Raw genomic sequence first — 576,716 nt, forward strand, 5'->3', positions numbered from 1 at the left:
AAATGGTCAACAGGTGTATGAAAATGTGATCAATGTCACTAATCACCATGAAATCAAAATAAAAACTACAATGAGATATCACCTCACACTTATAAGAATGGTTATTATTTTTTTAAAAAGTGTTGGCAAAGATGTAGGGAAAAGAGAATCCTTGCGCACTGTTGGTGGGAATGTAAATTGGTGCTGCCACTATAGGAAGCAGTATGGAGGCTCCTAAAAAAAATTAAAAATACAACTACTGTACAATTCAGCAAGCCCACTTCTGCATATGTATCCAAAGGAATTGAAATAGGAATCTTTTTTTTTTTAAAGATTTTATTTATTTATTTGACAGAAAGAGAGACAGCCAGAGAGAGAGGGAACACAAGCAGGGAGAGTGGGAGAGGAAGAAGCAGGCTCCCAGTGGAGGAGCCCGATATGGGGCTCAATCCCAAGACCCTGGGATTACGCCCTGAGCTGAAGGCAGATGCTTAATGACTGAGCCACTCAGGTGCACCTGAAATAGGAATATTGAAGAGATATCTGCACTGCTACATTCATTGCAGCATTATTCATGATAGCCAAGATATGGAAATAATCTAAATGTCCATCAACAGATGAATGGATAAATAAAATATGGTACATACATAGAATGAAATATTATTGAGCCTTGAAAGAGAAGGAAACCCTGTCATTGCGACAACATGGATGAACCTGAAGATACTATGTTAAAGTGAAATAGCCAGACATAGGACAGATACTACATAATGCCACTAATATGAGAAATATAAAATAGTCAAATTTGAGCTGAGGAGAGAGAAAAAAATGGGGAGGTATTATTTGAAGGGTACAAAGTTTCAGCTGTACAAGATAAATAAGTTTCAGAAATCCACTGTACAGTCTAATGCTTATAGTTAACAATAGTGTATTGTATACTGAAAAATTTACCAAGAGGGAAGATTTTAAGTTAAGTGTTCTTATCACAAAAAATAATAAAGGAAACAGGAAGAAACTTTTGGAGGTAAGAAATAGGTTTATGACATCAAGTTGTATACATGAAATATGCATAGTTTTTTGTATGTCAATCATTCCCTCGATAAGCTGGCCTGAAAAATATATGTCTCAGGGGATGGAAGATGGTTAAGGATTACTTAAATGAGAGAACAGTAGAAGAATTTACCTTCTCTAATATTTTAGCTCAAGTACATACAGGTAGAACACTATATCTAGATTGTAACATTAGTCATATATGGGTCGACTCATTTTATTCCAACTTTTATAATTATAGTGCAGTCAAATTAAACATATATGACTGAAAGACAGTCATTGAAATGATTAAAAAATGAAATACAAATATTTCTGTTAGAAGAAAGCCAAATAGATCCATCTGAACCAGGATTAATATTTAAAGTCCCTGAGCATCAGAGAGAAGACATCAAAATTGGGTTAATTTGTGTTCTAGCAGGCAGGATTTTGTGTGTGTATATAAAGTTAAAGAGTTGGCTTCAGGATAAGTGATACTGTAGGATCCTCAGTTACTTCTGGTTAGAGCCATTTCACAAGGGATTGAAGAGGGTAAAGTAACACGACATAAAAAACTAATGATGTATTACATATCAGCTAATTGATCTTAAAACAAACAAACAAACAAACAAAAACAAACAAACAAGAATCCAAAGGGAAAAGGACAAGGTAGAGCAAATGCCTCCTAGTAAAGGCACAAAGCAGAAGTAGAAACAAAATAACACTGAACAAGATGGTGTTAAACTAGCCGACAGGGTTGTTTTACTTGGTAAATTAATAAATCAGTACTTTGGGCCAGCTCAAGGAATTTTGCCATGCTGGTAAAGCCACAACTCTATACTTATTCTGCCAATTAGTCCCTATTGTCCTCAAAGTACCTGCCAGGTTCAAACATTTTATGAAGGGTTTATCATTCCACAATGCTGTCATAAATTCAGGTTGTTGACAAGGACATTAAAGGTCAACTTGTTTAACCCCACGATTTTATAGATTAAAAAAATGAGGTCCTTGGAGATTAAGTAGCTTAAAATATTCCAAATCGGGACTAGAACTCAGGTATCTTTATTATTTCATACAGAAGCTTTAGTTGAATATCACCCAAGATTCCTCAAATGGAAAGTATTTCTAATCTATTTAAGCGGAATTTTTGAAAGAGTGAACATTCTACAAAATGACATTTTTACTGCATCTGACTCAACGATGTCAAAAGCTGATGGACTGTGAGAATATTAAGTTAATTAACAGGGAAGACTTTGGATTGTCTTTAATGACTTAATACTGTCATAACAAAAATAAGGTTTTATTTTTTGAACTGAAATCATGGGTATTTATTTTTGGTTTCTTTGATCAGTCTTTTATTTAATCCAAATTAAAAATAAATATACTGCTATTTCCAGAGTTGGATCCTGGAGCCATACTACTAGGTTTTGAAAACTGATTCTACCACGTATCAGATAATGTGGTCTCGGGTAAGGCACTTACTCAATTGGTACTTCACCTACCACATCTCTAAGATGGTAGTAATGGTAGGCTGTGAAGGATAAATGAGTTAATATATGTTAAAGATTTAGTAAATAGTGTCTAGTACATAGTTATCACTATATAAGTAATAGCCATTGTTAAATTACAGTCATTACTATTATCATTATATTTTATGCATTTTCTTTGAGAGAAAATAATACGCTTTTGAAATGCTTTTAAAGTACACATTATTTAATCCAGGCTAGGATGATCCGAATACTTACAAATTAGTATTCCATGTTGTCTCTTTTAGAGGGTACTATAATTTTGCTGTGAATCTATTTCAGAAATCAAAACCTGATAAATACCTACTGGGAAGAATATGATAAGAATGTAAGATGATTTGGAGTGGAAATTTATTTTAATCTCATTGGTATAGAATGTTGATATCCATTGGGTAAGTTTATTACACTCAGTATTCAGCTTAAGGGTTGGTCTTTGTGAAACCAAGTGGGTCTGTGCTCTGTAAACTAATGTTTCCATTTAAAGATACAGTTAATGTACAAATGTTGACAAAACTAGAAAATTTTCAGATATTTACATTTAAGTTATAGTTTGACAATATTTATATAAATACAGACCTTTATAGCAAAAATTCTAGATTACCATGTTAGCTTATTACTTTTCTAATATATGCACATGTTACCTATAAATTTTATTTTTTAGGAATATAATTATTTGAACAGACATCTAATTTTCCTCAGTCCAGAAAACCTCAGTGAATTATCCAGAGAATTATAAAATTAGGAGAAATATCTCTTAGGGAAATAAACCAAGAAAAATAAAGGACATATCAGAGTCTGCTTTTTTTCCCCTCAGATACAATTTAGGCCATATTGTCCTGAAGAATAGTATCAAATATTCTACTAGGGGACAACTAACATCTCACAAATATTCAAGCATCCAGATGCAATAATTAAAAATTATATGTTAGAAAAATAATGACATAAGTAGCTCTAGAATGTACATAAGAAGTGGAACACTTCAGGTATTGTCACAAACAAGATTTTAACACAACAGGAAAAAATAAGATTTACAAATGTGTCAAAATATATTCATGTTTCTCATGGTACCTTAGCCTCAACAATAACCCAACCAACCTATTTTTGAACAGTTCTGCTTTCAAGATGATTGAATGTTTGATTAAAAACTTTGGAACATTTTATATTTGCCAAGAGTAGTTTCAAGATGGAAAATTTGGATTCATTTACTTAATGTTTAGCTTTGATAGAAGTTGGCATAATGCAGAACAAATTCCAAGTTTACTACAAAGAGACTATTATTTCTTTATAGGTAATGAAACTACAGTTGACTTTTGAACATCACAGGGGTGAACTGCTATGGGTTTACTTATTATATTCAGATTTTATAAAATAAATATATTAGAAAAATTTTTGAAGATATGTGACAATTTGAAAAAAACTCACAGATGAACTGTGTGGCTTAGAGATATTGAAAACATTACGAAAAAGTTAGGTATGTCATGAATGTATACAATACATGTAGATATTAGTCTATTGTATCATTTACCACCACAAAATATATATAAATCTATTCTAAAAAGTTAAAATTTGTTGGGCACCTGGGTGACTCAGTCCGTTAACCATCTGCCTTCAGCTTAGGTCTCAGTACTGGGATCCAGTCCTTTATTGGGTTTCCTACTCAGCAGGGAGTCTGCTTCTCCCTGTTCCCCTGTCCCTCCCCTCTGCTCCTGCTCTCTCTTTCTCTCTCACACACACACTCTCACTCTCTCTTTCAAAATAAATAAATAAAGTTGTCAAAACTTACACATACTAACACATAGATATGTGGCACTATTTGCACTAAAGAGAAATGTAAAAAAAAAAATAAAGACGCAGTATTGAATCATAACTGCATAAAACTAACTGTAGTACATACTGTATTACTGTAATAATTTCATATCCACTTCCTGTTGCTATTGCAGTGAGCTCAAGTGTTGGAAGTATTGGTCTAAAATGCCATGTGATTCTAGTCATCTCAACATGAGCAGTTTGTCTTTCTTGTAAATTACATATCAAAATAAAAGTGATCTCTTGTGGTTCTCATATATTTTTCATCATGTTTAGTACAGTGCCATAAACCTTGAATAACACCATGGGATTCATATGAAGTACTACTACTGATGCTGGAGGTACTCCAAAGAAGAAGCAGAGAAGAGTCATGACATTTCAAGAAAAAATTGAGTTGCTGATAGACTATAAATTGAGGTCTGGGGCTATGATTGCCCACTATTTCAAGATAAATAAATCCAGCATAAGGACAATTGTAAAAAAAAAAAAAAATCACAACACTGGTGCTTCAGCTACACCAAGCAGACATGACAAGGTTGCACTTTTCAAAAAAATTTTTTTAAAGATTTTATTTATTTATTGACAGAGAAAGAGAGAGAGGAGGGGGAGAGAGAGCATGAGTATGGAGGAGCAGTGGAGGGAGAGAGAGAAGCAGGCTTCCCGATGAGCAGGGAGCCCGATGCCGTCTCGATGTGGGGCTCAATGCAGGGCTCGATGCAGAGTTTGATCCCAGGACCCCGGGATCATGACCTGAGCTGAAGGCAGATGCTTAACCAACTGAGCCGCCCAGGTGCCCCAACAGTGTTGCACTTTTTGCAGAATATCTTTTTATCTCATACTGAAAATTCAGCTTTTATGTGGTTGCAGTATTGCTATCAGAAAGAAATACCTGTAGATCCTAGTGTGAGTCAAGAAAAACTCAAGTCATTATATGACAACTTAAAGTGAAAGTGAGTTGAATGATCTAAAGCTGGAGAATTTAATGCCAGCAAAGGAAGGTTTGATAATTTTAGAAAGGGGTTTGGTTTTAAAAATGTCAAGATAACAGGAGAAGCAACTTCTGCCCACCAAGAGGCAGCATTTGAGTTCCCAGACACCATTAAGAAAATTATTGATGAGAAAGGATATCTGCCTAAACAGGTTTTTTTTTTTTTTTTTTAAAGATTTTATTTATTTATTTGACAGAGATAGAGACAGCCAGCGAGAGAGGGAACACAGCAGGGGGAGTGGGAGAGGAAGAAGCAGGCTCACAGCGGAGGAGCCTGATGTGGGGCTCGATCCCACAACGCCGGGATCACGCCCTGAGCCGAAGGCAGACGCCTAACCGCTGTGCCACCCAGGCGCCCCTGCCTAAACAGGTTTTTAATGCAGATGAAAATGCCCTATTCTGAAAAAAAAATGCCACAAATGAAATTTATTAGTAAGGAAGAAAAGCAAACACCACGATTTAAGGTATGAAGAAATGGCTAACTCTACTCTTTTGTGCAAATGTAGTTGGGTTTATGGATTTATGAAGCTGCTAACTGCTGAGCCTTAAAGGGAAAGGATAAACCCCAGCTCTCAGTCTTTTTATTGTACCAGAACCCCTTTTTTTCTGGATTGGTTCCATTGATGCTTTGTCCATGAAGTCAGGAAGTAACTCAGCAGTAAGTGACTGGCTCTTAAAGTTCTCTGGATGTTGGACAATGCCCTTGGTCCCCCACAGCACCATGAATTCAACACCGAAGGCATCAAAGTGGTCTAGTGCCCCTAAACACAATGTATCTAATTCAGGATCTAGATCAGTGGGTCTAAAGGCCCTCTAAAACTCTTTACAGTGGTACTCTATGGAAAAGACTGTCAATGCTATGGAAGAGAACTCCCATTAAGAGAACATCTTGTAAGTCTGGAAGGATAACACCATTGAAGATTCCATCACTGTTAAAGAAAAAGCCATGAAAATGACTGAGCGTGAAACAGTAAATTCCTGCTGGAGCGAACTGTGTCCAGATGTTGTGCATAACTTCATATGATTTACACCAGAGCCAAAAAAGGAAATGATGAAAGAGATTTTGGATATGGCAAAAAGGTGGGGATGAAGGGTTTTGAGATATGAATCTTGGAGAAATTTAAGAGCTAATAGACACTACATTAGAGGAGTTAACAGATGACTTGATGGAGAGGAGTGCTTCCAAACCAGACAATGACGAAGAAAATGCAGAATAAACAGGGCCAGAAAACAAATTGATAGGAGACAACCTGGCAAAAGTGTTCCAATTATTCAAGATGACTTTTGACTTCTTTTACAACATGGACCCTTCTGTGATATGGACACTGAAATTAAAGCTAATGGTGGAAGAAGGATTAGTACTTTATAGAAATATTTTTAGAGAAATAGAAAAGCAAAAAAGGTCAGACTGAAATTATGATGTATTTCCATAGTTACACTGAGTATGCCTGCCTCTCTTGCCTGCCCTTCAACCTCCTCCACCTTTTCTGACTCTGCCACCTGAGACAGCAAGACCAGTCCCTCCACTTCCTCCTCTTCCTCCTCTTCCTCCGCCTTCTCAATGTGAAGACAGTAAGGATGAAGACCTTTATGATGATCCACTTCCATTTAAGGAATGGTGAATCATCACCATGCTGTATAGTTAGTAAACTTAACTGTTGGGTGGTGTGTATGTGTCTTCTTCTGAAAATCTAATAACTATGGCAAAAAGTACATGAAATGCTTTTGTTACTGTCATCATGATCATCACCTAAGAATTCATTGTGTAGAACATCACGTGCAAGACTTGTATGCAGGTGGATAGCCTGTCCTTACATAGGCATAAGGTGAGTGATATTTCATATCAAATTAATGATGTGTTAGTTTTTTGCTGTTTTATAACTTTGCTTCCAAAAAAATACATTACCATACTGTATGCCTCTTTCTCTTGTAATTGGAGAAACTGGGTATCAATCTATCATCACAGGTAAGTGATTCTTTTAAAAATGTAACATTGGGGCATCTGGGTGGCTCAATCCATTGAGTGTCTGCCTTTGATGATCTCAGGGTCCTGGGATCGAGCCCCAAGTCAGGCTCCTGCTCAGCAGGAACTCTGCTTCTCCCTCTTTCCCCCATTTCCCCCTTCCTCCCAACTCGTGCTCTCTCTCTCTCAAACAAATAAATAAATAAATCTTTGAAAAATAAAAAAAATAAAAATATAATGCTTCCAGTATTGTATTATGAATGACTGTAATACTGTATTCCATAAAAATTTTATAACAATTCATAGTCTATCTAAGCTAGGCTACTGTAAAGCAATCACATTGTTTACAATAAGCCACCACAGGGATGCCTGGGTGGCTCAGTCAGTTAAGTGTCTGCCTTCAGCTCAGGTCATGATCCCAGGGTCCTGGGATTGAGTCCTGCATTGGGCTCCTTGCTCAGTGGGGAGCCTGTTTCTCCCTCTACCTGCCACTACCCCTGCTTGTGCTTTCTCTCTCTGAGAGATAAATAAATAAATAAATAAATAAATAAATAAATAAATATTAAAAAAAATAGCTACCATGAAGCAATCATATTACTGTTTCTTCATTATGAACACATAAATAATTATACCTATACATAAATATGAATTTCTCTTTCACTTTATCTTTTCATTTTTGATGTCTAGTGTTAGCAATATGTATAACATCTACAGTGTTTTGTATCTTATAAGACAATATTGATATAGGTACTGACAGACTCATCTTGTAAACAAACAACATAAACTTGTAAACAGACAACATAAACTTATTGTATCGATAGATATAGTACAGTGTTGCAAATGCATTTTTTATGATTATCTTAATAACATTTTTTCTCTAGCTTATTTTGTTGTAAGAATATAGTATATAATACATATAACATACAAAATATTATTAATTGACTGCTATTGATGAAGCTTCCAGTCAACAGTAGGCTATTAGTAATTAAGTTTTTGGGGAGTCAAAACCTCTACTTGAACATTTGACTGTGTGGAGAGTTGGTGCCCCATCCCATGTGTTGTTCAAGGGTCAACTATATTACAGCAGTGACTCATCCAGTAAAAGTGATATGAGTCATAGCAGATTCATAACGCTTGACGCAGCCTTCCTATTGAATTCTCTAGAAACTAACCATGAGGTCCATCTTACTAATCGCAAAACCTTCCAATTCTAAGACACTGCAGTGACAAGAAGTGATTGTTATCCTGCTATTCTTATCAGAAAGACTCTTAAAAATAAAAACTATTTCTAGTTACAGGCGTTAATTTTACCATGTGTTTATATATCAGAAGAAATTTTATGTAGGAAGCCATAAGAAGAACAATTTTAATTTTTAATAAAGGAAAATCAGTAGAAGGGATCTGCTCTAAATCCATAACAATTTGGGGACATCTAAAAGTAGCAAAGTAATAAAAATTTTTCACTATTTATTAATTGTTCTATTGATAAACCAATAATTAAAATTTAGCAGAAAATTAAGGTGGGGATTACAGAAAAAGAAGGCAATTATCTAGACTGCTAGTTACTTGGTTTATTCTTCAAAAGTATCAGTTAATAAAAGGATTCCTCCCGCACTTTCCATTTTTTTTATTTAAGAAATTTCTCTCCTGCCTCCCATATAAGTTGCTGATTTAAAAGGATTTTTTTCTTAATGTTCTGTAAAGACTCCAAAGGTCATACTTCGGTAACTAAGCAGAATACAAGTAATAGTTAAGAAGATGTCAGAAAGCCTGATTATGTACTTCTCTAAGCTTTTTGGGTGACTTTAGACAATCCTTTAAACTTTCTGGGCTTTAGTATTTGCCATTTATAAAGTTAGAGATTGATAAACTGGATAAATCAGCTTTAAATTCAATATTTATGCTTTTAACATAATATAAATTCTAAATTTCTAGCATGAAATTCAATTCTTCAATTCAATTCAATCTTTAGTTTTTACGAAAGAATAAGGTTGTCTCTGAGTGTGTAGGATTCTTACTGAAGAGAATGAGTATAAAACCTTTAAATTTTGTTTCAGATTTTTTATTATTTGATCATCTTACCATTTTCCAACAGGCTAGACCCCTTTTCTAAGGATAAAGTTCAGCTCTCAGACAAAGTTATAATTTCTGTGGAACGATTTCTGTAATTTGGACTCATGGAGATTACAGGTGCCAATGAAGAGTGAGCGGAAGTTGCTCGTAACAAGCTCGTATCTTGTTCTCAACTTCAGAGATGACTGCGCAAAGGAATACCCAGGTCTGGTGTTTGTTTCTGTACCAATTGAAGGGGCTTTTCCTAATCAGTCTCCTGAGTACCCAACACCTTATTCTGATGGTTATAGAATGTCAATAAAAAGTTAGGGCTGAGAGGGACATTTTGAGCCCAGTTAGAAGTGCTTGACTTTGCAGAGATGGACTGTAATACTCTATATTCTTTTCTTTAAGATAATTCTCTGGCCTTACATCGAAAACCGGGGATGTACTGTATGGTGACTAACATAATATAATAAAAAATCATTATAAAAAAAAAAGATAATTCTCTGAAATAGAAAACCTGAAGGCCTATATGCCAAACAACTAGGGAGAATGAAGGAAGGGTATTTGAAACCCACCCTTTCCATATATAGTGCCCCACTATTTCAGAGCCAAATATCAATGGAAATGAGTTTCTAATACATCATTTCTAATACATCGTTTCAGCATCACAATAAAAACAGTGTGTTTTCTTGAGGAAGTGTTCCCTAGGAGGATCCTTACAGTCTGAATATAAGTTTATCTCAATATAAAATAAGAATAGAAAGTCAATAGGAACACAACTTTTTGAAACTAATTTGAATCACACCTCCTTCCCTTAAGATGTTACTTCACTAACTTAAGCTTCACAATGCAAAGATCTGGTAAAAAGAAGCTAACCTAGTTTTTCTGAATTATTTGAAAAAAAAAAAATCTGTAAGTCTATGTCACTGTTCCTGAAAGAATTGTGACATTTCTTTCAGTATTTTTTTCCCCCACTCCAAAAATATTCTGCCTAACCCAGCATATCCAGCTACTGGATACCTTACCTCATTATCTATGAGGTAAAATTGAGCTAGGAAAGATTTCAGATGATTTATATGCTAATCAGAATTCTCTTGAAAACAAATAAGAAAATATAGAAAAAGCGTGGTAGGGTTGTATAATAAAATCTTCAATACAAAGATCCTGAGCCTTCTTTCGACGTGCACTAAATAACAGAGCTAGTAAATTAGTGGTTGAAATGTTTCTGTCAATAAAATTGATGTTATTTCATACTACTTGTAGGAGGCTCACCTCTTTTTACAACTCAGAATAAGCAGTTAATTTGAACTTGTCAATGCAACAGAGTCTGTTGTAGTTCATTGATTCCTTTGATTATGGTAAAAGATGCTTATATTTTTCATGGGTAGACATTTTATATTTTAAGGTTATAGAAAAACTCACAAAAACCACATTTGTTAAGTTTTGTAGAAAGAAGAAAATATGTACAACTTTTTTATAGTCCTTTTTTATAATAGAAATTTCTTTAAAACTTCAAAATATAAACGTGAAACCATTATTTAAAAGTTGTTTGCACAGATATAATTGGTCAAAGACATTTATCCAGATCTTACAAAGTTTTTTTTTAACCTTGAAATCATCACAAAATATAGCACGGCTTCAGAATCTAATGATTTTCTACTGAGTGTATTGCTGTGAGGGATAGAAAATGCATTCGTTCTGAATATTATCTTGGCTGCCTCACTGAGAAGTTGCAATATTGCTTGTTTGTCAAACAGCTTGAAAAGCTAGACAATGCTATTAGGAGTGGTATGGAAATAAAAGGTATAGAGATTATTCTTACCTGCTGCTTTGTTATTTGGTAAAGTCACAGCAGTAATGGCTTTCTTATACTTTCATTCTTAATGAATTGCCATAATAAAATTTGCAGATTACTTTTTAAAAAATCACTGTATAATCACAGCAGTGGAAGAAAATTCATTTCAGAAGCACAACATCCAGTCATCTCTGTGGAAGACATTTGTAAAATGATCTGAGAAATGATGAACTCTCCCTATATTAGACAAATGAATTTTATATATTCCTCATCTAACAATTCTTCCAGTGCTTCCTGCTTCCCTATGTAAATGCAGCTTTCTATAAATGATTTTGATGTCCTGTTCAACTGAATAGTTTATTTCTACTTCTTTGCAATTTTTGTATTTCCTTATATAAAATAAAGATACTAAGATTGGAATTTTAATGGTTTCATAGGCAATTAATACACTAACCTCTTATTTGGTATATGGCTTAATAGGGCAAATGTGTAAAATCTCGTGAATGTAATTAGCTTGGGAAATAATTCTGCTTTACTTTCTAATTATTCACTGATATCATCTCAATGTCTCATAACTGCACTTTTTAACTAATTAAAAAGTCACAGGATTAGACTTCAGAACAGATATATGTAGGACTCCTTTTGGCTAAGTTCAAGGAGAGCGAGAGAGAAAATAAATGTAATTTAAAATTGTCAGTATTACAGCACCATTGTATCAGATGAATTCCACTGTACCACAGGAGAAATTTGGGGTACAGGATGTAAAAATTAAATTGGCCGAAGTGGCATCGAGAGCAATGACACATATGATGTGAGGCTCAATAATGCAAGACCAAGAAAATTTGGAGATATTAATTGGTTAATTTTAAATTTCTATGTTGCATTAATATTTCTTTAGGCCTGAGGTAATTCCTCTCCACAGTGAAATCATCCCAAAATGATGCCAATGTAATTAATAGTTTCTGCAGACCTAGTTTACTCCCCAGTCTTGGGCTAAGGGCAGGGGTGAGGAAGAATATGAAAATACCTTCCTTTTCCTCATACCTCACAGCATAACACCCTCACCTTCATATTCCAAAAGGAAAAACAATAGTAAGTTTTAGGAACAGAAAAGAAAATGAAACATGAGAGTAAATAAAAACATATAAATATAGAAGTGAAATTCGAGCGACATTTTCATTTTGTTTGATGACAGTGTGAATAATGTCTTTTCACCCTCTAACGACAAAACTTGTGTTCTAAAATTGTAGAGATATAATACTTTCTTATTCATGTCCTAGTAAGAGCTACCTGTGTTGCTGCAGATTATATCTTTCCAATCATAATGCTTCCTTTCCTGGTTATGGATGTTTTGTAGAGGGAGAAAGTATATTTAGGAACTGAAAATTGAGTTCCAGTTACTCTTAAAATAACATTCTGAAGAACACCTACTCAAGTCATCCACAAAGGGAGGCATATTCTCCCAGTTCCCAAACAGAAAGTCTATGTTTTACTTTCAAGTATCTCCTTCAGTTTCATCCAATTTACAGTAAGTAGATCAGCAATATTGAACTGTATCCTAGAGCCAATGAGACATGTATGACACATCCAAAAGGTATTTTCTGAGCCAGGGTGAAGACTGACCATATAGGAGGTCATCTGAAGTGGGGAAATGCAGCATCAGGGAACGCATTTCTCCAAGTTATGTTTTCCTGAAGGAGGGAGAGTAGCTGTTTGAACTCTTGAAATACGTGGCTCCTTCCATGTTCTCTTTTCTTTGAGGATTGACTACACTCAGTTGGCTGAGCTCACCCTTCAGTTCAAGACCCCATAAAGTAAGCAAATCAGGCCAACCCATTTCTTTGCTCTCATTGTGGTAGCTTCTATGCCTCCCAAAGTATATGTTGATTCAGAGTCCCATAGTCACCATGGTCTCAGGTTTGGTGCAGGAAGCAATAGGATTCTCATTTTTCTTAGGTCTAGTCTGGGTTTCTATCTGCTTCATCATGGATCCCTGGGATGATGCGGCAGGCTCATCTGCAATTTTCACTGTTCTTGGTGTTACTTCTCCATTGCATAGAAAGTTTGAGGTCATAGGGTGCACTCTGTAGATAGCCATACGTACGTATATTAGCATAGAAAGGGCATTATAATTAAAGATAGTTCCTTCACTTGAGGATTGTTTTGCATTGCATGAGGTGTGTTTGGCATAGTTGGTTATGGGTAACTTCTCTGCTGATGTAGATGAACTTATGCTAGAAATAATGGGATATAGGTTTTTAAAAATCAGCCTTTTAATCACACAGAAACAGTATCAGTCTAGGAATTGTTTATCTAGTGAATAATGAAATTAAGTACATAATAGTGTAATTAATTCCAATATAGTTATTTGTTTACTTGCAAATGCCAATATATATCCGACTATAATAAATTGTGGTACTCTGGAAGCTCAATAAATGTTAAACTAGAAAATTCCAAGAATAAGGTATGTGTTTGCATATGTGTATGTGCTTGCAACTTGTATTAAACTGGTATGAGGACAGACATTATAGTACAATAATGTAGTTATTGATTTTTAAATGGTTTTAATATTGTAGATCCATAGTCAAAGAAGTTAGGAATCCCAAGCTGTAGGTATATCCCTAACCCATTCAATTTATAGATGTATATAATGATTTTAAGAAACAATTTGACAAATCATTTCTAATAGTTAAGTTTTCAAAAGATTGACTGAATTTATGACCAAACATTCTCTAATTCATCTTTTAGCATTCTAAAAAGCTTGAGGTGTTTTATTATTATTCATTACCATTTCCAGTAGTGTTTATATTTGTTTTTGTTTCCATAATTATCAAATGCCAGTTTTAAAATAAATTCATTTAACTCAGACTGAAAAATATTATAAATTAACAGTCTCACATTAAAGAAATTCGTCTTCTTTCCCCACCTTATTTGATTTTTCTAATTCTTCAGTCTCTAAAAATTTTATATATACTTTGCATTAATTTTATTAGTACAGTATTCTAAGTATACTAATCTTGTTTTTATCCTAAGTAGATGGTCAGCAAAGGGAATTAATACTAGCGCATTTGTAGGACTAACTCAGCATTTATATATCTCAAAAACAAAACCAAGAGGTTATGGGTATATGGCAAGGAAAGGAATTGAGAGTGTTATTCAAGACAACTAAGCAAACAGAAGTTGGTAGAATTGAAAACAAAACTTATGTTGAAGCTTGTGGACATCCAATGTAAAGGGACACATGATCATTTGTTTTGCTCCTGCCAAAGAATAAAATGGAACTTACTCATTCAAAAGGTAGAAAAACATTACTTTGATGCTGATTTCTGAAGTATTTTGAAATAATTATTCAGAAATATTTGTTGCACAAGATTTTAAAATTTTCTGTAAAAGCATATCCCTCATATATTGACAATCTGCAACAGCTAAAAATGAATTGTTACAGCATTGTTATATATTATATGCATTTCTGAGGTTAACTTAGGAATCATCCTTGTTTCTTCTTATCTTTCATACTTAGTATCACTTAATTCACAAAATACCATTCCAAATATTTCTCAAACCACTGTTCTATATCATACTGCCACATCAACTTATTATCACCTGTATCCATGTACAACACCCTACTAAGTATTCCCTTTCTGCACTGTTCCTCTCCAATATATTCTTCCCATTGCAACCAAATTGAATTTTCTTAATATACAAATCTGAAAATAGTTTCTCTTATACTCATTTATTACCTATCATACTTAACAAAAATCTGAATTCATTAATCTAATGTACAAAATACTATCAACATTTACTCTTTAAGTTTGATGGCTTCACTTCTCACAGTTTTGAGTGTAAATGTAATCTAATTTACTAAACTTCTTAAAGTTCTTCATAACTCCTCATACTCCTGATCCCTATATTTGAATCTTTTCCATTGTATCTTTTCTCCTTTCATCTTCCCAGTCTCCTAAAATAATCCACTATCTCTCATCAAGAGTTCCTTGCACATAACTATCCTTGTTAATAGGTAGGTTAGAAGTCCCATCTCTGTGCTTTTCTAAAACTGCAGTAATCACATTTAATTGCAATTGCCACGTTAATGCTTGTCTCCTCTTCTACACTCTAAACTCCAGGTCAAACACTGAATGTTTTCACTGATGTTTATTGGAACTAGGAAGGTCTGGGACTCAGAGTAGTTTGTGTGGGTTCATAACCCGCCTCAAGCTCTGAAGAGCTGTTTAGTGCTGTATGATTGCGATCAAGTTACTTACTCTTTTTATGACTCAATATTATCATCTGCTGAATGGAAATAATGTTTACTTAAGGGGCTTGGAAAGTTTACATAAACGAATATATGTTGTTTATAACAGTGTTTAGCACAAGTAAACTCAAGTGCTTATAAATATATTCCCAGTGCCTAGCAAGAATACACAGTACATATGTATTATATGATTGCTGAATGAGCAATTATTCCCATTGTTAAGTATCCTGATTCTGATTTGATACAGTTTGCAAGTCCTGAGGAGTTAAATAGATGAATTAATATTCCATTTAGACAACCCATCTGGAATAGATGGTCTCATTCCACTTTTTTAAAGGGCTGTACAGCAGAAAATTAAAAATTTATGTAAATGCTAAAAACTAAGTAATAAGTCTATTTAAAATACACTGTTTCAACAAAATCAATAAGATATAAAATACTTTTGGTAGACTTTTGCCAATAAATTGATAATTATACCTTAAGATACAGTTGGTTTGATTTAGTAATAGACATAGTTTCTTTGCACTAAAAATAGTGAATAGTCCTACTGTATACTTTTTTGTTCTACATGATTTTAGAATTGCAGTAGGAAAATATTTATGCAGTTAATACTTGGAATTACCATTTTAAGTTAAAAGGATTTTCAAATTTGGGAACTTTTCAGCTATTATTCTTTCAGTATTTTTCTGCCCCTCTCTCCCTCCTCTTCTTCGGGATCTCTCATTATGCATATGTTAGCATGCTTGGTGGTATCCTACACATCTCCAAGGTTCTGTTCATTTTTATTCATTCTTTTTTCTTTCTGTACTTCAGATAGGAAGTACACACTACACACTCAAATCTGCTGTGGAGTCCTAGGGAATTTTTCATTTATTTATTTTTCAACTCAAGAATGTCTATTTAATTCTTTTTTTTCTTCAAGTTTTTATTTTATTTATTTATTTATTTATTTATTTATTTATTTATTTATTTATTTATTTAAATAATATTTTTTATTATGTTAGTCACCATACAGTACATCCCTGGTTTTTGATGTAAAGTTCCATGACTCATTACTTGTGTATAACACCCAGTACACCATGCAATATGTGCCTTCCTTAATACCCATCACCAGCCTATCCCATTCCCCCACCCCCCTCCCCTCTGAAGCCCTCAGTTTGTTTCCCAGAGTCCATAGTCTCTCATGGTTCATTCCCCCTTCTGTTCCCCCCCCCCACCTTGCTTCTTCCCTTTCTTCTCCTACCGATCTTCCTACTTCTTATGTTCCATAAATGAGTGAAACCATATGATAATTGTCTTTCTCTGCTTGACTTATTTCGCTTAGCATTATCTCCTCCAGTCCCATCCATGCTGCAGCAAATGTTGAGAAGTCGTTCTTTTTGATGGCTGAGTAATCCATTGTATATATGGACCACATCTTCTTAATCCAGTCATCTGTTGAAGGGCATCTCGGCTCCTTCCACAATTTAGCTATTGTGGACAATGCTGCTATGAACATTGGGGTCCATATGGCTCTTCTCTTCACTACATCTGTATCTTTGGGGTAAATACCCAGTAGTGCAATTGCTGGATCATAGGGTAGCTCAATTTTTAACTTTTTAAGGGACCTCCACACTGTTTTCCAAAGTGGCTGTATCAACTTGCATTCCCACTAACAATGTAGGAGGGATCCCCTTTCTCCACATCCTCTCCAACATTTGTTGTTTCCTGCCTTGTCAATTTTTGCCATTCTAACTGGCGTAAGGTGGTATCTCAATGTGGTTTTGATTTGAATTTCCCTGATGGCTAATGATGTTGAACATTTTTTCATGTGTCTATTAGCCATTTGTATGTCTTTATTGGAAAAGTGTCTGTTCATGTCTTCTGCCCATTTTTTGATTTGTTTGTTTCTTGTGTATTGAGTTCGAGAAGTTCTTTGTAGATCTTGGATACCAGTCTTTTATCTGTAGTGTCATTTGCAAATATCTTCTCCCATTCCATGGGCTGCCTCTTAGTTTTTTTGACTATTTCCTTGGCTGTGCAGAAGCTTTTTATCTTGATGAAGTCCCACAAGTTCGTTTTTTCTTTTGTTTCTCTTGCCTTTGGAGATGTGTCATGAAAAAGTTGCTGTGGCCGATGTCAAAGAGGTTGCTGCCTATGTTCTCCTCTAGGATTTTGATGGATTCCTGTCTCACATGGAGGTCTTTCATCCATTTGGAGTTTATCTTTGTGTATGGTGTGAGGGAGTGGTCAAGTTTCATTCTTTTGCATGTAGCTGTCCAATTTTCCCAGCACCATTTATTGAAGAGACTGTCTTTTTCCCACCGGATGTTTTTTCCTGCTTTGTCAAAGATTAGTTGCCCAAAGAGCCGAGGGTCCATTTCTGGGTTCTCTATTCTGTTCCATTGGTCTATGTGTCTGTTTTTGTGCCAGTACCATGCTGTCTTTGTGATCACAGCTTTGTAGTACAGCTTGAAATCCGGCAATGTGATGCCCCAGCTTTGTTTTTCCTTTTCAACAATTACTTGGCGATTCGGGGCCTTTTCTGGTTCCTCACAAATTTAAGGGCTGTTTGTTCCAGTTCTTTGAAAAATGTCATTGGTATTTTGATCGGAATGGCACTGAAAGTGTAGATTGCTCTGGGTCAAGTTTTTATTTAAATTCTATTTAGTTAACATGCAGTGTAATATTAGTTTCAGGTCTAGAATTTAGTAATTCAATACTTACTTGCTTGCAACGCTTGCTCACCAGGACACATGCCCTTCTTAATTCCCCATCACCTATTTAACCCATCCCCCACCCACCTACCCTCTAGTAGCCATCAGTTTGTTCTCTGTAGTTAACAGTCTGTTTCTTGGTTTTCCTTCTCTTTTTCCCCCTATGTTTGTCTGTTTCTTAAATTCCATATATTAGTGAAAACATATGGTATTTGTCTTTCTCTGACTGACTTATTTTGCTTAGCATGATACACTCTGTTTCCATCCATGTCATTGCAAACAGCCAGATTTTATTCTTTTTTATGGCTAATATTCCATTGTGTATATATACCAGTTCTTTATCCATTCCTCAGTTGTTGGACATTTGGGCTCTTTCCATAATTTGGCCATGTTGATAATACTGCTATGAACATCAGGGGGCATGTATGCCTTTGAATTAGTATTTTTGCATTCTTTAAGTAAATACCTAGTAGTGCAATTGCTGGATCGTAGGGTAGCTCTATTTTTAATGTTTTGAGGAAACTCTATACTGTTTTCCAGAGTGGCTGCACCAATTTGCATCCCCACCAACAGTGCAAAAGGGTTCCCCTTTCTCCACATCCTTGCCAACACCTATTATTTCTTATGTTGTTGATTTTAGCCATTCTGATAGGTGTGCAGTGATATCTCATTTTGGTTTTGAGTTGCGTTTCCCTGATGATGAGTGATATTGAGCATCTTTTCATGTTTCTGTTGGCTATCTGCATGTCTTCTTTGGAAAAATGTCTATTCATGTCTTCTGCCCATTTTTAAACTGGATTATTTGTTTTTTTGGGTGTTAAGTTTTATAAGTTCTTTATGTATTTTGGATACTAACCCTTTATCATATATGTCATTTGCAAATATCTTCTCCCATTCCATAGGTTGCCTTTTAGTTTTGTTGATTGTTTCCTTCACTATTTAGTTCTTTTTAAATTTTTTGGTGATGTTTTCTGTTTGGTGAGACATTGTTCTCATTCTTTAAATCTGTAGGCATATGTTCTTTTAGTTCCTTCAACAATTTACAAGAGCTGATTTAAAGTTTTGTCTAGTAAGTCTAACATCTGGGCTTCCTCAGGGAGTTTCTATTGACTGCATTATTTCCTATGTGTGAGCCATAATTTCGTATTTTTTGTGTGTCTTACAATTTTTTGTTGAAACTGGACATTTTATAATATGACAGTTGTGGAAATCAAATCCTTCACTTTCCCCAGGATGTTGTTGTTATTTGTTGTTTTGTTTCTGTTTGTTGAATAACTTTCTTGTAATAATTCTGCAAAGTCTATATTCTCTGTCATGTGCAGCTATTGAAGTCATGGCTCATTTAGCTTACTGGTAGGAAATGATTAATTTTCCCTTAAACTAATATTTCCTTGAAGAAATAAGTCCCCACCCTCTTCAGAGGGGCTCAGTGTGTGTTGAAGCATTCAAGTACTTTGGACCTATTCCTTAGCCTTCACTTCCTGCTTGTGAGAAATTTGGGCCTACTCTGGTCTTCCTGAGCCTGCACACACCTCCACACATGCATGGGACTTTCTGGATTCTGGAGAATATGTTGGAGCTCTTCAAGCCAACTATGGAATCCCATTCTCCAGATCTTCCCTTTACTTTTTAGATCAGTCTCTTGTTTGCCTCAATTGTTACCACTGCCTTGGGCAGTTGTGATGTTAAGCAATTGTTTTCAACAAATGTCTTGGGAATAGGCTTTCCTAGTGAATATACTCTATCAGGTCAAATAATGAGAAGCTCTGTTAAGCTTTTGCAGGGAGCTACCAGATAGATTAAATATGTGGGGATTGGCTTTCTGAAGAGTTTCAAACCAATAAGGGCTTCTAGGCTGCTTGTTTTCAGTGTTATCTTAGCTGCAAATCTGCAATTTCCAAAGTTTTGTGGAGCTGGGTGGAGAGGGATAGGGATAGAGCAAGTCAGAATGCCACTGGGCTCTTGCTGTTCTTACTGCTGAACTCATTGTCTTGTCAATTGTCCTGAGATTGTTGGAGGTCTTTGGTTTATTTCTGGAGTTTTGAAGAACTTGACTTTGGCAATCTTTACTAGTGTTCTCATGGTTTTAATGGAATAGCAGATTTGGGAGGTTGTAAGGACTCACATTCTAAAAATTGTCCCCTCCTAATTGTGTTTCATAACTTTTTTTTTTTTTCCCTGCTTTTCTACTGGGACATTGCAAAGGTGCTGAACCTATAAACTTCTGGAAGCAGTTATTTGGTCACTTACTGAAGGTTATCTCTCTACTCCTGGATAATCTTTCTTTTAAACTATCTTCAAATAGCTCAGTTAGTATCAGTGTTCTGAAGTCCTTAGAGACTGTATAGATGTTTTAATATGAGCTGTTTTTTTCCCCCTTAGATGCCAGAATAAAGCCTTAGGATCATATTTGTTCTTGAGTGGCCTTAATTTCATCTGGAGTCATTTGGTGCTGATAGAGTAGATCTTTTGAAAATCTGGGTCACTGTGTTTAGCTTTTCTAACAAAATCATTCTTTCTGAATTCTTTCATGGTGACAAGGATTTAAAAGATATTACGTATTGCATAGCAATAAACATATTCTTGGTATATGTCTGTTAAACACATTTAAGAAGGCTGATGGGTTTACCCAGGATTTTTCAATGTTTTCTATTGCAACCTTGCAACTTTAAGTTCTGGTAATTACAATATTATCATCATAGTTCAATAATGAATGGGCAACAGATCTTTTCAGTGGAATGGACTCTTTCAGAGCAGTAATTATCATTGGAATGCAGGCATGTGAGAGTCATTTGTATTTAAAAATGGAAAAGTATGACTTAGTAGTTCAGTGATTATTTAAAGCAGGGTAAGCATCACCATGAAACAGATGAATAAAATCAAGTGAATAAAGCATCACCTCTCAGTTGATTTCATAATCCTATTTAGCTTATCTTTTCTTGTAGAGTGACCTCTTGGGGAGAAATACACATTTGTTTTACTATGTCATCTTTTGTTTTTTTTTTTAAGATTTATTTATTTATTTGAGAGAAAGAGAGGGAGAGCATAGAGGGAGGATAAGAGGGAGAAGCAGGCTCCCCACTGACCAGAGAGCTGACGTGGGGCTCGATCCCAAGACCCTGAGATCATGACCTGAGCCGAAGGCAGACACTTAACCAACTGAGCCACCCAGGTGCCCCAACTATACCATCTTTTTGCATGTTCAGTTAAAACACAAAAAGAAGCTAGACCAACACATATGATAGTGGGCAATTCTCAGAGTTCCCTTAACCAAAAGAAACTCTTCTGATAAAAGTTTCTGCATCAAGGCTGAGTCACTCATTCAGTTCTTTCTCAATTACTTTCTTGGCAAGACAAATATGTTTTTGCATGCAAAAACTGGTGTTGTATTTAATTATCTCTGCAGATACAATACATCAATACAATTTTAATTAAGTTCTTCGTGTATCTTGGAAGTAATCTGTTCAGATGACTCTTGAAACTTTTAGGTAACAAAGGTTCCTCCAGGCAATGTTTCAAATTTCTTTTTCCTTCTTTCTTCTTCTCTTCAGTCAAACAGAACACTGTAGTTCTTTTGATGATGTGCAGTGATTCTATTTTATACAAAAATTGCATATATTAATCATATCTCTACATACCTATAACAATGCTGTCTATATTTAACTCCTTTTTTGTTTTTATAATAAAATAATGAATTCCACTTAAAAAATTCAACATTAAAATTATTCTAATTCACTCATATTCTTGATCATTTTGTATCTGTAACGTGAATGTAAATCTAGTATTAGGCATGATTTGCAACCAAAGAACATAGTAAAATGACTGGAAAATAACTCAGAATCATGATTTTGCAATTTTAGGATAATATTATAATATACTGAGTTAACTCCTTATATATTCATAATATCAAGATAAATAGTATGTGAAAAGACTTTAGAAACTATCAAGCACAATTCAAATACAAGGTAAAATGCCTAACTTTAATATTGAACTCAGTATTCTTACTAAAACCTATAGGTTTTTATGCAGGAAAATGGTATAATCTTGAGCAGACAGCTATAATAAGAATAGTAGAGACTTTAGAAAATAAAGTAAAACCTAAGTTTTGATTTTACTTCTGAGATAAGTTGAAAGAAGATAAGTATTGCATTGTGCTAAGAATAGGTAAGTTCCCAAATAAATGACTTCTTGCAAAATGAATTGCTCAAAACGATCATTAAGGTAATGAGATTTTGATTAAAAAATACATTTGTCAGTAACTTTATTAATATACATATTAATTGTATATATTTTTGGCTGTTCATTTTCAAAGAGAAGAATTGTTGCTAATATCACTGCTTTTAGAGAGAAAAGGAGAATGTTTTGCTCCCTTAAAATATCCTAGAAAAAAATAAAAGCTTTTATAAGAATCAGTACAGCATGAAAGTTAAACTAACATCAAAGAAATTATCACTTCAGTAACTAAGTCACAATATAAGCTCATTTATTTCACAAGATGATCAATATCTTTCTTATAAGCTACCATATCTTTACTACTAATATTATATCATTCTTATGAGGTCTCAGCTGAATACATATTTCTATTTCTTAGATTTCATTTGGTTTCCAAAAAGCTACAACCAACTTAATCTTTTCATGTATTCTGACCCCATCTTTCAAAATACACATGAACACTGCTAATCCCATTCCCCCATTGATAAAAGCTCCTGATTTTACTTCCCATAAAATACAGCAAATGGAAAGCTCTAACTTGGGTGAATTGATTAGAAAACTTAAGTACACGTTGTCAGACTGCCATTTCCTTCTTGACCTACCACTATGATTTTGATGAAATTTACTAACATGCCTAGAAGGTGAGAAAAAAAGATGATTGTCCTATGCACCAGAATTCTATATCCTTGTCCTAGCCTAGTTCACTTAACCCAAACCAAATATATCATCAATGGAACCTTGCCTTAACCAGTTACCACGCATGCCCACAGTCTCTACGTTACGGTGGGAGTGGAGGGATTTGTGTGCATATCAGGGGTTGGGGGGGAGGAAGGGAATTGAAATAGAAAGCAATAGTGGTCATAGTTGAATTTAATATAGCTTAGTTTTAGAAAGTGTACAAACATATGATCATGTGAAAACATTGCTAGGATCTCTCCAGGGACTTGAAATAGGCCTGTCCAAGAGAAACATAAAGTAACTGCATGGTAAATCTTCTGTCAACTACAGAATTAAAATGAATAGCTTTAAAAAGAAAGCTACGTCATACTGAAATCCCCCATGCCACCATGGTAACAGTCAGAATTTCTCATAGGACATCTGTAGGTGGAGTTCAAGATCATTTGAGATTCTATTTGTAATTAGTTCAATCTACTTGTTATATTATTAGTAGTTATGTATTAATGCCAATAATATTACTGCTTTTAATACCATTACTATAATACTACAATAATATAATAACATTATTAATATTATTGTGCTAATAATATTAGTATTATTAGTGCCATTCTCTCACAGGCATTCCTTGCAAAAGAATAGTTCTGGAATAAACTATGCTACCAAACTGCAAGTATTTTCTCCTGTGAATCAGGATTAACAGGTATATTCTTTTACAAGTCTTAAACATCCTGACTGTAGGAGTTCAGAGAGGTGTTTTCCAGACTTTCATCCTCAATACACATGGGCTGCAATATCATCTCCAAAAAAAAAAAAAAAAAAAAAAAAATTATGGGACAATGTGTTTATATGGGGATGTTTACGTATACTACAGGTTGAATTCCCCCATAAGAAAAGTGAAATGGTTGTATGGAAAGTATTATAGCATACTAGAAAAATTGCAGACTTTGTAACCAGGGAAACATTAATTCAAATTCCACTGTGAATTAGAAATTTTCCATATACTAGCTATAAGTAGTTGCTCTTGGCAAAATAAAGAAAATAATGCCACCTTACAGCTGAACTGAGAGGGAGGGTTAAAAAGGTAATGCTTGTAAAGACCTAGCTCAATGTCACAGAATAGATGGAAGATAAATGTAGCTTCCCTTTGCTGTTTTCACATTAGCTGATAAAATTATTCAACATCTTTCTAATCCAGAAATAATTTAAATGTATGGTGCCCGAAGATTTTATTTCACTCAGTCTTTAATGATTTCCTATTCTTTCATTAATTTGAAAAAAGCAATAATACAAAACACTACGCTGTTTTAAAACAAAGTAAACAAAATTGCAGATATCAAAAGGGAAACATTCTTCTGATGTACTGTGAATTAAGTTGTTACCCAGGCAGTAGTGAGTTTGCATTCAGAAAACAACATTTTGAAAAACTCAAAGCTGATCCTTAGGAGGGAAAATCAGTGATATACTGTAGGCATAGCTACTTCAGTTATCATTCATATGAGACAGGAAACCATGCGGAGGAAGTAGGTAAACAATAGTTCAGTAGCTCAAATCTTAGAAATAAAACGTGCTGATGGAAATGACATCCATGGGAGTTAATGAATCACAAGAACACCTTTATTGTGGAAAACTCTAGAAAAGAAATAGAATTGAATATCACACTTGTAACATCAAAATGTAATTTTCAAAGTAGTCAACAAATCATGTACTTAAATTTTGTCCTCAAATTTTGACAAAAACACTAATCAGAACCCAAAATTCTCAGAAAAAATTTCACACATTCCTTAGCAGTCTATAGACCACTCTTCTGAAAACAGGAGATCCTAGATAAGCCCAACTGAACATATTAGCAGATTCTTTAACATCGACAATTAATACTGATTGAGAATAATTGTTACAGTGGACCTTTAAAAGTTGCCCAAGACAGCCTCAAATAACATGTGGTTTCCCCAAAAAAGTATTGAGGGGAGCATTTACATATCTTACTAACTTTCTCATTTGTATGTACAGGGAGAATGACAGGTTCATTTAGGATATTAATTGGAACCACTGTAGAATTTAAAATGTCATTGTTTTAACCAAAAAATGTTTCTGCCTACAACTTTCTTAGACTTCTTAACTCTTCCCTTATTTCAGTCATCAGCACTAGGAAGGAATTGACATTTTTTCACATTTTTTAATTTAAAAAATTATTTTAAAGAGAAAATAGGAGGTGGGGAGAGGGGCAGAGAAAGTGGGAGAGAATCTTAAGCAGGTTCCACACTCAGCACAGAGCCTGATGGCTGGGCTTGATCTCACAGCTCTGAGATCATGACCTGAGCCAAAATCAAGAGTTGGATGCTTGCTCCTGAGCCACCCAGGTGTCCTGACATTTTTTTTTTAAAAACACAAGTTATACATGTTTTATGAAAAGAGCAAATGTTTTTAATTAAATAATTTTTTCACAAATGTTAGTGCATATGGAACAAAGAGTAAATGCATGGCCCAAGCAAGATGCAAGCATAGGTGATTTCTGGGTTAACACTGTAGCCAAGGGTCTGTATAATACATGAGATTTAAATCTAACTTTACCTCAGTTCTACATGACTGCATATCATGGGCCTTTAGATTTTCTTCCAAAGAGGTAAAATCATAAATAATATACTGCTATTTACTTTTGGTTTAATGGCAACATATTGGTAAAATTCAGTGGAATAATGATCAGCACATTTGCAAATTTAGAATCAAAGCATTTCTTTGTACTTGTCGAAGTTCCCTAAGAAACTAACAAATTATATACAGTTGTTATTATGTTTTGTTTTCATACACATAAGAGCACCCTTTTATTATTTTTTCTCAAATTGTTTAAAGAAAACATGTTATTCTGAATTTGAAATAGAACATTGTTACAGAATATATGGGAGCTATGACTTAACCCACAGTATCCCTCCAGTGTGCTAGTTCTTCCTCTTTGGCAATCTAAACATAAGATTCTTTTTTTTTTTTTTTTAAGACATAAGATTCTGAGATGGCCATACACTTTATTTTTAATTTCCATTTTATTTTATATTTTGTTTAATTTAATTTAATTAATTTATTTTTGGAGATGAAAACTGCCCCTTGGCCATACCTTTCAAAGATAAGCTTTCTGCAAAGGCAACTGTCATTTCAACGTCTTGATTATTGGGTGTATTGGATGTATTTCCGCTGTCACTGTGCTTGTCTCAATTTTATCCATTGCTACAGTTATTCTGATTTTGTTGGACCTTGCTCCTAATAACTGGCTTGTTTTCATCCTGTAGTTCATACTTTTTCTTCAAAATCTGTATGTTTTTTTCCTTTTCCATTAGTCTCTATCCATCGGCATCTGTAATTCCTGGGGTTTCCTGGTCTTCTTCTCATTGTTTTGAATAATAATTAATTGCAAAATAATTTACCAAGTTACAATTGATTAGAAAGTAATTTCTCTATTTCTTTTATACTCTTTAATACAGTATGATAGCAATTAAAATAATCTTGATACAATTTACAGTTGGCTTTGCTGCCAGAATATTAAAATTAAGAAATACTCAGAATTCAGTATACAACTGTGAAGATTTCTGTAGCAGTATATATGGCATATATTTTTATTGATTACAATAATATGGGGTATCTCTAGGGGGTACAATTAATTATGGTGCTCTTATATCTGTTCCAAGATGTATCATACAGTTTGAAGTTACAAAGAAATACTAAGAATGTGAATATCTCTAATTTCAAAGATTCAGAGTTTGCTGAGGGTTCTATAAGGTAACGTCAAACATAGCTCCGCTTTTCTCTTACTTCAGTCCAGTAAGGCAAAAGCCATTACTCAGTCAAAAATGCTCTCTGCATTAGCATCAGCATGAGTGACCTTTGCATTGTTAAATGCAATGTTATATGCAGTCTTCCTTACTTAGCAGAAACATTTGGCAGTGTTGGTTATTCCCTATTCCTAATACTTTTCCATTTTTTGTCTCCCTGGACACCACACTTACTTTGTTTTCCTCCTTCTCTATAGTCTCAATTGTTTTCTCCTTCCCACCCCCCCATCTCTTCAAGTGAAAGTGCTGCAGATCTCAACTCATGAGTCTCTCGTTCCCAACTCCCCCTCCTGTTCCCTCCCATGTCTTCTCTTGTTTCTCTATTTACATGTACCCCCTTGGTGATCTTATGTAATCTCGTGGTTGTACATATCAATAGGTGCAGGTGACTCTCAAATTCATGTTTCTAATCTAGATTATTCCCTTGACATGCAGACTCCTACATCCAACTGACAAATTAACATCTTCAGCTTGACGTCTAATAGAAACCTGACATTTAATATTGCCAAAGAGAATTCCTGAACTTTCTCTCTTTTTTAAAGATTTTACTTATTTATTTGAGAGAGAGAGAAAGGGAGAGAGAGCATAAGCAGGGGAAGGGCAGAGGAAGAGGGAGACATGGGGCTTAATCTCAGGACCCTGGGATCATGACCTGAGCCAAAGGCAGACACTTAACTGACTGAGCCACCCAGGTGCCCCCTGAGCTTTCTCTTAAAGCCCTTTCCGCTTAAAGCCTTCTCCACTTCTAGCAAATCCAATCTTTTCATTTTCGGGGGCCAAAAACTTTGGAATCATCCTTGATTCTTGCTTTTTCTCACACCCATCATGATGTGCCAGGAAATCTGATGACTCCAGAGTCTGACCACTTCTCATCAGCTGACTCCTGTTGCCCTGATCTGAACAACCATCACCCACTATCTCCTACTTGGATCACAGTGTTATTTCTGCCCTGTTATCCTACAATCTGTTCTCAACACATAAGTAAGAATCATTTTCTTTCTTTCTTTCTTTTTTTTTTTTTTAAAGATTTTATTTATTTATTTGACAGAGAGAGACAGCCAGCGAGAGAGAGAACACATGCAGGGGGAGTGGGAGAGGAAGAAGCAGGCTCCTAGCAGAGAAGCCTGATGTGGGGCTCGATCCCAAAACGCTGGGATCACGCCCTGAGCCAAAGGCAGACGCTTAACGACTGAGCCACCCAGGCGCCCCTTTTCTTTCTTTTTTTTTAAAGATTTTATTTATTTATTTATTTGACAGAGATAGAGACAGCCAGCAAGAGAGGGAACACAAGCAGGGGGAGTGGGAGAGGAAGAAGCAGGCTCCTAGCGGAGGAGCCTGATGTGGGGCTCGATCCCATAACGCTGGGATCACGCCCTGAGCCGAAGGCAGACGCTTAACCGCTGTGCCACCCAGGCGCCCCAAGAATCATTTTCTAAAATAAGGTTAAATTTCGTGCTAATTCAGTGCTTGGTGTCATGCAGTGGCTCACATTTTACTCAATTTAAAAGTGAAAATTTTTATTGTGGCCTGCAAGACTTCACACAATCTTATCTTTGCTGCCTCTCAGCAAAGCTGTTTTTAATGGGGGGGGTGATATTATCCTTCAGGGGATATCTGACATTTTCTAATGATCACTGCTTAGAAGGGAGGGGGAATGCTACTATTATCTAGTGGATGGAAAACAGGGATGTTGCTAAATATCTTAAAATTGCAAGATAGCCTTTGGGCTATTCATGTACAAAGAACTATTGGGTCTAAAATATCAGCAGTTGAAAAACCCAGATTTAGAACTTAATTTCCAAATGTTCTTCTCTTTTCTTAACTCCAACATGGGCATTCTTGTTGACCTTTGGAAACATAAGGCTGTGGAGACCTCACAGCCTTTTCACATTCTGGAATACTTGCCTCCTGGAAATTTACATGGTTTGCTCCTTTGCTTCCTCCCATCTCTGTTGAAATGTGTGTCTCACTGAGATCCTCTCTGATCCCCTGATACAAATTACAATGCCCTGGCACTCCTTCTTCCCTAAGCAGTTTATATAGGACTCATTACCATCTGATAATCTCTGAATTGTATTTTTGTTTATTGTCTGTTTCTCCTCCTTAGAATGTAAACTCGGATCCGGTAGGTGTTTTATCTATTTTGTTTACTACCTTTCCCTCTCGAACAGTAGCTGGCACATAGAAGACGACTTAATAAATCTTTGTAGAAATATCATAATACAATAAAGTGGAGGGCATCAGCAGGGTCTTCTGATAACATGAAAGGTGAACGCTGAACCCACACATTGGCTAAACCAATCTGGGAATAGAAGGGTAAGTCTGAGCTGTTTGGTGAAAAGGGTGGTTCTTGCCTCTTGTGTATTTCGGAGAGAGGGCACAGCATGCTCAGAGGCCGTGGAGATAGAGGAAGTGTGCCCCCTTGGAGAAATCACAGGAGTAAAGCCTCAGGGGGCATACAGTGAAATAATGACAAAGACTAATGACCGTGAAAGAGATCAGGTGGGGCAGTTAAGCTGTCAAAGGAACACGCGTGGCATCCTGAACTACTAGTAATCTGGGCATTCCTTGAATACAGTAGAAATAAAAGAATCAGCCAAGGAATAACCTCATCACATCTGAAGTTGAGTGGCCAAAATTGCTGTGAAGTGGAAGCTGAGCTGGAGGAGAGGCCGTTTTGAAAGGAAGATTGATTAGGGGATAGCTCTAGCACTTAGGAGAAGAGATGATCATGTTTTTAAATATTTTATTTCTATACAAATTCACGTTTTAAAAGTTTTCTAAAATAGGGGCTCCTGGGTGGCTCAGTCAATTAAGCGTCTGCCTTCAGCTCAGGTCGTGATCTCAGGGTCCTGGGATCGAGCTCCACATTGGGTTCCCTGCTCAGCGGGTGTCTGCTTCTCCCTCTCCCTCTATGTTTTCTCTCTCTCTCTCAAGTAAATAAATAAAATCTTAAAAAAAAGTTTTCTAAAATAGACCTATAGTAATTTTAATAAGAAAATAGAGGGCTTTAGATTTATATAAAGCATAGGTTTAAGTTTAAAAATTTCCTAGAAATAAGGAAAGTATGTAAATGGTGCTACATAACTAGATATCTTGGTGGAATAATACTAAAATACTAAAATATATTTTCTTTGAAATCAGATATTCTCATTAATCACCAGTTTCATGAAAGCCAAGGCTTACAGCATTTCTTGTGGGCTGAGTTTCCTCACTTTACATTTGCTTTCCTTGGCTTATTTGCTGATTGATGCGTATTTGTGAGTTTGTGTGTGAGACAAGAGAGACAGACAAAGGGAAAGCAAGCAAGAGGGGATGTTCTGCTTTAAATTAAAGTGATTTTTCTCCTATTCTTATTTCATTGGCTTTTATGATACTGGCAACACTTTGATGCTTAAAAAAAAATGAACTCACCGTTCTGCGCTCCCAGGGAGGAGTCAGTATGATGCTGTCCTGGATTCCCCGGGGTAACTTAAAGGGAAACTTTTAACGTCCAGAGCCCTTGCTGTCCTGCAAATGATGAAGAAGAATATCTTCAATTCATTGCATTTAGATTCAGATTTAGAATCCACTTAGATGGTACCTACCTTGACCTCCAAATGGAACAGTGCATTTGCAAAAGGAAAAACAATGGCATCTATGTCATTCATCTAGAGAACCTGGGAGAGGCTTCGGCTAGGAGCTTGCAACATTGTTGCCATTGAAAACCCAGCTGACGTCAGGGTCCTATGCTTCAGCAATACTGGCCAGCGAGCTATGCCGCAGTTTGCGGCTGCACTGTGGCCACTCCTATTTCGGAACCTTCACTAACCAGATCCAGGCAGCCTCCTGGGAGCCCAGACCTCTGGTAGTTACTGATCCCAGGGCTGACCAGCAGCCTCTCACAGAGACTGCCTATGTGAACCTGCTCTGTGTAATACAGACTCCCCTCTGCACCGTGTGGACATTGCCACCCCATGCAAAAATGAGGGAGCTCGCTTAATGGCCTGACGCAGTGGGTGCCGTGCCGGAGTTTCTGCGCATGAGCGCTCCAGCTCTCGCGAGCACCCACGGGAGGTCCCACCTACTTCTACAGACCTTCCGAAGAGAGGGAAAAGGGAGAAGTAGCCCTTGCGGAAAAGGCTGTGACCGAGGAGGAGCTTCAGGTGGGTGGACTACGCCAGTTTCTGAGGTTACTGCAACTCAACCTGCGTTTGCGGACTGGCCTGAAGGTAGGCCGTTCCCCTCTGTGCCTCTGCGCGAGTGCCCTGCTCAACGCAGTCTGCAGAACCCACTGCTGGTGTTTTGCAGGGGGAGGAACATGGCCGCCGAGGATCGTAAGCTCTTCTTGCACTTTTCAACAGAAAATGGAAATAAGGTTGGCGGAAAATGAACTGTGTCTAAAACACACACACGCTCCAACAGTATAACCCCTCTAGCAATTTTTGGCAGTCTGTATGAATTGCTACAGAAATCTTTTCCAAACTCCCTGTTTATCAGGCCACTTCGTAGTGAACTATTTTTTTAGTTGTTAAATCATTCAAATTAGAAAAAAGTCTCACACAACATTAGAATGTTAGTCATAGCATTTATTAATACGTTAAATGATTTCCTGTATTTATTTGTTTTATTGCTTGGGAGTTGGGTTTTGGCTCGTCTGTCACTCTTTCTAGAATAAAAGCTGCTTTCAGTCTTTGTTTATCTTTGTACGTGGAAGAGCCCCAAGTACAAAGTGCCTGTTCCAGTGAGTAAGTTTTGGCTGGACTGAATTATTTTGATGTTGGAAAATTGCCTTTGAAAATATACTTTGTTTTGAAATGAAGCTATGAGTTTATTATTTGGGTCTCAAAGTGTAGAAAAGTAATAATAACTTCCAGAAAAGGGATTCCTCAAGGAATATAGATTAAGGCTGTGCTGTCTACTTATGTGTGGAAGCTTAGGAAGCATTTTCAGGGTTTCAGCTCCTCTATTTGACAAACTCCGTGAATGATCTTCCCCCATTAAGCAAACCTGTAGCCCAGTGTGTTCCTCTATAAAATAAAGGGATTGAACTAGATGATCTTTCTGCTCTAAAATTCTATGTTTGTAGGACCCGCTGGACAATAATTTGAGCTTGCAATCACATATTTATGTTCTAGTTCAAATTTTCTTTTTAGGTCTATGACTTTGGGCCCATTGTTTACATTTTGGGGTTCTTTAATTCCCTCATGTAAAATGTGAGAGGGTTTAAATAGATGATTCACTTCAAATATCTATGAAATTCTGTAACGTTTATACTTCTTGAGTTCTAGCAGTGTTTAAAGCTGTGAAAATGAATTAGTTGTATTGTCTTGTGTTTTACTTTTTGTGGTATGGAAAAGTTAGGGAGTTAGAGCAAAAGAAACATTTTTGTAATGCACATGTTCTAAGGACCATTGTAAATATGGTTCATAATTACAGGAAAAATGGTAGTTTATGCGGTAAGAGGGTGGTTTGAGAACAATTTTAATTCAGAAGCCCTAATATTGGAAACCAGATTAGTACTCTTAAACCTGGGGTTCTTCTGTTTCTGTTCCAGATATTCTGGCTTTCTCATTTTTACACAATTAACAAAAGCACTTGTATTGATTTTTTTTAAGCACTTGTATTGATTTTTATTTATCATATAAATTGTAAGAGTCAAGACTTGAGAAGTTTTGCTCTGAAAGCCAGGAATTTAATCCAGTATAAAACCCCATTGATAAACTATTTAGAAAAGAAGGCGATAGACACTAGGACTACTTTATTATAAGCCATAGATGGTTAATTTGATCTTGATTAATGTTACAGTAGAACCAACCCCACAAATCTTTATTAGAGAACCTTTGGGATTATGAGAAGCTATGGGTCACGAATGCTTTTTTGAAAATTCAGAACTCTAGGTTATCATTGTTGAGCTACAAAAACAAGAAGGTTAGCAGGTATTTACGTCCCAGTTACAACAAATTATTTCCCCATAGTATTTAAGACAAATTTATACTTATATCTTGTCATTCTCAAGTTGAGTTTCTGGTTAAGTCTGTTCACCAAAACAGACAATGGACCTTTCTCTTACATTCAAAGGTTTGTTTAGTAATGACTATGAAAGTATAAACTGGAAAATGTGAAAGTTTTCATCAGAAACAGCATCTTAAAATAATGGTTTTTATAGAAAACTGTTTACATACTTTTGTATATAGTACCTGCCACTGAAATTGCTTATAATCACAGAAGTTGAGGTAACTAACTCACTATCATTTTGCTATCCTAGCTCTGATAATCTAGTATAGGACTGTACAGAGTCCCTAAAATTAGGAACATAAATAAAGGCATCTCTCTTTATAAAAAAACTATCCTAGAAGTAAGACAAATAGCTATTGATTAAGTTTAAAATACAATGCAGCATTTGGACCATCTGTAACACTCAATTTTAAGAACAGATTATTGCATCAAAACAGCACAATGAATGTGGATACAAAAAATAAAAAACTAAGGATATACTGTATGGTGACTAGCATAACATAATAAAAAATTATTATTAAAAAAATAAAATAAAATACCTTTGAACATTTAAAAAAAAGAAAAGGTTGAAAATTTAAAAAGAACAAAATTTAAATCTGAATACAGGGTCAAGACATGTTTTTACTGGTTATGGTCCTCATAATTCTTTTTTCCTAAGACTTGGAATAGTATTTATTTTTATTTCTTTAGAAATATTTTAAAATTTATTGGAATTAGAAATTCATATTATTACTTCTCATTTTACCAGTGCTAAATAATATTTCCTCATATTGTATCCTTAGGTAATTGAGCATTTATTAATGGATGTCCATATAGCATAATGCCAGAATACTTTGGTAATTAAAATATTGATCCAAATACTGAAATCCAGATATATGAGGCTTATGTGTTGTTATCAATAGTTTAACTGAACTATATTCTGTCATTTAATTTTACAAGTTGTATATTTCTAATGCTTTCCTCGGGTCAGCATGTCGTTGAGTCCCCCAGAATCTTCTGTGGTATCTGTAAAGAATAAAGTGCTTTTTGGGGAAAAAAAATGTAATGATCACAGTAAAATCACAGGTGTTACTTGCTTTCATTGCCCTCACCAGAGACCATTAGAAAAATTACCAGCTATAGCTGCCTTCCTTTGCTCAGAGGATTCTTCTAGGCTGTACCTCTCACCTTCAAATTTACAAATTTATTTTTCATTCCTTGTGCCTCCGTTTCAATCCATTTGTTTCACTGGTGTTCTGTTCTCTTTAACTCTTTTAGATTGCCTTGGATATTGGATTCCCTGCCTGGCTTTAATTTCTTCATAGGATGCTGTTTCTTAGATCAGTCCTTTGCACAAATGCTCTGTGGCTGATAGGTGACATCTAAATCTGCCCCAGACTCTCTGGATACTTCACCCCTGTTGATGGCATTCATTTTTCTCGGAGGGAGCACCAAGCATTATTATGAATTATGCTTCCCATCAATGCTAAATTTAACCCTGAGTAAAGGTCAAGAGAAAGAAAGCACATTGGTGTTAAGCATACATTTTAAAGAAATGGTGAATTTTGTGTATTATTTGTCCTTAAATAAATTTATCAGAAAAAGAAGGTAAAATCAGTATATTTTTCATTGTTGATGACATAGGAAGCTATTACTTGCTTAGAACTTGTATTATTTTTTTCATTTCATAATCAGCTGGACAGTCAAGGTTTAATCAAAGGAACAGAATCCTATGAGTGATATGTATAGAAGATACTTTAAGAATTTGACCTTATGCATATGTGGGAGCTGGTTAAACAGTCTTTATGAAGCTGTTGTTTTGTGTTTGGTATTGGAGTTTAAAGTCAACATGGCAGACAGTCAGGAAGAGATGATATTAAATAGGGTAGAGAATGGACAAGCTGGGATCCATGAGGACGAACTAAAACTTTGTCTTTTTCTGCTTCTAGGTCTACAAATTTGATGATGAGCATATCTTCTAGGAGAACATGGTGTTCTTCAGCACAGGGCTGATAAGCACCTGGTGCAATGAGAATCCTGCAGGAGTCAGAGGAGCCATAGGAGCTGTGGGCTGACTGGTGTCTCATACCACCCTGGTGAGTCATCAGATAAGTGACAGTATGCGTAAACTGCATCAGTGCTGAGTATTCTGAACTGATCTTTCAAGCATGGAGAACATAACTACTGCTTTCCTTCTGCCTGCTGGTCTTGCATAAGTTATCTCTGGTGGCATACATTAATTTGGAAATTTGCAGGGAGACAATGCTGGGAAACATAATTATAATTTAGCTAAGTCAATAATACATATCCACCCAACTGCATATACAGTTTTCCATATAACTTTTACATGGCCACAGACTGTGTATGATTATTTTTGTTGTGCTTCACATTCTCACCAATACTTGGTATTGTCCGACTTTGGTTTTATATTTTTGCTATTCTCTTCAGTGTAAAATTGTATCTGATTATTCATTTTGGTTTTAACTTGCATTTCTCTAATTAGTAAGAAGTTGAACATATATTCTTATGCTTACTGACCACTTGTGTTTCTTCTATGAAAATGCCTATTCATATCTCTTGCCTCATCTTTTATTGGATGATTTTCTGTTGATTTATATGGTGAAGAACTTTGTGTATTCTTATTATTAATTCTTTGTTGGTATTTAATTTGCAAGTATCTTTTCTTAATTCGTAGTTTGTCTTTTCAGTTTTAAAAGGTGTCTGTCCTTTAATGAACGCATTTCTTTCTCAATTTTAAAGTGGTGAATTTTTGAGTTCTTAAATGATCATTATTTTCTGTGTTTTGTTTAGGAAATGCTTCCCTATACCAAGGCTATAAAAACATTCTGAAAGTTTCATACATTTGTTTTATACTTCCTTGTTTAAGTGCATGCTGTGAGGGCCACTGGGTAGTTCAATGGGTTAAGCGTTTAACTCTTGATTTTGACTTAGGTCATGGTCTTAGGGTTCCGAGATCCAGCCCCACATAGGGCTCTGCTCTGAGCGAGGAGCCTGCTGAAGATTCTCTCTCTCCCTCTCCCTTCCCCCAACCCCACTTGCATGCATGCGTGCTCTCTCAAAAAAAAAAAAAAATTAAAGATAAATGCATGCTGTGAAATAGAGTTCAATTACGATTGCCATTGTTTGTTCTGTATGGATAACCAGTTGTCTCAGTATTAAATTATTGAAAAGTTCTTCCCTTCTCCTGATCTACAAATATTTTATGTTTCAATATAGGTTAGATCTATTCGAGGGCTCTATGTAAATTACTTTTAGTTTTATGTTAAGACTTGATAACACTTCTTTGGGATTACTTTATTAGTGGCTGTAGGATCTCTCAAATAAGTTTTCAAGTTATGACATCAACTAAGTAAAGGATTGTGTTGGATTTTTTATTGGAATCACAGTAAAGGTATAAGTTAATTTGAGTTGAACAAATATATTTATTACAGTGTCTTATTTTCACACATGAAATATCTCTCCAGTTATTATAATCTGTTTTAATATCTTAATGCAAAATTTAATAATCTATTGGTGGCAAGCTCTTGTCCAGTTTCCTTAGGGTTACTTCCAAGTAGCAAATAGATCTTTTTATAATTTTTAAAGAAGACTGCATCAAATAATTAAAGAATCAATTTATTAAGTATTCTTACAAATTCATTCACTTGCATGTGGACATTTGGGTTACTTCCACCTGTTGGCCATTGTGAATAAGGGTGAAGGAAACATGAGTGTGCAAATATCTCTTTCAGATCCAGTTTTAATTTTTTAGATATACACCTAGAAATGGAGTTGCTAGATCATATGGTATTTCCATTTTTTGATTTTGAGAACCTCCATAGTATTTTCCATAACAGTTGCACCATATTACACCCCCATCAACAGTAGTTCTAAATTCTCCTCTTCTTACCAGTGCTTGTTAATTTGTGTTTTTTTGACAGTGGCCATCCTAGTGGTTGTTAGGTGATAATCTGATTGGGGTTTTAATTTGCATTTTCCTGATGATAAGTGATATTGAACATCTTTTCATATGGCTTGGTGGTCATTTCGATATCTTGTTTCGAAAAATGTCTGTTCAAGTTCTTTGCCTATTTTTAAATTGGATGATTTGTGGGTTTTTGTTGTTGAGTCATATGACTTTTTTATATATTCTGAATATAAAACACCTTATTCAGTGATATGATTGCAAATATTTTCTGTAGTTTCACAGGTTAATTTTTACTTTGCTGATTATTTCCTTTGCTGTGCAGAAGTTTTTAGGTTGATCTAGTTCCATTTATGTATTTTTCTTTTGTCACCTGTGTTTTTGGTGTCATATACAAGAAATTATTGTCAAATTCAGTGTCACACAGGTTTTTCTCTGTTTCCTTCTAGAAATTTTATAGTTTCAGGTCTTATATTAAAGTCTATAATTTATTTTGAGTTAATTTTTGTATAGGGTATAAGAGTCCAATTTCATTCCTTTGCATGTGGGTATCACCATTTGTAGAATGTATCATTTTTCCATTGTGTAATTTGGCACCTTTCTCAAAGGTCATTGGATCATATATGTGAGAATTTATTTCTGGGCTCTATTCTGTTCAGTTGATCAATGTGTTTTTTTATGCCAGTATCATACTGTTTTGAATATTGTAACTTTGCAGTATGTTTTAAAATCAGAATGTGTGAGGTTTCCAGTTTTGTCTGTCTTTTTTAAGAGAGTTTGTTTGTTTTGCTATTCAGGGTCTTTTGTGGTTCTATACAAATTTTAGAATTTTTTTTCAATTTCTACAAAAAGATGCCATACAGTTTTGATAAGGGTTGCACTGAATATGTAGAGCATTTTGGGTAGTGTGGTTATTTTAGTAATATTAAGTCTTCTAATTCATTAACATGGAATGTTTTTCCCTTTATTTATTCGTTTAATTTCTTTCAGTGATGTTTTATAGTTTTCAGTGTACAGGTCTTTCATCTCCTTGATTAAGTTCATTCCCAAGTATTATATTCCTTTTGGTGCTACTGTAAATAGAATTTTTTTAAAAAAAATTTCCTTTGTAGATTGTTTGTTGTTAGTGTGTAGAAATGCAGTTGATTTTTGTATGAATTTGTTCATTAGTTCTAATAGTATGTGCGTGTGTATGTGTAATCTTTCATATTTTCTACATTATAGACGATCATGTCATCCTTCAACACAAATAATTTTACTTCTTCCTTTCTGAATTCAATCCCTCTATTGCTTTTACTGCCTAATTTCTTCGTCTAGAACTTCCATGACTATATTAAATAGAAGTGGTAATTTATTCAGGAAATAAATCCCACTAGTTCATGGTGATTAATCCTTTTAATGTGTGTTGAATTGAGTTTGCTAGTATTTTGTTGAAGACTTTAGTGTCAGTGGGATGCCTGGGTGGCTCAGTCGATTAAGCGTCTGCCTTTGGCTCTGGTCATGATCCCAGGGTCCTGGGATCGAGTCTAGCATTAGGCTCCTTGTTCAGCAGGGAGCCTGCTACTACCTCTCCCTCTGCCTGCTGCTCTGCCTACTTGTGCTCTCTCTGTCAAATAAATAAATAAATAAAATCTTAAAAAAAGATTTTTGTGTCAGTGTTCATCAGGTATATTGTAGTTATCTTTTTTCTTGTAGTATCTTTGTCTGATTTTGATATGAGGGTAATGCTGGCTTAGTCAAATGATTTTTGAAGTGTTATATTCTCTTTAATTTTTTAAAGGATTGATATTAATTCTTCTTTAAATGTTTGGTGGAATTCTCCAGTGAAGTCATTGGGTCCTGGGCTTTGCATTACTTTTTTCTCTCACCTTCAATTTATATCGACTTCTATAACCGAAGGAAAAAAAAAGTGCCTCTGTAGAGCACACCAGGACACCTAAGAGATTCATCCATCTTGCACTTGAAAGTGAAGGGATGGGAGGCGGGGAAAGATGGCAGAGGAGTAGGGGACCCTATTTCAACCTGTCCCCTGAATCGAGCTGGATATCTACCAGACCATCCTGAACACCCATGAAATCAGACTGAGATAAAGAAGATACATCTGGATCTTTACAAACATAACATCTCCGGTGCTTGGTCTCGAGGTATGAAGCGGGGAGCTGAGAGTCTGCGTGCAGATACCGGAAGATAAATGGCAGGGGGAGGGAGCTGCTGCGCTGGTGCACTGGGAAGGCAGAAGCTTCTCACACTGGGGAGTGGCCACACTAGCAGACTGGTAGCTGCAGGGAAACCAGACTGAAACCTGGAGCTCAGGAGCCCACGAACCAGACTGAAACTGGGAGCTTGGGAGCGTGTGTGCGCAAACCAGGGTGGCTGGCCGTTTTAGAAACACAAAGGGCAGAGACATGCCAGCCCTGGGAGTGAGGACTGGGAGAGCGGCTATGGGGCCCACAATCTGTAATGCTGCCGGTTTTTAGCAGCACCAACAGAAACAGTCATGTGACCTGGAGAGCTCAGTAAAGAGCAGACTGCAATATCTCTGTTCTGAGACTGAGGTTTGGATGTGGTCACTGCTACTCTGACTCTCAGAAGAGATACAGAAAGCCCCCAGGGAAAGCCGCCAGAGAACAAAAGCCCAGAAAAACTGGTTATTACTGCACCCATCGTGCCCCCCCCAGGGGCAGGGCAACCCTGCCCAAACAGGGTTGCTTGAGTATCTGTGCGGCAGGCCACTTCCCCAGAAGGCAGGCTGAAAAAACAAGAAGCCCACATCCCTAAGGTCCGAGAGAGGTCTAGAAGAGATATCTGAACAAGTTGTAGCTGAGAACTTCCCTAATCTGTGAAGGAAGCAAGCATTCGTGTGCAAGCGGCAGAGAGAACCCCTCCCAAGATCAATGAGAACAGACCAACACCACGACATATCTTCGCAAATCTTAGATCCAAGGAAACAATCTTGAAAGCGGTGAGGGGGAAGAGATTCCTCAGATACAAAGGGAGGAACATCAGAATAACGTCAGACCTGTCTTCAGAGACCTGGCAAGCCTGAAAGGGCTGGCAAGACAAATTCAGAGCACTAAGTGAGAGGAACATGCAGCCAAGGATCCTTTATCCAGCAAGGCTGTCATTCAGAATGGATGGAGAGACAGGAGCTTCCAAGACTGGCAGAAACTGAAAGAATATGTGACCACCATGCCAGCCCTACAAGAAATATTAAGGGGGGTTCTATAAAAGTAGAAAGACCCCAAGAGTGATACAGAACAGAAATTTACAGAGACAAGCTATAGAAACAAGGACTTCACAGGCAACATGACGACATTAAAAGCATATCTCTCAATAATCACTCTCAATGTGAATGGCCTAAATGCTCCCATTAACGCCACAGGGTTGCAGATCGGATAAAAAGACAAGACCCATCCATATGCTGTCTACAAGAGACTCATTCTGAACCTAAAGATACATCCATACTGAAAGTGAAGGGATGGAGAACCATTTTTCATGCCAATGGACCTCAAAAGAAAGCTGGGGTAGCAATTCTCATATCAGACAAATTAGATTTTAAGCTAAAGACTGTAGTTAGAGATACAGAAAGACACTATATTATTCTTAAAGGGTGTATCCAACAAGAGGATCTAATAATTATAAATATCTATGCCCCCAATAGCGGAGCTGCCAACTACATAAGTCAAATGTTAACCAAAATAAAGAGACATATAGATAATAATATGTTAATAGTAGGGGACCTCAACACTCCACTCTCAGCAACAGACAGATCACCTAAGCAGAAAATCAACAAAGAAACAAGAGCTTTGAATGAAATGCTGAACCAGATGGACCTCATAGATATATACAGAACACTACACCCTAAAACAACTCATTTTCTCTAATGCACATGGAACTTTCTCCAGAATAGACCATATACTGGGTCACAAAACAGGTCTCAACCGATACCAAAAGACTAAGATTATTCCCTGCATATTCTTAGACCACAATGCTTTGAAACTGGAACTCAGTCACAAGAAAAAATTTGGAAGAAGCTCAAACACTTGGAAACTAAGAACCATCCTGCTTAAGAATGATTGGGTTGGGCTGCCTGGGTGGCACAGTCATTAGGCTTCTGCCTTCGGCTCAGGTCATGATCCTGGCATTTTGGGATCGAGCACTGCATTGGACTCCCTGCTTGGCGGGAAGCCTGCTTCTCCCTCTCCCACTGCTTGTGTTCCATCTCTTGCTGCCTCTCTCTCTGTCAAATAAATGAATAAAATCTTAAAAAAAAAAAAGATTGGGTTAATCAGGAAATTAAAGAAGAACTTAAGCAATTTATGGAAACCAATGAGAACAAAAACACATCGGTCCAAAACCAATGGGACACTGCAAAGGCGGTCCCAAGGGGAAAATACATAGCCATCCAAGCCTCACTCAAAAGAATAGAAAAATCTAAAATGCAGTTCTTATACTCACACCTTAAAAAGCTGGAGATGGAACAGAAGAACAGGCCTTAGCCACACACAAAAAGACAACTGATTAAGATTAGAGCAGAGATCAATGAATTAGAAACCAGAAATACAGTAGAACAGATCAACAAAACTAGAAGCTGGTTCTTTGAAAGAATTAATAAGATCGATAAGCCACTGGCCAGACTTATTCAAAAGAATAGAGAAAGGACCCAAATTAATAAAATTATGAATGAAAGGGGAGAGATCATGATTAACACCAAGGAAATAGACACAATCATTAGAAACTATTACCAACAACTATATGCCAATAAATTAAGCAACCTGGAAGAAATGGATGCCTTCCTGGAAACCTATAAACTACCAAGACTGAAACAGGAAGAAATAGATTATCTAAATAGACCGATTAACCGTGAAGAGATTGAAGTAGCGATCAAAAACCTCCCCCCCAAAAAAAGAGTCCAGGGAAAGATGGGATTCCCCAGGGAATTCTACCAAACATTCAAAGAAGAAATAATACCTATTCTCCTGAAGCTGTTTCAAAAAATAGAAACAGAAGGAAAACTACCAAATTCATTCTATGAGTCCAGTATTACATTGATCCCAAAACCAGGCAAAGACCCCATCAAAAAGGAGAATTACAGACTGATATCCCTGATGAATATGGATGCCAAAATTCTCAACAAGATCCTAGCTAATAGGGTCCAACAGTACATTAAAAGGGTTATCCATCAAAACTAAGTGGGATTCATCCCTCGGGTGCAAGGGTGGTTCAACATTCCCAAATCGATCAATGTGATAGAACCCATTAATAAGAGAAGAGACATGAACCATATGATCCTCTCGATGCGGAAAAAGCATTTGACAAAATACAGCATCCTTTCCTGATTAAAACCCTTAGTGTAGAGATAGAGGGTACATTCCTCAATTTTGTAAAAACCATCTATGAAAAGCCTACAGCGAATATCATTCTCAATGGGGAAGAGCTGAGGGCCTTTCCCTTAAGACCAGGAACACGACAAGGATGCCCACTCTCGCCATTATTGTTCAATATAGTACTAGAAGTCCTAGCAACAGCAATCAGACAACAAAAAAGAATAAAAGGTATTCAGATTGGCAAAGAAGAAGTCAGACTCTTTCTCTTCGCAGATGACATGATACTTTATATGGAAAACCCAAAAGACTCCACCCCCAAATTACTAGAACTCATACAGCAATTCAGTAATGTGGCAGGATACAAAACCAATGCTCAGAAATCAGTTGCATTTATACACTAACAATGAGACTGAAAAAAGAGAAATTAGGGAATCGATTCCTTTTACAATAGCACCAAAACCCATAAGATATCTCGGAATAAACCTAACCATAGAAGTAAAGGACCTATACCCTAGAAACTATAGAACACTGATGAAAGACATTGAAGAAGACATAAAAAGATGGAAAAATATTCCATGCTCATGGATCGGAAGAATAAACATAGTTAAAATGTCTATGCTGCCCAGAGCAATCTATACTTTCAGTGCCATCCTGATCAAAATACCAATGACATTTTTCAAAGTGCTGGAACAAACAATCCTAAAATTTGTGGAACCAAAAAAGACCCCGAATCACCAAGGAAATGTTGAAAAAGAAAAACAAAGCTGGGGGCATCACGTTGCCTGATTTCTAGCTATACTACAAAGCTGTGATCACCAAGACAGCATGGTACTTGCACAAAAACAGACACATAGACCAATGGAACAGAATAGAGACTCCAGAAATGGACCCTTGACTCTATGGTCTTTGACAAAGCGGGAAGAAACATCCAGTGGAAAAAAGACAGTCTCTTCAATAAATTGTGCTGGGAAAATTGTACAGCCATATACAGAAGAATGAAACTTGACCACTGTCTCACACCATACACAAAGACAAACTCCAAATGGATGAAAGACCTTGATGTGAGACAGGAATCCATCAAAATCATAGAAGAGAATATAGGCTATGACCTTTTTGGCATTGGCCACAGCAACTTCTTTCATGGCACATCACCAAAGGCAAGGGAAACAAAAGCAAAAATGAACTTTTGGGGCTTTATCAAGATAAAAAGCTTCTGCACATCAAAGGAAACAGTCAACAAAACAAAGTGGCAACCCACGGAATGGGAGAAGGTATTTGCAAATGACACTACAGATAAAAGGCTGTATAAACATCTATAAAGAACTTCTGAAGCTCAATACCCAAAATACAAATAATCAAATCAAAAAAATGGCCAGAAGATATGAACAGACACTTTCCCAACGATGACATACAAATGGCTAACAGACAAATGAAAAAATGTTCATCATTAGCCATCAGGGAAATTCAAAGCAAACCACATTGAGATACCACCTTATACCAATTAGAATGCCAAAAATTGACAAGGCAAGAAATAACAAATGTTGGAGAGGATGTGGAGAAAGGAAACCCTCTTACGCTGTTGGTGGGAATGCAAGTTGGTACAGCCAACTTTGGAAAACATGTGGAGGTCCCTCAAAAAGTTAAAAATAGAACTACCCTATGACCCAGCCATTGCACTACTGGGTATTTACCCCAAAGATACAGACATAGTGAAGAGAAGGGCCATATGCACCCCAATGTTCATAGCAGCATTGTCCACAATAGCCAAACTGTGGAAGGAGCCAAGATGCCCATCAATAGACAAATGGATAAAGATGTTGTCCATATATACAATGGAATATTACTCAGCCATCAGAAAGAATGATCACCCAACATTTGCATCAACATGGATGGGACTGGAGGAGGTTATGCTAAGTGAAATAAGTCAAGCAGAGAAAGATAATTATCATATGGTTTCTCTCATTTGTTGAACATAAGTAATAGCAGGGAGATCAGTAGGAGAAGGAAGAGAAAAATGAAGTGGGGCGGTAAACAGAGGGGGAAATGAACCATGAGAGACTGCAGACTCTGGGAAACAATCTGAGGGTTTTAGAGGGGAGGGGGGTGGGAGGATGGGTTAGCCTGGTGATGGGTATTAAGGAGGGCACATATTGCATGGAACACTGGGTGTTGCACACAAACAATGAATCATGGAACACTACGTCCAAAACTAAGGATGTACTGTATGGTCACTAACATATCATAATTAAAAAAAAAAAAAAAAAGCGAGTGGATGGGACTGTGGAGAAAGTGGCAGAGCTAGAAGCAGCAGCAGCAGTGATGGCAGGGAAGGCAGAGGTCAGTCTAGCAGTGTGTCAGCAGAACTTTTTGTCAAAGGAGGTAAAGGATATAGGTAGTGAGTGGGGTCTGCCTGGCCATATGTGCTGCAGCTGGAGGGACTAGTTGCTGTCTTTGAGGAGAGACTGTAGTGATTGGGTGGAAGGAAAGGAGAGGAAGTAGACAGATAAAGAAAATTGAAGAAAAGTGTCACCTGCTGTCTTCCCTGGGAGGCAAGGTGAACCATAGACCTTTGGAACCCCCTCCCAATTGAGGATACCTCTACTGGACCTTGGGAACAGCCAGCACCTCAGGCCATAAGTAAACACACCTCCCCCACTTTGCCACCATGCTTTTTCTTTTTTCTTTCTTTCTTTTTTCTTTTCTTTTTTTTTTTTTTTTTAATGTGTGTACTCCCAGGTCAGGTAAGAGAAAGCAAAGACTTGTGTTACAGGGTCACCTTTTAGAAAACAAAAGGAAGGTTCCTAACTACCAACTTGATAAACTTTTAGAATCAAAGTAAACAGAACCTTTCCTAAATAAGAAATGCTACTTCAAATGTAGTGGCAGAGGCACTTCTCATCAAATACCATGAAAAATCATAATAATATGATATCACAAAAATAAAATCAGTATTCAGCAACTGAACCTAAAGGCATGGTATATTGTGATCTAACTGGTAAAGAATTTAAAATAGTTGTTATGAAAAAATTCAGCAAGATACAAGGAAACTCAGAAAGGCAATACAGTGACCCCAGGAGTAAAATTAATGAAAAGAAGGAATACTTTATCAAAAATATTAAAAATCTAAGAAAGAATCAAACAAATTCTAGAAGTAAAGAGCTCAATAAATAAGATGAAGAATGTGTTAGAATGCATTGGAAGTAGAGCAAATTATATGGAAGAGAGATTAGCAAGCTCAGGGATAGAAACATAGAAATAATTAAAGGGAAAGAGGGGAGAACTACGATTTTTTAAAAAGTGAAGGAACACTAGGAGAACTATCCAGTTCCATTAGAAAAGCCAACATAGGGATAATGGGTATCCCAGAAGGAAATGAGAGGGAGAAGGGAGCAGAGATCATATTTAAAGAAATAATAGCTGAGAACTTCCCTAACCTGGAGAAGATGTGTAAGTCCATGAAGCTAATTGAATACCTTATTATCTGCAGAAAGACCGTCTTTAGACAGTAACCTACAAGGGTATGCCCATTAGGCTATTAGCAGATTTCTCAGCCAAAACTCTACAGTCCAGGAGAGAGTGGAATGACATATTCAAAATATTAAAAGATAAAAACTGCCAGCCAAGAATACTCTATTTGGTAAAGTTATCTTTCAGATATGAAAGAGTAATAAAGGCTTTCCTAGACATAAAAACAAAACAAAAACCCCATAAAAAACAAGCTGAGGAGTTCACCATTTCTAGACCTGCCTTTCAACAAATGTTGAAATGAGCTCTGTAAGCTGAAATGAGAAGAGAAAAGTACACAAAACTTAGATTAAGGTGATAAAGAGTCAGAATACTGCAGGTCTTTTTTTAGAATAGTATATTAAACTCTTAACTATAAATAAAGGAAAAGAGCATTAAGAATAACTACAACTTGGTAACAAAATCACATAAAAAAGATAATTTGTGACATCAAAAATATGAAAAGAGAAGAGTAAAAGGATAGGATATTTATAGGTTAATGAAGATTAAATTTCTGTCAGAAGAGAAAAGACTGTTTTATCTATAAGATGTTTTATGTAAAGTTCAGAGTAACCATAAAGCAAAAATCTAGAGCAGAGACATGAGACATTTTAAAAAAGAAACCAAAAAAAAGCGGGGAGCCTGAGCAGATCACCATGGGAAACCGCCAACATACACAGGTAGACAAAAATAGAAGGAAAATGACAATGGTGAGGTGAGATAACCAAAAGGCAAAAGATAAAATGGCAGTAGTAAATCCTTACATATTAGTAATCACTATAAATGTAAATGGATTGAATTCACCAATCAAAAGGCACAGAGTGGCTGGATGAAGAAAAAAAAATGCCCAAATAAATGCTGCCTGTGGGAGACTCATTTCAGCTCTAATGACTCACAGAGGCTCAAAGTGAAAGGATGGAAAATGAATTTCCAAACAGAAATGAAAAGAAGGCAGGAAAAGCCAGACTTACATTACACAAAACAGATGTAAACCCGAGAAGCATAAAAAGAGACAGAGAAGGTCATGATGTAAAAATAGAAGGAGTGAATTGTCAAGAAGATATAACAATTATAGACATATATACTCCCAACACCCAAGCACCAAAATATATTAAGCAATTAATAGCAGATCTTAAGGGAGAAGTAGACAACAATATAATAATTGTAAGAAATTTCAATACCCTACTATCAATAATGGATAGATTGTTCAGACAGAAAATTATCAAGGAAACTTTGGAATTGAACCACACTTTAGAAAATGGACACACACTTCTAAACAACCATTGGGTCAAAGAAAAATTCCTAAGGGAAATGAAGTATCATCTCAATACTAATGAAAATGAAAATAAAATAAGTCAAATATTGTGATGCAACAAAAGCAGTTCTGAAAGAGAAGTTTATGGCAATAAACATATATATTAAGAAATTAGAATGATCTCAAATAAACAACCAACTACATTTCAAGGAACCAGAAAAAGCAGAATAAATTAAGTCCAAAGTTAGCAAAAAGAAGTATCAAAGCAGAAACAAAAAAAATTGAGACCAGAAAAAAAAAAAGAAAGGATCAATGGAACTAAGAGTGGTTCTTTGAAAAAATAAGCAAAATTGATAAACCTTTAGCTAGAGAAAGAAGAGAGAATATTTAAATAAATAACATTAGCAATGATGGAAGAGATATTAGAACTGATACTGTAGAAATACATAGAATCATGAGATTACTATGAATAATTATATGCCAACAAATTATATAACTTAGAAGAAATGGATACATTTCTAGAAACATACAACCTACCAAGACTGAATCAGGAAGAAAGAGAAAATCTAAACCCACCAGTAATGATTGAATCAATGATCAGTAAAAGGTCGGATTAGTGAAAGATTGAATCAGTGATTTAAAAAAAAAAATTCCCAACAGAGACAACTCCAGGACCAGATAGTTTCACTGAAGAATTCTACCAAATACATTTAAAGAAGAATTAATGCCAGTTTGTCCTCAAACTCTTCCAAAATATTGAGGAGGAGCGAATACTCTCAGACTCATTTTGTGAGGCCAGCATTACTTCGTTCCCAAAACCAGATAAGGACACCACAAGAAAAAAAATTGTAGACCAATATCCCTGATGAATATAGATGCAAGATTTCTCAAATATTAACAAACTGAATCCAAGAACACATTAAAAGGATTATACACCATGACCAAGTGAATTTTATCCCAAGAGATGGTTCAACATAAGCAAATCAATAAATTTAATACATCACATCAATAAAATGAAAGATTAAAATCACATGAGCATCTGGGACACCTGGGTGGCTCAGTCAAACGTCTGACTTTGGCTCAGGTCATGATCCCAGCCCCATGTCAGGGAGCCTGCTTCTTCCTCTCCCTCTGCCACTCCCTCTGCTTGTGCTCCCACTCTCTCTCTCTCTCTCAAATAAATAAAATCTTTATTTTAAAAATCATATGATCATCTCAATAGTTTCAGAAAAAGCATTTGACAAAATAGAGCACCCTTTCATGATAAAGACCCTTAACAGGTATAGAGGGAATACACCTCAACGTCATAAAGTACATATATAACAAAGTCATAGCTAACATTATACTCAATGGAGAGAAATTAAAAGTGTTTGCTACTGAGTCAGGAACAAGGCAAGAAATGCCCACTCTCACTATTCCTATTCAATTTAGTGCTGAGAGTCCTAGCTAGAACAATTTGGCAAGATAAAAAAATTAAAGGCATCCAAATCAGAGAGAAGGAAGTAAAATTGTCATTATTTGCTGATGATATGATCCAATATATAGAAAATACAAAGAGAATCAGTTAAAAAACTGTTGTAATTAATCGATTCAGTAAAGTGTCAAGATATAAAATAAACATACAGAAATTGATTGCATTCCTTTACACCAATGATGAAGCATCTGAAAAAGAAAGAAAGCCATCCCATTCACAACAGCATCAAAAACAATAAAATACTTAGGAATAAATTTAACCAAGGAAGTGAAAGATTAATACATTGAAAACTACAAAACTTTGCTGAAAGAAATTGAAGACATAAATGGAAAAACATTCCATGTTTATGGATTATAAGAATTACTATTGTTAAAATGGCCGTATTACTCAGAGCCATCTATAGATTTTGTGCAATCACCATCAAAATACCACAGGCATTCTTCACAGAACTAGAAGAAGAAATCCTAAGATTTGTGTGGAACCACATAAGACCCCAAATAGTCAAAGCAATCCTGAGGAAAAAGAGGAAAGCTAGAGGTATCACGCTTCCAAACTATACTATAAAGCTATAGTACCAAACACAGTGTGATGCTAGCACAAAAATAGACACGCTGACCAGTGGAACAGAAGGGGGAGCCTAGAATTAAACCCCAGCATATACAGTCAACTATTTGACAAGGGAGACAAGAATACCCAATGGGGAAAGCATAGTCTCTTTAACAAACAGTGTTGGGAAAATTGGAGAAACATGCAGAACATGAAATTGGACCCTTACCTCAACACCACTCACAAAAATTAACTTGAAATGAATCAAAGACTTAAACATAAGACCTGATACCATAAAACTAGAAAATAAAAGGAAGAAGTTCATTGGTACTGATTTCAGCAATAATTTTTTGGGCATGATGCCAAAAGCACAAACAACAACAGCAAAAATTCAACAAATAGGACTATATAAAATTTAAAACGTCAAAGAGAAAAATAACACATTAAAAAGACAATCCGTAGAATGGGAGAAGATTTTTGCAAACCATTTATCAGCTAAGGGGCTAATATCCAAAATATGTAAAGAAGTCTTGCAACTCAATAACAAAAACAGTAATCCAGTTAAGAATTGAGCAGAAGAACTAAATAGACATTTCTCCAAAGAGGACATTAAAATAGCCAACAGACACACAAAAAGATGCTCAACGTTACCAATCATAACGGAAATGCAAATCCAAACCACAATGAGATATCACCTCACACCTGTTAGAATAGCTATCATTATAAGACAAGACCTAAGAGGTGCTGGTGAGGATGTGGTATAAAGGGAATCTTTATACATTGTTGGTGGGAATGTAAATTGGTATAGCCACTATGGAGAACAATAGAGAGTGTCCTCAAAAAATTAAAAATAGATTTACTCTGTGATCCAGAAATTCCCTTCTGGGTATATACTCAAAGGAAAAGGGAACATGATTTTGATGAGATATCTGCACTCCCATGTTTACTGAAGCATTATTCACAATAGCCAAGATATGGAAATAATCCAAATGCCTATCAGTGGATTAATGAATGAAAAGGATATGAAATATATACACAATGGGATATTATTCAGCCATGAGAAAGATACCCTCTTATTTGCAACAACATAGGAACTTATGCTAAGTGAGATAAGTCAGAGAAAGACAAGTACTGTATGATATTACTTATATGTGCAATCTGAAAAAATTAAGCCTGTAAAAAACAGAATAAAATGGTGGTTACCAGGAGATGGTGGGACAGGGGAGGGTGAGGATAAAAGTAATGGTGTTTAAGAGTACGAAGCTATAACAAGGAGTAAAGAAACCATAGAGATCTAATGCACAGTATAGTGAATATAGAAAATAATAACTGTACTGTAATTATATGATAACTATCATGACATCAAGCATAGTATATAAATGTATCAAAGTGACATTCTGTGCACTTTAAACTTACACAACATTACATATCAAGTTTATTCAATAAAAAAGGAAAAAAACCAATCGGTTACCAAAATGTATAAATCTGTTGAACCCCATTTGGCTTATTGTATGTCCAGATGAACTGCAGGTCAGTTATATTAACATTTACTTGATCGATATAGTTACCCTAAAAATTAGATAATGTTATCTTCATTTTGAAAATGGGAGGAATAATCTCATAATGTTTAAGTAGTTTCTCTAGGGTTATACAATTAGGAAGCTGGAGGCCTGAAGAATAGGTATTTGAAATTAAAGGAAGACTCTCATTGTATTTGGAGTCTGTGCTCTGCCTGAAGGAGAAGGTGTAATATCACTTAAAGAGTGAGTTGCTGCTTACTGGTCAGGACTGAACCTTCTGTTGGCATAGATTGAATGTGTGGAATTAATTTAACAAATAATTTTGAAGAGCTTCTTTGTAACAGACTGTACTGAGTGTTGGAAATACAGCAGTAGCTGCAAATGACAAAAACCTCCCTGATACTTAGAGATCTGGCCCACTCAGCACCAGATCTGGGGATTGTCAAGGATTAGCTTTCTAATCAGAAAGAAAACAACACTTTCACATTGCACTTCCTTTTAAAAATCATTTTAGCAATTTTTTGGTCATTATATAGAACACAGTATTCTATAACTTTATTCTGATTATAAAAACAACACCTGCTGCTTGAAAAACTACAGGCAAAAGCAAAGAAATATGACCAAATAATGTAACTATCTAATCTTAACTTTTTTAGGCTCACATTTTCCCTCCAAATTAACATAGTTCTAACTTGTGTTTTGCTGTCCGCTCTTTCCATTTTGTATTATATTTAAATAAATATAAAATTATTAAATATCTACTGTGGAAAATCTTGAAATATCCACTACTATAAAGAAGAAAGACCCATTATTTACAGTGTTACCATCCAGAGTTTAGCACTATTAATGTTTTATATATATTTTTAGTAATATTTATGCACTTACTGTATTTTAAGATTTGCTGTATATAAAAGTTTATGTCCTTATGTTCTCATTTAAGTTTACATCATTTGTTCTTTTTTTTTTTTTTTTAAAGATTTTATTTATTAATTTGACATAGAGAGACAGCCAGCAAGAGAGGGAACACAAGCAGGGGAAGTGGGAGAGGAAGAAGCAGACTCCTAGCGGAGGAGCCTGATGTGGGGCTCGATCCCAGAACGCTGGGATCACGCCCTGAGCCGAAGGCAGACACTTAACGACTTAACAAATAGGCAGGTACCCCTATTTGTTTGTTCTTTTATGCATTTCCTAATTGAGGTTGGCACAATTTATAGAGCTGCTTCTATATATCTTGCTCCACAGGTCCATTTCTTAAATGATAGATTTGTTGAACTAGAATATGTTCAGGTGAATGAATCTGAGTTTTTAGTGCATAGGTACACAATGTCTAGTGGCTTTTCAGAATATTCTTAAAACCCCATAAGTAGTGTCTTGAGAGATTTGTGGCCCTATATTCTGCTAATATTGGGTTGTAAAATCTTTTAGAAATATCATAATATTGCAGGCAAATTGGTATCTTCTTCTTATATTAAATGTTATGTTTCTATTTGTAGTCTGCTTTAATCTTTTCCCATGTCTGAAGTAGCTATTAGAATTCTTCACCTGGACGAGGCTTTAAAGGAGCATTCTTTCCCAGTGTGGACTTCTAGTTTTCGGGTTGGCCAGTACAGATAATGGAAGCAAAGGGAACCTGACAAAACCATTGGACTCTTACATCCAGTCAGGTTGACAGGACAGGTAGACCATGAGCCCTACACAGGTTCAAATTCTGGCTCTGTGTCCTACCAGATGTGTAACCTTGGCTCTCTGTGCATCAGTTTACTCATAGGACATTCCAGTTACTATACTTCCCAGCTCCAGAGTTTCTGTTTCTTTTTTATATTTTTTCTTTATTCACATTGTCTATCTTTTGAGACCTTGTTCTCCTGGTTTCCTTCCGTTCTTTTTCCATGGTGTCATTTGGCTCTTTGAGCATCTTCATAGGTCATTAGGAGCTAATTTAAAGCTTATGTTGAGGGAAAAAAATGATAATACATGTGCAGCACTTAGAGTAATACTTGGCCCATTCATAGTAAGCCCTTAATAAATATCAGTTTATTATTATGGAAGACCAGCTCTGAACCAGCCTCACTTGGCTTTGTAATGCAAAAAGCTTTCACACAATCTCTGAGGAATCTCTTTCCAGAAGTCCTGTCAATTAGTTTACCATTCTTTTTTTAAAGATTTTATTTATGTATTTGACAGAGACAAGCGAGAGAGGGAACACAAGCAAGGGGAGTGTGAGAGGGAGAAGTAGGCTTCCCAATGAGCAGGGAGCCTGATGTGGGGCTCAATCCCAGGACCCGGGGATCATGACCTGAGCCAAAGGCAGATGCTTAATGGCTGAGCCACCCAGGCATCCCAGTTAGTTTACCACTGTTGTCTGGTTTTATGTTTGTCCTTCACTGATACATACAAAATGAATCAATAGTGTATAAAACCCATTACATAAAACCACTAAAAACTGTTCTCACATTGGTGAGGGAAGGCTAGTCTTTTTGGAATGCCATGGTAAAGAAAGTTGTTATGATGCAAGATGAGAGAGATGGAACAACAACAACAAAAAAGCAGAATCACTTAAAAAGTCATAAATAAAATGGAGAAGAGAATCCTCATTCAGTAAATTCTCTGAAATACTTGTTAACCAAGTGACAAAACCCTACTCAGAACCACTTAAATTCTTACCTTGAAATTATAAATTTTTAAAAATTTCTTAATGATCAAAGAATTGTATTTTTAAGTCTGCAAAAACTAAAAAAGGTACAGCAAATTTTTAACAACATTTTCAAAGGAATGCTTTCTATCATCTAAAGTTATAAAAAAATCTGCATTTCAAATAGTCTACATGTAACATAAAAAGTTTAACATTGAAAAATGATTGCTATACATGTGACATGTGATTAATGTCATTATTATAAGCAAAAGGTCATAGAAGTAAATAAGCACAGCATTTCTTCATGATCAGCCAGTTCTCAAAGAGAATACACTAAATGGAGAAGAGAAAGTTGAGAGGGAGATGGATTAGCTTTTAGATGTTGGGGTCTGCACATATTCTAATCTAACATTCACAAAAACCATGAGAAGTACAAATATGTTTCCATCTAATTGGTAAAGAGACTGAAACTAAGGGAGGTTCAGTACCTTGCCCAAATCTACACTTTGGTAATAATAGTGAAGCTACAGCTCTTTGCTATAAATGTATGTCAAATTCAATCCCACTAAGAATTTTGTTAACACAAAGTAAAATAATAGTATGATACTTCTGTTTATTAAAAAGTGTCAACTTAAAAATATCAAAGCTTGTATAAGGATTATAATGTCATTTATAAATTAAAAAAGGAATACAAATATAAATATGGGATATACCTTTGATGAGTTCTTTTGCATTATTAAATTAATCATTGTGAAGTTGACAGAATGGAAAATCCTTTGATAAAAATGTTAAGTTAAAAATAGAATATTATATAGAATTCATCGTATAACCTCATCTAGCTTCAAAAAGAGTAATAAACAAAAAATATTATAAAATAAATCATGTACAGATGGTGATTCTGTATTCTATTTCCCCGGTTTCCTCTATTATGTATTTTTTTTCCGAAGTAAAACTGTTGATTAAAAAAAAAGAATATAAAAGCATGGCATGAATCTCTTAGGTTAAAAAAAAATCTGTTAGTATTAATTTCTTTCCATCCCTTCCTTACCAAGGCAACATGCTCTCTTTTCCAACTTGAAATGTAATAAAGGCCACCTGGGTTATTTTCATATTCTCTGCCAGATGGCACAACGGGAACATAGATTCGTATTTACACAGGGGAATTGGGGGCAAGTGGTGACAGAGACTGCTTTACACCAGAGACAGTTTGCTGCTGCAACTCATCATGGTTGTAAAAATTACTTCTACAGTGTAAACTTTGACAACTCAGAATCCTTTGATACTGGTCACTGAGTATAAATGTTATATTAATAATAAGATCCTCAGTTTTACTAATTTCCTCACACCTATCCTAAGTGGCAACTTAACACCTCAACCCTTAGTCTTCAAATGATTCTGTGCGTGTCCAAGGGGTGCCCAGTGACATGTGTGACCCAATGAAATTTTTATATATATAAAAATTAAGTATTTATCTGTAGATTAATATAGAATACTATTAGATTATTCTTTAGTGGGTCATAAATATGACTGTCTCATCCTTTTCATTCCTCACTTGTCAAATAGCTAGCCAGTAAGGAAAATATAATTATAAGTTCTTTCTGGACCTTTTTTATAATTTATAATTATCTTCTCTGTTTTTGCTAGCTACTTTTTCTAAGAGGAATTTGTCACTTTTAAAGGATGTTTACATTTCCAGTGTTATGTTGTCATATTTCCAGTTGTCACCTCTTATGAATGCTGTCCCATGACAATAACATATTTGTTTTAAAAAATAAGTATGTCTTTCTAGACATATACCTGGCCATTGAATTTTGATTATCTAAGTTTAGAACACAAAGGTGAAATTTGCAGATAAGAGAAGTCCAAAGATTTATATAAAGGAAAACTTGAAACTCATTTTATTGCAAAATGATTTAAATTGTAATCAATTCTACCTATTGAAAATAAGTGCCAGTCCAAAGAAAAAAAAGTACTATTATTTTAAAAGAACAGACAAAAATAGTGCCTTAATATTTAAAAAAAAATTGACACTCAAATTATAGCCTACCCACCAAAATGTGACTACTTACAGGAAGTTTTTATCATTATTACTCTGTAATACCAGAAATTTAGTGGAACAGCATTTTTTTAAGGAAACCATAAAAGAATTCAAAGCTTTTTATATAAAACTCTAAATCTGGCTTTGCAAGTATGTAGAATTGTTCTATTCCATGATTATTATTGTTATTAAACATATCAAGTCACCACTAATCCCACCTCTTCCTCACAATCACTTGCTTCTAGAATTAAAGTGTATTTTACCATTGTGTTCAAGTTTACTTTCCCAGCCACAGATACCCATTCTGCTACTTTTGACTCAAACTTCTGATGCTTACTCATGTACAAGCAATGAAAACTACATCATGGCCGGCTGACAGCAATTGCTGAATGTTTTCTGTCTTCAGAAATTATAAAATATGAAACTAACGTGCATCATAGATTATAGGTAGTATAGACCCACAATTTAAACTCCAATCCACATGATTCCAAAGCCTGTTATACTGTTTCTCCATCACACTGACTCTTTAAAAACAGCAGTCTACATGATTAAAGACTGTCAGATTATAGTGTAGGGCTCCTTTAGACAAGTTTAGCTATTTTTTTCCCTTGGGATAGTAAAAGCTACTCGAAAATGTATTATTTCTTGTATTTTACAAATAGTCTCAGGGACATATTCTTTCTCAAGACAAACTTAGTTATTTTTGTAACTTGTATTTAGGAGACTATAAAGGTGTTCTTCACTCAGTGCTATATTATCTCCAAAAGTGCCTTTGATTGCAGATTTCTGTCAAGACATAGGATTTAATAAAAAAAAAATCCAAAACTGCTATTTGTAAAAAAATCAGTTCAGAATATTAAAGCTATTTGTTTTTAAGACCTTTCCTAAATTTCAGTTTCCAATTTAAAAAAAGTCCCACTCTTGTTACTGTGTATTTTGTTCATAAATTATAAATGATGGATTGCTATTATAAAAGACTTACTATAATAAATTAATACATTGTAATAAATTAATACTTAAAATAATTTAATATTTATGTGGTTACTGCCATAAAAAGTAAGCTGAAGTACCTGTATTATCTTAAAGTAGAGTTTAGATAATGGAAGAAAAATGTGGACTTTTCAAAGTAAAATATTTCATTTAAACAGGAAAAAGAATGTGGATGACTGGAAATTTAAAAAGAATCATGGGGGAGAAATATCAGTGTAACTATAGCAATAATTCACATCTCAAAGTCTTTCTAATTAAATAAATGAGAAGATCCACCCTTCATTTTTAATGAATATTCTAAAGTGAAATTCAGAAATATTGGAAGAGAGTGCATATATTCCAGATGAAAAATACATTAAAATATGTAAAAGGGCTTCAGGTGGTTATAACTGTTACTGAATTAAGTCTGTAGTACTATTTTTTAAAGGATAAAAGTGTGACTATTTTTATCAGTTAAGAATATGTGATTGTGGCAACTGAAATTGACTCTGAGTAACTGAAGTGGAAATATATTCCACATTCAATAGTGAGGGGAAAGAAAAGCAATGGAAAAGGGGAAATAAGGTAAGGAGCCACACCCTGGTCATATGCTGTTGTGGAATATATTTTCTGGTTTTCATGACTCTATAGAGTGAAGTTACATGTTGCTCTGACGGAGCCCATGGGTGTCCTACTGGCTCAACAAATAGTTCACTGCATCATAGGGCACTGAACAGCTGAACTCCAGTGCCTGACTCACTGCACATGACCACACTGGATTATCTAGTTTATTTGATGTAGGCGTGCTTCTTAGTTGGAACACAGTAAAATCTGTACTTGTTGCTGTCCTCAGTTTATTTAATGTACTCCCTTGATGTGTGAGCCCAATCACGAAAAAGAGAAATAGGGAGATACATGTATAGATGGCCCTTTTACTTTGATATCATGTTACTACAATCACATTTATCTGGAAAGATCAAGATTTCCCTACCTCATATTCAATTTTTCTCCTTCCAAACTCTATTTAATCTGTTTAAGCCTTAATGGACAATAAAGATACCCTAGTTAAACAGTGAAAAAACCCATGATCTGAGTTCTCCAAACTCCATTATGATAAAATTTAGAAGTATTTTTTTAAATGCAATAACTTGGCTTATAGAGCTATATAAACCTATTTTTGTGAATGACTGAATCTGAGTTTACAGTTTCCTTTATCTTGGCCTACCAAATTCCTTTTCCCTCTCCCTATGGTCGCCCAGGATTTTGTAACCATACTACTAGGTACAAAGAAACCACCTTACAAAAGTTTACACTTCCTTGTATGGAGATATAATTAAATCCTACAGAATTCACATTACCCGTGTACTCTACCAGAGCATTGAGCTGGATATAGTTCTATTCCTGAGTTTCTAAGCTCTTGATAGTCCTGCCATTAGAGAGGTATAAGAGTAGGAATAAACATCTACTTCTGGGCATGGTGGTAGAAAGCAAGGAACATCTGAGGTCTATCAGTATACTTCATGGTTCCTATAATAGAGCATCAGTCCTATGTTACCTGTTAATATGGGTCAGTCACTCCTAACATCAAAACATCTTTTTCTGTATAATTACCTGGTTTCAATCTCAGTTTTCACTCCATTGGAAACATTATTGTGTTTCTTGGTGGAAATTGTTCTCTTGAATACCGAAATATCTAAACAGTATGATCCAGGGTCATGGGGACTGGAAGCTAATATTTTGCTACTGAATTGTTAACTGCTCATTGATTGAGTTCTAGACTAGGGGAGAAACAGTATCTGGTATCTGGGTAGAAGCTGCAAATTCAAATCAGTATAGGTTGCTTTCAAAATTGAAAGAATTTACTAAACACAGTACTTCTTTCTTAAGAGTACAAGGTGCAGCATTTTTCCTCTCACTTTGAAGTGGAAATCCTGAGGATATTCTCAGCTGAAACTTGATTGATAAGGCAGATTCTTCTATTTTCGGGTAATGTATATACGTATATTGTATATATGTACCACATTTTATTTATTCATCAGTGGACACTTAGCTAGTTTCCATGCCTTGGTGGTTATCATTAATGCTGCAATGAAAATGGGGGTGCAGATATCTCTTTGAGGTAGTTATTTCATTTCCTTGGATGTACACCTAGAAGTAGGATTGCTGGATCATACGGTATTGCTATTTTTAATTTGTTGATGAACTTCCATGCTATTTTCCATGGTGGCTATAGCAATTTACATTCCCACCAACTGTACATGAAGGATTCCTTTTTTCCACATTCATTCCGGCATTTGTTTTCTCTTGTCTTTTTGATTTTGGCCATTCTAACAGATGTGAAGTAATGTCTCATTGTGTGTTTTATCTTTTTAAGATTTTATTTATTTATTTATTTATTTATTTATTTATTTATTTATTTATTTATAGTACAGAGCAGGAGGAGGGGCAGAGAGAGAGGGAGAGAGAATCTCAACCTGACTCTGAGCTGAGCATGGAGCCTGACACGGAGCTTGATCTCACAACCCTGAGATCATGACCTGAGCTGAAATCAAGAGTCCGATGCTTAGTGGACTGAGCCACCTAGGAACCCCTCTCATTGTGGTTTTGATTTGCGTTTCCCTGCTGATTGGTGATGATGAACATCTTTTCATACACCAGTTGGTCATTTGTATGTCTTCTATGGAAAAAATGTAAATTTGGGTCCTCTGCCCATTTTTAAATCCGGTTATTTAGTTTTTTCTTATTGAGTTGCATGCATTTGTTATATGTTTGGGTATTAATCCCTTTCAGATATATGATTTGCAAATATTTTTCCTAGTCTATAGGCTTTTCCTTTCATTTTGTTGATTATGTCTTTTGCTATGCAGAAGGTTTTTAGTTTCACATAGTCCTACTTATTTATTTATTTTTTTTGTTGCTTGTGCTTTTGGTGTCATATGCAAAAAAATATTGCTATGGCCAATATCAAGGAGCTTTTTCCCTACATTTTCTTTTTTTTTTTTTAAAGCTTTTATTTATTATTTGAGAGAGAGAGAAAGAGTGAGTGAGAGAGAGCACAACACGGGGAGCAGTAGAGGGAGAGGGATGCAGGACTTGATCCCATGACCTGAGCCAAAGGCAGACGCCTAACCAACTGAGCCACCCAGGCGCCCTTCCCTACATTTTCTTCTAGGAGTTTTGTTGTTTCAGGTCTTACATCTAAGTCTTCAATTCATTTTGTGTTAATTTTTGTGAATTGTCCAATTTCTTTGTTTTGCATATGAATATCCATTTTCCTAGCAACGCTTATTAAAGACTATCCTTTACCCTTTGAGTATACTTAGCACCCTTATTGAAAATTAGTTGGCCACATAGGGTAGGTTTTTTCTGGGTATCAATTCTGTTCCATTTGTCTAGGTGTCTATTTTTATGCCAGTATTATACTGTTTGTATTATTATAGGTTTGTAATATAGCTTGAACTTTGGAAGTGTGGTTTCTCCAGTTTGTTTTTCTTTCTTAAGATTGTTTTGGCTATTGAGGGTCTTTTGAAGTTCCCTATGCATTTTAGGATTGTTTATTCTATTTCTGTGAGAAACGTCATTGGAATTTTGATTGGGATTCCACTGAATCTGTAGATGGCTTTGAGTAGTATGGACATTTTAACAATGCTAATTCTTTGATCCATGAATGCAGGGTGTATTTCCATTTATTTCTTTTTTAATTTCTTTTATCAGTGTCTTACAGTTTTCAGTGTACAAACCTTTCACCTCCTGGTTAATATATTCTTAGTATTTTATTATTTTTGATGCTATTATAAATGGGATTGTGTTCTTTCTTTTTTTTTTTTTTTTAGGTAGTTCATTATTAATATATAGAAACGCAGCTGATGTTTGTATATTGATTTGATTTACTGAATTACTTCATTAGTTCTAACAATTTTTGGTGGTGTATTTATGATTTTCTATGTATAAGATCATATTTACCGAGATAATTTTACTTTTTTCTTTCTGACTTGGATGTTTTTTGTTTCTTTTTCTTACCTAATTGCTTTGGGTAGGACTTACAGTGCTATGTTGAACGGAAATGGTCAGAGTGGTCACCCTTGCCTTGTCCCTGGTCTTAGAGGAAAAGCCTTCACCTCTTGACCATTGAGTATAATGTTAACTGAGGGTCCATTATACATGGCCTTTATTATGTTGATGTACATTCCTTATATACCTAATTTGTTGAGAGTTTTTATCATGAAAGATGTTGAATTTTGTCAAATACTTCTTCTGCATGTATTGATATAATCATATGATTTTTATCCTTTGTCCTGTTAATGTGTATCATATTTATTCATTTGTGTATGTTGAAACATTCAGCATCCCAGGGATAAATTCCACTCAAATGTGAAGTGTGATTCTTTTTTTTTTTAATTGTCTGTTAAGTTCAGTTTGCTAGTATTTTGTTGAGAATTTTTGCATCTATATTCATCAGGGATATTGGCCTATAGTCCTTTAACTTAGTAGTGTCCTTATCTGGTTTAGTATCAGGCTAATATTGGTTTCATAAAATGATTTTGAAGGTGCTTCCTTTTTAATTTTTTTGGAAGAGTTTAAGAAATATTGGTATTCATTCTTTAAATATTTGGTAGAATTCACCTGTAAAACCATCTGGTCGTGAGCTTTTCTTTGTTGGGAGATTTTTGATTAATGCTTCAATTTCAGTCTTTATTGATCTGTTCAGATTTTCTATTTCTTTGTCCTTCACTCTTAGTACCTTGTATATGTTGAAATCTTTATCCCTTTCTTCTAGGTTATTCATTTTTTTAAATATAATTGTTCATAGTAGTCTCTTACCATCCTTTGATTTTTTTGTTATTTAGTAAAGTTTTATTTTCTAAAATGTACACCTGGGGGATCTGTTCATGTATCTTCAGTAGCAGCTGGGGCATCTCCACACTTGGTGTTTCTGGTGTAAGTTACTTGAGCTCTGTGCTTTAAAACCAGTTTAATGAATCCTTTACTAAGGAACTCCTGAAGGACTGCCCTGGCCAGGGAACCTCAAATCTTCAGTCTCTCAGAGTTATAAGCTTATAGCTGGGAACTTCCTTTCAGAGTTTGTCATATGTCGCTGTGTCAAAGGAGACCAGGTTATTAAGCTTGTCCTGAATTTTGCCTTTGGACACTTTTTCTTTTTGGCATTGGGTCTTTGTCTTTTTTGGCTGACTTTCCAGCACCTTTCTTTTTCTTGTCGTCCTTGGGTGGCATTGCAAAGCTGGGAGACCAGCAGCTACTCCTGCAGCTCGCTAAGATGTCAGACTAAAAGCCATCCTTTGAATTTTTGTAGTATCAAAATTGATTCTCTTTTTTGTCTCATTTTATTTATTTGATTATATAAAATCCTCTTTTATGCTTCATTTTATTTATTTGAATCTTCTTTCTCTTTTTCTGAATCTAGCTAAAAGTTTGTCAGTGTTGCTTATTTTTTGAAAAATCAGATCTTAGTTTCATTGATATTTTCTGTTGGTTTTATGATCTCTATTTCATTTATTTATGCTCTGATCATTGTTATTTCCTTCCTTCTGCTAAATCGGGCTTAATTTGTTGCTATTTTTCTAGTTCCTTGAAGTATAAAGTTGTCTATTTGAGATCTTTCTTTTTTCTTAATATAGACATTTATTTCTATGAAATTCCCTCGAAAACTACTTTTGCTGCATTCCATAAGTTTTGGTATGTTATGTTCCACTTTTGTTTGTTTTAAGACGTTTTTCCCTTTTCATTTCTTTGATCTGTTGGTTGTTCCAGACTGTATTGTTTAATTTCCACATATTTGTGAATTTTTCAAATTTTCTTACTGCTACTGATGTCTAGTCTCATACTATTATGGCCAGTAAAGGTAAACTTGTTCTTAAATTTGCTATGACTTGTTTTGTGACATAACATATGATCTATTCTGGTGAATGTTTCATGTATACTTGAGAGGAATGTGTATTCTGATGCTGTTGGAGAGAATTTCTGTATGTGTCTGTTAGGTCCATTTGTTTTAATTATAATTCAAGTCCAATGTTGCCTTACTGATTTTCTGTCTGGATTACTTACCTTGTGTTGAAAGTGACATCCTCTACTATTATTGTGCTGTTGTCTATTTCCCCCTTCAGATCTCTTAGTATATGCTTTTAATATATTTAGGTGCTTCAGAGTTGTGTGCATGTTTATTTGTGATTGTACATCCTCTTGATAAATTGACCCCTTTATCATTGTATAATGACCTTCTTTGTCTATTTACAGCATTGTGTTAAAGTCTGTTTTTTCTTATGTGAGTGTAGATCTGTTCTCTTTTGGTTTTTTCCTTGCATGCAATATCTTTTTCTATCCCTTTACTTTCAGTCTTCATGTGTCCTTAAAGCTGAAGTGAGTCTTTTGTAGCAGCATATAGTTGGGTCTTGTTTTTGTATCCACCAAACCACTTAATGACTTTAGATGGAGAATTTAGTCTATGCACATTTAAGTAATTATTCATAGGTAAGGACTTACTAATACTATCTTCATAATTGGGTTTTTGCTGTTTTGTAGTTCCATTATTCCTTTCTTGCTCTCTTAGTGTCTTCAGTTGTGAATTGATAATTTTCTACAACAATATCAATTTTCTAATTTTTTTCTTTTGCATATCCACTGTAGGTTTTTGCTTTGTGGTTACCATGAGTCTTACATAAAGCATCTTATAGATATAACAGTCTATTTTACACTCATAACCACTTTAATTGCATACAATAACTTACTCTTTTTCTTCTCCTCCACATTTTATATTTTCGATGTCACAATTTACTTCTTCTTATACTGTGTATCCTTTAACAAATTATATAGCTATTTTTAATTCTTTTGCCTTTTAACTTTTATACTAGAGTTAAGTTATTAACATACCACCTTATTACAATATTAGAGTGTTCTGATTCTGAATTTGATTATATACCTATCTTTACCAGTGTATTGTATATTTTAATATGCTTTAATATTACTAATAAGCATCCTTTGATTTCTTCTTGAAGAACCCCTTATAGCTTTTCTTGTAAGGCAGGTTAGGGATGCTGATTTCTTTCTGCTTTTCTTTGTTAGGGAAAGTCTGTCTCACCTTCATTTCTGGGGGACTTTACCAGGTAAAGTATTGTTGGTAGACAATTTTGTTTTTTTCCCCCCAACTTTGATTATATTATCCAAATCCACTGATAACCTTCTAGGGGTTCCATTGTATGTAATAATTTTTTTTACTCTTCTGACTTTTAAGATTATGTCCTTAATTTTAGACAATTTTATTATAATGAGTTTGGAGAAGATAATTTTCTGTTTTCATAATTGGGTGACCTATTAGTTTTATGAACTTGAATGTCCAATTCTCTCCACTAATTTGGGAAGTTCTCAGCCATTTTTTTTTCTTTAAATAAGCTTTCTGCTCCTTTCTCTCTCTCTCTCCTGCTTCTGAGACTACAGTAATGCATGGATTGTTTCTCTTCATGATATACTATAATTCATGTAGGCTTTCCTCATTCTTTTTCCTTTATTCTCCTATGACTGGATAATTTCACATGTCCTGCCTTCCTCGTCATATTCTTTTTTCTGTTTGATGATCTGTTGTTGATGGTCTCTGTTATATTTTTCATTTCATTCATTGTATCATTCAGCTCCAGAATTTTGGGCTCTTTTATATGACTTCTGTGTCTCTATTAAACTTCTAATTTTGTTATGTACTGTTTTTCTAATTTAATTGAATTGTCTTTGTGTATTTTCCTGTAGCTTACTGAGCTTCCTTAAAACAGTTACTTTGAATTCTTTATCAGGGAATTTGTAGATTTTCATCTTTTTTTTTTCTTTGCATGTCTTTGAGTTGAGTTACTAGGAAATTATTATGATCCTGTGAATACTCATTAACTCTCTGTCACAGTTCACTCCATTGACCATGGAGAACTCACACAGGGAGCTGGCCATAGGGTGGGGTGTATTGCCTGTGGGCCATTTGAGGGATCTACTGGTGAGGCATTTCTAGTGGCTTGTGGGTGGGCTTCTTGATGGAGTCTACAATATAGTAAACAGGACCCATGTCCCTTTAATTCCATTCTCCCTGCTGCTCCACATTCCTCAATCTTGCAGGCCACCTCAATAGTGTGGATCAGGGCAAGAAAGAATTGGGTCTCTGGCAGAATTTTGCAGAGCTGGGGAAGGCTGGTGCTTACATAATCTCAGTTTCCCTGGTGGAAAGAATAACTGGCCAAAATAATCTCTTTATAGACACTGAGCTATGCCACATTGGGGAGGTTATCTCTAGACAGGTTGATCGTTTCAAAATAAAAATAATATGCCATTTTCTCTGCTCTAAACTCTTTAGTTGACCTTAAATAAAGCTCTTTACATGACTTACAATAGGCCACAAGGACAGCTCTCTACCTACTTTTTTATCTTTATTTCGTATAATATTCTCCTTTATTCTTTTCACTTGCCTTATAAGAATTTGAGTTCCCTCTCACCCCAAGGCTTTGCACTGGATCATCTCTCTGCTTAGAATATTCTTCTGACACATATTCACTTGGTTTTCTCTCATTCATTCTTCAATTCTGAGCTCAAACATAATTTTCTCCCTCTTTGGATCATAGATTATTTTATAGCATAAGTATTGTTTCCTTTGTAACACTTATTATAGCAGCAGTTGTAATTTCTCATTTGTTTGCAAGATTTTTTTCTGTTTGTATACTTCACTAACCTGTATTCTTCGTGTGGGCTAGAACTGTGTCTGATTTATTCATAATTATATACACAGCACTTAATGCTGTGCTTAGTAGCATCTCTAATTTCAATTTTTTTTTTCTTATCTTGGAAGCAATTAGAATATTCTTTTTGCCAGATAACTGAGTTCAAAATTCAGTAGCTCCCTTTGAGATGGTATTATAAATTCTTTTTTTTAATTAAAGAATATACATGAACTATAACATGACTTCCCAAATAGTGTTCTGCTGAGCATCAGTTCAACCATTACCTCAAACTAAGTTTGAAAAACATCACATAATATAGCACATCTTAAAGAATTTTATAGTGCTCACCCATAAGAAGTTTTCATACATACTTCATTGAGAAAGACTATTTAACTTCATTTTTCTACTGCAGAATACTGTCTGCTAGACACGTATGAATATTATAGGATTAATATTTGATGCACATTCTGAGAAAGGTGTTAATAGGAATTAAATGAAAATCTATATGGAGAAAGGTGAATACCAAAAGATTAATTAGGAAGATTTTTGAGTTAGGTGAGGAGATCTGGATTTAAGTCTTACTAATGATACCTGCTTTCCATGTGAACTCAAGCAAATGTCACCTCCATGGACCACTTCTGTCCACTATTATATGACTCTTAGAGATCTCTTTTTGAATTCAGGAGCTGTGGAAATTGCTGAAACCACTTGAGATTTTCCTTTCATCATGGACAAAGATATCACACATTACTCTTAAACAGGGGGTGAGAGTTTTTTGAAAAACGTTGTCTTGTTGCAGAATGATAATAAGGGCAATAAGCATGTGGGAATTTAATTTTTCCCTACTTTGGATTCAATGAAAAACTCTATTTTGGCCTTCTTATTTAAATCTATGTCCCTGAACTATATTGAACCTACATGAATTGATAAGATCAAAACTATTACTATATATCTCTACCTGTTCTTTTATCCTTTCTGCTTAATTTATAGAATTTAAATAGTGAATATTACTTCAAGATCTTTCTAAAGCATTTACTTGAATCCTGAATACTTCCTCTTCCTTCCCTCTTTTTCACTATATTCTTTTGTTTCCTTTTTTTCTCTCTGAGAATTAATTAGATTATTTTTACATCCTTGTAGAATTTTCCCGTGATCTAAAATAGTCTTCTAATTTTTAATCTCTCTCATTATTTCAAGGCCACGCTTAAAAGTCTCATTTTAACATTTGCATGTAATGAGGTGGAAAAGAAGTAGAACAAATGCATTTTATATGTCATTTCTCAATTACTATAGAAATAACCGTAGGAATTTAAACATCAGAATAATCCTGTGGCATATATATCAGCTTAAAGGCTATCCAAAGGATAGCATTGAAAAATATTTTCTGTTACGTATAATGCTATGGTCTGAATGTTTGTGTCCCCCCAAATTCATAAGTTGAAATCCTAAACCACAGATTACAGTAATAAGAGGTGGCACCTTTAGGAAGTGCTAGGTCATGAGAGTGGACCCTTATGGGTGGGATTAGTGCCTTATAAAAGATGCTCCAGAGAGATCCCTTATCCCTTCTGCCATGTGAGGATACAACTAAAAGTCATACCTGGAACAGGACCCTCATCTGTCACGCTGGCACTCTGATCTAAAACTTTCAGCCATCAGAACTGTGAGCAATATATATCTGTTATGTATGAACTACTCTTTATATCTATATATATATATAGAAGTTGAATTTCTTTACAATGGCAGGAGTACTAGATCCAAGGGAAGAACAGGAATTCAAAATTAAAAGGTATGGCAGAAACCCTTTAATTTGTCAAAGTCTGGAAGAATGAGAGCTACAGAAAAAGGCAGGCTTTGGCAAAATTGAGAGCCCACCAGATGGATTCTGTTTGTCATCACAGAAGAGTATTTAAGAGCAATAGCATTGAGGACCCAGGAGATGTACAGCAGCTATACTTATGGATCTGGCCACAGAATGACATGACTCTTGACACAAAACAACAGATTTTGGAGAGAGGCAGAGTTTCACCTAGAATGGATGTTAAACTTTTGCTGGAATAAAATCTTAAATGTAACATATTCCTGTCTTCCCCAGCACATCTGATAACTACAAGTAAGCATACAGATAACTACATATTTACATTTTAGCTAAACTGGAAAGATTTTTTAAAGTCAGATAGCAAAATCAGAAATCAGAAATGCATAAAATTTTGTATACATTTAATTATGTAAAATTAAATATTTAAGTACCACACAAATATAAACATCTATTTAGATAGAAGAGGAATGGAAAGTTAGCAAACATTTACAACCTGTATAAAAATGTAATAGTATTCCTCAAATATAAATTCATTAAAAATTTTAAAAAAGATGAATAACAAAAGAAAATGGGTAAAGGGTATGACAAGGTCATTCATAAATTAATACATATAACAAAATGAAACTGTTCAACTGCTTTAGTAATCAAAGAACTTGCTCATTTCAGTGCTTTTCTCTGATACATACGTCGAATCCTATGATGTCACGAGTATTACAAAGTGTAGCAGTATTAACAGGGAAAGATTAAAATAGACATCCTAACAATATTTTCCTTTTAGTTGATTTTTGAGAGACAAAATATATGGATAGAAAAAAGTCTGGAAGCATATGCAGCAACATTTTTCTTGATGAATTTAGAGAATATAACTCCAGATGGGATGATTATGGCTGGTTTCTATTTTTTTTTGCTTATCTTAATATCTTAATATTTCTAAGTTTTTAAAAAATAATGCATATGAACCAATGTACTATACAGATTTATAAATTTGAATGAAACTAATGTATACTTTTAGATGGATTCAGTAAGAAATGGCAAACTAGAGCAGACATACGAGCATAAATTGCCTTAACAAAAGTCATCTGAGATATATCATAAAAAATGATGCAGAGACTAGATAGCTTTCCGAATTTATCTTCTTCAAAGATTAAAAATAAACCACCCAAATGGTAATTGGCAAGCAATTGGATAAATACATTTCAGTATGCTTACATGATTGAATATTATATAGCAGTCAAATTGAATGAATAGAGCTATATTAAAGAATACAGATAAAGATTTTCATTATATTACTGATTGAAGAAAGTAAATTACAGAGAGCTATATAAAACATGACACTTTCTGTAAAGAGAAAACAAACTAAACAAACTAAAGCTAGAAATATAATAACATGATTTTAAAAACTATGGTATAGAAGCAAATCACACACACAGAATGCAGAAGAGTGGGTATCTTGTGTGTGTGTGTGTGGGGTGTCTAGTTTGAGGAGGGAATAAAGAAATGGATGTAATTTCTTGCCAACTGTTATGTTGGGTGATGGGTGCAAGGAAGTTTGTCAATTTCTGGTCAACAAACCAAACGGAGACCTGTATTTTATCGATGTGGGACTGTGTCATGAAACATTTATATGATGAATTTAAGTTGGTGCACAAGAGGGCCATTTAAAATCAGATTTTAAATAAAGAATAATTCCTAGTCTCTCATTACATTATAAATTATTGGATATTTGTTGGAGGTTAGAAAAATGGGAAAGTATTTTTACTTCATTTTACAAAGGCATTTATCATTCTATCAATATAGGTTGAAATAGAAAAAGAAAATCACAATAGATCTTTGTCACTTAATCTAGCTCTATATGAATGACGATGACAGCTTTACCAAGAATTTAAACACAATAACTTGAAGATAGTAAAATTTTAGGTAGTCTAAAATATAATCAAAAGGCAAAAGAAGAAACTAAGTCATCATCTCATTGACTACTAAAGAGACATTTGATACAGTTTAATATATATTTCAGAAAAGCAAATTTATTTTTTAGCCAAAACAATGAAATATTCTCTCTCTATGCTTTTAATTCTGTTTCTTAAATTTCATATATGAGTGAAATCATATGGTATCTGTCTTTCTCTGATTGACTTATTTCTCTTAGCGTAATACTCTCCTTTTTTTTAATCCTTTCTTGCTGTCTTTTGGATTAATCAAATATGGTGTTATTATTTTACCTTAACTTTTCTTTAATCTTTTAAGTTACACATATTAAAAAATGTTTTTAGTGACTACCCTACAGATTTCAACGTGGCTACTCAGTACGGGCTACTTGAATTAGTACTTTTACCACTGACTGAAATAAGCAAACATCCCGTAACAAAGTAAATGTATCCCCTTACACCCTTGGCAGTGTTACTGTTTTTGACAGTTAATTTTCATTTCATATGTTATAAAATAATGCCTGTGGAGGCATTATTATTATTTTTGTTTTATTCTGTCAATATTTATATTTACTCATTTTTAAAAATCTTTACTAATTCTCTTCCTTGCCGCACTTGAACACTTGCATCTGGGGTCCTTTGTCTTCAGTCTGAAGGACTTCCTTCCGTCTTTCCCTAGAGCACATCTGCTAGCAACACATAGGCAGATCTTGTTTTTAGAAGCTTCTGGTAGATGATTCAAATATTGAAGATTATCTTTTTTTCACAACTTAAAAATATTATTTTCTTTTTTTTGTGATGAAAATTCAGTCATCAGTTTTATTATTCCTTCTTTGAAGAAAACACGTCTGTTATCTCTGACTACTTTTATTATTGTTTTTGTCTTTATTTTATCTGTTTGACGATGATGCCCAGAGATGTAGTTGTTTATGTTTTGGTTTAAAAAATTCTTTCTAGAGGTGTAATAAACTTCTACAATCTGTAAATTGTTGTATTTGATTAGATCTGGGTAATTTTGATCCATTATATTTTAAAATATTGCTTTTGTCCCATTTGCTTCTCTCCTCGGATTCGTTTACACTTTTGATAAAACTTGATAGCATTCCACATCTCTTTCTGTTGTTTGTTTCTTTTATTCTTCCATTATTTTTTAACTGTACCTCAATTTGGTTATTTTCTACTGACCTTTTTTAGTTTACTACTTGTCTTTTGTGCTTTTAACACTTCCAGTGAGTACTTACTTCAGGTCTTTTATTTTTTTGCTTGTAGAATGCCATTTGGATTTTCTTTTATAGATTCCAATTCTCTGTTGTTATTCTTTATCTCTTCATCTATGTTGTACCTTTTTTCTCTATTATCTTAAATATATCAAACATTTATTTAAAATGTCCTATCTGTTAATTCCAATATATGAAAACCTGTGGGTTTTTCCAAAAAAATATCTGCTTTTTTTCTTGGTTTTCAGTCATTTTGAATTTTAGCATGCCATCCATTTTTTTTATTCATTTATACATTTTATATTATTGGTACATTTTTATTTTATTCACAGATATTGCCTTAGAAATTTTAGAGTCTCTGCACAGCATTATATTCCCATTTGAGAATGTGATTTTTTTTTTTTTTAATGGCAGACAGAGCACCATATGTCACCATAATCTTGTCAAAGCTTGGTTTCAGGTGTCATGAGGATTCTATTATAATTTTGCCCTTACTCTTAAGTTGTGGGTGATAATGTGGGGACATGGCCCTGTCTCCAGGGTCATGGTCCTTCCCATAACTCACATAAAAGCTTAGTATATTTGCAAGATATCTGCATCTACATAAGGCTTGTACTCCGGGCTTTTTACTTTTCAGATAATGTGGCTGTTGTAAACACTGTTCACCTTTCTAGCCACCAGGTGCTTTTTTCCATTTGGTTTCTTAAGAGTTTACCCTTACAAGTACAGTTTACAAGTCAGTCAACAATCTGAAGGTGTTTCTATCCTTAAGTCTGGCAACCGCTCTCGTGGTCTTTTGACTCTTGTCTCTGCTGTCCAGTAAGACCGACACTTTAGGGGGTGCTTCCCTTCAGCCAAAAGTTGGAAAATGATCTCAAGGAAAAAGCAGAGGTGAACGTGTCAATCTCTTTTTATGCTTTCCTTCTCTCAGGGATTAAACCCTCAAATTCTACCTGGTTTGGTTGCTCTCCAGTGATTTCAATATTTTGTTGTGTTGTTTTTATTTTTTATTTTTTTTAAAGATTTTATTTATTTGACAGAGAGAGAGACAGCTAGCGAGAGAGGGAACACAAGCAGGGGGAGTGGGAGAGGAAGAAGCAGGCTCATAGCAGAGCCTGATGTGGGGCTCGATCCCACAACGCCAGGATCACGCCCTGAGCCGAAGGCAGACGCCCAACCGCTGTGCCACCCAGGCGCCCCTGTTGTGTTGTTTTTAAAACATTTTCCCCCAGCTTTATACTTCAATGCATGGGTTAGTCCAATATGAGCTATTCCCTCCTGATCCAAATGCACTTCTCCAAATTTCAGTTTTTCCAATTATACTAAAAATGTTTTAGAGTTTTCCCTGTTTAGAATCCCATCCAGATTTCTGCATTGCAATTTGTTGTTATAGATCTTACTTATCTTTTAAACTACAAGAGTTTCTCCACTTTTTTCCTCCCCAAACAGTGATCTTTCAGGAAGTCCAGGACATTAATCTTACAGAATGTCTCAGAGTCTAGAAGTGTCTGGATTGTTTCCTCATGATGACTTTCAACATTCCAATACCCTAGTATTACCCATAAACTGAAATTTTTTTAAGTATTGTTATGTACATATTTAATTGTTTTGGCAAGAGAAGTTCATAGCTGACATTGTGTATTTCCTTTTGTCCCATACCAACTGATGCTATTTGAATGCTTGGTTAGGTAGTACTGCCAAATCCTGTTGTAAAATTACATTCTTCTCTTTGCTACTCCCTTTGTAGGATTTGAGTTGATGTTTTGGTACCTCTGATTTAAAATTTTTCTAAGTAAACTTAAAAAAAAACAAACCCTTAAGTGTGTCATATGTGCAGTTCAGTGCAGAAGTTGTTGTACAGAAATGATTTTTTAAATATGTGAACATGCCTATTTATCCACCATCAAAATCAAGACATAGAACATTACCAGCACTTCAGAAACATTCTTCATGTCTCCCAGTTATTAATCCTAAACATAACCATATTCAAATTTCTATCACAATTGATTCGCTATGCCTGTTTTGAGTTTTTTACAAATGGGATGGAACTTTGTCTTCCTTCTTTCACTCAACGTCTTCTTTGTGAAATTCATCTATATTGTTGCTTTAAGCAATAGTTGTACTTTTTTTTTCATTTTTATAGAACATTTCATAGTGTGAATAATGCAGTTTGTTTATTCTGTTCTTTAAAGACTTTTGGGTTCCTTTTTTTGCCAATAATGAATACCACTGCTATGAAATTCTTGTATATATCTTTTGTTGGCTTGTGTTTGCACTTCATTCGTGTATACACTTAGGAAGAAAGTTCCTAGTTCATTGGCTCTGTATGTGTTTAGGTTAGTAGATATTGGAAATAATTTTCCAAAGTGGTTTAACTAATAAATATTTACTCTTACTAACAAGGATAAAAGTTCCAGCTATTCTACATCTTTTTAAATTCTGCATACTACAATGTAATTTTATTCCTGGAACTGCCTACCAAATGAAAAACTAGATAAATCCTAATGACTATGACAACCAGAAGTTGTCCCACACATTTCTAAACTCACTTTGGACAAAGTAGTATCGCCATTGGTAACTACTAGACTATGCTTATGTTGGAAGGTCAAGTAAAGCTAAGTGGGTGCCTAGGGAATTACCCCAAAGTTTCAGGCAGCAGTGTAGGGCTCCTAATATAGTTTAGCCTTTATTGCTATTTGATCGTACCCATCATACTGTATTGTTATTATTTGTCTAAGTCTGTCTCCATGTTTGACTCTGAGCTTCTTGAGTTGGCTTTATTTGCCACTGCGGCTGGTACAAAGTGACATTCAATAAGTATTTGTGGATTGAAGAATTTCTGAATGCATAATGCTTTAATTAATCAGAACCCTAGCATGGCAGGGAAAGAGAGAGATTAATAGTAGGATTCCTGATGGGAAAATAAGGAGGTTAAAACTTGCTATCAGGAAGGTGGATATAAAAGTTTGCGAAGTGAGAGAAGCCAGAGTCAAATAAAAATTGAGTTCAGAGTCCTCGAGTAACCACACTGTTCTATCTTGAATAAAATGGAAAAGTCCCTGTTTCACTTTGCTTAAAGCCAGTCTTGTGACCATTACCAAGATTAACGTGTTTTCAAAAAGAGGTCATATTGGTTTCCACATTACCTATTTTGAACAACAATAACACAATAAAACCATGAAGTAATCTTATAGGTTCTGATGGTTCATTATTCTTCTCAGCACCCCTATATGATAAGCTTTGTAATTTCCATTTTATAGGTGAGGATAATCACTTTTTGAGCTAGCACATTTTTGTGGATGTTTTGAAAATGTCTTTGCACTTTTTAAAGAAAAGAATGTCATCCACTCAGTCATGTGACAACTTAATTGACACCATATCCACATGAAATTTATGTTTTGTTGCTTCCTTTTACCTGTGAATTAACCAGCAACTGAGGTTATTTGAGCCAGACAGGGCCCTAAATCAGTTTCACTAAATTGTTTGACCTCTACTCTGGTGGTGAAGAAAACAGCAGTTTATCTACCACTGCTGCAAAAACCATCTTGGTACATCAGTGTTTTGGGATAGCAATTTTAGAAAAATAAAATACCAAGTCATTTGGAAATAACCATATGCTAAAATACAGCAGTCTTTATTTATTACTATATAGGCAGCCACAGTTTTGATTGTCTGTTTGGATCTCTTATGCTGCACTTCTTTCTTAAATAAAGAAATCGCTGTTATAGATTAAGACTTCAAGCTTCCCTCTTTAGTTAATTTTGATATTTGCAAGTGGTGTTAGTCTCATTTTTTAGACCTGATTGTCCTTTTGCGCAGATATTGCTTGTAGTATTTTAGTTGTGATTTAGCATCCTGAATTTACTTTTCTTTTTTTTCCAAACGTTTCTAATATTGGTAACTATATACCCATGGGAAATATGTAATTTTTGAGATTTATCATTGTTATCTTGTTATACTAGTTTATTAGTTGGATTTGATTATTTTACTGCAAAAGAACAGATTGAGATTTTTGAGTTGATTGTATTTGGAACACAATTATGTAACAACAAGATGTTGATTCAAAGCCTTGGTCAAATACCACATATTTTATATTAAAAGTAAGATAATTTATATTTGAAAGCTCTCCCTAAACAGGAAAAGTCAAATTTAGGATCTCATCAATAGGGGATATGGCACAATTGTTTTTCATTCATCATATGCTGGCTGGGTTTTACAAAGATTTGACTACCTTAGAGACAATTTTGAGATGGGGTGAGGGGAAGAAAAAAAAGTCCCGGCCCCATAATATGTGAGGTCCCAAGAATGCCAGGGAAAAATAATATTGTCTTTACAGTTTTTTAGAGTGAATATTGGATTTCGAAGTTGTTACATCCAGTTATAGTGTGTTGAGATAGGCTTCTTGGGACTCTCCTGGACAATTATTTAATGAATTGTTTAAATGTACTACATAATTATGATATAAACACTTCGAACAGTCAAGAAAAAGTCAACAACTAATACAGTAACTCATTTGTCTTCAATTTTGTATTAAAAACCTTTGAAGATGTATATAAGTATTTTATAGTTGTAATCATAGTGTAGATAGAGTTCAGCATGCTGGCCTCTTCAAATAACATGTAATTATCATCATAATACTGTTTTTTTTTATTTAAATTCAGTTAGCCAACATATAGTACATCATTAGTTTCAGATGTGGTGGTCAGTAATTTATAAGTCATAGTGTTTAAATTTTAAATGAAACTTATATTATCAACTCTTTCTCCTTTCTTCTCCAAGAAAGATAGCGTATAAACTTCTCAAGTAGGAGCTTTTGTTTTAATTTTCTTCTGTATTATTCTAAGTCATTTGCACAATTTTTATTATCCTCATTAATGTGGAAAGAAGAAAGGTGCTAATGAGAATCCAGCAGACCATCATCGTATGAACTATGTGTAATACAGCATGATAAATGTTGGAGACAGAGAAAAGTTGGCCCTGATGTGTTGAAATTTGCAATTTAATGGCAAAGAGATATAAACCATATTACAAAGAAAAAACCAATATGCTAAAAAGAAGCCCAATTAAAATGATATAAGCATAGTAGATGGTACTGTTAAAATCAGGGAAAATGGAGGAAGAAATAGAGAAGACTTCAGGAAAGAGGTGGTATGTCAGTTGAATCTGTAACAAAAATTATTAGGATATCCAACAGGAGATACGAGAAAATGGGCTATCTAGGTTGGCAGAAGAAAACTTTCCTTTTTCATTTTCTTACGTTACTTTTATTACTACTTCTGAAACAAAATAAAAATTATTAAGTAGCAAGATTCCACGGGTTCAGTGCATTATTTTAGATGGACAGTTATATTTCTGGATAGGAGTTTATTGGAATACTCTCAGCAAAAAAGGAATTAGGATTTTGAAGTATACTGTACATAAAAAACATGAAAATACATTATTGCTCTATAATTAATACTATTTATTTCCCATAATTTAAAATCATCTATGAATTAGAATGCCAGAAAAGTAATTAAACGTGAAAAATTTGCTTTTTATTGACATGGCAAAAACTAAATGGAAAATTTTTCTTAATATTCCATCTAGTTATAGTTTTTATTACTTTCAAAACACATTAACTCTGCATTTAATCTGCATTTTGCTTTGTCCTTTAGAGAGTTTCATAAGTTTTAAGTTTTCCTTCCATTATTATTCCCCCATTTATTGTTTAGAATAATTTATACATGAACTACATAATGCATAATTCTGGTATATATATATTTATAAATATAGTTAGACTTATATGTAAAATTAAAAGTTTCATATTTGCTTTATGGCATTATAATGAGACTCATTAATAATTACTCTAGGAACAAATTACTGGAATAAGAAATCTTGCCTTGAGCAAAGAAATGCAGTAGGAAAAGAAGGAGAAAATACTATTTGTTTGTTCATACCAAGAAGAAAATGCCACATTATAAAAAATTATCTAACAAATTATAGAAGTATATATTTGAATAATTCATACACAATGTATCTTAAACACTGACAAATGATTCAGTTGAAAATTCCTAGATAATTAACAAAACTCTTCCTGAAACTTTAAAAATATTTACATAAGCCTATAAATTTGAGACTGCTGGTACCTACAGCTGACTTGTATTTAATTATCTATTTGTGGTTTTTGGGTTTTTTTTGGCCTGAAAACAATCATCTCAAATTGATTGGATTTATTTAATCCCTAACTTCGATAGTAGATGATTTGTGAATCTTTTTAATTCTATATTTTATCAGTAATTTGTTGGCATAGAATGTGCTGTCATTTGCAATTAAGCAAATGTGCAAAAACTTTATTATCACTGTCATATTTCTAAAATCTTGATGCAGGAATATTTAATAGTTACACAATCTCTCTCCTCTGATTATATATATTTGCACTGATTATATTGCATCTAAACTATCACCCACTTGAAAACTTTTTGAAAATAAACATTACCAAATATAAGAATATTGTCAGTTGTGGAAAGAAAAATATGTATAAAGAGCATAAATTTATAAATTAATATTTCTCTATAAAGGTATTCGTACCTGTGTTCTATAGCCATTTATTTGTATGTTCGCTGAACAGAAATATTGGGTCCTTATTCTATATATGGAAGAAACTAGACTAGCCATCAGCAATAGAATGAATGAGATGTAGTCCCTACCTGAGAGTTTGCAATCTCTTACTTCAGATAAACGTATACACAAATATTTATGGCAAAAATGTAGTTAATATTATTATAGAGGTGTGACTGAAGAACTAAACATACAGAGAAGGAACATTCAAAATGTATGCCATTAAAACGGTACTACTGCAAGAGTTGTTTGTGGGGGTGAAATACATGTTGTTTCTCTGGTGTGGCATCAGTAGTCCAAATGTTGAGGGGAATCCTAGAGTTTCTTTAATCCAGTCAAGAGAAACCAATGGGTTGTTTTCATTGTGACATGTCACTTTCAGAGAGTTTTATGGTCTTACTGTTGAGAATCCCCAGGCTGGTCCTTTCTCTCATGCAGAAATTAAGCCCACTTTATCTTAGAATGATAATGGACTCCATGGTCCCAAGCAAAGCCATTGATCCTGCATTTGACTCATCAGGGGATCAGGGATTTCCTTTGGAGAATGAGATCCAAATAGCACATTTGTCTTTTCTCTCCCACACTCCATCTGTGGCTCATCCTCCTGCTTTACATGCAAGCTCTGCCTGCCTTGGAAATTGGAGGAGTTTCACCTGCAGGGACATTGTTCAAGAAAAAAAGCTTGATTCTAGCAGGCACATTGCCTTTACTGCAGACTTACGCAACTTGATAAAGTCATTTTCAAGCCCTTTTGGAGGACAAGGACAAATGTGCGTCTTTCGTACTTTATCTAACCACACACATGTATGTATATATTTGTGAATGCATGTGCATACATGTGTGTGTATGATTTCATAATCTTTTTTCTCAACTGACTTATTCAAGAATATAAGTTCCCTCAGTTCATCCATAACAGAAGATTGTGCAGTACACGGTGCTTGTTAATAAATTGTTTCATTTCTGCCCCATGTACTCTTTCTTATTTGCCTTAATGTCAATTTCAATATTCCCTATTGAGAATGAAATTGATGTAAATTGCAGGATTCATGATTTAATTTTTATAGCATAATTGCTGAATTGGAAGGCACTTGGCATTTATAATGTGCCAATTTTAAAAATAACTAGAACATATTTTTTTGTGTCAGATCAATTATTCTTAATAAAAATGTATATACTTACACTACTTAACCCTTCATTTGCAAAGAACATATTGTTGCTCTGAAAGATAACCCAGAAAGAGTGAGAAGAGGCAAGGTAATTTTTGGAAAATGTGCAGGTAATTTTTGGAAAATGTGCAAGTTCAGCGCCTGTGAAGCCAGAAATTGCAATCACTACATAGCAGGAAGGGTGGTCAGCTGGTCTTGGGGAGTTGCTAAGCAGATAAAGGCAATGTTTCTCAGGACAGCCTTGGGCCAGTAATAACAAGATTAGGTACTGTGATTAGGCAATTTGTTCAGCTGATAGAAAAGATAGAGTTATCTGTGGTTAATCTACAGGCCCAGGCATTTGGGACAGTGAAGGATCATGGAGGGCACAAAACATGTATACAGAATGGCTTTCAATTATGTGCAGAGAAAATACAAGTTGATGTCTCTAAAAGAAGGCTCAATAAGAGGGTAAATGTTCTTACAAAGAATCTCATAGTTGTTTAAAAAGAAAACAGGAATGGAAAAAGAAGACAGAAGTAAATGCAGTGTCAGAGTAAAGAGAGAAGTATAATTGAATATAATTAAAAAGTGATCAGAATGAACTCTGCAAATGGACATGTGCACATTAAAATGATTCAGAAATTGCCTCTATCCTCAAAGAATTTACAAGTTAATGAATGACACACACACACACACACACACACACACACACACACAGGAGTATTGTTGTCTGTTTGTGCTGCTATACCCAAAATACCATAGACTAAGTGGCTTCAACTACAGAAATTTATTTTGTGTATGTGTGTAGGGGTGGGAAGATTTTTAAAAAGGGGGTTATATAAAGCATGTAACATTTGTGCTACATCTTGAAAAATGAGAGGGATTTGGAGAGGGAATGTAGGCATAAAGTAGTAAACAATGAAACTGGTTGCCCAAAACTGATCAAAGGGGGCAAGATATAAGGATGATCAATGTAGAGATTGCAGGCAAGGAACAGGATTCGAAACAGCTTGCTTTCTTGGGGTCAAGTCTGATGCCATGTAGAGTCTCAAGTGGGAATAAGTATGCATATTGGTCATTTGAAGCCTTGCTGATACAAATGATAAGGGAATAGTGATAAGAGCCAGGCTGACTACTACAATTTTGGTGATTTACAAAGCAACACACTTTACAGCAAATACACATCCTTGGGGGACAGGACCATACCTTTGAAAGGACCTAAACTTCTGACTACTTATAATATTTCTCTGAGTCATTTTTTATAGACTAGAATATCCAGTCACCCTATATGGTAATTAATATTTATTTATCTATTTTTTTCTGTCAGTTTTGATCAAGTGATTAGGAAAAAAAAGCTAAGATAAAAATTTTCTTATTTTCTAGGTATCTATTTAACTTAGCCAATTAAGAGAAAGCACACTAATTCTCAAAATAAAATTAGCCTCTCTGCATATTTATAAGAAATTAACCAAGACATTATCAATAGAATACAAAAACAACTAAGACTGCCCTAAAATTGTTGAGATTAGCCAAACTCTCAGTTAAAGCAAATAAGCCCAGACTTAGCAAAAAAAAAAAAAAAAAAAAAGAGAGAGAGAGAGAAGAATAAAAAGAAAAAGTAATTAGTTTTAAATGCCATGATCTCCTTATTTGGTTCAAAAAGAGCTGAATAAGACCGCTGAAGCTTGAGTCTCTTTAGTACAAAAACAGACATTTTTATTGCCATCACCTAGGAACTATGCATCTTATGTGAATGATTTTTCTAATCCTGAGAATGAAGGTGTATTAGTTATCTATTGCTGTGTAACAAATTACTCCTAATCTTAGCAACTTAAAAAAACAAACTCTTATTTTTCATAATTTCTGTGGGTGAGGAATCTGCGTATGGTTTCATTGTGTGCCTCGAGCTCAGGGTCTCTCATAAGGCTGAAATCAAATTGGTGACCATGGCTACAGTCATTTCAAGACCCAACTGGTGGAGGGTTGTTTTCAAGATGATTCACGGGGGGGGGGGGGGGGGGGGGGGGTTGCCTAACTGGCTCAGTCAGTAGACCATATGACTCTTCATCCTCAGGGTTGTGAGTTCTGAGCACCACATTGGGTGTAGAGATTACTTACAAATAAAATCTTTAAAAAAAAAAAGGATTCGCCTGGTTCTTGACAGCCCCAGGAGATATATTTGTGAGTTTGCTCAGATGGTTGCTGGTAGATATCAGGTCTTTGCTGGCCATTAGCTGGGGGCCTTCCTCAGTTTATTTCTTGCCATGTAGGCAAGAACGAATGTATGAAATTTATGACAGTAGAGAAAAATAGTGCTATACTTAAAAAGCCTGAATGTAACAGCAAATAGCCAAAGTCAAAGCGGTCCTGCTCTTCAGAGGGTGTCTTTCCAGGGAATATACTGGAGTTGGAATTTTATGTTAAATAAAATTGACTTGTTCATAGTTTATCCTATTTGGATGACCCTAGCAATATTTTTATATTGCAAATGCTAGATTATGTAAGATACACAGTTAATTCTGTTCTTATCTACCTTTGAAGAATAAGTAAGATATATAAAATCAGACAATCAGAAATTTTGAGAAGGTTCTTCAGTGAATAGTTTTGTATTTGTTCCATGAGTAGACAGATCTATAGTAGTGTGCAGAATTAGTAAAGGAAGGGACTCATGATCTGTTTTCAATATTTCAGAATCACTAATGGAAATTGCACATTTACTGTGATAAGGCTGTATGGACTATTAGTTTCTTTACTTTGCCCATAGTCATCCATTTAAATATGAAAATTATCACATATCAGAGGCTGTCATTAGCGTGTGTGTGTGTGTGTGTGTGTGTGTGTATTCTTTAATAGAAGTGGTCAAATAAATTGTTGTTTAATAAATTCAGTTTGACAAACAACATACTTAAATATTGGGAGTTTTAAAACATTGTGGAAAAGAACTAGATCAACCTTTGCATTTTACAAATGAAGAAAATATGACCTGGAAATATAACTGGCTTCTTGCAAGACAGAACTACTTAGTTGTAAATTTGCTTCTGTGACTACAACTTCTGATTATTGTCCCTCTCTTTAGACTATAGGTTGACTTCATAGCTTTATCTAAATGGGGGTCAACATTTTAAACAGAAAGAAAAAAATAATATCCTTTATTTTTTAAAAGACTTTATTTGTTTGAGGGAGAGACAGTGAGCACGAGGGGTAGAGGAAGGAGAAGCAGTCAGACACTAACCAACTGATCCACCCAGGTGCCACAGAAATAATTTCCTTTAACCAGGACAAACAGAAAAATAATCTGTTCTCCCTGGGACATCAAGTGTCTTTCTACTTTTTGTGCCAGGACCTTCTCTCAAGAGCCTGCAGAGCTATGAAGGAAAATGTTAAGTAACAAAGCAAATAGGGATTAACTAATGGACCAGCACTCTGGCTACCTTCCTTAGACTTCTGGAAGGTATGCTGTAGGTTTTCTATCTGAGCAGAATTCTTCATAGTGGTACAGTGACCACCTTGACATTTGCACTTTTGTTTAAAACATCATTAATGTGATATGATATACATAGAAAAATTCACCAATTTCAAGTATGGTTAGATGAGCTGTGACAAATGTAGGGGCTTACCATAACCCCCAAATTCCCTGTGTTCCTTTGAAGTCATTCCCCTACTCCCTGTTCCTATAATGTTGATGCCTTTGCTTTGCTTTAGCTTTACATTTTCTAGAATTTGGTATAAATGGAATTATACAGTGCAATGTCTTTTTTGTCTGGCTTCTTTTACTGACATTATACTTTAGAGATTCTTCTGTGTTGTTGTGGGTATCAGTCATTCCTTTCTTTTTATTGCTGGATAGTATTACATTGCATGGATGTGCCTGTATTTGTTTACCCATCTGTGCATTCAGAAACGACTTGTGGTTTGTCTAGACCATTTTCCATTCACACAAAATTTCACATACATTAGGGGATATATGTCTTCATTTTTCTTGGGTAGATGTCTAGAAGTGGGATTGGTAAGTCATATGGTAAGTATGTATTAATTTTATAAGAAATTGTCAAATTGCCATTCCCAAATGATTGTGCCACTTTGATTTCTTACTGGCTATGTGGGAGAATTCTAATGGTTCCATATCTTTGTCAACACTTGGGTTAATTAGTCTTCTTAATTTTAACCATTTTATGGAGTACATGGGGGTCTTTCATTGAGGTTTCAGTTTGCATTTCCCTAGATATTAATAAGGTTGATCATGTTTTTATGTGCTTGTTTGTATTTGTATATCTTTTTATTTATGTGTCTAATAAAATTTCTTTCTGTCTTTCTCAAATTATCAGGTAAGTGTGTATATTTTCTTCAGAATATCTCTTGCTTTTTCCTTTATGGTATTTCAAAGACAGAGATTTAGATTTTGATGAAATTTGATTTGTAATTTTTTTTCTTTTATGTTTTATGCATTTTAACCTTTTTAACCTAAGAAATCTTTGTCTAAGCCAAAACAAAAATAAGTTTTTCTCTGTTTTCTTTTATGTTACTTTGTTTTTAATTATCTTAAGCCTTATCACATAGTTTACAAATTTGTGCTGATGATCCATCTCCTCTACTTTAATCCTTCTAATGAATTGGCAGAAGTGCCATTACCAGTCCTACATATACAGAAATTCTACAGTCGTGTTTTTAAATAGCTGTTTAGAAGACAATCCTAAGTTATAACTTAGTGACTTAGTAAAGAGTTCACAAGTTTTCTATCTTGTCACACTGAATTTTAAATGAATCTGACCTTAAGGGTCATCTATAAAATGTGAAAAGTGTTAAATATTCTTTATTTAATATTATACGTAAACCACACTAAAATGCCTTTCATTCAGCAAAAGGCAACATTTTAGATGCAGGGAATTATAATTAAATTGGCATAGTTAAGACCAAAAAGATAAGGTGGGCATCACCAAATTATCTTCAGCTCTTGCTTTTAACAGGCAAATGAACACAACTTGAAACACAGCTGAATCTTGTTGTTCTATGAGGGGATTTCCTCGGTATTTAAATATATTATTATAACCAGTTATATAAATCTAAATATAAAACCAGTCTCCTACAGATTTGGAGGTGGCATTTATCATCTCTGAAAACTTGCATATTACTAATCAATTCCAATCATATTTTTAGAAGGGGAAAATAGTGACAGCACTTGCTGTACCAGAATTACTATCAAAATTCAAAAAGCAGGACTGCCCAAGAGAAATATTCTAATAGCCATTCATGATCTGAATCAGGGGGATCATTTTTGTTCCAGGGATGTACTTCTTGGGATTCTCTAAGTAGTCCCTCAGCGTCTCTCTCTCCACATGATGCCTTTGTTCTTGTTGGCATCTGTGTAAGGAAATCCAGAGGACTGACCTATCTTTTGCCCAAATAAACCGTAGAAATTTGGCCCAGTCTTGTGTTAGCCTCCCTTTTCCACAGTGTAGCACTGGGCACACTTTTGGACAAAAATCTTGCCCTTTTCAACATCACCTGCGTTTTTAAAGTTTTTATTTAAATTCCAGTTAACATACAGTGTTATATTAGTTTCAGGTGTAGAATTTAGTGATTCAACACTTCCATATAACACCCAATGCTCATTACAAGTGTACTCCTTAATCCCCATCACCTGATTCACCCATCCCCTACCACCTGCCCTCTAGTAACCATCAATTTGTTCTCTGTAGTTAAGAGTCTGATTCTTACTTTGCCTCTCTTTTTCCCCCATGTTCGTTTGTTTTGTTTCAAATACTGTATGAGTTCATTCATATGTGGAAATTAAGAAACTAAACATCACCCATTTTTAAATTGCTCTTTGTTGAGCCTGAAACAAAGATTCTCACTCACAATCTGCTAAATTTTTGTTTTCCTTTTTTAAAAAAATTTTCTATTTTCTTTATAGAAGGTGTATAGTTTCAGTAAGATATATGTTCCATTTCAAGTTAATTTTTTGCTTCTCTATTCTGTTTCTCTATTTGTCTATGCTTTTGTCAATACTGCACTGGCTTGCTTATTGTAATTTATAATAAAATTTGAAATTAATATAGGAGTATTTAAGATTTGTTCTTAATTTTCAAATACATTTTGACTATTTTGTGTTTTTTGCAATTTCATGCTGTTTTTTCAATTTATTAAAAAACAAAACCAAAACCAAAAAACCTCCCCTGACATTTGAATTTGGGTTGAGTTGAATGTATGGATTCATTTCGGGAAAATTGATGTCTTACTCTTGTCTTCCAGTCTATAAGCAAGTTATGTATCTCCATTTATGTGGGTTTATTTGGTTTCTTGTGATGTTTTCTAATTCTGAGTATATAGGTCTTACACAGATTTTGTTCACATTTCACATTTTTTCATGTGATTGAAAATGATATTTTTAATTTGAATCTCCAATTGTTTATTATCAGTGTAAAATAGATAGTTTATTTTGAATATTGATCTTGTGCCCTGTTATCCTGCCAACTTAGTAGTTCAGATAGCTTTTTAGCAAATTCCGTATGGTGGTGTACTAAAAACATAATGTCTTCTTCCATAAAGACAAGTACACATCTTTCTAGTCTTTATGCTTTTTTTTTCTTTTTCTTTATTGCATTGATTAGGGCCTCCAGTGTGACCTGCTTTCTGTAGCTTTATTGCCTTTAAATTTCAAAGGTGTTTTCCCAATATATCTCTTGCATGTGTAATTCCTTCTTGGTATCTGTTTTTTAGAGGATTCAAACTAATACATAATCCAGTGTAGAATGAACAATCATTATAGATTTTGGATTAGACATCACAGAGGAAAATACACAAATGGCCAAATAAGTCCATGACAAATAGCTCTACATTATTAGTTATGATGGAAATGTAAATTAAATCATAGTTATATGTTATCTCATAGCACTGGAAGGACTAACATTAGAAATATTGACAGCACTAAATGTTGGTGAAGATACATTACAATTAGAACTTTCACAGATTACTGGTGATTGTATAGAAGGGTATGACCACTTTGGAAAAGAGTGTTTTTTGTTTTTTGGGGTTTTTTTTTTACACAGTTAATCATGCACTTACTATACATCTGCCCTTTGAAGTATCAATTCCACTCATAGGTATTTACCCTATAAAAGTGAAAGTTTACATCCACATAAATCTTCTACAAGAATATCCATGGTACATTTATTCATAATAGCAAAAATTTGGTAATAATTCAATGTTCATCAACAGAAGAATGGGTAAAAAATGTTTGTAAGTGCATAAAATGGAATACTACTCATTGATAAAATGGAATGAAATATTGAATGACAAAACAACAATCTGTCTCAAAATAATTAAGCCAGGCACAAAGAGTACTTACTATACAATTTGCTTCATACACGATTCTAAAAAAATACAAATAATTTACAATGACAGAGAGCTGAACAATGGTTTTCTGGGGTGGTTCAGGGTAGTGAAGGCACTGAGGGACTGAAAGAGTCAGGTTGAAGCTTTTGGATATGGAGGAAATATCCAACTTGATATTTCAAGTTGTAACTTGATTGAGGCACATTAGTTTCATGGGAAGATTGATTGTTAAAATGCATTGAATTCACTTCTTTTGTATATAAATTATACCTCAAAATTGATTAAAAAAATCTCAGTACAAGTAGATTCATTAAATTTTCTTAAACTAAATGTTCCAGCTTGATGGCAAGCAGCTTTCATTATTTTGATGTTATGAATCAACAAAGAGAAATAAGCTCAGAGATAAAAATATATAGAAAATTTCAAGTATCAAAAACTATGCAATACAGGAAAAAAGTTGCTAATATGTCTCATTTTTCTCCCCACATCATAAGACTATGATCTGTGTTTTTAAATTGTGGAGGTTTTGTGATGTGTTGTATTAGTTTAGAATTGCAATTTCAAACATTTGTCACATTCCTATTTTCTTTTATCCTATAATTTCATATAAATGCATTTTCTTGCGTATGTACTTGAATTTATTATGAGTAAACAAACTTGAAAAATTACATCACTGGTAATTATTGAAAGTGCTGAGAACAAAGTTATTCTATATTCAGTAAATTTTTTAAAAAGCATCATTACAACTTATCTAAAAACCATTCCTGGAGATAATTCTGATTATTATGCTCATAAGTAATGATTCCATCATTTAAAATGAAATACGATTAAAGTTTTAAATGGTATATTAAAGCAGTATGTCATCTATTATGGTTCTATAATTCTTAATAAATGCTGCAGGATTAAAATGCAGTTACAATCTAGTTTGTACCTAGAAGAGCATTCTATCTAACATTTCAATAATACAGTGTTAGCTTTATAATATCATAGCTGTATGGGCAGTTTATCTACAATGTTTTTGTAATAAGAATACAGTTATGTAATAGTATTTTTACAATTTATTTATATGACAGATTTTAAAATAAGGTATTATTACTGTCAGTAGTTTTTCATAAATGGGAAAGAGCGGGTGATTAAGGTTAAAGACATTATGTTCAGGAACTAGAAATCCAGAGCACTTTCTCCTGCCCTACAAAATCAGTTTCTTGTTCTATCATTTCTTTAATTGCATACATCTGTGTATATATCTGTATTCTGTTATGATATGTGTTAAGGGACATGACAAGAAGGAAAGAGAAAATGAGGTGAAAATCCTGAGCTTCAAGGATTTTCACATAGGTTAATTTTGCATTTCATAATTGAAGATTATGCAGTTTGACTTCCAGAAATGAGTGGGGTGGAAAAAAAGGAGGCATGAATAAGGACAATGCTTTAGATAAGTTTGAGCTTGAAGGGGCAGTGGGCTGGAGAAAACAATTTTTTAAATTTTTTATGAAGGGAAGAATAGATATGAATAGAAATGAGAAACAGCCACAAAAGATGAATAGATTGATGATAGAGGGCAAGAAGGAATCATCCAGAGTGAGTGATTTTTCTGAAGAGTCAGTGGGAGATGAGACCCAAAGGACAGTGAGACAGAGGATGTGTAGGATGCAGGTACATTAATAGGAAGTAAAGAGAATTTCCATCTGGTGAAAGTTCTTATTTTAATATAAAGTAAAAATAAAATCAACTGAGTTAGCTGGTTGATAGGAGAGTTGGAGTTTTGGAGTTTGGAAAAGAGTTTATTAACAACATTTAGAAGAGATGCCTGCTGACCCCGGAGGTGTTATGTTCGGCTTCAGTGAGACCGTGGGTAGTGTTTTGCTGGGTAAACTAAAACATACTGAAATGGTACTTCTTCGACCATGTTTCTATAATTCTTAGAGGAAAATAAATGACACAGTGTTAAAATGCAGTTATAAACTGACATATAATCTTTAACGAAGTTTTCCGTGAGTTCAAGTTTTATGTTTAATCAGATTTGGTCAATTTGTAAAACAATCATTAATCAAAAGAAGCTAGCTTTTTTTGAAATTTAATTTTTACATGCATAAAAGGAGTTAGAGAAAATTTCTTGTTCAGATTCTGAGCCAGCACATAGTAAAAATGGAACTGAAATTTTTATTTTCCAGCCCACTGATTCAGTTACATTAATGAGGAAAAAACAATTCTGTCTGGTAAAACTACTTTAAACACGGCAATAGATCAATCCAAAAGCAACTTAAACATTCCTTTATTTCTTTTGCTGACAGGTTCAGCTATTGGCATCATAACATTTCTGAGAAACTATTTTGTATGTTCCATTGTGTCAGTCTTGCTCACAAATTTTAAATTGTTCCAAAGTGCATATTCTTAAGTAAGGCTTTTTTTTTTCTTTTTCTTTTTCTAAAGATTTTATTTTAATTATTTGACAGAGAGAGACAGCCAGCGAGAGAGGGAACACAAGCAGGGGGAGTGGGAGAGGAAGAAGCAGGCTCCCAGCGGAGCAGGGAGCCTGATGCAGGGCTTGATTCCAGGACTCTGGGATCACGCCCTGAGCCAAAGGCAGATGCTTAACGACTGAGCCACCCAGGAGCCCCTTAAGTAAGGCTTTTAATGAAAGAAGAACATACTGACGTAAGCTAGATCCTTCAAAGTGATCTTGTTCTAATTTCCCATTTCAGTTTTATTTCCTTTTACCCTACATCAAAAATACATCTCCCTCCTCACCCAGTTCTACCACTAGTCATTTAACAAACCCACTCCATGACTTAGCAAACATGTATGCTCTATCTGGTATGCTTTTTTCCAAAAACCTTGCCTCTATAAAAATTCTAACCACTCTAGTTCCAACTCAAGTACTGGCTTTGACAAGAAACATTTCTAATTATTTCTACAAACTATTCTCTTTAAGATGGGTATATACACACACACACACACACACACACATATATGCATATATATATACACACATATACATATGTATATATATATACACACATATACATATGTATATAACATATATACCCAATTAATATATAATGTAGTATAAAATCAGCATTCCATCCACTTCTGGGAAATCCATCTCCTACCTGCTTTAGTGATTTGAATGTGATTTTCTGTATTTTATAATACTTTGTCAATAGTGATTAGACTGGTAGTTGGCACTTCCACTGCAGTTGACTCATTTGGGTATTAGCATCTGACTGAAAATAGACTAATCCTATAACTTTTCCCTGTAATGATCACCTGGATGGCTTTCTTCCAGGTGGCGAAACAAATCTGTAAAGCATAATCACACTGATACCAAAGATCATTGCATTTCATGTGATAATTATTATCTCCAAGTTTGTATTGGCTTGTTTTTTTTATGATAAAAAAATTACTTTAAAAAACCAGAAAGAAAAACTAGTTAAATTTTGAAAACAAAGAACACTCAAAATCTGTGTGTGTGTGTGTGTGTGTGTGTGTGTGTGTGTGTGTTATAAAGAATGTTTGCATAGCGACGCTGAAGCCTCATAGGCTAACTTGTGAAGTCTGCTTCGGATTAATCTTGCAGCCACTGGAACAAGACCAGCTCATTTTCAATTCCACTCTGCGTTTGCCTTTAGTAAGTTCCTCAACCTCTTTCTACCTCTATTTATTCATCTGTAAAATGGGGATTATAATTGTATCTGCTCCTGACAAGATTGCTTTGAAGATTAAAGGAGAATATATGTAAAGAGCTCCATAAAGAGACAATACGGCCTCAGTAGATTTTAGCTATTATTTCTACAGGAGAAGCTCTCAACCTACCTCTACATAATAACTCACTGTGGATGCGCTCCATAAAACATGCTGACTAATGTCCAATTCACCCTAAAAACTTAAGGTGAGTCGATTATTCTCTGGTACACCTATATACTTCTGCTCTCACAAAATGAGTCCTTTCTTCCCCAAAGCCAGGTGTGTTTGTTCTCAATCATGTTCCTTCTAAGTGCACTTTTTCGTATAATTTTGTAATTTAATAAAATACCTTAAAATATGACTATGAAAAGAAATGCTAATTACTGAAAAAATATTTCAGAAAACAGATTTTGGGTAAATAACTATGAAAGGTAGGAGGAAAGGAAAAAATTTAGAAAATTTTATACTCTAAGTAGCCCTGTGGGGGTAATCAGAAGGGGGAATGAAGCATGAGAGACTATGGACTCTGAGAAACAAACTGAGGGCTTCAGAGGGGAGGGGGGTGGGGGAATGGGATAGACCGGTGATGGGTAGTAAGGAGGGCACATATTGCATGGTGCACTGGGTGTTATACGCAACTAATGAATCATCGAACTTTATATCAAAACCCAGGGATGTACTGTATGGTGACTAACATAATATAATAAAAAAATATTATTATAAAATTAAAAAAAAGTAAGTAGCCCTGTGAATGTCTTCAATTTCTTCTCAACCAGAACTAGAGACCATAGATTTTAATTTCTATGGTGTATGCAAAAAAGACAACAAAATACTAAAAAGGCCTAGCCTCTTCACATAAAATGTTATGTAATTTCAAATTCACATATTTATGGTTCAGCTGAAATATTTACAGTATATATGCATGTGTATGTTTATACATGTATGTAATATACATATTATATATATGTTACCTTTCATGACTTCATATTTAGCAAAATTTTCTCATTAACCCATCAATTACAGGTCTTGATAGAACCAGATAGATAAATTTCTACTATATTTGCTTCTGGTTGGAATCACAATTCATTTAGTTGTACTTTTTATTTCCCACTGATCTCCTCAGATTGAGCAGTCTGGTATTATATCTGATTAATTTTAAGAGTAGAAAAAATAGATTATTACCTAATAAATTCATTTGTTTAATAGATCACAGTCGAGCACAACTGAAATGACTTTTGTGAAATTAAAATCAGGATCCTTGATGAAGAAAATGTGGGCGTGATTATTTTTATCTGCACATTCTACTTAAGGGCTTTGTAGATACTCTGGGTTCAGACAGCCTTGTTTTAATTACTTTCTCATTCCTTTCACTGTCTCAGTCTCTATTCTTTCTCAAGTTCCTATTAAAATATAGTTGTCCTAACTCAGCAATCAACCCTCATCCTTGGCAGATATTCATAGCTCCACTGATCCCTTCAGGATTTATTAATTTTTTTAAAAAATCTTTTATGTTAGTCACCATACAGTACATCATTAGATTTTGATGTAGTGTTCCATGATTCATCGTTTGCGTATAACACCCAGGGCACCATGCAATATATGCCCTCCTTACTACCCATTACCGGCCTATCCCAATCCTCCACCCCCCTCCCCTCTGAAACCCTCAGTTTGTTTCCCAGAGTCCACAGTCTCTCATGGTTCATTCCCCCTTCTGATTACCCCCCTTTCATTCTTCCCTTTCAGGATTTACTAATTATCTGAACTCTCCAAGGTCTATACCACTTGTTCGTACATTTTAGAGAGCCTTGAAATATCTTGAGCAACTTGTGAAAAATGGAGATTCACCAGTATTTGCCCCCAAATTCTCTGTATCAGAACATCCAGTGTGCTTTCCAGTTTGATTCAGATACACACCAAATTTTTTGCAGAATTGTGACACCATGCATTATGTAAATACTATGTAGATGTAAATGAAAAACTTCTATCCCTTATTTTCTGTACTCTTTCCCCCTTAATTGGTAAGACGCATTTTTTAAATAAGCAATAGGAGTTACAGGTTTATCCATAAATCTTTTTTCTTTAATAATTGGAATGGAGGAAAAAGAATTATATAACATTTATAACATGAACATGAAGCATGTCTTTTCCAGAGGTTCTACAGATCAGAGGGGCACCGCATGCTGTTTGGTTGGAAAGGTTACTGAACCCCAATATCTAGATACAATTAGTATAGACCCAGAAATTTCATTGTAATTTTAAAAGGATGGTTAGTAGTCTTCATGTCATTGCCATTGGGTTGCTTTCTCTCTTTAAGAGAAAACCCCTATCTTAAATGCACACTCAGCTGTCATTGGGGGAAAACAAGTTGGAGAAAAGGAAACATTAATGCACAAATCTATACACGCAGACCCTGAGGTCTCTGACTAGCTTTTTGAAATCTTATTTGACACAAGTGATTACAGGGGACATTTCCGACACCAGAAGGCAACAGAGGGTCTGGAATAGTTCAGAGCTTGAATTCTCATAATTGTTTTATTGGGTTTAAAGAACTGCTCCAGAAGGTCATAGAGGATAAAGGGTTAGCATTCACTTAATTAAATGGTCAGGTATGAATAAATTGGGGATAAGTCATTAAGCATAGGCAGGAGTCTTTGGGAAGGAACCTGGACACTCATGACATTTGGTTCATCATTAGATTTAACATGTGGCATTAGAACAAGAAAGAGAAAGGGTCAGGGATTACTGAAAATAAGGAATTACAACACCCTTTTTGGTTTTTTGATAATGCTGTTAACAGTGTTTACATAAATCTTTATTCACACTTTCGATAATTTCCTTAGGATACATTATATTTGAAAACGTTCCTGGCATTTAATGCCAGACTATAAATAGTATATCACATTACCCTGGTTTGCCACATTTTTGTTTTAATTTTTGTCAACACTATTCCAATAATTCTTCCATCAATTCTTATACTGGTAGCATTTTCTTAAGTATTAGAACACTATGCTTTTTTATTTGTAAAGCATGCTTCCTTTCATTATTCTCTATTAAAAATTTGTCTTCATTTTTCTCATCATTATATTTTAAATCAGGGATTCCCAAGCTTGGTGCTATTGACATTTGAAACTGGACAATTCCATGTTGTTGGCACTGTTTTGTGCCTCATAGGATGTTAGCAACATCTTAGGCCTCTACCAACTAGACGCCAGTAGCAGCCTCCATGATTGTGACACTAAAACATGTCTCCAGACATTATGAAGTATTCTCTGGGGGAGGTGGAGATCGTGGTGGTAAAATAGTCCCTGGTTGAGAAGTACTGTTGTAAATAAACTGTGGCCTAATTATTCTGGGCACTGGCCAAAGGAAGATTAGGAAGGTTAGCATTCTTAATGTGTGAAGTGTTCTGTGAATATGTATGAGTGTGTATGTGTTTCTGTGTCTGTGTCTATGTGAGCATAAGACCATAGATATTTTTACGGGAATTTAGGAAAGACTAAATTAGACTCCATTTGTCACACAGGGAGAAGCTCAATCTTTTGAAAAACTGTGAGTAATAGGACAGAGAGTCAGTTGGCTATGTAAAGTAAATTGTTGAGACTGGAAATGGTAAACCTGTAAGTACCAGTGGTTTTGTGGCTGCTGGGCACGATCAATACTGGTAGATATTCTTCTGAATAGTTATTTGGCAAAACAACAAATGTTTTATTTATCTCATTGTGCTGGATCCTACATGAAGAAAGGTTCTGTAGAGACTAATGTAATCAACTTCCCAGTGTTCATTTTTGCTGTTGGCCTTCGGTTGTTGAAAAGTTAAGTTAGTTACCAGAAGGAAAGCATATTTTAAGAAAAAGTAAGTAGGATTGAGATAAACTAAAACTTCCATGTGCATTTCCATTCAAAATGCATCACATTTTGCATGTCATAGACCTATAGTGAATCCTGTAGATTATACAAATTTTAATGTACTGTTGTTGGGAATTTTTCTTTGACTGCTACAACTGCATGTATGAGTTCAGTATGAGTTTAGAATGCCATTCATATTCAGTAGAGGATTATTTTTCACTTTGCCCCAAAACCAGACAGGACACATTCACCTACACAGTAAACAATGTAAATATGTATTGTATTTCAAAACCCTCAGAATCTTTATTTTTATGTATTATCTAATATAAACACCAGGATTCTTTTTAAAGTTTGACTTGAGTTAAGATACTTAATAAGATTGAGACAGTGAATTTAGAAGGTGAATACAATGTCTGCATCATCAAAAATCATAAACCTTATAAATTTCTTAAAAGTTCCCTTAGCTGTAAGTGATTTAACTGAGGTCTAGGTGAATCCTAAATAACAGAAAGAAGAAATGTCTTTAGAGAGGAAATCCATAATGTTAGATAAGGAGCAAAAAACACACAGACATATCTTTGTAAAAAAGTAATTTTGTTAGCAATGGTTTTTCATATTGATATAAGAATGCTCTTCCTGAAGCGGAAGCCAGTGCCTGGGTATGGAAAACTGGTCCTGATGTAGGAGTTATAAGAGTTATAGATTGTTGGATTCTGTAAACTAAAGTTATCTTCAAGTGTGGGATTTCTGGTTGCATCTTTACTGCAGTTAGGCAGGTTCCTGTCATATATAAAGTGGTGCATGAATCCATAAAACTTACTTTCTCTGCTCTCGAGAGTGAATGGGACACTTCAGTAGCAAGAGCAAATTGATTTTGAGAGCAAAGCAAAGAAACAAATCTCTCTGGGTCCCAGTTTCAACTCTTGCAAAAGGAATCCATTTGATTTTAGTGATAATAAACAACAGACACATAATTTAAAGAGCAGTTCAATTCCGACTTAAGCAACTTCAAAGAAATATGACAGATTTTTAAACAACTTTTTCAAAATGCCATAGAGACCTCAATAATTTATTATAACTATTTTTGGTTTGTTTTAGAAGAGACGATTATACTTTCTGGAACTATTTGAATGGGAATGGGAATGTGATTTAAGTTTTTTATGTGACCTAAGACAAAATAGGGCATCCAAATATCCAAGTTACAGCAAACGATCCACCCCAAGGAGTTATGACAAAGCGTATCATCTTTACTCCACAAGTTTATTACTGTTTGGAAAGCTCCTCATATGTACCCTAAGTGTGAGACAGTGAGTATGCAGTGGGTGGGGAAGCTCATATATTGAATAGTAAGCACTGCTTGTCAGGTTTTTTTGAGTATATAGTTACTTTCCTGAATTCATGAATGTTGCTAAATTTGGGGGGGGGGGTTCTTCATTAATTGTTTTTAATAAAGGTACCAAGAGCCTTTAGATGAAACTGAATATTGCACTGGCCGATAAAAATGCTTTGAACTGAATTTATCTGCCAGTTTGGGGTCATGTCTGGAGTACACTATTTTGATTGAAATTTTCTCTCCTATTGTTTTAAATACAACTTCTGGTGTTAGAATCTGACTATACAGGGTTTTCCTTAAGCATTGGGTGGACAGTTTCATGCATGATGTCAGATCACTGATTTCACAATGACTGAATTACAGAGGAAATACTAATTGTTGCAAGTGTATATTCAATATATCATGACACCCTAAAAAGCAGAACTGGGAAATCTCTCACTTTTAATTTACTTCAGTGACTTATTTTGAGATTCAAAGTCACATAAGTCAGAATGCATCTTGTGTCATTCTGGTAAGGAGTTATTTGACATTTTGGAAAATGACCTTCATGTAATCACCATCAAAATATGTAAGGATTTTTTGATGGAAAAGAAAAAAGAAAAAAAAAAACCTACATGGCTTTCTATTTAATCTGTTGGGTTTTTTTTTTTTTTCTCTAATAAGCCATTAAATGAGCTACAAATTTCAGCAGATAAAGTTTAACACAGTTTGCTCATTGCATTTGTCTTCAGATATTGCTTGGAATTGTACCAATAGGGCAATCAGCCCCTCAAAGCTCTTGCCTACTGTCTAATATAATGTGAAAAACACAGATACCACATTATACATATGAAAAATGGTTTCAAGGGTAAATTCAGTTTTATTTTTCTTAGAAGCTAGTGGTTTAAAGAAGTATAATATTGGAGATTAAATACAGTACTGTAACATAAATTGAGTTATGAAAAATGATCAAAAGCAAAAAACAAACCTAGGCAGAAGGAAGATGGTTGGTCAGTGAAAATGTAGTAATGATATCCGTATACGGCCTTCTTTCCTCTGTGACATGTAGTCATTACAGTGTTAAACATTTATTAACTTACAAATTCATGTTTCACATCTACCAATTAGAAAATGAATTTTTGTTATTTATCAAAATTAAATTTATCATAAAAGTTTATCAGTGTAATCTGTTATGAGCAGAGTGCTCACTACTTACCAGTGTTTCACAAGTGCATGTCAACAATAACTAAATGCCTTGGTTTCTAATAATACTGTCCAAATTGGCAGGTGTTTTAGAAAGTGCTCTAAAGTGGGCAATTTCTGTTTCAAATGTTGTGTGGAATTACAGGTGGCAGGGATCAAGTGAATTGGGAGTGGGAAAGTGGTGACTTAGCTGCCAGGTTATTTACTTGAGGGTAGAAGTAGTAATTATTCAATAACTAGGTAAGTAAATAAAAAGGAATGACCATTTAATAGCTTAGAATAGAGCAATGGAGAGAATCTAAATTCAGTATAATCCATCCGTATATATATATATATCCATACATGTATATATTTATATCATACATATATATGTGTATATGTACACATGCATATGTATGCACAAAAATTTGTTGCATCAATGCATAAATTCTACATATATATTCAACAGATTTTTTTGTCTCTTTAGTAGCTCTCATGTTCCAGACAGTCTTTTAGGAGTTGGGGATAAAGCAAGGAACAAAAAGGCCAAAATATCTGTTCTCACTGCCCTCATGGAACTTGCATTCTAGTAAGGACACAGCAAAAACAATATAAATGAGCAAAATATAATGTATATTAGCAAGGAACTAATGCAATGGAGGAAATAAAGTGGAGGAAACGGATAAGGAATGTTGAGAATGAGGTTAAACTTGACATGGTGTATTAGTTTTTGATTGTTATTATAACAAATTGCTACAAATTTAGTAGCCTCATAGGCTACAATAGAGATTTATTACCTTACAGTTCTGTAAGGTCATTTCAGAGCCATACAGACTCTGTGTGAAAGGGGTCTCATTAGGCTGCATTCCTATCTGGATGCTCTAGGGGAAAATTCATTTCTTGCCTTATTTGGCTTCTATAGGTCATTCGTATTACTTGGCTCATGCCCTCTTTCTCTCTCTTCAAAATTAGCTATGTTGCATTTCTCTGTGCCTTTCTCCTGTAGTCACATTTCCTTCTGACTCTCTTCTTCTTCCTTGCTCTTGCACTTTTAAGTACCGTTGTGATTATACCAGGACAACCCAGGAGAATCTCCTTATTTTAGAGTCAACTGACTGGCAACCGTAATTCCCCTTTGCTATGTAATCTAACATATTCACAAATTATTGGCATTAGGATATGGACATGTTTGGAGGGCATTATTCTGCCTACCACAAAGGCTATCCAAGAAAAGCCTCACTCTATTTGAGTAAGGATCTAAATGAAATTAAAAAGCAACCCCCAAAGAATAACATGCTAAGCAAAGAAAAAGTAAGTGCAAAGGCCGGGGAAGGGGGGGTAGGATCATGTCTAGTATGTTCCAGGAAAAGTGAACAGGATAGTGTGGCTGGAGTACAGAGCTCAAGATGGGAATATGAGTAGTATGAGAATTCCAAGAATGAATGGCAAGTGTGGAGGTAAAATAGTTGCCTTATAGGTCATAGCCAAAAAAACAAAACAAAACAAAAAACCCAAACAAACCACCACCACCACCACCACCACCAACAAAACAAAACAAAAACCAAAAAAAAAAAAAAAAAAAAGGGGGGGGGGAACCCCTCTATACTGAGATTTAAAAAAATACATATAGAATTTTAAACAAAAAAGTAACATTCTGACACATGATAAAAAGATTACTTCAGCAACATGTACATAAAATCAAAAGGAGATCAATCAGTAGGTTATAGCAAGAATTCTTCTAGAAGATGATGGTGTCCTAGTACAAAGTGGTAGTAGAGAGAGAGGTAGTTGGATTCTGGCTATATGTAAAAAACAAAGCCAGCAGGGTTTGCTGGAGGTTTGTAGCTGGAATGTAAGAAAAGTCACGGAAGTCTCCAAGGTATTTTTGCCTTTAGCATTTAGAAAAACTCAGTTACCCTTTATTGAGATGGGTATGATAATGAGAAGAGTTTTTTGTTTGTTCCTTATGTTTTTTGCAGGAGGTAATATTGACAGTCTGGGATTTGTAATGTTAAAATGGCTGTTAGATATCCAATTTAAGATGACTAGTAGAGAGTTGAATATATGAGTTTAGAATTTAGGGAACATATAAACAGTAATCAGTGATAGATTGTGTCTGGTTTTCAGAACCATGAAATTGGTTAAGGTACTCAGCCACAGTTTTAGATAAGAAATAGAAGAGATTCAAGAACACTGGGATACTCCAAACAAAGATCAGGGGAAGGAATAAGAACAAGTGAAAATACTGAGACAAAAAAGACAGAGAGGTGGGAGAAGAACCAGATGAGTGATAACCTAGTACAGAAAACAGTTTCAGAAGAGTAAGAACCACTATGTCATACATACTGCTTTACATTGAGGAAACAGAAGACTGAGAAAGGCCATTAGATTTAGTGATGTCCAGGGGTTTTCTTGAGAAGAGCATTTGCAATGGGAGGTGAAATTGTGATTGAAATGAATAGAAAATGAAGGAATAAAAATCAGGCACAACAAATAAAACTAATGCTTTGTACACATACTGGTATAAAAGAAAAATTCTGGGAATGAATCACTAGAGATGAAAAGCTGAGAAAGGTAGAAAAGGGAGAATTTCTGGAATATTCCTGTTGTAGGTATGAGGAGGATGAGATCTAGTGCTCAAAAGGAGAACTTGGCCTTGGCTAGAAGAACCTGTAGATTACAAGAAAGAAGGCAAAATGGTGTACAGATGCAGGAACTGTAAGTGGTTGTGATATCTTTTGGAGGTTTTCTTCTTCTGTTTAATGTTCTCAGTGGAAAAAAAAGTAACACTAGCTCATGTAGAGAATGGATTTAGTATTGTATATTTGAAAATAAAAGAAAGTGGAGGAATGAGTGAATTAAGGAAATATAATATGACTTTGTATCACCATTATGGGCCTATTTGAAGTCAGTAACTGGTGATTTAATGAAAGACTAGTTATAATGGTTCTGTGATTTTTTTTCCCAGCCACATTGAACTACATGAGAACAGACAGGCAGCATTTGAGAAACCAAATTTAACTAAGGTTGTGGTTTAACCGATGATGTCTGACAATGTGATAGGGGCAAGGAAACTTGGGTACTAGCTAAGGTATTGTCACATTGTATTTAATTGTGTCTAAGGAGAGTATCAGGGCAATATGGGGAAGAAGGACTAAAATTATGCTATTGTCGATGGAGTAACCATCTTGGTAGAGTTTGGGAATAGTTGATATAAAGGGAGAGAGGTAAAAAGATGATGATGGTTTTAGAGAGGGGACATTTAAAATAATGCTTATAGGAAGGTCTGTTATTGGTAATAATTAGGTCTTGAGCGTGACCATGGAAGTGGTGAATGAGGTCACTCCAGGCCAAGATCATTGGTTAAGAAGTGATTTATTAACTAGGATATGCTAGACATGTGGCAGTAAGTAGAGACCAAAAAAAAAAAAAAAAAAAAAAAAAAGAATTATGGCTCAGTTTTCAAAAGTTTGTTTCTAGTTGCTTGATAATGTCTTTGAAGAAATTAACTAAGACTCAGACTCCCTCAATCTCTTCAGTTCACCAGCCCCTTATTTTTGTCATATCCAGTAGGTTGAAGAGTAAAGATAGTGATAGAGGAGGACAACTCACTTCTTAAAAACCTTGGTCCTAAGGTGGCATACATTGATTTTGGTTACATTTCATTAGTAAGAACTGGTAACATATCTGAATAAAAATTTGGAGACTGGTACAATGAAGTGTGGTCCTTATTTCATTGGAAATTTTATACCATGGAAAAAGAGACTGTGCTTTTGTTAATATCACTTTGTGCTACTGGAGATTATGGGACCAAGGGACTAGGGATTAAAATAGTTATTTATATTATATAGTTATCACTGAAAATTATGACAGAGATAGCATTGGAGAAAGACGGTGGCTCAGAAGCTAAAGTAGATGAAATGAATGACCGGGGAAGGGGTAGATGAGTGTAACAAGGAGGATATAGTAGAGTGTGTAGTTAGGATCTGATGGCATGGTAACAAAAGTGGATGTTCTGGGGAATTGAAAGGAAGTCTCAGCTGGGAATGAATATGAAGAACAATGAGGACACATAGCCATCCTCTCAGCCTGATGGTGTGAGGAGCATGAGCGAGAAAATGGTCATGAGAGCTGCAGGGGAAACAGTGTTATTAAGGGAGATTTGGGCTTTCTTTTGAATAAGAAAGCAAAAGGAGATTTTACACACAAATAATGATTTGTTTTTGCCATAGAAAAATTGTTTTTTCAGCTATAGATTTTGCTCTTGACGGATATGGAATGCCAGAGGACACAGTGGATGAGTTTCAGGAGATATAGTGGGTTGGAAGGTGGAATGAAAGACAACATGCACCTCTGTATGGGGATTAGGGTCTCAGGAGATCAAGGATGACTGGCGACTCCTAGGGTTCTTGTGGTGACTAACATGAACAGAAATTTATCCTAGTGATTCCAGGACCAATAGTGGGGAAGGGACTGTGGACATCAACTGAGGAGAGGTTTTCCCAGACTTCTGCTGACAGAGGCCTAAAGTCCTCCAGAGTGGCAGGCATTTTTGGTGATTTGGCACTATCTTAACCACTTCCAAAGGGGCCCTGAAGAGTGTGTATTTTCCTATGGTGCATGGATTTCATCTTGACTTCTGATGGAGGCCCCTGGGCTTGCATAAAGGTAGACTCCCTCTAACCCCAAGGGATCCCTTTACATTCAAGATCTCTCCTTTCCTTCTCATTTGAACTCTGTCCAATTAGGTTTTCATGCTAATTGCCTCACTAAACAACTCTTAATGCCTCCAGTGGCTGCCACATTGCTAAATCCAATGGGCAAGGCTCAGTCATCATGTTAATTGACCAATCTCCAGCATTTGAAAAACTGACTCTTCCCTCTTTCTTGAAGCATTTTCTTCTGGATTCATTAACACTATCTGTGACTGTTTTGTCCCCTATGTCTCTGACTTTTCCTTCTATATCTCTTTTTCTATATGTTGTTCATCTCCCTGACCTCTAAATATTGGGAGGTGCTAGATAGATGTCAGTCCTTGGACCTTGTTCCCTCTCTAATGAAATTCACTAAGTGAGCTCATGGAGGTTCATAACTTCACATGCCAGCCATGATCTCTAGTCCAAACCTTTCCCTTCATTCCAGATGCCTTTAGTGAATAATCTATTGGACATCTCTATTTGATAGTAAATCAGGAATCTCACACTTAATATTTCTATTATTATTATTATCTCACACTTAATATTTCTATTATTATTATTGTTATTATTATTATTTAAGTAGGCTCCATGCCCAGTGTGGAGTTCAGTGCAGGGCTCAATCTCACGACCCTAACTAACATCAAGACTTGAGCTGAGATCAAGAGTCGGATGCTTAACCAACAGAGCCATCCAGGCATCCCATCACACTTCTAAAACAAGCATGATTTTTCTCTAAAGTCTGCTTTCCTTGTGACAATTCTCATCTATTTCCTTGTAACAATTCTTCAGAGTCATCCCCCAATTCTCTCTTTCACTCTTACCTCACATTACCAAAGCATATCTAGGATTTAGCCCACTTTATGACCAATCCCAGCCAAGCCGCAATCATCAGTGGTTGAATTATTGCTATAGCTTTCTAATCTGCTGTTCCTATTATATTAAAAACAGAAGTCAGATTATTTCACTCCTTAGGAAAAAAAGAAGTTTTTATGCTGGATACAGAAACCTAGATGGGCCTTAACTATTTCTCTGATCTCTCCTCCTGGCACTCTTCCTGATTATTCAGCTCCTAGTTTTATGGCCTTCCTTAGTTTCTCTAACACACTAACTCAGGCCCACAGCACTTGCTGCCCCCTCCATGGGAAACACCTTCTCGCACGTGCATGGCTTAAGCTATAACTTTCATTAGGAGTGTCCTCAAATATAATTTTATTAATGAGGGTTTATTTACCAACCCTATGAAAAGAGTCGTCCCAACCACTTGGCCCTCTTTATTCCTGTATTTCCTTTATTATTATTTTTCTTTCTAGCAGTTGTCATTCTATGACCTGTCTATATACGTGTTTGTATACTTGTTTGTATAGCTCTTCGCACTAGAATATAATTTTTTTTTTTTAAAGATTTTATTTATTTATTCGACAGAGATAGAGACAGCCAGCGAGAGAGGGAACACAAGCAGGGGGAGTGGGAGAGGAAGAAGCAGGCTCACAGTGGAAGAGCCTGATGTGGGGCTCGATCCCGGATCGCCGGGATCACGCCCTGAGCTGAAGGCAGACGCTTAACCGCTGTGCCACCCAGGCGCCCCTAGAATATAATTTTCATGAGTGTGGACTTTATATTTTTGTTTGTTGCTGTTACTCCATCTTCTATAACAATACCTGGTACTTAGTTGTCATTCAGACTTTTTTAGTTGTGGATGAGCCAGGTGAAGTACACCAAGTTTGATGTAGACAGATGAAGATTAAAAACTAGGTTGGTAGACTGTATCAGCTCCAAGGTGAAGGCATTCTTTCAAGCCTTACCATTTCAACATTAGCTAATGTTGTACTGTTTGTTATGTTGATTTATAGAAATCAGTTGTCCTGTTGATTAGAGTAAGATTGTATACAAAAGTTTTGCAGGTACTGGCAGGCCTGGAATTTTGAAGGGAAGGTGAATGGAAAAACTGGTAACATTTTCTAGTTGGAGAATGTTTCTCCCATCATATCCCTCTGAAGAACATTTTTGTGGAGAGTTCATTAAGTTATTTAAAATTGAGCTTTTCATGGTGGTTCATTGTAGATTTGATAGTGTAAAGATAAAGTATTTAGCATCTGATGATTTTTCTCAGGTTGAGGAGAGAGATATTATGATATAATATTAGTGAACAGGACATCAAGTTTATTAGATAAACATAGTAGAATTCCTGTAAATATCGAGTGTACATTTGAAGTTTTTGGTCATTAAGAGTTAAAACCTGAGCCTGGTTGGGTGATTTCTCTCCAGCATCTTCCAGGAGTACAGGCATAAAGAGAGGGCTCCTTGGGTTTATCTAGGGGTGGGATTTTAACTGGTAAGTACCATGGACAGAAGGAAGGGTAAGAAACATTGAGGCTCTGGAGGCAACTTGGTTATATAATAAACCATGGAATCAGATTAAATAGGAGGGAAATAAAAATAGAGCAAACTAATATATAGTGAGGATGTGAACTTGAATCTGCCTCCAGGACCCATGCTTTTTGACCATAAATCTTGATCTCAAAGAAAATATCTACTGGCAAGTATTGTATTTTAACCCCTCACAAAATAATTTAAAAATTATTTTTATAGGGGCATCTAGGTGGCTCAGTCAGTTAAGTGTTCAACCCTTGATTTCTGCTCAGGTCATGATCTCAGTGTCCTGAGATCAAGCCCCACATTGGACTGCATGCTATGCATGGAGCCTGCTTAAGATTCTCTCTCTCCCTCTCCCTCTGCTCCTTCCTGCATGTTCATGCTCTCTCTCACATGTGCAGAAAAAAATTATTTTTATAAATATGGAAAGTTATTTAAAACATCACTCATTAAGTTCTGATATATCTTAATGTTCTTTCCTAAGCTCTGGATATGCAAGATAAGTAAGGTATGTTCTTAATCTTTAATGAGCTCATAGTCTTTCAGGAAACACAGACATGTAAAGGAATTATTTAAAATGTTAAACACGTTATAAAATATGATAGAATGCAGAGAAAGGAGATTGTCCATAATACTCGCTCTGATCAGTTGTAAGCATTATAAATACATAGTTCTATTAAATGAATGCATGGCTTTAGTAAGGGTATGCATTAAAAAGCTTACAAATATTTATTATTCATTTATTTGATTCAAGAGAGATTAGGAATAGCTTAAAAGCACTGACATTTAAAATCTGAAAAGCCTTGTAATCAATCTGAATGTCTGCTTCGCCTGCCCCTCAGATGTTTTATAAATGTGGAAATTTCTGACTTCCAGAAAGTATAAAAGACTTTTACAGATAGTGCAAATATTTACCGGTCTCTCTTATTTATGCCTTTACCGAAATCTGAAGACAATAATACAGAGATGATTGCTTGAAAATTTTTTTTTTTATGTTAGACATCATTCCCACTAAATGTTTGAGTGTACTCTCTGTCCATATACCCTTATTACGGATATCACTGCTAGGGGTTAATTGAAACAATGTATAAAATGGTCTTCCTACAGAGCTGGGAAAAGGAAAGCAGTGAATTCAAAACAGCTGTCCAGCTAGATACTGTTGACATCTTATAAGTACTATTTTCTAGATTTCATGTTCTTTCTCAAATTTCTTTCATCCTTTACTTACTCTACACTCTTCTAGGGTGATTTTATACATTTGTACAAATTTATTTACTGTCTATGTGCCAGTAATCCCCAAATGTATATATATATATATCAAGCTTAAAATCAAAGCTGAATCTCAGAAGAAAAATCTATGCTTGATATATACATAGTAGGGGATTGCTAGCAGAGAGATAGTAGTAGAAAATGATTGTCTTAGCTGAGGCTGCTAAAACAAATTACCAGAGACTGAGTAACTTAAACAAGAAACATTGATTTCTCACAGTTCTGGAGTTTGGATCATGGTGCCATCATGGTTGAGTTCTGATGAGGTCCCTTTTCCTGGCCTGCAAACAATTGCCTTTTTGCTGTGTCCTCACATGGTAGAAGAGGAAGCTCTGATGTTTCTTCCTTTTCTTATTAATGGCACTAATTCCATTGTAGGGGCTCCATTTTCATGAATTCATCTAAACCTAGTTACCTACTAAAGTCCCCACCGCCTAGTACCAGCACATTATGGGGTTAGGACTTCAGCATACGAATTTTGAGGGGACACAAACATTTAACGCTTAATATTGTATATGTTGGACTTGAAATGTCATTGAGATATGTAAGTAGAAATAGCTAGTAACCACATCTTTAATCAAGCTACAAAAAAATTCTCTGCAATCTTCTGATCTTTCATTGCTTCCCATCTGACTTCATTGTCTACCTACCCACTCATTCTGGAAACTAGAGATTATTTTTTTACTCCTTTATCTTTATCTTCTAACACAGGATCTTAGCCAGTAATTAATAAAATCATCTACCAAGGATGATATCTAGAATTCATCTACTTTCTCTCCTTACTACTACTGCCTTAATCAAATTTATACTGCTTCTTCCCTCTCTTACAGTAATAAGATCAGACTCAGAGTAACCATTCTCAAAAATATTGGACCCTTCAAAAGATCTATGGGTTATATTTTTCCTATATTTGCCCAATTACCAATATTTTAAGGGTAGACGTATAAAACCCCTTTCTATGACTCTGTTCCTATCCACTGTATTCAAAGGGGTAGAGAAAGTGCTAGAATAAACACTTTCATCCATTGTTTTTACTCCTTATCTGCTCCATTGGATAAATCATTCCTAACATGTTTAGAATCAGTATCTGACAGCTGTTGGGTTGCATTATTAATTGATAGTTTACTACAAGTTAAAGTGAGCAAACCACTCCTCCCCCCCCCCCCCCGCCCCCGGCCGACTTTGGCCCTCTGACTTAGATTTGTAACCCAGAAATATCTTCTACTTCCTCTAAGCCTTATGCTGACCTGGATAGGATTGTGACTCAAGAGGTGGAGGCTCAGTGATGCCAACTACTAGAGGCCTGTTGATACTGAAGCTGGTGGCAAAGGATTGGCCTTCCACAGTGCATTCTGAAAATGACCACATCTCCCCGTATGGCTCCTGGTGGGCCGTTGCTGTCACAACCCATAAAATTTTCACCCTGTGACTCAGCCTCTTTCTCGTTTTTTAGATGGTAGAAAACACACCACTATCTCACTTCATATAATGTTAAAATAGTTAATGGCCTTAACAGTGGGCCATTTTTTAAATATGTAAAATCCTTTATTGGAAAATCTGTTCCTTGGAGCTGTTTCATGATGCCTCCTGCTCTTTAAACACCATTTCAGGTTTCTCAAGGCCATAAAATCTTGATCTTTCCTGTATTTCCTCTCAGAAGGTGGGTACATGTATTCTTGAGTCATGGACTGTAAATTATATAAACCTCAATGAAAAAAAAAGTGCTTCTAGAGAAAGGTGGAGCCAATTTTTATTATAGTCCCATTAAGGGAAAACACCACAGTCCCATTAAGGATTAGTCAGAACAATATATAACAATATCATTATGTACTCTATAAGTCAACAGCCTAGTGATAATTGAAGGGTATAAGAAAATATCAATAGAAATGTGGGGAGATTGCTTATTGGGAAATATGTCAGCAACTTTGATCATTATTCAGATTTAAATTTGATTCATAATAATTGGGATTAAAATATTTATTGCATCTTCAAAGTAGTAGTAGCTTACTACTGCTAAATCAAGTTCTCCTTATTATTAGTCCATAGGTCGTCAACATCTTCTATATGATATATGTATCAGGGTAGTTAATAATCTTTTTTCAAAAAATTGAAATAGGGATATCAGAAATCTAATTTTGCATGTGTCTGAACAAGGAGAAGAGGAAGAAGGAAGGGGGGAGGAGGAAGAAGAGGAAGAGGGGTAGGGGGGAGGAGGAGGGGCAGGGAGCGCTAGAGCAACTCTAGAATATGCCAGAAATTTTGCATGTATCATTTCTAAGTCTTACTACTACACAGAAAGCTAAGTGTATGTATGGTATTATATTTTAGATATTTCATCCCTGTTTTTTTTCTTTACCACTCCCATCCCCAACCCATTCTATATAAGTAAATGGTCAGATTTGTGCTTATTGTTTTGAGTGAGTTTGGGAAAATATGGATTACAGAAAGCTCCTGTGAATCTTCCTAATACTACATATGTGAGAATATTGAGACATAGATAAAATACCTTGATCATAAATACACAGAGGAAAAGATTTCACTAAAACTAGAAAGAGTTTTTCCAGCCAAGTGTGAAGGAAGATGTTGAGAATGGAGAAGTTTTGGAGTCTCAGAATATAGGGTACATGTCCCTAGTTGCCAGCGGGGAAGCCAGAGGGCCAGCAACATTTGCAGAGAAGAAATGGCTACAAGAGCCATTTAGGCAAGTGAGACCACTAGCAACCTCAAAGGAATATCTTAGTGCCCTAGGTAGAGCTTGAACTCAACAGAGAGCTTCCAAGTCCTCAGGATCACATTGATGAGAGGAAGGACAGAATCTATCAGGGTAGATGACTCTGGGACCACATGGTACCTGTCTCAGAATTGCATAGAGTTTTAAAATAGGGACACAGATTCTGAGGAAGGGTTAGAAATACCCTTTCCCTAAAAGACTGAATAATATAAGATTGGGCCAGTTTAGTATGACAACTCTTTCTTGACTTTCTGTTTCTTACAATAACCAAGGAAAATTGTTGAAAATACCAGAGGTGTTTGGAGAATATATTTAATTGAGTTGAATTAAACAGTGAGTAATTTAGAGATCTAATCACTTCATTCTCATATAACAATACCTGCTACCTAGCATGTATCTGCTTTCCAGGTGTTATATATTTTCTGAATCCTGATCTGAATCAAACTCTTACCTAGTTGGAAGCATATTGGAGTTAGACATTATAAAGAACTGTAATTTTTCAGGATTCCTTTCTGTCATGAATTTAGTGAATAAAGCTTGTTTTGTATTTTAAGAAATGCAGTTGCAGCAGCTGACACTCGTTATAGTGCATCCTAAAGCATAAGTTATGGTTTGCCTATTAATTTCCATCCTAATGTATTTTTATTGTTATATTTTTGCTTACAAAGATTTTAGTGTCACTTTATTTAATTGAAATCAAATGATGTTATTTACCTTTTAGTGATGGAGAGAAAACTGCATTTGTAAGCTACTATTATGCAAACTGAATATTCTTATAGAATGCTAAAAGTCCTTAGTGCAGAACATTTTACATATAAATTTAAAATAAGTGCTAAACTGTGACATCTACTCCACCAGTCCAATAATGGAGATGATACGGTGGTTAAGATTGTAACTGATTATGTGCAAGGCATTGTTGAAGTCATCAAATGACTGAAGATTCCAACAAATTATCCTCAAAGTAAAGAGAACAGTATTTCCTATCTAAAGACATTATCATCACTTTGTAAAATATATTTAGTAAAATAAATGAGTAAACACTAAGACAATACTATCCCATAATGGTCTGTATCTTTAGCAGCATAATATGATTACTTTTGGATCTTTAAAAGAAATATTAGCATGCATATTTTGGAAAATAATTCAGAAATATGCCTATAAATTGAGCCCAATTCTAAAGAAGGTACTTTTTCATGACTGACTCTGTGAGTTACTTGATCTGTAAAACAGACTTGGAATTATTTCCAATCTAATAGTAATGTCTTATGCAATTCTCAAGTTGTGGCACATATCTGGGGACTTTGGTAACCATTCTCTGCCTTCTAGCTGAATGATTTTGTGAATCTTTATGTTCAAGTGGTGACCCTGGTTCTGAAGTTAGAAGGTTCCTGCAAAACCCAGCAAAACTGAGGAAATAAATAGCATATATATTCTTTATGTTAAGTTCCTTATTTCTTAACACTGGTTGGAAAAATAATTAGAATCTAGGTGAATTTTGCTTTTAGCTCTAGAATGTTTTGTTAGATTCCAAAACAACCACAAATGTCTCCCATCCCTACATGTACACTCTTTTGCTATGGGACATTGCGTGTCCCATTTGAATCTGAGTCTGGCCAACCAACTTGTTTTTGCCAGTGGGACATTAGCAGATGTAATGCAAACAGAGGCCCCTTGTCATTAAACTTCTCTTGCTGCTAGAAACCCTTCTCCCACTGTGTGATGAAAGAGAATGAGAAAATTGCTGTCCCAGAAATCACAGCCAATAAGTAAAGCTGCACTAGGCCATTCAGTCCCATTCAGCTAGCCATGACCGAAAGAATTGCCAGATGAATCCACAGAATGTAAGGAATAATGCGTGCATGTTATTTTAAGCCGTTACGTTTTGATATGGTATGTTATGCATCAAAAGCTGATCAAGAGTACATGGAGTGCTGTAACAGTGTAGTACAAATAGTTTATTCCCCTTGTGCAAGTCTATCTGTCTGACTTTATGTTTTGACTCCTCATTATTTTAGATTCCTCAAGACTTCAACTCAGATGAATAGTTTAGAGCCCTCATTCCTTTGTTCTCATCATTTTTGTAGTTCCCGATCCTGACTTCTTAGTTTAGGTTAACATCTCGCTTGCTTTGGGTAATTACCTACTTTTCTTTGACATTCATCTTTCAGTGAGCGCACATTTGTATCTGTGGGTGTATTAGTTAAAGCTCCCTTTCCCAATTATGGCATTATGTTCCCCCATGTTGTAAGTCCTTTGCAGGTCTACTGGGCTCCTGAACTTGAGTCCACATAGGTATAACTGAGGCTCTTTTTGTCTGCTTCAATTTGGCCCTCTGCTCTTTTCTCTTAGGGCCTTGGACACTGCCTTAAATTCTTTGGCTCAGGCATCTGGCTTACAATGTGATTTGAGGAAACAGGTGTTTGAGGGAAGTGTTATTGTTACTTGGACCTGTATGAAGCCAGACTAAACAGTGATCTTTATGTTACAGTTTCAAGTATATTCAAAATCATTACTTTCTAAATAGATTATCATTGTGCCCCAACTTTTATCATTAAATTTACTCCTTGGAACAGAATTTATTTGGTTTTCAGAATTCACTAATTCTGTATTAGAGCCACTAATTAATTTCATAACAAAGGAAAGAACAAGAAAATGTAACTCAGAAAGAAATGCTTTGAGAAAGGACAGAAATGTAGATAGGCAGATCGTGGTATATTTTCAAAAAACATCAATATGGTAGAGTGTTTATAAGTACAGATCTAGAATCACAGAAACTGGGATTCAAATAATAGCTTCACTATTTACTAATCATTTATATGACCTTGAACAGTTAAAATCCTTTGAGCTTTTTTTTTCTATTTATAAATTGAAGCTAATATATAGTTCAAAAATCGTTTTGAGTCTCATGCGAGATGTGTATAAAGTGTTTGGGATAGATATCATTTTCCACAAAACTAAAAAAGATAATACTAAAATCTGTATGGAACCAGAGGAGACCCCTAATTGCCAAAGCAATCCTGAGAAAAAAGAACAAAGCTGGAGCTGTCATAATTCCAGATTTCAAGATATACTACAAAGCTGTAGTTCTCAAAACAGTATAGTACTAGCATTACAAAAAAAAAAAAAAAAAAAAAAGACACATGGAACAATGGATCAGAATAGAGATCCTAGAAATAAACCCACATTTACATGGTCAATTAATCTATGACAAAGGAGGCAAAAATATACAATGTGTCTTTTCAATAAATGGTGCCGGGAAAACTGGACAGCTACATATAAAAGAATGAAATTGGACTACTCTCTAACATCATACACAAAAATAAACTAAAAATGGATTGAAGACCTAAACATGAAACTTGAAATCCTAAAATTCTAAAAGAGAAAATAGTAATTTCTCTGACATCAGTCATAGAAACATTTTTCTAAATGGCTCATCTAAGGCAATGGAAATAAAAGCAAAAATGAACTATTGGGACTATATTAAATTAAAAAGCTTTTGCACAACATAGGAAATCATCTAGAAAACAAAAAGACAACTGACTGAATGGGAGAAGATATTTGAAAATGATATATCTAATAAGAAGTTAACAACCAAACTATGTAAAGAACTTATATAACTCAATACCCAAAACACAAACAATCCATAAAAACATGGGCAGAAGACCTGAATAAACATTTTTCCAAAAGAAGACTTACAGATGATCAACAGACACATGAAAAGATGCTCAACATCACTCATCAACAGGAAAATGCAAATCAAAACCACAATGAGATACCACTTCACACCTGGTAGGATGGCTAAAATCAAGAAGAAACAACAAGCATTGACAAGATGTGGTGAGAAAGGAACCCTTGTGCACTGTTGGTGGGAATGTAAGTTGGTATAGCCATGGTGGAAAACAGTGTGGAGGTTCCTCAAAATATTAAAAATAGAACTACTCTATGATACAATAATACCACTATTGGGTATTTACCCAGAGAAAACAAAAACACTAACTTGAAAATATATGTGATATATATGCATTCCTATGCGTATTGTAGCATTATTTACAATAACCAAGATATGGAAGCAACCAAAGTGTCCACCAATAGAAAGGGGGTAAGAAAGAAGTGATATATATTATATATATGTATATATACATATACACACACTATGAAATATTACACAGCCATAAAAAAGGTAAGATCATGATATTTGAGACAATATGGATGGACCTAGAAGAGATGATGCTAAGTGAAATAAGTCAGACTGAGAAAGACAATACCATATGATTCTACATATATAAGAATAAAAAAATGAATAAATGAACAAAAAGCAGAATCAGAACTACAAATACAGAGAACAAATAGATGCTTGCCTGAGGAGAAGGAGGTGAGAGGTTGGACAAAATGGAAGAAGGGGAAAGGGAGATACGGGCCTCCAGTTATGGAATTAGTAAATCATGGGAGTAGAAAGCAGAGTATAAGGAATACAGTCAGTAATATTGTAATAGTGTTGTAAAGGGACAGATGGTGGCAATATTTATGGTGAACGTAGCATAATATATAAACTTGTCAAATCACGAAGTTATAAACCTGAAATTAACGTATCATTGCATGTTATTATACCAAAACAAACAAAGGAAAAGAATAGCTTCTTGGAGTTAGAAGGGCCTTAAAGCATGGATGCTGATATCTGTTCTGCACATTAGTGGTTGGGGAAAGGTTTTGGGAATTTCTTGGATATGAGAAGAAAAAAGAGTAAGCCAAAAATGAGAAAAGAAAAAATGAAAGACAAAATTTGCTTCCTTTGTGGTTTTATCTATATCTAACCTATGTCTTAATGTATAAAAGATCTAGGTTCTTGGGAAATAAGAGGACAATACCTGAATTTAAGTGTGCAAATTCTTACTTCAGCATAAGAAAAAATAAAATTCTTTACCATCAAAAAATTAAGTCTTGGAATGATTTAAAGAGGGAGATTATAAAGTCTTTATGTTTGTATTTATATGTATCTGCATTTATACATGTGTGCATTATGTATATATGTATCTACAATCTTTAATGAACAAACATTGTTCTGGGGAGTCATGACTTCTGGGAAGTCAGTATTACCTATCAGGAGGCATTCCCTATGAAAGATTCACCTCACCCCATCTCCCAGAAGTTTAGCAGAAAGCTAATAGAATATATTCAGGCATTCATTAAAGCCATACCATAGTGGCTCAATATAGAGAGCACTATACAGAACACTATACACTTAAATATTGCTTTTCCTATTCCAAAAGTTTACCTTTATTTGTGTGATATCTACAGGTTTGTACCTGTTAATTTTTTTGGACCTGTTAATTTTAGTGCTTCAGTTTTTTATTCAGTAATTTTGACGGCATCATTTTCTTTGTCTTTTGGAATATAGAAATGGAGATGTTTCTGTTAAAAAAATTACAGAATTATTTATAGTCAAAGCCTTCAATATCAAATAACAATTAAATTTTTAGTTTGCAAACTCTTCATGTTTTCTGTATTTTCCCAAATATATGTTTATTGCTTAAATAATTAGGGAGATTAAATATGATATTTTAGAAGTTTAAGAACCAAAATTATAAATAACTTCAACTGAAATCATATAGTAAATCAAGGTGAGAACTTTGGGAACTTTAATTAAACTTTAAAAATGTATGCTTATTTAAAAACTAATGTTCTCAACATTTTTGTGGAAAAATAAAAGTTGATTTATATATATCTTAAATGTCTTTAAATATATCTTACAGTAAAAAAAAGTGGTATTTATTACTCCGTGTTAAGACTATGGGTGATACTGCTTTTCATTCATTATGATTTTCTGAAAAAGAAACTGCAAAAATATGTATGTCAGAAGATTGTTAACTAATAAACTTTAAAAGTTTTGTGAAAACACTGCTTTACATCACATTATTATTTAATTTAAAAAAATAGCATATGAGCTTCTAAGTTTCACTGACCCAACTTTAAAAAAACTGTATTGTATTTTGTAGGGAAAAGGCAACAAATATACAGAAGCCTTACATAGATGAGAAGATTTATAATCTTTAATTATAAATGAAATAATTCTATTCACAGTTTATTACAGTTGACAATGTCCTTAATTGTTTAATGCTTAATTACTTTGAAAATATTCAAATAGGACCACTTTTCATTTGCCAATCAGGCTAAATGTTATGGTATGTTTTTTATATACATTTATAACATGATATAAAATCTTATTTGTTATAGGAAGGCAAAAATATGAAACTCTCAGTTGATTTATTGACTATGATAAATACATTTTTTGTCACTAAAATATGTTGGGAAATTTGAGGATCTACTGTGTTCATAACTATAGGACACTAATTTCAACAAAGTAAAATATGTATCATAAGACAATAGAATTCTTGTTCTCAGTAGTTTATCATCTACATGAAGAACTTAAGTATAACTAATTTAGTTCATTACCAGTGTGTAGAGTGCATGGGAATCAGAATGCTTTTGAATAGGATAATATCTGAAGTAGAAGTGAATGATGAGCAATTCTTTAATCACTCTTTGTTCATATTTCTATACAAAGGTTAATTTCTTGAATAAGGTCTTCTGCTTTAATAGATAGTAATTTCAATGAAAATAATTTTGAATCATTTGTTCTCTAAACTATAAACTATAATTATAATTATAAGCACTATAAGTGTAATTGAAAGCATTGCATTGTGGTACAGCAGAGCCTGTAGTATTAACTGAAAATGATCTTTGACAGTGGGACTTTATAGAAGAACTGCTGCTGCTCCCCTTCAGAACCCTCCAGTAGTTCCATCTGTTTCAAGTGACTCTACTCCTCGTGTCTTCAAGAAGAGTCAACCTGTCTGCAGTTAATGGTGAGTGAAATTGAAATAAAATTAAAATTCCATTAAGGTTTTAGAATTAGGCACCTAATTTCTTTTTTTTTTTTTTTTTATACGAATGTCAACATGCATTGCTTTTGCTAGAGCACTATTCACTAAGATCCTGACAGCACGATGATCAGAGTATTTTGGTCTTTTACTTCGGTATGTTCTGTTTTCCATAATTTTGTCACCAAAAACAATCTGCATAAGCACAGAAACAATTATGACAGTTCTATACTATCTGCATTAAATAATTAGTAACATAAATTTGCTTCAGTCTGGATTTCCTTTTATGAAATACATTAAATACTGATAAAATTCGATTTTAACACAGGCATATGAGACCTCTCTTGGTGGTGAATTTCCAGTTACACAGGACAATATATTCAACCATTCATTTGTTTATTTGATAAGACTTACTCATGACCTATTATGAGTAAATGATCATGACAGACATCGAGAAAACAGAGTAAGTGCAACTTTGTATGTAGTTCAAGAAGCGGGCAGGACAACCACTAGTCACAAAACATCATGACAGATATTTACAGATTTATGCAGCAAGTGATGTGAAAGCACAGAAAGGAACAATTGATCATATTTGGGAAATCAGAGAGAATTTCATATTCTGTGTATGTGTGGAGAGGTGATGTTTGGATGTGTGATAAGATATTCTCCAAGTGAGCAAATGAAGTTGCATTGGTGAAGGAAAAATGTAAATTGTAGCAGTAATATGTAGTGATTCAGAACTTGTAGTTCAGGAATGTGACAAATTTAACTTGAATTCCAGTTTTCTCATTGAGTAAACTTTTGTGATCTTGACGAATTACTTAATTTCCCTGAAGATAAATAGATATAAAAAACAATACCTATCTCTTAAGACTTTTATGAAGATCAAGAGACCTACTTATAAAACACCTAGCAGCGTGGCTAGCTTTGATAAATAGTAAGTGATAACTAATTACTGAATTTTATATAGGGTTGAAAGTCAATGAGTATCATTTACATATTGACACAAATAGAGAAATAGAAAGAAAAATGTGTTTTTTTTAAGTTGAATACAACTTCTAGAAGAATTAAAGATTGAGTGAAATGTCAGTACCCCATCAAATAAAATCAATACGTAATAATAAATATAACAAAAATAATAAATTTAGTTGTACACGAAAATGTTAAAACATTATAAAATTATATAAGACAATGAAGCTCAAACAAAGCAATCATGCAGTCAATGTAAGTTATACTCTCCTACTAAAGACAGATATATTTAGATGGTGTCAGAAATTAAGATCCAATTAATGCTTTATAAAAGAAATCTATGTGAAAAGAACCCACTAGATTTCTAATGATAAAATGTATATCATTTGAACAGAAATAAAGAAGAACAGTAATATAAGATGAAATAAAATTTAAGGACAAAAACATTAAAATAGAGTATTTTTATCTTGTATGCACATTTAACCAGTGATTATTGATGACACTACCTATGAGTGGCCTTTTTATGTGGACTGAGTTTCTTTAGGAGCTCCAAGAGTAAGCATCCTAAGAAAAAGAGCCAGGTAGAAACCAGGCCACAGTTGATGACTAAGGCTAAGTAATGTCTCATTATACGAAAATACCAAATTTTGCTTACCTAGTCCTGCACTAGGTTGATTCCAGTGTTTTGCCAGTATAAAAATGCTGTAGTGAATAGCTTTTGTGAACAGGTATAAGCATGTTACTGGGATATATTTCTGGAAATGGAATTTCTGCAGCAAATTTTATGTTCATATAAAATTTTGAAACATACATGTTTTAAAACCATTGACATTTTGGGGGCACCTGGGTGGCTCAGTCAGTTAAGTGTCTGCTTTTGGCCCAAGTCATGATTTCAGGGTCCTGGGGTTGAGCCACGAGGGAGCCAGCTTCTCTCTCTCCCTCCATCCCCCACCCCCATTCGTGCTTTCTCTCTTTCTCTCAAATAAATAAAATCTTTTAAAAAAATTGTTATTTTCTTTTATATGTATTGTCTGTGTCTTCAGTATATTTGTCTCCTTTTTTTGATTTGTTGCAACTGATTTACATGTTGTTTTGATTTATGAAAATTCATGTTGAGTTATGTGGTGCATAGATATTAGTAACTATTGTATCTTCATAACAAAGTGCCATCCTTTGTCATATTTCAAAGGCCTACATTTAATTTGTGTTCTATTAAGAACGTGACCCTGTTTTCATTTTGTTGGTATTGTTGTTGTCCTCTTTTTTATCTCTAAATTTTGTAACTACTTTATTTTGTATTCAGCATGGTATTAAGTTTTGCTTTGGAATTCAATTTAATTATTTTTTTCTTTTAGTAGACACATTGAGTCAGTTTACAGTAATTATCAAATTCAGTCTTTGTTTTATGATATGTTAGTGTTTTCCCCTCTTAAATAGCCTTGTGATTTATTTTCTTTGTTTCTCCATCTATTTCTTCTTATAATTAGGAAGAATGTGACTTCTTAGTACTTTCTTTTTCAGCTATCACTTTATAAAACACATACGCTTTCATGTATTTATTTCCTACTATAAATTCCCTACTGTGACCAGTGATAAAAGTAGTATAATTCATTTTCTCCTCCTTTCCGTTCTTTACACATTTTGATTAATGGTATTTCTTAATTGATTCTTAGTTCTAATAATTGAATTATCAATTATAAATGATATATTTTGGTACCTTAGATATAAAATTAGAGGAAATTCAGAACTCCTACACTATCTTACACCCTTTTCTGTTCCACATCCAATTTTTATGACTTTTATAAATTTCTACCTTGTCAGAGAATATAAAAATATATACTCATCAATCCATCCTAAGTTTGTTTTATTTTATTTCAGTAAATTCATAATCATATGTAAATCCTCTTGCTGTATATTATCTTTTTTTTATTGTGGTTACAAATTTATTCCATGGTTTCTAAGAAAATCCTACAAAGTGGTACTCATGGGAACAACATTCTTAAGTTTTTTCAGGATCTCAGCTATCTATTTTTCTCTTTATTTTCAATTTTTTGTCCAAACTAGAGCACTTTGTATTGAGAATGGGATGCTGCTAATAACTATACCAGGACAATGGGTTTCAACTCAACTGTATCTCAAGCTAATAAGGATGTATAGGATTCCACCTGATAGTCAGTGTGTAATTTTAATATACACATTACAATATTATCTTTTTTCTTAAACAGCAATCTTATTTTCTAACAGTTCTTTTTAAATTTTATTTCAGAAATAAGAAAACATATTCTGCAAGCTATAAATGGTAAACCTAATAAAAGTCTGATAAAATAAGTTTTTTAAATTATATTTTAGAAAAATGTTTCATTCCATTATTTTACACCCACCCTCCAACTTGAGGACTACTCTTGTATATACGTGTTGGATCTCCATTTTCTTTCCTTCATATCTGTATTTTTCCCCTAAATTTAAAAATTATTCATATATTTCCATCTTATTATTCCTAGGTTTATTATTTTTATTCTCTTTCTTGTATTTTTCCACATTGTCTCATCTTTCTTATGATGCTTCCGGTTTTGCCATCATTTATATTATAAATTTTTTTTTTTCTTCCTAAACTTTCCTGAACTCTGGTAGCTCATACTCAGCCTCTTATGCATATCTCTTTTCAGGGCACTTGTGTTTCTACTTTGTGCTTCCTCTATAAATACATAAATGATTATTTAATATGCCCCCCCCATTTATGGTCATTTGGGTTATTCAGTCATTTGGATTATTCAGTTATCACAGTAACATTTTTGTGATAAATATTCTTCTGGTATTAGTTCTTCACATTGTTTCTCTTTTTATTTGGATAGTATATTTCAAATCATCTCTTCCTTTTTAAAATAATACACATCTTTGAATCCATTGAGTTTTCCCTAGAACGGTAATTTGTAGAAGGTTATTATAGAAATCATGCCAAGTCTTGCTCTAGGCTAATTTTTTTTCCCTTGTGACTTAGGAAATTATATGTGAGTTTTTCACTTTTTACTTCATTCTAGACAATGGGGACAGGTAGCTGTGGTAATAACAAAACATATTGTCTTATCCTAACTTTTGTATTTCTGTGAAATTTCTGCATTTCGTTCTTATCTTTAATGTATATTTTCACTGAATATAGAAATCTTCTTTGAGAGATTTCTTTAAAACGTTTTGTAGATGACATTCCATTATCCTCTACCTCCTTTTTTTTCTAATGAGAAATCAACAGTAATTCGTATCATTGTTCTCTGATGTGCGATGTGTCTTTGTTGTCTCCTTTCCACATTTTTCTCTTTATCCCTGGTTTTCCTCAGTTTGATTGTAATGTATCCAGTGAGCTTTTCATTATAATTATCTTGGTTGGCATTCAAAATTATTCATAAATAATTATCCTAGTTGGGGTAATTATTTTTGTTTTTTGAACTACATTTGGAAAATATTCTTTTTTCTTTTTTTTAAATATGGAGTGCGTCATGAAGTTGCATGTCATCCTTGCACAGGGGTCATTCTAATCTCTCTATCATTGCATTTAGAAAATATTCTGTTATGTATCTAATATTCTTTCTTTATTCTCTATCCCTTTTCTCTATCCCCTTAGATTCCCAGTGCATATGTATTGCACCATTTGCATATGAATGGACAAAGCGTATGAATAGATAAAGACATAACATGCAAAATGTTAGTATTGTACAAAATAGCCTTTAAGGTGAAAAACATTAACAGAAAATAATGAGGATTACTTCATAATAATAAAAATTGTAACTTACCAAGAACTAATAATAATTTTAAACTCTACTCACCTAAAACCATAGCCTAGGAGTGTATAAATAAAAATTTTCATAACTACAGAGGAGAGAAAAAAATCTCAAAAACATAGTGTAAAATCTTTAATATACTTTATCCAGTATGTGACAGAAAAACAAGACAAGAAAACAAGCAAAAACATTATTATTAAACAATTCTCTTAATTTCTGTTAGTACTATTTTATCTTAAAGTCTGTTTTTTCTAATAATATATCTACATCAGCTTTCTTTTGCTTAGTATTTACATACTGTCTCTTTATTCATCCACTTACTTTCAGTCATTTTATATTCTCATATTTTACATTTGTGTCTTTTAAACAATTTACAGTTGGACTTTTAAATCCAATCTCAAATATTGCCATTCTAATTAGTGTGTTTATTCTATATATTAATATCATTAGTCATGTTAGTTGTATATTCACTATTTAACTTTTGTTTTCTATTCGTTCCACCTGTTCTATTTCAATTTTTTCTTTTATGTTGCTTTTAAGATTTTTTTTCCTTGTTTATATTTTTAAAAAAATCTCGAATGTACCCTTTCATTTAGCTGTTGTCATAGTGTAATAGTGAGATATAATAATACTTCTACACTTGTTTGGTGCCTCATTCCAGACACAGAGCTCCTAAAACCCTTGGAATTTCCTGAGTGACAGGAGTAGATTTTGTTATGCATAGTAAGACTCTTTCAGCCATTTCTGAGTTTATGCTAATAAAATAACTCTCAGTGGGCCCCTAGATAGCTTCAAGATGGGGCCTGGTTGTCAGAAGAACCAAACAGGACCTGATCTCTGAGATTTGGTTAATCACCAATGATTTAGCCAATCACGACTATGTAATGGAACTTCCATAAAACTTCCATAAAAACCCTTAAGAGTGGTTTTTAGAGAGCTTCCAGGTTGGCAGGCATATTGAGGTGCACACCTGGAGAGAAGATGTGAATTTTGTGCCTCTTTGCATATGTGTCCCTATGCCTCCTTCTTGGATTTGGCTGTTCCTGGGTTATATTTTTTATAATAAACCAGTGATAGTGTGCAGAGTCTTCCTGAGTTCTGTGAGCTGTTATAACAAGTTACTCAACTGAGGAAGGTGTTTTTTTTTTTTTTTTAAGATTTTATTTATTTGACAGAGAGACAGCCAGCGAGAGAGGGAACACAAGCAGGGGAGTGGGAGAGGAAGAAGCAGGCTCCCAGTGGAGGAGCCCGGTGTGGGACTCTATCCCGGAACGCTGGGATCACGCCCTGAGCCGAAGGCAGACGCTTAATGACTGCACTACCCAGGCACCCTGAGGAGGGTGTTTTGAGAACCCCCAATTTATAGCTGATCAGTAAGAAGTAGGAGAGGCCCAGGACTTGTGTTGACATCTGAAGTTGGGGACAGTCTTGTAGGTCTGAGTCCCTAAACTGTGGTGTTTGCCTTAAGTCCAGTAGCTGGTGTCAGAATTTAATTGAATTGTACACCCATGGTGTTCAGAGTTGGAGAATTGGTAATTAGTATGGGAAAAACCGACTCATCGGTGTCAGAAGTATTGTGTATAAAAACAGTTCATACACAGAAGTTACAAAATGTGTACAAAACTAATTAACGTCTAAAGTAAACCAAACCCTAACAATACTCCCCTCCCCCCAAAGAAAGAACTGTAAACGTTTTATCTGTACAGGATCTCTCTTGTTTACTGTTTTTTTTGGTCATGTTTTCTACTTTTTTGTCTTCTTTGACAAATCTTGGTGATGTAAGAGAGGGACCTAATTTATAATGACTACCCTCTCCCCTGGAATTCAGCTTCAAGAAGGAATGTTTGTGATGTTTTCTAGGAAGGTCCCAGTTAATATTTTTAAGCAATAATTTAATCCATAACTTTCTCACATATGCATATCAATTTCTACATTGTGGGAAAGCCCTGTCAGGCTCACTCTTCGCTGTCTACATTAAGTGTCAGCTCTTCTGAGGAGGCTTTTTCAACCACAACTATGCACAAAAATCAATCTCTCTCCTTTCCTCCCCATCTCTCTCTTCCTTGTGTGTGCTCCTAAGTTGTCTCCACAATTAGGTTAGTAGCATAAGAACAGGGTTCTTTTATATTCATTTTATTTTATACATGGTTTATATATATTTATTTCATTGTACACCTACAGCAACTAGAAAAGTGTACAGAATAAAAACATTCACTATCCCCTTACAATAACATTTTCTACACGAGAACATGGTTATGATGAAAACAAAATAACATTTTTGATTATATTCACTTTATGCTATAATTTATAGTGATCTTTCCTGAACATTAGAATATTGTACTTCTCTAGAAAAAATGAAAAGAATACTTGGAGGTCAGCAAAAAAGCACATTCATATGGATAAAATTCCAATATTCATTAGGTTTTTTTAAGTACAAAGACTCATTTTAATTTTGCTGTGAATGTATATGGTACTCAAGTATATTGCATTTAAGGTACTTCACAGTTCAACATGAAAATGTCAAGTTATTTTGGAGCTCACATCCTTCTTGAAGAAGAGACAACAATTTTAATCCTATTATTTTGGCATTTGTTCTTGTCATAATAATTTCATGAAGCACCTTATACTCTTTCCTGTGTGTGATTTCTTGCTAACTGAAACAATAGATTATAGTTTGACAAAAGAATTTTTTTTTTCAATCGGGGTTCAGTTCACTTTAAAAGAAAATTGCTTTTATTCCTTCCTTATGAAGGAACCTATGATGTTTGAAGGTAAACAAAATGACCTAGTAGAAAATATGTCAGTTTAGATCTTCAAGATTTGTGATTGAAGATGTCATACTGAATTTTCAGAATATGATGGAAACATTGATTCAAATATCCTCCAAAAATGTCTTACCAAATTCACAAAGAAGCAATAGTGTGATGAGGTATTTTTTTATTGATGAGGTATTTACAAAAGGAATTTATATACCTGGTTAAATTGCTTAGTAAAATGCAATGTTAATACAACTCAAGACACTTTTACTTACTTAAGAAATGAATCCTATATTTGTATAGGTAAAGTGGAGTTATAAGTTTTGAATTGCAAATCATAAAACTGGAGAAGGTTTAATTTAAATAGAATAGATCAACTAGTCAAACTCTTGAATTTAAATAAGGACAAATGGAGGCTTACTGTAGATAGCAGAAAATATAATTAATGGCTTAAATAAAAGTTTAAGAATTAACCATCATTCTTTTATTTGTTTTATTAATAGAAGTATTACAGTGCTATTTACATTTTAAAAAGTTCTTGATTTAGAACCTTTTAGAAGTGGAAAGACACATCTCTGACATTGGTAATAGATACTTCCTTCTATTGCAGAAACTGCATCTGTATATTGTTTCTTTTATTTAAAATTTTATATATTAAGCATGTAGAAGAGAATAGAGAACTTGAATATGATCATCTGTGTACTCAAGTTAAAATTTCTCCCCCTTTATTTCAACATCTAAATATTTGGGGAATAAAGCATCACACACTTGCTCCCAGGGCCTTTGCATATTATTTTTTCATGTTGTGGACTGCCCAACCCTAGCATGCAGCATTTACACTGAAGTCTGAGTGAAGTGGTGGCCCATGGATCCTACAGAGCATAACCAACAGGAACTCAGTCAACCTTTCTTCCAAGAATTAATTATTATTCTGTATTTACATTTATATAGTTTTCAATCGTGCTTCATACGTGCATCTTGCATTTGTCGAACCGGAGTTCATTGGAGGTCTGAAGCAGAATTACCTATTTTTTCTTGAAGTATAGTCTTCAGCCACTCTGTAATAAGATTCTCTTCTCCTACTCTCAAACCTCCATAATTAAACTCATTTAATATTTTTGGATTCCTGAGATAGTTTTGGTAAGTTGTATCTGTTTAGAAAAAAACCCACACATCTGTAACAATTAATTTACAGCAAAGGAGTCAAGCATACTCAATAGGGAAAGGACAATTTCTTTAATAAATGGTGCTGGGAAAAGTGGACATCCACATGCAAAAGAATGAAACTAAACCACTGTCTTACACCATAAACAAAAATGAAATCAAAATAAATTAAAAATTGAACAGAAGACCTAACCATTAAATTCCAAGGGGGGGTGGGAAACATAGGTGGTAATCTTGACATAAATCTTGGCAATGAATTTTTTATTTATTTTTATTATTTATTTATTTATTTATTTATGTATTTATTTATTTATTTTTAGAGAGAGTGCATGAGCAGGGAGGGGCAGAGGGAGAGAAAAAATCTTAAGCAGGGTCCACACCCAGATAGAACCCCATGCAGGGCTCGATTTCACAACCCTGAGATCATGACCTGAGCCAAAATCAAGAGTTGGACACTTAACCAACTGTGTCACCCAGGCACCCTGTTGGCAATTATTTTTTTAATCTGACACCAAAACTAAAAGCAGCAGAAGCAAAAATGAGCATGTGGGACTACATCAAATTAAAAAGCTTCTGCACAGCAAAGGAACCATCAACAAACTGATAAGGTAGCCTAGGAAGAAGGAGAAGACGTTGCAAATCATGTGTCTGATAAGGTACTTATGCTGAAAACATGCAAAGAACTCATGCAATTTAGTAGCAAAAAAAATCTTATATAAAAACAGGCAGAAGATCTAAAATGACATTTTTTCAAAGAAGATATACAGGTGGCCAACAGGTACATAAAAAGGTGCTCAACATTATTAATTATCAGAGAAATGCAAATCAAAACCATGAGATATTACTCCCAGCTGTTATAGTTATGTTCAAAAAGAAGGGAAATAACAAGTGTTGGCAATGATGTGGAGGAGAGGGAACCCTTGTGAACTGTTGTTAATGGGGATGCAAATTGGTGCAATTACTATGGGAAACATTGGGTATGCCTCAAAAAATTAAAAATAGAACAACTACATGATCTAGCAGTTCCACCTCTGGGTATTTACCTGAAGAAAACAAAAACACTAATTTGAAAAGAAAAATGCACCCCCACGTTTACTGCAACATTATTTACAATAGCCAAGATACGGAAAAAAAAAAACAAAACAAAACTGTGTTCATCAATGGATGAAGAAAGAAGGAAAATGTAGTATATTAATACAATGGAGTATTAGCCATAAAAATGAATTAAATCTTGCCATTTGCAACAACATGGACCCTGAGAGCATTATCTTGAGCAAAATAAGTTAAACAGAGAAAGAAAAATACTGAATGGTATCTTTATATGTGGAATCAAAAATAATAATTAAAAAAACCAGAAAAACAAACTCATAGATACAAAGAATAGATTGGTGGTTGCAAGAGGTGGGGAGTAAGAGGAATGGGAGAGTTATTATTTTTTTTTTTAATTTAAGTAAATTGATAAAAATTTTTAAAAACCATAAACAATGGATTTAATTTTTTTTCTAATTTAATGCTTTAATGATTCATACTGGATTTAATTCAACTACTAAATGAGGCAATATATCTGTGGTGCTTAGAAAAATGCTTGGCAATAGTAAGGGCCTTGTAAATCTTAGTTACTATTGCTATTACTATATAATTTTTAAAGTATCTGAGGCATCAACAATTGGTAATTATGTCCACTTTTTCAAATAATTAATGGTGTTTTCTCTTTTATTGAATATTATTGTAAAGCATTTTTCTGTTTTATATTTCCCCTTTATTATTTGGATTCTCGATATTATCCACACTTGACAAAACTACTTCCGAAACCATTACATATCTCTAACCTTCTTCTCAAGACCTTAGGTAGTTTAAAATATATTCATTCTTCCTCCATTCTTACTATTTTTTTGTACATTATTATAGTTCAAAGTCTTTTAGCAACTCTAAGTATAGTCAGTATTTGTTGTTTCATAAAATCAGTGTTTGCTTCTACTTAACCATCGTTTACAACATATTCGTTCATCCTTATTGTGTTCTCAATCATTCCTTTACGATTCAGTTACCTTATTTCTAAAGAATGTCCTTTCATGGGAAAATTATTAGTATAATATCTTCCAGAATTTTCATCAAAGCATATATATATATATATATATATATTTACTCTTAAATAATAACTTAGCTGGCTCCAAAATCTCAGATGATGAGTTGTTTCCTTTCAGTATCTGAAGATGTTTTTCCAGTGCCTTTTGGCTTTTCTTTTTGCTGTTGAAAAGTTTACTATCGGCATCATTGTTTCTGTATTGGTGAAGTTTTTCTGTTTGTTGTGAATAGATCTTTGTTTTCGAAGCTGTGCAATTTCCCTACATAGGTTTATTGATTGACTGATTATTGATGAGGTTTATTTTTAATTATCATGTTGAAGAAATATTGTGCTTCTTGAATGAGAGGATTCATGTCTTTTATGAAATCTGAACAATTCTTTGTCATTAACTCTGAATATTACATCTCTGCTCTTGGCTTTCTTTCCTTTCAGGATTTAAGTAGATATTGATTAGAGGTTTTCATGCTTTTTCTCATGACCTTCTACATGATTTGACATTTCTTATTTATTTCCCTATGCTGCCTTCTTTGTAATGTCCTCGGATTGACCTTTCACTACATAAACATTTTTTATGATACTGGCTATTCTAGTTTAAAAATTATATTTTTATTTCAAAAGTTACCTGCTTTTCTAATATGACTTGCCTTTCTTTTTGTGTCTTTTCCTCATTTTATATTTCCATTTTAAAATGTCCATTAGAATTTCAGTAACTGAAGTTCTCGGATGTCCATTCTTGTGTTGGTTCTTGCAGGTTACTTTACCTGATACATTATTTGCTCTTGTAAATATTATTTTGAAATTTGAGTTCTCTTTTAGGAGTCTTAAAGATTTTATAGATGGAAATGCAACAAAATCTGTTTGAGAATGTATTCCACTGTAGTAGATAATCTTTTACTTTTGTTGAAAGGAACTGATTTTTGTGTTAATTTCTCACTTAGTTTTCAGAAAGCTTAAGTGGCATATATTTGCAGGGGATTCCTCCCCCCACGCCCCCAGGAGCTTTGTCAGGGTGAACTAACTTCCTTTTACTCACTGTGGGCTAATGAAATTTTTTCTGAGCCCATCCTCTCCCTTGGGGGGTAGCCTTTCCGAGAGTCCAGGCTCTGTACCGTAATCTTAGTTACAATTCCAACTTTCCAGAGCCCCTAGCTTATGTGCTCTCACTGTATTTCAGCTTCCTCTTGATTTGGGGCCTCAGATGGCTTTCTTTATTTTCCAGAGAATTCAGTTCTGTATTTAAAACAGTGACTTTTACACTATATCTTTCATTTCAAAATATTCATATTGTTGTTCTCAGATGATTTATTTTGTTATCTCGATATAACCATTAGTACATGATGTTTTGTTCATCTGAGAGAATAATCATTGTGTTTAGCAACTTTAAAGGGGATTTTTTTAAGGATTAGAGGATGATAAAATTATTATCTTCTGAGCCACTTAAAGTGTACACATAAATTATTATTGTAAAGATTTTAATGTAACGCAAACCACAAGAGAAGGATGAACATGGAAACAGGATTACAAAATATAGAATTATATTTGTGATTTAAATATGCATGCTTTTTATATTAGTATACAAAATTAACCAAATATTTTATGTAAAGTTATAAAGTCATTCTCAAGATTTACTTTCAAAATAAAAATAAAACATATATATTTGAATAACTATGTACATGTAATGTTTTATATGGTCATAACAAATTATTTTTCTTTGGGGGATTAAGTCAAGGTAATGACTTTATAAATTCACGTAAAACATGAATTAATAAAACACAGACACAAAACAAAGTAATGAAAACAATATATTTATTTGAAGTCTAATTACAAACATTGAGAAAACTAAATTTCCAACATTAGTAATAAAAACATTAAGGTAAATGCATTTCCCTGAAGAAATAGTGATGATGAAATGTTAAGTGCATATACACGTTCCAAATATATATGGTCTCTATTTTGCAATGTTTCATTTTACCAAAATGTTAAAAATGTATGTCTGTGGATAAGGGATTTCGATGTTTAATACTTTTATTTTAATATTTTGCTACATTTTTAGATTTCCTAGAAAGAATATGTATTTTTTTAAATAATAATGAAAACCATTAACTATTCTAAAGTGTCTCTCTTTGGGTATTTTCCAACTTTTTGACAATTCAGAATACATCTTTTAGTTTGTTTATTTTCTAGAAATAAATTTGTGGCTGTCATGGACTAGCTTATCACATACCTTAAGTATAATATTATCATAAGTTGATAATCTCATTGAGAATCATTTATATTTTATTTACAGTACCTGGGTTTATGTGCTCTATCTCAGCAAAGAATTGAAAAGTACATAAAACAGAAGTTCATACTCCTTGGAGTCCACTTTTTAAGCTATCTTTTATTTTATTACTTTATGTTTCCCTTTAAATTTTGCATATAATGTGAATGCCATAGAAATATTTCAGTGTTTAGCCATTACACTCAAATCAGAATGCATCTTATTTAATTCAGGAAAATTACAAACAACTTAGAAGGACAATGATCCTTCATATTTTAAATCAGCCAATGAAATACAGAATAATAATTTTGTAACAGTCTTAGGTTTTTAGATATTTTAAATTTAAATATTTGAAAAATTTACTTATATTATCATATATTAAATTAGCTTGAATTTTATAATTTGATTTGAAATTTCATACTCTTGAAACCACAGCTTATCCAAATAATTCTCACATAATCACTGTGTCTTTAAGACTACTCCTTTGGTAATTATATTACTTTGATTACAAAAAGAACTAAGGGGATCTTTTAATGAGAAAATAAGGTGATCTATTTCTATTTCTATCCCCTTTTCCATGCCAATTCTCGGAAAAACACATCATTTTCAATCCTCTTGTACATCTAAACCAAGATGTAATAAACTCCATCCTCAAAATGGAATTTAAATAAAATTAACCAAAGAAACAAATTACCAACTTTTTTTCCTAGGCTGCAAATGTGAAACTTTCTGGGGATGCAACTCCTAGGTAAAATAAATATTTCACTGTTAGAAAAATTCTCAGCTTTGCCATTTCTAGTTCTGAGAAAAATAATAGTACTTCTTTCTTGAAGTTATTATAAAGATTACATGACTTAACTTATGTAAATCTTTTATTACTAAGGCAGGCACATAGTAAATAGCAGTTACATTATTGTTTGTCATTTTTGGTGTTGTCTATAGAATGATATAGTTTTAAAACAAATATTTTGGGATCATCATTTCTTTTTTCTTGAAAAATTGCTATATACCTTGGAGTACTATATGAAATAACTTCCTCTATTTCTTTGAGTATTCAAGGGATACCAAGTATATCTACGTGAGTAAATTTTTTTTGGCTCCATATGAATCGCACGGCAAGTGTTTGGGGAGATGGGGAACAGTTACTGTATGCTGTACTTTTCCACCTCACAGTGCATAGCGATCTCAAAGTAAATTTGGCACATCAAACAGCAGATGATCATATCTGTTAACAGTCAGGAAAAACATGTGCTGTCTAATAATTTCACCAACAATAATTCTAACTGAAGCGTGACCTTGGGACTTTTCAAAAGCACAGACATTCTCTAATTTATCAAGTCACGAATGAACTTACTTCCTGTTATTTAAAAGGAACATGCAACTGGTCTTAAGTACAGAACAATTACTTTCTAAAATGAAATCAAGTCTGTCATACCCAGGAATGAATCAAATTATGTATAATTGATATAATAGTGCCTGAGTATATTCCTGCTGGGACATACTTCTCACTAGGTATTTGAAATTGAAAATACATAGCACACAGAAAATATGATACTGTGAAGGTAGCATTTTTAATATAGTAAGTATAAAAAACATTGCATAATTTGACATACAGGATTTTCTATTTTCTAAAATAAACCTCAAAAACTATGCATTTAACATAGTTTCTGTGTTTGGATATATTTATATCCAAGTAAGTAACCAAGGTATACATTGTTAAGACTGGCTGGTGCTTGGTAAGATTATTCATGGCTTGAGGAACAGTTGGATGCCATCAGTAAGATATATGTGTGTGTGTGTGTATATGTGTGTGTGTGTGTGTGTGTGTGTGTGTGTGTGGTGTGCATGTGTATGTATTGTTTCTCAGCATGGTAATAACCTTAAAAGCTTCCAAAATTATTTTTATTAATCTCATTTTAGTTAGATTGAATGCAAGCTAGAAATTTATTTATCTTAAGCTTGTTCTGGTCTTAGAGGAAATTTCTGTCCATGGGAAGACTTTGGTTAGAGCTGGAAACCTCCACAGAAATGCATAATAGAGCTTGGGAAAGTGTGGCAGTGGCCTGGTTTTCCAGGAGTCTTTTCAGGGGTCATGAGTATGAACGTCCTTAACTTGTATTGTGGAGGTAGAGAAATACAGTTTTTACCTTCTTGCATCTTAAGTAACTACACCATGAGATTGTAAATATTTGTCTTTAGGATCTAAAGAATAGAAAAGCATTTTGCCTCAATCATTTTCTCCTGTCTATAAAATTTTTTTAAGGATCAACTACTTTGCTAGTGTGTGTGTGTGTGTGTGTGTGTGTGTGATATTCAACTCTCACAGCATTCCAAGATAAAAATTTTATTATTTACTTTTATAAATTAGGAAACTGAAACAGAGAGGCTATGTGAGTGATCCAGGATTGGAGAGCCAGAATTTGCACCTGGTCCAGGGCAGCTTCTCTAGGACCAACACGTGTATTCAGACCCTAGCAAGCAGGAAAAGGAAAGGGAGAGAAATTATATCCGCTCCCTTTGAAGACCCACTTCAGAATTTGCAGAGCTCACTTTTGTACTCCATCCCATTACCCAGAGGTTACTGACATAGCCATACTGAGGCAGTCTTTTATTCAGGTAGGGTGTGTTCACCTAAATTTTCTAACTGAAGGGGAGAAAAAGCAGATTTTGGCGAACAGCTCCACAACAAATGACAAGTGTCCATCAAGTTATTCCATTTAACAATTATTCTTATTCTTTTTTGAGTGTCTTTTATAACTTCATCAATGGAATCTGTCACTGAGAAGATTTGTGAATTAAAGACTCTACAGTCTACATTTCCAATTGCTAAGTTTTCCTTAAGATTTAATTCCAGGAATGATCTTCTGACTTGGATTAATGAGGATTCACCCAAACATAATAAGAAGAACGTACACATTCATCCATTGAATATTTGCAAAATGAATCTTATACGAACAAAAAAACCAAAAAATTGAATTCATTTTCTATCTTGTACTGGGAAATTAAACATTTTCATGACCAATTTCAAATGCAAAATTTAAGGCAGTAGAATTTACAGTCTTTTAGAAGGATAAAAACAGAATTTTAATTCTCACTTTCCCACATTTAAGCTGTACAACCTTGGGACTTAGATTTCTTATTTGTAAAGTATACCTAAAATAATAAAGACTTTATAGTGATTTTAAGAGTATTAAGCTTAATAAGGAATATGTGTGGGTGTACATCTACATACATATGGGTTTTTTTTGACAAATATGTTTGGTAGTCATACTTTATATACTGCTTGATAACTTTTTCATTAAATTATGTATTATGAGCATATATTTCATATATAATAACATGCATCTACACCGATACTCTTAATCGATTTGTGGTATCACATTTTGTTGATCTCAGTGCATATCGACAAGTACTACAGGTAGAGTACATAAGAATTGGGAAGGAGAAAAAAAGCAAAATGTCCATGATTCATAGGTGACATGCCTTTTACGTTAAAAATCAAAGAACATTTGAAATACATTATTTGAATTAATAAAAAACTTTGGTAAGAGGATTTTTACATTTATCTAGTAAATATATAATGATCATATATGATATATCAGTGAATATAACAAATATCCTTGTCTTATTGGAGCTTACATTCTAGAAGGTAATATGGGAGATAAGAAATATTAATTATAAAAATTAAGTAAATTATATAATGTGTTAGAAGGTGATACTGCTATGGAAAAAATAGAGCAAAGTCAAAAGATTCAGATATGCTAAGATGGGGTAAGACCTTCCATTTTAAATATAATATTCTGAATAAGCCTCTGAGGCTGAGAGGGGGACTATGAGAGATGTTTAGGGTTAAATTTTGAATGTATTAGGGTTGAGATACCCAAGTGTGGAAGTCTAGTGAGACTTTGGGTGTAAGAGTGTAAATGTCAAGATGTTCTAGTGTGGGGACGTGAATTTGAGAGTCATCAACATGTAGGTGGTATTTACAAAGGCACTGCAGGAGATCACTACGTGGGTGTTCACGTAAATAAAGAAGGAGCATGGATTCAACCCTGAGGACTTCCTATGTTAACAAGCGGGGAAAAAGAGAACCAGTAAAGGAGCTTGAAAGGTAGGAAGAAAATTTGGCCAGAGAGGTACATGAGAGATCATGTGAAGATAGCCAAATTCTGCTGACTACTCAAGTAAAAATATGGACTGCTAATTTAGCTTGGAGGTGATTAGGGACCTAGGCAAGAACAATTACTCCGAAGTGGTAAAGTCAAATGCTTAATTGGTATATTTATTGGCTTAGACTGCCATAACAGTATCACAGACTGAGTGGTTTACATAACAGCAATGTATCATCTCACAGTTCTGGAGGCTAGAAGTCCAAGATCAAGTATTGGCAGATTTGATTCTTTCTTGAGAGCCATGAGGAAAATCCATTCCATGCCTCCCCCCTAGCTTCCAGTGGTTTTCTGATAATCCTTGGTGTTTGCTTCTCAAAGCAGTGCTTGGATCTCTGCCTTCATCTTCACTTGGCATACTCCCTGTGGGTGTGTCTTATATAAGAACACTTGTCACATTGGGTTAGGGATCTACTCTACTCCAGTATAACCCCACCTTAATTAATTGTATCTATAACAACCCTATTTCCAAATAAGGTTACAGTCTGAGGTAGTGGTAGTTAGGACTTCAACAAATGAATTTGGAGAGGTGCACAGTTCAACCCACAATTGGAGAGGGATGAAGAGAGAATGGAAGGAGATATGGGGATCCAGTGAGTAGAGTTCACCCTTGAGGATTTTTCTGTAAGAGAGCAGAGAAATGGTACAGTAATTGGCAGGGGGAAGTGGAGTTAAGAGCTTTTTTGTTGTTATTTTGTTTTGTTTTTAAAATAAGAAAAATAGGGGCACCTGGGTGGCTCAGTCGTTAAGCGTCTGCCTTCGGCTCAGGGCATGATCCCGACATTCTGGAATCGAGCCCCACATCAGGCTCCTCCGCTATGAGCCTGCTTCTTCCTCTCCCACTCTCCCTGCTTGTGTTCCCTCTCTCGCTGGCTGTCTCTATCTCTGTCAAATAAATAAATAAAATCTTAAAATAAAATAAAATAAGAAAAATAGCAAATTAATACATAGGCAGGAGTGATTCAGTAGGGATGGAAAGAATTGTTACTATTGGTGACAGATGGGAGAAATTCTGAAGCATTAAGTAAGCTATAAAAATAGGATCTAGTGGCCTTTCAAGGGGTGCTTTTAGGCAGAAGACAAATGGTTAATTTCTAGAAGCAGGAAGGCAAGAAATACATATATAGATGCTGATGGTAGGCAAGTGTGGGGGCAATATTTGGTGGATTCTATTTCTGGTTATTTAATTTATTTCCAGTAAAGCAGAAAGCAAGGTTTACAGCTTATAAAGAATGTGGGGAAAGAGATTGTCAAGGATTGAAGAGCTAAGAGAAGTGTAAAATAATATCTAGGAGAAAGAGTGATTGGACTAGGGAAGTATATCATGCTTGTGTGGAAGCAGTTCTACTGGCCTAGTTGAAAGCACATTCTGGAGCCTAGGAAGGCTGAAATCAGAGTTGGCAAAGCCAGACTCTCCATTATGGTTCCAGGGGAAAATCCTTCCTTGTCTCTTCCAGCTCTAGGTGTATGCTGGCCTCCTGGATACATCGCTGCTAGTCACATGGCCGTCTTCTCCCTGTGTCTATACATGGTCTTTCCTCTCTGTGTCTCTATGTCAGTATTTCCCCACTCTAATAAACTCATTTAACTTGGATATCAATGTAAATATCCTATTTCCAAATAAAGTCATATTTTGAGGTACTGGGGGTTAGGACTTTAACATATCCTTTTTGGAGGATTCAGTTAATCCATACAATGACGTAAAGAGTAAGGAAGAACATAAAATTAGGTACAGTGGACTTAAAGTAACTAGAGCTAGTCAGACTGGGAAATGAGGGACAAGGAGGGATGGGTGACCAGAGATTTATGTTCACTCATTTGATAGGACAAAAGAGATTTGGAAAAAACAAAATGATTGTGTTCAGCCTGTAGTAATCCCCTTTGTCTATAACCAAAGAAGTCCTGAGTTACTCCTAGCAGACTATCTTTTAGCACTTTCCCACACATTTTAAGAAATGTTCTTAATGGGACATTCTCCTTTGAGTTACTTATATGCTAAGCAATCAGAGATTCACTTTGATCAGCTCCTTAAATTCGCTTTTGCTAAGCTTTAAAATTGAGTTCTACTTATCAGGTAGTTCACCAGCAGATTCAAAAGAATCTTTTTTCCTCACTTTCATTAGTTCCGCTATTTACCTAACTCTAAGTAATGACTTCTTTAATTTCATATGCATAGCTGTTGTTCATCACTGAGCGACAAATTTCTGCAATGGGAAAATGAAGGATTCTGGGCAGATACAACTGATTGAACTGAAATCCACGTAAGCCAAATGTGTTTCAGAAACCGAAGCCACCATTTATCTGAGGTGAAAAATACTGCCTTAAAAGAATACCCGAACTCTAATTTCTAATCCCTTTCATGTAGGGTTTATTTTCTATTATTTTATCCCTGTATTTATGCATGATCAGGGCTGAGTTGGCATTAAATAAAGGGGACTGGAGGGTTCTCTCACACAGTCTTGTGCACATTTACCGAGGGCATAATTTTTATACTCAAGAAGGAGAGAGGTTCACACTCTAAGAAACTAATTTCTTCTTAATTATTTTTGTTAATTCGTATACACAGTTAAAAATCTGTAAACTGATAAAGAGACTGAGGATTTGAATTAAAGTAGTAAGAAAATACCATGTTAGAAATATAACTTCAGGGGCTCCTGGCTGGCTCAGTTGGTAGAACGTGCAACTCTTGAACTCAGGGTTGTAAATTCAAGCCCCACGTTGGGCGTTGAGCCTAGTTAAAAAAAAAAAAAAAAAAGAGAGAGAGAAGAAAAGAAATGTAACTTTAAAATACATGTCCATATTACCACTTTTTAAGAGTTATCTTGTAATCTAATTAATAAAATAAAATGTGAAAAAATAAGAATTCAGAGCAAAGGTGGAAGTTTCTTTTCAGCTCCTCCCCTTGACTCACATTTACTCTGTAATACAAAGAGAGATTCTGTGAGAAATTTGTATTTCCCCTTCCAGTTCCTTATTAGTAGATTTATATACAAAAACATCTTCACATTAAATAAAATGAAAATAAAACGTATTTGATATTGCTCTGCTTGCTTTCTTCTCTTGACAATGTTTTGAAGAACTTTTTACATCAGTTCTTGTAGTTCCTTTTCCTTTTTGTTTTTAGCTGTTAAAGAGCATTTCTTTATGCAGAGGTTTATTTAGCTAAATCCTATTAATGGATATTTCACTAGCGCATATAATATTATAATGACCTACCTACATTACTCCTTTGTTTACATTTATTTCCCAGGGTCTGATAAAGAAAAGTGAACTGGTGGCTCCCTGGGAATACATATTTACATTTTAATAGATATTGTCAAATTCCCTCCCAAAGACTTTATACATTTAGACCCTAACCAACAGCAAATGAACATACCAATTTTCCATGTGTTTGAGAGTTCCATTTCATGAAAAATTATTTTACCAATGACATACAAGAAAATTAGTTTTTTTTTTTTTTTTTTGCGTTATCTGCTTGTCTGTAGGATTGATAAGGTTGCACATCTTTTCATGTGTTTACTGGTAGATTATAAATATTTTTTCCTGATTTACCTATTCATATTCTTTGACCATTTTTGATAAAGTATTTTTTCTTATTAGTATGCAGGATATCTTTGTAGATTCTGGAAACTTATCCTTTTAGCTCTCTATTGAAATTACATTTTTCTCAGTTATATATTAGTCTTTTAAATTTGCTTAAGCCTCCTGTTGCCATGAAAAAAAATTGCATTTGTGTGTGTTCAAATATGTAAATGTTTACCTTTATAACTTTTCATTTTTTGGTATGGAGGTCTTCCTTGATGTAGGATAATGAACTTTTTTTTTTTCTTATTCGCTCTTTGATCCATCAGGAATTTATTTTTAATTTTAGCATGGGATATTTTTCTAATAGATAAAGGATTTCCTCCATAAGATATTCACTTGCCCCATCACAATTTTTTGAACAGTCCATATTTTTACCAGCAACTTGAAGTACTTCTCTATGCTAATCATTGACACGTTTACATAGGTCTGTTTCTGAGCATTCAATTCTTTAGTTCTGTTTTCTTTTATCCTGCACTAACAATGTTTTCAGTGACTCTAACTTTATATTCTTGTCACCTATTAGACAATTTCCTCTTTAACACTTCTTTCTCTTTCAAATATCTTATAAAATCAGTTGTCAAATTCCATAAAAAAAACCTTTGTTGAGATTGCACTGAATTTATGAGGAGAAAAATAACGCTTTTGAAATAGGATATTTTTCAATCCACCATCTTGATAGGTGTCTCCACTACTTGAGGTTAAATAACGTTTTTTAAAGTTTATATTTAATAAATTACTAGCCATAAAATAGCTCACATAAATATAGATTTGATTATTAATTTGTGTTTTGTAGACAATTTGTGTTGCTTGTGAATGGGATATTTTCTGTTTCATTACATTTTCAGTTATGAATAGTGTCTAGCAATGCATTAATTTTGTTGTTTTGATGATATATTGAGTAATCTTGCTGAACTCTCTTCTAAGTGATATTTAGTTTGCAGTTATTTGTCTTTATTTTTAAGTAGAATATCATAATCTCTGCAAATAAAAATAGCTTTGCCTTTTCCTTACAAATTCTTTCCTTATTTCTTTTGTATCGGTTGAATTGTTGACTTAATAGGAATACTTGTAACTGTTCAACATAAAGTATTAATTTTTATATGTTTCTCACAGATACCCTTTATCAAGTTTTGGAAATCCTACATATTAAAAGTTTTACAAATCTTGAATGGACATTAATTAATACATTTAGACCTTCTCATTTTATTAATTGTCATCACTTACATAGTATTTCTTTATTAAAAATCCCCCTTATAATGATATTTATTATTAATTTTTATCCTTTCTCTATTTTCACTTTTATTAAACTTCCAACAGGTAGCCTTGTGAGAACAAGTTTTTGGTATTTATTATAGATTATCTATACTCTGTTGATTTGCATTTATATTTATTTTAAAGTTAATTAATTTCTAATTTGTTATTATTTATTTTTATTTTCTATGGACTTTTCCCCCCTAATTTCCCTGATTGGGATACCAGGGTTTGTTTTTTTTTGTTTTGTTTTCTTGTTTGTTTGTTTTTGTGGTTTTTATTTGTTTGTTTAGTTTCTTAGGGCAGCTTTCATAAAATACCACAAACTGGGTGGCTTAAAACAACAGAATTTATTGTCTCATAATTCTAGTGTCTGAAGTCTGAAATCAAATTGTTATCAGAGTCATGCTTCCTCTGAAACTTGTAGAGGAATCCTTGTCTCTTCTCAACTTCTGGTGGTTTCTGGTAATCTTTGGCATTCGTTGGTTTGGAGGTACATAAAGCTCCAGTCTTTGTCTTTGTTATCATATGGTGTTTTTTCTGCATGTCTCTGTGTCTTCACGTGGTTATCTTCTTATAAAACACCAGTCATGTTGGCTTAGAGACCCACCCTACCCCAGGATGACCTCATGTTAACGAATTACATTTTCAATGACACTATTTCCCAATAAGGTCACATTCTGTGGTGCTGGTGGTAAGGATTCTAACTTTTTTTGGGTGGGGGAGATTAACCCCTAACAAGGGTTTAGTATTTTTATCCTTAATCTCTTTGTTTCTATTGATTAATCCTTTAAATTTTCATCTAAGCATTGTTGTAACCACAGCTTCTAAGATTTGATATGTATCAGAGAAAATTATGCACAAAGGAAGAGCTGTATTATTAACTAATATTTAAAAGATAAAAATATTTCTCTTTTGAACTGAAGGAAGCATTTTTCTTGGTAAAGATTATTGGAGAAAGAATAGAAATTAAAAGGATCCCCTGAAGAGGATACGGCCAATAGTTAGGGTAAGAGATCGTGTGTGAAGAATAGCATAAATAAAAAAGATGTTTGGTACTGAAATATCATAACGGGAATGAAGCATGAGACAATTCAGTATCTCAAGGGGTTGACAGAAAATTATAATAAAGGAAGAACAAAGGCAATATGGTAGAGCCAATCACATGAATAGGTAAGTGACACAGAGGAATTCTGGCAAATGACAGTGCCTCTACTATGACACAAAGGATCAGCCCTAATAGAAACTCCCACAGTGGTACTGGCAGAAGTAAAACAGTTTTTTATAGAAAATTGCATAGTAGCAAAGTTCCCAAGGAAAGTCACTGGGGAAACCAAATCATTTATTAAAATTGTACAGAAGGTATAGACTGGATCTCAAAAATAAGTTTAAATTTTTAGAAGGAGAATTGGGCTACAACAAAATCACAGGTGACTCTCCAAATTTCTGGTCTGGTGCTTAGCTGCATCTTTTTGGGCACCGTACGTCCTTTTTGCCATGTTTGAAAATTTGCTCTAGAAGGAGAGAAGGCTGAGTCTGACATTGTAATCCAGGATTCAGTAGCCAGCACTGTGTCTTGTACATGATAGCCACTTATAAAATATATCTTTTTTTTTTTTTTTAAAGATTTTATTTATTAATTTGACAGAGATAGAAACAGCCAGAGAGAGAGGGAACACAAGCAGGGGGAGTGGGAGAGGAAGAAGCAGGCTCCTAGTGGAGGAGCCTGATGTGGGGCTCGATCCCATAACGCCAGGATCACGCCCTGAGCCGAAGGCAGACGCTTAACCGCTGTGCCACCCAGGCGCCCCTATAAAATATATCTTAAAATAAGTAAAATCAATCAGTGGTTCCTGTTTGTAGAGAGGAGGGCTGCAGGAAGGAGGTTGTAGCATGCATATTTCTGAAACAGCAGTATGCCCTAATGGTATATTTGTGTATCTAATATTGTAATTATATGAAAGAAACAAAAATTGTTCAAAATAGAGCTGATATTTTGAAAACCTTAAAAAACATTTTACTCATCTCACTTATGATTTTTAATGGCTTTTTTATGGTAACGAAGCATAGCTCTAAAAATGATAATTTGGACAGGATCATCATGAATAAATTCCACAGCTTTATGTGTATACTCCTGCACCTAGTTATGCAGACGGCTTTTAAATCTCAATAAATTAGGTGGTTACATAATATCAGGAAAGTTAAAGCAAACGAAACATCAAATGTGAAATGAGACTGGTATTTATCACGTAAAATTTAAACAAGTTTTTGTGGTGTTCACACTTGAAATTTATATGTATAATTCAGTCCAAACTGCAGGGAAACCCAAGAAAGCATTTATGATAGCTTCAGAATTAATAACTTGAGACTTCTTGCTAAAATTCTTTATTATATGTTTTGGAGAAAAACATATGTAATAGAAAAAAGAGTATATAAACATCCTATTTTCATAGAGTGTGATTACTTTATCAAGACTTTGCTTGTAGATTTGATATTCATGAAGTAGAAAAATGGCATTAATATACTCATTTTGTAGTTTACTCTGAATCCTTTAATAAATTCTGTTTATAGAATTATAGGAAGAACAAGAGCTATTGTACTGATTTCAGTTTTGCAGGATACACTACTACAGACTACGGAAATCTGAGCCCTCAGGAAATAGAAAGGGGTCACAGTGAGACTTGGACTCATTACATCTGTTTGTAATGTGATGTGTGCTGAGTGAGCACTAAAACACAAAAGATTATGCTGCTGAAATCTTAACCAAAAATGCATTCTTTTCTCTGGTTTGTGAACTATTTTTCTATGACATAAGTTATTTATTAAAGAGAAGATTATTCTAAACTTTCCGTAGCACACACAGTTGTCAAATAAACAGTAGCTTTGAAAGTGATGTGTTTGTTACTATGGTCACTTAAATCATACCTCACAGGCGCATCTGCTTTTCCTATGCTGAACAAGCTAGTTCCACTTCGTTTACTCTTTTTTCTCATTGCACACAGTAAAACTTTAATAGGATATCAACCTATACGTATGCAGCACTGACAATTATATTTAGAAGAATCAAACACCCTCCATATACTAACTCTTGTTCTGGCTAAACCTTGTTTATCCTGTTTTGTGGTTCTCATATTAAATGGCATTCCCTCAAACAAAGCTTTCCTGATTACCTGTTAATCAGGAGACTAGTCTGTATCCTAATCAACTTTTTCTTCTAGTATTTATAATTTTATGTCCTTTGTATATTCACTATTTTATTGAATATCTCTATAAGGACTGTAGATTATCATCTTACCTACTGCTTGGTGCATAGTAGGCTTACAGTAAGTACTTGTTAAATGAATAATGAATGGACTGTTTATATCCTTAATTAAGAAATAAAGATTAAATGAGTTATTACAAAGCAAGTAAAATAGTGACTAGATATAATTTTTTAGGTTAAGAGTTTTTATGCAGGATGAATTCCTAGAAATGGAATTGGTGGACCACAGGGTTTATGTACTTGCTTTTTTAGTAATTGCTTTCTTGAGGTAAAATTTATATCCCACAAATTCACCTATTTAGGTGTACAGTTTAATGATTTTCTATATAAAGATTTTTAATGAATAAAAATAAATTCTGATGCCAGACTTACTGCTATAAGCCAACATAAAAATATAGGTCACATAGATCAGAGTCATTTTGGTTATTGTTATTTTTTTACCCTAGAGTCTCATTTCAAAGGCAAAATTTGGAAATGGTGGGAAAAATAAATAGGCATAGTCTCAATCAGTTTTATCTATGCCTCAAACCACATTTCTTAGGGTGAGGGATATTTTCATTGTCTTTTTGTGTTAAGTAGCAGAATTTACTGAACAAATCTTGGGTATAGATTAAGATCTATTGTTTTACTTAACTAATGTTCTATATTTTATAAAACAATGATGAGATAAATTGCTACCCAATAGAGGGGAGTTTTCCTAGCCCTAGTGTGGCTACCCTCACCATTCATCCATGAAATTCTGGATCCCATGAGATTTAAATTGTATGCTCAAGGAGCTGGAAGATACTTCAGATTGGTGGTTTAATTGACTAAAACTTGATTTTAGTGGTATACTGTGATAAATTATTTTAAGGAGCCAGGAATTCCTTAGTATTGTAAAAGAAAGAACCTAAGTTAGGTAGATTGGAGTGGATTTATTATGTGTGACTTGGTCATTTCTTACCACCCCTTCCCCAGCTGCCAACCTCATCCCTACAGGTTGCTCCCCTCCACAATGTGCTGAGAAATACATTGGTGTTAAGAGCATCAGCATCCTTTGGTGCACCTCGGTGGTTATTCATTGTCACCTAGTGTTCAAGGAGAAGGTAATCCACTGGAATAAGCTTCTTGATTTCAGCACAACAGGCAGGGTAGAAGTGATTATATCAGGCAATCAGGGCAGCAGTGTTCAACAAAATGGTTAGAACTTTGTGAACCTTTGATTGAGAATAATTGATCATCTCATCTCTAGAACCCCAAAGATGGGGAACTCACTGAGACCCTTCTTTTTACCTGAATAAACTCTAGATATGGTGGAAAAACAAACAAACAAACAAAACCCACAACAAAACCCGACTGAGGTACTGCCCTGGGTGGTAATGAACCTCACTCAATTTCCACATGTAAATCATCTTATAGCCCCAATCCCCTTGAGCATATGGGAATATGCAGACCTTTGAGAAAGGTTCTTGTGATACTATTATCAATCTATTATGGATTTCCCTCCTGCTTTTCTCTAAAGACACCAGTGTCCTTTTGTCAGAATCAGTGTGCCCACCTGATATTTGGAGAGATACTGACTTCTGGTATCCAGCACACAGCCATTCTTGTCTTCCAGGCAGGGTTGTGCCTTATGGGTATCAGTTGATAAATGGAGTTTTGTCCTAATCTGTCTCACAGTCGGCCGAAGGCTCATGAAACAATTCTAAGTTAATTTCCCAAGTCCTCCCGAGTATAACTGACATCATAGCAAATTATAGGATGTTGGCTGGGGTGCTTGATTCTGATTATCAGTGTGTAATATATAGTGCCTTCCATGCAATGCAGACATGAAGTTGTATCTCTGGAATCCAGGTCATCCTCTGTCAGGGGATAAAAATTAAGAAAAAACAAAGAAGCCTGTGTAGGCATTCTTCTAAGTGATCAGACATCAGGAATGTAGATTTGGATCACCTCCAGGTAAGAACCCTGCCCCCTGAGGTACAGGCTGAATGAAAAGGAACTTTGGATCAAGAGGAATAACATCATAAATACTGGTGAAACCCTCACGAACAGTTGCAGAAATGAGAGCAGTAATATCTACGGGTAGCCTTCTTGCTCCATCCTGTGCATTATTAAATTGCATGTGCCTTTAACCATGTCCTTTTACTTCTTTTCACTTTTTCTACTGTTTTATATTAAATGTTTGGTGGTGATTACCTTTATAATTTGTTCATAGTTATAAGAAATGAAGGCAGCATTGTGACTATAAGAGAATTAACATTACCCAGGATTAAATGTAATAATTGATGAGAGTTTGGGTCTTCCCTTTCAGAGAGACAATGAGCATGCTTTCATTGGTCTGAGGATTAATTGTGTCCTGTGGGAGTATATTGCTCTTATTGTTACCTGAAAGTCAAACATGAGAAGATACCTGTGCATAAGTGTGCAGTAGCCAGAGAGCTACTATTATAGAGAGTTTTGGTCAATATTTATTTCAACATCCAAAACTAGGCTCCAGATGTGATTTAGGTTCCACCTGAACAAATTTTAATTCAAAACTAAGTTACATGGAGAGAGAGGGAAGTATCCATTTAACTGGCCCCTGTCCTGAGAAAGATGGGATGGCTCTAGCCCCAGCAGTCACGTGGAAACTTCTGGCTTCTGCTGCTTTTTAACTGTGATCTAATCAGCACTGAAGTTACCTTGGTGCTCCAATTTTGTCTAAAGTCTGTTCCTGCACATTTCAAACAATTAATTGAACAATCTATTTTCCTTTTTACTTAATTTTATTTTGAAATATTGATCTTACCTGAAATTAAGACCTGGGTTTATATAGGAGATACTGTTAACAGCCTCTTATCATGTTGGCATTTAAATACAAAGACAAATTCAAATACAAATACAAAGGCAAATTGTAGTATTCCTGAGACATCTCTAAATCTGTTTACAATTTTTTGGAGGATAAGAACCTATTTATTGACTATAAAAATTGGATATATTTAAAGTGCATAGCATGATGTTTTGATGTATATATACATTGTGAAATGATTGCTATAGTCAAGCAAATTAACATATCCTCCACCTCACATAATTACCATTTTGTGTGTATATTATGAGAACACTAAAGATCTACTCTCTTAGCAAATTTCAGTTATACAGTATCATAGTATTAACAATAAACACCATGCTGTACATTATATCTCTAGAATTTATTCATTCTACATAAGTTAAACTTTGTACCTTTTTGGGGGGGAAATAAAAAATTTTATTTTATTTTATTTCCTTTTTCAAGTTTTTGTTAAATTCCAGTTAACATACAGTGTGATATTAGTTTCAAGTATATAATTTAGCGATTCATCAAAACTTTGTACCTTTTGACCAATATCTCCTCATTCCCCCACCATTTGTTCATCTCTACCTATCTTTAATGACTGTTAATAGAATCAACTGAGTGTGGATATTGAAAGTTATATGAATTTTAAAGCCATAAACAAAGTATAAAGGTTAATATTGTTTTAGCTAAAAAAGAATAAGGTTGTAATTGGAAATAAATCTACAATAAGTTGATAAGTAGGGATTGTCAATATCTGAATGCTTCTAGAAAAGTCCCAAGGACATATGTGTATGAAAAATATCTGTAATGCTGAATCACTGAATTCTTAAAGATAAAAAGTGGCATAAATAATCAAGGTGTATTAGGGGGACAAAATTAAATGGAGCAATAGAAAGTGATCTTGAAAATGCATTTTATTCCTGTTTTTAATTACTGTGATTACAGTTGAGAAATAAGACATTCTTAAAACATAAAAGCAAGAACAGAGGCAACATATGAAAGTATTATAATTGTCAAAGGTTTTATACATACTCAATATTAAGAACTATTTTTGTTCAAGAAAGTGCACTTAATTTTGCAGTTTCATACTACAATACCAAATTATCAACTGTATTTTTATATAAAGAGAACAAGGAGGTCAGAATAGGTAACATAAGCTGCGAGGCAGCTTCTTCCATATGTCTTCGTTGAGGTAGCTTTTGTGCTCAGCATTATGCATCAATAGTTATTTTAATATTGTAATTTTAATAGTGTATTGTGGACAGTGTTTTAGAGAAAGTTATTACAAAGAAAAAGTTTTAAATTTCCATTTGGTAAAGTGCAAGTTAGGGTTGTATTCTTAACCAAAGGCAAAGAAAATCTAATTCATAGTTAAGATCAGTCATATAAGCAAGGATGCAGCACTATAAAACTCAAAGCTAATTTAAAATTGTAAAATCATGTATCATATTCTATAAATAATGCATGTGTTCTACATTTGTACATGATATATATGTTCCTAAAGTATGAAAATTATATATAGCACAAATATACAACTTTTATTTATTGTAAATTTGACCCAAATCTGATCCCAGTTTATACGCTTAAAGGGGGTATAGGTAAGACCTCTATTTAAGTCTGGTTTACAGTTAGTTTTAACTGTATGGTCTTGGAAAATTTCCTCAATCTTTTAGACCCACGTGCATCTTATTATTCAATTAATTCATTATATTTATTACTTCTTTAACTTACTTTAGAAATTTGACGTATTCTCTCTTGTTTCCTAACCACTGCTTCTATATTGTATTGTGTTCCTATTTAAAGCATGTCACATTAACTTGAATCTTTGAAGTGTCACATTTTATTTTTTTAAAGTGCTGTTTTGCTGCCTGAATTATCTGTTTTCTATTGAATCAGTCCCTCTCTCTTTTTATTTAGTTTTTCTCCCTTTATGGTATTGTGTTTTTCCCAAATATCTGGTACTTATATTTTGTAATGAGCTTCTAGGCTGATTATAACATTCTCTGGGAAGGGTTTCTGCTTTAGATCTGGTTTCACAGTCATTCATTCTTCTGATTGGGAGAGCTAAACATGAGCTCTGGGTGGGTAAGGGAAATATTTTGCCTGGGACATTTCTCTCTCCCTCCCTCTCTCTCTCTCTCTTTTACAGAATTTCAGCAGATTTTCCTGTGTGGCCAGAATAGGGAGAGGTTTTCACTAACTTAGCTGTTCTGTAGATAGTTCTTTAATAAATTACCTGTGGCAGATTTTATTTAACAAATACAACATCTCCCATTTTACATGATCTTCTTACAAAGTGCTTTTGACTCTCCTCTCAAGGAAAGGTGGATTCTATGATTCCTGCCCTTGAATTCTCAATGGGTTTATATCAATAGCAGATACTGTCTTGTTAGGCTAGGTCATGAGAATTTATAAAACTTCTGTCCGTTTCTTCTTGAGAAACTCATTCTTCTAACCCAGTCACCATGCTGTATATAAGGAGGCTCAAGCAACAACATGAAGAGGCCACATGTAAGTGTTGCAGCCAACAGTCACAGCCGAGGTCCTCTGACAGCCAGTAAAACCATTAGACAAGTGAGTAAGGGAGACTTTAGATAATGCCAGCCCTCAACTGGAATCCTTCCTAGTCTTTGAGTTATTCCAGTCATTGAATTAGCTCCAACGTTGGGGTCTTTCAGGTGAAGTCTGCAGATATGTGGAACAGAGACAAGGCGATACTTCTCAGATATTTAACCCAAAGAATCGGGGGTATAGTAAAATTAGTGCTTTTTTTGCCATTATATTCGTGATATTTTTCACACAGTAATGGTAACTTGAACACTACTCTCATTTTACTGTCAAAAGCCACTCTGTTGTGTGTATTTACTAACTTGGCTTTGAGCTTAGAGCCTTACTTGTGCATCCCAGAGGAAACAGACTTCTGACACTGAGGCATCTTCTCTCGTGTGTGTTTTCAGCCCAGTGACTATCGTGCTGGACCATGTGCATCAGTACATCTCATCCATCATCTGTCTTCAAGAAATCCATCAAAACCTCCATTTACTAATTATAACTTGTCCTTTTGTCAGGGATTTAAATGTTTCTATCAACTGAATAGAGATTAGACTATTGAATATATGTGATCTCTCTGCCATCTTGCATCAGAAACCCACTAAAGTCTCATTAACAGGAGCTTCCAAATCTTTGTCACTTAAAAAAAAGTGCTGTTTGAAAAAAGTAGGATTTGATTGTGGCCTTTCATGTTGCTTTTACATTTTTACTATTTTACGGGGCCATTATCCATAAAAAAATATGTTACCAGTAAAGCCTAAATCATAACTAGACAATGTGGAATGATGAACACTGAGACTAAAAGCAAGGACAGTTAGGAATGCTGGAAAATGTTATTAGCCAGATCCTGCCAGCAAACCAGTCACAATTAAGGATTTGACTCTTCAGGAGGCATATTGATTCTGAAAGTCCATTAGTGTTCCATGAAGTAAACTACAGATTGATTTAGCCTAATGATTTGCAAGCTTACTTATTGAGTTAAAATATGAGAAAAGCCTAGCTCAGTGTCTGGAACATGGTTAGAGTCAGTAAGAAGTTGTTACTTCAATGTTTGAATATCAAGCGGGTTATTTGAACTTGGCCAAAATTCTCTCTTTATTAGCATCTTCAAGTATTTCTGTAGATTTTGATTATCAACATATAAGCAATCATCCAATATTTTGATGCTATATTAGATGATATTTTCACATAAAGACAACTATTCAAAAATAATATATGTGCTTATATAAGATTTGACCTTTGCTGGAGATATTCAATCAGTTTGTAGACTATTTGTTGCAGGCATTGTGCAACGAAAAAATTAGATCTGGTAACTTTTAAAATGACTAAATTCTGAAATATTTTGATGCTATGAAAACATGGGAATATTTATAATTGCATTTTGTTATGCCTAATGGTTTTGAAATTAAATATGAAACATTTTCTTAATAAGTGAACTTGATTTAATATGATAGTTTATTCTTCTAGTGTGAACATTTATTTATGACGCACTAAATTCTTCGGTGATAATGGCTCTTCCTTTACATTTCTAAAATGAAAGCAAGTGATCCACATGAATTTCATATTACTTCATTTGCAAACATACTTAAATTTGGAAATTAATTGGCTCAAAAGGAAATTCAGCCACTTCATTCATCTCAGTATGATTTGAATAGGACGTATATATAAACATTAAATTCTCTATAAACCTAGTACCTTTTACAGTTGTCCAATATATTAAGACAAAAGTAAATAAATTAAGTCATAAAAAGGGTTCATTATTTTAGGAATGACAAACATAAGTTCATAGAATAAACTGTGGAGACTGTTACTTGGATGATATCTAGGTGAGGAAAATTAGAAATAAGAATAAAAATACTTTTATTCCTAAGTATTGATTTTTAATATTTTCAGTTATACATTGCTAATAAATGTTAGTATTTTTGTATACCAAATATTGTAATATATATCTAATATTTTTATTTTGGTTATGTGCATATTAACACTCTCAGGATTTGTCCTCCAATAAATATAACTTTAAGGTATATAGATTATCAATTTTAATATGATATTAAAGAACATCAGTGTCTAGTTTTATATAAACTTTTAAAATCATAGATGTATTAGTTTTCCATTTCTTTTATAGCAAATTACCACAAATTCAGCAGCGTAAGGAACAGTTTATCTACTAGTTCTGTTAATCCGTGGTTTGACATCAAGTCTCAATGAGCTAAAATGAAGGAGCTAGCAAGGCTGTATTCCTTTCTGGAGGTTCTAGAAGAAGATCTAGAATAATCTTCCATCTGAGGCCCACAGCCCTAGTCACATCTGCAAAGTCCCTTTTGCTATGTGAGGTAACATGTTGACAGGTTCTGGGAATGAGGAAGTGACTATTTTGTCAGGGAGCACTCTTCTGACTATGACAATATATAAAACAAATCCAAATAACTGATGATTCTAGAATTATTAGTCTATTCATTTCAGCCTCAAAAGAGAGCATGTGCTTGTCAAAGCTTTGCATATATTCTCAAAATAATTCCAACTATTGACCCTAAAATCAGTGAGTTAAATTTATACTGCTCAAAGCATAATTATTTCACTACCTACTCCTTCCCAAGACAACATGTTGTTCTTTTGCCTCTTTTGACTGTTATCCCTTCCGCTTCTAACTTCTGGGTCCCTAACTATTCAAGTGATAACAACTCACCATAATAAAAACAAAAACAATAACAGCAGCAATGATAATGGCAACTCTCTCCTGTAATATGTCTAATACATGCCAGCCCTGTGTTACAAACACTAGTGCATTATCTTTAGATCAGCTTTTCCCTCAAGAAAGCTTTATGAGTTGTCCCACCTGGAAAGCTAAAGTTGAAACCAGATACAATTGACTCCAAAGTCCAGCCTTTCATACAATTTTGAATTGTTCACCAGTTCAAAGTGTAATTTAAGCTGGAAAATAAAAATTTGAGTTATAAGTTTAAAATTCCGAGATATGTCATGTAAATTGAATATTTATAGAATTTACATGATCCATGATTACGTAAAGCTAGTATATCATGTCTGGTGAATATGGCAGAGATCATTCTTATTATTTTGATCAAAATAATGCTAAGATATTATTTTAAAATACCATTAGAACCTTCAGTTTTTTTTAAAGATTTGTTTATTTGAGTGAGAGTGAGAGAGAGAGCACGTACACAAGCCGGGGCCGGGGAGGGGGGGGAAGGGCAGAAGGAGAGGGAGAAGCAGACTCCCCACTGAGCAGGGAGCCTGACGTGGGACTCAGTCTTGGGACCCAGATGCTTAACCAGCTGAGCCACCCAGGTGCCCCAGAACCTTCAATTTTGATAATACCTTATAACTCTTCATTCAAATTATCAAGTGTAACTCTATAAAAATTCTTTTTCTATAAAAATTCTTGACACAAAAAATAAGGAAATAACTGACTTCTTTCTTTAGGTTGTAATGTGACTGCGTTTATAAAAATATTTAATTTAATTCAGACAATAGGTTTTCTCATTTCCTAGCTTTGTTTATACCTCTATTGATTACTCTTTCCATATTTTTTTTCTAATGCATGCAGAGATTTCAGTTATGTTTAGCAGTGAATCTGTGTTACACAAACACAATCAGTATCAAAAACCAGATTGCAAAATATTGCAGACTTCTAAGACTGCAGAATATTGAGTCTATATCCCTGTACATGGTACAGAACTTTGAAAGAGATTGGCAATTAATAAATTATAACAAGAAATAAATTAATAAATGTATTTTTAAGAAGGAACCTCTAATTGGCTAATGAATCATTGATCATATTCTGCTTTAGTCTCAGTCTTGGTGGAAATGTAAGCTATGCATTTCAGATGAAAGCCCTCTATGAATCAATATGAAAACTTCTTGCGGAAAGTACAATGACTTGGGAAAACTCATTTGAATAATACATTGACAAATTTCACCATTGTGTTAGGGATCAACTGCATTTCACTAATGACCAACTTGGCCATCTAATGTGTACTATCTATATCAAGCAGTAATGGTTGAGAATAATTGATTCTGCCTATTGATAAGAATTATCAGACAGATCATATAGTTACATTCTGATTCCTACTTCAGTTCAACTTCCTGTCTTGGAAGTCTTCCTGTCTTCCTGTGGTTTACCATTTATATTTGGGCAGAGAACTGCCATGATTAATCAACTTTTATAGTTTATGATGCCTTAGAAAATACGATATTCACTTGGCACCAGCTACCTATATTGAATTTAACCTCATGACAGTAGAACCCATTAGCACTGAGGAGTGAGGAATGAAAATGTGATGTTGCTCTCAGATGGCATCTTCTTACCTCATTCTAGTCTCCTGTTTTAACTGGTATTTAAATTTCAAGACTCCACCCTTTGTACTGTCAATAAACCATGTTTTGCTTTCTGCCTATGACATTGGCAGAGACATCCCTCCACCATTCCTCACAATATCCCTGTATGTACCAGTCTCCATGCCTAGTAAGTCATACTTTGCTTAAGTTTCATTGTAAGTAGGGGTTTTACCATGATTATGTGATAGTCATTCTGTTCCGATCACAATCATTCATATCTGCTTTTGATCTGAGCCAAACTTCTGAGCCATAGAGAGATGCGTGCACAATAAACTTACCTTTCAGACTCACTGGTCTCATCACCATGTTTGTCAAACCTCTCCAATTTATTCCTTCAAAAAGTAGTTTGGAGCTCCTAGTCTGGAGCAAATATGGACCCCCAATGAGTCAGTGGAATTAGGAAATCTGAACATGACACAGTCAGTAAATGTGAGAAATAGAGTTGGTATTGTGTTATTGCTACATATTTGAATTTGAAATTCCTGTACCTGAATTACTGCTCATAGCTTGGATACTTTGGTTCCCATTATGCTGAATAAAACCAGATATCAGAATTTGTCTCCAGTTCAGCTATTGGTACTGATTTATTTGACTCTCCTTGTTATTTCCTTGTGACATCTCAATCCATTCTAGAAAAGACTCAATAGCTTCCTCTACTCTAGGTGCTTATGGTGTCCTTCCTGTCAACATTACTAAACAGTGACCTTCTTAAGGAAAGTAATTCAATGCATTTATTGAATGAAAAGAAGAGGGAAGAAAGAAAAGGAGTAAGGAAAGGCTGAGTAAAAAAGAAAGGAAGAATCTGGAGATTCTTCAAGCAGCATTTACTGTTATATACATTTAATAATATTGGGCGATATGGTATAGAAGAAACAAATGGATATAGAAAAAAAGTGTGGCTTTTTTTTTCAAATAAACTTGAATTTGATATCTAGTCAACTGTTTTATGGACACTGAGAACTGTTACATGGTGAGCTTTTTTCTCATGCATAAAATGAAAATATTCCTGTATAATTTTATTGAGAAATAATATAACAAATTTGTCAGAGACTTTATCTTTAATTTTTAAATTAAAAATTTTTTGAGTATACTTGACACACAATGTTACATTAGTTGCAGGTGTTCAACTCAGTGATTTGACAAGTTTATACATTATGCTATGTTCACCACAAGTGTAGCTGCCATCTATCCTGTTACATTGCTATTGTGATATCACTAACTATATTCCTTATGCTGTGCCTTTATTCCCATGACTTATTCATTCCGTAACTGGATGCCCGTTGCTCCCTCTCCACTCACCCATTTTGCCCATCTCCCCATCCTTTGGTAACCATCAGTTTGTTCTCTGTACTTATAGATCTGATTCTCCTTTTTGTTTGTTTATTCATTTTTTTCAGATTCCACTTATGAGTGGAATCATATGGTATTTGTCTTTCTCAATCTGACTTATTTCACTTAGCATAATACCCTCTAGATCCATCCATGTTGTCTCAGATGGCATGATCTTATTCCTTATTATGGCTGCATAATATTCCATTATATATGTATACCACATCTTCCTTATTAATTTACCTATTGATGGACACTTAGGTTGCTTCCATATCTTGGCTATTGTAAATAATGCTGCTGTTAATATAGGGGTACATACGTCTTTTCAAATTAGAGTTTCCATTTTCTTTAGGTAAATACGCAATAATAAAATTATTGGATCATATGATGTTTTTATTTTTAATTTTTTTAGGAACTTCCATACTGTTTTCCACAGTCACTGTAATAACTTACATTTCCACTAACAGTGAACAAGGGTTTCTTTTTTCCACATCCTCACTAACACTTGTTATTTCTTGTCATTTTGATTTTAGCGACTATAACTGGTGCAAGGTGATAGTTCGTTGTGGTTTTGATTTGCATTTTCTGATGATGAGTAAGGAGCATCTTTTCACGTGTCTGTTGGCCGTCTGTATGTCTTCTTTAGAAAAATGTCCATTCAAGTTCTCTGCCCAATTTTTAATCAAATTGTGTGTGTGTGTGTGTTTGTGTGTGTGTTGAGTTGTGTAGTTCTTTATATATTTTGGATATTAACCCTTTATGAAATATATCATCTGCAAATATACTCTCCAATACAGTTGTTTGTCTTTTTTGTGATGTTGATGGTTTTCTTTGCTGTGCTAAAGCTTTTTATTTTGATGTAGTCCCAATAGTTTATTTTTTCTTTTGTTTCCCTTGCCTAAGGAGACAGATCTAGAAAAATGTTACTATGTCCAATGTCAGAGAAATTATTCCCTCTGTTCTCTTTTAGGGTTTTTATGGTTTCAAGTCTCACATTTAGATCTTTAATTCATTTTGAGTTTATTTTTGTGTACAGTGTTAGAAAGCAGTACGATTTCTTTCTTTTACATGTAGCTGACCAGTTTTCCTAGCACCATGTATTGAAGAGACTGTCTTTTCCTCATTATATATTCTTGCCTCTTTTGTCATAGATTAATTGACCATATAATTGTGGGTTTATTTCTGGACTCTTTGTTCTGTTCCACTGAGCTGTATCTGTTTTTGTGCCAGTATCATTGTTTTGATTACTACAACTTTGTACTATGTCCTGAAATCTGGTATTGTGATACCTCTAGCTTTGTTCTTTCTCAGGATTGTTTTGGCTATTCAGTCTTTATTGGTTCCATACAAATTTTAGGATTATTTGTTCTAGTTCTGTGAAAAATGCTGTTGGTATTTTGATAGGATTTGCATTGAATCTGTAGATTTCTTTGGGTAATATGGACATTTTAACAATATTGATTATTCTAATCCATGAGTGTGGAATATTTTTCCATTTGTGTCATCTTCAATTTCTTTTGTCAGTGTTTTATAGAGTTTGGAGAACAGGTATTTCACCTTTTTGGTTAAGTTCATTCCTAGGTATTTTATTCTTTTTGGTGCAATTGTAAATGGTGGGTTTTTTGTTTGTTTGTTTTAATTTCTCTATCTGCAGCTTCATTATTAGCTTGTATAAACACTACCAATTTCTGGGTATTAATTTTGTATCCTGATACTTTACTGAATTCATTTATCAGTTCTAGTTTTTTTTGGTGGAGTCTTTAGGATTTTCTATGTTTAGTATCATGTCTTCTAAAAATAGTGACAGTTTAATTTTTCTTTACCAATATGGATGTCTTATTTCTTTTTCTTGTCTGATTACTGTGGCTAGGACTTCCAGTATTAATTTTACTAATAGTGGTGAGAGTGGACATACTTGTCTTGTTTCTACTTTTAGAGGGAATGTTCTCAGTTTTTCACTATTGAGGCTGATGTTAGCTGTGGAATTTTAATATATGACCTTTATTATATTGAGGTATGTTCTCTTTAATCCCACTTGGTTGTGAGTTTTTATCATAAATGGATGTTGAATCTTGTCAAATGCTTTTTCTGCTTCCTTTGAAAGGATCAAGTGATTTGTATCTTTGACTTTTTGATATACTGTGTGACACTGATTGATTTGCAATATTGAACCATCCTTGCATTCCCCAGAATAAATCCCACCTGCTCAAGGTGAATGAATTTTTTAACATATTGTCATATGTGGTTTGCTAATACTTTTTGCGGAAATATTTTATTGCATCTGTGTTCATCAGGGATATTGGTCTGTAGATTTCTTTTGTTGTAGTGTCTCTATCTAGTTTTAGTATCAGGGTAATGCTGACCTCATAGAATGTATTTGGAAGCTTGCCTTCCATTTCTATTTTTTGGAATAGTTTGAGGAAAATAGGTATTAACTCTCCTTTAAATGTCTGGTAGAATTTACCAGTGAAGTCATCTGGTCCTGAACTGATTTTTTGTTAGTTTTTTTGGTTACCAATTCAATTTCTTTACTAGTAATTGGACTGTTCAGATTTTTTATTTCTTCCTAATTCAGTTCTGGAAGATTATGTTTCTAGGAATTCATCCATTTCTTCTAGATTGTTCAGTTTTCTGACATAATTTTTCATAGTATTCTCATAATCCTTTGTATTTCTATGGTATCAGTTGTTGCTTCTCCTCTCATCTCATTTTATTTATTTGGGTCCTTTTTCCTTTTTTCTTGATGAATCTTGCTAAGGGTTTGTCCATTTTCTTCACATGTTCAAAGAACCAGCTCTTGGTTTCATTGATTTTTTTTTCCTTTTCTCTCTCTCTCTCTCTCTCTCTCTTTTAAGTCTCTATGTCATTTATTTCTGCTCTAATCTTTATTTATTTTTTTCTCCTACTTACCTTGGGCTTTGTTTATTCTTTTTCTAGTTCCTTAGGTGTAAAGATAGTTTATTTGGGCTTTTTCTTGTTTTTTTAGTTAGGCTTGTATCGCTATATACCTCTGACTTAGAACTGCTTTCACAGCGTGCCTGGGTGGCTCAGTTGGTTATGTGTCTGCCTTTGGCTCAGGTCATGATCTCAGAGTCCCAGGATTGAGGTCTGCATCAGGCTCCCTGCTTGGTAGGGAGTCTGATTCTCCATCTGCCCTTCACTTCTCTTGTGCACTCTCATGCTCTCTCTCTCTCTCAAATGATAAATAAGATCTTAAAAAAAAAAATGCTTTCACTGTGTCCCAAAGATTTTGAACTGTTGTGTTTTTACTTTCGTTTGTCTCCTTGTGTTTTTAAATTTCTTCTTTGGGTACCTGGGTAGGTCAGGTAGTTAAACATCTGCTTTTGGCTCAGGTCATGATCCCGGGGTTCTAGGATCAAGTCCCATGTTGGTCTCCCTGCTCAGTGGGGAATCTGCTTCTCCCTCTACTACTCCCCTTGCTGGTAATCATTCTCTCTCTCACTCTTTCTTTCTTTCAAGTAAATAAATAAATTTAAAAAAAAAACAACTTCTTCTTTGATTGCTCTTTTGACCCTCAGTTGTTTAGTTTCATGTAGTTTAATTTCCACATGTTTGTGTTTTCTTTATTTTTTGGTGTGTGTATGTGATTTATTTCTAGTTTTATATAGTTGTGATTGGAAAAGATGCATGGTATGATTTTACTCATCTTAAATTTATTGAGGCTTGGGTTTTGACTTAATACATGCTCTATTCTGGAGAACCTTCCATATGCACTTGAAAAGAATGTGTATTCTGTTGTTTTTGGATGGAATGTTCTGTATATATCTATTATGTCTATCTGGTCCAATGTGTCATTGAAAGGCATTGCTTCCTTATTGATTTTCTGTCTGCATGATCTATTCATTGATGTAAGTGGAGCGTTAAAGTCATCTACCATTATTGTATTACCATCAATTTCTCTCTTTATGTCCATTGATATTTGCTTTATGTATTTAGGTGCTCCAGTGTTGGGTGCATAGATATTTACAATTGCTATATCCTATCCTATTTTTTTTTAAGATTTTATTTATTTAACAGAGAGAGACAACCAGCGAGAGAGGGAACACAAGCAGGGGGAGTGGGAGAGGAAGAAGCAGGCTCCTAGCAGAGAAGCCTGACGTGGGGCTCGATCCCAGAATGCCGGGATCACGCCCTGAGCCGAAGGCAGATACCTAACAACTGCGCAACCCAGGCGCCCCTATCCTATCCTATTTTTATTTTTGGGCAACAGTTTTGGATTGATCCCTTTATCATGTAATGCTCTTCTTTGTCTCTTGTTAGAATGTTCATTTTAAATCTATTTAGTCTGATATAAGTACTTCCCTGGCTTTTTTTTCCTTCTTCTATTTGCATGGTGAATAGTTTTTCTATCCCTTCAATTTCAGTTTTTATGTGTCTTTAGGTCTGAGGTGAGTCTTATAGGCAGCACAGAGATGGGTATTATTTTGTTTTGTTTTATATCTATTCCACCACCTTATGTCTTTTGATTGGAGCCATTAGGCCATTTACATTTAAAGTAATTATTGGTTTTCCAGAGTGGCTGCACCAGTTTGCATTCCCACCAACAGGAGGGGATGGGCTAAATGGGTAATGGGTATTAAGGAAGGCACTTGTTGTGATTAGCACTGGTGTTATATGTAAGCGATGAACCACTATATTCTACTCCTGAAACTGGTAGCAATGTTTTGTTCCTTAATTTCCACATATGAGTGAAATCTTATGGTATTTGTCTTTCTTTGACTTACTTACTTCACTTAGCATAGTACTCTCTAGCTTCATCCAGGTCATTGCAAATGGCAAGATTTCATTTTTTATGGATGAGTCGTATTCCACTGTGTGTGTGTATGTTTATACCACATCTTCTTTATCCATTCATCAGTAGATAGACACTTGGGCTGTTTCCATAATTCAGCTATTGTAGATAATGTTCCTATAAACATGGATGTGTGTGTATCTCTTTGAGTTAGTATTTTAATATTCTTTGGATAAATACCTAGTAGTGCAATTGCTGGACTGTAGGGTAGTTCTGTTTTTAACTTTTTGAGGAATCTCCATACCGTTTTCCAGAGTGGCTGCACTAGTTTGCATTCCCACCAATAGTGCATGAAGGTTCCCTTTCTCCACATTCTGAACAGCACCTGTTGTTTCTTGTGTTGTTGATTTTAGCCATTTCAGGTGTGAGGTGATAGCTTATTGTAGTTTTGGTTTGCACTTCTCTGGTGATGAGTGATGTTGAGCATTTTTCCATGTGTCTATGGGCCATCCGTATGTCTTCTTTGGAAAAAAGTCTATTCAGATCTTCTGCCCATTTTTAAATTAGATTATTTGTTTTTTGAATAGTGAGTTTTATAAATTCTTTATATATTTTGGATGCTAAACCTTTTATCAGATGTTATTTGCAAATATCTTCTCCCAGTCCCTAGGTTGTCTTTTAGTTTTGTTGATTGTATCCTTCACTGTGCAGAAGATTTTATTTTGATGAAGTCCAAATTGTTTATTTCTGCTTTTGTTTCCTCTTTCCTCAATACACATATCTAGAGAGAAGTTGTTATGGTTGTCAAAGAGGTTATTGACATTATATATTCAAAGTGCTAAATGGGAAAAACCTGCAGCCAAGAATACTCTAGTCAGCAAGGCTACCATTCAGAACAGAAATGCAGATAAAGAATTTCCCAGATGAACGAAACTAAAGGAGTTTGTGACCACTAAATCAGCTCTGCAAGAAATATCAAAAGGGTTCTCTTCGAGTGCAGAAACCAAAAGTGACAAAGACAACAAAGAATCAGAGAAATCTCCAGAAATAATGACAAAAGAAGTAATAAAATGGCAATAAATGCATATCTATTAATAATTACTTTGAATATAAATGGACTAAATGCTCCAATCAAAAGACATCGGGTGTCTTGGGGCACCTGGGTGGCTCAGTAGTTAAGTGTCTGCCTTCAGCTCAGGGCGTGATCCGGGTATTGTGGGATCGAGCCCCGCATCAGGCTCCTCCACTGGGAGACTGCTTCTTCCTCTCCCACTCCCCCTGCTTGTGTTCCCTCTCCTGCTGGCTGTCTCTCTCTCTGTCAAATAAGTAAATAAAATCTGTAAAAAAAAAAAAAAGACATTGGGTGTCAGAATGGGAAAAAAAAAAAAAAGGCCTATCTACATGTTGCTTACAAGAGACCCATTTTAGACCTAAAGACAAGTACAGATTGAAAGTGAGGGGATAGAGAAACATTTATGCAAATAGATATCTGGGAAACTATCTGCCTTCAATTCTAAATGATAATCTTGCCATGTAGAGTATTTTTGGTTGTAGCCTTTTTCCTTTCAGCACTTTGAATATATCATGCAACTTCCTCTGGCCTGCAGTGTTCCTGCTGAAAAATCAGATGATAGCCTTAAGGGGTCTCCTTTGCATTTAACTAGTTGCTTTACTCTTGTTGCCTTTAAGACTCTCTCTTTAGTTTTAATTTTGGTCATTTTAATTACTTTGTACTGATGTGTACCTCATTGGGTTTATCTTGTTTGGAGCACTCTGTACTCCCTGGACCTGGATGTCTGTTTCCTTCCTTAGGTTAGGGAAGTTTTCAGCTATTATCTTCAAGTAAGTTTTCTGCCTCTTTTTCTCTCTCTTCTCCTTTCTGGGATCCCTATATTATAAATGTTAGTACACTTGATGTTGTCACAGATGTCCCTTAACCTAGCCTTATTTTTTTAAATTAAAAGTAATAATAGTAATAATTATAAATATTATATTATATAATATTTGCATATTATATAATAATTAATATTTAATAAATAATGATTATTAATAATATAATTATTATTAATATAATAGTATTAATATACACAATAGGTTATAATATTATAACATATCCTTATTTTAAAAATTAATAATAGTAATAATTATAATTATATTATAATTATAATTATTTTATTGTTATTGCTTTGTGCTTGGTTGCTTTCTACTACCCTGTCTTCCAGATTGCTGATCCATTTTTCTGCATCCTCTACTGTGCTGTTGATTTCCTCTAATGTGTCTTACATTTTAGTTTTTGTTTTCTTTAGTTCTGTTTATCCTATCATCTTGTTGAAGTTCTCACTGAGTCCATCCACTCTTCTCTCAAGTTTGGTGAATGTCTTTATGACCATTACTTTGAACTGTTTATCAAGTAGATTGCTTACTCTGTTTTGTTTAGTTATTTTTCTATTTTTCTCCCTTTGTTTATTTGAAGCATATTTTTCAGTTTCTTCTTTTTGTCTGATTCTTTGTGTTTGTATATATTAGGTAGGTCAGCAATATCTTATGGTCTTGAATGTAGCTGCCTATTTAGAAAGTGTCCTGTGGTACCCAATAGTGTAATCCCCATTGGTCAACAGAACCAGATGCTCCAGAGATATCCCCTGAGTGGGCTACGTATGCTCTTCTGTTATGACCCAACTGCAATTGCTGTGGTGCACTGGTGTGCAAAGGTTGCCCTGAGCATGACTGACTAAGAGGGCCAACTGTAGCTACTGTAGGTATGCTGCTGCGTGGGGATAGCTCACCCCCTCCCCAAGACAGGAATCACTCTGAAGGGTCACCATTCCTGGCTGGGCCTGCCCACTGGGTGTGGCAAGACAAAAGTCACTCGAGGGGCACATCAGTTTCAACTAAATCTGCCTGCTGGGTGTGGCAGGGTAGAAACCTCTTCAGATGGGCACCTGCCACTATGGACTGGTTGAGTGGGGTGGATCTGTAGGGGAGTTCCAGTTGTACTAGCACAGTAGATGGAGAGTGTCAGAACTGGCTCTTTCAAGCATCAGGAGAGCAAGAAAAATTGCACCTATTAGCACTTGTGGAGGAGGTTCCAGCAGATTCCTGCTCTCTGGCCACATATCCTAAATTTAATCAGTAAATCTCCTTCACATATAACCCAGGTACTTTTCAAACTTCTGCTTTTGTGCTGGATTACAGAAAAAATGCATAGCATTCTGGCCTTTAAGATCTTAGTAGAGACTTCATTTCCTACAGCAACCTGGTTCTTCTGGAGTGAAGTCTTACTGATTTGTAAAACTGGGTATTATGAGGGTTGTTTTCTCTGTACAGAGCTGCCCAGTGAGGGACTTAATCCCCTCATTTCTCCACACCTGTGATATTCTTCCTGCTTGTGTATCACAGGGTCAGGGATTTGGTTTCCAGAACCATCTCTGTCCTTCTTACCGTTTGTGATGTGTCCTTCTCTTTATGTCTTTAATTGCAGAACATATGTTCTGTGAGTCTTAAGGTCATTTTCAGAGTAAACTGCATTATAAATGTTGCCTTGATGTGTCCATTCACGATCCTTCTATTCCACCACTTCTCTTCTACTCCTCTATCTTCCTTCTACTCTACCAACACAGATGTGTTGCTCAGTTTCCCCTTCAATGGCAGGACACATTATTTTTTAATTAGTATTTGCTTCATTTGTGGAGATTTCTGTCTTTGTTTTGAATATGGAGTTTCTTATTTTATGTTGCTTATTTTTTTAAAAAGTATTGCCATTTATTTTATTTATATATTTATTTACTGAAATGTTCTTTTGTGCTTCACTTGGAAACTAATTTAGGCCTCAAGTTTGTCTTTCAATAGAATGGGTAAGCTCTTTATATTTTTCCCTACTCTCTTCTGGGTTTCTGTTGGAATGCTTCTTCATATCAACTGGAGGGTTGGTTGCTATGTTCAGCCCCTAGACTGATTTTAAGAATCTGACAGATATGTTTGTTTTGTTTGTGTACTGACTTGAGAAGGTATCTCCAGACCTTACAGTCTGTTTGCCAATGCCTAAGAAAGAGAGTCTGTACTTGTTACTTTTAGCAATTTGTTGTCCCCCTCTTATCAGAAATAATTCACTGTGAAGGCTGTGAAATGTCAGTGCCCCTGGGGCTTTTGGATAAATAAATGGCCTTAAAATCCCCTGTGATCATTGCTGGATCTGGGTCTGAAGGAGAGGAGAGGCAAAAGGTCACACCTTCTTAATCTGTAAACTTCCTGATATTCTGTCTCAAGATTCTTACCACAACCAATGATAACACATTTTCATCTTTCCTATATTTTAATGAGAACTTCAGTGAGAAGTTAGGTGCCACCAAATAACTCTGCTTTAGGCTAGGAGTTATACTGTTTTTGCTGCCTTCTACTTTGGGCCTAAATACCTAAGGAAGAAAGAGAAAGATATAGGGAGAGGGAGGGGCGAGGAGGAGGGAGAGGGAGAGGGGAGATTAATTGATTCATTAGAGATACCAGAGTTTCCCCACAGCCACTGGAGTTGAATGTGTTTACATAAACCATTTTGGTCTTGCTACAAAAATAGTTTATCATTAAAACAAATTGCTGCCATTTGATATATTTCCTTTTCTACTGTCAACATTTCTTTTAGTAGTTTCAGAACTGCTACTTTTTTGGATATATAGGTGCTTGGATATACAGTGTAGAACTTCACTTTCATTTTATGTAGTAATTATATGGCTTACAACACATTTCTACATATTTCCTACTTTAGAAATGCAATTTCATGAAACTGTCCCTCACAAGACATGGGGACTCAATCCACTCTGGAAGAAACCCCAGTTCCGAGTTGATTCTACCATCTCTATGGCCATTTCATGTGTTTAATCTACTGAAAAAGACTCCTGGGAACTTTCTCGTAACTACTTTTTTGATATATCCCCCTCAGGGTCTTAGTCCTAATCATTTTATTTGCTTTGTCTGAAAGTTGAAATGGGCCGGTCGTTTTGCACCACTTTTCTATCATGAGTTCAAGTTCACTGGAGATGCTTTTCTCTTCAAATTTCTAACAAATTCACTGTGTAGTTTTAGGATATACATGAAGTTTTACCAAAAGCAGTCTCCTGTTTTGGACTGCCACAACTGTATTTCCTTTCCTCTGTATAATCCTTTAATTTTTCTATCATTTTTCTTATCTTACTGGTATAATCTGAGGTCAAATTTATAAAACCTCCGACAAGAAAGCACTGTGAAAATTGAATCAATAAATAAAGGTGCATTTAGCAACATTTTTCTCTCAGGCTTTATGTGCATTTATTATTATTCATAATTTAACATTTATTGAGCACTAAGAATCATATTCTATTTAGAACAGAAAGGTAGATGCTATCTCTGTCAATAGACTTCTATTCTCATGGAGAATTCAATTTGTACAGTGTTTCAAAAGTTAACCCTCACTATTAAATAAATAAAGGGGGGAAATAAACTGTAAAGTTTGAACAGACCTTGATTGATTAAAATTTATTTTTTCTCACAAAGCCATGACTAATGTCTGTGTGGAGATAAAATTTGGTTAAAAGCATTATTGGCATTCAGGAGTATTAAGCAGAAGATGTGACCTTCATATCTGTATTATAATATTAGACGTTTGACCTTTAAGTGAATTCAGTTAAAACTGGATTGAACAAAATAATTATCTGCCCCAGATACAAAGTAATTTGTATTTCAAAGAATTCCGGGCAATCTTGGCCTGTTTCATTGTTACTGCAAACATTCATTTTTAGTCTCAAACAGGCTTTGGTATCCATTTTAGTTCAAAACAGTAGCTTTGCTAGTTTATTTAGAGGAAGTCCACTGGTAATTCCACAATCTGTGTGTCTACTTTTGATTTTATGATTAGGTACAACTCGATCAAAGATCAGGACTGACCAAAACTGCAAGGAATGCTTACTATCAAAAAGCAAATGCTACCTCTCCATGCCCCATTTTTATCCCAGTCCAAGCTGGAACTCTATTCTTTTTTTTTTTTTTTTTTGTAATTTTTTAAAATTTAAATTCAAGTTAACATATAGTACAGTATTGGCTTCAGGAGTAGAATTTAGTGATTTATCACTTACATATAAGACCCAGTGCTCATCCCAACAAGTGCCCTCCTTAATACCTGTCACCCATTTAGCCCATCCCCACCCACCTCCCTCCATCAACCCTCACTTTGCTATCTATTGCTAAGAGTCTCTTGTGGCTTGCCTCCCTCTCTGTTTTTATTTTATTTTTCCTTTCCTTCCCCGTGTTCATCTGTTTCGTTTCTTAAATGCCACATCTGAGTGAAATCATATGATGATTGTCTTTCTCTGACTGACTTACTTCACTTAGCATAATACCCTCTAGTTCCATCTGCGTCGTTGCAAATGGCAAGATCTCATTCTTTTTGATGGTTGAGTAATATTCCACTTCTTTATCCATTCATCAGGAAATTTGGGCTCTTTCCATAATTTGGCTATTGTTGATACTGCTGCTATAAAAATTGTGGTGCATGTGCCCCTTTGAATCAGCATTTTTTAATCCTTTGTATAAATACCTAGTAGTGCAATTGCTGGGTTGCAGTAGTTCCTGTTTTTAACTTTTTGAGGAATCTCCATACTGTTTTTCAGAGTGGCAGCATTAGTTTTCATTCCACCAACAGTGCAAAAGGGTTCCCCTTTCTCTATAAACTTACCAACATCTGTTGTTTCCTGCGTTGTTAATTTTAGCCATTCTGACTGGTGTGAGGTGATATCTCACTGAGGTTTTGATTTGTATTTCACTAATGTTGAGTGATGTTGAGCATCTTTTCATGTGTCTGTTAGCCATCTGGACATCTTTGGAAAAGTGTCTATTCATGTCTTCTACCCATTTCTTAACTGGATTATTTGTTTTTGGGGTATTGAGTTGGATAAATTCTTTATAGATTTTGGATACTAACCCTTTATCTGATATGTCATTTGCAAATATCTTCTCCCATTCTGTTGGTTGCCTTTTAGTTTTATTGATTCTTTCCTTCACTGTACAGAAGCTTTTTATCTTGATGTAGTCCCAATAGTTCATTTTTGCTTTTGTTTCCCTTGCCTCTGGAGATGTATCTAGTAAGAAGTTGCTGTGGCTGAAATCAAAGAGGTTACTGCCTTCTTTCTCCTCTGGATTTTGATGATTTCCTGCCTTCAATTTTGAGTTTATTTATGTGTATGATAGTGGTCCAGTTTCACGTCACTGTCCGGTTTCCCAACACCATTTGTTGAAGAAGACTGTCTTTTTTCCATTGGATATTCTTTTCTGCTTCATTGAAGATTAGTTGGCCATACGGTTTTGGGTCCATTTCTGGGATCTGAATTCTGTTCCATTGCTCTATGTGTCTGTTTTTGTGCCAATACCATACTGTCTTGATGATTATAGCTTTTTGTAATACAGCTTGAAGTCCAGAATTGTGATGCCTCCTGCTTTGCTTTTCTTTTTAACATTACTTTGACTCTTCAGGTCTTTTATGGTTCCATACAAATTTTAGAATTGTTTGTTCTAGCTCTGTGAAAAATGCTGGTGTTATTTTGATCGGAATTGTATTGAAAGTATAGATTGCTTTCAGTAGTATAGATAGTCGAACAATATTTGTTCTTCTAATCCAAGGGCATGGAATGTTTTTTCCATTTCATTGTGTTGTCTTCAATTTCTTTCATGAATGTTCTATCATTTTCAACATACAAATCTGTTACCTCTTGGTTAGGTTTATTCCTAGGTATCTTATGATTTTTCGTGCAATTATAAATAGGATTAATTCCTTGATTTCTCTTTCTGCTGCTTTATTATTTGTGTATAGAAATGCAACAGATTTCTGTATATTGATTTCATATCTTGCAACTTCCCTGAAAATTCATGTATCAGTTTGAGCAATTTTTTGGTGGAGTCTTTTGGGTTTTTGCATAGAATATCATGTCATCTGCCAAGAGTGAAAAGTTGACTTCTTCCTTGCTGATTTGGATGCTTTTTATTCCTTTTTGTTGTCTGATTGCTGAGGCTAGGACTTCTAGTACTGTGTTGATCAACAGTGGTGAGAGTGGACATCCCTGTCATGTTCCTGACCTTAGGGGAAAAGCTCTATTTTTCCCCATTAAGGATGATGTTAGCTGGGGGTCTTTCGTATATGCCCTTTATGATGTTGAGGTATGTTCCTTCTATCCCTACTTTCTGGAGAGTTTTTATCAAGAAAGGATGCTGTATTTTGTCACATGCTTTTTCTGCATCTATTGAGAGGATCATATGGCTTTTATCCTTTCTTTTGTTGATGTGGCATATCATGTTAATTGATTTGCAGATATTGAACTACCCCTGCAACCAGAAATAAATCCCACTTGATCATGGTGAATAATCCTTTTAATGTACTGTTGGATTTGATTAACTAGTATCTTGTTAAGAATATTTGCATCAATGTTCAATAGGGATATTGGTCTGTAATTTTCCTTCTTAGCGGTTCTTTGTCTAGATTTGGAATCAAAGTAATACTGGCCTCATAAAATGAGCTTGGAAGTTTTGCTTCCATTTCTATTTTTTGGAACAGCTTCAAAAGATAGGTATTAATTCTCCTTTAAATGTTTGGTAGAATTCCCCCTGGGAAGCCATCTGGCCCTGAACTCGTATTTGTTGGGAGATTTTGATTGCTGATTCAATTTCTTTGCTGGTTATGGGTCTGTTCAAATTTTCTATTTCTTTTTGTTTCAGTTTTGATAGTTTATATGTTTCTAGGAATCTACCCATTTCTTCCAGGTTGCCCAGTTTGTTGGTATATCAGTATTCACAGTATTCTCTTAAAATTGTTTGTATTTTTTCAGTGTTGGTTGTCATCTCTCCTCTTTCATTTGTTATTTTATTTTTTTGGGTCTTTTTTCTTTTTGTTAAGTCTGGCTAGGGGTTTATCAGTTTTATTAATTCTTTCAAAGAACCAACTCCTAGTTTTGTGGATCTGTTCTAATGTTTTTCTTTTTAAATGTCTGTATCATATATTTCTGCTCTAATCTTAATGGTTTCCCTTATTCTACTTGTTTTAGGCTTTATTTGCTATTCTTTTACCAGCTCCTTTAGATGTAAGATTAGGTTGTGTATTTGAAACTTCTCTTGCTTCTTGAGGAAGGCCTGTATAGCTATGTACTTCCCTTTAATGACTACCTTTTCTATACCGCAGGTTTTGGACTATTATGTTTTCATTTGCATTTGCTTCCTTATATTTTATTATTTCCTCTTTAATCTCCTGGTTCATTTTCCCAGTCATTCTTTATTAGGATGTTCTTTATCTTCCATGTATGTGTGGTCTTTCCAATTTTTTTCTTGTGGTTAACTTCAAGTTTCATAGCATTGTGGTCTGAAAATATGCATGGTATCATCTCAGTTTTTTTGTACTGGTTGAGAATTGATTTGTGACCAAGTATGTGATATGTTCTGGAGAATGTTCTATGTGCACTCAAAAAGAATGTGTATTCTGCTGCTTTAGGATGGAAGCTCTGAATATGCCTATTAAGTCTATATGGTCCAGCGTGTCATTCAAAGTCATTGTTTCCTTATTTATCTTCTGCCTTGATGATCTGTCCATTGCTGTGAGTGGAGTGTTAAAGTCCCATACTATTACTGTATTATTATCAATGACTTTCTTTAAGTTTGTTATTAATTGATTTATATATTTGTCTGCTCCCAAGTTGCGGGCACGAATATTTACAATTGTTAGATCTTCTTGTTGGATAGACCCCTTTATAATGATATAGTGCCCTTCTTCATCTCTTATTACAGTCTTTAATTTAAAATATATTTTGTCTGATATAAGTATGGCTACTCCAGCTTTCTTTTGATGTCCATTAGCATGATAGATGGTTCTCCATCCCCTCACTTTCAATCTGGAAGTGTCTTTGGGTCTAAAATGAGTCTCTTGTAAGTAGCATATCAATGGGTCTTAGTTTTTTTAATCCACTCTGGTACCCTATGTCTTTGATTGGAGCATTGAGTCCATTTACATTCAGAGTAATTATTGATAGGTATGAATTTAGTGCCATTGTATTACCTGTAAAGTCACTGCTCCTGTAAATTGTCTTTGTTTCTTTTGATCTTTCTTTACCATTCAAAGGGTCCCCTTTAATAGTTCTTGCAGAGCTGGTGTAGTGTTCATGAATTCCTTTAGTTTTTCTTGTCTTAGAAACTCTTTATCTTTCCTTCTATTCTGAATGACGGCCTTGCTGGATAAAATATTCTTGGCTGTATATTTTTCCCATTTAGCATGTTGAATGTATCATGCTGTTTTGTTGTTGTTGTTGTTGTTGTTGTTGTTGTTGTTTTGGGGTTTTTTTGTTTTTTTTTTTTTTTTTTCTGGCTGCTCTCTGGACCAGTCTACTGCTAACCTTATGTGTCTACCATTGTAGGTTAAGTACCTTTTGTCCCTCACTGCTTGTAGAATTCTCTCTTTATCTTTGTATTTTGCAAGTTTCACTATGATGTGTCTTGGTGTTGACTGTTTTTGTTGATTTCAAGAGGGAGTTCTCTGTGCCTCTTGGACTTGAATGCCTGTTTCTTTCTGCAGGTTAGGGACATTTTCAGCTATAATTTGTTCAAACAGAACTTCTGCCCCTTTTTTCCTGCTTTTCTTCTTCTGGAACTCTTATGATGGGAATATTGTTGTGCTTTGTGGAATTGTGGAGTTCCGTAAGTCTACATTCATTCTGTAATAGTTTTCTTTCCCTTATCTTTTCAGCTTCATTATTTTCCATAATTTTATCTTCTCTACCACCTATTTGATCCTCTGCTTCTTCCACCCTCATTGTGACTACATACGGTTGGTTTTGTATCTGAGTTATAGGTGTTTTTTTGTCTTTTTTTCCCCGCCCAGCTAGTTTTTAGGTCTTTTATCTGTACAGCCAGGGTTTCTCTGGTGTCTTCTATGCTTCTTTCAAGCCAGCTAGTATTCTTATGACTGTCGTTCTAAATTCTCGTTTGGATATATTGCTTAAATCTGTTTTGAGCAAATCCCTGGCTGTGATTTCCTCTTGATCTTTCTTTTGGGGAGAATTCCTCCATCTTGTCATTATGTGTAGGTTTCTGTTTTTGCATGTTATGCAAACATATTATGTTTTCTGTTCTTGAAATTAATACTGTATTAAGAAGGGGTCATGCACTGTCCAGGGCCTGGCAGTTCAGGAAGTATTTCTGGTATATACTGTGTGCACTCACCTGTTGTGTTTTGGCTGCTCTTCCCCGCAGGTCAGTCCTCTACAGAGTTTTCCCTTGCTTACAGTGAGGAGTGTTTGGATCTTTAACTAGGTGTGCTTTGATTTGTTTGTTAAAATAAGTCTGGTGGTGCGGGGGGAGCCTGACCCAAGAAAAGAGAAAAGGAAAAGGAACAAAAAGGCAAACAAACAGACAAACAAAAAACTATAAGCCTGATTCCAAAGAATAAGAAAGAAAGAAGGAAGGAAAAAAGGAAAAAAAAAAAAAAAAAAAAAGGAAGCAGCATGATCCAAAAAATAAGACAAAGGTGACAAAGGCAACAAACAAACCAACAAGTGAACAGAAACCTAAGCCTGATACTAAGGAAGAAAAGAAAAAAAGCATATAAAAATTAAAATTTTTAAGAAATTTAAAAAATTTTAAGAATTAAACAAAAGCAAGCCTGGTCTTATTTTCACCAGAACTGAAGCTGATGTTTTGGAGTACTCTATGATCAGTAGACTTGTTATGTGCAGAGGTCCTGTGTTGGTCTGAGGGAGAGGCCCTCACTGGTTCACAGTCAGACCTGCCCTTGTAAAGATGCCTGTGCCATGTGCAAGGGGGCAGGTTTGGTGTAGGTGACTCCTGCCTCCACTGGAGGCACTGTATTTTTCTGAAGTCTGTGCTGGTGGGTGGGGAGGGGTGTTTTGTGGAAGATGGCATCACCCTGCCATCTTGTCATGGGGAACTCTCAGCTGCTGCTCTCCAGGAGGCCCTCACAAAAAAGCAAACAATTCCTCTCCTGTGCCCCAGGCTTTTGTCAGATCCCTGCACTTAACCTGTCTGTGCCTGGCCGTTGGCACATCCAGAGCCACAGTTCTCCTGTGTTTATCTCTCACCTGCAGCTGGGATTCAAAACTCCAAATCTTAAAGGGCTCAGCAAGGCAGGGTGTCACCAACTCCACTCCCCTAGAGTAGAGCCTCGAGGTGCACCAGCATGGTTCTGACCCAGAAAATCAGTCTCACAGTGTGCTTTCAGTGGCCAGAGCCTATTGTAATGCACAGGGAAAACTGCAACCAGGTTATCTACCCTCTGAGCATGCCTCTGTCCCCTCCTACTGAACTGCTGCTCAGTGGCTCCCCACAGGTCCTTTGTCCTTGGAAAAGCAAAATACCGTCTTCCAAATGTGTACTCCAGCAAGGGGAGTAATCTCTCCTAGTGCCACCCAGGGGATCCCCGTACCGAGGAGTATTGTGCTAAACCTATGTGCTGCTCTCTCTCCTGCTTTCTTGCTCTTTACCTGACTGCTTGGCCAAAAGGGTTCCCTCCCCTTTGTAGCACCATGGATTCCCCCTCCCCCCAATTCAAGGCTTTGAACCTCACTTCTGCCATGTTCTCTCCCTCCAGTTGTGCAGATTGTTTTCTTAATCCTCAGATCGATTTCCTTGTTATTCAAAATGATTTGATGTTGACTGAGCTGTTCTCAAGGGATGAGGCAAGCTCAGGGTCCCCCTACCACTCCCGACAACTTAACTCCTCCCTTTGTCTAGAACTCTACTCTTGATTCTGACCAAATAAGAAAATTAAATTGTGAGAATGAAGTATCAGGCTGGTAGCTTACCATTTTCTTCTAATAGTCTGTCTTTTACAGACACTAATGAATTGATCTGCTATTTGCAGCGTTGGGAACAGAAAACAGTTAAAACAATCCCGTAGATTCTGGACTTTCAAACAAACTGTAATTGATCCAGGTAGTTTAATTGCTCTTTTCTCAGTCTCATACTTACAGAGAAGAATTAGTACCCATAAATAGAAATACTTCCTATAATAAGTAGGTTTATAAACTGGAAGGGTAAATGACTATTCATCCAGAAGCATAGATATCATTCGAGGTGGCTTCAACTTCAAGTCATAAGAATGTCTAATTTGTATGAGATTTGAGTCATCTCTTTCTACAAAAAGTCTGTAGACAGGGCAGACTCCAAGTACACTACATCAAAACTCTCGTTGTCTTGTTTGTTATAATTTTCTTAGTTTGATTTACTCCACTGTTTAGCTTTAATGCCAGATTGGTGGAAATATATTCAGTTTTAGCAGTTCCAGAAATCACATACAAAAATGTCCATGTCCTGAAATGTAGGAATCAACTATTCTTTGTGTCTCTTATACAGAGGTGCGTAATGTTTCTGAGGAGCTCTTTTATAGCAAACTTTCCTCATTCTCTGTTAGCTAGGTCTGAGTTATTTGACCTCTCCTAAATTATTCACTGTAGAGGGAAATGATATTTCGTTTGGCATTGATGAATATTGGAAGCATTGTTACCATTATAGAATATCATCTGTGTAGGGTAACAGCACATGTAGAAAAAAGTCAAAACTTTTTAGAAGTGGTATGATAAAGTTTTGCCTTTTCAAAAGTAACATAATTCCTTATGGCTTGCTTCTACTTTCCAGTTTGGGACCTTAAAAGCAAACTTCTTTCACATACAATTTCCTTCAAGTTTTGTCTGATAAAATTTCTATAGCCCTCATACCCCTTTGCTTTATATTTTTACTTGTAATTGTTTTTATAAACATAAATGTTGATAATTTATGTTTTTCTTTTAAACAGGAAAGCTGAAAAAAAACTGCTTTTGAACTTCCAGTATTTTAAAAATTGGTTCTTATAGAGCACTTGGGTGGCGTAGTCAGCTAAGTGTTTGGCTTTTGATTTCAGCTCAGGTCCTGATCTTGGGGTGATGAGATGGAGTCCTGTGTCAGGCTCTGCACTCAGCATGGAATATGCTTGGGATTCTGTCCCTCCCTCTCCCTCTTCTCTCCTCTCCAACCTCCCCCCTACTCCTCCCACCCACCCCATCCCTGCTCATGTGCACTTGCACTCTCTAGATAGATAGATAGATAAATAAATAAATAAAATCTTTTTTTAAAAAATTGCTTCTTGGGGCGCCTGGGTGGCACAGCGGTTAAGCATCTGCCTTCGGCTCAGGGCGTGATCCCGGCGTTCCGGGATAGAGTCCCACATCAGGCTCCTCCGCTGGGAGCCTGCTTCTTCCTCTCCCACTCCCCCTGCTTGTGTTCCCTCTCTCGCTGGCTGTCTCTCTCTGTCAAATAAATAAATAAAATCTTTAAAAAAAAATTGCTTCTTATAGTATTTGAGGAACAAACCTGACTTGTTTAATCAAATTTCTTAGATTTTTTTTTTGCATTTTTAAATTATTTAGAATAATTTATTGTTGTGGTTTAATATGCATAGTCTTGTAATATAATTTTGAAATTCCACATTATTTTTGAGATATAATTGATATGCATTGTATTAATTTAAGATGTAACATAATGATTCAGTATTTGTATTTATTATGCAGTGATCACCATGTTAAGTCTAATTAACATCTCCAATACATAGTTAAAGAATTTTTTGTTCATTTGATGAGAAAATTAAGATTCTCTTAGGAACTTTCAAATATGCAATACAGTCTTATTAGTTGTAGTCACCATGCTGTACATTACATCCCCATGACTTATTTTTTTTTATACCTGGAAGTTTATACTTGATTCCATTCACCTGTTTCATCTACCCCAACATCCCTGCCTCTGGCAAGCACTGATCTGTTTTCTGTATTTGTGAACCTTGTTTTATTGCTTGTTTGTTTTATTTTGTACATAACTAGTGGGGTCATACAGTATTTTCTTTCTCTGACTTATTTCACTTAGTATTATGTTATACACCTATGTATATGTATATGTATACACCTTAGTATTACGTATACACCTATACATCTATGTTGTCATGAATGGCAAAATTTCCTTCTTTTTATGGCTCAGTAATATTCCATTATACATATATACCACATTTTTTAAAATCCATTCATCTATAAGTGGGCACTTAAGTTGTTTTCATATCTTGGCTATTGTAGATAATGCCATAATGAACATGGATGTTCATGCATCTTTTTGTGTTAGTGTTTTTGTTTTCTTCAAATAAATACCCAGAAGTGGAATTGCTGGATTATATGGTAATTCTATTTTTAATTTTTTTAGAAAACTCCACAATGTTTTCCATAGTGCCTGAAACAATTTATATTTCCCCCAACTGCACAAAAGGGGTCCTTTTTCTCCACATCTTCACCAACACTTGTTATTTCTTTTTGATAGTAGCCATTCTGGCAGGTATGAGGTGGTATCTCACTGTGGTTTTGATTTGCATTGCCCTGATGATTAGTGTTGTTGAGCTTCTTTTCATATGTCTGTTGGCCATTTGTATGTCTTCTTTGGTAAAATGTCTGTTAAGATCCTGTGTGCATTTTTAAAATCCAACTGTTGGTTTTTTGCTATTGAGTTTTGTGAGTTTTCTGTATGTTCTGCATATCAACGTTTTATCAGATACATGATTTGAAAATATTCTCTGCCATTCAGTAGGTTACCATTTCATTTTGTTGATGGCTTTCTTTGTTGTGTTGAAGTTTATAGTTTGATGTAGTATCACTTGTTTATTTTTTGCTTTTGTTGCTTTTACTTTTGGTGTCAAGTCCAGAAAATCATTGCAAGAGACCAGTGTCAAGTTGCTTACTGCCTATGTTATCTTCTAGGAGTTTTATGGTTTCTGGTCCTACATTCAAGCCTTAAAGCTATTTTGAATTAGTGGTGCAGTTTCACTCTTTGGCATGTGGCTGTCCAATTTTTCCAACATTTATTGGAGAGATAATCCTTTCCTTGTTATATATTCTTTGTTCCTTTGTGATAAATTAATTAACCATGTATGCATGGTTTATTTCTAGGCTCTCTGTTCTATTCCATTGATCTGTGTGTCCATTTTTTATGCCAGTGTCACACCGTTTTGATTACTATGGCTATATAATATAGTTTGAAATCAGTGAGTATGTGTTCATTCTTCTTTTTCAAGATTGCTTTGGCTACTTGAAGTCTTTTATAGTCTGATCAAAATGTTAGGATTTTTTGATCTACATATGAAAAATGCCCTTGGAATTTTGGTAGGGATTGCATTGACTCTGTAGATTACTTTTGGTAGTATAGATATTTTGACAATGTTTAATTATTCCAATCTATGAGCATAGAATATCTTTCCACTTACTTGTGTCTTCTTCAGTTTCTTTCATTGATGTCTGATGGTTTCAGTGTCCAGATCTTTTGCCTTCTTAGTTAAATTTCTTCCTATTATTTTATTCTTTCAGATGCAATTGTAAATGGAGTGTTTTTCTTTTTTAATTTCTCTTTCTGATAGTTTATTATTAGTGTACAGAAGTGCAACAGATATCTATATATTGATTTTGTCCTGTTGATCCTGCAAATTTACTAAATTCCTTATTCGTTCTAACAGTTTTTATGGTTTTCTATCTAAAATATTATGCCATCTGGAAAGAGTGATGGTTTTACTTCTAAGTTGGATGACATTTATTTATTTATTTATTTGTGCCTAATTGCTTTGGATAGGAATTCCAATACTGTGTTGAATAAAAATGGTGAGAGTAGACATTCTAATCCTGTTCCTAATTTTAGAGGAAAAGTTGTCAGCTTTTTGCCATTGACAGTAATGTTAGATGTGGACTTGCCATATATGGTCCTTATTACGTTGAAGTACATTCTGTATGTGCCCACTTTGTTGATAGTTTTTATCATAAAGGGATGTTCAATTTTGTCAAATGCTTTTTCTGCATCTATTGAGATGATCATATTATTTTTATCCTTCTTTTTGTTAATAGAGTATATCACATTCATTGATTTACAGTTGTTGAACCATCCTTGTATCCCTGGAATAAATCCCACTTGATCATAGTGTATGATCCATAGTGTAAATGTATTTTTGAATTCAATTAGCTAACATGTTGTTGAGAATTTTTGCATCTGTGTTCATCAAGGATGTTGACCTATAATTTTCTTTTCTTGCCTTTACTTTTCTTTACATTTCTGTCTTTTCTCTTTCTCTTCTCTTCTCTTCTCTTCTCTTCTCTTTTCTTTTCTTTTCTTTTCTTTTCTTTTCTTTTCTTTTCTTTCTTTTGTGGCATCTTTGTGTGATTTTGGTTTAGAAGTGTTCCCTGCTCCTCTCTTTTCTGGAAAGCTTCAGAGAGCCTGGTATCAATTCTTCTTTGAATGTTTGGTACAACTTACCAGGGAAGCTGCCTGGTCCTGGACTTTTATTTCTATGGAGGGGGTTGATCACTAATTCAATGTCCATACTAGTAATTATTCTTGTTCAGATTTTTTACTTTCTTTATGATTCAGTCTTGGTAGATCATAAGTTTCTAGGAATTTATCCTTCTCTTTTTTTTGTTGCCCACCTTCTTATCTTATAATTGTTCTCAGTAGCCTATTTTTGATCCTTGAAAGTTCTGTGGTATCATTTGTAACGTCTCATTTCTGATTTTATTTATTTGAGGTGTCTTTTTGGGGCTGGGGCATGTCTAGCTTAGTGTTTGTCAGTTTTATTTATCTTTTCAAAGAATTAGCTCTTGGTTTCATTGTTCTTTTCTGCTCTCTTTCTTATCTCTATTTCTGCTCTAGTCTTTGTTGTTTATATCCTTCTACTCAATTGGGGATTTATCTGTTCTTTTTCTAGTTCCTTGAGATGTAAAGTTTGTTTACTTGAAACTTTTCTTAAGTTTCTTGAAGACCTATTCTGGAGAATGTTCCACATGTACTTGAGAAGATTATGTGTTATTTTGCCTTTGAATGGAATGTTCTGTATGTATCTGTTAAGTTCATCTGGATTAGTGACATTTAGGGTTGATGTTTCCTTATTGTTTTTCTTTGGGGTATTAAAGTTCCCTACTATTATTGAATTGCCATTTGTCCCTTTATGAAATCCCACGTAATTTGATGGCACTCTTTCCCATATTTTTTTAGTACTCTTCCTTTAGAGAGATCACTGGCACTGTAGAGTGTCAATTTTTCCTTTTTAATAAATCTAAAAGTCGAAGCAGCTTGAATCTTGATTAATTTCTTATATTTAGGAAATGAAACCTAGGTCATAAGATTTAGTTTTGCCTAAGTTTATAAAAGATGAGATAGAGCTTTTCGGTAGTGCTATGCAAATTTTGTGCTATGGATTGAATTTTTATGATCCTCCTTCCCCCCCACAAACACACAAATTCATATGCTGAAGCTCTAACTCCAAAACATGATGGAATCTGGAGGTAGAGCCTTTTGAGTTAAATAGAATTAATGAGGTCACGAGGCAATAAATGTTTGTTGTTTAGGAACCCCCACCTCCATCTATGGCATTTTGTTGTAGCAGCCTGGATTAAGACACTGGTCTGTAGAGAGTGCTGTACTATGTTGTTTGTTATCAGCATGTGAGAAGGTAAATGTGGAACCTAGAATAAGCACTTAGTTTGCTACATATATTGAACAGAGTATAGACCTACTGATATATTGTAGGCCTCACAAGGTCAATTGACAGTCAAGAGAGCTGCATCCTCCATAGTATATAATGTTTTAAGACTAGTTTGTCAGTTGTAATTCAAAAGTATATAAAATCCAGAACCTACTTACTTCAACAAAAGATAATTGAATTTTAAGTATAACTTTACAGGATAAAGTACATTTGAGTTAGCTACTGATGAAGAATTGAAAATGAATTTTAGAGTATAGAATCTCTTGCTTCACTTTGGATAAACATTACAGATGAATATGCTTAGCTTTCTGAAACTGCTTTAAAATCTTTTTCTACTCTTGTTTGCATATCTTGATGAGACTGCTTTTGTGTTCTATTATTAAAATAGTTTAGATATATACATTTTATCCTAAATAACCACATTTAATAAGCCAACAAGGAAGAGACAAAACCATTTGCCACATTAACAAGCTATTGATAGATAAAAGTGCCAAGTGTGCTTATAGTTATTTAATATGGGAGATCATTATTTCAAGCATAACTTTTTGTACAAGTAAGATTGTGGAATGAAAAGTTGTAGCATATATAGATTTTATAATTCTTTCATTTTTCCTATATTTTTATTTTCCTATGATCTGATGTATTTTATTAAATTTGCATCTTATACTTTATGTGTCTTTTTTTTTTTAAGATTTTATTTATTTGACAGAGAGAGACAGTGAGAGAGGGAACACAAGCAAGGGTAGTGTGAGAGGGAGAAGCAGGCTTCCCGCCGAGCAGGGAGCCCAATGTGGGGCTCAATCCCAGGACCCTGGGATCATGACCTGAGCCAAAGGCAGATGCTTAACGGCTGAGACACCCACGTGCCCCGTACTTTGTGTGTCTTTATTTCATTGTTCTAGTTATTCATTTTTTATGTTAATAGAATACTGATATAGAATAGATTAGGAAGAAAACAACTCCAGTCCTTTATCTCAAAATATTTTTAGAAGCACTGCCATAAGGAACAGGTTGTATATCTATTCTAATTTTATATGGGTTTGGTATGTATTAAAGATGTAGATACCTATTATAGAAAATTCAGCTTTAAAGTTAAAAGAAACAAGAAATAGTTAATATAGGTTGTATCTGCAAAGATCTCTAGAAAAAAATTACTCATCCCTGTCCAGAAAATACTAATTGTGAGCCCCAGTTTTTCTTTTACAAAGTTTTTCTTTGTAAATCTGCTGGGTGGGAGGAAGGAGAGGCAAATAAGCACATTATAATAATGATTTATAATAGAAATGTGGATGAATTTAAGGGGCTGATATAGAGAATGTGCATGTGAGGAGCATAAGCAAGCCTGTAGTCAAGGCAGAGAGAAACAAAAGGGAAAACAGAGAAAAAAAAAATGATGAGTGCCAGGAAAAATAATTAACTTTTCCTCCATCCTGTTGAGAAGGTCTTGGCATCCTATGTGTCTTGGGTAGAAAGTAGGCTACAGAAGCAGTAACTACTTCTTAGACTGTTATTTCCCCAAGGCAGGCAAGTTTTTAAAAACACATTAAATGAAGTAGGAAAATGGTTCCAGAAAGAGCAGACAAGAGTAAAGAAAGGCCAAGTGGCAAGAATGCTGGCAGCTTTAATGGGTCAAGGGTGTGAATGAATCCTAAGGAAGACCAATTTTAAATTGGTGAAAATAAAGTCAATTAATTTACCATTTAGTAGAGATAATACATAATATTTAAGGAAAGCTCACATTGTACCAGACATGTACAAAATTGCTTTATAAAGGTTATTTTACTTAATCCACATACCAGTCCTATGAGTTGTGATATTATCATCTCCATTTCATTAATAAGGAAACTGAATCTTGGAGGTTTGTGGCTCTTAGATGCTCTTCATTATTCTGCTTCAACAATTATGATATTTTTTTGTATGTCTTTGGGTTGAGTTCTCGTTCCATATTTCAGATACCACCAAAAGTTTGGCATATAGGGAAGGAGTTTTACATTAAGACCACATTCTGAAATTAATTTCCCTGGGACATTACATAAGCAATTTAGCAAATATGAGTTCTACACATTTCAAAAACAAGCAAATGGGTAAAGATAGGGGACAAATACCGGCTTTAAAAAAATTATAGGCATATTAAGATGATTTTTTCCAAACAGTGTCTTGAATGTGTTTTACCTGACTTCCATTCATCCAAAAAAGTGTCTTGAAAAATTAATCCATTTCCCAGAAGAAGAAATGGGAAGAAATGGAAATACATTAATTTCCTTGAGCTGTGACCCTTTATACAGAGGACAGTATGCATAAGTACAGTTAACCCTGCACTTCATTGGACTTCCAATTAGACCTGGAAGTCTACTCTTATTTTCTGTTCTTGTCATGTCTGTCATGGATCAGGACCCTCTTTCTTCCTGAATTCAGATTGGACTTCAAAATCTCAGGAATTGGCATACCAGAACGCCATTACCTGTCAATGGATTATAATTGATACAAGGGAATGATCCCTTTTTGCCATCAATGTGTCAAGGGAAATCCCACACAAGGTTTTATTCTCAGTTGTATATTTTAAGGTTTATGATAAAGTTGGCAAAGTAGTATATAAATTTAGAGCAGAATGTTGTTGTAATAAATACAATGTTAGGGGGTGCCTGGGTGGCTCAGTTGCTTAGGTGGCCAGCTCTTGATTTCAGTTCTGGTCATGATCTCAGTGTCCTGGAATAGAGCCCCACTTCAGGCTCCCAGCTCAGTGTGGCATCTGCTCAGGTATTCTCCCTCTTCCTCTGCCTCTCCCCACCTCTCTTTAAAATAAAAAATCTTTCAAATACATAAATAAATAAATGCAATGTTAGTTGTCTTAAACATTTGTCAAAGCTACTCCAACAACAGGAAGTCTGCGGCCAAAAAATTTTTTTATAACTTCCTCAGTCTTTGAGCGTGTTTCTTTCAAATTTTCAGAGTCAACTTTGTTTAGCTTTTGAGCTCTGACAAGATTAAAGCCTCAGGTGGAGCAAGGAAGTGGAGAAAACTTTAGTGAAACAAAATACAAATAGTGCTGGCCCCTAAGAAAGAAGGGAAAAGAGAGTAGGATAAAAAAAAAATTTTTTTTTTGCAGTTTTGCTTCATTTGCAAATTGTAAATCACTCAGATCATTGATATGGAAATGTCTACATTTTTATTATTCGCCTTGCTGCCTTTTCTGCTTTAGACCCTTAACTGCAAGTAAATGTTTATGTCTTATGAAAAATAGAGAATATGGATTATATAACAGAGTGTCAAATCCTCAGGAGGAACATGTTATATTGCCAGTTTTATAAAGCACTACTAAATTGAGAGAAGAAAATTACATTTGGATCAGTGTAAACTAATGTTGAATGAATAATCATACCTACAGCTTTTAATATATTGACTAGAGAACATGCGTAGCACATTTCTTAAAGCCAGAACCCTTTAGCTTGGTTTCATTGAAAAACAGAATCTATTGGACTTGTCATGCTGCTCTGAAGGCTCACAGCTAGCTTTACTGGGAATGGTGTGGAACATTTATATCCCTGCTGCTAAAGTGCGGTCACTGAAATGTGGAAAGGGAGTCAGAAACAAGCACCTTCAGACAGAGCCCACCACCAGCCTGGACTCTCAATTACTCAGTTTGTGGATGATCTCAATTCACTGTTTCTCTTTCCCCTAAACTTGTATGCGTGGCCCATACCCCGCAGGAGGAAGGCAGTATACCAGAGTTTGTGTATTGGGTAGTCCAATGTAGGATTTTATGAAATCGTAGTTTACAAATGTGGTACCGATAAGATTTCTGGTTATTATGCATTTCTGATTATTTGTGCAATTTCCCTGCCCCATAGTCATTATGAGACAACTGTACACTGTTTCTGGTATTTAGAGTCTTTGCCTATTTTAAATAAAATTTACAGTGAACAAAGACACCGCCATCTGTCATGCTTATGTAATTTAGATTTCTATGACCAGTCCTTCATAAAATGTGTGCTTATTGCACACATTAAAATGCTGAAAATGTGTGTCATTCCTTATCTAGGGTGGAATGAGACTCAAAACCCTTTCTTCCAATTCAAAAGGTCCAGAATATAATGCTGTTTACCTCGAGGCCAATTATACTCCAAATTAAAATTCACTTTGAGTATAAACTTCTACCATAGTCAGTGTCAGAGTTGTATTAAATTAACCCTCAATTCAAAAAAATATATATCACAAGTAGTTTTTTGATCTGCTAATTTTATGGTAATACTTTGAATCTATACAGTTTATATTTTGTATAATCTTCTTAAGACCAATTTTTGATCAATTTTGGCCATGTTATTATTCTTAGCTAATTCTTTTTAACATTATAATTCAGTCCAGAATGATCAGAAACTGGAAATGAACTTCAACAAAATTTACTACAACCAGCTCTTTCCTGCTGACACTGCTATAGCAACAGGATTGTCAAGCACAGAATGAATTAACTGTAGACATGAATAAAATTAGGATATGTTTGATATGGTTTAGAGTAGAATTTTCAAAACAGCAAACTTGACTGAAAACAAAAGATTTACAGTTTCTTATAAGGGTAAGAAATTTTTGCTATATTTACTGATCAGTGAGCCTAGTCTCCTTAAATACTTCTGCCCCTATTGCAATATATTTCAAAAGATACATACAATTGTTACTTAAAAAAAGAGGAATTGAACATCCACTATGTGCTAGGTACTGTTCATATCAGAGATAAAAACAGATAAAAAGGTGCTTTCATGGAGTTTTATTATTGAGGGGACGCACAATCAGGTACATAGGCGAAATATAGATACCATAATGATAAATGCTAGGAGTTGAAATAAAGTAGGGAAGTGGTAGACCCATTAGGAGGAGAGGAGTTGTGGCTATTTGTAGGGTGGCCAGAGAAGGTCTCCCTGAAAAAGTTACTTCTGAAAGAAACTCCAGAGGGAACAATGACTATCTGGAAGAAGAGCTTCCAGGCAGCAACAGCTAATGAAACAGGTGGTTCCATGCCAAGGAACAGAAAGGTGATCAACCTCTCCGGATGGAGTAGAGGAAATAAGGGAAGATATCAGGGGCCAGTATCAAAGTTATGAGGTGAGGGCAGAGAAGCAACAGAGTGTCTGATCACATAGGGTCTGGACGGTGCCACGAAAATTTTGACTTTTATTCTGAAAGGTGTGGAAACTCTTGGAAAGGCTTGAATTCCAGAATGAAGTGATCCTGTATTTTTACAGTATCCCTCTCACTGCAAAACCAGTTAGACAGTTACTGCAAAAATTTTAGGGGAGAGAAGATAGTATCGTGGGCTAGGATGGTGAGTTGAAGGTAATGGGAAATAATCTGACTATGCTTTTTTTAAAAAAATTGAGGTTAAATTCACAAACATAAAATCAACCATTTTAAAATGTGAAATTCTGGGCCTTCGAGTACATTCACCTCTCCCTAGCTCTAAGGCATTTTCAGAACTCCAAAGGGAAACTCCATATGCATTAAACAATCACTTCTAATCTGCTTCCTCTCCAGACCCAGGAACCACTAATCTGCTTTCTGCTTCTATGAATTTCCCTATTCTGGGCTCTTGATATACATAGAATAATGCAATAGATGGCTTTTGTTTGTTTGGTTTTTGCCTGGCTTCCTTACCATACTGTTTTGAGATTCACCCATGTTGTAGTATTTATCAATAACATCATTCCTTTTTTTTGAGAGAGAGAGAGAGAGAGAGAGGAAGAGAGAGCTAGAGCAAGAGTGGGGGTGGGGGGAGGGGAAGAGGGAGAGAGAAAATCTTAAGCAGGCTCCATGCTCAGTGAGGAGCCTGATGTGGGGCTCGATTTCACCACCCTGAGATCATGACCTGAGCTGAAATCAAGTCAGACGCTTAACCAAATGAATCACCCAGGCTTCCCCATCATTGCTTTTTATAGCTGAATAACATTCCATGATATGGATAAGCCACATTTCATTTAACCATTTATCAATTGATGGACAATGCAATATTTCCACCTTTTAGCTATTGTGTGTAGTGCTCTGGATACATTTTAAAAGTAGAGCAAACAGGACTTGCTAAAAGACTGGATAAACCTCTATAATATTCAAGTGATATTTAAAGTAGTTTAATAATTAGTACTTTTCAAAATTCTACGAAACTTACTGATTAATATTAAAATACTCTTCTGAGATTTCTTCCTTAATAGCAGAGAAGCAGAATGTGACTTTAGGCAACATGTTTTTCCTGCTAGTATATAATACAGTACACTATATGATGAAAAGCCAGCATTGTATCAGCAAATGTATTGTTAAAGATTTTAAAAAATGAGTACTAAAACAAATCTCACAGACTACATTATTTGCTACTGAACAAAACTGCAGCCTTGCTAACAAGTGTAAATTAATGGGGATTTGCTAGATTCCGTTTCAGTAATGAAATACACTAAATACCTTTTTTCCCCCAGCCCCTAAAGCAAAGGTGTTTTGAGGAAAATTTGATTTCAAGAGTAAATAACTTGTTAATAAATGAAAACAAAACAATGTTTTAGGCAAAAAACCTGTGTACACAAACCACTATCGTTACAGCTGCTTTGAATAGAATTTTTAAAAAGATGCTCTGCGGAGGTAGCACTACAGGTGAATTTCAGTCACTGCATCAGTCATAAACAAGAAATGGAAGCAAAGGAGTAGAAGTCAGAAATACTGCCATATGTCACTACTACACTAATTTTTTATTTTATTTATTTATTTATTTATTTTTTAAGATTTTATTTATTTATTTGACAGAGAGAGACAGCCAGCGAGAGAGGGAACACAAGCCGGGGAGTGGGAGAGGAAGAAGCAGGTTCTTAGTGGAGGAGCCTGATGTGGGGCTCAATCCCGGAACGCTGGGATCACGCCCTGAGCCAAAGGCAGACGCTTAACCACTGCGCTACCCAGGCGCCCCTACACTAATTTTTTAATAGCAGTTCTTCAACCTCCTGTAGGATATTCATAACAATTTTAATCATCTGGGAATGACGAAAGCTTCATTGCTTTTTTTTTTCCCTGTAAAATACTTACATAGATTTTAGTGCTACTGGATAACATGTGTTTTATTTTTATATATTGACCTTGTTCCAAGAAACCTGATATTGTAAAAATTATTGGGAGATTTTATTATCTATTTTTGCCATAGATAATCATCATATGAAAGTAATAAAACCTATATTTGATTCTTTCTGTTGCAAAAAAATTCAAAACTGTTGCAAAACCGTATTCATTTTTCTTTCCTTACTGAGCTGATCAGAACGTTAGTACAATGTCAAATAAAATGGGTAGTAGCAGTCTGCCTTGTTCTGTCCCTTACGTTGAAGTGAATGTTACCTTCTTTTCTCTATGAAGTGTTTTGTTTGCTGTAGCTGATCAATTCATGGAAGTTTCATTTGGTTCATAGTTAAATTTTTTTTCATGAATGAGTTATTTTTTTCATGTTTGAGGTGATCAAAGGGTCTTTGACTTTTTAAATGTGGTGGACTTCATTTTTCTAATGTTAAAAGCAACCTCTTATTTCTGGGATAGATTCATTAAGTTTTGTGAATAGCTGAGTCTATTTGGTGAGGTTTACATCTTTGTTTATGAGTGAGATTGACATTCCATTTTCCATTTTTTATACTGACATTGTCAGATGTGGATATTAAGTCAAACTTACTAGTCCTATAAAATGACATCGGAAGTGTGTCTCCCTTTGTATACTCAGAAGCACTTATTTAAAATTAAAATTGTTCCTTAAATGTTCAGTAAAACTTACTTGTATAAGTGGGTTGATCATCTTCTTTATTTAGGATTAAATTTTAAATGCCTGCTTACTTTATCAAGTTCCCATCTTCCAGAGTTTTATTTTAAATCACTCTTTTTTTCCAATATATTGCATGGTATTTTTAGATTATTTTCAATGGAAGAGTATGTCAGAGTATTTAGTCTCTCCTACCACCAGAAATGGAAGTTCTCTTTCATTCATGTTAATACTATTTATTCTTACTCTCATCTTAAATAGAGATCTCTGCTTGGGAGGGGCAGGCCAGTTTTCTATATGGGGAAAACTTTTTTTTTTTTTCCTGTTTAGTTTTCCTTTTGAGTGAAGAAAGAAAAGAAAATATGCAAGGTGAAATAATAGCATATTCAGGAGTCCAGAAATGAGAGAACGCTTGGCTTAGTTAGGGAATTGAAAGTAACTCACCATGACTGGGCTTGGCAGATGATATTATCTGAGTTGTCCTTGAGATGTAGGGATGCATAAAAGTTTGGAAGGTATTCAAAGAAAGTTAAAAATGTTGTATTTTATCTTAAAAATAATAGAGGCAATTTAATTATGGTGATAATTACATAAATGTATACTATTTATTAAATTATTATCATTTATTATGTCCTGTGCCATAAACTGTATAGTTTTTAATACTCAGAATAAACCCAAGAAGTATGTCTTGAGGATTTAAAAAAATAAATAGGAAAATATTCATTCACTATGTAAAGGATGCTCTGGTACTTGAGGAATGATCAGACTTCAAACAGAATTAATAATTAGAGAGGGCTAGATTCTATGAATGTGTAATATTAATAGTAACAGTAATAGTAATATGAAGCAAAAGAAGTATCTTTTTATATTGTAATCTTTCCTATTGTATGGTAGCAATATTTTGCTCATATCAGATATTTAGTTGCTCAGGTTTTATTTCTCTTTTATCATCAGAACTGACTTTTAGAAAATGATGCTATAATCTCACTCAAAATTAAGCTCAAATTTTTTTTCTCCCAAGGGAATTTACATTTTATTTTGAAGAAGGAAGCTGCGAAATAGAATTGTACTGTTGTAGCCATAGTAAAAATAACAAAAAAATGTGAGAGGCATACCAAATTTCTTCTCATCACACTGTTGAAGAAGAAGAGGGTACTCATGTCATCCAAGTATACAGAAAGATATTTCAAGTTTCAGATTGATTTCTTGTGCCTTTTATGCATAAGGACTCTTTGGTTGAACTGAGAACTTTCTAGTCTTCTAGAGGCTATATATTATGTTTATGTAATCATTCATTCATTTTTGTGCATCAAGCATGTATTGCTAATCTATTATATGCTAGGAATTACCTGTAATGACGAATTATAAATAATTCAAGTCTACATAAACTTGTAGTAAAATGAGAAAATACCAATATTAAATGGCATAGAAGTGAGAATCTCAGGTTGAAATAGTAGTATAAAGCTGCCATACGTAATTTTCCCTTCTAATATCTAAATTGACAACAAACAATAATAATAACATAGGCAATACAATAACAAAGTACCAACATTAATACATGCATGTGCGTACGCATGGACATACACACACCACCTGGTAAGAACCTCAGCTTGTTTAGAATGCAGAGGAAGAATCTCAGGAATATTTTGGACTGAGACAACAAGAGTCTAGCCCTGGTTTTATCCCTAGGAACTAAACTGGGGGGGGGGGTCTCAAAAAATTCTAATAATTTTCAGTAATATTTCCAAATGTTTATTACCTTTAAATAAATCCAACTTAATAGTTATTAAAATAGCATAAATTGGATGATCACATTTTAAAAATTGTTTTTTTTTTAATTTCCTGATTGATCAGTCCTTCTACTTACATGTATTGTGTCTGAGTCAGAATATAGTCTGAGAAACAGAACTCATATCAGCTAGCCCAGTGGAACAGCATGAATATTGGGCACAGGTTGCAAATGTGCTTGAAGAGCCGAAAGACAAGTAAAGGCCATTAAGGGAACCCGTAGATTAGCAGTACTAAGAAGTCAGTACTACCCTTTGGTTGGAGATGATAGAAGTGATGATACCTCAGCCCCAAAACTGGGGTACAGAATGGAGTGGGATTGTTGAGTATACATGAAAGTAACCAAAACCACAAATGGAAGGGCTATCCAGGGTGAGCTGGGACTATGGAGAAATTCAGCTACTGCCAGAGAAGTCGCTCAAAGCAGGAAAAAAAACAAAAAAACACAAAAAAACAACTACCTCACTTCAGCTGCCCAGTCTCTAGAGTCCTGTCAATTTCCCATAATAGCAAAACCTAATCAGAACCCAGTGATCAGAATAACGAATATGCAGAGGAAGGACAAGGAATAGATCTGAGAAGAATCATGCAAGTGGCTGGTACGTCTGCACAGAAAGATACTTGGGTTGACAGTTACCAATTTCTTAAAAATGGTTATTTCTAAATGTTGGACTTTTGGATGATTTTTTATTTTTCTTATTTTTATTGTAGATGAGTTAAAAGAAACTGCTGTATACTAATTCTTGAACTCGGTATTTGAACTTAGATTGGTAAACAAGGAAAAAGACATATTTAAAGAGAAGTATATACCACAGTGGAAAGATAATTAGAATATTTGGAGAAGAGGAACATATTTGATATTGTTACCACAGTTTACACAGTTTACAAAGTCAGGAGAGTTTGGTGAGTAGATAGTAACACACATATGGAAAGATATTTTCCTACTGAGAAGTTTGAACTTTTCAGTTCTCATTGGACCATTCTAAAAAGCTTGTAAGTTAGAAAAAAACACAATTACAGGTATGTTTTAGATCTATAGCCCTGATGTCAGCTAAGGAATATAGTGAAGAAAAACAACATTTTGCAAAATGTTGTCCAAGTTTAAGTCAAAGATAAAGAATAGAATATTACAGTGTCTTTACATCACATGTATGAGTTGGCAGTAATGCTTTCAACTTGCTGATGATGGTTGATAGGTGATCAACTCAGTCTTAGTCCTGGAAAAGACATTTATATTGTGTTTAGGTTATTATTTTCTCTATTTGATCTAACAGGGATGTCATTGGAATATAGACCAATGAAGAATTTTGGAAATTTGATAGTCCATTACAGTTGACAAAAATCTCATATGTAAATTGTTAAATAAATTAACCGAGGTCTAGAACTAATTAGCCAATGTTTCTTTGTTAACTCTTAAAAAATTTAACAGTGCAATTTTCAAGTATTGTTTAATGCCTAGTGTGTACATTTGGTAATAGGCACTGAAAAGAAAACATAATGAAGTATATATGTTTATCTTAATAAGTTTACCAGTTAAATGGAAGGTATAACATGCATTTAATATTAGATTTGGTGATAATGTCAGATTGTTAAAATGAGCAAATTTTTAATGGTTGGATTAGCTGTCATAAAGGCTCAAATAATTAGGAGACCCAGAGGGGGCAGTGGAGTAGTTGAAGAAAACTTTGTGAACTAAAGAAATCTTAGAATCTTCCTAGAGTTTTATGTCATTTTATTTTTTTTCATAATTATCACTATTTCATTATTCCTAAATGACAGTTTTTGGTATTTCTGCAGCCCGTTGATACAGAATTATTTATTAACAAATGAATTGCTTGTGTTTGATTTTCTTTAGTTCACAAAGAGCAGAAATAATTATGATAAAAATGTAATCCAAGTGCCTACATTTGTTTTTTGGATTAATTTCTTTCATTTTTCTTTCAATTAAAATATATTCATTAGCACATTGAAGCACTGATATTTAAATTTAGATTTATTAAACCCACTGGGTATGCATATCCTTGAAATATTTCAAAGCCATTGAAACTGTTAATTGCTGAAATACCATATCTGTGTCATGGCAGATAATGATTTGTTTTTCAAAGAAACTCTTTAGCACAGTAGATGACATATTTGTTCATTTATCAGTGTATGTGGAGAAGGGTCTCAAGAATATAAAGTAATGGGCTCGTAATACCATAAAGTACTTAACCATTCTGCTCTGAGGTATTAAAAGGAAGAAAATAGGATTCAGTGGGTTGGTTTTGCCTAAAAGGCAATGACATGTTATATTCAGTTTTAATTTAAAAAACTTAAATCTTGAAATGTGAAAAAAATGTTCGCTACTCCCTAGTTTTTTCAGGGTGATTGATGAACATTTTATATGTATTTCTTGTTCTTGGTTAATCATCTTATGGTGTTCATTTACCTTTTTATCTACTAGTTAAAAACCAACCTTCCTCAGGGTACACTTCCTCCTCTGGTTCAACTATAAAGTTAAGTTGGAGCTAGAAATTGAGGCAGCCGGGTGCACTGCCCACAGTTGGGCACATGATGAAGGCCTCATCCCCATTCCATGACCAAGAAGAGTGGTCTAGGAGTTTACATGTGAACCCAGCAAACTAATTGAATATTTTATCCAGTATATTTCTGTATGGGTCTGGCAAAGAAAGGCCTCTTTCTTTTCTGATAAAAGTATCAGAGCTAAGAGCTCCCAAAGGCCTTGTCTCTCTCCATGTAGAGCAGTGTGAGGGAAAGTAGTCAACAGTTAGCTCTGACTGCTTACATTCCCTGATTGAAATTATATTAAACGGAAACTACCATAATTTGGGGTATTTCTCTATTCATACATGTAACTGAAGTATTGTCCTATGAATCCCCTTTTCAGCTTAAATTAATCTGAGCTGTTTCCTTATAACTTGAAACCTAAGAATATCGTCTGTTGCATATCTTACTCGTGGCAGTATGTGAAAAATAATTATAGGTTCACAGTATTTTCTTCTAAATTCTTGGGGCCTGTTATGGTTCAGAATTTAGATATACCATGTGGAATTCCAGGGGGGTCAGGGCAGCACTCTGGAGACAAACTCATTAAGATTTCAATGGTGATATGAATGAATATTCATACTAAGTGGGATTAGAAGAGTTAAAAATGTCCTCATGTCAGTTCAGGTCAGTTTTATTTCCAAATGAGTTTTGACACCAAACCTAGGAGACAATTTTTTTTTTTTTTTTAAGATTTTGGAATTGCAGGAAAAGATTAGGAGCTATGCTGTAGTATAAACTATTATTGAAAAATAAATCTCTTAATCTTGAAGATATGATTTACAGAACCATGTTTGATAAAAATTTGTGGTAACTATTTCAAATATTGCTTCCAGCTTTTCCTGTCCCCCACCTAGAAGCTACTCCCCAGTGAGGCAGGATGATATGTAGAAATGAAATGGGAAGAAGTGTGGGCCTTTGGGGATGAAATGTAACCAACAAATTTTATCCAGTATAAAATATCCTCTGAAATACTAGCAGAAAATCTGTACTGTTTTAGATAGTATATTTTATCTGCTCACTCCTTATGACAAAGATGTCATGGGCCTATGTTAATTTTGTTTCAAAAAGACATTTTATTTGCTAGTAACAAAGTTAAGAACTTATCTATTGAACTGTTTTATGATTTACTTTTTTCAGGAAATGAAGTTTCAAGCAACCTTAAGAAAAGAGAACAAAAATTCCAGCAGAGCCAGATCAAAAACTTGCATTCCAATTATGCCAAAGAAATGGAAGAGTTTTTTTTATTAATTGTAGGTAAGTTTTCATAAAATGTTTTTTTCTCTTTTTGTTTTGTTTTTATTTTTCAATTTTTTGTTTTATTTAAATTCAAGTTAGCTTTCAAGTTAGTTAACATATAGTGTATTATTAATTTCAGGGTAGTATTTAGTGATTTATCAGTTGCATATAGCACCCAGTGGTCATTACATCAAATGCCCTCCTTAATGCCTATCACCCAATAACCCCATTCCCCTACCTACCTCCCCTCCAGCAACCCTCAGTTTGTTCTGTATAGTTAAGAGTCTCTTATGGTTTGTCTCCCTCTCTGTTTTTATCTTATTTTATTTTTCCTTCCCTTCCCTTATGTTCATCTGTTTTGTTTCTTAAATTCCACATGAGTAAAATCATATGGTATTTGTCTTTCTCTGACTTATTTCACTTAGCATAATACGATCTAGTTCCATCCACATCATTGTAAATGGCGAGATTTCATTCTTTTTGATGGCTGAGTAATATTCCATTGTTTATATATATATACACACACACACACACACACACCACATCTTTATCCATTCACCTGTCAATCAACATCTGGGCTCTTTCCATATTTTGGCTATTATGGACATTACTGCTATAAACATTGGGGTGCATGTGCCCCTTTTGAATCACTATTTTTGTGTCTTTTGGGTAAATACCTAGTAGTGCAATTTCTGGGTCATAGAGTAGTTCTATTTTTAACTTTTTGAGGAATGTCCATACTCTTTTCCAGAGTGGCTGTACTAGTTTGCGTTCCCATCAACAGTATAAGAGGACTCCTCTTTCTTTGCATCCTTGCCAACATCTGTTGTCTAAGTTGTTCATTTTAGCCATTCTGACTGGTGTGAGGTGGCATCTTATGGTGGTTTTGATTTATGTTTCCCTGATGATGAGTGACCTTGAGCATTTTTTCATGTGTCTGCTAGCCATTTGTATGTCTTCTTTGGAGAAACATCTGTTCATGTCTTCTGTCCATTTCTGGATTATGTTTTTTTTTTAGTTTTTGGGTGTCGAGTTGATAAGTTCTTTATAGATTTTGGATACTAACCCTTTATCTGATATGTTATTTGCAAATATCTTCTCACATTCTGCATTGACTTTTTGTTTTGCTGATTGTTTCCTTTGCTGTGCAAAAGCTTTTTACCCAGTTGAAGTCCCAAATCTAAGTTGAGATCTGAAATAGGAGTTAACTGAATGAGAAAAAAATAATAAAAACAAAACTATGTGCAAAAACTCAAAGATAAAAGAATACCCATTTAAAGAATAGAAAATAATCTGTTATGCTTCTAGGACAGAGCCTAGGTGTTACAGAACAGATGGGAAGAGTTGCTGGAGGGGTAACAATAATCCAGTTCATGCAGGGTACTTTAAGCTTACTGAGTATAAAAATTATACTGAAGCCCATAAAGATCCATTGAAATGTTTATACCAAACAGAAAAATAGTATAATTTACATTTAACTTGTCTTTCTGTTGCATTATAAAGAATGAATGAGCAAAAACGGAGAAGAAACTCATTTGAAAGGCTATTGTAGTAACTTGGGTGAGAGTTAGTGGTATCAAGAAGAACAAAAACATTATGGTGGAAGGTAAAATTGGTAGGATTTTAGAAATCTTTAGGTTTTAGAATCTATAGGAACTGGTAGTTTATAGGTTGTACAGGGTGAGATAGAAGTTAAGTTTTTTCCTGAGGATTCAGTTATGAGCTCCAGTGTACATGGCAGTGCATTTACTGAGATAGAGAACATGGAATGTGAACAGGGATTGGGATTAGGATAAGAAGGCTATTTTTCTACAAGATGATTTTAAACTACCTTTGAGATCCAATGAAGAAATATAATATGTGGATATATGAATGCACAGTTCAAGAGAGAGTTTTTGATTTGGGAAACATCAGCAAAGCCGTGGGTACAAATGGGATCAGATCATGTCATGTCTACTGTGGTATGCAACTAGAAGAGAAACCCCTGACAGCTGAACTCTGAAAACTCTTAACACTCTAAAGGTGGGACCCTGAAGCCTCAGAAAAACCAGTGGAAGAAAATATTTCAAGAAGGATGTCAACAATAAATTAAGGTCAATACTTACAGAAAAGTATCTATTAAGAGTATCTATTGGTTGCTGTATTTTGTCAGATGCTTTTACTGCATCAATTGAGAAGATCATATGGTTCTTGACTCTTTTCTTGTTGATATGATCTATCACACTGATCAATTTGCGAATGTTGAACCACCCTTGCATCCCAGGGATGAATCCCACTTGGTCACGATGGATAATCCTTTTAATGTACTGTTGGATCCTATTAGCTAGGATCTTGTTGAGAATTTTGGCGTCCGTATTCATCAGGGATATCGGTCTGTAATTCTCCTTTTTGATGGGGTCTTTGCCTGGTTTGGGGATCAAGGTAATACTGGCCTCATAGAATGAGTTTGGTAGTTTTCTTACTGTTTCTATTTTTTGAAACAGCTTGAGGAGAATAGGTATTATTTCTTATTTGAATGTTTGGTAGAATACCCCAGGGAATCCTTCAGGCCCTGGACTCTTGTTTTTGGGGAGGTTTTTGATCACTGCTTCAATCTCTTCATAATTAATCAGTTTGTTTAAAAAAATCAATTTCTTCCTGTTTCAGTCTTGGTAGTTTGTAGGTTTCCAGGAAGGCATCCATTTCTTCCAGGTGGTTTAATTTATTGGCATAAAGCTGTTGATAAAAGTTTCTTATGATCCTTCCTATTTCATTGGTGTTGGTTGTGACCTCTCCCCTTTTATTCATAATTTTATTAATTTGGGTCCTTCCTCTATTCTTTTGAATAAGTCTTTCCAGTGGCTTATCAATCTTATTTATTCTTTCAAAGAACCAGCTTCTAGTTCTGTTGATCTGCTTTACAGTGCTCCTGGTTTCTAATTCATTGATCTCTGCTCTAATCTTGATCAACTGCTTTCTCATGCGTGGGTTAGGCCTGTTCTTCTGTTCCAAGATCTGCAAAGAACTTCTCAAACTCAATACATGGGAAACAAATAATCAAGTCAAAAAATGGGCAGAAGATATGAACAGACACTTTTTCAATGAAGGCATACAAATGGCTAATAGACACATGAAAAAATGTTCAAAATCATTAGCCATCAGGGAAATTCAAATCAAAACCACACTGAGATACCACCTTACGCCAGTTAGAATGGCAAAAATTAATAAGGCAGGAAACAACAAATGTTGGAGAGGATGTGGAGAAAGGGGATCCCTCCTAGGTTGTTGGTGGGAATGCAAGTTGGTACAGCCACTCTGGAAAACAGTGTGGAGGTCCTTTAAAACGTTAAAAATAGAGCTACCCTATGATCCAGCCATTGCACTACTGGGTGTTTACCCCAAAGATACAGACGTAGTGAAGAGAAGGGCCGTATGCACCCCAATGTTCATAGCAGCATTGTCCACAATAGCTAAATCGTGGAAGGAGCCGAGATGCCCTTCAACAGATGACTGTATTAAGAAGATGTGGTCCATATATACAATGGAATATTAGTTATCAAAACGATTTCACAACATTTGCTGCAACATGGACAGGACTGGAGGAGATAATGCTAAGCAAAATAAGTTAAGCAGAGAATGACAATTATCAAATGGTTTCATTCATTTATGGAACATAAGAAGTAGGAAGATCAGTAGGAGAAGAAAGGGAAGAAGAAATGGGGGGTAAACAGAACGGGGAATGCAGCATGAGAGACTATGGACTCTGGGAAACAAACTGAGGGCTTCAGAGGGGAGGGGGGTGGGGGAATGGGATAGGCCGGTGATGGGTATTAAGGAGGGCATGTATTGCATGGTGCACTGGGTGTTATATACAAGTAATGAATCATGGAACTTTATATCAAAACTAGGGATGTACTGTATGGTGACTAACATAATATAATAAAAAATTATTATAAAAAAATCTATCTATTGGTATCTATTGCTAAGAGCAATTTCAGCAGAACTGGAAGGGCAGAGCCCAGAATTCAGCTGGTCATAGAGAGAAAGGGACATAAGTAAGTCTGGTTGACAAACTTTGGTGACCCTACACCTAAACAATTGAAGTGCCACCACCATGTCCATAGGAAAGTGAACATAAAATATTACCTTCAAAATAATGGAAATAAATCCTCAAAGTCAAATAGCTGCTTTTTAGATTTTCTAATTATAAAATTGTGGATAAATTAAGTGGAGTTGAGTTTTATCTTTTATTTTTATAATTTCTTTGAGTGCCTGTTTTAGTACCTCAAACATGTAACTGGGGGTGTAGAGGCAGAGAGCAAATGACAACAATGATCTCGGAAAACGTGACTATGGGAAACAGAAAAATATCAGGCAAAATAGAAGGGGCTGCCAGAGGGAAGGGGATTTTTGTTTCTTCATTTGTTTTATTTTTGTGATAGAAGAGAATTGAACATGTTGAGATTTCATAAAAAGTTGTAAGACAGAAGAAGAAATTAAAAACAAAGAAAGAGAAAGGATGGCAAATAGAACAACTGCCTAAACAGGGTAGAAGGGATTGTATCACAATACTACTGGGCAGGAGGCAAGTTGTTTCCTTTTCTGTTTTAACAGAAAGAAATGAGGAAATTGTAGATGATGTAGAGATTAAATAGTTGAGTGGTTTCTTAATGCGTGGGATGGTATTTGCATGGCATTTGTTTTATCTACATGGCTGCTGAAAGTGAAGGAGAGGGGTGGGAGGAGAAGACTTAAGAATTGTTGAAAAAATTACATTTGTCCTTGTGAAGAATAGTTCAGGTTACTGGCAATACTAGAAAGACATAAAGTATTACCAGGATCACAAGAAAGGTTCAGAGGTGTTGAAGAACATGATATTAGGAAGTGTATTAGGGTTCTTCAGATAGACCAGCATCTCCATCTCTATCTGGATTTATCTTTCTCTACCTCTTTATCACCTATATCTGTCTCTATCTATCTATCTATCTATCTATCTAGAGAGATTTATTATAAGTAATTGGCTTAAGTGATTTGGGACGCTGGCCATTCCAATACCTGCAGAGCCAATGTCCCAGTTTGAGTCCAAAGGCTGCAAGTTGCTATGGAACTAGGAGGAGCAGACATCCCATTTGAAAGTCCATCTGTCAGGCAGAATTCTTTCTCTTTTCAAGGGGATGTCAGCCTTTTGTTCTATTCAGGTCTTCAACTGATGGGATGAGGCCCACCCCCATTATGGAGGGCAATCTGCTTTACTCATTCTACTGATTTAAACATTAATCTCAGTAAAAAACATTCATTGAAACACCCAGAATAATGTTTGGCCGAATAGCTGGGGAACCCCATGGCCAGTCACAGTGACATCACAGAGTAGTAAAAGTATTTCCTGTCTGGGAATGCTTTGTAATATGGTATGTAAATGCTATATATAAGAAAAGTCATAATTTTCTTTCCTATTATGTGTTCACCTATTGTAGTTCTAAAATGAAAATAGATGGACTCAGTCATATGTTACCTTTGAAAATCATGGTGTTTTCTACTTTAAATAATTTGGGAATTTAATATTTTTCATAATCTTTCATTCTCATTGATGCTTTCTTCCAGTTCCTTTTTGAGTTCTTAGTATTCCTCTTTAAAGAGAAGCTGAAGGAAATATTGTCTAATAGTTTCCATATATTAACTTATTTCTGTGAACACCAAAGCTGACATTGTCATATAAATCATTGACCATATTTTGATCATTAAGGAATTCTGCTGAGAAAAAAATCGCTTTTTGAGATTTTGTCTTTCACTTACAAATTTGCAGGAAAATAGTTTAATTATGTTATCTGGCATTGATTTGATCATATTTATGTCATTATGTATTACTCATATAAGGAAACCTACTTCCCAACTCTGTATAATTGAATGTAGATTTGACCTTAAAATATTTTTTAAGGACTTGGTTATATTGCATTAGAAACAGTCCAATGCCCCACAATTCCAGTTATTTGGGCTTACAATTTTATTACAAGCTATGGAAAAATACTCCCTCTGCTGCCAAAAAAACCCCACAACAAAACAATGGAATACATCCAGATAGTATGTTTGATATTTTTTCTTCAAGAACAGAGGATTTTTAATTTGCAACAAAAAATTACTAGTTGCAGAAAAAAAAAGATACACTGGTAATTATTTATAGTATTTTTCAGTAACCAATAATATGGAATTATTATCAGATAATAATTAACCAACATCCTCAAAAATAAGTAACAGAAATTACCAGTGTTATCATTTCTTATAAATAAGCATCATAAATGCACTATTTAAGTAAGTAAAAAGTCACAGTGGAGTTGCCTACTAGTTCAACATAAATAGAAGTTTAACTATAAGATCTTACTTTGTGTCAGTCATTCAAGATACAAAAGTTGAACATGCTTAATATATCAAATGTAAATTGTAAGACATTATGGTTCATTTGAAGAAAGCCATCAGTTTGGCTTTTTAGTATGATCCAGGCCCTGGACCTTTCTTTGGTTGGTGTTATTTTTTATCAGATTGCTGTTTCATCATCAATTTTAAATGAAATGTTTCTTGAGGCTATTTCAAACATTAAAAATCCAGTGCTTTTTAAATTGCGAATTAGCTTACATTTATTGAAATGGAGACACGTTACCATATATAAATATATGCATAGCATGCTACAAAATTTCAGAACAGCATTTGATTTTTTTTATAGTACTTTTTGCCCTTTACGGCATATAGATAGCTTGATTTTTAAAATCACCATTGCTATTAAGTAATGCTTCTGAGATTAAAGAATAAAAATATTACCAAGAAACTTAAAAGCAAAACAATTTAAGTGGCAAAACAGTAAGGCAGCACCAAGTAAATTCTCCCCTGCTCAGAAGCAAGCTGATTAAAGATGATTGCCAGATGCAAACAGGAAGCAAAAATGTACAGATTACATAAAGTCTTACAGGAATTCAAAGTCAGCATTAAGTCAGCAGTCCAGCCAAGACTTATTTCATGGAAGTGTAGATTGGTGTTTAAAAATCCAGATTTGAACTCTTGGTCCACCTCTCTAGCTTTAAGTTGTCATAGCCCCATGTCTCTCAAAAGTATTAGTTTGGCAAATCCAAACAGTGAGAATACATTCCAACTACACTGGGTAGACTTTGTTGCAGACTGTTAGGGATTTGAACACTGGGACTCAGTTCAGGTTTTTACATCTGGCTACTTGGTTATTTCTCAAAGCATTCCATAAAGTCCAAAATACCTCTGTAAAATATCTTAAAAGTTAGGCATATTCTCAGATTCTACACATATAATCTGAGCATAAATTTGTCATATCGAATAGAGCAGAGTAGAAGCTAAAGAAAAGAAAACAGAGAAAACTAACATGAAACTAAGTCTGAATGGAAAGTTTCTTCAGTGAGTTTAAAAATAGGCACTTCCCCCTCAATGAGATATAACGTGAATATTCATTTATTACTATGAAATCTCAAAAAAAGTACAGCTAACAGCTATAATTTGCACAATTATCAACTTAAAATTTTCTATTTCATGTTCCATTTGAAAATTCAAAGTATTTCGATTATCAGTACTAATCAGGTTGAGGAATAATACATACAAAATTTATAGTTAGTCTGAAAAAGAAGTTTCAAGTCATACATTTGGTTTGAATGGCCTGAGGTATTTTTTCCCAAGAAACGTTACTTCTGTCTGCCAACTAATAATTATTATGGACTGTTTAATGATGAACTTAAAGCCAGCCTTGACTCTGTCAGAGAAATTTATACACCATGATTCTCCTCTAAATGTGCTTACAATCTGCTTGGAGAACTTATTTGCACAAATATGTAACATGCAGTACAAGCAGCATTTAACTGTTCAAATGTGTGACATCAGCTGTTCAATTTACTAGTTGGATAATTTTTTTTCCAACTAATTTGAGAGAAACAAATCATTGTTCTTGGGCTTTTTCATGTCCCAGCTTTTTATATCTGAGCACATTAGATGCCCTGTTCTGGAAGGCTCAGCCACATTCCAGTACCTGACTGGTCTGCATATTTTTTGTGTGCATGTGGCTTTTTTCTACTTCTTTCCTGGCAAATTCCTACTGATGATCCTGCGTCCTCAGCTACGATGCCAGCTTCTCCAGTAAGCCCCACTGAACCTTCCAGGCTGAGTCATTGTCTCCCACTCGGTGCTTCCACAGCCTCTCACAGTGCTTAACCTACTGTATTGTAATCACAGACTCATTTGCTGTACTTCTTCCGGATTGGGAGGCAGAGTTATGTCCAAGAACTTAGCACAATACTTGGTTCATGAAGGTAAATGGGACGAATGAATTCAGTAAAAAGAAGGAAGTAGAAGGAAGATCTACTGTCTTTCAAACCCCAAACAGAGGAGTAAGAATTGCAGTGCTATCTCTGAAACTTAGATTGAGGGTTAAATACAGCCTGGTGGGCACCCACCTATGGCTACATCATTAGCTGTCAAGCCTGGGACCATTCCACCCACTACTTTCTCTTCCAGCCATTTCTCGTATTCAGGATATTTTTCTCTCTCACTCCCTCAATCTAGTCCTGAGTACAGTACATTTCATTGTGACTGTCTCTCCAAGGCATCTGCTTTTCCCATGACTTATACCATTGAAGTTCAAACTACTATCGTCTCTTACTTAGACAAAGGAAATATTACCAAAAATAATTTCCCCAACTTTACTTTTACTCCTTTCCAGGCTTTTCTCTTCATTGAAGCCAAAGTAATATTTCGAAGATACATATCAGGTCAGAGTAATTTGCCTTCAATGATTTCACTACTCTGAGAAGAAACACTACAGTCTTTAACTGTAACATGATGTGTGGCTCTGCCCCACCAGTGCCCCCAGCCTCAAGTCATACCAGTTTCCCCTCTGCTTCATACACTAAGCTATACCTGTGTTCTCTCATTCTTTCGTGATCCTAAAGTTGTTGTTGTTGTTGTTGTTGTTGTTTCTAACTTAGGGACGTTCTATTTGCATTTCTTTATACCTGGAATCCTCTATTTCTCTGCAACACCCCCCACTCATGACATGTGCCTACCTCACTCCGTTCATTCCTCAGAGAACAGCTCAAATATTCTTCCAGGAGAGCTTACTCTGTCTTCCCAATTACGTCTGGTCTCCCTATTCTCTCAACACTTGCCTTTCCCTTTAATATTTCTCCACTACAGCTTGTAACCATACTAGTATATATGATTATCTAAATTAATCTGTTTCTCCTACCAGATTAAAACTGCCATGGAAATTAGTACTATTTTTGCTAAACATATTGCTAATGTCCATTGTAGCACATGCCACATAGTAGGTACTCCAAAAATATTTGTTGAACAAATTAATGAATTAAAAAACTGCAAAAGAAAAACCCAAATTGAAGAATCAGCAGTACAACAAACAGTAAGCATATGAGCTTTTGTTAATAACAGAGACAAGAAAAACAAGTTACTAAATCATCATGCTGAAAACTGCAACTAAAGCATCCCCACCATATGATTTCCTCTTCCTCAAACATCTTTGGAATGGTCAAAACTAACTTTGTTTTATTTTTTTTAATTTAAATTCAATTAACTAACTTATAGTACATCATTAGTTTCAGATGTAGACTTCAATAATTCATCAGTGTTCATTACATCACGTGCCTTCCATCATGCCCCACCCAGTTACCCTATCTCCCCACTCACCTCCCCTCCAGCATTCTTCAGTTCATTTCCTAGAGTTAAGAGTCTCATGGTTTGTCTCCCTGATTACTTTAAAAGAAACTATCAAACAAGCAGCAGATGTAACAGGTGTACCATTACCATAAGAATCAATTGGGTATGCATAAGGCTCAGTCTTCTGGTATAAACTTTGCTGAGAGAGCAAAGAGGACAAAACTTGAGCATTACCTATGGACTAGCATTGTGTGGATATGCCAAACTAGGTACCAAAATGGAAGAGCCAAGTAGGAAAATCAAACTGTTTCCCCTTCACTAATACATATTAATGTAAATGAAATAAAGTAAAAAAGAATGATCTGAAATATATTAACTATCTAAAAATTGGTTATGAGGATGTTTGTATATAGGAGAAAAGTCTGGGTAAATTGGGGAAGCTTTCAAGATGAACATTGATCTTGATTATAGAGTAGGAGTCTTCCATGTGCCAGAAATAATTTGGACAAAAGACTGTGATAACAGTATTATACAAACAATTTTCCTATTCTTAGAAGCTCAGAGAATTAGAAAATTAGAAGCATCCTGGTCACTTCAGTTGCCAACTGCTACATGGACCTAGCCAAATGTAGATGACCAGGGCTAACTTAACTGGTTATTCCCAAGAACACTAGATATTTTAAACTTAATAATTTCCCTAAAATATAAAAGAAGGGAATATTGGGTGTGAAGCAGTGAATAAAGGAAAAGGAGACCATTTTGGAAGATTGAGTATTTTATATGCAGATTTCAAAATCCCTCTCCTACAAAGTATCCAATGTTGAAAGCTTAGATTTTATCTTTCCTATGGATTAGTTTTACATGAATGATAAATTACAATGTTGATTGATACACTTATTTTATTTCTCTGATTGCAGTCAGTATTTGTAATATTTGTTTTAACTTTGGGGTTTTTGTTGTTTTTGCAATTGGCTCTTCTGCTTCTTAACAATTCATTTATAGTGCCAAGACAAAGGGGTTGGTAATTTGAGGCCACATTCTCCTTATTCTATTCCAAATTTGCAAAAATGAAGCAAAGGCAACATTTGTCAGCCTTCTGGCAGAGATATTTATGTTGGACAATCATTTGTGTTGTTTTTGGAAAAAGAGGGCTAAAAACCTTACTTTTTCATCCCTACATAAAACAAATTTTGGACTGTATGACAGCCCTTAATGCCAACTTCAATGTGTAGGATTCCAGCAGTTGGATTTTTTTTTTTTTTTTTGAAATGACTTCAGTATTCTGTGTGCCTGTGGCTTTATAAAAAGCACCCATCTCTTTATTGAATACCACAAACATTCTTCAGGTTATCTACTCTCTCTTCAAGCCAAATATATTGGTTTTGAAATTGTTAGGATCTGTGTGGCTTGAAAAGACAGACTGTGGGCCTTGGTAGCTGTCTGCTAAATGAAATCTGTTTCTTTTGTTCCTCTTCTTCCCACTCCCACCAAAGTGCTTTTTGTTTCATTTTTTTTCCCACCCAACAGTCATTCCCTGTGGATATTGATTAGAATTTGGAAAACAAGAGCTCAAAATATACTTTGAATACCCTAACAAAAGTTTAAAAAGTGATTTGGGGATGACGGTTATTGTGTCAGCCTTTTTTGGAACTTGACCTTTGAAGTGAAAAATTAGGATAACTATTGGGTCATTCCTTCTGTAATGAAATGACTTTTGAGAAGCAGCCAATTCTGTTGCTTTATATTAATAAGCTCCTACATTTTCTATATGTTACTTAGCTCCTTTGGTGCTAATAGAAGAGTCTCAATATGGCACACAGTATGGGTTCCTAGGCATACACAGGTCCAAGGCAAGAACCTATTTCCTCCTGTACTGCCCTGGCCAAGTTGCTTTCTCTAGTGATTTTACCTGCTGTATAATTTACTTGCTTATTTCTAACGCTCCAAATGATGAAATGATATTGTTGCATTATATTATTTGTATGGAAGAAATTCAAGAAAATACTCAGGAGATACAAGTATGAATTCATGTTACTTCTAAAGAATAGCCACATTTTAAAACTACGTTTAGTTAAAGAGACACTACTTCAAAATGTTGTTTCTGTCTTTTGACTAAACACTAATTGTCGAACTTAAGCTTTTTTCTTCACTTGGACAGGTATTATTATGTGGGTATTGGGATTTATCATTCTCTTTGTCAGCAGTAATGCTCATTTGGAGGAGACAGTATCACAAGTATGTTCTAGGACACAAAGACACACTCACACTTTTCAAATATGAAAATGCCTTGTTTTCATTTACTTTGGGTAAGATAGACTCACATTTCCAAATGGGTGTGTATAGCAAACATCATAAATAAAAATGTATCAACAAAACAACAAACATTTTATTAAATAAATCAGTAATATATATAAAATGCTCACCACCTGATAGAAGCTTAAATGGAAAATTAGTCAGCCATCTTTGTTCTCTAGTCTAGCTAGGAATTATAGAATAAGATTTGGGGAGGAAATTATGGAGACTCCTCTTCTTCCTCATAAAGATTCAAAAACTAAAACATTTCCAATTGCCTGCTATGAGATTTTTAGATTTTATAAATATTCTCAATAGGCTTTAGGGGTTATTTTCTTATTTCCTATTAGAATATTAATTATTATAAAATATTAATTATGTAACTATATATTTTTCAATATACTTAAAAATATTGTTACATTGATTACCAGGAATTATACTATCCTGATAGAAAGTTAGTTGTAAAAGTGACTCTGTACTCTGAGACAATTTAGATAGCAGTTGCTGAGACCTGGTTTTCTGCTCACAGCTGAAATTTCCATAATTTTATTCTAGAGTTTAAAGAAGACTGTATCATTTTCTTTGCTTGTTTCATTTCTGTCAAGTTAATATTTTTGTGGTTAAATGGATGTCAAGTACTTTTATCAAACTCATACAGTCTGCTTCCAGATTGAAGCAATTTTAAAACCCAGATGAAGTGGCTGAAGTAGAAAGTTTCATCTTTGTTAGTGATAAATCAACAAATCCAATTAGGAAAACGTGTAACTTCAAAACTTTGACAATACAATATAGTCAGCTTTCAGTTTCATGGGATCAGCAACTTAATTCAGGTACGCATAAAACAAGCTCAAATATATTATTCAAGAAATGGGCCGTAAAGTTCTATTGTTCTATCAGCAGCAAGGATTTGTCAAGGGGATAAATGGTTATGTGGACCCTGCAGGTTTAATCTAAATCTGAATGTTGGTTTGTAGTGCATATGACAACTTACCTTGATGCCTGAAAGGATGAGCTTCCCAAGGACTACAGGTCAAGAACATCTCTCATACAGCATTGACTCTACCTGCCATTGTCTTTTCATAGAATAATACATAGTTAACTAATGACTTTTTCAGAGTGAATTTTGGTTTTACTATTAACAGAATATTTTTCTATGAATTCTCTTGAGGTAATATATGTTTATAAAATATAACGACATAATTCAAGTAATGGAAAATGTTTGTATTTTTGGTAACATTTACTTTAAAATACATATAATTTCAGTCTTGGAGAATGCTGACTTGTAGTCCATGTGAAAAAACAAAAATTGCTAATGTAAAATATGATACTGTAGGAAAAAAGAGTTGACAGATTTCAGGTTTTAACAAAATTTTATTAAATAATAGCTTAGCATTCTAAGAGGATCTGTGTAAAAACATTAAAAATATTTGAACCTGTCAAGGCATTCAGCTAAATTAATACATGTTATAATTTTTAATGTGTGGCTACTATGCAGCTCGTAACCTTTATGAATGTTAATTATTTCATAGCAGGATAAGTTTTTAAAGTTTATAGCTTAAAATTCGCAGAATATGAATTCTGAGAAGTGGAGGCGGCAGTGATGAAATAGGAGGGCTGATATGGTCCCTTTCTCCCTTTCTTCTGGGATCATCTCCACCCAGCTTATTAGTCCAAGAATGAGAGATCATTTTGAGAATTACCTCTAAAGAAATAATTTGATGGTGACAGGTTCAGAGTTTCATACAGAGGCATATTACTTAAGCAGATGACTGATGGGTGGTAGAAGTCCCCTCTGTCCAATTATGTCTGCCTCATTGGCCATTTGAGAGTTCCCCAGCACACTTTGGAGATGAAAATGCAAATGTTACCTGAATGTTAAGAAAGATACTGGCTAATGGAAATAGATGCAAAGGCAAGTAATCTTTGTAAGATTATTGGTAAGCTTCATGAGGGTCTAAGAAATATATCATATGAGAAATAATCAAAAGAACTGTGATATTAATGATGTGCGAAATAGAAGAATTTGGAGGGAGGAAACTATTTCTCTCCCAATTTAGGAAAGGCTACCATATGCCAGAGAGAATGTGGTACACTAATTCTAGGTAGCTTCAAGGGCAGAAATAGGAACAATGGCTAGAAATCATGGGGTATCCAATATGAATAAATATATTAAAAAGATTTTTCAATTTTAGTGGTACAAAATAAAATGAACTGCCATAAGAGATAGTGGTGCTTCTGTCAAAATGGAATACTTATGCGTTGGTTAGGAGCCATATACTGAAGATGATGGAGAAAATAAAGTTAACACATATAATGTTGCATGTGTCAGACCCTGTTTTAAGTGCTTAACGTATTGTCAGTGCTTTTAATCCTGACAACAATCTAGGAATGAAAATTCTACATCACTTCATTGTACTGATGCAGCAAAGAGAAGTTTGAATAACATATCCAAGGTCACAGGAGTACTAAGTCTTGAGTTTGTTTCGAACTTAGGCAGTTTGGCTTCATCATCCATTCCCTTAACCATGATACTATATTGACTCCAAGAGTTGTCTGTGTTAACTACTGTTGATATTAATATTATACCACTATTTATCAGTTACATAGTGTGATGGAATTGGGAAAAGGACACTATGTGTGAATGGAAAAAGGAAGTCAGAAAAAGTCAAGAGCATTGAATGTTGCTGCAAAGACCACTCAGAATGATACCCCAAGCAAGATTCAGAAGACTCCCCAAACTTCCCAACATATTTTAGATTGATCATTCCTCATAGATGGGTGTGGAGAATGGAATTTCAGCCTTTCTCAGTTGGTAGACTGTAGAATAAAATCTAACAAAGTAAATTTCAAAAGAACCTATATTCATCATGTTCCCTCACTGCTCTGTTCTTTTCCACAGCTTTGAGTATAATGTTAGGTCCCTCATAATCTGACCCCATTCTAATATTTAAACCTTTTGATAAGACTGATTTTTCTCACTTTACTTCTTCCGTATTCCTCATAAACATGTTACCTCAGTTTAGTCCCTTTTGTTTATGTTATCTTATTAATCTAAAATAACCAAATTCTAGCTCACCTACAAATGCATGTTGAGTTTGACCTCCTGAAGGCTTTCCAGAGTTGCCCACACAAATCGTTTTTGATTCTGAATTATGGTTATAAATGTAGTTGGGTTTAGCATTTCTTAATTCTCTAATTAGTTCCATCCATGTAGAACTCTAAATACATTTGCTATCTATACTTTGAGAACTGTAGTTTAATGCTAGTATTTTTGATTGTATGGATAACTGTTTATAATTTACTTCTAAATTTCCTTAGTTATTTGATATAGCAATTTCTTTTTTTTTTAAAAGATTTTATTTATTTATTCGACAGAGATAGAGACAGCCAGCGAGAGAGGGAACACAAGCAGGGGGAGTGGGAGAGGAAGAAGCAGGCTCATAGCAGAGGAGCCTGATGTGGGGCTCGATCCCATAACGCCGGGATCACGCCCTGAGCTGAAGGCAGACGCTTAACCGCTGTGCCACCCATGCGCCCCTGATATAGCAATTTCTAGAAGGTTTAATAGTGAGAGTTTTTATCTTGCAACAAATTTCTCTTACATCTTTAAAAATCTTGCTAACAAATACATTACCTGGTGTTCCAGTTACTTGTCTCCTGTCTCTTAGCTTCTCTCCAATGTTTCTTTGTCCCTCTTTGTATGGAAGCTGAAAGTATGCAAAGTAGTCTTCCCATGCCTCCTTCCAAGTGGGTTTCCAGTAAGATTGAACCAATTGAAAGTACTGGCAGGAGATTGCAGAGCGAAGAAAAAGCTTTTTTTTTTTCCTGCTTTTGTGGTCCCCCTTGTGGCAGCAGCAGCATCATGGGGAGGTGACTGTGGGCTCCAGGAGCAACTTTCAAGTGACAGGGTCACAAACATATTAGTGGGGGTCTCAGCAAAGATCTTCATTCTGCTTCTTTTGCCCTTCCAAAAGTTTTGTAGGCAGTTCTCTGTGTTAAATCCTCTACTTGAAATATCTGGAGTGGTTCCTGCTTTGGTAACTAGACACTGACTGATGTATCTAGACCAGTTCTGCATTTGGTCCTGGGATCATCTCTACATCCTCTCAATTAAGTATATATCCTCTGTTAAAATTTTTGCATTGAGCCTGGATACACTCAAAACAAAATATCCTATTTTTAAATATCCTTCATTTAAAAAAATATTATGTTTAGCTCATTGTATTTTCCTCTCAATTTTATTTCATGGGTTTTGGGGCATGCAACAAATAATACTCATTATTCCTGTCTGAATTCTAAGTCTATTAGAGTTGGATCAATGATATAGAAATGGGCATGACATTATTTACTTAAATACTTTATGTGGAACACAAACTTTGTGTGGAATATGGGCATGTTAATATTTGACCCATGGTATGCAATTTACATAGCATATGCTTTGTTTGTTTAGCATGCATCAAGTCCCACAACAGGCTCCCAGCTCAGCTGGGAGCCTGCTTCTCCCTCTGCCTGCCACCTATCTTGCTTGTTTGTGCTCACTCTCTCTGACAAATAAATAAATAAAATTTAAAAAGAAAAGAAAACTGTTTTAAAATAAATTTATACAAAGTCAACTTTTCATTTTATAACATAAGATATTATGACTATGTAAAACTTTTTTCTGAAATGAATATTTGATCTTATTTATAATTTTTATTTTTCGAATGTTGCCAAAATATGATCTACTTTCATAGTTAGAGAAATATTTGCATCATTTAAATCCTTTGTACACCTAATCTTAATACATTGGATTAGCTTTTTTTTTTCTAAGTCTGACACATTTTCATTAAAATACAAGTAGAGAATTTGATAGTTAACATGCTTTTATGTGGTTGAATTATTTTAAGAAATAATACAGATAGGGGCACCTGGGGTGGCTCAGTCCGTTAGTGTGTGACTTGATTTCAGCTCAGGGTTCAGATCAGGGTTATGATCTCAGAGTTGTGAGACTGAGTGCCATGTTGGTCTCCCCATTCCATGCAGAATTTGCTTGGGTCTGTCTTTCCCTTTCCCTTTGCTCCTCCCCACCACGTGCTCTCTCTCTCTCATATAAATAAATAAATCTTAAAAAAAAAAAAAAGTTTCTACCTCTCCCTCTGCCCTTCCCTGCTTGCATGCTCTCTCTCTGTAGAAAAAAAGAAAAAAGAAAAGAAATAATACAGCTATTGTTAAATATGTTAAATATTGTTAAATCTGCTTCAGCAAAATATTTGGATTTATTATGAAGCAAATAACAAAAACACAATTCCTTTCTAAGCCTGTTGCTAACTGGATCTTGCGAAGATGTACTGATCTAGTTCAGTATTATTGTAGTTTCATTACCAGAAATCTCAACAAAGATAAATAAAAATGCAACTGCTAGATTTTTAATTAGAAAAGGATGCGATAATAACATTATAGCCTCGGTATACACACATACATACACATACGAACATATTTCAACTTTGCAATCAAAGACAAAAAACTTTGGATTTCATAGCTCATTTAATATTTATTAATTTGAATTTCAGTAGCTGATGATTTAATCATTCAATTTTATACTATGATTTATGTAATAAAGAGATGTTAATTTTTGTAGCCTACATTTTTTAATACTTCAAATTGTGATTTTTTTTTAATATTTAAAAAAATCGAACTTGCCAAATTATAAGAACTGTAGCTATAATACAACCATGAACAAACCTTACTTTTTAGAGGTTTCATAAATGACTTTAAATTATCACCTGATATTCAACTGCCCAATTTACAAGGGTGACGGGTTAGTTCAGCTCTCCTCAGACAACACTCATACTTCCAAGAAGAGAGTTTACAAGGATAACATTGGCACATAGCCTGCCCATAGGTTAATTGTCTACTGTGATTTAAGTGGATAAGTTCAAGGCACACAGTGTCATGAGATGAAAATTATTGTTTTATATGTAGTGTGAATTAAGTTTTCAACCTTTATCATTGAAACAAATAGTTTATATTTTGGGTTTTCCCCAGTTTGGGACCTCGACAATCCTACCAGGTATCTTCTGACATCATGACACTTTTCTTTCATTAAATAAGAAAAGAAGGGGAGTGGGTCAGAAGGACTTTGGAGACATTTGGCATCTGGCATTTGTGTGGGTATGTGTCCAAAGCATATAACTCTATTCTCACCAAAGTTTCCAGAACTCCTATAAAAGATGTGTAGTTATGCAGGAATTTCATTCCTAACTATGGGAAACAATATGCCATAGTGTTTAAGAATATAAGCTCTGGCATCATATATGAATTCCAGTCCTCCCACTAGCTCTTATAATCTATAGAATCCAAGTAGATTTATTAACTTTCCTCTGTGTCAGTTTTCTTGATTTAAAATAGGAATTTTAACAGTCTGTAACTATAGGTGGTAATAGCTATAAAAGCCTGTCACAGTAAGTATATGACAGTCATTACTATTCTCAAATGTTGGATAACAATGTGATATTCAGAAATGATCATTGTTATGACTTTATTCATCATTGTAAATGAGTTCGGCTTCCTTCCGATCATCTGATTTTTTTACCATTGCAAATTGACTATAACAACCTTTGTGATTGTTACTTACTCATTATATCTGAAACTATAATTTAAATTTATGTATTAAAAGAAGGAATGACACATAGGGGCATGTTAAGTGGCTGAGGTCATGATCCCAGGGTCCTGGGATCGAGTCCTGCATTGGGCTCCCTGCTTAGTGGGTATCCTGCTTTTCCCTCTGCCTGCCACTACCCCTGCTTGTTCTCTCTCTCTCTCTTTCTCTGTAAAATAAATATAGAAAATCTTTTAAAACAATAAAAGTGAAGAAGGAATGACTCATGATTTATTGAATGAAATTAAATAAAATTGGCCTCAAGTTTTCCTTTCTTTTCCTAATTTCAAGAAATAAATTGAAATACTAAAATTTAAGTTTAAACAATGTTTCTCTGTTTAAAATTATATAAATCATGTCCTGGAATAGGATGAGAACTAGAAATATTATATATGCCTTTATGGTCATAGATAAATATATAAATATTTCCTTACTTAGATGCCACATTAACTGATACGTCACAGCTCTTTGAAAATAAGTGTAAGTTGGTTTTTTTATGGTATTGAGGTTGTAGCATTCTTGGATCCTACTTTTTCTGAATCCAAACTGTAACACTTTAGGTTAAATTATGTTCCCTTCCAAAAGATAGGTTGAAGTCCTAACCCTCAGTATCTCAGAATGTGATCTTATTTGAAATCAGTCTTTACAGAGGTAATCAAGTTAATAGGAGATCATTAGGGTGGATTCTAATCCAATATTACTGGTGTTCATATAAAAAAGTGCTATGTGGGGGCGCCTGGGTGGCACAGCGGTTAAGCGTCTGCCTTCGGCTCAGGGTGTGATCCCGGCGTTATGGGATCGAGCCCCACATCAGGCTCCTCCGCTATGAGCCTGCTTCTTCTTCTCCCACTCCCCCTGCTTGTGTTCCCTCTCTCGCTGGCTGTCTCTAAATAATAAAATCTTAAAAAAAAAAAAAGTGCTACGTGGACATAGAGAAAGACATACAAAGGGAAGTAAATATGAAGACACAGGGAGATGTTTATGTGACTGAGTGATTCATCTATAAGCCAAAGAATGTGTGGGGCTACCAGGAGCTAGGAGAGATGCCTGCAACAAATTCTTCCCTAGAGCGTTCAGTGGGACATGGCCTTGCAGACAACTTGATTTTGGACTTCTAGACTCCAGACTTGTGAGACAATCTATTTCTTTGTTCTAAGCAACTCAGTTTATGGTACTTTGTTACTGAAGCCCTAGCAAACTACCAGAGGACCTCTGATAAAATTTGTACCAAGATTAAGAAAGTTTTGTATCTTGTATACCTCGATCAAAGGGAACAAGATTCTTTAGGCTTTTACTCTATTTCTGGCCAATATCCAGCCAGCATTTAATGTAAAATTTCCAGAAAGAAAATACACTATATGTAGACTTCATAAAGATTATTTTCTCATACTGTTCTTTTCCAAAAATCCAGAACTTCAAGAAAATAATCCTATCAAGAAAGCCTTGGAAATATCTCCTATAATCAATAATTTAACAATAGTTTACCAATTGTATTAGTTTCCTGTAATTGCTGTGACAAATTACCACAAATTTAGTGACTGACAGCAACACACATTTATTATTTTACAGTTCTGGAGGTTAGAAGGTCAAAATCAGTCTCACTGGGTTCAAGTCAAGATGGCAGAAGAACTGATTCCTTCTGGAGACTCTAGGGGAGAATCAATTTCCTTCCCTTTGCCAACTTCTAGAGACCACCCACATTTTGGGGGTATCCACTTTCTTCCATCTTTCAAGTCCAGCAACAGAGTGCCTTCTAATCTTTCTCTCCTTCTCTTTGCTTCTGTTGCCTTCTCACATTTATGTCTCCCTGTTATAAATAAGAGTCCTTGTGATTATATTGGATACACCTAGATAATCCAGAATAATCTTCCATCTCAAGGTTTTTAACTTAATCATATCTTCAGAATTCTTTTTGCCAGGTAAGATAACATATTCACAGATTCTGGGGATTAGGAGGTATATATCTTTGAAGGGCCATTATTCAGCCTTCCACACCAATAAATATTGTCTTTGCAAAATATGTTGCTCTAAATATCAACTGAATCTTAAGAAAAAAAAATTTAAAGCTGATTTTCTAAAACTACTCCTGTAGAAGCAACTGGGGAAAAAAAAACCAACCAAACTTGCAGATTTAATGTAACTGTTTTTTTCTTTTCTGTTATTCCATTCATTATTCAGGAAATATTTATCAAACATCTGCTATGTTCCAAGCAGTTTTTAGGTTTCTTCCCCATGGAGCTTCTACCCTAATAGAGGAGGGAGGCTGTACTAAGTTAACAAATAAATACTGTAGTTTCAGATCCTGAGAAGTGCTGTAAGAGAGAAAATAAAGTTGAGTCAAGGAACTTAAAATGATGGGTTACTATTGAATAGGAACATTTCCCTGCAGAAAGTGACATTTTACAATCTTGAATTAAATAAGGGAGGAAGCACAATGAATAATTGGGTGTAGATTTTTGGGAGGAGGAAAATGTATGTTTGGAAGCTATTTGCATCAAAAGCATACTGTTCTTCAGTGAAAAAGAACCCACTATATCTTTTTTAAAAAGTAAGAAGTTTCTCTTAATCAGTTGACATGCTAAGTATCATCTAAAGGATCCTGATACAAAAATAACAAATGGTGATGCTCTCTAACGTGTACTGTGTGGCAATAGATTCACTATACAGTATATGACCTTAGATGAAGTGAGCGCCACAATTCTAAAAAGGGGTGGAGCTCAGCGTCATTAAATTCTTTATTCACTGAGATGAGGGTCAGATTCAGAAGCATGTGACCAAGACTAAAAATTCTCTCTTTGTCTCATGTAGAAAGATAGGCAGGCAGGTAAATAAAAATAATTTCTATATTTAGAAGGGCAGGTTGTTGATTTATTCTTCCACATGTTGACTTCTGTACGTTTGTATACAAAAGTTCATATTTTTATTGTTCAACTATTGATTGATATATAGCTGTAGTATATTAGATGTTACAAAAACTAATGTATATCTGGTTTGATATGGAGGCACTCAAATAAACCAAGACTTTAGATTACATTCCAAGGGGTGCCTTGCTGGCTCAGTCGGTAGAGCGTGCAACTCTTGATCTCAGGGTCATGAGTTCAAGCCCCATCTTGGACAAGGAGCCTACTTTTAAAAATAATAAAATTAGATAAAATTAAATAAATAAATTGCATTCTTTATCATTTTGGAAAGTAAGGATTAATGAATGGCCTGTAATCCTTTCTCTCTTTGCAGAGATTATCCCGGGAAAGGAAAAGAAAAATGCAACCTGGTCAATTTACCTGCCAACATTCTAATGGTATGTGCTAATGGAAAAGTCACTAACTTTGAAATGATGTTAGCGGAATGTATTTGGTCTGTTTAGATTTGCTGTGGTAAACAAACTTCAGATCTCTGCATTTATTTAATGCATTATGTTATTATCAGAGCGTGAAGTGAAGATGGTTGATGTAGATAGAATAATGCTCCCCCCAGAAGATGTCCATGTATTAGTCCCTCGCCGGAACCTGTGACTATGTTACCTTAGATGGCAATAGAGGAATTAGGGTTCTAGATAGCATTCAATTTCCTAATCAGCTGGCTCCAAAATAGGGAGATTATCCTGGATTATCTGTGTGTACCCAGTGTAATCACAAGGAAGGATAATCATAAGGAAACATGGAAGAAAGAGGAAGAAAAGGGAGAGTGATACAGTGTGAGGACTCAGCTCTGTTTCAGCCTTTGAACATGGAGGTAGGAGGGTTACATGCCAGTGAGACCCACATTGGACTTGTAATGTACAGAACTGTAAGATAATAAAGTTGGGCTCTTTTAAGCCACTCAGTCTGTGGTGACTTGTTACAGCATCCATAGAAAGAAGCATGTTTCATGATCAAAATGACTTATTTTGTGTAAGTGATAATACGTATGCTCCTTAATGAATTCATTTGCTAAATCAAGTTTAGCCAGGCTATGTCCTGATGCAGCAGGGGAGTACCTCGAGAGCCCTATTGGTGATCCAGTACTTTTTGCTTCATCTCTGTCTCGTGGTTTTTGTATCTTTGAAATCAGTAGTAAAATGTGATACTGTGTAAAATTTCGTTTCGTTGTGTCTGTTTTGGCATGCCAGATACTTTGTATTTTCTCATTACCTATATTTTTTCTAAATAAGAACCATTAATGATATATTATTATCCAGTTCATTAAGTGTTTATTTCACAGATGCCATGTCCCAGTACAGAATTAGATAGTATGTAAATGCATAATAAATGAATGAAATAATTACTATATCAAGGAACTTATAATCTCTGTGAATCATTTCAGTTACAACCACACAGATAATCAGAACATCATTTGAATAAGCTTGCTTTCCCTCTGTAAAAGATAAGAGTCAAAAGTATCTTAGTTGATCTCAAGGAAATCTTAACAAAAATTTCCATATCTATACAGCAATGTTGGGAGACTTTGAATCCTGTTACTGAAAAAATATTAATCAGTTATGGAAAGTGGTCCAAACAAACAAACAAAAAAAGCTAAGATAATGGTTGCATTGTTCTTCTGTGAGCCTGTGAGAATTTTATACATAGTAGGTCTTCAGGAACTCTTTCTTGAGAGTAATTGAGTCATCACTGAAGCCAGATAGAGAAAAAAATGAAGTCTGATTCATTGTGCTCTGTGTCTGTCCCCTCTATCAGTGTAGCAAGAATAAAGCCAACTCGACAAGGAGTTTGGATTTTGTCAGTCCAAAACTGCCTGGTCAGGAATTAATAAATACAAGATCTAGATCACTACTATAATAGGGGGAAATCAAAAAATCTGGTTTAGATATTGCTTTTATACTTTAGCGTGTAACTATAGCTTCAGTTTTGGTGAAAAATAGATTTTACTTTGTGAAACTACAAACACAATCAATATAAAACTCTAGGTTGAAATAGCAAGGAGAGCAAATGTAAAAAGTAAAATCTCCAAATTGAGGAAGTTGAACCTATCTAAGGGCACTGACAAGATCAGGGATTAATGTCTGATTAAATTTTATAGACTAGAACTGAAAACAAGTTAAATAATTAACAGATTATTGATTGATGTGTATAATATAATGATTACTTAGTGTAAGTAAAGATTATCTAAAAATAAAAGTATTTCAGAAATGTGCCAAATTGTATTATATCAACTCAGAGCTCTGTTATTGTAATGTCTATTATTCTTATTGTTACAGTTTCACTAGAAAAATAAAAGAAATCCTTTGGTGTAAATGCCTCCACCAAAAGGCATTTTGATGTAAGAATGATAATAATAATAATAATATAATAGCTAATATTTATCAAATGCTTACTATATGTCAGGCACTACATGCTTTACTACTGTATGCATTATGTCATTTATATTTTTCAACAAGCTGATGAGGTCAGTCTTTTATAGCCCTTATTTAATATACAAGGAAATTAAAGTAAAAAAAAGATTAGGTTACTTGCATTGATAATATATGCAGTACCTAGGAAACCTCAATTGCCTCGCCAATGCTTTGCCTATGACATAGTGCATGCTTTTAACAACAACCTAGAAAATGCTAGTTCACTTAAGATTCAGATCAAGGGTCATTACCTATCAGAATGTTTCTCTGACTATTCCAGGCATAATCCAATGCATCATCCTTTTGCTGATCTATAGAGAACATTAAAAAAAAAGTTGTTTAATTCTAAGCTTTCTATAGCTGAAAGCATTATGTTGTAGCAGAAGGTCCTTCATGAACTGATTAAGTACTAGATTACTGATAAAATGTAATTTACAACCAGAATGGGAATAGCAACCAGAATAGGAAACATTACTTAATGAAAGAATATTGAACACCTTTAATAATTTCAAGGAATTATTTCCCCCTCCTTTTCTGTGTCTCTCCCACTCCTCCCCATCTCTGTCTCTCTTCATATCTCTCCCTGTCCCAGAGGTCACTAACAAATTGCTTTCCTAAGCAAATTGTTAAAAGATTAAATTTGTCTTCAGCATATTCTTCTCTGATAACCGACACTAAGTAACATATTGCCCTTGTAGTTCCCTCCAGCTACTAGTGGAATGTCAAGGTTGAAAGTATAAACTAATTAATGTAATTAACTTACAGGTGTCCTAAGAGTACGAAGAAATCACTTTCATCACAATGGATGATTCCCAGTGATTGCCAGCAGCGAGCACCTCTAGCAAATCTTGGTGAGTATGCCTGGCTCAAAGATCAATTTCACACAGGAAATTTTAAGCATGTGAGGTTATATTAATATGTGAAATGATACAATGCTAATTCAGATAAAATGAAAATATACTGCATATGCTGGGATATTCTTAGGAATAAGTAGGGAGGTGGCATGTCATTCTTGAAGGACTGTACTTTCCTGACACATGGTTACTTTAATGCATACCCTGGAATCTTTAGGACATGGGCTCTGCTGTCACATCCAAGCTGTGAATGATTAGACCCAGAGCAGTCCACAGAAGTGAAAATCGGATGAAGTAGGTCCATTTGTCAGACTGTTCTTGACCATTTTCTATGAATGGCAGTGTTTTGGTTGTTTATAATGACTGTGGTTACTGACAAGTGACAGCCTTTTATGCAGAGGTCTAACCAGTTCCTATCGTATTTTAAGCATTTCCAACCAAAATGTTTATTATCATTGGAGATATGCTCAAATACCTCAGTATCTCTTCACTGATAACTTGTTCCCTGCCTCCTGTATCCTAGCATAATAATATGACCTGGGGAAGTCCTCATTTTCCTTTAGATTATAGTGTGATGGCAAAGGCAGAATGCAATGGCCTCAGGAGGATATCTGATACATTTGAAATAACTAACACCGTGTGATTTTTCAATACATTACTAGGAATCTAAATGCCTGAGAAGTATCTTTAACAAGTTATTTATCATTATTAAAAGTTGAGAACAACTTTCCTAACCTTGATTGTTTTTAAATAAAAACATTCTGATAGCTTTCTTCAAAAACCTTTAACCTAATTATCAGGGCCATTAACATGCCCACTTAGAAAGTTGTGACATCAGTGTAACTGAAAATCAGAGCAGAGTTTGAGGGTAAGAAATGCATTTTATTAACATTATACTATAACTGTGTTATCCAATGTCGTTGCTTAGAACTGGAACGAATACTCAATTGCCTTGTTGGAAATTTAGCTACCTAAACCCAGGCTGAAATTTGCAGGTGCTTAAAGTAACTTTAGATCTAACTCCCTTCAAAGATATGTCTTTAAGTTGGATACTTCAGCTTAATAGAATGCTTTTCATAATGACATGTAGAATAATATACAATAGTAATAACATGGCAACTGTGGCTTTTGAAACCAATCCCATAGCAACATACTAAATAGGTTCTCATATACATAACATGAAATACCAAATCGTATAACTGAACATGTGGTCAAGAAAATATCAAAAAATTGACAAAACATCAAAATTTGTTTTTAAAGGTATTGAGTTAGATATGTTTCCTAGAGCTGCCGTAAGAAAGAACCACAAACAGAGTGGCTTAGAACAACAGAAATTTATTGCCTCACAGTTGTGGAGCTAAAAGCCTGAAATCAAACTGTCAGCAGACCTGTGCTTCCTCTGAAACCTGTAGGGGAGTGATCCTTCCCTATGTCTTCCAGTAGCTGCTGGCCTCTGGTGTTCCTCACCTGGTGGCAGTGTGTCTCCTGTCGTCATACGACATTCGCCTGTGTCTCTTCACATAGTCTTCCCTTCATGCATGTCTGTCTCTGTGTCCCAATTTCTGCTTTTTATATGGACACCACTCATATTGGATTAGGATCCATTCTAATTACCTCCTTTTAACTTCATTATCTCTGTAAAGACCCTATTTCCAAATAAGGTCATGTTCTAGGTACTGGGAATTATGACATCAACATACCTATTTTTAGGAGGGATACAATTCAATCTATAATAGGTTACAAATATTTTTATTTTAATTTAGAAAATTTCCAGGATTCCCCCTTAAAAGCTTCTGCATTTGACCTTTTTGTGACACAAAGTACTATCAGGTTCCATTGATATGACAGTTCTGCTTTTTTGTGAAGTATTGGAATTCCCTCTGATCGTAGTTAAAAGATTTATTATACCTAGCTTTGTTCCATAGATGAGGTTTGAAGAAAAATAGAATTATGTGATAATGATTTATTAAAACTAAATCATGATACTTGTTTTATGGAAGTCCCTGTGTAAAAGAAGGTAAATAAATTACTTTTGCGTAAGAATTTTGCTCAACATTAAAAGCTATTTTCCACATTATATTGTTTTTTGAATACTTTCACAAACCAGTGTTTTCCTTTCACTTCCTATATCTGTGATGTTATTCTAGCTTTATTTCTGGATAACTGTAAAGATTCCAAGGAGCAAGAATAGCATATTTAACATACCAATGTTTAGTTGCTTGTGGAAAATCATCATTGTAGTTTCTTTGCCAGTGAAGCGTAGTACGAGTATGGGGATTAGCACTTGTTCAGGTGTCATTTTCTAAGCACTGGTGTAGGATCGCTAATCAGGTCACTTCCATATTGGTAATTTCAAAATAGCAGTTTGACCTTTATATGCAGAGAACTTAGCACGCAGCTCTTATTGAGAAATAAATGAGGAAGTTTTTTGTTTTGTTTTTGTTTTTATCAGTGTCGTCTGAGTTTTCTCATGAAAGAAAATGTCACAGTTTAGGTTCCTGGGAAGATGACTCTGTGATGGAATTATGCATACCATGCAGTATGGTTATTAAAGAGTCCCCTTGGGATCAGCACTTGACAAAAATGGGAGAGAAGTTAGGATTTGGCAGAGGAAGTGGCTGAATTGTGATCAGATCCAAGACAGTCTTGGTTAACCCTATGAAAAGGTAGAATGGCCCTTCATTGTTGTCCCTTAGTTGGGCTACATTGGCCAGACCATTATAATCTCTAAGAACAGTCATTGTATGTGAGCCATCAAGAGAAAGGGTGCCATCTTGGGGATATAGCCTTCTCCAGCTTAGGTGATTGTAAAGGAGCTAATAGCTGACAGATATCTGCCCAGAGCCCACTCAACAACTGGAGCAACAAATGTTTCCTTCTTTGCTGGAACATCCAAATAACATAACACTACAGTGTGCCCCACAGGGAAAAGAATCATAATAATTTTAAAGATGTGCTTTCAACCATGCTTTTGCTGGCTATGCACCAATAAGATATACATCTAGGAAAAAATTAAAGTTATGTTCATTACATTACATTACAATTAAAAAAAACTAAGCTTATATTTTCGTTTCCACTTCACTTACTCATCTTTTTGGGATACCATATAAAAACATTGCTTCACCTATGTTATAACTTGAATTAGAGAATCTGAACATGGAGGTATTTCAACTGAAAATTGCTAAATCTTGTAAATGATGCTATCATCCTGATCTAATGTCTTCTAATGTGAAGAAATGTGTGTGTGTGTGTGTGTGTGTGAGAGAGAGAAACAGAGAGACAGAGGGACATGCATGTGGTCCTCTTTCTATGGGGACATGCTTGTAACCCTAAGAATGACATTATGTTACCAAACACTGTACATTTGTCTTTGCTATTGCCAGAGAAAATATGATAGACAAATATAGGTGCTGTTCCCATGTTCCTAATTGTGTCCTTAAATTCTCCATAAATCAAACAATATCTTGGGGTCAGAAAGTCCACATCTATTGTATTTGTTGAGATTTCCATCTTGAACATGCATAATGCCTTTAAAAAAAATGAATAGAGGAACAATAAACTTTCAGTTTTGTCAGCAGAATCATTCTGAATTGTGGTAGAATAAGAGACTGGAAGGTTTTCCAATGACAAGGGAAGTGAGTTTTAGAGAAATCAGATGCTTTTAACTTAGGAATCAACAGCCTTGATGGGAGAGTTTTCAAGAGAGTACAAAAATATACCCCTGTTGCCATCTATCATTTTCCCTGTCACATTTGTTTCTAAATGTGTAGGACTAAATCTGGTCAGTCCTAACTACATACTGCTAATGTATGATGTCTGCTGAGTATTGATCTTTTTCTATTCTGAGGTTCACTTAAATTAATTTTATAACATCTTCTGAAATATTACAAAATTTTCCATTCCAATCAAGTTAGTTAAAATACCTATTTGGATTATTGAAATAGATTTTGATCTGGTTTCCCGTACCTCTCCCACTCAAAACAGTTAGTTTAATTTTCCAAACATGCAGCTATGTTTGAATCATATACCTGCTCAAAAAACTCGATGCACCTCACTGCATATAAAATTAAGTAGAACTTCATCTTGAATTCAAGGCCATTCATAAGATAGTTTCTGTCCATATTTAAGCTTTGAATTTATGCTACTCTTACTGATGTCCCCTATTAACTTCCACCTGAATGAGCTAAGTTAAATGAAACATAATTGAACTCCAGGATCTTAATTAGAAGTCCATATAATACGTTCCTCCCCGCTCCCATGTTGACATATAATTGACTAAATTTTAATATTTTCCTTAACCCCAGTGTTCTAAAATTTTTACAGAAATAATTACTTATATTTTATTGAATCTCCCTAATTATACATTTTCTTCTTTCTTCCCTTCCTTTTATACCTTTTCTTTTTGTTATACACCTCAGTCTCCTGAGGAGTTCTTTCATGTTTACAACTTCATCCTCAGAATGTGGAGAACAGTTTTTAATAATGTATTCCAAGATGAATTTGACTTATAAATGCCACAGTTATAAGATGACTTTATGCATTCAATATGCTCTTCACTCTTCTATAAATTATTTTATTTTGCTTCTGTTTAAGAATGATGCAGTAACTTTCTGAATTGGTGTTCAAATACACACATATATTTATTTCACAATTTAAATTTTAGGTTTTAAAAAATATCTTATTCAGTATACCAGTCTGGCAATAATCACTCTATTTCACCATTCTGTTACTTGAGCGACCATTTGAACTTTATGCATAATTATGATCTTCCTGTCTTCTTATATTTGAAAGTTCTAAATCTATTCTTTAAAATTCTTTGTAACAAAGCGCTTAATTGGTGTTTTAGACAACTGAATTGATAATTAGGGAAATTTTTTTTGCTAAATTTCTCAAGGTGCAATGTAAAAAAAAATACATGAGAACAATTAAATTTATTTTAAATAATTATGACAAAATAGAGATTCAATGTTATTGTAAAGAAGAATATAGAGCAAATATAACAGAAATAATTGTCAAATCTAAAAATTTATAAAACTTTCCTCAGACAAACACCAAAAAGAATGATAAGAAACAACCTACAAGTACTCAGGGAAGAAAGAGTAAGTTATCTGCAAAAGAGACGAAATTAAGCTGGCTACAGAAGGCAGTGGAGAAATACATGCAAATCTTGAAAGGAAACATGTTATTAAGAATTTTTTACTCGTTCAAGCTATCTTTCTTGGGTAAAGACAATAGAAAGACATTTTCAGTTATACAGGAATTTAAAAATATGCATAATTCTTCTTTTAAAAGTACTTGGGTTTGATGACCAGTAAACTGAAATACTGAATAAAATTAAGAACCCAAGAACACAAAAATTATACATATAATATCTGACTATAAGCACCCAAACCAAATAAGCATAATATAGATATCTATGCTATTATTGCTTATCTAGTTAAAAAAGTTGAATGTCAATGTTAAAAATCAATTATTTAAACAGAAAAATCTAATTATAAAAGTGGCTCTCCAATTCCTAGACACTATTGACACCTATAGGGAAGTAGATAGTCAAGAGAAATGAGTAAGATAATAATAAATAGTACCAAAATACAGTACCAAATGGTGGGAGAAGGGTGAGCACCCAAAACACTGTGGCCAGCCCAGAAGAATGTAACTCTTATAACTGAAGCTTATGATTCCCCACAAAAACTTCCAATTAGAGAAGGCCTTAATAAAAATACAAATTCACATAAATAAAAGTTGATAAGTAAGCTGATAAACAAAAGATTACTTGGGAAAGGGAAATTTCTGAGCAAAGGAACAGATTGAGACCAGGGTTCACATTATTAATGGTCAAATAAATTACTTCTGTTGAATGGAAATGGAATAGTTTTTGACATTGCTGAAAAATGAACCATAAGCACAATAAAAATGCTTGAGAGAGATAGAGGCTGGAGACATGAAGTTAAAGTAGTAATAGAGAAGCTGTTAGACGTGAGGGATAGAAAGAATGCATCTGCCACAAAAGTAAATATCCCTAAAGTGCAGTCTAAGAAATGGAACAAAAATACTGTCATATAAATTAGGGAGACAAAAACTTTAAGGAACTTTTTCTACAGAATGAGAGGATAAATTATACCTGCGAAACAGTATATACAGGACACTGCAGTACAATTTGACACTAAGACACACCTGGTTTATTATTGATATGCAAAGTAAAGAATCCCTTGAGTTATCAGGCAGAAATAGAACAAGTCATACGCAAAAGAGAAAAAAGTCAAGAGAAAAAAGTCAAGCTTACGTGATTTTCCATAGTAACTTGCTCATGGACAAGTAGTATCTGGAAATTATGAGAGAAAGAAATTACTACTGAAAGCTATAAAACAGCTTGTTTTATTCAGTTTAAAAATATTAAGAAGACATTCTCAAACATTTCTTCTTTGCCTGCTCCTTTCTTCCTTCCTTTTTTCCTCCTTTTTTCTCTCACCAATGTTTATTCACACCTACTGTATGTCATGAACAGTTCTAATGAATAAAGATTAAATGATGAACAGATAAAAATTGCCCTCCTGAAAAAATTCATTTCTATGTGAGAGACAGTTTAACAAAAAATATATATAATATTAAGTATCTGATTCATAAATCTATGTATGAAGAAAATGAAGCCAAGTATAGGACCATGGACTGATGGCTGTTTGCTATTCTCAGTTGAGTGGTTCAGGCAGGCCATTTTGAAAAAATGACATGTAAATAGAGTCTCAAATGTAAGGCAGTCTTGCAAAGATCTAGCAAAAGTGAATTTCAGGAAGAAATATCAATAAATATATTGTCCCATTGATGGATATGAGCTTGGCCAGTTAAAAGAATATTATGGAGCCAGGATAGCTGTGGCGTGGTGTGGAAAGATCAATTGTGGTGGGAGATAAATGTTGGCAAGGAAACCATTAGCCAACTATTCAAGTCAGTGACACACTTGTTAACTGCTTCTAGCATAGAGGATAGAAAATAGCCTAACAATGCCTGCCACCAGGAACATCAGAACACGGAAGTCAACACACTCCATGACTCTGGGTCTCTTAGAAAGACATGATTCACACAGGCACTCGATGGAATGAATTTTACTCACATAGTAAAGAGACAGTAAGATCAGCTTAATTATAGGTCAGTGATCCCCCCATGGCCATTGGGTCTTGTCCTACAGTCTACACAGGCAATGATCTGCATGCACCTCCTTTGTGCTGAAGACAATGGACCCCATTCCCAACCAGCTGGAATGGATCTAATAGTGGGGTTGGCCAGCTGGCGTATGACACACAAGCTTAAGCAGAACAAAGGAGCATCTACTGAGTCCAGAACAGAGAAAGATGTTCCTACACAAGGGGATCAGGCCAGCACAGACTGTGGAACCTCTTTAATCTCTCTGTAAGGAAGTATTCCAGGCCCCAGGCCCATTCTTGTACAGTGTTCTGCCCATTTTTTTGATTGGATTATTTGTTTCTTGGGTGTTGAGTTGTATCAGTTCTTTATATATTTTGGATACTAACCCTTTATTGGAAATATCAGTTGCAAATATCCTCTCCCATTCCACAGGTTGCCTTTTTAGCTTTGTTAATTTTTTCCTTTGCTGTGTAGAAGTTTTTTATTTTGATGTAGTCCTGACAGTTTATTTTTGCTTTTGTTTCTGTTGCCTCAAGGGAACTATCTAGAAAAAAGTTGCTATGGACAATATAAGAGAAGTTACTGCCTGTACTCTCTACTGGGATTTTTAAGGTTTCAGGTCTCATATTCAAGTCTTCAATCCATTTTGAATGTATTTTTGTGTATGGTGTAAGGAAGTGGTCCTGTTTCATTATTTTGCATGTAGCTGTCCAGTTTTCCCAACACCATCTGTTGAAGAGACTGTCTTTTTCCCATGAATATTCTTTTCTGCTTCAACAAAGATTAATTGACCATGTAATTGTGGGTTTATTTCTGGGTTTTCTATTCTGTTCTATTGATGAATGTGTCTGTTTTTGTACCAATACCATACTGTTTTAATTAGCACAGTTTTGTAATATAACTTGAAGTTCAGATATGTGATGCCTCCAGCTTTGCTATTCTTTTTCAAGATTGCTTTGGCTATTATGGGTATTTTGGGTTTCCATACAAATTTTAGGATTGTATATTCTGCTTCTGTGAAAAATGCTGTTGGTATTTTGATAAGGATTACATTAAATATGTACATTGCTTTGGGTAGTATAGACATCTTAACAATGTTTGTTCTTCAGATGTATAAGCATGAGATGTCTTTCCATTTCTTTGTGTTGCTTTCAATTTTTTTCGTTAGTTATTTATTATTTTCAGAGTAAAGATCTTTCACCTCTTTGGTTAGGTTTATTCCTAGGTATCTTACTATTTTGGGTGCAATTATAAATAGGATTGTTTTCTTAATTTGTTTTCTGCTGCACAATTATTGGTATACAGATATGCAACAGTTTTCTGTACATTGGTTTTGTATCCTATGACTTTACTGAATTCGTTAATTGGTAATGTCAGTTTTTTGGGTGGAGTCTTTAGGGTTTTCTATATAGAGTATCATGTCTTCTGCAGATAGTGAAAGTTTTACTTCTTCCTTACTGATTTCAATGACTTTATTTCTTTTTGTTGACCGGTTCCTGTGTCTAGGACCTCCAGTACTATGTTAGTGGTAGTGAGAGTGGACATCCTTGTCCTGTTCCTGACCTTAGGAGAAAAACTAATAGAATGCTCATAGAATGACCCTATAGAATGAATTTGGAAGTTTTCTTTCCTCATCTAGTTTTTGGAATAGTTTGAGAAGAATAGGTGTTAAGTCTTCTTTAAAAGTTAGTTAGAATTCACCTTTGAAGCCATCTGGTCCTGGACTTTTGTTTGTTGTAAATTTTTTGATTCAATTTCTTTGCTTATAATCAGTCTGTTTGAGTTTTCTATTTTTTCCTGTTTCAGTTTTGGTAGGTTATATGTTTATAGGAATTTATCCATTTCTTCTAGGTTGTCCAGTTTGTTGGCACATAGTTTTTCATAATACTATCTTATTATCCTTTGTATTTATGTGGTTTTGGTTGTTATTCTTCCTTTCTCATTTGTGGTTTTATTTATTCGAGTTTTTCTCTTTTTTTCTTGGTAAGTCTGGCTAGAGTTTTATCAATTTTGTTGATCTTTTTTTCCAAAGAACTAGTTCCTGGTTTAATTGATCTGTTCTACTCTTTTTTTTTTTTCTTAGTTTCTCTATCATTTATTTCTGCTCAATCTATATTATTGTCTTCCTCTGCTGGTTTTAGGTTTGTTTGTTGTTTTTTCTCTAGCTCCTTTAGGTGTAAGTTAAGTTGTTTATTTGAGATTTTTCTTGTTTCTTGAGGTAGGCTTGTATTGCTATAAACTTCCCTCTTAGAGCCACTTCTGCTGTATCCCAATGGTTTTGGACCATTGCATTTTAATTTTCATTTGTTTCCATGAACTTTTTAATTTCTTCTTTGATTTCTTGGTGACCCATTCATTGTTTATAGCATGTTATTTAACCTCTATGTATTTGTGGTCTTTTCAGTTTTTCTTTTGTGGTTGACTTCTAGCTTCATAGCATCATGATCAGAAAAGATGCATGGTATGACTTTGGTCTTCTGGAATTTGTTGTGACTTGTTTATGGCCTAATATGTGATCCATTCTGGAGAATGTTCCATGTGCTTTTGAAAAGAATGTGTATTTTACTGTTTTAGGATGAAATGTTCTGAATATATCTGCTAAACCCATCTGGTCCAATGTGTTACTCAAAGTCTTTGTTTCCTTATTGATTTTTTTTTTTTCTTTAGGTGATCTGTCCATTGACACTCCTGCAAGGGGGGTGTTAAAGTCCCCTACTATTATTATCAATCAGTTCCTTTATGTTTGTTATTAACTGTTTTATGTATTTGGGTGCTCCCATGTTGGGTGCCTAAATATTACAACTGTTATATCTTGTTGGATTGTGCCCTTTATTTTTATATAGTGCCTTCTTTTTTTCTAGTTACAGTCTTTGTTTTAACATCTATTTTGTCTGATATTAAGTATTGCTCCTCCGGCTTTCTTTTGACATTGATTTTCATGATAGATCATCCTCCATGCCTTCACTTTCAATCTGTGGGTGTCTTTAGGTCTAAAATGTCTCTTGTAGGCAGCATGTAGATGGGTCTTGGTTTTTTATCTATTCTGTCACCCTATGTCTTTTGATTAGAACATTTAGTCTATTTACATTCAAAATAATTATTAATAGATATGTATTTATTGCTATTTTATTACTTATTTTCTTGTTTCTGAAGATTTTCTCTGATCCTTTCTTGTCTTTCTCTCTTTCATGGTTTGCTGATTTTCTTCGGTGATATATTTGGATTTGTTTCTCTCTATTGTTTGCATATTTATTTGTGCTTTTTAATTTGTGGTTACTGTTAGGTTTGTATATAACATCTTCTGCATATAACAGTCTATATTAAGTTGATGATCATTTAAGTTTGAACCCGTTCTTTACTCCTCTCCTCTCCATGTTTTAGGTATATGATGTCATATTTGATATCCTTTTATTTTGTGAGTACCTTGACTGATTTTTTGCAGAAATATTCTTTTTTACTGTTTTTGTATTTCCTAATGTCATTTTTGGTCTTTCCACTCAAAGAGCCCCTTTTAATATTTCTTGCAGGATTGGCTTAATGGTCATGAGCTACTTTAGTTTTCATTTGTCTGGGAAATTCTTTATCTCTTCTTCTATTCTGAGTGGTAGCCTTCCTGAATAGAGTACTCTTGGCTGCAGATTTTTCCCATTCAGCATATTGAATATATCATGCCACTTCTTTCTGGCTTGGAAAGTTTCTGCTGAAAAATCTGCTGATAGTCTTATGGGATTTCCTTTGTATGTAACTGTCTTTTTTTTTTTTTTTTGTCTTGCTCGTTTTAATATTTTTTTCTTTATCACTTTATTTTACTCTTTTAATTATAATATGTCTTGGTGTGGATTTGCTTTTGTTGATTTTGTTGGGAGTTTTGTGAGCCTACTGAATCTGGATATCTATTTCCTTCCCCAGATTAGGGAAGTTTTAAGCTATTATTTCTTCAAATAAATACTCTGCCTCCTTTTCTCTCTCCTTTTTTTCTGGGACTCCTATAATTCAAATGATATTATGTTGGATCAAGTCACTGAGTTCCCTAAGTCTTTTTTCATTTTGCATAGTTCTTTTTTTTTTCTCTCTCTCTTTTGTTCAACTTGATTACTTTCCATTACTCTGTCTTCTAGGTGATTTATTTGTCCCTCTGCTTCTTCCAATCTGCTGTTCATTGCATCAAGCATGTATGTAATCTCATTTATTGCACTTTTCATCTCTGATTTTTTTTTAATCTGTTAAGAGTCTCACTAATCTCTTCCATTCTTTTCTCAATTCCAGTGAGTATCCTTATGATCATTGTTTTAAATACTCCATCAGGTATATCTGTTTCCCTTAGATCTCCTCTTCTTTCATTTGGGACAAATTTCTCTGTCTTCTCATTTTGTCTGACTCTTTGTGCATGTTTCTCTGTGTTAGGAAAGTCAGCTATATTTCTTGTTCTTGAAGATAATGACATGCTTTCAATGTGTGCTACATGGATTCACTTTTGTATCGTGACTGCTTTATCCTTCAGGCCAGTCATCTACAGAGGTCTCTTTGTCTGGTGAGTATTATTTGGTCTCTGGCCTAAATGTGGTGAGTTGTAACTAGGTGTGCCCTGGTCTTCTTGTGAAATGAGACCTGTCACCACCGCTTCCAGAACTGAGGCTCTGCAAAACTCCCAGGTTGGGAGATAAGGGTTGCAGGGGTTTGGGCCAGTTTTCTGGGGGAAAGGGTCCACTGCACTGGGACTGAGGCAAGCATGACTGGGGGGAGGGGTGGAAGTTGTTGTAAGCAAGTTAGATAGTGAATGTTGACATTGCACTGGTTCCCATGGGTAGTTCTGTGTTTACTGAGGGGCAGGGGAGCGAAATGGCACCTTCCAGTTCCATTGTTCCCATAAGGCTGTCTCCAAGAATGCTGCCTCTCTAGGACATGTTTGAAAATGAGCAAATAATCCCCCACTGTGTGCCGCAGGCACTCTTCAGATTGCTCTTTCTATGCTGTATGTCTACAGGGTGTTTGCCCTACCTTCTCTCCAAGAGCAACCCCGATGCCCTCTGGGCTTTATCCAAGCCAGGTCTGCTGAACCTTAAAACTCCAGATGTCAAGCCCTGATTATTGCTAGAACTCACAAAATTCATCCCCTCTTGCTTTTCAAGCCACTGTATGGGGATTCATTTTCCACATGGCCTTCCCTGTGTACTTATCTGTCTCTTGCCCTTTTCCATGATTGTGGCTCCCTCCTTACTGCAGCAGCCAAGATCCATTTCTCTCCCAAATTGTGTCTCTGTACTTCCTACCTTCTATATAGCATTTTCTCTACCCTTATTTGTAGAGTTTGTTCTGACAGTCTTCAGGTCAATTTCTGGGGTATTTAGGATAATTTTATAGTTATCTAGTTGTATTCATGGGCTAGGGCAAGTGTAGGGTCCTCCTACTCTGCCACCGTCTTCTGTTCCTCATCAGAATATTCTGAATTAGAAATTCTCTATGCCTTTGCTAAGATATTAACTATCCAATTTCAAACTAAGCCTAAAAATTCTGAATAATCAATTTCACCATGACTCTCACCAAAAGCTCCAGACCTATGCTCCTCAGAATGTTTCATGCCACCCATGTACCACATCATTGAGAAGCTCCCACCTCACCTCCTTTATTCCTTCCCTACCTTCAGTTTTTTTGCCTGTCATTAACCAGCTGTTATACATAGCAAACCTTTCATGAAAATCTCACCAATTATTTTTCAAACAAGTGCTGTTGTTCTGTTAACATAAAGTATGTGGTTAAGATGTCTATAAAAATTTTATCAGGTATTTAAATGAGGTTTACATAACAGTTTCATCAACTGCAGATTAATTAGGGTTCCCAGTCACATGCAGGATATTTTTAAAGAAGTATTGTGTTCCCAATCTTCATTCTTTGAGTTACAAACTAAAAATTTCTGATAAACTAAAAATTACTTGTAGAATTAAACAGTCTTGAATTAAACTTATATTATTTTTATCTTGCATGATAATTAAATTTGTTTTCTGATTGGGGAGGCTAGTTAAAAACTATTTTGTAGCCTTTGCAACACTAAAAAGGACAATTGCAGCATAAGTCTTCTAATTAAATAAGATTCTTAGAAACAAATTTGCTGAGTCAGAAGACTTTTTCTCTGCTCTGCTTTTTCTTTAGAAAATTACACATTTAAAGCATAAAATAAAATAATAGTATTTTACTGTGAAAGATAAAAGCTATTTGATAAATATAAGTGTAAAATGATATGTATATAAGTATGGGATTTCATGCTTTATGTGAAATATCCAATTCCTTGTAGAACCAAGTTCAAATATTGCTGAAATATACATCCTCATTTTTGCACATTGTCATTTTGAGGTATTTGGCACATTGGCACATTGCAGCAATTCAATACTATAAATGTTATTTAATAGTGTCATTATTTTTCTTAATATTTCCTCAGTGGTAAAATAAGCAACAAACCTCATCTATGCAAGTAGTTCAGTAGGCAGTGACTTGATATTTAATGATCCCAGGAAAGATGCACATGGACAAAATTCTAACCAGTGGTTTCTAAAAGTTACCTATTTTAGATAACATTATTCCACAATGAGATGGCATCTAGCAAGCTGTCTGTTAAATTTAAATTCTTTCTCCCTGCCTTGGGTAATGTAATTTTAAATATTGCATTCTTCTTAGAAAAATGTTCAAAAGTATTTTATGGAAGCATATGTTTTCCTAAGATTATCGGAAGAAAGATGGAATATTAAAAAATAATATGCCTGAGAATGTTTTTTAACTAAGTGGACATTGTTTTGGTTGTCAGCACATAAAGCACAGATATAAATAACATATCACATGATGGTTTATTCCTAATGATTTCCCAATCCATTGTATTAAAATGTTGTTTTTTGGGGGGGCGCCTGAGTGGCTCAGTCCTCGAACATCTGCCTTTGGCTTGGATCATCATCTTAGGGTCCTGGGATCGAGACCCCCATAGGGCTCCCTGCTCTGCAGGAAGTCTGCTTCTCCTTCTCCCTCTGCCCCTCACCCCCACTTATGCTCTCTCTCTCTCTCACTCCACTCTCTCTCTCTAATGAATGGATGGGATCTTTTAAAAAGTTTTTTTTTTTTTAATCTTAGAAATGTGACAATATCTAATTCCATGTTCTGCTTCTAGTAATAATGTAAATTCACAAAAGAACAATACTCATACCTTAACATCCAAAATAAGCCAAAGAAATTACAAAATCATTGGGCTTTTGTTTGTTTGCCTGTTTGTTTGCTTGCTTGTTTGTTTTACCATAAAGACCTGAAGATTCAATAAAAGCTTATCAGCTAAATTTCAGATAGTGACAGTACTTTCTAGGAAATAAGAGAACCATGGCAGATCTCATTGCTTCAATTCTCGTAAATAGTGAGTAAAACTAGAAATTTACCATAGAAAAAGTGAAGAGAAAGACAAACTATTATAAATTATAATTAATGTTTTATGACTGCATGTGGACTATTACAACAGATTAGGATGCTGAGGAGCCATAGCCATCATGTGAGTCTGCACCTAGCTACCAATTATTTCTCACAGGTTCTCATTGTGTACATAGGGTTTCTCTCTGAAAAACTGAGGTAGGACATCATAAATTAACTAAAGTCACTTCAGAAGTTCAGCAACTGAAGGTTGGGATTGGCACAGCAGAACTCAGCAAATTTTTCTAAGATATGCTTGGCTTTCAACTCTGGAAAGAGAATTTCGTCCTAACTATCCTCAACCTTCATAAAATGTAAATCGTCTGTACTCCAAAGAGGAAAATCAGGGCATGAGGCCACCGCCAAGAGTAAGATAAGAGAAGAAATAGAAAACAAAAAGAATTCTCTTTTAACCCAAAAGCCTGGAAGCCTGTGTCATGAAACAAAAGTATCTCAAGATTCCTAAAGTTTGGGCTTGACTGTAAAGAGCAAATGGCTGATCGGAATACCAATGCTTATTTACCAAATTCTACTGAAGGAAAATTTCTGATTCTGTGCTTAAAATAATAAAAAGCCGGTCATCTGGGTGGCTCAGTCAGTTAAGCATCTGCCTTCAGTTCAGGTCATGATCCCAGGGTCCTGAGATCAAGCCCCACATTGGGCTCCCTGCTCAGCGGGGAGTCTGCTTCTCTCTCACCCTCTCCCTCTGTGTGTGCTCACTCTCTCTCCTCTCACTCTCAATCTCTCTCAAATAAATAAAATCTTTAAAAAAAATAATGAAAAGCCAATGAAGAATTGGATCAAATAAAATTTACAACAAATCTCAGACTTATTTCTACCATAGATCTTATTGATCTTGTGACTCCAGCAGTTTAGCAGTATGAGCAAGTATTTTTGACAGGTTTTGTTTTTAACATCATAACATAATGGTCTCTATTGTTATTTTATACAAAATATTTAGTACACCCCAAAAATACAATAAAAATTTAAAAAGAACATGTGACTGATAAGAAGACAGTGAATATAAATAGATACAGAGATATTCCAAGAACTGGAAATGTCACAAAGGGTCTTTAAAATATTATAAAAATGCTGAAGTATCTGGTGAGAAAGGTGGCCACATGTGCAAAGAGGCAAAAGATTTAAAAAAGAAAAATAAGCTATAAAAGAAGAGAATCAAGTGGACATAACTAGAAATCAAATATAAAACAGAAAAAAAATCATTAGATGGGCTTTATAGCAGAGTAGAAAAAATAAAAGTTAGTGAACATGAAGACAGATCAAGATAAAGTATCCAAACTGAAAGAAAAACAGAAGAAAAGAAAAAAGAGAGAGGAAAACTAAAGAAAACAGAACAGGCAAGGTCTGTGGCAAAATATAAAATTATACAATAACACATGTATAATTGAGGACAAAGAAGGATAATGGAGTGGGCAGATGAAATATTTAGAAATAATGTCTGCGAGCTTTCCAAAATTATTGAATGTTATCAAGTCACACATCTAAGAAATGGAGCAAATTTTAAGGAGGACAAATAAAAAAGAAAGCCACAACTAGACGTATCATAGTCAAGCTGCTGAAGAAAAAAATAAAGATGAAAGTAAATCTTAAAGCATCCAGAGGGAAGACTCGTTACATACAAAAGAACAAAAATATAATAATGATTGACTGTTCATTAGAAACAACTAAAGACAGATAACACTAAAATGCCATTTTCAAAATGCTGAAAAAATTATCTAAGGTTCTATTGTCAATGAAAATATTCATTAATGAAAGGAGGAAAATGACAGTTTTAGATAGACCAAAGCTGAGATAATATATTTGTAGCAGAATACAGTGCAAGATAGACTAAACAAATACTTTATGGTGGAGGAGAATAATATGAGAAGGAACCTAAAATCTAAAGGAGGGAACGAAGGACTTTCCTTTAGAATATGTATGTTTGCACATACACACACACACACACACATTGTTTAGAACAATAACAATGGATTTTGGAATTTTGCACACAAGTAGAGTTATAATAAAAGAGCACAAAGAATGATAGAGGGATAGGTGAAATGATAATGTCAATTTTTTACATTGTAAGACAGTGACATGTTTTTCAAAGATAGAATATAATAACATAAAATAGTTAAAATAATACCCAGAGCAATCTATAAAAAATTAACACAGAGTATAGCTTAAAAAGGCAAAAGGAGAGAAAAAACGGAGTTCCAAAAATATTCAATTCACTCAAAAGAAGACCATAAAATAGAAATAGAGGAATAAAGGTAAAGTAGGTTAAATAGAAAATAAGTAAACTAAAGCCTAATCATATCAATAATTAATTACAATTAAATTAAATAAAACCCCCAATTAAATGCCCAAGATTATCAGAGTGAGTGAAAAAGGAAAAGCCAAATATGTTCTGAAAAAAATAACATTATTAGAATATAAAGAAATAGACTTTTTAAAAGTTATGCTGTGGGAAAAGATACTATGTAAACACTAAGAAATGACTATATTAATGTCAGACAAAGGAGGCTTCAAGGAAACAGATATTACTGGAGATTAAGAGATCAGAGGTTATTTTTTTCAAGTTTATTGGTTTAAGCAATCTCTACACCCAAGGTGGGGTTCAAACTCATGACCCAAATCAAGAGCCACATGCTCTACTAACTGAGCTAGCCAGGCACCACTAAAAGAGATAAGTTTTAATAATAAAGGAATGAATACTTCAAGGAGGAATGAAAGTGCAAAATATGCATGCATTTAATAATAGAACTTCAAAGTACATGATGAAAAATTTTATAGAACAAAAGAAAGATACAGAGAAATCCAAAACATAGTTGCAGATCTCAAAGCCCCTTCCTCAGTAATTGGTAAAATAAATAAACAAAAAAATTTAGTAAATTCATATAAGCTTTTTGCACTATAAACCAGCTGAACTAATAGATATAGAATATTACATAAAATTACCTAAAGTACACATCATTTTCAAGGGCATGTGAGACATTTAATGATTGTCAGTAAATATAAATGAATTTAGATCATAAAGAGTATTTGTGTGATCATTGTGGAAATATATTCAGAGTCAATTGTAAAATGAATCTTGAAAACACAAATACTTGAAAGTTAAAGAAGGAATTACAAAGAAAATAAGAGAAAAAAAGATTTCATATGATAATAGAAATTTGTTTCTCACCAAGACTTGGAAAGAAATGTATAGTGCTATGCAATTATTTTAAAAAGAAAAAAGTAAAAAGTCATAGTTCTGTGTCTGTTTTTAAAAAGAAGAAAAGAGTAAAATTAACAATCTAAATCTTAAAACCTTTAAAAAATATAAAAAGAGGAGGAAACTAAACAAGAGGTAGGAAAGAAAATAATTTAAAAAGTATAAATAATTAGCAGAAATAAGCAATAACCTATGGTAGGTGTGTGTTGACCTCAAAGGGGCATGAAGAACTTTCCCAGGATAATGGGATTGCTCTATGTTTTCTTTTATGTGGTTATTACTGAGCATATATAACTGACCAAAAAATTATACAGTTAATCATTTGAGATCTGTATACTTTTATTATATATAAATTATATCTCAAAATATATCCAATCGTAAAATATTATTTTATTTTTTTTAAATGTTTTTTTATTATATTATGTTAGTCACCATACAGTATATCCCTGGTTTTTAATGTAAAGTTCGATGATTCATTAGTTGCATATTACACCCAGTGCGCCATGCAATACGTGCCGTCCTTACTACCCATCAGCCTATCCCATTCCCCCACTCCCCTCCCCTCTGAAGCCCTCAGTTTGTAAATATTTTTAACCTTTATTTCTTAAATATAATGAATCTGTTTAATAACATTCAATTCATTGTCCTGTGTTGGTTCCAAGTTTTTATCTAAATGGCTTATCTACTTGTGGATATAGATTTTGCCATATACAGCAATTGTGTTTTGAAACTAGTAACTCCTCTATGGCATAGCACTAAATGTATATCGGCTCCAGAAGCTGTTCACACACTTGAGGTTAATAAACTCTTCCAAAATTTTAGACTTAGATTTGCAGAACTAACTTAATTAAATTATATATTTTTTATCTTTGTGTTCATTTGCACAAATATGAATTTGAAGTTAATTTTAATGCTTTCCAAGGAATAGTAACTATTTAATAATATTTATTTGCCTAATATTTAAATGCCTCTGGAAGTGGTATAACCTTGACATTCATTTCAATTTTGATATATTTATAATGTGAGAGTGAGGAATGTAGGACTGAGTTAAAAGAGATCCATGGCATGTGGTGGAAGTGAGGTAGGAGGACAAAATCGATTCCACAAAAGACAATGTCTGTGATAGCTTCATATACTTCAGAGAACTCTTGTTCACATCTCTGACCTTTAAAAATTAATACTGGTACAATAAAATATAATGCAATACAATTCAACAAATAAATGATAAACTAAAGCACCTACCATGTTGTTTTATCTATTATTGTTATAAAGACATTTGACAAAATCAGTCTCTACCATCTTAGTAATGGTTAACCAATCTTAACTTTCTGAACTTCAGTTTCCCCACATATAAAACAGGAATAATTTAATAACCTTATATACATTATTTTGAAGGATAAATAAGATAATAAGATATAATAAATGTATATATTCCAAATTGATAATGCATTTTGATCTTTATCTCTCCTTTTTTTTTTAACTTGATTCACTTTGTTGGTAATTAATATTCCAACAGCATTTCCTGTTTTATCACTTATTTAAGTAATTTTTATTAATCATAAACATAATGTTTGTATGCTTATACTTAAGGCAATATGAATTTTTGATATTTTTTTGCTGAAATTTGATCTTTTGATCATGGCAAACAGGTGATTTTTCTGGCACATTTACATATTGATTAAGACGTGTTGCTAGAACTTTTAATGTTATCCTCAAAACAAAACATTATTTTAAACATTAGTTTTTTCTTCCTAATTTATTCTGGGTAATATTGAAACAAACAAAAGCAGCATTCAGAAGTATATGTCTTTTAAAATTTTAATGTAGTTATTTTAATATTTAGGAAGTACACTGATGATTGATCATTTAATTTCAAGAAGCAAATATGCAAATACATGCTGTGTTTATTCTCATATTGAACTCCAATTTTAAAAGAATAAGGATTTTTTTTTCCCCCTCAGAATGAATGATGATACACACTGGTTGAAAGATCACCCAGTATCACACAAATGAAAGATAATCAAAGAAATTTTTAATCAAGTTTATCTTCAGCTCTGAAACGTTGGAAATTGGTTAAGAGTAGAAAAAGTTCAGATAATTTCTGGGTACAGAGTAAAAGGGGCTGCACTGATTTAGAACGTGGTGATAATGAGTAAACTAAGATTAGCTATGAAATTGAATGAATTAAGACCCAGATAAAATGTAGTCTCCTTTAGAGATTAATCAGTTTCCAAACACTGGACAAGATAAATAATAACAGAGTAGATGGAGCAAAAAGATCTTGTCTGCCTTGGAGAGCCTGAAAGAGAATAAGAAATATTTTAGACTGAAGTAAGCTAATTGAGGAATGTGGAACCACAGCTGGCAATTTATTTATTTATATATGTTACAAAATTTCTTCACTACCTATAAAAATAGTTTTCCTCCTAAAGTAGCCATTTTACTATACATTTTCCATTGCACTATAAGATTATTAACCATTTTCCTTGTATTATAAGAGAAATAATTTTTAGGGTTCATACCCATGCGTGTTCTCCCAGTCCCTGCTTGCATATTTAACTAAAACTTGCAGATCTTTTGGTGAATGGCCTCTCTTTCTAGAGCAGGAAAAGAACTTCCCAGTTATGCCAAGTTTTAGATCTTACTCTTCACTTAGAAGCAATAAGGAAAGGTATGGGCAGATCTTGAGGAAGACAGGCATCAAGCCCATCAGCCTAAGGTGAGGCATTTCCTTAGTCTCTAGGAAGACCATTGCTCTAAGAAGGGGAATGGGACCACTTCTGTTGGCCCAGAGGATTTAAGGCAATTTTGTACCCAACTTTATAGCCTTGTCAGATCTGCTAATTTGGCTTTCTTTGGAACTCGTTTGCTCTCACAATTAGATCCTGGACTTAATTTTCAGCATAGTCTGTTCCCTGTTGCTGGAAATAAAAGGCACTTTAGATACTGATGTGGAGAACTTCTGGCTTTTACACCATGCCCTAAATTAATAATTGATTAACATGAGCCCGCCACTTCCTTCCTTAAAGATTTCAGTGGCAGTTAACAACACTAGCTGATTTCATAATTCTGACATATTTACCAATTCACGCATGTTTTTCATGATTGATGTGTTGCATAAGTCCGTCCATCCTTTTTACCAATTCCTATCCCAATTTACCTCAGGTTATTGGGCAGACAGATATTGTCATTTTTAATCACACCCCTAGACATAGGGCCCATATGGCCATCTGGTATACAAGTAAGCCAGTTCTAAAATTCTATCCTGAGAGGTCTGTTTTCTAGGACCACTTCTGGTGCCAGCCTCTTGATTTGAGTTCCCGCAGAAGCAGTCTTCGGGATGAATATTTGAGTATAAGTTTATTTGGAAAGAGAAGTCAGAAAACAATGGTAGGGAGGTGGGGAAGTGAGAGAGGAAAGGCATGAAAGCTAATCAAATGGTGTTATCAAATCAGTATCCCTTGGAAAACTGGAAAGGAGCAGAACATGCCTCAGAATCTCAGAAAGGTGAAAGATTGAGAAATTTTCTAGCTTCTATTAGTCAATATTTGAGGAATGTTTCTGGAGTACACTAGCTCCCCAACCCTTCTGGACTGCCTCTCAGGAGCCCGGAAAGTCCTCAGGCAGAGTTGGAGATTGCTGGCAGTTGAAACTTTGGGTAGCAACGTGAGGAGCTAGTGCTAAATTGATACGGGCAGGACAATGACAGCATATACAGTAAGAAAAAAAAAGTTAAAATACCTAATAGTCCTTCTCCTGTCAATAAGGGTCAAATTTTTTGTTAACATATGTCTTTGATAATTTAACTATCAATTTTTTAATTTCTGGGGTATCCTATTAAAAAACAATCTTCAGGGTAAATAGCATGCTGTGGTCGTAATTTCCTTTTGTCTCTAATATAAAGATCCCTTAATAGGTCTTACTTATACTTTGGTCCCTTCTCTTCTGCAACAAATTTTCCAAATGCCATCAGACTGTGGAAGTTCTTTGTATTTATTTTCCAGAAATATTTAGAAATTTAAAAATCTCACTTAGAATTAACCTGAATCACTTAGCCATATTAAGCTATTAGAATATTTTTTCAGATACACAGAAATTCAAAAAACATTCAGGCAAGTATACTTTTTGAAAAGAAAATTAGAAAATGTACTGCAATAAATATTTTTATACCCAGGTTCATGCTACATATAAACAAAAGAAAATGAGATTATTATCAGATTTTTAGATACTAATGTTATTAAACAGTTGAACTGTATTTAATGATATTCAAGGAAAGAAATTCTGAGCCAAGGGTTTTATAATTAAGTAGCCTTTTTTTCAAATCAAACTACAGAGAAACAATCTGAATACACTATAACCTAGGAAATACAGACTTCCTGGTGATTCTACTACTGGAGGATGTACCTCATTTCAACAGCAGATGAATGTGGAAACCACACCAGACAGAGACAGTTGGTGGTATCGAATATTTTTTATTATAAAATTACAAACAAAGAAAAGCTGACAAAAGATGACAAAATATTATGTGTTATATTCTCTGATAATGATGAAACAGCCCAACTAACAAAAATTGAAAGACTTGTTACAAAATAAGCCCATTTATTGCTTCATAGATAATAACTTAAAAACATATTATTAACATTGGCAAATTAAGAAGTAAAAGCTTAAGCATATTTATGAACACAAAGATATATGCCAAAGAAAGATAGCACTATTGACTTAAGTAGGCTAATGGGGGAGAAGAAGGGAAAAAGGACAAGAAATTTTATTTTTATTCATAAAAGAAATAAGGAAAGGAGGAGACTAAAGATATTAATATAAAAGTCACAGCAATGAAGGTATGCACATTTTTCAAAATAATAGAATGATAATGATAGCAATAAGAAAGGACGAAGAAACAGCAGATATTGGAAGAATGGATGTGTGTGTGAAAATATATACATGAATAATATATATGATGAATATAGATATGAAAGAGTATATATGTATACATACATAAACATATGTAAATGTATACACACATGCATATCCATATATATACGTGTACATAAAATACTCTTAGATTTTTCCTTAACATTTTAAAAGTACTTTATCTCAAATTATTTAGATTGGCATGTACAAAGTTACAGATGGAGAAATAGTTTATATGATATGAAGTACCAAGTTAGTTTTGTTACTTAAGATCTATTTCAAATTTTTCTCCAGCATGTTAAAATGGCAAATGTCTTTTCTGGGAAGGTATCCAGGTTTACATGGATTTTATTTCTTTGACCAATAATTTCATCCTTTTATGATGCAAAGTCTAAATACAGTTTTTGGTGACATTTCAAAAACTTATATGCAGCTTAGCCTTTGGAAATTTGACATATTCTCCTACAACCTCTTTCTGCCCAGAAGAGGGCATTAGATAGGAGCTTATTTTATCTTCAGAACTTCGTAATATTAAACTGAGGCTTTAGGGTGTGTTTAAAAACCTGAAATTGAATTCATCATCTCACCCTTAACTGTCCCAAATCAATTGTGCTTTCTGGTGTTCTTTTTGGCTGATGGCACCATACATTTCCACGTGCATCAAATTCAAAACAGTGGAACTTCCTTTTATTACGTACAATTGTCTCTATTTGCTTTAGTCATTTTATCTTCACAATGCTTCTTCAGATTTCTTATAGTGTCTTTCCATCCAGAGTCACTGCCAGCTCATTTTCACGACAGTAGGAGCCAAATAACTAGCAATGTCTCTCTAACACACTGTGTGCACTGCTGCCAGATTAAGCATTTCAAAATGTTGCTGTTATCATTTCACTTCCCTGCTTGGAAAATTCCAATAATCTCAGTTAAATCCAGGCTCTTTGACCTAGCGCCTAATAACACAAACTCTAAATCTTTTTTTTTTTCCTCATGGATGATTATTTGTTTATTAGAATTGGCTTCATTAATTTTTTATTGAGGTGAAATTGACATGCATAATATTGGTTTCAGGTGTACAACAGAATGATTCAATATTTGTATAGATCATGAAATGATCACCACAATAAATCTAGTCAATATCCAACACCACACACAGTTAACAATCTTTTCTTGTGATGAAAACTTATTAGCTGTAGTCACCATGCTGTACCTTATACTCCTATGGCTTACATATTTTATAACTGGAAGTTTATACCTTTCAATTTCTTTCACCCATTTTGTTCATCTTCTACCCCTGCTTCTGGCCTCTGGCAACCACCAATCTGTTCTCTATACCTATGAGCTTGGCTTTCTTTTTTTTTTTTTCCTTAGGTTCCACATGTAAGTGAGATCATATGGCTTTTGTCATTCTCTGTCTGACTTATTTCACTTAGCACAATGCCCTCAAAGTCCATCCATGTTATCACAAATGGCAAGATTTTTTTCTTTTTTTATCAGTGAATAATGTTCCATTGTATATATTCACAATTTCTTTATTCATTCATCCAGTGTTAGATACTTAGGTTGTTTTCATGCTTTGGCTATTATAAATAATGTGGCAATAAACGTTGGAGTGCATATATTTTTCAAATTAGTGTTTTTGTTTTCTTTGGATAAGTACCCAGAAGTGGCGTTGCTGGATCTTATGGTAGTTCTAATTTCTTTTTTTTTTTTTGCAGAACCTTCATACTATTTTCCACATTGTCTGTACCAATTTACAGTCCCACCAACAGTGCATAAGGGTTCCTTTTTCTCTACATCTTTGCCAACACTTGCTGTCTTTTTGACAATAACACTGTATCTCATTGTGGCTTTGAATGACATTTCCCTGATGTTGTCAAGTTGAACATCTTTTCATGTGTCTGTTGACCATCTTTATGTCTTCTTGGAAAAATGCCTATTTAGGTCCAATGCCCATGTTTTGTTTGGATTGTTTGCTTTTTTGATGTTTGGTTGTATGTCATCTTTATATATTTTAAACCCTTATCAGATACATAATTTTTTAAATATTTTCTCCCTTTCAGTAGGTTGCCTTTTCATTTTGTTGGTGTTTCCTTTGCTTTGCAGATTTTTTTTTAAGTTTGCTATAGTCCCACTTGTTTATTTTTGCTTTTGTTGCCTTTGATTTGGTGTCAAATCCAAAAAGTCAGCACCAAAACCAATGTCTGGGAACTTCCTGTGTGTGTTTTCTTCTAGAATGTGATGGTCTCAGGCCTTACATTCAAGTCTTTAATCAAACATTTTCAGTTAATTTTTGTGTGTGGTGTAAGATAGCGGTTCAATTTCATTCTTTTGCAGGTGGTTGTCCAGGTTTTTCAGCATCATTTATTGAAGAGACTGACCTCTCCTCATTGTATCTTCTTAGCTCCTCTGTCATAAATTAATTGACCATATATGTGTGGGTTTATCTGGGGGCTCTGTATTCTGGTTCATTGATCTATGTGTTTCTTATGCCAATACTATACTGTGTTGATTACTATAGCTTTGTAATATTGTTTGCATTCAGGGAGCACATGTCTCCAGCTTTGTTCTTCTTTCTCAAGATTGCATTGGCTCATCAAAGTCTTTTGTGGTTTTGTAAAATGTTTAGAATTTTTGTTCTATCTCTGTGAAAAATGCCACTGGGATTTGGATAGGTATTGCATCAAATCTGTAGACTTCTTAGGATGTTATTTTTTTTAATAATATTTTTTATTACTATGTTGGTCACCATAGGATGTTATGAACATTTCAACAATATTAATTCTTCCAATCAAAGAGCATGGGATATCTTTACATTTATTTATGACTTCTTCGGTTTCTTTCATCATTGTCTTATGGTTCTCAGTGTACAGGTTTCACTTCCTTGGATAAATTTTTTCCTAGTTTTTATTCTTTTTGATACAGTTGTAAATAGGATTGATTTCTAATTGCTTTGACTAAGACTTCCAAAACTATGTTGAATAAAAGTTATAGAAGTGAGTATCCTTGTCTTATCCCTGGTCTTAGAGAAAAACATTTCAGTTTTTCACCACTGAGTATGGTGCTAGCTGTGAGCTTATCCTAAATAAATAGCCTTTATTATGTTGAGGTATGTACCTCTTTACCCACTTTGTTAAAGAGTTCTATCATAAATGGATGTTGTTTTATCAAATGCTTTTTCTGCATCTATTGAGATAATCATATCATTTTATTCCACATTTTATTAATGTGGCATATCACATTATTTGATTTGTGGTTGTTGATCTATCCTTGTATCCCTAGAGTAAATCTCGTTTCCCATGGGCAAGAGTTGCAAAAATTTGGGCTCCAGGTGAGTGTGCAAGCTCCTTTCTTGGACATAGTGGTGAGCTGTGGTGAGGCAGAAACAGACCTCAGAGATGGTGTCCTCCAGCCTACATTCCCTGAGAGTAGCTTTGTAGCCTCCAGATGTGTGCCAAACCTGAAGCCTACACATAAGACCAAAGGTCCAGGACCAACAAGTAGGCCTCTTTCATGGAAAGGCTTGGAGTGTGTTTCAGTCTTCTGTTTGTGTAGTGCCCTGGGGTCATAGCCTGCCAAGAACTCTGTCTCTGATCATTGTGGGACCCAGGAATATAAATCCTGCTATTCATCAAAGCCAGGAAATCAAGGGGTGTCTTTCGATGACAGCCACAAAAACCAGTGTAGCATAACTGAAAACTGGGGTGCCAGACATGTAAAAGATCTCCCCCTGAGAGATGCTGGCACTATGGCGTGTTCAGGAGAGAACAAAGATAATGTCTGCCTTCTGAGCTTTCAGAAAAGGTTAGCAGTCAGCCGCTAGGTATGTGGTTAATCAGAATCTGGCCCCACTGGCTGTTGCTAGGCCTTTTTCCAGAAAGACTGAGCTCCTGGGATTGTTGCCTCTTGCCATGCCCTGGGATTGGTAACTGTTTAAGAACTCTCTTTGTTGATTATAGTCCTGTAGGATCTATGAGTTAAACCCTGCTGACCACCAGGGCCAGGTAATGTGGAGTTGTAGTTTGACAGCAGCCATGAAAACAAGGAACGCAGAGAAGGGTAAAAACTCCTTTCTGTAAGATACCAGTGAGCTGGAGCAAGGCAGAGGGAGAGTGCAAAGATTACATTCACCAGCTTCTACTCCCTACACTCCCATAAGTGTTACAGCCCAGAAGCGTGCCTTAGGCCAAAGCTCCTGGATAACATAGGCCTCTTTCTCAGAAACACTGGGAACATGTTTCAGTCTGCTGTCTGTGCAGTGCCCTGGCAGTGCTGATCTGCCAAGAATGGTCCCTCTAATTGTTACAATCTCATGAGACCCAAGGTCACAAGCCCCTCTGGCCTTTAGATCCAGGTGGTCAAGGGGTGTCCCCTCAGTGGCAGCCATGAAACTGGGACACCAGACATGCATAGACACTCTCCTCTGGGAGATACTGGCACTCTGGAGCATAGCAGAAGGAGAGCATGAAGATGGTGCCCATTGGCTGGAATGAGGCCAAGGGGAGTGCAGAGATGGCACTTGCCAAAAAGAGAGTGGGAGAAAAAGTAAAAGAAAATAAGAAAGAAAAAGAAAAAAGGAAAAACAAAAAGAAGAAAGAAATGATGGCGCCCATGGACTTCAGAAAAGCAGAGGGAGAGGATGGAAGATGATGCCTACCAGCTGGAGCATAAAGATGACACCCACGAGGAAAGAGAGAAAGAGAATGATAGCTCTTGCTGGCTTTCGCAAGGCCGAGGAAGACGCAGGAAGATGCCACCCACCAGCCTCTGTCCCCAGGGAGTATGCCAGCAGCCCCCCTTTGACCAATGCTTTAAAATTAGGAAATAAGTCTCTTTCCATAAAGTCTGGGAGCTTTTCAAAGGGTTGCTTTTGTTCTGGGCTCTGGGGCAGGTGAGTCTGTTTATGGGCCCTTAAAGAGATGTTCCTCAGTTTGCCCCAGACTCATGAGTCTCATGAGCATGAGCCCCATTGGTCTTCAGAGTCAGATGTTTTGGGGGCTCATCTCTCAGTTGCATGTCTTAAAAGTTACAGTGGGACAGATCCTTTGTTCCTCAGGAAGAAACTCCAGGTTTTGATTTCCTTCTCAGTTGTGGGTTGCTGCTTCAGGGGTGTGGTTTATGGCACGATTGTGTCTCGGCCTTTCCTACCTGCTTCAATGTGGTTTTTCTCTTGTTTGCTTGATGTGAAGGTGTTGCTTTGCCAGTTTTTAGTTTTTTTCCAGAGGATATTATTCCATATATACCTGTAGATGTGATGTATCTGTGGGAGAATGTGAGTTCAGGATCTTCCTATGTGGCCGTTTGAACCAGAATGTCCAAATGCTAATTCTCACTACCCTCTCACATGTTCCTGACGTGCAGTCCAACTGATCCACCTGTTGCTTCCCAAACTACATGACATACGTCAGGAGGCTAGAGAGTGTTAAGAAGCATAGACTCTGGAACTAGAATTCCTGGCTTCATCTCCTAACTCTGCTACCGGTAGCTCGGTGAGCTTGAGCATCTCTAAACTCCTCTGTGCCTTGGTATCATCTGTGTAAATAACACAGGGGTCATGCCTATCTCTTTGAGCTGTGAGAATTGAAGGACCAAGTAAATATAAAGCATTTAAAATGGCATTTGACATGAGGTGTTGTTCATCAAATGTTACCTGTTATAAGGCATTTCTTGAAGTTCCTTATTTTTGTATTTCAACCTGTTTTTTACATTGGCTTGTTAATTTTTCTTTAGTTGCCTTCTGAATAAATACATTTTTTAATAAACACATTTAAATTGATTAATTTTGAGTTGATATAAATGATGGCAGAAGTCAGAAATTACTGACTTAAGCATACTGGTAGGCATTCTTTAAAAAAAAAAGGTTTTTTAAATATATTTGTCAGAGAGAGAGAAAGAGGGAGAACACAAGCAGGGGGAGGGAGAAGTAGGCTCCCGCTGAGCAGGGAGCCCAGTGTGGGACTTGATCCCAGAACCCTGGGATCATGACCTGAGCCGAATGCAGACACTTGACCAACTGAGCCACCTAGGTGTCCCGCTGGTAGGGATTCTTTTTTTTTTTTAAGATTTTTTTATTTATTTGACAGAGATAGAGACAGCCAGCGAGAGAGGGAACACAGCAGGGGGAGTGGGAGAGGAAGAAGCAGGCTCATAGCAGAAGAGCCTGATGTGGGGCTCGATCCCAGATCGCCAGGATCACGCCCTGAGCCGAAGGCAGACGCTTAACCGCTGTGCCACCCAGGCGCCCCGCTGGTAGGGATTCTGAACAGATCTTATTCATTTAAGCTAAATGTGTCTGTTACTTTAAAATGGGATCGGAGCTATTTGCTTGGCTTTAGGTTTTACAATTTAAAAGGCCATTATTCGTTTGCTTTATATATGAGTTTATGATTGCCAGTATTGGTTTCCATAATTACATATTTTAAGGAAACCTGGCTAGAATTATGATAGTTTTGTAACTGAATTATTTGAAAATTTGAAAATGCTTTCAGACATAAACAACATATAACATTATTTTTTACAACCTGTTTAATACTTTCCTTTTTACAGTTTACCAGGTAAGCTCTATTTTAATCTGTGACTTAAGGAAAAATTGAATTCATACAGGATTGAGATTTTTGCTTTAGAAGGAATAAAAAGACAATTTCATCTAGTTTTGTTATTTCTCAGGACAGATTACTTGACTTGCATAGGATCACAGAGTTCAAATATCAAATTCAAGATGAAAACCTCAGGTTTGCCCAAGCCATGTCTTTTGCCAGTCCACATATGCATATGAGTTTGTAGACTTGCACAACACAAATTCAGACTTTCAGGATTTTCATTTATTATTCAGCATCTTAAGTATTGTATTTGTGTATTTTCAATGTTAGTTCAATATATTTTGTGCTATTTTTAAGCATTAGTAGGATAACGTGTTTTAAAATGTTAGGCCTCTTCTGTATTAAACATTGTATTATTTTAAGGATTTGAGTTAGAATTTGGAAGATGATTCAGTATATTCTAAACAGTTACCAATGGTGCCTGGCTTATAGAATTTTCTGGATATATGTCTAGACTTATTCATAAAGTGAGATGATATGTGATTTACTGTATATTCAGGCCTTACTGCTACAAGGTGTAGTTCTACTTTCTTACACTAGTATAAATTTTCATTCTAAGGTTATTTTTTTAAAATCCTTAAAAAATATAATGGCATGTACATCACACCAAAACTATAATTCTAATCTCTATTTTTATTGTGTTTTCAAAAATTGTGCATCCTTAATGTGTCGTGTTTGATCAGTGGATTTTAACATTAAAACCTTATTCCATGTGATATGCTACAGAGTTTTGTGCCATCTGTATCAAGACTTCTAGCAAAGCAAGGTGTTGTTTTTTATCCTTTAGGAACAATTACTGTCTACTCAAGTGTGTTTGGTTAATATGGATATCTTCATTTTGCTGTGGAAGAGCAGATGTGTAACTTTACTCTGTATCTCTGCAGGAGAAGTAGGGTGTGATGAGTAGTGTGTTCATGGAAAACACATCACTATATAATGTTGTAGCTACATGGTCATTCCTTAATTCAAAGTGGAAAGTAGTTGAATTTTTGTCACTCCTTTTGGAAACCATTAAATCAAAAGTATCATTTCTGGGGTATCTATAAAGCATGTTAATTACTAAGTAACTTTGGTTTATTTATTTTTAAATATATTTCTTAGAGCAGCAATAAGCAGGTTAAAGACTCCCCCCAATTAATTTTCATATCATTGCTGTCAAGTAGATACCAGTGGTGTAACAGAAGAACTCATTACACACATGAGCAAGTTGAGGCAGTAGGAAGTTTGATGTTAATTCTGAACAGCATGTCAGCAATGAGGCCACAAGCAGAAGAAGAAAAGCTTTCTAATTCCCAGCAGTGTTCTTGCCACTAAAACACATGATTTCCTCCATAAGAATCCAAAACTGTTTTTGCAAGTTTAAACATGATGTCATTTTTATCCTATAAAGGAGTAAGGCATTCATTTGCTAATTAAAATAGCATTTGCAATCACAAACCATATGTACAAAATGGTGGAATTTGATGTGAGGTGATAGAACTAAGATCGAGCTCTTTGGGCAATCACAGTTTCAAACTTCCAAACAGTTTGTTCATTTTGTGACCATGGAAGGATTAGAGGAACATTGATAGGATGTTTAATAGATAATGTATGGCTAAAGACTCAGTTGTGATTGTTTCCTGTGTATTAGGATTTACGAAATGTAGATTGACACGTGGATGATCCTACCTGGTTTTGAGCTAATCACTTATGAATGCTGTTTTTAAAACTTCCTCTTTTTTATTCATTGGCATACAAATTCAGATGGTACTGTGAACTATAAAAAACAATGCATTCTAGCTTATTTAAAGAACATGCCTTAAATCTCAAGTGACTTTTTTCCTAGTCAAAAGTCAAGATGTACTATGTGTTATCAAACCCAGTCAATTTTGTGTTCTATGTATTTTTTATCCTTGTACAAAAGTGACCAATTGTTTATGATTGGAGATGGGAAGGCAGTACCTCTCCATATATAAATAATTTTAGGTTGTGTGTCACAGTAGCATTGAGAATCAATTTCAAATGATTTCTCCAAAGTGATACAAGTGGCTCATAACAGACTTGTAAATAGAAACCAGATACATGTATTCCCATGCCAGCATTTCGCTAGAAGTACTATATAGAAACATTGCAGAGAATCAGAAAAGCTTTAAATAGATCAGTTATCCAAATTAGATGATTAAATGATACAAGATATATGACTTCTAACACAGTGTTTGGCATGTAGTTAGCATTCATTACAGATTTGTTTATTTAGGATGTTTTTTCTCAATTAGAATTTTTTGGCTAGGAAACCTAGAGTTTAAATCAGGCATATATAACAAAATGAAACAAAAATTCTTTTTAATTTACCCATTATTGTAATCAAATACTTAATATTCAGTAGCAAATATACATGCTACAAAAACTGTTATCTTCAAAACATCAACCTTTGGGCATCTACATTTTTTAAATAGTCCCCTTTAATGCAATTAATCAGTTATTACTCATGAAGATCACTTTGTTAGTTGCTCTAAGATTGCATTGTCTAATGTCACCACTAACCCCAAGTAGTTATTCAGTGTAACCAGTGTGACCAAAGAACTGAATTTTAGACCTCTGGAGAAGATGGTGGAATAGGAGGATCCTAGGCTCACCTTGTCCCATGGATACACCTAGACAACACCCACATCAGTATAAATAACTCAGAAAATGACTTGAAGACCAGCAGAACAGACTCCACAGCTAAATGTAGAGAAAAGGCCACACTGAAGAGAGTAGGAAGTGTGAAGATGTGGTTGGGAGCAGGAGGGAGGGACACCGCAGGTACAGAGAGGGGAGAAGAGCAGATTCCACAAAAGGCATCTCAGGTACAGGGAACCTACACTTGGAAGACAAATCCCCATAACATTTGGCTTTGAAAGCCAGAGGGACCTAACTTCACACATGTTCTTGCGGGGCTTAACACCTGAAACTTTAAAAATCACTGGGCTTGGCTCTGGGAAAGCTGGAGAGCAACAGAAAACTGAGTCCCTTAAAGAGGCAGTACAACAAACAGTCCTGAAATACAGCATAGAAGTTTGAAAAATGACTGAGTTGGAAAGAGAGTTATTTTCTAATCTCAGGGCATGTGCTGGAGGGGCAGGAATCTTTGGGAGACTTCCTCAAGAACAAAAGAGCTGGTGTGCAATTTCTCTCTCCCATCCCCAAGCTTGGGTACACAGACACCTGCTCAGTGTGAACCCTATCCACCTCGCTTGCTAATAGCATGCCCCACCCACATTCTTTTCTACAGACCTGCCTGCTCAATCCTGTCCTTGGCAGGAGTTTCTTGAGTGGCTGCAGGTCCCCTCCTGCAGCACACTAGCACACGCATTCCTAGCACCACATTCCCCACCCACATGTTCTCCTGAGGACCTGTCCTCTCCAACATGTCCTCGGCAGGAACCTATCCAAAATGGTGCAGTAAGCCTGAGAGTGTGCAAGCAGCCCCAATAGGGGCCAACACTGCTCCAAAGTGATTCTTGCAATGGCAGAGGAGAAGATACCACACACACTAGTCCAACTAAGTCCCCATCAGTGGTCTGGGGACAGACATCTGGTCTGACTGCAGGCTCCACCCCCCAATGAAGTCTTCTCAGGAGAAAACACAGGGAAAATACCTGTGGTTTGGTGCTACCACAGCTCTGGAAAACACTTGGTCTGACTCAACTCAAACCCAGGGTGGCCCCAGACTGGCCCACTAACAACACAGGGACCAAACCTTGCCCACAACAGGAAAAGAGACTCAGCGCAGAAAACTGGACTGAGGGTAAACATCCCTCAGCCACAATAACAAGGGCATACAACACACAAAAGAGACACCACTGAAGCACCAGGACATTGTCCTGCAAGGTTCTTTATAAGACCAATACTTTCAAGAGCAGGGGACATAGCTGACTTTCCTAACACAGAGAAACAAACACAGAGAGGTAGACAAAATAAGGAAATAGAGGAATATGTCCCAAAGGAAAGAACAGGACAAAATCACAGTAGGAGAGCTAAATGAATAGAGGTAAGTGAATTCAGTATGATCACAGGATACAAAATCATTAGTAGAAATCTGTTGCATTTTATACACTAATAATGAAGTAGCAGAAAGGGAAATTAAGAAATCAGTCTCATTTACAATTGCATCCAAAATAATAAAATACCTAGGAATAAATGTAACCAAGGAGGTGAAAGACCTATAATCTGAAAACTATAAAACATCAATGAAAGAAATAGAAGGGGACACAAACAAATGGAAAGATATTCCATGTTCATGGATTGGAAAAACAAATAATATTAAAATGTCCATATTGTCAAAATACCAAGAGCATTTTTCACTGAACTAGAGCATACAATCCTAAAATTTGTTTGGAAACAGAAGAGACCCAGAATAGCCAAAGCAGTCCTGTAACAGAAAAACAAAACTGGGGATATCACAATACTAGACTTCAAGTTATATTACAAAGCTGTGCTGATCAAAACAGTATGGTACTGGCAAAAAAAAAAAAAAGACACATAGATCAATGGAACAGATTAGAGAACCCAGAAATAAACCCACAATTACATGGTCAGTTAATCTTTGATAAAGCAGGAAAGAATATCCAATGGAGGGAAAAATCTCTTCGAGAAATGGTGTTGAGAAGACTGGACAGCAATATCAAAAGGATGAAACTGGACCGCTTTCTTATGTCATACACAAAAATAAATTAAAAATGGATTAAAGACCTAAACATAGGACCTGTAACAATAAAAAACCATGGAGGAGAGCACAGGCAGTAACTTCTCAGTTACTTCTTAAAGTTACTACTTAGGACATCAGCCATAACAACATCTTTCTAAATATGTCTCCTGAGGCAAGGGAAACAAAAGCAAAAATAAACTATTGGGACTGCATCGAAATAAAAAGCTTCTGCACAGTAAAGGAGGTAGTCAGCAAAACTATAAGACAGCCTATGGAATGGGAGAAGATATTTGCAAATTATTTATCCAATAAAGTAATAGTATCCAAAACATATAAAGAACCCATCCAACTCAAAACCCAAAGAACAAATAATCCAATTAAAAAATGGACAGAAGCCAGGAATAGACATTTCTCCAAACAGGAGTTACAGAGGGCCAACAGACACATGAAAAGATGCTCAGCATCACTGATCATCAGGGAAAAGCATATCAAAACCACGATGCCATATCCCTCACACCTATCAGAGTGGCTAAAATAAAAAACACAATGAGCAACAAGTCTTGGCAAAGATGTGGAGAAAAAGGAACCCTCTTGCATTGTTGGTGGGAATGCAAACTGGTGCAATCACTCTGAAAAACAGTATGGAAATTCCTCAAAAAATTAAAAATGGAATTACCATATGATACAGTAATTCCACTACTGGGTATTTACCCAAAGAATATGAAAACACTAATTTGAAAAGATATGTGCACCTTACACTTATTGCATCATTATTCACAATAGCCAAATTATGGAAGTAATCTGTATGGAATGAATTTCAAATTGTTCTGGATGGGCAAAATTAAAAAAATTAAAAATTAAAAAAAATAGTTGTCTTAAAAAATATTAATGTGAACAATTTTAAGAGACATTTTCAGCAAAAATAGTGGGTATGATAAAAAGCATCCTCGCTACAGTCAGAAATAATGAGATTATCACCTTAAACAGGAGCTAAATGTCCAACAACAACAACAACAACAACAAAATTTAATGATTTAACACGTTCTGAGTCGGTAACTTTGACCAGCTTTAAAATGGAGGCCATAGATTCTTGAAAAAAAAGAAAGAAAAAAGGAAATTATTTTAGAAGAATAGTATTTTAGTGAGAGAAATGTTTGAAAAATTTATGAGAAAAAGTAAAAATATGTATAGTTTACAAAAAGCAAAAGGCTTATAGTGAAGTCACCAAAGAATACTCTTCGAAGAAGGTTACATTTTTTTACAGTATCAAATATCAGTAGATTCTAATTTTTAAAAAATTGCAAGAACTTTCCTTAAACTGTGAGTCATGCAATAGAGGAAATACTATGTAGTAAATGCTTTGGATATCTTTCATCTCAAAACACTTCCATATTTATGTAATCCATTTGTGACCTGAAGGAAGTTTAACTCATGATATAGACATTGTTAAACACCTTACATCTACATATGAATAAGCTAAATCTGAAATTCCAAGGAGAAAAAAAAAGTTTATTTGTAACCTAGGCAGGTATGGTAACTGAATATATGTTGACATGAAACTTTATAATAGTTCAAAATAATAATTTAAACATTTTATAACGTGATTATGCAAAAAATCTGAATTTTCAATGTGAAATAGCAGTAAAAACTATAAGAAAACTTTGAAGAACCACTTGTTGACATTAATAAATTTTGTCAGCTTGTGCAAGGTCCCTTTAAATTTAATCTTAATATTACTTATTTGATACAACACTTAGTGACTTCACTTAACTTGGACAGATGTAGTTTTGAAACGGAAATGATTTTGTTTCACATTCAAGTCAATTCTTATAAACAGATGAACTTGTTTTGCAATACAGATATGAATGTTAAAGAAATATGAGTTTGGTACTTAATTCAGTTTCTGGAAAATTTAAGTGTGTTGAGAACACAGGCATATGAATCTTCTTTGTTATAAATTTTATTAAATACAAATATTTCTGATGAACATTTAGTGTCTGAATTTACATGCTGTTGAGTAAAATACACATCAGATTTGAAGGACATAATATGGGAAATATAATGTAAAAAACATCTTAATCTGTAGTTACATGTTTAAATGATAACATTTCAGATTTATGAGGTTAAATTAAATATGATATTTGTATTGTATCTTTTCTTTACTTTTGTGAATGTAGCATCTCAAAATTTAAAATACACAGTTTACATACACAATTTACCTCACACTGTATTTCTATTGGATGCTGCTCTAAGAGATAAAAATACATTTAAGTCTCACTCACTTCAGTAATCTTACAATATAATGAGGGAAGGAGAGATGCACTCAGGCTTAAAAAGCCAGAAAGAAGGCACAGCATGCATGGACTATTTTATTTTTTTAGTTTTCCCTTAATCACTTGGTTTTCAGTGATCAAGCAAGTACTCAGTAATTCAATCAACAAAGTTATCAGTTGTTTGCGGCAAAGAAAGTGCTAAAATAGGTTTATCATTTGGTAGATTTACAATGTTTTCCAGCAAGTTCTTAGTGACAGAAAATCATGAAGACTCTTCTTGTGGAGGTATCAAGAAAACATTTGTATACACACGTCTCGTGTTATGAAGGGAAATTAAAGCTAAAAATACAGACTTTGCAGTCGCTGATGTATTTATGGTAATTACAATTATGTTTAAGACACAGGATTGCACTCAAAACCAATTTATAACAGTTTGTGAGAGGAACAAGCTATCCTATGCTAGCACAAAAAGTCTTCCTGTTTTAGGGAGTCCTTGAGCTACGTCCTGAGAATGGGTAAGATCTGGACTGCTGCAGAAAACATTTAAAAAGAGATTATAGTAAAGCCAAGCCTGTGCACAAACAGAAGAGTGATACATATTATGCTGCATATAGCAGATATTTGGTTTCAGAGTAGATGACACAATAAGAATGAAGGTTAGGTTAGGTTGTGACTTCTGAAGTTTTAGCATGCTACATAAAGAAATATGGACTATATCCTATAATCATTAGGGAGCAATTTAGAAACTTTGATATTACCTCACACCTAACAGAATGGCTAAAATCAACAAAACAAGAAACAGCAGGTACTGGTGAGGATGTGGAGAAAGGGGAACCCTCTGCATTGTTGGTGGGAATGCAAACTGGTACAGCCACTCTAGATAACTGTATGGAGGTTCCTCAAGATGTTAAAAATAGAGCTACCCTACGACCCAACAATTGCACTACTAGGTATTTACCCAAAGAATACAAGAACACTAATTCAAATGGACACATGGCGCCCCGATGTATATAGTAGCATTATCTACAATAGCCAACTGTGGAAACAGCCCAAGTGTCTATCAACTGATGAATGGATAAAGATCTGGCACACACACACACACACACACACACACACACACACACACTGGAACATTTATGAGTCATAACAAAGAATGAAATCTTGCCATTTACAATGACGTGGATGGAGCTAGAGAGTATTATGTTAAGTAAAATAAGTCCGTGAGAGAAAGACGAATACCATGTGATTTCATTCATATGTGCAATTTAAGAAATGAGTCAAATGAGAAAAGGGGAAAAAAAGAGAGAGAAATCAAGAAACAGACTCTTAACTATAGAGAACAAACTGATAGTTACCAGAGGGGAGGTGGGTGGAGGGTTGAGGGTAAAACAGGTGATGGGGATTAAGGAGGGCACTTGTTGTGATGAGCACCAGATGTTGTATGTAAAGTGTTGAATCACTAAATTTTTCACCCTGAAACTAATATTACACTATATGCTAACTGGAATTTAAATAAAAACTTAAAAAATTTGTGAAAGGAGGGTGTACTGGTTATAGTCGTGTTTTAGGAAAATTATTCCAGCACTGATGTGCTGGGCAGATTAAATTGGGCAAGCCCAAAATGAAAAATGTCAGTCAATGTATCAACTGATAGATACGTGGATTGTAATGTTGATAGTGCACAAAGAAGAAATAGATGTAAGAGTTTAAGTGGGCTTTAGTGACTAGGGAATAAGAGAATAAGATATAGGAACTAGCCAAAGATGAGTGGTATTTCCAATTGAATTTTAGAAAAAAATGTATTTTAAGACTATAGTAAATGCCATCAAGTGGCTAAAGATATAAGACTTAACAGAGGGAATAGGTCAGCAACAAAAATATACACTGGGGATTATTCCTTAATGAGGTGAGAGTTGAAATAGTAAGGAAAAAAAAAAAAACTGTCTCCAGGAGAGAAACTAAAGGCAAACTACACACAGCAGATTGATTTTTAGGAATGCATTTACTTTGCAGCCAGAAAAATAAAAACCATCATTTAATTAGACTTAGTCTAGTGAAACAAGAAGAGGGAAAAAAAGAGTACAAGGAAGTAAATGGAAAGAAAACTTTTAGGAAAGAGAACATAGTATGAAATGTTGAAAAAAATCCTGAGATAAAAGATCTAACAACAAAAAAGGAACAATGGAGTGGTAAATCATAAAGTTATTATGAAAAATTATTACTCTTTTTACTTAACCAAAGACACATTATTTATTCTTATATGTCTTACCAAAAAAAAAAAAAAAAAAAGTGAGAATGCTGAATTCTCCCAGAAGAAACTAGCAAGAAAAGAGCATCTGATGCTTGGTGCATTTTCTAAATTTGGAGTTTATTCTATGGAAATTCCCTAAGTTGCCAACTTGTTGATCTGGTACTCTTGCAGTGGTAACAGTTAGCAATTTTTTAAGAAGTTCATGAATTTTCAATGTACTCATCCATTTCAGTCTGAATAATGGCATATGTACTATAATTTCTTATTTCTATATTTTAAACAAAATGGAATTCACTTAAAAGATGTATAAAATTATACTACTTTTTCTAATAATTCACCACTATCCTTGGTCTGTAAGATTTTATACCCTGCTTATTGCTATGTGTTTCAGTTATCTATTGTCATGATACTGTCTTAGTAAATGTAACAAAATGACTTAAAACATAATGTCATAAGACAGGGACCTTTGTTTTATTACTTGTGAATTTATTAGTCTCCCGGATGAGGCTTCTGGTCAGGGCCAGACTTAGCTGATCTCAGCTAGGATCAGAAATGGATTTGTAGGGAACTGAGGAAGAGCAGGCTATGGCTGACTTCTCTAGGATTTCCTCAGTTGGGCAAACATCTTTTCTCAGGATATGACAGTGATCCAGGAGAGAGAGTAAAAATGTGAAAGGCTCCTAAGGTCTATGGTCAGAAACAGAATACAACATTTATATTACTGTCTATTGCCCCAAGTCAATCACAAAGCCAGCTCCTCTTTAAAGGGTGGTGAAATAGTCCCCATATCTTGAAGGGAGACTCTAGAAAGTCACATTCCAAGAACTGTGGATACAGGAAGTTCAATAATTCTGAATATGTACATAGGCAATCTACCATACTGTGTGATTTAGACTGCCCCTTTTTTTGAGGGGCGGGAGAATATTTTTCTGCCCTACTATCTGGTTTGGCCATATGATTTGCTTTGGCCAATGTACTGTGGATAGAAATGTTGAAAATCTCTTCCTCTTACAAGCCATAGCATGCTTTACCCATTCTGTTGATCTTTTCTCTCTGACACAAGAACAGCTTGTCTCTGATGGGGTCTGCTTAGTAGCTGAAATGCTGGTATTAGGAAGCACATGGGGTAGTTTTGTATCCAAACCATAGCCAACAATCTTTAATGTGAGTGAAAACTAAACTTTTTCTATCATTAAGTCACTTAGATATATGGATACAGATATATAGATACAGTCTTTTCTTTTTACCACAGCACAATCTATCAATAACATCAAAGTGTTCTTGGAAGATTATGTTACTAAGCAATTTCCCAACTAACAGATATTAAAAGAACAACTATTTTCAAGTGTCTGTCAGTACACCCTTTTTCACATGATAGGATTTCCTCATCCAGTAAATATTAGAAATCTGTGTCTCAAGGTAGTTTGTCCCATGAGGACTGAAAATAGAATATGATGTGAGTCGCCCATCTGGCTTTTTCCCTGACATAAATGATCTGTTTGTGAGTTTCTTGTTTCTTTCTAATTGTACCTTCAGGAATGTTGAACTATTGCAGCCTTGCTTAGCAAGGAGCCTGCTGACCTAAGAGTCAGAGTGATAAATTCTACCTTCAAGAATAAATAAATGAAAGTGGGGTGGGTGTGTGTGTGGGGGGGTATGAAACCAAGAAATATTTATAAAAGAAAGTTGAGACAGTAAAATGAAACCACTATGTGCTCAATGACATATGTCTTACAAACTGAAACTAAAAATTCTACTTGTTTTCTTATATCACATGTAGAAAGTCCTCTCTTTGTTTCCAAATAAGGAAATAGTTAAGTTGATAAGCAGCTCACACTGTACTATCTTGAATTCACATACTGCAGACCCTCAAGATATGGTTATTAATGATAGCTGTTAGGAAGAAAAAGAAAGCAAACAATTGCTGGAGCAGTCTGAAAAATCATAAGGGACTCATAAGAATCTAGCCTAGTTTGAATATTGAATCTAGAGGCTTAAGTATCAGGAAAACAATTTTTCTTATGTTTCCTCAATTTTTGTGCATTTTTTCCTCAAATGTCTTAAGACATAGCCTTATGAGGTTAGAAAGGAATAAGATGGAGACAGAAATGTTATAACAAATAGAGTAAGCATGTGGTAAGATGATAATGAAAAGAATAGACTCGCACAACTGCTTTCCCATCACCCATTCATTGGTATATCACACTGATTTGCTGTGGAGAAAAACCTGTAATGCAGACTAGCCAGAAATCCATTACAGGTTCAGTTTAAAATACAATGAGCCCCTGAAGCAGAGCATGTTGAGAGATGTTTTTTTTATGGTTTTTGGAAAGATTGATTTAAAAATCTCTAGCAGAATACTGAGGATTCTAATTCTGGACAAAAATACATAAGGGCAATATGTATCTGGTTCAGGATTGCTACAAATTCATGTATTTATGTCCTTCAGGACATTTGCAAAACCCCAAAGATAAGAAGTTTCTCTTAAGAATTTATTGAGCATAATTGTTATGAACATCGCTCTCCCCTGAAGTTTTCTTCAGTATCTGAAGTAAAATCACCTTTTAGTATCCAACCTACATAGAACAATGGATACTTTAAAGAGCAAATGGATGGTGGTTTATATATGACTCATTACGACTGTTGCTTTTTTTTCCATTTGAACAATTGCCCAGTAAGAAAAAGCAATGAGGAGATAACATTAAGATTTATACAAATGCTTGTTTTTTATCCCTTAAGAATAAAGGTATAAATTTTTTTTATGATAAAGTTTGCTTTATTGCAGTGACACACATTCCAAAACATCTTTGTGGCTTAAGAAAAAACAAATGTTTTGTTCCACTGTATATCTGATGGAGGTTTGTACAGTTCCCTACTCCACACAGATATTTAAGGACTCAGACCAACAGAAGCTGTTTCATCTTTTAGGGTTACCATCAAGAATATGTCACCTCTGTTATTCTGTATGAAAGGAGACAATAGAGAAATGTGTTCTGGAATTAAATGCTTAGGACAAGAAATGAAACATGTCACAAATGCTTATTTACCTACTGGCCAGAACTACTTATATGGTCCCAGCTAAGTGAAAGCTCAGAAGTAGAGTTATCTGCTTACCTAGAAGACAAAACAAAAAGATAAATATTGGTGAGAAATAACAATATCTCAGATGTTTAGTTTATTTAAACTAAAAAAGATTATCAAAGATCTTCTCTGAGGATAACATTGTGGCAGATATTATGATGTGTACAGAAATGAGCAAAATGCAGCCACTGACTAGAAAATATTCATCCTAATTGAGCTAACATATTTACATAATAGTAACAATAAAGATAGAATATGATAACATATTAAATTTCACATTGACCATCAAATGTTATGGGGTCAAAAGGTACAATTGTAAGGTAAAGTATAGGATGTGTTAAATAACTATTCACTTACCTTAATTTCTTTGGAATTTAGACATATATTCCCAAGACATACCTATTTAACGATAAGAGACTGATTTAGTCATTTGTTGAAGAATTACTTTGGTGTTAACAGCTGTGCTTATAAAATAGAAAGATAAATGTAGAAAGAATAACTGTCAAATCACTTAAGACTATACAGTTTTATTATCCCACAATGACCTTTATAAATTGCTTTATTTGTATATGATCTCTCTGCCTTATATTATTTAACATATCTATCTGAAGTATTTGAATCCTGATATTTGTAAAAATTTCTTTTATGAGTTTCTTGTTCAACCTTTCATTCCCAAATCCTCTAAAGAAGATTTGAAACAATGGATTTAAAGACAGCCAAATGCATATATATGTGTCGTAGTTCTGTAGGATAGAAATCAAATGACCAAGAGATAATTCAATGAAATAAACATTCTCTTGGAATAATTTCTCCTGTCATGGGGTGAGGATCCTTTTAGTGAAATGATTAACTCTTCGTAAATTAGGCTGTCCACCTCACTGTACTTTTTTTTATGTTTTTACATTGTCACTATTAATATCACATTCTTGCTCTAGGTTTTATGTAGCAAATGAAAGATTTTACATAGCTTGTCTAATAAACCCTCTCCTAGTTCTTCAAGTAGATAAAACAAATTCCATCAGCCAATACTATTAAGAACTTAGGCAATGCCCTGCTTACTTTCCAACTTCATTTTTTAAATCCTCCCCACAGTTTTCTTTTCCATATTTCCCAAATACTCCATTCTTTGTGTTTACTGTCCACTTATTAGAATAAAATGTACATTTACCTGGGTGTTTTCAGGTCTGATGTGATACTTCAAATTTTCAGTACAAATTTGTTCTCTGCAGTGAATCTGTTTACTTATTATCTAACTTATTTAGTGGATGCTAAAGTTTTATGAAGAAATAGGCCTAATCTATTTAATATCTCACTATACACTCAGCACTGAGGATAATGCTGGGCATATAATATTTAATAATTTTTAATAAATAATTGAATAAGGAAATGAGACATTAAAGGGTGGTGACACCATTACATGGAATGTTGGGCATAAGTAGGACCAGCGAATCTTGAACAAGAAGACAAAATTTCAGAGTAGTCTTGCAAGATGCATCGGAATGTGATAAATGAATAAGGGAGAGAATGTGGGTTATCACAAAAAAAAAAAAAAGGAGCATGACAATATTGCATAAAGTTACATGTTAGGGGGACATCATTCTGTCGTTGGGAGATCACACTGAGTGTCACCATCAGAAGACTTAGTCAGTGGTATTCCAAGGTTAAGATATTTAATAGGGTTCTGTCATTCTACAAATTAGGTAAAATGGACAAAGTACTTGAAAGACATGAATTACTAAAACTGATGAGCAAAGAAGTAAAAAGCCTAAAGTATATTAAAGAACTTGAATTTTAATTAAAAACTGTCCCAGAGAGAAAGCTTCAGGCCTAAAGATTTTCTCCTAATAACACCAAGCATTTAAGGAGGAAATAATCCTGATTCTGTACAAACTCTGCCAGAAAATAAAGAAAGAGGAAACACTTAGGAACTCATTAGACCAGTATCATTCAGATACCAAAACAAGGAAACAACATTATGAGAAAAATATACTACATCCTAATATCCTTGAAAAAACAAAAAAAAATTATTCATAAAATATTAGCAAATTGAATCCAACAAATATTAAAAAAATGCTACACATAGCCATGTGTGGTTTATCCCGGAAAAGCAAGACTAGTTTAGTATTCAGAAATTAATCAATTAATGAAACCTAACATTTTAACAAATAAAGAAGAAAACTATGTGATCATCTCAATAGATGAAGAGAAAGCATTTGAAAACATTCAACAACGAATTACGATTTTTAAAAAAAAATCTCAGAAGAGGTGCCTCGGTGGCTCAGTCAGCGGGGCAGCCAGCTCTTGATTTCTGCTCAGGTTATGATCTCAGGGTCCTGGGATTGAGCCCTGCATCTCATTGGCTCTGTGCTCAGCAGGGAGTCTGCCTGAGGATTCTCTCTACCCCTCTCCCCTGCCCCTCCTTCCACTTACTCTCTCGGTCTCTCTCTCTCTCTCAAATAAAAAAATAAATAAATCTTTAAAGAAAAATATCGGAAAACTAGGAATCCAGGAGAGGGGTACTTCCTCAACCTAACAAAGGATGTCTTAAAGAAAAAAAAAAAGAGCTGCTGCTAACATCATACCTAACACTAAAACAGCAAAATCTTCATTCTAAGATTAAGAGCAGATACTTATTTTACCAGTTCTAATTAACATTTATTAAAGATCCCAGGGCAAAAAGTCAAGGAGAAAAAAAGGCATAAAAATTATAAAGAAAGAAATAGGTATTCTGATTAATATCCCAACAAAAATAATGGTACCAAATTTTATTACATTAGCTGACAATGTGGAACTTCTTCTACAAGCTTTCTATGTTTGGTAAAACCACTTAATAGAAAAATGGTTTCTATTTAGTCTGACTTCCACTGACTCACTTCCCTTATTCATTCAGTAAATGCAAGACCCTATGCCAGGTACATGATGCTGCAGATTTTCTTTTATGATAATATTACAGTTTTCTTTCTTGGAGCAGAAAAGGTTGTGTGATGAGTACTTAGGTGATGACTAAGGTTTAGCTTAAGTTGTTACATATATTAGACAGTAGTGGCCTGTGTATGTGTGTGGGGAATGGCAGTGGCTATTAAGGTTATATCCAGGTGTCTATGATAGTGATTCAGTATTTTTATACATTACAAAATGATCCCCATAATGAATGTATTTACCACCAGACAAATACAAAGTTATTCCAATATTGTAGACTATATTCCCTATGCTCTTTGCGTCCTTATGACTTATTTATTTTATAACTGGAAGTTTGTACCTCTTAATTTCCCTGGCCTATTTTGCCCGCTCTCTAACCCCCCCATCTGGTAAGCAACAGTTTGTTTCCTCTATTTATGAGTCTGTTTCTGTTTTGGTTTGTTTTGCTTTTTAGATTTCACATGTAAGTGAAATCATTTGGTATTTGTCTTTCTTTGACTTATTTTCTTACCATGATACATGCCCTCTAGGTCTATCCATGTTGTTGCATATGGCAAATTTTTTTTATTTTTTTATGGCTCAGTGATATTCCATTGTGTCTATGTTTGCCAGATGTTCTTTATTCAATTCATCTGTCAGTGAACATGTTGCTTCCATGTCTTGGCTATTATAAATATCCTGCAATAAACATAAGGGTACATATATCTTTTCAGATTGGTGTTTTTGTTCTCTTTGGATAAATACCCAGAAGTGGAATGGCTGGATCATATACTATTTTTAATTTGGAGAAACCTCCCTACTGTTTTCCACAGTGACTGCACCAATTTACAAACCTTCCTACAGAGTATGGGGGTTCTCTTTGCTCCATATTCTCACCAACACTTGTTATTTTTTGTCTTTTTGATAATAGCCAATGTGACTACTGTGAGATGATGTTTCATCTTGGTTTTAATTTGCATTTCTCTGATGATGAGTGATGTTGAGCACATTTTCATGTATCTGTTGACCACCTGGGTGTCTTCTATTTAAGTCCTCTTCTCATTTTTTAATTGGGTTGTTTATTTTTTTATATAAAGTTGAGTAAATTATTTATTATTCAGGGATTTAAAACCTCAGATATATGATTTACGAATATCGTCTCACATCTGTATTAGTCACAAATAATTGCTTACATAGGACAACACAAGAATTTAGGAAAAAAGTTATTATAATTCATCAGACAATTCAAATGGCTGTATTTAAAATCAATATACAAAAACCAATTGCATTTATCTATACCAACATCTAAAAATCTTGATAGTTTACCACCAAGCTATGCTAATAGAAATTAAATTAGACCAAAATAAGTAGACAAATGATATAGGTGGACAAGAAGACCACTGTCCTAAAGAGAGCCATTCTGAAATTGATTAAAAGATCCAATGATCTGGGGCACCTGGGTGGCGCAGTTGTTAAGCGTCTGCCTTTGGCTCAGGGCGTGATCCCGGCGTTGTGGGATCGAGCCCCACATCGGCCTTCTCCGCTGGAAGCCTTGCTTCTTCCTCTCCCACTCCCCCTGCTTGTGTTCCCTCTCTCACTGGCTGTTTCTCTCTGTCAAATTAATAAATAAAATCTTTAAAAAAAAAAAGATCCAGTGATCTTAAATTAAAATTTCAACAGGGATCTTTGTGTAGTTTTCCAAAATTAATCATGGTCTACAAAAATGTGGACTAAGGGAATCACTTATACACTGCTAGTGACTATGTAACTTCACACATGAACTTCAAAAATTCAATGTGGCATTCTCTTTTAGAGTTAAAATACATATGTTCTTGGCCTCTACAAAATCCTAGAAACTGTTGTCATGTATACCAAGAGATATCATCAAGAATGTTTATTGCAGTTTTTTATTTAATAGCAAAAAAAAACCTAGAAATAATCCAAATTACTGTCACCAAGAAAATGAGTAAATACCTTGCATTATAATCATCTACAAGAATAATATACAATGATAAAAATTAAGGCATCGGCTCTTCAGCAATGAGCATAGTTAAATCACAAAAACATCCTATTATAGAATAAATACAGTATGGTATCATTTATATAAAATCTGTACACCTACACATTAAACCGTATGTATTTCATGGACATATGTATGTGGCAAATACTCAGTGAAAAACATAGGAATGAGTAACACTAAATTTAAATTAAGTATTAACACTTTTATGGGAGAAGAAAGAATATTACTGAGAAGAAAAAAAAAGCTTAAAGGTTATGTTATTAATTGCTGAATATGGGGAGTAAGTCCATAGGTTAATTTGTTATTCTTTATACTTTCAATTTACATTACATATTCTTTTTCTTGTGTGAAATACCAAGTAATAAATACAACTTCAAAAAAAAAAAAAGCGAAGTTGTTAGAGTAGCAGAGTGGTTGGTGTGCAGTAGAATGAACTGGAATACATTCTAAGCTATGGCAACAGGCAGATTTAGAGAACAGAGGTAACAAATGACAAGAACTGGGGGATAAAAATATGTATCTTATTTTAGGGCATTCCCTCCCCTATGACTAGAACTATCCCTCAGAAAATGAATATTTTATATTTGTCTTTATAAAATCTTTCAGACAGTAGAGTATTCCCTTAGTTCTGTATTTTAAACAAAAAAGTACTTTTGGAGGAAAGATAGAATAGCCTAAAATTACCTCAGCCTGTGGTAGTTTTAAATAACGATAAAGCTCACCTGAGGAAATCAGCAAGACAAAGATGGAAAAGTAATCACAATCCTACTTTGGATATCTCCTGTAAATAGTAGTTCCGCCCACCCTTTTCATTCTAACAGCCCCCCCCAACCTCAAATTATATGAATAGGCCCTAAGAGAAGGGTAAAATTCTAGGAGTCATAAACTCCTAATTAAAAGGTGAAGGATTTTGAAACTATTTAAAATATAGCCTCTTGCGGGGCGCCTGGGTAGCGCAGTCGTTAAAGCGTCTGCCTTCGGCTCAGGGCGTGATCCTGGCGTGCCGGGATCGAGTCCCGCATCAGGCTCCTCCGCTGTGGGCCTGCTTCTTCCTCTCCCACTCCCCCTGCTGTGTTCCCTCTCTCGCTGGCTGTCTCTCTGTCACATAAATAAATAAAATCTTAAAAAAAAAAAATATAGCCTCTTGCATTGTTTTAATGAAAGAATACACAAATGCAAATTTTAGCAACCATTACAAATTATTGTTTTACGTGTTGCTAAACATTAACTGTGAGGTTAAAATAGCATAATATTTACTTAAATTACAGAAATTTACTTAAATTTAAATTTACTGATATGATTCCTTACTGATTATCTTTGCTGCCTATAGCTGTATTTCATTTTTTCAACCAAGAATAAAGAGAAGTATCCCAGTCTTTGGTAAAGCTATTAGGTTTATACTTGCAGTGCTTTGAAAAGACAGTAAAACATTGCCTGAAAGAAATTTTTTCTCTCCACTGTAACTGGATGCCAGCCACTGCATGGAGCTCTTAAGTAGGCCGTAAAGGCTTTGCAGTATACAAATTTTAAAAGAATATAAAAGGTTTAACTTATGTGTGCTGATTTTCTCCCAGGTTATAGCATGAAACCAGGCTTGTGTAAGTGTTGGTTGCCATATGACTTCCTTATTGCAATAGCCCCTGTCCAGGCCAAGAATCCCAAAGAATAAATATTTCTCACTCTAAATCCTCAACTGGTGCAGAGGTTTTTGAATCATCAGAAAAGATTTGGTTTTGCTTCTTCTTTTACTTGAATGTTTCTTTTAAGCTTTCCCCAGATATTCTTGCTTGCCAAGCCTCTTCAGAAAAGTACTTAAGCATTCCTGGACTCATGGTAAACAAGCAGAGCCTCATTCCCTGTAATCATATAAAATAGACTCTTCCATTTGCTGAACAGCGTGATGTTGGATTGTGTCAACCATTGTGCTTCTCAGAGAAGGGTAGGTGTGGTTGCTGCTAAATTAACCTTTCCTTAGAAAAAAATACTAAATTGTGTTTACTGGTGGCTAATCACAAAATGGATAAATTCTCTCCCTCAGGATAAATACCACCTGCTGATAATAGTCATTTCCTTATTTTCGGTTTTAATTATATCGTAAAAAGGTTTTAGCAAACTCTTAAAAACTGTACCACAAATAATGCTCATAAGTTAAATAAGCAAAGAAACAAAAAAATAAATAAGAGTTTACATTTCAGTATTAAAACACCAACGCTATAATCATACCACTACATGTATTGTCTCATAAAATGGGATGGCAATAGATAGAATTTGCCAAAATACACATTTATGTTGGAATATGCTTTCCACAGATACTAAATTATAGACAAGATTAAAGATTAACAAAAACAATAGATTGTAATCAAATTACATGATATGCTTTTTTTGTAAGTAAAAAAGTATTGAACATTTCTAGCTAGAAACAATAATTAGTATTCGGCATAATAGTCTACTGCTTATGCATACAAACTAGATTGCTTTAGACATTCATGTAGAAATAATCATGTTTGGCAAAAGTCCATGCCCATATTTTGAAATTTAGAGAGGAAAAGATATATGTTTCATGATATAAAAATGTATTATTAAGATAATATTTATTTCATTTATTCAAACCTCTACTCATAAAATACTAGTAATTAATTTTGGAGGTTAAATATTTATGGTCTCTTATTAATATTTATAAGACATTTGTCTTTTTTATTATCATATGCCCTCGCTAAAATTGTTAAGATGATTTGGCCAATATAATAATTCTATATAGACATTTTTCAGAAAGGAGAAAAATTAAAATATTTATAATAAAATCCCATTTTTAAGACATGATTATTTTGAAGTACATATAGTTCTTTCTCTCTTTTTAAATAAAGTTATTTCCTGTACTTCATCTTTATCAAGCTATATCCTGTACTTCAGCCATGAATTAGAGTACCTATCAACCCAGCTCCTCTTCCATAACAATCATTATGGCAGGATAAGAAACTGAAATGTTGTATAGTAAGCACTTAACAATATATATTGAATTAAACAAAAACTTTATTGTTGGTGTCCTCCCATAGCTAAATTGTCACATATTGTGCGCTCTGAGTTTCAATGAAATTTAAAAATATTTTATTTTCTTGTGAATTTTGGAGATCCCCTGTATGAAGTTCTTCTTACTGAATATCCATTCTACTTGCGAATTGCCAAAAACAGTCAATTTGAAAAATACAGAACATAGGAGCATAAAAACAACAAAAGTAAAGAGAAAGATAATGAAGGAGATTTTTCGTACTTTTGTTGCTGGATTTTTTCCCCTGAAGTTATTGAATATTTCTTTTTGCTGTGGTCTTATTAGAGCATGACAGGAAGGCTTTCTGTTATGATTATTTTCATTTTTTTAGTAAAATTTTGTGTTGTCAAAACTTTATTGGTGAGGCAGTTTTTAGTTCATAAGTATTTATCTTACAATGAGCAGTTCCATTCAAGAAATTATTATGAGCACTTTATAATTTTGTATGTAACATTTTTGTAAGTACTATGGTATTTGACATATAATGATGTGATAACGAACACAGATTTGAAGTTAAAGAGTGTTAATTTTGAGTCCCAGAGTTGAAATTTTGGCAATTAGTTCAATCCTTCTAATTGATTCTTACAAGTGGAAATGTGGGCTTTCACAGTGGTAAATGTTATAATGTGTTCTAAGAATTAACACAGTACCTGGCATATAATAAGCACTCAATAAATACTCGTCACTATACCTGTAAGATTTAGTGAGAAGACAAAATGTGCATAATTGAAAGGCATGTTATAGGAGGCAATAACAAATTATACATAAGGATACTGAAAAAACACTGAGCTTATTAATTTGACAGGATGGTAAGTATTTCCCTCAAAGGGAACAATGATTGTTTTGGGTCTTATATTTTTTGTATATAAGACATGATTTTAAATGACACTATTGGAAGACTAGATGTTAACTGGTCATTTCAACAGATGGTGATAGTGAAGGGAGACATTTCAGAGCAAAGGAAGGGAAGATTATGAGTTAACATGCATATAGGTGAAGCAAGCTAAGTGTCTCTGGGAATACATGATCTGAAGACCATGGGTGCATGAAGACAAGGGGTATAATGGAAGATGAGGGTGGAATAGTCAACACCAGAGTACAGAGGGGAATCTGTCAGGGTAAGTTCAATGGTTTGGGTTAATTCTCACCCACCATTTCATGTGCATCTCTACTTAAACATATCCTATTGAAAAGAGAAAATCTACTCCAAAGAGAGAAGGGATATTCTTGCTTCAGTAATTTAATAGTAGTTGTACTGTCCTGCTGGAACCATTAAACAAGATCTAAAGATTCATTTATGGAGAAAAATATCATCTGTCCCCTGCTTTGGTGAAGGTACAACATGGTGTGAGTGGTTCTGGGACTGTGTTGAAGAGGAATACATCCTAGAGACCTCTTACCAGCATGCAATACAAATTCTGTCCGAGAATGGAGTGAAGGGAAGTAGTCTTGTCAAAAGAAAGAGAATAGAATTCTCTTAATTCCATGAGAATGGAATAACAAAGGATGACCAGCAAATGCACAAAGTTTAAGTGGTTTATCATTTTTAGTATTTTTATTCGTGGTCTGGAATGCCTTGAGAGAGATCTAGAGAAATCTTAAAGGGCCAGAATGAAAAATTATCGTTCAAAACATATTGTGTTTTTGGGTGAGATACAAAACATAATTCTAGGCTCTCCAGAGCTCAAGGTTTAGATGAGGTCACGTTAATAGTTAACTCAACTCTCACTTATCCTTGTTGTCTCCGCTTTCTAAAGCAAGGTCTCCGGACCCAGGTGAAGTACACAAATCAGTTTTTGTGCCATCTCTCCTTGGGCTTTTCTGTCTTGGTAGCTTTATTGTTCATGGTTTATGATTAATGACTAGTGCTCCTTCTCTAGTCATGGTGAGAGTCAGGTCCTCCTGGAACCAGCCCTGCCTCTGATGAACTCTGATGGGCATGTATCATGACCTCACCCTGCTGTGTCTGGTACAACTGTAATTTGCTGGGTTGAGTCAGCAGACTGCAACAAGAGAAGCTTCCCACCATTTTGGATTAAACTCTTTTAAAGTGCTGTTACATTTCAGTCACTTACAAATAGCTCTTCTGAAATTTTTCTTTTAGTCCCTTACATGAATTCGGGGATAAGACCAAAGCCAAGTTAAAGCAACAGAAACCATAACTACAGAGAATCTGTTTTCCCCTTTTTATTACTAAGAAATTTGTTTCTGAATTAATGTTATTTTGCTAGGCAATTTCTTGAAAGTTTCCTAAACTGAAATTTCTCTCAAGGAGACTTTCAGTGGCCCATATCAAAAGACTTCTGTCAGGCCATCCCATTACTTTTCAGACATACAATTTCAAATGTCTACACAACAATAATGGGTGCAAATCCAAGAGAATTTTTCCCTCCTTATGAATAAAATTATATCATGCTGGTCCCATCAGATTTCCAAATATGTTTGTACCTAAAAATTTAGCAGTGTACAGATGAAGGTAAGTTCAAAATGAGATTCCTATTATATTAAAAGTTGTGGGTATGACCCAGTTTCAGTTGTCTCACTTATCAGTGTTATCCTGTTAATTTCTCATTTCCTTCTATTTTTGGATCACATTGAAGCAGTAATGCTTAAATCTACTTCATCTCCCAAAGAATGATCTGAGTGTTTGAATTGTACTCTATATATCATCACCCAGTTGCATTTGAAATAAAGTTGTGGAGTATTAAAATATGGCATTCAGGGTAGTAAAGTATCATCAATTATAAAATAATATATTCAAAATATGAGGATTTTATTGTCATTTTTCTCTGAAAGTTAAATAATAGATTTAGTTTTCTAGAGTCCATTTTAGATTGAACTATTTTTTCAGGGTTTATGAGAACTAACTAAATTAGGATAAGAAAGCAAAGATGCTTTTGATGATGGTGAGAACAAAGAGCAACAAACCTCCCAAAGAATAGAGTCAGTCTGGATGTGGCAGGAGACTGTACAAAGGCCTTGAATACTTAGATTTATGAACAAAGAGGACAGTAAGAATTCCAGTGCTGCACAGAGCCATCCTTAGTAATTTCTTCATTTATAATAACCGTGTATTGGATAATACCTTACTGGTACAACTGTCTTCGAGAATATTTTTGATGTAAGTCCAATTGTAGTTAATATTTCTGTAAATAATGTTTTATAAAGAAAGCTCCACAATAGGGTCATGATGAAAGTACTCTTCAACAATCTTTGATTCCCTTTTAAACTTACTATACAAAATGATAAAATCTAGAATCCTTTATTAGGGCCAACTCAAGCTTTCACATCTTGATGTTCTGGATCCAAGTTTTTAAGAACTCATTGCTTTTGCCCTTAGCCCCAATCAGACTATTACTCTTTATTGTTCTTAGAAAAATGTTCTGCTCGCTTCTATGAACGCGTCTATATTTTTTTTCATTCTTTGATGCTCAGTCCTGTCTGTCCAGCTCCAAAAATGTTCCAGCACAATTCTGACCAGTTCCTTGAAGAATAACAGTAAGACATCTACAATAACATTTTTCGTCTTTGAAATTTTCCACTTCTCATCAACTGTACCACTGCTTCAGCAGTGAATAATACTTTTCTTTATCGCCTTTTGTACATTATTATTTACTGTTTCATAACTTGTAAAAACTATCTCTTCATATTATCCCCATAATTAGATTATAAAAGCCAGGAAGGCAGGATCTCAGTATGATTTCTAATGTTATAAACCACCTTTGAACATAAAAGCCCTAAATGGTCATTTTTTAAATGAATATTTTGCTTTCCAGTTGACCAAAATATGCATGCCATTCTCCAGAGCTAATTCTGTAACTTGGATCGTTATTGGTACTTTCAAAAAGAGAGGAATGCAGGATTGAAGTACACTAAATGTTCCCCACAGAATTTCTGTTGGGAAGATAAACTCCAAGGAACCATAGGGCTTATAGCCATAAAAAAGCAATCAACAACTCTAAAAGTATTGAATTAAAGCCAGAAAAAACTTTTTCAAGTATAACAGGAATTCATTGGTTGATTTTTCAGGCCAGTGATGTGTAATGGAATCATGAGTCTGTGAGGCCGTGCCATGTATATCTTCATGTTTTTTTCTGCCTTGGATGCAAGACATGGGGGAACATTTCTAACTAAGGAACATGAAATTATTTTAGTATTTGAATGCCTCCTGCATTCTTAGCACTGAGTGAACACAGTAGAGGACACAAAGGCAAAATGTAATCCAATATTTGCTTCCTCAGAATGCCTGTGATCAAAATCCCCACTTTGAACTGATGAGTAAGTAGAATTTGGTAACTTCAGATTCCAACTGAACTGAATAAAACTTGCAAAGATGTGTATTAGAGCACATCCGCAGCTGGTCATTTCCTCCCTGCCACTGTATTTCTCTATAGAGAACCCTCATTTCAGTTTTCCTAAGGGCCAAGCCTAAGTACCACTTGAGTCTGAGTCCCATGTCACAGCTGATTGAACTGGCAGTGCATATCAGACTCAAGAGGAAAGAATCAGATTCTCTCTCTCTCTCCCTCTTTCTCTCTCAGGAACTTGAAATTGGTGCAATGAAAGTATTTTTTTCCTCAATGATTGGATATATAAGGTCATGTCAAACTGAATGCGGAAACAAACATTTTAAGGTAGCTATGATGATCTCTGCACAAGCAGATGGATGGTCTGAAGAAGACTGTTCGGAAAAGAGGAAAATTAGGAAGACATGCAAAGAGGCCAAAACCTCCGAGAGGAAGTGAGCACTACCTTGGTTCTTGATGACGTCCCAGTTTCATATTCAAGTCTCTCACGAGGACCTGCATACATTTCCCCTTTGATTCAATGAGTCATCCCTCTATCTTTCCAATTAGTTCAACTGTTTTGCTTAAGCTTAAATTTTAATGTTTACCCTAGTTTAATTACTGACTTTTAAAAATGTTATCTTATATGAGGCTGCCATTATGCTATCACAGTAATGTGGAAGTTATTCACGTTTTCTGCAATTCAAGTAACTGATAGTGATAAAGTGAAATCTTTTGAAATTTAAACTTTGATACCATTAGAGAATCATAATGGTATTCAACATTTGAAATGTTGCACTAATTAAAAATTTTTATCCACAGTAATTATGAAATGAGTAACATCTCTTGCTCAAATGTTAAAATAATCTAATAAATACTCTGAATCAATAAGGATTCCTTGTTCTAACCAATAGAATCCAACTCTAGCTGATTATGTCCAAAAAAATGTGTAATTAAGGTATATTGGCCCAACAATTCTGCTCCTAGGAATTTACTCAAAAGAAATCAAAGTACAGGTCCACAAAAAGACGTATATATGAATGTTCTCCTTGGATTAATTCTTTAACAGTGCCAAACTAGAAGCAAATAAAATGTATATCAGTGGGAAAATGAAAAAAATAATTGTAACATATTCATACAAAAAAGTACTTCTCAGTAATAAAATAGGTATGAATTACTGCTCCTAGTAATAACACAGTGAATCTCAAAAATATTAGACTGGGCCAAAGAAGCCAGACAAAAGACTATATACCATATGGTTCTATCCATATGAAACTTAAATCTCCAAGGCTAACCTATAGGGATAAAAATAGAATGGGGTCTCCCTTGAGGGAGGGAGTACTGAGGACAAAGGGATGTGAGAATCTTTCAGCATGATAAAAATTGGTGTACACTTTTTTCAAAATTCATCAAACTGTGCACATAAGTTCTGCACATTTTAATCTATGAAAAATACATCTCAATAATAATTTTAAAGATATATCAATAGTTGAAAGACTTACTGAGATCTGCTGCAAATGTGTCTCCCCAGAAATCATATGTTGAAGCTTAATCCTCAATGTGATGGTGTTTGGAGGTGGGGCCTTGGAGAAGTTATCAGGCCAAAAGGGCAGAGCCCTCATGAATGGAATTGTGCTCTTATAAAAGAGATCCCAAAGAGCTCCCTTTGCCATATAAGAACACAGCAAAAAGACAACCATCTGTGAATCAGGAAGCAGGTTCCTACTGGACACTGACTCTGCTGGCACCTTGATCTTAGACTTTCCAGCCTCCAGACTATGGAAAATAAGTTTCTGTTGTTCATAAGCTGCCCAAGCTATGGTATTTGTTATAGCAGCCTGAATGGGTTAAAACAGGAGCCTTCTGGAACAAGAGAGCAAAGCACTCCATAGATCTCATTTGATGAGAACATGAGAACATTTGTTGTCACCCCTGCGCTCTACATCTTACGCACACCTCAAAGGTGTGTTGTGTGCATATGCATGTGCTTTTATGCCTCATGGATTCTGCTACCACTGAAGTCTCTGATTGGCATGGCTTAGCTTGGGGGCCCAGATCTCCACCTTGCAGCCACACTATTGTTATTGCCTCCACAGTATGCTCCTTGGTCCAGCTTTCTTGTCAAATAGCCACTGAGTCAAGTCTGGGACTAGTGTGTCTGATTAGCAAAGCCTGGGTCGCATACCTTTGTCCTAGAGAGGAAGGAATCAAGTATCTAGTAGCTCTGATTTCCTCCCTACTGAGATGAATAAAGTGGGAATTCTCCAGAGAATTTGAGGTGCTGGTTCTCCGCAGTGGATACTACTCATTATCCATGAAATCTGTTTTCTCCTCTGTTTTGAGCATGTAGCCAACCTTTTTTTTTTCTTCTTTTGCAGTTCGTTGTAGCATGTGTCTGAGGTCTTTCTCGTGGCATGTGAGCAGAAGTAACATGGGACCTTGTAAGCATAGGCTAAAGAGAATGGCAGGGCTCTTCTGCACTCTCTCCCCTTACAGACAGCTAGAAACCAGAGCAACTTCATTTTGACCATATGATACAGCAGTGCCCTAGGGGACTGTGGAGTAACAAGACAAAAAAGACCTTGTCCTTAAATGGCTGTGTAGAGAACAGCCACTTTACAGTTGGAACTCTGTTTCAGTCTATTGCATAAGAGGAAGATAAATTTCTTCCTTCTTTAATCCACTTCTCTGTTGCAGGATCAGTCATCACCTTACCTGGCCTCCAACTCAGTGACTGAAAGCTTGTAGAGTGTTCTGTTTAGTTGCAGTTACATCACCTAGATAAGCCTACCTTATGGGTCAAAAAGAAATCAGCGAACTATCGCACTGCCTTTAGTTGCTATTTGTATCTTATTTGTTCTTTGGAGATTTTTTTGTTTAAATTGACATTTAAAAGTAACCTGTTTCTTGAAAACCTTGTTTTTGAAATATCAAACATTTTTTCAAATGTACACAATGTAAACTCTCTTTGTTATACACTCATGTTCTTAAAATTATAGAATATTTTCTAGCCCCTGCCAGTGTTTTAGGAGATATGAGGTTGGATTCCAAACTATTTGATTTACCCTACATTCTTGCCCATACTGTTTCTTTGGACCAAAATAATCTTCCCATTGCCCTTGTCTAACTGGCAAGTTCTTACTTATCATTCAAAGCCCAGGTCAGATGTAATCTCCTCTGTAAAGTCCCTGAAGCAATTTTCTGTATTCTCTCTGCCCTTTTTCTGTATTTATACATTAGTCTATCTTCGTAAGCCCTCAGTATTTTAAATTGGGTCTTTACATCTCTGCCTCCCATATTGAATTGTGAGTGCTGGTGAACAAGCTTCATTATGCCTTTCTTTTTTGATATCCTCTATTTCTTTTTTTTTTAAGGTTTTATTTATTTATTTTTATTGAGAGAGAGAGAGCACACATGAGCAGGGCAAAGAGCAGAGGGAGAGGGAGAGAATCTCAAGCAGACTCCCTGCTGAGTGTGGAGCCCCGAACCAGTGCTCAGTCTCACGACCCTGAGAAATCAAGAGTCAGACCCTTAACTGACTGAGCCACTGAGGCGCCCCGGATATCCTCTATTTCTGACACATGAAAGGCAAATTACAAATGTCTTCTAGTTCAATTTCATTATATTATGGTGATAATCATTAGTACACTGTAGCAGTAAGCACATTTTTCACTTGAGTGTTTGGCATGAAATAATGTGTTTCTTAGTATTTCTCAAAATTCCAGATGTTATTTAAAATGTATGTGATTCTGTTCCTCTCCCCTCCAAAACACTGCATGAAACAAAGGCAGATAGCAGAGGTTTTTATGCAGAACTGCTCAATGTCTGGAAACTAAAATTTTAGTATTTGACAGTCTCGTTACAAGCTTCAGTCCTTCCAGTTTTCCCAGCATCTCACTGCCCCTCACTTTGTTTTTGTCAGTCCTCTCAGTACCTCTCACCCTTGGTAATTTTTTCCCTCATTTTATCAGTTTCCTCCTACCCTCCCTGACTTTTCCTTCCAGTCAGATGAACTATTCTTTAACAGCTAGAGTGCACGCTGCTACACAAATCCAAAAAATTCCGACACCTGCATGCGTTCTAAAATCTCTTTTTTTCACACCTGAATTGGAACACTTAAGTACTAATGGGAAAAGAGCATGTTTAAAAATAAGTGTGCCACCTCACATTAATAATTTTTATTCTCTAGAATCTCATGAAAATTCTCAACACTTTATTATATTTTATTATTTTATCATTTTTACCATAAAACATAGTTGCCCACCATCCCCAAAATCTCCTTCACTGTCTCTCTGAAGAAACCTCATTATTCATAATCTCTTAAATTCTTTCAGACTTGCCACATAACATGATTTTAGTTCCTTTTTGTTGGTATAATTGGTATATAATAAACTGGACATAATTAAACTATCCAATTTGACATGCTTCGAAATATGTATATAACAATGAAGCCATCTCCACACTCAAGGTAATAAACCTCTCCATCACCCTAAATATTCTGCATGCCAGTTGCAGTCTCTCCCTCCTGCCTCTTCTGTGGCTTCTCCCTCTTCCCAGGCAACCACTGAGCTTTTTCCTGTCACTATAAATTAATTTATATTTCCTATTCATTACTTTACATTTTATATACATGGAGTCATTCAGCGTACAATCTCCTTTCTCCAGAAGGCTTCCTGCATGCAGCATAACTGTTTTGAAATTCACAAGTGCTACATGTGGCAAAAGTTTATCTCTTTTTATTGCTGAAATATATCCCATTGTATTGATACACCACAAGATTTTTATCCATTCACCTGTTGATGGAGAATTGGGCTGTTTTCAGTGTGGGGCTTTTAGAAATGAAGCTGCGATGGACATTTATGTATAAGTCTTTGTATGGATATATGCCTTCATTCTTTTTGATAGAATATACTGTGGGTATACATTTAACTTTTAATAATACTAACAAATTGTTTTCTGAGTGGTCTTATCACTTTCTATTCCTATTAACAGTTTTTAGAGTTTCAGTTGCTCAAATTGTTGCCAACACACAGTATGTTCAGTCTTTATATTTATCCATTCTAATAGATATGATCTCTCATTAGGTTTTGATTTTCATTGCCATGATGGTTAGTGATATTGAGTACCTTTCGATGTGCAACTCTTTTATTTATAATCCATAAATCTGTTGTGATGAAGTGTTCAATTTTTTTTTTATCATTTTTCAGTGGATTTTCAATTTTCTTACTGACTTTAGAGACATGTATTCTGGTAGCAATATTAATACACTTTAGTTCTTTTTAAAGTTCTTTTGGCTATTCTAGATCATTTGTACACCTATATAAATTTTAGAATCAGCTTATTAGTTTCTTCAAAGAGACTGCTATGATTGTAATTGGATTGTATCGAATCTATAGATCAATTTGGAGAGAACTAATGTCTTAAAAATACTGAGTCTTCAAATCCATTAATAAGGCATATGTGGTATGTTCCAGGCCTGTCTCCTTGGCTTGTAGATATCTGTCTTCTCCCTATGTCACTTAACATCATCTTTGCTCTGTCTTTTGCATCTTTGTTTTTGTCTCCGTGCTCAAACTTCCCCTTTTTATAAGCACACTGGTTGTGTTAGACTAGGGTCCACCCTAATGAGTTCAGTTTAGCTTGATTACTTCTGCTAGGGATCCTATCTCCAAATAAGGTCACATTCAGAGTATTAAGGTTTGGGACTTCAAATTATAAATTTGGGAGGGGACACAACTCTACCATAACATGTAACTAGTGGGCGATACAATGTACAGTGTAGCTAGAATATCTCTCACCAGCAAATTAAAATATGTGGCTTTCAAATCATTGGCCAGAACTTGTCACATGGCTTACTTCAATGAATATGGAAAAATAAAATCCTTCCCTGTGTCAGGAAGGCAGGGAACCTATTCTGTAAATAGCACTAGTGATTACTTGCTCTATTCATTGATTTTCAATATTTTCATAATAAGCAAAGAAGAAATTAACAATGAAGGCAAGATATTAGTGATCATATTCTTTCTCTACATAATGGTCATTTTTATATATATTAAAATGTTCTGTTATTTCTTTTTAGTTTCCTGTGGTTTTAGAAAAATGTATGGATATAATAACAATGGTATTTTGATGATTCTGTTCTGGAATTTATATTGTTGGTAATGTATAGATGTTTCCATATGTAGGTAAATGTTTTATTTAAATATTAATCCCCCTGAATTTTCATTGATGAAAACGTTTGAAGAAATCATGGCAAACTAAATCTTACTAGAGTTTAGAAGGGTATTAAGTAAAAGGATGGCTTCTTGAAGAATGGGATCTCCTATAGCATATCATTTGCTATTTAATTTTTAACTAAAACAAGAACTTAAGTCCCCATGACATGATGAGTTATATAATACACATGCTGGAAAACATCTTTAAAACCTAACACAGGCTATAACGTTAATGCTTCGTGGAAACTTATATCTCCTAATAATATTGAATTTCATTATCTTGTATATATTTAATATTAAATTTTGGGACAAACATTATTTATTTGATTTTTCATGTTTTTATCACCACCATAATATCAGCACATAATTCAGTGACTTAAAGTAATCCTCCATTATTTCTCTTTCCTTTAATATTGCAAGCTACAAATAGGTACCTGTTTATTTTTTGATAGCATCTGAAAGTTCATTTTCTTCAGGTTCATGTGTTCCTTTGTTTGATGACCTTAGCTTATTGTTACAAAAAACTTATTAAATGTGATTCCTTGCCAACATAGACAACCTTCACTTTCTCAGTTAATATTGAGAGCCACAATGCTGGGACATCTTCACATATTCTAATACTTTCCTGAGGATATCTGTAAACAAGTATAAACGAATGCTCTGGAAAATGAATAAATATTAGGATGTAGTAAAGGAAATAGGAAATAATTCTCAAAGTGTAAAATACTTAAACTGAAACTCACTATAAAGTTTAGTACTGAGTTTAGGAAGAGGAGATAGCCAAATTGTTTCCTAACAAATCCAAAAACATAGAAAACAGTGTATAGAAATATATTTTGAAAAGCTATAAGAATATTTTAAATATCTAGAACTATAGAGAGGATATTGCTTTAATCATAGAATATCTGAGACATATTTAAGTTTATACCTAATAATTATATCATAGGTCAAAATAATAAAACTGTAAAGAAAATTACTTTTAGTTAACTAGTAACATATGCACATCTCAGTGTTTGTGGAATCATGTGGTTATTTCTCCGGTTCATTTTATTGTTAACCAGTCCACTAAACAACACTATGTGCATTCAACTGCAACTGAATTACACATGGAGAAGCACCTGGAGAGTGGATGAGAGGGAGGAGGGCTATTTTCCACACTGTAGCCACTGCCATCTCTGTCCTTGCTGGCATTGCTGCCAAACCGTGTGGGAATGAAATTCAATGACAGTTGAGGGAGGACTTGGAAATCAATGGCTAGCGGAGTTCAAAGAAATAATGACATGAGTTCTCTGCGCAAGTGGCTAGGAGAAAGTTGAATTCTCTTGTTCCTTCTCATCAAGGTAATTCTGCTATCAGTCTACATGCCTCTGAATAAATAGCCCTCACTCCAGAATATGGTTGTCTTCCACTTCCTGCCTGCTGCAGGACCACAGTAGAATTCCAAACCCTGCCTGTAGATGAATGTAGATGGGTAAAAGAGGTTTTCACACCTACCTGTTAACCTTTTGCTAGAAGTTACTTTAAGTGGTGCTTGGAAGTTTTCCTTGGGCTCATGCTTTGATTTATTTGACTTTCTGAATTCTTGATTCCTTGATTTATTTATTCTTTTATTGGTAGCTAGAACTGAACAAAAAAAGACCAAATTAAAACAAAAATCAAGTATGCAATTAATAATGTTTTGAGGACAAATTGAAACTGTTTGAAGTAATGATTAGGATAATAATAATGAGAAATCACTTTGCAGATTTTTAAAATAATTTATTGGTAAGTAATTGTCATAATGTTGACATAAATCATGTTGATCAGTATGGAACTTTAGAAATTAAAAATAGCATAAACAGACAAAACCACCTGAGAAAAATTCTAAGCAAAAATCTCGTGTTTTGTAAAGGTGTAGAGGATCAAGGAATGCATTTGTAGTAGGGCTGGATACCGTAATCAAAACTTGCTTTTATTTCCTGATCAGATTACTTAAAAATAAATCAGTAAACTCTGCTGAAAATGCGGTGAACTCTAATCTGTTATTCAAATTAACTGGCAAAATATGTATGTATTAGCATGGTTAATGAACCATAAAACACAGTATTTGTTGTTTTATTCAAAGATGCTGCTGCTAAAAATCTTGTTATTCATACCTTCAGCTATAACTAAAGGTATGAATGTAAAACTGGCATCGCTTTCTAAATCATATGGACTAAAAGTAGTTCTGCAGTTAAAGAAAATTAAACCTCTTTGGCACTGCACTTTTGTTTTATGCAAGTATTACATCATCTCAGAAGTTCTGTAAGGGTTTGGTATTGTGATGTTCTTAAAATCAGTTATTCAGAGCCTGTTGCTATGTGTCAATGTAGTTTTGTAGAATACTGCTGTCCTTCAATACTTCATCATACAATGAACAGGTAATTAACGTCTTGTTGTTGACTCCTGAATTTCACTCTTCATCAGAATTTCTGGAATCTGCTTTCATTACCCCTTTCCCATTCATTTTCTCTGCTACAAATAGATTTGCATGCCCCATGAAGCTTCATTATTTGCCTCTGGTTCTTCCTATGTTATTAGTAAGTATTTTTCTAAGATAACTATATATGGGCCTTGCTGAGTGACCAGTACACATGTGGTCCTGGTTTGCCTGAAACTGAACAGTTTCCTAGGACACAGGACTCTCAGTGTTAAAACCAGGTTAAAAAAAAAAAAAAAAAAAAAGTAAAACCAGGTAACAGGAAGATTTGGTCACTCCAAACATACCTTTTTTTTTTCAGTAAAATTCTTTTACCCACATATTTTTCAATATTTCTTAATTTAAATGAACAAAAAATACCCTCCTCCCATTCTTGAATTATCTGAAGGATCTGTGTTCGTGAAATCCTATAGAGAGGATTTAATCTTACAAGGAGGACAGAGATTGCCACAGTGTCCCCTGATATTAGCCATTGAATTGGTCCTGAGCATTTATACGTAGCTGTAAGTGGTAGTTCTCAGTACTGTTGCACGGGGACTTACTAACCCGGCTAGAGTGCAGATATAAAAACAGCCCCATTTGAGCATTTTAATGTGTAAATATCTGTAAAATGACATCTACTTCATAACTTAGCTGTGGGGATCAAGTGAGGTAAAACTCCCTAATAAAATCAAAAGGCATTAAACTCCATTATTATGGTTAGGTAATTTATTCAAGTTGTCTCTTTTTGTCTGTTTTTTCCCCATTCTGTGACTCAAGAATGTTGCCTAGACGTTTTATTCTTCCTTGGGTTTTTGTGAGATTACAAAGTTCAAAAGTAATCACCATTTCTAGATTGGTTTCTGAAGCTATGCTAGAGGGATGGGGTAGAAAGCACTGCACTCCCATGCAGTGGATGGGAGCGAGGACCGTTAAATAATTTTTGAGGCCCACTGCAAAATAAAAATGCAGGGCCTCGGGTTCAAAGGAATAAAAATTATTCTTCCTTTCTTTTGCGATCTCTTTCTTAACCGGTCGTGGTGTTTTGCAATTTGCTGTTAATGACACTCTTGTTCCCTCAGCACAGGAATATTCATGGGGAATGCAGACCCTCTCAGGTGCCTGGGGTCTACTCTGTGGCCAGGCTTCAGGGCTGATCCAACTGACCCTCCCCATAGCCATGCCCAGACCTGCATGGAGTGGAGACTGGGGAGAGGCAAGATGGCTGCAAGACAAGACCGTGTGTGAGTCCATGTTCCAGGCTCCCAGTGCATCCTTCATTCTCCTATCATGTATCAATTACCAAATAGAAATTCAAAAATAAAATTATTGAGGATGTTAAGACCATAACCAAAGGGCATTAAGTCCCAAGCCTGTGAGTGAAGGGTCCTATGATACAACAGTGGTCACACACCCATGAAGTACCCCCTAGATGGGGAGATTCCCTATGACTAGGAAACTGGGTGGGTACCTCTGAGTCCCATGGTTAGTAGGGGAGTAAAGAGCACCCAAGCCCCGCGGGTGGCAATAAATCCTCCAAAGTGAAACAAACTCTGGGGAGTTGATAAGTGGTTTATTAGAGACAGTTAACTAGGCTTTCTGAATTCCAAAACTGTTCATTCTCTTGCTTAAATTTGACTTTGGGGGCGCCTGGGTGACTCAGTTGGTTAAGCCTCAGACTTTTGGTTTTGGCTCAGGGTGTGATCTCATGGGTCGTGAGATCAAGCCCTGCATGGGGCTTTGTGTTCACTGGGAGTCGGCTTCAAGATTCTCTCCCTCTACCCTTTCTTCTATGCAGGTGTGCGCTCAAGCGCTCTCTCTCTCTCAAATAAATAAATAGATCTTTTTTTAAAATTTTTTAATTTGACTTTAAATGTCATGTGATCGTTAACAATACAGGTATCAATGACCATGTCAGCCTGAATACAAAAGACTCTTTTCCAAATTTTGGACAATACATGATGATCTCAGATTCTTGCCCAGTACTGGGGGTGGGGCAGATTACTACCATGAAAGGAGAGCCATTCACATCCACTTAATAAGTACCACAGAATCATAAATTGTCATCTGAAATTGACTTCTTGCTTTAATCTATAAGTTTCCTATGTATTCACCCCCACTTTTTGGTAATCTTTTTAAGTTTTTATTTTAATTCCAGTTTAGTTAACATACAGTGTTATATTAGTTTTAGGTGTATAATATAGTGATTCAACACTTCCATACATCACCTGGCGCTCATTACAGCAAGTGCCCTCCTTAATCCCTATCACCTATTACCCATCCCCCATGCCCCTTCCCTCTAGTAACTATCAGTTTGTTCTCTATAGTTAAGAGTCTGTTTCTTCATTTGTCTCTCTCTCTCTTTTTCCCTTTGCTCCTTTGTTTTGTTTCTTAAATTCCACATATGAGTGCAATCGTATGATATTTGCCTTTCTCTACCTGACTTATTTCGTCTAGCATTATACTCTCCAGCTTCATCTATGTCATTGCAGATGATAAGATTTCATTTTTTATGACTGAGTAATATTCCATTGTATGTAAATACCACATCTTCTTTATCCATTCATCAATTGGTGGACATGGCTATTTCCATAATTTGGCGACTATAAATAATGCTGCTATAAACATAGGGGTGCATGAATCCCATTGAATTAATGTTCTTGTATTCTTTGGGTAAATACCCAGTAGTGTGATTGTTGAATCGTAGGGTAGTTCTATTCTTAACCTTTTGAGGAACCTCCATACAGTTTTCCACATGGGCTGCACCAGTTTGCGTTCCCACCAAAAGTGCACGAGGGTTCCTTTTTTTCTCTTAGATTTACACTTTTTTTTCATATGTTTCAACACATACATTTACAATGCCTTGTATGGTTTTTTTTTCTTTGAAAATTTTATTTAAATTCCAGTTAGTTAACATACAAGTGAGTATTAGTTTCAGGTGTAGGATTTAGTGATTCATCACTATGAGAGTTCCTTTTTTACAGCATCCTCACCAACATCTGTTGTTTTCTTGTGTTGTTGATTTTAGCCATTCTGACAGGTTTGGATAGCTCATTGTAGATTTAATTTGCATTTCCCTGATGAGAAGTGATGTTGAGCATTTTTTCATGTGTTGGTTGGCAATCTATATGTCTTCCTTGGGGAAAATGTCTGTCATGTCTTCTGCCATTTTTAATTGGATTATTTGTTTTTTGGGTGTTGAATTGTATCAGTTCTTTATATATTTTGGATAATACCTCTTTATCGGATATGTCATTTGCAAATATCTTCTCCCATTGTGTAGGTTGCCTTTTAGTTTTGTAATTATTTCCTTCACTATGCAGAAGCTTTTTATTTTGATGAAGTTCCAGTGGTTTATTTTTTACTCTTGTTTCCCTTGCCTTGGGAAACCTATCTAGAAAAAAGTTATTTCAGCCAATGTCAGAGAAGCTACTGCCTGTGTTCTCTTCTAGGATTCTTATGGTTTCAAGTCTCACATTTAGGTCTTTAATCCATTTTGAATTTATTTTTGTGTATGGTGTAGGAAAGTGATCCTGTTTCATTATTTTGCATTTTTCTGTCCAGTTTTCCCCATACTATTTGTTAAAGAGACTACTTTTCCCATTGGGTGTTCTTTCCTGGTTTGTTGAAGATTAATCACATAATTGTAGGTTTGTTTCTGAATTTTCTATTGTGTTCCATCGATCTACATGTCTATTTTTTGTACCAGTATCATACTGTTTTAATTACTACAGTTTGTAATAAAACTTGAAGTCCAGAATTGTGATGCCTCTGGCTTTGCTTTTGTTTTTCAAGATTGCTTTGGCTATTCTGGGTCTTTTGTGGCTCCATACAAATTTATGATTATTCATTCTAGTTCTGTGAAAAGTTCTGTTGGTATTTTAATAGGGATTGCATTAAATCTGTAGATTGCTTTGGGGAGTATAGACACATTAACAGTATTTGTTCTTGCAGTCCATGAGCATAGAGTACCTTTCTATTTCTTTGTTCCATCTTCAGTTACTTTCATCAGTGTTTTATAGTTTTCAGAGTACAGGTCTTTCATCTCTTTGGTTAGATTTATTCCTAGGTATCTTATTTTTGGTGCAATTTTATATGGGACTGTTTTCTTGATTTCTCTTTCTGCTGCTTCATTATGGTGTATAGATATGCAACAGATTTCTGTACATTGATTTTGTATCCTACGACTTCACTGAATTTGTTTATCAGTTTTGGCAGTTTTTTAGTGGAGTCTTTTCCGTTTTCTATATACAGTATCACACCATCTGCAAATAGTGAAAGATTTAATTCTCCCTTACCAATTTGACTACCTTTTATTTCTTTTTCTTGTCTGGTTGCTGTGCCTAGGACCTCTAGTACTATGTTGAATAGAAATGGTGAGAGTAGACATCCTTGTACTGTTCCTGAGCTTGGGAGAAAAGCTCTCAGTTTTTCCCATTGAGAATGATGTTAGCTGTAGGCTTTTCATATATGGTCTATATTATGTTGAGGTATGTTCCCTCTAAACCAACTTTGTTGAGGTTTTTATCATGAATGGTTGTTGTACTTTGTCAAAAGCTTTTTCTGTATCTACTAAAATGATATGATTCTTATCCTTTCTCTTACTGATGTGATGTATCACATTGATTGATTTGCAAATATAGAACCACTTGTAATCCAGGAATAAGTTCCTCTTGATCATGGTGAATGGCTTTTTTTTTTTCTTGAGAGAGAAAGAGAGAGTAAGAGAGTGAGAGAGCAAGAGTTGGGGAGGGAGAGGCAGAAGGAGAAGGAGAGAGAGACTCTTAAGCAGGCCCCATGCCCAGCACAGAGCCTGATGAGACTTACAACCCTTAGATCATTACCTGAGCTGAAACCAAGAGTCAGACACTTAACTGACTGAGTCACCCAGGTAGCCCTGGTGAATGACTTATTAAATTTATTGTTGGATTTAGTTTGTTATTATTTTGTTGAGGACTTTTGAATCCATTTATATCAGAGATATTGTAATTCTCCTGTAATTCTCTTTTTTGGTGGTGCCTTTATCTGGTTTTGGCATCAGGATAATGCTGGCCTCATATAATGTACTTGAATGTTTTCCTTCCTTTTCTATTTTTGGAATATTTTGAGAAGAATAGGTATTAACTCTTTAAATGTTTGGTAGATTAACTTGTGAAGCCATTTGGCCCTGGACTTCTGTTTATTGGGAGTTTTTTGATTACTGATTTAATTTCTTTACTAGCTATCAATCTATTCAAATTTTCTATTTCTTCCTATTCAGTTTTGGTAGTTTATATGTTTCTGGGAATTTATCCATTTCTTCTGGGTTGTCCAATTTGTTGGCATATAATTTTTTATAATATTCTTTTATAAATGCATTTCTGTAGTGTTGTTATTTTTCCTCTCATTTGTGATTTTATTTATTTGAGTTATTTCTCTTTTTTTCTTAATAAGTCTGGCTAGCGTTTTATCAATTTTACTGATTTTTTTTCAAAGAACTAGCTCCTGGTTTCATTGATCTGTCCTATTGGGTTTTGTTTTTTTTTTTTGGAGGGTTTTGGTTTGGGGGGGTTGTTTTTTTAGTTTCTATATCATTTATTTCAGCTCTCATCTTTATTATTTGCTTCCCTGTGTTGGTTTTAGGTTTTGTTTGTTGTTCTTTCTCTAGCTCCTATAGGTGCAAGGTTAGGTTGTTTATTTGGGATTTTTCTTGCTCCTTGAGGTAGGTCTATGTTGCTATAAACTTCCCTCTTTGAACTGCTTTTGCTTCACCCCAATGGTTTTGGACCATTGTGTTTCATATTCATTTGTTTCCATGTGCTTTTTTAAATTTCTTCTCTTATTTCCTGGTTGACCCATTAATTATTTAGTAGCATGTTATTTAACCTTATGTATTTGTGGCTTTTCCAGATCTTTTTTCTTATGGTTGATTTCCAGTTTCATGGTGTTGTGGTCAAAAAAGGTGCATGGGGGGCGCCTGGGTGGCTCAGTCCTTAAGCGTCTGCCTTCGGCCCAGGGCGTGATTCCAGGGCCCTAGGATCAAGCCCCGCATCAGGCTCCCTGCTCCATTGGGAGCCTGCTTCTTCCTCTCCCACTCCCCCTGCTTGTGTTCCCTCTCTTGCTGGCTGTCTCTCTCTCTGTGTCAAATAAATAAATAAAATCTTAAAAAAAAAAAAAGGTGCATGGTAAGACTTTGAACTCCTTGAATTTGTTGAGGCTTGTTTTGTGGCCTATTATATGATCTATACTGTAGAATGCTCCATGTGCTTTTAAAAAGAATGTGTATTCTACTGTTTTGGGATGAAATGTTCTGAATATATTTATTAAACCCATCTGGTCCAATGTGTTACTCGAAATCTCTGTTTCCTTGTTGATTTTTTTGTTTGGATGATCTGTCCATGGATGTAAGTAGGGTGTTAAAAGTCCCCTACTATTATTGTATTATTATCAATCAGTTCCTCTTTGTTTGTTATTAACTGCTTTACGTTTTTGGGTGCTCCCATGTTGGGTGCATAAATATTGCAATTGTTATATCTTCTTGTGGGATTGTGCCCATTATTTTTATGTAATGTCCTTCTCTTTCTTTTGTTACAATAGATGTTTTAACATCTATTTTGTCCGATACAAGTATTGTTCCTCCGGCTTTCTTTTGGCATTCATTTTCTTGATAAGTGTTCCTCCACGCCTTCACTTTCAATCAGTGGGTGTCTTTAGGTCTAAAATGTCTCTTGTGGGCAGCATGTAGATGGGTCTTGGTTTTTTTTATCTATTCTGTCACCCTATGTCTTTTGATTGGAACATTTAGTCTATTTACATTCAAAATAATTATTGATAGATATGTATTTATTGCTATTTTATTACTTGTTTTCTTATTGTTTCTGAAGATTTTCTCTGATCCTTTCTTGTCTTTCTCTCTTTCATGGTTTGCTGATTTTCTTTGGTGATATATTTGGATTTGTTTCTCTCTATTGTTTGCATATTTATTTGTGTTTTTTAATTTGTGGTTACTGTTAGGTTTGTATGTAACATCTTCTGCATATAACAGTCTATATTAAGTTGATGGTCATTTAAGTTTGAACCATTCTTTATGCCTCTCCTTCCCATGTTTCAGGTATGTGATATCTTATTTTATATCCCTTTATTTTGTGAGTTCCTAAACTGATTTTTTACAGAAATATTCATTTTTTTAAAGTTTTTTTTTTAATTTTAGAGAAAGGGGAGGGGGCAGAGGGAGAGCCAGAACCTCAAGCAGACTCTCCACTGAGCATGGAGCCTGACATGGGGCTCGATCCCCCCATAAGATCATGACCTCAGCTGAAATCATGGGTTGGACACTTACCCAACTAAGCCATACAGGTGCCTCCAGAAATATTCATTTTATTGCTTTTGTGTTTCCTAACTTGATACTGTCACTTTGGACTTTCCTTTCCACTAAAGAGTTTTCTGTACTATTTCTTGCAGGGTTCATTTAGTGGTCATGAACTCCTCTGGTTTTTGTTTGTATGGGAAACTCTTTACCTCTCCTTCTATTCTTAATGATAGCCTTCCTGGATACAGTATTCTTGGCTACAAATTTTTCCCATGCAGCACTTTCAATATATCATGACATGCTCTTCTGGCTTGGAAAGTTTCTGCTGAAAAATTCTCTGATAGCCTTATGAGGTTCCTTTTGTATTTACTGTCTACTTTTGTCTTGGTGCTAATTTTTTTCTTTATTACTATATTTTGCCAATTTAATTACAACTTGTCTTGGTGTGGATTTGCTTTTGTTCATTTTTTTGGGAGTTCTCTGTGCCTATTGGATCTGGATGTCTGTTTCCTTCTCCAGATTAGGGAATTTTTCAGCTATTATATCTTCAAATAAGTTTTCTGCCCCCTCTCCTCTCTCTTCTTCTTCTGAGACTCCTATAATATAAATATTATTTGTTTGATGGAGTCACTGAGTTTTCTAAGTCTATTCATGTTTTCCATAATTCTTTATTCTCTCTTTTGTTCAGCTTGATTACTTTCTATTACTCTGTCTTCTAGACCATTAATTTGCTCCTCTGCTTTTTCCAGCCTGCTGTTCATTGCATAAGCATGTTTCTAATCTCATTTATTACATCTTTCATCTCTGATTGGTTCATTTTTATTTCTGTGTTAAGTGTCTCACCGATGTCTTCCACTCTCTCAATTCCAATGAGTATCCTTATGATCATTGCTTTAAATACTCCAACAGGCATGTTACTTATATGTTTTTTGCTTTGATTTCCAGCCATGGCTTTGTCCTGTTTGTGGAGTTATTCTTAGAATGTATTGTAAGCCCTAAGGGGTGACTGTGGAAGCAACTAAAAATGTCAGCAGCATTCCTGTTCTCGGGCAATTGAATGCAACAGCCTGGTATGAACATGATCCCATGATCCCCTGGGGCAGGGCATAGGTTTAGAGCAATGAAAGAATGTAACCCTCAATCCCCCTTCCTGCAATTGCTAGCATAAACATACTGCTCCTCCATTATCCCCTGACTACCTCCCTGGGAGCCAGCATGTAGGGGAAGGTGCAAACCTGCTTTATGGCTTCAGGATACTTGCCATCCCTTTATGCTCCTTTCCCACTCTTTGATGCATCTGTCCTTACTTCTCTGATAAAAAGTAAAATAAAAGCTATGTGCAAAATTCAGCTGCTGCTGCTCTCCCTTGCAGAGACAGTCCTACACAGCCACACAGATCATTGTTTGAGAACTTTATTTCAGTGCATGACAATACGTTTTTCCATTTGGGACAAATTTCTCTGACTTCTCATTTTGTCTAAATCTCTGTGCCTGTTTCTATATGTTAGGAAAGTCAGCTACATATCCTGTTCTTAAGGGTAATGACCTCATGAAGAAGTCCTGTAGTGCCCTGTTGTGTAGCGACCTCTGTTCCACAGGGTCTGGTGCTTTAGAGATTGTCTCCAGTGTGTGCTGCATGGAGTCTGCTTGTGTGTCCTGGATGCTTTATCCCAGGCTAGTTATCGACAGAGGCTCCCTTTGTTGATTGTGGGCAGTGTTTGGTCCCTGGAAAGTTGCAAGTTTTAAGTACATATGCTCTGGTCGGCTTGTGAAATGAGACCTGTCACCACCACTGCTGGAACTAAGGCTCTGCAGAACTCCTGGGTTGGGACACACAGTGTTGCAGGGGTTTGGGCCAGTCTTCTGTACCTGCTCTGCTGGGGCTGAGGCAAGCATGATTAGGGGTGGTGGGGCTTGGTATAAGCAAGTTAGGTAGTGAGTGTCAGCACTGCACTGGTTCCTACAGGTGGTTCTGTGTTTAGGCTGAAGGGCAGGGGAGGGAAATGGTACCTGCAAGTTCCTTTGTTCCCAGAGAGGTCTTTCTGTGAATGGTGCCTTTCTGGGATGTGCTGTGGGATGAGCAAATAACCTTCCTACTGCATGCCTCAGGCACTTTTCAGATTGCTGTTTCCATCCTCTGTGTGCATGGGATGTTTGCACTTTGTTCTCTCCAAGAGCAGCCCCAATGCCCTCCATGTTCTATCCAAGCCAAGCGTGCTGACCCTTAAAACTCCAGGCTTTAAGCTACACTGGTTATAAGAACTCAGAAAATTCAGCCATCTTACTTTCCAAGCCAGTTGCTATGGGGGTTAGATTTTTCAATGTGCTCCCTATGTGCTAGTCTGTCTCTTGCCCTTCTCCATGACGTCTCCTTCCCCACCTTAGTGACCAAGATCTGTTTCTCTTCCAAGCTGTATCTCTGCACTTTTTACCTCCTTCAGTGTGGACTTTTCTCTACCTTTAGTTGTAGAGTGTGTTCTTCCAGTCTTCAGGCTTATTTCTGGGTCATTTGAGATGATTTGATAGTTATCTAGTTGTATTCATGGGATGAGGCTAGCCTAGGGTCTTCCTACTCTGTTGCTGACTTCTGCTTGATCATCCCTTTTTGGATAATTATTAATTGCTTTTTTAGGACTATTCCTAAAAGGAATATATAAAGGAATATATTCCTTTAAAGGAATATAAACTGAAAGCATGGATATAATATAATAAACTGTATTAGAGAATCTCAATGTATATTAAACCATGGATCTCTAAATTTACAAAAAGCTGAGTAAATATTACTGCATTCAAATATTAAGTTATAAAGAGATAAGAATACAGAGTTTTTAAAAATGAAGTGTTTATAACCAGAGTTATTATCCATTAACATGTGGGTAGTATATTTTATATTAAAGAGCTCACAATATCTATGATTTTTATTAGAATGCAGCCAGACTAAAATATTTTTTTAAATACAGCAAAACCTTTTCTGTTCCAGTTACTATTGCAGCATAAAAATTATCTGAAAATTAGGACATGCTATCTTGGCATTATATGCAGGAAATTGGGAAGGGCTTTTCTAGGTGGTTATTTTTTGGAGTCATTTCTGTAGTTTGTCAGTCAATAGTATGCTGTAAAGTTCAGTGTAGATGAATAAATGATGAGAATCCAATTAGAGAGAGACCCTAAAGAACAAGAGGCCTTCATTAGAAGTCATCTGCTACAATGCCCCATCTTTAATCAGTATATAGTCATGGTGCACCAGGTAAAAATTGGAAGTAAAGACTTCCACTTTTGCACAGCTTTTTAAATTTGTTATTTCCTGAAACCAAATATGTTTTCCACTATCAAGAGAAAGATGGCTTGACCTCATCCCTTTGGCTAAAATTCCTTTTTTGTGTGTGTATATGTGTGGGAGAAGGAATAGAAAGGTAATTAGAACGTTGTTTTTGAAAGGACTCACATAATCTCATTTCAGTGTGAACATTTAGAGACCCCCTATAAATTCTTATAAGAAAATCTGGAGACAATCTAATCTCATTTGCCACCAGATGGCTTCCCAAAAGCCAATCTCTAACACAAAAGCTGGTGATGGCATAATATGTTATAAATTATCTGGCAAGTTTCACTTTGTCTAGAAGACTGTCCAGTTAGTTCATATAAAGACAAATTTAATTATTTCACCAGAAGACTTTTGGCAAAATTACAATTTCTGAATTTCATTTTAAGCAGTTCCAAATCCTTAGATTTATATCATCCAGTGTTTTTCTTTTGTCTTAGATTTGTTTTTGCAACAATGTATTTGCTATAGTCAAAGGATAATTATTGGTCAAATATGCAAATGTGTTTTATGGATTTCAGTATAAGCAAATGAAGCATAAAGAAGAGTTTTGCGAGTTGCGCAACTGATTTGGTCTAGTACCATGCATTTAATTAGTCAGTGTAGATAGCTCGGAATAAAGCAATAGCTCAGTCTCCCTTTGGTAAAACCGTGTGGTCAGTTAGATTATCCTTATCATGACCAAAGTATTTTTTGTCTCTCACTTTCATTGTCTCTGATAATGATTTTTAAAAATTATATTTTAACCTATTTTCAGCACGTTCATATGCCTTTGCCTATATAAGTGGGTTTAAAGCATACAGTGCTGCATAATAGCTAAATAAGAAAATTAAATAAATTATAAAATCTGCTTATTGTTTAGCAACAAAAAAATGCAGCATTCATTTTGTTGTCATCACTGTGATTTTTCTCCAATTTTTTGTAAAAAAAAATCACCTTTCTCTGAAACTATTTTAAGAAAAATATTACCAGTTCAATTATGAAAAATGTTCTTTATTTTATAAACTTATTAAATTTATAGCACTTGTCTTTGTAATGTTTCATTAGTAGCAGAGGATTAAAATAAAGACATATGTGTGTATAATATATAAATACATGTATGAATAGCCATACATATTTATGCACGTATATGTGTATACACATATATACACATCCATAGGAAGTCCCTAACATTCAAAAAAAAATTCTAGAGATGATTGGTAAATCCACTGCTGTTATTTAAAACGTATATTCACATAGGAAAAAAATTATCTGAGGCCAGACTTCAAAAGAATAATTCATCCTTAACTAATATATATAGTTCAAATGATATCATTTCAAAGCACTAAGTGATCAGTCAACCATTGCTATTACTGTTCAACTGTACCTTGATATACAACTTGAAAAATGAGGAATCAATCTCCCTTCCTCAGCTGGAGGAGATAGTGACAAGAAAGTTGACTTCAGAGCTCTGGTAGCAGTAGCAACTACACTGTTGCAAGCACTCATGTAATAAGGAATTAAAAAACAGGAACTCTGGTACCAATATGGTCAGCTTCTAGACAAGAAAGCTGCATTAAATTTGCCAATATTTTAAATTGGAGAACATGTGTGTAGCAAGGGGGAAGGTAATAATATAAATGAATAGGTAGGTATTCATGTTTGCAGACAACTATGTCATTATAGATATAACACACAAGAAAACCCCAGCTATGTTTTATTTAAGAACAGAGAAGTATTGCCCATGATTTCAGCTATTGATGTCAAAATGGCAAGGTGAAAATCATGGCTCCACAGCGTACTAGCTCTGTGACCTTGGGTAGGTTAAGTGAAGTTTTTGCTTTGTGGTCCTCTTCTATAAACTGAGGGTAAACATAATTTTATTTCAGAGATTGGAGTGAGGATAATAATAAGATAACCTATGTTATTTGCCTAAACTAATAAGGCCTAACACATGGTAAAATCCCAATGAATAACCCTATACTGGTTATTTATTGATGCAGAATGAACTGCCCCAGACATTTGTTGCTTCAAATAAGCAACATTTATTGAGCTGATAATTCCGTGAGTTGACAAATGGGGTCTGGGCTTACCTGGATAGTTTATCTCCTTCTCCATTGGGCTCATTCATGCATCTACAGGTTACTTTCAGGATTGGCTGGCTGTCTCTTAAAATCTAGCAAACTAACTGGCTTGATGACAGTTGACTTGGCTTGTAACTTTGGCTTGGCAGTTCACGGTTCCAAGAGAGCAAGAGTGAAACCTGCAAGGCTTCTAGAGGTCTAGTGTCAGAACTGGCACAATGTCACTATTGCAATAATAGGTCAAAGCATATCACAAAATCAACTCTTACTAACTGATGTAGAGTTGTGAAGTCTTGTGCAAATTTTTGCAGTTTTTCCACATCTAGAATTAATATTCTTTGTAATGTACAGGGTTTTTTTTTCTTTTCATTTAATAGGTACTCAATAAATAAATAATGAATTGATATATTTACTCTGAATTTACATATGCTTATGCATAAAATTTAGATATGAAAACAAACATTCTTTGTCCTTTAAACATAATAAACTTATAGCATTATGGAACACCTGAACTAGAAGTGACTTTTGAAACAGATACTTCAATTACATTTTTTGGTAAACCACTAAAGAAAGGTCTATTGAAATTGAATAGGGTTGACCTTTGAACCATGCAGGGGCCAGGGGCACCAGCCACTCATGCAGTGATTAAATTTACGAATAATTTTTGACTCCCCCCAAAAGTTGACTAATAGCCTACTGTTGACCTTCAGAAGCCTTACTGATAACACAAACACTGGTTTAACCCATATTTTGTATGTCATATATATTATACACTGTATTGTTAAAGTGAATAAAGAAAATGTCATTGAGAAAATCATGAGGAAGAGAAAATAATTTACAGTACTGTACTGTATTTTTTTTTAAGATTTTATTTATTTGAGAGAGAGAGAGAGTGTGCGTGCACACAGAGGGAGAGGGAGAGGGACAAGCAGACTCCCCACTGAGCAGAGAGCCCAATGAGAGGCTCCATCCCAGGACCCTGAGATCATGACCTGAGCCAAAGGCAGATGCTTAACCGACTGAGCCACCCAGGTACCCCAGTACTGTACTGTATTTATCAAAAAAAGAACCAATGCATAAGTGGACCTCAACAGTTTAAACCCACATTAAAGGTCAACTGTATCTCATCACAGTAATAAAAGTGATTTAGTCGATCCAGGATGGGAACGCTGGGTCTCTTAAAACTTGTGTGGTGTTCTTTACACCTTAATGAAGTCATTACGAACCTGGGTGTTTAGTAATTTCAAATTCTGCAAAAACAACACTTTAATGAAATGAATTAACCCATAAGTTAGTGATAGTTTATTTCTATATTGTAGAAAAATATATTAATTTAAGTTCAGTATTTATTCTCTAACTCTCCACATTACCCATCCCTTACCTAATTTACATGGAAACTAAACAAACATTAATTTTTCAAAGGGATATTATATGTCTTTGTAAAAGATTTGTAATAAAAATGTAGAGTATGATTTAATAGGGAAATAACTGTCTTTTTAGAAAAACTGAATATGAAATCAAAATTACTATACAAGCAACATCAAAATACCTCAAGATGATGGATAAAGATGACATTTACAAGGTTTGGTAATGTGGAATAGTGAAGTTTACAGGAAATTAATCTAATATTGGAGACATATCATTTTTCACAGGAGCTGGATCATAATTCAACTGTCTTTCCCTGACAAGGTCAAAATTTACCACCATGCAACTCAGATGCTGTGGCTGGAGTGGTTTCATCACATCTTAAATCAGTGTCTATATAATTTCACATATAAAATCAGATTCTATGGAAAGTATCTGTCCCTAATATCTTAAAAAAGAAAACAAGAAAACCTTGGAAACTTTATGTTCAACTATTACAGAAAAAAATAAAACTGTGGTTTGATATATAGTTAATCAGAATTATCAGCAGCTGGGTTTCATCCTTATTGCTGGGAATTATAACGCAAAACAAAGCCAGCTGTTTCTTTCAGCATATCAACTCCATTACTGTCTCAAGAGCTACTCTGATTAAGCCTAACATGATGTGATCACTTTCATCACTTTGCAGCTGCTCTTACAGTGTTTAGATTTTAAAATCAGCATATGCTGTATATTCAAAACCTAAGTAAACTAAATTCACATCTGTGTTATTTAAATGGTTCCAAAATTAATTGGCATGCTTTTACCAATATGGTAGGTATTTTTCTTTTTCCTCCAGTTAATGTATGCTCTTCAATGAAGTAGATATATTTTGCTTAGGACTTAGGTTCATTATTTAGAGGTTTGTGAAATAATGTAGAACATCTTATAAAGTACATGGCACTTAGAAAATATAAAATATGAGTGTAAGACCAGTCATACACTGGATAGAGGATAAAATAAATATAATAAAAACACAACACTAGTGTTCATATTCCTTTTACACTTGACCCTTGAAAAACATGGGGTTGGGGCACTCATCCTCTCACACATGCAGTAAAAAATCTGTGTATAACTTTTGACTCCCCCAAAACTGAATTACTAATAGCCTGCTTTTGACAGAAGCCTTACTGATAACTTAAATGGTTGATTAACATGTATTTTGTATATGATTTGTATTATATACATTATTTTTATCGTAAAGTAAGCTAGAGAAAAGAAAATGTTATTAAAATAATAAGGAAGTTAAGATACATTTACGATACTGTACTGTAATTATCAAGAAAAATCTGCATGTAAGTGGACCCAGGTAGTTCAAACCCATTTTGTTCAAGTGTCTACTGTATTTGGAAATGGCATTATTGATGGGGACAGATTCAGAATTTGGTCACTATGTTTATTACAACTCCCCTTTTCTTAAAGCAATCTTATTAATTTATTAACTCCAACTAGTAACCACTGTACCATTTCTTTAAAACCTATTTACTTTGTTATAGTCAAGAAAACTTTTTTTGTTAATAACCAGTATGTGCAGCATTCCTCCCACCATTATTCCAGATATACTTTAAGTAGTCCATCATTCAACAAGTTACTTTTACTTCTTTTAATAACCCATTTCACTCATGCCTTTTTCTAAGAAGTTTATTATAGTAAATTAAAGGAAAGGTAGGTTAAGTAGGCATCTTGCCCTGCAAGAATAACTCTACCACTTATATTTAAGACACCTTCCATTTCTTCCTGTTTGGGAAACTCTTAAACACTCAATTATTCTCTCTCTACTGGATACTTAGGTTATGGACAAGCTCAATTTCATAAAACCTGCTTTTAAACCCAAGATTGAAGATAACATCTTCTTCCTTTGACAAGTGATTCTCAAAATGTAGGCATACATAAAATGAACATTACCAGATCATGTCTCAGAAATTCATTTTCAGTCTGTGGTATGCAAGGAAAATGCATTTAAACAAGTAACTCCAGATGACACAGTTTCCACGCTTGGAAAACATTGTTTTATATTCTCTATACTTTATTTGTACTTCTTTTGAAATATCTATCATATCCTATTCTGCTGTTCCTCCATACTGATAATTTTTTCTAGGAAATTCCTGGTGGGAATGTAAAATTGTGCAGCCAATATGGAAAACAGCATGATTGTTCCTCATAAAATTAAAAATAGAAGCACCATATAATCCAGAAATTCCAATTCTTGGTGTATGTCCAAAAGTTTTAAATGCGGAGATTCAAACAGATAGTTGTGTACCCATGTTCATAGTAGCATTACAAACAATAGCCAAAAGATGGAAACTACCCAAGTATCCAACACAGGTGAATAGATAAATACAATGTGCTATATACATACAATGAAATGTTAGTCAACATTAAAAGAATGGAAACTCTGACACATTTTAAAATAAGGATAAACCTTGTAGACATTATGGTAATGAATATAAGCCATTCACTAAAGGACAACTACTGTATAATTCCACTAAGACAAAGTCTAGAGTATCAAATCACAGAGACAAAAAGTAGAATGGCAGTTTTCTGGTGCTGGCAAGAGAGAGGAATGGGGAGTTCCTGTTTAATGACTAGTTTCTGTTTAGCAAGAGAAAAAAAGTTCTGCGGGTGGTAGTAATGGTTGCACAACAATGTAAATGTACAAATGGTTAAAAATGGTTAAAATGGTAAATTTTATACATGAAATAAAATATGATGGGAAACATTTACTTGATTATCAGGAGGGTATAATTAGAATTAAAGTAAGATGAGATAAGATATGCATGAAAGTTGATTAAATATGCATGATAATATTTCAAGGGAAGTGATTAAAGGAGAGATATAAAGGCTTTAACTTCTAAGCCAGAAAAAAAAAAAAAAAAGAAATAAGGAAAACAAAAGCTTAAATCAATCCCCTAAAAGGAACACAGGAAGAAAAAAAAACAAGTATAGAACATGAGAGACAAAGAAAATACAAAAAGTAAGATAACAAAGCAAGTCCAAAGATGTCAGTAGTTACATAAATGAAGCTATTGAAACTTGGTAGTTAAAAGAATAGAGATTATCACATTGCAGTAAAAAAGTAAAGAAAAAAGTAAGAAAAAATCATTATCTGGTGTTTTAAAAACATGCTTAAAGCATAGATATATGAAACTTTGAAATAGAAAAAGACATACCAGGAAAATATTAACGCAAGGAAACCTGGGAAGGGTAAATTAATATCAAACAAAACAGACTTTAGGAAAAAAATCATTGTTGTGGGTAAAGAAGTTACCATGTTGTTAAAAGTTTCAATTCACCTGGAAGATAAGATCTAAATGTGTACAGATGTTAGAAAATAGTTTCATTCTATAGAGTACAAATCTGAAAGAATTTATTAGCCTATTTTTAAATTTTTAAGGCAGATCAAGGGACAAATAAAAGCTAAGATGCTCCTGAAGCATGATAAAAAAAGAGGTACTTTTGCTTTGCATTATCAATATTTGGTATACAAATTTTCATCAAAATGTGGTCGTGGGCAGGGATAGATAATGACAAAGTGTATCAGAGGGCTTGCTTATATATGCAAAGGAGATGTACAAAACCAATGATATTGCTAATCGATTAGTAAGGAAAGAGAGGGACTATCAATATATGGTGCTAAGACATTAGGATATCTATATTTTTAGAAAAAGAAAATAAATTACCTTATGTAATAATTTCCTACCTCATACAATTCCAAAAAAACAACACTAGATGAGTAAGGAATTAAAGGTAAACAGCTATACAAGCAGGCCTTGCTTGCATGGAAGTGCAGGACCATAAGGAGGACTGAGCAAGCTGAAACTGAAAAGTGATCTTCTTAAGCAATGGGAAACATTATGATTGTTCCATGACCTTTAAGCTTTTTTTCTTCCAAAACATTAAAGCGCTTACTGTTGCTTATAAATGTATATATAAAAAAATACAATAAAACTAAAATTTATTTAACATGATGTTTTGCACATTAGGAATGTTGAGGATTAGAGTGTTTCATTTCTTTGTAGAAGAAACACCAAGAATAGCTTGAACAAGCTTTGCTTTCTTTGCATTGTGCATATCCAATGACATGGAGCGTGCATCTTTCCTACGCCTTGGTAAATTGCCAAAAATTTGGAATAGCTTCCAACATCTTATCCTTTGAGCTTTGAAGGTTGTGAAATATCTCCAATAGGGCTCCTTTAATGTGATTTTTTTTTTTTACACTAGTGTCATTTTCTCTGGAACTTCATCTTTGTCATCCCCCACCACTTTCCTCATTTATGTTGATAAGTTCATTGTCACTAACTTCCTCTGGCTGCCTATCTAGAGTCTCTCAAATGGCAGCATGTCAGTGTTCCCATTGCAGCTATTTCATCTATACTCCATTTTTGTTCAATTTAAATTTCACTTCTGGTGTCATCACCTTTCTTTCCTTTATTGCATTTGTATCATTTTGGGTCAATTCCATCTTTTGATTATTCATTCTTTTAAAATGCCATCTGGGTTTATCACCAGGAGACAACACAACACACCTGCATGCTTTGCTGTCTACATCTGAACTGAATAAGAAATGTGCAGTGACCATCAAAAGACATTGAAAAAAAGTGACATGATTTGTCACTAATGATGGTATGCATCTTTTATTTATGTAGCAATTTGTGGCCTGAAGAGCTACAGTGAAGTTTGTACTTTGCAATTATTCACAGTTAATATACCCTGGTAACTAAAATTTGAACCATGTTGTGGAATGAGTGTTATTTAGGTGAACTCTGATAACTGAAATTTGTGTATATCAGAACTGTGCAGAGCAAGGAATGTTTATATTTTAAAATGTTTAGGAAGAAATGATGAAGGCTATTTTTATGCTGTTGTGATAGAAAATTAATTTATCAAGACTCCAACATACCATAAAATAAAATATCAGCAAATATGTCTATTTTAAAATTAAAAATATTATTACCCAATAGACATCATTACACAGATATAATAATAGCCGTATGTATTACAGGAAAAAAAAGCTAGTTATATACAAATCACTAAGCAAAAGTCAAACCAATAAAAATATGCAAATAATATGAATGGGCAATAGATAAGTAAATCAATAAAAAGATGTTTGTACGGTCTTAAATGTATATTAGGATCATAATTTGACCCACTAAATCAGTAAAAATTAAAAAACTTAATAATGGCAAGGTTTTAGAAGAATAATTATCTCATAACAGTTGAATTTTTACATACCAATTTTTACAACCAACAGAGAGCATTATCTCATAACAGTTGAATTTTTACATACCAATTTTTGTGTGTCTGGGAAAGTATTTTATTGTCATTTTGAAGGATATTTTTGCAGGATAAAAAATTGTAAGTTGACAGGGCTTTTTTTTTTCCTTTTCAGTACTCTAAAGATGTTGTTCCATTGTCTTCTAGCATTCATTGTTTCTGATGAAGAAACTTCAAACATCCTTATATGTTTCCCTCTGTATAAAAATTGATTTTCTTTCATTGCTTCTAAGATTTTCTCTTTACCATTGGCTTTAAGCTTTTGGTTATGCTGTGCTTTGGTGTATTTTTCTCCATATTTCTTTTGTTTGGGGTTCATTGAGCCTCTTAGAGGATTTATACTTTTTATCAAATTAGGAAACTTTTAGCCACCAATCTTCAACTATCCCCCTTGTCTCTTTGGGGATTCAAATTATTCATATAATTAACCACCTTAAATTATCTCACAGCCCACTGATGATTTGTTTTTGTTGTTGTTCGTTTATTTGTGTTTTGATACACTTTCCCCACTATCTTTCCTTTTGGATAGTTTCTATTCTTATGTGTTCAATCCATTAATTATTTCTTCTACATTGTCCAGTCTGCTATTAAACACATTCAGTGTCTTTTTAAAAATTCTCAGACATTGTAGTTTTCATCTCCAAAAGTTAGGATATTTCTTATATTTTCCATATCTGCATATAACATTCCTCTAGCTTCTTGATCTGATGACATATTGTACTAATAACTGTTTTAATGCTATTAACTATTAATTCACATCCATCATTTCTGAGTCACATCCATCATTTCTGAGTCAGCTTCTAATGATTTATTTTTCTCTTCATTATGGGTTGTATTTTCTGCTTTTTTACCTGACGGTTTTTTTATTATACACCAGATGGTGCTGGATAGTTTTGTTTGCCTAAACATATTCTGCAACTTTGCTATGAGATGCAATTAAGTTACTTAAATTCAGTTTGATTCTTTCAAGTCCTACTTTTAAGCTTTGTTAGGTCATATCAGAAGAGTACTTAAACTCTAGGACTAAATCTTACCCCATGTTAAAGCAAGGTCCTTTTTTTTTTTTTTTTAAGATTTTATTCATTTATTTGAGAGAGAGAGATAGCAAGAGCGAGCATGAGAAGGGGGCAGGGAGAGGGAGAAGCAGGTTCCCCACTGAGGAAGGAGCCCAATGTGGGGCTCAATCCCAGTACCCTGGGATCATGACCTGAGCTGAAGGCTAATGCTTAACTGACTGAGCCACCCAGGCTCCCCTAGGCAAGATCCTTCTTAATACTCTAATATTAATATTAAATACTGAATTATAGAGTTTTCCACTCTGCCTTGGGAATGAGCATGATCCCTGACCTTGTGTGATCCATGAGTACTCTTTCCAATAATCTTTTGCATAGTTTACCCCTCAGCCTCAAAAAGCCTTCTCACATACATGTTGACCTATCAGTACTCAACTGAATACTTGAAGGAAATTCTGCACATCTTAGGAGTCTTTCTACTGTGTAGTTCCCTCATCTCCAGTATTCTAGCCTGGAAACAACAGTGGCTTCTTCAGATGTCTGGCTCTACTCCTTCTAGTGCTTCAATCTAGATACTCTCTCCAACAAATAAGATGGCCATTCATAAGTCACATTTCTGTGTCACCTCATTTAATTTCTGTTCCTCACGAATCCTTGTTTTTTTCTTGTTCAATGACCAATGTTCCCAATGCCAATGTTATATGTATTTTTTTTAATTTCTTGTTTCACATGAGAGTACGAATCCATTTTCTGTTATTCCAACTTTAATCAGTGTGTAAGTTATTTATTAAGATATTTAGTCGATACTAACATAAAATTGTGATAGAAAACAGGGTACTGTATAACTCAAAATATGTTTCAGTGTCTTAGCAGTCAGGCAGGTTGTACCAAATATACAAATATTGCAGGTTAGACAGCTGTATACCTCTCTTGTGTCAGAGAAAATATTTTCTGAAATTGTCACCTTTGACAACCTGGAAAGCAGACTATATGCCCAATAAGTTTGCTGTTCTGCAGAAAGTATTTGTAAAGAACCAGATGTCAATATGTATCAGCAGTTCCTTGAGGATTATAGCAAGGTACTATAAAAATAGAGATGAGCTTGGGCAAAAACTGGACGCTTTAAAAGCAAGCAATGGAAAGAGTTCCTAAGTTCAAGGTCTTTAGGGTTGGATAGTGAACAGCAATCATATTTGTAGTTTATTATATCAAATCTCATAATCACCCAAAATCATATTCTAAAATAAAATTATTTCATTATAAACTCTCAGATTTGGTTTAAAACATTGAGGTTTATGATATATTTGATAGAAACAACATGAGATAAAAACAACATATGCATCAGTAATTTCTAGCAAAATAATTACAAAGATTTGTGCTCTTCCACAATTTAAAGTCCACAGGAATCAAAGTTCAAATAAAATAACCTCAAATTTGATTCTAATATTAGCCTTTATGAGTTAAACTTCCAAGAAACTAACATTTAAAATTTTAATCTCCTCAATTTATGATTTGGCTTAGTCTAAGGTAGAGTTCCCAATGCCTGGATAGATTTAGTTCAGGTTTCTAGTTGTGTTTATGTGTTGTGTTGTTGCTGTAGCTTAGTTGTACTGTCACTCAATAGAGTGGATGCAAAGTTGATTAGTTCAATGTGAAGTCTTTGGTTTCCTTATCTTTTAAAGATTTGAAAGATATAATAGGAAACACAAAGTTATCACAGCACTGACCCTCCTTTATGGTGATAGTTGATTGTCCACTATTGCACCTCTCTTTTTGCCTCCAGCATGTCCTTGTGAAGATTCTATCTCCAATCTTATTGACTCCGGGTTTCACCATGTGAATTGCTTTATCCAGAGCAATGCTAGTGGAAGCAGCATTGTCTGGGCTGAGACAAAGTTTTAGGACTGATCCGCCCTTCTTGAGACTTTCACCCTCTTCTACCTTGCAAAGAATACACCCCAGGCAGCACTTGCTCTTTTAGCCTGGGTCCTGGGACATGGGATACTTGAAGTAGATCTGAACCTGATGGACAGCATTCTGGGGCCTGAATCTGGCTGTGCCAAGTTACAGCTGACCCACAAACCTATGATAGAGGCCACTGGGCTCATGTTAGCATTCTGTATAAAAGAATCACTCTCATACAGCACAGCCATAAAAACCATTTTGTAGATATCAAGTTCAGATATGGGAAGATCTATCAAACTTAAGTTTTTTTAAGGTCCTATTAGAGTAGTCATGGTATGCTGTCATTTCTGCAAAGGGAAAAGACAAAGGAAGTGAACTGTGTATATAAAATACAAATATGTATGTGAATGTAAAAAGAAGAGCTTGACACAAGCCTTCCGATTGCTAATGATAGCTGAGTTCCCTTTTCAGATGGAATGGGTTGCTGAAGTATATCCCTAGATTATGGGATTTGAGGCTTGTCAAAATAAGCACTGTGACACATAAATCCAATACAAATAACATTTTATTGGAATAAAAAAAGATAAACATTTTGGGACACTTCAGTCTAAGGGGGGTTGGTTAAAAGAACTAATTTCTCAATTCTCTTAAGTTGTTCAAAGGAGCTACCCTTAGCTTGGTGGTGACGTTATATTATGGCCATCTTATTTAAGGTAATTATAGAATAAACAAACAAACATCCAGGTGAGTTTTTCAAAAACCTTTTCATCCCTAACCATGTTACTCTGAATTTCTGTAATACCATTCTCAAATTATCGTTGGCACTGCTATATTCAAGTATCCATCTAATTATAATCTGTGTTATGGGCAAAATTTTTCTGCGAAACTACAAATCCCTTTTTATTATATGGTCTCCAGTGCAGTTTTCTTTCATTTGGAAGGATGACCAGACTATTAGTTTGCGAACTCTGTTATATGTGATACCAGGAAAGGATTTTGTATGACAGGATGAGACGAGATTGCCATAGAGGTTTGGAAAGGGGAGTGGAGGGCACTTTTATGTTATTCTAGGTTCACATATTTATGTGTTACTTACAGAAGCCTCAGAGAGTTCTTCCAGAGCCATCAACCTCTGATCTATTATTCCAACACTGTCCTCATCTAATGCAAAGTAAGCTCTCCTTCTTTAAATCTTTGCATTCCCCAACACGTGTTTGAAAATGCTGCAAACTATATGACCTCTCTTGAAATTTTATTTGGAATCTTAGTGCATCAAAACATATGTAAAAAGAATAAGAAAACAATTTTATCTAATCCTACATTTCTGACACTAATAGAGGAGGCATATATTCTTTCCTAAAATGCAGCTACTAATAGCTCCCAGAAAAGTGTTCTCTGGGAGATACCATACTGGCTTTGTCCCATCCTCTCCTTGTAATAGTCTCTCCTCAGACAGGGTATAGTCCATACTATTGCACGTCTCCAATATTTAACTCTCCCACCCTGAGGTTACATGAAGTTTGGATATTTGCAAATCTCTTTAGTTCCTGCATGCGTGAGATATTCTTGGTGCTTGCTGCTCCATTTGGATAGTATGGACGTTACTAGTCAAAACCCCAGTAGCAATCTGATTTCAAAGATCTTGGTGGAAAAGTGTTTGTGTTGGGGGGCAAGGGAAGGGCAGAGGAGAGGAATCATGAAGTAGCAGATCTACCTCAGCATCATTCTTATGAAGAGCATCTAATGTAACGCTGTTCTGCATCCATTCATGGATTTGATTAGGGAGCAAAATGGAGGCTACATGGACACAGATCCAGCCCTGTCAATCCCAATCCATCTTCCTCCTAATCAGCTTCCCTGTTATATTTTATGTATCAGGTTTCTACATATGATTTTCCTGTGGGCAAAAACAGGTTATGCTGAGAAATGCTTGAAAATCACTGTTCTGCTTCCATCTCTTTCACAGAGAAGCAGCCTGAGACACAGAACACTTAGGTAACTAACCACGGGCGACAGAGCTAGTTGATGTTATAGTCAAATGCATTTCCACTACACTGTTGCCTTTCTGCTTATATTCTTCCTATTGCTGCCCTTACAAACAGAAGGGTTGTTTGAGGTCTCTGTGGTTACAAGTGCAGAAGGCGTTCTTTAGAGACCCTCTCTCCACCGTCTTCATTTTAAGAGAAGAACAAATGGGTGTTAGGGAGATTTGTGTGACTGGTGGGGGGGCAGGAGGCCAGGTTGTCTGATGCCCATCCAGTTCTCCTGCTCTGGTATCACATGCTCTGTTTATCACACAGAGAATGTTCTTTAAAAATCATGTGCACCGACTCTTCCAATAAGTTTACTTCTAATTTGCTCTCAAATTCAATCTACAGTAAATCTAGAAGAGAGGCGTGTTATTTTTCTGAACTCATTCCAGAAACCATTAAACTCAGAAAAACATCCCAGCTCAGGCAGCCCCTTTCTGGGGGTGCAGGGAATGAGGTAACAAGGGGTATATTTTATTCACGTAGATCAGGGCATGTTACATGTGGTGATTCCACACTAGCTTTCTAGTCAACGTAGCAAGCAGAGCACCTATAACTCATATACGAAATAAGGTGTCAAAAAGGACTTCTCAGGGCACTACTGTGGCTCAGTCGGTAAAGCAGCCCGCTCTTGATTTCGGCTCAGGCTGTGATCTCAGGGTCTTAGGAACAGCCCCTTGCTGATGCGCTCCTTGCTTAGTGGGGAGTCTGCTTCTCTCCCTCTCTCTCTGCCCCCCCCACCTGTACATGCACGTGCGCACGCTCTCCCTCTCTCTCAAATAAATAAATCAATCTTAAAAAAAAAAAAACAACTTCTTGAGTGAGTGCGTTTCTCTTTTGCAACACAATCGCTGCCATATGGGGTGATTGTTAGTGTATTTGAAAACCCTAGAGGGCTAAGTTGAGGTTACTGAGTAAACACAATGATAGTATCAACTGAATATACTCAGAATGTCCCAAGAGGCTTCTTTGCTTTGTCGTAGAAGGTGACCCAATAGTCAACATTCGGCAATGGCTGCTGTTGTGACCCTGCCCCTCACTACAGCAGTCAGTCAAGCAGTGACCCACAGTGAAGGACAGCTATAAAATCACATCAGTGTCCTCAAATATGTTAATTTTTCAAAACTGCACACTGCGATAAAAAGTAAGCATTTAATTATAATAAAGCAACAAATAGCTGTTTACCTTATGGTTTTAAAAATGTGTTGTATGAAGTGACAAAGAGGAAATCCTTCTTATCTTTTTTTGTTTTATTCAGTCCTTTAAAAATCTATGTAACTGTTTTTGAAATAATTTCTAAAAAATCAATGCAAGAATGTTTTTGGCGTGTTGTGTTTTGGTAACCTCTCTACAAAAGCTGCTCTGGGCATCCTTCGCCACTTGCCTGTGTGCATTATCTGTAATTGTCTTTTAATAGACTGAGACTAAATTATTAGAAAAAAATTGCATCGCCAGGGAGTAAGGGTTGTCAGATACTACTGAGATGTAATACATCAAATGCTCAGGTGTTCAGCTTTATCTCATAGGCTGTTTATTTTCAGGACACGCATTTAAAAAAAAAAGTTTTCAACCTTTCTAACCTGTTCTGATTTCAAATGAGCAAAGTAATGAGCACTAACAAGGAGAACAATAGAATTAATGAGTCCTGGACAACAGCAACATATTGCATAAAGGATTTGTGGCTAAAAAAAAAAAGATAATGCAAGCCTTTTTTTTTTTTCTTAGCCAAGGAGCAAGCGTTTTGCTCTCAAAACTAATTAAAAGTTCTTAAGGAAAAAGTTTTCTTTAATAGTCAAGACTTACAATGGCTTCACATTTTTCAAGAAAAGTATGATATTTTGTAAATGAAAAATTTTGTGATTATCAAAAATCTATCTTTTTGTCCTACTCTTATTCTCATGAATACAGTATAATTGTGGATACGTGATCCATTTCTAAAACAGCTCTGCAAGGTAAAAAATAATAATAAAAATTAAAGATTTGATATGATAACAGTAATTATAGATCTAGAATTTTAAAAGTTATTATATTTTCACATTCAGATTATTTTCCTTTCAATTGAACTCCATCCACCTTGATCATTTTTAATCCCTTTGGACATTCTCTACCATTCATGTCAGGTACAAATAACTGAACACGACTGTTCCTTTTTCATCCTATATTACAGACTTTACTGTATTTTCTATTAATTTTTTCTTTTTTTTATCTAGCTCTATTATTTATTTCCATGATCAGAATTGCTTCTTTGTCTGTATTCATCAAATGACAACCTTCCTGTCCTTTTCAACACAGGTCATTATTCAGCCTCTCAATCTTGTAATTTTCTGAGTAGAGACAAGGTAACATGATCTTGTTTCTAATCTAAATGTAAGTAGTCTAGTTCAATCCACACTCTCTCACTTTGGCTTGAAAAAATGCTAATATGAAAAGCCTCAATATTCATGTTTTCCTTGAGCCAGTAATTCTACTGTTTGGAGTTTCCCTTATGAAAATGTGTGCAAAGATTTTGTTAAAATGAGGTCTATAACATGGTGTTATTAAATAGGAATCATCAGAAACCAAATGTTCAACAAATAGGGATGAGCTGAATAAATTATGATGGGCTGATTCATTAATTTATAAAATGAAGTAAGGAAAATAATTTTAAAATATTTGAGTTGAAAATGTGTATTAAGTGAATCAAACTCAATGAAAATTTGTTCAGCATTATTCTATTTTTGCTTTATATGCAAGTTTTAAAAGATATATGTGTTCACAGAGAAAAACTACAAAATATTTTCATTCTGTATCATTTTTGCTTAATGGTCAAATGAAATGATAATTGTTTTGGTTTTCTTAATTTCCTAAATTATTAACAATAAATATATTTGAAAAGAAAAAGTTATTTAATATAGATATATATAATATAATATATAATATATATATAATATATATATATAATCTAGTTTGGTTTCTTTTTTCTCCTTATGACAAGAGCTTTTATTTTTAACCAAGGCTTGGTACTCTTGATGACTTTCATCTTTTTTCTTGCAAAGGACGTGAGCAATGTCATGGATGAATATTTCTGTGCATAGTAATAATCTTAAGTCTACATTTGAGCTTAAAACCTGAGAGAGAAACTGCATTGTTCTTAATTTTTATTTTAGTCATGTTTTATCATTATGGATAAAACCTTATCCAAAAGGATTTTCAGATTGTTTTCTAGACCTACCCACTTAGGGAAATGCCCAAAGATCAACTCTGTTTGTTCCTCTATCCATCAAATTCTTAAAGGCAAGGACTATGTAACAGATTGCTTTTGTGTTCATTCTTGTATCCAGGCTTATGGATACCAGTATGTGTTTAATTAAATACATATTAAAGAATATGATAGACTTGTACCAATGTATTTTCATTGCAGAATTACTAAAGAAAATTCAGTTATAATGCCCTCACCCTGAATAATCAATTTTAATATTTTGGTTCATATGTTTCTGGATACTTTTTTGCTAGAATTCTGTGTATAATATAGTAAGTATTTTTATAGTGTTTAAAAAATTTTAAACAAGAGAGAATTTTTAATTTTGTGTGGTGGAATCTACTTTTCTATTATTATTTTTATGGGAACTATTTGGAAATGATTTAACTATAAAATTAGTTAAGTGTGTTATAAATAAGAATTAGGAGAAAACTGAATACATGAAATTGTACAAAATAATTTTCAGTCATTTCTGCGTTGTGATTCCGTAGGAGCTAGGAATTTTCTGTGAAATTAGGACCCCAAATATTAGAGATCACATATCCCATCAGATTCCTTCTTTCTCTCTGAACAATTATAAAGAGGAGGCAACCTACTGTTTACCAGACACTTAAATTTGTTCACAGGATAAGATCTCTTGTCTCTGTGAGCTATTTTAAGTGTCCTCAATGTTACACAATTATAAATGCCCTTCACCATTACGTCGAACGTTCAGTTAATCAAGTGTTCTCATTTTTCTTAGAACCATTATGCTAGAAAATACATTTAACCTTACCAACAGTTTTCCAAACATGTAGGAATAATCACACTTATAAGGTGCATTTAGGATATTCTAATCTGTACTATCTCAGAAATAGCTGCATGAGAATGAAGTGTTAGAATCCATTTTTATGTAATATAGGATTTCATAATAGAGTTTAGCTATAAATAGGTTAGCATGTACCTTATAGAAAATATATGAAATATTTGAACAAAGTCAAAATACGTTTTTGCTAAGTGATAAGTACATGCTTACAAAATTAGGCTCCACTTAATTCAAAATGTTTTTCCAAATTAATAATTGAGTTTGATTTTTTAAGCATGTAATTTTCACTTAATAACTCTGCACCAGCACACCCTTGGTGCTCTGGCCTTCTGAAAGAGTTAAAACAGCTTCCAAAACTAACTAATTTACTACCACATTATAGCTTATGCCTTGGGAGAAATCTGGATTATCATGCATCCCAATGACTAAGTTATGTATTGCCACAGCCAATGATGGGTAGTTAAGTTCCTTGTCTTTTCCCAGCTAGGCTATATTGAAAGGAAACTATGAGAAAAACTACCAATAAATCAGAAATTGCTTTTTTATAAAGAAATAAAAATGTTTATTGACCCATTTTCCATTTCCAATGTGATAAAATCAAATTTTATTATTGTTAATACTTTATTTATCTTTGTAAGTGAAGTGTATATGAATACCTATTTTGTTGAAAATTTATATGATGCCTGATACAATAGCAAAAAGTGTGTAAAAGGTTTCCATACTGGTTGCACATTTCATTGTAAAGGAGTACCAGTGTAAATTATGGCTAGAGTTGTAAGGATGCTATGTCAATTTCCATTAAATTTCCATTAAATCATCAGTTACAATGATGATAGAAACATTTTACCAAATATTGCCTTAACTTTAAAGATTTAAGTTAAATTCTCCCCTAATTTAAATGTAATTACCTTATAATATTTAACAGAATATAATACTCAGAAGTAAGTAGTCTTCATGCCTTGAATGAACACAGTTTGAAATTAATTAAGGAGGGTTTAAATTCAAAATATATTTCACCTGAGGACTTCTCAGAATATGGCAAATAGTATTAGAGAACTACATTTCTAATTTCTGATTAATCATTCTTATGGATTGACCAGAAACCAAGAACTAAAAATATAAATACATTTTTAAAAGAGTATCACTTATAAGTGTAATCACAAAAAACCTAAATACCTAGGAAAAGATTTAACCAGATATATGCAGTTAAGTAATATCTTTATAAAGAAAGAGAGAAGGGGGGGGAGAGAAAGAAAGAGTTATTTTACCCATCCAGCAGGACCTGGAGCAACGTTGTGTTTTATTCTAGGCGGTCTAGGCGAATAAGAGAACAATTTCCTATCCAATGACTGTTTTAGGCAGCAGCTCATGTATACTTTGATGCCAGAGAGATTTGGATCATATCCATGCTCCAGAATATGACAGTTATATGACAATGAACAAATTACCTACGTTCTCTGAGCATTATGCTTCTTCTATACATTGGGAATATCCTATCTTCTTCCCATGTCCCTGGTAGGAAAGAACTGAGCTAGCAGATGCAATATGCCTAATGCAGTACTTTGGACATGATAAATATTGAATTATAATTAGTGTCAGTCCTCTGCCTTTTTGCCTCATGTGACTAATGTGCGTTTTCCACATTAGTTGAGAAAATGCAATTTTATTAGAGAAAATGTGAAAATGAATGAGGATTGATACAAAATGCTAAATATAGTAAATAAATACTAAGTAGGTTAGGAAATAACTAGCATGTGAACATCCACAAGATTCATGACAGATACTATATATAGGGAGTAACTTTGTAGCTAGTAAGATATGCTGAAGGTAGAGTAAATACAGTATATAATAGAACAAACTTGAGTGTTTATTCTAGGTAAAAAGTGCAAGTCACAAATTTGTGACTTCTGGGTCTCTAAATCAGCCACAGGTTGGTGACAATGAATGTGGTTCCTTCTGGCTCCCTATGTGCCCTGTCCGAAAAGTGGAGATAAAACTCATGTCTGTTTTATAGATCAATTAGCAGCTCCAGCTGAAAGCAAGTATAATTGTCCCTGTAGCTCTCTGTGAGCAAGTGTGTGTTGGCAATGGACACGTTCCTTCTGTGGGGCTCTCTTACTCAATCCCAGTCCCCTATCAGCTCTGTTCTGAAAACATAAAAATATTGAGGAATTAATTCCATGATATTTTTAAAAACATATCCTAAATGAGACCTATAGAATATTAAAATTTTATTAAGAAAGCAAAACACAGCATTAAATGAACACATTTAGAATATGTGGGACCTCTATGTGGCTGGTATATTTTGAAGAGAAAATGCTCTTCATAATCAGATGTATTAGTCCTAAACACAAAAAACAATTTGGGGAATTTTTTTTAGTATTCACATTAGAGGTTTACTACATATCAAACATTTTCATGTCCATAATGAAAAAGGCAAATACCAATCTAAAAATATAAACAAAAGTCTTAGAAAGTCTATCTTATACAAATGACAAAGAATATCTTAAAAAATCTCCAACTAAATTAGTTGTAAGATAGAATAGAAGTAAAGTACGATTAGGAGTATGAAATTGGCAAACGCAAGGAGTAATGGCAATACCAATTTTAAGGATTGGGCTTCTGGAAAATTCTTAGAACAACCTTTCCATTTGACAATTTGGAAATGAGTATCAAAAGTCTTAATAGTATTTTATGAAGCACTTGTATATCTAGAAATGTATACTAAGGAAATGGTTAAAATATTGTCAAAATATTTAAATATAAAAGTACTCTCCAGGGGTGCCTGGTTGGCTCAGTCGGTTAAGTGTCTGTCTTTGGCTCAGGTCATGATTCCGGAGTCCTGGGATCAAGCCCCACATGGCGCTCCCGGCTCGTCGGGGAGCCTGTTTCTCCCTCTCTACCCTCACCCCTTGCTCATGTTCTCTCTTGCTATCTCTCTCTCTCAAATAAATAAAATCTTAAAAAAAAAAAGTACTCCCCAAAGGTGTTTTAATTATACAATTTTCAATTACTTGAAAGTACAAAAAATTGTTTATCAGATAAATAAGCTATTTCCTTCCCACGAAATACTTTGCAAGTATTACAAATGATATTGTAGAAATTTATTTTGCTATACAAATACTTGATTACAATGCAGTTTTAAAAAGAATAAATATATTATGATAAAATATTTTATGCTAATCTGCATAGTATTCTCTACATGTTAGAGTGATTATTTCTTAGTGGTAGGATCATAATTATTGTCTTTTCTTTCTATGTAGCTGTGTTTGATTGGAGCTTTCCTAAAATATAAATCATTCTTTCTTTACCTCGTTGATTTTACGTGTTCTAACATACCGAATTCTTACCCTTAAGTAGTTTTTAGAGTTTCTATTCTGATTCCTTATATTTCTTATCTATTTCTGAGCAAATAATATCAGGTAAAGAAAGTCTTCCTTCTTAATTTTTTATTTTTAAAATATTTCTGAATGGTTTCTGGTTCTTACTCTTCCAGATAACTTTATGGTTACTTCACAAAAGTTTTAAGGAGTACAAAATATATGAACAAAGCATTTCATTTCTAATCTCATTAGAAAAACATTGTAAATATTGGTATCTTTGCGATATTTACTCTTTTCATCTAAGTACATGGACTGCCCCTCTAATAATTCAGTTCCTCTTTGAATAAACTTTGTGACTTTCATATTTTTTCTAGAATATATCTTGCAATCTTGTCATCCATTTTTTAAAAAAATGTTTAATTCATATTGCTATTGTGAATGCAATCATTTACTTTAACATTCCTAACTCATCCTAATGGGTAACACATTTGGTTTTATCTTGAAAAAATGAAACAATAGTGCAGGGCTGTTTTTTACATAATTGGAGGGAGGTGTTGTGATAATTTAAGTAAATATACTCATTTTGAAAAGGAAGAATTAAATCTGAGAGTTACTTGCCTACAGTTATGTACAGTTTACTGCCTAATGTCAGTAGATCATAAATATCTGCCCTCACAACTTTGCATAAAATAAATATAATCATTAATATATAACTAATTCCTAATTGAAAAAAAACAAACCATGCTGTAGTTATATATATATATATTTGCAATCAAGCGTATTCAATTATTTTTTAAGCCATCCTTGGTAATCAAGAACATCTTAAGGTAATTATTTTCAGTTTTGTTAGTCTGAAGCTGTTACAAAAATCTGAAGAATTATTACTGTATCAATTTTAGGAAAAGAGAGATACGTGGCCAGAGGGTGGAGAACCAAAAGGCCAGAAAAGGCAAGAAATTCGTTTGGCTTGCTGGGAGGCCATCAGTTGCTCAGCACAACCGATGAGCTGCCAGCAAGTGTCATAATGAAACATGCCAGTGCCTCCCAGGGCCTTAAGCTGCAGACATCTTTTTCTTCTGGCTTTCCATGGAGTTTTGAATAGACCATTGCAAGACAAATTGTTCGAGCCTTTGTGTTTGCTTTTTATTGTTAATGTGGTGGTTATATTTACAAAGAAAAAGACCTTTTATGTAACATAAAGCACTTTTTTGTTACTTTCAACTAATGTTTTATTTGTTTTGAAGGCAATTCATCCTAAATTGAATATAGAGAGCCCAGAGTGCAATTGAAGATATAATTTTGCCCAATTGCCAATTAATCAGGAGTTAAAAGCACTTGAGCAGAGAATTGGCCAAACCCTCCAGTCAGAAAAAAGGGGGCAGCTTCTTTATCATATAAATGAAGACATTTCCCATTGAAGAAAAGAAGCCAGAAAATGAATAGGCATTATTGTCACATTACCCAGATCATTTAATTTTGTTTTCTCCTGTCTTACAAAATTTGTCACAGAACAAGTAGATGACATTGAACGTATGTGTGCAGCTGTTGGGAACTTAACTATCGCCATGATTTAGGGGTTCTTCTATAGCAGGATGTATCTTTTCCTCTGATGCTTTGAAAATTCAAGCAGATTCTATCACCTCTCCTCAGTCATAGTCATGGCATTTTAGTCTCCTTATTTAATTTAAATTTAGCAGAGATGTTATTTCCAAGTTCAAGGAGAAACCGTCTCTGTCGGAATATGATTTTGTATTTGCATAGAAGTAAGTTGATTTTAACAGTTGTTCGCAAGCACAACAAAAACTTTGGGTACAGTGAAATGTCATCTTCTCCTAGGGGATGCATGTGGCCACAGTCTTATTATAATTCCAAATATGATTCATATTCTGCCTAAAGCACGCATGTCTTGTCTGCCATTGAACTCTGTTCTCATAGAAGCCTGTCTTTCCAGTGTCACACAAACTATAGTGGCTTCACTTGTCTCTTGGGCACTTGCAGTATATTGTTGAATTTAAGAACGTTTTGGAAAAAGTCCAAAGCAATGGGATAAAAGTAGAAGGGTGAATATATGTACCAATGTCCTTTGTTTGCAGATAGCATACTATAGATAATATTGCTGTCAGTACATGCAGGTCTGGGTAAAAGGCCAGCGAAGGATGACAGGCAGTTGTTTCCAGTTGCATACAAATGAAGACTGATTTTGCTCTCTTGTCAAACTAGCACTTAGAGTCTCCTTTCTTTTTCTTCCCTTCCAAGATTTACCCACAGTGAACCACCCAGCTCTCTGATGACTATGGGCTGTGGTGTTCTGTCTGCTACTGCTCTGCCCCAGCTTCTCTGCATCCATTAAACATGGGATCTTATGGAAGCTGACATTGTGTCTTGTCTTATAGGCTTCTGGGGCTCTTTTTGGCCACCTTGTCTAAAGTAATTTCACTTTACCTGTAGTACAGCAGCTGGTTATGCATCCTTTTGTCATCTCTCCTCCACACATAAGCACAAGTTCTATATTTCAAAGGAATAAAAAAAAATGACTTTACTGCTAATAGAAAGGCTGTATTCCAGGAATTCATTTATAGGGAATCTACCTGGAACTTAAAAATTTTTAGAACATGGCTCAGAGCTTACAAGACACTTCTGTGTTTTCCTTATTTTTGAGAAAATCATCATCATCATCATCATCACCATCATCATCACAGATGTATTAATGGAGCATTTACTTTTTTTTTTTTTTTTAGAAGACACTGAGCTAAGGACATTACCAGAATTATCTCATGCAATTTTCCCCCCTCATAAAAAAACATAAAAGGTGGGAGGGGAATGATGAGAAAACTTGTCATTATTGTACATAAGTATCTTTCTTGGAGGCATAAGAAATTCTAAGCATGGAAGACAAAACTATGTGTTGAGCACGAAGTCATCTTTTGAGTTGTTAGAAATACACATGAAATTACTAATGGAAGCAGCTGTTTTTCTTTTCTTCTGTACCTAGGTTTTCTGCTCTTGAAAATGCATATAATAGTAATACTTTCTCCATAACCTTGTTTAATATTCAAATGAATTAATACATTTAATATGCTTACAATATTTCCTGGCATAGTAAACTTAGCTGTTTTGCTGGTTTAGTTTGGAACGTATAGCTGTAATGATGTACTTATCTTTCAGATATCCAAAGAAGACATTAGTCACCAGAATCTTCTCTAAGTAACATATTTTAAGTGTTATTAATTACTTTTCATTCATTTATTCATTTAGTACACATTTTGGAGTGTCTTTGATGAACTCAAGCTTGGGCACAGATTTTTCTTACGAATGTATTTGCTGTCTGTATATCTTTATGGTCAGGCTTATTTTCACCATCATTAGCTCAACTCTGCGTCCAGAATGGTGCATAATTTTGATAACGCCTCATTAAACGAATGTTACACTGGCCACATCAGCAATAATTGTCATCTTATAGAGGTTAAAGTATTAATAAAATTTTGTGTGATCATCAAAGTCTTCGGCAGGATTTAAATCAAATTGCTTAGCATCTAAAGTATCTTTGTCTTGAAAAAGCACATGGCTAAAATATTCTGAGCTTACATTATTCTGATTTATTTTGTTGGAGACAAAGAATGAAGCAGATGTGAATGAATTTGAATGGAGAGTAGCTTTAAGATATTTCAGAATGTAGCCGAGCTTCCAATTTTGCTTACAAATCCCAGTGTTGCTGACAGCATCAGACATTTTGGTAACTCACGTTGAATCTAGTGTGGATATTTATGTGGAAGAAAAAGGTACAATAACACAGAGAGATTATAAAACATAGGGAGCATTTTTAATGAGTAAGATGACTGCTGTCTCATAGAAAAAACAATCCATTCCAACAATTTTACTCTGATGTTTATCTTTATAGTAATAAAATTGGAATGTTGAATAATTCATACAAAATCATCTCTATTAAGATTAATATGAAAATATTATTTAAAACATTCACTGTAGGGGCACCTGGGTGGCTCAGTTGGTTGAGCGTCCCGACTCTTGGTTTCAGCTCCAGTCATGATCTCTGGGTCATGGGGTGGAACTCTCTGCTTGAGATTCTGTGCCTCTCCCTCTCCCACTGCCCTTCCTTCCACTCACGTGCACTTTCTCTCTCAAATAAATAAATAAATAAGAAAAAATTTAAAAAATAAAACATTCACCCTAATCTTCCTTACCATCACTTTTTAAACTACTTACATATTAATCTTCATACTTTGAATAAGTAATTATTTGAGATAAAAAGAATATTGCCATACTTACATTGATGAATAATCCTTTAAATTTCCTTTTTTGTGTGTTTCACCCAATATATTTATGTTTCAGACTTGAAATAAAATTAGCTCAGATAATAAGATTAAGAGAAATTTGAGGGGCTTTGGGAAATTCTCAACCATTTTCCTTCAATATTGTCTCTTTCTTTTGAAACTCTAATAAGATGGATTTTACACATTTTGTTTCCAGTGTCTATTGGCAGTGTCCACTTCCTTTCCTCTTGCACTCCTACTGAATTCTGCTTAATTTCTTCAGGTGAATCTTTCTGTTTAATAATTCTCTGTTCAGCTATGTCTCATCTTCTGTTTAATCAGTCTAAGGAGATATCCTTTTTAATTTCAACAATTGTAGTTTTCATTTCAGGAATTTTTGATTCTTTCTATATATGTCTGTTCTTTCTTGATAGTCTAACTGCTACCTCATATGCTACCTCACAGTTTTATACATAATTATTCTACATAGCAGTTGTTTATTCTCTGACACTTTCATCCTCAAAATTCCTTTTTGGGCCTGTTAAAGTTTGTATTGTTAAAGTCTGCGCTGACACTCTTGGTGGCTTGCCTCCCTGTATCCTTGGTGATACTTGTGAACTCGTGTTTCTTGTTCTCAGTCTGTGTGAGTAGTGAATAGCTATAATGGAAATGTTCTCTTCAAGAAAAGTTTTATGTCCATTTGTGCTAGAAGTCAGGGTATTTCAAGTCAAATTATTTGAAGGAGGATAATGGCACACTTTATTCTTCTTCAAGTACCTTCCCATAATGTGGACTCTCAAGTTAGTTCTTACATGGCTCTTGGCCAAGCGTCAGTGTTTATGTTGGAGCACTGTCAGCAGCATTTGTGACCAGGCAGTCTTAGCTCCCTAGGTTCCTTATTGCCGACCACTACCAAATCCAGTTTGGGCTCGTAGTTGATTTCTTATTCTATTTGTCTTTGGGGGAGGTCCCTGGAGATTTTCCTGCTAGTTATATGTCTCTAAGAATGAGGGCCAATGAAGGATTTCCTGGTCTCTATTTGTTGGACAGCAGAATCTGTCCATAAAATCACACCTATTTGTTTAGAACCATTAGTCCCCTGTGAGTCATTGGATGCTATACCCTAGTGAATGACTGTGGCAAAAAGGCAAATCCTTCTGCAGGACCAATTTCTTCATGCCTTTTCTTGCCTGGATCTCTCTTTCTCTTTGTACCATTCACCCATAGCCCTTGTGGCTGAGACTGTGTGAGTCATGACAACACTCTGTGGACTAGTGGAGACTAGTTCTTCAGTAATCATGATAAAGTAACATTTCTGTTTTGACCCATTCCACTAGCCCACCTTTCCCTGGAATTAAGTTTCCATTAGTATTGTGGTCTAAGCTCGATGTGCTGATATCACAATATCACTTTGTACTTTACACAAAACATATTACCTACAAAATTGCAAGCCATGTATTTATTTTTGGAGTAGAGAAATGCTTGAACTTTTGCTTAGATTATGTTCTGTTTCCATAAGGATAGAAAAAACAGCATATATATGGCAAGGATGAAGGGAAGTTTCTAGAATTCTCATGTACTTATTTAGGAAAATTGAATTTAAACTTAATAAGGATGTCATATTGATTTCATGTTTAATCATATACATACTGAGTTTTTCTTTTTCTTTTTTTTTTTTTTTCATTTTTTGTGGCCTTCTGAGAGGGAAAAAAAAAAAAAGCAACCCGTAAAGTGAAAAGACAGCCCTATTGAAATTACGAAAGAGAAAAGCAATTATTTATGTCTCTGTAGTGACTTTCAGAATCCTCCTTCCTCTTCTTAATTTTCTAAAATTCTTAAGATATTAATTTTGTAAACTGCATCACATCTTGGTAAAATAAAGAGCTCAATAAAAAGAGACATGATACATTTCTCTGAGGAATGGTAACAAATGGGATATAAGTTAAATCTATCTGAGAACAAAATAAATAATGAAATGCCTCTCAGAATATGAAGGAAATGAAAAATAAGTATTTTTGTAGCAATTCATACCATAGCATTGAGTAAGTAAAAAAGTAGAGAACCATCTTTGGATAAATGCATGCTCTTTTAAAACAACATCCACGACACAAAGAGAGTACATCCAACTTCTTGTCTCATATAGCATTCCAGTACCTCAACTGTACAGAGGCATCTTTTCAGACATATTCGTATTTCCATTGGACATTTTTCATAGTGTAACTCAACATACAGCATTTTATATTACTCTCTATAGGACCAAAGAGCACAACTGAGGAAATAACGTAGCTTCATTTCTTTCCCTAGAGTGTTTGGTACCTTCTACCAAGGTCGCGTTTCCTCCCATGACCGGTGATATTACAGAATAACAGTAACTACCATGGGAATATGGAAACAAGTTTGGTGCTGTTAAAGCCAGAGAAGCCAAAATACATTTCATTCTTTCATTTCCAAGGAGTTTATGACCTGCAGAGGTAAGTGTGTTTAATCATGTGGATGGACTTTAGTGCTTTTGAAATGGATGGTAAATCACACGCAGGAGGAATACAAAGAGAGAAAATCATGAAAGACAGGGGCTTGAGAACCTTGAAATTGAGACACCAGATAAAGGATGAACTTGCAGAGGAGACGAGAAAAGACAGCCAGAATTGTTGATGAAACCCTGGAGAATGTAGTGTCGCAGAACTCCACAAAAGTGGCAGAAGTGTTAAACTGTGTGAAATATTGTAAAATTACAAACAGTGATGACTGTAATGCTTTACTAGGGATTGGCTGTTTGTAGGCCATGGGAAACATTGACAAGAGGCATGTAGGTGAATGGTGAGGATGGAAGCCAGGTAGGAGCGAGCTGCAGAGGGAAATGGAGGTGGGAAGGTAGAATGTGTGCCCATGTATGCAACTCTTGAGAAATTTGAATCTCATTTAAAACAAAGAAACAGCATGACAATAAAGAATGCAGAGTTAATAAGAGCTAATTTCGTTGATACAGTCAACAAATATCAATTGGGTGTCTTGTATTCCAGGCTGTTGTGCAGATAATGGGAGTATAGCACTGAACAAAATGGAGAAAGCCTGTCTTCACATGGAGCTTGCATTCTAGTGACGGGAGACAGACAATAAGTAGGTGAGTGAATAAAAAACATGTAATATTTTATCTGGTGATAAGTGTTAATGAGAAAAACGAATCAGAGAAGAGTGATATGAAATGACAGTTGAGACTGGGGAAATATCTCACTGAGAAAGAGGCTTTTGAATAAAGACCTGATGGAAACGAAAGAGCTACCTCGTGGATGTTGGAGCAGAGCATTGCAGTCAAAAGAAAGTTGACGTACACAGTCCCTGAAGAGTGATTGTGTCTGCAGTGTTCCACCAACAGAAAAGCCCTAATGTGCCTGAATGGAGAGCAGAGTAAAAAGCAAGATCAGACAGAGAATGAGGCACAGAACATGCACAATGCCAGTAGTCCAGTGAGTGACCGTGGAGGATTTATCTTTTACTCTGAGACAGGGAGACTTTGGAAAAGTGACACTTACATTGAAACAGAATCCCTGGGACTGTGGTGTCATGAATGCTCTCCTGAGGCAGGGACAGAAGTCAGAAGATCAGGTAGGAACCTATTTCAGCAACTGAAGAGAGAGAGAGCATGGTGCTGAGACCAGACAGGGCTTGCTGGGTTGGTGAAAAGTGATAGAATTCGGGATCTATTTTTAAGATGGCGCTAACAGGATTTGCTGATAGAATGGATGAGGCTTTTGATGAGGGAAAACAAGTCAAAGGCAGACATGAGGTGTTTAGTATCAGAAGTGGAAAGAATTGAGTCATCATTAAATAATATGTGGATGGTTGAGAGGGGAGCAGATTTGGAAAGGGAATGGGCAATATCTGGAGGTCGGGGTTTGTTCACTCGAAGATGACTTTTAGACATTGCTGGGAAGACATCGATTTGACTATTATTGGATAGGTGGGCCTGAAGTTCAGGGGAGATGAGGGCTGGGGTATTTGTGGAAGAATTACCAGGTTGTGTATTACATTCGAAGCAATGAAATTAGGTGGGATCACCTGGGGAGTAAGCGCAGATAGAAAAGGTCGGTAACGGACCAGGACTGTACAGAACTGAGAGGTTAACACATGAGAAGGAAGCAGCAAATGAATGTGAATAGGAATAACCAAAAAGGCAGGGGGAAGTCAGGTGATATGATATCCTATAAAGAAGTGTGTCAAAAGGGGCAGAAAGGGGGCACCTGGCCACCTTAGTTGGTGGAACATGCAACTCTTGATCTTGGGGTTGTGAGTTTGATCCCCACATTGGGTGTAGAGATTACTTTAAAAAATTTTTTTAAAAACAATTTTTGAACAGCAAAGGATTAATTATATCAATTGCTGCTGCGTTGAATGAGATGGAGACTAAAAAATGACAGTGGCTTCAGTGACTCAGATGTTACCTTCATCCTTGAGAAGAGCAAAGGTTGGAAAAATGCAAATTAAAACCCTATAATGTTGTAAACAGAAGAGATTGGCTTTAAAAAAAAATCTGTCATCATCATTCACAAGCTCTTAAAACAGTGGATAAAATTGAACATTGCTAATAGGAATAAAACATGATAAACTTTTAGGAAGACAATTGCATTATTCTGTAAATGTGGACATGAGCGTACACGATCCCCTTGCACCTCCCCTCTCATCATATAGTCCAGGGAAATGTTTGCAAGCATTACCAGGAGACGTTTATAAGAACCTTTGTAACTGCCTATTCTTAATAGTCCCAAACTGGAAACAATGCAAATGTTCATTGAAAGGAGAACGGTTAAATATAAATTGGGGGTAAATTTACTCAAAGAAACAATGATCATCAGACAATGATACAGATATAATAGATAAAATTTACATACAGATCAGTTCCCAATGTTATATAATCTCATAGTTTCATGTAGTTCTTCTTTGTTACATTATAATAGTTATAATTTTGCATTAATCTACATAAATCTTTTATTCCTATCCACCCCATTAGGTAATACACTCCACAAAATCCAAAGCTGTGCTTTTTAACCCTTTCTTTATCATAAGTATAGCATTTAGTAGACTTTAAATAAATACTGCTGCATATATATGTTGCATAGCTTACATTATATAGATTATATATAAATGAAGGAATGAATGAAAATACTAACTTGTGCAATACACTCATCTTAAAATTCCTTCTAATTGATGACTCTATGTCATATTTGAGGGATTAAAAAATTAAACTCTTTGCTTTAATCAGTATGACCTTCATCTCCCCATAACCACAATATAGTCCAAGTATATGTAGAAGTTTTTATAGATACTGCTCAGGGAAGCAATGTACTGTCCATCCATTTACTCATTTACTCAGCAGTCCTTTGCCAAGTTACCGTGACGTGGTGGCCCTGGTTGGGCATGCCTGTGATGTAGGAGTGCACCGTGCAGGCAGTGGCCCTGCCTTCATGAAGCTTGTTTTAAAGGAGAAGAGAGAAAACATAAACAAGTAAATTGATGGGAAAAGTTCAGTAAGTGTTCAATATGATAGAAAAAATCAACAAGGCAATGGGACAAAAAGAGCCTGAGAAGTCAAGGGTGGGAGGGCCTCTTCCGGCCGGGTTGTCAGAAATGCCAACATTTGAGGAAAGACCTGAGTGAGGAAAAAGAAGCGGCCATGCAAAGATGGAGAAATACAGCTCAGACAGAAGGGCTATAAAAAATGTGGCAAGAATTAGCTTGGCGAATTCAAGGAGCGGTAAAAGGCCATATGACTAGAGCAGTCTTCGTGACAACAGTCAAGGCAAGGGTGGTACGAACAGAATATTGGCTGTATGGGTTTTAGAGACCTGATTTAAAATCAGAAAGATGTCCCAATTGCAGTGAGATGCCACTGAAGCAGTTAAGTAGGAAAATGCAGAAGGAACTCCAGGGACACAAGAAAGAAAAAGTCCTAGAGTTACATTTTCGGGAAAAGAGTATCAGAGTGACAATAAATCTTGGTTTGCTGGAGATTGTCCTGGTTTATCCATGTTTTCTCAGAAAAATTATTGAAATTTCCCATGCTGGATAATACATTTTCCATTTTTTTTTTTGTTATCAGTTCACATATTGGCTAAACTTTCTAAAATATTTGTTAAAAATTTGTAACACTAAGTATTTTCCTTTCATTCTCTTTTGCAAAAGATGGAGTATAATTTTGATTAGAATGACTTAGGCATCACTCCACCTGGATATAAAAATACTTTGTAGTCAACCTCTTTCTCAATGCTGCTCCAGTGTTAGGATTTTCTGAATTATATTATTTCACATTAGGTTGAGACTTATGAGACAGTTCATAGCCTGCTTCAAGAAATTATCCAAATGGGCTACAAATCAGCTTTATTATCCTCACAGTTGCTGCTGAATTGTTTAGATAGGAAAGAAGCATCAGACTCTTTTATTAGCTTGGATAAAAGTGGAAAAGCAATAAAATGCCCAGAAAAGGACCACAGAGGAGCAATGAAGTTGTGATAAAAATGAGTAGGATTTTGTTATTCATATTTGCTGTTTGGCATCCGGTGCTTAGAAACAGACAAGGGGGCCTTATTTTACAGACGATAAATTATTCAAAGCCATTGTGTTGTAAAAGTTAAACCTTGAAGTACTAAGTATTTCTCTTTTCTGTTTCTTCTCTTCCTCACTTTCCTTCACTACTGTGTAGCTAGGGCTTTAACTATTTAAAATGGAATCTGAAAAGGAGAAGCAAATACAGCATGAAGTGGCCTACTTCCACCAGAGCAATGAAAGGCAACAATTGTAGGCATTAAAATCTAGAGTATTTAAAAATCTCAGTAGTCCAATCCAATTGAAATTTTCTAGGAACCAAGCCACACACTTGCTCTTGGCAATTTTAGATGTTTTGCTATTTACATACCCACTGCAGTCAGAGTAACATAACTTTTCTTCTGAGTTTTTAATATTGTATTTTTATTGTTATAGTCTAAAATATAAAACTTATAGATATAGGGTCTAAAGCACAAGTTATGTGGAAATAAACTGTGAACATAGTTGTAAGCACAAGAGATATTGTAAATATCACACTCATTTTGCACATCCTACAAATAACCCTTGGAGTTTGCATGGAAATAATTGTTCTATTCCCATTTTCAATCCGTTGGCACCACCATTTTCCTCCTGAGAAGGCACCTCTTCAGAACTCTCATTTAGGTTGTGGGATGGCTTTACCATTTGGAAATTAACTGACTATAAATTATTTCTGGAGAAGTCAATCTACAGTGGGTATTATCTTTCTGAAACATTTTTTTCTGATCAGGTCATTGCTCTCATCTAAAAGAAAATTAAACATCAATAATATCCAGTTACCCACAAGGTAAAACCTCTTACTTTGTTGTATATGATAAAATATCATCACAGACCAGTCATTCTACCTTTAACTCCTACTACTACCCCCAGTCAACACCAAGTTCAGTCACATGCAGCTTGGATCCACCATACTTTTGCTCTTTAATTTTAAGACCAAAGTAAATGCCCTCCTTTCTTTGAAGCCCTCTATGACTGTGAACCCCAAGGAAGAATTACTGTCTCTCCCTGCCATTTTCCATAGCACCAAAATTTAGGGAGGCGGCACTTGCCTCCCTTTAGCATTATACCTGGATTGGTGGCATCAGCTTTGTGACAGCATGAATCCCCAGGACCACACTATGTGGTGTAGACACTGTTTCTGCCACCCTACTGTTAGAGCCGTTGAGACTCAGACAATGAGCATTGCAAAAGTTAAGCAGAACTATCAGAAGAGGGAGCCGTGATTCACCATTATCAGTTCCCACTAATTCCATACCCTGCATGGTTTCTGTTATGTGGTTCTACCTATCATACTTTATTATGGTTCTTTTTATCATCACCTCAGTAGGCTCACTTAACATTTGTGGCTGCAAAGAAAGGCCCACATAGCAATATCTGAAATACTCAAAGTTCTAAATTATTTCCAAATTCCGGCATAGGTTTTAGCCCAGGGCCCTGCAGCCAGCTCAGCCAGCATCAGTCTTGTTACTCCCAGGCTAAAGCTAAAAGGGCCAAGTTCCACCAGCCCTTTGTCTCCCTCCAGCCGGGCGGCCTGTGAGCCTCAGAACCACCCAGGATCTGATGGGGCAGAGCTGGCCAAAGGTGAGCCTGTACCAGATATGCCTGGACCAGAACAGGAGGGTGGGGGATGGCTAGTTAACCCTCCCAAAACCTCCCTTTTTAAGTAAGTTTTCCAGGCAATTCTAAACCCTCTGGCTGGGCAGAGAGGAGGGAAGGAGCATGATAATTTGTGGAACCCAATGGTGTTTGGCATTTGGGGGTGGCCCACTGTAAATATAGCAGTCGCTCTTTCTTGAGGCCAAGGCCTACATCCACCCAAGGGCATCCTCATTGTCCTGCACTCGGCGCCCCATCGTCTTGCCTGGGGGACGCACTTCTGCTCTCTGCATTTTCTCTTGGCTCACTAGCTTGCTGAGGTTTCACATAAGGCCATATGGAATGAAGGGAAGAAATAAAAAAAAGTCCCTGTGTTTCAATGTTTGTGAAAGATATGGCCCTCTAGGGATGCCTGCGTGGCTCAGTCGGTTAAGCGGCTGCCTTCAGCTCAGGTCATGATCTCAGGGTCCTGGGATTGAGTCCGCATTGGGCCCCTTGCTTAGCAGGGAGCCTGCTTCTCCCTCTGCCTGCTGCTCCCCCTGCTTGTGCTCTCTCTCTCTCTCTCTGACAAATAAATAAATAAAATCTGAAAGAAAAGAAAGAAAGAAAGAAAGAAAGAAAGAAAGAAAGAAAGAAAGAAAGAAAGAAAGAAAGAAAGAAAAGATAGATAGATAGATAGATAGATAGATAGATAGATAGATAGATAGATAGATAGATGATAGATGTGGCCCGCTAAACTGAAGATGGGAGCCGCTCGTGTCTGGACCTGACAGTGGCAGTGCCCTCAGCTAGACACTGATTGCAAAGACTGGGCTTTATTCGTCTTTTTACAGTCCTTGGAAAAACTTGGGACTAAATGATTATTTGTTAAATGAATTTTAATGAGGTAAAATATGTTTTCTATTTTAATCATCATTAACGGAAAAGTTGTATTATCCTCAGGGACACGTACATAGCAGATGTATAATTTCGGAGAAGTGTAACAGTCAATTAAAAATTCACATGCTGCTATCTCTGATTCATAGGCCTTGTAAATTAATGGTGTATTTGGGTCATTTTCTTCTTCCTTTTCTATTTTCTTTTGTAAATTTTACCAGTATGAGTGTTAACCAACAGAGCTCAAATCACAATTCCACATCTCCAGAAGTGTTCATTACTCACGCAAACCAAAGAGATATAGAAGACTGATGTACCTTTAAAAACTGTCCATTTTTAAACATACAGTGCCACGGACTTCTTACACTTATCCATTCCAACCCAGGAATTCATTCCTCTTTTCATTTAACGAATGCTGAGCACCTATTATGTGTTCACCACTGAGAGTACAACAGTGAATATTCAGCTTTCCAACTGATCTCTGTCATTACGTTTTCCCCCCTTACAGTCCATTCTTCTCAGAGCAGCCAAGATGGGATTTTAAAAACATAAATCAAGAAACGCCATTACTGTATTTAAGCCCTCCGACAGCTTCCTAATGTACTAATCCAGGCTCTTGGCCAGTGCTTGGTTTGTTACCATTTATTCACCATTCTCCAGGACACCCTAGTCTTTCCATCCTTTAATACACCAAGCCTGTTCCTACCTCAGGGCCTTTGTATGTGAGGTTACTCAGCCTGCAGGCTCTTCTCCCAAACTATCACAAAACCCCAGGTCCTCACCATAACGTCACCTCCACAGAGACTTAGTACCCGATTCACACGTTGAAAGTTGCTCTCCACGGTACCTCGGTCACTCGGTAACAAATCCTGCATTCTGCATAGCAGTTATGCATATATGACAGTATCTCACTTATTTACAAATAATTTTATGGGAATGTCATGTAGTTTCTTCTACACCTGCCTTATTTCTAATTCCAGGCAAGGGAATGTGTGGCCATGGAGGCAATGAAATCTGGATTGCACTTGCTTAATAAATAAAAGTTGAGTTGAAATCTTCACATTGAGATGAGATTAAGGATGCATTTTATGAAAATATGCTGTGATTCTACTGCCAAAACTTTAGGAAATGGCACATGTTTTATAGTTAATTAATTTCAGCTCCACTCTTCTAATTTAAGTTGCCTTGAATATGGGGTTCTTTCTTTTCTTGTAGTTCCTTTTTTTTGATGTCTTTGTCTTGAGGTGTTAAATGCTTGTTTAGTTATTACTTGAGGATGTGTGTGTCTGTGTGTGTGTGTGTGTGTGTGTATATATACACACACACACAATTATTTAGGGTGTAACTGAATGTACATTTGAAATATCACTACCGAACTTTCAAAATGTAAAGCAGCCTGCTGAAGATCTTTAGTATACATTTAATGTTATCTGTTATGGTTATTAAGAAGATACATCCTGAGGGAAGGCGGCAGAAATACTCAAAGTCACATAATGTGCTAAGACTGTAAAAGCGAAAATAGTTTTAACTGGTTTTCTCAGGAGGATGTTACATTTTGAATTTAGTTGCCCTTAGTTATGTACTTTTTCCTTTATGTTTGTGATCTTTAACTTATGGAATGTTGTGTTGTTTTTTCCTCAAAATACTTCCTGTAAGTACTTGTAAGTAATTAGTCATGAAAGATCCATATCTTCCTATCTAATCATGTTTCTGGGTTTCTTTTTGAAGAATATACTGACCTACACATCTTAGGAGAGTACATAAGAAAAGTGAAATAATGTATCTCAAAACTGCCAAAATAGTTAGCAGCTTCATTTTTGAGAACCATTTATGTATGAGAGCTGATGAAAGGGTTTTTTTAAAGCAATGTATCCTTTAAAACCTCCAGGTAAATTTCTACATTGGCTCTGTTCAGGCGCTAGGGCTGCAGCAACAATGGACTACAAACTGGGTGCTTCAACAACTGAGATTTATGGTCTCACAGCCTTAGAGGCTGAAAGTCCAAAATCAAGGGAACAGTGGGATTGGGTCTTTCTGCAAGGGGAAAATCTGCCCCAGGCTTCTCTCTTTGGTTTTTAGATGGCTGTTTTCTGTCTTATAACTTCTCTTCATGCTTTTCTGTCTCCAAATATCCCTTTTACTAAGACACCAGCCCATTCTAATGACACTTTAACTTGATTACTTCTGTGAACACCTTATCTCCAAGTGAGGTCACAGTTTGAGTTACTGGGGGTTAGGATTTAATATGTGAACTTTGAGCGTACACAATTTAACCTGTGACAGTAGCCTATTACAAAGTCCTTGTTTTTAACATCAACTGACTTTTCTTAGATGATTAATAGGATTGTGCTATTTTAAATATATTTCAAGTTAATTCATATTTTATTCCCTTCATAGCTTCAGTATGGAAATAGAAACAAAATTCCTGCTAACACACTTTCTGAATGGTCTTATATGGGAAGAATATCTGTTGAAGAACATTTTTTCCACTAACAATATGCCATGAAAAAGGTTACGTGTCAATAAGGGTACACATACATACAGACATATAGATACATACATAAAAAGGGATACATATAGGTTTTATTTTGTTTTAATGATTGCCTAATACACACACACACACACATGTAGACATATATACATACAAAGAGACATATATTATAATGTTAGTAATTGAATAATTCTTTTTGTTATGTTAATTATGAAATTATTAATAAATATATAGTAATTTGTATAATGAATAGAGTTTTATGAAAATAAATTATTTATATGCCCTAAACACACTTAAAAAAATAGATTGGGGCACCTGGGTGGCTTAGTCAGTTAAATGTCTGCCTTCAGCTCAGGTCGTGATCTCAGGGTCCTGGGATTGAGGCCTGTGTTGGGCTACCTGCTCAGCAGGGAGCCTGCTTCTTCCTCTTCCTCTGCCCCTCCCCATGCTACTCCTCTCTCTCTCTCAAATAAATAAAATCTTAAAAAAAATAGATTATTTATAATTACCAAAACTTGGAAGCAACCAAGATGTCCTTTAATAGATGAATGTATAAACAACTATGGTACATTATACAGTGGAATATTATTCAATGATAAAAATAAATGAGCTGTCAAGATACAAAAAGATGTGCAGGAACTATGAATGCATATTGCTCAGTAAAAGAAGTCAATCTGAAAAGGCTACATCTATTATGATTCTAACTATAGAACATCCTGGAAAAGGCAAACTGTTCGAGTAAAAAAAATCAGTGGTTACCAGAAAGATAAGGGGAAAGGAGAGCGAAAAGATGAAGAGAGAGGATTATTAGGGCAGTAAAGCTATTCTGTATGGCACTGTAATAATGGATACATGTCACTGTAAACTGTCAAAACTCATAGAATGATGAAACAAAGAATGAAACCTAATGTATACTATGAGGACTTCGGTTAATATATCACTATTGACTAACCAATTGTAATAAATGTACCACATTCATACAAGATATAAATAATAGGGGAAACTGGGAGATGGGGAATGGTGAGGGGCTTTATGTGAACTCTCTGTACTTTCTGCTCAATATTCTGTAAACCTAAAAGCTGTTCTAAATAAGACAATCTAGTAATAAGAAAAGGTGTATCACAAGCAAAAATAAACTTAAAATCGATTAAAGCCTTAAATATATTACCTGAACCATAAAATTCCTAGAAGAAAACATAGACAGTGAGCTCTTTGACATCAGTCTTAGGAATATTTGTTTGGACCAGTCTCTTCAGGCAAGGGCAGCAAAAGCTAAAATGAGCAAATGGGATTACATCCAACTAAAAATATTTTGCATAGCAAAAACAAAAACCATCAACAAAACAAAAAGGCAATCTACTGAATAGAAGAAGATATCTACAAATCATGCATTTGATAATCTGATAATATATATCCAAAATACATAAAGAACTTACATAAATTTATATATTTAAAAAACCACAAAAGGGCACCTGGGTGGCTCAGTTGGTTAAGCATCTGCCTTTGGCTCAGGTCATGATCCCAGGTCCTGGGATCAAGCCCTACATTGGGCTTCCTGCTCCGCAGGGAGTCTGCTTTTCTCTCTCCCTCTGCCCCTCCTCCCTGCTCGTTCTCTCTCTCTCTATCTCTAATAAATAAATAAAACCTTAAAAAAAACACACAAAGAACTACCTGATTAAAAAACGAGAAGAGGGGGGCACCTGGGTGGCACAGCGGTTAAGCGTCTGCCTTCGGCTCAGGGCGTGATCCCGGCGTTATGGGATCGAGCCCCACGTCAGGCTCCTCCACTAGGAGCCTGCTTCTTCCTCTCCCACTCCCCCTGCTTGTGTTCCCTCTCTCACTGGCTGTCTCTAGCTCTGTCAAATAAATAAATAAATAAAGAAAGAAAGAAAGAAAGAAATAAAGAAGAGGGCTTTATGAATAAACATTTTTCCAAAGAAGACAGACACAGTTGGCCAACAGACAAACAAAAAGATGCTCAACATCACTCATCATCAGGGAAATGCAAATCAGAACTACAATGAGATATCACCACACACCTGTCAGAATGGCTAGTATCAAAAAGATAAAAAATAGCAAGTGCTGGTGGAAATATGGAGAAAAGAGAACCCTTGTGCACTGTTGGTAAGAATATAAATTAGTGCAACCACTGTGGAAAACAATGTGAAGTTTCTCCAAAGTTTAAAAATAGTAATACCATATGATCTAACAATTCTGGAAATTTATCTGAAGAAACAAAACACCAATTTGAAGAAATACATGTACCCCTATATTTATTGCAACACTATTTATATGGACGCACCTAAGTTTCCATCAATAGATGAATAAAGATGTGATTATATATACTGCATGTATGGATGTGTGCAACGGAGTGTTATTCAGTCATAAATAAGAATGAGATTTTGCCACTTGTGACAACATGGATGGACCTAAAGGGTATTATGTTAAGTGACGTAAGTCAAACAGAGAAAAACAACTATGTAGAGTCTTATACATAGAATCTAAAACAAAACAAGAACAAACAAAATAAAACTAAAACAGAATCCTAGATATAGGAAAAAAAGCTGTTGGTTACCAGAGAAGGGAGGGGTTAGGGAGCAGGTGAAATAGGTGAAGGGATGAAGAGGTACCAACTTCCAGTTACAAAATATTATAAGAAGTCATGAGAGGGGCGCCGGGGTGGCGCAGTCGTTAAGCATCTGCCTTCGGCTCAGGGCGTGATCCCAGCATTCTTGTATCGAGCCCCGCATCAGGCTCCCCCTCTGGGAGCCTGCTTCTTCCTCTTCCACTCCCCCTGCTTGTGTTCCCTCTCTCGCTGGCTGTCTCTGCCAAATAAATAAATAAAATCTTAAAAAAAAAAAAAAGAAGTCATGAGAATGTAATGTACAGCATAGGGAATAGAGTCAATGATATTGTAATAACTTTGTATGGTGACAGATGGTAAGTACCACCTTTTCCTAGAATCCTCCAAAGTAAAATTAATAGTTTTTCTAGTTTTTGAAGTTTCCATAAATGGAATCTAATTATATCCATCTAATTGTATTCATCTAGAATTAGCATTTTATTGCTCAACGTAGTTCTGAAATTTGTTTATGCTGAGAAGCTCTTGTGTATTCATCTTCTCTTCTTATAGTAAGCCATTAAATCAATAGATCCAATTTAGTTATTCATTCTACTGTAGCTAGATATTTGGATTTTGTTATTGTTGTTTGTTTTTGCCATAATGAACGATGCTACTATTAGTCATCTTATGTGTGCTTTTTCTAGTCGGTAACTTGTCTTTTTATTTTCCTAACAATGTCTTTCAAAGAGCAAAAATTTCTAGTTTTGATGAAGTCCACTTTAACAATTTGTTACTTTATGAATCATTCTTTTGTTGTCACATCTAAAAAAACTTTACCACCCCCAAAATATTAGCAAACTAATTCAGCAACCTAATGACAAATAAAATAAATTATTAAGAAAAAAAGTTTGGCTTACTCTAGGATTGCAAGGTTGTTTACAAAGAAAAAATTTATTAAACTAGTTAATCAAATTAAAAGTTAAACTGGTAAATCATATCATTTTCTCAGTAGACCCAGAATAAGAGCATCTGATACCATTCAGAGCATTTATGATAAAGACTGTTGGCAAACTAGATGCAGAGTTGAATCTCCTTCATTTTATCGAAAACGTCTACCAAAGACTCAGAGAAAATATAATTGTGAAATGTTAAAAGCATTCCCCTTAATATCAAGAAAAAATCAGGATGCCCCCTACAAATACTTATATTCGATATTGTAGACATTGATGGCCCCCAAAACAGGATAAATGTATACATTCTAAATTATTTTAAAGGTAACAAAATTGTCATTATCCACAAATAGTAAGTTTTTTGCATAGAAAATCCAAAGAGTGGGGCACCCGGGCGGCACAGTTGGTTGAACATCCAACTCTCGGTGTCGGCTGAGGTCCTGATCTCGGGGTTGTGAGATCAAGCCTCCCATCCAGCTCTGCATTCAGTGCGGAGTCTGCTTAGGATTCTCCCCCCTGCCCCTCACGCTCGTGCTCTCTCTCTCTCTCTCTCTCTCTCTAAAATAAATAAATCTTAAAAAAAAAAAAAAGAAAACCCAAAGAGATAGAATCAACAAGAGAATTTAGTAAATTGCTGAATATAAATTCAGTATATAAAAATTAATTTCATTTTTATACACAGAAAATATACTGATAAATGCTGTACTAAAGATTTTACTTATGGTAGCAAGAACTCTGACATGTTATTTAGGAATGAATCTAACGAGATCTATATAATAAGCTATGGAGAAAATGAAACCTTGAGTAAAAGACACTAAATAAGTTATAAATAAATGAATGGAGGAACATACAATACTTATGGGTAAAAAGGCGTAGCATCTTCAATTCACGAGTAGATGCATAGATTTAATGAGATTCTAATTAAAGTACTAATAGACATTTTTGGTAGCATGTATTTCTAAAATTTATACCAGTGGGTCAAGAGCCAAGAAAAGCTACAATATTCTTAAACATGAATGAAACTCAAAATAATTATGCTGAGTAAAAGAAGCCTTAAGAAAAAAGAGCACCTAGTATATAATTCCATTTATATAAAATTCTAGAAAATGTTAGTCAAATTTAGTGACTCAAAGCAGATCAATGTTGCCTGGTAACCATGGAGGGAGTATGGAAAAGGGCAGAACGGAGGGATTGCCAAGGGTCATGAGGACATTCTGAAAGATGATGGATATGTTCTTTATCCTAATTGTGGTGATTGTTTCATGGCTGTGTACAGGTCAAACATCACATTTTACAGTTTATGTATTTCTAATTCATTATATGTTAATGATGCCTCATTAACATTGTTAGAATAATCATCATTTATTGTAATTTTTTCTTGTCTTGTCTTTGGTCATTTTCTGCACAAGATGAGTGGTTGTGGAAGGAGGCAGTAAGGCAAAATTTCTCAAAGGCACAATAAAGACGCAGCCTACTGTCATCCTCAGAAACTTGAAAAGTGACTAATAACATTCCTGTTTGTCAACAAGACCATCAGAAACTAAAAGCAACTAAGGAGATCTACCTGCTTAGTGGGGCCTACATGCAAGTGGACCATAGCTAGCAGGTGGAACGCATTGACTGTTGCCTCTAGCTCAGAGTCTATAGCAATGGGTCTTGACTGGAACCAATTCTCATTCTTATTTTGGGTTTGCACACCTAGCAATTAAGTTCTAACTTTCTAAGTGAATTATCACAGATGGGTGCCTGAGTGGCTCAGTCAGTTAAGCGTCTGACTCTTGATTTGGGCTCAGGTCATGTTCTCAGGGTCATGGGATTGAGCCCTACATCGGGCTGTGGACGGAGTCCACTTGTCCCTCTCCCTCTGCTCCTCCCCCTGCTTGCTGTCTCTCTCTGTCTAAAATAAGTAAATAAAATCTTGAAGAAAAAGAATTATCACAGAAAATAGTGTTCAGTTTGGATCCTCTGCTTTTATATTACCTGATAGTAGAAACAGTTTTACCATAGGTGCAATATTACAATGGCCCAAGGAGCATCATGCACAATGGGCTTATCATATATCTCTCCATCCATAAAGAAGTGGATTGATAACAAATTAGAATAGGTAGTTAAAACACCTACTTAAAAAAAAATGGAAATACCAGGAATGGCCAGCAATCCCTGTATGGACAGATGAAAGATTACTCCAGACTTTGCTGTGAAAGAGAGGAGAAGGCAAGCGGGTCAATGCTCAGAGACGAAGACCCTTTACTCTTCTTTGCTCTCACCTTCGCTGGTGCTTCAGGTTGATCATGAATCTTTTTCACTCAGTTTCTTAAGCAGGTGATGTGTGGCAAGGGGTCTTGCTGGAACTCGGAGGATCTGTTTATGGGAAAGATAGTATATGCTGATCAGCGTGTTCTACGAGTTCTGCTGAACATAGCCTAGGGGACAGTGCCTACGTTGTCACAGGCATTGTGACAGGCTGGCTGTTTGGGCTGTGAAAGCTTCCGGGAAGACAACTCCCCGTGGCATTCCTACAGCAGAGTGGTCATGCAGGCCTCTGCATTCCAAAGGCCCATGCCCTTCTCCCAAATCTTCCCTTGCCCCCGGTGACCTCTGGGTTACTTTTAGCAAGCCAGGTATTAGGATGCGTTCATGCTTTACATTAACCCCCGAAAGGAAAGACTGAAGAAATGGCTTGCACAGTTGGATGAATGTGTGTTAAAACTTAATATGCATGGAAATAAAGAGGGATCATTATTGATTGGATTGTTGAAATATTGTGGGAACGATAAGGTAGAGGGGATAGCAGATGACACAGGAACCTAACATAAGCTTCTTTCCTTTTTTTTTTTTTGTGTGTGTGTGTTTCTGCCTGATCCTATAGTACCAAGATCTGGTTTGTGTTTATGGGTTCCGGATGAAGGATTGGTTCCTAAACATTACTCTTGGCACTTCCTCAAAATTTTACTATCCCAATTCTTAAGGGGGTGATGGAATGGGTTGTGTGTTTCCCTCACCTGGTTAAGCTAGGATCAGTGGTTTCTGCCTCTCTCCTACTCAGGAGATGAAGTAGTCCAATTAATTTCTACTTGAGCCAGATTATCCAGAGTCACATTGCTGTCAGCTCTGTAGGTCAGTCCTTTGATGGTCCCTGATGGCCTTCCCCAGAGGCTCCAGGTGAAAATAATGATAAATGGATAGAAGGGGAAATGACTGATGTTGGAAAGGAAACCAGTAAATGATCATTCAGAAAAGGAAAAGCGTAGGGATGCCTGGGTGGTTCAGTCCATTAAGCATCTGTCTCTTGATTTTGGCTCACGTCATGATCTCAAGGTTGTGAGATTGAGCCCCGCATTGGGCTCCAATGCTGGCAGTAGAGCCTGCTTAAGATTCTCTCTCTCTCCCCTTCATCTGCCCCTCCTTGCCTCACACACTCTCTCACTCTCAAAACAAAACAAAAAGGAGAAGGGTATATTAACTTAGTGCCTTGTGAGAGGCTGAGAACAAGAAAATGATGTTATCTCTTATTAGTCTTATAAACAGTTGATAGAATCAGTAATGAAACATATATAATAAAACATCTAATATATAAGACATTAGAAACCAATATATTAATATCATTTTTGTGATTAAACAATGAGAATAAAAGCCAAAGTTCTATTTAAAAAAAATAGAATGATGTTATCTCTTAGTTTTATTTACTGATGCCCCTTAAGGGTATAGCTAACTGCTCACAGAAATCACTTCATTTGTTTCAAGCTGAAGATCGAGCATCGGCGTCAGCTGATTTAATGGTCATTTAATCTGAAGTCATCTATATGTTATGTGTCAATGACACTAACAGCCTTGTGAATAAACACTTGGAATAATTCTAATGTTGCTTCGTCTGCCCAAGGGTAATGGCCTGGGATCACGGCAGCAGAAGCACAAGGAATGATTTTATGAGAGACTTATGGTCCCTCTAGCCTATGAAAATTCATAATTGGACAGTGTAATTTGCATGGGTACTCTCAAACTACCAAGTTCCACTCATAAACAAAATTCATATGTACTCAATTCTGCAGTTAGTTGGAATTGGAAATCTATTAAAATTGATAAGAATTTTACCAGTGAGGAAAAATGGGCAGTACTTAAAGATAAGGCCCACTGGGAACCCATATCAGTACAACCTGATTGCATGAAACAGTATTCCCATCAGAGATTTACGATCCAAAATTAGCTGAAATTTCGCTTTTGATTTCTACCCTAATTCATGGCAATATTTCTCATAAGGGTAAGGGCTGCTTTTGTTGGAAAGGCTGAGCAAATGCTATTATATTTAAAACTAATTTTCTAATCTTAACTCATAATGCAACTGCCTTTTATCATAATGTTGGTGTAATTGGTTCAACTAAATTGGATTGATAATAATGATATTAATGATCAAATATAATGAAAGATTGAATTAAAACCTCCACAAAATGTTCTTCTGTCAGAAGCTGGTTGGACAGAGAAACAACTATATTTAGTTAATAATTAAATAATTGTTATTTAGTTATTTTATTGATACCATTTCCAAAGTTCAAATTTTGGTGATGAAATCAGGTTAAAAAGATGTCAAGTTTTACAGGATTACATACAAGTTTGGATTGGGTTGGAATATTTGGGAATGGCAATGTTTCTTTGAAGCAATATTCGTTTCATGGAATGATGCAAATACTTAGTATTTTACTTATTGTTCTTTGATTTTTCTGTTTTATATATGGTGCAAAAGATACAGAAATATGATAGGGAACAGTTCATCATTTAAAAAGTTTGAATATGAGACAGAAGTAGAGAATGTATAAGATATCATTCTCTTACAGCTGGACTGGGACAGCTTTATGCCCATCCTTGGAGATGCCCAGAACTAGTACTATTATTCTTCATTTTCACATAAGGAAACCGCAGTGCTAAAGTCCTGGAATGCTAGTTCTCCCATCACCATCAACATTCACTTTACTTTTTGTTTTATTGTAACAAACGTGGTGTGCAATAATATATAAAAATAATTTTTCTAACATTTTAAACAAAATATAGCAGGACATAAATTGATTAGTATATGTTAAAATTTGATTTTTTTTAAGAGGGGGAAAAAAACAGATTCCACAGGTCCCGCTTTGGATGGAATGCTGTTTTATGTTCTGTTGTGAACTCTCAGATACATCTTTTTAAGCTCATTCCAAGAATAGGCACTTTGTATTTCTTGAAGAATATTATCAATTACCTATTCTTTAAGAAAGGTAAATGAGAAACTTAGTGAATATATTTAGGTTCCTTTATTAATTATGCTTGATTTAGAATGCTAGGTCTTGGGGCGCCTGGGTGGCACAGCGGTTAAGTGTCTGCCTTTGGCTCAGGGCGTGATCCCGGCGTTATGGGATCGAGCCCCACATCGGGCTCTTCCGCTATGAGCCTGCTTCTTCCTCTCCCGCTCCTCCTGCTTGTGTTCCCTCTCTCGCTGGCTGTCTCTATCTCTGTCGAATAAATAAATAAAATCTTTAAAAAAAAAAAAAAAGAATGCTAGGTCTTAGATTAATAAGTAAAAGATAACTTTGGATTAGTTTTAATCAGTCAGGAAGCTAAAGCAATTCTGATCTGGTTTAAGAGTCAGTAAACCAGTGAGATTTTAGACCTTGCTATCTTATGTAACATCCTTGTGGTAGATGGGCCATTTACCATGGAGTGACCCCAGTTTGGGGTAAGATGCAGTTCTTAGCTTACTGCATGCATTCTCTTTGGATAGAACTTAATCCTACTCCTCTGACTTTGACTCTAATGGAAGCCACAAACTGGCTGAGAGCACAGCCAAGTCATGCCAAAGATGAACCAATAACATTGCAACCATTTCCAGGTGGGAAAATAGTGCCACCTTTTCTTATTTGTACTTATAGTCAGTAGACCCTTTTTCTCTTTCTTTATGTTTTAATCTTGATTGTTCCTTATTAAGTATATTATAGGGGTCATCCTTAGCAATTTGGTAACTTTATTTTTTAATATTTCTTGCTTTTTAAAAATCCTTCGTACTCTCTTTTCCTAAGACTCAGTGCTGATCCCTGAAGCAATGAGGTTTCTTTGTACATACACATCTGGATTTTTCTAACCATGTCTGAATGCCTGCTCTCTCTTAGGAGATGTTGACAGTCACACCAGTAAATATCCCTGCTTATGAGATTAACAGCACTGAAACTGCTGCCCTCAGTAAATAGAGGATTCCATGACCCAGCTTCACTTTCACTTGTAGAAATTCCATTTAGAGCTGGGCTTCTTTTCTCCTATGATCCCAAGCGCTTTTGTTCTTAATCCCTTCTCCTGAAACAGTTCTAAAGTTTGGGACTCTACTGGCTTCACCTTTAAGTTCACTTCTACCCCTCTGTTGGCATGCATCTCTTTGAGAGCACTTTCTCTCCTTGCCAGAGGCCCAGGTCTTTGACTCAGTCTCCCTCTGCAACTCATCCACCCAAGTGGTTCCCTGCCACCTTATCAAAACAGTGTGGTCACACATCTGGGTTCTTAGGGGCAGCATAACAAAATTCTTATAAGCTAGTTCCCATTATTCCTCTTCTTTCTGTGCTCATCTGACCTCATAGAGTAGTAACACATTTTTTCTGGAGTAGTTTTGGATTTTCCTTAGACTCATTTACTTCTACATACACCAGGGTAAGAAGGCTTGTTCTGTGGTCTAGCAATGATTCTTAAATGCCCTTCAAAGAATATCTAAAAATGGGGGTCTAGGACAACCACCATGACCTAGGAAAGGGTAGAGTTTCAGACCATCTGAGACTTGAATTTAATGCTCAAATGCATTTCTCTGTGACTTTGCCAGCCTCTGGCCTAACAAACAGGAAGAGAGCTTTAATCTTTCATTACATTTCTGATGAAGGATGTGATACGAAGGAAGCATCACTAAAATCCTTACAGCAATTTGGAAGTAGGTTGTGGAGCCAGCAGGGTGCTGTTCCCCAAGCCATGCTGTTATCTATGGGGTTCTTTATGAAGTAAATCTAGGACCTCAGGGGTGACTGTAGGATCAAGGAAGATTGGCTCTGATGAAATCTTGTTTCCTGAAGTCCTTGTCACAGTTCCAAGGAGAGAGTTCTAGAAACCTTGCTCTCCAGTCTAGAAACTAGGATCATTTTCCATGTGATAGGAATGTATATGAGTTTATTAATGCTTGTTTTGTCTCCTGATCTTTTTTTTTTTCTTTTCCTGAACAACAAACATTTGAAAAGACTTACCAAATCCAGAAACTATAAGCTCTCTAAAGGCAAGGTTCTAAAGAACTCCTCCAAAAACCCTGTGACTGATATTGTTTAACACCTCTATTTTAAAGATGAGGAAACTGATGCTTATAGAGATAGTGTCTTTATTTATTTATTTATTTATTTATTTATTTATTTATTTAAGATTTTATTTATTTATTTGAGATAGAGAGTGAGCATACAAGCGGGTGATGGGAGAAAGGGAGAAAGAAGCAGACTCCCCATGGAACAGGGAGCCCGATGTGGAGCTTGATCCCAGGACCCTGAGATCATGACCTGACCCGAAGGCAGATGCTCAACCGACTGAGCCACCCAGGCGCACCATATTCTTATTTAGAGTTTAAAATTATCATCATCAAGAGTTTAGAAATAGACTGTACAACAGAATTTTTTCCCCATTAGGTTACTTCAAAATACTGCATTGGATGTGAACAATTTTAAATATACATATATCATTGTTATTATAAAAGGATTCAGGATCTTGAGATAAATTTCACTTTGTGTTTTCCCTTTCTTAACTCTTGTCCTAGCAGATATATCCAGTGAACATTTTGGAAGGCAAATTTATAAAATTTGCTTCATCAGTAAAATTCCCATAGAAGAAATGAGAGCAATTTTTTGTTCCAATAATGATAAAAATTTAGGCAGGAAGGAGGTAGGAGGTCGAGATTTGTTGCCTACTCATGACTCTGAAATTTAATTAGTATTAATTCTAAAAATGATCATATTTCCCGCTCCCAGTCCATGCCCATCCGTTAGGAGAACCATTTGCCAAAACTTAGGGAGATCCAGCCCGTGAGTATCATCATTTATTTTAGATATAGCTGCATGTTGCTAGGCAGAAAATGCCTTTCAGTGAGATGAAAAGGTTATGATTCTATTCTACTTACTGAAGTGTACCATAATGACAAATCTAGTGATTGGGAAACAGCCTTACTCCTTTGTTCAAGTCTATGTGCCCATTTCATGGGCTGGTATGCACCATAACATGGACTACCATATACTGGGAGAGACCTGGGCTTTCTTCTACCCTGAAGGGCCACTGAGGCCAAAGTTTTCATTCAGAATAACTAAGATAATTAGTTGTTGTTAATTCACCTTGAAAAGTAGCTCTTATTTCAAATGCTGCCATATCTTCTGTTGAATTCAATAACACTTATTTTTCATTTTCTTCTTCATTCATATAATCTAAAATATGTCTTCATTTTAATGGAATGTCAGTTGGAGTTCAGCATTCTGTAGACAAGAAATATGGACCCATTATCTGGCATCATTTAATGTAAAAAATATATCCATTTGCTTAGATTTACTCATTCTTTTATTATTATTACCATTATTGAAGTAAAATTAGTATATGACATTATATAAGCTTCAGGTGTATATATAATTCAACATCTGTATATGCTACAAAGTGGTACCAAAGAAATCTAGTTACTGTCCAACACCATACAGTTGACCCTCTTGCCCATTATGCCCACCCCTAAACTCCCTTCCTTGTTGTAAATATTAATTTGTTTTATGTATCTATGAGTTTGCTTTTATATTGCTTTGTTTGTTCTTTAGATTCCATATAAGAGTGAAATCATATGGTTTTTGTCTTTCTTCATCTGACTTATTTCACTTAGCATAATAGTCTCAAGATCCATCCATGTTGTCACAAGTGATAAGATTTCATTCTTCTTTATGGCTGAGTAGTATGCCATTGTGTGTGTGTGTGTGTGTGTGTGTATATATATATATATATATATATATATATATATATACCTCATCTTCTTTATTCATTCATCCATTGATGGACACTGAGGTTGTTTTAATTTCTTAGCTGTTGTAAATAATGCTGCAATGAACATGGGGGTGCATATATATTCTTAGATTAGTGTTCTTGTATTCTTTGAATAAATACCCACAAGTGGAATTGCTAGGTCATATGGTAGATCTATTTTTCATTTTTAATACAGTTTTCCATAGTGGTTATACCAGTTCACCTTTCCACCAACAGTATATGAATGTTCCCTTTTTTCTTCATCCTCTCCAACATGTGTTATTACTTGCCCTTTCATAGTAACCATTCTAACAGGTGTAATATGGTATATCATTATGCTTTTGGTTTGCATTTCCATAGTACTGTTGTTAAACATCTTTTCATGTGTCTGTTGGCCATCAGTAGGTCTTCTTTGGAAAAAAGTATTTTAAGATCCTCTGCCCATTTTCTAAATGCATTGTTTGTTTTCTTTATTTTTGAGCCTCATGAGTTATTTATATGTTTTGGATATTAACCCCTTATCCAATATATGATTTGAAAATATTTTCTTCCATTCAGTAGGTTGCCTTTTCATTTTGTTAATGGCTTCCTTTGCTGTGCAGAAGGTTTTAGTGTGATAAGTTTGATAGAGCCACACTTATTTATTTTTTAGTTTTGTTTTCCTTGCCTTTAGAACCAGATCCACAAACACAACACCAACACTAAAGTCAGGATGCTTATCCTCTTTTTCTCTTAGGAATATTCTGGTTTCCGGTCTTACATACAAGTCTTTAATCCATTTTGAGTTAATTTTTGTGTTTGGTGTAAGATAGTAGTCTAGCTTTATTCTTTTGAATGTGGCTGTCCAGTTTCCCAGCACCATTTATTGAAGAGCCTTTCCTTTTTCCATTATATGTTCTTGGCTCCTTTGTCATAAATTAATTGTCCACATATGTGCGGATTTATTACTGGGCTCTCACTTCTGTTCAGTTGATCTCTGTATGTGTTTTTATGCCAATGCCATACTGGTTTTATTACAATAGCTGTGTAGTATAGTTTGAAATCAAGGAATGTGAGATCTCTAACTTTATTCTTTCTCAGGATTGCTTTCGCTATTTGGGATCTTATCTGATTCCATGCAAATTTTAGGATTCTTTGTTCTAGTTCTGTGGAAAATGCCATTGGGATTTGTGTAGGTATTGCATCGAATCTGTAGTTGGGTAGTATGGACATTTTAACAGTATTAAATTTTCTAATCCATGAGCATGGAATATCTTTCCAGTTGTTTGTGTATTCTTCAATCTCTTTCATCAGTGTCATAGTTTTCAGTGCTACTCTCTTCTGGCCTGCAAAGTTTCTGTGAAAAATCTGCTGTTAAGCCTCATGAGGTTTCCCTTATACATAACAAATTATTTTTTCTCTTACTACTTTTAAGATTCTCTCTTTATCTTTGACTTTTACCATTTTAATTATAATGTATCTTGGCATGGATCTCTGTAGTTCATCTTATTTGGAATTTTATGGGCTTCCTGGACCTGGATCTGTTTCCTCCTCAGATCAGGAAAATTTTCTGCCATTGTTTTTTCGACTATGTTTTCTGGCCCTTTATCTTCTTCTGCGACCCCTATAATGTGAATGTTATCTGTTGATGTTGTTCCAAAGGTCCCTTAAGATATACTCACTTCTTAAAATTATTTTTTTCTTTTTTGCTGTTTTGTTTGGGTAAATTCCATTGTTTTGTCTTCCAACTCACTGATCCTTTCTTCTGCTTCATCCAGTTTGCTGTTGAGCCCCCATTAGTGTACCTTCCAGTTCAGTTATTATATTCTTGAAGTCTGTAACTTCTGTTTGGTACTTTCTTATATTTTCTATCTCTTTGTTGAAGTTCTCACTTCTCCAAAATTCAGTAAGCATCTTGATAGCAATTACTTTGAACTCTCTATCAGGTATATTGTTTATCTCTGTTTCATTTAGGTCTTTTTCTGAGGTTTTGTCTTACTCTTTCATTTGGAATATGTTGCTCTGTCTCCTCATTTTGCCTGACTCTCTGTGTGTTGATTTCTATGTATTAGGCAAATCAGCTAACTCTCCCAGTCTTGAAGGAGTGTCCTGTGTAGGAGATGTCTCATGGGGCTCGAAGTGCTGTGTCTTAGACAATCAACAGTGCTCCCTTTGTGATCTGCACATGCCTGTCTTCTTTGATGAGATTGTGGCTGCAGTGTGGGTTCAGGACAGGCTCTCATCTGGGCCTGCTGTGGTGTATGACTGCAACACGCAGGAGGTCAGGGCTCTTGCCTAGCCTTGGCTGATGCGTGGCTGTGGCTCAGAGGTGGGCAGAGCCTTCGGTGGGGCATGCCTTCTGGCACTAACAAATTAGAGTTACAAAATGGCACCTGCCAGCACCAGCATGAGCACATTAGAATGAGATTGCAAAAATGGCTCCCTCCACTGTCTCCGTGTCCGCGGAGAGCATCCCAACAAATTTCTGCCTCTCCAGCAGATCCTTTAAAACTAGTAAGTGGATCTCTTTCACATATGGTCTAGGCACTTTTCAAAATGGTGTTTTGGCACTAGGTGCTGGGGCAAGTGAATCTTTGTGCAAGCCCTTTAAGAGCAGGTTCTCTGAGATGTCTGTGTGGCTCAGTCAGTTAAACATCTAACTCTTGATTTTGGCTGAGGTCATGATCTCAGAGTTGTGAGACAGAGCCCCGTGTTGGTCATTGTGCTGGGCATGGAGCCTACTTAAGTTTCTCTCTCTCCCTCTGCCCTCCTCTCTCTCACCCCCCATGCTAAAAAATGAAAAATAAAATAAAATTTTAAAAAGAGAGCAGGTTCTCCATTCCCTACAGTTCCATGGTTTTACTGGACATAACCTCCATTGGCTTTCAAAGCCAAGCATTTTGCGGGCTCATATCTTCTGTGTAGGATCTGGGGGTTGGGGTACCTAATATAGAGCAAAGACTCCCTCTTCTCAAGGAAAAGTTCTGTATGTTTGAGATCCCTCCTGATTGTGGATTGCTACACCTGTGTTGGTATTCGTTTGTTTATTTTGCAAGATCATGTCTCTGTCTCTCCTACCCACTTTGATACTGCCCTTTTATCCTTTGTTGTGGAGGCTCTGTTTATCTGGTTTTCAGGTCTTTTGACAGAAAATTATTCTATATGTAGCTATAAATTTATTGTGTTCATGGGAAGAAGTGAACTTAGGATCTTCCTAATGCTACCATCTTGAACCTCATTCCCATGACACTGCTACTCATTTATTCTTACCATTAACTATATTTTATTAAAGCTAAAAATTTGAATGAATACTAAATTTTGAATCAGTTGAGGAAATAATAGAAAGTAAAATTATGCTGCAAATTTCCATTTTAATAAAACTATGAAGGAGGAAATCCAGATTCTTCTACTATCTTGGATTAATTCATTTTTCAAATCAATTTCTCTCAATTACCAATTGCTTGTTCTTGATGATAATGGGAAGGGAATGTATAAAGTATACAGTCCCATGCAAGATTGTCATTTCCTATGAACATGAAATAAAATTACATTATGATTCACTTTTGATTCTTTATACTCAGATCATCACATTAATGGTTTGCATGCGGAATCAATCAAACAGCAAATAGGCACTCTAATAACTATGTGAAGACAGACTTTGGTCTAAATAACAGATTTTATGAACGTTTTGAAAGGTTTTTCTAGATTTTTCTTTACATAAACTTTCACAAAAATGATAAAAGCAGACCATAAAATGGGAAGGGAACCATTCAACAAAGTGGAGGCAGGATTGTGCAATAACGAAATTTTTAAAAGGGAATTATTAATGGGTTAAGGACTTGGCACTAAAGAGCAGGCTTCAACTATATTTAAATACAAAGCAAGGAATAAAAAATATTAACAACTGCCTATCCTCCCTACCCTACCTCAGTTTCCTTCATTGTCTGCTGATTTATTTATGGGTTCCACAACAGGCTCTGCTTTGGGTTAAACCATTCATGCCTCCCCCAGCACTTCAGCCAGAGGCAGTTGTGGGTTCTGTCTCAGAAATCAATGTCTTGTGCTTCTTTGTGTCTAATGTCTGAAACTTGTTTTCTTTTTTCTTTTTTTCTCTTAGTTATTTATTTTTTAAAGAGAATGTGCACAAGTAGGAATAGGGAGGAGCATAAAGAGAGGAAGAGAGAGAATCTTAAGCAGCCCCACACCCAGTATGGAGCCTGACCCTGAGATCATGACCTGAGCCAAAATCAAATGTCGGATGCTTAACCAACTGAGCCAGCCAGGCACTCCTGAAAATTGTTTTCATGTATTTTATCTAGTTTTATGGTTGTTTGGAGCAAAAAGAAAAATCTATTCCCTGTTACGTCATCATGACTGGAAACAGAATTTTTATTTACTTTTCATCTTAAAAAAAGAAACCAAAACAAGAGAAAATTAAAATCTCCATTTGTATTTTATATTCATATTGAAGCCAGCAGTTTCATTTGGGTCTTGTGTTAAATGCTGTATCAGGAGTTATCTTAAGATAAAAGTTTAAGTTTCTTAATGCAGGGAGGTTGGTGGTAGAATCATTTCCTTTTCAGAGTATTGAAATTAACATAACATTCTAATTACGCATATCTGGAGTTCTATTATGTAGTTTTAACTAAGTGAATAATCAAGTGTTCTAAAAAATTCACCAAGACAAACATATTTTGAAGATAATTAAAAACCAGAGACTCATAAGAAAATTGTTTAGTTGTCATGTCTGCTCTAAGAATAGACTCTTCATCAACCACATTATGAGGCAAAAACTTTGAAGACCTAATTGAATATGAGCAGTTATAAAAAATTTATTGAGTATTCTGAAATAGAAAATTCTATTTGTTATTGCAAAAAATAAATAAATAAAAATATTGCATTGTGAATGGATTGTGTGTTTGAGATATTAGTGAATAATACACTGAAAACTGTATGGTTAGCAAGACTATTAGAATACAGCAAAAAGACTAATAAAACAGAACAAAAGCTCAGAAGCAGACTCATACAGAAGGTCACTTGATTTGTGTCATAGGTTGCACTGAAGTGCTGTTGGGAAGGGAATGCCTTTTTAATAAGTGGTGTTAGGTTAATTAAATATCTACACGGAAAAGACCAAACCAAATCTTTATTACACAAAACATAAAAACCCCTTCAAGCTGTCTTGTAGATCTAATGTGTAAGTGAAATAATAAAGCTTTAGAGGAAAACATAAGAGAATACCCTCAAGACCTTGATGTAGGCAAAGATTTCTTCAAAAGGGATAAAGCTGAAGAGAGCCGAGAAAAAGAAAAAGTCTTTCTATCCTGAAAGAAGGTATTTGCTATATATATTTGGCAAAGGACTCATAAGACTATAGAAAAATCTCCTGGAAATCAAAAAGACAAAATACCAACCCATAAAAAAATAGACAAAAATTCAAACAGCATTTCACAGATGAGGATACCCAAAAGCTGATACACATATAAAATGTCACTCAAATTCATTAATCATCAGAGAAAGGCAAATTAAAGTCATGCATATAACAGAATGGCTAAAATGGTAAAGGCAGAAAATACCGAATTAATAAGAATGAGGAGCACCTGATAGTGTAAATCGGTAAAAATTCTTTGAAAGATTGCTTATCATTATTTGCTAAACGTGAATATTTGCATTCTCTATTTATAAATTCCATTCTTTCATATTCACCTAAAAAATGTTAACATTAATGTATACTTTTATTTAGTGCGAACAAACCAAACGTATATTCAGTAATGTTCATAGCAACATTATTTATATTAACTCAGTATGAAAAACAATCTAAAAGTCAATTTATAGTAAAATGGACAAATGTTTACTCATACAATAGAATACTATACATCAGTTAGAACAAATGAACTACAGTATTGTGCCTCAATAATTCATAAGCATAATAATGTATGAAAAAATCAAGCGTAAAGAAAAATGCATGATTAAATTTATAAAATATTCAAAAACTAGCAAAACTAATATATGGTGTTAGAAGTCAGGATTATGGAAATTATTTTCCCCTAATATTTGCTAAATTCATTATACAAAAAAATACATGTACCTTTGATACACAATTTATAAACAGATTCAAATGATCTTATCACTAAATGCTGCAGCTAGTCTTTAATTAAAGATTCAGATTATTCATAAAGACCTTATTTGACAGAAATTTAAGGATAATTTTAATAATGTCATGAATATATAATCTATAAGCCTCAGTAAGAGGGCCAATAAATACATCTACAATAAAAATACATAAAATAAAATTTTCAACTTTGGATTCTATTCATTCTTTTGAAAACTTTTGATCCATTTTATATTTCCTTGTTCTCTTCAAGCCAAGATTTGAGGACTTTTTAAAGTACCTTGAATGATAAAACAGTAACTGCAGACAACTTAGCTATTTCAAAAGTACATAAAGTAGAGGAGTCTCTGGGTGGCTCAGTAGATTGTCTGCCTTCAGCTCAGGTCATGATCTCAGGGTCCTGGGATTGAGCCTCCTGTGGGTCTCCTTGCTCAGCGGGGAGCCTGCTTCTCCCTCTGCCCCTCCCCCTGCTCATGGCGCTCTCTCGCTCTCTCTCTCTCTCTCTCTCTTTCTCTCTCTCTCAAATAAATTTTTTTTAAAAAGTACATAGATACTTGTCTCTTATCCAACGTGTTGGATCATTCTAGCTAAGACAGTGAAAAACCCAAATCAAAGTCAACGTAAATTCCAAAGGCCTCAGGATGAACCTATGCACTCATAGACTATATATGGAGTGCATATTTACATCAGCTGTTTAGAGACTTCAAGTATATATGGGCTTTTGTTTATTTTCTGTGAAGTTATGGAAATAATAGGCATAAAGACAGCATTTCAAGCACTTACTGAGGCACTTTTTTTTTTTAAGTGTATTCTATTATGGCAGCTTGTATAATGGGCATGGCTGTATGTTTTTAGGAAGAAAAGCATAGGTTGGAAATTGAAGGCTGTTGATGTTATTGAACTGGTGTTTAAAATAACAAAGGGGGGGACACCTGGGTGGCTAGTCAGTTAAACATCTGCCTTCTGTTAAGCATCTGCCTTCGGCTCAGGTCATGATCCCAGGGTCTTGGGATCAAGTCCCGAGTTGGGCTCCCTGCTCAGCAGGGAGCCTGCTTCTCCCTCTGCCTGCCGCTCTCCCTGCTCGCGCTCTCTGTCTCTCTCTCTGACAAATAAATAAGTAAAATCTTTAAAAAACAAATAAATAACAAAGGCAGTCTTTCCATAGGTGAAGAGTTAGAGGTCCTTCTTGGGTACAACCAAGAAAAGGTCACCATGAAGCAGAGGCATCTGAGCTGAAATCAAAAAATGAGTTCCATTACAATGTGAGCTTGAAACAAATATTTTAAGAGAAATACATAATATTTTTTTTAAAGATTTTATTTATTTATTTGACAGAGAGAGACAGCCAGTGAGAGAAAGAGAACACAAGCAGGGGGAGTGGGAGAGGAAGATGCAGGCTCCTAGCAGAGGAGCCCGACGTGGGGCTCGATCCCAGAACGCTGGGATCACGCCCTGAGCCGAAGGCAGATGCTTAACAACTGTGCCACCCAGGAGCCTCAAGAGAAATACATAATATTTTTTAAAATATCACAAATGTATTCATTAGAATAGGAATGTATAGGAAACAAAATTTTTTAAATTTCTGTTCTAGGTGTCCCCAAAATGAAATTTTTAGTTGTTTGCAAGGAAAGGATGAGAAAGAGAAAAGGCAAAAGTGGTTGTGCTTTTTCTGGCATGGATTTCAAAAATAAAAATCTGACCCCGTAACATATGTAGATTACAGCCTACACTCAGTCAGATCATAGGCAAACACAGAGTGAACAAGGAAGGGACCAAACACCACTGACATCCCCACGTTTCTGGAGAAGATCTAGATGCCAGTGACAGGTTTGGTACTCCGAGAGCTCTGATTTCTTGAGCAAATCGCCTGCTGCTAGTTCTGTTTTGAGACACAGAACGAAGTACAGCCTGTCGTTACCATATACTTTGGATTGTGTGTGAGCAAAGGGGAAGGATCGAAGATGTGGGAGGTATAGCACTCTGTTGTGTCCCAGAGAAAATGCCTCCCTAGCTCAGCAAGTGAAGAGCCAATTGACCCAGGCCAGGTAAAAATGCATGGAGGGTTGGAAACAGTGGGAGGGGAGGCCACAGTGGGAGCTGTCTGGTGAGGAAAGGTTTGTTTTGGTAAATGGTTTGTGGTCATTCTTTTTTTTTTTTTTATGATTTTATTTATTAGAGAGAGAGAGAGCACAAGTGGGGGGTGGGGGAGAGGGAGAAGCAGACTCCCCACTGAGCAGGGAGCCCAATACGGGGCTTGATCCCAGCACCCTGGGATCATGACCTGAGCCGACAGCAGATGCTTAACTGACTGAGCCACCCAGGTGCCCCGGTTTGTGGTCATTCTTATTTACTCTTTATTTTCAGCTTTACCGCAGGCAGAGGAATGAAATGTGCACCTCTACTTTATTTTAGTTGTCTCTCCTTCCTGCCTCCAAGACAAAACCTGATACAAAGGCTCGTCTGTAGGTCGTTTCGTTTTTATTATTGTTTTTGTTTTTAGCTAATCCAAGGGTGAGACTGAGAAAAGGGAAAAAAGAAAGAGATAAAAAAAACAGTATAAGGATATTTTATTAAGTTAGCCGATGTTACAGGTGACTTGCGCTCAAGGCCAGAGGTAAAGAAACTTAATTAAATGTATCTCAGGGTGGTGTCTTTGGAGAAAGTTCTGTCTAAGGAGAAAGGAATAAAATCATTTATCCACCATTTCTGTCCACCATTGGTCGGGGATAACTACTTTTTTAAACAGTGACCCCCCAAGGTTCCAGGTCACCCTTTTAAGAGTGACACTGTTGGGAGCACCAGGGAGGTATAGTAGGTTAAGTATCCAACCCCGGTTTCATCTGGGGTTGTGATCTCTGGGTTCTGTCTTGGAGCCCTATCTCAGGCTCCGGGCTGAACGCAGAATCTGCTTAAGACTCTCTCTCCTTCTCCCTCTGCCCCTCCCCCCCCCAAATAAATAAATAAATCTTAAAAAAAAAAAAAGAAAAAAAAGAGTGACACCATCGACAAAACCTTAGAGTAGGGAGTAAGAGGTACAGGAGGGCTTTGGGCAAATCTGGGTGTTGCCCAGATTCTGGGTGAAGCCTGCTGTGAACTAGATTCTCAAGTAGCAGCCAGACCAAAGTCAGGGCCCAGACTGAATGGTACACAAGAGGTATCTACTGGAAGTTTCAGTTATTGTACAATGAAGCATTACTTTCAATATGTACATCTCCAGTTCAGAGAAGCCTGATAGAATATTGTTTGAACTTAATATTATTTTGTCAGTGTGCTCATTAAGGTGGAGGAAGCAATGAAAGTGAAATAAGCCCTATTTCCGCCTCATAGTTTTCCAAAATTATGCCTTGCTATTTTTGAGAATAATTTTCTAGACCAATTTGAGTGTCCCAAGTGGGATTTAGAATCAGGGTAAATCTTGAATAAATCAGATGGTGACACACATCTCAGTTTTACTTTAAATTTAGACAACATAATGCCCATACAAATGTTTAGAAATTATAATAAATTTCAAAACAGAAATTAAGCCAGATATAATTTTAAAAGCCTAAGATTTAGTCTATCAAAATGCATTTTCAAATTTTAATAGGGATATAATGAATGTGCAGTGAACCAGAGAATTGGATTGAAGAAATGATAAAAAGTTTTAGGGCAATATCAATGATTGATATTGAAATATAGTATAGAAAGAATAGCTAACATACAGCAAATTTGTTACGATTATAACAAAAATTCATTGAAAATTAATATGGCTGAGAAGTAAATGTTCATTAGAACTATGTAAAGCTAAATTTGAAATCACGTTCTTACTTAAAATTGAGTGTTATCCTAGGAAAATGATTGTTTGCTTTCTGATGGATCAATGATGCTGAATGGTATACACTTATTTGTAAAAATGGACACATGCTAGAGATATTGGCTCATTACAAGAAATGTGATGCACTGTCTTTAATTCAGCAAAGCTAATAATAATATGACCTTGAGGATAAAACGGAGGTTAGAATTTCCTTTCTCTGAAGAGGTGCAATATATTTCAAGGGTTTAGTATTGTATCATTATATTTATTACTTTTTAAAGATTTTATTTATTTATTTGAGAGAGAGAATACGAGCAGAGGGGAGGGGCAGAAAGAGAGGGTAGACTCCATGGTGAGCAGGGAGCCTGACATGGGGCTCCATCCCAGGACCCTGAGATTATGACCTGACGTGAAGGCAAATGCTTAACCGACTGAGCCACCCAGACTCCCCTGTATCATTATATTTAAAAATCACATTCTCCAACTAAAACGATAATTAAAAAATATTAAAAACTGCATCCTGCCCCAAAAAACTTGAAAACTGAAAGAAGCAATTATTTCTTTCTAGAAAATTGTAAGAATGCAAACGCTAGAAATAAAAAATGTAAAAGATGCTTCATTTATATAAAGTTCAAGATATTGTAAAATTAATCTTTGCTTGCCGAAGTCAGGAACTTCAGTTGGGGAGGGGAATACTGACTGGAAAGAGGGAGGAGGCAGCCAAAAATCATCCTTATCCCAATCTAAGTGATGTGTTAGGAAGTGTACACGTGCGACAATTCACTGAGTTGTGTGATTAAGATTACTGCATTTTAAGTATGTTATATTTAAAGAATAATAACTGAGGTAAGACCCGTGCTATTCTTGCAGGCAGTGTTACAATCTAACCATGTTTTTCATACAAATTAAGTGAAATATTTATTAAATTTAACAGTTTAGAAAAGAAAATATAAAAGCAAACCACAAAGGTGAGAGAAAATAATAAAGATAAAAGCACGTGTCAAGATATCAAAATAAGGCAGGATTTTGTCTTTGAAAAGTGGGCTTGGTGCATTTTGCCATTCAAAAGCTTTTCTTCCTTTTCTTGGTGACAACATTTTATTTTGTATTTTCTCTCATTCCATGAAATGTTGGTGCAACTTATTTACCAAATTGCCGTATCATTTTCTAACCAGATAATCCAGTACTTCTGATCTGTTTCTGATGGTTTAAAATAAGTTCTCTACTGATTTTCCTTTGAAGAAGTAAAGCCTAAATCTTCTCCCCTTGAGTGTGGACTGCCCCTAGAGACTCATTTTCAGTGTATAGAATAGAGCCAATGTGGTAGTGTGGATTTGGGTACTAGGTCCTAAAATGTGCTGTGACTTTCTGCTCGCTCTCTCTTCTTACAACACTAGATCTAGGCAAAGTCAGTGGTCATATCATGAGGACACTCATCTGTGGAACTGGGGGGTCCAGGCAACCATCTTCAATGGAGACAAATCTAAAAATATTCAACATTTGCTGCACGTGGATGTTACGCTTCCCTTGGCATTATAACTGCTGGCAGTCATGACTGTCCTCCTCAAACTCAGTACTACCATTCCTACCAAGCAGACACAGAGCTTCACTACGTATGCTGACAGCCAGCCTGGTGTGCTCATTCGGGTTTATAGAAGTGCACGTGCCATCACCAAGGGTACCAACAGCCTGTTTGGCAAGTTTGAACACACAGACACACCTCCTGCACCCCATAGGGTTCATCAGATGGAAGTCACTTTTGCTATTGATGACAGCGGCATTCCTGATGTCTCTGCCTACTGGCTTGCGTCCTCTGCATTCAACATGAAAGCAACTATTAAAAATGAAAAACCTCAGGGCAAGATCTACTTTGAAGACAAACAAAAAGTTCTTGATAAGTGTAATGAAATCACCAAATGGCTTAATAAGAATCAGACTACAGAGAAGAAAGAATATGAACATCAGCAGAAAGTCTGCAGCCCCATCACTACCAACCTATCCTAGAGTGTAGGAGGCATGTCAGGAGGAAGGCTGGGGCTTCCCTGGCGGTGGAGCTCCTCGAAATGATGGTGTCTCCCTTGGGCACTTCATCGAAGAGAGATTCAGCAAACCGAAGCATAGGTTTACCCTCGTTCCACACAAAATATTGAAGGACCCAAATGTGTAGCGAATTCCATGGTAATTTTAAAGTTGAGCTGCTGTAGTAAATAACTGGGCATTCTTGATACTTGATTATGGAATATGTACACAGGAAAAGGAAACATTGCAACTTATAAGTACTGTATCATGTGGGAAATGCAGTGTTTTAAATAAAACTGTATTTAAAATTCGCAAAACCAAACAGACAAACAGCAAGCCCTGTGGGTGAGCTTGGAGACAGATCCTCCAGCCCAGGTCAGCCCACAGGAAATGGCAGACACAGGCAACATCTTGACTACAACCCAGTTTTCTGACCGATAGAAACTGCGAGATAATAAACATTGGTTTGGTTTGGTTTTGTTTTCAAAATTTTATTTATTTATTTGAGAAAGAGAGATAGCAAGAGAGAGCACGAGCAGAGGGGAGAAACAGGCTCCTCACCTAGCAGGGAGCCAGATGTGAGGCTCAATCCCAGAACCCTGGAATCATGACATGAGCCTAAGGCAGATGCTTAACCGACCGAGCCAACCAGACACCCCTAAACATTGGTTTTAAGCGACTAAGTTTGGAGGTAATTTGTTGTAGAGCAATAATAATTAATATAAAACTATATTGATAAGATTCTCTTTTTCATTATTGAGTGACACAGGATGAATAAAAAGCTGGAGCTCATCCACAGTCAGGGAAGGAACCTGAAATTCGAAATGCCCTTTGATTTCTGTTATCCACACTACGACCCTGATCCATGTCCTTCTGGAAGTCTTATCTAACTTTTCATTTGAGCTACTCCATATTTTTCCAAAGAATTCCTTTGCGCTTTATCCAGAACATATTTCTGGCAAATTCAGAACAATATCCAGAACTACCAAATGTTACTAACTGATAGCTTTAAAATAGATTAACAGTTTTTCTAAGCAAAAGAGAGAGAGAAATCAAGTAATATCAGAAATGAGAATTTATAACAATAAAAAAGAAATTTTATAAGCTATAAGTAAGTACAAAAAGCTCGTGCTAAAATATTTGGATAAACTGTATGGATGAATATCTGGAACAAATAAATCAATCAGAAGGCTTCAGAAAGAATTAAACACCTAAATGGACAAATAACTGGCCTGCAAGGTCAGGTAATTTTATTGCTAAGTTATTTTAAGTTTAATATTTTTCTAAAAATTCTGGCTGATTCCATAAACTACAATGTATTTAATAAGGTATAACAATTGGAAAATTGGAGGAAAAAATGTTTAACTTATTATATAATCATCTAAAAATCCCAAGAGAATATTAAAGCCTAAAGAATTTAAATAGGAGATATACACACACAACACACACACAAACACACCTATGTGTGAATGCTTGTGTTTTACTCAAATCTTTCCTATAATGCGGCAGAAAACTCAAAGCAAAACAGAACCTTACGTTCAATTTTTAAAATATGTTAGATAAAGCCAAAAGAAGAAGAATGCACAGAACCTCTTCAAATAGAACTACAAACTTTACAAATTTATAAAATAGCATGTAAATAAAAGGAGAGGCATTCATTATTTTACAAGTAGAAATCTGCATTATAAAGATAAGACCCAGGAAGTCAGGGACTATGTCTGCCTTACTCATTTGCTATTTAACTAGGGTTTAACATTATGCTAAGTATGTACTGGAATTGGTATTCAGTAAATAATTATTGAATGATGGGGTGCCTGGGTGGCTCAGTCCGTTAAGGTCTGACTCTTGGTTTCGGTTCGGGTCATGATCTCAGGGTCGTGATATTGAGCCCTGCATCAGGCTCTGTGCTCAGCAGGGAATCTGCTTGAGATCCCGCCACCCACCCCACCCCCCGTCCGGCCCTCCCCGCTTCATGCTCTCGCGCTCTCTCTTGCTTTCTCTCTCAAATAAATAAATGTTTAAAAAAATAAAAATAAAAACCACATGATAATCTCAAAAAACCTGAAATTGCTTTTGATAAACTGGATATGAGAGAAAAACTTTATATAGAATAACCACAGTATGAAACTCTTAAGAATAACTTTTTAGTTTTGAATAGGTTTGAGAAATCTTCGCAAACTGAGGAAGAAAGAAAATGGCCATCTATTATGGCCTTTTAAATTGCTTCTTCTCGCCCCAGGTACCCGCCATTCCTTGCTATGTAACAACCCGGTTAGGCTATGTTCCCGGCAGCCACAAGGGGGGGTTACTTGCCTCTTTGAGTCAAGGTCCCAAATGGGCTGTACACTGCTTAGACACCAATTGCTGCTGCTTTATCTAGTCGTCCTGTAATTTGCCCCAAGTACCTTCCTGTTCCCTGCATTGTTAACAATAAGCATCATTTATGCTGCATCTACTGTTTGTACGAATAGTTTAATGTCTTTTGGGCTCTGAATTCTGTTTTCTCTTGTTCAAGGGGTTCTCTTAGATTTTGATCTTTTTAAAATTCTTAATTGCTTTTTGAGAGTGGGCATGTATTTGTCCTCCTCTGTTTTGGGTTATTTGTATGGATTTGGTGAAGGAGGAAAAGATTTCAACATATGATCAGTCTGCTGTCTTGAACTGGAGTTATTGTCTATGTTTCTTGAAAGAGATACACCTACAGGGATGCCTGGGTGGCTCCGTCAGTTAGACATCTGACTTCGACTCAGGTCATGATCTCAGGGTCCTGGGACTGAGCCCCATGTGGGGCTCCCAGCTTAGCAGGGAGGCTGCTTCTCTTTCTCCTTCTGCCCCTCCCTGTGATCATATGCGCTCTCTCTCTTTCTCTCTCTCTCTCTTTCTCTTCCAAATAAATAAATAAAATCTTGAAGAAGAAGAAAGAAAGAAAAGAAAAGAAAAGAAAAGAAAAGAAAAGAAAAGAAAAAAGAAAGACATAAAACAAGACGACAAGGTATTGTAGGCTTGAGACTGCACCTCTCAGATCTCTGACTAACAATCAGAAGAGACTGGGGTATGAACTCCTCCTCTGAAATCCAGATGTTCACAGTGAGGCCATGCTTCTTCCAGGCTACCCCCAGCAGTGAGTGGGCCTGGCAGGGGTACCATGGCAGCTCTTCCTGGGAGATACAGGACTCCTCTGACATGCAAGGTTGCCTTCATGTTTGCACCAACAGTCTTGTTGAACTTTCTTTAGAGTATCACTGCAGTCTAAGATGCTTCCATTCAACCTTCCTTCTGTGTCTCCTTCTCTGGGATCCCTCACACAACTTCTCCTGGCTTTCCCTATTTTTTCTCACAGACATTGCCACAATACATTCCTTACAGGTTCAGTCCTGTTTTGATGTCTGCTTCTCAAGAATCTGGACTAACACACAAGGAAACAAACCATACACACACACACACACACACACACACACTCTCTCTCTCTCTCACTCTCTCTCTCTCTCACACACACACACACATCTGTATGTATGTATGTGTGTTACATAGGATATATATACACAGTTTTTCATATATGTATGAAAAAATGAGAGGAAATCCAGGATGCAACTCAAGGGTCTCTTGGACTCTGATTCTAGAAATAAGCCATCAAATTTGGTAATGAGTAGTGGGGATCAAAGGTTCATATAACTAGTGAGCTAGAGAAGCCAGTCTTCTCTACTGCATGAAACTGAAGGCTGAGGAAAAGCTCCTCTTATGTGCCACGGATCTGAAAATGCCTGGAACTACTGCCCTGGCCCGTGACTGCATAGTGCTTTTAGCTGCAGTGGATGGGGAAAGACAGAATAGATACTTCAGACAGGACCTAAGTGAAATCACATGCCAACAAAGTGTAGACAAGACAAGAAAGAAAGCCCAATGTCGTCTTGGTCTGCTGTAATAACAAAATACTGGATGACTTAAATGGCAAACATTTATCCTCATGGTTCTGGAGGCTGAAAGTCTGAGATCAGGCGTCAGCATGGCGGGTTCTTGGTAAGAGCCTACTTCTGGCTTTCGGATGGCTCCTTTCTTGCTGTATCATCACATGACAGAGAGCTGTGGTGTCTCTTCCTCTTTCAAGGGCACTCATCCCAACATAGAAATGAAGCCAAACTCTCTACTTTCTGTCACTTTAAAACCCCTAGATTTAGGGCAGGGTAGAGAGTAGTATACATTCTTCTAATTGCATTTTAAAATATTTGAGTTTTTAAAACCTGCAATAAAAAAATAAATAAATTTTACATAGTCGATATGCATTTACATCCGGGGTCTACTTTGAATGTTTACATGAAAAGGAAATTAATTTTATAAAGGAGTGGGCACAATGTGTAAGAAATTTTCAGAAGGAAGGAAAAGCCTAGAAAAACATGAATACCTGAGCAAAAATCAGAGCTTGGCAATTCTATGACATAAAAGGAGTCTAGGGGCAAAGCAGTCTTAGAAGCTACGGAATTAAAACCTGACTCTTGTCTTTTAATCTATGTGCACACATCTGCAAAATGTTGAGCAAATGCTATAGTGGTGCCGTGGGAACTGTCAATATTGGTATTGCTTATAGATAAAGGGAAATCACAAAGTAAAAACAGACTAAGCAAATCAACTTCACCGTGTCAAAGAATTCTGATTACAAACATTTTTGAGAACTACCCCATGTGAATATCTACTCATCATGCCTTTCCTTAAGTGTATCATTACATCTGCATCATTTTATTTCCATTCTAAATTGTTTTTTAAAATTATGTATTTGTACTTAGTTTCTTGATCATGCTATTTCAGATCACAACTTATAAAATGATACCATCTTGCTGGCAGAGTTCCATCAAACAGAACAATGCGTGTAATTAGAGTTTTCTTGCTGTCATTCTGTCTGATATTTTAGAAGGAAATTGTCTACAAATCATATTTGTGTTTACGTAGATTGGCATTATGTCTTAATTGCTATTATGTGTTATGTTTACACGATATGAACGGACTGGCAGTTGGATAAAACATCATTTCACTGTCATGAAAACATCCGCTTTAAATATAAGCAGTCATCACTTTGAATGGTCATGTGGGACAGTGAAAATCACCATGCCAGTTGAAAATGTGATAAGCAAATTTAGTCAGTGAGAAAAATTATAATAGCTCCATTAACTTTAACGGTAACTTTTGTCCAAACATTAAGAATTCTCTTACCATAAGCTATAAGTGTATAGGAAAATTTAAAAAAGAGTAAAACTGTTATTTCCTTAATGCACTGTAATTTTTAAAATTGAAACATTGAAGATTTAAGTCTTTTACTCCTTTGTGGAAAAAAATATATGTATCGGGAGTAGGGTCAATAACACTTTCCTTCTGCTGATTGTCTAATGTTATACAGAGGAAGCATCTTTTTTTTTTTTACATTGGCAATTTTTTATACCCTTTTCTAAGGTGGAATACCTTCAACAGTTTATCTTTTGCTTACAAGGCATGAAATATCTCTGAAAGTTCCTTTAATGTGAAGTTTTAGCCAATGTCAGTTTGTCTAGAACGTCTTATTTATTTTTGTCACAACCACTTCTGGAATTTTTGTGAATAAGTTGGCCTTCACCTCGTTCCTTTCGCTCATATCTCCAGTCTCTTGAATAGGTAGCTGGTTCCACGCTCCCCAGTCAGCTGTGTCTCTTAAACTCTGTTCACACTTGGTTTGAATTTCACTTCTAGCATGAACACTTTACATTTTCTTGTTCCTTCTTTCATCTTTCTTGGCCAGTTTCCTCTTTCGATATCCATTTTCATAAAATGTCCTGTGGGTTTATCACTAGGAAACAAAAAGCCACCACAACCACATGCTCTGCTGTCTATACATAAACCTAACACCAAATTTGTGGGGATCAAGAAATATATTGTAGCAAATGCACATGTTGGTTGATGTATGTGGATTAAAGAGCTAGCATGGAGGGGGTGCTTTACAAAATCACTCCTAGTGAATATACCATGTAACTGAAAACTGACCCATGTAGCTGAGGAAGTAACAACAAGTTTATTTCACTAAACTGAGGTGATAAAGAATGAAATTCAACTGGGCAAATGTCAAAGATCTTAGCAGCTTTAATCAACGGGTCATAAATTGGGCAGCATCCAAAAGATGGACAGGAGCTCCAAAGATCTGTGCAAGGCAAGAGCTTTTTATAGACCAAAGTGAGAAAGAACAGCACTGGGCACTTGCCAATTTGTTAAAGCAGGGTTACTTTCCTTATAGAAGGCAAAGGGAAGTCTTAGAGACACGTTAGGTAACTTGTGCCAAGTGGGCAAGCCCTGACTTACTGACGTAGACCCTCTTGTGAGATCTAAGCATGGAAATGTAGTGAAGTTTTGGTTTGCCGATGTGGGACCTAGCATGAGTAACTCCATTGTGTCCCAACTTGGTTACTTGAACAATGGTAACTGAAGATGACTCATCAGACTATTCAAAGTGAAGATGGCCTGTACAAGGACATGAACAGGTTAAAAGTTAAAGGATAGGACAGAATGTTCCATGTCAGTACACACGCAGACACACACACGAGTGCGTGAACATGCACATCGGCTGTACTAATATCAGAAAAGTAGATTTTATGAAGTATTAACAGGTTTAATGAAGCTCTTTCATAATAGCATTTTAATATTTGTTTATTTGCTTGTCAGTTTGTTGCTATTAAAATATTTTTCTAGGTCAAGGAGCAGGTGCTAAGAAAACTGGGAAGGTTGAAAAAACATAAGAGCACAATTGATCGGGTAGAACTCAAGCTACAGGAAGGGATGGAATTCAGGGCAGAAATGGAGATATAATTTCTGAAAAGCAGGGACTGAGGGGACAAAGTCACCCTCTGACACTAGAGGCAGGGCTGATGAAGGCATCTATAGGGAAGTGTGCCCACTGGAGTCAGTAACTGGAGGAAGTTCAAGCTTTTTTTCACATTTTTATCAAGGTTGCATGAGTTTAGATAATTTGCTGAGTGTTTGATAGAAGCTTCATTAGATACTGAGGGGAGAAAAATAAGGACAAGTAAAAAGACTGATAGGTTAAGAGGGCTCAATCAAATTGGAGATGAGCATGCGTAGTACAGCACTCTGCAGCATCTTATCGGTCCCTCACCAGCTCCCGCCGCCCAGGAAAAGGAGCTGAGGAGTTAAGTCATAGGTTTGATTAAAGTAGGAGATTTGAGGGGCAGCCACTCAAAAAATAAAGGAAACTTTGGTGAAAGTGTTAGTGGTCAAATAGTTCTAATAGTTAAATTTTTTCCACTCACGGTCAGAAATGATAAAGGCAATGCAGAGTAGTAAAATGGAAAAAGCTAAAAGACCAAAGACCACAGTGCCTATAGAAGTGACATAAGTCATGGTTGGTCTTGGGTTAACTTGACGGATTCTTTCATCTCAATTCCAACTACCCAATTTTAAGATATGCCCGATGATGTCTGTCAAACATTTTTAAATGAATATCTGTCCTCTGAAATATTATAGAATTCTATTTTAAAACTTTAATTATCATATCTAGAATATATACACTTGAATTATGAGATTTTTTAAAAAGATTTATTTATTTTTATTTGAAAGAGAGAGCATGTGAGTGGGGGGAGGGGCAGAAGGAGAGAAGCAGACTCCTCGCTGAGCATGGAGCCCCATGAGGGGCTTGATCTCATAAATCTGAAATCATGACCTCAGCCCTGAGCGGAAACTGAGTTAGACATTTAACCAACTGAGCCACCCAGGTGTCCCAGGTTATGAGATTTTTTTTTTATCACAGCACTGCAATTATTAATCAGTAGTACCCAAGTCGAAGTAACTCACATGCAAATACAGTTAAGTGGCACACAGGTGTCTCAAAGCTTTGAAAGCCATTGGTGAATTATAAAAGAAATTTAGAAGTTTTCCACCCTCTACAGCTTGACTTAAATGAGAACTTAAAAACATGATATTGCAATTAGGGAACAGCTCAATTGTTTATGTTTAAGAGTAGTTGAAGGCAAAGGTAACAAACTATAAGAAGGCCCATTTCTTTATGTTGAATTATGAAAAAGTATGCATTGTTCTCCTTATTCTACATTTCAAGTTTCCAAATCTTTTTTTTTTTTTAAGATTTTTTATTTATTTATTCGACAGAGATAGAGACAGCCAGCGAGAGAGGTAACACAAACAGGGGGAGTGGGAGAGGAAGAAGCAGGCTCATAGAGGAGGAGCCTGATGTGGGGCTCGATCCCATAACGCCGGGATCATGCCCTGAGCCGAAGGCAGACGCTTAACCGCTGTGCCACCCAGGCGCCCTTCAAGTTTCCAAATCTTAAATAATACTGATAGCTAAGCGATTTAATTCAGAATCATCGTAAAACAGTTCTTTATCCAACCTGGAAAGAAAAAAAATTTTGTATATGATAATATCAGTGTTATATGGCTATTTCACTTATGAAAGACTTAATTGTGTTCCTCACCTTTCATTCATATGCTTAGACTGGTATGCATCCCAAATCTGGTTACTATTCACTGTCTGACTTATGAAACTTTGTATTTGTTTCTGATACTGATACACATCATTATGTCAGCTGTAGAATAAACAGCTATTAACTTTATTGCCTCCAAGTTGAAAGGCAGCAATTTTTCAGTTTGTTTTTCAGTTTTCATATAGATTTACAGTCTATCCTAGTAAGATTTGAAATTACTATATTCAGGCAATAACATAAAAGGGATCAGTATTGTTTATTAATGGTTGCAGAAAAGATGAAATTATACAGAAAGAGAAGATTAGATTATCTGTTAAAATATTTTTCTTAAGCAGATTTTATTTCTATATTTTAAAATATAACAAGAAACCAGAATATATTTTCATAATTTGAAGCTCCACATGGCTTATGACATGACATAAAATTTGATGTGGTTTGATTCGGTTTACATTCAAATGCACAAAAGTTTTCAGAAATATTTACTATCTTTATCAATATTAAAATGTGCTAGTTCATGTTTAATATACATTTAAAATAGTGACAATATTCTCTTCTTTAGAAAGACTAAAGGCTCACTAGGTTCAAGCTTGATACAGACATTAAAGGACTAAAAACTCTTTTTCTCATATTTTGATTTATTAACATTGAAATTCTTCCCCAGCTTGAAGGTTCACAAGATCTAGCTGAGTTTTTACTCTTGGCATCAGCTGAAATTTTAGTATCAAAATATCACCCAGAAATTACTTAATTAAAAACTACTTTCAAAGTGTGTAATTTTTTAAAAAGACAATTCGCTCCTTTTTCCTCACTTAGAATAGATTTCTTTCATGTATACTAGAGATCTGATGGTAGTAAAATGTTAAAGAAACTAGTGAGGGGACTTTTTTATACGTCCAGAAAATGTTTTTAGTGAATATCACAGAACTGTAATGCCTTCGCTCACTACAAAATCGCGGCGTCTGACTTCTTCACAGCAAGTGCACATCTCTGAAATCTTTTATTTTCCTCCTCATATTTTGATATTCCCTTCCTGAGTCCCCATAGCAATTCTTTCAAATTTAATTATTGAATTATTTTCACAGCTTTATTCCTAAATCAGATTGTCTCCAATTCACTCTGTCTACATTCTTGTTTCCCTACCTTCATTCTTTCATCCTCAAGAATGCTGCCTCCTATGTAAGAGTCAGTGATTTGTCATGCCTTGTTCTGGCCTAATTACCAAGGATCTCTTCATAGCATGCCCTGTGTCAGCTAACCTAGCAATAATCATATATGCATGAAATACATAGAAATACTAATAATAATAACGTTATTTTGTACTGTTTAAGTTTGTGAAGGGCCTTTATGAGTTTTCCGATTTGATCAGGAACAAACTACTTTCTTTTTTAAGATTTTATTTATTTATTTGTCAGAGAGAGAGAGAGCACAAGGGGGAGCAGCAGGCAGAGAGAGAAGCAGGCTCCCTGCTGATCAAGGAGCCCAGTGCAAGACTTGATCCCAGGACCCTGGGATCATGACCTGAGCCGAAGGCAGACACTCAACCAACTGAGCCACCCAGGTGTCCCAGGAACAAACTACTTTTAAATAAAAGCTGTAATGATATGTCATGTTAATATTAGTGTTATTTTAACATAAGCTCAGGTAATGTTTAGTGTAATCTAATAAATTTCAGATATATTTTACCACTCAAAAGTAAACAGGAACAAAAATGACAAAATCCAGTTCCTACCCTCTAAAGCATGTCAGTAACTAAATGGGAGTGAAAATCATGGGGCTAGGCTTGGATTTAAACCCACTAAGGTCACCTGAGAACTCTCATAATTAAGACATACATTGGTTTTCTTCTCTGAAATAAAATTTCTCATTTCTAATGAAGTAATGCCCGGTAGACTTTACAAAAAATTAGTAAGAATTAAAAATCCAGGGGCACCTCGGTGGCTTAGTCGGTTAAGTATCTACCTTCGGCTCAGCTTATCATCTCGGGGTTTTGGGATGGGGCCCTGTGACAACGGACTCCCTGCTCAGCTGGGAGTCTGCTTCTCCCAGTCCTTCTGCCCCTACCCCCAGCTCCTGTGCCTGTACTCTCTCTCAAATAAAGAAATAAAATCTTAAAAAATTACAAATCCATAGCAAAAACAATTTTTGTATACTATCTTTTAGTTTTAATACTTATGAGTTTAACTGTCATTAAAATAATTTTGCACTATTACGTACATTTTAATTTTATGTATCCTGCATCACCTTTCCACATGAGCACCAATGAGTACATTCTTTTTAAGGCTCCTGTTGAATAAAATACAGAGTAAATTTGATGTTCCTACATAGCTTCCTGAATAATTAAGTCACACCGATGATGTCACATTAAGGTTGCTATGTGATTCCTGAGGTTTTCTCATTAGCTAAGTAATGCTCCTGTACAACACCCTCCCAGCGTGTTGTCATCTAAATTTGTGCTTCTGCTAATTTTACAAATTGCTACATATTCTGAACCTTCAGGTTATTTGCGAGTTGTCAAACCTCAAATACTAAAAGTCTTCGGGATCTTTTCTTGAGCAGGCCAGCCTTCTCTTGATCTTTAGAACCACTCACTAGAGAAGGGTTAAAAAGTAAGCTGCTTTTTCAGACATGCAAACTTACAGAGTGTATGGTTAAGGGGACCTCATTATGCTACCTTTGGAACAGACGAGAGGAATATACCTGGGCTACAGTTGCCCGTAATTAGTAATAGGTAAAACAAATTAAGCAGTAACTCTCCAGGCAAAAAAATTCAACATGATGATGTAAGTTGACTCTCGTCACCACATGAAATTTTTCTCCACATACAGTGTTAGACATCACTATGAAAAACGGAAGAGTTATAAAGATCATAAACATTCCTTGTGTGGCTTTTCAAGTCATTGGAGAAAAAAATAAACTAAGAAGGGGTGTTGGGGTATCTGACTAATATTTGAGAAAGGAAAGCTAGACTCTTTCTCAACAAAGATTAGAAAATAAATCCAAAAAAAAAAAGAACTAGAATAAATGTTCATTCACCAGTTTTGTTACTTAATTTTGATGTATGATACATATATAGAAAAGTAAATGAAATGGTACATATATAGTTTAATGAATTAGCAAATGAACACACATAGGACCCCTCCTCGGATTCAGAAATGGATCATTTGCAGCCTCTCAGAAGCCCAGCATTCTTGTTCCCATTCACAACTTGATCACTTCCCCAGAGGTACAGAGGTAACTGCTATTACGACTTTCGTGATAAGCGTATGTTTGCTTTTCTATACATACTTTTTACCACATGTATGCATCCCTAAAATAAAAGTCCACATTTGCCTGTTCAGAACTTTATATGACTAAAATCTTACGTGTTATTTGGATCTTGCTTCTTTTTTAAACAAGAGGTATAAGATTGATCTGAACCGGGGCGCCTGGGTGGCACAGCGGTTGAGCGTCTGCCTTCGGCTCAGGGCGTGATCCCGGCGTTATGGGATCGAGCCCCACATCAGGCTCCTCCGCTGTGAGCCTGCTTCTTCCTCTCCCACTCCCCCTGCTTGTGATCCCTCTCTCGCTGGCTGTCTCTATCTCTGTCAAATAAATAAATAAAATCTTTAAAAAAAAAAAAAGATTGATTTGAACCGATACAGATCTTTAGTTCGCTCATTTTCATTGCCTAATAATATACCATTACAATAATATGCTAAAAGAGTAGTCTTCCACTGTGGTCTGCTGATACCTTGTGTTCTCAAATCCTCTTCAGGGGGTCCACGAGATTAGAGCTATTTTCATTAGAACGATATGATGCTATTTGACTTTTTCACTGTGTTTCATTTGCATAGATGTGTCAGAGTCACAGTTGGGTAAAATTGCTGGTGCCTTAATATAGTCAATGCAGCAGCACCAAGCTATCCAAGTACCCGTTGCTTTCTTCACTGCCACGCATTTACAGGAAAAATAACCCTGTCGGTTTCACTACAGAGTATCCTTGAGGAAGCCCTAAATGTTACTGTGTGTTTAGACGCAGAGTCCAAGTACGCTTTTCAGAATATTCAGCATGTTAAAATGGGATTATGTGAAGCACTCTTCCATATACCACAATGTGAAAGAAAAACACTTGTGCTGTTGTCTGCGTTGTTAGCTCAATTAGCCACTTTTTCATGAAATACGTTTTTACTTTAAAAAAAATTGGCAGACAAAATATGGTTATTGAGACTTGAGTGTTTGACAGACATGTTCTCAGAAAAGAAAAAAGTGAGCTTACACTTCGAGGGAAAAGGGAATATATTTGTTGCCAATGATATAATTAATGCTTTAAAGCAAAAATTCGAAATTTTAAAAATGTCAATTTGACAGATTGCCAAAACTTACTGACTGTTAAAATGATATCAATAGTGATATTTTTAAAATGTAATTTTTTAGAATGTTGTATGAAGACAGGTATAAACATTTGGGAGACTTGCATGATAAGCTACATTTTCCAAATAACAATACATGATATTACAAAATCAAGCAGAGAAAAAGGTTCATTCAAAGTATAAGACAGATCAATAGTTTTTATTTAACAGAGTAAAAAAAGTTCATTAATATGGCTTCGGAGTTCACATCGCAGTTAACCTTTAAGAAATCAACCCTTGAGGCGCCTGGGTGGCTCAGTCCTTAAGCGTCCGCCTTCGGCTCAGGGTGTGATCCCAGAGTCCTGGGATCAAGCCCTGCATCGGGCTCCCTGCTCCTCTGGAAGCCTGCTTCTTCCTCTCCCACTCCCCCTGCTTGTGTTCTCTCTCTTGCTGGCTGTCTCTCTCTCAAGTGAATAAATAAAATCTTAAAGAAGAAAGAAAAAGAAAGAGAGAAAGAGAGAAAGAAAGAAAGAAATTGGTCTAGGGTACCTGTCCCTCCAGGATTCTAGGGTAGGGTCCAGTCAAAGGTGAGTGTCAGGTGAATGACGGGTTCTTCCACACTGAAGGTAGGGGTATTGATCCAGCCTCAGCCGAGGTGTGTTTGAACCTAAGGTGCTGGATCATGTTTGGGATCCGGCTCTTCTCAGGTGTTATCAGGTGTTTGGGGCCTAGGACAAAACTCAGAGAATGATTCACCTTTTTTTTTTTTTTTTTGCTTCCCCCTTGCAGTAGGAACATAGCTTCTTTGGCTTATTCAGAGGCAAAATACGGAGCATGAATAAAACAGCGGAAAAACAGCAGAGATGGAGCCTTTCTAGAAATGGAGCCCCTTTAGCTTCCCTACTTCAAAAGCATAGCTATAAAACTCATTTAATTTTCACAACAATACTGATAGGTTGCTCTTTTATCCTTGTTTTAGAGATGAAGGAAACTGAGGCACAGTGAGGTTAAATACTTTGCCCAAAGTCACATAACTAATAAGTGGTATTTCTGGAATTTGAAGTCACATAGTTTGGCTTTAGTTTTTCCCATGATGTTACAATGCTTGACTTTATAAGCAAAGAAACCATAATGATTTACATAACAAGAATCATTTCAACCACTGTAAGATTTAAATCATTAATTTAAATTGCTGAATTATCAAGGACAAAAAGAATTCTGTCAGGGGTTAAAAGTAAATAAGAGAATAGAAAATGCAACAGCCCATCTCATTTACAATCAAAAGCAACTCCTCGCTTGATGTTATTGGGTAAAATGGCTTGCCAATATTAAAGATCAGCTGCTAAAGATGATAGAATATTGCTAACTAGTTAATATTTCCTAAGAAATTGCTCTTTTAGGAAAAAAATATTTAATATTAATAAAGAGATTTCAATGTTGATTTTACATTTTCAAATTTTAACATTTTAATTTGCTGTTAACAATGAACAATGCACATTACCGAGGAGGAACTAGATGCCAAGTGCTGTCCTGTGTTCTTCACAGATATGAATTTATTCAATTCTAATAGTTGGGTTTTTTTTTAATCCTCATTTTACTGGTAAAAAATGGAAGTAAAATAACTTGCTTGATGTCACAGTTAGTAAATTCCAGAGGCAGGATTCCAGGCTCCCAAGATTAGCATCCATACTTAATCTTGTATGCTCTTTAAATAAGAATCCTGTGCATGATAATGAGTAAATTATCATAAGGAAATAAAAATCTTTAGTTCCTGGAAAACAGTGAGGACTCCATAATGTGTTTCTTGAATAAATAACACCATGTTTCTTTGTTGAATAGTTTTTACGAGCTGATTTATATAATTTTGTCCTTAGCGGTCTCACCTTCCTTCTTTTCTCCTGTGTTTTATGAATACAGCAAGTGATTTGAATGCAAGGAATTTACTTCGAATGTAAATATAATAATGTCAGTAACGAATTTCCTAACAATTCTCCTTAATCTGTCTTAGCCAGTTGAGATCTTAAAATATAAGTAATGCGATGTTTTTGGTGTAGGTTTTAAAGACAAGCTGGAATATTTAAAATGCTGGTGTGCACTGTAGTAAAAAAAAAAAAAGGAAATAAACAAACAAAATCTCTTCCATATGATGTAAAAGCAGCCAGGGAAGATTGTTCCCTTTGGTGAAGATCAATGCCATGTGAAGTCTGTGTGAATTTGTTGTAAGCATTATGACAGATGGGAAAGAACTTATTTAAATTTCAAAAAACTTTTGCCTCACAAAGGAATTTTCCTAAGATAATTTGTATTCACATCTAAATAAGAGAAGTCTCAAGATTAAGCATTACAATTGCCATTTATATTACCAAAAAAAATGCAATCTTGAGCAATTTACATTAGTTTTATTTCTTCATTTTTCTGAATCATCTTCTTCTTTGAACTATTATTCAAAAGATGGTGGTGCTATTTGTCCTTTGTGGGGTATCCTTCACTTTGGCTGATGATAAAAAATTTCTGTTTCCTTTCATCCTTATTATCATATTCATGGTTCTCCTTAGTTGGGTGCTTTTTGGATGACATCCGTGTCCTGCTGAGAGCTGCAGGACTCCATCAGATCTGTTCAGGCGCCTGAACTAATTAACAAAATTCCAACTATTCTTTTTATCATAGAATTGGTAAATTAAGGTGTTTACCTCTAAGTTGTTAGGGATTGAGTGAATATTTTTAAACGGATCATTACTAAAGATCACAAAGCGTGTCTCATATCCGTGTTATGTATCTAATGAGAAGAAATAGAATATGATCAATTTCCATGTAAGGATCTATTTATTCAAACTGTCTATGATTCAAGAGAGCTAGCATGCCATTTATAAAGCTACAATTGGAATAGTGTAATACTATCAGCATTTTAACTCTTAACAACTGAATTGAGAAAGAGGGGGGAAAAAAGAAAGGAAAACTTCTGGACAATGGTGATTAGCCAGAGGAGAGTAATCAGGATTCTTGAGACTATCTGGTTTCTCTACATCAGCTTCTATTTGGTTACATCAATATCATCAACACTACAGTAGTAAGAACTTTGTTTATAAACAATGTAAGCAGTAAAGAACTTTACTGAAAGTCTGTCTGGTCCCTCTTAGAATCAGTGTGAAGGCTGGAGCACTCCACCTGAGAAAAGGGCATGAAGCAAAGACAAACACACAGGTCAAAGCCTCTTTGACTTAAGGATGATGCCCATTGCATCATCAACACAGGATTCTTGATCACAAATCTTCCTCTACACCCTCATTCCTGCCATTGCCATGGATTGTTTCTTAACTATCCTAACAACTTTATTATATTTTCTCAAGACTCAAAACCCAGGCAGAACTTAGTCTTGGCCTGGCCTAACTCACAGCATGTACCCCAGTTATCAAGAAGCAGGGAGAGAGGACCCTGGAGCTTGCATGGTTGGGGAATCCTACCTCCTGAAAAGACACTCACAGTGGGAAATTTACCAAATATGGAAAGGGTCTCTAACGCCATTTTGTCAGGAGACAGTAGCGCACATGGATCATCATTATCAGATTTTCAGATTATACAATGTGTCGAAGGATTAATTGTTCTGATTCAAACTGAATCCTTTACCTTTCTGCTAAAGCAGTTACCTGCTCTTAGCCTTTGTTTCCTCAGTTCTAAACTGGGATGATATTCTGTCCAGAATGTAAAGTCATTGTAAAGAAGGAAATGAGATAAACTGTGTAAAAGTTGTTTCGTTTTTGTTTTTGTTTTTTTCCGTTCAAAAAAAGCATTAAGGGGCGCCTGCGTGGCTCAGTCAGTTAAGTGTCCAACTCTTGATTTCTGCTCAGGTCATGATCTCAGGATCATGAGATCCAGCCTAGCATTGGGCTCCCGCTGGGCATGGAAACTGCTTGAGATTCTCTCTCTCCCTTTCCCTCTGCCCTTCTCTCCCTGTCCCCCCCCCCCAAAAAATGTATGAAAGGTCTATTATGTGTGAGACAAAAACGCAAAAAAAAAAAAAGGAATAGTAAAAATTTATGCCCTAAACAATGTATAAATGTGAGATATTATTATCAACAATTTAATTTAAAGATGTATTGAGAATATGCATGCCCTTATTTATCATTCTGTTTAAAAAATAGGACAAATAGATGAAAAGTCAAATGATGGGTAAACGAAATTTAGGAGAACGGAAAGTTAATATGGAAGTATCCCCCCTACTAACACTCCTCTTCTGAAATATATTCCTTCTCCCAATTCAACCATGCAATTTTTGTGAGAGACAGTCTTACAAAATCCACCTCTAAACAAAAGTGATTGTCTGGTAATAAGTTCCTCACCAAGCCTAACCAATCAGAGCTCATTCCTGAAGTCTTTAAACCTAGAACCATTTATAAAATACACTCCTTGGTCAGAAGCAATATTGCATGGTATACATCAGTGGGTTTTTTTTTTTTAAGATTTATTTATTTATTTATTTATTTATTTATTTATTTATTTGAGAGAGCATGAGTTTGCGGTGGGGGGGGGGGGGTTGCAGAAGGAGAAGCAGACTCCCTGCCGAACAGGGAGCCCAACGCGGGGCTAGATTCCAGGATCCTGAGATCATGACCTGAGCTGAAGGCAGATGCTTAACCAACTGAACCACCCAGGTGCCCCTACATCAGTGGTGAATGAGGGTGTCAGTGTATCTGCTGACTGTGGTGCTGGAAGAAGTACTGAAAGCAGGAGAGGCAACTCCACATTCTGAACAAGTGTTTATCCCAGTGAGATTGGACATTCCTCCCTGGAAGAGGTCCAGTGTGATCAAGGTGCCATCAGATGACTGGTTGGGCCACATCAGGATGTTTCAGTGTTTGCATCTGCTGTTGACAAATCAAAAACTCAGTAGCAGGAGTATCTGGATCAGCCGTGTTGAGAGAAAGCCCATGTTGTTCAGCCTATGAATCACCTCCATCCCTGTTGCAACATTACTTTGTGTATATAGTGGCTGGAGGATAAAACTGACTTCCACCAGAGAAAGTCATCTTGCCAACCAGATTATTGGACAGCCATGGTGGATGCCTTCTAGCGGACATTTACATGGGAAATTAATGTTTTCGTGCCCTTGCCGATTCTGAAAACTTAATTCCCATGTCATTCCCCCTGAAATAACCACTTTGCAACATTAATATTTGATTGTGCCCTGATCTCACTAGTTCTCCCAGGGGTGCAGTATGGCTTTTGGATTACTGTCCTGGTGGGAAGGGAGAAGTTTCTATGGCTTCTATTTGACCCTTTCCACCAAGAGAGTTTTTACTCCATAAATCAAGAAATAAATGTGAATTCTGTCAATTGTTAAATATATTTTCAATACACATTTTGTGTCTGGGGAAATAACTACAGGATAGGTCTGCGGTCCCATATGATCAATGATGAGATGGACTTGGGCCAGGATAGTCCATAAGCACACAAAATGGCATGAGTTCTGAGCCTCTATTTAACAAGCTTCTGTAAGTCACCTTAGTATAATGCTTCAGAATGTGCTGGAGATGGCGTCAAGGGAGGCTCATGATATAGCTGTTATTAACTGAATTGTGTCCTCCCAAAATTCAAATATTGAAGCCCTTACCCCTAGTACCTAAGAATGTGACTGTTTTGGAGATAGGGCCTTGAAAGAGGTGATGAGGGTAAAATGAGGCCTTAATCCAATATGACTAGTATCCTTAGAAGAAGAGGAAATTTGAACACACAAAGAGATATCAGGGGAGTGTGAGCACAGAAGAACCAAAATGAGAGAGACTTCAGGAGAAATCAAACCTTGATCACCTTATCCCAGTGGGATTACCAACACCTTGATCTTGGACTTCAGCCTCCAGAACTATGAGAAGTAAATTTCTATTATTGAAGCCACCCGGTGTGGTGCTTTGTTATGGCAGCCCTGGCAAACTAACACAGTCCTGTATTCATTCTCTGCTGCTGGAATAACAAACACAAACTTAGTGGCTTAAAAGAATACAAATTGATTTTCTTACAGTTCTATAGGTTGGATGTCCAAAATGGATCTTACTGGGCTAAAACCACAGCATCAGCAGGGCTGCATTACTTTCTGGATACTCTAGGGGAAAATCTATGCCCTTGCCTTTTTTAGTTGCTAGAGGGCACCCCCAGTCTTTAGCCTGAGACCTTCTGCCTCCATTATCAAAGCCTGCAACCCTGTATGTCACTGGCCATTCTTCCATCGACACATCACTTGCTCTGATTTTCTTCTTCTGCTTCCCCTCTCTACTTCTAAGGATCCTGGTTATCACACTACACCCACTCAGATAATCCAGAATCATCTCCCTATTTGAATGTCAGCTGCTCAGCAACCTTAATTCTATGTGCAACCTTAATTCCCCTTTACCCTATAACAGGACATTGTCCTGGGAATTAGGATGTGGATATCTTTCTGGGGAGAGGTCATTATTCTGCCTACCACAAGTCCTGTGACCAAGTTTCTGGGTTGTTCCCGAAAGGGCCCATCATTTAAAAAGTAGTGGACTTTTGTTAACTCTTGCTGTTCAGGAACTGGCTAAGACATTAAAATCCCCACAGTAATGAGAGCCAGGTTTCTGCCTACCAGACTAAGAGGTTTTCTGCTTATATAGGTCATGTAGCTCCATAAGAGGCCACCCAACATTCCTAGACAATCGGTATTTATTTCATTTCTAGACAATTAATATGAGGAGAGAACTCTCCTTTCTTTCACAAATCTCCTGCTGGGCTGCTCATCTGCCAAACCTCATCAGAAGCCCAAGGTCAAGGAAGTCATTGGTTTTTGTACAGGAAGTTCAGCCTCTTGGGGAAAATAGAAGGGTGGAGCAACGTGGGAAGTGGGTCTGCAATAGTAAATGCGAGAAATGCAAGCCCACCCTCTCTCGCATCAAGTCCATTATCAAGTCCCATTACATTTGCCTTTTAGTATATCTCTTATCTCCTCCTCCCCATTACCACTGACGCCAGCCACGTCCAAGCTGCAACCAACTTCCCCTGCACTTTTGCAATAACTTTCTAATTTTACTTGCACTCAGTTGAACTTCCACCTCCAATTTATTCTCCACGTTGCAAAGGCAACTTTCAAAATCCAGATGTGTCTCATTCGTCCCACTGCAAAATGAATGTCTTTCCACTGCTCTGAAGATAAAGGGAAACTCCTCAACCCACTGGCGGCCTACCTACCTCTCAGCCTTACCTGGACCTTGTTTACCACCTTTTGCTTTTTTTACCCCAGCCGCCTTGGCCTTGCTTCCGTCTTCAGGTCTTTGATATTCTTCCTCTTCTTGTCTCCCTCAGGCGTTTGAATGCATTTTTTCCACCCAGGATGTTCTTTCTTTCTTTCTCTTCAGCAATTCAGCTCCCACTCCTTAGGTGTTGTTTTCTGAGTTCCTGGGCTAAGTAGATATGCATTATTGCTGTTAGCCTCGCTACACATCACCACCTCCCCATTCTTAGCCTTTTCTGTGCCCCAGAGGAGATGCCAGAAAATGCATTGCTCAAAATCACCTTTCCGGAAAGTCTCCTGGTTAGAGTCTATGGTGCTCAAGGCATGTGGAAGGCAAAAGACAAATGAAGAGCTCTTTGTTCTCTGATAGTATTTCTGTCATTGAAAAGGTTTCACTCTGAGAAGAAGAGGATATGAAACAGGGGAAATTGTTATACAGTAAATCTCCACCTTGCTACAATTCCCTGGGCTATGGTACAAGTCCTGTTCTCACCCAGGCTGCCATCTCATAATTCCAGGAGACTTTTGGGTAAGAATTCGCATAATGAATTTTGCTCAGGCTTCAGTTAATTGAGAGTTTTGCCAATTTTAAGCTTATTTAAACCACATGAGTCTGCCACTTTAATTCTGAAGCCACACTTCCCTAAACTCAGGGCAATGTGCATTCGTGTTATTAAAATATCACTTAAAAATGAGCTCACATTTACTTTTTTTTCCTAACTGGTATTTTCGTGTCATTAAGACATGAATCACGAGGAAAGGGTGAATTGTTAATGTTGCTTTGGGGAGACAGCTGAGCTTGCAAGGAAATTAGTCACTCGTGTGTTGTGCACGCTCTACCCCCTCCACTTCCCTAACTGCCCAAGGACTGCGTGACTTTTAGGGCCAGGCATGCACTTTCTTGCTTTTTAGCCTGTCTTTTAATTTTGTGTTTAAAGTTAGAGATGATAGATCAGGTAATAGAAACTGAGGTTAATAGGCCTGTTAGTGAGCTTTTATGATGACCTGGCTAGGAATTGGGTTATGCTTAATATTTGCTGTATCTATAACTGTCTGAGGCTGAAAATCCCTCTACTCGCCTTGTTTTTGTCTCCTCAGCTACCTTTGGTTTCCCTACAAACTTCCCTTAAAAAAGAACCTTGAAGCTCTTTGAGCCCTAATTCACTGTTACCACTCTGGAGCCCTGTGGCTGGGGTGGTAAGGTATTCAGGAAGGGCAGTGTTCCATAATCCATGACTAAATCCCAGGGCCTCCCCCAGGACTGTGCTCCTCACACAGGTTCTTTAGCTCCTCTCCCTTCTCTGACTCCTGGAAGGGAAGGAAGCTGGAGTTGGGTGATTACGCTCCAGCCTGCCCAGGTGAGATAAGGCTCTCGAGTGAAGCCTTTATTGTGGAGAATGCTCTGGGTGTGTTTAAAAATGGTTACTTTTCCCCTCCCTCTGCCCGAGGCACCGGGAGATTGCCCTTGGCTCTTCCCTATAAAAACCTGGTAGGGTTACTGGAGGTAAAGCCCAGAAAAGTGTGAGGGTTCCTTGGGGCTGCAGCCTTAGGAGTCTCTGACAGTAGTCCTCACTAAACCTCCAACAGTTTGTCAAAATTGCCAGTTCAGTGTCCTCACTAGTTTGTGGCTCCAGCGGCTTCTGCTCCAGGTAAGCTGATCTCAGCTGTGTTCCTGTGTACTTACCTCTCTAAAATGCGGGTGGCCCTTCGCCCCAAGAGCTCAGTTCTCTGATGGCTCCATGAAAAGTCACTGGTTTCGGTGTGTCCAGCTTTTTTCTTTTATCTTTCTTGTTTTTGGGGTTTTTGTTTTGTTTTGTTTTCAGATGTTAGGTTTTTGTTTTGTTTTGTTTTCAGCTTTTTTCTTGGCGTTGGGACATGAACGATGACTCCCAAGCTCTTCAGATGTCGAAGCTGGACCTAAAAACCCTTCATGCACTTTCTTTTAAAACTTAAGTGTGGTAAAGGGCATTGTTTCTCAGAGGAAAGTGATCATATTGGTCCCTCCACCTCACTGAGTGTTGATACATTAATTTATTACAATTTTATGTTAACAACAGAAACATAAAATTAGATCTGAAGTCTATGGAATTTATGGAATTTAGATCTGTAGTTCATACCCAACTTTGAAATACAATGCATTCGTAAATTAAATTAAACATCCTACAAAAATATTAAAACTTTAATCAACAATATCACTTAAAGATTGTGTGGTTGAACAAAAATGATTTTATTTATTTGAGAGAATGAGAGCACACAAGCAGGGGCGGGGGAAGAGGGGCAGAGGGAGAAGCAGACTCCCCGCTGAGCAGAGACATTCCCCCCCAATATGGGGCTCAGTCCCAGGACCCTGAGATCATGACCTGAGCCAAAGGCAGACGCTTAACGGACTGAGGTACCCAGGCGCCCTAGAATGCAATTTTTCAACATCAGTTTTGATGAAGTAGATCTTTAAATGCATTATATTCACATGGAGAAATGTGTCCATTGCAACATTATGAAAACTTGTATTTAAATCACTACTTTGGGTTCAGAATATAAAAAATGTTATCTTTGCAAATTTATCACATAAGTTACAAGTATAAGGTATAGCTTACCTTATAACTTATGACCTGTTGCTATTATATATATATAAAAGTACCTCTTAATGAGTGTAAAACACTTTTTTTTTTTTTTTTAGTTCATAATGCATACCTCTGCAATGAGCCTCTTGAAACTGAAGTTTTTCCAGGCCGTTTTTCTCTCTTAGTGTAAAATTTTATTTGCACATTGACATAATGTTACATAGCCTTCACGCTAGACACATACATTCATAAGCAACCTAAATGAAGCCATTGGAATCCCAGGGCAGTAACTGATAGTAAAGCCACTACGTAGATAGTCTGGTATGTACCCATGTTTGTGGTTTGTTCTCCGAGACCCCTGAGAATATATACACTGATCTCAGACTGAGAAAAAAAAATGTGCCTTTCACCTGGTTTTGAAATCAGGCTTAACTGGGTTTGAGTACCAGCTCTAATGACTCACAGTTCTGTGATCTTGACCAGTTTACTTAATACGTCTAAGGCTCACTTTCTTCATTGTGAAGATGACCTAACAGTTGCTGTGAAATCGAATGGAATGATGAATATAAAGCCCCAACTCCTTGACATTCCTTGTGTTCTTTAGATTAATCATCAGCTTGACCTGAATATTTTTCACCGTGTTCTCTGGTAAGGTATCTTCCATATAGTAAGACCTAATAGCTAATATTATTGTTAGGTAGTATAATATTAAAGTATACATATATATAGTTGACTCTTGAACAACATGGGGGTTAGGGGCACAGACTTTCCAAACCCCCCTCCAGATACACACACACTTGAAGATCTACGTAAAAATTTTGACTCCCCAGCACTTAATAGTTTACTGTTGACTGGGAGCCTTAACAATAATGTTAACAGTGGATTAACACATATTTTTTGTGTTATGTGTATTATATTCTATACTATTGCAATAAAGTAAGCTAGAACAAAGAAAATATTAAAATCATAAGAAAAATACATTTATGATACCATGTATTTATTGAAAAAAATCCATGTATGAGGATACCTGTTTCGTTCAAACCCATTTTGTTCAAGGGTCATCTGTAATGTGTGTTACGTGCGTGTGTATACAAATACACGAAGATAGTGTGGCTGAGGATTGTGGAAGTAATCAAAGAGAAGTGGTTTGCATTGTGGAAGTAAAAATACATACATGCAATATTACAGAGACATCCTAGAAGTATAGTCCACTTTGACAGAAATAAATCTCATTAGAGAGAATTTTGGAAAGTTGATATTTAGCTTGTTATTCCCAGAGTCTGACTTTTCTAATCACATAGTGTTGACAGGGGCACATAAATTTAACAGTATACGAAGGGGTTCTTAAACTGCAGATTTTTAAAATGCCAAAAGGACCATATTCTATAATATGATGTATTTACAAATGATTATGAAGGAAATAGAGTGAGTTCTGAGGTGTGTTTCCAGTTCCTCTTCACTAAGAATTTGGCGATAAATTTAAATGTGGTTAAGGAGTAGCTTAAGAGCCTTCATGCTGATTCAGTCTGCACCCACGTCTGTGATTCTAACTTCTTGTCTAGAGCTGCCTGGCTAAATGGTCCTGCTGCTTGCTTAAATGCCTCTGTTACTGTTACTGTTAGCCTTTAAGAACGGCTGTATGATACTGTTAATTTCTGTCTCCCAAACACTGTGTGCATTATTCCTGCACCTGCAATCTTTCCACCAGGCCTATTGTCTTCTGAGATAATGTTCTGTGGTGTTCATGGGCATCATGGCAAGACCGTTTTGGTGGTCTCTTTGCAGGAAGTATGATCCTTCCCTGTCTGGAGCACCACGAAGTTTCTGTGAAACATCAACACACTCCCCAAGAAGAATTAGATCTAAAAATTAGTTCATTAACGTAATGTCATATGTTTTGTGTGCGTGTCCTATTGGAATTTGAATGTGATTAAACGAGATGCAAAGTGCAAATTCTGACAAGGTGGTAGAAGGTGAAAGAACTTTCTTTCCTCGAAGCCCATGCCTGAGACCTCTTTCCTTCACTACACTCCTGGGGAAATCAACAAATTGTTACATGCTCAGAAGACGTCTATAAATAATGTTAATATCAATACAGATAGAGCTGGGAAGCGAGCATAATCAGATTATCACTTTTACTTAGGTATCCATATCCTTCCCTCCTGTGTTTTGTGTTTGAAGCTAGAGATGAGGGATTGAGTCTTCTCTCATTGTAGAATATGAAAGAAGGTAATTAGAATTAATAGAAGATAAAGAGATTAAACAAAAATAATAGAAAATGAGAATGTTACAGAAGGCATACGGGTTTTATAAAAAGGGAAAAATTAATCTGCCGCACATCATGGATCCTGTACAATAACCCTTGTTTCTTTTTCACTTTACTTCTCTTTTCTTTTGTAATATCCTAAATGGGAAGAGGAATGAGTTATCTTACAAATTTAGATTTTGCAAACTTGGGCACTGATGAGAGTACTATTAAAATGCATTGTTAAGAAAAATTTTCAGCACACAAATGTGTCATTTCCTTTCTTCATGGACCAGATGCTGAAATACTATGTGATAAAGATTTTAGGTCTCAACTGTAAAGAGAGGGAAGTGGATAAATCAGTGCTGCTGTCTTTAGGACAAACGGTAAAAGAAGTTTATTTTAATGTTTTTCCAAAATTGCTTCTATTGATTATATGTGTCTACTGTGTGTCTGTGTGTGCGTGCATGTGTGTGCGTGATAGGTGAGATGTATAAACATGTATGTATGTATGTATAAACATATATACACGCATACGTTTCTGTATATATATATAAGCAATAATTTTTGATAGAATTTTTTTATCCTATCACTAATAATTTGGTCTGGTTGTTTCAATGATTAAAAAAAAGAGATTTCTGCTAGATTTTCTGTGAGTGAAAATATGTATGTGCATGAATATATATGAAATACACTAAATACTTCTTAAGTTAAATGAGCAAGAAATTTTTGGCATATAGTTGTCCATATTTAAAAAAAATTATTGACCTTATTGAAAATATGATTGAGGCTATTTTAATTAGTCTAATTTTCTTGCTTGTCATATAATATCTATTATCTGTATTTGCTTATATAACAAATATTGGTTGAATATTTACTATAAGCACTTTGCTGAACTAGACATAGGGAAAGGATCAGAAAAATAGAATATAGTATATCTTGAGGAAGTTCATGATCTAAGGCAAATAGGCATAATATAATTTGAGCACCCTAAGTAGTTGTAAGAGTGCTGTAGATAACTACTATGGGAATGTAGGAGAGGCCAATGTTACTTAGGGGGAAAGCATTTGAGGAGGTCTTCATGGAAATGTATAAATTTAGGTTCATCTTGAAGAATGGGTGAGATTTACACAGCATAAAATGGGGGTTAAGCATTCTCATTGGCCATGTGAGAACCATGATAGAAGAGTCACAGAACTGAGATTGTAAGTGTTTCACGCAGTATTTAGGAGCTCATATTCTGCAAGTACAGTGCCTATATTTAAATCCAAGCCTCCCTACTTCCTAGTTGTGTAACATTAACTACTTAAACATTCTGGGTCTTAGTTTCCTAACCTTGTAGAATGGAGAAAATACTGCTGTATGCCTCATGGAGTCTGTGAGGGTAAAAAGAAGAAAAGTCTGTATTAAAAAAAATGGTACTTTTATAATTATTTACTGATGGTTACCTGTGTACTAGGCAATTTATAAAAATCATTTTAAATTTTCATAATAATTCTTAAACTGATATAATCCTATTTTACATATATAAAGGAAGTACAGTCAAATAAATTCAAACATTTGCTAAAGGTCACAGAGCTAGGAAATGGCACAACCGGTATTCAGCCCTAGACTTCCAATTCAAGGATGAATTCACTACCAAGGATGAGCGTCAGTGGTATGAGGCACAGTATGGATATTTCCATTCTCACCGTAATCCCTTTTATGGATATATTCCTTAAGTTTAGAGCTATTGGTTTTACAAATACATTAATTCTGTTCTTATTCCTATATATTCTTGACAATTCATACAAAATCAGAGTTTTTGTTTTTAAATAATAAGAAAGGTAACAACAGGGTTCTTATTTACCCCAAACCTTAAAGATGAAATTAAGGGTTTGATGATAAATCTGACTGGGAACCGTCTTAGAAGAAAGAATGTACATTAAATATATATTACGTATAAAGACTTTATTCATATCTATATAAAGGAAGTTCCACTAGGGATGTATAAGCAATTGATATGAATAAACAAAAACCTAAGAAAAATAAATATATAATAATAAATAATTACATGAAATATCTCTTCCACACTAATAATAAATAAGACAAAAGCCACTTTGAGATATCATTTAACTCCTATCAAAATCTAAATGATCCTGAAATAAACATTATTACTGTATAATGGTAAATTTGGTTTAAAACTGCCATACTCTCTATATATGGAATCTTTGTAAATTTGTATGATCTTTTTAAAGAGTAGTCAGGCAGCAGATACCAGGAAGTTTAAAATAGTTTTTCTTTTACCTGGTAGTTCAACATATAATGAATTATCCTAAAGAAACATTTAAAAGAAAAAAAACTAAATTAGGAAAATATTTATAACATCATTATCTATATTGGTAAAACATTACCCTCCAAAAGAAAACAGAAAAATTTCTTAAAAATTACATTATAGAAAAATGACTACATAAATTAGATACATTTGATACATTATTATCTGGCCCATCCATTTAAATTTGAAAAAAAATAATTTGAAGTATAAAAATACTGATATGATTTTAAGGGAACTATATAGGACCAGATGGTAATATACACTGTGGTATCAACTGTGTATCATAGATACATATGTACAAAGACTCAAATTTCATATGAAAAATGAAGGTATTTTTTCTTATGTAAAGGAGATGGGATGACAGAATTTTTTTTATTGAAATATAGGTGTAGTTGACATACAACATGGAATTGGTTTCCGGTACACAATATGGTGATTCAGCATTTATGATGACTGTGATAAGTCCAGTTGCCATCTATCACCATACAAAATTGTTATAATATTGACTATACTCCTGTGCTGTACTTTACATCTCTAGTGACTGATTTATTTTATCCTGTAAGTTTATACCTCTTAATCCCGTTCACCTGTTTTGCCCACCCCCCTATTCCCTTCCCCTCTGGCAGCTAGTGGCTTGTTCTCTGTATTTGTGAGTCTGTTTCTCTCTTGTTTTGCTTGTTTATTTGTTTTATGAAATTGTGGTGTTTGTCTTTCTCTGTCTGACTTATTTCACTTACTGTAATACCCTCTAGGTCTATCCCATGTTGCCACAAATGGTAATACTTCATTATTTTTTATGGCTGAGTAATACTCCATTATGCATTTTATTATATATATATGTCTTAAAGAAGCACATCTTCTTTATCCATTTATCTATTGATGGACACTTAGGTTGCTTCCATATCTCTCATATTGTAAATAATTATACAGTGAACAAAGTTAAATACCCAGAAGTGGAAATGCTGGATCATATGATATTTCTATTTTTAATTTTTTGAGGAACTTCCATACTGCTTTCCACAATGCTTGAACCAATTTACACTCCCACCAGTGGTGCACAAGTGTTCCCTTTACTCCATATCCTTGCCAACACTTGTTATTTCTTTTCTTGTCTTTCTAATACTAGTCATCCTAACAGTGAGTGATATCTCACTGTGGTTTTGATTTGCATTTTCCTAATAATTAGTGATGTTGAGATTGTTTTCATGTGTCTGTGCTGATCTGAATGTCTTCTTTAGGAAAATGTTTATTCAGTCCCCCTGCCCATTTTTTTTTAAATCCAACTGTTTTGTGTGTGTGTGTGTGTGTGTTTTGGTGTTGAGTTGTATGACTTCTTTATATACTTTGAATATTAATCCCTTGTCAGATAATATGATTTGCAAATATCTTCTACCATCTGACCCAACTTATGTTTCATATTGTTGTAATATTTTTATATAGAAACAAAAACTGAAGGGTATGTTTCCAAATACCCTTCAGGTTAACACTGAAACACTTTCATTATGGTTTTCCTATTGTAGCTTCTGTAAACTTTTCACCCACTTTATAAAAAGCTGATATTGCAGACATGTGTTTCACTTCTCATGAGAACATGCTTTTAATAGATTATACAAACTCAAAAGATTTCACAATCCTTTTTCCGTGCATTGACATTTGGTAGGAATTATAACTAAATGTGAGGCTACTTTTTCTCTTTGAAAATGACATTTAAAGACACATTTGAATTGTTTAAATTGTTCACTGGCTGCTAACAAAACTTCGCATGTGTATGTTCTCTAACAGGACGAAAAAAAAAATTACAATGATAATAATCAGTGTAAAGAACGAAAGTAATCTGGTACGTCTAATAAATTACTTGAGGTAAAGTGAGAACATTGGGGATGAAATGTTTTGTTTCAGTTTATTGATGCACAGTTCAGAGAAAAACTTTTTATTTCACGATGTATAACAAAAGGACTTTGGAAAGTTCCACATGAGTGACATATGAACTTTTCTTGAGGCATAACCTCAAATAGGAAAACTAATCATCTTGCAAAAAATAATTGCCTTTCATTTATTTATGTAATTTCTTAGAATGCGTTTGTGCATGTGAGGAGCGCCTTCTAAGTGCCAGGAACTTTCTGCTGATTGAAACAAAGAGAAAAACTCCGGAATCCTGGATCTCACTGGGGCGAAAGGGCACAGATAATAGACAAGATAAATAAGGAAACAGTATTTCATGTTAGTTGGTGATAAATCTGGGGGGAATAAATCCAACCAGGAAGGAGAAGAGGAAGTGAAGGAGATAGGTTATACTTTTAAGTCTGATGCTCATGAAAGGTCTGAAACAGTGAGGTTTAGTCAGGACCTGAGTGAGATGGGAAGGTGTTCATGAGTTTCGAGCTGAGGAGTGACATGACCAGTAAGTGAGCTATTAAAACAGTCCAGGTGAGCAAGACCCTGGGGCTTGGAGAAGGATGGTTGTAGCAGAGGTGGTGAGACGCAGTCAGTTTCTCCAGAGGGTTTGAAAACAAAGATGTGATGACAGAAGGATGAGAGAAGGTGGAGGGTACAAGGAAGACCCCTAGGTTGGGACCATACTAGAAATCAAAGTCGTGATGTTATTAGGAAGTTGTATATACAGGTCTGCAGAGGTGTGGGCAGGAGATAAAGATGGGATGGGTTGGGAGATGAGGAATTAGCAGGGGAAAATAAAATTCCCCTCAAGGTACTCTCTTAGCGCAATCTTCAGTCCCTTCTCAGCAGAAAAGCATGAACATGACCAGATTTCTGGTATACAACTCAATGCCTTTCATTTTTATACATTTACTACTTCTGGACCTTTCAGGTCTGCTTCTGCCTCTACCGTACAACTAAAACAGCTCAAATTCCACGTGGCAGGTTATGAATGTCCTTGTACATCTTTCCTTTCCATGACCCTGGCTTGTTTTTCTATCACGGGTGTCAAAGGTTCATTCTTATCTTTAGTACTGGCTCTTCTTCCTCTACTTGCCCAGTCAATATGTTGGTTGTCAAGTTTATGTCCCTCATATTTTTTCTTGAAAAATATTTTCTATTGTGATTTTTTTTTGTCCTATTCTTTGTTAAAGTGCTACGTTTTTGTGCTGGTCCATCAATTCTTTTAATTTCCTCCTCTTTCCTAATGCCCTTGGAGTCTTCCCTTAATTGCCAGCCCTGTGCTATTATTAACCAAGATGTGTTCCTGGGGTAGAAAAAATATGGGCTGAAATCCAAAAATTGAGGTAGAGAGGAAAGAAAGTTTCCAGGGAAGTCAGGAGTTGCTTTGCAGTCAGATGTGGGTCACGTGGGTGACAGTAATCTAGAATAAAGCCCTGGCTTCTGGTTTGGGTGATGATGCTTTGCTACCGCCTCTGTATTACCGATATATAGCCGTATATATGTCCGACTGCATCGTGTTGGCCCCACTACACAGTAAACAGAAGATAATAATTAATAAATGGTTATAACAACAGTCGGCTGATACAAATGGGTGATATGCGAACATCAAAAATTCTGGAAAAAGAAAAGTTAGGTCAGTGTGGAAAATACACCATTGTAACTAGTTGTAATATTTTAAAAATCTGATTTTGTAACGAGATCTGAGCTGGAGTAAATACTGCTGTATGCCTCATGGACTCTGTGAGGGTAAAAAGAAAAGTCTGTATTAAAAAAAATGGTACTTAGGGGCGCCTGGGTGGCACAGCGGTTGGGCGTCTGCCTTCGGCTCAGGGCGTGATCCCGGCGTTATGGGATCGAGCCCCACATCTGCTATGAGCCTGCTTCTTCCTCTCTCACTCCCCCTGCTTGTGTTCCCTCTCTCGCTGGCTGTCTCTATCTCTGTCAAATAAGTAAATAAAATCTTTAAAAAAAAAATGGTACTTAAAAATAATTATTTACTGATGGTTACCTGTGTACTAGGCAATTTATAAAAATTATTTTAAATTTTCATAATAATTCTTAAGCTGATACTATAATCCTATTTTACATATATAAAGGAAGTGCAGTCAAATAAATTCAAACATTTGCTAGAGGTCACAGAGCTAGGAAATGGCACAACCGGTATTCAGCCCTAGACTTCCAATTCAAGGATGAATTCACTACCAAGGATGAGCGTCAGTGGTATGAGGCACAGTATGGATATTTCCATTCTCACCGTAATCCCTTTTATGGATATATTCCTTAAGTTTAGAGCTATTGGTATCTGCAGTATGCAGATAATATCCAAAGCCATAGAAGTAGATGAGATTCTCAGAAACAGGATGGCGTCCAAGAACAAAAGAAAATAACAGAAGATATCAGCAGTCTTATGATAGCACCATCTATGATTAACCTAAGCAGGCTTTTAAAAACATTTTTCTGGAAAAGTATTTACCAGTGTTTCATACAGTACATGATTCACCAGCCTCTGTTATACACCGCCCCAGAAAACAAACAAGACTTCCCCTGGTGTACCAGAGTAGCCAGAAGGGAATGTTTTTCATTCATCATTCCACTCAACAGATTTTAGTGTTCATCTCCCTTCCAGCCCTCTGTGCCTCTCGGGTTTTATATAGGCCAGATATGGTCAGTTAGGCTAGTCCACTTGTAGACATTTATCTGAGGGTTTTCTTTTTCAAAGTTTTATAAATCTACCCAAAGAAACTATAGTTTGAAATCCGATAACCTGTACCATGTTTTCATCTGCATAAACCCATAAAAGACAGATCAAAGATTAGAGACCTAAAGAGGAACAAAGTGGAGCCTCATTTCTAGCTCGGGGTGAAAGGGAAATAAGTAAAATATTTAATGGACAGTGTATATTTTATCACTAGGAATATAAACCAGGTCACTACTGCCAAAGCAAAGAATAATTTTTTACTTCATTTGTATAGGTATTTCCTCAATATCATATTTTGGGTGGGTTGTGGAAGCCAGGTAAGTTTATGGAATCAGAAAAATAAAAGCAGCAATTGATGAGTAGAATGCCCCCAGCTACATGCTTTTCTAGCCTCGTCGGCAGGCCCTCTGCCCCAAGCTGCTGCTTCTGTGATGCTGATCCACTCTAGTCCCCATGCTGCCCATGCCCTCCTGCCCTTTAATAGATTTTCCATCCCTGGGATACTCTTCTCATCCTAATTCTTGCTCGCTTTTCAAAACTTTGATAAAGGCATCATCATCTGTTCTGTGTTCCCACCTTGACCACCCCCTTGCTCAAAGAATTAATCACTCCCTTTTGGACTATGTCTGTGATTTGCACACACACATATATATATGAATATATATATATATACACAAAAGTAGTGATATATATATGTCACTATATATATATCTCACTATATGTATAATATATATCTCACTATATATAATCAGTATATATATATATTAGTATATATATGTATATAGACTATCAGATGATTATAAAGATTTTGCTCTTCCATATGTGTGCGTAAGATCTTTGGGGGTTGTGAATATTCCGTGCACATTGATCTTGGCATACTAGTGACTTGCTCAGTACTTGATATAATGACACACGATAGGAACTTGTTGGACTGACCTACATGAAGGGATAGGTATTTCTATCTTGAAGTCGTTGATTGGAAATATACCATCTATTTTTTGTTTGTTTGTTTTCATGGTGAAGCATCTAGCATTCTAGAGCCATCTTAAACAAAAAGTAGAATTCTTTCTTTCTCCCAAAACTCCTTTCTTTAACCCTGTGGCTTATAGGAAACAAACTGTGGGTTGCTGGAGGGAGGGGGTGGGGGGATGGAGTAACTGGCTGATGGACATTAAGGAGGGAATATGATGTAATGATCACTGGGTATTATATAAGACTGAAGAATCACCAAACTCTGCCTCTGAAACTAATAATACATTATATGTTAATTAATTGAATTTAAAGAAAAAAAATCACAAATTTATTTGAAAGAACACGTGGAGCTTCTAAACAGGTATATGGAAGAAAATAACGTTCATCCTGCTTTATTGAGGCCAAGATTAGATCAGTAGGTTATCATTCTGGATTTGCCACATCTTTCCTCTTTAAAATAATGAAATGTTTAAGTTTTCTGTAAGAAGCATCCATATAGACTTTAGTTGTCATTTATGTATCCATAAACACACAGGAAATCATTTGAGGGATATCTCCAAAGACAGTTTGGGGAATCTGTACTGTTGCTGAAGTTCATGAAGATTTTTTTTTCATGAAAACAAATCTTCATTAAAAACATGTTAACAATCAGATTGTTCAAGGCAAATACTACAGAGAGAGAAATAAAGCTCCCAACCGCCTATCCACATTGGGGATTTATGTTGAAGAATGGTTCTCGAAGAGAAATAAGTATTTGGAAATGTGTGAGGATAAAGTTATTGGATTTCTTTTTTTTCCTTTTTCTTTTTTTATTTTCTTCCTTTCTTTTCTTTTTTCTTTCTTTTCTTTCCTTTTTTTTTTTCTTTTCTTTCTTTTCTTTCTTTTCTTCCTTTTCTTTTCTTTTCTTTCTTTTCTTTCCAGGGAAGCAATTATATAAGGACCAGGGAACGTTATTGACACTTACAGGGTGGCAACCAGGGATGATAAACATCCTCCACAACAAAGATAGTCCTTCCCAAAAAACAAGTTGTCCCAACCCCGGTGCTGCTAATGCTCTCCTGAGAACTACAATACCTTGTGGCCATAGCTAGCTGCTGACTGGACCTGACGAAGTCAAAGTGGGGACTAATAAGGAAAAAGCTAGAGTGAGTGGCAGTGTCTCAACAGCATGACATAGTCACCCAGTCCTAAATTTGGTTCAGCTCAAGGAATCTACCAGAAAAGTAGAATATAGAATAGAAAGAAGAAGAACCAGAAGAAGCACATGTTTTTGGTCACCATATCTTCAAACATCCACCTTGTTTAAGAAACAAAAAACTAATATATGACTAATATCTTACCAAAAGAAAAAAAATCTAGTCCATTCATTATTAAGTATATTTTTTATTACAGGTTGCTTTAGGCTCTGCTAATTGAATGTTGAATGGAAACAAACACGGTCCATCCTCTTAGGTCACTCAAGGTCTAGAGAGATTTATCAGATTCAAAAGGTTTCATCCCTTTTACAAAAAAAACTATTCCCATCTAGAAGACTGAGTAGTATAAGAGATCTTTCCATTTAAGTGAAAATGGAGTTATAATATCACAAATATTAGGACAAAAGCCATGGTCATGCCCAAGGAGAAGGGGCCAGTAAGTAGCTTGAAAGAAAAAGATTTCTGGTTAATAGCAGGTATATATAAACATGTACTTCGTGAGCCCATTTAATAAAAAATTATTTAAATTCTAATTAGTTAACATACACTGTAATACTGGTTTCAGGAGAAGAATTTAGTGGTTCATCACTTACATACAACACCCAATGCTCATCACACATGCCCACCTTAATCCCCCTGACCCATCTAACCCATCCCCCAGCCACCTCCCTCCATCAACCCTCAGTTTGTTCTCTCTCATTAAGAGTCTATTAAGGTCCCCCACCTTTTCCCCCTTCCCATATGTGTGAGCCTATTCTTTATAAACTGAGTTAAAAGATAAACAGCTTTGCTATATAGTCCCAGTTGCTTTGAAGTCTAGGTTTAAAATGGATTCAGCTAAGCTTTCTTGTCATCTCTGGTTTAAAAAGTATTTGTTTGTTTTGCTTGACAAGTAAAGCTATCGTCCAAATCAAATAATAGAATAAATTAAAAAGGGAGAATAGGAGAGTCTGCATCTGAATTACCCAGTTTGGTTTCCTTATGGTAAATTTTCCCAGATAATTGTTTATTTCTTTCACTTTGTCTCTGCCTAAGAAAAAAGGATGTAAGTCCTTTACCTTCCCCTTATGTCCCCTTTTCCCACAGTAGCCAAATCACTTAAAGATGGTCCTTTGTCAGATCAACAGGATCTGCAGGAACTACAACCGGTCCACAAAATGATGTATATACAAAGATTGTCACTGCAAACTGCAAAATAAAGAATCAGCTTGGTAGTATTTAAAATATATATATATATAGAGAGAGAGAGAGAGAGAGTTCAGTTACATCCTTACTTGTTGATACCCCTTCCCAAAGCAGGATGAATGTTTGCATACAAATGATTGGCCTCCATTTCCTGGACAAGATGTGAGTTTGGTGTCCCAGAGCTGCCTGTGCACTCAGTTAAAACCTCAGCTGTACTAAATCCCTAACTCAGAATTAGAGAAAATAAGAAATGATCATAAGATGTCGACTTCATGCTAAATTTATCAATCAAGTGAACTGAACTATTTCCAAGAAAAAGTCATAACAATTTTTTTTCGCTGAAAAATGTTCTTAAAATGTGCTTCTCAGACTGGTGGCAGTCTGCATCATTAAGAGAACTTGTTTGCGGGGGCGGGGGTGCCTCAGTGGGTTAAGCCTCTGCCTTTGGCTCAGGTCATGATCCCAGGGATGGAGCCCCGAGCCCCAAGTCAAGCTTCCTGCTCAGTGGGGAGTCTTCTTCTCCTTCTTCTTCTGCCTGTCTCCCTTCTCGTGCTCTCTCCCCCTCTCTCTCAAATAAATAAATAAAAAATCTTTAAAAAAAAGAGAGCTAGTTGGCATAATCTTCTCCAGTCCCATCCATGTTGATGCAAATGTTGGGTAATCATTTTCCCTAAGATGGCTGAGTAATATTCCATTGTATATATGGACTCCAGGAAACAAACTGAGGGTTTTAGAGGGGAGGGGAGTGGGGGGATGGGCTAGCGGTGATGGGTATTAAGCAGGGCACGTATTGCATAGAGCACTGGGTGTTATACGCAAACAATGAATCATGGAACACTACGTCAAAAACTAATGATGTACTGTATGGTGACTAACATCATAATAAAAATAAATAAAATAAATTTAAAAATTAAAAAGAAAAAAAGCTAGTTGGAATTTCAAATTCTTGACCCCCACCTAAAATACAGAAACTCTGAGGGTAAGGCCCATCAGTCAAGCCTCTCAAAGGATTCCGATGCATCTCAAAGGGATGTAGGCATAGATTGTACCACAGAATATAACTGTGCTTAAAAAGCTACAAAGACAGATTCGTGATGCTTCCAATGTATAATGAGGGAAGCCCTGAAAGAAAACAACACAAAAAAGAAGAGAAAAGGAAAATTAAGTTTTTCCTTTGGTTTCAATCTAGTGACTAGACTTTATCTTTGTAATGTGATAAACAGATGCCTTGGCCAAAAAAAAAAAAAAAAAAAAAACTGGCTCATGAAACTCTGATAAAAGATCACAGGAAATATTTGTGTCAGATTTTGCATAACTATTTGTTTTATCCAGAACCTCTGATGAAAGATCACAGGAAATACTTGTTCCAAATTTTGCCCAACTCTCTGTTCTAACGGAAATTCTTTTTCTTTTCAGCTAAACAGTTGTTTTCTGTCACTTGGGAAAAGATTATTTTTTTTTAGGTAAGGAAGAAATGTTACCTCTCACTCTCAAAAACACACATATGTAAACACGGATATGCATTTGTCCATAGAAAGATACATGAGTAGATTCCATGCAGGTCTGTCTTTCAATGTGAAAATTAAAACTTATGGGTAGATAACAATATATTACTAGATATGGCAGATAGGTAAATTTAAGTAATTGATCATACTTGTTCCCTTGCTAAAATTGCATTTTATTTATTTTTAAGATTTTATTTATTTATTTGAGAGAGAGAGACAATGAGTGGTTGGGGGGGGTGCAGAGGGAGAAGCAGACTCCCCGCTGAGCAGCGAGCCCAACTTGAGGACTCCATCCCAGCACCCTGGGATCATGACCTGAGCCAAAGGCAGACGCTCAACTGACTGAGCCACCCAGGTGTCCCTAAAATTGAATTTTAATTTTCAGTTTCAACTTGAGACATTATGCCACAGGGCCCTAGACCTTTCATGTGTAACCAGTGTGTTTTTCCATGTGTCTGATAGAAGTATGGAACAGTGGAATAGCTTTCTTGATCAACAGGACGACACTGATAACTGCTCAGAATCTGTGAAGTTCGATGCCCGCTCCATGACAGCCTTGCTTCCTCTGTGTAAGTACAAGAGTGGGGTGCCCGTGGAGGTTGTCCTTACAGTTAGTGACGCTATGTAAAATTACAGTCCTGGGATTTACCTTACATGTGTATGAATGTTAAGACTTAGTGGACAAGTAGGTCTTCTCCTCTTTTGAGACAGAATAGAAAATAAGCTTAGGTTGGACTAAAGAAGCTTTGTTGTAGGTTAAATTAGTTCACAATGTTGATGGAGTCCTCTGATTTCTCAGCCACTGGACGAGGTCCTGGAAATAACTATACCCCTAGCACCATTAATTAATTTTTGAAAATCATGGGTGGTATGTACTTGTATTAGTTTCCTAGGGCTGCTGTCACAAATCACCAGAAGTTGGGCGGCTTCCAACAACATTTGTTCTCTCACAGTTCTGAAGGCCAGAAGTCTGAAGTCAAGTGTCAGCAAGGCCATGCTTCCTTTCAAGGCTCTTCCCTGCCTCTTCGTAGCTTCGTAGCTCCTAGTTGCTCCTGCCAGTCTTACTGTTCCTCGCCTTGTAACTGCATCACTCTGTCTGTGCCTCCATCTTCACATGGTCTTCTTCCTGTGCCTTTATGTGTCCTCTACTCTTCTTATAAGGACACCAGTCATGGGACAAGGGCCCACCTGAATCCAGTATGACCTCATCTTAACTTGATTATACCTGCAAAGACCCCATTTCCAAATAAGGTCATATTCACAGGCAACTGGGTATAAGACATCAGTGGTGTCTTTTGTGGGGAAACAGTTCAGTCCACAGCAGTGCTGAAACAGGTTTGCATGGTTAACAAGAGCTCAAAAGAATCTGTATTCGGTTATAGTTGGACAGGTTCTTTTTTTCTCTTTAATTAATTAATTAATTAATTTGACAGAGTTGCGTATAATTCTGCTAAGCTTTAAAGGCTGGATACATTTCACCAAAAGGGTAGGGCAGGTGAAAGAGGATCCACAGAAATTTCAGTCAGAGGAAGCAGCATATTGCACGGGACAAGGTGGACGAGTTCTTACACAGACAGACCTGAAATACAAACCGTAACCCCAAGGAATGACGGGTATTGCACACTACACAGTCGATGGGTGGGAGGATGTGGCATGGATGAGACAAAAGGAAGACAGATCCTAGTAAAAGCTGTTTAAGGTAGAGATGTCAAGAGATGAGGAGGGAAGACAGAGGTACTAGGGACAGAGAAAAGGCAACAGGAAGTTTGGAGAGCTACTTGAAAGGTAGAATGCAGAGGATTTGATTGTGAATTAAAGATAAGGGAGATACTGATAAGTTTCAGGCTCATTCAGCTTGGCAAAGGGATAGCCCATCTTGCTTGTTTTGTAGGTGGTTCTTTTTCTTTTTCCTTAGATCTTTCTTTTTTCTTTTCATTTTTCGGTCTTTTTTTTTTTTTTTTTTTTTTAGCTTTTTTTTGGTCTTATTTTTACTTAACAATTTTTTCTCCTTTTCCTTTCAGTCCCTCATAGAACATTATCGAATAATAGCTAAACTTTTATTTTCAATTTGGGAACTTACAACCTGAAAACAAAATCTTTCTTATTGTGCAATGAAAGCAATGGCCATAGGAGAGAAATTGTTAATGGATGTTTTATTCACCTAATCAGAGAAAATGTCTTCGTCCTCTGCTGAGATTCCTCTCCACATTGAGTTAACTTTTCCACAATTAGTATCCCATTATGTGAATCACTGTTCCAAATAAATGGATAATATGAAAATATTAATATTTCCTGAAATACCCAGAGGATGGGTTTCATTGATCCATTCCGAAGTGTAGTCAGAATGTGAATAGTTCTCATTTTTTTAATGTATTAAAATCATAAGAGGTATCCAAATACAGAATTATTAAGATGAAATTAGAAAAGAAAATTTGCATAATTGTCATTGAAAACAGATGTCTCTTTTATCTGATTTAAACTCTGAAAAAAAATCATAATTATATAGTTACTTGAGGAATCTGATTTTTACTCAGAATGTATTCCCATATGAAACAGAAGAATAAAATTTATGTTTGACTATGTTGATATTAATATTAAAATATATCCAAAAAATATTAAAATGTGTCAACTAATGCCGCCAGACGAGACAAGTATAAGTTGTAGAGGTCAGTAACTTTGTCATGGATGTTTAGTTAATGGAAAGTCAATCAGATGTTCATAGTGATGCCTGTATTGGCTTTTCCTGTGACTGTTGCTTTTGCTTCCTACTGAATAAACGGGGGCAGATTTTTTGTTCCCCTTTTATTCCAATAGGCTTGGTAGTAATGATAGAATTGGAGATTACCAAAATGTTAATTAAGAAGAGTAAGGTATCTAACAGTAGATCGGGCTTTTGTTTTTTTAGATCCTAAAAATGGCCCTACGCTTCCAGAGAAACTGAAGTCCTTCAAAGCTGCACTGATTGTCCTTTACCTTCTTGTGTTTGTAGTTCTCATGCCCATCATCGGAGTAATGGCAGGTACAGTATTCTAGAGTTGTGAAGCTTAGCAACTCATCTTGTGAATTACTTGTAGAAACAAAAGGAAGCATCCAGTCTTTTGTACAGGGGAGATACATAAGGAAAATGTCACATCACAAAGTGCTTCTCAAATTCATGAATTAAAAAAAAAAATAGATTCTTCAAAGTTATTAGGTAAAAAAAAGATAGTATAGAGAATGAAAGATTAAGATAAAAATACAGCTATGTGAAGATGAGATGGAATGAATTAGACCATTCCAAAGAAATGTGTCCTCTGGAGTCCTATGTACTTCTAGTGGTGGGTGGCAGATTGTATGGTAAGTATCCCAGTTGCCACTGTAAAGACGTAAGCAGGACCATTTACATTCACAATGCCTAAAACAAAAGCAAAACAACAACCAGAAAACAAGCCAGTTGTTTGAAAAAGCTCTTCTGCTCCTAGCACCGAGAGGAGAGAGAAATATTCTTGCAAGTCCTCACAGAGAAGAGATCTTGCCTAATAATGGCCTGTACTTCAGCAATATCTTTCCAGTTGATATGGCCACATGTTTCATAAGGCTATTATTTTAAAAATTTCTAAAAATAATCTGATGTCATCCCCTCAACCTAAAAAAATTAGAACACTTTAGAGGCACATATTTCTTTGGCAAGTCTAACTTGAGGAGGGGATGGATTTGAGGGTTTCCGCAGGGGTGGATGGCTTGCATATAACTCAGTCAGATCTGTAAATATTATTCCCCTCAGTAGCCTTTTTGCTGGATTTGATTGGCATTTGAATTTATATGCCTCGTGGCTTTCCTGTTTGTGACTGGCAAAATGTCTGGACGTAGGCTCTAACAAGCGGGAAGTAGGATACATTTTTATGTGCATACTAATAAGCTTGACAAGAAAAGTGCTTCTAAACACAAGGCCAGCCTCCTCTGTGAAGAGGCAACCTAAAGGAATATTCTAAGACAGAGCCCAAATTTGCTAAGAAATAATAAAACCACAACAAGTGTGACAGTAGCTGTCACTTTGGGGCATTTACTACGTTCAGATACTGGCCTTATAAATATTCCACAGATTATCTTAATATACCTTTACAGTTGCCCTTGAGCAGACATATACTTATTCTCATTATCCACAAAAGGAAACTGAGACTGTTCAGTAGAAGAGCTGCGTTTGCCACCCATGAGTCTTGACTCCTAACCTCTGTGGTCTGCTCTCTCCCAATGGAATTGAATTTTTAGAACAAAATGGGATTGGCCAATTAAACACATATATGCAAAACATATCCATAATTTTAGATGAAAAAATATTTCCAGAGGTAAAAATGAATTCCTGTTTTGGCCATTACAAAAATAAAAACAGAAACCCACCACAACAAACTGAACTGATCAACCAGGCAGCCCAACCACAGTCATCTATAGAAAAGGACTGGTTATGTCTGTCATTGTAACAGCTGACTTCCTGATGAATTGAGATTATCTGTATGTTGTTTATGTATGTGCTTATGTTCATTTGAAATGCGCAGTCAAAAGACGCTTTGTTGCTTGGGATGTATAAGCTAGTTAGAATTGGGGTAAATTCCACCCCTTTTATACAAACCATGGCCTGTAGAGTCAGCACCAGGGAATGCAACTTCTGTTTGAAAGGCACATGCAGAATGGGTCAATGAAGTCTGGAAAGAATTCAGGGTTCTAACCAAGTTCAAAATCTTTGGGCTATTAGAAAATACTACCAGGTTTCCATGTTCATTGTTGGGTTGAAGTGACTGATCCAAAGTAGTTGCGTTGGAAGAAATGAATGAATGAATGAATGAATGAATGAATGAATGAATGAAAAAAGAAGAAAGAAAGAAAGAAAGAAAGAAAGAAAGAAAGAAAGAAAGAAAGAAATTTTGTTTCCTAAAACTATAGCAGGTACCTAGTAAGACTAACAAGAAGTTAAAAATGTTCAAATCTTACTAAGTCCACATTAGCACTCAAATTCACCAGAACTTGGAATGGATCTCACTGTTTCTATCACACTCGAATAAACAACTGACAATCCATTTTCAACTTTGACATTACAGATCAGAGTATTTTCCAAAACCAAAACAAAACTAATGCAATACATATCTCTACTTGATATCAAAAAATTATAAATAAAGATAAAATATATCCCTAAAAGATAGAAATTACTCTGTTTTGGCAAATATGAATTGATGGATGAAATAAAATGCTGTGCAGAAAGACTCTATTTAAATTTAAAATGTCTTATATGATGAAAGATACTTCTTAATGATGAAAGCTACTCCATATGCTATCATTTCTTAATGAAACTCCTGAATCCCTATCATAGTACGACAACATAATAACATCTCTGACAGTAAAATACAATCTAGGATTAATGCATATATAATTGTTGCTGAAATACTGAAGATTCTTTAGCTCAAATAATACAAAATTTTGCAGGAGAAGATATTAGCAACATGAAGGAGTAAATGTGATCTGTGAAATATCAAATATCACTCTCTCCCTGAGGGTTTGCATAAGCCATAAAAGTTTGCCTCCTTTCAAATGTGAAATAGAAAAGTCACAAAATGCCATCTTTCCAATGATAATGAAAGAAATGAGCATTCGAAGATCTGAACTCTGGCATTCTTTACCTAGATTTATGATACAGAGTTAAACAGTTTTTTAAAAAGTTAGTATTAGTTTTCATTTGGATTTGGGAAAACAAGCAGTGTTTTGTGTTTGTAAATCTGTAAGCAACAATGTAGTCTTTATTGTCAACTTTATGTTGAAGTGCATGTCAGATAGAAACCTTTGGTCACATGATGTTTTGTCAGTTCGTCTTCCCTTTCCATCCTGTGAAAAAGATTTGCTTTATCCACGTGAAACAGAAGTTATTTCCAGGGAAAGAAAAATTACATGGTTGAGCAATTAGATCACTATGCTTAGTAAAATAAATTGCAGAAACTACAGTGCTCGTTACAACACCCAACCTCCCCCCAGTTTTTTTTTATACTAAACAGTATTAATTCCCCATCAGTATTTTCAGTGTTGTGCATACAGACACAGAAGTCACAGAATTTGAATCCAAAATATTAATAACAAAAAAGCTGGAAGTTAACAAATGCTTATCATAGGCCAGGAAGTAGTATAAGCACTTTACATGTATTAGCTCCTTTAATTATTTCAACACTGACTGTTAGAATCCTACCAGACAGTTAGTAAAATAGAAGCCCTGGTAAAATAACTTGCCCAAGATCACAGATTAAAAAGGAAAGAGCAAGAATCGCTAACCCAGGCAGGTCCACTCCATACCTGGATTCTTAACTGCTACTTAGAAAAGGCAATAATCATCATGAAAGGAACCTTTTTAAGGGACATCTTTGAAGTAGTTTTTACAAAATTATTAGTTTGGGTCTCTATTGCAGGCAAAATCCATTCCCAGTTTTACATTCCCAGAGTTCCTCAAGCAGTGCTCCACACATGGTAGGTGCTTAATAAATAAATCATAGAATTAAATGCCTGAATGAGGCTGTCAGTCCAGAACTTGTTCCCCATACTTAATGTAACAAATGTGATGAGATCCAACTAAAAAATACATTTTTTTGTCCACTTCCTTAATAAATTAAGAAGTATTAAATAATCCACACTCTGGATCATAAAAAAATGTTGTCAAACATTTCATTAATTCAAATAAACTAATTTTAAAGAATCTAACTAGGAAAATATGATATAATTTGGCTTTTTAAAGTTGGGATCTAATTGCATGTATAGTTTCATACTTATTCCTAATATAATAATAGGTACAATAGCAGTCATCATCAGACAGCTTCTTTAAGTAAAGATGGCAAAGACCGTGAACTCTGTAAGATCCTATCTTTCGTGGATAAGTCGCTTTAATTTGGACAGAATTTTCCTGTGGGCCACCTGTGTGCCGTGGGATTTACATGCCTTCCCTCATGCATCCTCAGCACCACTGTTGGAAGCAGTTACTACATTTCGATCTTTGAGGAACTTAAGAAGAGAACTTTCCCAGAGTACCCCAGCTAGTAATTGAGGAATGGAGCTAGATTCTAGAATCAGGTAGCTTGTTCCTGAGTAAATACCAGCCTCTCATTTATATAACAGGTAACTTTGAGCTTGGGGTGGAACTAACTATCTTTCATGTGTTATCTCAATTCTCAAAAATCCATAAGGCTGATACTACTGCCATATCATTTTTATTAAGAAAACTGATATATCAGGTATAGCTGTTTATGTAGATATATTTTTAAACCATATACAACAGTTACTCTTTTTATTGCTCAATAATGGTCAAATGTGAAAAATCCTATGCATTCCAAATAAATGAATAAAAGACATATATGTTGATAAAGTAATAATATACATAGAAATAGAGGGAGATATGAAAAAGTCTTAACTATCACTGATTAGTGGTAAAATGGTACTTAACATTTTTTGTATATAATTATGTATTATTTTTATCTGCAGAGCTAATGTTTATGCTTTTCATGATTTGAAACTCCAAACATATTACTCTAGATCTTTTCAGAGGGATAATTACCTTGTTTAGAGAACATGTGCCCATTTGGAAATAAATATCGGCAGCTCTGTATATCCCCCAAATATAATTTAATAGATTTTTTTTTAGGAAATAATTACTTAAAAATTGTTCCTGAAAGCATTGCATATATTAGTAAAAACAGAGCAAATTAAGTGTAGGAGTTCTGTTACATAAATCTGGTAGATCCATACAGATAAAACAATGTAGGTATTAAAATTATTTTTGAAATAATAATATGCTAGTGAAAAGAGAGACAGATTTGGTATACATACACCAAAATGTTAACATTTAACTCAGGATGGTGAGATTAAGAATAAGTTATTTTTCTTTATTACATATCTTTTGAAAGTTTTCTGTGATGAATATGTATTTTATAATAGGTAAAGAGGAATCTTACAAAAATAATATTTTTTAAAGTGAAAAAAAATTATTTGCTCAGTTTCTGTCCCACCAATAATAAATAGGCCTGTATAAACTGAAAATGACAATTCTCTGCCAGCTTAAGTGATTGGATGAGGAAGGTGAGCCAACAATTTACTCATACAGTAGATAACACTAATACTTCTATTTTTACTACATATTGTTTTTGTCACATCATTTATCTTCATAACAGCTAATGTATGCAACATGCTTGCTTCAGATACTGTGTTAAGCATTATCTCATTTTATCCTAACAGACCTGAGGAATAGGATACAATGCACTTCATAATCGTACTGTCAAAGCCAAATGCAGTGGCTCCGAAGATGCACATAAGCAGCAGTTCAGAAAGGATGACTTGATCCTGGAATAAATTCTAATGGGAAGTGGGAAAAGGAGGCTGGCTGTCTTCCTTTCAACAACATGTGTAGTGTGGTTCACACATTGTATATTTAAAATAAATACCCGGTTTAGGATTGCATTCAAAATGTTAGAATGGAGCGGAATGATACAGAATGGAGTGGTGTATGCATTTAAGGATACAGGCCATGACTCTGTTTATTTTTACTTAAATATACAGCACAGCTCCTGAAGAGGGAAATGATGAATTGCACAGTTGGTTCAATTAATGCAAACGAAATATCTCAAAGTCTCACAGGAAAAGGAAATGACAGTGAAGATGAGATGAGATTTCGAGAAGCTGTTATGGAACAAATGAGCAACATGGAGAAGAGAATCCAATATATTTCAGATACAGAAGCCAACCTCATAGATTCAGAGCATTTCCAAAATTTTAGTCTGGTGACTGATCAAAGATTTAATGATGTTCTTCTCCAGCTGAGTACCTTGGTTTCCTCAGTTCAGGGACACGGAAACGTGATAGACGAAATCTCCAAGTCGTTACTAAGTCTGAATACCACATTGCTTGATTTGCAGCTCAGTATCAAAACACTGAATGACAGAGTCCAAGACAATACATTTAAACAGCAAGAGGTAAGAGTTTTTGTATTAGAAGGTCACATGCCAAGATTGAATCCATCTAGATCCTATCTCCTCAGACAGTTCAAGAAAACAAAATTTGCAAACCCCGTTTGAATATTATCTGACTTACCCTGATTCCTCTGGCAGTCTTACCAGAAGATTGTACATGAATTTACCTACTGTCTTCTCCCGGTTCCCAACACAATGGGGGATATTTTCCCATTGGATATAGACTCTCATAAGGTATTTTAGTTCTTTAAATCCCCTTATACTACCTCTTGAGACTGTCTAAACCAATTATAATGTTTAGATTATCTTAGTGGGTACTCTGTTTTGTAAATTCTACAACAGACCCAAATTCCTTCATCATCAAAGAAATGGAAACCTCATTTACATGAATAACATACAAAATCTACATTTTTAAATAGTTTGTCATTCCCAAGAAGTATAATTAAGTTTTAATGTGTAAAGGTAACTATAATTAAAGAGCTAAATTTTGAGTAATACTTAACAACATTTTATTTTTATCATAGGACCAAATACACAAGAAAGGAGAGCAAGCCATGTTTAGACCAGGTTTTCAGCAAAAGTAAAAGGCCAGATGTGAACTGTTCAGTCTTTGGGAACTACAAGGTCTCCCTCGTGGCTATTCAGCTCTGCCATTCTAGTGCACAAGCAGCCAGAGACAACATGTAGACACAAGAGGGAAGCTGTGGTCCAGTTAATCTTTGTTTACAAAAACAGACTTCGGCCCATGGATCATAATTTTCTCACCTCTGCTATAGACTGTACTGTGGCCAGCCCACCTGATTACTTTGTATTGATGGAAAGAAATTAAAAAGCAAGCCCCTTACTTCAAAATTGTTTTTTTTTTGGTTGTTAAATAATTATAATTCATTCCATTCCATGAAAAATAAGCATATGACTAAAATTTACTCCTGTGAAAAAAACAATCTTTCTATTATCAAATATCTAAGACCTAAGATCATAATTAATGTAAAGCCTATAAAGTTTCCACCATCAGCAAAGCAACGTTGGCATCTTGGTAGTAAATTTTATTTGAATAGACCCATTTTTGATTAATGAAGCTGTTTTCTGTATAGAGACAGTATTAACAGTAGTGATTTTTAAAAATGGATGTCACTTAGAGAGGAACAACAAACCTCTAAAGTTATAAAAGATGAAAACCAACTAAATTATTGACTAGGGAATAGACAAAACTAGTTAAGAAGGAATAGTCTACATCTCTATTTGTAAGGTACAATCACTCAGAACTTTTGAATTTCACATGATCCTGGTTTTAAGATGTCAGAGGACAATGGCATGGCTGTATAAATACGGGGACTTTGTTGGAAAACCTCATCCCAACACCAGCCTTGATAATCCATGTCACCACTTCCAAAATCTGTGTTTCCCACACTGTTAATAAGTATCTAAGTATATCAACTACTATTGAAATATCATGGACTCTGGGGCACCTAGGTGGCTCAGTCAGTTGGGCGTCTGCCTTTGGCTCAGGTCATGATCCCAAGGTCCTGGGATTGAGTCCCACGTCGGGCTCCCTGCTCAGTAGGCAGTCTGCCTGCACCTCCCCCGCTTGTCCTCTGTCTGTCAAATAAATAAATAAATAAATAAATAAAATCTTAAAAAAAGAAAAAGAAATGTCAAGGACTTAGGCTCTGCAAGGGTAGAGAGAGTCAAAAAGTAGTAACAGTCTACAGAGCAGAAGACTAGGGGAGACAAACAAAATTTCAGTTATGAGACTATGAACTGATTAAGTTGGAGGGAAAGAGGAAGGAAGAAGAAATATTACGTTATATAAAAACAGTAGAGCAGTGGGACAGGGCAAGGAGAGAGAAGATGGACCAGATGGACAGATAGGATATATTCGGTACTGCTAATGCCCCAGATTCAGTAGAGACTATGGGATATCTGTGAACTCACATCAAGAGTTGAAACCAAATTGGAAACTATTTAGAAGACAGTAGAAATCTTGAACATGTTTGAAGTGCTAGTTACTGGAAATCAAAATCTGGTGATGAGTGAACTCTTTGAGTTTGGATAGATCACACTTAGGTTTTAGACAGGGTCCTGGCATTAGAAATGAAGGTACGAGGGAATGGAGAGACTTCCAGAGCTATTTTCTTTTTCGAGGCAGCAATCACTTGTAGAGATTGAGAAACTAGGTCAGTACTGGTGTATGTATATGGATGTGTGCGTGCACACACATGCGCTCATTGAAAACAATATCGGAGCCTCATCCCCCTGTTGCTTAAACAGTTTTATTCACCTTCAAGTCTTTAGCCCAATGCAGGAATAAGTAAATTAAATGAATGCCTGAATCAGTAGATGCTGTTTGAAGTAAAGGCTTATAAGTGATACCAGCATGATGCCTATCAAGGACAGACCAAACATGAGTTTGAGGGAAAAAAGTACACTAGCACAAAAGGAAAGAGAGAGGTGGGAATTCCTTGTGTCCCTTGTTCATAGAAAGGACTGTAAGACTGCAAAATTAAATGCCAGTTTCCAGCGGGGCCGCTGATGATAGAGTATGGAAGGTGTGTATGGATGCTGAATAGGCTTTTTAAAAGAAATAATAAAATGCATTTTCCGTCTTCCCAGTAAAAATTATTTCAAGTGAAATCTGGCTAATATGAGCACCATATGCAGCTTTCAAAAAAGGGAATAAAAGGCAGCGTTAGCTTTGTATATGAAAAACATGGGAAAGTCCTGGGTTTTTGGCAGCAAAATCAACTGCTAGCCCCCTGCCCTCTGCTCCGTGACTACCTGGAGCTACCCAAATGTAGGTGAGCATATTTTTTATGTTGCTGTGCTTTATAAACATCCATGCTCACATCCAAGCTTTAAACATGGTTTTCTAAATTGTATTTTTTTTAAGATTTTATTTATTTATTTGTCAGAGCACAAGCAGGGGCAGCGGCAGGCAGAGAGAGAAGCAGGCTCCCCACTGAACAGGGAGCCCGATGCGGGACTGGATCCCAGGACCCTGGGATTGTGACAGGAGCTGAAGGCAGATGCTTAACCAACTAAGCCACCCAGGTGTCCCAAAATTGTATTTATTTTAAATGTTATATGAGTTTCAGGTGTACAATGTAGTGATTTAACAATTCTGTACATTACTCAATACCAAAAAAAGTGTAGTCACCATCCATCCCCATACATTATCACAATATATTTTTTTAAGATTTTATTTATTTGTTTGACGGAGAGAGTACAGGCAAGGAGAGCAGCAGGCAGAGGGAGAAGCAGACTCCCCACTGAGTAGGGAGCCCAATGCAGGATTTGATCCCAGAACTCTGGGATCATGACCTGAGCCGAAGGGAGATGCTTAACCAACTGAGCCACCCAGGTACCCCCACAATATTACTGACTGTACTCGCTGTGCTGTACTTTTCATTATCATGACTTATACTATATGGTATGGAAAATGCCAAATAGTCAAGGAAGGAGACAGTGGAGACAACAGAATAGGGTTTTGGATGAGGGAAGGCACAGTTAGAAAAGTAAAAACTGATAAGCTTCTGTGCTTGAGTGTAGTGCCACCGAAGGGGCCAATCTAGGTATCTGTTCATTTCCTTTCAAAGGCTTTACACCCTGACTGCCTTGACCCCCCCTCACATCAACTTGTCCTGTCCAGTCAAAGCAAGTGTAATTTTCTCTTTGTACCTGGATTAGGGAGCAATACACCCCTGGCTTATTTCTGTATACCAGTGGGAAATGAGAATACATCAGCAGTTAAGCAGAGATGTCCTTAGAAAAGTACTGAGCATACCATGAAGACAGAGGATCCGATAAAAGTAGAACAGAGGGACGGAAAATGTCAGTAGAATGGATGAGAAGGTTTGCTACATAAGAAACAGCCCAACACCCAAAGGAAAACCAAGCCAAAGTCTTGAAAATAAAGACAAACATTGTCAAAAACTTTATTATGACTGTATACTTAACCTCATCATAATTTGAAAAGCAAAATAAGTAGAATGATTTATCGTGTATTTACTCCTAACGCTGCAAACTTAAGTATGTTGAAGGTACCCAGCATGTGGGTGCTAAAACTAGGCACTGATACGTGATTAGTAAGATTGAAAAAAAATAGTGCCATATATTTGGGGGCACCGCAGCAGTACTGAACAAAAAGTTTAATATTTAGTTCCTCTGACCGGATCTACTTCCAGGAAGCTGTCCTATAGAACCTTTACAAGTATGTAAATATATATATAATGTTCTTCATTGCAGCATTGCTTAAAGGTGTAAAAAAAATATATATGCAGCTCAAAACTTGATCTCTAGGAATCCTAAATTATGAAAAAATACATTAATATAATTCCACTAAATTATTGAAAGTAAGGCAGTCTCTAAATATTTTCATAGGTAAATATCCTCAATATATTATTGAGTGAAAAACAAAAGCATATTGTAGAATGCAATATGATCTCTCCTATTCACAATCTGTGTATGCATGGATATATATAAATATACACAAATTACATATGTATTTGAAAACAAAATAATAATGAAACCTCACAGAGATAATAAAAATTGAAAGTAAGAGGGGTACTGGGGTGGCTCAGTCAGTTAAGTGTCTGCCTTTAGCTCAGGTCATGATCCCAGGGTCCTGGGATTAGCTCCCCATTGGGCTCCCTGCTCAGTGGGCAGTCTGCTTCTCTCTCTGCCTCTACCCCTTCCCCTGCTTGTGCTCTCTCTTTCAGTCTCTCTCTGTCTAATAAATAAAATTTTAAAAAAAATTGAAGTAAGATGTTGTTAAAATTCTAGTTGAGATTTTACTGAATGTGAAAAACTCTCCTGAAGTATTTCCCATTACCACTGAGAATTATGACATTAAACTTTATTATTGCTATAAAACACTTTAATATACAAATTTTATCAAATTCACAGAATTGGAATATGCAGCTACTCAAAGTACAGGACAAGAAATTTCACTTCTGATAAAAATCATACAAGTTCTTTTGTTTCATTTTTAGCATTGTAACATCTATATTTTTAGGAATCAAAGATACCTTGGTATATTCAGCTAATTTTTCAGGGACGAGGGTGTAACAATTCAGTCACTCAGTTAAAAGAGGAAATGCTTCAAAACCAAAAAAATTACTCTCTTAAGGCAGTTTTCTAATTTCTGCATTCTTACTCCATAGTGTTCTATAATATTTAAACAAAAAATACCTGGCTTTCAGGGCTTCTTAAACTTACGGATTCGATAATCATGTGTGTAATAAAAATCACGGATGCTTGCTTGTATTTCACAGGACATGAGTAGATTAGAGGAGCGTGTGTACAATGCATCAGCAGAAATTATGTCTATGAAAGAAAAACAAGTGAATTTGGAACAGGAAATAAAAGGAGAAGTGAAAGTACTGAATAACATCACTAATGATCTCAGACTGAAGGATTGGGAACACTCTCAGACATTGAAAAATATCACTTTAATTCAAGGTAAAATATTTTCTCATTCTTCCAGGAAATAATATATCACAATATACTGATACGTGCAGAGATCTGGTGTTTGAAATCCTATGGTATGAAATAGTTTTTGAGCATATGTTTACTACAGATGTCCAGAGAAAGCAATTTTGAGGTCTTATCAAGACATGGTAACATAACAGGATCTTGGTATTCTTTAATTGAAAGTAATAAAAAAAAATGTCTTTAAGGTCTAACGAGTCATTGTTCAAAATCTCCCATGTTAATGAAGATGGCATAAGGCACCACATTCTCTACCTGTCCACAGATAAGCTTGTTAATTCTGTTCTTCAAAATTTCCAGTCTTTTTTACTTCTTACCTGACTGTATTTTTAATTAGAAAGGTCTTTGAACTCTATAAAATAACAAAATAACGGTAAGTTTGTCAATTTCTTCTTTGGTTGCTGTTGATAAACCATAGTAAATTGAATCTTACTGATTTTTAAATCAACATACACCTCATATATATTTTTACTCTAGCTTCTATTTACATTTTAAGTATTTTCTCGTAGTTTACTTTGTTTTAGGTTTCTCTTACATAAAGAACACTTTTTTTTTTTAAAGATTTTATATCTTAAGTAATCTGTATACCCAACATGAGGCTCAAACTCACAACCCTAAGATCAAGAGTTGCAGGCTGTACTGACTGAGCCAGCCAGGACCCCCAAGAATACTTTTTAAAAAATGTGCAATCTAACCATCTTTTCACTGTACTTATTTCTGCCATCTTATTTTGTGGTGTTTTTGTCCAGTTCTATGTTCCATTTCCTTCCCTTTCTTGTCTACTTTTGGATTGATTGAGATTTTTCTCATTGAATTTTTCTTTCCACCAAAGGCACCAAAAAAATTTTGGAGACTTTCTAATCTATTTCTATTTTATTGGTGGTTGTCCTTGAACTTTATCTTAACGAAGTCTAACGATCGATATCTTCACCTTTATCCTAAATATACAGGGAACTTAAAAAACTTTGTCTCATGACCCGTTTCCCTGATTTTCTAATGTTTTTGAGTACACTTTATTTCTATTTTATGTAGTTTAAAAAAAAACACAAGAATTTAGTCAATATTATTTTTCTTACGTTATATAGACAATATTAAAATTTGCACATGAGTTTGCCAATTTGCCCTTCTAAATACGCCTCAGACACCACTTCTGGGATCATTTTCCTTCTTCCTAAAGTATATCTTTTGGAGGTTCATTGAGTGAAAGTCTAAAAGGTGAGACCTTTTGATTTCGTTTTCTCGATTTTGTCCTTGATCTTTAAAATTGTTCTACTGCATACGTATTTCTTAGGTTGACACCTATTCTGGTTGTTTCAATCCGTATTTTGAAGGTACTTCCCTGGCTTTTGGCTTTCCTTGCTGTTTTAAAAATGACTGCCAGTCCGCTTGTTGTCCTTCTTGTCTTCATTACCAGCAATTTCACTTGTTGTGTTTTCATATTGATAATTTATTCATCTTGCATTTGTTTTTACTTCTTACGTTTGTGGATTTCAATCCAGCATAAATTCAGGAAAGTTATCAGCTCCAGTCTCTCTGAATACCGCTTCTTCACAGCCCTATCTTTTCTTCTGTAATTCTAATTAAATTCATGTTAGAGCCTCTTATTCTAGCTTCCATGTCTGTTAAACTCTGATTTGTAATTTTTATATTTTTATTGTATTAGTAATAAACAGAAACCCATGAGATTTTTACTGCATAACACTAGTTTGGGGGAAAAAATACTTCAAGTCTAATATCCAAGTGTTTACAAGAAAAAAAAAAGGTAAAGCAAGTCCCAGAAAACTATATATAGTACAATTTTGTTTCTAATGCTCACAATTTAGCAAAAGCAAATAATGTGGATTTATAGATGCATTCATATGTAATAATGGTGGCTTGTGAAGTGCAGGAAAGTGGGTGAGAAATACAAAATTCAGGCTAATGTTTAACTCTACAAAGGAAGAAGATGAATGAGATCGGGGAGCACCAATATAGAGACCTATTTCTTGATTTGTGACGTTGCAGGGGTGTTCTGTTTTATTGTGCTTTATAGCTTACTTACATGGAATACATTGCATGCATTCTTTAATTATTACATTAACACAGATGACAAAGAAAATTTTGAATTAATCAGCATCCCCTCTAACAATTAGACAGCTCCACTTTGGATTTCAAATAGCCAAAATTTTAAAAATCCAAAACCAAACCCTTGATTCTTGAGCATCCTACCCCATCCGCTCCCCCAATCTGTTGCTTTCCCGGCCGTATCATTATCCAACTAGTTACCCACTCCAAGATCTCAGAAGCTGTCTTTGATGTCTTTCTGTCACTTCTACATCTGATCCATCTGTGAGTCCTGTTAACTCTTCTCGCAAACAATATTTCAAATAAAACCGCTTCTCGCTGTCTCTTCTGCTACTACTCTAATTCAAGCAACTGTACTTGTCTGATCCCCTACATCAACTTCCCAGTTGTTCCTCCTGATTCAACTTCTGATTCATTCTGTATTATGCAGAGTAAAAGAGGGGGATTAAGAAAAGTTAGTAGATGTTTTCGCTGTCATGCTTAAGCCCCTTCGATATTATTCCCATTGACCTGGAGAATAAATTCCTAATTGGTCTGGAACCCATCTACTTATCTGCCTTCATTTTCCCATTTCCCCTCTGGCATTTCCTCTGTCTAGCTTGAAAATCTGGAAAACTGAAAGTGCTACTTAAAAGTATAAGTAACGAAGGAGGAAGTGCTAGTTTCACTTCTTGCTGTCTGTAATGTGCAGCACACTGCCGCTCTCTCGAAATATCTTTTAGAGCTCCACTCCCTCCTGGATTCACTCAAAACCACCTTCTTACAGGTCATTTTTTCCTCCCCCATCTCTCTCTGTCATCATGTGCTTTAACTTCTCCACAGGACTTGCGACTTCGTGAAATTGTTCCACATACACATCGGCTTATTTATTTAGCCTACGTCTTCGCTAATAGCATGTGAGTTCCGTGAGGTTGAGTTTCGCCTCTCTTGTTGATCTCTCCCTACCCAGCACCTGTTAGCTGGCTTGCTGTATGGTGGGCAAGCAAATGCATATGTATTGAATAAATAAGTGAAACTAACCCTTTCTTCTTTTTGAGTCACACTTTGTAATGACAGTGTCATTTTTCCAGATTTCCAACATAGCAGTTTTAATTGTTTTTATTCTTTCTTCTGAGACTGCCCTTAGTTCTTAGGTTCTATATTCTCTGTCCCCTTGTTGCTTCTTTGTATTCTTATGTAAGCTTTTCTTAACCACTAATCTACCAGACTATTGACATAGTCTCCCAATCATTTCCTTCCTCATTTCTTTCCTTTCAGACTGTAATCCTATCTACGCTGTTGTTAAAATGCAGTCTTCCTGAAGAGAAACCCTAAGTTATAAGCCTATCACTTCCTTATTAAACATTTTCCTATATGGCACATCTTCTATAATGTGTCTTTTAACCACTTTTGAATATCTGATTCCCTCCCTTTTCCCTTTTTGATACCAAGTACTTCAAGTGATTTCACTGTGATTCTAACATACCCAGTACTTTTTCTTTTTTTTTTTTTAGATTTTATTTATTTCTTTGACAGAGAGAGAGACAGAGAATACGAGCAGGGGGAACAGCAGGCAAAGGGAAAAGCCAACTCCCTGCTAAGCAGGGAGCCAGATGTGGGACTCGATCCCAGGACCCTGGGATCATGACCTGAGCTGAAGGCAGACGCTTAACTGACTGAGCCACCCAGGCGCCCCATTCTCAGTACTTTTTATATCCTGCTTCATGCCTTTGCCTTCACTTAAATATATTGTCTTCAATTCTATCTGAAAATATCATATCTCTTATTCAATGTCCGTCTAATACGGGAAGCCTTTTCTAGTTCCATCAGAGTAGTAACTTCCTGACATCTGTGTCTTGTTTAGTATTAAACATTAGTATTCTTTCATCAGAGAAACCTTCACATGACGGTCGTCTCGAAAAGTACCTCACACTGTCTTCTAGAGCAGTGTTGCCTCTTCTTGGAGACAATACATTCCTTAAAATTAGGGGCTATTTTTTATATTCTCTACCACCACTAGGCAGAAAAGAAATTTTTAATAATACTTATGAAACTATAACCCAAGAAAAACAAATTGTATAAATTAATGAGTGCCTTATCATTTGTTCGTTGTAGGATTAGCCATCTTTATGCCCCCCTTTTGATATTAACAACTGCTAAATAATCATGAAGATACAAGACACAAAAATATTTTAACACATTTACCAAATAATTATAGTCATTAGAGACTAAAGGACTAAGCGGAATTTCATCACTGCAGTAGTGATGTAATTTGGTAGGGGGTGAGACATAGCATGATTTAATGAAAAAAGTCAGTGAACATTTGAGGAGAGGGGTTAAGAGAAATAAAATACAATATGGCTCAGTGATAAGAAAAGGTAATGTGATGTTTATTTGAAAAGAAATTTTAAACAAATTTTCTTTCCAGGATCTAAAAGCATATATATATTCATACATAAACATATTCATGTCAAGGAAGAAGAATAAACAATTGTTAGAATATAAATTTGGAGATTTGTGCAACCAATTATCATGATTTAAAAAATAAAAAAATGGTTGTGTCTTTAACCACTATGTAATGGAAAAATTCATCCGGGGAATAATGGAAAAACAGATGCCAGAACTGAAGTCAATTAAGTTGGGAACAGCATAGCCTAGAATGTCAGGAGAGAAGTGGTTTAGTTCTAGTTTTACCCAACTAGCTTTAACACCTTCGAAGTTTACTCTCTGACCCCTCTGTATGTATGTTTGACTAAAAAATCTTTAAGGCCTCTTCAGATTAAAGGTACCTAAGTCAACGAGCTTGAAAACTAAAAGAAAAAAAGGGGCAGGTTTAAGCAGCAATAGCCTAGATGATTCAGTAGATTTTTATGATGAGAAGAAAAGATTACGAATAAAGTAGGAAATGTGTGATCATAATGAATAGGACACGGAGAAGCATAGCTCTGGAAATTTAGGCAGACATTCGTTCTTTGGTCTCATCTGAGGATTTTAAATGATAGGATATGCCTGGGTTTGCTTTTCTAGTACACTGTGTAAATTTTGATCTCTGATATGTATGGTTGTCGAGTATTCTGAATCGGTTCTTTTTTGTGGCAATGTAGAAATCTTAGTTTTCCTTTTTCAAAATAAATCATAGGGAGGGAGCTAAGTAGTGGATTTTGTATGTGTGTTTTATAGAAGGAATTGTCTGTGGCAAATTACTGCTGCAGCATTTATGAATTATCCCTGTAACTTTGCAGTTAGAAGGTATTAAATTTGAAGAAAAATAGTGTGAATTCTTACGGCTTGATAGTAATTCAGGACAAAGAAGGTGACTGCAAAGACACCAAGTCTCCTGACTTGAAGTTCTTCATTCTTTCTTCCATAACACGGCAGAACAGATAGCTATATTTCTATATATAGTTGATAGAGGTACTATTTTTTTTTTAAAGCTGGAACTGAAGGAAATATGAGGGTGAAATAGAGACTATGTACTCTGGGAAACAAACTGAGGGCTTCAGAGGGGAGAGGGGTGGGGGAATGGGATAGGCTGGTGATGGGCAGTAAGGAGGGCACGTATTGCATGATGCACTGGGTGTTATACGCAAGTAATGAATCATGGAACTTTACATCAAAAACTAGGGATGTACTGTATGGTGACTAACATAGTAAAAAATATTATAATTTAAAAAAAAAAAGAAATAGACACAATACATTCAGACCAGATAAAGATCTCTAGACTAGTGCAAGTGCAGGATGATTAGAATGTGAGCTACAGAGGGGATGGAGAGGAGACCACTTTTGGAAGATAGCATGAGAGCACCATGTTGACAGTGTTCTCAAAAGTTCTACACACAAAGCTAAGAGAAAACTGGTGTATGATCTGTGTACTTCTGTCCCCCCAAATATGTGAAAGACACTAGAAATATTTATTGAGATACTTCCCACATTTTCTAGGCAGTAGAAAAGATATAGCAATGTATAAAAATGAAACATAATAAGTGAGATTAATGTTACATGAAGAATAAAGTAACAATAAAAATGTAACAGCCAACACACCTAGTTAGAATTCTTTAATGTGTACTTGGTTTTCTTACTCTGGGAGTCAGAAACCTGGTATCAGTATTTTATATAAAAATACAGAGAGGGATCTTTGACTCAGAATTACAGAAAATAACTCATGTATTTGTTATGACTGAATTAATTCTCCAACGTTAGAGCTGTATGCAGTTCCTCCACAGAGTTACCTGCAAAATAATTGACAGGGAAGTGTTTATAAAAGAGTTCCATCTCTTACTGGCTGAATAAATGGTGAAAACTCTTAACCACAGAGACTAAGAGCCGAGATCCAGTCCATCAGTGCCTTGTGTCTTGTCTCACACATTCTGCTTTTTCCTGGAATGTCTATGTCTTGCTTTAGAGCTCTAATTACTAAATAAAAATCTTTCCTTGTCCATTTTTTCCCCCCAAAACACCACCCCTGAGTACTGTGGATTTCCTTCCTTTCAATTTGCTCAGCAAAATTCGGGCTGCAAATGGAGTCTTTCTGCCTTGCTTGCTTTCAACTTCGTCACTATGTAGAGATGAATGAACTGTAGCCGTGTTCATGGTTCTGGAGGTGCAACTCCTCACTGATGGAGAACTGTGACATTTCTTGGGCAACATCCAAATGTATGTCTCCAACATGAAGCTATAGCTTAGGGGAATTTGCGTGATGATGTAAAAAAAATAAAATGCAGTCAAACAAAACAAAACAAAAAGTACACACACAAGAAATAAATGTTAATGGTTAGTCTCTTAAGATGATTGAATTATGAATTATATTTTTCTAGGCTTTTGTATTTCCTGTAATAAGTAGAGTTGCTTTTGTAATAAAAGTACAATACAGTATTACTGCCCCATGTCGCGTATGAAGAGAAAGTGGCAATGTGCCATTGAGAAGAACAATGATATCTTGAAAATTGAGTAACCAGGGAAGGAAGGTTCTAAAATCCAAGTTGGACCTTGAAAAGTGGAACAGATCAGAAAAATGGAGAGAAGCAGGGATAGGACTTAGAAACAAAGAACATGAACAGAATATACTTTTTCATGAGATTATCTTTATTCATGTGGCCCTTTCTTCAAATTCGTCAGGTATTTTATTCCCACACCTGATTAAAATGTGTAAGCAAGTGCTCTCCAACCACTGATGCTACATACAGTTGTGTGTTGTCCTTGGGCTATGCATTTGGCCAAACCACAGCGAATGAAAATGCCTCTTTTAAAACATCACTATTTATTATTCTGTGGTATATCCAAGTTTGTTTCTTCCTTTTGAGGTTGAAAAGAAAATTGCAAAGTGTTCTGCTTGAAGCGAAGGGATTAACACTTGTCCTGTGCAGTCCATGTAGAAGAGGGAATACTAGCAGGGTTACCTTTGAATTCTAAAATGCCAGGGGAGCCTGGGTGGCTCAGTTAAGTGTCTGCCTTTGGCTGAGGTCATGATCTCCAGGTCCTGGATTGAGCACCGCGTTGGCGTTGGGCTCCCTTCTCAGCAGGGAGTCTGCTGCTTCCTCTGCCCCTCACCCCACTCGTGCTTTCTCTCTTGTTCGCTCTTTCAAATAAATAAAAATCTTTTAAAAAAAAAAAGTTCCAAAGTTTCATTTTTCTAAAGAGGTGATCACTAGATATGCATTTTGCTGGGCACAGAAAATTCAAATGACTAAATCAGTATTGATTAAATTCAATACTCAGAGGACACTTGGGGAATTGTGAGGCTAGGTGGTCAAAATTTATCCTATCTGTATCTATTTAGGGATTCTACTTAATACAACTACTTAATACAACTTAGAGGTTGGGGTGCTGATCCCTTGTGCCCTTGAAAATGAGTGTATAACTTCTGAGTCCCCCAACACTTTCCTAATAGTTTTACTGTTGACAGAAAGCCTCAACAATAACAGTCAATTAACACATATTTTGTACGTTACATGTCTTATATACTGTATTCTTAAATCCAGCTACAAAAAAGAAATGTTATTAAGAACATCATAAGAGAGAAAATACATTTGCAGTACTGTTCCGTATTTGTCGAAAAAAATCTATAGATGAGAAGACCCACCTTTCAAACCCATATTGTTTGAGGGCCAGCTGTATTTTATTTGAATAGTATTCTTTTACTCATTTTTACCTTCCTGCCTTTCCCCAAATCTCTCCCTCTTACCCAGAATTCTCTTTCGCCTCATTCTCTCCATTCTTCAAATTAGCTTTCGAATCTTACTCTCTCAAAGGCTTTTCAACCATTGCTACTCCTGCTGATTCGCAGCTCTCTAACAAACGTCTGAGTTTGTCGTTTTCAACAACACGGTGCTCGGTTGTCGTCTATGTGTGGATCACACATGATTTATACGTCCTTCCACATTTTCCACACAGCATCTAATTTGATACAGCGAAATCTGCCTAGTATGTACACAATACTACAGTGAGTTTATGGCGTCATTGACTCCATGTCTTTTCCCTGCTCCGAGGTTCTGAGAACCTAAAAAAGTGCTAGGCACACAAATATGTAATACATGATTAGGCTGTCGCATCTCTATCAGTAAGGGCACTGCACGTCTCCGTAGCAGGGCATGGCTCCAGAAGGTCCGTCTTCCTCATTCTGTGTTATTGCACTACAAATAGAAGACTGGATTTACTTATAGAACTGTCTTGAAACATGACATATTCATTTTACCTATGCTTTCAAACTGTGATTGGTAATTGTCATTTATTTTTTAAAGGTCCTCCTGGACCCCCCGGTGAAAAAGGAGATAGAGGTCCTGCTGGAGAAAGTGGTCCACGAGGCATTCCAGGTGTAGTAGGTACGGTAACAGTAACTATTTCATCATATCCTTCAGGGTCTGATAATATATATCCATATATGTGTGTAGGGGGAATTGCTATTTGATTTGTCTCCTGTGGAGTGCATGCATGTGTATGTACTTGTGTGTGTGCTAAGGGGGATCTTAAGTGTTTTCCAGAAGCCTAAGCACTATAATGTACCAAATGTCACTGACTTTTGCTTTTTGAAGAAAGTTAAATGCTTTAGCCAAAACTACCACATGGGGATTTTCATATTCCTCGTGAGTGCTGTCTTTGTTATTGATCGGGCACAGTCTATGGCAGCCCTCGCTTTAGGTCACATGAGAAGGAGAATATGAAAATCATCGTCACTCTGAATATATTTGCATGACATATACACACACACACACACACAGACACATACACACACAGACACACACACACACAGACACATAAAAGGAAATTGGATTACATGCCTTATACAGTCCTTACCTGAAATATATCTGCTTAAACCCATGAAATCTGAATGTAAATGTTGACTAGAATACAGATGACTTTTACCTTCACTGTCAGCTACTCTCTGTATCTTACTTAGAGCAAAATTGTCTTAAATTATTTTCCTCAGTTGGCGTTGTAATCTTGAAAGCAATATTTTGAGAGAAGGTAATAGAAGACAGAAAAGGAGAAAGAGCATGAACTTTCCTTGCTCTCACAGAAATAGAGGAGACCATAGTAGCAGCATGATTGTCATGTTATTCTTGGCGAGAAATCAAATACCCACTTGCTCTTTGAAAGTGGGGAGTAGACTGCATGGCTTAATTATAACTAGAATGGTTTGTGCCGCCAAAAATATGTCGAAATACCATGTACTACATCCTATTTTTCTGTCTTTTGGTTATATAAAATGTCTTCTTTCTGATCAATATATTGACTAGCTCAGGTTACATCAGAAAAATAGTATTTAAAAATGAAAGACGTGAATTTGACACCTTTCTGACCTTGACAACGTTATGCTTAAAAAGCCAATACATAGTTCACATTAAAAAGATTTTAAAGCTATTTGACATATATCTATATATATAATCATATGTGTGTGTATTCAATATATGAATCAATCTATGGATGATCTATGGGTACATTGTTATACATACATAGGTACATACGTTTATATTTTAATACATACAGTATATGATATCTATATGCAAAGTAATATATATTGAGTAATTAAATTGAGATGGCCTAAGTTTACTAATATTTCTAAACATAATTTATCATTTTATTGCTTTGGCTATCTGCTTAATATCTGTTCAAATCAAAGTTTAGACTGGGTTGAATAATATTCTTGACAATTTAAAATATACTTAACATTTCTTAGAGAACAGTTAACCCAATTTTAGGTGTCTGTATGAATATACCTCAAGAAATGTTTGTGTTTTTTTGGGTTTTTTTTGTTTTGTTTTGTTTTTTTACTCAATTAATATATATAAGTCCTGCCTCCTGGAACTTGTAAACTAATGACAATATATTCAAAGATTGATATTGGGAAAAGATGTATAATTTTTACATTTTTCATAATGTGCTATCGAAGGAGTTAACTGAAAATTGAATTAATGGGATTTCTCTGAACTGATAACATCTAAAATGAGATTTTTTTACAATAGTTTATTTCAAACTGCTGGGCTCTAGGATGAAATATTTCATTCTATAGGAAAATAACACTGTTACATACAGTTTTCATGGTCATCACAGTAATTGGGGGAGGGGGAGAAAGGCTGTTTTCATTTAAGCACATAAAACCTGGGTTTGTATATTTATATAATATGTACCCATTAATGAATCTTCATACACTACACACACACACACACACACACACGCGCGCGCGCGTATATATGTGGTTACATTATTGTTTGGGATTAGAATACGTAAAATCAAGTCCGTGAAAGATTAATATATTCCAGCATTAGGACTCCAATTTTTAAAAATATATATAAATATATTTTATAAATATATATAAATATATTTTATAAATATATATAAATATATTTTATAAATATATATAAATATATAATTTTTTGGTTTATATTTCTCATTGCTTGAGTTGTGCTTTTTCGGGAACAAATCTTAAGAATTCAGTTTCCACCTTGTACATTTCGAAGTTACCATTGCTGCTACAGCAAAATCCTGCCATTTGAGGATTTCCAGTTGGACTGCATAAGCCTTCTGGTCAAAACTCCAAGATTTTTTTTCTGATGTGTTTTTATTTGTAGTAGCAGTTTATTTATTGAATATCTACATTGTACTAAGTGCATTGTTTCTACCAATTGCTTGTATTATTTATCAGTGGCACACATGAAATTTTGGGAAGGAATATTATCCCTTCATTTGGAGACTGACCTATTGCATATTCAAAACTAAATTGTTTCATTATACTTACAAATCTACATGAGAAGTGAATTATCACAGCTGTGTTTTTTTTCATTAACCATGTAGGTCCTCCAGGTCTTAAAGGTGATCGGGGAGCAATTGGCTTTTCTGGACCTCGAGGATTTCCAGGGCCACCGGGGAAGACCGGGAGGACAGGTATCGTGATAATGTATATTTTCTTTGTATACGAAAAGCAATAGCCATCCTAGTATGAATAGTAGACTCACATGCAGTTTATTTTGTGGTCTGAAACATTTTGAAACTAATTTCTCTCTACCTGAGGAAAGTTCCTATGTCCCAAAGGAAAGTAGTCTTTAAGAAAAAAAAAAAAAAGAAAAAGACAATAGAGGATTTATAAACTCTACCCAACCATAAATCACATGAAGAATGGTGTGTATCTTAGAACAAAGAGAAGGGAAGGACTAGCAAAGAAAAACAAACAAAGTATAAATACCCTTTTAACCAAAACTGGCCAAACCTTGGAAAGTTACAGTTAGCAATCTACAGATAGGTCAGAAATCCTGTTCTATGCAAGATAAACTGACTGCTGTTATACATTAGTTCTTAATAAACTACATTGTTCAGGCTCTTTAAAATTTGTATACATGATGACATTTTTTCTACTCCTTAGAAAAGGGCAGTAGCCTAAGCTTGAATTGTGAACTTCACACAGAAATTTTAGAAAGAGGCAGGCTTACTGTTTCCTAATTTCAAAGTAAATGTTGACTAAGAGAATAGGATCCTTATCATTGAGGTGTTCTTTAAAATAGATTTTGTTTTAGTAGTTTTAGGTTTATAGAAAAATTGCACAGAAAATACAGAATTCTCATAAACCCACATCCGGTTTCCCTATTGTTAACATCTTGCATGTTAAGTTATTAACATGGTGTATTTGTAATAATTGATGAACCATATTGATACGTTATTAGTAATTTAGGCCCACAGTTTATATATTAGAGTTCATATTCGGTGTTGTACATTCTGTGGGTTTTATCAGTTGTATAATGACATGTATCTATCACTAGAGTATCATACAGAGTAGTTTCCCTTCCCTAAAGATCCCCTGTGGTCTACCTACTCATCACCAGCACACTCCCTCCCAACCCCAGGCAACCACGCATCTCTTCACGCGCTCTCTGTAGTTTCGCCTTTTCCAGAATGTCATACAGTTGAAATATTGTATCTAATCATTTCAGATTGGCTTATTCCATTGAGAAGTATACGTTTCAGCTTCTCCATATCTTTTTGTGCCCTGATAGCTCATTTATTTTTAATGCTCAATGTATTCTGATGAATGGGTGTACCTCAGTTTATTTATCCGCTCACCTATTTGAAGGACATCTTGGTACTTCCACGTTTTGGCAGTCATCAATAAAGCTGCTGACCTGAGTTGTCCTAGAAGTTTGATTGCTGGGTCTCATGGTAAACCTGTTTAATTTTGTAAGAAACCTCCAGACTGTCTTCCAAAGTGTCTGTACCATTTTGCATTCCCACCAGCAGTGAATGAGAGTTGGTGGTGTTCTGCATCCTCACTGGCCTTTGGTGTTGCCAATGTTTTGGATTTTAGCAATCTTAATAGGTGTGTTGAGGTATTTTTGATAGTATTCGTGTTTATGGACTGTGTCAGTGGCAGTTGGGCTTAGAGAAAAATCAGCTAGCCACAAATAAGCAAGCTACAATCAGACGCAATTACCTGAACTGAATGGTATATTTATATACCAACCATCTCCAAAGCTGTCTAGCTTTAATCAGGCCTTTTCGGCAAAATGGGAAGAAGCGTTCATTTGTTAATTTGTTTGAAATTATCTGCATCCTTCAGGAATTGCTGAATTTCCTAAATGGGCAATTTGTGTGCAATAGATAAATATATTTAAAAACCCTGAATTTGACAAAATTGCAAAGCTACTTATAGTTTCCAAGATAATTCAAAATAATTCCATGAAGTGAGAACACATATTTTATCTGTATTCTAAGTTTAAAGCTAAAATGGCACATTGATGTACTATCTCTCTCAAAAAGGTAGTCATTTATTATCTCTGGCAAAATCATGGTAAGATTTTGTTCGGGACTCTTTCTGGTATGGTCTGTTCATAACTTTCTATTTACATTAAATCATAAGGGGTAACTTCATAAATGAATATCACTATGCACTCTGAGTAAATCAGAGTTACAGGTTTGTTTTTCTGGAAAGTCAAGAAGTGGAAACATGGCAAAAAATTTAAGAATATTAAGAAGGCCTCACTCTTTCTCACACCCATCTGTCTGTTAAATATAACCCTCCTACATGGCCACTGACAACATTAGCAACAACCCACAGAAGAGATGTGTAACTGTAGCACAACTTAGCTGATTTAATAAGAAATAACTTCCCTTTGTTTGAGCATCTATGTTTTCTCATACGCTGTGCTTGGAGCTGAGAACATAAGACGAGCTGCTCCCCACCCTGGAGTTTTCTCCCAGAAATTGCTCACAAGGACCTCTTTTCTAAAGTTTAATCAACAAGATCATTCTGTAACATTTATGTGCACTATCTAACCTCAGGTGGTTCATTTGGGAAAAGTAAACATTTAGCCAAAGGTATCATTCTAAAGGAGGAATACACCCCTGTTCTCTAGCAAGGATGTTTTTGATGTGTTCACCTGTGAGAAAAAATTTCCAAGTGTCCTCTGTGAGAAGATCTCTGAATCAGGCTAGAGTGACGTAAAACATTTGTGTTTATGTATAAGAAGAAAAGTTTTATTTTAATATTTTTTTAAAAAGAGTAGTGTAAGATAAAAAGGCAAAATTTTTAAAAACCTGATTATTTATTTATCATAGGATCCTAGAGCTATCAGGATTTAAGTGAGTCATTCACGCAGTGCCCTGGCTGGAACATAAACTATCAGAAGACAGTTGTGGTATAAAAAGACTCCCAAGAATAATGTACAGCCTCTTCCTTTTTACTAAATAATGCTAAAATGATAAAATTAAGCTTTTTTATTGCATTATCTTTTCTGAAAAGAATTAGAACTGATCATTACACCCTTTTGAATCCCCCCCTCCCAATTTTTGTTTAATATCTTAGACTTTTCCTCTTTGGAATCTGAAACTTAGGTACTATATCTCATAAAAGTGTATTATCAGAAAATAGGAAATATTTTGAGTGCTTTTAAATTAATGATTTTTTTTTGCCAATTTCACGTTACCTGGAATGACTGAATCATAATTAAACAGTGAATATAATGATGTACAGTGTAATCATATATGCAAAATGATCAGAGGCATTCTCTTTATCATACGCTGATAAAGAATGGTTGACATTTCATGAAATCTTCACAATAAAATTTTAATCGGAAACAACTTATGCTTTCTAAGTGCTCAATTTCAGTTTTCATGTTACTTACCAGGGTAATTTTATATTTTTAAATTTGATAAATTGGGGAATCAAAAAATCTTTAAATGGTAAATAAGAACAAATGTTCCCAAAGACAGATGAAGACAAAATAAAGTGAATTAGAGAAAGAAAGAAAAATAAAATCCAAATAAAGATTTAAACTTTAAATTAAAATTAAAAATAATTGTGCCATAAAAAGTGAACAGAGATGACAAAGCCCTCTCTCATTCACTGAGAATAAAACCACAGACAGACCATTCTAGCTAAGCTTTGGGAGATGTAAAACAGTAAGAGCTACCATCTCTTCTATTCCTCTCTTTATGGGCAAGATGCTTTATAACCATTGTTGCTAGTTTTTAAGGTAACTCTGCAATGGAAGGTGTTATTTTTTCATTTGATGGAAAATAAGCTTTTAGTTCAGAAAGGTTTGAAAACTTCTTTTGAGCCACATACCTGGTAAGTAGCAGGGCAAAATAATTCAAATAGAGATTTCTAAAATTGCCGTTATAATGCTATTAAAAGCCATGGGTTTTAAACTATGTCCTCTGAGCTCTTGGGTGCAAGGCAGAGGGTCTTGATTTTGTTGGGGGAAATCAAGAACATTAACAAAGATTCTGACTTAAGAGAGTACTATATCAGCCCTACGTTTATGCTAAGAAGGTATTACTTGCAAGGTAAATACTTGAGAATGTTGGAAGAAGAATCAATAAGTAAGAATAGCCCCACTCTCAGGAGATGACATGGTTACCATTAAAATCTCTTGTTGGTACTAAAACATTATCTTCTGGATATATTTTTGAAAGTGGAGCTGTTTATGAATAATCACCATTAGCAAAGACCCAGGTTTTAACAATGTTTCCAGTACCTCATACAAAAGGATAGCATTTCTACCACACCCTTCAGTTATTAGCTGCGGTTCCTCAAAGCCAAAGGAAGTAGACTATAGGCTTAGATGCCCTTGAGACCTTCCTAGCTTCCCCCAGGATGAGGTCATCAGGATCTTAGCATTCTCAGAAATTCATTCACAGCCCATCTTTGGGATTCTTCCCTCTAAAGAAATGGAAACAAGATAAAGTGTAATGGGAAATATAGAATCAAGGTTTCAGATGAAGGACACTGAGTTTCCTGGAGGAGGGAAAAAAGCAAAGTCAAAGGAAGAGGAAAAACAAGATGAATAAGCACAAAAAGTGCCATACCTCAGTTTTGTCTGCTTTAGGAAAATGGGATATTTAATGCCCATATAAATAATTTGCAATAATGTATGTAAGGGACCTACCCAGAACAATGACCTGTTTCTAATAGGACTTTTAAAATGATAGCCATTACATCTGAAACTAATGATACACTGTATGTTAACTAATTGAATTTAAATAAAATAAGTTTAAAATTTTTTTTAAATAGTGAAAATAAAATGATAGCCCTTATCATTATCAACATCAACAGTATTGTATTTGAATATCTGTAGGTTGTGGTAAGCTGATATTCCAGGTTACCTTGTGATGGTCTGTCTCATTTAAAGCAATTCATTTTTGTCTCCATTTACAACAACTCATTTTTAAATAATTAAATTGGCCTAATTACCAAAAAAAAAAAATTGTTTCTTTTTTCTTGTTTGTTTTCAAGGAAATCCTGGACCAAAAGGCCAGAAGGGGGACAAAGGGAGTGGAAGCACACTAAGTAAGTGTATGGTTCATTGTTTTTATGTGTGCCTTGTAATAGTGGTCAGGGCTCAAGGCAAATGTGGGGAACTTCAGCATTGATCCCTAGACGTTCTGTGGATGTCAGCCACAGTTTTCTCCAAATCAAGCCTGCTCATTGGAGTAAAACAAATAGATTAAATTATACAACTGTGAGTCTCGTTACCCATTTGTATTTTGTTTTCACGATGAGCACAGTTCTCTAAAAATTCCACATAGAAGATTGTTCAATTTTCAAGCCACCTCCAATCTACTGAAGGAAAATCAAGTTTATGAATAGAAACAATTCTATCTTCCTTACATACTAACAGAGCAAACTGAAAGGCTCCATCTAGGAATTTGGACAATCTGAGAACCCTGGCCAAATAAGTCGCTGATGGCTGGGGTTTTGGTGTTTTGTTTTGTTTTACTAACCACTTGAAACGTTGTGTTCTGTATCCTAGACCTTCAGAATTGCAGCAGAATAGATTTGACACAGGGAACTCTTGTTGATTGGATGCTGGCCTCATATACATTGGCCCTTAAAAACAAAATATTAGATGCGATGTCTTCAATATGCCACGCTCTAAGTCAGTTATTTTGTGTTTAGGATCCCCCTTCTGCGTTCCCAGTAGGAGCTGCATGTGATGTCTGCGTGTCAGTGGGGGTAGCCACTGCTACACGCACACACGGTGATCAGAATCTCTACCCAAACACTGTCTGCTTTAGACAGATCATGGCTAGTCCTTTAATGTACCAAAAATGTAGCATTTTTCAGTTGTAGTTATTATTTTAAAAATATAGTACCAATTTCTCTCCCTTATAGCAGAAGTAATTATTTTAACCTGTACTGTGTATGGATATGGCCCTTAGACAATTTGGGATCACCAGCTTGAATGCAAGCCATTCAAGTCTAATATAACTACCTGATGCTTTTCACAATTGTTGCATTGTTGACCATGCTTGCCCCTAAATTGAACAACATTATTGTGTGTCTCCTCACAGTGCTGTAGTGTCATTCAGTGATTTTTAGTGTGGTTACTATTATAGTTAGATAATGGAAACATTAGTATACCTCTTCTCCTTTGTGTCCATTTCCTCTTTAATGTGACCACTTTTGTCTGCTGTAATACTTTATCCTACCTAGTCTCCTTTCTTCTCGTCACTCCAGCTATTTTCACTTGAACTCCTTTTGTAACTCTTTTCCCTGTCTTCCTGTTTATCTCTGCCTTTATCTTTGGTGCAGTTTTTATCTCTTTTTCTCCTTTTCCTGAGACTTTGTCTGAACTACTTAACATTGACTCTGGGTAAGCCTAGCAAATAAAGAACTCTGTTTTGCAGTCTGTAAACTGAACACCCACCCCGTCTTCAGGTACCTGAGGTTATCAAATACTTTGAATATTTTTTTCAGATCTGTTCAGAAATGTTTCCAGTTATAGGTGTTTTCATGGCTGTTTTGAACTTTATGCTCACACTTTCTTTGTGAAAGGAACAATAGAGATACTTCTGTGTATAAGTGTTTATGGCCTCCAGATTTCCCTCCATGCACCCCCCCCCCGTAGGGAGTATATATAACTCCATGATGTTTCAGAAAGAAAGAATCATAGACACAAACATCTGTACAGTACATTCTGCTTTTACCTTCCTGAAGTTAGTATGTCAGCCCCTTGCCCATGTCGGGACATGTGGCTCTAGCTCTTTTCCCTCAGTGACTATGCACTGTTCCATTATATAGCTATACTGTAGTGCCCATAGTACATCATTCTATTCCCTAGTCATGAACACTTGATGATTTTTGTTGGCCATAGTTTGGCTTTCATAAGCAATGCTATATTCAGCAGTCTCATACATGACCTTGTGGAACTATTTTATAGAGAATTTGCTAGGAGTAGAATCAATAGTTCAGAGGTGACATGCATTTTACAATTCGGTGGTTTCTTGTGAATGGCTCCAAAAAGATCGTACCAATTTATTCTGCATGAAAGTACCTGATTCCCCCTCTCTTCAGTTAGTTCTGATAAATAACAATTTATATTGAGTTATTTTAATATACCTTTTTCATGTTTTTGGGGCATGATTTACATATAAAAAGAATAATCACTGATTTCCTCTTTTATGTATGTGTCAGGACCGATACAACCCCCTGATCGTATTTGGGCAGGGCCCTTTTAAGATCAGGTGGGTTGGGCAAGACACCCTCTGCTACCATCTCATTAAAAGGCCCTTCACCTCTGGACAAGTCATCAGCACAACTGACTCCAAGATCCCTCTGTGGCTCCTCCAAATGACTTTGGTTCCTGTGTGGTGTGCAGTTTCCACATGGCTTTCTCTCCTGGTCCTTTGTGCTGTTTGGGCCTCTGTTCCCACGTTCCCACCTCTCCCCACTCAAGTACCCCACCATCACCACCATCTCCTAGCACCCTTAGCTGGATGCCTCCTGTGTACTGAACGGGGGGCTGCTCCTGCCAGTTCTCAGAGCCAGGCCGGGAGCCTCTGCCATCCACTCACCTCATGTCCTCCTGAACCCAATTTAACCCGGTGGGTTCTAGGAGACATCTCATGGATCCTGAGTCTATGTGGGTTCTTGACATTCAAAAACAATACTCCCAATAAGTGATGGGGTTACATAAAAGAAAATGCCTTTGTTAGTTCACTCATTCATTCACTCGGCGTGTGTTCATTGCATACCTCCTGGAGCTGGACACAGAAGCTAGTAAGATAACTACCGCCTCTCACCTTACGGAGCTAATTGTCCCCGGAAGCCCTAAACATGTAAATGGGCAATTCTATAAACAGCACTATGGGAACGGAGGAATAGGCTCTACAGGTGTTCAGAGGAGATAAAGATTATTTAATCCCTTAAATATTAAAAAAGTAAATTGATTTTGATTAGCTTAGTTTACCTTCTTGTCTTCTTCTTCGACAAATTACACCTTTTTTTCCCCCAAGTTTATAGTGAAGTCAAGTGAAGCTTTTTTTTTTCCCCCCCAAGTTTATAGTGAAGTAAAGTGGAGCTTGGACAGTTCATTCAACACATTTAGACCAAAAACAGAACTTGTTTCTTTAGATGATCTGGCTATCTCAAGCAAGAATATTTTGATCATGAAAAAATAATGCTGATGTGTTTTATTGTAAAAAGCTCCTTGTGTTTTACACTTTAAATATCAATTATAGATCTAAAGGTGAAGAAATATTTCAGTAGACTTGCAGATATTTTGTGTAGGTGAAGAAGGGAATAAAATGAGAAAGGGGAAAAGGTAAGAAAAGACCAAAAACAAAACAAAACAAAAGAACAGGGAAGATGTAGGGTAGTGTGTTATTTGTGTAGGTCTCTCTATTAATTAACAGATCGCATTTCCACACCTCTCATTTCCTTCAAGGTTTACACATAGTCTCAAGCTTCAGTCTTAAGTTTCTAGTAAATTCTAAGTCATGTAGCCATGTGTGTCTCAACCCTTCCATTCCCTCTCTTGTAAAATGTGCATCATGACACCTACCTCACAGGGTTGTTGTGAGGATCACATAAGACACTGTGTGGGGGAAGATGCTCTGTAAAACCATAAAGTGCTTTAAACACATAAGGTATGCTTCACACTGGTCTCTCTGAACCGGAACCGCTCTTCCTTGCTGGTATCGTGCAGACATGTCAAGTCTGTAATCAGAGTCAGAGTGAAAGCAAAATGAAAATGTGAGAAGCCAAATAAATGTCATGGACAAAACAGGAGGTGCTAGAGAATAAGATTTTTAACATTAGAGAGAGCAACGTGAGTGTGACCAGATCTCAAATCAATGAGTTTGTCTGAGCCAAGCCGAAGACCATAAAAGAGGTGACTCACCAGGGTGCATGCCAGAGGCCAGGAACTGTCAACAGAGGTCAGAACAAAATGTCAGCCTCATAAAACAAGAGTCTAGGCTCTGAAGGACAAAGCAGGAGCCCAAGACTGTGCTGACGAGAAAGCTTCAAGAAAGGTTGAAACAAGTTAGAGTTGTCATTGGTACTGTGGGTCTGCACCTCCACGATAGCAGAGTCTCCAAGGGAAGAAAAAAAAGAAAGGAGGTGGCGGAATCAGCCAAGTCTTCCGATGGTCCTTATTATTAGAAAATGGGCAATGTTGACTAGTCCGTGAATTCACAGCCATGGAGATGAGTTGGACCTCCTTGTCCGTGGTTTAATCAGATGTGACTTCCCACCCCGCTCTGCACTGAGGGACAGCTAGAACCTGGGGAGCCTCTTCTGTTGCCAGCAGGCGTTGGTCAACATTGGCCACAGCATGACCCTGATCCCAGAGATCGTGGGAGACAATTCCAGGGGACTCTGTTCACAAGTTGTCTGACACCCCAGACCACAGATTAAGGAGAGGAGCTTCTCTTCTCTCTTTAGACAAAAATAGATGCTGACCGCCCAGTTCAAATGCAGTGGGTATACCAACTTGAGTAATGCACAGTGGAGAGAAGTCTGCCCCAAGCTCTCCTGCTTGTCACAGAGGTTTGTCTGCTCTGTTCTCACCCAGCTTGGAAGGGTGTTGCAGTCAAGCAAAAACAATTCCTTATGTACAGTTAAACACCTTGTGTGAGGCTCTGTCCTACACATACTAATTCACAGTGTGTCATTGGTTAGTATTTCTTACTGTGCTTTGTTCATGCCGAGAATTAGGATGTGAATTTAAAGTGCCTTACTCTGAAACTCATACAATGATATGAAATATCAGTTTGTCTTCCAGTTGATTTCTGCTCAGGACTCAGCACAATCTTAAGTGATTTCTGTTTTTTCCCAAAGCATTCAGTTGACCAAAGTCAAACCTTCTCCTCCAAACACTAAATAATTACAACAATGAACAGTTAGAGAACACTGGCCGTGCACTTAGGGGCTTTTGATGTATTCTCTCATTTAAACCTCAGAAGAGCCTTTGAAGTTGGTACTGTGATTATTCCCTTTTTATAGGTTGGAAACTGAAGCTCATTGCCGATAAATGGAAGAGCAGAAATTCAAAGCCAATTGTTTGAATTTCCTAAGGCCCTGTTTGTAACTATGACTCCGTTCAACACCCCCACACTAGTTTTATGTATTTATATATGTAAATGCCACAAATACATAGCGTGGAGGGTGTGGAAAAAGAAGGAAAAGAGAAAGATTTTTTTGTTAAGATTTTATTTATTTGAGAGAGAGACCAAGTAGGGGGAGCGGCGGGCAGAGAGAGAGGGAGAAGCAGGGAGCCTGGTGGGGGACCTGGGATCATGACCTGAGCTGAAGACAGACGCCTGACTAATTGAGCCACCCACATGCCCTGAGAAAGAGATTTGTAATAAGCAATTTGGTTTTCTAGAATGGGCCTATAATTTGAAGACGCTGAGGAGACAAAAATTCTTACAGTGTGACTTCTGTTATTTCAAATTCCAAAAAAAAGCATTCTCAATTAATCTTACTTACGTTTCCACCTTCACGCACTTCTTCAGCTCTTGGGTCCAGTCTCTGCCCCGATCTGTCGTTCAGATACAGTCTCCCTGCAACACCCGCAAAACTTGCGTTATCGGTAATAGGAGTTATTTACTTGCGGACACCAGGGGAAGGAGCTACCTGCTAATATTCTGTCTTTACTTCAGTACCTGGCTCAATTTTAACAATTTTGAATGAGGTTTGGCTGCTTTGATGTTCCTCTTCTGTTCCGTGTCTCTTTTTTTTAACTCTTCACTGACCGTTTCTCAGCAGCCCACATTCCACTGGAGCCATTGGCTCCAGGTAACTTAGCCAAGTGCCGCTCGGTTTTGACAACGTGTGGTGGTTAAAGCTTTATGTGAGTCTGCGAATTGTTGCTAAACATGGAACGTTCCATTAACGCAACAGATAGGAATAACTCATGTGTCTCGTAAACTGAACTAGAGCTTTAAATGAGGAATGGATGCAGCAGTTAACATTTGTCCTGACGAGTCCCTATCCCAGCTGACTCACACAGCTCGACTCCTACCAGAGCCAATTAAAAGGCCAGAAGAAAAATCAGTACAGCTCCAACCTGGTCTCTTGCAGGAGCAAAATTTGAAATTCACCCAGTTACGGGCTGGAATGCAGGTGAAGCCGACCCATCACACCACTTCTCATCATCCAGAGCCTCAGAGGACAAGATGGCTTTCCTGCTCCTCTTCAGAGAACTGGGTCCTGGCTTCCCATTCTGCAGTCAATTTAGTCTTACGCCAACACAAGACCATTTATTTTGTGCCAATTAAAGCACCGTCAAAGTAGGGGTTCACAACCAATACTTGCCCCTCCCCCTGGCCTCTCCGTATATGCATTGTTCTGCGGTGGGAATCTCAACACCAGAGTCCCTGGAACCACACAGTTGTTTGCACATGAAGTGTCCAAGAAATATCTCCCATTGGTTGTGGCTTAACCTACAGATTTGCGCTTTCCTGAGGCACTCCAGATACTTCCATTCCCAGCTTCCCCTGAATTACTCACATCTGCGTGATCCACTCACTGCCAAGGGAAACACCTGAACCCCAGAAACCTTTCTTTTTTTTTTTAATAATAACTTTTTATTATATTATGTTAGTCACCATACAGTACATCCTTAGTTTCTGATGTAATGTTCCATGATTCACTGTTTGCGTATAACACCCAGTGCACCATGAAATATGTGCCCTCCTTAATACCCATCACCGGCCTATCCCAATCCCCCAACCCCCTCCCCTCTGAAGCCCTCAGTTTGTTTCCCAGAGTCCATAGTCTCTCGTGGTTATTCCCCGTTCTGTTTACCCCCCCCTTCGTTCTTCCCTTCCTTCTCCTACCGATCTCCCTGCAATTTCTTATGTTCCATAAATGAGTGAAACCATATGATAATTGTGTTTCTCTGCTTGATTTATTTCACTTAGCATAATCTCTTCCAGTCCCGTCCATGTTGCTGCAAATGTTGGGTAATTGTTCTTTCTGATGGCTGAGTAATATTCCATTGTATATATGGACCACATCTTCTTAATCCATTCGTCTGTTGAAGGGCATTTCGGCTCCTTCCATAATTTAGCTATTGTGGACAAAGCTGCTATAAACATTGGGGTGCATATGGCCCTTCTCTTCACTATGTCTGTCTCTTTGGGGTAAATACCCAGTAGTGCAATTGCTGGGTATAATACCCTATGGTAGCTCTATTTTTAACTTTTTGAGGGACTTCCACACTGTTTTCCAAAGTGGCTGTACCAACTTACATTCCTACCAACAATGTAGGAGGGATCCCCTTCTCCACATCCTCTCCAACATTTGTTGTTTCTTGCCTTGTCAATTTTTGCCATTCTAACTGGAGTAGGGTGGTAGTTACAGACAACTGGTTAAAGGAATCCTAATGTGAATTCTTAAGCAAAATGAGAAACATACTTCGTCCTTATGATGTTTTATGTAATTCTGATTTTGCATTTCCTAGAAATGCTGAAAGGTAAATTCTTTTACCTGAGCACCAATATTCAGTTTCTGTGCACAGTATTTTTTATCAGAACTCCACATGGTTTATAGCATAATTCATTTGTTCACTACAAAATGATTATCTGTTCTATTCCAAAACATCTTCCATGCATATTCTCCTGTTATCATCTCTTACCTACTGTATCACCTACACCTAGAAACACTACTTCTGTACCAGAAGAGCATGTATTGTATTAATCACAGAAGGCAGCCAGATGAATATTATTACTATATTGAGACATGTAGTAGGTCCTTGATAAATACTTTTGTAGTTTTTAAAATAAGAATTAGAACTTCTAGAGTGTCTGGGTGGCTGAGCTGGTTAAGCATCTGCCTTCAGCTCATTATGATCCCAGGGTCCTGGGATCCAGTCCTGAGAGTCCGCATCCTGCTCCTTACTGTTCGGGAAGCCACCTTCTCCCTCCCCCCCCCCCCCCGCCCCGCTTATTCTCTCTCTCTCACTCACTCACTCACACCCAAAAAATTCTAAAAGAATTAGAACTTCTGAGGCTTTAAGTAGGCATTTCAGTGACAAAGTCATTATTTTTGTTGAAGGTTTTTTTACTGTGTTCAGATCATGACATAACAGGGATGGGTGCTTGGTTCTCAGTTATGAATGAAAGAAAAAGCTGTATTTTCAAATGTATAGCCATTAAGGTACTCTGTTTCTCATTTCATTTGCAACTAATCAAAAACACAAAGAGGAAAAAAAGTGTATTAGTCTGCTAGGGGTTGCCAGAACAGAGTACCACAGACTGGGTGAATAAACAACACAAATCTATTCCCTCAGAGTTCTGAACACTGAAGTCCAAGATCAAGATGCCCTCAGGACACTAGTCCTCTTGGACTAGGGCCCCACCCAGATGGCCTCAACGAACCTTGACCTATTTCCTTAGAGGCCCTGTCTCTAAATATAGTCATAGTGGGTGTTAGGACGTGCACAGATGCATTTGGGGGGGATATAATTCAGTCCGTAACAGGAGGGTATCAAGAACTGATGTCCATGTCCATGGGCAGTCTCATGTCTAAATCTTTGTTGTGCAGGCCTGGAACTTTGAGAATGAGGAAGACCTGCTTCAGTTGTCTCTGCCTCTCTGCCAACCAGTTCTCAAGTCCTTAATTGTATCATAAATTAATTTGGGACATTCTGCTGTTTGAAAACAATTTCACTTTCATTTGTTTCTTGTCAGTATTTTGTTTTCACATTTCGGGGATGTTCTTTTACATGATGGAATTCATAAAGTAATAAAAATTGTCAGACTAATGCAGTTTAAGTGGACAGTAGCCAGTGGTGATTAAATTAATGAGAAATAGAATGATCTGGGAAGCTACTTCTAAATTTATTGTCAAATAATCACCATCTATGTATTTGTAAGAATTTTTTAAGTGGAAAGTAATGGAAACCTGCTTAATCAAGAAACAGTCTATTGATTGACATCATTAAGAATTCCAAGAGATGGTTTTGCTTCAGGCATGGTGGGATCCAGGAGTTCAAACTAAGTCATTTAGATTCAGTATCTCTCTCCCTTTCTCTCTCTCTCTCCCTCTCTGTGTATATATGTGTATGTATATATAATATGTATAAATTCATAGTTGATTAGGCTCTTGCTGTGCTGCATAATCTCACATCTAGCCATGTTTGAGAAAGAATGCCACCTTCCTTGCTTCAGAAGAACTCTTGTTAGCTCTGCTTGGGTACTGATTTTCCCGTGACTAACCACTGTAGTGTTCAGACAGTAGGGCACACTCACTGCCCAACCAAGTAGGGTCACTAGAAGGTGATGGGTTGGGCAGAATCACCCCTTCAGAATCTTAGAGTAGAGGGCAAAAGGCCCTGAAAAAGTGGATTGACCTAACTTTGCTATTACATACTATTCAATAATAATCTTGTTAAATGCTTAGTGCCTATTGGACAGCAATGTATTAGGTCAATTCCTCCATAATACGAGAGGTTTAGAACTCTCTTAAGTAATCTCACTGTGTTCTTGTATCGTTCTCTCAGTTGTTCTCAGGCTCTGGTGAGTATCAGAATGACCTCTAAGGCTTCTATCATATACGAATGGCTGGACTCAACACACAGAGATGCTTATTTCAGGGCTTTGGGTTGTGGGCTGGTATGTGAGATTTCCAAAAGCTCTCCTTGGTATTCTGAAGCACAAGTATTTCAAAATTTCTTCTTTGATACGTGATTGATACTTTTTTGCTACCATCACCCATTGCCAATCACTAGGCCAGAAATCTGAATTTTTAAGAAATAATAACACTAATAACTCTGTCTATAGGACAGAGAGGGACCCTTCTGTGCCAGGTGCTCTGCAGGGCACTTTGTATGGCTCTCCTCCACTTCCTCCTCACAAGGAACCTATTGCGCTGCTGCTTTCCCCCTGAGGATTTAGACCATGAAGTAACCTGTGCAAAATCTCACAGCTAGTATTTATGTGGAGGAATTTGAATGTTGGTTTAAGCCATTTTTAAATTCTATCACATTATATTGCATCTTAACTTGATTTTTTTTAAGATTTTTATTTTTTTATTAGAGAGAGACAGCACCAGAGGGGTGAGGGGCAGAGGGAGAAGCAGACTCCCCGTTGAGCAGGGAGCCTCATGTGGAACTCCGAGATCATGACCTGAGCTGAAGGCAGTCACCCAACCAACTGAGCCACCCAGGTGCCGCTTGACTTGACTTTCTTCCTCAAACCTCTTCAAAGTACATTCATGGACTAAAACCATTCTCACAAAAGTTCTATGAGGTGATTACACAAGATGTCATAACACATGAAGAAATTAAGGTGAAAACAGGCATCACAATTTGTCTAAAGTCATAAAGGCAGTTTGTAGCACAACTGAGACTAGGGCCCTGGTCTGCTGGCTTCTCATGTAGAGAAGGCACCTGTTTCCTGATACAGACAGAGCCCCTTCTCTGGTGAATAAGCACTGGGACCCTGTCTTTTGAAATAAAGCATCTAGTGCCTCAACCTGACAGCCCACACTTCACAGTTGGGTTGGTTTGTTTCTTTCCCCTGCTTTTCTTTCTGTCATTATCCAAACAAAATTTGCTGTCCCATGCTTTTTTTCTTCTTCCTAAGAGTATCTACTGTGATTACACTAAAACAGTCAAAAGTTAAGCAAATGGAAGCACTGTTTCCTGGAGGAGAGAGAAACAGCTCATTTGTTGGATTTTTTTTTTTTTAAAGATTTTATTTATTTATTCGACAGAGATAGAGACAGCCAGCGAGAGAGGGAACACAAGCAGGGGGAGTGGGGGAGGAAGAAGCAGGCTCATAGCGGAAGAGCCTGATGTGGGGCTCGATCCCATAACGCCAGGATCACGCCCTGAGCCAAAGGCAGATGCTTAACCGCTGTGCCACCCAGGCGCCCCTCATTTGTTGGATTTTTGAGGCATCAAGTGGTCTGTCTTTAAATACCTGTGGACACAGCTGTCGGACAGAAATCATGGCCTTACCTGTCAAATGCCGAGGGAATGGGCACTTTATACCCTAATGTCTCCTACCGATCCTGGCAAGGCAGTCCTGAGAACACCCTAGAGCTCTGAACAGTTATGAGCATAAACAAAAGGTAGCACACAATGACAAGGAGAATGTGTATTTTCTTCTAATTTACCTCCCGATCCAATTAAAGGGGCAAACACTCAGTTTAGAAAATAATTTTCTCTTCATGAAAAGTCAAAGAATCTGTACTGAGTTGTAAGCCCTGCCAATAACTAGACAGATTAAGCTTTCTTGGGCCATATTTAAGGCATTTTTCTCTACAAAATCCACACCTCAAAATCTGTAATTTCAGTTTCCTAGAATAACGTTCAGAATGAATTATAATTAATAATTCTAGCGCTACCTTTATATAGTACTTTCTAGCCTTAAATACATTTTTTTTCACATATGATCGTATTTGAAACCTCAATCGTAGGAGGTAGGTGTTGTTATGTGTATTTTATAAATAGGTCAAGTGAAGGATCAAGTGGTCTAAATCACTATCAATGTCTCAACAGATTATAAAGAGGGACGTAGGACCTTCACGGAGTCTGGCTGAGGCCCGTGTTTTCAGAAGTCAGAAAGGATAATGTAATGTATACTAGTTTGTGTGGTGCATTTTCTAAATAAGCTCTGTTCAATGTCTTCATGGATTGCTTGACTATTTTTATGCCATATGGTTTTAAGTGAAGAGCAAAATTGCAAATCATCTAAATATGGGTAGGTAAAATTCCCCTTTGTAATTTTTTTTTTTACAGTTCTCTAAGTAACTCTAAAAAGTAAAACTCACTTAGAATTGAAGTTTTAAATAATAACAAAATTATTCTAAAATGGTAATAAATATCCTAATATATGAGCACGGTCCCTTGAAGAACACAATATGGCCTTTGAAAGGCAGACACGTCTTGTTTAATTGATGATTTGGAAATCCAGTAGTAGAAGCAACATTTTAGCTCAGGATACTCTGAGGACAACTTACACATTTCCCAACCATACTGCCTTGTCTTGTTTTACTTAACCTTTCCATTGTGTTGGTTTCCCCCCACATAAACTTATCCTTAACCATCACACCTTTGTGGGGATCTGCATGACGAGGGAGGTATTCTTTTTAAACACAAAGTTCTTTCGTCTTAAGTATTTACCACTTATTTTAGCAAGATTCTCTTAAAGTTTTATTTGATGATTCAGCTCCAAAACTGACAAAATATAGGAAATAATAGCCTTCTGCTACTTTTTAATTTTCTTATGTTGAAGTAATTTACTCATAATTAAGTTCGATTTACTCAACACCATCTGAGCTTAGTACCATGTCTTTTGAAGCAACAGATTCTCAATCTTTATTTTAGTTATTCAGCAGCTGAACTATGGGTGTTCAGTATAATCACGGTTGAGTTTGCGAACTAACTTCCAGTATAGACAAAATATCTACTCCCCAACTATCCCGCAGTCCTCAAATCTTGGGGTTCAGTTTGTTCCTTAATAATGAAATAACATTGAGCACCAGCCTCATGTTCTAAGGCAATTCAAGTGCCTCCTATGTAAAATAGTTTGATGAAAACACAGAAAAATTATATCCCTCCATGTATCTTCCCTGCCACCTCTGGGGTACTGGGTTTAAGAGTGTTAAAAAATTCGTATCCATGTGAAACCTCAGAATGTGACCTTAGTTGGAAGGAGGATCTTTGCAGGCGTAATTAAGCTAAGATGAGGTCATATTGGATTCAGGTGGGCCCTAAATCGAGTGACTAGCGTTCTTATAAGAAGAGAAGGATACGCAGACATAGGAAGAAGACTGAGGCAGAGATCGGAGTGATGTAGTAACTACAAGCTAAGGAACATGACGAATTGCCAGGAGCCACTAGAAGCTAGGAAAATGCAAGGAAGGATTTCTGGGGCACCTGGGTGGTTCGGTCAGTTAAGCGTCTGCCTTCCGCAGGGTCCTGGGATTGAGCCCCGCATCAGGCACCCCCTATTTGTGTGCTTTCTCTCTCTCTGGGTCAAAAAAAAGGGGGGGGCGCCTGGGTGGCTCAGTTGTTAGTTAAGCATCTGCCGTCGGCTCAGGGCGTGATCCCGGCGATCTGGGATCAAGCCCCGCATCAGGCTCCTCCGCTGGGAGCCTGCTTCTTCCTCTCCCACTCCCCCTGCTTGTGTTTCCTCTCTCGCTGGCTGTGTCTCTGTCAAATAAATAAATAAAATCTAAAAAAAAAGAAAAAAAAAATCCAAGGAAGAAATTTCTCCCTAGAGCCTTCAGAAGGAACATGGCCCTGTGGACATCTTGATTTCAGACTTTTGGCCTCCAGAACTGTGAGGGAATTTTTTTTTTTAAGATTTTATTTATTTATTTGAAAGCACACAGTGGGGGGAGGGGCAGCGGGAGACGCAGACTCCTCACTGAGCAGGGATCCCAATGCGGGGCTCAATACCAGGACCCTGAGATCATGACCTGAGCCACTCAGGCATCCCTAAATTTGTTGTTTTAAGCCACACGGTTGTGATCATTTGGTTTAGTTGCCTTAGGAACCTAATAGCCTGGGTGTCTCTTTACTTACTTTCCACACCACTCAGACACAGCGAGCACCACAGCCCTCCCTCCATTTGAAAAAGTACTGTAGCTCCACCTGGGATCTAGGAGGATTTTCCTGAAGGTTTTGTTACAACAGGAGAATATCAGCATAACAGTCATGAAGTTGAACCTTGGACTTCACTATCTTGAAATTCCCAGCCAGCTTAGACCTCAGATTTCCTCCCTGGACCTTCTCATTCTCTCCCCTGCCATCAGACTACCCTGCCTACCCCGCTGTCCACCGAGACCCTCTCCATCTACCTTGTTCTCTGCTCGGTCACGAGATTTCCAAAACATCTGTCTCCTTCGACTTCCTGAGTAAGATTCAAAATCTGTTACAATAGTTTTCCAGAGAAATTTAACTCTACTTCTGCAAACATCTGATACCCAGGTTGTGCCTTTGTTTCATAGCTCTTTCATGAGCTAAATACCTCATTAAGCTAATTATCTTAAAAAAGAAAAATCAGTTCCCTTTCTAGAGGAATTTGGCCACATTGTGAGGACTTCCAGGTCAAACTGCCATCAGATCTTTTTTTAATTTATTACAGTTGGAACTTGAATATAATAAATACCATTGTAATAAATTTAACCCTAAATCCTAATTCCAATAAATGTTAAGAAAAAAGAAAACATGACCATAAGGTAAACGATATGATCATAGTTGAAATAACTAAACTCCTCAAGAGTCATTTTTAGGGGTGCCTGGGTGGCTTAATGAGTTAAGCATCTGTCTTTGGCTCAGGTTGTGATCCTAGGGTCCTGGGATCAAGCCCCAAGCCCTGCTTAGTGGGGAGTCTGCTTCTTCCTCTCCCTCTGCCTGCTGCTCCCCCTGCTTGTGCTAGCATGCACTCTCTCTCTGTCAAATAAATAAATACATACTTAAAAAAATAAGCCTACAATAAACAAAGCAAAAATAACCTCCAAACTTGTTAACTTTTATTATATTTGGAATTATTTCTTCAGATTTAAATTACAAAACCTTTTGTAAATTACCTGCTCTATTACATATTTTCCTTTTGGCATCTTACAGTCATAGAAATATGAATAAGCTATTAATATAATAAATACTTCATATACTGTTTTTATTTTATATACAGACTTTTAAGAATACATAGAAATTATCAGTACTCTACTCTTCCCTTCAGAACTGGGAAATAAAAGTAAGATTGCTTAGAGAAAGTTAAACTACAATGAATCAGAGCAGAGAGATGTCAAATCACCTCACCCGATTGAATGTTATTAACATATATAAAGAAAAATGCGTTAACCAAACAGTGTTGGTCAGTCCCAGAGGCAAAATCTCACTGCTGTGTCTCATTGTAAATTAATAAATTAATTAAGCCAATAACTCACTGATTGTGATTTGACTTCTTATGCAGATTGCCCATGGGGAGAAAATGGCCTTGTCAAGCAGATACAAATATTTCAGTTTTTGAGGCAATTACATTTCTCATTGTAAATCGAATTGACATTTAGTCCCAAGATTCTATTTAACATTAGTCTGCCAATAAGAAATAAATCCTCTGAACCTACAAAACCATTTTAGAATGCATAAGGCTTCTGATCATCCCTCCCACCTTAGAGGGCTCTCAGTAGTCACATTATTTTTTTCCCCCATAATAGAATTCATGTTTATCTCAGTTAAGCCAGTCTTTCCTTTATGATTCCCCTTCTTGCTTCTGTACATAGAAACAGTATTCCCTGTAGAGACTTGTGAAATACTGAATTCTGTGTCTTCTATTGTTTGATATTTTAAACATTTACCAACTTAATCCACTCAGACAATGCAGTTTGCACATCAGGCAGAGCTCACAGTGATTCATTCATTCATTCATTCATTCACTCATTCATTCATTTATACCATAACTCTTCATCGATTCCAAAGTGAAAAATTGCATTCTGACAGGTGCTGAAATGTTAACTGTAAAGATCTTACTTTACTGGAGAAAATTAACTAGTGTGGGTTAGGAGTGCTATGGAAGTTTGAAGAGGGAACCCTATCCAAACCCTGGGATTGAAGGTAGAGAACTAGAAGGTGTGTGTGGGAGGGGAGGGTGTGGGGGAGCATTCCAGACAGGGATCAAAGCCCCAGAAATATGGGAGAAGAAGGCTTATTTGGGAAATGTAAGCAGTTATATAACTGAAATAAAAAGAGCAAGAAGTGCAGGGATGGAGTGGTTCTCCGACAGACTGGAGAGGAAAACAGTGATGAGTCATGACGTTATTTGTTCCAGGATTCCTGGCAGGAGTATCCCTACTGAAATCCTCTGTCATTCTAGTCTACGTATTCTGTGGCAATTATACCAGGGGTTGGCCAGCTTTTTCTGCAAAGCGCAAGATAGTAGATATTTTTGGTTTGCATGCCAGAAGGTCTCAGTCACAACTATTCTCCTCTTGTAGCCTAAAAGCAGCCCTAGCCAATATGTAAACTAAAGGGCATGGCTGCATTCCAATAAAACTTCATTTACAAAACAGACAGCAGGCTGTAATTGGATCAGGGACCCTAGCTGACTCATTACTGGTCTAGAAGTGTCCCTTCAAAATAGAAAAAATCATGTTTGGAAATAAAAGTCAAATAAACTCACATCTGAAATCATAGGATAGGTTTTGTCTATCTGCAGAAACTTATACCAATTGGTTGAGAACTCCCTTTTGAGAAGGACAAGCATTAAATAGGGAATTAGTAAAACAAAAATTTTTTAATGAATTAGGTGATTAATATCACAGATAATATTCATTCCAGTGCTTTCATTGCAAAATGTAAACCTCAAAATGTTTTAAATTTGTAAAAATAAGAACTTATATTTATACACCATTTTAAAGAAGGCACTATTTCAGGGTGCCTGGCTGGCTCAGTCAGAAAAGCAGGTAGCTCTTGCTTTCAGGGTGGTGAGTTCAAGTCCCATGTTGGATTGTAGAGATTACTTAAATAAACTTTTAAAATAAATAAATAAAAAATAAAGAATGCACCATTTCTTCTAATTTTCACAATGGCCTCAGAAATCCTAAAGGCAGGATATATGTTTTATTCAAATAATTCCTGGAACCCAGGAAAATGCCTGGCACAAATTTTCGTACATTAACTGAGAACACGTAACTCACAGCACATAATCATTTTCTCTTTTTAACAGTTGAAAAATTTGGTCTTACAGTGATTACATGGTTTAATAAGGTCACAGAAACAGTGTGAGAGGCAGAACTAAAGTCCAGATTATCTGACCCTTAGTTTTTTGCTTTAGGTATTCTCTGCAGCCACAGATCTAGAAAAGAACACACATCTCAACACAGTACAATTAGTATTGCATAAATACACCAAGGTTACTAAAATATCGTTTATGGTCTAGACTTATTGTCTTTGCTCAAAACTCACCTTCAACAAGGAAATGGCTCCCCATCTTACTCCAGAAATGCATTAACACTGTCTACAAGCCACCAAATCTGCCACCACCTTGGTCTTGGACTTCCAGGCTCTAGAACTGTGAGAAATAAATGTCTGTTGTGTAAGCCAGCCAGTCTGTTACAGAGTGTGAACAGACTGAGACAGATACTAACATTTGAGAACTGCCCCAGGAGACACAAGTCGTCTTAATGACACACAGTGAGAACGCTTTCATTCGCTTATTTGGGTGGTAAGACCATCAAGCTCATAGAATCAGATGTTTGAATATGATGTGTGTTTTGTCACAGTGTCATGGTAAATATGTTATGGTTGGCTATATTTGACTTCTGTAAAAACAAACGTTTGGGGATGGCACTAGTTAATACTACCTGACTCTAATATTTTAAAACTTTAAACAATCCACTCCTGGATGATTATTTCCCATTTTCTTAGTCAATTATAGTGAATGATTGGGTCACATGGGTGTTTTACTTGGTAATTGAAAGTTTGAATACTGTAATAACCAATTATTTTCCCTTTAAGAATGTTGTATACTCCTATTTATTAAGTGAGGAATGGCTTATGCACTTGGGCATGATTACATTGATTCAGTGTTTAGCACTGAGTTCTATTTTGGAAGAACCAAGAAAATAATTATAATTGTAATACCACATATTAACATGTTAGCTTTTTATGTTTCTGTGTAGTTCAGTCAGTTAGTTTTGTCATAGGAAATGGCTGATATTCTTTGTTACTAGATTACGGTTTCAACAAAATTTATTCCAACTAGAAAAAAAATGTTACTGAATATCTCTTGAATTAATTGAATTTTGTAAACTCATTTCCTAATACTCCATTTTCACATTGGAGGGATATTTTTGTTGAAAGTTATATCTTGCCTTTTTAAACTACAGTGTTTCTCAAACTTATATTTAAAAAGATATATTTAAATAGAACTGCACTTGTTCATTGGCTTTTATGCTTATTAGAGAATATTGCTTTTTTTTAGCACTAGCTAAATTTTTAAAAATATTTTCTGTCTCTTTCATTCTGTTCTTCAGCCAAATGATTTTTAATCAAAAACTTACTAGAATAATAGAGGTTCTTTAAGGAAATTTTGATTCTCCAAGTGACTTGTTAATGTTAATTACACACTTTTATTCTTCTCTCTCTACGTTCATAATATATATATTTTTAAAAATAGGAGTCCTTTCATATTTAAACCTAACATGATCAAAATCTTATAAAAGTTTATCATATATACCAATTTGATTAAACATTGAAAAACAAAATTATTTTTGTAATTACAAACTTAGTAAATTTCTTCACAAAGTTTGTTGCTATAGTGATTTCTCAAAATATCCAAAATAATAAGTATGATCACTATGGTTATCTTGATTCTCTTGGCAAAAGATAGGATGTTTGGTCATCTATTTTTGTGTTTATAATATTATAAAATATCTTCTCCTCAACCTCCTATATCAAAAAGTCACTGGATTATGTGTTCCAGTTATTGTGGCAAGAAAATAATGAATCAATTTGTTACATAAATTTTTCGAAATAGTATGAAAAGTCTATAGGACATAACAAACTTATAGCTGTTGAATTTTAAAGTCATTGGAACATCATCTTTGAAGTGTTCTCCTATCTGTAACTAATGTAAATTGTATATGTAACTCATAAATGTTGAAACAGAATAGATTTTACTCTTCAGTTTTGACTAATGCCATACTTGTAATTAAACTCTTTACCAACAGGTGGTGCTAGAAAGTTTAATATTTATTTCAATAGTCGAACTTACTGGGAAAAAATGTGGTAATTTTTTAAGCATTATAAAACAATATTTATATATAATTAACCCCTGCTTGTTTTTGTTACAGCTCCGTTTAAGACAGTACGACTGGTTGGTGGTAAAGTTCCTCATGAGGGCAGAGTGGAGATTTTCCACGATGGCCAGTGGGGCACAGTCTGTGATGACCACTGGGAACTGCGAGGTGGACAGGTCATCTGTAGGAGTTTGGGATACCATGGTGTTCAAACTGTGCATAAAGGAGCTTACTTTGGACAAGGTAATTAAAAATATATAAAATGAAATGCAGACATTCTCTAATACACAGAATAAAGTAGTGGCAGGAACATACAAGATAGGAAGAAAAATCCTACGTAGGAGTTTTTTGAATGGCCTTTCCTAGAAAGTAGAAATGAAAAGAAAGATACAAAAAATAAATGGCATATGCTGTCAGGCAATCTTTAATGTTTAGATTTTGTTTAGACTCATCTGGCTAGTTGGAGAACACTAGCATAGAGGAAAACAGTGATTGATAAAGTGGAACAGGAGAAATAGGGACAAATGAACTACAGACAAGCCTGGGAGGCTCACTTGATGGATCTGGGTCTTGTGGGCATCTGAGCAATCTCATGGCTCACACATATTCTCTCTTCTGTGTAACTGGAGAGGAGGGCATCAGCTTGTGCACTGACCTCCCGGTCATACCCCCCTAGAATGAGAGCTTCCTTGGTCTGTGACAGAGCACCTGTATTGTGAAAGGACAGTGAGGAACCATGAAAGAGAAAGAAGCAATTACATGGGGTCTCCATACCTACTACTTACCCTTTCTCCAAATCCTTTAAGACATGATGAGAAATAAGGGAAGAGGAAGGTGAAGTACTTCCCCCTCTATTTGAGGTTGATAAAACATTGAGTAATTCTTTTGTTGGATGCATGTTTGTGTATTTTTACCTGGATGGCTCGGTGACCTATTCTATAAACGTATTAGAGAGCTGGGAAGAAAATCTGCAGAGGACAAAAGATTTGAATATATACTCGTGACATTTTACTGTCTCATTTTTTTTTTTTCTAAACGGGTACCTTACAACAGGCTTTATGTATAATTAAACATATGAGTACTTCAAGCATAAATGACAAAGAGATTAGAAAAAAGTAAGCATATAAATCAGACTTTTAAAGTCAATATTTTTTACTTATTTATTCTACCATCCAAATCTGATAAATAAATAATTGGCTTCTCTGAAGTTGATGTTGACCAAAAAAAAAAAAAAAAAAGGCCCTCTTGATTTTATAAGTGTTATTTTAGACAGATATGGGCAAGAAGAAATTGTGTACAAAATTACAGAGATAAGATTATCTGGTGATGCTGCTGTTTTGTCTATAGTGATAAGATAGGGGAATTTGGCTTCTCAAATTCGTAAAAGATATGAAGTAATGTTATGCTGTGACTCTGGGTCAGCATCGTGCAAACCACGTGAATAGTACCAATGAGAGCTCACAGTTAAATTGTATTCCTTGACCTAAATGAATTCACTATATCAGATTGAAGAGGTAAATTAAAGCAGAGATCCAGGTTTCAAAGTCTTCAGAAGTCAGAAATGTTATTTAGTCTCCTGTGAAGGGGTGAGATAAGACAAAAGAGAGTGGTGATGGTGAGAATTTCAGCCCCTAGCCCCAGTTTTTTTATGTGTGCCTTATAGGTTTGAAACAAAGAAAATAGAAAAGATCTATAATTTGCTACAACCAAATAGATGCTGGGAATTTCTATATGTTCCATCTCTACTACATTTTCAGAACTTTCTTGCCAGGTTGAAAAGTATGGGATTAAAATCATTCTTGCATCTATACAAAGCAAAAGGTTTTAAATGTCAATAAGCCAGATTTTTTTTTTTTCCCAGAGAAGAAGAAAACGAAATTAAAAAATCCCCAGACTACTTGGTTAGTAGAGAATCAAATGAATCAGTCAATCATTTAGCGAGACCAAGCTGGCAATCCGAGTTTCCACAGTGTTGTATGGGGAGAGAATTTATTTCTGTGGGAACTAAGACCCACAGCATGAAAGGCCATTTATTTCAAATACTTAATCATCTAAAACATTTCACACGACTGTTGGCATCTATGAAGTGGAGAGCCATGTTGCTAATAAACGGCATACAATTGTCATCGATGGTGACTTACTCACCTGGTAGGTGGCTAAAATTCTTCAGTTTTAGGAATAACAACAAGTGGATGATTTATTAGGATGTGCCTGTGTTGACAAAGTGAACCGTAGTTTGCCATTTGTTCAGATAATTTAATCAACATGGGCTAGCTAAATAGCTCAATCCAAAAAGAGAAAACTATCCTAAAAGACCTTTCATTACGATGACTAATTTTTTAGCTTACATTACCCAAAGAGTTGACATTTAATTTTGTATCTTTACAAAACAAACCCTGTATTGCAGTTTATTAATCTCTTATATCTTGAAGTAAACCCTTCATTTATTACAAAGGGAAAACCAACTTCAGAGCAATAGCAGTAGCAAATGTACCTTAATTCAGGGGAAACTAATAAGGTATGGGAAAATATGATCTGTGGAAGGAAACAAACATAGTGTTGTTTCAATTTTTTATTTAAATTCTGGTTAGTTAACATATAGCGTAATATTAGTTTCAAGAGTAGAATTTAGTGATTCATCACTTACATGTAACACCCCCGTGCTCATCCCAACAAGTGCCCTCCTTAATGCCCATTACCCATTTAGCCTGTCCCCACCCACCTCCCTCTGTCAACCCTGTTTGTTCTCTATAGTTAAGAATCTCTCATGGTTTGCCTCTCTCTCTTTTTTCCCCCTTTCCCTGTGTTCATCTGTTTGGTTTCCTAAAATCTACATATGAGTGAAATCATATGGTATTTGTCTTTGTCTGGCTGACTTATTTTGCTTAACATAATATCCTCTAGTTCCATCCACGTCATTGCAAATGGCAAGATTTCATTTTTGATGGCTGAGTAATATTCCATTGTGTATATGCATATATACCACATCTTCTTTATCCATTCATCAGTTGATGGACATTTGGGCTCTTTCCATAATTTGGCTATTGTTGATGATGTTGCTATAAACATCAGGGTACACACAGCTGTTTTCCATTGAGTTCCAAACATAGGTGGTAAAAACAAGTTGGAGATGATTGTCTTAAGCTTGCATTAACATTAAGACCTCATCTCACAAGTAAAATATTCTTTTCCCTACAGCCTTTATTCATTCCTGTTTGTATCTCTAGGAATTTCAGTTCTTACCAAGTATTGGTAAGAAAAGACAGAAATAAGTATCCTGAACTATTGGCAAGAAAATGTTTTCCATTTAAATAAGTAATGAAACAATAGAGTTTCATCTCATGTGAAATTATTTATTTGGCTGTATGGAGACAATTCTCTCAAGTTTTCTTCAGATTACTGACTACTTCTCTAAGATGAGGGGCCATTTTTAGTGAGGCTGTGTTTTCGTGGTAGTTGGTGTTTCTATAAATTATACTAGAGTTTTATTGTAATGAAACAACCAGGTATGTCTGAATTTGGTTTTTCCTTTCACATTTTTGAGTGCCTACTAGAGTGAGTTGGAAAGACTAATAATTTTGTAACTAAGGACGTAGGAGATGAAACGTTAGCTCTGCTATTTATGTCTCAGAGATTCCATTTTTTCCCAATAAAATAGGAATAATAACACCAACCCATAAGATTTACTCTGAATCTTAAATGAGTTGGCCTATAGAAAGCACCCAACACAAAGCCTGACTCCTACCATTGCTCCATATAGTGGCACAGACCACTGTTAGCAACAGCTCCAACTGTGTCATTCCAAGAGTATTTGCCAACCTCTTTGAAAGGTGAAACAGTCAGGTTAGTATTAGATCGTCTATGACATCAGTGATGTTCCAAGGGTCACAGAGTTGAATGTGATTTTCTTTTTCTTTTTTTTTTTTTTTTAGTATTTTAACAATATTTAGAATTTTTTTAAATCTTTTTTTTATTATGTTCAGTCATCATATAGTAGTACATAATAAGTTTTTGTTGTAGTGTTCAACGATTGATTAGTTGCATATAACACCCAGTACTCATCATAACATGTGCCTTTTCTACTCAATAGAAGTGTGACTGTAGGAGTGTCCCATATGGGGAATCCAACAGTGTCCTCACTCTACTCCAGACACACCTGTTCTTGTGTCAACTCTCTGTGTAGAGTTCCACACCAAAGCAACTGAAGAATGATTATGAGAATTTTAAAATAATAAAGCAAGATGAGATGGGAGACATAATAGAACTGAGGTTATTTGTTCAGAAGAAAAAGAACCAGAGAAGTAAATTAAACGATCTGCTTCATTGTATGTTATATTTTCAAAAACAGGCTTCTCTTGTAAACTTATTTGGGGTTAGACATGGCAAACAACCTTTTTATGTGAAGCTGTTTCAACTCCTCCTTGTTTTCTCACTCCTTCACCATAATTTATAGTTTCACTCAGGAGGAAAAGATAATTCTGAATGCAGAATGGAGACTGGAAAGGAAACTTAGAAATACGAGTGGAGGGGTAGCGGAAAGGATGAGATGCGTTCCAGTGTTAATTATTTGTCGTTCTCTTGGGAAAGTAGGAGGAATCAGATCGACACTATATTATACCTTATTACTGGAACTGAAACCAGAAGAAAAAGTTTAAATTTATGCCCTTTGTGTTATTCCCCCCTTAAAGAAAAAACACAATTTTCTGGGCACCGTTTTCTCCCTCCCCCCCTTTCTTTTTCTTTCTGGTTTTAAAATTGCAAACCTGATTTACCAGAGATAATCCTTGTTAGCTTTAAGAACAATTACTTTGCAGCTGCAAGCAAAATGATTTATAGGAATACAACTTAAAGCATACTCCTTTAAATAGGTTCTTTCATTGGGATGCACCTTTTGCATACAGTGGAATGTTCTTTCTTTTTCCTGAGTAGACAAAAAAGGTTGAACTTAAGGAAGCACTGAGAGGTTTCTGGTGCTTGTCAGGGCCTGGAGCCGGGCAGGGGGAACGAGTCACTTCTCCACCCTATTCAGGCTTTCTAGTCTCTCGTCCCAGTGGCCTCCTGGTAGCAAACATGAATGAGCTTTATCAGACGACGGTGGGACTCCAGGCATTTGTCCCAGGTGTGTCCGAGCCTGGATCTGAGGCCAGGAGTTGGAGCTGGACCTGGAGCGGCTGGCTCATCTTCTAAATTGACAGGATTTTGTGGTACAACTCCAAACTTGAAAGCAGAAACAAAAGAAAATTCTAAGCCTAAATATCACCTTTTATTTAGTACCTCTTTCACATTTCATAATCAGTCTTCTAAGTGGAAGTTTTAAAAATACAAGAATACACTGAAGGAGATCAAAAATATAACCGTAGCTCCGAACTTCTCCTCCGGCGAATGGGAGTCTAAACAACCCCAGATATAAAGTATATCAGTGGGTCAGAGCTCAAATTCTTATGGACTGCTGCCTGTACACAGGAAGGTTTAAAATGTTAACAGGAACCTGATTTGGAGTCCATAGAGTTCTTAACATATCTGTTTTGTTACTTCTGGTAACAAGGACAATACTAAGTATGGAATAGTATTGTTCATCAAGGGCATACTATATGATCTCATTTCGTGCTCACAGTGCCTGTGAGAGTAGACATGATAGCCCCAATTTGCATAGAGAAATTTCTGTAAGTAAACTTGACAGAGCTGTCACAGAACCTGCCCAAATTTATACAGCTATATCGGTGGTTGTGGGGGAGGGGTCAAGAGTCGCATCTTAACCTGTGTCTTTGCACTCGATAGCATGTCCTTCTAAGTTCCTTATCCTTAAGAATTTCATTTCTAAAGAGCTTGCTTCTTTAAAATCTTAGAATTGTAGAACTTTAAAGGTAAATGAAATCTCACAGCTAGTTTAGCCCCACCTCCTCATTCTGCCTAGATGCTAAAACAGGGAAAGTAAGTGTCTTCTTCAGAACCACTTAACTGTAGTCTAAGTTTACCCATCCTCTATTCTGACTCCCATTCTGTTTCTACCTTTGATTTTAAAAAACTCACAAAAAAATAAAATAAAATAAAACAAAGTTGTTGTTTTTTTCTCTCGAAGAGGGAGCTGTTGACAAAGCACTTCCCAACTAGAAACCTTAAAAGTCATACAGATTCAAATCACCCAGCCATGACTAGATTTAATTAAAATTCATTCAGACTTTTAACCAATGGTGGTTTTTGCTTTTTCACATATCTGTATAGCAGCTAATCTCAAATCTCATCACTAAACCATCTTTCTGGCTAATGTATGAAATACAATCCCCTTTTTTTTTTTTCCAGAAAAGTGGTGAGTTCTTGAAGATCAGATTAAAAAATCTCAAATCCTTGAAATAAATATTAGTATCTGTTATTTTTTTAAAAAGAGATTAAGAGGAAATGGTGTCATCAATCAAGCACATTCCCAGGCATCACAAGCCAAGCTCATGAAATTCCAGGGGTCGTGGACAACACATTGAAAGCTGTGTACTTTTGGAAACACAAAATCAATCTGCCCCTCCCTCCAGCCCCCAGATTGTAAAGAGAATCGTAGATGTGTACATGGTTAGGTAGATAAATTGGTAGGTGGAGGATAAATAGATAGGATTAGAAAATTAAAAAAACATATCTAAACGGTACACCTCAATTTTGCATAGTTTCCCACGAGCCCGAAAGATAGTTCAGTGGCAAATAACAATGAAAGCAGCAACATCAAACACCCTTGAGTAATAGTTATTATGTAAAGAAATAAAAACAAATTTGTTTTTTAATCTTTGAGGTTTACATGAAGGTAACATTTTATGAATTCTATGCTACCTTTGAATTAATTTTTAATGCAGAAAAAAATTTCGAATGAGATAGAAAATGCATATTAAATAAATTTTTCCCTTAGGCTCAATAGTCGTGAATGTATTAATGTAAAAATAAAAACAAATCTTGGAAAATTATTTTTATAACTCTCTTTGGGCTTCTGTGCAGTCAGGGAATAGCACCAAGTTTTAAATGTCATCATGTTCTATTGCTTGGCTGTATTCTCTCTTATTCTGAGAAAACCATACATTTTTTCTGAGTCTCAGTTTATTTACCTGTGACATGGAGATAATTGCCATTATTTCCCAGGGGTATTAGAAGATGTAAATTTTAAAGATCATATGTGAAAAGGCCTAGGATGTTCCCTGTGAATCTTTTCCACACAGCTGAAGACCAGACTTAGCGAATCGCACAGTGTCTTGATCCTGTGCATGTGTTGTTGGTGGAAAAGGCACTGGAATAGAAGCTGGGGGTTCTAGATGCAAGTAGCAGCTCTGCTGCTAATTACCTGTGTGACCTCAGTTGCTGCCCCTACCTAAAACAGAAGCCTTCACCGGGAAGTCAGTTCAAGAACAAATGGATTTTGATTTTGTTCACTCACGTAGGCACTTAAAGCATATTTGTTGAATGAATGAATCTGAGAACACAGGGGATTGCACAAATCACTGATGAAAGGCCCTGGCTTGAGGCAGACGTGGGGTGGGGATGCTGGCCCCATCGTGTATTAGCTACAGGACATTGGGCCCGAGTTACTTATGCTCCCTGATTTTGCCTTTCCTCAACAGTAAAATGGCACTTTGAAAGCACTTAACTTTCCAAGGTCATTTGAGGATTCAATGAGATAACAGGTCAAAAGTACTTTGAATGTTTTCAGCCGTATCATAAATTCCTCAGAGTGGGCCTAAATGCTCATTATTATTACTGCAGCTTTGGTATTCTAACATTCATGAATTCCTTTACTGCTGTTTCTCAAAATCTGTGTTCACATGTCAGCACATGAATTGACTAAATAATATCTATGTTCTGCTGCCCCCGTGGGGATGCCCTGCTGGTGCTCCGGCCACTGGGAGGATTCTCATCCTTAATTCTCTTTTCTGGGTTGTAAGCCTTCTGCACTGCTGAGATCTAAATCCGGTGACCTGATCTACAAAATGAGGAGGGAAAGCATCACAGTACCTGGTACAGAGGCCAGGGAGCCAGACTCTCCTTGTGCTCCCGTTATGACAGAGCCACGCTTTGTCCAAAAGTTTTATTTATGTTTATTTATACAATTTATAAATGTCTATCGATCTAATAGGTACAGTTTATAAATGTCCCCCTGTTTGGGCTCTCTTCTACATTCACGTGCAAGGAGCCTCGCCATTTGTGCAATTGTGATTATTTGCCTGTATTTTTGAGTCACCTTGTGGGACTCCCAAAAAGTTTATATAGACTTTATATCTTTAAAAAGAAACATACATGTACAAATACACTCACACATACAAACACACAAACACAAAAGACACTGGGTTATACCTAGTAAAAGCAACTTGGAAATAAAAACAGCATTCCTAGTAAGGTTTCTGATTTTGACATTATATTCCCCTAATCTTTTCCTTTTTATCTGCCTTAAAATTTCAAGCAAAAAGGGCTCAATACTGTTACAAACATTTCAAAAAATATTTGAGCTCTCCAGGTTACTGCTTTTATAATTGATCAGCCAAGGAAAACCTTTCTTTTATAATAGAAACATTGTTTCGATACGAATGATTTTTTTTTTAAGATTTTATTTTATTATTTATTTGACAGAGAGAGACAGCCAGCGAGAGAGGGAACACAAGCAGGGGGAGTGGGAGAGGAAGAAGCAGGCTCCCAGGGGAGGAGCCTGATGTGGGGCTCGATCCCAGAATGCTGGGATCACGCCCTGAGCCGGAGGCAGACGCTTAACGACTGCGCCACCCAAGCTCCCCCCGCCATACGAATGATTTAATTACCATTATATGAAATGAATAATACAAAGTTCCTAATTACATTGGTAACATAAACCTAAATATAATTTTGCCCCATATTTGGATCTTTCTAGTAAAGGAACAGATTATTAAAGATTAAGTGAATGCACAATTTATTTTAGAGGTGGAAATACAAATTTCCTACCTAATTCTAAGAGTAAATCAAAACATGAGTCTTCAGAGATCTCTTCATAGACATCAGATTAACTCACCTTCTGGTTTACAGATTTTTTTCTTTAATCCAGCTTCCACATTTCTGTCAGACATACATTTCTAAAATATAGCTCTGATGACATCATTTCTTTTGGTGACATAATATAAAATTCTGAATATTTTAAAGCATGGCCCTGGCTTTCTATCCAGCCTTCCCAATGAGTCCTTCTTCCCTCATTAATGTACTTTGTGTTTTAGATGCCAGGATACTGTTGACTGTTGTGATACATCAAGCCTTTTCATGCTGTCCCCACTATATGGAATAACTTCTTTTTTATACATGGAAAACCTCTGTCCATTTTTTAAGGTTAGGTCAAATGTTATCCACATAGTGGTTACAAAATTCCCAATATTTGTAATTTTTTTCACATATACACATACTACTATATAATTATGCACATCGTCAGCCATGTACATTAACTCTTGCTTATTGAACTCACAGAATATTTGAAAAGTCAGCAAGAGTAATGTTATTATATAGGCCATTATAGATGCCTCTTTGGAAAAAAAGTCTTCATCTAACACTGTTTCATAGCTATACAAGGTCTGTTTCTGAGCTGAAGTTATTTCTAAATAGGTTTTCAATAGCTCTGTGACCGAAAGAGAACCTTTCAACACCATATTGATCCAAATTGAAGAAATGTATTATTGACTATGCTGACAGGATTAAGATATTTATTTACCATCCACCAGTCTTGCTAAGGGGTTTCTTAACGTTTACTGCTAAATCATCTGTTTCTTGATGGCATGAAATGTTCTTGAAAACTCATCAGGAAGTTTGCATGATATATATTTAACAAAACCCAATGCAATATTTCATTTAGAAGTTTTTCAAAGGTCCCATTTCTAACTGTCTTAAGTGTAAAAGAAAGGGGAACTTTTATATATGATACATGCAGAAAATCTTTAGAGAATACCAGAAAAACATTTCCAAATATTATTTTTAAAATGAACTTTTCTTGGCATGCATGGATGCCTTTCAAAAAGCACTTGTTTTTGTATTCATTGATAAAACGTCTTTATCTTGAGAGTGGCAGTTAAGTTTGCATATTTAGTTGGCTAAATATCTCCCAGGTATCCTACTGCAGACAGCCATTTTCCCTTCTAAGGTGTCTGAGGAAGAGTTCAAGATAAAGAAGAGTATTAGCTCTGCCATTTTGTTTTTGTCTACCTGTGCTTGCAATTAATAATCCATGGTCTTCTTTCAGGATAGTTTGTAAGTCCTTTGCTGATTGTATTAGTCTTAGTTTAATTAAAAATAAATAATATATTTGGTAAACCAGGCACATGTAAATGGCAAAATCCTGGAAGCTAAGGAAAGAACTCCAGTATATCATAACATTTCAGAGAATGCCTCATACAGATGCTCTCAGACCATCAGGTCATGGCATATACCTATGGTCAGTAAAACTTATTTCCTTTCTTATTCCTAAAAACAAAACCAGGGCACCTGGGTGGCTCAGTTGGTTAAGCTACTGCCTTTGGCTCAGGTCATGATCCTGGAGTCCTAGGATCAAGTCCCGCATCAGGCTCCCTGTTCAGCAGGGAGTCTGCTTCTTCCTCTGACCCTCCCCACCCATGCTCATTCTCTCTCTCTCAAATAAATAAATCAAATCTTTTTTTAAAAAAATTAAAATAGGGGCACCTGGGTGGCACAGCGGTTAAGCATCTGCCTTCGGCTCAGGGCGTGATCCCGGCGTTATGGGATCGAGCCCCACATCAGGCTCCTCCGCTATGAGCCTGCTTCTTCCTCTCCCACTCCCCCTGCTTGTGTTCCCTCTCTCGCTGGCTGTCTCTATCTCTGTCGAATAAATAAATAAAATCTTTAAAAAATTAATTAATTAATTAATTAATTAAAATAAATAAAAACCAGTCTGTTAAAATCAGTCTTTTATCTATGATTTCACTGAGCTGTGTATGTACCTTAGTTACCGCTCTTAGTACTTGGTACTTTAGTAGTTTACATATTACAGAATATAAAGTTTTCTGGGGCAGGAGATTAATTTTTGAATCCTAACAGAAAGCACAGAACTTGTATATAGGTGATAATCGACACTTGATTGTTAAAGTAGTGTATAAATCAATGGTTTCTTCCCACTCAAATATAAACCCTAAAACCATACTTACTAACGCATTTGTATCTGATTTTTGCAGGTACTGGTCCAATTTGGTTGAATGAAGTATTTTGTTTTGGGAGAGAATCATCTATTGAAGACTGTACAATTAGACAGTGGGGTGTGAGAGGCTGTTCACACGCTGAAGATGCTGGAGTCACTTGCACTTTATAATGTATCCTATTTTCTTTTGCCTTTATGAGTCATTGTTGCAAAATGATTTTATTATTTTGCTCCATTAAAATCAGTTCAGTGAATATTTAAGAGATTAGGAATCTTGTCTAAGGAAAAGGAACATTTTGAAAAACACTGGGTAAACCTTCATGCTTGCCGTATATCTATATTTGAACCATTTCAACCTCTTTGGGTTTCTAAATGGAATTTCTAATATAATGACATAAATCAAATGGAACAGACTGAAGTTTACGGCTTCTCGATTACAAATGCCAGTGATAATGGAAACACCTTCTGATCATTGGCTTCAGTTGATCTCTTCACAGGATGACAATTTTTGTCATTTTTGTCTTCTTTGTAATCTATTTAATGGTTTTTAATTTAATTACTTTAATAATGAGAGGATTGGGAAGAATTTTGGGATTTTTTTGTTTGTTTTGTTTTTTGTGCCAAGTTTGTGAAATCTCCAACCATACACATTTTTTGAGGAAACGTCTTATCTGGCCATCGAGATCTCTGAATGTGCGGTGACTTGGCTATTAGGTAGAAATGCTCATGATATATTCTGGACATGATGAAAAACTTAGCAGGAGATTTCACATGGTCAGTAATAACACGATGATTAAGAAAAACAACATGGTTATTTTACATGGTCATGTATTGACAGTTTTTGTTTTTACTGAACCGTAAGTTAGAAAAAGCAGTGCATCTGAGAAAAGGCACTAGACACTATATGTGCCTTGATAATTGGTGGATCAAAAATGTTATTTCAACATGGAGCTCAGTTTGATGTGCATTTTAAATTAAGTTGAATAGTTGTTATCATTCTAGGAGACTGTTTAAAATGTAAATACACTTTCAAATGTAAATTGCTCCGCTTTAAATAACAGCATGCAAATGTCTTGAGCACAGAAGCTAGTTTCAACTACCCTTCTTTGGAGTCTTTCATGAAGTCCACCAACAATTACAACCAGAAAGAGACAGAAAGAAAAAGAAAGAGAGATCTGCAGCCCTCAAGGGTCAGTGACCCTAAGCATGCCAAAACAGTACCTTACCAATGGTCAGCCCATCACCAGGGTATATCTTAGAGTGTAGAAGGCCCCTTGGAACCCAGTGCCTGTCCCTGGCTGTCTAGGTATACAGGCAGAAAGACCAGTGATGGCTGTTGGAGCCCAATCGAATATAATCTAGCCCAGAGAAGAATATACTTTTCAAGTTTCCTAAGCCCAACCCAGAGGGGCATGTGATTAGAAAGGAGTACTAGTCTGAAATGGCTCTACTCTTCTTTCTTTAATGATGATAAGCAAAAACATGGGCTTACGCACTTTTTTCAACTTCTGAAGTCTCACTTCACAAATAGTAACCAGTGAGTAGATTCCCTGCCTCTCACTTGCAAAGGCAAAAATGTTCTCTTGAAATTGGAACTATTGGAAATGGTCTGCTGAAAATGCCCTTTTATCATGTTACATTCTTCTGCTTGTTAAACTACCAGTGATATTCTCCAGTGCAATTTTGTGACTAAGAGAATGGACTCACGATCTAGACAAACTGTCTCTAAACCCTGGCTCTACATTCAGCTGGTTATTAATTCCTTGGGCTCAGTTGCACTGTCTGGGTATTTCCTTCATATGGTAAACAAGATAGTATTAAAAAGAATACTTTGCAGGGACACCTGGGTGGTTCAGTCCATTAAGCATCTGCCTTCAGCTCAGGTCATGATCCCAGGGTCCTGGGATCAAGTCATGCATTGGCTCCTTGCTCAGCGGGGAGCCTGCTTCTCCCTCTGCCTGCTGCTCCCCCTGCTTATGCTCTCTCTCTCTGACAAATAAAATCTTTAAAAAATATAAAAAATAAAAAGAATCCATTGCATATCAGCCTATATGAGATGTCTGGGATCAGTGCCTATGGGTTGCATGTGCTGTATTGATGTAGGCTATATGGATACTGATTTTCCACCTATATATAGACATTTGTGTCTTTAAAACCAATAAAGCCCTTTTTGTAATTGAGTTACTCTACTAAACTCAGTCTAGTCTAGAAAAGAGCTTAACTGTGCCACTATATTTGGGAGCTTTCCTTTGGAAGGGTGAATTGCATTAAGTCCTTCCAGAAGCAGTGATTTGGGGAAGGATGAAAGGGAGGAAAGGAGAGTAGGAAGGAGGGAAGGAAAAAAGAAAAACCACCTGACCACAATCATTGCATTCCATTTGTCTAGCCATTAGCATCAAAATAAATGCAGTGTGCATTAAAAAAAAATTTTTTTAAAGAAAAGGGAGATAGAAAATAATATCAGTTGATATTTGAGAGCCAAACATATTTCCCCTCAGCTATCTGAATCAATATTTTCAAGTTAAAAACTTCCCATTTTTCCAAATATTATGAACCATGGTAGTCTGTACTCAAACTGTTCACTTGAGGCTTATACCTCTTAGAAATCACATAGTAATGCTTGTGATTAAGAGGGAAATGAAACATCGGCAGCCTCAGTAAGGTCTGTGTGATCAGGCTTGCTATGATGCCCACCCCTAAACCGAGCACTGCCAGGAGATGCAAACCTACCATCGTTGCATGAGAACAGTAAGAGTTATCGTGCCCCCGAGTTGGAAAAGCTCAGGTTCACGAGAGCTCGAGGGCCTATGTTCACTAAATGAAATCATGGTTCTGGCAGAGAACAGGGACTGTCAGGTAGACAGTTAACAGTGTTTCCACAGAAAGTACAATTAGGAGACCCTTATGTTGAGCTATTTTTTAATACATTGAAATGGAATGTAGGAATTTTAGGAATATATGTTTGGCACTAGATATAGGTTTTTATCAAGCGTATAACCACAATATAGCCTGACTTGTTTAACTCTGCTTTTTCTCTAGTGACTGTCAGGTAATAGATTTTTATATGGTTTTCTTTCATCGAATCGATCTTCTTGTAATATCACAAAATAGAACACTATTCCTTTCTGATAGTTATCGGCTCTGCTGTTTTATGGAATAGTCTAGGTTTCGAAGTTTGTTTATATCATTTGAAGTTATTTTTACACTTGTAATATCTGTTAACAAAGGGCTTGTTTTAGGTATAGATTATTTTGAATATTTACTTAAACAAAAAGAAAAATTAAGGAGCAGGACATCAGCAAAATGGTGGAATAGACAGCTCCCCGTGCTCATTCCCCACAGAAACATTGAGAAACGAGTACGAACTGTCAGAACCAACCTCGTCAGCCTCTGGAAGACCGTCAAAATTCTACAGCAACTAAGCAAATGCTGAGTCAAGAGAAGGGCAATTTCCAGACAGCAGGGAAGTTTTGTCGCATTTTTACTCACCCTTATCCTAAGCCACTCCTGGATTTGGTCTTGAGACAGCCACAGCCAAGGTTCCTAGTTGGGGACCCTCGTCCCCGATTCCAGAGGATGCAGAGCAAACCTTCTTTGCAAATGCTTGTGTGTGTCAGTTCTCACCCCTGGGAGGATTCCCTGAAGGACTGATGCAAGCCTTCATCCACCCCTGTTGTGCCTAACTTGGAACTCAAGCTGGAAAAGCAGCGTGCCTCGCTCAAAAACTCTGCAAACTGAATTAAGGACCCTTATATGCCGGGGTCCAAAGGTTACAGTTGAGACCTACCACAGACTGCACAAGGCCTGCTAGCAAAAGCTAGAGAGAGTTTCTTCGGACATTTTTAAAAAGCCATGTGTACAGAGGACTGCGGAAAACTGTACACGTGCCCAGGGCAAGATACGTGCGCATCTACAAACACCAGGACAGGTGGCTTTTGTTGTTGCTGTTGTTACTGTCTTTGTTTGGTTATGCGGTGGTGGGTTTTTTTTTGGGGGGGGGGGCTTGTTATTGGTTTCTAGTTCCTGGCATTCAAAAACACTAGTGGAACACAGGCTAAGCAACAGAGACTTCAGTGACCTCCTGCAACAAGAAGCACGGTCTTTGCAAAATTAGTTCAGGGAAGTAACTAAGCAAATAGACTACTACAGCCTTCAAGGAAGAAAAATAGAATAAACCATAGGGAAGGGGGATAATCTGCCTTTCGGGGTTACCACATGATATTCAAAGGTCCAATTTTCAACAATGACCAAATATCACAAAGCATACAGAGAAATAGGGAAGTAACCCAGTGAAAAGAACAAAATAAACTGACAGAAAATGGTCCCTGAGGAAGCCAGGGTTGGACATACTCAACAAAGTAAAACAACTGCTTAAATATGATTTTTTAAAAAAGACTAAGAACTCAAGGCCATCAGAAATAATGTATTAAAATGAGGATATCAATAAAAAGATAGAAATTACAAAACAAGAAAAAAGAGCCAAACAGAAATTTTGGATCTAAAATGTGCAGTTACCAATGTGAAAAAATTCACTGGAAGAGTTTAGCAGCAGATAGGAACAAGCAGAAGAAAGAATCAGCTAATCTAAAGGTAGGACAATTGAACTTACTGAAGCTGAGAAGCAGAGAGAAAAATAAAATGAGGAAAAGAGTCTAAGGTACCTATGGGACACCATCTGCTGGTCCAAACTATGCATTGTAGCATCCCAGAAATACATACATGTGTATGTATACACACACACACACACACACACACACACACGAGGAGGAAAAGCATCTCCACTAGGACTACATTTCCCAGAATTCTCTTTCCTACATTGTTCTGGCTCAACATGGACCACACAAGACGTTTTGCGTGGGAGATTAGCCACAGCCACCATTCATGTTCAGAAAGTCACTTCAGGGACAGCAAGATCTGATACGAGTCTCCACTTGATGGTCACTCCTCTGCTGGCTCACCAGCTTTGCAGGACAGCAGAACCTGGAGCTCCTAGAGTGCCCTCTGGAGCCTCCTTGGGTTCCTCTCACTCCTGAGCCAGGTACATGGTTCTCTCCTTGAGGAACTCGCCACCTTCTCCGGCAGGCCACCTGGACCATCAAGTTGAAGGCAGTGAGAAGGGGCGCCTGGGGGCTCCTTTGGTTGAGACTTTGATTCAGGTCATGATCCTGGGGTCCTGGTATTGAGCCCCGAGTTGGGCTCACCCTCCCCCTGCTCATGATCTCTCTCTCTCACTTTCTCTCTCAAATAAATTTATTTTTTTTAAGGCAGTGAGGAAGAAATGCAGGCTCCAGCTCATCTGCGTGGGTTTCAATTTGCCCTCGTTCTGTGTCTGTGTCCAACTTCCTTCTCAGCGGCTGACCCCGCTGACTTCAGAGCACGCAGCACCAGGCACTGAAACAGAAGACTTGCACAGACTACTTAACCAGCAACCCCAATCCACTATTGCGTAAGATCAAACCTCTTAAAGGGAGAAAAGGAAGAGGATTTTGAGCCAGTGGTCTTGGGCAGAAAAAATGGACAGAAGAATAAGGGTATTTAATAATTGCAGTCGTGGGCTTGATATGTGGGGTCTCTTCCAGTTTACAAAACATACAAGCAAAAACTGAAATTATTTTTAATTACTTTGGCTGCTGAACTGTGCTTTCCGAAGGCAACGCTCTTTGAGACTGAAACACATAGACGCAGGTTTTAACCGTTACATAAAGTATCAAACTTTTGTGCTGTAGGTCTTTCTACAAAAGTGTGAACTGCACCAAGAATTTTAAAGAGGGGATTGACTGTATTACTTTAATAACTCTGAAATTGAATGTGACTCTTAAAGCTCTTTGGGGTTCCCTGAATGAAAAACTTCAGAATTCCATGCCTAGAGGAATTTTAGGTGAGGGAGGAAAACAACACTGAAATACACTTGCTAATCATCCATTATGAACGTCCCTAGGGCCAATTAAGTTCACTCACCCTGTAAAACATTGCTGGGTTTTGTTTTGTTTTGTTTTTTTCCAGAAAACCTCTCTGATTGCTTCATGCTTGCAACACTACGCTAAAAAGACTGATAACATTTCTGACATAAATTGTTCATGTATTTTCTTTTGTCAAATGGCATAGAATTGTCCCATTCTAAGGGTTCTATGGCAGAATACATTGAAAACAGCTGCTATCGTGACTAAGCAGCTGTTAGGGAAGTCAGGGCCCACGTCAGCTGCCAGACTGATTGGGGATAAAAAGGATAACCTGCGAGGGTTTCAAACAAGAGAAAAGAGGGAAAGGAGGAAGGAGAGAGGGAGAGAAAGAGAGATCCGAAGAACAGCAAATGTGTTAATCATCTCTTCATTCTATGCTGAAAATTTTGAACGAGGAGGTAGGTCGGTTTGTGTTATTTTTAAACATCTTATGCTAAAGAAATGAGGTAACAAATGAGTTGGGGGAGAAAAGGTTTTGGAACTGTAGTGGCAGACAATTATATTTATCTTAGCGTTCAAGTTCTAAATTGAAATCCTACTCAAAAACAGTTTCGTTCCACATTGCCGTAGTGGGGGAATCAAGAACTTTGAGGGAACAAATTTATCATAAAATCTTCCTACCAGTGACTGTGTACTCAAGTTATATCTGGGGAAGATATCCACCCATAAACTTGACGTATGCTCACATAGAGACACCAGAAAAGCATTTCTTGTTGTGTTTTTCATTTTAAAATAGAATTACAATATTTTCTTTGATATTGAGAAATTATGTCATATTAAGATAAAGCACAAAGGCCTAACATTCTCTGTGGCTTATGCTCTTCTTGTAGAAATGAACTTAAATAACTTGTTATTATTTGCCAAGTGCCTTCTACTTGAATAAGGAGAGCTGTGTTATTTCAGGAAAAAGGCTGATATTTATTAGGAAGCTGTAGGATGTGGTCAGTGTAGCGGCCTGGAGGGGAAGACCCCTCTGTCCCGGCTCTGCCTCGTGCTGCCAGCATATTCTTTAGGGAAATCCTTACACCCGAACACAGGAAGTGTGAATGATTCTATGTGACTTCGCTAACTCAGGGTGTGCTTGTGAAGACCAGACGTGAACGCGAATTACTGACAGGTCAGAAGTGACTCATTTTCAGGCAGTCCTCCTATTAACTAGCCTCTCCACATTTGATGGTGTTAAAAAAAAAAAAAAGTAAAGAAACTGAATTACTTTGAAGTTGGTTTTGTTTTCAAGACTGTTTCCTTTTCATTTTGATGTGACTGAGACCCCCCCCCAACATTATGGCTTCAATCAAGTCAAAGCTATAAGAATGCCCTGTATATAGAGAGTCCACTACGTATCTAGAACTTTTCATTTACTCAGAATAGGGAGAAATGCTGTGTGAATCAGCTTAGCCTAATTTAGTGAAGGAATGATCTTATAAACTGAAAAACACACAAAACAATAAGGGGATATTTCCAAGGCCTCCCGAGGGGTACTTGGCTTGCCTGGTAGAGACGCTCAGCTCTTGACAACCACAGGAGTCCCGAGAAAGAAAAGAAAAAGGGAAGAGAAAGAGGAATTTTCACAGAGGCTGATCCTAAGCAGAGCCCTCGCAGAAATCCCAGATCAAGAAGCATTGGCCAAAATACTCCCAGATGAATCGGCCCGCTCTGCCTTCCAAAGTTTTAAGCCCTTTCCTGAGTAATCCCTTTTTTCTCTTTACATAGTTCTTTCCCTGTTCCTTTACTTTCCCCCTCTCCAGAAAAGGCTTGGGGTTTAATTTAAAAGCTGTTAGGCTAAAACTGGCCAGTCCTCGAGATCGCCTGCCAAGGTCTTAATCCAAACCACTCGCTCATCGTGGGTCAGCCAGCATCTGACACAGCACGGGCTCACCCCGGGCGGGCTGTGGAAAGTTACAGAGAAGCAACAAACCCGAAAGCAGAGGGAAGAAGCCTGAGCCCTTCTTAAGGAAGTGGTTATGATCTGAAGGAGAAAAATGTGGTTTGCCACAGAGATTTTATACGCAGGGCCACAGAAGGATAAAATTTGACCAACCTGAGGAGAACGTGACAAGCTGAAAACAAACAAACCAATTGCTCCAAGAAAAAAACTCCCAACTCAGGAGATTTTAATTGAATTTAAGAGGCATCTGGGAACCACTGCAAAGTCAAGGAAAGGGAAGTGATACCTAGTGACGATCCTGGCTAGAAGAAAAGCTGGTTATCTGCAGACTTGAGGGACCGGTGGTACATAATACCAGGCATCCATTAGCTCGATTATGGGTTTATTTAAACTGAAGCTGATAATGCTCCCTATTGCTCCACAGATTAAAGCAGGTCACTAAGTCTGGACCTGATGCCCCTGTTGATTAACTAGCATGAAATTAAGTAAGCCAATGGCACTTTCTATGCTTAACATTTTTTTTATCTTCAAAATAATACATTTACACCTTGACTCCTACTTCAGTGTCACTGTTATGATAAAATTAGAATCTGATATGAAAATCTGTGGAAGCTGTATAGCCTAATAGTTTTTTTTTTTTTTTAAGATTTTATTTATTTGACACAGAGAGAGAGAGAGCACAAGCAGGGGGAGCAGCAGGCAGAGGCAGAGGGAGAGGGAGAAGCAGGCTCCCCACTGAGCAGGGAGCCCGATGCAGGACTTGATCACAGGACACTGGGGTCATGACCTGAGCCAAAGGCAGCTGCTTAACAGACTGAGCCACCCTGGTACCCCACAGCCTAACATTTCAATTAGCATTATTACTATTATTGCTGTCCAGGAAGAGAAGGTGAGAGAGAAGCAGAAAAAACTTGACTCTATTTCATACTCAAGGCATGAGTCTAGCTTGGTATAATTCTGAGTATAAAATTATGTGTATAGGATAAATTTTTAATATATGATAATGTAAGTTTCTTAGTGGTTTTGATTAATCACTGTGGCATAATTACCTTGCTTTATTGTATAATTCATGTTATGACATTACCAGGTGCTGGCCTCATTAGTAATAGAGACGCTGCTTTAATTTCCATATTTTTCTTAAAAGGCTTAAGCAAGGCCCACCTTGGCCTATTGAAGCACAGTTTTGTGTGGAAAGTTTTAGGGAAAGAATTTTAGGCACAGACTGTGATTGCTGATTCCTGTCTCACTTACCAGTACCTCCTGTTGTTTGGGTCTTCTGGTCAGATGTGAGTTTGGGGCTGCTTCCACCAGATAGGGGTTTTAACTCAGTAAACCTCAATCAGTTGTCTTACCTGTATATATGTGGGTAAAAAAAGTACTGACAGACTTCTGGTTCAAATCCATAAAATAATGTGAGAGCACTTGAGGATAATTTTTAAAGGTTGGGATTATGTAAGAAATCATTTAGAAAGAAGGGTTTCTCAACATCAAAATAGTGAAGGGGACTTTATTAAAACCTTTCATAACAAGGTTGATGGACAGAGTTCTACCTACTTTAATTTGTGGTTGTTGAAATTCTGGCTTCCAAGCTCTAGAATCTCAAAAAATACACTTTTAGGACATGAAATTACATAGTAGGGTGCTAATTGAAGGAATTTGTCATTTTGAGGGATTATAAATGTGTTTTTATGGCGATCAGAAGTTCTTTATGATCCGGATATATATTATTGTCATGCCAGATCCATGCTGAATTACAAAATGGGAAGATGCGGCTGATAGACAATTTCTCTTTGTTCTAATGTTCTTGGAACTGGGACGTCTTTTAAAATTAAATGCTTTGCATTTACATTAAATGGATTCATTTCCTTCTCTACCAGCAGAGGGAGACCTAGGTCTGTCCCTCCCAGTCTCGGCAGGAATTTTACTGGAGTGAACAATCAGGACTAAGGCTTTACCTGTTCAACCCAGGGTTCCCCAACCTGCTTTCTCTGAATTTGTTAAATTTAGGATTATTATCTTAGAGTTTGAAGAATACATTTCTTTTCCTTCATTGCCTCATTATGGACACCATTTGAATTCCATCATACCCAAAATATCACAAACACAGAGCCTGAGATTTCAAAGAAACCGGTAAGATTCCCAATAACAACTCAGAACCAAATAATAAGTGTCCCTGTTGTTGAAGTCCCCTGCCATTGCGAATGTCTTCTTGGTTGACCTTACTTCCCCTTTGCTTCTCAGATACCTACCTCTTGCTCCTTCTTCTCAGGCTCTGACGTAGTGCCCGATGCCTGTTAATTGTCCCTCACAGATCATTTTATTTCATCTTTCTTTCACTATGTCCCTCACCAAGGAGTCTTACTTTTCTTTAAATCTACTGACCAACGTTGACCCAATAGAGTTACTCTGAGAAGATCTGTTATGAGCTGCTACTCTTACAGTTTAGTTTTGAAGAGAGAATACCACCAGACATTTATTAAGAACTCAAAATAGGCAAGCATTTATCTGGGTTCTATGAGGAAAACAAAAATGAGTAAAATGTAACAGTTAAACAAGAGACGGACAGGAAGAATCACCACGGTTCTAGACCTAGGAGTTCATTATTCATAATCTGCGGGACGTTTTAGCAAATTGATAGTCTCTTTTGCTTTTAGTGACTCAGTCTGGGTAGTTGTTGAAAAAAGGCTGAACACACATTAGAAACTCAATCTCCACCAAGCAGGTGTGATATCAAATCATGAGTGAGGCCATAATCCCAGCACCAGGGCTTTCCAGGACCTTGCTGGCAGTGTATGGTCCCAGTTAGTCCCTGCCAGCAACGTCTCTGTTTCAGTCCAGTGGGAGCCTCTGGGCCAGTAAACCTGAATGTTCCCTTGCTTATATCAACTTCCTCTATCCTGATCTCTGGTTCTGTAACTTATTATTTGGACCCCAGTGGAATATCCATCCTCTTTATCTCAGCATTCAAAAGGGACGGAGCTCTCTTCACCCACCCCATCACTCTCACGCACCAAACTCCTTGATCCTGCCGCACCTCTCCAGCTATCATTTGAAAGTAGTTCAACTCCTTTATCACTTTATTCTACTGCTAATGTAATACATAATATCGCAGCCCAGTGCTTCTGAACAATGCTCCATTTACAAGATAATGTGAATAACTACTAGTTCAAGCACAGAATTGTTAATAGACCATAAAAAGGTATTTGTCCATATAAAGTATCACTGATCACTTTCCTATCCTACCCTTTATCTAAGCACTGCGTTAATGTCTCTATGCGGTAATAATTTCATTTTTGAACTTTAAGATAAGTCTTTAAATGACTCAACTATCTGCTTAGCCGAGGAGCCATAAGCTTTCCTGAGTGTGGGTTCCAGGCACTATTAACTGGGCTCTCTGAACACTTTGTGACTTCTCACAGCACATTTGCACAAATTAAAGCTAATGGAAAACAATTTACAACTTAAATAGTAGACGACTATAAATAAATATAACAATTATAAAACTTTTTCTCTAGCTGAGTGTTCTCTCAAATAATAATGGTGGCATCTCGGAATCAATACCTTTCATAGGATGGAAATGGATAGAAGACACTGGATATAATTAGAAATGCAAAAGAGAGAAAGAAAACTGTTGATTTCTCAGCATTTGCAATTTCTGAGCATTTATCAGGAAGGCAGAGTAGCAGAAGGAGGTGAAGGATGACACCCCCATTCCACCCCAAGCAGAGTGAGACCCTAAGGTGGGCCTGGCTGCTGAGCGAGCTTTGTGAAGGTTCAGGCATACACTTTGCACTTAGATATTTGAAATGATTTCAATGGATGGCCCAGCCTGTAGAGGAAACAGAGAGATGGGGAATTTAAGTGCATAGCATGGTAAGTGAAAAGTCACACTGGAAGGAACACAGTATCGGAAGCGCAGGAAACCTAGCTTCAAATCCTGACTGCATTTCACAGTTTGACTACTCATGTAGCCTTAGGCAGATCATTCAACCTTGCATAGACTCACTGGTCTTAACTCATAGCAGTGTCGTCATAATTATAAAGAACCATGGTAATCTACCTCATTGGACACTTCGCTAAAGGTTGTGCACTGTAGTCTGGTTCAGGGCTTGGAATAGCAGACCAGATATCAGCATATTTGGTCTTAAATAATAGAATTGAGGCTTCCAGACCAAAGGTGAAGCAGGGAGGGTCATGGGAAGAGAAGAGGGCCTATGAAAACTCAAACTGATATTGTCAAAGGAATAAAATAAATGACTCTGGGCCACCTCGGAGCCTGCAAAGCTGGGACAGAACCCAAGTGGGATGAGCCAGATCACCCCAAGTGCGGTGAGCAATTGGGGTCTTATCATTCAGCCTTGGTACATGATGACCCGCTGAGCTCTGCAGAAAGGATTGTAAGCACAGTATCCCACAGGAGCCGAGGAGTTGGCACTGCTGCCATGTCCCAGCCTAACCTAACCAAGGCAGCAATTACATCCTAAGGGATTTTCTATTCTTCTGCCTGGAGGTTGTTCCAGAATAGCCTGTCTCAAGGTGAGATTGGTATTCAGACTAAAGGCTGTTTTGTCAGCAAAAAGAGATTACTCACTCTTGACTTCCCTTATAGATTTACAAATAAACTCTTCCAATATTTCTCTACCAAGCCCTTAGAAAATGGTCTTCATTACTTAGGGGTCAGTTGCTAGGCAGTTTCTACTAGGTTGTGTTTCTTGCAATAGTTTCTTGTCTAGACAGCTTGGTGTTGCTGAAGTGCCATCTCCAGAATCTCAGAAGTTTCCATAGGATCTGTCTCACTGTGATAGCATCCAAAGACAGTGGCTGATATGTTGAAAAGCCAAGAGAGCAGGACTAAAACCAGATTTTCGATTCCAGGTTTACACAACGGGTCTGTACGCCATTCCTGAGCTCAGCCACTGTGTGATTCTACCTCACTGGTTCCTTAGCCTCTTTCTTCAGGTGGGACTCAGGAACCCTGCTCTTTGCCTTTTATTTCCCCACAACCTAAATCTTTGCTAAGTGAGGGTGGTGGAAGACCGGAAGTGTGCTTCTGCTTCAGTAGGTCCTCAGAAGTTCCGGCCTTGCATGGTTATGACAGTCATTCCTTCTGCTGCTTTTCATGCTTTTTAGGTAGAGAAGAGCATGAATTAAGCAAGTACTCAGAGATATATGCGGGTCCCTATGTTTAACCTCTCTACCCCAATAGCAATCAGAAATATGATTTTTTTAACCTTAAGAATTTATGAAAAATCTCATAAAAATATGATCACTTCAGAAGAAAATTACAAAACTCTTTGAAAGGCATTGATTTTGTTCTGTGTTTTGTTTGGGTGTTCTAAGAGGCAGATATCAAAATGCACTTGTAGTGAAATAGATGAGGGGAATGTCTAAGGGATAAAGGGGAAAGAAAGTAGGAGAGTGTAGACTGTCACATGGGACTGATACCTGTGGAGAGAAAGTGAAGGGAGAAGAGGGTTGGGTAGGAATAGTCTTGGACCACAAAGCAGTTCTGAGAAAGTTTCTTCCAGGCCAATGGGGAGTCCCTGAGCCAAAGTTCCCTGCCAGAGGAGACCTGAATTAAGCCAGAATGATCTGCCTTAGGACCCCACTATGCTCAAGCATCAGCCAGGAGCAGCCTGGGGCAAGTGCAACATCACCTTCTAAATGTGGTGCTGGATCCAGAGGGATAGCAACTGGGGCCTTCATCAGTCTACCATGTCCTCTACAGTAAGAGAGTGAGAAGTGCATGTTCATGGTCCCTACAACATAGCCACAAAAAAAGGAGCAAGAGATTTCATCTTGATGAATAGAGAGATTGGATTTCATTGAAAAAAAAAAAAATCTCAATTCTTCCTAAACCAATCTAGGGTCACATAATTCCAATTAAAATGGCACAGAATTTTAAAATCTGTGTGTTGCTCGTTTTTATTCTTGGTTTTTGTAGAACTTAGGCTGACTCCAGAATTAAATGGAAAAGAAAAAGAAAACAGACACCCCTGAAGAAGAAAGAATGGGTGGGAAATCTGCTTCTCCAAATATGAAAGTATTGTAGCACTATACTAATGAAGAAAAGATAGTAGCAGTTCTGGAATAGACAAATAGAAGAGCGGAATAGAATGTAGAGGCTGGAGTAGAGCAGCACATATACGGAAGCTTGATCTATGATAGAAAGTTGTAAAGGATGTTCTTAATTATTATGCTGAGAAAACTAGTCATCTATATATGGGAACCAAAACTGAAATCACTTCCTGATTTATACCAAACACAAAAATCAATTCCTGGTCAGTTAAAGATTGAAATGTTAGAGACAACCTGTACAAGGAGAAGAAAAAATAATGCAGAAGGATATCTTTATAACTTCCTTGTAAGTAAATACTTCTTGAATGGGACCCCAAAAAACATGAATTATAATGAAAAGATTGATACATTTTACTGCATTAAAAATATTTATAGGAATCTAAATATATAAAGAAAAGACAAGCCAAAAATTGGAATGCATGTAATAAGACAATAATTGGTTTCCATAAAACCAGGAAGCATGTAAAATCAATATAGAGGAAAACAAATGACTCGGTAGGAAAATAGAAGATATGACAGGGAACAAACCAAGTGGTAACTAAGAAAGCAAACAAAACCACAATAAAATATCACTTAACTTTGGGGAAAATGTACAAAGTGTAACAGTTGCAAGGGTGGAGAAAAGAGAATTCTCCTGTTTCCAATGGGAATTTAAGTTACAACAATCAATTTGTTAAGCAAATTTTCATTATCCAATAAATTTTAAAAATGCACATTCCTTGTAACCATCTATTACGCTCACAGGTTTTAGCCTTACAGAAAATGGCATCACAGAATTGTTTGTAGTAGCCCTGGAAAAAATCAACTGACAGATAAAGTTTTAAACTTTTTAACATTTTTAAGAAGTTGTGAGGATTTAGACAGAATCCCATCATGGCAAGTTAAACAATACTTTCCTGCCCTACAGTTAAATAAAAGCTGCATTAACGATGGCCCTGTTAAATGATACTGAGAAGAAGCAAAGTAAGTTAGCCTGCCCTGAGAAATAACTGCTTCTGGAAATAAGCCTGTGACTCATCTAAAGTAATCTGCTTTTAAACCTTACGATTCTATCATTTCAACACTATCAGACTCATGAGTATTCTCTTTAAGACCCTTACTCTGTGCCCCCAAGGCCAGAGACATAATGTTAAACCCTGTCTAGTCTCAAACTTTTCTGCCTTGCAAGGACCACCCTAAAATCATCCAGCCCAGTTCCTAAAACTAGAAATATCTTTCTTTGCTTTCCCTTCTGAAACATTTTTAAAATGACGTCAATCTTGTGCTGTACTTTACTGAAGTAAGTCCAATAAACTTTACTTCATCAACAAATCTTTAGGGTGGTCTTTGGGGCAATCAACAGTAATATATTTAACAATGAATATATTATGAAAAGAAAACCAATATGAATAAATGTCACATAGTATTGACTTAAAAATAATAGCAATAAAACAAAGGTTGCTATAGAGAAATAGTATAGCTCTATATATGTAAAATTTAAATAAATGCAAGTCAAAAGTATAATTTCTTTAAGGATACATACAAATGTGATCAAAATTGAGCAAATGCAGATAATATACACCAAATTGAGGACTGGGGGAATGAGAGAGATGGGATTGCAGTCAGGGAATACAGAGAAAGTTTTAACTGTATTTGTCATGTTTTAACTCCCAAGATAGGTGGTAGCCTCCTAGGAGTTCATCACATTATTATTTAAGCCTCTTTTGCAATTTTAATTCATTAATAATTGTAAAGGAAAAGGTATTCTTAGGGTATGATATTTGGAGGTAATTGCAGAAAGAGGGAACGATAGTATCAAATGTTGTAGAGTGTTCAAAAGTAAAAAGTAAAAAGCATCCTTTGGATTTTAGGATCCAGTAAATTCTTGTTAATATGGTGGCAGTGGTTGGGGCACATGGGTGGCTCCTTTGGTTAAGCATCTGACTCTTGATTTCAGCACAGGTCATGATCTCAGGGTTGTGAGATAGAGCCCCATGTTGGGCTCCATGCTGGGTGTGGAGCCTGCCTAAGATTCACTCCCTCTCCCTCTGCCCCTCCCCCTCCACATGTGTGCTCTCCTTCTCTCTCCGAATTAATAATAAACAAAAATTTTAAAAAATGGCAGTGTAATGGGAAGGATGGAGGATGAGAAGAGATTGGAAACTGTGGAGGTAAAGACAGGGGATGGCTTTAAAAAACAAAATTCAACAGAGCAAATTTGAAGATCTAACTGGCTTTTTAAATGATTGATGAATCCGGCAGTATCCCATCTACTAAGTAAGGGGAGCTCTACTGAGCTGTAGGAAAGGAAAGGTTTTTAAAGCCAGAAAGGGAGATGAAAAAAAAAAAGAATGTATTAGCAAAGAACGTATTTTAGCAAAGGTTGCCCTCCTAAGAGAAATGGGCGGGGGTGGATTATCTCCTGGTTTGGCCACTTTCAAAGTTGTATTCCTGCAGGGGTGGGAAGGGTGGTTTGAAAGTGCAGTTAGATTAGGTATTAAGCTTTGGTTTACTGTGATGGGACCTGAACCTAAGTGACTCCATTTTGGGCCTGCGGTTTTCTTTTTAACAATATAGACCACTTTCAGGAAAGAATGATTTTACTCCAGCTTTATTCTGTTGTACGATGGTCTGGGCACAGTTCAAAAGCAAACCTACTGTGAAGTGGTTTATCATGTCTTCTCTTCTCCATGTACACGACCACACTTTAAACCAACAGACAATGTAATCAGCCCCTCTACTGAGAGGCCGCAAAAGCGCAAGTCTTTGTAGTCGAGTGTTTTGCATTTTTAGAGACCATAATTGCTTTGACTACAGGCCACTTTACATAAATAAGAAACAGCCAAAAAAAAGGTCAACAGGGCGGTTACAGTGCAGTAAATTTACTTAAGAGTTTCCAGTTGTTGACTTAGCTGTTGGGGGATAGGAGGCCAAGGGGAGCTGGAGAGGGATAGATCCAGGAATCAGGAAGAGACTAGAGAAAAGCAGGAGAAATAAAATAGTATGAGAAGTGAGGATTAGGAAAAGCCTTCCCCAATTTGCAATTACTGACCCATGAGAGCACAGTTAATACTTCCTTTGCCTCCAATAAATACATTCACAATTAAACACACATTATCTGTGCGTAACACATTGTAAAACTACGCGCTCTCTTCTCGAAGCAGCCAAGCTCAAGTATTTAACTAAACGCTTACAGAAATGTTAATCCTGTGGCGGCAACGTCTGGAAAGTTCTATATAACAAGTGCAGTCAGAAATAAATTATCACAAATGAAGGTTAAGCCACAACATCGTACTAAAATATAAAGGTGGCAAGTAAGCATTTAATAGTAATAAAGTGAAATGCAGTTGTTGATCTGCTCGTACTGGAGTTACTGGGTTTAACAAGTAATAATACAGAGTGGCCAGTTACATTTGAATTTCAAATAAACAAAAAATACATATTTGAAGTATAAGTATGTTCCGTGCAATATTTAGGACGTACATTAAAATCATAATTTGTGGATTACGTAAACTTTGAATTTCACTGAGCTTTCTGTATTTTATCTGGCAGCCCTAGTTTGTAAGATGCTCCTACTGGCTTTCCAATCTGAATTAGACAATTATGTTCTTTCTCTTTCTCACCCTTAATTTCATTTTCCATTTTCCTGTCATATCTTTCTGGCTTTCCTACATTGTACTTCTTTCTGTGAAGTAACAAACTGAATAAGGTTTCATTGCTCCAGGATCTTATATTTTAGACTAATGGCTTTACTCACAACCTTCTCTGAATTATCTAGTCGTGCTTTATTTGATGTATCTGGTAATAAAGTTCATTAGCATGCTAGTCCTCCACAGAATTAATTTTGTTCAGAAGACCTAGTCCTGGACTTTATGTCTTTGAATTGAAGGGGAGGAAAACAACTATTTTTTTCCTCTACCCATCTTAGGTTCACTGGCTGGGGCACCGCAAATGAGAGACAAAAGACAAGTTAACAAGAGAAAAACAAACAGAAGTTTCATTCATGCATGCACAGCCCAAACACACAGGAGTGCCCGGTGATGACTACCTCAAAGGGCTGGTTAGAACCTGAACTTACCTAGCATCTTAACAAGGGAACAATACATTTCCAGGAAGTGATAAGACAAAGGAAAAGGACTTTGTGTTCCTAAGGGTGACCAATTGTAGAAAAGTAAACATATGGGGAAATTAATGGAAGGTAAGGGTTAGTGAAGTTAGTCATGCCGATTCCTCTGGAGCCATATATGGGCTGATCAGGTCTAGAGTTGTCCTTGGTGGTTAACGTCTGTCTTCCTAATGGGGGGGCCACCAGGGAGCACCTTCACAAATTTACGCCCTGCTTTTAGGCAATTATGGGGAGGGCATGAAGTTCTCGTGTCTGCTTCTTCTGAATCGCCTTTGGTCTAAAATAATCCTCATGCCATAGTGACCTATTTGGGGTAGTATTCTGTTCCCTTTGAAATTTTGGCCTTTGAGTAAACACAGTTGAAAAACACTGTATAGTTATACCACCATTGTTTTCATTAAAGAAACAAGCAGTGTTATCTTAGCAGAAACAAGCAATTTTTAAAATTAAAATAATTATTTTGAATCTGCTCTGTGGAGTTGACATGGTTAAATATATTCATAAAGATTAATTTTTCAAAAGTAGCTCGTATGAAACTATGTACAATTTCCATCAATCCCTCTTTGTAAGCAAAGGTATGGTAAAACAGAGTCAAAATACTCATTTAAGGACATCCTTACTCCAAATCCAAACAGATTTCATCACTTAACATTATAGTTTAAGAATCTATATGTAAAAAAGGATAGAAATTATTTATTCCAGAGTGACAAATTTCTCTTGGTAAATTTTAAGTATACATTAAATTTTTCTTTGTTATATGAAGATGCTTCAATATATTGCATTTTTCTAAAACTTTCCTTGTTTTGTTGTATTCAAGTCTATTTCCTCTGAAATAAACTATTTGTAATTTGATTTGTACTGAATATAACCTATGTACATTTTAAAGGTCTTTCTTAAGGTAAATAATCTTTCTTAAGAGAAACAGCATTCTCTTCTTTTCCAAACCAGGTGTATTTCCACAGTATTGATTATATTGAAGTCTGATAGCTTCAATCTTCCCAATAGCATCAGAAGATGAAGCGAAAGACTCTGCATTAAGGCTCCCATGGGACTAGCCCTCGCTCCCCTGCTTTCTGCTGGGTGATATTACAAACCTGAAATCTGAATTTGCATTTTCATTTTTGTATAAGTCATCTATTTAGAATACCTCATAAGGGGGTTGTGAAAGCGAAAAATGCTAATGCAAGCAAAGCACTTAGCGAAGCGTCTGGCTCATTCTAAGTGCTCACGGCACTTCTTAGCAGTGGGGAGTCAAAGCTGATCCCTTCTGTCCATTTAAGGCAGCACTGGTTTGTAGTATATGGACATTCGCAATCATTTGGAGTTCCCTTTAGAGGGGGCGTACCTAGCAAAGTAGGGCCAGAATGTTCTCAGAAACCTTCCAATGCCCATTTCCATTCTTCCTTGTCCATTTTGCCATTGTCTTCCTGTCACAGCCGCTCAGTACCTTTATGTTGTTCCCCACCAGAGGGGTCATGGGAGGATGGGGAGAGAAACTTCCTAAGCAGATATCACTTCTCCAAATCTCCTACCAAACTTAGATCTTCAGACCTACTTTCTTGCAAACCCTACTTCTGTTAGCTTTTATACAGATACATTATTTAGAACTGAAGTGTGCATATCAGATAAAATCTCTCTTATCTTTCCTATTGTGGGAGAACATTAGCATTTATCAAACCTATCCACCTTCCTCCTGGGAATGCAGTTGCAGAGAGTATGGCCATGCTCCCAAGTTCTCCCTAAAAAGGAACATGAGAAGAAATGATATACACTAGTCATAGGCCTGACATACAACAGTCTCCCTCTGTGTCCTTCCTCTTCCTCCTCCTCCATTATCAATCCGGAAGATGCCACTAAAGATAACCTTAGAAGCCATATTATAGGAACCACCACCTCTGCCAGCTTGAGTCCTACTGGATGACAGGAGGGCTACCCACCAACAACATATCAGAGACCCTTATGTGGGTGAGAAGTGAAGTTTACTGTGTTAAGCCATCGATATTTTGGGGTTTATCTGTTATAGCAACTAGTGAGCATTTCCTTAACCTATACATATATTGTCATTTAATATGAGCTTTATTTTTTTTAAAGATTTATTAATTTACTTGAGAGAGAGAACACGAGCAGGGGCAGAGGGAGAAAGAATCTCAAGCAGATACTGCGCTGAGCATGGAGCCAGAAGCAGGGCTTGATCTCACAACCCTGAGATCACGAACTGAGCTGAAACCAAGAGTTGGATGCTTAATAGCTGAGCCACTCAGGTGCCCCTGACATGAGCTTTAAGTTAACAACCCAGAAGAGACACATAGAAAATATGAAATGAAACAGGGGGATTTTGAGGTAAGGAGTACTTTTAGATGATTCCATTTGTTTATGTTGTCTCGTTGGCTCTTTAATTCCATACTTGGAAGACATAACCTGTCCCCTGAGTATGTCCTCCTCCCATTAGATTTAGGATGGAAGCCTACAATTGAAAGGAATAGTTTATTAAAATCTTCATTGCAGCAAAAATTGTATAAATAAAGTAAGCCAAGGGGTGTCAAATATGATTGCACGTGTGAGGTAAGAGGAAACTGACCTAATTAGTCAGGGACATCCCTTGGGTGTTCCTCCCGGGATCTCTGTTTATCCAAACAATCTGATTAAAAATGTATTAAAAATAAATGTGAGGAATAGTAATTTAGTGATAACCTGGAGAATAGTGGGTACAGAAAAGGTACTAACCTATTTACTTACCGTCCAATCAGTACATGTGAAGGCTCTTTCTGGTGCCCTGGCATCATTCATTTTTTTCCTGTTCATATCTAGAGACAGTTCCCCCCCCTCCAAGTCTTCTCAGAAGTCTTTAGTCTATTAACGGCCTTCCTGTGTTCCTGAAATGTGATCTGTTTCACTGCTGACCACACTTCTGCATTTGGTGGCTAACAAGTAGGGAGCATCTCTCATACACTCTTATAGAGTAAGAATTTAGAATTGCTTATTTCTTAAAATTAAAAGCTAATAGGTAACTCAAGGTGAATGGCAATATGTGTATGTGAACTTAGATGTGAGGAATACAAAACTAACATATCTTATAAAAGAGCAAAGTGTCATGGAAAATTAGAAGGAAGAGAGAAAATAATTATTGGCGTTTTTGAAATGAAAATAGGCAAATGGAATCACACCAGAATGACTTTCTGGAAGAGTTTAATATTTAAGAGTTAGAAGAGCAGATTTTCCAGGTGGTAGGAAAGTACACAGAACTCAAAGGCAGTCTGATGCGCGCAGAGGTTAGATTAAGGGCGGCAAGTATTATTACAGAAAGACGGAGGAAGGACACTGGTCAAAACTAGGGAGTGAGAAAGGAAGCGTTCGTGCCTACTTGGGTGACTCAGAACCTAAAAATAATTTGGAGTAATTTTAGAATGTTTAGCCAGAAGTAAAGGTGACCAAAGATGCCCATGTCTTCATCCCCCAAAGCTGTGACTACGTGACATTACATGGCAAAGGGGAATTAAGGTTGCAGATGGAATGAAGACTGCTAATCAGCAGACCATAAAAAGGGAGATGATCCTTGTGAGCCCAACAGAATCACAGGGGTCACTAAAGTAGAAGAGGTCAGAGAGAGGCAGCGTGGGAACTCAGTCTGCCATTGCTGGCTTTGAAGATGGGGAAAGGGAGCCCTCCACCAAGGGATGCTGGCAGCCTCTGGAAGCTGGGAAAGGCAAGGAGATGGGTTTTCCTGCAGAGCTTGCAAAAAGGAAAGCAGCCTTGCCAACACCTTGATTTGAGCACCGTGAGACCCATGATAGGCTTCTGACTGCAGTACTGGAAAGCGATAGCCGTGTTGTTGTAAGCCACCGAGTTTGCATGAATGGGGTATTCTTCGGGTTTCGGGTAGCGTTCACTGTGTCAGCGTTCCATGCCAGCCAGTGCATCACTCTGGTCTCTGCCTCCAAGAGCCCATTGGCTCCTTCCTGTTGTCTAATCTCCCTTTGTGTCATTCTTATACCACCATTTGTTATTGGATTTGGGGCCCAAATCGGAAAATCCAGGATGATCTCACATGCAAAGCTACCAGGAAAAAAAATTAATCCTGTACTTTTTTGATTCTAAATTCTAAAAACACATGGCATATTACTGGGAGGCTAACATCAAAATCCAGATAACAGTGGATGAGTCAATATGAAACACATGTGCCAAATAAATAAATGAATAAAAGACTTTTAGAAGTTCTTTGGATATCAACTCTGTTATGGATTTGAGCAGCATATCAGTTGATTAAAAAAAAAAAGGAAGTGGGATGAAGGGAGAAGAAAGAGCTGCTTAATACAACACTTGGGGGACATTATTTCTCTTCCCAATCTAAAGGCAGTTTTTTTGTTTGTTTATTTCAGAAACAAGATATTTTTTTTCTTGTAATAGTTGAGAAAGATCACAGTTATTTACTGTAATTTTTAAAGTTTGCATGATAGGGGCGCCTGGGTGGTGCAGTCGTTGAGCGTCTGCCTTCGGCTCAGGGCGTGATCCCAGCGTTCTGGAATCGAGCCCCACATCAGGCTCCTCCGCTGTGAGCCTGCTTCTTCCTCTCCCATTCCCCTGCTTGTGTTCCCTCTCTCGCTGGCTGTCTCTGTCAAATAAATAAATAAAATCTTTATTTATTTTTTTTTTAAGTTTGCATGATAAATACCAAGTCATGGATATTTGGAAACATTTGAACAGAGACTTTCAATTTGGTAATTTGTCAAAACTCATGTTTTTTGCTAATTTAGAGAGAAAAATAAGTAAACAAAGGGTTTAAGTCATACAGAATGTAGAAAAACTAAAACTTGAACCCAGGTAAACTGACTCCAGGTTATTCTGTATTATACCACACTGCTTTTCGTGAAATTCACAACCATTAATACTGTTACTTCAAAAATTGGAACTTTTTTTACATCCACAAAATGGAAGTGCAATACTGTGTAGCGCTTGTCCTGAGCCCAACCATAGTAAATGTGGTAATTCCTCTCTCTGCGAAGCAAGCACGTTGAGCGACCTTATATCTCTACACCTCGCACCTCAGATCCCGTTCTCCGATACCACTTCTACCTCTGTAGCAGAATTTTCCCAGACTCCCAAGTTTCACGGAGAGGACTGGCATCAGGCATAACTGCATCACTGACTCAGCCCATGACATGCTTGTACCCATGTCTACACAGTGAGTGGATGGACTGCTGTGTAGCCAGTGCACTACATGAAGGGGGGACAGGTCCTGGTGGGAGGTTGATGGAGTCTCATGTGTTGTTGCTACTGTGTCTTACGTCTTCCCTTTTTGCCTGGGACTTCGAACCATCTGTATCTTCCTAACTGTTCTCTTCCTCTCTGGATTCGACCCGTTTCCTTGCTCTCATTTACGGTATAAACAAGTTTCTAATGACGGTGATGCTCTGTCGTTACTAGATTAGGCAGGGATATTACAAAATTTGAGAAATTAGCTTATGTGTATCCTTTATTTTTTTTCATTGTGGTATACCCACCTTAGTGATGTGACAACTCCGAGAAAGCCCACTGTAAGCTATCTAGGATCAAAACCAGAAGTTCCAGTATGTATTTCTCTCAAGTTTTCACTCCCCTACGGCAGCGGACCTGATTTTGATGGCCACAGATAGCCCCACTCCCAGCCCATCTTCCTCTCTGAGGAGAATGACTGTTCTTCCCTGTCACTACCCAACTATCCTAACCCGTGGTTAAAATGCCATTATCTTCTCATTTTGGCATGGGTGCATTCTGTTCTTTCCACTTACCACCTTCTAAGGACCTCTTTCCTGTCCATTTGTCCAAAACAGAAAATGCCCTCATGCTCTCTGGGACTTTACTCCCACCCCTGCCCCACCCCCTTTCCTATGCAGCACTTACTTACAGTACCCCCACCTCCGGGTAAGAAGTTCTGCAAACCTTTGAGTATCTATTCTTGCAAGCTGATATTACAAAGTGAAAAGCTAAACACATATATACATGCATAGCTTCAGTTCATCTCTGTAAAAATCTAAGTTACTGGTAAAGAAAGGAATGAGATCAACTGGTAAGCTATGGGCTGATACAGCGACAGGAGAAAAAGTTATATTTAATAATGTGGTAGAGCCATTTGTCACAGCGTGGGGCTCAGGATACTGAGAAGATGGGTAGGAATGTTCCTCCCAGAGATTTGGTGGCAAGGATGGTCTGACAGCTGGGACTGAGAGGCCAGGCTTCTAGCAATCATCTTTTTTATCACCACTCCTTCAAATGAATGGATAGAATTTTAATCAGGTCCCCCGAGATAAATCAGCCTCTCAGACCACTTATACATCAATATTTCCTAAGATCGCCTACTATCTTTCATCTGCTATAAGTCAGAAAAATTCTTGGACTCAGCTGAAATCATAGAGAAACTCATCTTTTGTCAACCAAAAGCAATCAAAAAAGGCTTTTACTCCTTCTTCCCTTTCTAGCCCCTTTCTGTTCTCCAGGTAAAAATTGTTGGAAAGAGAAGAGGGAAGAATAATATCTTTGTAAAAGGCCTCTTATTGTTGCTCTAGGGTCGTTCTTAGGAAAACAGCACAAAATTAACTTTTGTTGACAGAAAATTTAACAAGAGATTTAATAAAATCAAAATTTAGAATGAATGACCCAAAAAGGACATTTTTTTGAGTTCCAGAATTACATTAAAAAATAACGACACAGTACGAAGCATAGGTTATGTACCATTACAGACGTGACCAGGTGAAGCTTGGTGAAGAAGGGCCCTTCTCTGCAGACGCCATCTTGGGTGTGCTCCCCCTCACTTTGCCTCCCAGGTGCTCACAAGCCGCAGGAGGAAAAGCTGTGTGACGTGGCTTCTGCGGGATCGATGACTTGAGGCTTTCGCTGACTCTGTTGGGTAGAATGGACATGAGAACACTAACAAAGAGGCTCCGATCTCTGCTCCTTGAAACAAAGGTGGGACTCCTAGCTTTTAGGGAGAGATGTACAACTTCTGTTTAACAGAAGATACAGAAGAACAGAGGAGTAACCAAACGTGGTGACGTCAAACAGCTGCCATACCAAACCCTTACTCAGGAGAGCGTCTCTCCTCAGCAGATGACAATAATTATTTTATATAATACTGCCATCAGCTTCCTTTCAAGAGGCAGCTTCCAGTTAAAAACTTGAAAATTTCTGCCAAATTTCCATGGACTTTCCCTATGGATCCTATTTCTAATTAAGAAATTATTCTCTCTGCAGGGGGCAAATTTTGCTAGATAGAAAATATTTTCAATTCTAAATTTTTTTGTATTAAAATGTATAACTATTTCAGCAAAAATATTTTCACAGGCACTGTATTTTTTGCCTCACTTCAGAGTACCTCTCTCCTATAAACATTTCTGTAAGACCAAAATAATAGGTTTCTATTTATGGTCCTTTTAAATGTTTTGTGAACTTTAGATGCTACGAAATTACAGGGCTTCTCATTTCATTCCAGTGAAGAACTGAATGTAAATGTATCCAATTATAAAAAGAAACACCATGAAAATATTCTTCCCACATATTGAAATATTCTTAAGCATACATGTAATTTCAGAATTATATCTTTTACACTAAGCTTTCATCCATTAATTTGTTCAGTTCCACCCTTGCTCTTGCTGGGATTACTTTCAACATCTTCCTGTTTGCAACCCTTGTTTCCAGGACTCTTAAGGCATTTATTGACATTTTTTAAATCTTTTTTTTTTCTTTTTACAAGAGCATTCATAATGTTCCAAATTGCACCTTTGACAAGGGGAACCCTAAGTTATGTTATGAGAAATATACCTTAAAAATGTAGAATCATTCCAAATTATGAGGGAACAGAGTAAAAAATTCTGGAAAATCTTCCCAGAGATCCAGAGATTAGAATAAGGAAAATCATTTCATCTCCACCTATTTTCCATATACATTTAAGAAGGGTGCAGAACAGAGTTAGCGAGTTATTCATTAAAACTCCAATCATCTTCCACATACCACCCTGGATGTTTTATTCCCAACCCTTACATTAAATGAAAAAGCTCCTCACAGCTCTGGTTATCAAGAAATTTAGCCTCCTATTCTGAGATTTGGACAAAAGTAGAAAAAAAAATACGTGGACATGGATTTTTCATGGAAGAAAATGTGTATCTAGATCCATCACTGACACAGGAGAGGGAAACTTTTGCTCTGAACTTAAGCACATTCACTATTGAAGGGAATGTTAGCTTGGATTCATGATCGTATGGCAAAAAATTAAATTGATAAAAGAGGGTATAAGTCAGTATAAACAACGAAAAAGGAAAAAAAAATGGATTTGAATTTGATCCCTGAGTACTCCCTATGAGTTTGATAGAAGAAAAATTGTTAAGTATGACCGGCATCCCTCTTACAACCATCATCCTGCAATGACGACAACCAGAGGTGTCTTTTGTCCAAAGCATCCCTTGGGAACAACAGGTGTATCAAAGGCTCAGTCATGTTTGTGTCTGTGCTAAGGGGAGATCAGTCTCAGCCAAGCCTCCCCCTTCACTCCTGACAGCCTGGGGCTGAACAGGTTTTATCTGAGCCCCTCTAAGGATAATATAAACAATACTTTCCCATTACTTGGGAACAATATCAAACTTCACAGGTTCAATGAAATCTTTTTAAGGCATCCGTCACCTCTCCACACTCTCCCGATATCTACGTCGATTAGTGACAGTGTTGGCTGTTGCCCCAGATGCAAAAAATAATGGTGGGGTCCAATATTTTATTTGTAGGCAGTCTCGACAATTTATAAATCTCTTTGTCTGTTTAGGACATTGGTTTATACACGGAAAAGACTCAATACATACTTAACAAATAGAAAACATGAGTGTGAATTAGTTCTGGAATTCAATTTTTAATGTAGTATCAATTTATCTGAGTATGTAATTGTGGGTAAGAACTGGATATCTTGGCTGACAATTTCTTAAATTTGGGGAGCCTGTTTCCCTAAATTCTATTTCATTCTTGAAAACTTAATTTTTCCTCCCTTTAGTTATGCTAATATTTTACCTGCAAGTAAGATTCAGAGTAACAGTCTACATTCTGCAAATTTTATGAGGTTTGAGAATACTATCTTCTCCTTTAAAGTAGTCACTGACAGAATTGAAGCTTGCCTGACTGGTTTGAATGGTATGGAGTCACTTTCCTCCCTCTATAAGTTGTTTCCTTAACTCTTATAATTGAAAAATCTTGTCATTATTTTTTTAAGATTTTTTTATGAGTCATCAGCTCTTTATATATATATATATATATATTATTTGTATGGTTTTATTTCCCTGGTATCCTTGACAGATTTATCAGGTTTTATGTATAAATTATACAGTCTAGCTTTTTTTGTTTGTTTTGTTGTTTTAGTTTTGGGGTTAAGGATATATATATTATATCTATATCATATATATATCTATATCATATATATATATATTTTACTATGGCCAGTTCCTTTGGAAAGAATACTTTCATCGTCTCTAAATAATCAAACCTCACTTTTAAATGTCCTCTAATTTGTTTCTAAAATTGACTCCTTTCCTTCAGAAGTCAATCCAGAACTTTCTCAAATTTCTTGTCAGAATGCATGGTTTCTCCCTTTCTAGGCTCTTCTGCTCAGTTTTTAAATATTATCATTCAAGTCTTCTTTCATTTACCTGTTTCTGCCTATTTTCCTACATTGCCTTACAGAGATTAAGATACATGTTACAGGTACCTCACTGGGGCAGATCATCACTATTTATGTACCGGAAAATATAATTTATCTCCCCATTTACTCTCCCACTATTTGGGGGAGCAATTTGGCTCCTCCTCTATGATCCAAAGGTGAAAAGTCTTATTTCAAATGAAAATATGAACTACAAGAGAAAGAAAGGAAAGAGATAAGCTGGTGAGTCTACAAGCAAGTCTACTTTCCTGGGTTGTATATTAAGTGTAGAAGCAAATTTCTTATGAAAATAATTAATGGTGATGGAAACTTTTTTTTTAGAGATTTTATTTATTTGAGAGAGAGTATGAGCAGGAGGAGGGACAAGAGGGGCAGAGGGACAAGCAGACTCCCCGCTGAGCAAAGAGCCCCAAAGCAGGCTGATCCCGGGACCCCCAGTTCATGACCTGAGCTGAAGTCAGATGCTTAACAGACAGAGCCACCCAGGTGCCCCAGAAAATTTTTAATATAGAATATGCTGAGTTGTACAAGAGGTTTGGGGCTTGGGGAGCTAGAAAAGAAGGGCGTCCTTCCATGCTTTTGGTAGTTTGTAGTTTACTCATGAGAAAACCTACAACATAAATAATTGCACAAGAAAATAAGAAGTAATGCAAGACCACATATTGGATTGGGGCAAAGAAGTGGGTTAAACCATCACAGTTCTAAGTCCAGAGAGGAGAACAGAGTTTTATCACAAAGATCAAAGCTCGGATACTTTTGTATTATTTTTTAAGACTCTCTGATAAATAATAGTGCAAACTTTTCTGTAAATTAAAAAATATTTTTTGTCTCTAAATTTTGAAGTCAATAGCTCTTATTATAGGCAACCAGACATCTGTGGTATTTAAAAAGGAAGCGTGGAATGTCTGCAAGAAAAAGTTTGAAATGTTTGCAATTTAATTAAAGACAGAATAATCACAAAATATATGCATAATATGGCAGTCTTTAATAAGCATTCATCACCATTTAGAGCTGTGGAACAGAATACCTAACTGCTCAGATGCCAGATAATCAAGAATGAGTAAATGCTCACTGCTGGGATGCCAGATACACGGGGCCAGACAGTCCTAACACAAGGAAGAAAATTGAAAGTGAAATTTAAGCTAGTAGCTAAAATCATAGATTATATTAAATAAATGATAAAGTAGCAAGGTTTAAGATAAAGTTTGTCAGTAAGTGTAAACCACTTTAGCTTCATTTTTTTTTTACAATTTTCTGCAATTTTCCACTTTTTCTGCTAAAGCTGTCAAAAAAGATGACCACAATTTTGTATAAGATGTTCTGCAATTTTCTCATGCATTGATTAAAACTCAGTGGCAAATATTTAGAGCTGCCCCCACATCCACTTGAAAATGGATCACAATCACAACAAAATAACTGAAATCTTTCTCAAGAAGCAGTGTACTGCCATTGGGCATTACGGGTGAAGAGAGAATGTGCTGACGGGGCACCTTTATTCTCATATTCTTGTGGGTCTCCTCTCCCCCCACCATTTTAGATTTTGACGACACAAATTGGGTGTGCTCAGAACATACGCTAAAGGGAGTGCACTCGAGAAGGTCCTTGGTAAAGTGAGTGACTGTGCAGACCACACATCCTCTGAACAGCGCGGACACCATAATTTGACTGGTCAAGGTCCAGGGAAGGAGATATTCCTGGGTTCACAGTTTCAGGCTATTTGTTTATAAATTATCTGGGAATGTATCATAGACAAGAGAGTGTTGGTTTGCTTATAAATTTCCTTCAAGGGTCTTTAATCCACTTATATGAGAAATGATTTTTTAAAGTAAAATAAGTCACCCCGTTTACTATCTTGAAAACCCTTAAGATGAATTCTATGAAATTTCATTCCAAATTGTCCTATAGTCAAAGGGACTAACTAGTTAAGCCTTCATCACTATTGACCATTGTGCTGCCTACAAGATGCACAGTGTCTACCAGGGAATGAATGGCCCTTTAAAATCTGTCTCCAAACCTAATGCTTCCCCTGCCCAAACAATGCCACTTCCTATCTGGCATGAGGTTATACTGGCTACTCGCAATTCTACTAATGCTGTGAGCATTTCATAGCTCTGTACACTGGTTTATTTTTTCCTCTGCCTAAAATGTCCCCTTCCTTTCCCTGAGAGACTCTTAAAAGCTTAAGAATCAACCCTCTCATTCTACCCTTTGCATGCCCCCCGCAGCCACCTCCCCCCAGGAACTGCCCGTTTCTTTCTCTGGGTTTTCCTGCGGTACCTTGTACATACTCCCTTGTTGCCTTATCACAGAAACTCTATTTTCATCTCATCTTCTCAAGGACAGGGACTGTGCTTGTATCACTGGAACCAACCATTGTGACTGACGTAGAGTAGAAACTTATCAAATAATTAGAGGAAAAAATAATCCAAAAGAAAGGGTATTGGAAGTTTGGGGAAGACAGAACAGCAGATAAAGAAATGAGGACAGAAAGGAAGAAAGAAGAAAGAGAGTGAGAGAGGGAAGTGAGTGAAGAGGGGATGGGGGAATTGCATAATTAGAAAATAAGTCTTGTGGGGCGCCTGGGTGGCACAGCGGTTAAGCGTCTGCCTTCGGCTCAGGGCGTGATCTTGGCGTTACGGGATCGGGCCCCACATCAGGCTCTTCCACTATGAGCCTGCGTCTCCCTCTCCCACTCCCCGTGCTTGTGTTCCCTCTCTCGCTGGCTGTCTCTATCTCTGTCAAATAAATAAATAAAATCTTTAAAAAAAAAAAAGAAAAGAAAATAAGTCTTGGGGCGCCTGGGTGGCTCCATCAGTTGGGCATCTGATCGCAGCTCAGGTCTTGATCTCAGGGTCATGATTTCAAGCCCTGTGTGGGCTCCTCATTGGGTGTGGAGCCTATTTACAAAAAAAAAAAAAAAGTCTCCAACCATCTGAGTAAGCTAAGCATGTCACTAATAAAAAATAAAAATTCAAAATGTGTTAATTTATGAAGTATGGTAATCAGAAAGTAGTAGTTATCTATAAGGAAGAGTGGATAGGTGAAACTTAGTCAATAAATATGAAATGGATTCTATGCAATTTCATTCCAAATTGTCCTGTAGTCAAAGGGACTAAGTAGTTAAGCCTTTGTCAACATTGACCTACTTGTATTGGAATCACAAATGAAAATCAGACAGCTGTCAGAACCTCGAGGTGAAGGGAAAACATCAGTTTATCTGATCCTGAAATAAACATTTTTTTAAAAACATCCGAACAACTTCTATCTATGACCATCATGAAGGGACTAGTGACATTTTTCTAAGCTTGGTATTTTTTAGGATTTACTGGCAGATTAGAGTGATGACGATGGAAATCATACGGTATGAAAAAGAGGAAGAAGAAGAAAAAGGCAAAGATACTTCACGCAAATATACACACATCTATAAACTAAGTCTATCCAAAGTGCTTGTTTGTACCACTCACCGCCCCGCTAACCTAAAGGAAACAAACAAGCAAATGATAACTTTAACATGGAAACACTTCATATATTTCACAAAACCTTTACCATTTTAACAGAAAAGACTATAAAAACACAAGGTCCAAGGCCGATTGTCATGTGCCTATAAAAAAGCTCCAACATCAGTATCCACCCCAATGAGGGGAGGGAGGAGAGGGCTAGGCTGAATAATTTATACCATCAAATAATCTAAGTGTTTCCTTTTGTCAATCCCAACTGCCTCTTCACCAGTCTCCTTCATGGCCTACTCACAAATAACAAAAAAAACGGATGGACTGGAATTCTCTCATTTTATTTCCCTATTGTCTCCATCCTGCTGCTGGTACATAGTGACGGCGGCCTGAAGGGCACGGTGCTGTAGGTGAGGGAGTCTTCTCAAACCACAGAACTAGGGGATAAGACCCTGAATAAATGGGTTTTCTGACGCCCACCCCACTGAGGTCTTGAAACCCCCTGGAGTTGAATTTAAAAGTTTTACTGCATATTTCTTCTTGGCAGTGGCGTGGTCAAAGGAGGAGGAAATTCCATCTGGCTACAGCATTAGCGGAAAGAACGTGGTGAGCTGCTCAAGGGGGAAAACGGCTTCATGTTGGTGAGTGCCCGGCAAATTCAGTACTCAGAATTCATGATAAATGGATCAACTAATGACTGGGAGGCCGGGAGCAGGAATAAGAACTGCGGTCGCTCTTTGCACAACCTCTAACTGGTTATGTGAATGTGAACGTGCCATGTCACTGAATTGAGTATCCGGTTTTCTCATCTTAGAAATAGTAGCAGAAATATGAGTTCTGGCTAATGAATAAGTTGTCCTGAGCTTCACATGACATAATGAATGTGAAAGCACTTTTTACATTTCCCCATTTAAAATGGAAACAAATGTACCTTTTGACTCAGACCTGCTTGCATGGTTTATATATATGCTCTTCTCTTCGCGATCTCTTTACTTCTCTTGAGCCCACCAGACCACCTGGATTGGTTTGGTACTTAATGGAACCATATGAAAGCTCAGGTAAAGCCAGCTTTGGAACACCCTCACCTGCTCCGAATTTGTACACAGGTCTGTTAGAAATTGCCTGATGTTCCAATTCCACACAATTTTGAGACCTGTGTCTCGTTTCCCTCCTCTCTGGTCTTTGAGGCCCTAACATTAAATGGGCTCTAAACTCCAGCAAATCCCTGACAAGTAACTTTTGGGTCCTGCCCTGGACCTGGTCTAGCTATGGGTCTTCTCTCTATCCTTACCCTCAAAGCTGATTACGTCTCAGATCTCTTTTCATATCTACGATCTTGAACTAGCCTCCACTTGCTGCATTAATACTCACAAATACGTCCTTCAGACCCTGGGTCTCAGAGCTAAGCTCACCCTCTTAGCTTAGTAGAGAACATCAAAATCCAGAATCTACTTCCCATTGCATCTGAGGTGGCTGATTTGGAAAGCTCGGACTTTTGTTTTTAATTTAAAAAATATTTAGTTTTGGGGCACCTGGGTGGCTCAGTCGGTTAAGTGTCTGACTTCAGCTCTGGTCATGACCTCAGGGTGCTGGGACTGAACCCCACATTGGGCTCCCCACTCAGCAGGGAGTCTACTTCTCTCTCTCCCTCTCCCCGTTCCCCTGTTTGTGCTCTCTCTCAAATAAATAAATAAAATCTTTTTTAAAAATACCAACTTTTGAATGGCTATCTACAAAGTCAAAAATGTTTTTAAAAATACACACAAAAATTCTAATTTTATGCTTACTTCTACCATCTTACCCTGTCCCCTAACAGAGCAAACATTTGAAAAAAATTTGAAAGAGATCTGGGGCACTTGGGTGGCTCAGTCAGTTAGGTGTCTGCGTTGGGCTCAGTTCATGATGCTGGGGTCCTCGGATCGGGCCCCGCGTCAGGCGCCCTGCTCAGTGCGGAGTCTGCTTCTCATTTTGCCTGTCCCCCTGGCTTATGCTCTCTCTCGTTTGCTCACTCTCTCTCTCTCTCTCTCAAATGAATGAATGAATGAATGAAATCTTAAAAAAACAAAAAACGAGATCTAGATACTGACAGGCCTATACTAATAGCTCTATATTGCCGAGTGAAAATTCACAGGGAAGAACTGTGTAGTGTAAGACTTTCATGTGAGAGTGTGAGGGAAGTAAGAATGTGTGTGCGTATCTTCATACTTGTCTGCAGTTGAATAGAAACACCACAAAGGTAAAAAACTAAAAATTATCAATTTCTGAAAGACAAATTAAAAATCTCAGAGTGCGTTTTGATTTGTTTATTTCCTTCTGGAATTCTCTCAGGTGTTTTATATTGTAAGACTCTGTTTTCCTGGCAAAAAGGTTTATGATTTTTTTTTTCTTGGTGGAATATCACTTCTATCTGTATATAACTTTCTTCTATGTTCTTTTACCTTTCCATACCTCCAGTCTGCCTTAGGACTGTTAAAATAGCTACCAAAGCTTATTTTTGTATATGTCTCCTTTTCACATAAATGTCCACTTAAATTTATATGGACCCCAAAGAATCAGGACAAACATCAGCCAGGGTACTAGAACAGGGTCCTGGGGGTCATCCCTGCATAAGGGTGTCCAGGAGCTCCCCAGTGAGAGGACAGGTGGCCAGAATGTAGGGATACAGTATTTATTTTTTCATTTACTTTTAAATCATTTATTAGTTTGGTTTGGGGGGGTCTTTCTTTTATGGTACTTACGTTTCTCAGATATTTAGATATTTAGTCCCTTGAACTAATATTCCCTTGGAAGAAGCTCATGACGTGTTGTTGGAAGTGGGCAGGAGGAAATGGGGGAGGTGAAAACGCAGCTCCTAACGTCTGCCCTTTCTGCCTATTTAGAGATTGGGGTGGCATTTGCTGGAGGGCAGAATTGCTGATCCTCAGTAGAGTTCTATCAGTCCTCCATCACCCTTCCCCTCCCACCAACCAATCTTGTCTTTCAAGGAATCTCTCAATACCTCCATTTAGGCACTGCTCTTTTCAAAGAACTACCCTGGGTTTATTTATCTGGATGTGGTAGGTGAGGAAGCATCCATGGTGTTCAGCCCGTTAACACAATATAAAACTCTTACAGTCCCCTCATTAGCCAGCATGTCCTTGATGCCACCCCAGTGACTTCAGTCCTCACGCAACTGCTCCAATGCTCTTCTGCCTCCCGGTATTGCTGCAACAATGAATGATCCAACCAGGGCACAATCCGAAGAGCTGCCAGGGGGCTCTGTCTGAACTTACGTCAGGACCCAATCACCATCTAGCTGCTTAGCAGTTCCTTGCAGTTTAAATAGTAGGGCCTGGGATCAAATATTCACTTGCTTCTGTGATCTTACCTGCTGGCTCATGTTTGGGGGTGGGAATCAGTGCTATCCATTCACCATTTTATCCTGTAGTGGACCTTCGTCTCTTCCCACCCATTCTGCACAGTTTCCAGTGAACTTCCTAGTGTTTATCCTGGAATCATGGTAGAACATATTTTTGAAAACCTCCAGCCTTTATTGCGTCTCTCTGTTATAAATAATTTACACACAGAGGCTTCTTGAAAATTGAGACCATATACAATTGATTATTATGTTTTTCCAAATATCTGCCGAAGTGCTTTGAGCCTAGTAAGTGCGCCAACTAAGTTATTTGATCTACTGGACATTTTCAACATAACTGAGATTCAGAAGGATAGCTTTTGTGTAAGGACAGGGATATGGAAATTCATGCCATCCAGATTATTTTGCATGCAAGAAAGATATTCTCTATCATGTGGTGTCTGAATGAAATGTTTCCGTGGATATTATACCTTGAATTATCTCAATTTCATTAGTTTTAAAAGCCCAACGAAGAAATCTAGTGTAAACCCCCTTCGCGGCAATGCTTGAGAGCTATACTCTGTTTTCTTTATGTTCTAAAGCATAACGTCACCACACAGTGAGTACAGAAAATGCGAGTCATAAACTCAGCTTTTAGAGAAGAGGTGATGTTGTCTAGTGTTAAAATCCTAGGTTTGAAGGCAGTTATTTTGCAATCGTATTTTTCCTTTGAGAATAGCCAGTAAGGGGAATTTCAAAATATCAACCCAAGATAATGGATTAAAAATGGGATGTGAGAGAAAAAGCAGAATCTAGGAAAATTCCAAGGTTGGGTCATTTGGATTTTTTTTTTTTTTTTTTTTTTTTTTTTTTTTTGCCTATTGATCACCCATGCATCTGGTGGCAAACCTCCAGGTTGGAGAAGGTGAATAGTTAACAGAGTTGCTGGTGGAACGATAACACGTATCATTTCCAGGGAATCAAATCTTTATTGACAAGTATGAGTACTTTCTTGCCAATACTCTAAAGTCCCCTGATACTTAGTCCTTTATTCACACTGGTCTTTCCATCCCCAATATGTACAAGATCAACTGTATGCATTTTTTGTTGCTAGGACCTGGGTAGCCACAAACAGCTAGAGAAAATTATACAAGAGGTGTGGATACCATCCTAAATGCAGAATTGTTGGATCTCAGAACTGCTTACTCTATTTCTTTAGCTAACTCAATTTCATGCTTCCTGCTATGACAGTTATGAAACTTTCTAGAATTTTTTCCGACTGGGCTATCGTCATCCCTTGCTAGGACTATAGCCTCCTAACCTGTCTTCCCAATGGTACTCTTGATCTTCTCAAAAACTCTTCATGAACAGCTTGAGTGAGCTTTAGGGTGTTTTTTTAACTTTATTAAAGTATAACATACATGTACAAAAGTCCACGTATCATAAATGTGCAACTTCGTATATTTTCACAAACTGGAAACTCCTAGATAATCATTACCCAGTCAAGAAACAGAATATTGCTGGCCCACAGAAGCTTGCCTTGTTCTCTCCTCCAGTCATACATACAACTTAGCCACCCATAAATGCCCATTTATATTTTGGGCGTTTGGTTAGTTTCCAGTTGAAATCTGTCACACAATAGTGCTGAGATACACATTTCAGTTGATAGCTTTTTATGGACACGTGTATACCTTGCTATTACATATGTACCGAAAAGTGAACTACATAGAATGCATCTATGTACTTTTCTATATACTTCCAGATAGTTTACCAAAGTTTTATACTAATTTACACTAACAACAGCATGTAAATGAGGGTTGGAGTTGCTTCAAGTATTTTTCAGCACTTTTCATAAACCGTTCTTGAAGATGTGTAGTTGACTTTTATTATGGTTTCAATTTGCACTTCCTTGAAATCAAATGAAGTTGAGCAGACTTTCATATGTTTATTGGACATTTGAGTATCTTCTTTTGTGAACTTCCCATTTTCTATTGGTTTGACTGGCTTATTGATTTGGAGGAGTTCTTCATGTGTTATGAATATGAATTACTTGTCAGACATATGTATTGAAAATGTCTGCACTCATTGTGTCCATTGCCTTTTCAATCTCTTAATTGTGACTTTAGAAATAATTTCTTAATTTTAATAGAGTCCATTTTTATGGTAAATATTTGATGTGTCCTTTAAAGGAAATATTGGCCTACTCCAAAAATCATATTTTTTCCTCTGAATGCTTTGTTGTTTTGCTTGTTGCATTTAGATCTACAAATTATCTAGAATTGACTTTTATGTTTGCTGCGAGGTAAGGGTCAAGATAAATTTTCCATATGGATATCAAATTATTCGGCACCATTTATTGAAAAGACAGACTTTCCTTCCCTGCATTGAAATGTTATCTTTGTCATAAATTAGATCATCAAATATGTGTGGGTCTGTTTGTTTTCCACAGTTGGCTTATCTGTCTTTGATCTAATACTGCCTTGTCTTAATCATCATGCTTTATATAGGTTTGATTCTTGACACTTGGTGCTATAAGTATTCCAGTTGTCAATTCTTCAAGGTTGAAGCTCTCTTTTTGGTCCTTTGCATTTCTGTATAAATTTTAGAATTGATCCATCAATTTCTTTCAGACAAAGACCTGACATTTTGATTGGGACTGTATTGAATCTATTGAGTACTTTTTGGAGAAGTAATATTGAATCTCCCACTATAGAAACATGGTATATTCCTTCGTTTATTTATGCTAATTTAATTTTTCTCCATAGTGTTTTGTAGCGTTAAGTAAAAATGTCTTGCATATCTTCTGCTGGATTTATCCCTAAGTATTTGATTTTTTAAAAATGTTATCATTAATGGTTTTATTTTATAGTGTCCTCTTCTCTTTGTGGCTGACGTATAGAAATACAATTTTTTTCATGTGTTGACATACTGTATAACCTTGCTAAATTCATTTCTCCTAATATTGTGTCTGTACATTCTTTTGGATTTTTCAAGCACTCTGTCATGTCATCTGTAAATAGTGACAGATGAATTTCTTCTTTTCCAATTCTAATTCCTATTATTTCAGTTTCTTGCCATATAGCACGGAGATCTCCAGTATCATGTAAAATAGAAGTGGTGATCGAGGGCATTCTTGTCTCATTCATGAGCTCAGTGAAAAATTTTTAATGTTTTACCATTGATTGTATTGCCCACTGAAGTACTTTGTAGTGTTAAATTAAATTTAAATTAAGGATCTTCTTTTATATTTCAAATTTGTTTTTATCATGAACTAGTGGTGAATTTTATTAAATGTATTTTCTGTATTGATCAAGATATTTGATTTTTCTTATGTAAATTTGATTAATTACATGGATTAATTTTCTAATCTTTCATGGCCCTTGCATATTTGAAGTAAATCCCTCTTGCTCCTGATGTATTTATTATCCTTTCAATATTGCTAGATTCAGTTGGCCAATAATTTGTTAAGGTTTTTATGTAAGGTATCTTTGCCAAATTCATTCATTCATTCATTCATTTATAGAGAGGGAAAGAGAGAGAATCAAGCCCTACATGGGGCAGTCTCACAACCCTGAAATCATGACCTGACCTGAAGTAAGAATTTGGAGGCATAACTGACTGAGCCACCCAGGTGCCACACTAAATTCTTTTTTAAATTGAAGTATAATTGACATGCTATATTATATTAATTTCAGGTGTACAACGTAGTGATTTGACATTTATATAAACTATGAAATGATCACCATACAAGACTAATACATCTCTCACCATATGAAGTTAATACAGTATTATGTCTATCATATCCCCATGACTTATTTATTTTGTAACTAGAAGGTTGTACCTCTTGATACCCTTCACTCGTTTAGCCCACCTTCCAACCCCCCCCCCCTTCTAGCAACCATCGATCTGTTCTCTGTATCTATGAATCTCGTTTTTGTTTTGCTTATTCTTTTTGGGGGGCATTATTTTTTTAATTTTTTTATTAAGTTTTTAATTTTAATTCCAGTATTCTTAAAATACAGTGTTATGTTAGTTTCAGATATACGGTGCAGTGATTCAGCAATTCTGTGCATCACGTAGTGCTCGTCCTAAGTGCGCTTTAATCCCCATCACCTATTTTACCCATCCCCTCACCCAGCTCCGCTCGAGTGACCATCAGTTTGTTCTCTGTAGTTAAGAGTCTGTTTCTCAGTTTGCCTCTCCCCAACCCGCACCTTTTTTTTCTTTTATCATTTTTCTCATTTGTTTCTTAAATTCCACATGTGAGTAAAATCATATGGCATTTGTCTTTCTCTGACTGACTTATTTCACTTAGCATTATATTCTCTAGCTCCACCCATGTTGTTACAAATGGCAAGATTTCATTCTTTCTTATGACTGATTAAAATCCTATTGTGTGTGTGTGTGTGTGTGTGTGTACACACACCACATCTTTTTTATTCATCTATCAATGGACATGGGCTATTTCCATAATTTGGCTATTATAAATAATGCTGCAATAAATACAGGGGTGTCTGTATCCCTTAGCATTTTTGTAATTTTGGGGGTAGATACTCAGTAGTGCAATTACTGGGTCATAGTGTAGTTCTATTTTTAACTTCTTGAGGAATCTCCATACTGTTTTCCACGGTAGCTGTACCAGTTTGCATTCCCACCAACAGTGCATGAGTGTTCATTTTTCTCCATGTCCTTGCCAACACTTGTTTCTTATGTTGTTGATTTTAGCCATTCTGACAGGTGTGAGGTGATAGCTCATTGTAGTTTTGATTTGCATTTCCTTGATGATGAGTGATGTTGAGCATCTATTCATGAGTCTGTTGGCCATCATTTAAGATTCCACATATAAGTGAAATCATATGGTATTTGTGCTTCTTTGCCTGACTTATTACACTTAGCTTAATACCCTCAAAGTCCATCCATGTTGCTGCAAAGGGCAAGATTTCATTTGTTTTATGACTGAGTAATATTTTAATATATAGAGAGAAATATATACAGACAGGGATATGCCTCACAGACGTGAGGCAATATCTCATCATGGTCTTGATTTGCGTTTCCCTGATGATGAGTGATGTTGAGCATCTTTTGTTTTTTCATATATGCCTGTTGGCCATATGTTTGTCTTCTTTCCAAAAATGTCTATTCAGATCTTCTGCCCATTTTTTAATTGAACTTTTTTGCTGTTGAGTTGTATGAGTTCTTTATATGTTTTAGATGTTAGCCTGCTAAATTCTTTAATGTTATGCGGGTCTCATATAAAATAAATAGCAATTATTATTATTTTTTCCTGTTCTCCAGAAGAGTTTGTGTGATATTACTTCTAATACTTTATCATACGTTTGGAAGAATTCATCAGTAAAGCCATTGGGCTTGGAGTTCTCACTATGAGAAGTATTTTAAATAATATATTCAATTTTTTAATAGAAATGTTCAATTTCCTATTTATTTTGTGACCAATTGTAATTTGGATTTTTCAAGGAGTTTATCCATCTTATTTACATTCTCAAATTATCAACACAAAGTATTTATAATATTTATAATTGTGGGGTATAGATGTGAGAGATTCTAAAAATGAAACTATGTGTCATTTCTCTGCTTAAAAATTTCAGTAATATTTCTGGCTCTTAGTTAAAGATTGTACTGTTGGGTTTTTTTTTTTAACATTTTATTTATTTTATTTGCGAGAGAGAGTGAGTGAGGGGAAGGGCAGGGGGAGAGGGTGAGAGAGAATCTCCAACAGACTCCCCGCTGACCAGGGAGCCCAATGTGGGGCTTGGTCGCAGAACATTGAGATCATGACCTGAGCCAAAACCAAGAGTTGGACACTTAACCGACTGGGCCACCCAGGTACCCTGAAGACTGTAGTGTTAATCTTGTCCAAAAGACTATGCCTAACACCACCCTAATTCTTTCCTTGATCTTTTCTGGTGCTGTTCTCTTTGCTCACTACTTTCTATTCAAAATGAGCTTTTGTCAGTTTTTTAAAAAATTAGTAACATATAATGTATTAGTTGTTTCAGGGGTACAGGTCTGTGATTCATCAGTCTTACACAATACACAGTGCTCACCACAACACATACCTTCCCCAATGTCCATCACCCAGCCACCGCATCCCCTAACCCCCCTCCCCTCCAGCAACCCTCAATTTGTTTCCTGAGATTAAGGGTCTCTTATGTTATGGTTTGTCTCTCTGGTTTCATTTTGTTTCATTTTTTTGTCAGTTTCTTAAACATCACATTCTTTATCCCATCATAGGTTCATAGAACATTCTTTTTCTTTATCAGCAGTTTTTTCTTATGCTACTCCCTTTACATAGTCAGTACTTAAAGTTCTCTTTCAGGGCCCATCTAAATTCTACTTCTTCAAAGAAGTATTCCTTAACACACTTGTAGGTCCCTTTCCTCACCAATGAATGAGAAAATCTGGAGATGCTTCCTAGAATTTGCATTTTTTATATTCTTCAGGTATTTCTTAGGTATTTTGAAGTTTGAGGACCTCTGTCTTAGTGCTTGAACAGAATAAAGCATACTCAGAATAGGATGGTTACTAACATTGGACATGGAGGAAAGTAAGGGTAAAGAAACACCTTGTATGTGCTTTTTGTGCTCTCTTTCTCTCTTTCTTTTTAACCTGTTGAGTGATTCCTTTTATTTTTTACTAATGAACACTGGACCGTAGGGAAACTGACATGAGGAATAGAACATACACAATTCATTTGGGATCTTTAAGATATCTATAATATGCTGGAAAGAACACTGTCTTTAGATTAATGAGAACAACTCTGCACCAATAGCCTTACTTTGCCAGTCTTACGGGATCCCTGTTAGACTCGAAAAAAAAAGTGTGAATAAACTTTGTAAATTACAAATTGAAAGATCAGCCATAGATGGATATACCATAAAAATCTAACTTTTCTTGAAACTTAAAGAGAGCTGAGATTGCAGGACAGTCAAATTGCCTGAAATCTAAGGGAAGACAGAATACATTCAAGGAGACCAAGCGAGGAATCACACCTGTTTGCAGGTTCTTCTCCATGGACCCAATAAGGTACTCAAAGAAAGACTGAGGAGAGAGTGAGACTCAGGGTCTTGGGATCAAGCCCCGTGTTGTGTCAGGCTCCCTGCTCAGCAGAGAGTCTGCTTCTCCCTCTTCATCCATGCCCTCTCTCTCTCTCTCTCTCTCTCTCTCAAGTAAATAAATAAATAATCTTAAAAAAAAGAAGAAAAGAAAAGACATCAGAGTTGTGGGCTCTTTTCTGATTGTCTTTCTCCCCACACCTTTGGAACACATAGTGAGAAGAAGCCATCTGTGAAGAGAGAAGAGAGCTCTCACCAGCAACCAAAGTTGGCTGTCATGTTTATCTCAAACTTTCCAGCCTCCAGAACTGTGAGAAAATAAATTTCTGTTAAGACACTCAGTTCATGTCATTGTGTTATGGCGGCCCCAACTAGGACTCCTGAGGACCCCACTTGCTGCTGGGGTCTAAAGTAAGGAAAGTCTTGTAAAAACACTGTACCCTTGACTTGGGAGATTTTCACTACTTCTGAGTAGTTGGCATCAGAATTTAATTAAACTGCAATAAACTGTTGATGTTGGAGACTTGGAACTGTACCAAAAGTGTGAGGAACTCAAAGTGCCTTTCTTTGAAATTTCTGAGGGATAAAACAGGACAACCAATGACATTTGGTCTCTGAAGTCACCTTCTGCTGAAGGATAAATATGTGTAACTTTCGGACTGCTTTAAATTCCGTGGTCTGCATCCTCAGATCTATCCCTAACATGTAGAACAATGTTGGCACATAGTAGATGCTCAGTAAATACCTGTGGCATAAATGAGTGAATAAACCAATAGCCCTTTTCCGGAAGACTGGAGTGTAAATGCCATGAGTTTTTTCAATGAGGGAAATTTTGAAATTAGAAATTTTTCTAAAACAGATTATATTCTTGCTACTTAGGTTTAACCCAGGTATAATATGGGGTATTCTCAGTTCATTAAATCTAGCTAGGATTTTCAACATACCATAGGTGCTTTTTGCTCTTTCTTGCACTGGCCTTTAGGCAAAGCTTATTCCTGTTTATCAGTCCATACACGCGCGCGCACACACACTCTCTCTCTCTCTCTCTCTCTCTCTCTCTCTCTCATATCAAGCATTTTGTAAACTTAATAACTTATAACAGATTTGGGGGTAGAGGTAAGTGGGAGCACCTGATACAGACTATTCTTTTCCTCCTGCTCCTCCAGATTCTCCTCTCTCCGAAGTCCTAACACCAGGTCATGCCCACGCCCTGCAGAGACTCATTTACCCAAGTGGTCTAATCAAGGCTTTTTCTGAACAAAGACAGCTTGATCCCTGAGTCACTTTTTCCTACCAGCTATGAGAACTCAATTTTCTCCCTCATTACATTCTCCTGCAAGCAAAACAGTTATAGCTCCTAGCAAATTTATTTCATAAATTCTCTCCCTGAACCTTAGGTGAGGAAAAGAAAAGAAGCACAGTGACAAACAGGTCCACGTACTTGGCCCAGCCTCTCTCCTTTCTTTCTAATCTAGGGCTGTGCATGGCTCCTCTGTGAGGTCCCAGAAGAGTATCACTTCCAGATATTTTCCTGTTGTTTACTAACTTCCTCTTGGGCATTAGTTACCCATAAGGGCGCCCCTCTGTGTTCCAACCCAGCACCTGGCTCCCCAGCCGCCTGCAGCAGCATTAGTGCTTGTGGCCCCAAGGATGGGCAAGAATTGTCCTGCTGTATTTGATTCAAACAAGAGCACCTTTATATATATATATTTTTAAAGATTTATTTATTAGAGAGAGCACACAAGTGGGGGCCAGGGGTAGAGGGAGAGAATCTTCAAGCAGACTCTGCTGAGCATGCAGCCAGAGTGGGTTCGATCCCATGACCCATGAGATCATGACCTAAGCCGAAACCAAGAGTCAATTGCTCAACCGACAGAACCACCCAGACGCCCCCTGGGTGCCTTTAGATTTAATATAAAGACAAAAATAAAGACAGATTCCCATCCAGGGTCTTTGGACACACTGTTTCCATGCACAAAACAAGGCCCAAACCCCTTGTGTCCAACCTCCATATGTGAGGGAAGTGTATCAGGAATGTGAGCCTCCAGCCCACCAGGGCCAGCGAAGCCCACTCTCTCTGACCCCATCTGCAGTTTCTAACCTCGCCAATTCAAGACCATGGTGGAGGGTTACCACAGCAGCCGCATCCTCTCTCTGACCAGAGCCCTTGGTAACATTGTGCTTTCCTTACATCTGCCCTGTATGGGCTGTGGCCTGCGGGATGCCGGGATATGTGTGCCCGTGGCTCCTGAAGATTCTTTCTCATGCTATTCTCTACATGAAAGGCAAATCGATGGGCATAATCTCAGATGAGGTCCTTGGGCTTATTTGAGGGAATTGTCTGACTAGAGGTGGATACCTCCTTCCTTCCACCACCCACGGGCTTATCAGTTGTGTATTGAACTTCCAGAGGCTACATGCACCCAACACATCCAGACCCAGCTCTACACTGGGTCTTCCCCGGATGGAAGCTCATGCTGCTTCCTTTTCTTCTGCCTCCTGAGATGGCTTCCCTAATCATGAGTCTACATGTGGCTTGTTATGAAAGTTTAATTTTAAATGTTTTAAACACACAGCTGTCTTTTCTGCCACCTGTAAGAGAGAGTATCTAGTATCTAAATCCCTGTGCTTCTCTGTATCATTGATACTGGTAGGAGTACGGTCAGGCATTCTGTTCAGAAGAGCTCCATATGTTGCTATATTTGTGACCACATGATTACTTTTAAGAATAGCCACTAAAACTTTCTACCAATCACCTTTCTTGTTCTCTGCCTCGGGAGCCTGACAGTCCTGAAATATTTTAGTAGTATATTCTGCCCAACTCAGATTCTTTCTCTCCAAGCTTTGACACAAACGTGCACATAAACATCTCAAATTTCTCACAGAGAAATTCCCTAAAAGATGTGGAACTAAAAAAAGTATCTGTTGGTATCTGTTTTCCAGGACATTCTGTCTTGCCTTTAATATAGGACAGGGATCATTTGGAAGTCTCCTATATCAGCCATAGGCCTCCTTTCTTCACCAATGAAAATTAATTTTTAAAGGAGAGAATTGCATATTTCTTGATATCTGATGGCTTCTTCAAGGGGAAACTTCATGAATTTTGTCAATCTTGTAAGCTTGTGCAATGCTGACTTTTATAACAAAGTGTCTCGAAGGCTCTAAGTCTGATACCAGATATCTTTCATTTTGAGGTAGTATTTCCAGAACCTTAATGCCCATGCAGGGCTGTCCTCTCGTCCCTCAAACCCATATATCCAACTGCTTTGGAGTCATGTCACCAATGTGCTTCTGCCGGGCCAGTGTGGACATTTCACCTGACAAAAAGCAGAGAAGTGTACTCTAAGTTGATTTTCCTAGAAGAGTTCCCAGACACGGGTAGGTGATGGTTGAGATCACCAACCCTGAGATCAGAAGACAGTGCCTTGAAGTTCTAATTCTATCAAGTAGGGAGAATTCAGTCTCCCCCATGACTCTGCTTAGTCCTCGTGCTCTCTCAGGTCTTCTTTATTCTTGGCTCCCGAGGCCTCAGGTGTTTCACTTTTGCCCCCACGGAAGTCTAGACGCAAAACCTCCCCCTCTTCGCCAGTCTCTCCACATGTGGAAGCGTCCCGAGAATATCACCAGTGTGATGACGTTCAAGTTCTGAGAATTCGCTGGGAGGCCCTGGCCATCTTCTGAGATCACACTGACCCACTCCCTCCCTCTCCTCCCCACTTCTTCACACCCTTCCCATCCTCCCCCTCCCTCCTGAAGCAAACAAATGGCACATTTTCTCAGTGGTGGTGTTTTTTTCTCTTAGTGACAACCAGGCTAGGCAAGTATTCCAAACACAGCCTTTTCCGAACTCAATTTGTTCCTCAAATTTAAAAAACAATAATCCTTTTAGAGTTAGAAAATACATTTATTTATTATTTACAGAAAAGTACAATGAGGTCATTATTATTCAAAGTCCCATGCACCAGCAATAACTGCTATTACAGTGTTTTGGTGAATCTAATCTTGGCCTTTAAAAAAAATATATCTTTTTTCATACACGCACATACACATACATGTCCTCAGTTATACAAAATTGTTTCTCCTTTTTACCATTTAGTATCCTGTCTTTAGATATTCTTACATAAACTAATGTTAATAAGCACATAACATTGTACTGCGTTAATATTCCTTAATTTATTTAAGCAATTTTAAATTCCTGACCATTACGGCTTTTTTCTAATTGCGTAAGTTGTTATAAGCAATGCTATGACAAGTAAATATCTCATAATTATAGGCGTCACTTAGAAAGATAGGTTGGTGATGCCCTTTTAGGTTTAGCAGAAAAATCAGTGCACATTGTCCACTATAAAAAAGAACAGACAGGTAGAGAGTAAAGTAAGAAATAAACTTATAAATTGAGTGTCTGAAATGTGGACTGCGGAAGTGTTTTTAAGAGACTGTTTCTCTGAAGGGATTGCGCCAGAACCTTTTTTTTTTTAATGGAGCAGATAAAGTATCAGAAAACATGATGGATTCACTGACAGAATTTATTCGAAGCGTGACAACTAAACCGTCTATAGATATTCACTTCTAACCAGTGGTAGAATTTCATGATACTTGTTTTCATAAAACAGGAGATCTGATCTCCAGAAGCAATTCTTTCCTGGACTAAAATAAGATTCAAGGGAAAATGATTTTCCAAAGCCACAGTCACCAGAGAATTCTCCTTTTTAAAGAATCTAAGCATTGAAATCTTGGAGAATCTGAACACTGAGAGAATAGGCCAACCATGATCTGTGTTTTGGAGCCACAAAAATTTTGTCAACACTCTGAACGCTTGTACAAAGTCACCGAAGGATAGTTTATCAGTTACTTCAGAAATCTTCCTGCATCTGACTCTCATTGGCAGATATTAAACTACTTTCTTCAACGTGGGAAGGCAGTGTAATATAATGCAATGGGCGTGTGTGTGTGAGTGTGTGTGTGTGAGTGGGTGTGTGTGTGTGTGTACTGCCCTCATTAGAGGGGGCCGATATTAAATAGTCCCGGGAATAAGAATGATTGCAATAAGACCTATATAGGAAACTTCAGGTATAAATTCTTAGTTATTTAAGTGTTCATATATTTGTGGACAAATGAGAAGAATAATATGAACTATGTAGAGTATTTTTGTAAGTATCATGCACACAATAAAGCACAAAGATACTTTATTTTTCTATATTAAAGGACGATAATAAAGATCAATTACGTATTAAAGTTTTAATCTAATTTTCACCAGGCAGGAAATAACTTATAAAAAGATTCTAGAGAAGTTTTATATTTTCCTAAAGATGCGGTTTGCTTTTTCTCTTCCACATGGAAAACTGTTTAACAAATCAGGTTTCCCTTTTTGTAATAATTTCGAGTACGCTCAGAGTCGAATGTAAAATTATGTTGGATATAATGGCTGGCATTTGTATCATTTATCTTTGTTTTGATTTTCTATTTCTATTACCTCGAATGCATTTCTCTTTTACTATTTACCACTTAAGGAACCTTTGTAAGAAAGATTTGGAAAATATAAATAAATTTATTGAACAATTAAAAGCTATAATTCTGTGAATATCTATATAGACATAAAACAAAATGAAGTTTCATTCATATGACACTCTAAACATCGATTTAGAAAATGACTTTACAGGGGCGCCTGGGTGGCACAGCGGTTAAGCGTCTGCCTTCGGCTCAGGGCGTGATCCTGGTGTTACGGGATCGAGTCCCACATCAGGCTCCTCCGCTGGGAGCCTGCTTCTTCCTCTTCCACTCCCCCTGCTTGTGTTCCCTCTCTCACTGGCTGTCTCTATCTCTGTCAAATAAGTAAATAAAATCTTAAAAAAAAAAAAAAAAAGAAAATGACTTTACAAATAATTAAGAAGACAACATCTATGATAACCATCCTTCCCTTCCCCTTACCTCTATCATATAATCCATGATAGAAAATTTTAAACTAGCAATTAACAATAACCAGTATTATTTTCCTTCATTCTATTAATATGTCTGAATATCCTACACAATTTTTATGAAACATGTATTCATACACTTCTCATTTGTCCGTAAATGTATAGTCTGAAAGCCTACAGAAATAAGAATTTATACTTGAATTTTCCTACATACTTCTTATTGCAATCGAATTGGTTCCTTGATTATTCAATACCTGCTTCTCCTCTAATAAGGGCAGGAAGTATGCTTACCCTTTTGATCCATTTCCATGATCCTATAGAGTCAGTATTTTTCTTTTATAGGGCTAGTTAAATCTTTTTGGCTTTGCCAGCCAGAAAGTCTCTGTCACAACAACTCAGCTCTGATATTCTAGCATGAAAATAGCCATTGACAATAAGCAAATAAATGGGTGTAACTACATCCAATACAATTTAGTTGATAAACACTAGGGGCAGGCTGTGGTTTGCTGACCCCTGCTATGGAGTACATTTGCCAGTCAATATTTTTGATAATGAATGAGAATCTAAAATTTAACACGATGAGGGGCGCCTGGGTGGCTCAGTCGTTAAGCACCTGCCTTCGGCTCAGGCGTGATCCCGGAGTCCTGGAATCGAGCCCCACATCAGGCTCCTCCGCTGGGAGCCTGCTTCTTCCTCTCCCACTCCCCCTGCTTGTGTCTCCTCTCTCACTGGCTGTCTTTCTCTGTGTCAAATAAATAAATAGAATCTTAAAAAAAAAAATTTAACAGTATGAGATCTGGAAAAAGGATAGGTTGCATCTTTAACAACTAATGGTAGAACAATTGTTTGTTTCTTTTTTTTTTTCATCATATATTACCCCTGCGTAGCAAACAATATTAAGTATTGCAAAAGAAATTAGGCTCAAAGTTAATGTGCTCACTGTTGGTCAACTCTGGATGGTAATATAATCTAAAGAAATATTTCAGGTTTTTGCAATATAATTTCAGTTGTTTACCATTATATTTTTTCCCTAAGAGGAAAGAAATTCAAATTGCATATCATTAAATATGTCCAAATTTCACATTTTTTATTTATTTTTGCTTTCAATAGTCTCCTCAAGCTATAAACATTATATTAAAGAAAAGATTTTAGGGGCACTTGGGTGGCTCAGTCAGTTAAGTGTAGAACTCTAGGTTTCAGGTCAGGTCATGAGCTCAAGGTCGTGGGATTGAGCCCCACATCAGGCTCCATGCTCAGCATGGAGTCTACTTGATAGGTTCTCTCCCTCTGCCCCTCCCCCTGCTCACTCACTCTCTTTGTCTCTCTCTGTTTCTCTCTCTCAAAATAAATATGTAAATAAATCTTTAAAAAATAAAATAAAAAAATAAAAAGCAATTAGTAAGCTTCAAATGAATGGTACTTCTCATCAACAAATCATCTAAGACAAAATCTATAGTTGCAATGGTATCGAAAAATAAACAGGAAAGCTAAAATTATGATCCCAAGAATTCAACCCCAAACAGTGTCCAACCATTTTGTGAGAAAGTATTGTTTGGCCTGATTTATCACTGTAATTAGTCAGTAATGACTATCTTCTTTCAACTATATCCAGAGATAATTATAATAGCCCACTAACAAATATAAAATACATGCATATTAATGTATGTAAGAATGTCACCACATGAAGAAATCACTATAATTGAATGACTTGAAACAGTGAAAGCTTCTTGAAGTCCTCGTCTCTTGATCTGTGTTTTTGAAGAGCAGGAAATGGATTGCCCGAAATCTTAGGGAAGGACATTGCAGACAAGGCATAGCAGATAAAAGGATGTATGGCAGGGTGAACCTTAATTCTCCACTCAACTTTGCTAACTTAGGCCGAACCTAAGTAAAGAAGTATTAAATGAATCTCTTCAAGTTGTTTAGCTCTTAAAAGTAAAGCTAATTTGTCCTCAGACACAGCCTTCCAACAGTTAGCCTAAAAGTTGTTTCTGCTGCTCTTCACACAGACTATAACAAACTATTGATTTCTGTAAGCTTGGCAATTTCTATTTTTTCAGTCTACCATCTCTTTCATGCTCTGGCTTAGAATTTATCTCACCTGCTGGGCATACTGCTGGTAGAAACATTTAATCTGAACTTCCGCCATTTTCCATCTGGTCCTCAAAGAAAAAGAGTTTTTTGATTTTTGTTCATTTATTTCCTGGGGGAAAAAATGTACCACGTTGCAGAAAGAATTAATTGAACCCAAATTATGTTGAGATAGCAACGGCTCTTGACGAGCTCGCTGCCATGTTGCTGGCTGAATACGTTCTATGGTTTGTGTGGACAGATTGGTTCCTTTGCAAACGGGCCTGTTGGACTTCCAAAGGAAAGAGAAAATTTAAGATTTTTGATTCTAAAACATTTAAATTGAAAGAGAAATTGTATAGGGTTAGGAAATAGTTGTGCAAAACGGTCAAAGAAAATCAGAAAATAAAGTTCAGTATTGATCTAATATCTGAAATTTGCGGTGGGAAGCAACACTGAAAAGAATCACCTAAAACTTTTGCAAGTACAAGGAAACAGACTGGAAAATATCTTTGTAGATAATACGAAAGTGAATTTGTGTATCATATTCCATGAAGAGCTGCCTAGAGAGACAGAAACATGGTAAGCAATCAATATATAAATTTAAAAAAGGAAACAAAAACCTACAGAAGATGAATAGAACTTGGATAACAAATAGAAGGACACATCTCAACACCTGTAAACAAAGATTGCCATATGGCAACATTTTGGTCAGATTCATTCATCTGTTTCAGGAGCACTGCCCAGTGTTAGTAAAGGTACTGTGAAGCTGCTTGGGGTTGACCATGCCGTTGGCATGAAACCGTTTTGGAAAGCAATAATATATTTGGTAATACCTGCCAAGAGGTGAAAAACGTTTACACTTAGAATCAGTTATCCCTCTTCAGGGCACTTGGGCTGAAGAAATAATCTAACTGGAAAAAGGTACATAGCTATCTGAAGATTTTCATAGCATTTTAAAATTAATAAAAACGTATAAAAAACCTAAATGTTAGTAATGATGGCACATATGGACATTTAAAATAGCATTTGTGCATACCATATGCTGAATGAAAAAAAGCTGCTGATAATAGTAAATAAAACTCTGGATTAAAAAAACTATATGTCCAGGGTTCTTGTAAGGATTAAATGTGATACACCTAGCTCCATTAACTTAAATTTATTTACTTTTCTGTTTTAAGTAATAAAGTGAAAAATCAGAAAAGAATATCATAAAATTCCCTGCCCTGATAAGAGAACTGGTTCTTATCCCATGCCTGTTAGAATGTTCTAAATGTATACTTCCTAGATACCCTGTTTTAGTCTCAGTCACTTGACCTATGAAGTGGAACTGGTCTGGATGAGTTTACTGAGATTCAAACTTTATTGCTCCTTAAAAGCGAGAATTATGCAGCCACATGTACAATTATAATTTTTTTCTACGCCCCATTTTAATAAAAATTCTTTTTTTAGTCACTAGGAATATTTGTCTCCAATTAGGAATATTTTCAAACCTCAGATTTGTACCTGGAGTAGAAGTCTGTAGGCACCAGATATCTAGCGAAAAATTGAAAATAGCCACAGCCTAGATAGAGTTTTGCTTTTGTTTGACTACTGGACATGAGCCGCAGACCACGCTGAGTCGGCCTGCATTGTGCTAAATCGGCTGAGATTGTGCTCAGTTTACTGGGACTGGGTGAGTCTGCACAGCTTAAGTATGCTGCGTCAGCAAGGACTCAGAGGTAGAGATGCCTGCGAGAGACCCCTGGTCACTCCCCCAAATCCCCCAACTCCATCAAAATTGTGCTCTTTATTTAAAACTATTGATTTGCCACATGCTACAAATAATGATCCCAATTATATTTGAAAATTCCTGTAGGGGCACCGGGTTGGGTCAGGGGTAGAGCCTTCAACTCTTGATCTCAGGGTCCGGAATTCAAGCCTCACATAGGGTGTGGAGCCTACTTAAAAACAAACTAATAAAACAAAACAAAACAAAAAACAAATAAAACAAAGGGAAAGAAAATTCCTTTACATCATTGTGTTAGCAACTTTAGAAGTCCGATAGCCTCAACTATTCTGTCCTGGGTTTTGACGGCAGGCTGATTTTATCTGGCTGTAAACACGGATTGTCTCGAGCTGAAAACAGAGGAGAAAACTGAAAGGAAAGCCAAATCCATTTTCACAAGAGAGACTCATCAGCCTGAGTAGTAAACACTCAAGCTCCACCTGAAAGTCAGGCTTTCTCTTCTCTGCGGGAAAGACAAAGATTTGAAGAGGGAATGAAATGTAAAGAGAATACAGAAAGGAGAGTGAGAGCTCAGTCGGATGTCAGTGGCACCGAGAAAGATCCAAGCCGACTGGTGCTGTGTGGAGCCCTTGACCGCACCCTCAAGCCAGAACTCCTCAAAGAAAGCTGCATTTTATAAAGCGGATGGATTCAGAACTCCGCAGAAGTTTTAAGAACATTCCCCATGTTGGCAAGAATGTGATTGAAAAGTAGAACTGAAGAGGGGCGCCTGGGTGGCACAGCGGTTAAGCGTCTACCTTCGGCTCAGGGCGTGATCCCGGTGTTATGGGATCGAGCCCCACATCAGGCTCCTCCGCTATGAGCCTGCTTCTTCCTCTCCCACTCCCCCTGCTTGTGTTCCCTCTCTCGCTGGCTGTCTCTATCTCTGTCAAATAAATAAATAAAATCTTTAAAAAAAAAAAAAAGAAAAAAGAAAAGTAGGACTGAAGAAAAAGTGCAGACAGAGAATGGCAACAGGGAAGATTCCACGCCTTGCTGGTAACGTTTGCAAGCCTGTTTTAGGGTTCACGTCCCTGGGCCGGTAGCCTTGCCACAGAAGACGTGTCAGTGGCAAGGTCTTCCAGAGTGCACAATACTACATTTTCATGACTTCCTTTTTTACAGCAGGTATTACCTAATTAGGAAAAGAGGTTTTACTGCAGATTTTATTTTACCGTAAAAGTCCAAGCACTTTCAGGAAATGAGCATAGCAGTTTCCCATGGTGCACAGCTGAATGAGAATTTCAAAAAATGGCAACTGGAAAAATCCTCTCCTTTCCTGTGAATGCTTGGTGAAAAGAATAATAATGGAATAATTGTCGGCTTTTTCAACATAAATGCCTATTAATGTAGATTAAATCTCTAGTCTCGGAAGTTGTAAAATTCTTCCGTGAATTTTGTGCAGGAATCAACCGTCGTGGGAACGGCAGGTTTGAATACACGTATTCCTTCAGTTTTGATTATCTACTACGTAGAGCATTGGGCTGGATGTTTCAGATTCAAGGTGGCCCTACTAATACCAGTCCTCTCTGTTTCTATTCTGAACCCCATATGACAAAACAGAGACCTATCCCAGGTTACTGATCCCTTAAGGAATCCCATCAAGGCTCCTTGCATGATGTATAGACCACCGATCCTTATGGAGATCACCAGTTAGTTCTCCTATAGGGAAGTGTAGACTGTAAGTCTTTCACAAGGATACTAATAAAGCAGCATTAATACAATAGGAAGGATTACAGAGAAGGGGAAGGAAGAGGATATGGTAGGTAGAGTCATAAACTGCAATACAGCTCTGAGAAAAGTTCCTGCTAGGTTGACCTGGAGCTCTTCCTGCCCATCAGAAGTCTAAGGAATGGGCTGTACAGGTTTGCCCACCGGGCTCAGTCATTTGCTGGGACCAAGCCGTGTAACAAAGGCTCAAAGCAAACACAGAGTCACCCAGAGGACACCAGTGAGGGTGGACCATCAACCGTGCCCCACAGCAGGAGATCAGTATGTTGCCTTTCCATGGCCACTGCACATAGTATGGTCATTATGATTTTCTTCCTTTCTGACTAAAGTCCAGTCAGTATAGTTAAATATTGGTAGAAAAGTCTCAGTTTTTTCATCTTTGTTTCACCTGCATGCTTTAAATATATTCACTGTGCAACAGCACTGTATTGACAGATGTTACGTCTCAGTCCTTTGAAAATATCATTGTGTGGCTTTCTAGCTTTTGTTTTGTAGTAAGAAGTCAGATTGAAGTCTAATTCTCTGTTTTAAAGTGTATGTTTCCTTCTGGTTACTTTTAAGATTGTTGTCTTTGATGTTCTGCCATTTCAGTACAGTATACCTACAGTCATTTGGCTGTATGTGTACTGAGATTTGCTGGCATGACTAAATCTGGGCATTTATGTCTCCTACCGACTCTAGAGATTTTTTTTTCTTCCGCTTCTATTATCTCTTTCTGGAACTCAGCTTAGACTTTTATATTCAACGCCCTTTCCCCGACTGTTGGGAGGTATCTGGAGATAGATTTTGTTCAACTGAAGGACGAGCTGATTACAAATTAGATATTTTTAAAGATATCTCACGTTGCCTAAAGAAGTAGCGAGGGTTTTGTTTTTAGTATTAGAAATGTCTGAACAGAATCTGGGCATAATTGAAGAATACCTTTTTGCTGATATTCAAATATGATAGGGGTAAATTTATAAGATGATCTTTAAGTTTCTTCAAGTCTTGAAATATTATTAATAAAATAATGTTCAAATAATTTCATTTCAAAAACCTTCAAGGGTTGCTAAATATAGTACTTTAACCTAAATCCCATAGTAATATGGGCAAAAAGGGCCTATCTTGCCATTCTTTCAATAATGCTGAAATTAATTTAAAATGTTCTAGATAGTTGACCTTGATGTTCACTCAACATGGATTAATGTTGACATGAATAGTACAGTTATCTGTCAAAATTATTTTAGATTGCCTCAGTGTTCTTGTGAAGCTTTAATCAATTTAAAAGCGTGTGCTAAAGAAGCAAATCTTTTTTCTTTGGCTACAGTTCCCATTTATTGTTCTGTAATTCTTTTTTAAAAAAATTCTTGCCTAGGAGTGCCTGAGTGGCTCAGTTGGTAATCGTCCAACTTTTGATTTTAGCCCAGGTCATGATCTCAGGTTCCTGAGTTTGAGCCCTGCCTTGGACTCCGCACCACTGGGTGTGAAGCCTGCTTAAGATTCTCTCTTTCTCTGCCCCTCCCTCCCCTTCTCGTTCTCTCTCTTAAAAAAAAAAAAAAAAAAAAATCTTGCCTATCGGGTCTTTGAAAAAAGAAAAAATACACCAAAAGCCAAAGAAAAAGAAAAACAATTAGAATGATAGAAATGAACTATTTAGTAATTAGAAGAACAAATACCTGTCTGTCCAGATGCTTGTCTTAAGAAAACACTTCTGCCACCACCACCCCAGACTTCTTATAGTTGTTAGGTTCATAAGGTAATTCTTACCAGCCTGCTTTCCCTCTAGCCCACACTACTAAGCTGCTTTATTATCACTTCCTTATAAATCAAACCAAAAAAGTAAATGAATTCACATACATAGAGCATTTAAAACAGTGCCTGCAGATAGATAGAATGTGTCGGCCGATGGGAGCTCACAAAAGAAGGACTTAGGACACCTTTTGCCCTCTCCATCGTCCTTTAGATCGTCTTTTACACTGCTTTCCACTGTGATGGTTGGCATACACCCCCTACCTGCTCTCTGTCCAGTCCAAAGGACCCTCTCAGTTACCGCACAAAAACGTGATTGTAAAGCTTACGTTCATGAAGCCTGGAAGACTCTTGTTTCCTGACCAAGAATCAGTGTGTTGGCTGTCAGTGTTTTCTGCAAGGGTTATGACCTGAAACTTTTTAAAGAACCATCCACTTTGGGGGGAAGCATTTCTGAATTGTCCATCACAAACTATTTCTTCTAAAATACCATCATGAAACACCCATTTGCTGATTGGACCTGTCGTCTAATTTGATGCACGTCCAGATCTGGATGAAACATTAAATTGTCTTCCTCCTTTTTCTATCAGGTGTACAGTTCTTAAACTATCAGTGGCATTTCAAGTCTTCTGAAGACAGTCTGGCAATATGTCCGTGGTTCATAGCACAATATAAGCAACATCTAAACTAAAGCAATTTCTATTTTATAATGTTTTCAGCTACTTGAATAAATCAAATCTTTAACTGAAAAAATGTGTTCAATAAATGTTACTCTTCCACTTTAGCCGAGCTGCCATATTGTACAACTCCTGGGAGCATTGTTGTAAATGGCACCTGTGTGTTTCTGTAGCTCACAGCTTGTATGGCTGTAGAGAGTGGCCTTGCACATTAATGTATCTGGCAAGATGTTATCACATTTTCTTGCAGAGTTGAGAAAAATGTTCTTATTGCATTGGTCAAAGAAACGCAGTAATTATTATGACTACTCTGAACCACTTCCAAGTCACATTAATTATCAGTGTGCCTCCGTTTGAGTCAATATATTTATCAACATGTGTGTATGATAATTTATAATTTTCAGAAAGTTAAAACTATGAATTTCATGCAAATAGAAAATAAGCACAAATCAGCAATTTTATTCAACTGGGGGATTAATGAGCAAACTAGTAATAGGTAAAGACTGGTTAAAAGAATTTGAAGGACATATGTACGTGTGTGTGCGTGCTGAAACAAATGCTTCATATGATACTAAACAGGATAATAGCTCTTAGGGCAATAAAATGAAATGTTTGTGGTTATCTTTTCTACATGGCAGAAATTGCCAGTGTCTCCATGGAATGAAATTCATGTGTGTTACTATGGACAAATATTGTTTACATTACCAGTAGTTCTATGCAAATTAATTTCTAAGTCACGAAATAATAAAATAGCCTACAAATAGAAAATCAATTAAACGTGTCCCCTCATATGGAATGAGATAATCGCTGGAGGAATTCTTAGGCAATGCCCACTGAAATCCTTTGCTCATTTCCAAGTCTCAATCCAGAGAACTCCTGAACATATCAGGGATATAAAAAATGTGAATATGGTTGAAAACACATGAACTGTATTGTCCTAGAGCTTTTTTCTCTCAACATATAGATTAAGGCTGAGTCTATTTAATTACTTATTCATATAGTTACATTTACCTTGGAGCTAAGAGTAGTATTTGTTCCTGAGAAACAATTTTTTTTCTGTCATATAGTTTTTCTGGGTTAGTACTTCTGTGTGTGTGTGTGTTATATCATTAACATATCACACGTGTAATACTTCATATATGTGCGTGATTACTTGTATTTTTAATATGTTGCATGTAAAAAAAATTAAAATGTAACATCAGTAGGTATAAGTAAAACGTCTTCACCATGAAGCCCAACGTTATGTTCACTTTTTAAGCAACTCTAAATAAGCTTATTATCCATTAATTCCATCTGCTGTGACAGTTAGTATAATGATTTCAGTGAATATTATCTCATAATTGGGAAATTTTTCCTTCAGCTATCTCAAGAGTAAATTTATTTGCAAGTTCTCACGGGGTTTAGACATGATCCATGCTAGTATATTACCTGCATAACAACTGAGCTTGAATTTTCTTTAAGCTGTCCTAAAGTGTTGATCTTTTCGTAGGGTGAGATGCTCTCTGTGCCTTCCTCCTATTGTTTTCCATTCCTGGGTCATATTCCAAGGCACCGATTGACCCATATTTACCAATGGGCAGAATCACTGCAGTCTGATATGCACACCTGTGTGTGTACCTCTCACTCCAGCTTCCTGTCACCTCCAGCTGACATCAGTAAGCCAAATAGCTCCTCCTGCTTGTGCTCTTGCCTTGCACACACAGCTAAGGCAGACTGGCTCTCACTCTGGATTGTTCAGCCTGGAAGGAGAAAGTAAATTAGGATTTAGGCTAATGGAAATAAGATGGTCTATTCACGTCCAGCAAGCTGCATGCCCCAACACTGTTTTATCAGAACTCTGCCCTGGAGGTGTTAGACTCAGTCCAGGTCATACTATAATGGCAGCTTTTTTGCCCCAGCAGCATTGCTCTGTGTCCTCATGTACTTAGTTCCCTTGGGAAAACGGTGTAGAGAAGGAATGATTGGTAAATTTACTTACACAACCTAATGGTGGTGACTATTGATTTTTTCCTGCAAAATGCATATATTGGTTAATGTTTGATATATAGATGACTGTACTTTACATTAAAGTTGTTCATGTGACAAAAAGAATAATGTTTTTCATTAAAAAGAATAAGAATGGAAAAGGGGTTTTTTTAAAGCATTTTTCTCTACCCCTCCTCCTGATACGAAAATGTCATCAAAATACTTAAAATACAAGAAAGAAAAGAAAGCCAAGCCAAAGAAAGAGAAATTAAAGAAAAGGGAATTGTGAGCCTTTAGTGAGTTTCTTTTATGTATCAGTGGCTCTGGCGCTCCTTGAGAGGTAGTGAATGGCCACAGGATGGGACTGGACTGTGAAATCATTCCCTGGACTCAAAATCTTCCACCACTTTCTGGGCTAGGTAACCTTGGGCAAATTCCATCACCTCTTTGCTTCTCAGTTTTCTCATCTGGAAAATGAAAATAATGGTTGATGATAGAGTCAGGTCATACACTATCCGTAAAACACAAGGTAAATGACATGATTGTGTAGTTTCACCTTCATTTTTCACAATCCTCCTGTGAGAAGCACATAGCGTTTCAATGAGGAAAAGTAACCAACATGGAAGATCACTTCTAAATTATTGACATTGCTCCTTCCTGTAATAGACGGTATAAATATGTGTCTGTATTTTAGATTTCTTACAAAGAAAATAGAAGGTTTGGCCTAATTGGGAAGTCTTCAGGAGTTAAACTACTAGCCTCTAAACTTTTAGTGTATCTGTTTTTCTCATCAAGACAGCACTAAAAGTATAGCAAAGAGAAGTAACACACTGAAGTAATTTTCTCTATTTTCAAGAAAGACTGACAAGAAAAGATATTTCATTTGAAGAAAAGTTAAATCCCTTTTATCAAGTCTCCTTTGTACTGTGGTCACTGCTTACCTTTTCCAAATCACTATCATTAGTTCTAACATATCTCAGTTCTCTGGGCAAATAGCACCACTTGTTTTTTTCCCTTATGTGCTCCATTTTTTCTTGTCTCTGTTATAAATACTGTGGTATTTGAGTCAGCCCTAGAAAGCATTTATTCCCTCTGAATTATCTTAATCATACTACTAGGTCAGGCGAAATGCAAATAATTCCAAGAAGTCTTGAATGAATGCCCCCAAGTAAATGCAATCTCTCCATCCTCTAAAAAGACTTCAGACCTGAAATCAAAATCTAGAAAATGAATGGAAATGCCAACAAAATATAGCTTGTTCCATATAATGTTAGTATGTTCTATACAACTCTTCTCTCTCCTGCTAGAACTTTGGGAGGAAACTTCACAGAGAATTAATCCCTACAATGGCTAGCCTAGTACCATGTGTGGATAATGTAAATAAGCATTTGAAAAGCAAAATAATGAAAATGGAATAGTGTGTAAATAACAGGATTCATGATTTTTGATTCCCAGCTCTATGTTAGGCACTGTAAGAGACCCACTTAATAATTATAGTTGACAGTGTGAAAGCAATATAATTTACTTCACAAGATGACACCTAAGGGGAAGTTAGAACTCTGGCAAACTAGTTCTTTCACACTATTCTTATATCAACAGGTGTGTAGTTGGCCCTGAATTTCTTCCAGTTTTTCAGTATATCAGAAATTTAGGAAATGTTTCCTATTATTGCAAAAAATAAAGCACAAATAATTTAAAAACTGCCTCACATTTTATCATTTATCAAAATAATAAATAATGTTATCATTATTCACAAAGTGCAAATCGTTTGTAATATAACACTACTTTTGAGAAAGGACTCTATAGCCAAATTCAGTAACTACCAACTCGCATTTCATTTTCTTAGAATTTCACAAAGCATGAGCATATTAAAGGCCCTAAAAGCAATAACAGTAAACAGTCCTACTGAACTAAGTGAATACTTCCAAAGTTACTTGAGTAAAGATTTTTTTTTCATGGTGTACTGGACTTTTACTAAAATGAATTTGAAAACTGTTGATTTTTCAAAATATTTAATTAGAATAAAGTATTAAAATGCAGGGATTAATTTTCATTCTTTTTTGTCTTTTTACTAACCAAAATTGATCACAGTATGTGATCAATTTCCACTTCTTTAAAATGTTTAACCATACGATTAATTTTGCCAAGTAACAACAAACTTTACCTTCATAACTCCAAAAAAAATTATTTAGCATTCATACCTTTATATATACACACATGTATATATGTATATGCACACATATATGTATATATGTTTACATACATGTATATATACATGTATGCATGTATATACACATATGTGCATATGTATATACATATAGCCACAATAGTATGTGTGTGTGTGTGTGTGTGTGTGTGTGTGTATAAGTCAAGAATTACAAATGAATGTGGGGAAGTTGAAATGTTCAACAAATTAAATGAGAAAATAATTTGAGAAGAAATTTAAATTCTTACCTTATAATGTATACAAATATACTAAAATATGTATTTTAGTTAAAACTAAAAAAGTAAAGCCATAAAAATTTGAAGAAGGTAGCAGAAAATATTCAGCTAATATGTAATTATAACATGTAGGCATATGAACAATGAACATATTTTTATAAGTCAGTATATATGACCATGCTGATATAAAAATAACTGTACATTGAAAACATCAGTAGATTGAAAAGCAAACATCGAGTTGAGAAATAGGCCACATGGAAAGGACTCAACCTATTATGTTGATGATGAAGGTGTAGGAAAAGAGTGACCCAAGGGATACAGGGACCTCTGGAAGCTGGAAAAGAGAAGGAAAAGAATTCTCTCCTAGAAACTCCTGAAGGACTGCAGCCCTGTCAACACCAATTTTAACCCAGTAAGATCCATTTAAGACTTCTGATGTGAGGAACTATATAGCATAATAAATGTGTGTTGTCTTGAACGACTAAATTTGTGGTGATCTGTTAGGACAGCAGTAGGAAACTAATATATCGAGCATAACTGAGTGTATTTTAGTAGTTTGCTCTCATGCTTCTACTTCTAAAGGTAGAAAGTATACATTCTAAACAACTACCAAAAAAGAATAAAGAAAATTGTTTAAGAGTCCTTTTATAATTCTGACATAAATTTGAGGTTCTCTAAATCCTGGGTTCAGCTATAGACCATGTAATTCCATCTGAAGGGTGTCTCTCATTAATGCTAATGAGTTCAAAGAAGAGTTGATCCACTGGGCAGATGACGATGATGGAGAACCAAGAAACAAATCCACTCTCTGAATACTCAAAATCGTTGTATTTCTATTTCAATATTAAATTAAGCCATTATTTTCTGTATAGTTATCTTTTAATTGCACCTTTTGGGATCCCTCAGCAGGAGAGCCATAATTATAAGGTGTGATACAAGCAATTTCACTTTCCTTTCTATTTATTCAGTGACTAAGAATGGTTGAAAATTGTCCTCTTATTTTTCGGGTATAGTATTCAGATATTTAATCTGATTTGAATAAGACTGCAAAGGGTTTCTAAGCAATTACTTTGCTCACACATTGAAACCACAGCTCTCATTAAAATATAATCATCAGGTTCTATTTTGTTCAAGAATGGAAACACACAATGCATTTATTGTCAATTTACTCTATAAGAAAAAAAGAGATTTATGGGAGGAAATCTGCATCTTTAAGGACAAATTACCGATGTCTTTTAAATCCACAAATGATAGTGCTCTAACAACCATTCACGTCTATGAAAAAGTTTAAATTGACAAAATGAAGAACGGCTCAGACTTACTTTCAAAGCAATATGCCTATTTGCCAGCATCATGCACCTAGATATACACATTGTTGGAAAAAAGAACAGTGGTTTTAAAGCATCGCTGATGTGGGTAAAAATCATAAATGTGGTGCGTTTTGTGTGCTGAGGTCACCAGTATAGCTCATTGCTGGCCTACCTCACATAATAAGCTAGTCGATCCTACGGAACTTGTAGCCATGATGAAAGCTGTCGAGCAAGCACCTGAGCTTTCCCACATCCTTGCTGCCAACATAACAGGTTCTTACGAAATCCCAGGTGCTTAGCACAATAGATGACTTCGTAAACATGTAACTGCATTTAGTCAAAATTTGCATTTTGAACCGAAGCCTTCGCTTTAGTGAGCACCACTGAGTACACACATTTATGTGTATATACATACAGGCACTTGTATCTGTATACACAGGTCTATGTACACGCACATCACATATACACGTTCCACAATTAAGACTGAATGTAATCAGAAATTTTTTCAGCCAAAACTTCTTCTAGTCATTAAAGGCTATAGTTGGAAAGCACCAGGATCGTATAGTTAAACTCTTTCTGCAAAAGGAAATCTAAGACACCAAAATGTAGAGAAACCAAGCTGTATACAAATCAGGACTAAAAGTCAGTTCCTCTCAAGTGTTACCCTGGTTGTTTTTTCTTTGCTTTATTCTCTACAAATAATACATAATATGCATGAAGATTGTAAGTATGTGCAGATTTACATTAAGTTTTATAGGAACACATACGGCTTAAAATTTTTCACTTAAGGAAGGGTGTCTATATAGTCTCCAACTATAGTGAGAGAGAGGGAGAGAGAGACACACACACCTACAAACTCATGTTGAACATGCCTGACTTCTGCATTAATTCCAGTCTTTCCCAGGTATTTCTAATACAATGTATTTACTTACTGAATCTGTTTGATCTCCTATGTCTCTTTCCTTCCTCAGCCACATGTTAAGTAAAATGTAAATGAATTGACACAATTGCAGGTCTTACGCAAATGAATTAGAAAACTAAATGTTTTTTAATATTCTTTGATCTGTTTGGAGTCTTTCAAATGAATGTCATCTAAGGCAGATTTAAATATTGGGTATTTTCTAGTGTGTTTTAAAAAGCAAGGCAGGGGCGCCTGGGTGGCACAGCGGTTAAGCATCTGCCTTCGGCTCAGGGCGTGATCCCGGCGTTGTGGGATCGAGCCCCACATCAGGCTCTTCTGCTATAAGCCTACTTCTTCCTCTCCCACTCCCCCTTCTGTGTTCCCTCTCTCGCTGGCTGTCTCTATCTCTGTCAAATAAATAGATAAAATCTTTAAAAATAAAATAAAATAAAAAATAAAAAGCAAGGCAAAATAAATCTTTCCCAATTTTTTTTTCTCTGATATACTACACCAGGGTAGGGTAAGTTTATACACTGTGCTCCAGAGAGGGAGACACAGAGAAAGGGAAACAATATTCTTTCTTTCCTGTACCTCTTCCAAATGTTCTTTTCAGAGTTTCTGTTCCCTTCTTCCTCTTGCTTCTATCCATGTAACACCCAGTCTGCAGAAGTATGTTCCTCTACCTGAAATACCAAAGTGGATGTATATAAGCGTGTGTATGTATCCTGCTAATTTGATTATTCACTAAGCCTGGCTAAGTCTACTCCCAAATGGTTGAAGTTTCATATCAAATCTGTGATTTGCTAATGTCACCATTTGTAAGTTTCTCATTGGCATCGATTGATTATATGTATAAATAAAATGCATTCTTTTTAATTTTTACTCTTAAAATCTTATATAAACCACATAAAGACAGCCAACTCAGTTTAATCATATCAGTAGCACTGTGCAAGCCAGGATCCACAGAGAAATATTGTGGAAAAAAGAAAAACAACCTCAAGAAAGGTCAACATTGTTCACACACTTTTTTGACATTTCTTCACACATGTTCTCTGCAGCAACATCCCTTAAGCACTTTCTCCCCTTGTAGCCATTTCTCTCACTCTCCCACAGCTCCTCTAGTCTTTTCTTCCAGACTCTCCACATTCCTTAATCCATTAAACCTTCAGAAATATTTTTTTTAAGATTTTATTTATTTGTCAGAGAGAGAAAGCAGAAGCAGGGGGAGCAGCAGGCAGAGGGAGAGCAGCCTCCCCACTGAGCCAGGAGCCCGAAGTGGGACTCGATCTCAGTACCCTGGGATCATGACCTGAGCTGAAGGCAGATGCTTAACCAGCTGAGCCACCCAGGTGACCTAAAACCCTCAGAAATATTTATGGAGCACATTGTCTCCATGTGTCAAGCACTGGAGAGAGAACCATGAACCAAACAGTCTTGGCCTCATGGAGCATTTATTCTGATGAGGTAACACACATATAAATAAGTGACCTAATAAAAACAAATAGAGATAAAGGACTAGAGAGTAATGAGTGGGCCACTGATTTCTGGGGCCCAGAGACTTTGAAGAGAAGTCTGGGTACTTTTGGGGTCCAAATAAGGAGAACTAGCGATAAACTCTATCGTCTGCAGAGAACTCGTCTTCCTGGCTCTAAAAGTGGTGGTCAGGTGGGCAGCCAAGTGGGTTGTTCCCAAGGCTGGGAGATACAACGAAGCCACACTCCCGGTGACTCACTCTGGGGCCTTTGCTGGGCACGGTGACACATCTTGTTTCTATACTGTCCATCTGTGGGGTGGAGATGCTGTTGACTCCCACTACCTCTGGGGCTGTTCCCAGTTGTGGCCCGACCCTCAGCAGTCCAACACAGAAAAGGACAACCCGCCTAAAAGAGCCCAATATTCACAGAAAGAACGTCCACAAAGCAGATCCAGAGAAGTAAAACTGCTGAGGGATCCAGATGACAATTGATTAAAACCGTGAGTGTATGTAAGGGGATTCAAGTATAGAGAACACTCAGGGAAAGGATATTTGTAGCTTAACAACATGATTTATCAACCAAACAATAGCTGAGATGAGTGGAAGGACAGGATGTTTACTACTCAAAGGTATGTCCTCAGAGATCAAGTGCAAGAAACATTCCAAATGTACGGAGAAAAAAATGGCAAAGAAATCAAGGCAAAACCACGAGGGGGAAAAAAAAAGAATCTCGGAGGACCTAACAGGAGACTTAATATAAGATTAAAAGAACTACCAGGAAGTTAAGAAAAAAAAAAAAAAAAAGAAAAAAGAAAAGACTAGGGAGTCAATAAAAGGAAAAATAATAGGAAATTTTTGTGTGTGAACTAAAAACCCAGTGCCACGGATTAAATGGGCTTTCCGAGCCCCAGGCCAGATTGATGAGAAAAGACACGACGCCTAAAGACATCCTATAAAATTTCTGAACTCTAAGGGAGAGAAAAGAGAAAGGCAAAAAAAATGTTATAAGAATCAGGGTGAAAAAACAGCAGAGGGAAAAAGTTGGAATCCTCATCTAAACCCTGGAAGCCAGAAGACAGTGAAAGAGCAGCTATCAACCACTATGAGAAAAATGGTACAGTTCAAGAATCCTGGACCCAGCTAAGATTTTATTTCATTTCAGGGTTAAAGACAAAAATATTTGAGAAACTACAAGAGAAGCTATCGTCCAAGCACTCCATCTGAAAGAAAAAAATAGTAAAGTGTTTTAACTAAAGGAATCAATAGAAACCAAGAGGTGGCAGAACAGAACAAGAGCATGTGTGTATGATACAAGGTCAAGTGCATAATACAGTTTTTTCTTCTTCTCTTTAATGCTTTCCTGATCTAGTTTTGAGAACTTGGCTAGAGGCCAATTAGTTCCCCTTGCCTGGCTGATTGATTCCACACCCCAGCCACTTCCTTTATCTGGGCCAAATGCACCTACTCTCATCTCCCCAGGACCAGGCACCAGAGACAGGTCCTATGCCCCAGGGCCCAGAGAAATTATTCAAATTAGCCAGTCTCCAGGGAAGTGGCCAAATCTAGGTAACCCACCCCACACGCCTTAGGAAAGCCGCTCCCCATAGCTTCAGTCTATTGTTATCCCGTCTGCCCGTTACAACCCCCGAGGGGCTCTGCCTGGTAGCTTTCATCCTGAGCTGTAAGTAACAAAGGTTTCTGCCTTTCTTCTGAGTGTCTTTGTATTGTGTCTCAAGACCGAATCTTTAAATCTTCTAGAACAAAGCATGAAAGTACAATATATTTCTGAATACAAAATCATTAAGGAAAAAATGATTTGCCCTCCAGAAAATTCTAATAATAATATAGAGGTAGAAATACAGAACTACCTACAACCTTGGAGTCAAGCGGGGTGGGGAAGGGTTAGAGACTTGGTAAAATGGACTTGCGGTGGTCAAGAGAAATCATGAGTTATATTTTTCAGTATATCCTATTTAAGTACCTATTGGACATCCTACTTAGAGATGTCATATAAGCAGTTGGACTTTTTAAATCTGGCACTCACATGCTATAAATTTGGGAGTCATCTGTGAATATTTGCATGTCAGGAAGCTGTAAGACCTGAGGTTCCTAAAGGAGCCATGCGGACGAATGAACCCTACTCACGCCGCCATTGAAAGGTAGAGAAGGAAGACCTAATGAGAGAGACTAATAGGAAGGGTCCGGGCAGGTAGTGAACACCTGGAGCCACTCTTTAGAGAGTGAGAGAGAGATTAGCTCAATCCGGTGCTGTAGACAGTGCAGTGGAGTAACTAGCAAGAATTGGGCATTGCATTTGGAAAGCTGGAGGTCTTTAGTGACCTTGCAGAAGTAGTTTCAGGATGGTGTGGACAAAATCCAACGGGAAGAGTTTCTAGAGAGAATGAAAAGCGAAAGAGACAGTGAACACAGATAATGCTTTCAAAGGATTTTGCTGTAAGAGAAAACAATGAAATCAGGCAGTGGCTAGTTGGAAATGTAGGGTCTAGATGGATGTTTTGTTTAAAGATGAAAGATAGTCCCTCTTATTCTGATTTATTTTTTAAAGATTTTTTATTTTATTACAGAGAGAGAGTACGAGCAGGAGAGGGGCAGAGGGAGAAGGAGAAGGGCTCCCTGTTCAGTGGGGCTCGAACCTAGGACCCCAGGATCATGACCTGAGCTGAAGTAGATGCTTAACCCGACTGAGCCACCCAGGGGCCCCTAATTTTTTTTTAAAGATTATTTATTTATTAGAGAGAGAGAGAGCACACAAGCAGATGGGGGAGGAGCAGAGGGAGAGGGACAGGCAGACATCGTACTGAGCACACAGCCCAGCGTGCGGCTCAATCCCACGACCCTGAGATCATGACCTAAACCGAAATCAACAGTCTGTCACTTAACTAACGAGCCACCCAGGTGCCAACCCCTCCTTAGTCTGATTTAAATGATCCTGGGTAGGAGGAAATGTTGGAATAGCGGGGCGGAGGAAAAGGGAAGAAAGGAAGAGAGAGAGAGGGAGGAGATTTTTTAAGGAACAAAACCCTTGAAAAGGAAACACAGAATGTTCTACACAGATGTGTACTATACCAGTGACTGGTATATAAATAGAGGGATTAATTAGAAGCAGAAACCGTTCATTCTTAAAATCTGAAGATAGACTGACTACCTAGGTCCAGGAGCAAATAAGTAGGTTTGGTAGGAGAAAGGTAAGAACATTGTTTTCTAGTGGTCTCATTTTTTTAAATAAAATAAGCATTCCCATCTGCCGAGAGAGAGGCTATGAGGAGAATGTTGATGGTTTGAACAGGAGAAGAGGGTCTGAGGGTGGAAGAGTTTACTGACTAGTGAAATAACGCTTGAAGGACGGTGTCGAGGCCCAACTGGAGATCTGATAACCACTTAAGATGAGATAAGTAAATACGACTGTACTTTTTCTTCAGCCATGGGCACCTGTTGGTTCTGCACTGGCTGGATACGTCGGAGTTGGGTCTGGCGGGGTCAGTTCAGTAGGGATTCAGGGAGATGGGGAGTGGGAGCGTTCCCCCACCCCGATCTCAGGAACTCTGATGCCTGTATTGCTCCTTCCTTCCCCAACTTCTGTCTTAATATGAGTTGGGAAAACTACCAAAATTTTCCATGAAAGGCAGGGAATGATAAGAAACTGTGGCAGCAAAGGCAGAACACTTTAAAGCAGACAGAATGAAGAGAAAGTCTGCTAATCCATAAACCTTAGTAATTGCCCTGATTTGTTTTTCTTCTTATTTAAGCTCTGTGATTTCTAGTACATTTTTTTTAAAGATTTTATTTATTTATTTGACAGAGAGAGAGACAGCCAGCAAGAGAGGGAACACAAGCAGGGGGAGTGGGAGAGGAAGAAGCAGGCTCATAGCGGAGGAGCCTGATGTGGGGCTCGATCCCATAACGCCAGGATCACGCCCTGAGCCGAAGGCAGACGCCTAACCACTGTGCCACCCAGGCGCCCCTCTAGTACGTTTTACCAGTTTGGAAATGAAATTAAAATGCTGCAGTAGATGCTTGTGAGCTAGGTCTTATTGGTAAATATAATGAATCCCTGGGTATAAAACTAAATATTTCCTAATTTATGACCTGACACTATATACAGTGCTTGCCCCACCCCGTGGCTTTGGAACCCAGAATGTGGAATGAAATCAGCTCTATTAATTGAGCAGTAAGAGTTGCATGTGAAACCTTTGATTTGACCAGGAAGGTGCATATTCGTAGGCAAAAAAATTGTTATGTTGTTTGTGAGTGGGAGTTTATTATAAAATATGGGCTAGAGGGCCCATATACATTCACTCAATGCACTCAATGTTAATTTTCTAAAATACACATTTACCTCCTAGTTGTTGTCAAGTATAATTTATCATTAGGAGTCTACTGGATAGTCTTAATTATTACTTTCTTAATCTCTAAACTGAGGAAGATTTTAATAATTATTACTACAGGGCACTGAGGGCTGTTTTAATAACTCAGAGGTGATATATGAAGGTAATTTTGCACTGTACTTCGTTAGGTTTTTTTTTCTTTTTTGTGATTTTGCAGCACAAATTACCAAGAAGTAACAGATGAATTATTTGTATTTAAGTATAAGAAAAGTGAGAAATGAGGAACCAGAGAGCTGGCTGGAGCCATTTGCAGTAGTCAAGCTGGGAATTTAAGAAACAAAGGCTCTATGTACCAATACCTAGTTCAACTCTTTCATGTGAATTAGCCTATCTTCTCTGGGATAGAAAATCTCTTCTAAAAGTCTTTTTTAATATAGGAAACTGGACAATTTGGCTAGACCATGTTTTGATACATTGATTGCTTGGAGTAATTTGGCCAACCTCACTGCCTGGCAAGGAAGTTTGTACCCTTTTCCATCTCATGCCGGCTTTGTCTAGGAAAATGAGATTCCCAGAAAAATGAAGACAGCTTTTTCTCAACAAGTAACATTAGTAATGTTTTCTTCATTCATAATCTTCCCAAACCCCCAAGTAACCAACAAACAGTGCATCCCGGTGCAATGAGATTTAAACACTGAAAGAATACTTGCCAGGGACTGCAACTCAAAATTAAAATAGAAATACTAACAAAATAGGATGCTTTGTGTAACAAGAGGGAAAGCATATGTCCAAATATTCTGATTTAGGTTAATTTAAATTGGTCTTGAGAGGAGAAAGGAAAATAAGAACTGTCCAAATCCATTTTTGTGGTCATAAACACAGTATGACAAATGTTCTGCCTTCAAGAAAACATCTTGTGCTGAACATTCCACAGAAATAGAAATGAGGCTGCATATTTTTGTTCATGCTCAGAGACTGCATTGTGTAGCCACAGACAGTATCACACTGGGTTTTGATTGATGCTTCCATTAAAATGGCTTGTGCTGTCATTTTGTGTTCCCATTCTTACCTAGACGAACAATTGATTTCTTTTAATGTAGAAAAGCAAAGGGAATATAGTACGTAAATGATATAATCTTCTTTAAACCAGAATCATATATTCTATAGATGTGCTGGTTACTTTTGTAACCAGCTCCCTAATTTACTGTGCATGGGGGAAGAAGGGAACAAAGCCAAACAGCAGTTGAGTCCTATATAGCAGTCACGGTATTTTTACAAACACATTAAGCGATCTGTTTCTACAGAGACTTTCCCTACCTGTGCTTTCCGTCTGGAAACCTCTTTCTCTAGGAATATGCATGGTTCTGTCTGTCCTTTTCCCCAGGCCGTTGTTAAGACCTCATCCCCTCACATGGGCTGGACCTGGTCTCCCCATCAAACATAGATGCTGCTTCACTCCGTTCTCCATTCACTGCTCTATTGTCTTCAGAGCCCTATTGCCATTTCGCATGTTGCATATTTATCCGCTTTTGTTTATTGTCTGTTCCTCCCCTGCTTCCCCTGCCCCATTATAATGCAAATCTCAGGGGAGTAGGGATCTTGTCTGCTTTATCCCCTGCTATTTCTCCAGTGCCTAGAACAGAGACTGACCCATATTTGCTGAATGAATGAATAAATTGTTCCTTCTCCTCTAAGTCCCAGTAGGTCAGACTTCCTTGCTTGGAGTTTTTAGTAAGCTTTCTGATTAGTTGATTAAACACTTTGTTGCCCCAAACTCAAGTCCCACAGTCTTCCAAGTGTTGACTCTGATGTCTACTTAGAAGTCAGAGGAAGAGAAGGGGGAAAGTAAGTTTGTAACGAACCATACGAGACAAACACTGGAAGCCTTAGTCTACATACACTGTGACTTGTGAATGTCTCTCTCATAAAGGTACTTATTTATTCCATTTTTAATCAACCCATACTTAATTTGTGATGCCTATTGGGCTTTCAAGCCGAGATGTTGAGAAGGCAGCAGGATTGAAGCCTCAAGTTCAGGAGAGAGGTCCAGACTGAAGATAAATATTTGGGAATAATCTACATTTCAGTGGTATCTAAAACCAGGCTACTGCATGAGATCACACAAATACAGATAGAAAAAAAAAGGACGTGAAACTGAGGCCTGAGCCTTCCAACAGTTAGAAGCCAGAAGGTGGGAAAGAACCAGCAGAGACTAAGCAGGAGTTTCAGAGACATGGTGTCTGGAAGCCAAGTGAAAATAGTGCATGAAGTGTGTGTGTTGAGGGAGCACAGGTGTATCTGAGTTAAATGCTGCTGATAGGTCAAGAGCATAGAGACGAGGGTTAGCCATTGACCTGACAATGGAGGACATTTCTGACTTTCATATGAGCGGTTTAGATGCAGCGATGTGGGCATGTGCAAGAGAGTTGGAAGAGACAAAGATTAAGCAATGTGGGCATGTGCAAGAGAGTTGGAAGAGACAAAGATAATAAATGCTTCTCTTAAGTATTTTTTGTATAAAAGGGGGAACAGAAGCTAGAGGAAGAAGAAAAGGTTTTGCTAGTCATTGTTTTAAAGATGAGAGAAATAATTTACATTGTAAGTATTTCTTAACAGGAAACACATGAAGACCTTATGGGTCAATGCATTGTCTTTGACAAGGCAATATTGGTTTTCCAACATATTAGAGAGAAAGGAGCTTAACACTGATGAGAAAGCCATTTATTTGGCCTGCTTTTTTTTAATTGAAATAGAATGAAAATAAGTATATCGAGGCAGATACCTCTAGAGCACTAAGAACTCTCTGTTTTTGTTTTAACTTTATAACTATTGTAGAACAGAAATGGAGTGCCCCATGGCACTTGGAATACAGATAAAATCAGTTTTTAAAATATTGGCTAAGTCTCCAAGCACCAAGGTTGGTGGAATTTTTAATTCTAGCCAGTTTGCAAAGCTCTATCTCCACGCCTTTTATTATATAAAAACCTTGGGACCTGTATCACCTTTTAATATACCCGAAAAAATCGGACAGGCCCCAGTTGGCCAGTGTTGGGATCTGTGCTTGGTTCCATTGGTCAACTAATGCCAACAGCGACACTGGAAATTTTTTCCCACTGGGCCAAGTTTGAGTATAGGAGGCTCCTGGCCAAGGCTACAGAGCTCAGTGTTCAGTACTCACTGGCCACCAGACAGACATCCCCTTCCAGAATTCATTCTCCTTTAAAGGAAGTATGGTTGGGCAGGTACAGTTCTCTGTGACACCCGGAAAATCCCTATCCTCTTTCACAGTCATAAGGGAGCCAATGGCACCCTCTCAGTGTCTCCCCCATCACCAGATTTCCTCTGCCTTGGCAAGTCCAGCTTAATCACTGAAGTAAGTCTAAGGTCTTCATATACAAACACCTGCTTAGAGATTTTCTTCTGGGCAAACTAGACACCTTGAAATTTTTCTTTTCTGCCAACAAGTGCATAGAAAGACTCATTTGTGCATCTGGAAAGTACAGAATTTGAGGATGAAGTGTCCTGGGGAAGAGCAAAGCAATGGAGATAGGGTTTTCTCAAATGAACCGCCCTGCCGCTCTAGGCATTAGTAAATGTAATTGTAGGGTAAATATGAGTCAGAAGCTACAAACTATTGTACCTTTTCACTTATTCTTGATTGCCTTTTTATACCGCTCTAAAATGGAGAAGGCCTGTGGATTATGGAAGTTGTTCTTCTTACTCATTGCTGGTTGAACATGAGTCCCAGAGTGCAGAGTCCTGCTCGTGGGCCAGCGGCTAGCTCTGCTCTGAAAGCACGAAGTGACTGGGTGTTAAGGAGACGTGGTGTTGCACACGGTGCGGTCGAGTCCATCTTCCAGTTCAAGCCAATCCCACTCCTATTTGAAGACTCACTTCTTCTGTGCAGTATGAAAGATAATCATTATCTGTTCATTATTTGAACTTGTTAGTTCATCAGATGGATGAGAAAAGTAAATGAGTATCATTAAGGAAAGGCTAAGTATGGTAAATAAGAGAGGCAGAATGTGCTTCTGCACAGAGAAGCAATAAAAGCAGCCTTAGAAGAAGGAGTAAAGCCAATATTTGACATCGGTCTCCAAGAAGTGAATTTCAAACTCTATGCCTTGACTCTAGTGGTAGAAAAATAAATTTGTTGAATGCATGCAGTATTTTAAAGAGTCAAATCAAATTGAATAGGAAAGAGAATGTCAGAGGGCATCATAAGTAATAAGGTTAAATATCCTTCCACAAATTCTCATTTCAAAATATATGTGTCTCAGTGATCATATAAAAGATACTCTTTTTTTTTTTTAAAGATTTTATTTATTTATTCGACAGAGATGGAGACAGCCAGCAAGAGAGGGAACACAAGTAGGGGGAGTGGGAGAGGAAGAAGCAGGCTCATAGCGGAAGAGCCTGATGTGGGGCTCGATCCCATAACGCCGGGATCACGCCCTGAGCCGAAGGCAGACGCTTAACCGCTGTGCCACCCAGGCGCCCCTAAAAGATATTCTTTTCAATGGGTCTTGGCTAAAAGTAGGTTAGAAATGTTCATTATTACTGTTGCATGGAACATAATCAGATAAAAACGACAGACGGTATTTCAAACAGAGGTACCATCATAACCAAATCACGGATAGAATAAAGATACAGAACCTGCTTAGAAGTGATGACTTGTCTCGTTTTCTAAATAATGGAGTAGCAAAGAATAGTGAGAGGTAATAATATATAGATATCTTAAGAAAACAAAAATAAACACCTCAAACTTAAAATGTCTAAAAAGAGATGTTTTCTTTCCTGTCCCAAATCTTTTTTTTTCCTTTTAGTCTCACAATCCTTAATCATTGGCACCTCCCGCTCTGTTGCTCACGCCAAAGAATTAGAAGTCATCTTTGGGTCATTACATTCTTTTCATTCCTCTCCACATTAATCCATCAACAAGTCCTGTTTGCTACTTCCAAAATATCTGAAAACCATCTACCAACAAAGCTGCTACCACGAGGGTCCAAACTTCTATTAGCCATTGCCAGGATTACGTCAATAGTTTCCCATTTGGCATCTCTGTACCCACTTTTGCGTCTTCACCTCTGCCCTCAATTCATTCTTCACGTATCAGCCAGAATGGTCTTTCTAAAGAAAGATTATGGTAGCAGCTAGCAACATGCAGTTATTTAAAATTAGATAAAATGAAACAAAATTTGAAGATCTATTAACTTTCACCAGCCACATTTCAGGTGCTCAATAGCTACCTATTTCATCCAATATGGCGTCCATACTGAACAGGGCAGAGAACATTCGCATCACTGCAGACAGTATTATTGGACAGTGCTGTTCCAAAGCATGAGCCAGATCACGTCTTCACCCTGCTCAAAAACGTCCACTGATCTATCATTACAGCTAGAATAAAATCCTATATTCACACCATAGACCACACGTCCTAACACAATATCGTTCCCGTGTATCTCACTAAACTAACCGTTCTCATTCCTCAGTGGCTGGCTTCCTTTCTGTTTCTTGTTCAAATCAAGGCCTAAATAGGGCCTTTGCACTTGTTTTTGTTGTTGTTGTTTTTTTGTATCTTTGCTTAAAATATTCGCTCCCCACTCTCTTCCTTCCCAGAGCTGGTCTATTTAAATCTCTTACGGACAACATTAGGTTACCTCCTCAGAGAGGACTGTCCTAGTTATTTTACATAGCATCAGCTTCTTTGTACCATTCATTGTAGTTACCATAATCTGGATTTAATGTAATTTAGTATGTTTATTGACTGCAGTGTTTACTGATCATCTATCTTCCCTTCTGGAAGACAAGTGTCTTGCCAGCCTTGTCCACTGCTGTATCTCAAACACTTAGTAAGTTCTCAATAAATATTTGGTGAATGAATGAACCCCACAAAAGAGCTAAACCTATAGAATTGGTGGGAAAAGAGTCTTAAAAGCAAGACAGACAATAGCCAATGTGGAGAAATTGAATATTTATAGGAAGTAACATGATCAGGTGCATGTTTTTCAAAGATTACTCTAATAGCTCTATCTATGCAGTCTGGAAAATTGAGATGGAGAAAGATTTAAAGTTATATTGCATTGGGGAAAGCTGGAGGAATGGGATGCTGTGCTGTTTTGCAACTTCTCATGGGTCTGTAACTATTTCAAAATAGAAAGTTAAAAAAATTGCATTGTAGTATTCCTCAGCTGATGTAATAATGACCAAAATAACAAAAGTAATGCAATAGAGTTTTACTGGAAAAATAATTAAGGGGAAGAGTGTATAATATGCCTCAATTTAGTATGTTTTGCTTTATACATTTGCATTAATGTGAGCTTTCTATTTACATACTTTATTTGCATGCTCAAATCAAATGCTTTGAACTTCAGTAGCCAGCAATACACAGAAATATATAATGGGCCATTGCAATACTACACGTCTATTAATCAGGACCAGTAACCTATAGATATGAGCTGTAGTTGATGGCTTGGTGCCCATGTCACACGCCCTGTGCCCATGTCAAATTCCATCCATAGCTGTCACTGCACAATGACGCTATTTGACCTCAAGAGTTCTGTGCATCTTTCCACCCTCTCTGTAGCCGCAGGAGAATTACAAGGGATTCCTGTACCCAAGAGAAGTCCTCAGGATTATGAGACAGGTATGAAGTGGATTAATGTCCCAGCCTTCTGTCCTTCATAAGGATAACTCTGGAAGGTTAGCTACACATTCCTCAGGAGGTCTGGAAGGAATCAACACCCCTCACCCAACCCACAGTAGCAACCCACATAATTGACTCTTCCTTATTCCTTGTTTCACTCTTCCTTTTCCCTCCCTTCTGCTTCCTAGGATTCTCTAATTCCTAAATAAATTACCCTTACCCAAATCCTGGCCTCCACTTCTGGAGGACCTCACAAAAAGTTACAGTCTGAAGTGCTCCTAGAGAATAGAACCCCAGAATGGGATACTGGAAATGGATCACTCGCCCATCACATGGCAGCAAAGATGGCGGGGCTGGTGAAACGTGAAGTGACATTGGTTTTTGGCGTGCTGAGCATCACAATTCTTTCACCTCACATGGATCGGGATGAAGTGCAGGTGGAAGGAAGAGCGTTGGATTATTCAGTAGCTGAGGCACGTGAACAAGATGAGAGCAATAGAAATTATAAGGATCGTGTATTGGCAAGTTCTCCCTATCTGTCTTGGAATCAATCATTAAAGAAAAAAGAAAAAATAGGCTCCGATGAATAAGCTATCACATCAGGGCTTTCTTTCAATGCCGTAAGTGCTGTATGGCAGCATTTAAAGAAGCTCTGACCTTTGGCAGCATTAGATTGTACCGTGTTAGATATCCAGCCCAGGTTTTAATTAAAAGATTAGCAGGAACACAAAGAACACTGAATGTGCAGCTCAACAGAACATCTATGCTAAATTCAGTGCTTTACCAGAGAAAAAGTAAGATCCCGAGACCTGATATAAATATATTTGTGTGGTTGTGCCTGGATATCATGAAACCTCATATTCTCTCTTCCATGGGGCTAGCAGAAGCAATCCTCTTTCCCCTAGAATCGAGAAGACCAGCTCACCTATGTCTGGACACACCTTTGCAGGAATCTTACTTATAGCATATGCCTTACAAAATAGTGTTCATCCTTTCCCAGATCTGTTCCACCTTCTCTCATTACAAGCAGGCCAATAGCTAGTGTCATGTCTCAGCATAGGCCGAGAGGGGAAACACTGTCCCTACTCTGGGCCTATTCACTGAGAGTTGGGACCTGGCCCGTATGTACTGGTGGGAAACAGGGGAACCGTGTAGAAGCAGATGTAGGGATTGTTAGATTGGAAAGTAGGTGGACTATCAGGTTAGGAGAGCGTTTATTGATGTGGAGGACTTTCCACACCTGATGACTCAAGATTTTACCTCTTGGATTGACAGTATATAGTAACATTAAGAAAAATCTTTAAGCTTGCTTAGTCTGGACTCCCTCACCCTCTTGCCTGGTGAGGGATTCATATACCCAGATTTCCCATAACTTTTTTCTCCCTCCAATTGTGTTTATGCTTAAAACATATTTCTGGAATGCTTAGAAAAAACTTGGCCACCTCAAGTAATGTCTCATCAAGAATCTATGACATCACCAATCACCTGCATTTATTTATGGTAATTTTGCCAATAAAGTAGTCTTAGGCCATGGAAAAATAAAATGATCAACCAGAATCCATTTTTACTTTAATATTTTATTTTTCTTCCATTAAATTTTAAGATGTGTTTCAACCCTAAAATTCTGTAAGCTAAGTATAAGATTATAAATTGTATTTACATATATCAGCTATGATACCTTTCAATAGCTTTCAATGGCCATCTTAAGTATGCTCTAAAAATAAGAAAATGCGTTGTCTCTCAGAAAAGTTCTAGAACCGGGGTGGCTCCAGGTGAGTTATAATCATTAAGGAAATGTCACCAAAGAACCAGGTTATTTCCTCTCTCTGCTTCGCCCTTTTTGGTGTTTTGTCTTTGCCCTCAGGTTGGCTCCCTTCATTTTATAAAAGGCTGCAGAAGTTCTAGATGTTCGATCTCGATCGGTAACTACAAGACCACAAAACGCATCTCGCCAATGTCTCTTTTAGAGCTAGAAAACAGATCTTGGGATCCCCTCCAGAAGGCTCATCAGCCTCACCTGGGTCACGTGCCCAATGCTGAATGATCAAAGGCACGGAAGTAGGACGACCATGATTGTCTTAGTCTAATTGGAATTCACCCCAAGCTGTGGACGAGGTCTTTCCTTTAATCTGTGGTAACTGCATAAAGTCAGGGTTTTGTTAGCAAGTAAGACAGGGAAATGAAAGTGGGTTATACAATCAGTTGTACCTGTTGTACCCAGTCTTCAGTGAGGATCCCGAGAGCAAGGCCATGCACGCATTATCCAAGCAGCCTGCGGCACAACTGGCCAGGCCTGACTCAGGTGCCCCGTAGCAGATGTGATCTAGGGATCGCTGTCCATCCCTCTGACTGCGCCACAGAAACAAGGGGTGAGTTGGCACTTTACTTCTGCTGATAAAGTGTCACAGAATGACCAGAGCCTTACGTAACGTAAACTCAATGTTAATATCTAAACTCACAGTCTTTGAAGGCAACCAAGAACACTACCGAAAGCAGGTAAGAAGCCTTAGAGAGGTGACTATACGCATGTGAGTTTGGGTATATCTTTCTTTAGGCTTGCAAAAGATATCTGTAAAAATGTTTTATCAGTCAAAATACTTTTTCAGTGAACTGTTGGTTTAACTGTCTAGAGCAAAGCTATGAGGGAAAGTACTGAATTAAGAAAATCCTAGTTAAAGTAAATAATCCCTTAATTCCTTCTTTGTGCAAACTTAGATTTATGTCCTTCGAATTTCTTTTATATTCAGTTATACTGATAAATTTATACTGATATAAAATATTTATCTCCATGGTTGTTACATTTTTGTAACGTTAGAATAATTTCACGTGTTAAAACATCTATTATCGGAAGTAGTACTAAGTTAAATTCTATAAGACAAAAATATATGAAAACATTTCAAAATTCAGTTAAAAATGCGAAATACAAAAAGTTATCAAACTATTTCAGTGAGTTCACCTTTCTTTCTTTTTTTTTTTTTAAAGATTTTATTTATTTATTTGACAGAGAGAGAAACAGCCGGTGAGAGAGGGACACAAGCAGGGGGAGTGGGAGAGGAAAAGCAGGCTTCCCAGTGGAGCAGGGAGCCTGATGCAGGGCTCGATCCCAGGACCCTGGGATCACGCCCTGAGCCGAAGGCAGATGCTCAATGACTGAGCCACCCGGGGCCCCATGAGTTTGCCTTTCAACAATGCAGATTTTTATGAAAAATTAGTACACTTTTTTCATTTTTCCTACTTATAAAGCAAAACTATCAAATTATATACATAAGAAGGTTAGCCAAAAGTACAAATGCATTTACATATTTTTCCTTCTCAGCTTTTTTCTGAGTTGCTTAATTCAGCCAGATTAGAGGACATTTCTGTTCAGTGTACTGTATGATGACTAATATAACAAAATAAAAATTATTAATAAAATAAAATACTCCTTTACAAAAATCAAAATCAATGTAAGAATTCTACAAACATGTGGTTTACTAAAAATCTACCAACAACAACAAAAAAGAATCATATTTCTGCAGATTGCAACAGCCCTCAACCAGCCTTTGATAAAAGGAGAATTAGTTTGCAATTGCTTTTGTCAACAATTTCAAGCCAGACTGTAGAGAGCTTTAAATTAGTTGAAAGATAACAGTTATCTCCAAAGCTCCAGCAGAATAGTTGACCCTGCTCTATCTTCTAATTAACTCACGAATGTCACCACTAGCCCTCACAGCCATGACAGAAAAAAGTCATGGTAACTGTGAAGCAAGTCAGGAAACAAAGTCATGAGGAAATTACTATGTAAAATTCGTGATTAAGTTTCTTTGAAACTGGAGAAGAATTTAAAATATAAGACTTTCTTTTCTGCTTTTTTTAAAATATAGAAATTAGGTCACTTCCATACACCTAAGTCTAGGAACACCCAAAAGATACCTATTTGTCAGACACAGTCTGTCAGCTTAACAGAAGTTTAGGGCTAAAAGCTTATCAGCAGTCCCATTCAGAATCCTTTGTTTTACAGAAGATGGACTCACCAGGCATTTAGTGCCAGGGCTGAGGCTCTCCTCATTTTCCTGGGTCTGTTCATACTGGGCATACCCAGTATTCTGTGCCGTCTCCAAAGTGATGTTTCCTAAAATGATTCCAAGGCCACTATTCTGTAAGATGTTGTTAACCTGAAAATAAGAGCTACAGTGAAAAGCAAATGAGCATTTATTTTGGGACCGAAGAATTTTAGGTCAAGGAGCACAGATTCGGTAGAAACCCAAATAGTGTCCCACTTGGAGGGTGAAAGAAGAGAAAAAGGAAAGGGAGCAATTACTTGAGGTAAGAAAAGAGAAGGAGAGTTTTCTGTGGGTGTTAACAAGCTAAGCTGCTCTGGGTTTCACACTGATTGGCTCCTGATTCTGTGTGGAGCCCGTCCACAGCCATTCTTGTGGTCAAGATGTCTTTCTCTTGCTGACTTCTCTAGCAATTGCTTCAAACAGCGGCCATTTTGCCCGGTCCAAAGGTTCTGGCCCAGTTCAACAAAAGCAGGGAAGACAGTTTCTCTGCAGCGGCTGCTCCAGCTCTATTTTAAAATGGTTCCAGTGGTGTCAGTTATTCATAATATTAACGCATGTTTCATGAGAAAGGGATCTTGGACAAATAATTACTTCCGGGAAGGGTTGGGTCAAAGTTAATCAGCTTTCTTTTCTATGGTAATTTGTAGAGCCTTTAATTTGCTCCTATAGACCATGGGTGTTCACATAGGCCATATGAACATTAGATTGAAATGTGTTACAAACTTAATTGACCTCCTTGGTTCTTGTTTTATCTTGTTGTTGTTTATGTTTGTTTAGTAGTGTTTGGCGGGGGGGTTGCATATTTATTTACATTTTGATTAAAACACCCAGCACAAAAATCATATTCTGCTGGACGGGAGAAAATGTTATTTGTATCACTTAGAATTTGATATGCTCCACGTTATAGAAAAAAATAAAAAAATAGAAGAAGCTTAAACAAAATAAAATTTTATTTTTCTCTCAGGCAAAGGAAATCTTGAGTATTTAGTCAAAACTGTGGAGGTTCCAGAGTCCTCAGGACTCGTATCTTTACCATCTTTCTGTTCTACCTCCTAGTTTGTTGCTTCTATCCCCAAGGTCAACTTATAGTCCAAGCTGACTGCCCAAATTTCTACCACTTTGTTCACAGTCCAGGAAGCAGCTGAGTCAGCTTCTTTTTAGAATCATTCCCAGAGGACCCACACAACACATTTGTTGACAATTGTCCAGGACCACTAGAAAATGAAATAGTTGAGATAACTACATTACTTCCCCTGATAAAATTTGGATTCTTCAACTAAGGGAGAACAAAAATGTGTAGCCATTAGCAAGCGGTGTTTTCCACATGATTCTAGGGTAGAGAAGAGGAAGGAGGAGGAGGGGACAGAGGAGGAGGAGATGAGGAAGGAGAGGGGAGGGAGAGGGGAACATAAGAGGAAAGAGAGGAGGGGTAGAGAGAAGGATGGGAGGAGGTAGAGAGCGAGAAAAGAAGAAGGGGGAGGGAGAGTAGGAGAAGGAGGCAGTAAGAGGAGGAGGAGAGGAAGAGGGAGAAGGAGAAGTTGTTGTTTTGAATGCATTTTCAAGTATGCTTTATTACACAACAGGTGTCTGGAGGTAAGGAAGCTCTTTATTCACTGTAGGGATGGTAAATGGGTTACCATTCCTGTCAAGAGGTCTGCTTAAACAGATCTCAAATTGTGGCTGATACCTTCCAAATGCTCAAATGCACAGCCTATCAAACTGTCTTCTTAACAAGACCTAACCTGACTTTCTATACTTTGCGTACGTTTACCAATTGCATCCATTATCATAAGAAATAAAACAAGTAGGTGGCAGTTCAATTATGAGAGGTAATAGGGCCAAAGAGAGGTAATCACATTGGAAAGTTTGTTGTTTGACAGTTTATAACATCTTGAACTGAAGTGCTTACTGATTGCCGACTACTTTTCTAACTTAAGCCAGATTTCTCTCAGTAAACAGTAGAGAAAATGAAAATATCAAGGAAGAATTACACTTTGGTTATTGCAAAGGTTTTCTGCCAGTTCTTATAAGCATCTAAAAAGGGAAGCAAAACTAAATCTCTAGCTTTCTTGAAGATAATACATATGCTGTTCAGAAGTGTTTTAAGTGAATCTCTTCAGAATGAGTAATATATGATTTTTCAAAATATTAGAACATGCATTGGTACAATATTTTTATGATTTTATCATAATATATGATTTTTTAAAATATTAGTACATTTCTTCTTTGATAAAATCAGAGAGATTGAATGTCACGGAGATGAGAGGTATAGCACAGCGAATATAGTCAATGAGACTGTAATAGCATATGGTGACAGATGGGAGCTACATTTGTGGTGAGTTTAGCATAATATATAGACATGTCCCATCCCTATGTTGTACACCTGCAACTAATGTAACATTGTGTGTCAACTATACTTCAATTAAAAAAAAAAAAGACAGAGGGACGCCTGAGTGGCCCAGGAGGTCAGGCGTCTGACTCTTGGTTTCAGCTCAGGTCACGATCCCAGGGTTGTGAGATCAAGCCCTGTGTTAGGCTCCGTGCTCAGTGAGGAGTCTGCTTGGGATTCTCTCTTTCCCTCTCTCTCTGCCCCTCCTGCACATGCTCTCTCTCAAATAAATAAATCTTAAAAAAAAAAAAAAAAAACAGGGAAGAAGGAAAAAAGGAAGGAAGAAAGCGAGATAGGAAGATCAGAGCAATTGACTTAATTGGGGACACAAATCATAGCAATTATCACCAGAGTATATTTGGAAGAAGGTAATTTATATGAACACAAATATGGTTCCATAGTTTATGGTAAGACACAGGAACTTTCCTCTGTCAGTTGCTTTCAAGTTTACTTGTACATTTCCTATTTTAAGCTCAACTTAAGTGGTCTGAGGGTGGTGGAGAAGAGGGATGAGAAAGTACCATGCATATTTCTATGTATCAGACACTATATTGAATGATCCCTGTATATTTTCATATTTATCTGCCATAATTAATTTATAAACATGTTTATTAGTCTCATTTTATAGATAAAAAAATTAAATGTAGACAGAATACTTTTTTTTAAGAGGCTTAATTAACAGAGAAGCAGACTATGTTGCCCAAGTCAGACTGGTTCCAAAGACATTTCTTTGCTGCTCTACCATGCTTGGCATATTTGCTTAGGTTGTTAGTTCCTCAGGAGTTATGCATTTATTTATTTCAGGCAAAATCTCTTAAAAACAAATAAGGTAGAGACTACAGGAAGAAAGAGGAAATGCATTCCTAACCAAGGTTTTAGAAACCAAACTTACTTCCTTCTGGAAAGTGAAGTGAAAAACCCAGAACTTGGTAGCTTTGAATTTCTTCTGGTGAAGATTGACTCCACTGAAGCTCCTGGGCAGGACTTTTGGATTCTAGAGGTTTCTGGAGTATATTTTTAAGATAAGATTTCTTTATCCTGAAGAATAAATGAATAGTTGACTGGAGCAGAACCAGAGAGAACTCGTGGTAGATACGCTTTTGGGGTGGTGATGTTGACGTAGAGACTTCAGGAATCTGGACTGTGACAGAAAGCTGAAAGTATACTCACAGTAACATAAGCACTGGAAAGACCAGAGCCCTGGAGACAAAAACAATGAAGAAGAATTTTGTCACAGGGTGAACTCACCAGGAAGCCATTGTGAAGGATGTACAAGAATGGAGCCTAGCTTCTCTGGGCATCATGGAAGCTGTTGGTTTCTTGACTAAATACATATACCTTAGAAGTAGTCTGAGCACTCCGTCAATATTTATGAGCATGAAATGTGGAAAAGAAAGCAGTTTGTGAATCACTCCAGGAATCTCACCTGGTTAAAGTATTTAGATAGGTCTTGAATTCTAGCAAATTTGGACGAGGCCAAACTAGAGAATACACACACACACACACACACACACACACACACACACACCTCTCTTTCTTCCATCTAAAAGGATTTTGCTTTCTAACTCTCAATTTTCTGTGGAGAAAGAATGAATGCATTTAACCAACCTCTGTTGAAAAAAAAAAAACAAAAAAACCAGACCATTGCTCATCTCCATTTTGTCCTTGCTGCCTAACTGGGCTGTTCATGAGGAGGTAGCAAAATAGAGACTAGGGGCCAAAAATGATCAGGTTACTTTCCTTGGAATGTACTGCCTATTGTTATGCCTTTTTAATTCTAATTCTTCAAGAAACCACTGTATTGCTGAATGCACGAAATTGGTTATTTTGATATTTCCTTGTCCAAGCAAGCTGAAGCAATCTCATTCCTCATTATAGCTTTGAAGATTTCACATATTTCCCCTGTCTATCCACTCTTCATTTGTTACAGGAAACCCACAAAGAAATAACTGAAATTTTTATGGAAATATTTAAGGGTAATTGTTTCTAGGACAGTGGATATTCAGATTGGTTTTTAGGCTACAATAAAAGATGAGGGCAGTAGTCCTGCTTTCTGTACTCAGCCCACCATTTCACAGAAGCGAATATGCCTCTAAGTGAAAGAAAGCAGAAAAGGATAAAATTAATAGCCGCATTTACCGAGTGCCTTTTCCTTCCATTGTATTGCACCCAGAAAACACCGTGTGTGGACGTATAATACATAATGTAGCCAAGAACAACTGAAAATTACAGTTGAATATGTTTAATCCGTAGGAATAAATACTTTATTTCCAGAGTAAGGAAACTAAATTTAATATTTAAGCAGTTTCCTCAAGACACAGTAATTACTCTTATTGTCAGCAGGAAGAAAATTTCCTTCCAGAAAATCATAAGGTCTCAAATATGATCTGAGAAAATAAATGGCATAGTCATGCTTTAGAAAGCCATCAGCTCTCTCAGCTCCCTCCCTGACGTTCTTGGGTCCTAACTACCTGCAGATCCATTGTTCAAAGGACGGAAAGCAAAAAGCAACACAAATGTTGTTTCCATTTCCTTGTGATAAAGAAACGTTGGGTGTCTGGTGTCTTGTTTGGAAAAATATAAATCTTATCAGTGGATCCATTGAGAACTTGAATTTGATGAATGACTAGAGAGCACCATGCATTTCCATGACTCAACTGAGCTGCTTTCAAAATGTTGCAGATGACGTGGGCACGTGGCTCGTTTACTGCAGAGATGCTGACATTGAACCACAAATAAATGCTGACAAACCAAATAAGAACTTGTTTGAGAACACAGGAACACACAAGAGCTTCTGGATCACTCAAAGTGGATTTCACACATATGTCCTAAGGCTAAAATCTGTGAGTTAAGAAAAGGCGTTTGTTAAGCATCCACTAGTGTGTCCCTTCTCGCTGCCCTTAGCTCTAGATCCTATTCTTTGAAGTTTCAATTAGCTGAGGGTCTTAGGGAAACCCTGAGGGAAATCATGTGTCTATGTATATAATAACTGAGTACTTCCAGATTTTTCTTTCCCTGAGAAGGAGTTAGGCTTCAAAATCCTATCCTTTTAAGTGGAGATAACCACTGTATAGCCTTATTTAACATCCTTTCAGCAATTCAGAAAGGAAATATTATTCACTAACAAATTAGTAGTGCAATAAGTCTGGATCTGACCCTCAACCTTGCCCTCGAGAGTTTAATATGCTTTCATCCTTGCAAGATTTTGAGTTGACAAGTGCAACAGGTAAACAGACTCAGGAAAACACAGAAGTGGGAACAGTGATCTCTGTATACTACACAGAAGAGGTGATATTTTAATTCTGACTATAAATTTGCCGGGTGCGTGGGGATTGGAGTTCAAGATTGGAAAAGGCATTACAGAAAGGAAAATCAGCATTTGCAAATAAATTCAAGCATGTTGGGAAGTGGTCAGTAGATCAGTTTGGCTACAGGATGGCCTTTATAGACCATAGTGGCAGAAAATGAAGCTAGAGACGTGGGTGAGCTGCATGTAATACTGCACAACCATGTCCCATATGGCAACGACTGGGCAGTGGGACCAAGTCATGATCTCTGCCCAGCTGGCCCGGTGTGCCTTCCACCATGCTCACTTCATTTTCCTTATTCAATAGAGTTGGGTTCAGAGTGGATGGGCAGAGATGCACAGGGTCCTTGGAGATAAGAATCTTCATCCTCACAGTGCTAAGGGCATGAGCAAAAACAGAAGAATTCATGGAAGCTAGCTGTGCCCTGAATCATTGTTTATAAGCAGAACAAAGTTAATCAAAGTACTACAAACAGAGTGTGACAGAAGGAGATGAGTGTTTAATTCCGTGCACAAAGACCTGGGATTTTGCCTCCATTTTTATGTAGAAACTCACAAAAAAAAACCCAAAGCAAAACAAAACAAAACAAAAAAACCACTCCCAATCAACTCTTAAAGCCATATAAAATACAAATCATTAGTTTTTATGAGCCCATCAGAGAGATGAGGGCACAGGGCAACTCGTAACCTGAACTGCAAAGGGAGACAAGCCCTTCTAAGCACATGAGCTGTATCATCTGTGGTTGATCATGAGGGAAAGAAGGGGAATCAGCAAAATTTTAACAGATCATTAAAGCGTAAGTATATACTAGTGTGTCATTCTAGAAGAGTTGGAGGCCCGACACAAGGGAAGTTCACACTTACCCTGACAACCCCCAATTTGTTCTCTGTTTCTATGAGTTTGTTTCTTTTAGATTCCACATATACGTGAGGTCATACACTATTTATCTTTTTCTATCTGACTTATTTCACTTAGCAAAATGCCCTCGTTTCATCCATGTTGTCAGAAATGGCAGGATTTCTTACTTTTTGTGGCTGAATAATAGCTCATTCTCTAAATATATACCACCTTTTCTTTATCCATTCCTCTGTCAGTGGACACCTGGGTTGTTTCCATGTCTTGGCTGTTGTAAATAATGCTGCAGTGAACACAGGGATGTGACTATCTCTTCAAGACGGTAATTTCATTCCCTTTGGTTATATACTGAAAAGTGAAATTGATGGATCATAGGGTAGTTCTACTTTTAATTTTTTGAGGAACCTCCATATTGTTTTCCAGAGTGGCTACACCAGTTTGTATTCCCACCAACAGTGCATGAAGGTTCCTTTTTTCCCACATCCTTGCCAACACTTGTTACCCCTTGTGTCTCTGATAATAGCCGTTCTTTTTTTTTTTTTTTAAAGATTTATTTATTTATTTATTTGACAGAGATAGAGACAGCCAGCGAGAGAGGGAACACAAGCAGGGGGAGTGGGAGAGGAAGAAGCAGGCTCCCAGTGGAGGAGCCTGACGCGGGGCTCGATCCCAGAACGCAGGGATCACGCCCTGAGCCGAAGGCAGCTGCTTAACGACTGCGCCACCCAGGCGCCCCCTGATAATAGCCATTCTTAACAGTTGTGAGGTGACATCTTGTTAGGGGTTTAATGTGCATTTCCTTGGTGATTAATGATATTAGCACCTTTTCACACACTTGTCAGACATTTGAATACCTTCTGTGGCAAAATGTATTTTCAGGATCTTTGCCTATTTTTAAATTGGATTATTGTGGGGCTTTTCCATTTGTTTTTTGTTTTGTTTTTGCTATTGAGTTGTAGGAGTTCCTTATATACTTTGGCTATTAACCCCTTGTTAGATACATGGTTTGCAAGTATTTTCTCCCATTCTGTAGGTTGTCTTTCCATTTTGCTGATTTTTTTTTGTCTGTGCATAAACTTTTTAGTTTGACAATTCCCACTTTTGCTTTTGTGCTTATGTTTTGGGTACCATATCCATAAAATCATTGCCAAAATCAATGTCAAGGAGATTTTTCACTGTATTCTCCTCTAGGGATTTTATGGTTTCAGGTCATATATTTAAGTCTGTAATGCATTTCTAGTTAATTTTTGTGAGGGTTTGGTTTTTTTTGTTTTTTTTGTGTTGTTTAATTTTGTTTTTTGAGAGAGAGAGTGCAAGTGAGGTGGGGAGGGGCAGAGGGAGAGGGAGAGAGAGAATCTTAAGCAGGCTCCACACCCAGTGCACAGCCTGATGCAGAGCTCGATCTCAGGACCCTGAGATCATGACCTGAGCCAAAATCAAGAGTTGGATGCTTAGCTGACTGAGATGCCCAGGCATCCCAATTTTTGTGAGTGGTTTAAGCTCGTGGTCCCACTTCATTCTTTCGCATGTGAAAATCTAGTTTTCCTAGCACCGTTTATTGAAAAGACTACATTTCCCCATTGAATATTCCTAGTTCCCTTCTCAAATATTAGTTGATCATATATGCAAGGGTTTATTTCTTGGCTCTTGATGTTGTTCCATTTGTGTCTGTGTATGTGTGTATGTGTGTATTCTTTTTTTTCCTCAGGGTTACTTTGGCCGTTGGGGGTCTTTTGTGGTTCTATACAAGTTTTAGGATTGTTTTTTTCTATATTGGTAAAAACACCCTTGGAATATTGATAGGGATTTCATTGAATGTATAGTTTTGGGTAATACGAACATTTTAACAATATTAATTCTTCTCTATGAACAAAGGATATATTTCTCTTTATTTGTGTCTTTTTTATTACTTTCATCAAAGTCCTAGTTTTCTGTGTATAGATCTTTCACCTCCTTGGTTAAACTTATTCCTAGATATTTTATTGTTTTTGATGCTTTTATAAATGGGATTATTTTATTTCCTTTTTGAATAATTCATTATTAGCCATATAGAAATGAAATTGATTTTTGTATATTGACATCATATCCTGCAACTTTATTTCTTTTTCTTGCCTGATTGCTCTGGCTAAGACTTTCAGCTCTATGTTGAAAAAGAGTGGTAAGAGTGGATATCCTTGTCTTATTCTTGTTGTTAGAGGAAAAGCTCTCAAACTTTCACTGTTAAGTGTGACATTAGCTTTGGGCTTGTCGTATATGGCTTTTATTATGTTGAGATAAGTTCCTTCTATACCTGACTTGTAGAGACTTTTTATTATAAATGGATGTTGAATTTTGTGAAATGCTTTTTCTGTATCTATTAAGATGATTAAATGACCTCTATTTTTCATTCTATTAATGTGATATATCACATTTACTGACTTGGGTATGTCACCATAAAACTTTGAAAAATAAATAAATAGGTAAAATTTAAAAATAAAGCTTTTTAAAAAGGAGTACTTAAATTGATTTAGAGATAGATTGCATTTCCAGTGTAAACTCCAACCATGTTTTAGACAAATGTAAGGCAAAATAGTTTTAAAGTTAACCGGAGAAATAAATACACAAAAATGCCGAGGAATTTTTGGACTTGCACTACCAGATTTTGACATATTTTGTAAAGAAATAATTAAGGAATGTGAAACTGGTGTAAGAATAAAGAGTTCCTTTAAAAAACACAGAAAGTCCAGGAATATATTTTTTTATATAAAATATTGTAGTTAAAGTAAAAGTGACATTTCAAAGCAGTAATGAAATGGTAAATTATTCAACAAATGCTGCTATGATATTTGTTTATTTGGGGGGAAAACTATGACTTTATGTGAACTCACAATATAAAATGCAGATAAATTAGATTTAATTTATATAGAATGAAACCATAACCAAAATATAAGAAAATAAACACACATATCTGATTTCAAGATGCAATATATTTTGCAAGGTAAATGTCTAATATTAGCAGTAATGCATGCTTGGGTAGCTCAGTCAGTTAAGTGTCAGACTCTTGATTTTGGCTTAGGTCATGATCTCAGGGTCGTGAGATCAAGCCCCACATTGGGCTCTCTGCTCAGTGTGGAGTTTGCTTGAGATTCTCTTTCTCCCTTTCCTTCTACCTCATCCCCATTCATGCTCTAAATAAATAAATAAATAAATAAATAAATAAATAAATAATTTTTTAAAAAAATACAAGTAATAAGAGTAAAATGACTATCTGAATTAACTTGGAAAAGTTAACTATAACTTGTCTTATATAGGTAAAACAACAAAAAGAATAAAACAAAAAGCCAATAAAAAGATATTAAGATAATCAAATTTATTAACATATTCACATTTATTAGATATCAAATAAAATCAAGCTACACCAATGAACTAAAAGTTTCCTGCTACCAAAACAACATTGTTTTTAAATTGTAAGCCCTCCACTTGTCAAACAAGTGAGATAGAAAGTGCCTTCTTATATTTTAATGAAAAGGGTATAAATTGGTTCTGCCTTTCAAGAAAGCAAATTAGGGGAATATATCATAAGAAGTAATGCTCACACCTCTTGACCTTGTAATTCTTTGTCTATGGATTTATTCTAATGAAATACAGTCAGAGATGTTTACCAGGCTTTATATGTGATGGCATTTATCATATCGGTGTAATTTATAACTAATGAAAAAACAACCCAATACTAAGGGATTAGTTAAATAAATACTAGTAGGGCAGTGGCATGGACTATTGCTTTTATAGTAATTAAAATCTTGCCTTTATATAATAATTAATGACTTAACAATGAATATTTATGGTATAAGCTTCTTTAATAATATACACACATGTAAGGAAAATATACTAAAATAACCATGATTATTTTTAAGTAGAGAGTTGGAATTCTTTTTTTTTTTTTAAAGATTTTATTTATTTATTCGACAGAGAGATAGAGACAGCCAGCGAGAGAGGGAATACAAGCAGGGGGAGTGGGAGAGGAAGAAGCAGGCTCCTAGTGGAGAAGCCTGATGTGGGGCTCGATCCCATAACGCCGGGATCACACCCTGAGCCGAAGGCAGACGCTTAACCGCTGTGCCACCCAGGCGCCCCTAGAGTTGGAATTCTTAAATACTATTATTTTTAATTTTGTATATATTTTAACTTTTCACATAATTGTCTATATTTAATTTTCCAATTCCACTCCATCCCTTCTAACTTAAATCCATTCCAGTTAGGCTTTTGCCCATAGGAAATTCTTGATAAGTCCAACAATGATGCCTACTTGCTAAATCTAACAGCCAGTGTTCAGTTCTTACCTTCACTTGAACACTCAGCATTCGATCTGGTTGATGTCTCCCTCTTCTTCATAGACTTTCTTCACTTGGCTTGCAGGACACCACCTCCGCTTAGTTTCCTTCCAAAGTCACTCTCCCCAGCCTCCTTGCTGATCCCTGCTCTTCTCCCCGAAGGCCCCACAGCTCAGTTCTTGGTCTTTTCCCAGTTCATTCACACTAATACCCTTGGCAAATTTACTCAGTCTTATAACTTATAATAACCATCTTCAAGCCCAAATGTATACCTCCAGCCTGGACATCTGTCCTCCATGTCACAATCATGTATACACCTGTTAAGATCCTTGTAACTTTTAATATCAAATAGTATATATCTCAAAAGAATAAATCTAAAACTGGACTTTTAATATTATCTCCCCAAAGGCTGTTCTTCCCATATTTTATTCTCCTTTATTCCTTTTTTTCTCATCCGTGACTTTTAATTTCACAGAATAGATCTAGCTGACTCTATCCTAACATGTATCAAAAATCCAACTGTGTCTCACCTAGTCTACAGCCTACCACCATTTGTTTCCTGAATAACTGTAATAGGCCACTAACTAGTGCCTCTGACTCTTCCACTGCTGAAGAATCTGTTATCAGCCCAGCCATCAGAGTGCTCTTTGGAAATGTAAGGTGAATCATCTTACATTTGTGACTTGTAAAATGTTACCCATTTCGTTAAGTAAAAGGAAAAGGCTTGTGCCACACAAGTCCCTCTATGATCCCCATACTTCATCCTCAGCGCCAACATCTCTGTGAACTCATCTCATTTCTTTCTCTCTCACTCATTCTGCTCCATTGTACACTGGCTTCTTGCTGTTCATCAGATAAGCAAGGCATGCTCCAACCTCAGGACCTTTGCCCTTGCTGCTACTGTCTGCCTAGCATATTTTTCTCCAGATAACTTATAGTTAAGTCTCCCTCTTATATTAAGGTTTTATTCAGATTTTATCTTCTCAAATGGCTACCTTAAAAACTCAATTTAAAAGCAGAACCTGAGGGGCAGGGGGAGAAGTGTGGGCAAAATGAGCAAAGGGGAGTGGGAGATACAGGCTTCCAGTTATGCAATGAATAAGTCATGGGGATAAAAGGTAGAACATAGGGGATATAATCAATGGAATTATAATAGCATTGTATGGTGACAGATGGGAGCTACACATGTGGTGAGCATAGCATAACATACGGAGTTGTGGAATCATTATGCTGTACGCCTGAAATAAACATAATGTGTGTGTCAACTATACTTCAATTTAAAAAATGATAAATAAAAACAGAACCTGCCTCCCAACTCCAATTCCCTGATTCTTTCTAATCCTCACTAGTTTTCCCCACAACTTGGGCAGACATTACCATGCTTAGATCCAGTAAGAGAGGCCCCTGACCTAGACTCCACATTTAGAAGATACCATCCTGGCCCTTCTCCAGCTGAGTCTTCTTCATGGGAATCAGTCCATGGGCCCAAGGAGCATGCCCACAGAGAAGCACAGGCCTACTTTCCCTGGACCAAGGGCCAAATAGCAAGCATCCAGAAATGCTTTATCAACCATCCTGTGAGATCCTCTTCCTTGTGTGTGTGCCCTCAGGATATCCCATGACACTAGTGTATGGGAGCATGGGTGACAAGTAGCCAAGGAGAAGCTCCTGAGGGAGTGATCTGAATAGAGTCTGGAAAATGTAGACCAGAGTGTGATGTGGTGTGCATAAAGCTCTTTCCATGTGAGGTGAAACAGGGCTTGGAAGACAAGCCAGGAACCAGCTCTCCATTTGCCTCCACTCTCTTGACTTGAAACTCTGAAATGGCTGAGAATCATTAATTGGCTTTTGGAAAATAGATATGTTGTGTAGAAGGTCTGCAAGCCATTCGTTCCCTTTACAAAGATGTGGCTAGAAAATTCTTGGTGAAAAAAAAAGGAGGTTGGCTTATTCCATAACTCACAGCTGTGATTGGCTTTCATTTAGAGCTTTCTTTTTTCCTTTCTGCTAAGCCAACTGCAGTTGTTGAATATACACAGATCTGTTTTTGGCAAGGAATGCATTGTCATATGCTGCTCTTGAGAATATAAAACTTTTCTGGAAGATAATTTGACAATATGTATCAAAAGTGTTGAAAACGAGTACTTTTTTACCCTGAAATACCACTTCTAGAAATGTACATTTAGCATAAGTAGACTCCAATGGATCATCCTTGTTTCGAAAATATTAAAAATTACATTATCTAGTATTTGATCTACATTGAGGAGTCCCTTTCCTGTCCCTTCGTGGGAAAGCAAGTTTACTGTCATTCAGTGATGACTTATGAACATTGTGTGTTATTTTCCTTGACATGCAGAATTCCACTAGCAACAAGTTCCTCTCAAATCTGCTATTATTTTAAAGGAATTTCACCCTATCTAGGATTTTCAGCATAGGTTTAACTGCTAAAGTTTTCCCCAAATGAGAGCATTCTCCCTTGGAAAAAGGACCTAAGTTCTAGACCTGGTGATGACTGTATTACTGCACAACTCATCTTAACCATTCAGAACTCTTAAGTCCTTCCTCTGTCATACGAGGGGATCCAGACTAAATATTCTTTAGGGTTTCTTCTAGCTCCAGTTTTTATGATTTTGTTTCAGGTTATAGGATATAGCTGAGTACTACAGGAAAGGTTAAGGGATAATTCTTTTTTTTTTTTTTTTTTTTAATAACTGGAAGTTTGTACCTCTTAATCCCCTCCACTTATTTCAACTCCACCCACCTCCCTTCTGGCAACTACCAGTTTGTTTTCTATATTTAAGAGTTTGTGTTTTTTTGTTTGTTTGGACTATGTATGTATTCTTGGGAGCCTGATGAAGAAAGTCCGTGTGGCAAGAGACATGCCCAGCGATGACCACAGCAGGGCAGAATGTACTCACAGCACCTGCAGCAAGGCAGGCCTGGGTGTTGGACATTCCACTTGACAAAGAAAAGGGTTGGTTCCAGAGTTTCAAAGGGGCGGTCTATAACTCTAGTAGAAGAAAGAGTTTGGCTTCTCAGAAAACAGGACTATCAGCCTGGGATTCAGCCATTATTGTGCTCATTCCCCTCATTATCCTTTGACTTTACTCTCAAAATGTCTCCCAGATGTGTCCACTCATGTCCACGTGCCCTGTGAATCCCCTACTCCAAGTCACCAGCATCTCTCAGGTGGGCTTCTGCAACAGTCTCTTTATCTGATTGTTGCCCAACTTCTGTTCATTCACCACACAGAAGCCAGGAAAATGTTATTGCAATCAGGTTATAGAACTCTTAAATGGCTTCTTACCACGCGAAGAATACAAATCAAACCCTATTCATGGTATATAGATCCCAACATCAGGGCCCAGTCCAACTTTCCAAACGCCTCTCTTTTCCCTATAGTTTGCACACCAGTGTATCCCAGCAGGGATTCAGACACCCTGAATTTCTTTGTGTTCTTCTCACAAACCCAGCTATTTCTTACACTGGGTCCTTTGCAGTTGGTTTTCCCTCTGGAACTTTCTTCTACCAGATCAGCATGTATCAACTTGATGGAAAAGGCATTTCCTCACTGCTCACATTTGCTCACTTGCAGAAGTCAGTGGGAAATTCTTGGCTCTGACCACCACTACCCTTTCAATGTGCCTCAGAGATAAATAAATAAATAAATAAGTATATGTATATATTACATATTGTAAATATTTTATAAATGTAAATATAAAATTTATTTATAATATATATTTATAAATACATATTATATATAAAATATGTATTTAATATACTTGTAATTATATATTTAAGTATAAATATAAAACAAATTTATAATAAATAACATGAATATCTAATATTTGTATATTAAATATAGATAAATATCTATTTTCTCCATTCTAATTTTTAAGTAGCTCAATTTGTTAATTAACTTTTTTTAGTTCACTGAGGTTTTAAAAATCTCAGCCATTATGTCTCAGGTTCCCTGGCTCTCCTACCGAGAATGGTTACCCATCACCATTACTAGCACTATGTTCTCACACATGATCTTGCTCTGTCTTCACAGCATTTAAGGATTCTGAAATCCATAAAAACTTACTCAAATGGAAAAAGAAATCTGCACAACTTATATCCTAGCAATTATCACCAAAGCACACCTGAAAATGAAGTGATTTGATAGTTAAGACAAACATTTTAAATGTTATTTAGAAAACAGGGGGGGCGCCTGGGTAGCGCAGTCGTTAAAGCGTCTGCCTTCGGCTCAGGGCGTGATCCCGGCGTGCCGGGATCGAGTCCCACATCGGGCTCCTCCGCTGTGAGCCTGCTTCTTCCTCTCCCACTCCCCCTGCTGTGTTCCCTCTCTCGCTGGCTGTCTCTCTGTCACATAAATAAATAAAATCTTAAAAAAAAAAAAAAAAACAGGGGAAAGGTGGGAAAAAATACTCTTGCATGACAATCCAGCTAAGACTTCTGTAAGGAAAGAATATAATATTCTTGGTTATAGGTAGCTTTATTCTTTAGATATTTTCACTGTAACAGTAAATTTTACAGAGTAATTTAATAAACTGCCTCAATTTGAATAGCGATGTTTTCTTTTCCCTCGAAGACATCCCTCTTTTGTGATTAGTGCTTGAACAACAGTAAAACTGTTTCTGCACTAATCTAGGAACCAGCAAACAGGAAAGCATCATGCAAATTTTTAAATTAGTCTAGAGTTCAAACCTCTCAGGAACTTTTAGGAAATCAACAGGAGACTGTTATAAAACAAAAGCAAGAAAATCTCATAAAGTGATCTTTTTAAAGATCTATTAATGCACTGTGGTTTTTAGTTCAACTTTTCAACACAGTACATCATATCAGTGGATGAAGGGGAACAATTCTACAGAGTCGCAAAATAAAATATTACTGAGGCTTTATCACATGATTATTAGCTCATTAAAGCCACCAACATTTTCTTCTTAAGTAGTTGACATGATTTTATTACTGTTCTGAAATAAAACGATGTATGGCTGTCCATTGGCTATAAAGTCACAAAGTAATATATCCAAAGGTAACAATCCTAAGTGACAGTCCCATCAGTAGGAAGGGACATTTTTGTTTGCAGAAGTAGTAACACTTTGATCCAAAGCCATGCCCTCAGCAACCTAGCATGCAATGTTTGCCTACAGAGTTTTCTCTGAACTTGTTCGAGTGTAGGATTACAATAAAGAAATGGCGAATTGAGTATATGTCTTCGGTGTGTGGATAAATGAGCAAGTTGGATAACTGACCATTTTAGATTTTCTTCTGCTCTGCCCCTCCTTTTTCCTCTCTAATGGAAGATATGTTAGTGTTCATGAAAGTTCATGGACTGACAGCTGTGGGGGCAGATCGTCATGAATCCACAGGTACTGACTGGTAATCGGCAGTATGTACTCTGCCCAGGAGATGGGTTCAATCCCTGGGCTCAGTGAGCTGTGGGTTTGCCAATGAAGTTGTCGACAAGGGTGGCAATTAGTGTCAGGCAGAGAGAGATCAATACAACAAAATCTGAGAAAATAACTGTCTTTCTGTTTAATGTATATAAATATGACCTCAGGAATATAAATCAAAATTGAGGAATGGATGGGAGATAATTCTATCGTTCAGGTCACATTATATTAGCGGACACTACGTGTCACATTGTCTTTTTAATCTTTAGAATTCATTTTCATATTGGTGGAGAAAGACGAAGTTCAGGAAAAAATGGAACAAATAAATATTTTATTATTCTGATTAAATCAGCAGTTGCTCTTCTGCATATCCTTTTTCCAGGTTTCTAACTACCATGGGTGTATCTTTTTTAGATACTCAAGATATTAGGGAGAAAAATAATAGGCACCAAGCAGTCAGAATCTATGGGCGCTATAACCAAACTGGAGAGACACTGACTGGGAACAACCAATATGATTTTCTACAAGTTCTCACATCAATCTGATTTTTCCCCCATAGGCTCTCATTTTACCGATTCATTATTGTGAGCTCTCCTACTTTTCGAGATGTCAAGTTATTAAAATTGTCGAGGCCACTTGTGAAAAGCTGGGAAACGGCTGTCAGTGTGGTGTATTGAAAAGACCACAAACTGAAATCAGTAAGACGTGACCACATCTACTCACCCTAAATAAGTAACTTTGGACAACATATGTCACCTCCACAAGCATCCCTTTTCCTAGATGTAAAATTAAGATACAATAACAGAGAGTTGTTTGAAAATGAAACAATGGCAATAGAAAGCATAGTCATCCAATAGACTGGTGTAAAAATGTTAAAAATATCCTACGTACTCGAATCAAAGCCTTCTGTAGATAGCATATGCTAAAACTAATGAGTTAAATCTTTGTATCTAATCAAATAGTGATTTTCAATTGGACTATATCAAAACAAGGGGAAGGGGAGTAGTAAGACCCGTCAAAAAAAAAAAATCGGGGTACAGTTCAGCTCTTCCAAAGCATCACCTATCACTCCTATTCAAAAGACCTGCAGTAGTTTTATGACATCTTGGTGAATTTTCTTTAGGAAATTCTGGGTTATTATCAGATAATGTATGATAAAATAAGCTAACTGTAAGGGAGCCAGACACAGATAAATATGAGATAAAAAATGTTGTTTTCAGCAGCTTCAGCTTTACTGTTATGAACCATTTAATGAAATGATAAATAATCTCTTGCTAGATTCACCTCACAGTCTGAGCTTTAATTCTGCCAGAGGACCAACTCTCTTCTTTTCTCCCCCACTTGACCTCGTTGAACAGTGTTTCTGCAGTCAGGGTATGAGCTTTCATGGTGATTAGTAGGAATGGCTCATTGGCTTAGCCAAAGACAGGTAGGTGGCATAGGAATAGTACTACAGAAACACTTTGGTGAAATGCTACAGTGGTGAAAATTATACCAAGTAGAATTTGTATTGGGAGTTCTATCTCTAATACTAGTATTTAATTTTTATGCTTTTACTGGAATTCCAGAAATAAATGAAATTGAGTGATATAGGAGTGAAGAGAAGTCCTTTGTGATGACTCTAAAATACTACTGTGAAATCTAGTTATGCCCACTTATGCCCAGTTATGTCTAGTTATGCCCACTTAATAACACTGTACCCCATTATACTGAAATTAACCACCCTTCCTTTTAGCTCTTTGAGCAGTATTGAAAACAATTTGGCAGATGATTGTGAGTCCTAAAAATACTCATAATCATTGATATCACAATTACACTTCTAAACACCTATACAAAGGAAATAATCTAAGATATAGAAGGAAAGAATCTTTATGCCAAAATATTTATCCCATAACTATCTATATTTCTAAAAATATTGGAAACAACATATATGACCAGCAATAGATAAATACGAATATAAAATCAGGTTTATTCATAATATGGGAAATTATACAGCTGATAAAATGTTTACAAAATTTCATAGCCAAGACAATACTCTTATCACAATATTAAGTGAAAAAGTCACAAAAAATTTTTATATACACTATGATGTGGAAGATATTGAGACAAAAGTCTGAAAGAAATATATCAATATATTAATGTTGATTTCTTATATAAAGAGAATTTTTTTTCGACTTCTTCTTTGAACTCTTATGCTATCACTATGTATATATTCCCTTCCTAGTCAGAAAGCAACCCATAAAAGATAAAGCGATATGGGCATCATTTAGCTTTAGAAGAATTGGCAGTTAAGGGAAATTTTTCAAATGTGTAGTCATTTAAAGATTAGATCTCAGAGGAAATTGAACTTTCTAAATAATACTGAAAGTAGAGTCTTAGCAAAAAAACGTTTTTGATTCTTTACTGAGTTCTTCCTCTGGTATACTGGTAGATCTGATAATAAGACTCTGAAAGTCTTTGAAACTTCTATATCAAAAGCATCTTTTTGCTTCCTAAATCAACCTGAAATTTGGAGAAAAACATGTTGGTGATTTTTTAAATGTACCAGTCTATGTAGCACCTTTAGAACGCTTGCTCTGGGTATCTGATATCCCAGTAATACATCACTGTGGTGTGTCATCCAGGAAAGACATCCTGATGAGAGATCACTTGCAAGACATCGAGCAGCTCCTCTAACCATATGCTGCTTGACTATATCCTTGATATAACAGATAGCTAGAGAAGGAATTTTCTAAAAGAGCCTCCAAGAATCTCATGAGAAAAAAATACAACCTGTAATTCTTCAATTACAGGTTACCTTAACGGGGAGAAACACTGGCAGGAATGTGTGTATAGCGTATGGGCGATACGTGATCATACAGACGTACCTCATTTCAATGCACTTCACGTTACTGTGCTTCACAGAGACTGCGTTTTTTACAAGTTGGAGGTTTGTGGCAACGCTGCATGAAGCAAGTCCACTGACACCACTTTCCCAGCACTATTTGCTCATTTCATGTCTCTGTGTCACATTTTGGTAATTTTCACAATATTTCAAGCTTTTTCATTGTTGTCACTATATTTATTATGGCGATCCGTGATCAGTGATATCGACTCACTGTAAACTCAGATGATGGTTAGCATTCTTTAGCAGTAACATATGTCTTAATTGAGGAATGTACATTTTTTTGTTGTTGCACACTTAATAAAGCACAGTATGGCATATATATCACTCGTACGTGCACTGGGGAACCCAAAAATATATTTGACTCACTTTATTGTGGTATTTGCTTTATTAAAGTGGTCTGGAACACAACCCCCAATATCTCCGAGGTATGCTTGTATAAAGAAAGTCTACCCACAGAAGCATGGCTTAGAAAGGAAACTTAAGGTAGGGCTATTAACTGAGCAGAAAGTATTCCAAATAGAGGAAAAACAGTTATGAAAAAAAGATTTCCATCATATTGCTACCTTGCCCATTTCCTTCTGAATACACCCTGTTGACAGAAAGTTGTTCCTTAAATAAAGGCAGTGGGTTTTGCATATTGATTTACACCATTTCTCCTGCAGGACAATAAAGATACCCTAGTGATTGAGAAATGACATTTTCTTCTAAGTGGGTCAAATGTGGGAAAAATAGCTTCCAAAGTTGATGTAGATAATATTTATAAGACCATATGTCATAAGTGAGGAAACAATTTACTACATAATATGCTTAGAAAGAGCAAACAAATGAGTGCAGATAGTTTTTAATATGAGACCTGATACATACATTGTATATGTACCATATATAAAATAAATATAGAAACATACATAGATATATGTGTGTGTAAAATGTAAATATATGTTCTCCCCCCAAAACTCATGTCCCAAGAAGTGACAAGTTAGCACAATTCAATGATTTATGTAACCACTAATAGGTCTATTAATGGCTTTACATCCCCAAGAATACAATGAGAGGGAAAAGAAAGAAAGGTCTTTTCCTTTTCCAGAGATAACTGGGAAAGAAGGTCAATCACTGTCAAGATTCTTACTCTGACTTTAGTCTCTGCTTCTTTCTGCCCACTGGTTTCTTCCCCCATCCATTCCTTCCCTCCCTCCCTCCCTCCCTCCCTTCCATCCTTTCTTTCTTTTCTTTCTTTCTTTCTTTCTTTCTTTCTTTCTTTCTTTCTTTCTTTCTTTCTTTCTTTCTTTCCTTTCTTTCTTTCTTTCTTTCTTTCTTTCTTTCCTTTCTTTTCTTTCTTTCTTTCTTTCTTTCTTTCTTTCTTTCTTTCTTTCTTTCTTTCTTTCCTTTTCTTTCTAAGATTTATTTATTTATTTTAGAGAGAGAGGGAGAGCACACGAGCAGGGGTTAGAGCAGGGGGAGAGAGAGAATCTCAAGCAGGCTCCACACCCAGCACAGAGCCCAACTAGGGGCTGAGATCATGACCTGAGTCAAAGTCAAGTCAGATGCTTAACCAACTGAGCCATCCAGCACCCTGGTTTCTTTCTCTCTTACTGCGCACTGGCTTCCTCATATAGTGAGCAGCATGGCCTCCAATCATCTCCAAGCCTCCCTTCCAAACGTTCCACCACCAGGATAATTCTCCTCTCTTAGTTCTAAAATTCAAATTCATGGAAAGGAATCTAACTGGTCCAAATTTTGTCAAATATTCCTGTCTAGATTCATCGCCAATGGTATTTGAGCAAATTTGTAAGCTCTGAAATATTTGGTTCATAAGTAACACTATATTAAGTATCAAAAACACCAAAGGAAATACAGCAAATGCTCCTGTTGAAAGTTCCTGCCCATCCCATTCAAGAATTATGATTTTTATGAACCTGTGGACACCTCATCATAGCCTCTTCACCTTAAAGAGCTAGACCACAAAAGTAAGTTACTGCCCAATTTGTGAATTTCTCTAAAATTAACCCAGAGGTGGTATTCTTGCACTTCCCCTTGTATTCATGTTAAATATTTTATTTATTTATTTTTATTTTTTAAATTTTTTTTAAAATAGGGCCCATGCCCAGCGTGGGGCTTGAACTCACAACCCTGAGATCAAGAGTCACATGCTATATGGATTAAGCCAGCCAGCTACCCCTTAGTTAAATATTTTATAATTAAACTTTTTATTTTGTAATTATTATAGATGCATATGCATTTGTAAGAAATAATAGAGAAAGATACAAATACCCTTTATCCAGTTACCCCAATAAAAATCTTGCAACAGTGGAGTACAAGATCAGAACCATGGTACTGCCATTGACATGGTCAGGAAAGAGAACAGTTCCATCACACAGGGATCCCTCATGCTGCCCCTTCAGAGCCACGTCCTCTCCCCCAACAACACTTGGCCATTACTGATCTGTTCATCATTTCGGTATCTTTGTCATTTCGCTAATATCATGTAAGTGAAATCATACACTATGTAACTTTGGGAATTGGCTTTTTTCATTCACTATAATTTTCTTGAGATTTATCCAAGTGGTTACGTGTATCAGTAGTTTGCTCCTCTCTACTGGTGAGTAATGCTCCGTTGTAAGGATGCACAGTGTCTCTAAAAATGTATACAGTGAAGGCATATGGCTTGTTTCCAGTCTGTGTATGCTGCAAATAAAGCTGCTATGAACCATTTGTGTTGAGGTTTTTACGTGAACACAAGTTTTCTCTGGGATAAATGGCCGAGTGTGCAAAAGCTGGATTTACATCCTAATACCTGCAAATTCACTTTTTATAAGAAACTGGTAAACTGGAGCACCTGGGTGGCTCAGCTGGCTAAGCATCCAACTCTTGATCTCAGCTCAGGTCTTGATCTTGGGGTCATGGGTTTGGGCCCCACGTTGGGCTCCACGCTGGTTGTGGAGCCTACTTAAAAATTAAAATTAAAAAAATGAAACTGCTAACCTATTTTCCAAAGCGGCTGTAGTATCTTAGGTTCCCACCAGCCATGTACAAGTGATCCAGTTTTTTTGCATCTCTATCAGCATTTTGGATTGTCATTTTTTTTTAATTTATTTTTTTAGTTTTATTTTTTTCTTTTCAGATTTTTATTTAAATTCTAGTAGTTAACATACAGTGCAGTATTGGTTTCAGCAGTAGAATTCAATGATTCATCTATTTTTTTTTAAATTTTGGTCATTATGATAGTAGAGATGATAAGGAGTAATTCATTGCTATTACAATTTGCATTTCCCTGATAACTAATGACGTTGAACATCTTTCCATGTGCTGATTTGCCATCTGTCTATCCTCTTTCGTGAAATGTGTGTCCTTATGTCTTTTGACCAATTGCTAATTGAATTTTTCTTTTTTTTTATACTGTTGAGTTTTGAGAGCTCTTTGTATATTCTATGTAGTAGTCCTTTGCCGGATGTGTGGTTTGCAAATATCTCCTTCCAGTCTGTAACTTATCTTTTTATCCTTTTAACATTGTCATTCAGAAAATAAATGTTTTTGGTTTTGATGAAGTCCAGTTTATCAGTTTTCACGCAATATTGTCACGTTTTCAGTGTCAAGTCTAAGAACTGTTTGACTAGACCCAAAACTTTTTCCTGTTTTTTTTCTAAATAGTTTACAGCTTTACACTTTAGATTTAAGTCCATAATTTTTCTTCAGTTAATTTTTGTATTGAGATTCATTTTTTACCTACGGATGTCCAATTGTTCTAACGACATTTGTTGCGAAGGCTATCCTGCCTCTATCAAACTGCTTTTGCTCCTTGGTCAAAAATCAATCGAGCATATTTATGTGGATCTATTTCAGAATTCTCTATTCTGCTCCATTTATCTATCTTTCTCCTTCTGCCAATATTTCACTGTCTTGATTACTGTAGTCATATTGTAGGCCTGAAGAGTGGGTACAGTGACTCCTCCTATTTTTTTCCTTCCTTTTCAAGATAGTTTTATTCCTTTCTATATAAATTTTAGAACAAGCTTGTCTATGTACAAAAAGACTTGCTGGGATTTTGATCATGTTAAATTTTCCGCTACCCTTGGAAAAATAAACTCAGAACCTTTCCAAAAGAAACAAAAATAGAACACAATTTTTTAAATGGAAATTCATTAATGTTCTATGCAATCTGGATGCTCAGTATTAGAATTCCTTGTGTAGGTCGAATGTTTCTTGCCTGAATCCCTAAATGTATGCTCTATAGCAGAAATTGGCAAACTTTGGCCTGTGCCACCTCTGTTTAATAAGGCCTGTTGAGCTAGGAATGATTTTTACTTTTTTTAAGGGTTGAAAAAACAAATATAGATGAATATGTGACAGAAGCCATATTTTGGCCTCAAAGCCTGAAATGTATCTGTCTCTTTACAGTGAAAGCTTGCTGACCCCTGTTCTATAGTGTTACACATTTGCATTATGGAGAATAAAAGGAAATAAATTGTTACCATCTAAAAAATGTAAAAATTCCTCAGTAATAACTACGTTTACCAATATATAAGCTTCTCTTCAGCCAAGATCACCGAGTAAATGAATGTCTAAGCTACTGAATGTATCTTATTAAAATTATGTAAGAGACAACTTACATTTCTAATTTAATGTAGTTTTGCAAACCGAAAAGCAAAATACTCTTCCAATACAAGGTATGATTATTATTCACATTATTAAAGCAAGATAATTGTATGAGGCAGCAAAGAATACCGCTTAAGAACATGGATTTCTGAGTCAGCTGCTCTCGGTTTGAATCTTAGCTTTGTCACCGGCTAGTTGTGTTCTTGGCCAAGTATCTTAACCTGAGTTTCGATTTCCTCATCTGTAAAATAATGAAAACGGTAGTACTATCAGAGTGTCACAGTGATGATTAAATGTGTTAACACATGGAAAGAGTACTGCAGGGGTTGAAATAATGCTCTGTGTAATAGGGGTTTCCTAGTAATAGTTCTATTTATATGCTGTAGCACTCATTGTTAACACAGTGCAAAAATTAGCAGCTTATTCACATCACCAGAATCTTAAAGAGATGACTCTTTTCATGACAGTTTGTATTTATAATATTTAAAGTAAAGAAGATGACATCATTATTCATTTAACAGATATGGATTATTAAGCCAGCATAGTGCCAGGGGCTGTTACGGTAGAAAGGTATAGGCTCTCCCCTCGTGAGGACTTCACAAAGTGTGTCCTTGAAATTGGTACAGTGACATACCTGCATATAGTACTCAGTGTAAAGACAAGTAAATAATATTTTGTGAAATCTAATTGCCAGGATGTAAGCTATAATATACTTAAGTAAACATATCAACATAATGAACTTTTTTATTATCTATAAAGCAGAAATCATGAAAATGTAAGAGGAAAATAAAACATGAACATTACCTCAAGCTCTGTGCTATAGAGATAAATCATGAACCTTTCTACTTCCGGCACAAAGTTATTATATATAATTTTCATGTAATAACAGTAGAGTGGACATGCAAAAGAATGCTTTGTCGTCAAGTTGTCTAAATTGTGTTTATACAGAAAAAACGAATTCCTGACAGAGGCAAAGTTACACTACTCTGATAAATCAGAGCAGGAAAGCAAACTAAATTTTTTCAATGCAGCTTTGAGTCTCAAGGGTTAGCCAACTGCAGGCTAAAATCTAGTTGAACATAAGCTTTTCTTTTTGTACTCATATTTTTTGGTATAGATGGATGCCTTCCAAACTCAGATTTGATAACTACTTTAAGCTTAGGGTCATTATTTTATTTTTAATTTTCAAATATTTATTTATTAGAGTTCCTGTGTACTCGAGCTAGTAGGGGGAGAGGCAGACGAAGAAAAACGCCGTGTCTGCTGTATGTGACAGAAAGGGAACTTTTCCCCTCAATTTCCTTCCTTAACCTCCATTGTGTCTGTTATCCAATCATCCATTATAGTCAAGGTCTTTATACTAAACAGCTAAAAATCACCAAAAAAAAAAAAAATCATTTGATTACTAAAGTGTAGAAAACATGAACATACACAAAAATTTCCTACAAATGATTAGCCATTTTTGCAAGCCAATGAGTGAAAGGACATACCAGGTTGTAATTCAATAAAATTGCTTCCATTCCAAAAAAAGGCAACCCGCAAGAAATACCTGGAAGATTTAAATCAATTTTCCATAATGTTATTTCCTGTTAATCACTTTGTCACTAAAATCTTTAACTTGCCATATATCTTTTGCGGTCTGAAGACACGAGGCTGCTGATACCAGCAAACAGAGATAAGCCAGATGGAGAGGGTTCTGAGATCTGTGCATATATTAAGCAGTAATACTCCACTTGAGATCCCCTTTGCCTTAGTGCTTCATAAATACTTCATTAGAGTAGAACAGGAATCCTAACCCCTTTGTAAAATAGGAAATAGCTCCTCGCCTACTAAATCTCTAGACAAAAGTCATTCAATCTGGCTTTTGCTTAAGTACAATATATTGAATCCTATACCAGACACATCCCATGTTCACTTTCAAGACCTCAAGGAGAATAATACCTCGAGGAATACTAATAAAAATGTTCACGATTTAAATATGCCTCAAATTTCACTTTGCTCTTAAAATAGCTCTTCCGGTTTCCCAACTTGTGAAATGATTTTCATGGCCCATGTCTCAAATGATTTTAAAAAGTAATTACATATCTTCATTAAACATACAGTCATTCTTGAGCTGGATTTTCCTGGTTTGTCAGACACTTAATGATCAAAGTTCATTTGCCCTTAAGTGAACCAATGATGTGCACACACTAGCTAAGTTCTGAAGATGCCTTTCTATTTGTACAAGCATCCTCTTAAACCCAGATTTCCTAAAAGGTGTTTTTCTGTCACCAACTTGGAGGTAAAATAACTATGCAATAATTTGTTAACATCTGCATATATTCAGCGCCCGCCATAAATGTGGAGAAGCATAACAGAAAGTAATTACAGGCCTGCGTTTACATCCTCTTTTTAGTAAGACAAAGCATATTGTGCAAGCAAGGGGTAACTACACACTTTACATTTAACAACTTATCTCTCAGGCAGCTGTCATTCTGGTTAAGATAAGGGAGCCACACATCAAATGTAAATTACTTTTCACCTCATCGATCAGAGTCAAAAAGGAGCACTTAAAAGTAAACAAAACCACCAGGCTGCTCAGTGCGCCCTATGATTTAAGTCAACAGTTGGCATGATTGCTGAAGGGGAGTCAAGAATTCAAAGCACACGCAGCTCACTTGTCGTTGCTAGACAAATTACCTTCAGAAATTTAATTCAATTAACCAAATATTTATTAAGTGGCAACCATGGAGAAAGCAGAACAGGCTTCTCTCCTTTTAAAAGTCTACCATCTATTAAATGGGTAAGGAAATGGGCTCCAGAGTGGAGAAAGAGCAGAAAGAGAGCAGCTATGAGAACACAAATAACTACATAATAAAATATGTACCCTGCCATGAAAATTCAAGGGAAGAAGAGATCTTGTCTAATACAGAAGAAGTCGTGGCCAAGTATACACGGCTAAATCAGACCCCTAGTCTAAGCTTAAGAAAATACAGGCAGCGTGGTATAGAAGACTTGACCAGGGCGCCTGGGTGGCTCAGTCGGTTAAGCATCTGCCTTCAGCTCAGGTCATGATCCTGGAATTCTGGGATCCAGCTCCGTGTCACGCTCCCTGCTCAGTGGGGAGCCTGTTTCTCCCTCTGCCTGCTGCTCCCCCTGCTTGTGCTCCCTCTCTCTTAAATAAATAAATAAAACCTTTAAGAAAAAAATAAAGATCTAGAACACTTGACCTTTCATGGGAAGCTCTGACCTTCAAACCGTATCAACTAGAAGTCCCCAGTAAGTTGGTTGATAACTGAGTTAAGAATTCTAGGGGCGCCTGGGTGGCACAGCGGTTGGGCGTCTGCCTTCGGCTCAGGGCGTGGTCCCGGAGTTCTGGGATCGAGCCCCACGTCAGGCTCCTCCGCTATGGGCCTGCTTCTTCCTCTCCCACTCCCCCTGCTTGTGTTCCCTCTCTCACTGGCTGTCTCTATCTCTGTCGAATAAATAAAATCTTTAAAAAAAAAAAAAAAAAGAATTCTGAAGTGACAAATCTACACACTAAAATTTACCCCCAAAGAAGAGGTTGCCACTAAATGACTTGTTAACAGTCCTTCAAGTCTCACGGCTATGCGAAATTGCAATTGTTGGCTAAGAGAGAACTGTCAGCTGAAGTTAACCAACACATCATGTACTTATGGGTCTGAACATCTGGCTTTACAAACACTGATATAACGAAAGCAAGTTTTCATGAGGATGGAATTAAATCCCACAACTAACGTCTCTGTTTAAAGATATTAATTTCAGAATCATCAGAGCAATCTCCTTTCACTGACATCAGTCCTGCATTTTTAAATTCTATTTATTGTATGGGTAAAGTGGTTCTTTTGAATATGCCATGCATCTAGCTGAATACAACTTTGTAAAAATCACAATAAAATAGAAGTCTGCATCAGACAGAGTTAGTTTGAACTACATGTAGCAGAGAGTCAAAATAACTGGTATAAATAAAAGAGGAGTTGATTTCTCTCTCATATAAAATTTGGAGGCAGCAAATTCAGGTCTGGAAAGGCGCCACCGTGCGGGAGCCGAGGGTCCTTCCGGTTCATCCCTCTAGGACACAGTCCTTGTCTTCGTGATGTAGCTAGCAATGACAATGACCCACCATCACACCCAATTCTAGCAAGCTCAAAGGAGAAAGAAATAAAGAGGAAGGGGTAAATGGCATCCACAAGTTACCTTGCACAAACATTCCTCGAAGCCGCCACACCACACATTTGCCTGTCATTGCATCTTATTAAGCAGAGCTGAGTCACATGGCTACACTAGTTGAAAGAGAGCCTAAGAAATGTAGTTTTTCTTCCACATGGCTCTGCGCCAACAGAAATTTAGGACTTCTATGAGAATAAAGAAAAAAATAGATTTTGGACTCTTCCACACTGGCTGAAAAAGTTAGAAAATAAACTTTTTCATTCATGGCTAGTCCATAACCAGTTAAGTATGCTTGGTCAAGGGGAGAAAGTATTTGGAAATTTTTATCCAGCAATTTTACTCCCGGGAATTTTTTTGGAGCAAAAGCAAAATGTACAAAGTACTAAATGCATAAAGATGCCTATCATGATGTTATGATAGGGAAAAGTAAGAAGGTTAAATGACCAGCAATAGGCAAGTAGTTACATGAATATTGACAATTTCAGGGGCAGCTGGGTGGGTCAGTCCTTTAAGTGTCTGCCTTTGGATCTTAGGTTCCGGGCATCAAGCCCCATGTCAGGCTCCCTGGTCAGCAGGGAGTCTGCTTCTTCTTCTCCCTCTCCCTTTGTCCCTCCCCCCATTCATGCTCTATCTCTCTCTCTCTCAAATAAATAAAATCTTTAAAAAAATATTGACAATTTCACATAATGAAATAATATGCAGCAATAAAATAAATACTTGGGAATTTTACACAGACTCAAGGAATGTATTAAGTGGAGAAGTATATAAAATGCCTAAAATGCCTGTGTACTATTATAATAATTCAATAAGAGCAAATATGCATTAAAAAATTTGGGAGGATATGTGTCACAATAATACCAATGTCTAAGAGTAGTAGGATTAAGAATAATTTTTTCTGGGGCACCTGGGTGGTTTACTTGGTTAAGCATCCAACTCTTGATTTCTTCTCAGGTCATGATCTCAGGGTCCTGGGATTGGGCCCCATATGGGGCTCCGTGCTCAGTGGGGAGTCTGCTTGAGATTCTCTCTCCCCCTCTCCCTCTGCCCCTCCCCCCACTCATGCTCTCTACCTCTCTCTAAAATAAATAATCTGTACCAAAAAAAGGTAATTTTTTCCTTTCTCTTTCAGTTTTTCATTTATAATGCAGTTGAATATCAGAATATAATACAATTCATATAATGATTAAGGATTTCCTCATTTTCCACATTTTCAATCCATAATATGTTACTTTTATTTATATTTCATGATGTTCTCTAGTCATATCTTTTATATGTTAACTCCCTAGTTGTATCTCAACCTGTCACTTTTTAAAAATATGAACAATTCTGTCACTTTAGGTGACCTGAATTTATAAATAAATAGAACTTTGATATGCATATTATATTTACTATACCAATCAAACATTATTTACAGAATTCTACTATTTAGAAACTGATTACTCCTGTTAAAAATTTTGAATTTCTATGATCAAGGTTTGAAGTTTTTAGTGAGATCTGTATTTTCTGTTTTAAGTTTGGTAAACATTCCAATAATAATTAATTAAGTTTGTTAACATTCTAAATAATAAATTTTGCTAAATGAGAAGGTACCAGCTATTTAAAACTCATGCAAACCATTCCTGGGAATATTATTATTTATTAGTTGCTTACCACGTATTATTCAGTATTGGTGGTCATCGTTTCTTGGGTTTATATGGAGGAGATGTCTGTAGCCAAAGTAAATCTGGGAAGTGATGGGAACTATTTAAATAATTCAGACCAAAGGATACTTTCTGTGTTATCTGGACTCTGGATAGCTCTTCTGTGAGTCGTATGGATACTTGAATGTGTCCCCCCAAAACAATAAAGGAAACAAAATGCTCATTATTTCCAAATGACTACCCAACAAAGGGTACTGAAAGTAACATGAGAGATCAACCGATATTGAACTTAACTATTTCATGTAGGAGTGCTTTTTTATGTGGAAGAAATAGGATACAAAAATCAAATGTTGTATAAATTAGAAGAATAATAAAGGTAAAACAAACAAAAATGGCTCAGGTCCATGTCAAACTTCTTTGTAAAACAAGTTGGGTCAATTTCGATGATTTTAGAAATTCACAAATAGGTGACTTGTCCCCTCTATCTTGAAACACCCTGAAGATAATCTGCAATGTTCCTAACTACCTACAAAGTCTGACCACAGATCTTTAAATTGAGAGAGACAGGTTTGTTAGGGGAGCAGAAAGTTAGGGAGGAAGCAAATTTGTCTAAAGAAAAGGATGTGTGCTCACCTACGATACCATAGGCTTTTGCCACATTCTCGAATACAAATAACTTACCTCTGTTACATAAACGACTTCAAGAATACCACAAGTTTGAGAAAAGCATTCTCAGTCGTAAAAGTCGTTTAACTGATATGGATTCACAGAACAACTGTGTGAGGAATCTCTGCAAAAGCATTTTTTATATATGCTATTGTTAAAACCGAGAGAACGTTCTTTAGCGTTGACACGGACCTCATTACAGTTCCTCGCATAAACAGGATGTCCTCTGCCAGTTCACAGGGGATTTCCTGTCCAATTAGTTAGTTAGCCACCTCACACCAAGAAGACTGTCACATGTGGGACACATCCTGACATTATTAAGGCACCTCATCACTGTTCCAATTTCCAGGCAGTTCATTTTATAGTCACCCAAATTTTCAACTGTGCATTTTATTACCAGACTGCTTAAAAGATTCAAGCAGTTTTATAAATGAAAGGTAAGATTGTTTTGGACTGGCATTCTTGCCAAAGGAAGGAAATCTGTAACTATCAGGGAAATATGTTCAAAATGGATACAGCAGGTAAATTAAAAAGACAGGCTGCTGTAAGCAGATATGTGATTATTAGGACTTTAGTTAATGGGCAGGGAGGAAATGTAGGGAACATAATGATATCAGAAAAGTGTGAGAACTGGCTTGTTAGTATTTAATGAGGAAAATGGTTATGTTCCCCCAAAGTCCTATTATGCCACCTTTCAGTGACCCTAATTGATTGGCTGGGTTAGTTAATGAGGTACTGTGTGCTAGTAATTCTAAGCAAAGACCTCTATTCTTATTTTATGATAACATGGATTGATTGCAGAGTATTCACTGGAGACTGGCAGATGTTTCTGGATGTTTCGAATATTTCATTTTCTATCTGTGGTGCTGAGATATTGTTCTTGCCTGGAAAATTGACATTGAATACTACTTTTAATAGCAAATGTAGTGATGCCTTTAAAATTCTAACTTTATGATAGCAGCACAGCTCCACATTCAGTCTAAGGAGAAAAAATTTTAGAAAACATACATTCCGTAGAAATCAGAAACATGTACTAGGTGAGACTGAGAAAATATGGCACAGAGTCTTTAAGAAAAATTAGCATAAGTCATTTCCAGCTCAAAAATTATAAAACCATAAATGACATATTTCTTAGGCAAAGGAAAAATTAAAATACGATTACAAGCATTGTCAAGCATTGGCAGCCTGTTCAAAAGTAAAAGCTAGTAGCTTGTTTATTGATTAGGATACCTTCACAAAATGTCCCCGTGGCAAATAACCCACTCAATCTCTGTTGAGTATTTTCCCACTTTTAATTCCCTTGAAGTTCCCATAAAATCTACATGTCTTAGTCCAGGCTACCATAACAAAATACCGTAGATTGGATGGCTTAAATAACAGAAATGTATTTCTCACAGTCCTGGAGGCTGGGAAGTCCAAGATCAAGGTGCAGCCCAATGTGTTTCCTGGTACAAGCTTTCTTCCTGGCTTGCAGATGGCCACCTTGTCTCTTTTCTCACATTTGGGTCCATGAATCAGGTGATGGGGAGGGAAGAGGGAGCAAGCCTTCTGCTGTCTCTTCTTCTAAGGGCACTAATCCCATCATGAGGACCCCACCCTCATGACCTTATCTAGCCCTCATTATCTCCCAAAGGCTCTATTCTCCAAATACCATCAGACTGGGAGTTAGTACTTCAAACATTAATTTGGGAGGAATACGCACATTCCCAATAAAATATTTTCAGAAAGGTGATTCTGTGGCCACTAAAGGGTCAGAAATCTTGACTTTGAATTCTAACTGTTCTTGGTACAGTGCTTGTCATAAATGAAGTATTCAAAATACACATGCTATTTTTAATCTATTAATAATACAAACTATCCATTTGGAAAAGAGGAAAGTAGAAAGCTGTTTGTGCTAGATGTTGAGATGATAAAGAGCATACCAAATGTAACAATTGGGTATAGGCTTTATTCAGCCTCAGTGAAAACAAGCAACTTGCTTCAGTGGAATCAGGGAACAGAAAGGATAATAGTTGCTATGTTCAGATTTTTTAAAAATACTCAAATCAAATGGCTAACTTTCTAAAATTCATCACGCCGAAGTATAATATATATACGGTTTTGTGTATAATGTCATGTAGCACTACAATAGATAAAATAATAATTTTGTTCCCCTTTATAACTACTTCAAAAAACTGTTATTAATCTACTTCTTTCTGCATTTCTTGAAGTCATTTGCTGGGTTTATTCTTAACCTCATATATATGCTTATAGTGAAACATGGTATGATAGCATTTAAGTGTAGGTATTACCAACCATTGCAGTATTTCAAAAATACATGGGAAGATTCCTTTATTGCTAAAAGTTTCAAAATACATCTTAAGATGTTACATTATCTAAGCACCTGATGAAGCAGAGCCTTCAAGAGCAGGTAAGCAGGTGTAGAAATAGCAAGACCACACAGGAGCTCTGGAGCTCAGGTCCAGTCTTACTATCGCCTGGTAAAACGTGCTTTTGGGGACCTGTGTCAAATGCTGCTTTCTTTGATGAGGTGAGGCAGGACAGCATACGTGGGGCTTTACTCTCTTCAGTGCCTTTGGGTGGGGATTGCAGCTCAGTAGTTTATCATCAGTCCATCCCTAAGAGGCTAATATCCTCTCTTTCCTTAAAGCACAGTTCTAGGTAGAAATTCCTGTCAAATCATTAAAATCTATTCCTTTCAAGTCCAGCAGATTAGAGGTTGTCTCATTTGTTGGGTTGCCTTGGAGACAGATTCTGAGAGATTTCCATGTATGACTCTTATTGGTGTGTGCTCTTAGAAACACCTGCGAGTGCTGAAGGCAGCAAGATTTAGCAGAGAGAGAAGCAGTGAGGGGCAGTGGCAATAGAGGCCAAGCCCATCCCTTGTGGTGCTCTCAGCAATGTTCTAAACTGAAGCAAGGGGAGGCCACTATCCGGAGAAACACAGGAAGCAAAGCTGGGCTAGAGGTAAGGGGTAGGGCTGACTTTGAGGTAGTTGTAAGGGGTCAAAATGGAGATTTCCAGAAAACACCTGTAAAGATAGGTTGGGAGTTCCAGGAAAAACTGGAAGATCCTTATTTGAGAGAAGGTGAAAGGAATTTTTAGGGAAAGCTTGAGGAAAAATAGAGTCAAGGAGTGGTTTGGAGGGCTAATAGCTGACTGAAGAGAATGGGTGGGAAGAGGTCATCAGAAATGGACAAGTGGACTCACTCAGGAGAAGAAGCTGTGGACTGGGGAGGTTCTCTAACGGGAGTGGTAAATGAGATAAAATGGTGTAGTCTGGTAAATAGAATTAGGATTTAAACATGTTTCTTTGAATTGAGGACTAAATAGAAATTGTGATCTCATTGAAGGCACCTTCATACTGTCATGGTGAATGGAATTAGGATTCTCTGGAATAGAAAATGAAGTCATTGGGTAACAAATGTTTAACTTCAAGGAATTTGGTGGCCAGCAGAAAAAAATGTCTGCACATAGCATGTAGGCAATGAGTATTTGTTGAAGAAAATACAATAATATATAGGCATATAAACCAAATAGAAAAGAAAATAGAAAAGAGCTTTCTGAAGTTGGAAAAAAGCATATTCCCTTTAGTTTTGTATGATCTATATTTTATTTTTTTCTCTTTCTCAGGAGGCTTGGGAACTAGATTACATTTGATTTCGTTTCATTTTTTGGCTATCTGGGCTGTTCACTTACTGCTCAAGGGGCAAAGGTAGAAAAGCTTCATTTTAAAAAGCTCTTGTTGGAACAAATCAGTATCATTTTTTAATAAATAAGATGTGCTGAGAAGGACATATTATGTGGTATTCTTGCTCAAAATGTAACACCTGAGTCTCTTCCTGAGGAAACATGAGATAAACCCAAATTACAAAACATTTATAAAGTAACGGCCTCTACTCTTCAAAAATGTCGAGGTCACAGAAGGTTGAAGAAACCGATTCAGATTAAAGAAAAGTAAAGCAATATGATATGTATACATAACATGTGATATAAGATTGCATTCTTCATACAGAATAAATATCTACAAAAGACATTTATGAAACAATTGAGTATTTGAATATGGACTGTGAATTCAATAATGTTGTACTGAGGTGGAGATTTCTGATTTTGTGAATAGTAGTCTGGTTATGCAAGAGTCTTTGTTTGTAAGAAATACACAATTATTTCAGGGTGAATAAGCACAACATCTCCAATTTACTCTCCATTGATTCAGAAAAATATTACAGATAGATGATAGATTGACAGAGAGGTGGATGGATGGATAGAAAAACAGGTGATAGATAATAGATGGATAGAGTGAAAGAATGATAAAATGGGAAAAATGTAAACAATTGATGAATCTGGGTAAAAAATATATGAGAGTTTCTTAACTATTCTTGCAACTTTTTTGTGATTTGGAATTATATTAAAAAGTTACAAAAAATAATCCTAGAAAATAAAACACAACAGTTCCTCTCCAAAGCTAAAGCTCCACATTGGGAATTTTTATTAGATCCAGAGATACCAATGTACTACCATAAGGTTACTGTGGAACAAATGCAAAACCAGTTCTAGGGAGAAGGCAAAAGGGCTATTTGAAGTTGTAATGGGCACAGGGAGTTTCGAAATAAGTACATTTCAGGTGAACACTGCCTCTGCAGACTACTGAAACTGCCAGAAGTAAGTTCATGAAACACGTTGTCAGAAATTCATCCACATAAAAACTGCTCCAACTAATAAAAAGATGAAACAGGATCAGCTCACTGAGCTTTATGAACCCAAAATTTATGCCGATGTTATTTTCAAAGGAGGAACAGCCAGGCATGTTTTGTTTTCCTTGACTTTGTGGTTTTGGAAATTGACACCCTTCAACAGTACATTAATGGATCCTAATGGTTTGAAAAGAGCTAGTATAAAAAAAGACATTGAGAAAAATATAAGGCAACGGTGTTGAGAGGATGGAAATCTCTGTCCAGACAGGAGAAATTGGTAACTTTTCCAAAAATCAGTCTGAAAGGCCACATGGACAGCAGCAGGCATTCACCAGGCATTGCTGATGTTCCCTGGCCTTCGTGGAAGACTCTTCTTTCCCGTCTATCTTGTATTTTTATTCTCAAAGACTACTCTGCAAAGAGACTGAGGCCACTTCACTTGTGAACTAGTAGCCTCAAGAAATAAGTTTATTAATTTGTAAACAATCAGCTCCTTCTTAAGCTTCTAAGTTTTACGTGGCTATTTGACAAGAGGGGAAGCTTTTGTGAAAACATGACTAAGCAAAATTCAGCAAAGGTAGACCCTGGAACTTTGTTGCCAATATCACCTTACTTTCTGTGAAACAAGCACATTCACACACACACACACACACACACACACACACACACACTTTCTTTAACCATCTAATATCCTACAGGCATCACTCCCATATTTTCCAGAAGAGCTGGGCAGAGGCAGTATCATCTAACTTATGGCATAACATTGACTATGTCCATATTAAGGCAAACCAATGAGTATGAGTGACTTTAGTGTCCCTGGGAACCAGTGTGAGTGTAGAAGGAGTGACAAGTAAACTCAGTGACAAGTTAACTCTAAAAATATATCAGCTTTGATTTCATTCTTTGAGAAGATAGAATGAGCACTAATGATAGACAGTAGTATGTGGTACATCACGATACTTAACTCAGTAAATGAAGAAAATGTGGGAGATATTGGTCTTCTTTGTTTACCTCTATGCTTTAATAAAATATAAACCCAAGGATTAAATTATTTGGTAGGTTAATATCAGGATTTTAAATTCCTTATCTAAAATATTTATACTTTTTTTAATGAAAAAAATGTAAAGGTTGTATTTAAGCATTTCTAAATCTTCTCCCTCCTAAAAATTCCATGATAATCTCATGCATTTAATATCCTCACTGTCTTTATAAACTTAGAAGATTTTTTTCAAATGGGCACCTGGGGGGCTCAGTCGGTTAAGTGTCTGCCTTCGGCTCCTGCATCAGGCTCCCTGCTCAGCGGAGAGTCTGCTTCTCCCTCTGCTTCTACCCCAGCTCGTGCTTTCTCTCTTGTTCGCTCTGTCTCTCTCTCAAATACATAAATAAGTAAATAAATAAAATCTTCAAAAATAAATAAAAAGATTTTTTCAAAGCTCCCAGCTGTGGGAGATGTGACTTCATGCATCATAAAACTAGGTGGCCCATTTCATGTTTATTCTTCTGGCTCTCGATTCTTCACGTCCAAACAGAAGATGTTACAAGTATAAGTAATAATTATCACTCAGGTTAAGAATATTTCAAAATAGGGGCGCCTGGGTAGCGCAGTCGTTAAAGCGTCTGCCTTCGGCTCAGGGCGTGATCCTGGCGATCCGGGATCGAGTCCCACATCAGGCTCCTCCGCTATGAGCCTGCTTCTTCCTCTCCCACTCCCCCTGCTGTGTTCCCTCTCTCACTGGCTGTCTCTCTGTCACATAAATAAATAAAATCTTTAAAAAAAAAAAAAAGAATATTTCAAAATAGTCTTCTCTCATTCAGACTCTAATGAAAGTACTAATTTCACATTTTATTTATTTGAAATCATTGTAGAAACTTCTCATCTGAAACTCTTGGCTCCTAGGAAATTCAGCCTGCGCTGTGATTTGGCAACATAAGGGAAAGCAATGTATGTAAAGGTGCCTTAGGCTTGTTCCTTACTAGTTCTCTCTAGTACTTTCTCTAGGGAAGGCTGGCAGAATAAAATAGACTTTTTTTCCTTGCCGAATTTATGCTGTTGAATCACCCTTGTTTTTCAAAGGCTTTTTCTACCTTTAGTTTTTGGAGAAAGAAGTAACTATGACTATCTTGTTATGAAAAGAATTTTACTTTTCATAACATTTAAAAATGAAATCACTAATGATTCGTGATTCGATTTAACATTCACACTTTGCATTATTTGTGTCTGTATCTTACATCCAAATTTCAATCTATTCCTACTACTGATTATCCTGTTGATAGAAAACAGAGTGAAGATACACATATTATCTGGAGGGGGCACAGTCAGAAAACCATTTAATTATCTTTAAATAGCTGCTGCTTCGGACCTAATAGAAAAATTAGTTACGGGGTAAGAAAGGATGTAACTTTGTGACACTGTCACAACACACCGCTCTTATTTCCAGATGTAAAATTTACTAACTCTGAAAATCAGTAGCAAGCTATGTATTCCTATTGTTATATTAAATTTTCATGAAATTGCCGGATTACTGACTGTAGAAATTCCTGATTTTTACTCATAGAGCATGTAGGCAGTAAAATATATTCAATCCTGAACTAAAATATTCATCATTTGGAAGATTTTTTGAAAGAATAAGAACATAAATCTCTTGCCGTCTGCTGGGGACGGTCGGCTTCATTTTGTTTGCTTGCTTGCTTGTTCTGAGACTGCCGCCGAACTCACTGCCCCGTGAATTTGAGGGCTAGGCACTGGGCGACGTTCTCCAATACATTTTTCAGAGGCCATTGAAGGAATTACTAACACCACCTTTACCATCTTGTGTTCTCTGATTTTATGCCAGTTTGCTTACCTTGATCCTTCATTTCTGACCTGAACTGACACGCTGTACCATCACCTTCTGTGGGGAAAAGATGGTACTTTATGAATGTGTTGGATGAGGATAGAAAATTCAGAAATAATGATGAGGGCCCAGGGCAAAATTCTGAAGCAGCTAAGGTTCGTTTTAGCAACCACCCCTTCCTCTTTTTAATACCTCTTTCCTACTTTTTGGTTTCTTCCGCCCCAGATTCCATCACTCCATATTCTCCTCCTGTAGCTAAGTGAAACTCACATGGAACAGACCCACCTAGTCACCATTTTTTCACTAACATCAAAATAGCTCTTTTCTCTATGCCATTACTTCTTAGCCAGCTGTCATCTGGAGAGCAATCTGAAGAAATCATCTTTCAAAATCATCCAAAAATATTAATGACTAGTCACGCCTTTGTCTTCCTGTGGTGTTTGTATTTGGCATTTGGCATCGAATTTCTCTTGGAAAATGTAAGTCTGAATGCAAAGAAATTAATCATCAGTGATGTGGTCTCATCCAAAACTAAGGGCGAGGCTACCATATCTGGGTCAGAAAACTTTTTTTTCTTTTATTTGTCTCAATTACATTACCCTGCACATGCCTGGGCAAGGTCTACAGTATTGTTTCCAATCGGTTTCTTATCAGCTGGACCGCCAGTTGGTTACAGCATTGCTTGACTTTGGGAATGCTACATTACATACACATACAGAAAGATGGCCCTGCACTGTAGTAAATTAATTCATACATATTTTATTAAGTACAATTCTGTGCCAGAAACAGTGCAAATTTTAAAAATAAAGAGATAAAAAAGCCAACACCAAATGAAAAAAGGCTGGACTAAGGGAATTCACAGTCTAAAGAGAAGTGAGGGGTAGAAATAAGCAAGCTCAATGCATCATGCTAAGGTGTATAAAGGAGAGAAAGCCACATTGATGGTGCTTGGAGAGAACGGGGATTTGAATTATAGTTAGAGAACACTAGGCAGAGTAATGTTTTCAGGATTCGGATTTTGAAGATATGTTATAAGAAGAAGTAAATATGAGCAATTTGAAGGAGTCAGTGTCTTAGTCAACTTGGGCCACTGTAACAAACATTGCATTAAGAGCATACACTTATTTCTCACACTTCTAGAGGCTGGAGTCCAAGATCACGGTGCCAGCATGGTCAGGTCCTGGTAAAGCCCTTCTTCCTGGTTTGCAAATGGCCATCTTTTCATTGTATCTTCACGTGGTAGAGAGAGCAGAAAGGAAGCAAGCTTTCTCGTCTCTTCTTGTGAGGGCACTAATTTCATTCATGAGGGCTCCACCTTTATGACCTAATTACTTCCCAAAGGCCTCAGCTCTTAACACCATCCAGCTGGGGGTTGGAATTTCAACATATGAATCTGCAGGAGGCATAAACATTCGCTCCATAACAGTCAGTACCTGCCTTTAGGGGCTGCTGTAATGTGCTGCCCAGATTCCCCTTCAGGAATAAGAACTTACTGCCCAGGTGCTGGGAGTACTGTAACAGGTAGCCTTCAGCTAAAGATGGCGTGTTACAGCAAAAATGGTATTGGCATGTGCCGTGTTCATGGTTTAATCCTCCTATGTATTTAAGAAAACTTAAAAAGGAAGAAACCAAAGAAAAATGCCTTATGCACTAACTAAAGCAAATTCATTATAGGAAAAAATGTGGGAATTTGATAACACAGAAAGATGATGTTTATTTAAAACAAAAATCTGCAAGAGCAACAACAACAAAAAATCGTGTTCCCCACAAAACTCATATGTTGAAGCCTATCCCACAATGCTTCAGAATGTGATTTTTTAGAGAGAGAGCCTTTAAAGGAATAATCAAGATTAAATGAGGTCATATGGGTGGGCCTTAATCCAGTATGACTGGAGTCCTTAGAAGAGGATATTGGGGTACACATATAGACCCCAGGGCTGCACATACACAAGGGAAAGACCACATAAAGACACAGTGAGAAGGTGGCCATCTGAAGGCAAGGAAAGAGGAAGGCATCAGAAGAAGCCAAATGGCCAACGTCTTGATCTTGGACTTCTAGCCTCCTGAACTGTGATAAAAAAAATTTCTGTTCTTTAACACACTCAATCTATCATATTTTGTATGGCAGCCTTCCCAAAATAATACACTTCCCCAGAGTACAACCCCTCCTCATAGCAGCCTCCATCCGATGTGGGTGATGTGGGGGCCATCGCAGGTTCAGAGCTGCCCATGAGGTGTGCTCAGGTCTTCATCAAGACTGCATTGTAGGCCAACATCCCCTCTTCCCAAATCAGCTTCCTCTTCCTTTCCATGAGCACTCCCAAATAGACTTCTGAGAAACCGATCTCTAAGCTATCATTTGCTTCCTAGTGATCCAAACCTGTGAGAGCTGGTGCAGGATTGTCTGAGAAATAGACCCCAGGATAGAATTTGAGAGTTGGATGCCCCCGCCCCCACCACCCAGATGGCAGTGCCAGAGAGAAGCCCATCACTGGTGGTAGAGAGAGCGCAGATAGTCCCTGCCATGGGTGCCCAGCAATTATTAAAACTCTCACAAGAGACAAGCTGGAGTGGGATTGCAGAGAAAGAAAATGCTCTAGAAAGTAAGATATGGCAGGCATTTGAAATGATGGGAGGCATAGTAATTCTAAGTACCGAAAGTAATGTGCCTGTTGTTAAGTGTAACGGATGCTTTTGGAGAAAGATGATAAATATAAGTTTTAAAAAATTAAAACAAATGTGGAAACCAAAGGACCCCCCTGGTGTCATATAAAAAAAAGTTCTCATCTCCTGTAGCAAAAGGACAGAAAAAGCTGTGAACCAGGCCCAGGGCTTGCAGCACAGCTACAGAAGATTACTCTTCAACTGAACAGGCTTCCTATAGCAAGGCCAAGGCCAGGCTAGGAAAAAAATGAAATTCTGACATATGGGATAAGGATATGAGGGTTGATGCACCCCAAAATATCAAATGCCCAGATTCCCTTTAATTCTCTGAGCCTGTAAAAGTACTTCAATTATCTCTGTTAAGGTTTTGAAGATAGTGCAGAGTTCTTTCAGTGTCTGCCCCACCCCCTTCCTCATCACTAGATTCATAATGAAGATTAAGTCACAATGACTGGCAGGGGAGAAGCTGAGCCCAGTACCAGATTCTGGTACCATGATGGTACCAGAAATATTACCAGATTCTGAAAGTGCTAGACAAAAATAGATTAAATGCAATGCTAGGAAAAAGAGAATCATGGAAAAAAGTGATGATCATGAGAACCCCAGAATTATCATGGCAGGTGGTGAAATAAGCGAGTAAAAGGATCAGAAAAGCAGATATGATATGTAACCCTTGAAATCCTGTCAGATGACTCTGTACCACAAGAAGGCTTTGAGAAAAGGCCACGTACCAAAGTGGGAACATGCTGCCGAAGGGGCACCAGCATGACTAAGAAATTGAGGGGCAGCTGCTCTCTGTAACCCACTGCACTGATAGAAAGGAGGATAAGGCCCCCAATAAAGAGCAGAAAGAGGGAGGCACTTAGTTATCACAAAACCAATGGACTTCATTATCAACGTAAGTGTTAAGATCAGAGTGGCAGCCAAAGGCATGCCTGCTGACCATGACAGAGATGGTCAACAGAAGCATGGCTTCTCCTGGGACAAAGCGGATGAGCACCAACAATGGTGCTCTCCACGTACAATCAAAAGTAATAAGGATGGATGATCAGGTTTGTGGGTTGCAATGTCTTACCCAGTTTCTGGATCTGAATCAGATTTCAGTTTCAGGGGGTTCCAGTAACTGAAGGAGAGTCTGGGTCCCCAAAGGACGATTTTTGCAGCATTCTTGCAAGCATGCAGTACCACTTCCCAAATCTTCCCTCAGAGGGGACTGTGTGACCACTTACACAGATAGACACAGAGTTGGAGGTGATATTGATACACGAAGACTCAAAGTAACATCATGGGGCCCCAGTCTTAGTAGGGGCATGTAAAGAATGTCAATAAAGAGAGTACAGACTCAGATCTGGGACACAGTGGATCTACCAGGTCTGTGGACCTGCCATGTGGTGACTTCCTCAGTTCCCTTGTTTCCTGAAATAGACCCACCTGATAATTGACACAGCCCCACTTTGGTTCTCACCTGTGGGGTGAGAGTTACATTAGTGTGAAAAGTCAAGACGAAGCCTCTAAATCCGTCCCCACATCTTGGAGGAAATGACATACTTCATACCCGGAAATGCCACTGAAACCCATATACCAGGAAATAAATAAAGTTGCTAGTTTACAGTAGGATCTAGAGTAATAAAGGGATCTGAAGAAGTTCTGGGCTGTAGTGCGAGCAGCTCTGCCACTTGGCCCATAGGAGCTAAAAGATTCTATGACATTAGATGTTATCAGTGGTAGGAAAATATACTACTTGGAGTTTGTCGTATGTCCCAATAAGAGAATTATAGACCCCTAAAGCTAAATAACAAGACCATCTTGAGTAGATAATTACAGAGCTTTTGAAAACAGCTCCTGCTACATTGCCAAACCCTGGTAGAGACAGAGTTACCATGGGTCCAGAGCTGTCCAGTCACAAGATCAAGTGAGCCCATCATCAGTATGTTATACTATAGAAGTATTACAACAAGGATTGATCATGAAGAAGTCCAAGGGTCACAATCAAGACACACAAGCAAGTAGTCCAGACCCACAGGTCATTTACCACTGTTGTACTTCTCAGCTCACATCTTTGATCACATTGGGGAAGGGGATATGACTAGATAATCGAGCAGAAAGCAAAAACAAGATTGGTTGATGAAAGTGTTGGCTCAGTATGTGAGTGCCAACCACAAATAGACAACAGCTGCACTGTAGACTCACTCCGGGATGACCTAAGATTATAACATACGTAAAGTCGTGGACAGTAGAGAACAGCCTAGCCAGTTGTTCAAGGGTCTGGAAAAGGAAAGATTAGAAGATTGAGGACAAGGAGGTTTTGATAGAGCATGAGGATGGATCCACAGAAGTGCAAAGATTTCCATATCCCATGTTGACATCCACCAAAAAACGTCCATCATGGACGAGGCATGAGACAACAACCAGACAAGCAGACAAATTACGTGATCGGTTTATAGCAGCCATCTACTGTCACCATTCTCTGGAAGGCAGTGTACATTTTACTCCACAACCGTCATGTGATGATGTGTCCATATTAGGTAGAATTCATGTGTCCAGAAACCAAGGGGAAGAAATAGGTTGGTCTTGCTTACTATTAGTCTTGGTGAACCACTTGAACAAATCTGTGCTTCCCATCGCCATGAATCTGAGTTTTGTGGTATTAGAGGTCCTGATTTCCAAAGGAAGAATGCTTCCTCAGGGGACGCAGCGAGAGGCCCACCAAACTATTATCTCTGGTGGCTTATAGGTCATGGTGCTTAGGTACCTCATTCCAAGAGATTTGCTGGCAAAATAAGTGGTAACCACTGCGGCGATGTTAATTGAAAGGACCATCAGAAGAAAATAGGGGTGCACTTACAAATGGCAGCAAGGAGAAATACATTTAGCGACCAGCTGATTACCTTGGGTGACTATCGGTACACCCTTGAGTAATTTTGACAATAAATGGACAAATGCAGAAGCTCTTGCTTGAAAAAGTCTTGGCAACCAGGCGCTCAGGCTCCTCACAGATGAAGCCATAGGTCATGCCAAAAGGCAAGCCACTGAGGCAGGCGGAGTTAGGAGCTGAAGGTAGGAACCTAAAATGGTTGGTGGTAAGGAGATGATGAATTTCCGTTGCTTCTCCAAGACCATCTACAGCACTGGGGGAAGTATTTGTCCTATTCACCGTTCTAACTTACCACAAAAAGAAGCTCCTCCTTTTTGTTCCTCCAGAACTTGCAGAAAGAAGGAGATCTGTGTGGTGGAAGGAATGGACTGTAGTGGGCACTCTGATAGGACACAGACTCCCCTTCAGGACTGAAAGGTTTATTTCCTTAACCACCAAGCCAGCACAGAGCCCTCAGCTATCATCCGTCTTCAGGAAAGGGGACTCACCCCACTTTGGGGGCAGCCTCTACTCAATAACACCCCACCTTCAAAGATCCCCATTGGGGTGACTGAGGCCTTCCCTGAGACAGCATCAGAGCACAGCTTTTCCCATCATACAGCCCTACTTCTCCCCCTTTCCAGATCACCCCGTGTGTGCTCACCATGCCTTTTTCATGTATTTCTGATATTCCCAGGGAAGATTTTTCTACTTATGAAAACATTGGCTCAATGCATAAATATTGATCAAAATTTCCAAGGGCAGCTCCTACTAAAGTTCCTGCACAGTCATCTCTTGGAGTCAGCTTCTCAGAGATCAGAATGCGTGACTCCGCCCTTAGCACTAACAGCCAGCCCTCCCAGCGCTACAGACACTTGCTCCATGAGTGCTCTAGAAAGGCTAAGGATGAACACTGGGACAGAAACCCAGAAGTTTAGGTTGACAAAAATTCTAAACACAGGTGACCTTCCCATTCATTCACCTTTCTGTTATGCCCGCCCTCCTCCCCAAACCCTGGCAGTCTGCTCGGGCTTATATGTTAAGTGGTCTAGCTTGTTTCTACCTTTGTGACATTAGCTAAGCTGTGATTACCCTTAGTATTGGGGGACCAAAGAGAGTTACAGAAACACCTTCGATGTTTTCAGATATATTGGCTAAGGGAATCAAATAGCTCCCCGACTTCCCCAAGGATGTTCTTTGACAAAACTTGAGGACAAGAACGCCCAAGCAACTGTATGATGTCATCAAGTCTATTCCGTATATCTCTGATATTCTTCAGGAAGGACTTCCACTGAAAGCACGAGAAGCATGGGTTTGTGAGTAAACGGGATCACATCTATAGATTTGTCTACGTCTGCTCGTGCTGAGTTCTGTAAATAGTCACAAACTCTACTGAGTTTGTTGAAGACTATGCCGGCAGAGCATTTAGTGGCACGACTGCCTTTTCTTTATTTCTGTTCCATTTGTTCTTGTTTAGTAAACATAAATTACTAAGAGAAATATGAAGCTTTTTATTTTTTTTATTTTTTTTAAAGATTTTATTTATTTATTTGACAGCGAGAGAGAGCCAGCGAGAGAGGGAACACAGCAGGGGGAGTGGGAGAGGAAGAAGCAGGCTCCCAGCAGAGCAGCACGATGTGGGACTCGATCCCGGAACGCCGGGACCACGCCCTGAGCCGAAGGCAGATGCTTAACGACTGCGACACTCAGGCGCCCCTGAAGATTTTTAAAAAAGCAATACTGGAGGCAAACAATATATATATTTGGCAATGACATAAGAAAAACAACAGAGAGGGGCGCCTGGGTGGCACAGCGGTTGGGCATCTGCCTTCGGCTCAGGGCGTGATCCCGGCGTTCTGGGATCGAGCCCCACATCAGGCTCCTCTGCTGGGAGCCTGCTTCTTCCTCTCCCACTCCCCCTGCTTGTGTTCCCTCTCTCGCTGGCTGTCTCTATCTCTGTCGAATAAATAAAATCTTTAAAAAAAAAAAAAAAGAAAAACAGAGAAAAAGAAAGGCACAATTAAAAGGTTAGCCAGGAAAAAAAAATCACTGGATAAAAAATTTCACTTCTTGAAAGATAGTGTTTTTAGGTGAAAGTGTTCCAAGCAAACAAATTTAGCATAAATATGGGATGTCTCAGGTATCAATAAAACAGAAACATAAAAGAGGGTATTTAAGTATAGCACGCATAGCGTTTTGCTTGTGTGAATAACGTAAGCTCAGTAAAGATAAAAGCGGAGAACCAACGCCGCAGCTTTTATAAATGTCTCTTTTAAACCATTTCTGTCAGTGCTGACAAGGACCAGAGGAAATGTGTGCTTGAAACAAAAGGAATTGTGAAGTATCTGACCCATCTCATTATCGGTGCTGCATCAAAATAACCCAATAGATAGGATTGTGGCTGCGATTTTGAGCAATAGTATTGGGGATGACGTTATGAAATAGCCGAAGTGCAACCTGCAGCATTGAAGAGATGTCACAACAGATGCGAGACCCACATCTCAATGCTGCTTCTCATTTGTATCAACTCCGTTCCTAAAAGGAAAATGACCGTCAGTCCTGTGGATGCTAATCCCCAGCCAAGAACTAAGGAGATCATGTGTAATTAGGGAGAGACTGCATGAGTCTGTGATGCTTATGTCAGCTCTCTGGTGGTGCAAGGGGCTCCTCCTGGGGCACGGATTGCAAGACTAACCACAAGCAGGACGCATGACCCTCTCCTGCCTCTCCTCTTACTCAGCCGCTAGCATTGCGAACTTCTTTCACAGCCCTTCCCCGACTCGCCCTTTAAATATTTGAGGTCACCCCTTGCTGTATATGCTCTCCCTGGGTAATCTCATCTTATCCTCAAAGGTTCAATTTCCACGGGCCCTAATCTCTCTTATCTGACCTCGCTTCTTCACACAAGATCCAGATATTTAACTGCCTGCTGAAGATACAGCTAATGGGAAGTCCCACGGGCACTTGATGCTTTGACATCACTACAGAGTAAAGTCCAAAGCCTAAGCTGTGACTCTCAAGGCCCTTTCTAAGGGGGTCCAGCTGTGCATCCGATTGTCGCCATCTTTGTCAGGCCCCGTCACGTGCCCGTGGGCTTCAGTGCTTGACTCTGTTTTCTCTCTGATTTCTGTCTTTATTCTACATCTGATGAACTCCTTAAATTAGAGGTTAGACCTTAAATTCCCACCTACCTCCGTGAGGTCATGCTTCTGTGCATGCTTAGTTATCCACACGTTCCTTACCAAAATGCTGTATCGTTTTGTACACATGGATAACATTTGTTGGGCTATGATACAGCACTGTCTTATTAGAAGGACAAAGATCATGTCTTACCTATATTTGCATCCACTCCGCCACACTAAGAGACTATTATTTTCCAACTTTTAAAACTGAAAATCTATTTCAAATACTTTTTCTATCAGACCCTGGCTCTGAAAATTTCTAGGTGACCGAGAGTTTTCCAATGTCTAATTACCAGGTAATGTCATTTATCTCCTTTCCATGCTGCTGCCCCACATCCATATTCCCTCACTGCTTTCTGCAACATATTCAGTTCCTAGTCCCCATTTTATGCCACTTCCAAATGCATCCAAATGCAGTCTACTCTTTGTGGTGCCTAACACGAGATGAAAAAAATGTTAATTTCTTTATCATTGCTTTCATTACATTAGCATATACTTTGGTAAATATGCATTTTATGGCAAATGTGTTCACTGAAACTTTACAACCTGAAAAACATATTGATTTATGTGCACGCAATAGAAAATGATAGAATTCAACATTTGTGTTTTCTAATCTTTATGAAGTGAAAGTTGTTTCGACATGGTGTTCCCCTCTTGATGACAGGCTTATTGTAAAAATTTACGTTTGTGGTTATCAATCACATCATTTTCTGGGTTGGTCTATATGTTTATGTTCAGTGTTTTTACATTCTCAAAAAAACAATTTTACTTTGTTTTCTAATCACCATTGTTTCCTGTAATGAAATCGTTTTGTTTCATCGTTCTCTTTAAAGTTTAGCATTAACTTTCATGTGATTTCTGTGCCACAATTGAGGAGATTACATTTCCCATCTCTACCAATAATTATATTCAAAATAGTAATTCACAATAGAGTCAGTACTATTTTAACTTCTGAAATTATAAATATCTTGCAGTGCCTGTCTGGCTCAGTCAATCGAATATCAGACTCTTGGTTCCTGCTCCGGTCATGATCTCAAGGTCCTGAGATTGAGCCCCTCGGCTCAGCGGGGAGTCTGTTTGAGTTTCTCTCTCTCTCTCTCTCCCTCTGCCCCAACCCAGCTCACACACACTCTCTCTCTAAAAAAAATATATAAATGAATCTTTAAAAAAATAAAAACAAAAATAAAATTGTAAATATCTTAAAGCACTTCACAATGTTCAGTTTTCTGTTTAGTGATGAGCATGAAAGTACATTCTTATTTGTTAAAGTATTTTATATAAACCTCTTAACCGTGAAAATTCTAAATATATTTGTTTAGAAACAACACCAAAGTTTAATATAAACTTTATAACAGTTTGTGAAAAAAGTACTATTTCAAATAATGCATAATATACCAGATGATTACAAGAATGTTAAGATAGTACATATCATAGCCACTCAGAATCATAGCCATTCTTGTAAAAAAAGATTATGACAAATTAATAACATTAAGATTATCAAGCCAAAAAGTCTCATCTTACAGCGTAATGATTCAAATGTAAATAAATATAAAACATTAACTTTTATAAAATATGCAAGCATTTCTAACTAGAACCGATGAATGTCTCAAAGCAAATGCCTCATTTTAAATCATTACGCAATCATGTATGAAGACATGCATAATTTGAGTTTTATAATTATCTTTTAATGGAAATAGTATCTCCATATTTAATTTCCTTTTCAATCTGCATATGCCCAAGGATAGCAGAATGCATTTGAAGAAATTCTACCTCAGGGAGTAGAGCTTCAACTTTATAACAACACAGGAAAAGGTTAATGTGGTATTCTGTGGTTAATTAAAGCAGAGTCCCCAGTAGCCTACTTCTTAATTAAAGGATTGTTCTAAATAGGACATTCATTTTATCTTCTTTTTAGTTATACCCAACGGTCCTGGTTTGCCAGCCTAATGGTTGGGGGATAGAGTCTCATCATTCACGTTCCATGTGCCTTCATGGTCAAGGAGAACTTATTCTTTATCTGCAGTCCATGCCCTTCACCTGCAATCAAATGCAATCCATCCCTACTAACTCACGTGGACCTCGAGCATGTTTGGGAATCAAGGTGGACATTTTTAAACACATCTATTGAAAACTAGCTGGAAGCTTCTTGAAGGCAGAGCTATGTTTACTCATCTCTTTAACACCTCACTCCTCATCCTCTGGCCCACAGAAGGCACTATTTAAATATTTATTTTTAACTTCATTGATTAGATAATATCATGATAATACAGCTCAACTCATTACACTCCAGCATACAAATACACACCGCACACATACACCCACACATACACACTTAGGTCTTATTTTAGACCCTTAACTCTCAATGTCATAAATTGGGTGACAGTGCGTCCTAGTTTATTCCTGTTATCATGGCATGCTGATTAATCATGCTCTCTTTCATTCTCAGAGATGACCTTGTATGAGCATTGTGATAGGCAGAATAATGTCCCTCAAAGACGCCTGTGCTCTAATTCCTGGAATTTGTGAATATGTCATCATACGTGGCAAAGGGATTTTGCAAATGCGATTAAGAGTATGGACCTTGAGGTACAGATATTATTCTGGACTAGCTCGGTGGGCCCAACTAATGAATCGTTTAAAAAGGGGAATCTTTCTTGCATGAGTCAGAGAGATGGCAGAAAAAGAAGGAGAAAAGATTCCAAGGATGAGAGGGACTTGACCCATCTTTGCAGGCTTTGAAGATGGAGGGCAAAAACAAGAGCCAAGGAATGTGGACAGCCCTGAGAAGCTGGAAACAGTCCTCGGCTCACAGCCAACAAAGAAAGGGGGCCTTCAGACCAACAACCCTAAGTAACTGAATTCTGCCAATAACCCAAATGAGCAAGGAAGCAGATCCTGCCCTCGAGCCTCCACATAGGGATACAAACTGATGACACGTTTGACTTTAGCCTGATGACACTTGTCCTGTATTTCTGATCTATGGAACTGTCAAGTTTAAGCAACTTGTTAAGTGTGTAGTAATTTTCCAGGGTAGTGTATTAGCTCGGGCTGGTATAAAAAATACCATGGACAAGACGTCTTAAACTACAGACATCTCTCACAGTTCTAGAGGCTGGGAAGACCAAGATCAAGGCAGCAGCAGATCTCCATCTTCATGAGAGCCCCCTTCTGCTTTGCAGGCGAGCACTTTTTTACTGTGTCCTCCCCTGGCGGAGAAAGCAAGTTCTGACTTTCTCTCATAAGACCAGTAATCCCATCATGGGGACCCCACCCTCATGATCTCATCTAAACCTCATTACCTCCCAAAGCCCCCCCCCCGCCCCCCCCCCCCCCCCCCCCCCCCCGTCTCCAAAAACCATCATCATGTTAGCGTTCAGGGCTTCAACATACGAATGGGCATGGGGGCGGGGAGGGGCGACACACAACAGCAATAGAAAACCAATACAGATATTAATTACATGGTCACCCTTGCCAGGAAGCTATGTCAGAGCAGTGAGTATGGAGCCTGCCTAGTAGGAGCCCAAATGGTAAACCCACTTCCACTCAGGAATCCGACTGTGTGCAGAGAGGGTAGAGAAAGGCTGTCCCCCCATCCTCTTAAGTATCGGTCACCACATGGTCCAGGTCATGCAGAAGAAAATGGGAACATGTATTTTGTATACAGCAACATATCAGGTGGTGCTGGTTTTATGTTATTAGAAGTTGCAATTTAATTTCATCTCTCCAGAAGAACCTGTTTACAGATATATCCGGAATGACGGTGTTGCCGTTCTGAGAGTATCCTAATGCAGTTGAATGAATGACTTATATGAAAGACCCAGGCAGTTAAGTGTTTGAAAAAGGCTGTCTCAGCTGCTTCAGACCTCCACTGATTGAGTGCTGACTCCAGCAACTGCCTTTGCAGCTGTCGCGGGCTCAAGTGCTAGTTCGTTTTTTGACATTCTAGAAATTGATTAGTTTTAACCAGCTCACTTATTGTTAAGCAGTAAAATTCGTCTCTTCAGGAAGTCATTTTTCTCCTTAGGAAAAGAAGTACATGAGTAATATAAACATATGGAGTTAGAAATTGAGCAGCAAATTCTCCTATGGCAGTAAAGCCTACATGGTCCTGAAGGAAGCTTCTCGGTTGTCCCAGGAGATGGATCCTGTACGAATCAATGTGGGTATTGATGGGGAGCAGCCTGGGTGGAGATGAGGAAAATTTTGAAGATGGAATGAAGTACCAGAAAGTAAGGAAGCCTTGGGGCACCTGAGTGGTTCAGTCAGCTGAGCATTGGACTCTTGATTTTGGCTCAGGTCATGATCTCAGGGTCATGGGATTGAGCCCCACATCAGGCTCTGAGCTGGTGGGGGGCGGTTCTGCTCGAGATTTTCCCTCTCCCTCTGTCCCCCCCCCCGGCTAAAAAAAATAAATAAATCTTCAAACAAACAAACAAACAAAAACAGAAAGTGAGGAAGCCTGTTGGATACTCCCATCTCCTAGCACCAGGTTTGTCACAAGGTGGTCTAGACCAGCCGCTGCGGCTCCTGTGACCTCGCTAGAAATGCACATTGCTGGGCCTTGCCCCAGATCCACAAAATCAAAAACTGTGGGGGTGGGGTCCAAAAATCCACACTTTCACAAGCCTTCCTGCTGATTCTGCTGTGTGCTAACATTTGAGAAACAAAACACAGCAACCCCCAACCAATCACTTTCTAGATTATTCTCTTCTGAAGTTATCTTGTGAGGTGCCGTCAGGGAACTAAACTGCAGGTCCACTTAAGAGGTTGCTGCAGGTGGAAGATTGTCCTTTTTGAGAACTAGGTACTAACGGTAGAGTTCTTAGTATACGTCAAGTGAGACTCTCAATACAACAGGTGCTTAATAAATTCAAAGCGATAATTAAAATTGATAATGTGGTAGCATTTTTAATGGGTAGGAATCCAAAAGAGACAAATTAAGTATATCAATTTGATCTCAAATTCATTCAATTTGTCTTTGTTTTTTTAAAAGATTTATTTACTTATTTGAGAGAAAAAGAGCCGAGGTGGTGTGTGAGGGGCAGAGGGAAAGAGAAACTTAAGCAGACTCCAAGCTGAACGTGGAGCCCCACATGGGGCTCGATCTCACAACTCTGAGCCAAAACCAAGAGTCAGTGGCTTAACTGACTACATCAGCCAGGCACACGACATTCAATTTGTTTTTACATTGCATTTCAGACTCTAATTCATTTACTTGCATAGTAAGAAAATATTGTAGAGAAAAATAGTTTGTAAACGTAGAGACGAACAGATTCACATTCCTTTCTCTTTCCTGCAGGTTAACATTTAATCACAGCAAAGATTAATCTTTTTATCTATCTCTCATATATTTATTTACTTTTCTGATAAAAGTTTGACCTTCACCACTTTTACCTAGACCACAGTAGTCTCCTGGGTAGATAGAAGAGTATCTTGAAAATAAATACCCAAATAATGGAAGGCGAATAATTATCAGACCTAAGAAATTTAGCACTTGAATATGACAAACCATAGCTACCGTATTCTAGGAAAAAGGGTGCGAAGTTTATCAGAAAATGTTAATGAAGAAAATACTTTAGGCAGCACGGAATTCTTCAAGTCTGTATAATTAAAAGAAGACTTTTAGAAAGAATCATAGCAAATAGCGTCTTTACAATTGTAGATTTTAAATAAAGCTTGCATTATTTGTTGGTTTGAATGTACTTTAGACCAAGATATTAATATAATGCCAAGTCTAGCTTCACTCTATACCTTAAATGATTACTACCAATTCTCTTTACTGTGTACACTTGGATAGATTTCACTATTTTAATTCTTATACATAAGCAAGGTTCCTAAAAAAAATATATAAATAAGCAAGGTTCCTAGTAAGTCCTAGAAATACTATATGTAACTAAAAACAATGCCAACGGCAAGTGAAAAGCTTAGAGGAAAGATCCAGCTTCTGAAAACTACAGCCAAAGTCCTAGTTGGAAAAGATAGGGGAACGTGGTTCTTAGTGTGCTAACGAGAAGCTGGTTCATTTGGACTTCCCACATATACCACAGCATTGTAATACTCAGATTGGAATGCGACAATATTCACCATCATCGAAATCATTAAAGGCTCAAGTGCCAACTCTCAGGAAACCTGAGAGTCCATGAAATCAAGTCCAATTTGGCTGACACTCCGTGTACTGTCTCTCATAGCTCTGTCTGTTGTATTACATAGCAGACTATGTAATAATACTCACACTTTATTGTCAATGCTAGGTAACTTCTCTGTTTTTACTATTAGCACCCCAGTTTCCATGATCATTCTGTGTCTTGTTTTTCTAGTATCTAGCAAAGTATTGATTATGTCATATATTCTGTATAAATATGGAATGGATAAATAAATGCTTATATTTAACATAGCAAATATGAATAACAGATAAAAGCAAATATAAGCCAGTGGTTGTCTCAACCCTGTACTAGCTGTTTTTGAAATCTGTATTGAGGCTTTGTAAAAACTATGCTTTGAAGGAATAAAAAAAAGCTAATCTAATAATCTTGCTATTATCATAAAAAGTGGGTTTATTTCTAATTATGTTGAATTATACTTTTTCTTTAATGAAACAAGAATTATAAATGGGTGTATTCAACAATGGATAAAAGTAAAAGCATGTCTCTACCTGCAACCTGTCTTTGTTTTCTCAGTTTTCCCCTCATTCTCATTTTGCCAGAAGATGATGCTGTGCTCTTTAAATAATTCACTCTGGTGTTTGTTGTTGTTGCTGTTTTTAAGTTTTGGTTTGTTTTTTTTTTTTTTTTAGAGAGACAAAGAGGAGAGCGCAAGGGAGAGGAGCAGAGGGAGAGGGAGAGAGAGTCTTAAGCAGACTCTGGCTGAGCAGGGAAGCCGGCATGGGGCTCGATCTCATGACCCTGAGATCATGACCTGAATGGAAACCAAGATTTGGACGCTTAACCGACTGAGCCACCCAGGTGCCCCTAGCTTATTCTGTTTTTTTATGGAATTTGTAAAACAAATTCTGAAAAACTGAGGCACTATGTTTCTAATACTGAAAGACAATAGAAGCACAGCTTACTGTTGACTTTTGTTGTACTCAGGTCTGAAAGTTTCCTCTGTATTGTCTGTCATTTTACAATAACATTCGGTTATTGAAGTGCTTTCTTTATTAGACATTTCTTTTTTCCTTGGTTCATAGTTTTATCTGTCTAAAAGGAAGGGTGCATATGGATATGAGAATAATTTATTTTTGTTCAGTGCCAAAATTATTCATCTGTAAAGACTTTTTGCTGCCTCTCAACTGGTGAAGGGAAACCAGTTTTTCTCTTCAGTTCTCAAAGTTGCTGGATATTCATCAACAAAAGGGAGTAAAGTAACATGAGACCACTGACTCATTGTGTGACCTAAGGTCAAATACACTCAATCCCTCTGGGGCTTCTGTTCCGCATCTGAAAAATAAGAAATTTGCACTTAGGCTTGCAGGAAGTTCCCTTCTGGCCACGTGCCTGTTTCTCTGACTACAGTTAAGAGGTACCTACACACTGTTCCCTGACACCTGGAGTTTTCCGAGCTGGCTCTACCCCAGGTCACACAGTCCCTCCCAGAGTGGGTAATGGTGTCTACCAGTTGGTCACTGTGCCTCGTAGAGAGCTCTTGAATGACTTAAAGTCATAAATTGATATATTGCTATCTCCCGGCTCTATCAAAACAACTATTTCATTTTCAAAAGCTTCCTTGGAGAGTATTTTCAAAAAACTTCCAACACTGTTTCCTTCCATGAAATATGAAGAGATTTTCAGGATGTAAAAATCGCAAGAGCCACCTTGTACAGAAGCTGAACTGAAAGGAGGAGAAATTTTTGTGGGAACGCATCTCACGTATCTCGGCCATAGGTCCGGAAGCATATTTTATATGAGACTTTATATTTGTTGTTTACGGAACCAAATATGTTTCTCCAAAACTGGAAAAAAAATCAAGATAAATTTCCCTTTTAAAAAATACATGTTAACAAAATCTGGAGATATTTTTCTCTAAGTGTCCTCTAAGTTATAAGCAAAGAAACTTGAGAGGAAATCCATGCCACACCTTCTTTGAGGACAAAAGTTGTTTAGGATGCCTTTAGCTGTTTTAAATCAGGTATACAGGATCAGCTTTGTTAACCCCTTAGGTATCATGCGATCTGTTCTTTGCCAAAGGCTTTAAAGAAGGCTAAACTTCTATTTTGCTCTTTGCCTCTGCTTCTCACCAGAAAAGACTTAACTGTTTTTTCCTAGACCCGTCCTTAAGTCTCCATCAATATGCTTATTTTGGTTGCTACACAGAAATAGAAAGAAAACAAGGTCAGGAATATATGTGTTATAGCCTCCACTTCCATGAAAGTTGCCTCCCTCCATTAAAAAAAAAAATAATAAAATAAAATAACCTTCACCTAAGGAAACAAGTAGCAAGAACACAGGTTTGCAGTCAGAGGTAGATTCAAAGCCTATTTCTACCACCGACAAGCTATATAATCTTTGGAAAAATCTTTAATCTTTCTCAATCTTCACGCGCTCAGTTGTAAAAGTGATATCATAATGCCTCCGTTTCTGGGTTGATATGATTTTTTTTTCTTTAAAGATTTTATTTATTTATTTGGCAGAGAGAGACAGCCAGTGAGAGAGGGAACACAGGCAGGGGGAGTGGGAGAGGAAGAAGCAGGCTCCCAGTGGAGGAGCCCGATGTGGGGCTCGATCCCAGGACTCCGGGATCACGCCCTGAGCTGAAGGCAGATGCTTAACGACTGAGCCACCCAGGCGCCCCAAGGGTCGATGTGATTTTTAAATGAAATCATATGTGGTCTCCCTCTGGGGAAATGTCTGTAGTTGAAGACATCTATCATTCCTTCCAACACTGTTAAGTAATTAAGTTTTGATGGAATTACAAAGGAGATAAGCCTTACAGAAAAATTTGAGAATGACAGAATATTATTAAAAAAAAAAAGAAAGACATGGTTTACTCCCAAAACTCAATTCTATTTGTGGAGAAGACAATGAGCATAGTCTTAGGCAGTTGTGGCATATGAACAAGGGGCCAAGTGAAAGGGTCTGTTTGGTTGGCTCAGTCAGTTAAGCATCTGCCTTCGGCTCAGGGCATGATCCCAGGGTCATGGAATCGAGTTCCACATCAGGCTCCTTGTCCTGCTGGGCTCCCCTCTCCCTCTGCCTGTTGCTGCCTTGCTTGTGGCCACTCTCTCTGTGTCAAATATATAAATAAAATTAAGAAAATAATAGGGTCTAGCTGCATAAAAAGCGATATGCAGTACATACGGTAATCACTCTGGAGTAAAAAGGAAGATAGAGCAGTGCATCATGTGTAACTCAGATTCTCTCAATCTCGCTCTTTTCTGTTGAATTCAGGATATCTTTCCTTGCAGTATGTGCCTTCCCTGCACTGGTAATGCTGTTCCGCCAGTAGATGTTGTAAAGGTTAACCCTCTTTATATATACACATATATAAGTATATGTATACGTGTGTGTGTGTTGCTTTGGAAAAATAATTCATCTATTTATCTTTCTATATTGATTTTTGCCAAAAATAGCCTTGTCATATCACAGAGAAGCTTCTTATAAGCAGAAGTCAAAATGATTTCTACTTAAATCTTCGACTGTCACCTTGGGTTTATGAATGCTGTCACTTCTAACATATTTTTCAAATCCTTAAAAACTGTTTTTATTTCATTTAATATATGTCTCAATGTTAAGACCTCACTTGGG

General features: G+C 36.3%; 1 protein-coding gene, 1 long non-coding RNA gene and 3 pseudogenes across 13 annotated transcripts; 2 read left to right on the forward strand and 3 right to left on the reverse strand.

Moving 5' to 3' along the window:
* Positions 1-30,393: 30,393 nt before the first annotated feature.
* On the forward strand, positions 30,394-31,166 carry LOC130541884 (40S ribosomal protein SA-like; annotated as a pseudogene).
* Positions 30,874-444,005, forward strand: MSR1 (macrophage scavenger receptor 1). Of its 7 annotated transcripts, XM_057303426.1 has the most exons (17): positions 30,874-30,939; positions 34,720-34,866; positions 112,543-112,660; positions 185,508-185,624; positions 207,421-207,484; positions 210,281-210,366; positions 311,084-311,250; positions 311,800-311,900; positions 381,835-381,941; positions 384,278-384,391; positions 389,929-390,341; positions 395,612-395,798; positions 404,609-404,689; positions 407,160-407,249; positions 412,090-412,143; positions 430,897-431,085; positions 442,005-444,005. In XM_057303426.1, exons 9-17 carry the CDS (start codon positions 381,839-381,841, stop codon positions 442,136-442,138), a joined length of 1,365 nt encoding a protein of 454 aa, XP_057159409.1. In that variant the 5' UTR covers positions 30,874-30,939; positions 34,720-34,866; positions 112,543-112,660; positions 185,508-185,624; positions 207,421-207,484; positions 210,281-210,366; positions 311,084-311,250; positions 311,800-311,900; positions 381,835-381,838; the 3' UTR covers positions 442,139-444,005. The 7 variants fall into 7 exon arrangements, with proteins under 7 accessions (XP_057159409.1, XP_044243487.2, XP_044243488.2 ...); XM_044387552.3 differs by lacking the exons at positions 30,874-30,939; positions 34,720-34,866; positions 112,543-112,660; ... (3 more) ...; positions 311,084-311,250; positions 311,800-311,900 and adding exons at positions 366,302-366,446; positions 381,284-381,330; XM_026508458.4 differs by lacking the exons at positions 30,874-30,939; positions 34,720-34,866; positions 112,543-112,660; ... (3 more) ...; positions 311,084-311,250; positions 311,800-311,900 and adding exons at positions 369,851-369,989; positions 381,284-381,330.
* On the reverse strand, positions 60,848-61,192 carry LOC113262164 (40S ribosomal protein S25-like; annotated as a pseudogene).
* Positions 117,118-117,218, reverse strand: LOC113262307 (U6 spliceosomal RNA; annotated as a pseudogene).
* LOC125283697 (uncharacterized) lies at positions 400,245-429,206 on the reverse strand. 6 transcript variants are annotated; one of them, XR_008955976.1, is made up of 4 exons: positions 429,008-429,206; positions 417,571-417,644; positions 415,640-415,794; positions 400,245-402,100 (listed from the first exon to the last, which is right to left on the reverse strand). It is a non-coding gene; the product is annotated as an uncharacterized LOC125283697 (long non-coding RNA). The 6 variants fall into 6 exon arrangements; XR_007191674.2 differs by having other exon boundaries at positions 400,249-402,549; positions 429,008-429,205; XR_008955977.1 differs by lacking the exon at positions 400,245-402,100 and adding an exon at positions 402,559-403,446.
* Positions 444,006-576,716: the final 132,711 nt, after the last annotated feature.

Source organism: Ursus arctos, unplaced genomic scaffold, assembly GCF_023065955.2.
Source record: "Ursus arctos isolate Adak ecotype North America unplaced genomic scaffold, UrsArc2.0 scaffold_27, whole genome shotgun sequence".
In the NCBI taxonomy this organism is placed as follows: domain Eukaryota; kingdom Metazoa; phylum Chordata; class Mammalia; order Carnivora; family Ursidae; genus Ursus; species Ursus arctos.

Coding starts and splice junctions, on each gene's coding strand:
- MSR1 (XM_026508458.4), top strand. CDS start 369,891: ATGGACCAGATGCTGAAATACTATGTGATAAAGATTTTAGGTCTCAAC. Junction 412,144..430,896: donor AGGGAGTGGAAGCACACTAA/GTAAGTGTATGG, acceptor TTTTTGTTACAG/CTCCGTTTAAGACAGTACGA. Junction 431,086..442,004: donor AGGAGCTTACTTTGGACAAG/GTAATTAAAAAT, acceptor TGATTTTTGCAG/GTACTGGTCCAATTTGGTTG.